Below are 576,716 nucleotides of genomic sequence, written 5' to 3'. Positions count from 1 at the left end.
CACTGAATAGTGCACGGTACATCCAAACCGTCATCGAACCCATCGTTCTACCATTCCTAGACCGGCAAGGGAACTTGCTGTTCCAACAGGACAATGCACGTCCGCATGTATCCCGTGCCACCCAACGTGCTCTAGAAGGTGTAAGTCAACTACCCTGGCCAGCAAGATCTCCGGATCTGTCCCCCATTGAGCATGTTTGGGACTGGATGAAGCGTCGTCTCACGCGGTCTGCACGTCCAGCACGAACGCTGGTCCAACTGAGGCGCCAGGTGGAAATGGCATGGCAAGCCGTTCCACAGGACTACATCCAGCATCTCTACGATCGTCTCCATGGGAGAATAGCAGCCTGCATTGCTGCGAAAGGTGGATATACACTGTACTAGTGCCGACATTGTACATGCTCTGTTGCCTGTGTCTATGTGCCTGTGGTTCTGTCAGTGTGATCATGTGATGTATCTGACCCCAGGAATGTGTCAATAAAGTTTCCCCTTTCTGGGACAATGAATTCACGGTGTTCTTATTTCAATTTCCAGGAGTGTATTTATTATTCCTTGCTACTGTATTGTTATCTTGAAGCTGTGAGAAAGGAGGACAGACGCTCCAAGGCGCGGAAGCAGAGACGATGCTGAGGGCAGACGAAGCTAGGAGACAGATTGTTACATGAAGTAAACCGTAAGGGGAGAGCCTTGCGAAAATGCAGGCGCCACAGACGCGGTCCCAGGGAGCTTGTTACTCTTCAGGGAATTAACATGTAACTTTACAAGTCGTCTAGATTGCCACCGTAGAACTTTGTAACCAACAGTCACGTATTAGAGTATAAAGCGAGCTTGATACCAGCCTTGAGAACAGCAACGTCAGTAGGCTCACAACAGTTAGACAGAGAGCGAAAACGCCAAAAAAACTGTTGACGTAGCAGTCCCTACTCCGGCGAGCCCGAGGGACGGGGCTAAATGACGTATAATAATAATGTTGCAAGTCTTATTTCGCACATCAGTTACGTTTAGCTTTCAGCTGAACAATGTTGATACTGAATACGGACTTTGTCAGTGTAACTGCATTAACATCCTCGCCTTAGGAGCAGTAGAGGGGACCTAACTAAACCGTGATTAGCAGGCGCCTGCAAGAGACCTGCGGGATTGGCTGGGTGGCTTTAAATGGGAAAAACAGTGCCCCCACGCGACTCTTTTAAACCCCTAGATTCCGCATTTTGGCGGAGTTCTCAGTCAGACGATCTGGGCACCGAATCCGCGTCCGTCGACTCCAGCCTTGGTCCAGCTCCACGTAAGTCTGCTCTCTCACTTGGAGTGTCTCATTGAACAGTGTCACATTGAGTATGATTTTTTTTAATTTTTTGCAACTAAAAAGATGTTGCATTAACACGCTGCTCATGTTTGCTGCTGTGGTTAGCATCCACTCCTGGGACTTCTGCACTGGCTTCTGTTGTAACAGTGTTATTCATGCTTTTTCTAACCCTAGAACTAGCCTCCAGTGTATTAGTTAGTCCTGCCTGGAATAAACAACTATTTCATAACGCTGTTTGTCGAAGAGTCTCCACAACTAGTTTCCTACCGGGTCTCACCACCTTCATTTCTAGTAAATGCCTGTACCAGTGTTGGCTTAGATAGAACAAAACAATCAAATGCCTTCACTGTGAATTGTCCTTCTGCCTCCCGCTCTGTACCGCTCTGGAGCGCAAACTGACCAGTAACCCCTTTTCTCCTTCTCCCACCTATGTCAGAACACGACAAATAATATTCCTGAAATGGACTCAGCTGCCTAGAATACCGGCCTGAGCCCACAGTGACACATTTAGTACGAGTCAGAATTCAGGATGTCGACTCCACATCACAGCGCCCAACTTTACTCTCTTGTCAGGCTTCGGCTGTTCAGGAAGAATGGGCTGCTGTTCCTCAACAGAGATTCAGATACTGCATTGAAAGTGTGCACAGCAGAACTGAAGCCATCATAAAGGCGATGGTGTTGTTGTTACGGTCTTCAGTCCTGAGACTGGTTTGATGCAGCTCTCCATGCTACTCTATCCTGTGCAAGCTTCTTCATCTCCCAGTACGTACTGCAGCCTACATCCTTCTGAATCTGCTTCGTGTATTCATCTCTTGGTCTCCCTCTACGCTTTTTAACCTCGACGCTGCCCTCCAATACTAAATTGGAGATCCCTTGATGCCTCAGAACATGTCTAATAACTGATCCCTTCTTCTAGTCAAGTTGTGCCACAAACTCCTCATCTTCCCAAATCTATTCAGTACCGCCTCATTAGTTATGTGACCTACGCATCTAATCTCTAGCATCCTTCTGTAGCACCACATGTCGAAAGCTTCTATTCTCTGCTTGTCCAGACTATTTGTGAAGCTGCATGCCCTCGGGAAAAATTACGGCTGAAGTTTCCCCTTGCTTTCAGCCGTTCGCAGTACCAGCACAGCAAGGCCGTTTGGTTAGTGTTGCCAGGCCAGATCAGTCAATCATCCAGACTGTTGCTCCTGCAACTACTGAAAAGGTTGCTGCTCCTCTTCAGGAACCATACGTTTGTCTGGCCTCTCAACAGATAACCCTCCGTTGTGGTTGCACCTACAGTACGGCTATCTGTATCGCTAAGGCACGCAAGCCTCCCCACCAACGGCAAGGTCTACGGTTCATGGGGGGATTTAATTCTTATGCTTGCTTATTTTCAATATATAAAAACAAAGACATTCACACATATGAAAAACTGTCTGAATACAGTTACTGGTTGTGTCTGAAGTCACTGAAACTTTTCAGGTGGAGAACGAAACACAGCATGCTCAGAGGGGGTGCGCGGCAGTGTACCGCCATCTTTCGGACTTTGGGAGAGGTCGAACCGTTGGCACGAGTGTCACGGGCACGTTATACTGCCAGATTGTACAGGCAGTTGGCTGTGGTGGGACGGCTGCAGAGCGTTCGGTGGCGAGGTGAGCTCTAGGCAGCAGTGTGGCGAGGAGAGTAGGGGACTGGTCCTTCCGGAACTGCACAACCAGAGGGTCATACGGCTGCTCAACTGGCTCTGACGAGTAGGCAAATGACACCAGCTAAAATCTCAGCAGAGGTTACAGCCAAAGAGTCACCACGAACTGTCGGGAACAGCGTAATGGAAGCTGGATTAACTTTAAATGCGAACATTTTTAGGTTAGGCTTTACCGTGACTGTTACTGACATTAAATGAAGCAACAAGTTCACTGTTACCAGTCACCGTATGAAGTTTAAGCCATTTAAACATTTCACCTGATTCTATAAACGAGTATGAATGTTTAGCGGTTTTAACTTGTCAGAATCGGCTTTATATACCACCCGATGCACACACACATACATTTGACACCTCAAAACAAACACCGCCAAACGCTTAAAGCAATTATTCTGTAATAATGTTTTTACGATGTATACTCTTTGCACTTTGCCATTATGTCTTCTCTTCTGCTATACGATCCTTACACCTAGCTGATTTCTGACGCCATATTTGTTTACAAATGTGGCAGTATACATGTGATGTGTTACGATAGCAAAAGGAACCTGTGACCACTGGAGGTACTGTAGTTTACTTATTTAATGTTTACCATTAGATATCAGTTTAATTTTTTGTCAAAAGTAATCCTAAACCATATTCTGAAATAGTGTCTTGTTTCTCCACTAGGCAGTGTCACAAGTTCCTCCAAAAATCGTAACACAACACACACACAAATGTAATACTTACTTATGTAAATCCACCCGATGAGGAGGTTTAAACCTTCGAAACGCGTCGTGGAAATAAATAAAACGGAAGCTGGATTAATGTCTCTACCTACCATGCCAGATGGTGTGGAGCCAGAGTTAGCTGGGACATGGAGTGACATACTCCGATGTTTAAAGATGAGTCTCGTATCTGTTTGTGGAATGAGATCGACGCCAACATGTCCCTAGACGACGTGGCAGCAGGCCACAGGAAGCAGTGCATACCTCTCCATCTCCTAGAGTCATGGTTTGAGCAGCTATTGGATACGACAACTGGACTTACTTGGAAATTGTTGGAGGACGACTAAGAGCTTCCCAGTTTGTAGGGGAAAATGGTAAACCCTGTTGCCGTATCCTTCACGAGACGGTACCAAATGACATATTCCAGCAGGAAAATGCACGAACCACGCTCTAATAAAAGCACAGACCGTACCCCTGCTGAATTTCACATTTGAGTCCACTGTTTTCAGGAGGACAGAGTGAAGGGGGTTAGTGATTAAATTAAGGCCCTGGACTCACATAGGGAAGGGCGGAGTTTAAAGCCCAGTCCAGCTGTCCGGATTTACATCTTCTATGTTTCCCCCAAATCGCCTTTACACAACGGCAGGGTGGTTACTTTGGAAAAGCCCTCTTGAAACGTCCCCTTAGAAAAAGTAATGAATTACTGTGCTGGTAAACACCTTACGTTATTTGATTTTCAAACAGCTGAGCAAAACTGAACGCACTCAGACATTTCGCTCTTTACCTATTCTGATCAACACTAAACTGACACACAATATTTTTAGCGCATCGCAATCTGATTTACAATAATCTCTACAAAAGAATGGCCCTGACTAACAATAACCTATACTTTTCATGAATCACTTACCTCACAAAAATCTTCGTTACTCGAACTACTTCAACACAGCGAGCGCCAATACTGCCAGCTAGATAAAAGATTCTAACTATTGAAGGCACTAACTACTGATAGGCATAGTTAGCAAATGAAAGATTTTGATAGAGAACAAACAATGTATTTGCCTAAATAGTGTTCAAAAGTCATTATATATATATATATATATATATATATATATATATATATATATATATATATATATATATAATGACTTTTGAACACTATTTGGGTAAATACATTGTTTGTTCTCTATCAAAATATATATATCAGTTCATGATATCCAATATAACAAATTTACTCTTTCTGGCGGACACACGTCCAGATCGTCCGCTTTTAAAATTCTGCCATCTCTCTCCCCACATCCATCACTGCTGACGGCTCACCTCCAACTGCGCAACGCTACGCGCTGTTCACTTCCAACTGCCCAACACTACAATAGCGACTATTTCAACAATGCCAACCAGCCACAGGCTTCACACAGCAAAGTCAGTGAATTTCATTTAGAACGCTACGTGGCGGTACCAACATAACAACCTAAACAGTTACTTACACTCTTACCCACACGAAGCTTTGCTCCATCTCCAGTGACGTCATCTTCCTCTCACCCTTCACATATATCTGTACCCCGCAAACTACGTTACTGACCAAACCACATTCTGGGCTTTCTGCGGTGGCATAATATCGATTGGTTTTATCGGAATTTAATGTACATGACGAGGAGTCCGTAATTCGACACGTGTTATGGCCCCCATAGACGTTATTGTATACTATATTCTTCCTTTGTATTCTCTTATGCCTATCTGAATCAATTTTTTAGTGCCTTGGAGCTCCCACTGTGATTTCACAGCGATGGTTTCTGAAACGAAATTATCGCCATTCGACAATGACACCAGTGATGATGGATTAACTGATGAAGCTGACCCTCAATCTCCAGACATAGCACCACACAGACGGCCAACAACGCAACTGGACAAAATAACGGTTTATGTGGAACGTCGCGCTGAACAACTTCGTCCGAACTGATGCTGTTGAAACGTCGCCGTGCTAGTGCTACAAACAAAAGAGGGGCTGCTTAGCTTAAAAACTAACTTACAGTCGTTGAGTGATCACTGTGAAGGACACAAAGGTGCCGCGTACCGTGTGAGGCAGCTTTATCAGCGCCCGTCTGAGTTTGGAAGGGACTTCATTGTGGGTGTCCATTTGGCCAGCTGGTCGGATCGTGCAATGTCCAAATTTCTGAGACATTCGGATGAGACAGTGACCCGATATTGTACTGCATGGGAACGTGAAAACAGCCATACTCGTTTCCTCGTTTCCAGTCGATCACGTCACAAAGGAGGATCATCGTATGGTGCACCAAGCGCTACACAACCCCCTTCAGATCTGTGACTGCCTTCCGAGAACGGTTAATGGACTGTCGCAACACTCTGTGTCATGCCGGCCACTGTGGCCGAGCGGTTCTAGGCGCTTCAGTCCGGAACCGCGCTGCTGCTACGGTCACAGGTTCCAATCCTGCCTCGGGCATGGACGTGTGTGATGTCCTTCGGTTAGTTAGGTTTAAGTAGTTCTAAGTTCTAGGGGACTGATGACCTCAGATGTTAAGTGCCATAGTGCTCAGAGCCATTTGAACCATTCTGTCTCAACCGGCAGCACTGGTGGGAGACTACCAGCAGCCGGATCAGGGAACTACCGTCCCATGCATAGTCTGCCGTTAACACCGCAGCATTAACCGCTAGGTTTCGAGCGGCACCTTGTCAGGGAACGCTGATACATGGCGTAGTATTGAGTTCAGCGGCGAATCGGTGTTCTGCACTATCCTAGATCGTCGGCTAGTATAGCGGCGATCTGGGAAGAGTTTCTGTCCTTCGAATGTTTTCGAGACGCACAGCGTTGTTAGTCCTGGCGTAACGGTGTGTGGAGCAGTCGGGTATATGTCACGTCTGGTAGTGACTGAGCGAACCCTTACGCACAGAGGTACGTCACTGGATCTGCTGCGTCATCATGTGTTACCTCTCAAGCGACAATATGGTGCTACCAATTCTCAACACGACAATCTTCCTCCACTCATTGCAAGTGTCTCCACGAACAGTTAACGTGGTGTTGAGGTACTCCCGTGTCTAGCAACTTTCCCACATCTGCCCCAGATGTAACACGTGTGAGACTGAATAAAACGTTCTCGGATTTCAAGCCGCGTCATTCGAATAAAATCCTCGAGCTTTCGATGACCGCCTCCGCCATCGTCGTCAGGAATATAGCAGCAACGTGGCAGCATGTATATCGGACAAACAGTTCGCACGGTTGCAGGGCGTTGTACTGAGCACAAGGCCCATATAAAACAACAGGCGCCTGACAAGTCGGCTACAGCGGAGCATTGCGTAGAAAACGGACATAAAATACAGTTCGAAAATAGAAAAGTGCTGGCTCATGCGTCTACATATTGGGACTCCGTTACAAAGGAGGCGGCCGAGGTTCGTTTAAACAACAACAATTTCAACAGAGACTTGGGGTACACACTCACCAGGACATGGGGGCGGGCGTTGGACATTGAAAGAAAGCAGAGACAGATGCGCGACGCGGGAGCGTCAATTTCAAACGTGGCGCCTGGCCCTGGCGCCAACTGACGTCACCAGTGCTGCCACGGGCAAGAGCTCCGCTAACTGCCCCGCGCGTGCCGCATCATGTCTGTCATCATGCCTATATATGAGAGAAACCGTAGCAACCTTGGCAGTCAGTGAACTCCTGACGAGGATGGCGGAGATGGTCATCGAAAACTCGAGCATTTTATTCGAATTGACGCGGCTTGAAAACCGAGAACGTTTTATTCATGTACGCCGTCGCGAAAGACTCCGCGGACACGCCTGAGACTGTTCGGGTCGTTTCTGCGTTTCTGTTTCAGCGGCAGTGGCCAAGATATCGAGACCATTCACAACACTTGGGGGCCAGCTTGCCTCAGGATGCATGTATCCAGGGCGGCAAAAGGTGGGAGTGAGGGGGGTGGGGGGGGGGGGGTAATATGTCGTACTGATAACTGGGCTCATACTACCAATAACATTTGATTTTGTAATCAGTGAAATAACTTCACATTCCCTGTCTACCCACAAAGTTTCGACTTGTTTCCTACTCCCCTGTTAGGTGCTTCACTGTTTTGTCAGGCAGTGTAATTAATTGTTGTTGCAGCTCTCCATGCTACTCTATTTTGCGCGAGCGTTTTCATCTCCGAATAACAACTGCAACTTATATCATCCTCAATCTGCTTACTCTATTCATCTCTTGGTCTTTCTCTACGATTTTTACCCCTCGAACTTTCTTCCAATACTAAATTAGTGATCCCTCGATGTCTCAGAATGCGTGCTGTCAACCGATCCCTTCCTTTAGTCAGATTACTATTCAGTAATTCATCATTAGCTACATGGTCAACCATCAGCATTCTTCTTGAGCTTCCCAGTTGTTAAGCTTTTATTCTCTTCTTGTCTAAACAGTTTATCGTCGCCGGCCACTGTGACCGAGCGGTTCTAGGCGCTTCAGTAGGGAGCCGCTCAGGTGCTACGGTCGTAGGTTCGAATCCTGCCCCGGGGATGGATGTGTGTGATGTCCTTAGCTTAGTTAGGTTTAAGTATTTCTAAGTTCTAGGGGACTGATGACCTGAGATGTTAAGTCCCATAGTGCTTAGAGCCATTTGAACCAGTTTATCGTTCATGTTTCACTTCGGTGCATGGTTTCACTACAGAGAAATACGTTCAGGAAAGACTTACTATTTGATGTTAACAAATATATCTTCTTAAGAAACAATTTTCTTGCTATAACCAGTCTACATTTTATATCTTCTCTGCTTCGGGCTTGATCAGTTCTTTTGGAACCCAAATAAAAAAAACTCTTCAACTACTCGTTTCCTAATACAATTACCTTAGCATCACCTGATTTAATTCGACTACATGCCATTATCTTTGCTTTGTTTTCGTTGATGTTCATCTTACATCTTTCTTTAAAGACGCTGTCCATTCCGTTCAGCTGCTCTTCCAAGTTCTTTGCTGTCTCTGACAAAATTACAGTGTCATCAGCAAACCTCGATGTTTTTATTTCTTCTACGAGTAACAGGACTTCAATTCCCACTCCAAATTTTTCTTTGCTTACCCTTACTGCTTTCTCAATACACAGATTGAATAACAAGGGGGATACGATACAACCCTGTCTAAGTCCCGTCTCAACCACTGCTTCCGTTTCGTGCTCCCTTATTTACGTAACTTCGCTTTTTCGGCGTAATGACTGGAACGTTGTGGCAATCCCTTACGCGTGGATGTAGGAAGTTGACCATTGCGAAGGCTGGATGAGCGGTGAGGACGAATGCGCTAAAGCGCCGCCCAGCCACAGATGACAGTGGTTACTGCGACCGCGGCCGGGAACGGAAGCTTTCGCGTGCGTAGCCTGGCCGAGCCAATGACCGGACGGTGCGTCGGAACAGAGAAATGCCGCCTGCCGCGTGCTGCTTCCTCACACGACTGGCGTCTGCTCGGCACGCGACGTGTCGCAACGCTGATGGCGGGTTCACAGCGGCGGGTTTCGCAAGCGGACGCGACGCCCCCGCTGCCATTGTCGCCGCTATCCGTCCTCTTACCTTCACTCTCTCTCAGTCGGTACTGGCCGCGGATCGCAGATTTTTTTCTTAAATTTCCGTAACTACGAAGTTAGCATACACACACGCTCTTAAAGTAAAATAGAACCGCAATTAGACAAACCCAAGACAGCCGGCGGCAGTGATTGTAATGGCATTGGAGCAGAATTACAGACAGCAACATTATGACAAACGTGATTCGCCCCCGGTAGCGTGACGGATTGTCAATCCTCTGGGTCCGGGTTCGATTCCCGGCTGGTTGGGGAATTTTCTCCGCCCACTGGCTGGGTGTTGTGCTGTCCTCATCATCATCCTATCATCCTCATCGACTGCAGGTCGCCGAAGTGGCGTCGAATTGAAAGACCGGCGCCCGGTAAACGGCCTGCCCGACGGGGGGGGGGGGGGGGGGGGGGGGGGGGAGGGGGGACTAGAGATACAATTAAATACAGAAATATGACAAACGTGCATATGAAGACAAAACATGAAAGGGCGAACACAGTGCAGCATACAACAAGTACAACAAAGCCTGCCGGCCGCGGTGGTCTCGCGGTTCTAGGCGCGCAGTCCGGAACCGTGGGACTGCTACGGTCGCAGGTTGGAATCCTCCCTCGGGCATGGATGTGTGTGATGTCCTTAGGTTAGTTAGGTTTAAGTAGTTCTAAGTTCTAGGGGACTGATGACCACATCAGTTGAGTCCCATAGTGCTCCGAGCCATTTGAACCAACAAAGCCTCAAGAACACAATTGTAGTTAATATACTGAGGAGTCAAAGAAACTGGTACACCTGCCTTATATCGCGCAGGCCCCCGTGAGAACACTGAAGTGTCGCAGCACGATGTGGTATGGACTCGACTAATGTCTGGAGGGAATTAACTGGGCAGTCCATAAATCCGCAAGAGTACGAAGGAGTAGAGATCTCTTGTGAACAGCACTTTGAAAGGCAACCCAGATATGCTCAATAATGTTCACGTCTGGGGAGTTTGGTGGCCGACGGAAGTCTCTAAACTCAGAAGAGTGTTCCCGGAGCCACTCTGTAGTAATTCAACACGTGTAGGGGTATCGCATAGTCCTGCTGGAATTCCCCAAGACTGTCGGAATGCGCAATGGACATCAATGGATGTAGATGATCAGAAAGGATGCTTACGTACGTGTCACCTTTCAGTGTCAAATACAGGGTGTTACAAAAAGGTACGGCCAAACTTTCAGGAAACATTCCTCACACACAAAGAAAGAAAATATGTTATGTGGACATGTGTCCGGAAACGCTTAATTTCCATGTTAGAGCTCGTTTTAGTTTCGTCAGTATCTACTGTACTTCTTCGATTCACCGCCAGTTGGCCCAATTGAACGAAGGTAATGTTGACTTCGGTGCTTGTGTTGACATGCGACTCATTGCTCTACAGTACTAGCATCAAGCACATCAGTACGTAGCATCAACAGGTTATTGTTCATCACGAATGTGGTTTTGCAGTCAGTGCAATGATTACAAATGCGGAGTTGGCAGATGCCCATTTGATGTATGGATTAGCACGGGGCAATAGCCGTGGCGCGGTACGTTTGTATCGAGACAGATTTCCAGAACGAAGGTGTCCCGACAGGAAGACGATCGAAGCAATTGATCGGCGTCTTAGGGAGGACGGAACATTCTAGCCTATGACTCGCGACTGGGGAAGACCTAGAACGACGAGGACACCTGCAGTGGACGAGGCAATTCTTCGTGCAGTTGACGATAATCCTAATGTCAGCGTCAGAGAAGTTGCTGCTGCACAAGGTAACGTTGACCACGTCACTGTATGGAGAGTGCTACGGGAGAACCAGTTGTTTCCGTACCATGTACAGCTTGTGCAGGCACTATCAGCAGCTGATTGGCCTCCACGGATACACTTGTGCGAATGGTTCATCCAACAATGTGTCAATCCTCATTTCAGTGCAAGGATGAGGCTTCATTCCAACGTGATCAAATTGCAAATTTTCAGAATCAACATGTGTGGGCTGACGAGAATTCGCACGCAATTGTGCAATCACGTCATCAACACAGATTTTCTGTGTACGGCTGTGATACAATACGCCATTCTCCAGGACTGCATCAGCGCATCAGGGATTCCATGCGACGGAGGGTGGATGCATGTATCCTCGCTAAAGGAGGACTTTTGAGCATTTGCTGTAACAAAGTGTTTGAAGTCACGCTGGTACGTTCTGTTGCTGTGTGTTTCCATTCCGTGATTAATCTGATTTGAAGAGAAGTAATAAAATGAGCTCTAACATGCAAAGTAAGCGTTTCCGGACGCATGTCCACATAACCTCTTTACTTTATTTGTGTGTGATTAATGTTTCCTGAAAGTTTGGCCGTACCTTTCTGTATCACCCTGTATAGACTTATCAGGGGTCCCACATCACTCCAGCTGCTCACGCCCAGCCGGCCGCGGTGGCCAAGTTAGGTTTAAGTAGCCCTAAGGGACTGACGACCTCCGATGTCAAGTCTCCTAGTGCTCAGAGCCATTTGAGCCATTTTGCTCACGCCCCACACCATTAAAGAGCCTCCGCCAACCTGAACAGTCCCCTGCTGACATGCTGGATCCATGGATTCATGTTGTTGTCTCCGTACCCGTACACGTCCATCCGCTCGATGCAACCTGAAACGAGACGCGTCTGACCAGGCCACATGTTTCCAGGCACCAACACTCCAATCTCGGTGTTGACGGGCCAGACGAGGCGTAAAGCTTCGTGTCGTGCAGTCATCAAAGGTACACGAGTGGTGCTTCTCCTCCGAAAGCCCATATCGATGATGTTTCTTTCAGTGGTTCGCACGCTGACACTTGTTGATGGTCCAGCACTGAAACATGCGTCAATTTGCGGAAGGGTTGCACTTCTGTCACGTTGAACGACCATCTTCAGACGTCATTGCTCCCATTCTTGCAGGATCTTTTTACAGCAGCAAATCTGATATTTTACCGAATTTCTGATATTCGCGGTACACTTGTGAAATGATCATACGGGAAAAACCGTACTTCATCGCTACCTCGGAGATGCTGGGTCCCATCGCCGACTATGACACCACCTTGAAACTCACTTATATCTTAATCGCGTAGGCTAACGCGGCCAGTCAGTCGACATGAAAGTTATCTGGGTGTGGTACCGCGTCATAATGTATAAAACTACTGCTGCTGGAGAAAAACCAACGCTTCCGCCACGGTTGCAGCGGCCATTACACCCAGAAGAAGGCCGCTGCAACCGTGGCGGAAGCGTTGGTTTTTCTCCAGCAGCAGTAGTTTTATACATTATGACGCGGTACCACACCCAGATACCTTTTATGTCGACTCACTTAAATCTTGATAATCTGCCACTGTAGCAGCAGTAACCGATCTAACAACTGCGCCAGACGCTTGTTGTCTTCTAAAAACATTTCCAACCGCAGCGTCGTGTACTGCTTGTTTACATATCTCTGTATTTAAACACGCATTACTATTCCAATTTCTTTGGCGCTTCAGTGTATAACTGGAAGAAGGATATAGCATACTGACAAACGTACTTAATGTAAACGAAAAACCCAGAGACCGCTACGGTCGCGGGTTCGAATCCTGCCTCGGGCATTGATGTGTGTGATGTCCTTAGGGTAGTTGGGTTTAAGTAGTTCTGAGTTCTAGGGGACTGATGACCTCAGACGTTAAGTCCCATAGTGCTCAGAGCCATTTGAATCATTTGAAAAACCCACAATGACAGACACAATACAACCAACGGTATGCACAATAGTGCCAGAAGAACGGTGACATTAAAATGCGCAAGAGAGCAATGACGAAAATTTAATGTACAAATGCAAATCTGTACGCAAATTAAAACACGAAATTCCGTACACGATTATGAACCAGGCTGATCTCATGTGAAAATGAAGCCCTCGGCAATTCATAAACTAAATCTGGATGCCGGTGGTTTGGAAAGAGCCTGTGAGCAAGTAATACTTACCAAAACGGTAGAGTATAAAACAGGAATACTGGTGGGGAGGGAGTAATATATCTCCCCGCGTGGGATTAGCCGAGCGGTCTGAGGCGCTGCAGTCATAGACGGTGCGGCTGGTCCCGGCGGAGGTTCGAGCCCTCCCTCGGGCCTGGGTGTGTGTGTTTGTCCTTAGGATAATTTACGTCAAGTAGTGTGTAATCTTAGGGACTGATGGCCTTAGCTGTTAAGTCCCATAAAAATTCACACTCATTTGAAAACATTTGGGGTAATATCTCGCAACCAAAGAGGTCGCAGTTTGAATGGTTCCTACTTCGACAGCCACAACCTTGCTTTTCGTATCTCAGATGACGACCAGTTCAGCACCAGAGAGGCAGTTCTGACGTTGCGATTAACAACTGAAACAAGACCGAAGAAAAATCGAGGCACGTTCGTGAGCTCTGGCGACCCGGAGAAAGCTTCCGACTAGGTAAAATTGTGCAAGACGTTCGAGATTCTGAGAAAAAGAGGAGCAGGCTATAAGGAAGAAAGGGCAGGGCTTAACGTCCCGTCGCCATCCACGTCATTAGAGATGGAGCACAAGCTTGGATTGTGTCAAGGATGGGGAAGGAAATAGGCGGCGCTCTTTCAAAGGAACTATCCCGGCATTTGGCTGGAGCGGATTAGGGAAATCACAGAAAATCTATATCCTGGTGGCCGACATGGGTTTGAACTGTCGTCCTTCCGTATGCGTGTAAAATGTGCTAACCACGGCACCCCCTCACTCGTTGGGTAAACTAGAAGTAAATACGGGTAACGTAAAATATGTACAAGAACCAAGAGGGAACAACAAGCGTGGAAGAGCAAGAACGAACAGCTCAGATTAAAAACCGTGTAAGACGCGGATGTAGTCCTACTGTTCAATGCGTACATCGAAGAAGCAATGATGGAAATAAAATAAATATTTACTATGAAAAACAGTCTTGATCACAATTGAGTATTACGGTGACCGGTTTCGACCACTACTCTGGTCACCTTCAGACCAGCGGGTAAGAACCACCTCCTGCTGGAGAATCACGTGATTCTCCGGCAGAAGGAGCTTCTTACTCATTGGTCTGAAGGTGACCACAGTAGTGGTCGAAACCGGTCGCCGTAATATTCAATTGTGATCAATACTGTTTTTGATAGTAAATATTTGTAACACATTCATCACTGTCACTCCCATAATGTATTCAAAAATAAAACAAAGTTTCAAGACTGGGATTGAAATTCGAGGCGCAAAATATATCAATGATGATATTCGCTGATGACATTGCTATCCTCAGTGAATGAGAAGAAGAGTTATATAATCTGTTGAAAGGAATGAACTGTCTAACGAGTACAGAATATGGATTGAGAGTAAATCGAAAAAAGATGGAAGTAATGAGAAGTAACAGAAACGATAACTCATGGCTGGCGCAGCAAAGAGGATATGAAGAGCAGACCTGGAAGTGGCAGAAGGGTACTCCTGCGAAAGAGAAGTCTACTAGTATCAAAGACAGGACTTAATTTGAAGAAGAAATTACTGATAATGTAAGTTTGGAACACAGCATTGCGTAGCAGTGAAACATGGACTTTGGGAAAAACGGAACAGAAGAGAATCGAAACATTTGAAATGTGGTGCTACAGAAGAATATCGAAAATCAAATGGACTGATAAGGTAAGGAATGAGGAGGATCGCAGGAGATTCGGCGAGGAAAGGAATATGTGGAAGACACTGATAATAAGAAGAGACAAGGTGTCAGGGCAGCTGTAAAGACGTCAGGGGTCGCCGTGTAGGTAAAAACTGTAGAGGAAGACAGGGACTGGAACGCATGTAGTAAATAATTGGGGACGTAGGGTCCAGTTGGTACTTGAAGATCAAAAGTTTGGCATAGGAGAGGAATTCCCGGAGGACGCGTCAAACCAGTAAGAAGACTGACGACTCAAAACATAGTGACGTCGTAATAAGGGATGAGTTACCTGACGTTGACGTGGCGCTCGACGAGTTTTGTGACGTCACTTCCTGCTATTTGACGACGCCATTTCGTCGAGTGAAACAGAAAATAAGTTCTGAGATATTTCAGCAAACGGTAACCAATAAGAAGCAAGAACGCTCTGTACATCACAAACAGAACTTGCGAGAAACATTTTATTTGTCGTGACCAGCAGAAGTCCATATTAGATCAGTTTTATACATTTGAATATATGCTGTTTCTAAGCACCTGCACATGGAATATCTCGAGAATGAGCCTTTATTCTCGAAATTTATAGTAATAAAATGACGGGAAATGCCATATTGAGGGTTATTTTGCGTTATAACTCGCGTGTTATGAAAGTGAGCTGTTTTAAAGAAACATCACAGTGCACATTCGTGATTTGTAATCATTAATGTCGCTTAATAACGCATTGGCGATTAAAGCCTTTAGAAGATCTTAACATAAAATACAAGATCGCTCATTAGAAAGCTTGAGCGTAGTTTAGCTAGTAGGGGGGCCGCGTTATGGAACAATCGGTAGAGGCTTCGCGTCCCATTGTATCCAAATTTTTCTTTCCCACCTTTGCGTTTTCTAAAACATTGTGGGACTTTCTGATGAAATTAATAGAAATTAGTTCTCTAACATTTGACGTTATCCAAATATAACAGCGCTCTCTTTCATTAGTAAGTTTCTTTTGTTTCCTTTATTGTTAGTTTCATTCCCCTCGCCCCAAATGGACGGGGGAGAAGGGCTGTTAGTGAATACAAGTTGCCGCCCTTCAGCCATGTGAGGGTTGTTGTTGTTGTTGTTGTTGTTGTTGTTGTTGTGGTCTTCAGTCCTGAGACTGGTTTGATGCAGCTCTCCATGCTACTCTATCCTGTGCAAGCTTCATCTCCCAGTACCTACTGCAACCTACATCCTCCTGAATCTGCTTAGTGTATTCATCTATTGGTCTCCCTCTACGATATTTACCCTCCACGCTGCCCTCCAGTACTAAACTGGTGAACCCTTGATGCCTCAGCACATGTCCCACCAACCGATCCCCCCTTCTAGTCAAGTTGGGCCACAAACTCCTCTTCTCCCCAATTCTATTCAATACCTCCTCATTAGTTACGTGATCTACACATCTAACTCCGCATTCTTCCGTAGCACCAAATTTCAGAAGCTTCTATTCTCTTCTTGTCTAAACTATTTATCGTCCACGTTTCACTTCCATACATGGCAACACTCCATACAAATACTTTCAGAAACGACTTCCTGACACTTAAATAAACACTCGATGTTAACAAATTTCTCGTCTTCAGAAACGCTTTTCTTGCCATTGCCAGTCTACATTTTATATTTTCTCTACTTCGACCATCATCAGTTATTTTTATCCCCAAATAGCAAAACTCCTTTACTAGTTGAAGTGTCTCATTTCCTAATCTAATTACCTGAGCATCACCAGACTTTATTCGACTACATTCCATTATTTTCGTTTTGCTTTTGTTGATGTTCATCTTATACCCTCCTTTCAAGACACTGTCCATTCTGTTCAACTGCTCTTCCAAGTCCTTTGCTGTCTCTGACAGAATTACAATGTCATCGGCGAACCTTAAAGTTTTTATTTCTTCTCCATGGATTTTAATTCCAACTCCGAATTTTTATTTTGTTTCCTTTACTGCTTGCTCAATATACAGATTGAATAGCATCGGGGATAGGCTACAACCCTGTCTCACTCACTTCCCAACCACTGCTTCCCTTTCATGTCCCACGACTCTTATAACTGCCATCTGGTTTCTGTAGAAATTGTAAATAGCCTTCCGCTCCCTGTATTATACCACTGCCACCTTCAGAATTTGAAAGAGAGTATTCCAGTCAACATTGTCAAAAGCTTTCTCTAAGTCTACAAATGCTAGAAACGTAGGTTTGCCTTTCCTTACTCGTTCTTCTAAGATAAGTCGTATGGTCAGTATTGACACACGTGTTCCAACATTTCTACGGAATCCAAACTGATCATCCCCGAGGTCGGCTTCTACCAGTTTTTCCATTTGTCTGTAAAGAATTCGCGTTAGTATTTCGCACCTACGACTTATTAAACCGATAGTTCGGTAATTTTCACATCTGTCAACACCTGCTTTCTTTGGGATTGGAATTATTATATTCTTCATGATGTCTGAGGGAATTTCGCCTGTCTCATACATCTTGCTCACCAGATGGTGGATGTTTGTCAGGACTGGCTCTCCCAAGGCCGTCAGTAGTTTTAATGGAATGTTGTATACTCCAAGGGCCTTGTTTCAACTCAGGTCTTTCAGTGCTCTGTCAAACTCTTCCCGCAGTATTGTATCTCCCATTTCATCTTCATCTACATCCTCTTCTATTTCCATAATATTGTCCTCAAGAACATTGCCCCTGTATAGACCCTCTATATACTCCTTTCTGCTTTCCCTTCTTTGCCTAGAACTGGGTTTCCATCTGCGCTCTTGATATTCATGCAAGTGGTTCTCTTTTCTCCAAAGGTCTCTTTAATTTTCCTGTAGGCAGTATCTATCTTACCCCTCGTGAGATAAGCCTCTACATCCTTACATTTGTCATCTAGCCATCCCTGCTTAGCCATTTTGCACTTGCTTTCGGTCTCATTTGTGAGACGTTTGTATTCCTTTTTGCCTGCTTCACATACGGCATTTTTGTATTTTCTCCTTTCACCAATTAAATTCAGCATATCTTCTGTTACCCAAGGATTTCTACTAGCCCTCGTCTTTTTACCTACTTATCCTCTGCTGCCTTCTCTATTTCATTCCTCAAAGCTACCCATTCTTCTTCTACTGTATTTCTTTCCCCCTTTCCTGTCAATTGTTCCCTTGTGCTCTCTCTGAAACTCTGAACAACCTCTGGTTTAGTCAGTTTATCCAGGTCCCATCTCCTTAAATTCCCACCTTTCAGCAGTTTCTTCAGTTTTAATCGACAGTTCGTAACCAATACATTGTGGTCAAAGTCCACATCTGCCCCTGGAAATGTCTTACAATTTAAAACCTGGTTCCTAAATCTTTGTCTACCGATTATATAATCTATCTGATGCCCTATAGTATCTCCAGGGTTCTTCCGTGTATACAACCTGATTCTTGAACCAGGTGTTAGTTATGATTAAGTTATGCTCTGTGCAAAATTCTACCAGGCGGCTTCCTCTTCCATTTCTTAACCCCAATCCATTTTCACCTACTACGTTTCCTTCTCTTCCTTTTCCTACTGTCGAATTCCAGTCACCCATGACTATTAAATTTTCGTCTCACTTCGCTACCTGAATAATTTCTTTTACCTCATCATACATTCCATCAATCTCTTCATCATCTGTAGAGATAGTTGGCATATAAACTAATAATACTGTAGTAGTCGTGGGCTTCGTGTCTATCTTGGCCACAATAATGCGTTCACTATGCTCTTTGTAGTAGCTTACCGCACTCATATTTTTTTATAAATTATTAAACCATCTCCTGCATTACCCCTATTTGATATTGTATTTACAACCCTGTATTCACCTGACGAAAAGTCTTGTTCCTCCTGCCACCGAACTTCACTAATTCCCACTATATCTAACTTTAGCCTATCCATTTCCCTTTTTAAATTTTCTAACCTACCTGCCCGATTAAGGGATCTGACATTCCACGCTCCGATCCGTAGAACGCCAGTTTTCTTTTTCCTGATAACGACGTCCTCCTGAGTGGTCCCCGCCCGGAGATCCGAATGGGGGACTATTTTACCTCCGGAATATTTTACCCAAGAGGAATCCATCATCATTTAATCATACAGTAAAGCTGCATGCCCTCGGGAAGAATTACGGCTGTAGTTTCCCCTTGCTTTCAGCCGTTCGCAGTAACAGCACAGCAAGGCCGTCTTGGTTAGGGTTACAAGGCCAGATCAGTCAATCATTCAGACTGTTGCCCCTGCAACTACTGAAAAGGCTGCTGCCCCTCTTCAGGAACCACACGTTTGCCTGGCCTCTCAACAGATACCCCTCCGTTGTGGTTGCACCTATGTATGGTACGGCTATCTGTGTCGTTGAGGCACGCAAGCCTTTCCACCAACGGCAAAGTCCATAGTTCAGAGGGTAAAAATTTTTAAACATATTACAAAACTCAACATAAGGCGTGACAAAAATTGATGTCTGATATAATAAGAAAACAGATTGTCAGTTGGATAATTAAAATATTGACACAGATAAAATTGCAAATGAATGTTTCCTAAAATATAGAAGACAGATGGTCAGTTGCGCAAGTCAAAATGTAAAAAGCCAATGTATTGGCTGTTTAAGATGGAGATGTAGACAAGTGAAGTGATTAGGAGGGATAGACTGCCAGGAAGAGGTGACCGAGACGTGTAACCAATGGCACCCCATACCATCACGCAAGGTGATACGCCAGTATGGCGATGATGAATGCACGCTTCCAATGTGCGTTCACCGCGATGTCGCCAAACACGGATGCGACCATCACGATGCTGTAAAAAGAACCTGGATTCTTGCCATTCGTGCACCCAGGTTCGACGTCGAGTAAACCATCGCAGGCGCTCATGTCTGTGATGCATCGTCAAGGGTAACCGCAGCTACGATCTCCGAGATGATAGTCCAAGCTGCCTCAAACGTCGTCGAACTGTTCGTGCAAATGGTTGTTGTCTTGGAAACGTCCCCATCTGTTGACTTAGGGATAAAGACGTTACTGCACGATCCGTTTCAGCCATGCGGATAAGATGCCTGTCATCGCGACTGCTAGTGATATGAGGCCGTTGGGATCCAGCACGACATTCCGTATTACCCTCCTGAACTCACCGATTCCATATACTGCTAACAGTCATTGGATTTCGACCAACGCGAGCAGCAATGTCGCGTTACGATAAACCACAATCGCGATAGGCTACAATCCGACCTTTATCAAAGTCGGAAACGTGATGGTACGCATTTCTGCTCCTTACATGAGGCATCACAACAACGTTTCACCAGGCAATGCCGGTCGTCTGCTGTTTGTGTATGAGAAATCGGTTGGAAATTTAACTCGTGTCAGCACGTTGTAGGTGTCGCCACCGGCGTCAACCTTGTGTGAATGCCCTGAAAAGCTAATCGTTTGGATACCACAGCATCTTCTTCCTGTCACTTAAATTTCGCGTCTGTAGCACGTCACCTTCGTGGTGTAGCAATTTTAAAGACCAGTAGTGTATATCTAAACATTAGCAAGCAACAAAAACTAATTACCTAGTTTCATGGTTAAGACAGTAAATTAATAGGTAGAACAAAAACAAACTAGCGTTTTTCATTTATTATAATGCTGTTCCACCAAGAACTGACGGAATATTCAATTTTACATTAAAAATTGTGTTTAGGTGGCTGCATGGGTAGAGATCTAAAGCCCAAAAAACTGTTTTCCTTGTGTTGCTAAAGGGTGTTTCAAAAATGACCGGTATATTTGAAACGGCAATAAAAACTAAACGAGCAGCGATAGAAATACACCGTTTGTTGCAATATGCTTGAGACAACAGTACATTTTCAGGCGGACAAACTTTCGAAATTACAGTAGTTACAATTTTCAACAACAGATGGCGCTGCAAGTGATGTTAAAGATATAGAAGACAACGCAGTCTGTGGGTGCGCCATTCTGTACGTCGTCTTTCTGCTGTAAGCGTGTGTTGTTCACAACGTGCAAGTGTGCTGTGGACAACATGGTTTATTCCTTAGAACAGAGGATTTTTCTGGTGTTGGAATTCCACTGCCTAGAACACAGTGTTGTTGCAACAAGACGAAGTTTTCAACGGAGGTTTAATGTAACCAAAGGACCGAAAAGCGATACAATAAAGGATCTGTTTGGAAAATTTCAACGGACTCGGAACGTGACGGATGAACGTGCTGGAAAGGTAGGGCGACCGCGTACGGCAACCACAGAGGGCAACGCGCAGCTAGTGCAGCAGGTGGTCCAACAGCGGCCTCGGGTTTCTGTTCGCCGTGTTGGAGCTGCGGTCCAAATGACACCAACGTCCACGTATCGTCTCATGCGCCAGAGTTTACACTTCTATCCATACAAAATTCAAACTCGGCAACCCCTCAGCGCCGCTACCATTGCTGCACGAGAGACATTCACTAACGATATAGTGCACAGGATTGATGACGACGATATGCACGTGGGCAGCATTTGGTTTACTGACGAAGCTTATTTTTACCTGGACAGCTTCGTCAATAAACAAAACTGGCGCATATGGGGAACCGAAAAGCCCCATGTTGCTGTCCCATCGTCCCTGCATCCTCTAAAAGTACTGGTCTGGGCCGCAATTTCTTCCAAAGGAATCATTGGCCCATTTTTCAGATCCGAAACGATTACTGCATCACGCTATCTGGACATTCTTCGTGAATTAGTGGCGGTACAAACTGCCTTAGACGACACTGCGAACACCTCGTGGTTTATGCAAGATGGTGTCCGGCCACATCGCACGGCCGACGTCTTTAATTTCCTGAATGAATATTTCGATGATCGTGTGATTGCTTTGGTCTATCCGAAACATACAGGAGGCGGCGTGGATTGGCCTCCCTATTCGCCAGACATGAACCCCTGTGACTTCTTTCTGTGAGGACACTTGAAAGACCAGGTGTACCGCCAGAATCCAGAAACAATTGAGCAGCTGAAGCAGTACATCTCATCTGCATGTGAAGCCATTCCGCCAGACACGTTGTCAAAGGTTTCGGGTAATTTCATTCAGAGACTACGCCATATTATTGCTACGCATGGTGGATATGTGGAAAATATCGTACTATAGAGTTTCGCAGACCGCAGCGCCATCTGTTGTTGACAATTGTAACTACTGTAATTTCGACAGTTTGTCTGCCTGAAAATGTGCTCTTGTTCCAAGCATATTGCAACAAACGGTGTATTTCTATCGCTGCTCGTTTAGTTTGTATTGCCATTTCAAATATACCGGAAATTTTTGAAACACCCTGTATAAGGAGCGTGTCTGCAAAGTATGTGAAAGTATTTGTGGACCACGCTGTATGACGTGGCAGAGTGTTGTAACATTCAGGAAACGCTGCAACCAGACGCAAGCGTCCACGTTCAGTTGTAAATCTTATGGAGCTCCTTTAGACTCCCCGGTGTTTCCAGGGAAGAGCCGTCTTTCGATAGAAAAGAGGACATGTGTCCTGCGGAAGGCGCCTGTGAGACGGAAGTGCAGAGTCGGCTCTTCGCAGAAGGGCGCAAAGGCTGCCCGCTTTGCGGTTCTCTGCGCCTGTGTCACGAGGCGCTGCGGCGGGAAACCGCTGGCTGGCTCTGGCCGGCACATGCTCAAAGGCGAACGGCGTCAGAAAACACTTGCTCGACGCGCCGCTTGCCTTCTCAGTAACTCTGCTTCCGTAGGAAAGATACAGCGTGTGTCGTCCCAGCCGGCTCGGATACAGGAAACAATAGATAACCGCGCCCACGTTGACGCCAAGTTCCTTTTAGGGTCGTTGATGAAAAGTCGATGTACCGGTATGTCGATATTTTCTCTCAAACAAAAAGTAGCATATTTATACGTCACTATAATTCTCATGATGCTGAATGTAAATAAATAATGTACTCTTTTACCTAAACAGTACTAAAAAAATATGGAACAACTTTATAATTAATGTAAGAGTAGCCGATCAAAAAGTCACAAAATCAGTGTCTCTCTGTACTAAAGTTGTGGTTTGCGTACTGTAAGACCTTCAGTACACACACCGTCACATTATTTGACTTGTCGCTCTAACGAAGTAGGCGAGTGTCAGCAATATGTCTCGTGTTCTTATCGTGGCGTGTTTATCTTCTGCCGTTAGGTCAGACGATACAAATGCCACTGGCACGCTTAGAGTAGCAGATTGACGGTGACCAACTTTAAACAGAACTTGATTAATTTTCACACACATTTATTAAAATAGTAGCAAGTATAAAAATTACTTAACTTGGTTCTGGATGCTATTTACAATTGACAATCTCAAGTTCCTTTGGTATTGGTAAGTTAATCTTATTCTCACATATATCTCTGATACTTGACAAAAGTGTCTATACATTTATCTTCATGACTATGTACAGGAATATGCTAATCTTATCAGGCGCAGGCTGAAACTTGACTACAGACTGGTACAGACTGGAGCAGACAAATGCAGACTGACCAATCGGAGGTCCGTACACTCGTTATAATACCTCGCGCATTCATGTATCACTGCGCGAGTGTGATCCGTGAGGAGAAAAGATTATACGTTAGCAGCAATCTCATTGGCTGCATTACATATTAATACGCGGGTCGGCGGAAGCTGAATTTGGTCCATCTCTATAGCAGTGCCATCTCAGTGCGGAGTCGGGCGAGCGCTGCGCGTGCGCTGTTGTGCTTTGCGGGGCGTGCTCTAATGGGGAAGTTGTGTACGCGGTGACTACATGGAACTATGTACACAACAAAATAAAAGGCGTTTCAGTTCGTTTCAGTTGCATAAATGAATATTTGATCTTTTTCCAAACACAGCACATCTTCAAATGTTACGATTCATCATAGCATCTTTAATACTACTCGTATGTTTGTAAGCACTTTGTATGTATCAAAACATGTGGTGCGTGATAGAAACCTTTTCTGTGACAAATCTGAAGGGTTCAGTGAGAAAAATTTACATGTGCAACGATAAGTATGCAGTGGGAATGTATTCACATTGTAAGTAGGCTGTTTAGGTTTTTATGTTGATGATGTCACCTAGCGCTCTGTATGAAAATCACTGGTTGTGCTGTGTGCACTCTGTGGCTGGTGGGAATTGTTGAAATAGTCGCTGTTGTAGTGTTGGGTAGTTGGATGTTAATAGCGAGTACCGTTGCGCAGTTGGAGGTGAGCCGCCAGCAGTGGTGGATGAGGGGAGAGAGATGACGGAGTTTTGAGAGCGGATGATCTGAACATGTGTCCATCAGAGACAGTAAATTTGTAAGAATCGAGGTCATGGACTATATAATGACTTTTGAACACTATTAAGATAAATACATTGTTTGTTCTCTATCAAAATCTTTCATTTGCTAACTATGCCTATCAGTAGTTAGTGCCTTCAGTAGTTTGAATCCTTTATTTAGCTGGCAGTAGTGGCGCTCGCTGTATTGCAGTAGTTTGAGTAACGAAGATTTTTGTGAGGTAAGTGATTTGTGAAAGGTATAGGTTATTGTTAGACAGGGCCATTCTTTTGTAGAGATTAATAAAAGTCAGATTGCGTTGCGCTAAAAATATCGTATGTCCGTTTAGTGTTGATCAGAATAAGTAAAGAGAGTAATGTCTAAGTACGTTTAGTTGCTTGCCACCAATCGCTACATGAGAATTCAAGCACAAAATGTTACTGGCGTGATTATCCACAATCAAATATGTATATGTACTAAGCTGCCAAAATTACACACCGTGTTGGCCTGCTACTGACAACAGGTGAGAAAAGGTTTCTGCCTGAAATTACATTAGTGATCAGGGCAGGTAAACGGAACTCTAACGGCCACAAGGCAGAAAATTCCGCTGGTGCAATTGAATTGTAGTTTACCGATATAGTTAATTCCACCGCATGGCGGCTAAATTTCAGCAATACAAACACTCGGTGTTGCTCGCAGGGAAGCCTCTTCAACAGTGAACCACACAACATGAATGGACGTGGCTTGGGTACTTGAAACCACTACTCAACTTTGACGTCCTGCGTCGGTGAACCACGAGGCTCGTAGCGATCGGACAGCTCCACACACGCTCCGACACTGTGCATGGACTGCCAGCGGACCCAACTTCCCTGGACCACAGCAACTGACCGACTGACTCCAGACCCCCTAGCCAGAACTATATGCACAAAACCAAGGATGGTACACGGCGCAAATATCGATACAGATCGCTACTGCCACACGTAGAAGGTTCAAATGTTCAAATGTGTGTGAAATCTTATGGGACTTAACTGCTAAGGTCATCAGTCCCTAATCTTATACACTACTTAACATAAATTACCCAAGGATAAACACACACACCCATGCCCGAGAGAGGACTCGAACCTCCGCCGGGACCAGCCGCACAGTCCATGACTGCAGCGCCCCAGACCGCTCGGCTAATCCCGCCCGACACACACACGTAGAAGGAAGAACAACGGCGTAACCACAACAAGAACGGGAAACCAAACATAGATAGCCAAGTTCACGAAAACGCATAGTTGGGAGTGAGCACGGCTCAACCTCCACCCCTCAACCCAGGAAGGGGTTAATTCAAATCCCGAACTACTTGAACATAACTTGACTAAGGTGAACCGATATTGCTTGCCTGAGCTACTCTCATTAACCAAGAGATTTCGCAGGCCTAATATACGCATAATAGTGCAAAGCCCCAAGAATGGAGGCGTAAATTTACTAAGGTTACCGCCGCGCACCTGCCTCCGTTGGAAATTGCCGACATAAACTTGGTCCCCCGGCCTACACTTAAAGGTTTCCCGATTACGATTACAACGCTCGGCTTGATTATTATGAACTCTGAGTATATTACGCCTGGCCCGGTTCCAGTTTTCCTTGATGACCTGCGGATTAATGTCAGGTGGAATAAGGTACTGAATTCCCCACAAGTTGTGTAAGACGTCGCGGTCTCCTGACCTTCATTGCTTACATGTTCCGCGCTCACAATCATATTCCACACATCAAGACGCTTCATTCGAACCCAAACTCGATAAGATAAAGTCAATGTTGTATGATTTCATGTAAACGATATGCAATTGACACGTGAGCACACCGTGGTTGAAATACTCGAGGCGGGCGTGCACACACACATTCCAGACACGGCAGTCATGGAGGGTTTTAGTTCGGGAGAGAGGCCGCATAACGGGACTCCAGGCCCTTCTGAGGACGACCCCCCCCCCCCCCCCCCCCACCCCATGTCAGCCGGTGACCGCCCATGTAGCGGACAGCGTGGGCCCGAGTGAAAGGGGGGAACGACCCCGTGTTCAGCTTAAAAGCAAATTCCGCTACAATGTGTGGGAGAGGATAGCCTACGCATTCTTTACACATAGCACGCAGTTTCAGAGATTTTCGCAGTAGGTAGCAAACGCCGATGCTACAGGTTTCCAGGTTGGTCGCCCGAAACGAAACGTCATTCTCCCGTTTTAGAAGAGCAATGCTGATTAGCAGACGATATTTCTGACGCCTTGCGCTGAAGGAATAATGGAAGAGACCGAAAGATATACCCTTTCACGTCTGGCACGGAGAGGCGCCGTTCCGTTATCGCTCTTGCAGGCGAGAACACGTAACGAGGGCGTGCGCGCTCGTACCTGTACTCGACAGAGCGAGGAACAAGTCTCTCCTCAGTACTTCACTGGGAGAGCACCTGTGTCTAGAGCGAATCAAAGGGCGGCTCTATACTGAGTCCTTGCGATTAAGCATTGTTCACTGTGTTGGCCGACACACTTATTGTGCGGTGTGAACGGACAGAGTTATAGTTGAACGCCTGCGAGCGAATTTTGAGTGGCATCGCAGTGGACTGGTTATCTGACCGGTGTACCCCGCCAATAGGTTAGACTAGGGGCGAATAGGAGTCCTTGACTTCTTCAAGGCATAGGGAGAGTTTGATTGGTGAAGGTCAATCCAGATAGAACGAGAGTTATCTTCCTAGACGAGGTACTGGCGGAATTAAAGCTGCGAGGATGGGGCGTGAGTCGTGCTTGGGCAGCTCTGTCGCAGAGCACTTGCCCGCAAAAGGCAAAGGTCCCGAATTCGAGTCTCGGTCGGACACACAGTTCTCATCTGCCAGGAAGTTTCCAGACTATCTTATTTGTCAGCAGCGAGCGGCGCAGACAGCAGTGATCGCAGCTTACGGTATTGTGCACTACAGCTATTGCGAGGCCCATATTTCCTCTACAACAGTACACTTCACTGCATTTCACACACGACAGCCTCGACCGTGCCTAACAACATTCTACAAGATAATTATTCAAGTTGAGTAGGCGCGCCTCTCAGGCATTCTGCCAAGTCAACAATAATCTTAAACTTTCTATAGAAATCTCATTAGCGAATCCTAACCTTGAAAGGTAACTTCACATTCCGAAAAGAACCAGGATATAACGTGTTCAATTCGTAACTAAAAGTGCCATTGCGATTTCTCAGAATTTTTGCAAAATAAATAATAACTTTCGTTAGTTTCACGTTTTTCTTACACTAACTAGCACTACTCCAGTACCTAAGAGTCCCACTAGTTACGTAAGAAAGTTTGTGAATTTTTGTGTCATTCCCTTACAGCTGATGACTCCAGAAGATATTTATTGCTGAAAGTTTTTCAGGCATTTCTCTTTAGAACGTTAGGAGCGTCTGTCTGATTTCTGTAGTAGTGTGTGTGTGGGGGGGGGGGGGGGTGGAGATTGTATCTTGCAGGAGCCACAGGGTAAAGGGTACATCTCAGATTAATCCGTTGCGTAGAATAACAGATCAACCCCACACCTCAGAACGTATACCTGTGTTGATTGTGGCTTCTAGAATAACCAGATCACCCAGGGAGGCCATGAAAACATTCTCCTGACACTCCTACGACCTGGAACTTTCCGACGATCGCTACAGACGGTCTGCCTTCAGACATTTCACGCCGCACACACCAACGGCCACCTGTCCGATGTAGCAAAACATGTGGTTCACCTGTAAAGCCAGCTGTCGCCCATCAGTGGACGTCCAGTTGCGGTACAAGCGTGGCAGTTCCAGCTTTCGTAGCCGGTGAACAGCAGTGAGTATGGGTGCATGAAGCAGGCGCCTGTTGCAGATCCCCACACAAAGCAACGCTTAGGGGACAGTGGTTTAGGAGACACTGTTGGTAGCTCTTTGGTTCATGCAAGCGGTCAGTTGCTAAGCAGTCGCACGTCCATTTACCCGTATACATTTTGGCAGCCATTTTTTTTTCCTTTATTGGATTTCGATTCCCCCCCAAAGGGGGCGGGCTGGTAGCAGCTTAGTACGCCGCTCCTCAGCCTACAGAATTTTTAAATTATAAGAAGAAGACAAACAATAAAAGCAAGCGATAAAAAATGGTGACAAATTGTAAAATGGCGGAAAATTGTGGAAGGTTAAACATAAAACAAAGAGTGATGCTAATAAAATACACAGGAAGCAGACAGGTAAAGTAGTAGACAGACAATTAAAAAAACATGGCGACAGTCTGGTTTCTGTTCACAAGAGATATGACAGTATGATTTCTGTTTGCATCACTTCAGGAAAGACACACAACACTGAACTCTCACTTAAAACACGACACTAAAAAGTTGGCACAAAGATGGTACACCACAGTCAAGGGTTGATTGGGGGGCGAGGTTACCTGGACAGATGAGGGGTAAAAAAGGGGGGAAGAAGAGGAAAAACGAGGGGAGGAGCCGACAGAGGGGGGCCAGGGCAGATGCAAGAGGGAGTGGGGAAAGGCGGAGGATGGAGTACAAAAGGACTCGGGGGAGAGAAGGGAGGCAGAGGGAGGGTAGGTGGGGAAAAAACAGGATGGAAGGGGGGGGGGAGATGGAGCCCAGGAAAAGGACAGAGGAAGAGAGGGGGAGGTGAGGATCAGAGTTGATAGGAGGGATAAATGGAAGGGGAGAGGGCATCAAACAGGAGGGGAGTCGACAAAAGCCACCTCGGGAAAGGAGATGAAGGTCAGGGACGTGTAGGGTAGGGAGGGCACAACGGTGAAGGCGCAACAAGCGACGGAGGCTGGAGAGAAGAGGAACAACCATGGGATGAGGGGGATCAAGGTGGTGGGAGGTGTGGAGGACGCAGATATGTTTGAGGAAAAGGAGCAGATGGGGCAAACGAATCAGCTCATAGAGGATGGGTAATTACATCTCGTTACGAGATAAGTTTTGGGGACCTGGTCAAGAGGGGGTAGTTCGTAGATCCTAACTACTGCAGCTATTCTGGAATCAGGTGCTGCCGTGACCGTTGTGTGTTGTCAATGGCTTAAGGTTACCATATCTCATGCTCTAAGATCGACGCACCTTTCCTCTTGGTATAACGGTGCCTCACGGCAACAACGACAACGCCGACGACGAAGGAAGATACGGTAGACGATGACAGACTGAAATGCAACATACCGTAGCGTGCGTGATGGCAAATACTGCTTTTTTGCGAAATTAAAGAGTTAGTGCAGTGATTCACCACAAGTTTCTATTTTCGTTCACTTACGGACTTGCGAAAGTAGGGTGTATCTTTTTGTAACACCCTGTAATTTGAAACACGGGAATCGTGCTTTGCAGCCATTATAATTGTAAGAGGAGCTGTGACTCTTCCTCGCCAGAGCATAGAGATGCTAGCACTCCGTCAGGCGGAAGTTGGTTCCCTTTACGACAGAGTCCCGGGCTGTAAACACGACCGAAATAGACACGCCACCCTCTGCACGAAATTCCGGCCTAGGGGAGCAGCTAGGGCAATGTAAACGCGTCGCCCCGCTGGTAGCGGCTCGGTCAAACAGTCACGGGAGGATTAGATTACAATAGATTAGTTTTTCGTTCCACAGATCCGTGCTGAGGAGATCCTCGTGGATGTGGAACATGTCAATTTTTTTAAAAGCTAAAGTAACAATACTAATAGTATGAGTATATACAATACATCATTTGTTTCTATTAAAAAATTCGTCAATGGAGTAGAAGGAGTTGGCCACTAGCAAGTCTTTCAGGCTCCTTTCAAACTGATCTTTATTTGTAACTAATTTTTTTTTGTTTGCTGGCAGATTATTGAAGATGAGTGTTCCTGAGTAGTGGACCCCTTTTTGAACTAAAGTAAGTGCTTTTAAGTCCTTGCGCAGATCATTTTTGTTCCTGGTATTGTCTGTATGAACTGAGCTGTTTGTTGGAAAAAGAGATATATTATTTAGGACAAATTTCATTAAGGAGTAAATATACTGAGAGGCAGTAGTTAGTACACCCAGTTCTTTGAAGAGGTTTCTACAGGACGTCCGTGAATTTACTCCACAAATAATACATATTACACGCTTTTGGACTCCGAAAACTTTTGTATGACTTGAAGAGTTACTCCAAAATATTATACCATATGACATTATGGAATGATGCGCCTGCGATGCGCCTGCACACCACAGTATTTCATCGCGCCACTACTACTTAAGCCCCAGACAAACAAAGAGCATCACAAATATTTTTGCGTATCATTACGTCTTCACTCGTACACTGCAAACCGTGTGAAGTGCTTGCACCACTCATTACGATTTCTTCCCGTTCCTTTAACGCGTGGAGCGTGGGAAAGATGACTGAATGGCTCTGTAAGCGCTGTAATGACTCTCAACTCAGTCCCTATGGCAGCTGTACATAACGGGCTATAGTACATATAGGTTGAATCAGAGCTCCACCAACAATGTTTCAAAGGTAGTAGTATGAACCTGTCAGCCAAGTGTGAATATAATCGAACTGCCAGTTTAACAAGTCATGACTGCAAAATTCTAACACGAGTGCCTTACAGAAGAACGGAAAATCTGGTAGAAGTTGACCTTCAGGAAGGTAGGTTTGGATTTCGAGGAAATGTAGGAACATGCAAGGCAGTACTGACCCATACACTTATCTTAGAAGACATGTTTAGGAAAGAAAAACCTACATTTATAGTATTTGTAGACTTAGAGAAAGCTTTCGACTGTTGACTGGAGGACTGTCTTCGAAATTCTGAAGGTACCAGCGGTAAAATATAGCGAGCGAAAACCTACTTACAGCTGGTACACAAACCAGACAGCAGTCTTTTTTTTCCTTTATTGATTTTCGATTCCCCCCACCAAGAGGTGGGGGGTGGGAGACTGATAGCAGCTTAGTATGTTGCTCTACAGCCGAGAGAACAGTTAAACTAACAATGGTAAGATAACAAACAATATAAAAAGGCGATAAAACGGTGATTTTGTTAACAGAAAAATGGCGGAAAGTTGCTAAATTTAAAAGATAAAAACATGGCATTGATGATGCGGATGATGACTCACAGTAAGTAGACAGGCACAGTTAAAAAACATGGCGACTGTCTGGTTTCTGTTCGCCCGAGATAAAAACACAACTAGAGACAGTATGGTGGCTGTTCGCAACACTGACAGGGGATGCACAACACTGACAGGGGATGCACAACACTGACAGGGGATGCACAACACTGACAGGGGATGCACAACACTGACAGGGGATGCACAACACTGACAGGGGATGCACAACACTGACAGGGGATGCACAACACTGACAGGGGATGCACAACACTGACAGGGGATGCACAACACTGGCAGGGGATGCACAACACTGACAGGGGATGCACAACACTGAACACTCACTGAAAACAGCCCTATAGGTGACACCACGGCAGATAGGGGTGTGGCGAGGACCTCGGACCGATGAGGGGGGAAAAGGGGGAAGGAGTGGAAAAGAAAAAGGGGGAAGCCGATGGAGGAAATTGAAAAAAGTGGGGGCAGAGCCGAGTCGAGAAGGGGTGGGGAAGGCAGAAGAAGAGAAAGCAAAAGGAGTCGGGTGAAGAGAAGGGTGTCAAAGAGAAGATAGGCAGGGAGGAGAGGGAGCCCAGGAAAAGAACAGAGGGAGGGAGGGGGAGGTGAGGATCAGAGTTGATAGGAGGGAACGGCTGTCATAAGGGGCATAAAAGGGAAGCAGTGGCTGAGAAGGCAGTGAGGTACAGTTGTAGCCTACCCCAGATGTTATTAAAAAAAAAGGAATAAAGGAAACAAAAGAAAAATTTGGAGAAGGAATTAGACTCGAAGGAGAAAAAAACTTTCAGGTTTGCCAGTGACACTGAAATTCTGTCAGTGGCAGCAAAGGAGTTTGGAAGAGTGCTTGAACGGAATGGACAGTGCCTTGAAAGGAGGATATAGGATGAATGTCAACAAAAGCAAAATGGGGATAATAGAGTGTGGGTAATTACATCAGGTGATGGTGAGGAAATTAGATTAGGAAACGATACATTCAAAGTAGTTCATGACTATTGCTGTTTGGGTATCAAAATAACTTATTAGGGAGGAGCTAGAAATTGTAGAATGGTAATGGCAAGAAAATGGTTTCTGAAGAAGAGAAATTTGTTAACGTCGATTATTCATTTAAGTATTAGGAACTCTTTGTCTGGAGTGTAGCAACGTGTGGAAGTGAAACATGAACGATGAACAGTTTAGACAAAAAAAGAATAGAAATTTTCGGAATATGGTACTACAGAATAATGTTGAAGATTAGATGGGTCGATCCTGTAGTTAATGTGGAGGTACTGAATAGAACTTTGTGCCACAACCTGATTAGAAGAAACGACCGGTTCATATGACACATTGTGAGATATCAGGAGATCGCTGGTTTAGTTTAGAGGGAAGTGTGGTGTGTGTCTGTTGGGAGGGCGGGGGGGGGGGGGGGGTGAACAAGAAATGAATACAGGAAGCAGATTCAGAAGTATATAAGTTGCAGTAGTTATTAGGAGATGGAGAGGCTTACAAAGGATAGGAAAGCTTGGAGAGCTGTATCAAACCAAACTTTGGAAAATGTAGATCACGACAACATGAGTACGAACCAAAACAAGAAAAAATAAGTATACTAAACATGGGTTTTAAAATGTAAACCTTAGGGGCACATACTCGCTGCTGCGAAACACATCTCTGCCTTTCGCAGGAGAGGTTGAAAGGGTTCCATTACATTCCTTTCAAAGTGCTTAAACATGTCTGTCATTCCTGCCCTCGCTATTTTGTGGTGTCTATCGTAAACTTCGAAGAAGAATACGTTTTTCTCGATGTATTTCAGCAATTATTCCTATTGCTTCCCACCCTGTGTGCCAGTTTGAACGAATTTCATCGTTAGTCCTCCTGTTCGTCTGAGAAAACGAAGCATTCTAAAATGACTCTGATCTGTTCTTTGAGTACAGACGCAGATTTGCCAGTACTAAAATACAGACAGGGTGTCCCACATAAAACCGGTACGCCTCACATGCCGGTTAATCATCTCTAGTCGAATTGCTTGTGAAGTGGCAACACTGTCTCTGAATTTGGCAAAACTGCATTTTATCGGTTAGTTGAGTGGAGATGTGTGTTTGTGCGTCAGTTCTTGAGAGAAACTCGTATTGTTGAGTTGTATGTGGCAGTTTGCATTAGAACAGCGAATTGATACTGTGGAGTGTTACATAAAGACAGGCTCCGTCAAGGAATATAAAGAAACGTTTCTAGTGAAGTATCCTGTTAGGAAATTCCGCATGACCAGCACTACGCAATATCTGTACAAAAAATAGTAGACTGTAGGATCCATTCAGAATGCGCGGAGGAATAGGGGACCGGCAGGTGTGACCCCTGAAACTATTGGCAGAATTCGCATCGACATAACACAAGTAATGTCCACATTACGCAAGTCGGTAAGGTTATCTCAGCAGGCTGGTATATCTCGAAATCATGCCATCGTGCTCTAAAAGATATGAAATTAAAAGCCTACCGTGTGAGTGTAGAGCAAGAGTTGAAATTTGAGAATCAGGAAAACAAGATAACATTATTGTCACTGGATGTTAACATAAATTCGCAGGATGTTAACATAAATTGCTAACGGTTACTTGGACACCTTGCTTTACTTCACGTCAGATGAGGCCTGGTTTCATTTTTGAGGTCACGTAAACTCACAAAATTGCAAACAATGGACGAAGGACAACCGACATTATTCTACAGGGAGAACCTATCCACTCAGAGAACACAGGTGTTTAGTGTACGTTGCCTGGCACGCGCATTATTGGCCCCATATTTTTCTATTGCACCTTAAATAGTGCCACACATCTCGAGATCTTTGCGCACAATTAACAGAGGCAGAGAAGACTATTCAGTATTCCAACAATATGGAACAGCCGCTCACACATCCAACCAAAGTATGGCCCACATCACCAACGTGTTTTCTGAAGACAGACTTGTCAGTAGAGGCCTCTCGCCCGCGAAGTCCCCAAACTTAACATCGTAAGATTTTTATTTATGGGGCACACTGAAAATGAAAGTGTATGCTGACAATCACGACACAATAGACGATCTTAAACAGAAATGAACAACATCACGCGTGTGGAATTACATCGTGTTGCCGGGTAACGTTGTCACACGAAGTCAGCGATGCCCGAATGCCCATGGCACCACTTCCTGCAGCTCTTATAAACAGGTGATTACATGTTTTTTAACGTTGCTATTATCTATTCTTTTTTTAGTTAGTTCATTCCAACTTGAATTTCGGGGGTGAGGCGTGCCGATTTTGTTTGGAACACCATGTATTATTGCGTGGACAGAGAGGTCACTTTTACACGTGTTTTCGCGAAGTTGGTAAAGGCACGGTAAGCTTCTTTGAGCAGCTTTTCTCTCCACACCCACGACCAGGAGTAGAGCGGAAATCGGTTGGAAAGGCACTTAAGAGCCAGATATCGGCTGAGAGAGATGTGCACTTGCTCCGCTTTAGATTTTGTGTTATGTAGATGTTCAAATTCCTAACTCAAAAACATTTTAGGCTATTTAATCGGTTTTCTTATAGTGACTGTGTTTCTGTTGATGTTTCATAATTCTGATACATGCAAGTCAGACATTTAAAAGCACTTTTCGTCCATTTACGTGATTGCTTTGTGTATAGGACCGTTGGTGGCCACGTGTTCCGACCACACAAAGGAAGTGGACATTGAGACAACGGTTACTGCTAGAGGCCATTCCTCAGCTTCGAGGAATAGTATCACGAATGACTGCGCTTTACGGGCGTTGGCAATTTATAGCCATTTTTGTGTATAGAGGATGAATTTTTGTGTTACAGGACTTAAAAATTCTAAACCCACCTGCCTTTGTGCAGTTGGGGAGTCACGTATCGCCAATTTGCATGAGATACAGATCACTAGAAAATGCTTTGCTTATTTAAGTCATACGTTCCTCGCAAGCTATACACCTTCTACACCAGAATTTGAAATGGTATTCGTGCCCTCAGACAACCCACCGAGGTCTGCAATATCAATAACACTCTCTTTCGTAGTAGTTTCTTAATCACACCCAATAGTGAGAGATGATCAAAGTCCCGGTTTTCTTTGAGGTAACCATTTTTGTAAACTTAGTTCTTGGTGATGTGGCACCCCCTCTGTGTTCACGTGTTGTACCACTGCATGTGTTGTGCTATAATGGGGCATTAATAGTGACTGATTTGTGAATGAGTATGCGAGAGGACAATTTTTATGTACGTTCATCGTCCGAGAAATCCAGTAAAGCCCTTAATATTCTCGGTGCTTGTCCACACAAAGCATTGTCATAATAATAGTATGTTCCTCGGCCATATATAAAATGAAATGATAATTAAATCAAGACCCTAAGCTGCCGACAGGCGTTGATATACATCAACAGGGACAGTTGAAAGTGTGTGCCCCGACCGGGACTCAAACCCGGGATCCCCTGCTTACATGGCAGACGCTCTACCCATCTGAGCCACCGAGGACACAGAGGATAGTGCGACTGCAGGGATTTGTCCCTTGCACGCTCTCCGTGAGACCCACATTCCCAACTTAATGTCCACACACTACATTCGTAGAGCCCTTGCCCATTACACTCATTACTCGCGGCAGACAATCTTACCGAGTCCCGTAAGAGTTCAGGAAACGCGTGTGCATCCAGCACAGAAGGAGGTCAATGGCCGGTTAGCCTTAGCTGTATGAAGATGGTATCTTCTTATACATAAGATGTTCCACGATAAATTACTAGCGGGAGCCACTCCTGCTTTAATTCGTATGTGTGTTTTATGATTTATTGTATTGTGACAATTTAAATGTGTTCACGATTCTAGTTTGTCAATTGCATCAAACGTTAAATATATTTTCTTTTCGTGTTGTAAGTTGTTATATGCCTATTGATGATCATTCAGGTAAATTAATCTGGAATCATTCTGAGTACAGAAGCGATGCGTTCTCCATTGCAACGCCAGTGAACAAACCCACATCCACAACAGCTTCCGCAAGTAGTCCTCTCTTTCATATTTTGTTGATGAGATTGAAATTCAAACACAGTCACACGGTGTTCTTCTCTTATTCATGGCCGAGTGCTCTGCCTGGCGAACCACTTCTTTGTTCTTACGCTTTCCTCTGCAGTATAGTTTAAACGTAATCTCCCCTCCGGCGACATTTCAGATACAGGGTGACGATTATTGAACTGTATAGAAACTGCAAAAAGACGGCAATTTCAGGAAAAGGGACCTGGGTAAACTGACAGAACCAGAGGTTGTACAGAGTTTCAGGGAGAGCATTAGGGAACAATTGACAGGGATGGGGGAAAGAAATACAGCAGAAGAAGAATAGATAGCTTTGAGGGATGAAATAGTGAAGGCAGCAGAGGATCAGTGGGTAAAAATACGAGGGCTAGTAGAAATCCTTGAGCAACAGAAGATATATCTAATTTAATGGATGAAAGGAGAAAATATAAAAATGCAGTAAATGAAGCAGGCAAAAAGGAATACAAACGTCTCAAAAATGAGATCGTCAGGAAGTGCAAAATGGCTAAGCAGGGATGGCTAGAGGACAAATGTAAGGATGTAGAGGCTTATCTCACTAGGGGTAAGATAGATATTGCCTACAAGATAATTAAAGAGACCTTTGGAGAAAGGAGAACCACTTGCATGAATATCAAGAGCTTTGATGGAAACCCAGTTCTAAGCAAAGAAGGGAAAGCAGAAAGGTGAAAGGAGTATATAGAGGGTCTACACAAGGGCGATGTACTTGAGGACAGCATTATGGAAATGGAAGAGGATGTAGATGAAGATGAAATGGGAGACACGATACTGCGTGAAGAGTTTGACAGAGCACTGGAAGACCAAAGTCGAAACAAGGCCTCGGGAATAGACAACTTTCCATTAGAACTACTGACTGCCTTGGGAGAGGCGGCCCTGACAAAACTCTACCATCTGGTGAGCAAGATGTATGAGAGACGCGAAATACTCTCAGACTTCAAGAAGGATATAATAATTAGAATCCCAAAGAAAGCAGGTGTTTACAGATGTGAAAATTACCAAACTATCAGTTTAATAAGTCACACCTGCAAAATACTAACTCGAATTCTTTACAGACGAATGGAAAAACTGGTAGAAGCCGACCTCGGGGAAGATCAGTTTGCATTCCGTAGAAATGTTGGAACACGTGAGGCAATACTGACCATACGACTTATCTTAGAAGAAAGATTAAGGAAAGGCAAACCTACGTTTCTAGCATTTGTAGACTTAGAGAAAGCTTTTGACAATGTTGACTGGAATACTCTCTTTCAAATTCTAAAGGTGGCAGGGGTAAAATACAGGGAGCGAAAGGCTATTTACAACTTGTACAGAAACCAGATGGCAGTTATAAGAGTCGAGGGGCATGAAAGGGAAGCAGTGGTTGGGAAAGGAGAGAGAGTTGCAGACTATCTCCAATGTTATTCAATCTGTATATTAAGCAAGCACTAAAGGAAACAAAAGAAAAATGCGGAGTACCAATTAAAATCCATTGTAATTCTATCAGAGACAGCAAAGGACCTGGAAGAGCAGTTGAACGGAATGGACAGTATCTTGAAAGGAGGATATAAGATGAACATCAACAAACGCAAAACTGGGATACTGGAATGTAGTCGAGTTAAGTCGGGTGATTCTGAGGGAATTAGATTAGAAAATGAGACACTTAAAGTAGTAAATGAGTTTTGCTATTTGGGGAGCAAAATAACTGATGATGGACGAAGTAGAGTGGAAATAAAATGTAGACTGGCAATGGCAAGGAAAGCGTTTCTGAAGAACAGAAATTTGTTAACATCGAGCATAGATTTAAGTGTCAGGAAGTCGTTTCTGAAAGTATTTTTATGGAGTGTAGTCATGTATGGAAGTGAATCATGGACGATAAATAGTTTGGACAAGAAGAGAATAGAAGCTTTCGAAATCTGGTGCTACAGAAGAATGCTGAAGATTAGATGGGTAGATCACATAATTAATGAGGAGGTATTGAATAGGGAAGAAGAGAAATTTGTGGCACAACTTGACTAGAAGAAGGAATCGGTTGGTAGGACATGTTCTGAGGCATCAAGGGTGCACACACTTTATTCAACATGCAAACGTCACTACAGATGTTCGGATTTAGGTCATGACATGTCTGATATGACCGCCTTCATTAGCGATGACGTGACGCAGACGAATAGTGAAATTCTGCGTGATCCCCTGAAGTGTCGTAACATCGATGCTGTCGATGACCTGATTGGCTGTTTCCAGCTCAGCAATGGTTTTGGGGTTAGTGCTGTACACCTTGTCTGTAATACAGCGCATGTGTTCAGATCCGGAGAATATGGCGGCTAATCGAGGCCTATGCCAATGGCCTCTGGGTACCTCAGAGCCAGAATACGATTCCCGAAGTGCTCCTCCAGGACATCAGACACTTTTCCGCTTCGATGGGGTCACGCTCCGCTTTGCATGAACTACATCTTGTCGAAATCAAGGTCACTTAGGATAACGGAGATGAAATCATCTTCCAAGACTTTCACGTACCGTTTGGTAGTCACCGTGCCATCAAGGAATATGGCACCAATTAATCCGTGACTCGGCATTGCCCTCAACACGGTCACCCGTTGAGGGTGAAGGGACTTCTCGATCGCTAAATGTGGTTTCTCAGCCCCTGAAATGCGCCAGTGTTGCTTTTTGACGAACCCATCCAAATAAAAGTATGTTTCGCCGCTAAGTCAACTGCCCATGTGCTTACTACTTCCCATCGTACCCCGCAGCCAACCGTGCGGTTTGAACATCCTAACGCAAACCGTTCAGAAGTTATGACGACTTTATTTCAGTGTCACCCTTATAATGTGTGTATAGACATATAGTATGCAATGTGATGCCAATAGCATGTTTTGACAAACTTCGACTGCTAACTGCTAATAAAAGTGACCTCCTTAAAATAGCTTGTCCTGTAGTCCACGCATCATACGTTCACTCTCTTGGAGAAAGCGTCTTCTGTTATTAACGTGTTCCACCTGTCAGACACATTCTTAGCTTCAAGAATGAGATTTTCACTCTGCAGCGGAGTGTGCGCTGATATGAAACTTCCTGGCAGATTAAAACTGTGTGCCCGACCGAGACTCGAACTCGGGACCTTTGCCTTTCGCGGGCAAGTGCTCTACCATCTGAGCTACCGAAGCACGACTCACGCCCGGTACTCACAGCTTTACTTCTGCCAGTACCTCGTCTCCTACCTTCCAAACTTCACAGAAGCTCTCCTGCGAAACTTGCAGAACTAGCACTCCTGGAAGAAAGGATATTGCGGAGACATGGCTTAGCCACAGCCTGGGAGATGTTTCCAGAATGAGATTTTCACTCTGCAGCGGAGTGTGCGCTGATATGAAACTTCCTGGTAGATTAAAACTGTGTGCCCGACCGAGACTCGAACTCGGGACCTTTGCCTTTCGCGGGCAAGTGCTCTACCATCTGAGCTACCGAAGCACGACTCACGCCCGGTACTCACAGCTTTACTTCTGCCAGCACCTCGTCTCCTACCTCCTCTGAAGCTGTTACTGACATGCGGGACATCGTGAGGTGTTTAAGCGCCACAGTGGCTTGTTTACAATGTTTCTGCTCCTTAAACTTCAACGCTTTGTGCATTATACCGAAAGAGTTTAAGGCCAAAAGCAAGACGAAACACCATCCACTGGATCACATGTAATTGTATATAATTCGTTCACACTGTACCTTACTAAATGTAAGCACATTAGCGTGTTTTTTGTATTCACTCAACACATAATCTCTATATATAAAAGGCTACATCCTGACTGACTGAGTGACTCCTCATCGTCCAGCCGAAAGCACTAAGCACATCAACCTGAAATTTGAAGAGGGTGTTGATCTTGTACTGTAGGCGTCTGAATGAACCGAAACCGGTCATATGAATAAAAAAATTTGCAATCAAGACGGGTTTTAAGTTTTGAATGAACCGAAACCGGTCATATGAATAAAAAAATTTGCAATCAAGACGGTTTTTAAGTAACATTATAAAATCACTGATTGCTGTTATCCCATAAGACATTATGTCTGTTTTTGCAAAATAAATACATGTTTAAGCATTTTTGGGAATTTAGCTCCTATGAGGGAGAAATAGTGGGTGAAAGATTTTTTAATTAAATCATTGTTAAAGTAGCATTGTACTAAAATATTTTTGAAGATATATATAAACTGGTATTTGACTCCTCGGTTTCAAATTTAAAAAAAGGTGTTTCAGTGTTTCTGAAAATTCAGCCCCTAAAGGAGTAAAATAAGGGATGAAATGTTTTTTGAAATATTTCATTAGGAAAGCATTTTTAAGCTAAATCTATGAAAATTTGAATCTGACTTCTCAGTTATAAAAAAATACGCGTTTCACTGTTTTTGGAAATTCAACCCATAAGGCGATGAGCCGGCCGCTGTGTTCGAGCGGTTCTAGGCGCTTCAGCCTGGAACCGCTCTGCTGCTACGGTCGCAGGTTCGAATCCTGCCTCGGACATGGATGTGTGTGATGTCCTTAGATTAGTTAGGTTTAAGTAGTTCTTAGTCTAGGGGACTGATGACCTCAGATGTTAAGTCGCATAGTGCTGTCATTTGAACCATTTTTTAAGGCGGTGGAATAGGGGACGAAGATTTTTAAGAAAATATTTCGTTATATTAAAAATATTTTAAAGCTAAATCTGTGAAGATAGTAGTTCGCTTGTGGATTAGATATAAAGAAACATGTGTTAGAGAACGTAAGTTTCCATGGAAATATCACCAGAAGAGCGTAAAAGGCATGATAGCAAACACCTTGGACTCCAGCTACCAGAATCGCTTTATGGTCGGGAGTACATTCGGAAAAGGACCCATACTTATTTGGTCTTAATTAGGATGCAAAGTGTATAAGGTGTTGCAATTAGATTAAAATAAAACGAAAGAAATTTGTGCAGACCATGCAGTCGACGCATGCGAAGTTGCGGGCGCTAAGTCATCAGAGACAAGGGTATCGTCAGGAGTGCCCAGGAAAGTGTCATAGAACCGTTGTCGTCCTCTGTATACATAAATACTTTGGCGGACGGGGTGGGCAGCAATCTGCAATTGTCTGCTGATCACGCCGTGGTGTACGGTAAGGTGTCGAAGTTGGGTGACTAGGAAGATATAACACGACTGAGACAAAATATCCAGTTTCTGTGATGAATGGTCGCTAGCCCTAAATGTGGAAAAATATATGTTAATGCGGATGAGTAGGAAGATCAAACCTGTAATGTTCGGATACAGTGTCCAGCTTGACACTGTCAAATCGTTGAAATATCTGGGTGCAATGTTGCAAAACGATATGAGATGGCACGAGCGCGTGAGAACTGTGGTAGGAGAGGACGACTTTGGTTTATTGGGAAAATTTTAGCAAATTGTGCTTTATCTGTAAAGGAGACCGCGTATAGGTCGGTAGTGTGACCTATTGTTGAGTACTGGTCGTGTGTTTGCGATCTTTACAAGGAAGGAGGACTGAAGGGAGAGACTGGAGCAATTCAGAGGTGGGCTGCTTGATTTGTTACCGGTGGGTTCGAGCAACTTGTAAGTGTTACGGAAATGCTTCGGGAACTCAAATGTGAGGGGGCGAGGGAGAGGAGTGTTACGTTTGTATCCACTAGGAGGACAACTTGGCATGAGGTTCCATCTCATAATAAACACGTTTTATAACAAAATTTTGAAGACCCCGAAGACGAGAGCAAAGTCTATCGAAACAGGTTGTTGGAAATAAAGAAATATGTGTGAGATCTTGGCTTTCGAAAGTTTTGGACTAAAACAGGTCGTTCCTTCTCATTTCTCGACATCAGTAAAATTCAAGTTATTTCGTTGGCATGACAACAGACACGTACCAAATTCACGGTCGTGAAGCTAGGATTGTAACCGTTCGGTACAGCCCGTAGCAAAGTGGAACAGAAATGTTCGGGAAAGCAGCATGGGAATCCTTCGAAGAAAGACAACGTAGGTATCGCACTACTCTGCTCCGTGAATTGAAAGAATCTGTTCTCAAAGAAAATTGTAAGACCGTTATGCTGCCACCATCGCATACCTCTCGTAGAGATCATGAGAATGGTATGAAAGAGATTAGAGCACTATCTACGGATAAGTGGAGCTCCGTTGTACTCTCCCTTAACCGTATAACATGCAGTTAAGTGGCGTGAACAACAAACATGAGCATTACTCGTAGGGGAAATGTTTAGAGAAACAAAGCGCTATAATACGGGGGGCGTTCAATAAGTATAGTCAATTCGCAGTCAAGCAATATGCGAATGAAATAGGAAAGAAAATTGCGCTGTATAATACCTTGTCTGCGTTCAATAATTAGTGCAACACTTTTTTTTCTCGTCCAATTTCGGTTGAAAGAACGCGATATTTGTTGAGGAAAATCGTGGAATATTCCTGCTCAGTACCTATAGGTGGCTGCGCTATACGTAGCCTTCAAAATGGCTTCTGAGACGAAGGTACGTTCCAAGCAGAGAGCTGCCACCAAGGGTTTTTTTCTTGTTTTTGTTTCGAAAAACCAGAGACTCGTAGATATTCATACGCGCTTGCAGAATATCTACAGAGACCTGGCAGCGAATAAAAGCACTGTGAGTCGTTGGGCGAAGAGTCTGTCATCATCACACTAAGTTCGCGCAAACCTGTGCCGGCTGTGACTCGTGCAGCATTGGAACGTGCGGACAGTCTCTTGCGAGGTGATAGACGGATCACAACTGAACACCTCGCTGCTCAGCTGCGCATCTCTTTTGGTAGTCCTGACACATACATGAACCAATTGGGGCATTCAATAGTGTGTGTCCGGTGGTTTCTTCGCCGCCTAGCAGAATATCATAAAGAGAAACGAAGGACCATTTGCTCGGAATTGCTTTCACGTTACGAGACCGATCGTGACAATTTTTTGTCGAAGATCGTCGCAAGCTATGAAACATGAGTTCATCATTTCGAAGTGGAAACAAAATGGGAATCCATGGAGTGGCATCACACAGTCTTTCTTCAGAAAAAGAGTTCGAGGCTGCACCCTTAGCTGGTAAAGTCGTGGCGACCGTCTTTTGGGCCTCCGAAGGGGTGCTTCTGCTTGATGTCCTCCCTCATGACACAACTATCAAATCTGAAGTGTACTGTGCTAACTTCAGGACACTGACGAAGCGGTTTCAGCGCGTTCGTCGCCACAAAAGTGCAAACGAACTTCTCCTTCTCCCTGACAAGGCAAGTCCTCACACACGTCTACGCACCCGAGAAAAGCTCAACAAACTCCATTGGACTGTTCCTCCTCGTCCAACACTACAGCCCGGGTCTCGCTGCTTTCGATTCTCATTTGTTCGGCTCAATGAAGGATGCACTCCGCGGGTAGTTCGTGGATGATAGTGAGATTACTGATGCAGTGAGACGGTGGCTCCGACGTGGACCAGTGGAGTGGTACCGTGCAGGCATACTGGTCATCCCAGTAAGGTGCCGATTAAGGTGTCCCAATGAAAGGAGATTACGTTGATAACAGGGTTTTGTAGTCAACAGAGTGGCAATAATATGGTGTACCGCAATCCTGAATGAAACCAACTTGCTTTCAGAAAAATTGTTGCATTACTTACCGAACGCGTCAAGTACAGTACCGAGGCACATGCTACGTATTCCTCATATCCAAGGGGGCGGAAAAATGTCACGTAAGTCGAGGAATATTTCCCCCCTAGCAAATTGCTCCTGTTTCCACAAACAGTTAACAGAGATAATTACAACGTCCGGGACGCGAAGCCGTCCAAAAGTGAAGAGTAAACATTGACAGATCAAGGGTCATACTCTGGTCAAACACTCCAGCCGTCAGCTCACAACAACGCAGCTGCACATCCAACTGCCTCCCTTGGTTGTCTCCTCGGTATTTTTTCTTCTCCCTTTCTTTTTATTGTTGTTACTGTCCATACAATTATTTATGACTCCTGGTGGCTTTGCTGTTCACGTTGCTCATTAATGACTTTCTGGATAGTATTGGTTACAATAAAATGAATTAATCAGATCTGCAATCTATTCTGTAAAACTTTAGGGCAATAGTTAGTTGCATATCGGGAAAGTGTCAGCTTGATGCACAGATTAGCAACAAGTTCGTAATATAGAGACGCACGAGGTTATACGCTTCGCGAACGTAACAGCGTGTCATGTTTTGACAACACGTTTAAGCGTAAAACGTAATCAGGTATCTCAAACAAAATGACCTGCTCCAACCCAAATAGCATCGATTGCTAAGAATCGGTCATTCGAAACCCAACTTGCGCTTTTCGCAAATGGTCTCCTGATTAGGAGGAGGCAGCGTTTCTTTACTTCCGAAAACCGTTTGATTCGGCACCACACCAACGTTTGTTAAGAATTAACGATCATATGACTCAGGGTGCTGGAGACAGAGGTAAATGGGCGAACATATGTAATCAATTTTTGTGATGTTACAGTAGTCCTATTTACATGATTTATGGGCTGGATGTGTCGATCATTTCATTATGTTTTATGTTTATGTATCCGTATATTTTTCTCTTCTGCTATGGATCTAATGGACGGTTTATGTGTAATAAATGAAGAAGAAGAAGAAGAAGAAGAAGAAGATGATGATGATGATGATGGTGGTGGGGCATTAAATATAAGTTGTGACTGGACTGAGAATTTCTTGGTGGCGAGGACGCAGCAAGTTATCTCGGATGGAGGAGTAGCAACAGAAGTAGAAGTAACTTCAGACGTTCCCCAGGGAAGTGTGTTGGGTCCTTCACCTTTCATTTTGTGTATTGGAAGACAATAGCTACCGCTGACTCTTTGCAGATATTTTTGTGTAGTTCGAATTAAGTACTGTCTGAAAGAAACTGAAGACATATTCAATCAGATCGTTACGGGATTTGAAACCGTTGCAAAGACTGGCAGATTGCCTCAAATGTAATGAAACTGAAAAATATGCATCTCACGAAATCAGAGAAGTAGTGCCCCATGATCACAATATTAATGAATTACAGTTGGAATCAGTAAACTCATACAAATTCCTGGACGTAGCAATTTGTAGCGGAAAGGAATGGGGCGACTACAAAGGCACATTCTCTGCTAAGACAGGTTGGTTAGTTAGTTACTTTCATATTCCGTGGATCATTTACACAATAAATCCTAATGATGTGGAACGAGTCATTTTACATTCACATTGGAAATTAATTTGGTTACATGCTGACTACTTATGAGCTTTTTTAAAATTATTTCACTAAGCGTACAGAAAGGAGTTAGCGATCCCCATTCACTACTTTTTTAAAACATTACAGTAGTGGAAATTCTTCTACGGAATAGAAGGAGTTGCCAATGAGAAACTTTTTCAGTTTGTTTTCAAATTATTCAGTGATACAAAATATCTCAAAGACAGCAAATTCAACTTCGCTGTCTTTGAGATATTTTGTATCACTGAATAAGTTATCTAGAATTTTAGTTGCTGCATTGTGCATTCCTGTTTGTGCTAAAGAAACCTTTACGTGGATTAATGAATATCATTTTTGCTTCTGTTATTGCAATCATGTACATCATTGTTGCTTTTGAATGGCAGTGGACTGGTTCAAATGGCTCTGAGCACTATGGGACTCAACTGCTGTGGTCAACAGTCCCCTAGAACTTAGAACTACTTAAACCTAACTAACCTAAGGACATCACACACATCCATGCCCGAGGCAGGATTAGAACCTACGACTGTAGCAGTCGCACAGTTCCGGACTGCGCGCCTAGAACCGCGAGACCACCGCGGCCGGCTGAATAGCAGTGGACTATTTACATCAAACTTCATCAGGATATAATTGTACTGTGAAGCAATAGTCAGAATCCCCAGCTTCTTAAAAAGATGTCTACAAGATGATCGTAGGTGAGCACCTAATATCATTCCCACAGCACATTCCTGAGCAATATAGTTTTCCTTTCCTAAAGATGAGTTACCGCAGAACATTATTCCACATGAAACTAATGAATGAAAATTTATAAAGTATTTCAACTCACTGATTTGTCTTTCCCCAAAATTTAGTAATGGTTCTAAGTGCACAAGTGGCTGAACTAAGTTGTTTTGGAGTTTCAAAATGTTCTTTTCCCAGTTTCGATTCCCATCAATATGAACACCTAAGAATTTTGAAGTTTCCATCCTATTTACTATTTTCTCACCGTGTCTTACACTTGCCATTGGTGTAGATGTTGAAACATCGAGTTATGTAAATGGCCAGCATGAATCGTACTTCCACAGAGAGAACATACCTCATTTGTAGAGATTTTCACTCGTTGCATATCATGGCGTGACACGACAGTCACTTTTTCTCATATGGAGACGCAAATTAGAACGACAAAGTACCATACGGCAAATGAAAGAGGAGTTGTGACTAATCCGTCTAGACGCTGATTCGTTTCAGATAAATTTTATACTGAAAAATATTAAACAAACAAATCTGCAATACGTGCAATTTAATAAATAGTGTATAACCTTTGTACCAAAGTTGGTACAGAGGAGAGCGAGTGCTCATTTTCAAGATCTCGTCGAAACGCAACAACGTATAACTTCAACAGGTAAAACACCAATTTTATTAATTTGTTACTAATAATCAATTAAAACAAATAATACAAGACAGATGCACGAACAGCAAGAAAAGGTATGATAGTGGGTGTCGTTACACGCATTTCAACATGATTTGTTTGTGATACATGTAATTATTATGATACGTTGTCTTCGTAGTTTTGCCTATATTTGTATGTATTGCCCATATTTGTATATATGTAAATTCTGATCAGCGCATCAGAAAGAGCGCTTCAAATCTGTGGTGCGGTATAAAGAACTGTGATGTTATTCAGTGGCACAAATGGACAAAAACTGTTTTCACATTCTGCAGAGGTAATAGCAAAACATCGAAACATTGATTCTGGGCAAGCTATTGCAGCTACCAACATCTGTAATACGATTTTTGATGAGAATGTGAGCACGCATATAACGACGCAAAGAGAATTAAGACTGCTCTTCTGTGTAAAAAGTTATGCAACGAAGTGGTGATAAATGGAAAACATTTAAGTGACGTAGCTTGTGGAATTTCGGATCGAGGGTATATAAGCGGAGCCGACACAAAGCTCCAAGACTCGGCAGGGCGCGCCTTTGCCGACGCCGGATCTGTGTTGCTCGACGGTGATAGTTTTTACGGTTCCAGAACTGCTGAACTTACACGAATCTCGCTTGTGCGAGCAAACGGAAGGTAGAATTTTTCGCGAAGAGTCCGGACTCAGGATATTTTATGTGTGGAATAGAGTACAACCTTCAGTTTTTCACGTGTTGTCTTTTGGTGAAGGTTTTTGAAAGTAAACGGGACATTCCTGCTAAATCGTAGCTGCGGGACTCTGTTTCCATTCGAGTGCCGCCACACTTAGCCACTAAAGCGCAACTATGGGACTCTTTATCTTTGAGCATTCCGAACTTTTTTTTAAGGATTCCAACCTGATATGGTCAGGGTGAACTGTAATTATTTTCACCAGGTTTAGGTGACTGATTCGGAAAGAGTGCCACTGGACTTTAACGGTGTTTAAGCCTGTGTTGACTTTCAATATTTTGTGGCATCTGACACTTCGGAATCCACGCTGAATGAACTTTGGATGATCGGGATTAGGCCGTGTTCTAGAGAACTGATCGATTTGTTAAATAACAGTCGATGTTCTTCAGCATTCAACAGCTTTTATTAAAATGTATAGCATGTTCAATATCGCTATTGGGGGCCCGAGCAATAATTAAAATGGCACGTTACTGTTTTGGAGATACCACTAGTGAATTTATTTATGAATAAAAACTTGCGAATTTTAAGGAACTTGGTGTAAGGACCGTAAACATTGGACGGTTGAACAGTGGAAAAACGTTGTGTCGAGTGACGAATCACGGTACTCAATGTGGCAATCCGATGGCAGGGTGTGAGTATGGCGAATGCCCAGTGAACGTCATCTGCCAGCGTGTGTAGTGCCAACAGTAAAATTCCGAGACGTGTGGTGGAATTCTGTGGTCGTGTTTTTCATGGAAGGGAATTGCACCCCTTGTTGTTTAGCGTGGCGCTATCACAGCACAGACCTACATTGATGGTTTAAGCACCTTCTTGCTTCCCACTGTTGAAGAGTAATTCTGGGATGGCGATTGCAGCTTTCAACACGATCGAGCACCTGTTCATAATACACGGCCTGTGGCGAAGTGGCTACACGACAATAACATCCCCGTAATGGACTGGCCTGCACAGAGTCCTGAGCTGAGTCCTATAGAACACCTCTGGGATGTTTTGGAACGCCGACTTAGTGCCAGGCTTCACCGGCTGGCATCGATAACCTCTCCTCAGTACAGCACTCCGTGAAGAAAGTTCTGCCATTCCCCACGAAACCTCCCAGCACCTGATTGCACGTATGGCTGCGACAGCGTAAGGTGTCAACGAGGCTAAGGGTGGGCCAACACCACACTGAAATCCAGCATTGCCGATGGAGGGCGCCACAAACTTGTAAGTCATTTTCAGCCAGGTGTCCGGATACCTCCGATGACATAGTGTCGCTCGACATGAGTCCAATCTAACATGTATAGGTCGGAGTCGAGAGGTCGGTTCGTGCACAACATTCTGCACAGGCAATGCTTTCGCAACTCTGCACGGCTACTGACGCAGCAGGGCTCAGCATTTCAGCAGGGGACTTACAGCGACTTGGTGAGCCCGTGCAACGTCGAGATGCTGCACTGCACCGCGCGAAAAGGAGGTTCGGCACGATATTTGGTAGTACTCCGCGATTTTTGTCACCTCAGTGTACTTTAGTGTTGGGGTCTTGCGTCCAAAGAATACTGTCGTGACAGTCGTCGTGGCGCCTGCACCTGCACCTGCAGCGTCTCCCAGCCAGACGTCGCGTGGTGACGTCCCGGAGCTGGCGGCGCAGTGCCCCACGCTGGACCCTGGACCGGTCAGACGGGCGCGGCGAGCTGCGGTGGGCGCTGTGGCTGGCGCGGCGGCCGCTTCCCAGGAAGCCTGCGATGACGCAGCTTCTGCGGAACAGAAGCGTCCAGAGGATCAGGACGCTGCGGCCTGGTCGCCGTAACAGAGCTGTCGCTGCGTCACGCCTATCAGAAAAAAGCACGCACGGCCGAATCCGACACACAACCCTCGGTCGCAGCCTCACAGACTAGCGGTTACCAACCTTTTTCGGCTCGGGAACCACGTCCACGACGATCTGAGATGGGTGAACCACTGCCTTTTAAATATACATACAGCAAACATGCACAAAATTTAACTCCAAACCAAAGGTTTCATAACCTTAAATTAACTTAACCCTTAACCGTTAAAACCAGAAGTCGCCCTGCTTACGGCTTAAAAGTTACACTACAGGCCCTTAAAATTGCTACACCAAGAAGAAATACAACAGATCAACGGGTATTCATTGGACAAATATATTATACTAGAACTGACATGTGATTACATTTTCATGCAATTTGGGTGCATAGAGCCTGAGAAATCTGTACCCAAAACAACCACCTCTGGCTGTAATAACGGCCTTGATACGCCTGGGCATTAAGTCAAACACAGCTTGGATGGCGTGTACAGGTACAGCTGCTCATGCACCTTCAACACGATACCACAGTTCATCAAGAGTAGTGACTGGTGTATTGTGACGAGCCAGTTGCTCGGCCACCATTGACCAGACGTTTTCAGTTGGTGAGATATCTGGAGAACGTGCTGGCCAGGGCAGCAGTCGAACATTTTATGTATCCAGAAAGGCCCGTACAGGACCTGCAACATACGGTCGTGCATTATCCTGCTGAAATGTGGGGTTTCGCAGGGATCGAATGAAGGGTAGAGCCACGGGTCGTAGCACATCTGAAATGTAACGTCCACTGTTCAGAGTGCCGTCAATGCCAACGAGAGGTGGCCGAGACGTGTAACCAATGACACCCCATACCATCACTCCGGGTGATATGCCAGTATGGCGATGACGAATACACGCTTCCAATGTTCGTTCATAGCGATGTCGTCAAACACGGACGCGACCATCATGATGCTGTAAACAGAACCTGGATTCATCCGAAAAAATTACGTCTTGCCATTCGTGCACCTAGGCTTGTCGTTGAGTACATCATCGCTGGCGCGCCTGTCTGTGATGCACCGCCAAGGGTAACCGCAGCCATGGTCTCCGAGCTGATAGCCCATGATGCTGCAAACGTCTTCGAACTGTTCGTGCAGATGGCTGTTGTCTTGCAAACGGCCCCATCTGCTGAGACGTGGCTGCATGATCCATTACAGCCATGCAGATAAGATCCCTGTCATATCGACTGTTAGTGATACGAGGCCGTTGGGATCCAGCACGGCGTTCCATATTACCCTCCTGAACCCACCGATGCCATATTCTGCTAACAGTCATTGGATCTCGACCAACGCGAGCAGCAATTATCCTGCTGAAATGTAGGCTTTCGCGGGAAACGAATTAAGGGTAGAGCCACGGGTCGTAACACATCTGAAATGTAACGTTCACTGTAGAAAGTGCCGTCAATGCGAATGAGAGGTGACCGAGACGTGTAACCAATGGCACCCCATACCGTCACGCCGGGCGAAACGCCAATATGGCGATGACGAATACGCGCTTCCATTTGCGTTCACCGCGATGTCGCCAAAAACGGATGCGACCATCGTGATGCTGTAAACAGAACCCGGATTGATCCGAAAAAATGACGTTTTGCCATTCGTGCACCCAGGTTCGTCGTTGCGTGCACCATCGCATGCGCTCCTGTCAGTGATGCAGCGTCGAGGGTAACCGCAGCCAAGGTCTCCGAGCTGATAGTCCATGCTGCTGCAAAGGTCGTCGAACTGTTGGTGCAGATGGTTGTTGTCTTGCAAACGTCCCCATCTGGTGACTCAGGGATCGAGACGTGGCTGCACGATCCGTTACAGCCATGAAGGTAAGATGCCTGTCATCTCGACTGCTAGTAATACGAAGTCGTTGGGATCCAGCACGGCGTTCCGTATTACCATCCTGAACCCACCGATTCCGTATTCTGCTAACAGTCATTGGTTCTCGACCACCGCGCGCAGCAATGTCGCGATACGATAAACGGCAATCGCGATAGACTACAATCCAACCTTTATCAAAGTCGGAAACGTGATGGTACGCATTTCTCCTACTTACACGATGCATCACAACAACGTTTCACCAGGCAACGCCGGTCAACTGCTGTTTGTGTATGAGAAATCAGTTGGTAACTTCCTCATGTCAGCACATTGTAGGTGTCGCCACCGGCGCCAACCTTGTGTGAATCCTCTGCAAAGCTAATCATTTGCATATCACAGCATCTTCCTCCTATCGGATAAATTTCGCGTCTGTAGCACGCCATCTTCGTGGTGTAGCAATGTTAATGGCCAGTGGTGTAATTGAGTAAAATCTCCTTCTGTGGTTGAATCAAAAGTACGGCACAACACTAACTCCGTCCGTACCGGCCTTGGAAGGTCCAGCGGTGCCGCACAAACGCTGAGTGTACCCCGCTTTCCAACAGCGCTCGGCAGACCGGATGGTCACCCATCCAAGTGCTAGCCCATCTCGACAGCGTTTAACTTCGGTGATCTGACGGGAACCGGTGTTATCACTGCGGCAAGGCCGTTGGCACGATAAAACACTAATATAATTAAATTTTCCTCGAGGCATTCGGCTTTCATCTTTATCTTTAATGATGGAGGCTGAAGAAATGAATTAATATTTGTGCCACGGCCAGTACTCTAACGCGGGTCTTCTTGCTTATTGGTCAGAAATGCTGACCATTACACACCTATTAAGCAAGGAGACCCGGGGTCGAGTTCCGGCCGTAGCACAAATTTTAATTCATTTCTTCGGCTCCCATTATTATTGTAGATAATTTAATTATTAGATCTATAACATCACCTGACGATTTAGGGGAAAAATAAGCTGAAACGTGTAGTGGTCAGCATTTCTGCCTAGTAAGCAAGAAGCCCCGGGTTCGAGTCCCAGCCGTAGCACAAATTTTAATTCATTTCTTCAGCTTCATCATTAAAACACTAATAACTGACGTCAATGCATTACAAAGACTCTGTTCAGAAAATAATCATGTGAAGCCCTCAGCAAATCGATTTTAGCCGAATAATCATAGATTACGATCAACACATAGAAATGTGCAACCCTCAAGAATCCATGACAGACAAGTAACATGAGTGCGTCAAAATGATCCCTTTAAATACATTGTCTCCTTGAGTAATGGAAATTAGTAAATTTTTAAGAGACATATGGAAATGTGTGGCGTTCCATTCCTGACAACAATGGTATTCTGATGGAGGACAAAAACAACAGAGAGTAATTACTCTTCCTAGAAATCATAAGAAATCTATTCCCTAGCATCTGACTTGGAGTTTTTAAATTTTCTCCAACTTTTCATAACAACTATACTGCAGTGTTCCTGTACGCAACAGACAACCTACCTCGTCTTACCGCTGCAGCTGCGTGACCAGAATCAGTTAAAAAGAAATACTGCACTCCATGCAGAGTGCAATGCATGGTCAAATTTAATGATCAGGAGAGGTTTGGTCAACAAGCCATAAGCGGAGTAAAAATGAAAGAAACCAATAAAAACTTTAATTTACAGTATTCATAAAACTGATAATTTAAACACTGGCAAACTTTACACTGATGTTTGTAATCTACTGGCCATTAAAATTGCTACACCACGAAGATTACGTGCTACAGACGCGACATTTAACCAACAGGAAGAAGATGCTGTGCTATGCAGATGATTAGCTTTTCAGAGCATTCACACAAGATTGGCCCCGGCGGCGACACCTACACGTGCTGACATGAGAAAAGTTTCCAACCGATTTCTCATACACAAACAGCAGCTGACCGGCGTTGCCTGCTGAAACGTTGTCGTGATGTCTCGTGTAAGGAGGAGAAAAGTTTACCATCACGTTTCCGACTTTGATAAAAGTCGGATTGTATTCTATCGCGATTGCCGTTTATCGTATCGGGACATTGCTGCTCGCGTTGGTCGAGATCCAATGACTGTTAGCAGAATATGGAATCGGTGGGTTCAAGAGGGTAATACGGAACGCCGTGCTGGATCCCGACGGCCTCGTATCAGTAGCAGTCGAGATGACAGCCATCTTATCCGCATAGCTGTAACGGATCGTGCAACCACGTCTTGATCTCTGAGTCAACAGATGGGGACGTTTGCAAGACAACAACCATCTGCACGGCCAGTTCGACGACGTTAGTAGCAGCATGGACTATCAGCTCAGTTCTGTTTAAAACATCATGCTGGCCGAATCCGTGTTTGGCGACATCGCGGTGAACGCACATTGGAAGCGTGTATTCGTCGTCGCCATACTGGCGTATCACCCGGCGTGATTATATGGTGTGCCATTGGTTACACGCCTCGGTCACCTCTTGTTCGCATTGACGGCACTTTCAACAGTGGACGTTACATTTCAGATGTGTTACGACCCGTGGCTCTACCGTTCATTCGATCCCTGCGAAACCCTACATTTCAGCAGGATAATGAACGACCGCATGCTGCAGGTCCTGTACAAGCCTTTCTGGATACAGAAAATGTTCGACTGTTGCCCTGGCCAGCACATTCTCCAAATCTCTCACCAATTGAAAACGTCTGGTCAATGGTGGCCGAGCAACTAGCTCATCACAATACGCCAGTCACTACTCTTGATGAGATGTAGTGTCGTGTTGAAGCTGCATGGGCAGCTGTACCTGTACACGCCATCCAAGCTCTGGTTGACTCAATGCGCAGGCGTATCAAGGCCGTTATTACGGCCAGAGGTGGTTGTTTTGGGTACAGATTTCTCAGGCTCTATGCACCCAAATTGCGTGAAAATGTAATCACACGTCAGTTCTAGTATAATATATTTGTCCAATGAATAGTTGCTTATCATCTGCTTTTCTTCTTGGTGTAGCAATTTTAATGGCCTGTAGTGTATTTCTTCGACACGATGCCTAGCAAGAACTTTAATTACTCCACAACGTCTATAATCAACAATCACGTATCAGGTCACGATAAGGTTCAAATACTACTCTAAATCTTTAGAAACACCCCCCAGGCTGTGGCTAAGCCATGTCTCCGCAATATGCTTTCTTTCAGAGGTGCTAGTTATGCAAGGTTCTCGGGAGAGCTTCTGTAAAGTTTGAAAGGTGGGAGACGATCTACTGGCAGAAGAAAAGCTGTGAGGACGGGGCGTGAGTCGTGCTTTGGTAGCTCATCCGGCAGAGCACTTGCCCGCGAATGGCAAAAGTCCCGAGGTCGAGTCTCGGTCTGGAAGTTTCGGAAAATCTCATTCTTAAAATCACCTTTTCTTGTTACAACATAATTTATTTTTCCCATACGCGTTTTGCCTTTTTCTTGCTCTTAGGCATCTTCAGTGGGTTTTGTTATTTTTAGATTATCAAAGAGTTCGGATCCCGTTTCTATGTAAATAAGTAATTATTTTCAATTTTCTGTGCTCTGCGTTTGCTCTCATCTGGTGGGGAGTTCGCACTACAATTTTATTTTGACATATGCAACATTTTGTATTCCGAACTTTTTCACACTGCTCATTATATTTCTCCTTTTTCTGTGGTGTACTATTATTCACATGGTATAGGTATTTGTTCGAACACTGTGCTTTTAACAACGTAAATACTGTAACTTCGCGTAATGAATTTGCATCTGTATACAGATACAAAGGTGGCGGTAGTATCACGCACATAATGTACAAACGGGCGGTGCATTGGCAGAGCTGTCAAAAAAATGGTTCAAATGGCTCTGACCACTATGGGACTTAACTTCTGAGGTCATCAGTCCCCTAGAACTTAGAACTACTTAAACCTAATTAACCTAAGGACATCACACACATCCATTACCGAGGCAGGATTCGAACCTACAACCGTAGCGGTCGCGCGGTTCCAGACTGTAGCGCCTAGAACCGCTCGGCCACCCAGGCCGGCGCGGAGCTGTCAGTTGTACTAAGGTGATTCATTTGAAAAGGTTTCCGATGTTATTATGACCTCGAAGAGCGAGTTAAGAAACTCTGAACGCACAAATGGCACTTGGAGTTAGACGGGTGGGACGTTCCATTTAGGCAAGCGTTAGGGAATTCAATACTCAGAGATACGCAGCTTCAAGAATATCGCTAGAGTACCAAATTTCACGCTCTACTTCTCACAGTGGACGTAGCAGTGGCTGACGGCCTTCACTTAACGACTGAGAGAGCGGCATTTGCGCAGAATTGTCAGTGCTAAAAGACAAGCAACACTGCGTGAAATAACCGCAGATATAAATGTGGGACGTATGAAGAACGTATTAGTTACGATAGTGCGGCAAAACTGCACGTTAATGGACTATGGCAGCAGACGACAGACGAGAGGGCGTTTGCTAACAGGACGACGTCACCTGCTGCACCTCTCCTGGGCTTGTGACCATAGCGACTGGACCCTGGACGGCTGGAAAACCCGGGTTTTGGTCAGAGCTGATGTTAGGGAGGGTTCTTGTGTGGACACAAGCTGTCAACAAGGCACTTCTTCCCAAACAACGATGTCACTAGGCTACTCAAATCGCTCGACGTGAATCCCATCGGAAACGAAGCAGGCAAAAAGGAACACAAACGTCTCAAAAATGAGATCGACAGGAAGTGCAAAATGGCTAATCAAGAATGGTTAGAGGAAAAATGTAAGGATGTAGAGGCATGTCTCACTAGTAGATACTGCCAACACGAAAATTAAAGAGACCTTTGTAGAACAGAGATGCACTTGTATGCATATCAAGAGCACAGATGGAAACCAAGTTCTAAGCAAAGAAGGGAAAGCAGGAAGATGGAAGGAGTATAAAGAGGATCTATACAAGGCGATGTTCTTGACGACAATATTATGGAAATGGAAGAGAATGTTGAAGATGAAATAGGAGATATGATACTGCGTGAAGAGTTTGACAAGGCGCTGATATACCTGAGTCGAAACAAGGCCCCAGGAGTAGACAACATTCCATTAGAACTACTGAGAGCCTTGGGAGAGCCAGGCCTAACAAAACTCTACCATCCAGTGAGCAAGATGTATGAGACAGGCGAAATACCCTCAGACTTCAAGAAGAATATAATAATAAGTCACAGCTTCAAAATACCAACGCGAATGGAAAAACTGGTAGAAGATGACCTCGGGGAAGATCAGTTTGGATTAAGTAGAAATGTTGGAAGAAAGATTAAGGAAAGGCAAACCTACGTTTCTAGCATTTGTAGACTTGGAGAAAGCTTTTGACAATGTTGACTGGAATACTCTCTTTCTAATTCTGAAGGTGCCAGGGGTAAAATACAGGGAGCGAAAGGCTATTTACAATTTGTACAGAAACCAGATGGCAGTCATAAGAGTCGAGGGGCATGAAAGGGAAGCAGTGGTTGGGAAAGGAGTGAGACAGGGTTGTAGCCTCTCCCCGATGTTATTCAATCTGTATATTGAGCAAGCAGTAAAGGAAACAAAAGAAAAAATCGGAGTAGGAATTAAAATCCATGGAGAAGAAATAAAAACGTTGAGGTTCGCCGATGACATTGTAATTCTGTCAGAGACAGCAAAGGACTTGGAAGAGCAGTTGAACGGAATGGACAGTGTCTTGAAAGGAGGGTATAAGATGAACATCAACAAAAGCAAAACGTGGATAATGGAATGTAGTCGAATTAAGTCGGGTGATGCTGAGGAAATTAGATTAGGACATGAGACGCTTAAAGTAGTAAATGATTTTTGCTATTTGGGGAGTAGAATAACTGATGATGGTTGAAGTAGAGAGGATATAAAATGTAGACTGGCAATGGCAAGCAAAGCGTTTCTGAAAAAGAGAAATTTGTTAAAATCGAGTATAGGTTTAAGTGTCAGGAAGTCTTTTCTATAAGTATTTGTATGAAGTGTAGCCATGTATGGAAGTGAAACACGGACGATATATAGTGTAGCCAAGAAGAGAATAGAAGCTTTCGAAATGTGTGCTATAGAAGAATGCTGAAGATTAGATGGGTAGATCAGCTAACTAATGAGGAGGTATTGAATAGAATTGGGGAGGCGTTTTTGGCACAACTTGACTAGAAGAAGGGATCGGTTGGTATGGCATATTCTGAGGCATCATCACCAATTTAGAATTGGAGGGCAGCGTGGAGGGAAAAATCGTAGAGGGAGACCAAGAGATGTATACACTAAACAGATTCAGAAAGATGTAGCTTGCAGTAGGTACTGGGAGATGAAGAAGCTTGCACAGGATAGAGTAGCATGGAGAGCTGCATCAAACCAGTCTCTGGACTAAAGACCACAACAAGAACAACAATCGAGAGGTCGATTCGTGTACAAAATCATGTGCTGCCAACGCTTTCGCAACTATGGACGGCTATAGAGGCAGAATGGCTCAATATTTCTGCAGAGGACTTCCAATGACTTTTGCCCGTGCCACGACAAGTTTCTCCACTTCGCCAGGCTAAAGGAGATTCGATAAGATATTCGAAGATATCCCATGACGTGTCACCTCCGAGTTTATTGAGTGCTTTGACGTCCGTCGTGCGTCCTGATATTTGCTGTTTTGTCGTGACATGATCTGCAGGATTACCGCAGGTGTCACTGGGATAAAAAGTCACTTCTGTGAGAGCTAAAAGAAGCAGACTGTCGTAACGTAGTAGGGATGGAGCGCAGTTCACCTAATCTAAGGCGTAAGTCGTTACCTGTTTGTTGATCTTTTCTGGTGAGTACGGCGATAACGTTAGTGTCAATAAGAAACACGACTATCTGTGCCACCAGAGCCGTACAAGGTTCTTCACAGCACTGTTGTGAGATATAGCTTGCTTCGTTGATACACGAAATCGTGTACACAGTAGATGTTTCATGAGGAATAGTAAATATATTAAGCGGTCGTAGTGTAGACTAATTCACATATAACTTTCCACAAAACGTGCGTCCAATTCTTGTTGGTCACAGAGATGCAGTTGTTAGAATGTAACGCAAACGCTCACACCGTGAAGCAAAGTCAAATGATCAAAAAATCCACTCCAGACTTCATTCACGAACACCCTTGAGAACACCATTTGTGGCTCATCCGAGGTCGTCTCGGCAGTCTTTCATGAGGATAGCACTATTCGAAGTCTTAACGATTAATTCATCTCTTGAGTTTACTTCTTGTTTCCAGATATCGCGCTTCAACCACACCCATAGGCAAAATTCCACATGGGTAAAGTCGAGGGACATCGATGGCCAAAAAACGTGACCGTTTCTGCTGATCCATTATCCAGAGAAGGTTAAGTTCATACGGTGTGTCACCTGACGACAAGAATGTTTAGGCGCCCCATCATGGAAGGCCGTACCGATCCTTCTAGCCAAAGAAAACTCTTTTACAAAGGGCACTAGGAAAGTATTGCAGTAAAGCTTTTATTATTTGATTTTTCCTAAATAATTTCCGCCACATTCAGTACATCTCTTCATCCCCCAAAACCAATCCCTAAACCAGATCTCCAAGTTTCTGTAGTGAGTAAGGCACAGCCGTGGTCCCAAGCCCTCAATAGGTCCACATCACTTGAAAACTGCACTCCTTTCAGCTTCATTTTCCTGACACTTAAATCTATACTCGATGTTAACTAATTTCTCTTCTTCAGAAATACTTTGCTTGCAATTACCAGTCTACATTTTATATTCTCTCTACTCCGACCATCATCAGTTATTTTTCTCCCCAAATAGCAAAACTCCTTCACTACTTTAAGTGTCTCATTTCCTAATCTAATTCCCTCAGCATCACCCGACTTAATTCGACTACATTCCATTATCCTCGTTTTGCTTTTGTTGATGTTCATCTTATATCCTCCGTCCAAGACCCTGTCCATTCCTTTCATTTGATCTTCCAGGTTCCTTTGCTGTCTCTGACAGAATTACAATGCCATCGGCGAACCTCAAAGTTTTTATTTCTTCTCCATGGATGTTCATCTTATATCCTCCTTTCAAGACATTGTCCATTCCGTTCAACTGCTCTTCCAAGTCCTTTGCTGTCTCTGACAGAATTACAATGTCATCGGCGAACCTCAACGTTTTTATTTCTTCTCCATGGATTTTAATACCTACTCCGAATTTTTCTTTTGTTTCTATCATTGCTTGCTCAATATACAGATTAAATAACATTGGGGAGAGGCTACAACCCTGTCTCACTCCCTTCCCAACCACTGCTTCCCTTTCATGCCCCTCGACTCTTACAACTGCCATCTGGTTTCTGTACAAATTATAAATAGCCTTTCGCTCCCTGTATTTTACCCCTGCCACCTTCAGAATTTGAAAGAGAGTATTCCAGTCAACATTGTCAAAAGCTTTCTCTAAGTCTACACATGCTAGAAACGTAGATTTGCCTTTCCTTAATCTTTCTTCTAAGATAAATCGTAAGGCCAGTATTGCCTCACGTATTCCAATTTTCTGCCATATTTGGCAACAATGTTTTCTCTGTATATATTACATATCTAGGGCTTATTTCAATAGTGGTACAAGTCCATTACCTCCAATTTGCTGCCTATAATGCTTCTGAAATTAATGATCCAAACGAACACAAAGAAAGGTTCATCTCTAGTAAGAAGTCATATGCTTGAATATTTCTGATATCTCAACTACATATTTTTCTGAGCGCTCATTTAACTTTAGGACTCTGTATTTCAAAATGAACAAACATGGACTTGTATCTCTGTTGAAATAACGCTTCACATATACAGTAATATGTATTAAATTATACATATGTTAAAGAATTAGGTGCCTAAACGTACGGTCGTATCAGAATTGAAGATTGAGTCAAAATTTCAAAGCAATAGGTCAAGAACTTTGCGAGATTAACCATTTTGTACGATCCTACATTTAAATTTTTTGATGTTACCCTTTCATTACATGTATATTACGTATGTCACATGGTGTTCCAGTAGGCATATAAAAAGACTTGCGTTTTCTAATCTTGTGCTGTGGCAAAATTTTAAAATAATTCATGAAAAACTCCCGGAGATTAGAGATTTTGAGTAAATTAACACCAACGTTTGTACTTATTGTACATAGAAAATGCATTTGTTCCTATTCGCAAATCTCCGGAAGTTTTTGATTGAAAGTTTTGAAATTTTGACACAACGTTGCATTGGAATTGGCGTGTGTTTTAATATACTTATTTTAACACATGAAAATGCACTGAAGAGGCAAAGAAACTAATACAGGTGCGTAACATCGTGTAGGGCCGCGCGATCACGCAGAAGTGCCACAACACCACGTGTCATGGACTCGACTAATGTGTGAAGTAGTGCTGGAGGGAACTGACACCATGAATCCTGCAGGGCTGTCCATAAATTCGTAAGAGTACGAGGGAGTCGAGATTTCTTGTAAACAGCACGTTGCAAGGCATCCCAAATATGCTTAATAATGTTCATGTCTAAGGAGTATGGCGGCCAGCGTAAGTGTTTAGACTTAGAAGAGCCAGTCTGCAGCAATTCTGGGCGTGTGGCGTGTCGCATTGTCGTGCTAGAATTTCCCAACTCCGATGGAATTCACAATGGACATGAATGGAAGCAGGTGATCAGACAGGATGCTTATGTACGTGTCACCTGTGAGAGTCGTATCTAGAGGTATCAGGGGTCCCATATCACTCCATCTGCACACGCCCCACACCATTACAGAGCCTCCACCAGACTGAATGATCCCCTGCTGTCATGCAGGTTTCATGTATTCACGAGGTTGTCTGCATACCGGTACACGTCCATCCGATCGATACAATTTGAAACGAGACCAGGCAACATGTTTCCAGTATCAACAGTCAAATGTCGGTGTTCGCTGGCCTAGGCGAGGCGTAAATTTTTGTGTTGTGCAGTCATCAAGGGTACATGAGTGGGCCTTTGGCTCCGAAAGCCCACATCGGTGATGTTTCGTTGAATGGTTGGCGTGCTGACACTTGTTGATGGCCCAGCACTGAAATCTACAGTAATTTGCGGAAGGGTTGCTCTTCTGTCACGTCGAACGATTCTCTTCCGTCGTCGTTGCTCCCATTGTCGCAGGATCTTTTTCCAGCCGCAGAGATGTCGGAGATTTGACGTTTTACCGGATTCCTCATATTCACGGTACACGCCTGAGAAAATCTCCGACCCAGCCGGGAATCGAACCCGGGCCCTTTGGATTAACAGTCTGTCGCGCTGACCATTCAGCTACCGGGGGCGGACATCCACGAGATAAATTTTAGCTACAGTGCGACGAGAGGAAATTATGCCTGTAACAGTTATAAACATTATCTATTCGACATTATTGTAAATTCCCTTTATGATCTGCAATTGTCTTCCTTTGTTTTTACCTTTTGTTGGTTGGCTTTTGTAGGTTGCGGATGCATATCAAACTGAGGTCTGTTAAGACACTGTAATTATTTCTTAATTATTACTTGCGAATAGAGTTCATTATTGTTATAAATATGAGTGAATAATTATTTGTAACTTTAATTCCTCTCTCAGTAAGCAATATCTGTGTTAATTACACTCCTGGAAATTGAAATAAGAACACCGTGAATTCATTGTCCCAGGAAGGGGAAACTTTATTGACACATTCCTGGGGTCAGATACACCACATGATCACACTGACAGAACCACAGGCACATAGGCAACAGAGCATGCACAATGTCGGCACTAGTACAGTGTATATCCACCTTTCGCAGCAATGCAAGCTGCTATTCTCCCATGAAGACGATCGTAGAGATGCTGGATGTAGTCCTGTGGAACGGCTTGCCATGCCATTTCCACCTGGCGCCTCAGTTGGACCAGCGTTCGTGCTGGACGTGCAGACCGCGTGAGACGACGCTTCATCCAGTCCCAAACATGCTCAATGGGGGACAGATCCGGAGATCTTGCTGGCCAGGGTAGTTGACTTACACCTTCTAGAGCACGTTGGGTGGCACGGGATACATGCGGACGTGCATTGTCCTGTTGGAACAGCAAGTTCCCTTGCCGGTCTAGGAATGCTAGAATGATGGGTTCGATGACGGTTTGGATGTACCGTGCACTATTCAGTGTCCCCTCGACGATCACTAGAGGTGTACGGCCAGTGTAGGAGATCGCTCCCCACACCATGATGCCGGGTGTTGGCCCTGTGTGCCTCGGTCGTATGCAGTCCTGATTGTGGCGCTCACCTGCACGGCGCCAAACACGCATACGACCATCATTGGCACCAAGGCAGAAGCGACTCTCATCGCTGAAGACGACACGTCTCCATTCGTCCCTCCATTCACGCCTGTCGCGACACCGCTGGAGGCGGGCTGCACGATGTTGGGGCGTGAGCGGAAGACGGCCTAACGGTGTGCGGGACCGTAGCCCAGCTTCATGGAGACGGTTGCGAATGGTCCTCGCCGATACCCCAGGAGCAACAGTGTCGCTAATTTGCTGGGAAGTGGCGGTGCGGTCGCCTACGGCACTGCATAGGATCCTACGGTCTTGGCGTGCATCCGTGCGTCGCTGCGGTCCGGTCCCAGGTCGACGGGCACGTGCACGTTCCGCCGACCACTGGCGACAACATCGATGTACTGTGGAGACCTCACGCCCCACGTGTTGAGCAATTCGGCGGTACGTCCACCCGGCCTCCCGCATGCCCACTATACGCCCTCGCTCAAAGTCCGTCAACTGCGCATAAGGTTCACGTCCAGGCTATCGCGGCATGCTACCAGTGTTAAAGACTGCGATGGAGCTCCGTATGCCACGGCAAACTGGCTGACACTGACGGCGGCGGTGCACAAATGCTGCGCAGCTAGCGCCATTCGACGGCCAACACCGCGGTTCCTGGTGTGTCCGCTGTGCCGTGCGTGTGATCATTGCTTGTACAGCCCTCTCGCAGTGTCCGGAGCAAGTATGATGGGTCTGACACACCGGTGTCAATGTGTTCTTTTTTCCATTTCCAGGAGTGTATTTCTTTCCGCTGCAAGGAGCGCAGCCATTGATGATAGCGATTTGTATCGCGTTTTTGTCTATGTTTTCCTTTAAAAAAATCATTTTTCTTCCTTGATGAAGTCTAAATAGTGCACAATACGAAAGTAAAGTTTAATAAGCATTTCAAATACTTATCTTATTTGCTCTAGCAATAGAAAGTCTCTATCAATTTTTTGCCGCCATCTTAACAATTATCTCAGCGGCAAATTCAAATTGCGCAGCTCTGCCGACATAAATGCCAAACGTAATGCAAATGTGTAAAAATAAATGTGCACCGGTGGTCCCGAGTTCATTTTAATGAAAATAATTCATAGAACGATCCTTATAACAAACTTTTCTAGCTGATGTATGGAGCCGAAATTAATTTCGCACTAGTTGCGAAGAATATTGTTTCAGGTAACATACGTCAGTGTTGTGCGCGACTGATTTTCGGTGGTTTTAATGATCATTTTTCTGAAGATAACTGTTTCCATCATAATCAATAGCTGTATAGAATCTGTTGTATGAACTGTGATTTAGTGACACTTACACAACTTACAGACGACACTTGGACTTCTTTAGCAACTTGACCAAATCTTTAGCCGGGAGAAAAATTATTTGGTAGTTCCTCAATGTAATAAAATTATCATTTTCATTTACAAATTAGTTAAATACCAAACCACTGAATAACACAGCGAACGCCACAATTAGAATGCAACGTTACTGCAAAATTTCAAAGCACTCGGTCATGAACTTCCGGAGCTACACGATTCCGAACGCACGAACATTGTTTTTTGTACAGATGTCACAAAGAGTGGTAAAAGAGTCAAGAATTTGTGCTGTTTTAACGGTATTTACAATATTCTGTATTATATGTATTTACATAAACACGTGTAATAAAGGCACAACTCAGTCAAATGAAAAAAATGCCGTCACAAGCTGTCCGACTGCGACGTCATCCGGTTCAGATTACCAACAGTGAGCTGTCTAGTACTTCAGTGTCACGCGTGACGTATCTCTAGGAGGCAACCAGTAAGTAAGTAAACAGGCGTTCTTGTCTCCGTGTCTGGCGACATCTCGCTGCGTGCCAGCCGCGAATGGTAATCGCCGCTAAACGGCCGTCTCTGCAGGATGGACAGTTGCAAAACGCAGCAGACAGGCAGCTGACGTCACCACGTCTCAATCACCACTTCCTGCCAGCCATATTTTGCTAACACTCGCGAATCCATCTGCGCCTACTCTCCGCAAGACCTGTGTGTGTGTGTGTGTGTGTGTGTGTGTGTGTGTGTGTATGTGTGTGTGTGTGTTCCCTCCCCCTCCCCCCTCCCATTTCACGTGCGGATGGTACGAGGGAAAAATGACCATCACTCACCCATTTGACGGACGCAAATTTCTCTAATTTTTTCGCCGCGGTCGTAATTTTCAGAATTTTTCCTTAGCACAACTGATCAAAATCTTTTCTATTCCCTTCTTGTTTGAACTGTTTATTTTCCTTCTTTCACTCCCGCACAAGGCCATAGGCGACACAAATATTTGCAAAAAAGATTTTCTAACGATTAAATTAATAAATTTTAACGAAAGTCTCTTTTCCGGAAACGAGTTCCATAGTATAGACATTCTGCATTTTATATCGATTCTCTCTACTTTGCCCTTTATCACTTACTTTTCCCGTCAAATAACAAAACTCGTCAGTCACTTTCAGTTCCTCATTTTCTAAAATAATTCCCTCGCTTTCTCCTTATTTAATTCGACTGCATCCCTTTACGTTTGATTTACATTTACTGCCGGCCGGTGTGGCCGAGAAGTTCTAGGCGCTTCAGTCCGGAACTGCGTTGCTGCTATGGTCGCAGGTTCGAATCCTGCCTCCGGCATGGATGTGTATGATGTCCTAGGTTAGTTAGCTTTAATTAGTTGTAGGGGACTGATGACCTTAGATGTTAAGTCCCATAGTGCTCAGAGCCATTTGCACCATTTTTTACTTTTACTTACAGGGTGACAGTTATTGAACTATAAGAAAAAACTTAAATTAGTCACAAAGTACGGCGTGCACACACTTTATTCAACATGTAAACGTCACTACAGATATTCGGACTGGAGGCGATGCGGCGCGGAGGAACAGCCTTCCTCTGCGTGATGCCCTGAAGTGTCGGAACGTCGATGCTGTCGATGACCTCCCCAATGGCTGTTTTCAGCCCGGTAATAGTTTTGGGGAAGTGGCAACAAAACGACTATTCACGTTGGTGTGTAGAATATATGAGTCTGGCGACATACCATCTGACTTTCGGAAAAGCATCATCCACACAATTCCGAAGACGGCAAGAGCTGACAAGTGCGAGAATTATTTCACAATCAGCTTAACAGCTCATGCATCGAAGCTGCTCACAAGAATAATATACAGAAGAATGGAAAAGAAAATTGAGAATGCGCTAGGTGACGATCAGTTTGGCTTTAGGAAAATTAAAGGCATGAGAGAGGCAACGGTTAATAATGGAAGCAAGGCTAAAGAAAAATCAAGACACGTTCATAGGATTTGTCGACCTGGAAAAAGCGTTCGACAATATAAAATGGTGCAAGCTGTTCGACATTCTGAAAAAAGTAGCAGTAAGCTATAGTGAGAGACGGGTCATATACAATATGTACAACAACCAAGAGGGAATAATAAGAGTGGACGATCAAGAACGAAGTGCTCGTATTAAGAAGGGTGTAAGACAAGGCTGTAGCCTTTCGCCCCTACTCTTCAATCTGTACATCGAGGAAGCAATGATGTAAATAAAAGAAAGGTTCATGAGTGGAATTAAAATACAAGGTGAAAGGATATCAATGATACGATTCGCTGATGACATTGCTATCCTGAGTGAAAGTGAAGAAGAATTAAATGATCTGCTGAACGGAATGAACAGCCTAATGAGTACACAGTATGGTTTGAGAGTAAATCGGAGAAAGACGAAGGTAATGAGAAGTAGTAGAAATGAGAACAGGGAGAAACTTAACATCAGGATTGATGGTCACGAAGTCAATGAAGTTAAGGAATTCTGCTACCTATGCAGTATAATAACCAATGACGGACGGAGCAAGGAGGACATCAAAAGCAGGCTCGATATGGCAAAAAAGGCATTTCTGGCGAAGAGAAGTCTACTAATATCAAATACTGGCCTTAATTTGAGGAAGAAATTTCTGAGGATGTACGTCTGGAGTACAGCACTGTATGGTAGTGAAACATGGACTGTGGGAAAACCGGAACAGAAGAGAATCGAAGCATTTGAGATGTGCTGCTATAGACGAATGTTGAAAATTAGGTGGACTGATAAGGTAAGGAATGAGGAGGTTCTACGCAGAATCGTAGAGGAAAGGAATATGTGGAAAACACTGATAAGGAGAAGGGACAGGATGATAGGACATCTGCTAAGACATGAGGGTATGACTTCCATGGTACTAGAGGGAGCTGTAGAGGGCAAAAACTGTAGAGGAAGACAGAGATTGGAATATGTCAAGCAAATAATTGAGGACGTAGGTTGCAAGTGCTACTCTGAGATGAAGAGGTTAGCACAGGAAAGGAATTCGTCGCGGGGCGCATCACACCAGTCAGTAGACTGATGACCAAAGAAATAAATAAATAAATAAATAAATAAAAATAAAAAATAAAAATAAAAATAAAAATAGTTTTGGGGTTGTTGCTCTACACCTAGTCTGTAATACAGCCACACAGAAAGGAGTCGCATCTATACAGAACCGGAGAATGTGGCGACCTATCGAGGCCCATGTCACTTGCTTCTGGATTCCCTAGAGCGAGAATGCGGTCCCCGAAGTACTCCTCCAGGACATCAAACACTCTGCTGCTTTTATGGGGTCGAGCTCCGCCTCACATGAGCCACATCTTGTCGAAATCAGGGTCACTTTAGAATGAGGATGAAATCGTCCCAAAACGTGCACGTTCCGTTCGGTAGTCACCCCGCCATCAAGCAACATGCACCGGTTATTCTGTGACTGGACGTTGCACACCACACAGTCACCTGTTGAGGGTGAAGACACTTCTCGATCGCGAAATGCCGATTCTCAGTCCCCTAAATGCGCCAATTTTACTTATTGACGAACCCACCCAAATGAAAGTCGGCTTCGCCGTTAAACCAAACCAAACCCGCGCATACGAATTCCCGCCATACCCCGCGGCCAACCGCTCACTTTTAACATCCTGACACAAACGGTTCAGAAGTTATGACGACTTTATTTCACGTAGTTCAATAATTTTCACCCCTCTATATTATATTGGAAGCGGCCTTGTCGCAGTGGATACACCGGTTCCCGTCAGATCACCGAAGTTAAGCGCTGTCGGGCGTGGCCGGCACTTGGATGGGTGTCCATCCGGGACACCGTGTACTGTTGCCATTTTTCGGGGTACACTCAGCCTCGTGATACCAACTGAGGAGCTACTCGACCGAACAGTAGCGGCTCCGGTCACAGAAAACCGTCATAACGACCGGGAGAGCGGTATGCTGACCACGCCCCCCCCCCCCCCCCCCCTCAGTCCGCATCCTCAGCTGAGGATGACACGGCGGTCGGATGGTCCCGATGGGCCACTTGTGGCCTGAAGACGGAGTGCTCTATATTATATTATATATTTATTTTTACTCATTGTATACAAATTTTCAGGACATTATCCATTTCGTTCAACTACTCTTCGAAGCACTTGTCCGTCACAATCATTCTTCCGAAATGTATGCCCTTTTGTGCGAGTGGGTGAGCGAGTTTTAACTTCAGTCTTCAAAATTTAATTATTTTGAATTATTTGCTCGTTCCTCACAATGCAATTAATTGTGTGCTTTTTGATGTGCTTCGTGATAATATTGTTATGAAATGTCTTTGCATCACACCTTCCTATATTTTTAATACCTAAATATTCATGTTTTGGTTTTCCTTTTTTTGTTTCTATCCTTTTTTACTTCGTCGTGGTTACGTGAAGCGAAAGCTGCAACCTCCAGTAGGTAGTCCTGAAACCTCAAGTTGACGAAAAATGGTTCAAGTGGCTCTGAGCACTATGGGACTTAACTTCTGAGGTCATCAGTCCCATAGAACTTAGAACTACTTAAACCTAACTAAACTAAGGACATCACACACATCCATGCCCGAGGCAGGAGTCGAACCTGCGATCGCAGCGGTCGCGCGGTTCCAGACTGTAGCGCCTAGAACCGCTCGGCCACCCCGGCCGGCTCAAGTTGACGGACTGCAGTGCACAACATAATCAAAGAATCACTTTTTAGAAACTGTGTAATTCTCTCCCATTGCGAAAGCATTAATTTGAAAAATTGGCCCAAATGTGCCGACAAAGTTCTTCTGTAATCTTGCAAAAGCACTGCGTTCCACGACTCCCCCCTCGGGTTCAGCGACATTTCAAACGGCAGGGTGTCACACATACGAAAAAAAAAAAAAAAGGCCAGAGCTCTAAAGTTCATGTGAGGTTTAAGGTGGACCAATGACGAGTCCAGACCTCACCACAACCCTGCCCGATGCCACCGTGGACGCGTCACACGTTGGGAAGGTCGTCACAACTCCTCTTACTAACATTCCACACCTTCTTTTGAGCTGGCTGACGAAAACATTTCAGACACACCGCTTCTCTGAAACGACAGGTAAACGCCTCAGAGGGGTAGCATAAAGGGTGTGAATGAAACCACCGCTCTCTTAGCGGATTTGATTCCCAAACACTTATCAATCGAAAATAGTTTGATCAGCAACAGAATGACGACCTTGACTACCTTTGACACTGCCCTTCTCTGAGGATGTTTTGAGACAAGAACCTCCTAGAGCGTGATCCCATTCTTTTTGAGTGCAGTTCGACCGCAATTTTTGCTCTGATATATAAGCTATACCCACTAGAGACTTTCCAAAACTATTCGACTGAACTTGAATGTGACCCAGAGCAGCAGATCTCCTGTTTCATACCCTCGTGTGGTGTGGTCCCGGAGGGTTGTGACATTGACAGACACGTGAAAAAAAAACAGGTAAGTGTCCCTTCTAACTTAGAGCCTCCCCCCCCCCCCTCCGCGCTCCGAAATCGGCAACGCCCTCGTGCCACCCGCCTGCCTCTGTCCTTTGTTGAGCACTTCACAAATTAATCTCTGACGGAGTCATAGTTGCTTGCAGACAGGCACCCCTTCACACCCCTCCGAATCAGCATGTCTATTGGCAAGTGCAAGAGCAGCACTGTAGCCTGCCTGCAGGGGTCTAGGACTCTCGTCACGAGTTGTCTCTGTGAGGATACATTTTAATGGGCTCTAAAAAGACGGGTGGGGGCACTAATGGTGTTGCTGAAGTCAGGTGGTGGTGGGAGTGACGTCTTAGAGGGTCCCTTTGCCGTTTTATCCAAGTGTGTACGAGTGCTGCATGACTCTTGATCACATCAGAGAAGAGCGCAAAGCTGGAAGACTGAAAAAGCCAAAGCATCCTTTGCTGCTTCGAATCACGTTCATGTTCCGTCGACTGTTTTTGAAAAGTTCCTAGACGTTTCATCAGAGCAAATAATGCGGTCATACTCCCCGTCAATGACGTGTGATTACATTCGATGGGGTTGCTGGCCCACAATGTTGACGAATGCATTAACTGATGCACTGGTTGCTGAAAAAAGAAAATCTCAGTTAAAAAAACAATTCTGCCAATCAGTACCAATTCCTTTACTGTGAATGCCTAACCGTCAGTTAAATGTACAACACCGACACTGGCCCCAGCCCCCCTGTGGGTTCGGGGGTAAGAATAGGCCCACGGTATTCCTGCCTGTCGTAAGAGGCGACTAAAAGGAGTCTCAAACGTTTTGGCCTTGTGAGATGGTCCCCTAACGGGTTTGACCTCCATCCTTCTAAATTTTCCGAAGAGCGAGCCGATTGGGGAAGGGCGCCTTACAAGGAGCGATGTGTCCATCATGCATTACCATCTCTAGCCAGGTTTGTCGTCATCGCTTAGCAGTCCCGCTCACCTACCATCTCTTGGGCGTGGATTTGTTCTTGGGTGCAGTTTATTGCAGTCTGCTATGCTGTGTCGCTTTATGCGCCAATGACAATATTGGACTACATCACCTGAAATCCAGCACGGTAGCCAGTCCGTTGTGGTGGGGCCGCCATGTACCCTGTTGGTTGTAGCCCTCTGACTACACAGGGATCGCTCTGCTGATGCCAGCGCCGTTCACTCCCCATGCCTATCTCCTTGGGGCATTGGGACTCCCGGCAATGGCCATCCTGCCAGGTGGTCGTTGCTGAGGCTGGGTGGCGCCCGTGGGGAGGGCCCTTGGTCGGAGTAGGTGGCATCAGGGCGGATGACCCGCAATGAAGCGTGGTACATCATCTCTTGCTGGCGGCCAGCCGCCAGCATGCTCTAAGCGTTCCAGGGCTCAATACAACGCAACTACATATGACCCCAAATCGTTCCCCTCCCTGGCTACACCATGGGAGGAACGAAGGACTAAGGATGCCAGCGAACCATACTCGCCCCGCTACTTGGTGTGTACGAGAGCTGATGGTGAATCCTTTACCTCCATGAAGCCTCAGTTCTTCGTCGAGCACTTCGAGGACAAGTTCGGGGAGGTGGAGGGCTTGTCCAAAATGCGCTCGGGCTCGGTTTTGGTCAAATCGGCATCCTCCGCCCAGTCCCGCCGGTTACTCGATTGTAACAAGCTGGGGGATGTTCCGGTAACAATCACGCCCCATAAGAGTCTTAATATCGTCCAGGGCATAATATTCCATCGGGACCTTCTATTGCAGTCCGATGACGAGCTTCGCGCCAATTTAGAGCGGCGAGGTGTTCACTTCGTCCGGCGCGTACATCGTGGTCCAAGGGATAAGCAGGTTGCCACCGGTGCCTTCATCTTGGCCTTCGAGGGTGATACTTTACCTGAGAAGGTCAAGGTGATGGTCTATCGTTGTGACGTCAAGCCATATATCCCTCCCCCGATGCGGTGCTTTAAGTGCTGGAAGTTCGGGCATATGTCTTCCCGCTGTACTTCCAGCCCCACATGTCGAGATTGTGGACGCCCATCACATCCCGATACTCCATGTGCTCCGTCTCCCATCTGTGTAAACTGCGGAGAGCACCACTCGCCTTGCTCGCCGGACTGCAGGATCTTCCAGAAAGAGCGCAAAATCATGGAGTATAAGACCCTGGACCGCCTGACATACACTGAGGCCAGGCAGAAGTTCGAACGCCTCCATCCTGTTCGAATGACTGCCTCTTACACCGCGGCTACTACTGTTATGGCCCCATTAGCTCTCCCTCAGACTGCCACCTCTCAGAGCCGGAATGCTACACCTGCCCCCTTGATGGTGGGGGGCACTTCACTCCCTGCTGCTCCTGCACTACCTGCCTCAGGAGCAGCAACCCCCCAACCATCAGGGACATCAGTCCCCACTTCGAAGCTGGGGAAGCCTCAAACTTCCCCGGCTCGAATAGCATGGAAAGGGTCCCTTGGGTCCCTTCCTTCCCAGGTTTCCGCCTCTGGGAAGGGTGACGTCAGCCAATGGAAGAAAAGCAGACCAGCAGCTGGTCGCAGGGCTTCCCGCTCCTCCTCCGTCCCGGAGACTGACTCGCTGGAGCCCTCCCAGCCAATGAAACCCAAGGACCAGAGAGACAAGACGAAGAAGAAGACCTCTAAGGCCAAGGACCACGCGGTGGCATCCACCCCACTGCTCCCTACAGGCTCTGCGTCCGGGGATAAGGTGGAGATCCGGGCGTCTGCTGAGGACCTGGATCTCGCCGGACCCTCAGACGCCATGGAAGCAGATTGTACTGGTCCTCCATCGGTGGCAGCAGGTGACCCAGTGGCGTGATCTGCCTCCTCGGCCCCTTCACGCCTTTTTCGGACATGGACAAAGCAATACTCCAGTGGAACTGCAGCGCTTTTTACCACCACCTTGCTGAGCTTCGCCAACTCATCAGTAGTCACCCTTTCCTCTGCATTGCCCTACAGGAAACTTGGTTTCCGGCAATGCGGACCCCTGCCCTACGTGGGTATCAGGGTTATTACAAAAACCGGGCACCTTATGAGAGGGTATCTGGTGGAGTGTGCGTCTACATCCTTAACTCTGTCTACAGCGAATGTGTACCTCTTCACACACCTTTAGAGGCTGTCGCTGTAAGGATGTGGATGCCTCAGCCTATTACTGTCTGCAGTTTGTATCTTCCGCCAGATGGTGATGTCTCGCGTCATGTGTTGGCTGCATTGATAGCACAACTGCCTCCTCCTTTTGTGTTACTGGGCGACTTTAACACCCATAACCCCCTGTGGGGTAGCGCCGCGATTACTGGCCGGGGTAGAGATGTCGAGACTCTTCTCTCGCAGCTTGACCTCTGCCTCTTAAACACGGGAGAGCCGACACATTTCAGCGTAGTCCATGGCACATTTTCGGCCATCGACCTTTCTATCTGCAGCCCCGGACTTTCACCATCCATCCACTGGAGTGTCCATGACGACTTATGTGGTAGTGACCATTTCCCCATCTTTCTGTCACTACCACAGCGTCACTCTTCTGAACGCCCCTCCAGATGGGCTCTGAAGAAGGCTGATTGGGGCTTGTTCTCCTCTCTCGCCACTATCGCACCTCCTTCCCCTGACACCATTGATGCGGTGGTTCAGTCGGTCACCACCGGCATCGTTTCTGCGGCGGCATCTGCGATTCCCTGTTCATCCGGGTCCCCTCGGCGGAGGATTGTGCCTTGGTGGGCGCCCGAAATCGCAGAGGCGATTAGAGATCGCCGGCGGGCTCTTCAACGCCATAAGCGGCACCCGTCCTTGGAGAACCTCATCGTTTTTAAACAGCTCCGTGCCCGTGCCCGACGCCTTATTCGCCAACGGAAGCAGGAGTGCTGGGAACGGTATGTTTCCACCATTGGCGTCCGTACCTCTGCATCGCAGGTTTGGGCTAAGATTAGGCGACTCCATGGCTATCGGCCACCTGTCTCTGTCCCTGGGCTTTCGCTGAATGGAGTGGTGTGTCCTGACTCCGACACGATTGCGGACCGGTTAGCAGCGCATTTTGCTCAGTGTTCCGCATCTACGAATTACCCACTGGCCTTCCGCTCCCGGAAAGAGCGGTTGGAAAGTTGGAGGCTTTCCTTTCACACGCGCCACGCGGAGTCGTACAATGCTCCTTTCAGCGACTGGGAAATCCAGAGTGCACTATCTGCTTGCCCTGATACGGCTCCTGGGCCAGACCGCATCCACAGCCAGATGCTGAAACACCTCTCTGTGAATTGCCAGCGACGCCTCCTAGATGTTTTCAACCGCATCTGGGTTGAGGGTGTGTTCCCGTCTCAATGGCGAGGAAGCATCGTCCTCCCCGTGTTGAAACCTGGCAAGAACCCCTGGAGGTGGACAGCTACCGCCCCATAAGCCTCACCAACGTTCTTTGCAAGTTGCTAGAACGTATGGTGAGCCGGGGGTTGAGTTGGCTCCTCGAGTCTCGAGGCCTTCTGGCTCCGTCTCAGGGTGGGTTCCGTAAAGGCCGCTCTGCCGTCGATAATCTGGTCTCCCTAGAGTCTGCCGTCCGTACAGCCTTTGCACGCCGCCAACATCTGGTTGCCGTCTTCTTCGACATGCGGAAGGCGTACGATACGACTTGGCGATATCACATCCTGGCCACACTTCATGGGTGGAGTCTTAGGGGCCCGCTCCCGATTTTTATTCAGAATTTTCTGTCGTCTCGTTCCTTCCGCGTGCAAGTTGCTGCGTCCCATAGTTCCTCCCGGGTCCAGGAGAACGGGGTCCCACAGGGGTCTGTCCTCAGTGTCTCCCTGTTTTTAATTGCGATCAATGGGCTCGCTGAGGCGTTGGGATCGTCCGTCGCAGCTTCGTTGTATGCAGACGACTTCTGCCTCTACTACAGCTCCGCTGGCATTGCAGTTGCTGAGCGCCAGCTGCAGGGCGCTATCTGCAAGGCGCAGTCGTGGGCTGTAGCGCACGGCTTCCAGTTTTCGGCCGCTAAGACCTGCGTTATGCATTTCTGCCGGCGTCGCACGGTTCACCCTGAGCCACGCCTTTACCTTGACGGTGAACCTCTTGCTGTGGTAGAGACGCATCGGTTCTTGGGACTGGTATTTGATGCCCGGTTGACTTGGCTGCCTCATATTAGGCAGCTTAAACAAACATGCTGGCGGCATTTAAACGCTCTCCGTTGCCTTAGCCACACCGGATGGGTGCCGATCGGTCCACCCTTCTCCGGCTGTATCGAGCGCTGATCCAGTCCCGCCTTGATTATGGGTGTGTGGCTTATGGTTCGGCATCGCCATCAGCATTGCAATTGCTGGATCCCATCCATCACTGCGGGATCCGACTCGCCACAGGAGCATTTCGGACAAGCCCTGTTGAAAGCTTACTTGTGGAGGCTGGTGTTCCTCCATTGCGGATCCGGCGCGACCGACTTCTGGCCGCTTATGCTGCCCACGTTTGTAGCTTGCCAGGGCATCCCAACTACCGTCTCCTGTTCCCGCACTCGATCGTCCATCTTCCAGACAGGCGGCCCCGGTCAGGGTGAACGATCGCGGTTCGCATCCGGGCTCTACTGTGTGGGATTGAGTTTTTTCCTCTCCCGCCTGTTTTCCGGGCCAATCTCCGTCTGCCCCCTTGGTGTGTGCGCCGACCATGCATTCGGCTGGATGTGGCACAGGGTCCGAAAGACTCGGTCCCTCCTCCGGCCCTCCGCCGCCGCTTTGTTTCTCTCCTTGCCGAGTTTCCCGGATCTGCCGTGGCCTATACCGACGGTTCGATGGTCTCTGGTCGCACTGGTTACGCTCTTACTCTAGAGGATCATTGTGAGCAACGGTCGCTGGCACCCGGGAACAGTGTATACACTGCCAAGTTGGTTGCCATCTATCGCGCCCTAGAGTATATCCGCTCCCGCTCAGGTGAGTCCTTTGTCATCTGTAGTGACTCCCTGAGTGGTTTACGAGCTCTTGACCAGTGCTTTCCTCGTTCCCGTCTGGTGATGGCCATCCACGAGTCGCTCCATGCTCTTGCCCGTTGCGGCCGCTCCGTGGTCTTTGTTTGGACCCCATGTCATGTCGGCATCCCGGGCAATGAGCGGGTTGACACGCTGGCTAAACAGGCAGTGAGTTCACCGGCTCTGGAACTCGGCCTTATGGAGTGTGATCTCCTGTCGCTTTTGCGCCGGAAAGTGCTTGGTGCCTGGGGTGACGAGTGGCGCACCCTGCCCACGCCCAACAAACTTCGGGCGGTGAAGGAGACGACCGGTGTGTGGCGCTCCTCCATGCGGGCCTCTCGGAAGGACTCTGTCGTCCTCTGCCGGCTGCGCGTTGGCCACACGTGGCTGACGCACGGCCATTTGTTGCGCCCGGAGGACCCACCGCTATGTCGCTGCGGGGCAGCTCTGACGGTGGTCCACATTTTGGTGGACTGCCCGCTTTTAACAGGACTCAGGCAGACGTTTGCGCTGCCTGATACCCTCCCTGCCCTTTTATGTGATGACGTTGCTATGGCGGACCTCGCGTTGAGTTTTATTCGGGCAGGGGGTTTTTATCGTATGATTTGAGTGTTTGTCCTTTTATTTCCTGTATTGACTTGAGCCTTTGGCCTGTGGTTTTAAACTGTGGGTTTTAATGTCATTTGGTGGTTGGCTTTTCCTTATTTTCATGGTCGGCCAACCACCTTCACACTCGGTGTGATTTTAGTTCCGTTTGTCTGGTCTTTGTCTGTCTTTCTTGTATTGTGTCGTCCCTTGTCTCAGTTCTCCGTTTTTAACGACTGACAGTTTTTATTTCGTGTGATTTTATCGTGGAACAAGGGACCGATGACCTTAGCAGTCTGGTCCCTTCAATCCCACACCCAAACCAAACTGGCCCCAGATGAAGAAAGCCAGTGAGGGCGTTAACTACATGATAATAGCTAATTCTTCACCTCATTATCAATCAAAATGCTAGCTCCACTTGTGAAATGTGTGCCACTCTGTAGCTCTGTATAAATTTTCCATGTACATATCATTATTTTTCTCCAGTTAAGCAAATTTATTGGCAGGAATATCAAATTTTGTGTGTGTTCACCCCGAGGTCTGGAGATCAATTGGCCTAATTTACAGCTTGCAATGGTACTTGAATTATGTAACCATTACGGCACCTCACCTCAACCTCTCGATACCAGCAATATTCTACTGTTTTTCTGTAAAATAGTTAACATATTTCTGTGACACCATTCAGATTTGATTTCATGAATGTAGAGGTACTCCGATACATCGATATGTGTTTATTGCAATGATATTATTCTTACGTGTATTCTTTCTTTTGTCACCATGATATTTGATGTACTTGTAACTCTGATTTTTGGGCGCGTAAGCGGTTATTACAGAGTTAATCTTTGGACGTCATGTTAAAAAGACGCAAATTGTAGTCAGTTTATGAAATGTGAACTTTAACAGTGAGAAAGATATTGTCAAGTATGTTTTATATTATGAAGTGATGTTTTGGAACGAGTTGCGCGATATTGTAACAAAAGTCATAAAACAGAAGTGTAACTTAAATTCGGAGTGCTGATTACTTTTTTACATCACCGTTGTCCTAACTTGCAAAAGTTTAATCTTCAAGAATGGGTTGTGAAACACATCTATAAAATTTTTGAATAACGCAGAATAACACCTAGGCCTCTTTGCATGCGAGCTTGGAATCATCACTACCTAGATTTTCGACGATTGAGCCATGAGCTCACAACGAGACCAGCGTGAGAAACACGAAAAGAGTGCCTAGTTTATCCATTATTTCAAGAAATGAATTTATTAACTGTGCTCTAATGACACCTGCCACATAATATAATTTTGTTGTTGTCCGAAAATGCAATAGTTAGCAGCGTGAGCAACACTACAATCATAATTAATTTTTGACCTTTGTTGTGGTAGGGTTGTTAGAAGCTCTACCACCAGAGTGGTCTGTTGGCCCTCTCCCACTCCCCTCACCTCTCGATCTGTAAATTGGCAGGGAGAAGGTCTCGGCCTGTGTGAGACTGTTGATGGATCTTAGACTTTATTATTTCGAATTCAGTGCATAATAGAGCTTCAATAAACAATTTCAGTTCGCGTTGATCAATCACTGGACAGCAGCTCCATCCAGTTTTCTCAATAACTGCCAGTCTAGCCAATAGCCCTGTATGGGAAATAATGACAGGACAGTAAGTTATCACTGAAGTACAGGGCAATAGCCTCCTGCTGATCTTCAAGTGAATACCTCCTGGATATGCAGTCGATGTTTTCCGCTGTTAGGCTAGCACTGGAGAGATGCTCCAGCCAGACTAGCTACTGTTGGGTAGACTATATTCAGCAGCATCGAATAACAATTTTAGTCTATCGATGTTCCGTTCCTATTGCATACTTTACATTATGCGACAGCCGAATCATTCAGAGGGTGTCAGCAGTATCAGAGGTTGTGGAGAAACACACCCCGTAAATGTTTTGGAATTTTGTGGTAAGTTCCTATGGCACCAAACTGCTGAGGTCACTGATCCCTATCTACTTAATGTAACTTACGCTGAGGCCAACACACACATCAATGCCCGAAGGAGGACACGAACCTACGACGAGGGGAGCCGCGCGAACCGTGGCAAGGCGCCTCAGTCGCACTCTCGAGTGTCGTTTTCGACTTCAAAATGTGCGGGAAGCAACTCCACAGAGACAGAGGTCGTTCCATTGACGCCCTTTATGACCCCATGATGACTTTTCATGTGGATTCTGAGCAGCGGTGTATCCTAGGGTAGTTGTACGAAAACCACGAGAGTTGTACAGGGTGGCAGCCAGTTAAGGAATATTTTAGGGTAATTGATTAAAAATTTATTTCAAAGGCCCAGTGATATCTTTACAAGTTTTCTCCCCGAGCAACTTACGCCGTGCCTACGTAACACAAGTCGCCTGTCTTGCAAAACCGAGGCAGCACTGTCCAGTTAAAGCTGCTGAAAAGAGACGCCTTGAGCCCTCTGCTGAGACTGCTAGCGAAATCACGCCACTTTGTTTAGCCAATAGCTTGCGTGGAATACAGGTCACGTGGGTGGACGCTGGAGTGTTCTGTGGTGCGGAACACAGTTGCCTATCTCTCTTGTAATCCAGACATCGAGCAGAACAGGCGTCTGGCTCTGCTTTTCACGACCGGCCACCAACGTAAGTTAACATGAACCCCTTCCCCTTCAGTTGCCTATTTCAGTTAATTGTTCGACCTTCTAGACTGGTCTAAGCCTGGTAACTTCCGACCCTAGGCGCACCCCCTGTATACCGTACTTTGAAATATATCCTCTTTGCTGTACGTGGTTTCCTGTTAGGTCATTTAACGGCAGCCCTGGACGCCCACTCTCAAATCCTCACCGCACGACCTCCTCCACGCAGTCGTCACGAGGCATATGTAACAGCTGAGCCGCGTATCGACTCGTGCTACACCTTGTGTTTGGATTGCATTGGTTTTCCTTTTCTTCCCCTGACATGCATGTTTGATATGTTGTCTGTCTTTAAGTGGCTGCTTGGTTGTCTTTTCCCTCTGCTATCGATATCTGCGTTTTTGCGTTCCGGGAAACTGCTATGGAGGAAGTAAGTAGGGGCGTTGTGCGCAGAGAGTGTGGTGGACACGGGAGGGCAGTGTGGCTCTCCAGCGCGAAGCAGGCGTGGTCGGCTGTACCGAGTCGCCACGTGATGTATGTCGGCTGTGTGTAGCGAGCGGGTCGAGTTGACGGGAGAGCTCCCCGCGTGTTGGTTGTATGTAGACTCGCCCCACGAGTAGTTGCTGTTCATTTCGCCTCGGTTGGACGTTAACAAGCTTCTTTAAATCCTCCGTTTCAACACTGGAGTTTAAAAGGAGACACCTAACATGAAGGAGCGGTCACTACCCGTCAACGTTGCAGACAAGACGTGAACTCCGATGACAGAGCGTGTTGTGACTTCTGAAATTTTCCCAGCGTATTTGTTCTTCTAATAATTTCCGGGTATGCAGCCGCATCCCGTCGACATTCTGCCACGATATTTCGGCCCAGAGACGTCCGGCCATCATCAGGTGAGTACACAACTACTGAAGAGCCCAATGACTAGATGATCTTTTACTTTCACCACCGAGGGCAGCACGTACAACTCGGCTATGCCGCGCATGTCAACACGTGCGCGAGAATCGGTATAAATACCGCGACTGCACCTGGGCTCTTCCAGCACATCTTCGGCGTAACTCGAGAGGGTTGCGCCCTTCGATATTATTGTCGTTAATATCGAAGTGCTAGGAGTTTCAGTGATCGCTGCAGCTGCCGTTGTCCCGAGCCTTTGCCGCCGTTGGTCCCAGCCGCCGCCGCCGCCGGTCTCCCGCCGACGCCGGTTGCCGCCAGCGTATCCGGTTCCTACCGCTGCTGCTGTTGCCGACCGCCGCCGACGCCGCCGCCGCCGCCGCCGCCGCCGCCGCCGCCGCCGCCGCATCTGGTTCCTGCCGCCGCTGCCGCTGCTCGCCGCCGACGCCGCCGCCGGTTGCCGCCACCGTATCCGGTTCCTGCCGCTGCTGCTGTTGCCGACCGCCGCCGCCGCCGCCGCCGCCGCCGCCGCCGCCGCCGCTCCCTGCCCGTCTTTCGTTCTGTCGTCTCTGCTTACGTCTTACCCTTCCTCTTCGTCAGTCTCTTGTCCTTGTCCTTTGACTGTCCCCTGTTATTTTCCCTCTTTTCCCCTCTCCCACTTATCCTCTCACCATGACAACCCCCACAACTACCGCCACTACCACTGCAATTGTGTACACGTCCCCCTCACTTGCTGCCACCACCATCACGTGGTGTGCTCAATCACCGCCTCCCCCATATATTCCCCCCCTCCTCACTCTTCCCACCCCCGCTCCTTTTGTTGCTCCCTCCCCTGTTCCTACCCCCCATGCCTCACGTGACCCATTCCCTCCCCTCCCACATGTAACTCATGCCACCCCCGCCAGGGTTGTTGCCCGTCGGGCCACCACCCACGCCACACCATCATCATCGTCATCACCATCACCATCACCATCGCCCTCGCCATCGCCAGTGCCAACCACTGCCACTGCATCTTCTGTGGCGCCAGCTCCAGCTCCAGCGCCAGCACCAGCACCACCACCAGTGCCTGCACCGCTGGTGGGACCTGCCATCTCCCGCCATCTCCCGGTCGTCCCCATCCCCCACGCCTCTTCCCATCCCTCTCCCGCTGTGAAACGTCCCAGCGGCACCCCAGCCTCTTCTGCTCCCAAGAAGTCGCAGACTCTCCCCCCTCCAACCCCCCAGGATGCCATGGATACCACCCCACCTGCCCTATCTACTCCCTCCTCTACCTCCCCCTCCTACAGGTACCTCCTTTCTCACCCTGATCCCTCTCTCCTGGAGGCCCGCAATCTTACCCTTCTCCTCCGCCAGCACTTCCCCGGAGCCCCGATCTCCCTTCTCACCCCCCGTCGGGACTCCGTCCTGATCACATCCCCCAGCCCCACCCTCCACTCCGACATCCTCTCCCGCATTCCCCTCACCCGGTTTGGTCCCCATGCCTCCCTTGCCCCTGCTCCCCCCCCCCTCCTCATCCCGACAACCCCAGCCGCCCCGTCGCCCACCGACCCTCACTGCCGTGATCACTCGGCTTAGCCCGATGATCACGGAGGAGGAGGTGTTGGCGGAGCTGAAGGCCCATCCCTATCTAGAGGTTCGAGCTGTCCACCGGATTCACAATCCAGCCGGCCCCACCCGCCTCATGCGGGTGTTCTCCGAGCATGCTCCCTCCATAGACCTCCTCCTCAAGGAGGGTGCCCTCCTTTTCAATCGCCGTTATAAGGTCGACCCCTCCCGCTCCCCTCCACAGTCCATCCGCTGCCAGAGGTGCTTGCGCTATAATGCACATCCTACATCTGAGTGCCGCAAGGCCCCCGTCTGCCCGCACTGCAAAGAAGCACACTTCCTCCGGCAGTGCCCCAACCTTCAGTCCCCCCCCCCTCCTGTAACACCTGTAACCTCCAACACCCAACCTACTCCCAAAAGTGCAAGGCCCGACCCCCTCCCTCCGCTCCTGAACTCACTGTCCCTGTCCGCCCCTTGGATGCCCCCACCCCTCCCGGCAATTCCCTCCGTCCCCCCCCCACAGCTGAGGACATCATCCGCTTTGTAACCGTTGTCCTTCAGAACATCCACCCCTTTCAGCGCCCCCACACCCTCCAGCAGATATCCCTTGCCGCCCGTTCCGTCTTCCAGCTCAACACTTACGCCACCTACTCCCATAACCAGGCCCATTTTACCTTCTCCCGTCTCGACACCCTCGTCTAAATTCCCACTATGGCGCGACAGCAACGTATCCTGTTTAACAACATCCGTTCCCTTCCTGTCAACAAGAATCTCCTTATGCATACCCTCACCACCCACCGCGTGGATGCCTTCCTCCTAAACGAAACATTTCTCCAGCCCCACCATACTGTCCATACCTCGCCCTACCTCCTTCACCGCTCTGACAACCCCCTCCCGATAGCGCGTGGCGGAGTTGCCATTGGCCACCATCGCCAGATCCCTGTTCGGCTCCAACCCCTCCTTCCCAACCCCACGGAACACCTGATCCTTAGTCTATTCTTCCCCGGCCTCACCGTTACCTGCGCCACCATCTATGTCCGCCCCTCTGCCCCTATTCCTTTTGACTTCCTTTCCCACATCGACCGTACCTTCTCCTCCTACGTGATTGCCGCAGATCTCAATATCCATAGTCGCTCCGCCACCCAGTTACGGCGGTGGCATCGGTTCCTCGCCACCATCCAAGGAGATGTCCTTCCTCTTCCCCAACACACCCGCCCTGAATCCAATACCACACCCGATGTCGTCCTAGCCTCCCCCAACCTCCTTGGCCGCATAGCGGTGGACGTCCTCGACCCTATTGGCAGTGACCATCTCCCTGTCCTTCTTACCATGTCAGACGGTCGTCGCCCCCGTCCCGATCCTCGCCTTGACCCTCCCCCCAAGTATGTCCATGATTACTCCCGTGCCGACTGGAATGCATACCGGGATACCCTTACTACCCGAGTCGATAGCCACCCCCTCACCTACCACCGTCCACATGACATAACCCATGCCGCATCCTTTCTCCAGCAGACCTTGTCTGAGACCGTGGAGGCCCACATCCCTACCGTCGCCATCCACCCGCACCGTCCCACTTTACCCCCACAGGCCGTCCTCCTCCTTCGAGAATCCCGTCGTCTCTACTGTGCCTTCCTCCACACGCGTGACCGGGACACACTACAACGCCACCGGCAACTCCAGAGACACATCCGGAACTTGCTCGCGGCTAAGAAACGCCGGGACTGGCGACAGACATGCACCCGTCTTAATGCTACCCTACCTATTAACTCGTCCAAATACTGGTCAGCCTTCCGCCGCCTTACTGGATCAAAACCCCCCCTTACTATCCTCTCCTTCATAATGACAATCCCTTTCCTGACAACCTTAGTAAGGCCAACCATTTTGCCTCCTACCTCACCGATGTCTTTACCGTCCCTGACGATCCCCAGTTCGATTATTCCCTCTTCCCCGATGTCCGCGATCGAACTGACACCTCTATCCCTCCACTAGCTCCTGGCTTCCAGTACTTGGACAACATTACACACACTGAACTCAATAACCCTATAACTACTCAAGACATCATCGATATACTCCGCACCAAACGCAACACTGCTCCTGGTCACGACCGTGTTACTTACCGTCACCTCCGTGAAGCTCCCGCCCCCTTCCTCTCCACCCTGGCCAGGCTGTACAATGTGGTCTTGTCCACCGGCTTCTACCCCGACCTGTGGAAAACCTCCCGGATCCTGATGTTCCTCAAACCCGATAAACCACCTTCCGCTGTCTCCTCCTACCGTCCTATAAGCCTTACCTCGGTCTTCAGCAAGGTCCTGGAATCCATTCTAGCCCGCCGCATCCACCAGCATCTCCACCGGCACCGCTTCCTTCCCTCCACCCAATGTGGCTTTCGACCATCCTTCTCTGCCGATGACCTTCTCCTTCACCTCACTCACCTCCTCTCCGAACAACTCAACTCCCGTCGCTCCGCCATATTCCTCTCCCTTGACCTTGAACGCGCCTATGACCGTGTGTCGCATTCTGGTCTCCTCTTCAAGCTCCAAACCTTTGCTCTTCCTATTAACTACGTCCGTCTGATCGCCTCCTTCATTTCCCACCGCCCTTCCTATGTCACTATCCACAACACTGATTCCTACACCTTCTACCCCTCTGCCGGTGTGCCCCAAGGTTCCGTCCTTTCCCCTCTTCTTTACCTTCTTTATACGGCGGACATGCCTCCACCTGCACCCCCCCTTCACCTTCTCCAGTACGCCGATGACACCGCCTTCCTTGCCCTTGCCCCCACCCTGCAACGCTCCCAATACCTTCTCCAATCCCATCTTGACCGGTTCACCTCTTGGTGTAACCAGTGGTTGCTCAAGGTCAATCCTTCCAAGACCCAGGCAATCATCGTAGGCAAAACCACCCCTTCCTTCCGTCTCCTTGATTTCTATCTTACCATTTATGGCCGTCCTATTAACCTCACACCCACCCTCAAGTACCTTGGCGTCACCCTTGACCGTCGCCTCTCCTGGACCCCTCATCTCCGGACAATCCAAGCCAAGGCACGCTCCCGACTCCACCTCCTGAAGCTCTTTTCTGGCCGCACATGGGGTCTGGACCCCTCCACCGTCCTCCACACCTATAAATCTCTCATCCGCCCTATCCTCTGTTATGCCCATCCCGCCTGGATCTCTGCCCCGCCTACCTTTTACAAATCCCTTCAAATCCTTGAACGGCATGCACTCCGCCTCGCCTATCGCATCCGCCTCCCTTCCCCCACGCGGCTCCTCTATGACCTCATCCCCTTCCCACACCTCCTCCTCTTCCTCCAACGGATACGGATCCTCTACACCTCCCGCAAGCTTGATCCTCCCCACCCGCTTGTCTCTTCCATCCTCTCCCACCCCAACCCACTGCCGCGCCTGTACTCCTGTATCCCACCTGCTCTCCATCTTCACACTCTCCACACCCTCTCCCAAGGTGGCTTCCGCCGACTCCCCCTCCCGGATGATGCCCTCCTCCCCTCCATCTACCCCTCCTACCAACTTTGAGCCTTGCCTTCCCCTCTCCTCTCATTTTCCTGTGGGCACCCTCTCCCCCTTCTCTCCCTCCCTCTCTCCCTCCTTCCATCCTTACCTCCCCTCCCCCTCTCCCTGGGCTTCCACCCCCCATCTTTTCGTTTTCTCCCCTCCTCCTCCCTGGCATCCTATCTCCCCCTCCCTCCTTCCCTCCCCCTGTTTTTTCCCTTGGCAGGCCCCCAGCTTTTCGGTGTGGACAGTGCCCCTGCAAGCGCCGAAGCCCATCTCCGCAGTGTCCGTGTCTTTCGTCCCGTCTGTGCCTCGAGTGTTTCTTCGTTTTCTGCTCCACCGTTCACCTGTGCTAGTGTTCTCTGTTCCGTGCTGTGCTGCCCGTTTTTTTAAAATTGAAACAGTGCTGCGTCGGTGAACGACTTCAATTCTTTTTATTCTCTGTTGTCTTCTGATTTTTGTCCTCCATGTCTGTGTTTTGAGATTATGTCTTCCTGTTTTTATCTCTTGTATGTTTCTTGTGGCCGAAGAGCGGCATATTAGGCCGCTGCCGGCCTACCTTTGTAGGTATAAAATGACAATAAAGGAAAAAAAAAAACTGGGCTCTTCAGTAGTTGTGTACTCACCTGATGATGGCCGGACGTCTCTGGGCCGAAATATTGTGGCAGAATGTCGACGGGATCCGGCTGCATACCCGGAAATTATTAACAGAGCGTGTTGTCGCGTGACCATGGCGTGTCGGGTACGCTGGCGACGCGCACGCGGTCGGATGTGTGGATCCTTGCCATCGGAGGTCGTGTACTGCCTGTTCGAGCAAAATTGCAAGTTAAGTTCGTGGAAGGTTTAATCAGTTTAATCATTTAGTAATGAATTTGCGTAACCAGTGTCTCTTCTGCCTTGTGGCCTCCGGCGATCGGGTTTCCTGTCCCTGGCACCGGTGTAGTTGAAGACAGTGATCTTTCCTCCTCCTCTCGTTACAGCCCGATTGGAGGCGTAGTTTCGACAGTTTAATTGTTTCGCTATTCTGTCATGGGTTATGAGTAACTTCATGCTTCTTGTTGGTTGATCATGTGGTCACTCATTCAGGACTGTACGGTGTAATGTTTCCTTGCAAGAGGTTAGCTCTGTCAGCAAGTTAAGCCATCTTATAACAAGTTTTCGCTGGCTAAAAGTCTGTGCAGAGACCAGCCTGAGAGTGGCAATTGTGTTTACGGGCGTATTTAAATTGGTCAGTATTCTGTCTAGCCTGAGCATCCCTGAGTGGGTGATTTGTGGCCGCCTTACACGGGTCCGTCATATCTGTTACGTTCTAATGATATTCCAGGGCACTTTTGTTTAAAATTTTTTTTTAATTCCTCCAAGTTTGTAAATTCCTTTTATTGCCATTAATTGTGTGTATACTGAGACCTGTTTAATTTTTTAAATGGCGGTGTTGGTAGCTTCACTACCTCACCGTACTTTATTAACAAAGTTCTGTAGTTACTTTAGTAGCCTGTTTGCTAACGTTCTTTAAATTTTTTTAAAATGTTGTATTGCCATAAATTACTTTGACTGGCGTTAGCGGCGTGTTTTAAAAGGTAGTTTATTGCCTTCTGTGTTTTTTTTTTTTCAAATTAATCTGTTGTATTGCTATAAATTACTTGATTGCCGTTAGCGGCGTGTTTCAAAAGGCTGTTTATTGCCGTACTGCTAGTTTCTGTAAGATACGAATAAAACATTTGTGAAAATCTCAACTCTACAGTAAACTACTAGAAATTTGGCCCCGTTTCCCTGCTTGTGGTGTGGCTTGTAGCAACCGTAACCGCTGTGTGTGTGTCACCAACCTTCTGCCCCCTTCCCTGCCCGTATATTTAACAGTATGTACATTAACATTGGTGCCCAGAAGTGGGATCACAAGCATTAACAGAGTGCAGCTCTGGGCGTCGTGGTTCTGACCTCCATCACAAAGGCGCCAAAAGAAGGGATGAAATGTGGGTGAGAAGGGGTGAGACGACGTTCCCACGTCTACAGTGGTTTGGGCAGGATTGTGGTGAAACTTGGTGCCAACGTGACATCATCAGCCCACCTTCTGCTTTACGTATACTTCTGAGCTTGGACCGCTTCTTTGCAAGTCTCGACATCTTGTTGTTTGAAGCGTCGATGAGCCCGAGGGTGATGAAACATTACAGGGGCAGGTTATAGGCACCTTTCAGACAAATTTCAAACTTACATGTCGCAATGGTAAACAATTACGGGGTTTCGAAAAAGTGATCCTTTAATTGCGCAGCACACTGTACATCTGCATCTAAACTGGGTTGTGAGGTACGTTTGAACATTTTATTTCGGTTGTTCCAAAGTGAACTTATCATTTCTGAGAAAGCATGCTGTTACAGCGTGATTACCTGTAAATACCACATTAATGCAATAAATGCTCAAAATTATGTCCGTCAACCTCAATGCGATTTGGCAATACGTGGAACGACATTCCTCTCAACAGCGAGTAGTTAGCCTTCCGTAATGTTCGCACATGCATTGACAATGCGCTGTCGCATGTTGTCAGGCGTTGTAGGTGGATCACGATAGCAAATATCCTACAGCTTTCCCCACAGAAAGAAATCCGGGGACGTCAGATCCGGTGAACGTGCGGGCCACGGTATGGTGCTTCGACGACCAATCCACCTGTCATGAAATACGCTTTTCAATACGGCTTCAGCCGCACGCGAGCTTTGTGCCGGACCCATCATGTTGGAAGTACATCGCCATTCTGTGATGCAGTGAAACATCTTGTAGTAACATCTGTAGAACATTACGTAGGAAATCAGCACACATTGCACCATTTACATTGCCATCGATAAAATGGGGGCCAATTATCCTTCCTCCCTTAATGCCGCACCATACATTAACCCGACAAGGTCGCTGATGTTCCACTTGTCGCAGCCATCTTGGATTTTCCGTTGCCCAATAATGCATATTATGCCGGTTTACGTTACCGCTGTTGGCGAATCACGCTTTGTCACTAAATAGAACGTATGCAAAAAATGTGTCATCCTCCCGTAATTTCTCTTGTGCCCAGTGACAGAACTGTACACGACGTTCAAAGTCGTCGCCATGCAATTCCTGGTGCATAGAAATATGGTACGGGTGCAATCGATGTTGATGTAGCATTCTCAACACCGACGTTTTTGAGAGTCCCGATTCTCGCGCAATTTGTCTGCTACTGACGTGCGTATTAGCAGCGACAGCAGCTAAAACACCTACTTGGGCATCATTTGTTGCAGGTCGTGGTTGACGTTTCAGATGTGGCTGAACACTTCCTGTTTCCTTAAATAACGTAACTATCCGGCGAACGGTCCGGACACTTGGATGATGGTCGTCCAGGATACCGAGCAGCATACATAGCACACGCCCGTTGGGCGTTTTGATCACAATAGCCATACATAAACACGATATCGACCTTTTCCGCAATTGGTAAACGGTCCATTTTAACACGGGTAATGTATCACGAAGCAAATACCGTCCGCACTGGCGGAATGTTGCGGGATACCACGTACTTATACGTTTGCGTCTATTACTGCGCCATCTATCACAAAGCGACAAAAGAGGTCCAACTGAAACATTCATATTTCTTTACATTCTACACGAATATGTAATAATAAATGGGGGTTTATATTTTAAAAAATGCAGTTGATATCCCTTTGACCTACGGCAGCGCCATCTAGCGGGCCAACCACAGCGCCATCTGGTTTCCTCCTTCAAACTAAACGAGTTTCATTCTTTGTAGTTTTTTCATTTGATGCTTATTCCGTGAGATATTTGGCCCGGTCCCCATCAATGGACCACCGTGTACACACACTCTGGAAGCCATCATGTGGAGCATGGCAGAGGATACCTTATACCGCTGCTAGGCATTCTCTTTCCTGTTCCACTTGCAAATGGAGCGAGGGAAAAATAGCTGTCTTATTTGCCTCGATAGGAGCCCTAATTACCCTTGTCTTGGTGGTCCTGACGCGAAATGTACCTCGGCAGCAGCAGAATGGTTCTGCTGTCGTCCGCAAATGTCAGTTCTCCAACTTTTCTCAATAGTATTTCACGAGAAGAAACTTGCCTCCCATGCACGTGTCCCCACTTCCGCTCGCGGCACATGTCCGTAACACTCGCGCGTTGTTCGAACCTACTGCTACCAAGTCTTGGAGCCCGCCTCTGAATTTCTTTGAAGCCTTGTATTAATCTGACCTGGCAGAGACACCAAAAAACTCGAGCTGTGCTCAAGAGTGGGTCGTACTAGTATTCTACAGGGTGTTTCAGAAGTAATGGTCAATAATTCACACGTGGTAAACACAGAGCAAAAGCGACTGAAAAGCTCCAGTAAACATGGCTCCATAAATCAACGATTGTCGAAATACAACACATTTTCTGTTGCGGTTCATCAGGGCCTAGGAACACATGGAATCTCTAAATTTTAAAGTAAGCTTTTGAAATATTGTCCATTCGTCTGACTGCATAATTGAATTCGCCTCTGAAATGTGTTGTGAATCCTCTCAGGCAGTCCTGGGGAACTCTGTAAATGCTGCAAGGCTGTTTCAATCCGCAAGCGTAATTCCTCAAGCGAGTTGACTTCGGCAGCATAGACCGGGCTTTTGACATGACCCCGAACACAGTAACCCGTGTAATTTAAAGCCGGTCACCTTCGAGACCATGGAACAGGCCTTCCAACGTTGACCACACGTCCGAGTTAGAAGCCTACGCACTCGTAAATGAAAATGTGCTGCAGCACCGTCATGCATGAACCACATTTTCAGGCGCTGGTTCAGTGGGACATCATCATGTACATCTGGAAGTACAGGCCGCAGAAGCCGCATGTACTGCTGTCCGGTTAGTCTCTGTGGTAGGAAGTGTGGTCCTAATATATGATCTGCAAGCAGTGCTGCCCAGATGTTCAATAAACAATGCCGCTAATGTCGTGAAACGTGTGATGCATTAGGATGAACATTGGCCCAAATGTCACAGCTATGGTTGTTAAGAATACCATCACGGGTAAATCTGGCCTCATTCATGAATAGAATACCGCTTACAAACAGAGCATTCAGGATACACTGTTGTTCCACCCGCTGACATGAATTCTCTGTAGGAGGGTAGCCTGCGTTATTGAGGGCTTGCACTCCCTGGAGATGATATGAATAGAGTACTTATAGATGCAAAATCCCCACACACTGGTATGAATCAGGACACGCCTTTCTGTAGCAATCTTCCTTGTTGAAGTACTCGGACGTTCGTGAACAACGCTGAACACCCTATCCTCAACATCGTGTGATATTGATCTGGGTCGAACTAGCCGTACATGGTGTGCGAAACTCCCGGTTTCTCTATGGCACTGATGTAATCGCCTAAATGTAAACCTGCCGGGCTGCCTGTGGGGAGGGAAAGGTTTCTCATACGCTCGTGCAGCTCAAGCGCACCGACACTCGCTTTGCCACACATGAAGTGCATGTCAGCGTGTTCTCCATTAGCGTAACCTCTGTCCATGGTGCCTTCCTGTTCGTAAGTCATTATGAGGCCTGACGGCACAGTGCATAGAGGGGGAAAGGAAAGTACACTACTGGCCATTAAAACTGCTACACCAAGAAGAAATGCAAATGATAAACCGGTATTCATTGGACAAATATATTATACTAGAACTGACATGTGATTTCATTTTTATGCAATTTGGGTGCATAGATCGTAAGAAATCAGTACCCAGAACAACCACCTCTGGCCGTAATAACGGTCTCGACACGCCTGGGCATTGAGTCAAACAGAGCTTGGATGGTGTGTACAGGTACAGCTGCCCATGCAGCTACAACACGGTACCACAGTTCATCAAGAGCAGCTTTTCTAGGAGTTCTTTGCCGTGGGAGGGAGTAGCCATGTATGTGAAAAACGGTATCCCATTTGAGGCAATTGATGTTTCAAAGTATGCACTGAAAAGGTGTTTGAATGTTGTGCAGGTGTGGTTAAATTTAGTGGAGTTAAACTTATAACTGTTGTTATTTATAGATCCGCAGACTCCGATTTCACAACATTTTTGCTAAAGCTAGATGAGGTTTTTGGTTCACTTCATAGGAAATACAAAAAGTTAGTTATATGTGGTGACTTCAATATTAATTTTATGAGTAACTGTGCAAGAAAAAGGATGCTGGTAGACCTCCGTAATTCATATAATCTTATGCAAACCGTATTCTTTCCAACTAGGGTGCAAGGGAACAGTAGAACAACCACAGACAACATTTTTGTTCATTCCTCATTACTGGAAGGGCATTTTGTTAGCAAAAAAGTGAATGGCCTTTCAGATCACGATGCACAAGTTTTAACTCTAAAAGATTTTTGTGCTGCGACACCTGTTAAATATAGTTATCAACTTTTTAGGAAAGCTGATCCAGTTGCTGTAGAGACATTTGTAAACCTTATCAAGGAACAAGAGTGGCAAGATGTTTATAGTGCTCATACAGTAGACGATAAATATAGTGCTTTCCTCAAGACTTTTCTCGTGCTCTTTGAAAGTTGCTTTCCGTTAGAACGTTGAAAACAGGGTACTAGCACAAACAGGCGGTCTGGGTGGCTGACTAGAGGGATAAGAATATCTTGTAGAACAAAGTGGCAATTATATCAATACGTTAGAAACAGTCAGAATCTAAATGCAGCAGCCCATTACAAACGATATTGTAAGGTGCTTAAAAATGTTATTAGGAAGGCAAAAAGTATGTGGTATGCAGATAGAATAACTAAGCCTCAGGATAAAATTAAAACCATATGGTCAGTCGTAAAGGAAGTGGCTGGTCTGCAGAGACAGGTCGAGGATATAGAATCAGTGCGTAGTGGGAATGTCCGTTTTACTGATAAGTCGCATATATGTACAGTATTTAATAATCACTTTCTGAATATAGCAGGTGAACTAAATAGAAACCTAGTCCCAACAGGGAATCATATAGCGCTCGTAGAAAAAAGTGTTCCGAGACTGTTACCTGAAATACTCCTCCATGATACTGAAAAGAGGGAGATAGAGTTAATGATTAAATCACTAGAGACCAAGAACTCTCATGAATATGACGGGGTATCTAGCAGAATACTGAAATATTGTTCTATGTACTTTGCCCAGTACTTTGCTATATCTGTAACCTTTCCTCTGGGAGTGGTAGGTTTCCTGACCGATTAAAGTACTCGGTAGTGAAGCCAGTTTATAAAAAGGGAGACAGTGATAATATTGACAATTATAGACCTATTTCTATGCCATCGGTGTTTGCTAAAGTTATCGAGAAAGTTGTATATACAAGGTTACTGGAGCATTTAAATTCATATAATTTGCTGTCAAATGTACAGTTTGGTTTTAGAAATGGTTTAACAACTGAAAAAGCTATATTCTCTTTTCCCTGTGAGGTTTTGGACGGATTAAATAAAATGTTGCGAACGCTAGGTGTTTTCTTTGATTCAACGAAGGCTTTTGACTGTGTTGACCACAAGATATTACTGCAGAAGTTGGACCATTATGGAGTAAGGGGCGTAGCTTACAATTGGTTCGCCTCTTCCTTTAAGAACAGAAAGTAGAAGGTAATCTCCGCAATATTGAGAGTGGTAGTGATGTTCAGTCCCAATGGGGCACTGTCAAGTGCGGCGTTCCCCAAGGGTCGGTGCTGGGGCCACTGCTGTTTCTTATTTATATAAATGATATGCCTTCTAGTATTACAGGTGATTCAAAAATATTTCTGTTTGCTGATGACACCAGCTTGGTAGTGAAGAATTATCAAATAACGTAGTTCATGAAATAAGTTCGTGGCTTGTGGAAAATAATTTGATGCTAAATCACAGTAAGACTCAGTTTTTACAGTTTCTAACTCACAATTCAACAAGAACCGATATTTTGATCAGACAGAATGGGCATATTACAAGCGAGACGGAACTGTTCATGTTCCTAGGCGTTCGGGTAGATAGTAAGCTGTTGTTAAAAGCCCATGTTCAGGATCTTGTTCAGAAACTAAATGCTGCTTTATTTACCATTAGAACAATATCTGAAATAAGTGACAGTTCAACACAAAAAGTAGTGTACTTCGGATATTTTCATACGCTTATGTCATATGGTATTATTTTTTGGGGTAATTCTTCTGATTCAAAAAGGGTATTTTTGGCTCAAAAACGGACTGTTCGAGCTATATGTTGTGCAATTTCGAGAACCTCTTGTCGACCTCTATTCAATAGTCTGGGAATCCTGACATTGCCCTCACAGTAATATTTTCTATAATGTCGTTTGTTGTTAGCAATATTAGCTTATTCCCAAGAGTTAGCAGCTTTCACTCAGTTAATACTAGGCAGAAAAAAAATCTGCGTATGGAATGCACTGTCTTGAATCTTGTCCAGAAAGGAGTGCACTATTCTGCTGCATCCATTTTCAATAAGCTACCAGAAGGACTCAAAAATCTTAGCAGCAGCCTAAACGCTTTTAAGTCTAAATTGAAGATTTTCCTCATGGCTCACTCCTTCTATTCTGTCGAGAAGCTCCTGGCAGAGCTGAAGAATTAAGCAAATTCCAGTGTTACATTGCTGATTTTCTTTATTTAAACTTACGAACTATCGCCGGAATACGTTTCTTGTATTTCATTTTCTCTGTTTCTACTATCGTGTTATAATTTCATGTATTGACTCGTTCCATGACCACGGAGACTTCTCCTTAATTTGGTCCCACGGAACAATAAATAAATAAATAAAACATTTTCTGTATCCAGAAAGGCCCGTACAGGACCTGCGACATGCAGTCGTGCATTATCCTGCTGAAAGGCAGGGTTTCGCAGGGATCGAATGAGGGGTAGAGCCACGGGTCGTAACACATCTGAAATGTAACGTCCACTGTTCAAAGTGCCGTCAATGCGAACAAGAGGTGACCGAGACGTGTAACCAATGGCACCCGATACCATCACACCGAGTGATACGCCAGTATGGCGATGACGAATACACGCTTCCAATGTGCGTTCAGCGCGAAGCCGCCAAACACTGATGCGACCATCATGATGCTGTAAACAGAACCTGGATCCATCCGAAAAAATGACGTTTTGCCATTCGTGCACCCAGGTTCGTCGTTGCAGGCGCTCCTGTCTGTCATGCAGCGTCAAAGGTAGCCGCAGCCATGGTCTCCGAGCTGATTGTCCACACTGCTGCAAACGTCGTCGAACAGTTCGTGCAGATGGTTGTTGTCTTGCAAACGTCCCCGTCTGTTGACTCAGGGATCTATACGTGGCTGCACTACCTTGCGTGAATGCTCTGAAAAGCTAATCATTTGCGTATCACAGCATCATATTCCTGTCGGTTAAATTTCGCGTCTGTAGCACGACGTCTTCGTGTTGTAGCATTTTTAATGGTCGGTAGTGTAGTTGCGCATGCGTAAATACACAGTCGATCCCAAACCTTGGGATACCAGCGTTTGCAGTTGGTTCCCAACTCAAATTAATGGCATACCTCAGCAACGGCTGATTTGCCGACCCATGTTTCTTGGAAGTTTTTAGCTACTTTTGGCGTGTACTTTCCATGTGTGAATAGTTGACCATCACTTCTGAAACTATCTGTATACGTAATCTCCTTTGTAGCTGAGCTACACTTTCGTAAAATTCTCCAAGTAAACCAAAGTGTACTATTCGCCATCCCTAATACTTAGTGATACGTGATTCCTTAATCGTACCACACCTACACACCATATCTTAAATACCATAAAAGTGGAAGCGGGATGGAATCATGGTTGGTAGTCACACTTTTCAATTACGACAATTTATTGACGTTACCCCAAAAAAATTTAGAATTACAAATTGTGGACGAGCCACTAGATAAAGCTTTGCAAATACAGTTAGATACCCAACGTACTCAGTACTTAAACAATCCCTTATTAAGGAAACAAAATTACAGACACACTTCAGAAATTCAAACTCCCATATAGGATTTCCCTGAAAATACATATAATGAAACAACTACAAGTAAAGGGTGACTCAGTGACACTTGTACACTAGTGCCACGCTATGATCCAATTACATAACATGATAGAACCACTTAAAAGAAACTACAGCAGAAGCATTGATCTTTAAAAGTAAACGTTCACGTGCGCAGGCGTGTTATTAAAAGAAATTACTAGAAAAGGCTGCACAAGGAACTCAGCAGATGCTATGCAGTTTCAGTTTAAGGTTTAGCCAGTGCCTAATATTTAAGGAAACAAGTTCATATACGAACAGGTTAGATACAATATGCATTTATATACCAACCAGCCTTGGTGGAAGGAAGATAAATGCTAAACTTTGGAAGGCGATATGTGAACAACTATCGGTAGTGGTCAGGTTCTTAAGCACTGCCAGGCGTACACCTCGGATGACATTTCACTCCCCGCCAAGGCACAATCAAAAGTTTCTGCCCGAATCACGAGGACATTCCAATAACTTTCATATCAGCTACACAATACGAGGGAGCGGGTTCCACAGCTTCACCGCTTCCCTTCAGATTTTGTTCCCAGCAAAGTCACAGAATTTGTATCTCCAAGCTACCCATGTCGGCAAAACGCCCGACTAACTTCACACCACAACATGTTACGGTCATCACGGTCGTTGCGCAGCCGTTGGCACTCGTCTCCCCGCGAATGTCAACAGATCTTGAGGGTTACCCCTGGAAGGCCGACAACCCACTCGCTTCCCCCGTCATTCTGTAGGATAAGACACGCTAAACGCAAACATAACTTAGCTCAACCACAACCGATCTCGACGATACATGAACAAAATAACAATGGCGGTAGCTCGCCACGGCTCACTTAGCTTTCGTTTTCATTCCGTATCACGTCGCATTCCACTGTTATGCGCACGTGCGAGGGCTATCCAGAAAGTAAGGAACAATAGGTCGCGAAGTGGAAACCACAGAGAAACTCAAAACTGTTTTATTTGCAACGGTTACCTACACCTTCCAGCTACTTCTCTACACAGTCGCCGCTCAGACTTAGATATCTGTCGTAGCGTTGTATCAACTTTTCATTTCCCTCGTTACAGAAGACAGCCACCAGTACTTTTCGACAATTATCTACTCTGGACTGCAGCTCTGTGTCAAAAGATTGTCTTCATAGCCAGCAGTTCATCTGAGCAGAGATGAAACTCACGGGTAGCCAGTTACGGGCTGTATTATGGGTGCTCAAACACTTCCCATCGGAGAAGCTGCAGGAGCATCTTGATTGCCGCTGCAGCGTGCGGCCGAGAATTGTCGTGTAGAACGAACCGCATGGCAGTTATGTTACGTGGATTGCATAGCTTCAGGTGAAATCTTTCGCCAGGCCCTCATACTTGGCGGGAGACGCTAATTTCTAGCAACATTTTCGTTCTCACTGTGGGCTCAGAACTGAAAACAGCGACATGCTGCGATCGACAGGCGTACTAGGCACGGTTCCCAGCGCATCTGTGCAAAGCCTTGTCAGATTTTTCACTGTATTTTCCATTTTGCGACCGATCGTTCGTTACTTTCTGAATAACCCCCATATTTTATCAACGTGAATGTGTCAATCAGCACACCACTGATACTGTATTCTAACATTACATAATTAGTTGTACTACTCATCCGCGCTAACTAACGTTTTTCTATGCTCAGAGAAAGCGGCCAAGTAGAAATTCTGAGTCATCTTGCATTCTCGTAAAGTCAGTCAACGATGACTTTCCCACACATGATAGTGTTGCCACTAAACATTCGCAGAAAGATACTCACACCATTCATCAGATCGTTTATGTGTACAAAGAATAAGAGTGGTCGTACCACATTTCGTGGTAGCACTGCTGACAATACCCTTGTCTCCGACGAACATTCACTGTCCACGACAACATGCTGGGTTCTGTTATGCTCGCCCTTCATTAAGGGGTAACATCACTCTAACAGTTTTTAAAAAAAGCATTCACCTGACAGATTTTTTGGGGCAGAATAAAAGATCTTAGAGCTATAATACTTCAGGTAGTAATTGAGCATATATTTAAGTATATTGCAAAAATTATTTGTGGGGAAATATTACAAAATGGCGACTTTGCAGTAATTCTTGCGAGACACATTGAATTTGAGGCGATCTGCTTCATGAACTATAACTGGGGTCAGTTTGAATCACCAAGCGAGGTAAGCATTCCGTTGTCAGGCCACAAGTGTCCCATCGGGATCATCCGACCGCCGTGTCATCCTCAGTGGAGGATGCGGATAGGAGGGGCGTGGGGTCAGCACACCACTCTCCTGGTCGTACCAATGGTTTTCTTTGACCAGAGCCTCTACTATTCGGTCGTCGAGTAGCTCCTCATTAGATATCACGAGGCTGAGTGCACCCCGAAAAATAGCAACAGCGCATGGCGGCTGGATGGTCACCCATCCAAGTGCCGGCCACACCCAACAGCGTTTAACTTCGCTGATCACACGGGAACTGCTGTATCCACTGCAGCAAGGCCGCCACCAACCGAGATGGTACAGTGATTATGCACACTGTACTCGCATTCATGAGGACGATGGTTAAAACCTGAATCCATCCATCCACACTTAGGTTTTCCATGATTTTCCTAAATCACTCCAGGCCAATTCCGGGATGGTTCGTTTGAAAGGGCACAGCCGATTTCCTACCCCATCCTTAGCACCATCAGACTTTAATGCCAATTGCGTTCCATCTTTAACGACTTTAATGCCAATAGGACGGTAAATCCAATCTTCGGCCCTTCCTTCCTTCCAATTTGAATACGGAAAAACGAAAAAAAAATCTATGTAATCTACATGAGTGTAGCTAGTGAAGCATGTAGGGAATTTTAGAAATGCTGATTTTTGTGCAATTGGCAAGTGTTCGAACCAAGTGGCTGAACTTTGTTTATACATATTGGGTTGGGTTGTTTGAGGAAGGAGACCAGACAGCGAGGTCATCGGTCTCACCAGATTAGGGAAGGATAGGGAAGGAAGCTGCCCATGCCCTTACAAAGGAACCAAATACATATTGTTTAAATTGTTGTTGTTGTTATTGTGGTCTTCAGTGCTGAGACTCGTTTGATGCAGCTCTGCATGCTACTCTATCCAGTGCAAGCTTCTTCATCTCCCAGTACCTATACAACCTATATCCTTCTGAATCTGCTTAGTGTATTCATTTCTTGGTCTCCCTCTACGATTTTTACCCTCCACGCTGCCCTCCAATGCTAAATTTGTGATCCCCTGATGCCTCATAAAATGTACTACCAACCGATCCCTTCTTCTAGTGAAGTTGTACCACAAACTTCTCACCAATCCTATTCAATACCTCCTCATTAGTTATGTGATCTATCCATCTAATCTACAGCATTCTTCTGCAGCACCACATTTCGAAAGCTTCTATTCTCTTCTTGTCCAAACTATTAATCGTCCATGTTTCACTTCCATACATGGCTACAATCCATACAAATACTTTCAGAAACCACATCCTGTCACTTAAATCTATACTCGATATTAACAAAGTTCTTTTCTTCAGAAACGCTTTCCTTGCCATCGCCAGTCTACATTTTATATCCTCTCTACTTCGACCATCGTCAGTTATTTTGCTCCCCAAATAGCAAAATTCTTATACTACTTTAAGTGTCTCATTTCCTAATCTAATTCCCTCAGCATCACCCGACTGCATTCAACTACATTCCATTATCCTCGTTTTGCTGTTGTTGATGTTCATCTTATACCCTCCTTTCAATACACTATCCATTCCGTTCAACTGCTCTTCCAAGTCCTTTGCTGTCTCTGTCAGAATTACGATGTCATCGGCGAACCTCAAAGTTTTTATTTCTTCTCCGTGGATTTAATGCCTGCTCCGAATTTTTCTTTTGTTTCCTTTACTGCTTGCTCAGTATTCAGATTGAATAACATTGGGGAGAGGTTACAACCCTGTCTCTCTTCCTTCCAAACCACTGCTTCCCTTTCACATGCCCTTCGACTCTTATAATTGCCATCTGGTTTCTGTACAAATTGTAAATATCCTTTCGCTCCCTGTATTTTACCCCTACCACCTTCAGAATTTGAAATAGAGTATTCCAGTCAACATTGTGAAAAGCTTTCTCTAAGTCTACAAATACTAGAAACGTAGGTTTGCCTTTCCTTAATCTTTCTTCTAAGATAAGTCGTAAGGTCAGTATTGCCTCACGTGTTCCAACATTTCTACGGTATCCAAACTGATCTTCTCTAAGGTTGGCTTCTTCTAGTTTTTCCATTCGTCTGTAAATAATTCGCGTTAGTATTTTGCAGCTGTGACTTATTAAACTGATTGTCCGGTAATTTTCACATCTGTCAACACTTGCTTTCTTTGGGATTGGAATTATTATATTCTTCTTGAAGTCTGAGGGTATTTCGCCTGTCTCATACATCTTGCTCACCAGATGGTAGAGTTTTGTCAGGACTGGCTCTCCCAAGGCCGTCAGTAGTTCTAATTGAATGTTGTCGAATCCCGGGGCCTTGTTTCGACTCTGGTCTTTCAGTGCTCTGTGGAACTCTTCACGCAGTATTGTATCTCCCATTTCGTCTTCATCTACATTCTCTTCCATTTCCAGAATATTGCCCTCAAGTACGTCGCCCTTGTATAGACCCTCTATATACTCCTTCCACCTTTCTGCTTTCCCTTCTTTGCTTAGAACTGGGTTTCCATCTGAGCTCTTGGTATTCATACAAGTGGTTCTCTTTTCTCCAAAGGTCTCTTTAATTTTCCTGTAGGCAGTATCTATCTTACCCCTAGTGAGATAAGTCTCTATTTCCTTACATTTGTCCTTTAGCCATCCCTGTTAGCCATTTTGTACTTCCTGTCGATCTCATTTTTGAGATGTTTGTATTTCTTTTTGCCTGCTTCATTTACTGTATTTATATATTTTCTCCTTTCATCAATTAAATTCAATATTTCTTCTGTTACCCAAGGATTTCTACTAGCCCTCGTCTTTTTACCTACTTGATCCTCTGCTGCCTTCACTACATCATCCCTCAAAGTTACCCATTCTTCTTCTACTGTCCTGTCAATTGTTCCCTTATGCTCCCCCTGAAACTCTGTACAACCTCTGGCTGTTTCAGTTTATCCAGGTCCCATCTCCTTAAATTCCCACCTTTTTGCAGTTTCTTCAGTTTTAATCTACAGTTCATAATCAACATCTGCCCCTGAAAATGTCCTACAAATTAAAACCTGGTTCCTAAATCTCGGTGTTACCATTATATAATCCATCTTAAACCTGTCAGTATCGCCAGGTTTCTTCCATGTATACAGCCTCTTTTATGATTCTTGAACCAAGTGTTAGCTATGATTAAGTTGTGCCCTGTGCAAAATTCTACCAAGCGGCTTCCTCTTTCATTTCTTAGCCGCAATCCTTATTCACCTACTCTGTTTCCTTCTCTCCCTTTTCCTACTGCCGAATTCCAGTCACCCATGACTATTAAATTTTCGTCTCCCTTCACTATCTGAATATTTTCTTTTATTTCATCACACATTTCTTCAATTTCTTCGTCATCTGCAGAGCTAGTTGGCATCTAAACTTGTACTGATGTAGTAGGCATGGGCTTCGTGTCTATCTTGGCGACAATAATGTGTTCACTATGCTGTCTGTAGTAGCTTACCCACACTCCTTGTTTTTCATTCTTTATTAAACCGACTCCTGCATTACCCCTATTTGATTTTGTATTTATAACCCTGTATTCACGTAACCAAAAGTCTTGTTCCTCCTGCCACCGAACTTCACTAATTCCCACTATGTCTAACATTAACCTATCCATTTCCCTTTTTAAATTTTCTAACCTACCCGCCCGATTAAGGAATCTGAATTCCACACTCCGATCTGTAGACTGCCAGTTTTCTTTCTCCTGATGACGATATCCTCTTGAGTAATCCCTGCCCGGAAATACGAATGGAGGACTATTCTACCTCCAGAATATTTTACCCAAGAGGACGCCATCATTATTTAACCATACAGTAAAGCTGCATGCCCTCAGGAAAAATTACGGCTGTAGTTTCACCTTGCTTTCAGCCATTCGCAGTGCCAGCACAGCAAGGCCGTTTTGTATAGTGTTACAAGGCCAGATCAGTCAATCATCCAGACTGTTGCCCCTGCAACTACTGAAAAGGCTCCCGCCCCTCTTCAGGAACCACACGTTTTTCTGGCCTCTCAACAGATACCCCTCTGTTGTGGTTGCAACGGCCTCGTATCACTAGCAGTCGAGATGACAGGCATCTTATCCGCATGGCTGTAACGAATCGTGCAGCCACGTCCCCATCCCTGAGTCAACACATAGGGCCGTTTGCAAGACAACAAAAATCTGCACGAACAGATCGACGACCTTTGCAGCAGCATGGACTATCAGCTCGGAGACCGTGGCTGCGGTTACCCTTGAAGGTGCATCACAGAGAGGAGCGCCTGCGATGGTGTACTCGACGACGAAGCTGGGTGCACGAATGGCAAAACGTCATATTTTCGGATGAATCCAGGTCCTGTTTACAGCATCATTATGGTCGCGTCCGTGTTTGGCGACATCGCGGTGAACGCACATTGGAAGCGTGCATTCGTCATCGCCATACTGGCGTATCACCCGACTTGATGGTATGGGCTGCCATTGGTTACACGTCTGTCACCACTTGCTCGCATTGACGGCACTTTGAACAGTGGACGTTACCCTTCATTGGATCCCTGCGAAACCCTACATTTCAGCAGGATAATGCAAGATCGCATGTTGCAGGTCCTGTGCGGGGCCTTTCTGGATACAGAAAATGTTCGACTGCTGGCCTGCCAGCAAATTCTCCAGATCTCTCATCTACTGAAAACGTCTGGTCAATGGTGGCCGAGCAACTGGCGCGTCAGAATACGCCAGTCACTACTCTTGATGAACTGTGGTATCGTGTTGAAGCTGCATGGGCAGATGTATCCGTACACTCGATCCAAGCTCTGTTTGACTCAATGCCCAGGTGTATCAAGACCGTTATTACGGCCAGAGGTGGTTGTTCTGGGTACTGATTTCTCAGGATCTATGCACCCAAATTGCGTGAAAGTGTAATCACATGTCAGTTCTAGTATAATATATTCTGCATTTCTTCTTGGTGTAGCAATTTTAATGGCCAGTAGTGTATTTTAGAAGCTTCAAGGCATCTTTTAACAAATTAAAAAGATTTGTTATAATTGTACAGTGGTGTAACAATCTGCAGTTGAGTACCATATCAAACGCTTTCCAATAACGTTACTGAGATGGGAGGTTACGTAGCGATGTCAGGAATGTTATTTCTGGTCGACTCGAGTCCCATCGAAAATATGCAGGAGGAAAGGCGGAAGTCTGAATGATTAACACCAGTAGTACACCGTGGGACAGGAAACCACCTCCAAAATGGACTCTGGAATGGCTGTGCTTTCATCGTGCTGGCGGAGTGCAACTTGACACAGCCTTTTTTTTTTTTAAAAAAAAAAAAAAAGCAGCGAACATGTAGCCTCACCGTCTGTCAAATGGTTCAAATGGCTCTGAGCACTATGGGACTTAACATCTGAGGTCATCAGTCCGCTAGACTTAGAACTACTTAAACCTAACTAACCTAAGGACATCACATAAATCCATGCCGGAGGCAGGACTCGAACCTGTGACCGCTGCAGCAGCGCGGTTCCAGACTGAAGCGCCTAGAACCACTCGGCCACAGCAGCCGGCTCACCGTCTGTCGACGCAGAGACTTAGTCAGTAGGTAATATGCACAGTTCCTGCTGATATGGCGTGGAACGAGTCAGTTTACAAGTTACGCACACCTGATTTGTTTTGTGTGCATTAGTACACGGTGCAAGAACCCTCACTCGTACTAAACCTCCAGAAATCTGTCCGTAGGTGGTGGTATAAGGGGCGTACAGTATAACTGGCCACGCTTGCCCACCCGAGTTTTGCGATAATTACACCAGCCTGTCCTCCAACTGACTAAGTGAGCCGCCACGTAGGCAGCGTTCGTGCTGTACCTGTGGAGACAGTGTCCTAATTTATGTCCCCTTGCAGAGCCGCGCCGTTGGAATCTGAAAGTGCAATACTACTGTCTATCAAAGAACGGAAAATCCAGGATGAAATGTAATAACGTTCTGCCTAACTGCAACTCAGAATCTTCGCTATATGGTGAGTGACAACTATCCTTTTCATGTTTCTGAATGTTTCACGTAAGCAAGCGGGAGAAGTTTTTTGTGCACATAATTTTTAAATGGGATGTCACTGTGCTGCGTTTATTTAGGAAACACCTTAAAATGAATTTGTTTAGTCATATTATAAGTTAACTATGGACGGTATGAGGGCGTGGCCTACCACATGACTAGATCGAAAGGCACCCTATCGACGGCTGCCGACTACGGCGCACAGTCTGTAACTTGAACGTACGGTCGGTATAGTTCGTGTAAGATCGTACGTCCACAGTTATGTGAAAGTGTCTCATTTATTTATTAATGTTAACGTTTCCTGACATTGTAAAATTATTGAAAGATAGTATTTATGAACCACAGACTCCTCCTAATGTCTCACTGACAAAAGGCCACTTTCGTTTGCAAATATTTATTAATGCCAATAACTTCATTCACGCCACAATCATTGTACAGGGTGATTACAATTAAAGTTAAACTTTCAAAACGCTGTAGAAATAACACTACTGCTCAGAATGACGTCAAATTCCAACGGAATATTATCGGAGAAGGGGGAAAGCGTATGGCAGAACAAAAATATATAGTTACAAAATGTAGCAATAGATGGCGCTGTAAGCATCATAATTTAATAGTGGTCGACTACAAATGACAAATGAATGATACAACAATGTCTAAGGTGTACATCTGGCGTCAAACAAACTGTACTACCCATTATGCATGAGTGTACAGGTGCGACACAGTTAGTTACGTAAGCCCATCCACCACGGAAAAATCATATCACTTCGGATGGGAAAAATAGGTTTAGGCCCAGAACCGCATAAAAAGCATCACTCACGTCGGTTTTTAATTGTCCTGAGATCAGAAACTGCATAAGGAGTATAAATCAAAATCAAATCGGATTCTTAATTTCCGTGTGACTGGCGCTCGCTAACACGTTCAGTATGCTGTCCGCCATTTTCTGCAACAAGTTGAAATCGAGAGACAGCATGTTCCACAACTGATCGAAGTGTTTCCTGGGTAACGTTCAGAATATGTTGCGCAATGCACGCCTCCAGTGCAGCCAAGTTTGCAGTCGAACACTGACCACAACATCTTTCAGATATCCCCACAGCCAGAAGTCACACAGATTAAGATCAGGTGATCGGGACGGCTAGGCTGTAGAGAAATGGCGGCTGATAATTCTAGCATTTCCGAAATGGCGTTTCAGCAGCTGCTTAACTGAATTTGCGATGTGCGAAGGTGCGCCATCTTGCATAAAAATGATCTCATCCAAACATCCACGCTGTTGGAGAGCTGGAATGAATTGGTTGCTCAAAAGACACTCGTAGCGCTTACCAGTGACGGTACAGGTAACAGGACTGGAAGCACCTGTCTCTTCGAAAAAATATGGCCCCATGATATATGATGCAGTAACCCGCACCACACAGTGGCCTTTTCAGGAAAAAGTGGTACCTGGTTGATTTGCGTGTGGATTTTCCGTTGCCCATATTCGACAGTTCTCTGTACTGACATATCCTGTCAGACGGAAATGCGCTTTGTGTCTGTCCACAGAATCTTCCACGGCCAATCATTGTCCACTTTCATTATCCACTTTCATGCGAGCAAGAAATTCTAAAGCAAAGGTCTCTCTTGCTGGCAGGTCAACAGGAAGCAACTCGTGCACATGGCTAATTTTGAATGGATAGCAAAGAAGTATGTTTCGTAGGATTTTACTCACTGTACTCACACTTATGTCCAATGTTCGGGCAGTTCTCAGTGCACTACACGTTTGCACACCACCACTCGTCTCCTCCTGTATTGCTGTGGCCACTGCTTCCACTGACGTCGAATCGATTCGTTTCTGGTCCCGGCGGAGGTTCGAGTCCTCCCTCTAGCATAGGTGTGTGTGTGTGTGTTTGTGTTATGTTGGCGGAAGAGCCAACACCGTGTTACGAGTGGAGGCCGAAAGGCACGCGCTTTAGCTCACGCAGGATGGCGTGAGGAGGGAAGGACTATACTGACGTGAGGTCTGGAACATGACAAGGAATGAGAATCCAGAAAGCGGACGTACTTAGTTTGATACTTAACTTTAATCCATTAATCATGAACGTCGCTCTTGACGGTACATGATTCACAATATTATCTGTTCAGAATAGATTCGTGAAGATGAATATGGCACCTTGCTAGGTCGTAGCAAATGACGTAGCTGAAGGCTATGCTAAACTATCGTCTCGGCAAAAGAGCAGGAGCAGTGAACCATCGCTAGCAAAGTCGGCTGTACAACTGGGGCGAGTGCTAGCGAGTCTCTCTAGACTAGACCTGCCGTGTGGCGGCGTTCGGTCTGCAATCACTGATAGTGGCGACACGCGGGTCCGACGTACACTAACGGACCGCGGCAGACTTAAAGGCTACCACCTAGCAAGTGTGGTGTCTGGCGGTGACACCACATTTTGTCCACAGGATAATTTAGGTTAAGTAGTGTGTAAGCTTAGGGACTGATTATCTTAGGAGTTAAGTCGCATAAGATTTCACACACATTCGAACATTTTTTCGATTCGTTTCCTCCCTCTACCAGGTTGCACACCTAAAGATCTCGTCCTTTCGAATTTCCTAAACATTTTCTCCAGACCCACGGCACTCATCGGACAAAAATCTTTTTCCAAACCCTCCAATGTCCGGAACTTCTACAGGGCGGCGTGTGCACAGTCATCATTCTTGTAATACAGCTTTACGAGCAGAGCGCGATCCTGTATTGAGACAGTCATGGCGAACGTCGCAGCGGAAAAGCCGTGTACCCGGCGTGCTTATACCGACTTCAACGGGTCGTGCGAATGACAGGTGTTTTCATTTACGTCTTCTGGCCCATGCAGTGCCATCTATTGATCGATTTTCACACTTTTTCCTTCTGCCATATGCTACCCCCTTCTCCGATAATATTCCGTCGCAATTTGACGCCATTCTGACCAGCAGTGCTATTTCTACAGCGTCTTGAAAGTTTAACTTTAATTATAATCACCCTGCACTTTCCCTGCACATCTCTTTGCTGACGTCAGGAGCGACCTCTGCCTCAGCACCTCGCCCTAGTGGCTTTGCGAGCGAGCGTGGGAACCTACAGCTCGCTGCTAACTCTGGACGTACTACAACGCTCGCACGTTCACTACATGTATGTCAAATACCAAATTTAAATTTAATAAAATGCACTCTTATCTGCAAATAAGGGGTAATTCATAACGCCGGCGCCGGGCGGAGTGGCAGAGCGGTTCTAGGCGCTTCAGTCTGGAACCGCGCGACCGCTACGGTCGCAGGTTCGAATCCTGCCTCGGGCATGGATGTGTGTGCTGTCCTTAGGTTTAAGTAGTTCTAAGTTCTAGGGGACTGATGACCCTAGATGTTAAGTCCCATATTGCTCAGAGCCATCTGAACCATCATAACGCCGCCATTTGAAATTTATGAAACTGGACGTACTATGATTTGTTAGGTTAGGTTAGTGTTGTTTAACGTCCCGTCGACAACGAGGTCATTAGAGACGGAGCGCAAGCTCGGGTTAGGGAAGGATGGGGAAGGAAATCGGCCGTGCCCTTTCAAAGGAACCATCCCGGCATTTGCCTGAAACGATTTAGGGAAATCACGGAAAACCTAAATCAGGATGGTTGGAGACGGGATTGAACCGTCGTCCTCCCGAATGCGAGTCCAGTGTGCTAACCACTGCGCCACCTCGCTCGGTATGATTTGTAGTTGCTACGTGGCACATGTTTTAATTCATTGCCTCAGGTTCCAGCCTTATCGAAGATAAGGTTAGGACTCATAGTGTAAGTAGGCTGTTTAGATTTTTATGTTGGTAACGTCACCTAGCGCTCTGTATGAAAATCACTGGCTGTGCTGTGTGCAGTCTGTGGCTGGTTGGCATTGTTGGAATATTCGCTATTGTAGTGTTAGGCAGTTGTATGTGAACAGGGCGTAGCGTTGCGCAGTTGGAGGTGAGCCGCCAGCAGTGGTGGATGTGGGGAGAGAGATGGCGGAGTTTTGAGAGCGGATGATCTGGACGTGTGTCCATCAGAAAGAGTAAATTTGTAAGAGTGGATCTCATGAACTACTATATATATATTATGACTTTTGAACACTATTAAGGTAAATACACTGTTTGTTATCCATCAAAATCTTTCATTTGCTGACTATGCCTATCAGTAGTTAGAATCTTTTACTTAGCTGGCAGTAGTGGCGCTCGCTGTATTGCAGTAGTTTGAGTAACGGAGATTTGTGAGGTAAGTGATTCATGAAAGGTATAGCTTATTGTTAGTCAGGACCATTCTTTTGTAGGGATTTTTGTAAGTCAGATTGCGTTCCGCTAAAAATATTGTGTGTCAGTTTAGTGATGATCAGAATAGGTAAAGAGCGAAATGTCTGAGTACGTTCAGTTTTGCTCAGCTGTTTGAAAATCAAATAACGTAAGAGGTTTATCAGCACAGTAATTCATTAATTTTTCTAAGGGGACGTTTCAATAGGTCTCCAGGGAAATGCTATTCTATCAGATCAATTTTAATTTATATCCTATGTTAACAAATTTCTCTTTTTCAGAAGTACTTCCCTTGCTGTTACCAGTCCGCATTCTATGTACTCTCTACTTTGCGCTTCGTTACTTTTTTGCTACCCAAATAGCAAAACTCATCTGCCGCTTACAATGGCTCGTTTCATAATTCACTCACATGACTTACTTGGGGTAGCCTACATTCCATCCCTTCCTTCTTTATGTCGGACACTCGCAACCGGGATAACGGCAGTGTTGCTAAATCCGTCTCCCGCCGCACTCCCACACTTCGGCACACCCCCTGAGTGCGCCGCCGTGCTACATTAGCCCGCGCGAGTGGGGGAGGTGCACACCCCTCGCTGTCGCCCATTAACTGCACCAGCAGGCGCTTCCCGCTCTCTGTAGCGCCGTCCCGCGGTATTGATCGCTCAACGCGAGAGGCTGCCTCGTGTATTGTTCGCCTGTTTTACGCCCTCCCTCATCTTCTGAATGTCGTTAACTTCTGCTTTGTCAGGCGCGCCGGAGGGACGGGCGTATGGGGGCCTCTCTGTGACTGGCACGTGTTGTGCCGGCAGTTTGTCTGTCCTCAAAGAGGCTTAGCATGGTGCTCGGTGCGCTGAGCTGCCAAAAGTCATGGGATACTTCCATATACTGTGTCGGACCTCCTTTTTCTCCGCGCAGGGCAGCAAGTCGACGTGGCGTGGACTCAACAAGTCTTTGAAAGTCACCTGCAAAAATACTGAGCCATGCAGAAATACTGAGCCACATTGCCCCCTATAGCCGTACATATAAGTGCGAAAGTATCGCCGGTACATGATTTTGTGTACCAACTGACCTCTCGATTATGTCCTATAAATGTTCGATGGGATTCATGCCGGGCGATCTGGCTACTAAAATCGTTTGCTCGAATTTTACAAAATGATCTTCAAACTAGTCGCCAAAAAATATGGTCCGGAGGCACTGCGCATTGTCATTCCTAAAAATTCCATAGCTGTAAGGTAACATGAAGTCTATGAACAGTTGAGAATAGTCTCCAAGTAGCCGTGCATAACCACTTCCAGTCAACGATCTGCTCATTTCGAACAAAGGACATAGTCCATTCCATGTAGGCGCAGTCCACATCATTATGGAGCCATCACCAGCTTCCATAGTGCCTTGTTGACAACAAGGATCCATTGCTTCGCAGACTCTGCAACACACACTTGAAACCTGCCCATCAGTTCTTACCAACCCAAATTGGGACTCATCTGATCACGGCAAGGTTTTACAGTCGTCCATGGACCAAGTGATATGATGACGAGCCCAGGAGAAGGGTTTCAGGCGATATGTGCAGTCAGCAAAGGCACTCGCGTCACTCATCTGTTGCCATAGCCCGTTAACTGCTGGTAAAGCTTTCGGGATGTGAGGTCGTGGTCCAAGAGACCCCTCTGATCCTGACGTTTCGTCCAGGACTGCGCTGGATATCCTCAGAGGCGCTCCGCAGCTGTCTTGCCGACTGCCCGGTCGGACGTCTGAGAGCGACCTAAATAAAATCACGCCCACTTTCATACAGTATTCATGTCGCTCTCGGACGTCCGACCGGTCAGTCGGCAAGACTCAGCGGAGGAGCGCCTCTGAGGATGTCCAGCGCAGTCCTGGACGAAACGTCACGAACAGAAGAGTTTCCTGGACCACGACCTCACATCCCGAAGGGTTTACCTGTAGTTATGTCATCCGCTCGTGAAGCCCTTCATTCTATGACGGCCTTTTAACACCAAATTTCGACCAACTTTCATCGTCAGTCCGACAGTGATTTCTGCGGTTCCATCACGCAGTGTTGCTTGGCTGTTAACACTGGCAACTCTGCTCCCGGACGTTAAGTGAAGGCTGTCCGCCACTGCGGTGAGATGTAACGTCAGAAATTTTGTATTCTCGGCACACTCTTGATACTGTATCTCTCTGAATAATGAATTCCCTAGTGACTTCCGAAGTGGAATTTCCCATGTGTCTAGCTCCAATTACTATTGCGCGTTCAAAGTCTTTTAATTCCCATTGTGCTGCCACTATCGCATCGGAAGCTTTTTCACATGAAAAGACTGGGTACAAACGAGAGCTCCGCCAATGTTTCTTATATACTGTGTAAGCGCTACTACCGCCATCTGTATATGTGCATAATCGCTATCCCATGATTTGCGTCACCTAAATGTAATAGCGCAATTTTTTCACACCCTTTCCTCAACGTGCTTTTTATTCGAAAAAACTGATCAAATTTGACGGTACTGCTACGGGGTAGTCCTCTCTAACCTCTGGTAGCAAACTTTTTTTATGGAAGAGTTTGAGGAGAGGTCACTTGATTCAGCAGTACTTAAAGCAAAAGTCTTTTACCTATGTGTAGATGATATAACGGGCGGCCAAAAAGTTTCCGTTGGAGGGCGTTGCTGCAGTGTGTATGTAATGTAGCACGACTCCAGTGCGCATAGGCACTGAAGCGCCAAAGAAACTGGTATAGGCATGCCTATTCAAATACAGAGATATGTAAACAAGCAGAATACGGCGCTGCGGGCGGCAAGGCTTATGCAAGACAACAAGTGTCTGCCGCAGTTGTTAGATCGGTTACCGCTTCTACAATGGTAGGTTACCAAGATTTAAGTGAGTTTGAACGTAGTGTCATAGTCGGCGTACGAGCGATGGGACACAGCATCTCCGAGGTAGCGATAAAGTGGGGATTTTCCTGTACGACCATTTCACTGGTGTACCGTGAATATCAGGAATACGGCAAAACATCAAATGTCTCACATCGCTGCGGTCGGTAAACAATCCTGCAAGAACCGGGCCAACGACGACTGAAGAGAATCGTTCAACGTGACAGAAGTGCAACCCTTCCGCAAACTGCTGCAGATTTTACTCTGGGCCATTAACAAGTGGCAGCGTGCGAACCATTTAACGTAACATCAGCGATACGGCCTTTCGGAGCTGAAGTCCCAGTCGTGTACCACTGATGACTGTGCGACACAAAGCTTTACGCCTCGCCTGGGTCCGTCAACACCTACAATGGACTTTTGATATCTTTTGCGCACTGCGATGGACTTCACGAAATTCCAGCAGGGCAATGCGACACCCCACAAGCCCACAATTGCTACAGAGTGGCTCCAAGTGCAGTCTTCTGAATTTAAACAATAAGGCTTGAAACCAAAGTCCCCAGACATGAACATTATTGAGCGTATCTTGGATGCCTTGCAACGTGCTGTTCAGAAGAGATCTCCACCCCCTCGTATTTATGGACATCCCTGCTGTATTCATGGTGTCAGTTCCGTCCAGCACTACTTCAGGCATTAGTCGGGTCCATGCCACGTCGTGCTACAGCACTTCTGGTTGCTAGCAGGACCCTTTCACGGTATTAGGGAGGTGTACCAGTTTCTTTAGTGTAGAAACACTGCCTTGTAGCCAAGACATCGTGCGGTAAATGGAGAAACGTAAACTATGGCGGCGTTACTACCAAATACGTCCAAACAGGACCAATGTGCTGTTACTGTTTGTTTTGCTGCCCAGGAGCAAACACAGGCAGACACCCATCGGTGGACGAAGAATGTATGTGCGCCAGCACGTCCATAGTGGAATGGTGGAACTACGAGTCTTGCTGCTTCATGATAACACACTTCCGCAAATGTCGTAATGAAGAACTCTCACCAACTCAAATGGGAGACACCCGCACTTTAGTCCTCCATTCGATTATCTCACCTCCGGCTCCTTAAAAAACGGCCTTGACGGGTTATAAGATTCCTATCGGACGAGGAAATGGAGCAAGTAGTTACGGACTTCTTCACGCAGCAGGACCCAGTGTTTCGCGAAACGTGTGTCTTCAGCCTGGTGGGATGATGCCTCAATGCTCACGGCGACCTTGGTAGATTGGCATACCGAGTATGGACTGCATGGTCTTCGAACAGAAACGTTTTTGAGCGTCCCTGACACTGTTGTATTCTGTCGCCAAGGTGAAGAAGAACGCAGCTCATGATCTTGCGGTAGCGTTCTTGCCTCCCGAGCGAGGGGTCCCGGGTTCGATTCCCGGCGGGGTCAGTGATTTTCCCTGCCTCGCGATGACTGGTTGTTGTTCTATTGTCTTCATCATCATCATTCATCCCCATTATGGTCGGAGGAAAGCAATGGCAAACCACCTCCGCTACGACCTTACCTGGTCGGCAGTGTGGGTCTCCTGCATCGTTCCCTACACTCCTCGGAGTATGGGATGCCAGCGGTGTGGCTGTAATTGTCACCAGTGAATGCTACCTAAAGATGCTGCAAGACTTCGTTCTTCCCCAATTAGGTATGGTCATAATTCACTCTCAGTCAATAAAATTCTTCTGGGTTTCAGGCCGCATTGTCTGTTTCGGAGACTGTTGCAAGGCGCCTTCCTCAGAGTGTATTCTTAACTGCTGAATGAGCACTAGTTTGGATACTTATATACTATGGGGGAGTGCTGTCATTGGATGCGAGGGTGAGGAGGAAGGGTATTAGGAGTTCATTTTATTGGTGTTTGCATCGCGTGTTGTCATTGCCGGAAATGGGCGTTTTCCGTTGGAGTTTCCTTTACTGCTTGCCATTGGTGGAAATAGGCGAATAGGAGACTGGGTGGCGACTACAGCGCAGCGCTGTTTTCTAATTGCCCATTATCGAGTAGGCCACGTCAGCGCTCTGTGTGCCCTCCACCGCTGTGGCCCACCGCGCGCCTGTTGCTCTGCGAGACTATGTTATCCTTCCGCAAAGCTGTCACTGCTGGCGGCCATGACGCTGGGAGGCGGCACCCATCACCTCTATTCACGTTGTCGGGTCGCTCAGCTATTTCTATAGCCTCTCTAATCTTCCTCCTCAAACTAAACGGCACTTTCGTCAGTAGGCGGGCCTCTCGGAATTCCATCTTCGTTCCACAAGTGCCACAGGCACCAAGAATATGTGGTGTACGAAAGATTCACAAGGGAGCCTTTCCTTTACGGCCGATAGAGAGTAGTATTAACTCACCGACCTACAAATTAGCGAAAGAATTGGCTCCAAGCTTAGACGTTTAGTGAGCCATACAGATTCATACGTCAAGGACTCCACCCGTTTCATAGCACTTTTGAAAGAAAAGTGTGTTTCGGATACGGATCTGATGGTCAGTTTTGGCGTGAAGTCTTTGTTCACGAAAGTAGTCGTGACGGACAACATGGACAGCTTAGAGGAACGCATGGCACCTGATATCTGCGAGCTAGTGCGCCACTGTTTGACGGCCTTCTATTTCAGGTGGAAAGGGGATTTTTATGAGCAGATGGACGGTGTAGCTTCCCTCTTTCACCGGCCGCAGCAGACATTTTTACGCTGGCGTTCGAAGAAACAGCACTCCAGTCCGCACCATTACGCCCAGAATGCTGGCTACGATATGTGGATGACACCTTCGTTATCTGACCACTCGGAGAAGAAGAGCGTCGGAACTTTCACGAACATCTCAACCGGCAGCACAGCAAAACTTACTTTACCATGGAGATACAAAAGAACGGGGTATTGCCTTTTCTCGACGTGAAAGTTTACTGTATGCCAGAGGGGAAGCTTGGACATAGAGTTTATAGGAAGCCCATCAACACAGACAGGTACCTGTGTAACACCCCACCCGTCACTTATCTGGTTTCGGCGTGTGTGTTCACCGCAAGTAATTGACTAACAGATCAATAGAGAGTGCAAAACTGCCGCAATATCGGATAACGCAAAGAAAGTAATAAGGCCCTGTGACTCCTGATTGAACTGCGGTGGCATTGTTGACATTAATTGGTTCAGAATTGATCGCTTTTAGTTACAAAGCGATGCACATTGATGTTATATTCAACTATTGAACACCAGATGCAAATGTTTAACATAAAATTAATTAAGAAAGTGACTTGGGATTTCAACTACTTGATTGAAAACAGATGCAGTCGATTAGCACAAACTTATTTTAACTCCCGACCTTCAATCATCACATTACATGACTCTCCTATCAGGCAGTGGTAATAAATTGCGTTTACGTGGAGTAAAGCGCGGTAAATCAAAATTAATTCCTATCGGCTGACCCAGGCGTAATGCGAAATGCGAGAAGAATTCTTCAATACACGGCCCATGAAACCCTCGTGGAAACTTTGCCGACGTGATCCAACAAATTAATCAGTGGCCTAATTCAAGCCAGAGTGGGCGCAATATCACCGAATTCAGCGTCGTGGGGCGGCGTCGTTGTGAGGACGTCGGCCGACCGCGTGGTGCTGCAAGGCTGCGCTCGTCTATCCACTCCTAGCTGTCTTGCTCACTACATACCTGAACCAAAACTTTCTATCTCCAAGCTCAATAGTTCCATTTGCAAAGTTCTAAACTGCAGAGATGCTCACTCTTACTCAGGCAAGCTAAGTAAAGAACGCCATGTCCGCGCTCTCGGCAAGCTGGGAACGGAAGACCTCTACTGAGACTTCTGCCAATCCGCTCTTCGCCTCGGTTTCCCCTCCAGCAAAATCACTTAAGCCACTTGCAGCGCAAGTCGCGTTAATTATGTGTCGCTTCCCAGCGCCGACCAATAACTGCTCTGGGAAGTGAACACATTCCCACAAAATTTCCCTTCCTCCCAATTTCTGCTATTTAGCTCCTCCCAGGCCACCCATCAAGCTTAGCGTCTGCACAAAACACCAATTTTTTCGGACTTCTGACTCCCAGGAGAGTACTTCTATTTCCTCGGTCCTACGCTCCCATCGGAGGCTGGCGTATTTCATTCTGTCGCTCTTCACCTGATTTCTTCAAACTCTGAGGACCGTGAATTCAGCGTGAAGTTGCTATAGTCACGAACACCCATATTTTGACCTCTGTTGACCGCTCCACCATAGATTTGCGCGGCTTTCTCGCATGTTTCACTGAAAACTGGACGACGGAGATTTATCAAGAGGTGTACAAGTTCTCCTTCTGCTTCCCAGCATGGGGTCAACCGTCCACTCACTGTCACTCATCTTAAGGCAGCTGGAGTCCGTGCCCCGTTACCGCTTTCTCAGAGCTTGAGCCCCCCTAAGCTGCCTGTTGTCGCATCCGTTTGGCGTTCCCCTGCCGGCCACTGTGGTCAACTCGAATACTTCCCGGGGGTAACCTAGCCTCCAGTAAATAGATGCGTTTTCACAGAGTTTTCATGTCGTGTGAATTACTTTAAAACCATCACCCGACATTAATTATTCCAATACGTCCATACTGTACCCTCTACCAGATGTATTGTGCATTGTCAGTCATTTTTGTTCAGCCCTACTGTTCGCTCAGCGTGAGGTAGGTGATCTTTAATGACTTCGTGTAAGGGGCATAGTCCTTGTCATGTTACACCTGCATGCATCCTCCCACTACCATTATACACAAAAGAATTCGGCCCTGCAAACTTTAACTAAGAGAGCCTACAGGATCAGTGATGAACACAACCTGCATGCTGAACTACAGAACCTCAGGTCCATTTTTGGAGCTAATGGCTACGACATGAGGATGATGCACAACACCATGGCGCCGAAGGAGGAGAGCAACAGGGAAATGCAGAACGAAGCACAAAACATCGTCTTGCTACCATGTGTACAAGAGGTTACTGAACGTCTGGACAAAATTCTCCGTCGGGCAGGCATTAAGCTGATTTTTTGTAACAACAACAAAATGAAAGACATTCTGAGCTCGACGAAAGATGCAACTGACAAGTTTCATGCCGTCGGAGTTTATGAAATAGGGTGCTAATGTGGACTGGTGTATGTAGGTGAGACTGGGCGTCCAGTAAGCACAAGTTAACTGAACACGAGAGTTATATCCACCTCAAACAATACAACAGATCAGCGGTGGCAGAACACCAGGAACAGTGCAGGATGAAGATGGAATTTTAAGAGGCCCGCATACTGGCGAAACAGCCGTTTAGTTTGACGAGGAAGATTAGAGAGGCTATAGAAATAGCCAAGTGACCCGGCAACATGAATATAGAAGACGGGTACCGACTTCCAGCGTCATGGCTGCCAGCAGTGACAGCTTTGCGGAAGGACAACATACTCTCGCAGAGCAACAGGCGCGCGGTGGGCCACAGCGGTGGAGGGTTCACAGAGCGCCGACGCGCCCTAGTCGATACTAGGCACTAAACAACGCTACGCCGTAGTCGCTGCTCAGTCCCCTATTCACCGATTTCCACCAATGGCAAGCAGTAAAGGAAACTCCAACGGAAAACGCCCATTTCCGCCAGTGACAACACGCGATGCAAACACCAATAAAATAAACTCCTCATACCCTTCCTCCTCACCCTCGCATCCAATGACAGCAGTCCTCCATAGTATGTAAGTATCCAAACTAGTGCCCATTCAGCAATTATCAATACACCCTGAGGAAGGCGCCTTGCAACAGTCGCCGAAACAGACAATGCGGCCTGAAGCCCAGAAGAATTTTATTGACTGAGACTTAACTATGTGTGCAGACAGTCGATCCATCTCGGCAATCGAGAATCTCTATGACTTTTACTGTTATCGATATTGATACTGGCATTACATCGGTCCCACGCAATCAAAGACGTTCCAGAATGTTTTACTTTCAAGTCCGAAGTCGGATAACAGACGACAAAAGAAATATTTTTTCGCGTAATACAGTTAGAAATTAACAATTCTCTTATTTTCTTCCCCTTCACTTGTACTCTGAAGCCTCACTGCTTGTCAAATTTATAAATCTAGGCCGTTGGAAGGCACACTATAGGTTTTAATGGGTGAATTTTCGAGTGTCAAAAGATGTGATATAAATGGCCTTAACGTTTGGCAGGCCAAGGGGCTATAGACCTTAGTATGCGAAATAAATTCCATCTTGATACGTTTACCTGTTCTTGAGAAAAACTCATCTTAACAGACGGACGGGCAGACAGTCGGATAACAAACAATAAACAACTTCTTTACGTGTGATGTAATAAGAAATTAACAATTTTCGAATTCTTCCTTTCCTTTTACTAGCCGGCCGCGGTGGTCTAGCGGTTGTAGGCGCTCAGTCCGGAACCGCGCGACTGCTACGGTCGCAGATTCGAATCCTGCCTCGGGCATGGATGTGTGTGATGTCCTTAGGTTAGTTAGGTTTAAATAGTTCTAAGTGGTCTAGGGACCTCGGCATAAGAAGTCAAGCCGCGATTACTAAATGATTACTCGTTTCCGATACAGGGAGCCTTACATAAAATTGATGCATTTACCTGTCTACGTCACCCTGTATCTTCAATGCGTACAGTTTCCGAAATGGAACTTTATGTATGAGCTCGTTCAAGGTCGTGTGCAGAAACTGTATGTTGCTGTCTTCACTATGAGGATGATCTCCTCTGTGTCTGACACTGAAACGCGAAGGCCTGTGTACTTCGCTCATTATCACTCTATTATCTCGTGTGGTGTGGAATAAACGCAGGCGGCCGGACCGGACTACGCTGTCAGTTCGCCAATTTGCCCAACGTGCGACCCACGAGCCACATGGAGCCCAAGGCAAGTATTATTTCGGCCCAGGAAGACGGCAACTATGACAAGACCGGCAAAAAAAAAGGTCAATGAAATTCTATTTGTGTAAAGTTGCGGCAAAGGAAATTTTCCTCCCTCTGCACGATGTATTCCCTCTTTGGTCAATCTCTCTCTCTCTCTCTCTCTCTCTCTCTCTCTCTCTGTCTCTTTTTCGTTTCTTAGCAGATATTGTTAGTGTTTAGTATGTTATGTGGGACCTAAAAATACTCTCCTTCTTCCTGTGTGGCCCAAGTAAGCTAACAGGCTGGAAACCCAGTTGTTCAGTTGTCTCTGAATTTTTAGTCTGCCGTCCCTGTTCGTGTATTCCATCGTGGGAATTGTTACTGACAATAATCATTCATTCCGAAGACACTGCAACATTCATGCTGTGAACGCTAGATGGAGAAACGCCAAGGACGTGGGTAACATCTCCTTAAGCGTTACACATGAATGTGTGCACTGCTCAGCAGATTTCATTTTCAGCAGACCTGAAAAAATTGGACGATAAACCCTAAGCCTTCAAATCTGTGCCGGCCGCTGTGGCCGAGCGGTTCTAGGCGCTTGTCAGGAACCGCGCTGCTGCTATGGTCGCAGTTTCGAATTCTGCCTCGGGAATGGACGTGTGTGATGTCTTTAGGTTAGTTAGGTTTAAGTAGTTCTAAGTTCTAGGGGATTGATGACCACAGATGTTAAGTCCCATAGTGCTCAGAGCCATTTGAACCTTTTACTATGAAACGATGCTTACTGTCATAATTAATGATTGTAGGTCAACAAGTTTTCATGAGTGAGTTTAAGTATCAAAATATGTTACACAAATGTCCGTATCTTTTGATTGCACTGACTTAGAGGCTTAAACTTTTTACGCTGCCGATCGGCTGTAGACCTCAATATGTGATATAACTTTCAATTTCTTACGTCTAGCCTTTCCTAGTCGGACAGACAAAACGACATATAGACAAAAGAAAAGGTAATTCACGGTTCTGTTCTTACCGATTAAGGTACAGAAACCTAACAAAAAGGCATCAATAATAATTTCGTTTCACTAGCTCGTCTTTTCAGTTTTTAAGATAATATGCAAAAAGTGTTTAACACATATGCGATTTAGGAGAAAAGTACGGTAGTCAGTCAGAAGAGTGCCAGCGGTATGAGGTGGGAAAGCGGAAAGGTGCATTCCGTCGCTCTCTCTTATGTCTTCAGGCTGCACGTAGTCTCGCTTCATGGTTGTGCCTTACTATAAGACTTCTACATGTACATCAACACTACCGGCCATTAAAATTGCTACACCACGAATATGACGTGCTGTAGACGCAGAAATTTAACGGACAGGAAGAAGATGCTGTGATATGCAAATGATTAGCTTTTCAAAGCTTTCACACAAGGTTGGCGCCGGTGGCGACACCTACAACGTGCTGACATGAGGAAACTTTCCAACCGAATTCTCATACACAAACAGCAGTTCAGCAGTTGAATGGCGTTGCCTGGTGAAACGTTTCTGTGATGCCTCGTGTAAGGAGGACAAATGCGTACCATCACGTTTCCGACTTAGTTAAAGGTCGGATTGTAGCCTATCACGATTGCGGCTTATCGTATCGCGACGTTCCTGCTCGCGTCGATCGAGATCCAATGACTGTTAGCAGAATATGGAATCGGTGGGTTCAGGAGGGTAATACGGAACGCCGTGCTGGATCCCAACGGCCTCGTATCACTAGCAGTCGAGATGACTGGCATCTTATCCTCATGGGTGTAACGGATCGTGCAGCCACGTCTCGATGCCTGAGTCATCAGATGGGGACATTTGCAAGAAAATAACCATCTGCACGAACCGTTCGACGACGTTTGGAGCAGCAGGGACTATCAGCTCGGAGACCATGGCTGCGGATACCCTTGACGCTGCATCACAGACAGGAGCGCCTGCGATGGTGTACTCAACGACGAACCTGGGTGCACGAATGGCAAAACGTCATTTTTTTCGGATGAATGAATCCAGGTTCTGTTTAAAGCATCTTGATGATCGCATCCGTGTTTGGCGACATCGCGGTGTACGCACATTGGAAGCGTGTATTCGTCGTCGGCATACTGGCGTAGTACCCGCCGTGATGGTATGGGGTGCCATTGTTTACACGTCTCGATCACTTCTTGTTCTCACTTTGAACAGTGGACGTTACATTTCAGAAGTGTTACGACCCGTGGCTCTACCTTCATTCGATCCCTGCGAAATCCAACATTTCAGGAAGATAATGCACGACCGTATGTTGCAGGTCCTGTACGGGCCTTTCTGGATACAGAAAATGTTCTACTGCTGCCCTGGCCAGCACATTCTCCAGATCTCTCACCAACTGAAAACGTCTAGTCAGTGGTGGCCGAGAAACTGGTTCGTCACAATACGCCAGTCACCACTCTTGATGAACTGTGGAATAGTTTTGAAGCTGCATGGACAGCTGTACCTGTACACGTCATCCAACCTCTGACTCAATGCCCAGGCGTATCAAGGCAGTTATTACGGCCAGAGATGTTTGTTCTGGATACTGATTTCTCAGGATCTATGCACCCAAATTGCGTGAAAATGTTATCACATGTCAGTTGTAATATAATATATGTTGGGGTTGGCAGGAGAGCCAACACCGTGTTACTAGAGGAGGCCGAAAGGCACGCGTTTTAGCTCACGCAGGCTGGCGTGAGGTCTGGAACAGGACAAGGAAATTAGAATTTAGAAACACGGACGTAGCTGGTGGAATACTTAACTTTAATCCATTAATGACGAACGTCGGTCTGGACGGTACATGATTCTCAATATCAATAGTAACTGATAATGGCGCATTGCTAGGTCGTAGCAAATAACGTACCTGAAGGCTATGCTAACTATCGTCTCGGCAAATGAGAGCGTATTTTGTCATCGCTAGCAAAGTCGGTTGTACAACTGGGGCGAGTGCTAGGAAGTCTCTCTAGACCTGGCGTGTGGCGGCGCTCGGTCTGCAATCACTGATAGTGGCGACACGCGGGTCCGACGTATACTAGCGGACCGCGGCCCATTTAAAGGCTACCACGTAGCAAGTGTGGTGTCTGGCGGTGACACCACATTCCTCCCCCGCAAATCGGCGTACGGTTGTGGCATAAGGCTTCCGCCCGCCGTGGCTAGGACCCCATTTTGACGTATGCGACGAGGTGGGGAGCCTAACAACTGGCGAGGCTGTGCCACCCGCACCCTGCCATTCGGACCGCGGGGAGCTAGGAAACCCCTGAAAACCTGCTCCAGGGTGCACGCCAACATGCGGTGTATGCGCCCGTAGAGAGACAGGAGGGGCCGAAGGGTCGACCTCCATCCGGCCGGGGCACCCGACGGGCGAAGACGACATATGGTCCGGAGCGGGCAAGAGTTCCATATCGGAGGACAACTGGTCACGGGAAGCGATCGGCGGCGCGTGACCCAGGGAGGTGCCCGGCGTTTGCAGCGACGCGTCCACTGCGGGCGTCGCCGGCGGGAGAACAGGCGGCGGCGGCGGCGGCGGCTGCGGCGGCGGCGGCGCGTCGCCATGGGGCAAAATGGAAGGCAGCGTCGGTAACACCTGGGGCTGAGGCGAGCCAGTAGATGGGACCCGGGGCGCTGACCGGACGGCACCGTCGCTGAAAGCAGACGGCGAGTGACAGATCCCGTGCGACGACAGAGGCGCAGCTGATTGAGATGCCGACGCACCTCACCAGAGGCCCCCAAAACCAGATACATAGCGCTGCCGAGGCAGCGAATAATGCGCCCTTCGAGCCAACGTCGTGAACCTCGGTAGTGGCGATAGTAGACAACGTCGCCTGGAGCAAAAGCAGGTGTCTGCCGCTGCACAGGAACCTGATGCGGCGGATGTAGCAAAGACAGCAAGGTTCGATGATGACGACCGTGGAGCAGCTCAGCCGGCGAGCGACCATCTCGGGGCTGAGAGCGATACGAGGACAAAAAGAGTAATAACACGTCCTCCCGAGAATGCGACTCTTTCAACTTCAACATCTGTTACTTGAAAGTCCTAACCAATCGTTCAGCGGCACCGTTTGACTGTGGCGAAAACGGCGCGGACGTCAGATGTTGAATACCACTGGCCTCGCAGAATGATTGAAATTCTGCGGACATGAATTGTGGGCCATTATCGGAAACAATAGTCTGTGGAAGACCTTCAATGCAAAAGATAGCGGATAACGCTTGGATGGTGGCAGATGACGTCGTGGAAGACATCCGGACAACAAAAGGAAAATTACTGAATGAATCTACCACAACCAACCATCGAGCATTCCAGAATGGACCAGCAAAATCGATGTGTAAGCGTTGCCAAGGGGAAGTGGCTTTTGGCCATGCAAAGAATTTCCGCTGTGGTGCTGATTGTTGTTCGGCACACACCATGCAAGAAGAGCACATATTCGTAATCGCGGCATCGATTCCGAACCAGGTACAGTGCTGACGAGCAAGTTGTTTCGTTCTCACTATACGCCAATGTCTTTGGTGCAGAAGCTGTAAGACAGAGGACTGTAACGAACGTGGTACCACGACCCTGGACTGATCATTATCAGAACGCAATAGCAAAACACCACGTCGTACAAAAAGTCTCTTCTTGTGAGCAAAAAATCGGCGAACCAACGGGTCCCCGATCCGTGACTTTGACAAGGGCCATTGCGTAGCAACAAAGCGCAGAACGGTAGCAAGGACAGGGTCGGCAGCTGTGGCTGTAGCTACACGACGAAAATCAATCGGAAACAATTCGACCACGTCATCGGTTTCCGCATCAATGAACATGCAAGCAATTTCGGAGGAATCGAATGCCCTATCCTCAGCAACAGGCAAGCGGGACAACGCATCGGCGTTTCCTTGCTTAGCAGTGGACCGATACAAGATATCGTAGCGGTACTGCGAGAGGAAAATAGACCAACGAATGAATTTCTGTGTTGTACGTGGAGGTAAAGGCTTGGTCGGATGAAGAAGCGATGTCAAAGGTTTGTGGTCTGTGATTATGGTAAAGCGACGACCATACAAGAAATCAGGAAACTTTGTAACACCAAATACGAGATCCAATGCTTCTTTCTCGATCTGTGAATAATTTCTTTGAGCAGACGAGAACAATTTGGACGCAAAGGCAATAGGGCGAACGTGCGATCCATCTTTGTGCGCAAGCACAGCACCGATCCCAAAATCCGATGCATCCACCATCAACAAGAGGGGTTTCTGGGGATCGAATGGCGTAAGGCAAGTATTGGAAAGCAACGCCGATTTCAGCTGGCGAAAGGCGCGTTCGCATTCCGTCGTCCAGACGAACGGAACACCCTTACGGCGTAAGCGATGAAGCGGAGCTGAAATGGAAGAGGCATCCGGAATATATTTATGATAATAGTTGATTTTTTTCCAGCACACTCTGTAGCTGCTTCAAATTCTGCGGCGACGGCAAGGCTTGTGTGGCACGAAGGTGCGTGGGACTGGGATGTACGCCTTGGGCATTGAGTACATGTCCCAAGTATGGCAAGTCCCGAGCAAAAATCACACATTTGTCCTTCCGCAAGGGAAGACCATTTTATCGCAAGACCTGAAATAATGTTCTGAGATTGGCCAAATGTTCTTCTTCCGTCTTTCCAGAGATCACAATATCATCCAGATAATTTGCTGCAATAGGGACCGACGTACAAACAGTTTGCAGATATTGCTGAAACAATGCAGGGGCGGATGCACACCCGAATGGCAGTCGTTTGAATGTTAACCACCAAAACGCGCGGTGATTCTTCGTCCACCGGTATTTGCAAGTACGCATCTGCTAGGTCCAACTTCGAAAAGTTTGTCAAAAAGATCTTCCGGGCGGGGTAAAGGAAAAGTTGCAATCACTAGTTGTGGATTCACTGTTGCCTTGAAGTCCACACAAAGTCTCAATTTGCCGGAAGGTTTTGGCAAAATTACTAAGGGTGACGCCCAGGGAGAAGACTGCACGCGTACAATTACACCTTGTGATTCCAAATCGTGTAATGTTTATGCGACCTCATCACGCAAAGCGTGGGGAACATTGCGCGCTCTGAAAAATTTCGGTTGCGCGTTTACTTTCAGTTCCAAATGTGCATTATAGTTCAGAGCACAACCGAAGCCTGGTGCAAAAATGTCTGCAAATTCTTCACATAGACGAGAAACACTGTTTGAAGGCACAGTCTGGTTCACTGATGGGACCTTATTTACTATAGACAAGTTAAACAACTGAAATAAATCGAAACCAAACAAGTTCACTGCAGAAGAAGAACGAAGGACGTAAAATGACTCAAGTTTTGTTTGTCCTTTGTATGTTGCAAGAAGGCTGCACTATCCTAACACAGAGATACGTTGACCAGAATAACTACGTAACGTAACGTTTGCGGCACGCAACGGAGGTGTGCCCAGCAGTTTGTAAGTGTCTTCATTGATCAGTAAAACTGCAGCTCCTGTATCGAGCTGGAATGGTATCACTTTGCCGTTGATGTCCAAGTCTACAAAAAGTTTATTGTCCTGCTGACGACAAGAGCGACTGTCTCGTGCAACGTGCACTGACACTGGTACATAATCACTTGCTACTTGACGGGAGTTCCGGCTATGTCGACGCACTCTATTTTTGGGACAAACACAGTCACTGTTAGAGAGAGTGGCACTGCGCGGCGTGGAATGAACTACATGAATTTCCATGGGCGAAGTTTCGCGAGCTTGAGTATCCTTGGTTCGAATCCGATTCCGGCGCGAAGCAAAGGGCCTGGAACGGTTTTGAGCTTCCGATCTGAGCTTTTTCTGGCAAACACTCTGAACATGTCATTTTTTATTACAATAAAAGCAAACAGCTTGGCGTGACGGGCAATTCTCACGCGAATGTTTAGTAGCACACCGCGGGCATGATTTGATCACTGCATTTGCTTGCCAGCGCGGCACACGTGGCTGAGTGCCCGGCGGCAGCGGCGCGGCCGGGCGCGAGGGCTGTTTACTGCTCCGTGCAGCTCGCCCGGCGGGCCGGTTAACCTGACACACTGCTGGCAAAGTTTCAAATGATTCCTGAGCAAAGTCAAGTGTGTCCTGCCGATCCAATATGTCCATCACTTGTTGAAGGGAGGGATTGACTAGTTTCAAAATCTGTTCCCTTATACGAACATCAGAAACGTTCTTTGCAATTGCATCACGTACCATACTATCTGAATAAGGGAGTCCACATTGACACTCAAAAGCACAATCCCTAGTAAGGCCTTGCAAGGTTGCAACCCACTCCCGATTAGTCTGACCTGCCGTACGTTTTGTACGAAAGAAGGTATGTTTGGTAACTAGATTGACTGATTATTTGAAATATGCATTTAATGCAGACAAAATTTCTTCGTGGGACAGAGTTGCTACGTCGCGGCGGGGAAATAATTTGACTATCACACGGTACGTATTCACGCCGACAGAAGACAACTAAAATGGCTGCCACTCGTTACCTTGAATTCTGTAGGCGGCGAGATGGAATCCAGATTGGCGTAACCACTCCGTCCAGCTTTCCAGTGCAGCATCAAAAGGTCGAAAAGTGAGTGCAACAGCGTGTTGTGGCTGCGTTAGCGGTGAAGCGGCTGCTGCCGCATCGTTTTGCATCGTACATTGACCCTGGACGAGCTGTCCAAGGGCATCCAGTAAGGCCTGCGTCTGCTGATTCTGTAAGCGATAAAATTCGGACAGCACATCTGGAGATTGTGGCGAAGCCATTACACAAGTAAATCAGGGCAATATCGATAAGAACACTTTTACTCTCGTCGCCAATGTTGTGGTTGGCAGGAGAGCCAACACCGTGTTACTAGAGGAGGCCGAAAGGCAGGCGATTTAGCTCACGAAGGCTGGCGTGAGGTCTGAAACAGGACAAGGAAATTAGAATTTAGAAACACGGACGTAGCTGGTGGAATACTTAACTTTAATCCATTAATGACAAACGTCGGTCTGGACGGTACATGATTCTCAATATCAATAGTAACTGATAATGGCGCCTTGCCAGGTCGTACCAATGACGTAGCTGAAGGCTATGCTAAACTATCGTATCAGCAAATGAGAGCGTATTTTGTCAGTGAACCATCGCTAGCAAAGTCGGTTGTACAACTGGGGCGAGTGCTAGGAAGTCTCTCTAGACCTGGCGTGTGGCGGCGCTCGGTCTGCAATCACTGACAGTGGCGACACGCAGGTCCGACGTATACTAACGGACCGCGGCCGATTTAAAGGCTACCACCTAGCAAGTGTGGTGTCTGGCGGTGACACCACAATATATTTGTCCAATGAATACCCGTTTATCATCTGCATTTCTTCTTGGCGTAGCAATTTTAATGGCCAGTAGTGTACATACATCGAGCCACAGGCGAGAGAGAACAAACAGGCGAAAAACAGAGAACAAACAGGGGCGAGTAACATGACTCTTGTGTATATATATTACTCTCCAAGTTCCATGCTTTTATGGAACATATTGAACTGTCGTATTCTTTATTTTTGCGATTAATGGAAAATATTTACAATGTTTTTCACAAAATATTGTCAAACTCAACAAAATGACTCATAATGTTACAGGCATTACTTTCTTGTTTTGCATTACATTCATATCAGTTGAATAAACCACGTCATACATTATACAGGCTGCCAGGTGACGTCACACTGTGCCCAGGAGCCCATTAGTAATACTGTATTCGAAAGCTACAGGATTCTTTTTCACGATCATCAGCATAATTCACAGTTTTATACATTTAGAGCAAGGTGCCATTCGTCACGCCATCTACAGTGTGTAAATCATCTTGTTTCTCCCTACAGTCGCTCAAGAATCACACCTTCCCGTATACCAAAGCGTTATCAGCATACAGCCACATCTTTTATATGTGTAGTATCGCCTGTGGTCAAAATGCGACCAGTAGCATCAGTGGATCTGTGACCCCGAATGTCATGTATCTTAAAGTGTCTGAAATTTTAGAACTTGTCCGAGGCACATGCTGCATTCATTGTAAGCTACGTGTATTCTTGAAACAACTGTTTGACTTCGCTTTAACTGTTCGATCATTTAAAAGGAGTCTCTGATACACTGCGCTCAAAAATAAATTTTTTGTTAACGGCTTATCACAACAAAATTTGAGAGCCGTTCTATCGCGCAGACTCAGCTCAGTCGCGAAATGAGCTGAATTACAAAAACTGCAATGTAAATTCATCAGACCGCAATTACAGTTCTCAAAATTATTTGTAATTATGTTCAGTGCGCATTTAAATGTTCCTTTCACAACGACAATAGAATTATCGTCATCAACATCTGCATCATTCCTGTTACTTTCTCTACACAGAAATGTCCTCCTCCGATAGCTGAGTGGAGGCCGGCACGGTAGCTCAGCGTGTTCGGTCAGAGGGCTTAGCTACCCTCTATAATAAAAAACTGAGTGAACGGGCGAACGAACAACCAGACCGGGTGTCATCGGACGTCCGCCACGAACAAATTCGACGAACATTATAGAACAAAAATGAGACTTAAAAAAAAAAAAAAGTCAGTGCCACAGACTGTCAATCCTAAGGGCCCGGGTTCGATTCCCGGCTGGGTCGGAGATTTTCTCCGCTCAGGGACGGGGTTTTGTGTTGTCCTAATCATCATTTCATCCCCATCGACGCGCAAGTCACCGACATGGCGTCAAATCGAAAGACTTGCACCCGACGAACGGCCCTAGACACACGACATTTTTTTATACACAGAAATTGTCTCTCTAGCTCTTCGTCTTTCAGTCCGACAGACTTCTTTGAGGCATAGCCTAAAAGCAAATATAGTTTCCTCATAATACGAAACGCTGTAGTTGCTCAGAATGAAGGTACTGAAAATTAGGAACACGCTACATTTTTTGGTGACTGCGGCAACAAACAGAGAGTTAGGTCCGTTTACTCCTAGGCCAAAGTAAACGAAAAAGTGACGCTAATAAACAACGTTTGTTGTCCCCCACGACTTCGTTTCTACGTTTCGTTTTTCGATGTTGACGACATCAACGACGTAGCAACTGCGGCATTTCAACATTTAAACATGAACGTCCTTACAATTACTTCCGTGTGTCGTCTCTGCCATACCACCTCATCCTTACGCTTAGTAGAAGTTGGTAGCAATGTCAGAGACAAAGGAATACTTCACATTTGTGTTTCTGCTTCCTTTTACCTCTACTAATGGCTGTGTACACACATGGTTTTTTTTTTCCTTTATGCTCATCCAAGGCAAAGTTCCTTTGGAATTATATAAGTTTCATTGGCCTCCTTGTATAATTGATATCAAAAATCAGTTCTTCAATTTTCGTGTTTATGTATTCATGTAAGTGTATAGAGGATAAGAGCAGTCCTCTCACGTTTCCCTGGGGCACTCCTGGCGATAACTTTGTCTCTGATGAACACTCGAGGTCGGGGACAACGTACTGGGTTCTGTTACTTAAAGCTCTTCGAGCCACTCACATATCTGGGAACCTATTTGCTGTGCTCGGGTCTTCGTTAACAGCCTTCAATGGGGCACCTTGTCAAACGCCTTCCAGAAATCTAGGAATATGGAATCCGCCTGTTGTCCACCCTCCATGGTTCGCAGGATGCCATGCGACTCAAGGGGGAGCTGATTTCGCCCGAGCGATGCTTTCTAAAACCGTCCTGGTTTGCGGACGTAAGCTTTTCTGTCCCAAGGAAATTTATTACATTCTAACTCAGAATGTGTTAAAAAATTCTGCAACAACCGATGTTAAGGATACTGATCTGTAATTATGAGGGCGTGTTCTCTTTCCTTTCTTTTCTACAGGAGTCACCTGCGCTTTTTCCAGTGACCTGGGTGAGAGATTCGCGATACATTCAAGGCACGTTAGTCCAGTGAAACTGTCAGAAAAAAAGCCTGTACCTTGCAAAAGATGGGGTAGAAGATTTTATTTTTTTAACTCGTTCATATTGTTGGAAAGGTTAGAAAACCAAGCTTTGCCAACAAAATTTCTCTTGGGAAAACATTCTGCAGTCAAAAAACTTCGAAAATTTCGGATTTTTTTCAGTTTTTTCAAAATATCTCCGTTTCATTTGCTCCTATCGCTTTAACGTCTATTTTCTTTTTTAAAGAGCACAAAATTCTATACAAATTTGATTTTTACTATTTTTTCTACTCCCAGTATCTAAGGCGCTACAGCGCGTCAAAGAATACCAATTTTTCAAATTTCGAGCAATGTGGCAAATTACCTAATTTTTGAACACTGTTATTTAAGTTTCTATTTGTGTAGTATAAACATATTACTCATCATGTTATCCATTGGAATTTACCATCTCACTCTGCTGCAGGACCAGGACAAACAGCATCATATTCATTAACTACGAACACATTTACGTCGGATTGCGTGAAGTTTATTTATGTTACAATATGTAATACGATTGCATGCATGTGCCGTACATTTTCTACAGTTGATTGACGTTAATGATCGGTTATAAGAAAAAGTATGTAGGAATTGTTCTTTAGCGGACAAAAGCGTATTTATTATTTGGTGGACGGAAGGCGATTATCTCTGGTGATTGTTCAGAGCGCGCTGACAGCTATTAGCACACAACAATAAGGGTCCTACAGCTTGGAGTCGCTTCCATTCAGTATATGTTGTGGTACTGAAAATGAGTACGTCTGACCTGAATTTGTGTTTCATTTGCGAAAAAAACTGTGGTGACTGGTGGACGCAATGTGAATAAGAAGACGCCTGTGTGGCCGTGCGGTTCTAGGCGCTTCAGTCTGGAACCGCGTAACCGCTACAGTCGCAGGTTCGAATCCTGCCTCGGGCACGGATGTATGTGATGTCCTTAGGTTAGTTAGGTGTAAGTAGTTGTAAGTTCTAGGGGACTGATGACCGATGACCACAGATGTTAAGTCTCATAGTGCTCAGAGCCATTTGAACCATTTGTGAAAAAGAAAGGACTGAGCACACTTATCAATTGTAGCGCTAAACGCAGGGAGTCTGCCCACAACCGTTTTTTGAAAACGCTCTGTGAAGTGATGTTGCATGAAGCATGCTACAAGAAGTACATTAATGAGAGAATGATAGCAGCTAGCCTTCGACATCCTCAGGAACCAACAGGCGTGCTACGTCGGTCGCAGGAAATAGGTCAGTTCAATATCAAAGAGAAATCCTTCTTATTTGCAAAAGGGAATTCTGATGACTTTTTAACCAAGCAGTTAAGATTGCCATATGCCAAACAAAATTTTGTCTACAAAGTAATGAAACTGGAAGTGCAGTGGACAGTATTAGAACAGGCTAAACGACGTGGTGATGAATTTGGTCAACAAGTGATAGAGCGGATTCAAAATGTAAATGATTTGGTTGCTGCAGATGGGTGATGCCACACATTTTGCTACAGGAAGTTCTTTCACCGTGTTTCAGCTACTGGACAGACTCGAGGTTACCGACCTGCAACACAAGTAGATGAAGGCATGGAGGCTATATCTGCCTACCTGGAAACCAATACGGAAGAATGTCAGTTTTGTATGGATGATCTGTTAGAGCAAATACCCACATCACCTCGTCCTGATATTCGAACTGTCAAGGCTCGCCTTTTCCAGAAATATGGTGACGCTGTGGTGATAGCGGAAACAGCTTCAAAGCCAGGCACAAGAAGATGCTGACATTATGATTGTAACATCTGCCATTTCAAGAACCAAAGATTTTGGAAGTGTTGTCATTGTAGGAGAAGATGTTGACCTGCTTTTGCTCATGACCGGTTTGGGGCAAGGCGTTGAAAACTTATTTTTCTTAAAGCCAGGAAGAGGAAATGCAGAAGGCAAGTGGTTTTCCACTGCACCTTACAAATTTGACAGTGAATATGTTCTGTTCACTCACGCCTTTGGCGGTTGTGATGGAACATCCGCTTTTTTTTGGTCAAGGAAAAATTAAGTGCTGCAATATTGTTGCGAAAAATGAACACCTAACCTTAGCGCTTTCCACGTTCAATAAACCACATGCCACCCGTGAAGAAATAATAACAACAGGAAAACAGGTTAATATCGCATTGTATAGTGGAGGTGTCAGCAGCTCCCACACACTAGACCATTTGTGGTACCAACTATTCGCCAAGTCTGCCACAAAAAGCAAACTGAATCTTGCACGGTTGCCACCTACACAAGATGCTGCACAACATCATTCGTTGCGGATTTACCAACAAGTCCAAAGTTGGATGGGAAACTGGAAATTTCCTGAGAAATGGGGCTGGAATCACAGAGACCACGGCCCAATACCCGTTATAATGAGCCAAGATCCAGCACCTGAAGCACTTCTTCACATTGTTTCATGCTCATGCAAGCTGAACTGTGGCGGAGCGTGATCCTGCAGAAAAGCGGGTTTGAAATGTTCTTCCATTTGCAAGACATGTATTGGGGTCAACTGTGAAAACCTGCCAAAATTTTTATATGAAGACAGTGAAGAAGATGTTATGGAGGATGTTAAGGAAACCGCTGACGAAATCAACGTACTTGCTGAGGCTGACTCGCTGTTTAAAGAAGAGGTCAATCTGGGATCAACTCTATGTACAGACTCTGAATCCGTACCTCAAGGTATTTCTGGTGACACTGAGGAACCTGGCCCATCAAAACGTTGGAAGTGATGCTCATACCTGCCTCAAGTGCGCTAAAGTGCGATATTACAAGTATTACACACCCAGAACTGTCAACATTTTTTAGTAACTGACAATGCATTTTAATCGTAATAAAGCTACTTATTTTTAATGTCAGCTGTGTGGCCTTTATACACAAGAATAATTACCTACCTAATTAGGTTGCCTATTGCACTAATAATAGTTCAGTTTCCTGACACAATTTATTTTGTGTGTGTGTGTGTGTGTGTGTGTGTGTGTGTGTGTGTGTGTGTGTGTGTGTGTGTGTGTGTGTGTCTTAATGATGTATTTTTATATTTATAGTTTTACATATACCAGGGCTGAGGTGGCCCATAGTGAACTTCAGGCAGTGATGTAAGAATCACAATAGTTGGGTGCCCAGCAATCCTCATGTTGCATACAGAGAAATTGAATACCTGAAAGTGAGGTGGTAAATTCCAACATATAGCCTGATGTATAATTTATTTACGCTACACAAACAGAAACTGAAAAAATAGTGTTAAAAATAAGGTATTTTATCACTATGCTCAAAATTTGAAAAATTGGTATTCTTTGACGCGCTGTAGCGCCTTAGATACTGGGAGTAGAAAAAAAATTGTAAGAGTCAAATTTGTGGAGAATTCTGTGCTCTTTAAAAAAGAAAATAGACGTTAAAGCGATAGGAGCAAATGAAACTGAGATATTTTGAAAAAACTGAAAAAAGTCCGAAATTTTCGAAGTTTTTTTTACTGCAGAAAGTTTTCCAAAGAGAAATTTTGTTGGCAAAGCTTGGTTTTCTAACCTTTCCAACAATATGAACGAGTTAAAAGAATAAAATCTTCTACCCCACCTTTTGCAAGGTATATCTGCAATTTGACTGGACTAAGTGAGGGACCAATGCCGCGGAGTATTCTTTCTAAAACCGAATTCTGATTCCATTCGGACCAGGCGATTTGTTTGCAGTAAAAAGGTTTCTGTTGTTTCTCTACCTCAGGGATGCTTATTGCTATGTCGTCCATAGGCGAGTCTGTCCGATGGCCAAATGACGGTATATTTGCACGATTCACCATTGTTAATTATTTCTTGAACGTGACATTTAAAACTTGAGCTTTCCTTTTGCTGTCTTCTCACGAGACTGGATAGAAGCTCTCGACCCGGTTAATGATTTTAGGTAGGCCCAGAATTTTTTTTCATTTCTGGGGTTCCCCGAGATAGTGCTATAGGCCCTTGCTGTTCCTTATCTATATAAACGATTCAGGTTGTTTGCAGATGATGATGTCGTTTATCGACTAATAAAGTCATCAGAAGACCAAAACAAGATGCAAAACGATTTAGAAAAGATATCTGTATATCTATATGGTGCGAAAACTGGCAATGTCATGCAAATAACGAAAAGTGTGAGGTCATCCACATAAGTGCTAAAAGCAATCCGTTAAATTTCGGTTATACGATAAATTAAACAAATCTGAAGGCCGTTAATTCAACTAAATACATAAGAATTACAATTAAGAACAATTTAAAATGGAAGGAACACACAGAAAATGTTGTGAGGAAGGATAATCAAAGACGACGTTTTACTGGCAGGACATTAGAAAATGTAATAGATCCACTAAGGAGACTGACTACGTTACGCTTGTCATTCCTATTTTAGAATACTGCTGCGCAGTGTGGGACCCTCACCAGACAGGATTGATGGAATATATCGAAAAATTTCAAAGGACAGCCCGTTTTGTATTATCGTGAAATAGGGGAGGGAGTGTCACTGAAATGATACAGGATTTGGGGTGGACATCATCAAAACAAAGGCGTTTTTCGTTGCTGCGGAATCTTCCCACGAAGTTCCAATCACCAACTTTCTCCTCCGAATGCAAAAATATTTTCTTGACGCCAACCTACATAGGGAGAAGCGATCATCATAATAAAATAAGGGAAATCAGAGTTCGCACGGAAAGATATAAGTACTCGGTTTCTCCGCGCGATACACGAGATTGCAATAACAGAGAGTTACTGTGAACGTAGTTCGATGAACCGTCTGCCAGTCAGATAAATGTGATTTGCAGAGTATCCGTGTAGATGTACGTGTAGACGCAGATTGTCAGCTTTGTTGTGTTTCGCTGTCTGCTGTTTTCTTTTCTTTTCCTTTTTATTTATAGTCCCAGCTCCAAAGGGAAAACCTGTTGTGAATCGTTCATGCTCTTCCAGTGAAGAAGAAGCAGGTGAATAAATCTTAGCACAACCAATGTTTTTTCCGAAAAAAATGATACTTGTATCGTAATGCAGTAGTTGCATAATGAACTGTTTACATTGGAGCTACTGACACTGTTGCAATGTCCGATCGCGTACGAGGTTAAAAAAAGTGTTAAACACATAAACTGTTCGAAGCCGCATATAGGAGCTGGCAGCCACAACCAGTCGGAACGTTACGGCGTAGTTGCTTGTTCAAAGCATGTCCAGACCGCTAACGTCCCTGTACCGACCAACAAACGGGACTTGTGCGCGGAAATGAAGGAAGGCTCGCACTGCATGGGTGACTTCAGCCACGCCAGACGCAAATGGACATCACAGGATATGTCCTAGAACGCTCAGGAATGTGGTACGGTCCAAGAGAGCGACCTTTGTGAACAAAATATGAGGTGTCTTAAAAAAAAACTCTGGAACTTTGTCCTTCAATTTTTTCTACGCTCACCTTTTACTTAGCGTGCACGGTCTCCTTCGAAATACTCTGCTCCCCAATTGACAGCAACGTTCCCCAAGACGTTTCCACTTCCACTAGAGCGCGTGAAGTGTTGTCTGCGAATTTTCTTTTATCTCGTCTATCTTGTCAAATATTGGTCCTTTCAACGGGGTTTTCAACTTTGGAAATAAAAAGTTTTCGGGTGCCAGGTCTGGAGAGTACGGACGATGAGGCAGCACAGCGATCTAATTTTTTTTACGCAACACTCACGGCCAAACAGGGATGAATGTGCGAGTGCGTAATTGTGGTGCAAGAGCTATGAATTGTCTCACCACATTTCACGCCGTTTCCGCCTCACACTTTCTCGCAAGCTTCGCAACGGTTCCCGATAGTACCACCCACCAATTAACAGTTTTCTTTTTCTTCGTTGATCCATTATGGACCGTGAGACAACGGCTGGCATGTATTTCTTGTTGCAATAATTTTCCAACAGCCGTATGTATTGTAGAAATTTATTTTATGAATTTATTTATGTTTGCAAACCGCCTCAGTCTGTGTCGCCTTAGCACCAAGAGCTGTTGCATAAAGATTTGATTTACGGATCCAGTTATATGGCTCCTTCCGTGCATAGCGATTTTACGACTATGACGTGTGGGGCCTGAAGATGGCATCAATGTAATGCCGAAACTGGTAGCACATTAGAAGTTCATAAAATAAACTTCTACAATACACACGGCTGTTGGTAAATTATTGCATCAAGAAATTAACAGTTTGTCCCTGTTGCACGAATTCGTGGTGAACTAATCCTTCGAAGTCAAAGAAAACTGTCATCATAGCTCTGACAATTTACCTGACCTGACGAGCTCTTTTTTGATATTAGAGACCGTTTCGGAACCACTGTGAAGATCTAACCTTGGCCTCAATCAAAAGTTATGATTCTCTTAAGGAAATCTCGTTCTCATTTGCGCGATCCAAAAGCTCTTCACAGATTGCGAGGTGAAGGTGTTGCTGGTCTTGACTCAGGAGCCGTGGGAAGAACCTGGCAGTACGACGGTGCATTCCAAGATGCTGTGTCAGGATTTCGTGACATGATCCAACTGGAATGTTACGTTCTTCTGTAATCTCTCGGACAGTCAGTCCTCGATTTCGTTGACGTTCCTGTCGTGAATGTCGTCGGCAGATCTCGAAGGGCATCCTGAACGATGGCCACCTTTAGCTTTCATCCGACCATTTTTAAATCGTGTGAACCATTCATAACAGAGGCTAGGCTTCCTGCACTATTTGGTGCGTCCCTGTAAATGTTTTCTTGAGTTTCACACAAAATTTAATGCAAACCCGTTGCTCCTCTATCGCGAGTCTCACGCAATTTGCAAACAGTGCGGCACAACATTCTACTCCTTATAGCACTGAACAGTAACTATTGAAACGTCCCCTTAGAAAAATTAGTTAATTACTGTGCTGATAAACCTCTTACGTTATTTGATTTTCAAACAGCTGAGCAAAACTGAACGTACTCAGACGTTACTCTCTTTACTTGTCCTGATCAACACCAAACTGACACACAGTATTTTTAGCGCAACGCAATCTGACTTTGAAAAATCCCAACAACAGAATGGCCCTGACTAACAATAACCTATACCTTTCATGAATTACTTACCTCACAAAAATCTTCGTTACTCGAACTACTGCAATACAGCGAGCGCCAATACTGCCAGCTAAATAAAAGATTCAAACTACTGAAGGCACTAACTACTGATAGGCATAGTCAGCAAATGAAAGATTTTGATAGAGAACAAACAATGTATTTACCTTAATAGTGTGCAAAAGTCTCAGTATGACATCCAGTCTTGTAAATTTACTGTCTCTGATGGACACACGTCCAGATCGTCCGCTCTTAAAACTCCGCCATCTCTCTCCCCACACCCACCACTGCTGGCGGCTCACCTCCAACTGCGCAAAGCTACGCGCTGTTCACATCCAACTGCTCAACACTACACTAGCGACTATTCCAACAATGCCAACCAGCCACAGACTTCACACAACACAGTCAGTGATTTTCATACAGAGCGCTACGTGGCGTTGCCAACATAAAAACCTAAACAGCCTACTTACACTATCAGACTTACACATTAAACAGGGGCGCGTGCGAGGATAACAACCCCATTTCGCTCCAACACACGACCGACTCGAAATTACGAATGCTCCGGAATTTTTTTAACAGACCTCGTAAATACAGTCTAGTGCCTCCATAATACTGCAGACCTGTTCTCTTCTGGGTCACGGACTCAGAGGAAAACACATCTGCAGAAGTACGTAGACGCTACGAGTCTGTGTCGCTCGTCGCCCGCTATCGGACTTGGAACAGCCGTTAGCCTCGGCATGCCGGCGCTGCTGACGAGACAGACTCTGAGGAGTAGTTAGCCGACTTACATCGCCACGAACTCAGAGTCGGAATCAGCTGCGGTGGTCTTAGCCTTGGAGCAGTGCCGGAGTAAAGTTCCGTGATCGTAAATCCATTCTCTGCTCCCTGCCGCCGTTGGATAAGCAGCTGCAGCAGCAAGTCGTATAACCCTAGCTTACTTATTTCTTAGATAGTTTAATTAATTTCTTTGCGTGTTTTTGGGTACTTGCATTGTTTAATTCATATATTTCGGGCGTATTATAGTATTTGACAGTTGTAGCATCGCGCTTTAGTGTTTACTTCGTAGATTCTTATTTAAATTGCGTGTGAGTTTCGTATAGGAGGTGCAATTTCGAGTTTTAGTTACTGTAATCGTAAATTCAGCAGATTGTAGCGCAGTCGTTAGGCATTTGTACAGGTTAGTTGATACATTCTTTGAGTGTTCCGCTTGCGTTATCTAGGCACGGACTCGTGTTTCGGTAACTGTTGTTAAACATCGATTAGAATGGACAGGGACTGCGATTGCTGTGTTCGGATGAGGGCTGACTTGGCATCCCTTCGCTCACAGCTGCAATCGGCGCTGACTTCGGTCGCGCAGCTTGAGGCTGTTGCCAATGGGCACCACTGTAGGGAGCCGGACTCGGATATCACGGGGATGTCAACTTCGTCCCGTCTGTCCCCAGATCGGTCTGCCGCTGTGGTTGCCCCGGTTGCTGCCCGCAGTGGGGCTGAGCCCTCGCCTGTGGTTGATTGGGAGGTCGTTCCAAGGCGTGGCAGGCAGCGAAAGGCGTCCCCGGAGGCCGATCAGAAAGCCTCCCCAGTGCGTCTGACAAACCGGTTTTAGGCACTGTCTCTGGCTGAGCCAGATGCAGCTGCCTGCCCTGTTTCAGAGGATCATTCTCAGCCTTCAAGGTCCGGGCAATCGCAGAGGGCGGGCTTACTGGTAGTTGGGAGCTCCAATGTTAGGCGCGTAATGGGGCCCCTTAGGGATACGGCGGCTAAGGAGGGGAAGAAATCCAGTGTGCACTCCGTGTGCATTCCGGGTGGAGTCATTCCTGATGTGGAAAGGGTCCTTCCGGATGCCATGAAGAGCACAGGGTGCAGCCAGCTGCAGATGGTGGCACATGTCGGAACTAATGACGTGTGTCGCTTTGCATCTGAGGAAATTCTCTCTGGATTCCAGCGGCTATCTGATTTGGTGAAGGCTGCCAGTCTTGCTTACCAGATGAAGGCAGAGCTCACCATCTGCAGCATCGTTGACAGAACCGACTGCGGACCTATGGTGCAGAGCCGGGTGGAGGGTCTGAATCAGAGGCTCAGACGGTTTTGCGACCGTATTGGCTGCAGATTCCTTGACTTGCGCCGTAGGGTGGTGGGGTTTCGGGTTCCGCTGAATAGGTCAGGAGTTCACTACACTCAGCTGGCGGATACACGGGTAGCGGAGGCTATGTGGCGTGGACTGGGCGGTTTTTTAGGTTAGAAGGCCTCGGGAAAGTGCGGGATGGGCTGCAATGTCAAAGAGTGCATGGCAATTACAGGACGTGCTTGGATCAAGGAACAGTCGGAATTATAGTTGTAAATTATTGTAGTTGCGCTGGAAAAGTCCCTGAGCTTCAAGCGCTAATAGAAAGCACAGAAGCTGATATCGTTATAGGTACAGAAAGCTGGCTAAAGCCTGAAATAAGTTCTGCAGAAATTTTTACGAAGTCTCAGACGGTGTTCAGGAAAGATAGATTAGGCAGAATTGGTGGTGGAGTGTTTGTGTCTGTCAGTAGTGGTTTATCTTGTAGTGAAGTCGAAGTAGATACTCCGTGCGAATTGGTGTGGGTGGAGGTTATACTTAACAGCCGAATTAAGTTAATAATTTGGCTCCTTCTACCGACCCCCAGACTCCGATGATACAGGTGCGGAACAGTTCAGTGAAAGTTTGAGTCTCGTAACAAATAAATACCCCACTCAAACGGTTATAGTTGGTGGGGACTTCAACCTACCCTCGGTATGTTGGCAAAAATACTTGTTCAAAACCGGTGGTAGGTAGAGAACGTCTTCCGAGATTGTCCTAAATGCTTTCTCCGAAAATTATTTCGAGCAGTTAGTCCACGAACCCACGCGAATTGTAAATGGTTGCGAAAACACACTTGACCTCTTAGCCACAAACAATCCAGAGCTGATAGAGAGCATCATGACTGATACAGGGATTAGTGATCACAAGGTCATTGTTGCTAGGCTCAATACCATTTCTTCCAAATCCATCAGAAACAAACGCAAAATAATTTTATTTAAAAAAGCGGATAAAGTGCCACTAGAAGCCTTCCTAAAAGACAATTTCCATTCCTTTCGAACTGACTATGCGAATGTAGACGAGATGTGGCTCAAATTCAAAGATATAGTAGCAACAGCAATTGAGATATTCATACCTCATAAATTGGTAAGAGATGGAACGGATCCCCCGTGGTACACAAAAAAGGTCCGAACGCTGTTGCAGAGGCAGCGGAAAAAGCATGCGAAGTTCAGAAGAACGCGAAACGCAACAGCGTTCGGACCTTTTTTGTGTACCACGGGGGATCAGTTCCATCTCTTACCAATTTATGAGGTATGAATCTCTCAAATGCTGTTGCTACTATATCTTTGAATTTGAGCCACATCTCGTCTACATTCGCATAGTCAGTTCAAAAGGAATGGAAATTGTCTTTTAGGAAGGCCTCTAGTGGCACTTTATCCGCTTTTTTAAATAAAATTATTTTGCGTTTGTTTCTGATGGATTTGGAAGAAATTGTATTGAGCCTAGCAACAATGACCTTGTGATCACTAATCCCTGTATCAGTCATGAAGCTCTCTATCAGCTCTGGATTGTTTGTGGCTAAGAGGTCAAGTGTGTTTTCGCAACCATGTACAATTCGCGTGGGTTCGTGGACTAACTGCTCGAAATAATTTTCGGAGAAAGCATTTAGGACAATCTCGGAAGATGTTTTCTGCCTACCACCGGTTTTGAACAAGTATTTTTACCAACATACCGAGGGTAGGTTGAAGTCCCCACCAACTATAACCGTATGAGTGGGGTATTTATTTGTTACGAGACTCAGACTTTCTCTGAACTGTTCCGCAACTGTATCATCCAAGTCCGGGGGTCGGTAGAAGGAGCCAATTATTAACTTAGTTCGGCTGTTAAGTATAACCTCCAACCACACCAATTCGCACGGAGTATCTACTTCGACTTCACTACAAGATAAACCACTACTGACAGACACAAACACTCCACCACCAATTCTGCCTAATCTATCTTTCCTGAACACCGTCTGAGACTTCGTAAAAATTTCTGCAGAACTTATTTCAGGCTTTAGACAGCTTTCTGTACCTATAACGATATCAGCTTCTGTGCTTTCTATTAGCGCTTGAAGCTCAGGGACTTTCTCAGCACAACTACAACAATTTACAAGTACAATTCCGACTGTTCCTTGATCCAAGCACGTCCTGTATTTGCCATGCACCCTTTGCGATTGCAGCCCACTCCGTACTTTCCCGAGGCCTTCTAACCTAAAAAACCGCCCAGTCCACGCTACACAGCCTCCGCTACCCGTGTAGCCGCCAGCTGAGTGTAGTGAACTCCTGACCTATTCAGCGGAACCCGAAACCCCACCACCCTATGGCGCAAGTCAAGGAATCTGCAGCCAACACGGTCGCAAAACCGTCTGAGCTTCTGATTCAGACGCTCCACCCGGCTCTGTACCAAAGGTCCGCAGTCGGTTCTGTCAACGATGCTGCCACATCTCGTAAGCAAGACCGGCACCCTTCACCAAATCAGATAGCCGCTGGAATCCAGAGAGAATTTCCTCAGATCCAAAGCGACACACGTCATTAGTGCCGACATGTGCCACCACCTGCAGCTGGCTACACCCTGTGCTCTTCATGGCATCCGGAAGGACCCTTTCCACATCAGGAATGACTCCACCCGGAATGCACACGGAGTGCACACTGGATTTCTTCCCCTCCTTAGCCGCCATATCCCTAAGGGGATCAGATGTGTTACGACCTGTGACTCTACCCTTCGTTAGATGCCTGTAAAACCCTTCATTTCAGCAGGATAATGCACGACCGCATGTTGTAGGTCCAGTACGGGCCTTTCTGGATACAGAAAATGTTCGAGTGCTGCCCTGGCCAGCACATTCTCCAGATCTCTCACCAATGGAAAACGTCTGGTCAATGGTGGTCGAGCAACTGACTAGTCTCAATACGGCACTCACTACTCTAGATGTAGTATCGTGTTGAAGCTGCATAGGCAGCTGTACCTGTACACGCCATTCAACCTGTGTTTGATTCAATGCCCAGGCGTATCAAGGCCGTTATTGCGGCCAGAGGTGGTTGTTCTGGGTACTGATTTCTTGGGATTGATGGACCCAAATTGCGTGAAAATGTAATCACATGTCAGTTCTAGTATAATATATTTGTTCAATGAATACCCGTTTATCATCTGCATTTCTTCTTGGTGTAGCAATTATAATGGCCAGTAGTGTACATGAGTGTGAATCATAGTTGCCCGAATCATTGTTGTACTTTTCAAAGGGGTGCGGGGTTGGAGAGGAGGTGGGGTAGAAAATGTTGTTGGGTCCTGTTCAAACGCTCCTGCACAGACGACTGACCATAGTGGCATTACTCTTACTACCCTTTATGACAAGCCTAATTACGTCTTCTGCAGTAAATTCTGAAAGTACGACTCTGTGATGTGGCAAACTTTTCATCGCTGATTTCATCTCGCAGGGGTATCCTTGCTCGTTAAAGTAGCCTTTTTACCCGCAAAGTCTCTGCCTGAACGTAGATCGCCATCTCGGTTACAACTTGTAGCTTATTAATGCCATTAATTATTTAGTCACCATAATGCGGAAGCATTCCTATATAGGCTATCTTAGGAATATCATTGTGTTATAGCCAATCTCTTCGTTTCCTCTGGAGCACATCCAATTAATACTCAATATTTAGCACATGACAATTCATAATATTTTCTGATTATTAAAATGCTTGTCGTTCTTGTTTTGAACTTCGTTCGGAACTGCTTTGATGCAGCTCTCCATGCTACTTTGCCCTGTGCAAACCTTATCATACCGACAGCAACCTACATCCTCTTTGAATCTGCTTCATATATTCATTTTGTGGTCTCCCTCTACAATTTTTACCCCTCACCCTTCCTGCCAGTGCCAAGCTGTTGACCCCTTGATGTCTCAGAATGAGTCTTAACAACCGATCCCTTCTTTCGGTAAAGTTGTGCCACAATTTTTTTTTCTCCTCGATACTATTCAGTACCTCCTCATTAGTTGCGTCATCTACCCAGCTCATTTTCTGCATTCTTCTGTGGCACCACATTCCAAAAGATTTTGATTCTCTCTTGTGTAAACTCTTTATCGACCATCTTTCACATCCATACAAATACTTTCGGGAAAGACTTCCTAACACTTCAATGTATACTCCACCTTAACAAATTTCTCTTCTTCAGAAACGCTTTTCTTGCCATAGCCAGTCTAAATTTTATATCCTCTCTAACTCTGCCATCATCTATTATTTCGCTGCCCAAATAGCAGAACTCGTCTACTACAGAGTGCAGCAAATAAAACTGAGAACAGAGTTCCAGAGTACAAAGAAACGCAGCAGAGGAAAGGAAATACGGTAGCAATCTGACTATAGCAGCTGCTGATAGTGACCGCTATTCATTTCTTGGCACTGTTGGGCCCTGGCCAGCAAGTTGTTGGAGGAGGATCGAATCTGAACTGCTGCAATTGGTGCAATCTTATCCGAAATGTTCTGCTGCAGTTCTTGAAGACGGTGAGAGTTGTTGCGTTACACCTTAGACTTGAGGGCTCCCCCAGAGAAAGTAGTCACATACTGACAGATCAGGTTGGAAGTAACTGTAAATCTTTTTCTCCTCCGTTAATGCTGCCAAAATATAATATCCAATCGTATCTACTCGTCCTGGCCACTTTTATTTGCCCCACTCTGTACTTTCAATTTCTCGTTTCCTAAAGTAATTTTCTCAGCATCGCCTGATGTAATTCGAATATATTCCATTGAGCTTCTCTTGCTTCTGTTCTTGTTGTTAAATTACCTCTCCTCCTTAATTCAGTAAAGTTCTAGATTTTACATTCAGTCTGGTCTCTGTATATTCAGCAAACAGTAAAGGAAACGAACGTAAAGTCTGAAAAAAAAACCTTAAGTTCGTGGAGAAGAAATTGAAATTTCGAAGTTTGCCGATGACATTGTAATTATTTCAGAGACTGTAAAGGACTTGGAACAGCAGTTAAACGGAATGAATAGTGTCTTGAAAAGAGATTAAGAGATGAACATCAACCGAACTAAAACAAGGGTAATGGAATGTAGTCGAATTAAATGAGGTGATGCTGAGTGAATTAGATTGTAAAACGGAATTCTAAGGCTAGTAGATGGATTTTGATATTTGGTTAGCAAAGTAACTGATGATGATCGAAGCAGAGAAGATGTAAAATGTAGACTAGCAACGGACAAGGGTATCTTTAAGAGCGCTCAAGGGAAGTGTGGTAGGATCGCTGTTATTCTATGTATACACAAATGATCTGGCGGACTGGGTGGACAGTAATCTACGGTTGTTTGCTGATGATGCTATGATGTAAAGTAAGGTGTCGAAGTTGAGGTAGTGCGTGAGGGTACAGGATGACTTAGAATTTATAGCTTGTGTGATGAATAGCAACTAGCTCTAAATGTATAAAAATGTAACTTAATGCGGATGAGCAGTAAAAACAGACCCGTTATTTTCGGATATAGCATTAGTAATGACCAGCTTCACACAGTCGCGTCGTTTAAATATCTGGGCGTATCGCTGCATAGCGATATGAAATGGAACAAGCATTTGAGAACTAAGGAAGGCGAGCGGACGACTTCGGTTTACTGGGAGAATCTGTAGAAAAGCGTGACTCAGCTGTAAAGGGGACCGCTTATAGGACGCTAGGGTGACTTATTCTTGAGTACTCCTCGCATCTTTTGAATCCGCAAAGACATCGAAGCAATTCAGAGGTGGGCTGTTAGGTTTCTTTTGGTAGGTTCGATAAACACACATTTGTTACGGAGCTGCTTGGGGAAATCAAATGGGAGTCGCTGGAGAGAAGACGACGCTCGTTTCGGGGAACCTCATTCATCTACATCTACAAGATTACTCGCCAGTTCACAATTAAGTGTGTGGCTGAGGGTTCATCGAACCACCTTCAAGCTATTTCTCAATAGTTCCACTGTCTAAAAGCGAGCGAGAAAAACAATCACTTAAATCTTTCTCTGCAGGCTCTAATTTCTCTTATTTTATGGTGATGATCATACCCCGACGTATGGGTGGAAGCCAACAGAATATTTTCGCGTTAGAGGGGAAAGTTGGTGATTGAAATTTCACGAGAACGTTGTGCCTCAACGAAAAACGCCTTTGTTTTAATGACTGCCAACCTAATTCGAGCATCATGTCCGTTGCACTCTCTCCCCTATTTCGCGATAATACAAAACGAGCTACCCCTCTTTGAACTTTTTCGATGCCCTCCGCCAGTCCCATATGAGGGGAATCCCATACCGCACGGAAGTATTCCAGAATAGGACGGACAAACGTGGTGTAAGCAATCTCTTTAGTACGCCCGTTGCACCTACCAATAAAAAGCAATCTTTGGTTTGCTTTACCCACAGCATAATCTATGTGATCGTTCGGATTGAAATTATTGGTAATTGTAATCCCTCAAGTATTTAGTTGAATTTATAGCACAGCATTATCTATGTGATCATTCGGATTGAAATTATTGGTAATTGCAATCCCTAAGTATTTAGTTGAATTTATAGCTTTTGAATTTGTGTGATTTCTTCTGTAACCGAAGTTTAGCGGATTTAGTACTCATGAGGATAATTTCATACTTTTCGTTATTAGAGTCATTTGCCACTTTTTGCACTACACGGATATCTTGTCTAAATCATTCTGCAGTTGATTTTCACCTTCTGATGAACGGAAGTATCTGCAAACACCTCAGATAGTCTCCTCAATTCTTTATGTAGATAAGGAACAGCAGAGGGCCTATAACACTTCTTTTGAAAACGCCAGATATTACTTCTGTTTTACTCGATGACTTTCCATCCATTACTACGCACTGTGACTTCTCTGACAGGAAATCACGAATCCAGTCGCATAACTGAGACACTGTTTCATAAGCATGCAAGTTCACTGGGAATCCGTAAATACGGAATTAATTTGACAACCCCTGTCGATAACAGTCATTAATTCGTGAGAATAGAGAGCTAGTTGCGTTTCACAAGAACGATATTTTCTGAATCCTTGCCGACTATTGGTCAATAAATGGTTTTCTTCGAGATAATTCATCGTCTTCGAACACAGAATATCTTCAAACCCCTATTGCAAAATCGGCGTTAGAGATATGGGCCTGTAATTCAGTGCATTACTCCAGTTTCCTTTCTTTCGTACTACTGTGACCTGTGCAGGTTTCCAGTCCTAGAGTACAGATCTTCGATGGGCTAGCGGTTCTAGCAGAGTTGTTCGGAAAGTAAGGAACGATCGGTCGCGAAATGGAAACCACAGTGAAAATCAAGACTGTTTTCTTTGTACATTTAGGGACATCTTCCAGGTACTTTTCTACACAGTTGCCTCTCCGACTTAGACATTTGTATGAGCGTTATACCAAATTTCCAACACCATCGTCATAGAAGGCAGCCGCCTGTGCTTTCCAATAATTCTCTACACTAGTCTGTAGCGCGTAGCCTGCGCCCAAGTGTTGTCTTCGTATCCAGCGTTTCATGTGAACAGAGATGATACTCAGGAAGAGACAATTAGGGCTGTGTCGTGGCTGATCGAACAGTTCCCATCGAAAAGGCTGCAGGAGCGTCTTCACTGCCCCTGCAGAGTGCGGCTGAGAATTGCCATGAAGAAGGAAGTGCGCGGCAGTTGTGTTAGGCGGGCTGCATCCATTAAGGCGAAGCCTCTCAGCGGGTCCTCCAACTTGGCGAGAGACATTGCTGTTCTAGGCACCTTTACTCGCTCACAGTGCGCTCACAACTGAAAAGAGCGTCTTGATGCGATCGACGAGCATACTAGAGACACTGCCCCCTCATCGAATTTTCACAGTGGTTTCAATTTCGCGACTGATTGTTCCTTACTTTCTGAATAGCCCTCGTATATCGTTGTTATATATGGAGCTACTGTATCAGCATACTCTGAAAGGAACCTGACTAGTATGTAGTCTGGACTGGAAGACTTGGCTTTATTAAGTGATTTAAGATGCTTCAGTACAGTGAGGATATCTACTTCTAAGTTACTCATGTTGACAGATGTTCTAGATTCGAATTCTGGAATATTTACTTCGTCCTCTTTAGCGAACGAGTTTCAGAAAAACCGTGTTTAATAACTCTGCCTTACCGGCACTGTTATCAGTGACATAACCATTGCTACCGTGCAGTGAAGGCATTGATTGCGTCTTGCTGCTGGTGTACTTTACATACGACCAGAATCTCTTTGAGTTTTTTTTGTCTGATTTCGTTTCGAGACAGAATTTCGTTGTTGAAACTACTAAAAGCATCTCGCATTGAAGATGGCGCTAAATTTGGAGTTTCTGTAAAAATTTCGCCTATCTTGTGGATTTTGCGTTTTTTTTTTTTTAATTTGACATGCTTTCTTTGCAGAAACTGTCATGTCATCTAATGAATGTGACGAGAATTCTGCAGTGCATGCTCATGTCATAGCACAATAGCTCTAGCAGTTTTAAATTAGGGCAGATGAAACGTTTGATCCTTCAAAGACTTTGCGGGCTGAGCCTGCACTACAGTTGGAGTCACGAACGATAGCGGTCCAGTTTGTTCTGACGCGGTTAGTGACCAGGGAGGATCGGTACCATCGTTATTCATTTATGTGATATATATCTCTCAAGGGCTGTTGAGAAAATTTTAGGGACGTCGCATTTGAAGTTGACTGCAAAACGATTCTGGTGCCACCAAGGTACACTTGGCAGCAAAATTGGGCCACTGCTGTATGCAACCAATATAACGTACCTGTGTTGCTGGTACTCTAAACTCTCTGAAGTACAGTCGTTTGACTACACAAAGTGGGTAGCAGAAGAGACCACTAGAGAACACTGCTCATTAGGGCAGACCAGATGTAAACTTATCCCGCTATACAACAAATATTAGAAAACACGTTATCAGAGTTGAGACAGTCCTTAACACTTGTAAATTGAACTTCATTACAGTAGTGACACTGCAGAATTCTCGTCACACTGATTAGATGACTTGACGACTTTTTGTTCGTGATCTAACTTTGAACCCACTGTTAACCAGACAAAGCCTACGTGTCTGATCGAGACTCCACTGGCCATAAAGAGACGTAAAATATCGAACTGCTCACCAGTATCAGTTTACAAGGCCGAATGTCGAAATCTGGAAATAAATGACGATACGTTTAGCACTCAACTAGGAACCCCACGAGGCCTATATAGCCCCTGAGAAGTAACCACATGCACAAATCTGAAACACTATGAAGCAAAGTCGTGGTGACGGACGGGGAGTCGAACCCAGCACGCATATGAATTGTTAACTAAGCGCAATCAGATGACAGATATTACATATGTTCACCAGTAGCGTGAACCCGGTACATTTAGCTGTTGTCTCATAGCTAGGAATAGACACGAAATATTTATTGTTGTACCTCCTTTCATCGATCAGTCGAATAATTTCTTCTGTTCCCCACGATCTGTTCGCAGTTACGTTGTTTGTACCCAAGATTTTCCATCTAATTTCTCTGATTTCCCTAATTAGAAATGTCCATTCATGAAACTTCCGGACAGATTAAAACTGTGTGCCGGACCGAGACACGAACTCGGGACCTATGCCGTTCGCGAGCAAGTGCTCTACTAACTGAGCTATCCAAGCACGACTCACGCCCCATCCTCACAGCTTTACTTCTGCCAGTACCTCGTCTCCTATATTCCAAACTTTACGGAAGCTCTCCTGCCCGCGAAAGGCAAAGATCACGAGTTCGAGTCTGGGTCCGGCACACATTTTTAATCTGCCAGGAAGTTTCATATCAGCGCAAACTCCGCTGCAGAGTGAAAAGCTCATTCATGTCCATTCATCTTGAACTGTACTTATTTCTTTATTAAATATTTGAATGAAACGTCAAAAGTAGATGTGCATGCTCATGTCATAGCAAAATAGATCTAGCAGTCTTAGATTATACTATTGGCTAGGGCAGAAGAAACGTTTGGTCCTTCAAAGGCTTTGCGGGCTGAGCCTGCACTATAGTTGGAGTCACGAACGATAGCGGTCGAGTTCAGGCTTGTTCTGCGCATTACGTCACGTCTGCTCGGACAGACAATGAGCATTCTGTACGTTCCAAGCGCTATGTTATCAATCCCGTAGCTAATCCTAACATTAAACTTGATTGTTGCAAGTTGTTTAGCGAATTTCGATGCCGTTTGTTGCGTGTTGTCATCGCTGATGGTGGTGGTAAGTGATGATAAAATTGTGCATAGGTACGTGGGAGACATAATTTGGAGGATGTATGCTTCCGTCAAGCGGACAGCACGCGCAAGCGCGTACCGCAGCTGTCGCCCAGAATCGTCAACAATGCAATCCCCTTCCATGACTCGACATGCGCGGACCGCTACCGCTCGTGCATAGGAATATGGCTGCGGTCGCGAGCTACGGGCTAGCTAGGCTGCAACAGCTGACGGCTTGGCTGCCCAGCTACAGCGTGGTGCAGAGGCGAGGCCGAAGTGAGTGAGCCAGTGGTGATGGGCCGACAGCCGCCTCCCCTCCCCTCCCCTCCCTCCCTCCCTCCCTCCCGCCCGGAATGGACCAGCAAAGGCACAGCGCATGGCTCTGCCCCTGCCGCTCCTCTTGACCTAAAAGTAAACACTTCCTCTCGTGGCACCAGTATAAGAGGGGCAACCAGAAATACACGTCAGGTCGTCCGTTGCAAAGGGTCACTGGGAGAGATCGACTCGAGATAGAGTGGTCGCTCTTATTGATGAAGGTGGATATTCCAACACAGAAGCAGGCACAAGGTACAGCGTGCTCCATACCACTGCAACGAGATGGTGGAGCAGCTACCTTGAGAGGGGCACTACCAACAGGGCTCCTGGCTCAGACAGCAATAGAACAAGGAGCAGAAAAAATCCCTTTCTGAACCCAAAGCAGGAGACCAAGTTCCCCACATCCAGCGACACGATTCACCGAAGGCTTAAGGGCGCTGGACTCCACGCACGACGATCACCAAAGACAATGTTTTATACCAGCTGGCATTTCCGGAGTTCCAGCTGAGTGCGTCGTGAGAAAACGTCATTTTCACTGACGAGAAGGACTTTTCCATCAGTAGCGATGGTCCAAGAGTCGTTTACAGGCTTCAAGGGCCTCGCCATCGACGCGAATACGTAACCACGACGAGAAGTAGTGGGGGCATATCTCTTTCCTGCTGGGGACGGATTTCTCAAGATGAGCAGGAATTGTTCACAGGATAGACGGAACAGTTTAGACAAGGAGAGTATAGAAGCTTTTCAAATGCGGTGCTACAGAAGAATGCTGAAGATTAGATGGGTAGATCGCGTAACTAATGAGGAGGTGCTGAATAGAATTGTGGAGAAGAGAAATTTGTGGCACAACCTGGTTCGAAGAAGGGATCGGTTGGAAGGACACATTCTGAGGCATCAACGGATCGCCAATTTAGCACTGGCAGGAAGCGTGGAGGGTAAAAATCGTAGTGGGAGACCAAGAGATGAATACACTAAGCAAAATTTAGAGGGATGTAGGTTGCAGCAGTTACTCGGAGATGATGAGCCTTGCACAGGATAGAGTAGCATGGAGAGCTGCATCAAACCAGTCTTCTGAATGAAGACAACAACAGCAACTACGAGATCAACGGCGACAACAGAAGGAACTCTCTACAGTGAGCAGTACACACACATATTGGAAAATGTACTGCTCTGTCAGTGCGAAAGCTGTATGGAGAAGGCGACTTCACATTGCAAGAGGACCGTTCTCCGTTTCACAAGTCTGCATCCGTTCAGCAGCAACTCTTCACGGTTGGCGTCAAAGTCATGGGCTGGCCATTGGCCATCATGAGCTGCTGATATGAACCCTACGGAGAACATGTGGGCTGAGGTCTCCAGAACGTTGAGGGAGAACTGGCCACGAAACCCACCAATTGCAGCAGCTTTTTGGGCTGTGTTCTTCAAGCCTGCCTTCTTCAGGCTGATACGTCCGACGGCTTATAGATTCTATGCCAAGACGCATGATGGAAGTATAAAATAATGTGAGATTCCGGATAAAATATTAGAGTTCTTAAAACGTTTTGTTATGTCTCTCTCTTCAGTTTTTCTCAGTGAGAGCCACTGGAAGATCACTTGGCAACATATAAAATAAAATTAGAATTAGGGTCCCCTATTTAATTTATGTGAGATTCTTTTGAATATACAGTTTGTTAAATATTCTATTTTTATTTCATTTTTAGCCTGTCTAGATACTTATAAAGTAATCAGTCTAGATGGACGCTTTAAAAGTATTTTGTGTTATTTCAAACACATCTCTATCTTCGTCTCCATCCATTAGTACATCCTCCAAAAATTATGCCAAAGATTTCGTCTTACATTTATTCATCCTCCATTCTCTCTCTTACTCTCGCCTCTCTTAGATTATCACCTCAACTGCCCTTCTACCGTGAAACATTTAACCATATCTAGTAGTTTCCATTGAAACTATACGTCCTCGTTTAATTGAAGCATTATTTACTGTCCTCTATCATTCCTCTCAAAACTTATGAAACCATATTCTTTTATATCCACTTACCAATAACCCATTCTTTGTTCTGAATATATTCCTTCCTTTTCTCTCTGTCCTAAGATAAAACGAACTGTGGCATACGCTTAAGCAAAGAATACTTCGCAAACTTTTGACTCTTTTATTTTGTACTTCTGCATTCCTATCCGGTCCCAGATCCTTCCCTCTTTCCTGCTCCCCCTTCTTTGACATCTGCATCCGCATCTACATGGATACTCTGTTATTCACAAACAAGTGCTTCGCACGGGCATTCTTCGAACCACTGTCACATTATTTCTCTGCCGTTCCACCCTCAACACAACGCGAGGAAGTAATGAACAACTAACTTTACCTTGCAAACACTGATGTGTCTTATCACAACGGTCCTGTCTGCTGTCTATGTCGGGGTGAGCAACACATCATAGCTATCAGGAGAGGAGGCTGGCGATTGGAATTTAGTGAAAACACGACGCCCACGTTTCAATGACTTCCATCCCAACTCATTTACCATATCTATGAAACAATATCCCATATTTCGTAATAATACAAAACGAACTGCCCGACTTTGAACCTAGGCGGTCACTTGAATTGATTTATTGCCTCTTCTACGTGTTCTACAGATAAAACGCGGTCTTTGGGTTTGATTCCCCACAATATTGCCCATAAGGCGGTTCCAGTTTAAGAATTTCGTAATCATAGCTCCTGGATATTTAGTTGAAATGACAACCTTTAAATGTGACTGATTTTCGCGTAAGCGAACTTTAACGAAATTGTTTTGATAATCATGTGGAGAACCTCACACATTTTATTGTTTGGAGTCAATTGTCACGTTTTGCACCTTGAAGATATATCTTCAACATCATTTTTCAATTTGCTTTGCTTTATCTGCCACAAATCTAAGACAAATATTCTGATTGTCTGCCTAATAGTTTATTGTTGTTGTTGTGGTCTTCAGTCCTGAGATTGGTTCGATGCAGCTCTCCACGCTACTCTATCCTGTGCAAGCTTCCTCATCTCCCAGCACCTACTGCAAGTTCTGAATCTGCTTAGTCTACTCATCTCTTGGTGTCCCTCAACGATTTTTACCCTCCACGCTGCCCTCCAGCACTCAATTGGTGATCCCTTGATGCCTCAGAACATGTCCTACCAACCGATCCCTTCTTCTGGTCAAGTTGTGCCACAACTCCTCCTCTCCCCACTTCTATTCAATACCTCCTCATTAGTTATGTGATCTACCCATCTAATCTTCAGCATTCTTCTGTAGCACCACATTTCGAAAGCTTCTATTCTCTTCTTGTCCAAACTATTTATCGTCCATGTTTCACTTCCATACATGGCTACACTCCACACAAATAATTTCAGAAACGGCTTCCTGATACTTGAATCTATACTCGATGTTAACAAATTTCTCTTATTCAGAAGGGCTGCGTTACTGTACTTGCGGAATCACTCATCGCCCCCGTTTCACTACGTGACGTCCCGCCAGTTACTCCCAACTGTGACCTATCACACAGAAAAATCACGAAACAGTCGCACAACTGAGGCGATAGTCCATAAGAAAGCAATGTGATCGCGAGCCACTTGTGAGGAATGATATCAAAAGCCTTTTTGAAACTCTATAGATCTGGAATCAATTTGAGAGCCCCCGTACGCAGTACGCCTTGTGTGTCTCACAAGAATGGTGCTTTGCAAGTCCATGCTGGTTTGATGTAAATAGGTCATATATTTCGGGATATTTCATAACGTTGGAACAAAGTATTTGCTCACACGTCCTACTAAACGTCAGTTTCAGAGAAGTGGATCTGTAACTCAGTCATTTTCTTTCGTATGTATTGAGGTGGTGTTCGAAACTTTAAATTCTTCTCCTTCGCCATAAATACTAGAATACTTCTCATGATGTCATGGGGAAAGCAATTAACTCGCTGCATCGTTGATGCACAAGGTGCCCTTCTAAAGACATTGCCTGTAGAAACATAATCGTCATGACAACATAGTGGAGCATGTCTGGTGACGCCGTGCTAGTTTCGTTAGTTTCTGGAATGTCAAAGAATTGTTTCACAAAATTCATTTGATATATCGCTGGTGCACCAACCAAAGATTTTGAATGAATTCCACTTTGGTGATTCATCGACTTATCAAATACATATTTACAGACAGGGGAGATTAATTTCAAGAAGCAACTACATCTTTGCGAATTATCTGTATCGCCGGTCGCTGTGGGCGAGCGGTTCTAGGCGCTTCAGCCTTGAACCGCATGACCGCTACGGTCGCAGGTTCGAATCTTGCCTCGGGCTTGCATGTGTTTTATGTCCTTAGGTTAGTTAGGTTTAAGTAGTTGTAAGTTCTAGGGGACTGATAGCATCAGGCGTTAAGTCCCATAGTGCTCAGAGCCATCTGAACCATTTTATCTGTATCAGCCATCATAAGGGCAAAAGGGACGCGATGAATGCTGCAGTTGGTCGCTTCCTTCACGAAAACGTCGACACAGGGTTGAGGGTAACAGGCTATAGCTCTGATTCCCAAACTGGCGTGAGAGTAACATTTTACCTCCGATGTGACAGGGTTACAAACAGCTACATCGAACCCACAACGACATGTATAGAAATTTTGTCATCGTAAGACGTAACCAGTAGATCTAGAGGTAAGAAACATAAAATCCTGTGGAACTGCTACTGAAAATACACAGGTCTGTTAATGAAACCATATCACTGAGAAATCTGTTAACTGTGTTTCATTCAGCAGAGTTGCCTGAGTACGACAAATGACTTAACGTGTAATTAAGATAGCTGTTCGTTGTATGGTATTATGATGAAACACCAGTTGTATTAGCACAGTGCATAACCGTAACGTTTCATATTGGGTTATTGATCGAAATGGACACAAACATCAGAGAAAATGTCAATGGTATATTGCACTTCGTTGCCGAAAACCGTCTGATGATGCTCAGACAGTTTTCCGATCCCATGCATGTTGCAACTTTCTGTTTCTGAGTTAGCCATGTTTAAAGCGCAATCGCCAAAACAAAATGACACAAACGAACAAACAAAAGAAAACAAAAATTAACTTTTTTGGTGGTTGATCGATAAGGGGAGAGATAGGTAAACACCTACGGATGCCAGATTAGATTATGTGCAGTAGGCGTGTTTGGCAACCAAGTACCTTGGTGCTGTCTTCCAGATCGCATTGTTACTGTGCGATTGCAAGGCATCTAATTTGTTGGCAACAAACGTCAACTGTGAAGGACAAGTCGCTGTGAAGCAGTTCCTAACATAAAACACCACCTTTGTGCCGCCAGATGTATATAATAAAAATACATTTTATGGGCATATACTGGCCATCGTTTGAGATAATGTTTGTTATGGCTTACCCACTATTTTCTGCTTATGAAGTTACCGTACGGTACTTCAAATCGCCATCAGGCTGCAATGATTTTAATTTACAGTGATCTCCTTAAATCTATGATCGAAAATGCCTGGATCAATCCTTTGAAAGGGCAAAGACGACTTCCTTTCCCATCCTTCTCAGTTTAAGATTCTACTTCCCATATAATTTCGTTTCCATCGAGATGTTGTACCGTGATCCTCCTTCATTTCGTTTAACCTCAATGTGACAACTGGAGGTAAGTGTCGCACGAGGTCAGTTGGTCGTCCCACTTGCCATTTACCACATACACTGTCAATGAACATATCGGGAAATTACAGAAACGTTCTTCATCAACACCTGTTTGTCTTCCTAAATGTGGTGATTAATTTATCTCAAAAGGATCGTATTTGAAACGATACAACTTGACTTCGTTAGAAGCACTCACTCCATACAGCGCACGGGTGTTTCGAGTCGTCTCTACTGCATTCACCCTTTTCTTCTTCTTGGGCCTACTTTGGACCACGCTTGTTCAGCTATTGGGGTTTGATCTTTGCCCAATACTGTCGCATCGTCTGTCGGTGTAACTCCTTCCTTTCTTCTGTCCAGGAAGTATCTTTTCTTCGGGGCTTCTCCTGAAAACTTCGGACTTCCTTCAAGGTGTGTCTCACAGGATGTCTGTTCTGGAGATCAGTTATTCCCAATTCTTTAATGTCGTTCTCGGTTTCTGTCAGCTAAGTGGTGCGACCCTTCTTGTTTGCCCGCCGGAGTGGCCGAGCGGTTCTAGGCGCTAGTCTGGAACCGCGCGACCGCTACGGTGGCAGGTTCAAATCCTGCTCGGGCATGGATGTGTGTAATGTTCTTAGGTTAGTTAGATTTAAGTAGTTCTGTTGTAGGGGACTGATGGCCTCAGAAGTTAAGTCCGATAGTGCTCAGAGCCATTTCTGAACCTTCTTGTTTAGTCAGAAGATGAACAGACGGTTGGTCAATCTGGCAACATGGCTATAGAAAGCTACCTTTTTTTTTTTTTTTTTTTTTTTTTTTTTTTTTTTTTTTTTTTTTTTTTTTTTTTTTTTTGCACGGTCAGAGAGCCTCTCGATATGTTCGTAGAGTTCCGAGTTATGCCGCCTTCTGAATTCCCCAGCATCTTCTACCGGGCCTAGGATCTTCCCGAGGACTCTCCTCTCTCTGACTTCCAATTTTTCCATCAGACTTCTCCGGTTGATAGAAAGACATTCCATGGCATACAGGTCTTCTGGTCGTATGACTGATGTGTAGTGCTTCAGTTTCAGGCATTTCTTATTGTAGGTGTTCGTAGTCAGTCGGTAGGCTAGTTCCAACTTGTTTACTCTCATGAATAATGACATTTTTTCTGATAAGTTGCGTCCAATCCATTGGTCGAGATACTTCAATTTCTCAGCCCTTTTGACCTTTCCCTTGTCTAGTAACATCTCTTTGTTAGCTTCTGTGATGTTGGTGAAGAACTCTGTTTTCTCCAGCGACACCTGAAGACCCACTTTGGCTGCCTGTTTTGTGAGGCAGTTTACCTGCACTTTTGTCATTCCCAGAGAATCAGCAATCAGTGCCATGTCGTCTGGAAAAGCCAAGCAATCCACAATCAGTCCTTCTTTCTTACAGCTCAGGTAGACACCACTCTGGACACCGAAACTGGTCAGTTCTTTGCGCCATTCTCTCACAACTTTTTCGAGGAAACAGTTGAAGAGAAGAGGGGAGAGTCCATCCCTTTTATTGAACACAAACAGAACACAATGTCACAAACGTTAGATTTTTCTCCGTTTTAGAGATCGTTTCCTAATGCATAAACGAGACTTCTTATAACGCCAGCAATGAGAAATATTCAAATTCTCGTGGCACGAGCTATACTACGAATTTAATGAAAATAGGACCATAGTTAAATAAGCTTACAGCAACACACCATGCAAAATCGCCACGGAGAATACTGAAACATAGTGTTATATCACGTGCAACGTTACATAATGTTGTACTTGCTAATTCGAGCGCAGAAAAGTCCACTGAGGATCATAGGCTCTATGCGCGATTCGCCATGATCACGTGGACGGTCACCGTTCTGTATCCAGTCGGCCTTGGCTGATCGCGCTTAAATTGGTCTTTCCATGACCGACACCACGAGCCCTTTCACAGAAATGTTTCCGCAAGATTTTTCTATTACTGGCAGGTTAGAAAATTGACGAAACTGTCTCTGATCTTCTGTCAGACTGATGCTCTTAGCAGACAGTTGGTAAGGTCTTATGGGACCAAACTGCTGAGCTCATCGGTCACTAAGCTCACACGCTACTTAACCTAACTTAAACTAACTTACGCTGAGGACAACACACACACCCATGTCCGAGGAAGGACTCCGACGTGGGAAGCCACGCGGACCGTCACAAGGCGCCCAGACCGCTCGGTTACCCCGCGCGGCGGAATACGGCTTAAAAAAAGGAAGGAAAAGGATAGGTTTGATATCACGGCTTTGTGTTCGGACTACATGGCGTTAACTACTAGGTCACAAGTAAGTTATTCATTACAATAGCTCAAGTGTAAATCAACATTTCTCGTACTTTATACTTTTATGGATATGGTGTCTGTTCTATGTCCGAAAGAACAGACACCATTGATGACATGCAGCTTTCTAGAATGAAACTAAAATTATATTAATGCCTTCAGCTGCTAACGGTCGTTGATGTATGTCAACGGGGACAGGTGAAAATGTGTGCCCCGCCCGGGGCTCGAACACGGGATCTCCTGCTTACATGGGAGACGCTTTATCCATCTTTTTTTTAGATTAATTTTCCCCTTTTTTGTTTTTTATCTGTTTATTTATTTATTTATTAATGGTTTTTCCCTTAAAAAGCCCATTAGGAAAATGGAACTAAAAAACCCTAAGTGCCACCGCCACTTTTCATCCTATGACAAAAAAAATCTGATCCACTTCAGGCGTTGGCTCCTGAGTAAACCCACCCCAGAGAGCTGCCTATATATCAGGGGAAATATGGGAAATGAAGGTTACGGCTATCCTTTGCCACTGTTTTTTTTTTTTTTTTTTTTTTTTTTTTTTTTTTTTGTTACATGTGAATTCTAGTAACTAAGTGTTACAAGTAAGTGTTACAACAACAAAGGTGGAATAAAAGAGTAATCCAGAAATAAAAACATAAATCACTGATGTAATTCCAACTAAAAGGTTCTTCAATAATGTAACTGGTTCCACTTGGAGCCTCGTCATCGTTATCTGATATCTCCAATAGCGCCTCTGAAGGGCATCTGCAACGGAGGCATTCTGCTTCGCTAGTGCCTCAAGGAAAACAGCATCCTTGCAGCAGCTTGTCTCTTCCTTCGCTCATGGCTGACAAGGCAGAAAGTTCAGTCGTTTGTGTGATGCGGCACAGAACATTAACCGCAGCTCGGCACTCCCCAGCTGAGTGGGAGATTAGCGAAAACGCTGCGTAAATAATTTGCGAAGAGCGTACGGTATTTTGGTGTGCATTCGAGGGCATTGTGAGCATTTTGTAGGAACCACCAGTAATCAAGCTGCTCTTTCTCTCCGTCGCTAAAGATGTAGGCGACAGTAAGTCCTTTGAACCATGTAAGCGCATGATATTATGCAGCCGGAAAGTAAGTTTCATCGGGACAGAGTAGGGTCTGAGGGTCAATCATATCAGGTGTGACCCGGAGGTAACAAGCCAATATCTTCTGTGTTAGTCGCCAAACTCCGGACGATGATGCGCAAGTAAAACGATGTTCATCGGCATCCAAAAGGTGACAATCTGAGCAATAAGGGGAGTCTGCCAGTCCAATAGTGTGAAGTCGCTGTAGTGTGGCATATTTTTTGTTGGCAATCTGATACCACTTCGAACGCACCGTGGATGACAGAAAGTTGTGGTGTATCGTTTTCCACGCTCTTGGCCAGTGAACCGTAGGGTACTTGTTTTCCACCACGTTATGGGGAACAGAACGCAGAAGGTTGGTATAAAAATTTTTCGCCTTTGATGGACGCGTGGCGGAGAGGTTGGAGTTGACGTAGCTGTAATCTAGAATGAAGGTCGACACATGGGAGATCTGTGGTGCGACGTGCGCAACCGACACCGGCGGGACGTTAGAGACTGGCATCAGAACCTGTAGCAAACGACCCGTGAGAGAGGTATATTGACTTTTCCATCGTTTCCTCATGTTGCTCATGTAAAGGGCAGCTGCTCTCGCCCTGACGTTGACCAATCCCAGCCTTCCTTTGTGCACTGGGAGGGTAAGATGGTTCAAATGGCTCTGAGCACTATGGGACTTAACATCTGTGGTCATCAGTTCCCTAGAACTTAGAACTACTTAAACCTAACTAACCTAAGGACATCACACACATCCATGCCCGAGGCAGGATTCGAACCTGCGACCGTAGCAGTCACGCGGTTCCGGACTGAGCGCCTTAACCGCGAGACCACCGCGGCCGGCGGGAGGGTAAGAGTGTCGTATCGTACTTTAAAGATATGACCTGCGTAAACGTAGTAACTGAAGGCCCCCTGAAGCCGGCGAGTTATCTGCAGCCGTAGTGGGAGGACCTGTGCCACGTGGTTGAGTTTTGATGCCACGTAGAGGTTCAGGTATTCAACACGTTGTAGCTGATTCAAGTCCCGGAGCAGGTTCTGTCGCACCATAGCGCGTATGATCTGTAATAACCGTCGGTAGTTTTCTGCAGCTGTTTTATGTACATCTTTCTTGAACGTGATTCCCAAACATCCCAGATCAGAAACTGGTGGGAGGGGAGCGAGGGCTTCCGGTCCGAGACCACGCCCAGTATCCAACGCCGCCGACTTGTTGATGTTCAGAAGACTGCCTGCGGCCTGTCCGTATCGCTGAATCCAGGTTAGTACGCTTTGAACTTCGTCATTGGAACGAACCAGCAGTAGCAGGTAGTCAGCGTATGTCCTACAGCGAAAGGTGACGTCCCGCAGCGTGATGCCAGATAGGCGGTGGTTAAGGCCCCCTAGGAGTGGCTCGAGTACGATGGCATGAAGGCAGGTAGAAAGGGGACAACCCTGTCGTAGAGACCTCTTAATGGGTACTGGTCCTACCGTCCTTCCATTGACCTGGACGTGTGAGCTGGCTGTGGTCCAAAGACGCTGTAGGGTGTCGATGAGGCCCGGGGGAAATCCCATACAGTCCATCACTCGTAGGAGGAAGCTGTGGTGCACTCTATCAAAGGCGCGGTTGAAATCTACGGAGACGATCGCCGCTCTCAGACGGCACGCAGAAGCGATTGCTATTAAGTCCCTGCAGTCACCGGTGGCCATGTGTATGTTGGCTTCTCCCCCATGCGACGTCTGTTCTGGAGCGAGGATCATCGGCAAAGTCGTCTTAATACGGCTCGCCATAATCCTGGTGAAAATCTTGTAATCGGCGTTCAGCATTGTAAGCGGCCGCTAGTCGTTAATCGATAGCCCTCCACCTGGCTTGTGTACCGGTATGAGAAGACCTTCTACAAACGCTGGCGGTACAACACAGTCTGGAGACATAAGTTCGCGGAACATTATAACCCAGCGAGGCATCATGATGTCACCGAAAGTCCGATAGAATTCGATGGGCAATCCATCAGGTCCAGGAGACTTATTGGGCGCATCTTCGTCCACGGCGTCTTCCACTTCTTCAAATGAGATTTCCTTTGTTAGTGCATTCACGGTAGCCTCGTCGATAGTACGTGTTACCTGCTGTAACACTTCAGTAGTGGCCTCGTCATCGACGGTTCTTTCCTTGTAAAGATGACGAAAATGATCCTCCACCGCCTTTACTATGGTTGCTTGGGTCGTACATAAGCGACCGTCGTGTGTCCTGAGTTGTGTGATTAAATGTTGGCGGTGTCGGCGCTTATCCGCCACAACGTAGTGCACAGTGGGTTCCTCTGCAACCGTTCGGTCGTGCCGTCGCGAGCGCATTACTGCACCTTCTAGTCGGCGCTTCGTCAACGATGGTATGTGAGCCTTGATTCTGCTTTGGTCATGTTCTCTCCGGGGAAGGGGGTAAGGCGTCGAGGTCCCTGAGTGCCGCGTAGTAAAAATCTGTCGATGCCACGCAGTCACGTCCTTGCCATATCGCATAAGTGTCCTACGGATTGCCGGTTTGGTACAGAGGAGCCACCACTCCAGGGTCGAGGTGTATCGTGGGTGGCGGCGTTCACAGTCAGTCCACGTTGCTGCAACTTGCCGACGGCAATCCAGGTCCTGGAGATGAGTTATGTTGAGCTTCCAAAAGCCATTGCTGCGCCAGACTTGTTGGGGGCGCAGGTGTATAGTGCAGATATAGGCACTGCGATCGGAATAGGTTTGAGGCTATAGTTCGGCGTCCACCACACCTTGTGTGAGATCTTGTGACACATATATGCGATCGAGTCGGCTGGCCGAATTACTGGTAAGATGAGTGTGGCCAGAGCGGTTACCGTGGACTTTTTCCCACGTGTCGCACAAGTGAAGTTCTTGGATCATCACATCCATTTCCGGACAAGGCATGTAATGAGGAATTTGGTCCTTGAGGTGAAGCCACCGAGGGCACAGAGGATAGTGCGACTGCAGGGACTATATCGCGCACGCCTCCCGCGAGACCCACATTCTCACCTTGTATGTCCACACACTACATTCGTAGGGTCCCACCCCAACACAGCGCAGTCGACTATTCTCTTTGTCCCCGGTGGCTCATATGGATAGAGCGTCTGCCATGTCAGCAGGAAATCCCGGGTTCGAGTCCCGGTCGGGGCACACATTTTCACCTGTCCCCGTTGATATATATCAACGCCTGTTAGCAGCTGAAGGTGTTAATATAATTCTATTTTTTTCTCGTACTTTGTGCTGCTTCACCCCATTATGACAAAAACTTGATGCTAACACGTGTAAAGTTCGGTGGCTGGTTTAACTGAGGCTATCTTTTAATGGGTAAATTATGGGTTCGATTCCAGCTGGCGGTCCCAGTGTTTCACAGCCACAAACATACCCTCTTCGCCTCCATTAATCCCAAATAAAGAAATCAGAACTGTGCCACCGTTCCAAATCAACATTAAACATGTCCATTCACTACTGCCTGGAACAGAGTTTGATTAGTTTTGGCAGTCAGAGCCAGAAGTTGCTGCTTGTAGAGACTCTGTCTCTAGTAACCTTTCTTACACTAGTAATGCTAGTTTAGTTCACGGACCAGTCGTCATGTAAGGTCACTGGACCTGCATTTCTTACTTTAAGTGACTTTTATATTTTGAAAATACTGGCACTAGACTGGGATTCCAGCTATGATTCCAGTTTTTCACTGGGTTTGGACCCTTCGAGATGATACTGTCCCATCATTTTGTTGTTTCCTCACGATGCCAAACTCCTCTCTCTGCGAACGTTGCGATCCTAACTACTAGGGAAAGGGAATTTGAGAGTTCGTACCTCTTCTTTTGGGGTCAACAACGGCGATATGTGCTGGGTTGGAGGCCCAGGCAGCACAGAACTATTCATCGCGTCCGCTACTAGTGAAGAAGCAACAAATATTTCGCGGCTATCCGTAGCTACAAGGCAATAGCGAAAGGTGCCGGATTCGAATCCCTGCCACGCAAAAATCATTTATATCGTCATTTCAGGTTCCAGTATCATGCAACTGGTGAACATGTTTAATATCTGACATCTGATTATGCTTAGTTAACAAATCATTTAGGTACTGGGTTCTTCATGTCGTTTCACATTTTTACATTCCACTTTATTACATACCTTTCGTGCTTACTTCTCAAGGGCTTAATATGAGATTCATGGGATTCCCAGTGCACTGGTAAACATATCGTCATTTATTTCCAGATCTGGACATACAGCCATTTAAACCGATACTGGTAAACACTTCGTTGTTTTACGTCTCTTTATGTCCAATCGAGTCTCAATCAGACACGCAAGTTTTGTTTGGTTAACAGTGGGTTCAAATTGACTTTTCATATCGTTTAATGATTGTCATAAGTCTTCTGCAGTGTCACTTATTGTAATGAAGTTTAATTTACAGGTTTTGATGACCGTCTCATCCCTAATAAAATGTTTTCTAATATTTGTTGTATGACAGTAGCGGTATGCATCTGGACAGGCCGCCATAATGAGCAGTGCTGCTTACTTGTCTCTTGTTGTAGCCGTTGTATATTGTCGAACGACTATACTACAGAGGGCTTAGAGAACCTGCGACACAGCTGTGTTATGTTGGTGGCGGAAATTCAGGTTGGAATTCATGGGTGTGTTGTCGAGTGCACATTTCGAGTAACTGCCATGAAGATAAAATACGAGGAATTAGTGCTCATATGGACGCATATAGAGTGTCATTTTCCCTCGCTCTGTTTCCGAGTTGGACAGGAATGGAGATGAATAGAACTGGTGCATGATAATTGTAGGTCAGCATCTTCTGTCAATCTGTACAACGAAAAACCAGCCGAAGTTCCACATTTCGGGCCAGGACCCATTTTCCGATAGTCGTAACACATATTCAAAATGATATTTCAGAAAATGCAAAAGCCTTGTCAAAAACGTATATGTATTATGAAGTGCAAATGCATACAGCACATGCAGATAACTCTTAATACATATACATTTTTGAAATGGTTTTCGCATTTTCGGAAATACCATTTCGACTACCTGTTACGATGATTTCAAAATAGGTTTCCGGACCAGAACTAGTCATCAAGCGAATAAAAGAAAGTGAAATTTGGAACTCTGGTTGGTTTTTCGTTGTACTGCTAAGCTTAAGTATCAGGAACTCTATCCTGAAGGCGTTCGTTTGGAGTGTAGCTTTGTATGCAAGTGAAACACAGATGATAAACAGTTCAGACGGAAAGAGAAAGTGGTGCTTCAGAAACTGCTGAAGATCAAATGGTTAGATCACGTAACTAATGCGGAGGTACTGAATAGAACTGGGAAGACAAGGCACAACTTCATTAAAAACGGTTCAAGTGGCTCTGAGCACTATGGGACTTAACTTCTGAGGTCATCAGTCCCCTAGAACTTAGAACTACTTAAACCTAACTAACCTAAGGACATCACACACATCCATGCCCGAGGCAGGATTCGGACCTGCGGTCGTAGCGGTCACGCGGTTCCAGACTGAAGCGTCTAGAAACGCTCGGCCACAACGGCCGGCAACTTTATTAGAAGAACGGTTCGATTGATAGAACTCATTCTCAGACAACAAGGTTTCATCAGTTTAGTACTGGAGGGAAGATGTGTGGGGTAAACGTTGTAAAGGGAGACCAGGCGATGAATACAGTAAGAGTGTCCAAAAGGATGTAGCCTGCAGTAGTTTTCAGTGATGAAGAAGTTTGGACTGGACAGAGTAGCACGGAGAGCTGCATCAAACCAGTTTACTGACTGAAGAATACAACAACGACGTTGTTTTACAGGGCACAACTGAAACAAGTGAAGAGTATCTCTCCCTTCGTAAACATACCTGAAAGGAAATAGCTCAGACATCAATACCAGCACAACAACAACGATAACCAGAATGAGATTGTCACTCTGCAGCGGAGTGTGCGCTGATATTAAACCTCCTGGTAGATTAAAACTGTGTGCCGGACCGAGACACGAACTCGGGACCTTTGCCTTTCGCGGGCAGGAGATCTTCTGTAAAGTTTGGAAGGTAGGAGATGAGATACTGGCAGAAGTAAAGCTGTGAGGACGGGGCGTGAGCCGTGCTTTGATAGCTCAGTTAGTAGAGCACTTGCCCGCGGAAGGCAAAGGTCCCGAGCTTGAGTCTCGGTCCGGCATACAGTTTTAATCTGCCAGGAAGTTTCACAACAACGATAACGTTCACCCTTATCAGTTTTCTCTATTGATAACGATTTAGGGGTCGCGGTTATCGCTGAAACAACCGGTTACCGGTTATATCTTTTTTCCACGCCGTATTAACCAGATTGTTAAAACCACTCAATATAACCGGTTTCTGAAATAACCGACATTCGTTTCTTCACTGCTGTTTTTTTTTTCCTGCAAAAACTTAAAAATCGAACAAAGATTGGAAAATTTTGACTCCCTTAGTTTCAAGCTACAGAGAATCAAATTATTAAGCTGAAACGTCAAATAAAAGAAAACTGATTCCGTCCATCGTCAGCTGCTTTTCTCGAGAGTGATAAGCGGTTGAAAAAATAAATTCTCCCGTTGGTTTTAGTTTTTGAAACTCTGCTCAGAAATCAAGTTTTATTCGGGGATCATACCAGTATTTGGAGAGCGCAAATAGTCTGTGCTAAAGGGTGAAAACTGAGTTTGAAGAACTGTTTTTCGTGTTAATTCGTACGTTTTCAGTGGCTATAAGCAGATAAAGCCACGTTATGCAGACGCAGACAGCCTATCAGCTATTTTCTGTTTTCATTTTATACTATGAACGAACTGTTATCAAGTTTTTTAACTTATTATTATTACCATAATTTCCTTCCTCTTCTATTATTTCGTAGAAACGACAGACAACTTCAATCTTTTAAAGCAAATGAAGGAGTGTATTTTATTGCTACGTCACTTCGTAAAAATATTTCCAGTTTACGGTTGGTGCCATTATGCAATATAACAAATGTCCGTCGACGATATGTAGAAACTACGGTATAGACCAGGTGGTGCACGCGTATCTTAAGCCACGACACACGGCGATAGAAACGTTAATGTCTCAGCGCTGCTGTACCCAGCGTTCTTTGCTTCTATCTGTCGGTACTGTTACTAAAATAGTACTGACGGTTTTTCCCATTTTCTACGTGTAATAACATAATATTCCAGACCAGTGCAAATTTATGAATAAAAATTATTTTTTCAAAAACGGTTTATTTAAAAACGAAAAGTCTTAGCGTCGCTCCTATGGCTAACTGATATTTCGGTTTTTACTCTGTTATTAGAAATAAATAAAAGCACCTGTTATAATCGAGACCAACCAAAAAAGCGAAAAATACCGGTAACTGACAAGGGAACCTCCCCATCGCACCCCCTTAGATTTAGTTATAAGTTGGCACAGTGGGTAGGCCTTGAAAAACTGAACATAGATCAATCGAGAAAACAGGAAGAACTTGTATGGAACTATGAAAAAAAATCAAAGTATACAAACTGAGAAGTCCATGCGGAAGATAGGCAACATCAAGGATAGTATGGGCTTAGGAACACCATGGTCCCGTGGTTGGCGTGTGCAGCTGCGGAACGAGATGTCCTTGGTTCAAGTCTTCCCTCGAGAGAAAAATTTAATTTTTTATTTTCAGACATTTATTATCTGTCCGTCCTTCCGTCCGATGCGAGGTAACTGTGCCGTAGTATGGGGACGCTACACCTAAACAAACATCGAAACACACGACGTCAGTCGACTACAGAGCAAAAACGTTAAAAACATATGTTTTGACAGAGCACAGGGAAAACTGTGCGACTGTGAAACTGTTGCATTCATTTGTTGCAGTTTATGTGACAAACTCATGTTTTCATAACTTTTTTGGAAGTGATTATCACATCCACAAGAAAACCTAAATCGGACAAGGTAGAAGAATCTTTTTACCCATTCTCCAAGTGTACAAGTTAGGTGGGTCGACAACATATTCCTGTCATGTGACGCACATGCCGTCACCAGTGTCGTATAAAATATATCAGATTTGTTTTCCTGTGGAGGAATCGGTTGAATTATGACCTTGCGATCAAATGTTTTTGGTTCCCATTTTAGACGCACGTCCTTTCGTCTACTAATCGCACGGTTTGCGTGCGGTCGCAAAACACAGACACTAAACTTATTACAGTGAACCGAGAGGTCAATGAACGAACGGACAGATCATAACTTTGCGAAAGTAAAGTAAGTGGACTTCTTACTCGAGGGAAGACTTGAATCAAGGACCTCTCGTCCCGCAGCTGCTCACGCTAACCACGGGACCACGTTCACACTATCCTTGATGTTGCCTATCTTACGCATGGACTACTCAGTTTGTATATTTTGCTTATTTTTTTCATAGTTCCACAGAACTTCTTCCTGTTTCCTCGATTGGTCTGTGTTCAGTTTCTCAAGGCCCATCCACTGTGCCAACTTAAAACTAAATCCGTGGGGGGTGCGATGGGGAGGTTCCCTTGTGAGAACTAAAATACCGTCATTGGATTAAGCGGTACGTTTTTCCCCATCCCTGCCCTGTAGACGTGGCGGTACTACGGCGCGTTCGTCTCCCCCCTGCATTCCATTGACGCCACGTCGGCCGGTGAAGCTGCAGGTGTTTCCATGACAACCACTCGCTTCGCCGCCACAGGGGAGACAGACCGGCCTCGTTGCGAGAGAGAATTCCTGTCCCGGCCCGCTGGCAGGCTCTCCCTGCGCGCGTCCGCTGTGACGTCACAGCTGACGCTGCACGCTGTTTGGCTGAGGAGCGGCGGTGGAGTGGGGGGAGGAGCGGAGGTGGGGGGACCAGCTGCCGAGCGGCCGCTCAGTCTGCGCCCGACCTGCAATGGGGAAGGGTGGCTTGTGCGAGTGCGACGTCCAGCTGTCCTCTGATCGCGCGTGTGCCCGCTGGTCGTGGGTGTGATTGTTATCGTGTGTGTGTTTTCCACGAGCGAAGAGCTGGCGCTTCTGAGGGGTACGGACACCAGAAGACGGAGGGAGCAGCGCGTTAACTTTCTCGGTGAGTCGCAATTCCACGATTACAAACAGCTGTCTTTTTGACGTCGTGCAAGCGTAGGAGCGAAATCTCCACATACAAGGATCGTTCTCAGAAGCTTCCGCCTTTATTGCAATCTCCTACGAATAACGATAAGGGCCGGTTTAAAAACTGTGGGGAGTGATCATGTATTTTAGTTCAAACGTAGTCCACAGCAGTCATAAATGTTCTGAGTGACACTAATTTGCCACTCTTGCTGTTGGGACTAATTCATGCTTTTACTTCATATACAATTCCTGTTAAAGGGAAAAGTATATTTCGTAAATCTAATTGAAAGCATTACGTTTAACAATAAGTGCGCGAGGGTTTAACGAATTATGCTTCACATTTCAGAATGGCTGCACAGTGAAAACACAAAATAAAAGAATGGTTTCATTATAACAGTAGCAGCGAAAGGGGATAATTTATATCATTCAAGAAATGACGAAGTAGCCAGTTGAGTCTAAAATGGTATTTACTCGCGCAGTTTTTAAAAAGTTATCGTGTTTTTTTAATTAAGTGTTTAGATAAGTTGCAATTGTAGCGTAGAAATAAGGCAGCGAAAAAGTGAAGCGAAGAAGGAATTTGTAGTAATGAATAGGACCGACTCGGTTACATTTAAGTGCTGCGATACGACAGTACGTTCGCTTACTGTCTCGGAGATGCTTTGACGCACTTCTGCCACACGCCTGACCCATTTCACACGCCGATGGGTAGGTGGCGGTTCTTGTCGATCTTAATAGAGCAAGTAGTTGCGAGTGTCAGTGATAAATGTGACACTATATGCTTCAGGCCAATTTTTGTGAGAGGTCTATGAACAAACAAAGAATGCCTTTGGTAGAGAAGTCGTGCAGGCAACACTCGCTTCGAATACCTTCTTGCGTTGTGAAATTTTATTTTCGCTAATGCTAAAAACACACGGGTTTAACATCACGACGAAATAGATCTCTGTTTCATTATTTCGTGAGCTTTACCGTCTGTACGGTGGCAAATCATTAGCTGTTCTCTGCGCAAATGTGCGTCTTTGTCTCGAAAGTTACGCAAGTACGGTAATAACGTAACCTAAAGGATGACGAAGTGTTTTGTCCAGTGGTGTAATCAGTTACTTCTTATTTGAGGAGGAATGTCCTTTGGGTAATTTAATTACGTTTCTCAACACACGATCTAAGTATTTATCCATCTGTAAGAGTGCTGAACCGTTGTCAAATTATGGGCAATGACAGGTGTATATATAGTTTGATTTTGCTTGCGTTGCCATCCTCCGCAACAAGCACAGACATATTTGTTGGTAAATAAAAACCGTTCTTTCTTGCTTCACTGTAATTTATTTCTCCCAGACGTGTTTCGCCATTTTCACTTTAAAGCATCATCAGTGGGATCTAGTTATACATTTTTGTTTCGATACGTTTTATTTGTAGATTGCGTGTCGTTCTTTATGTAAATAAGTGATTAGTTCTTCGCGTTCAGATGCGTTTCGCTTTTATTGACACAGCATTATCAGTAGTTGTTCTGTAGGTACAACATGTGGCACAGTTTACTCACGGTGTTTGTGTTGACGTGGATCTTTTTCCTCTTCTTCAAAACACGTCAAAGAAGGCCTAAGTGTCGTAATAATTAACTTGTACACCACATTCAAAGGCAACAAATTTTATTTATCTGATACTTCCTCCTAGCAGATTAATACTGTACAGACCGAGACTCGAACCCAGGACCTTTGGGTTTTACGAGCAAAGTTCTCGACCGAATGACCGACCCATCCAAGCACGACTCACGGTCTGCCCTCAAGCCTTTGCCTCCGCCACTACCTAAATTCCTGCCTGTTAACAATCAGAACAATGGAGTGTGTTACGTATGCAGTAATTGCTCAGTACGCTTTCTCAATAAAAGTAACAACTCTTTAAGATGGAGTGTGATTCAGATAGACAAGAGAAACAAGTGACAACTAATGTGCATAGTGTTTCAGAATTGCACCGACGAAGTTCGAGGGGGTGTAGAATGTGTCTTGAGAAACAATATGCGGATAGGATCCTGTGTCCGGAAACGTCATCCAACGACGCTCCAGAGCGTCGAATGTTTCAAACTTCCAGGGATGACGCAGGAGGATAAATGTGTCAATTTGATATGAAGAAGCCTTGTCCTGGGACGAACTAGTCGGAAGTTAAAGCGAAAACCACTGTGGTACCTGCGACGACGGAACGGGTGTACGGTACAGTTGCTACTGACGTATAGTTAAGCAACTTTCAGAGGTAACACTGTAAACCAAAACCAGGGAAAAAGTCTGCCGAACGTGAGCTCTAAAATTCATGCGTTAACAGCTACAAACATTTGTTCAACAGACGAGATGTGTTTCACAGTACCGAAGATGAGCACGTCCTAATAGCTACTCAGGTATGCATTCTAGAGCCCATGTTTACTGGGCATTCTTGTTTTGGGCCGTAGTGCTACTTCTGAAACTCGCCTACCATGCAATCTTAGCAACAACAATGCCGGTTCATGTATTCCATTCCCAGAAGCTATTTTCGCTTGTAACTTTCGACTCGTTCGAGACCAGAGTCCCGTACTTCAAATTGACACATTTATCCGACTCCATCATCCCCGAAAGTGTGTGCTATCATCACGGAATTAAACTGCCTGCGTCTATAACTTCGACACTCCGTAGCGTCGTTGCATGACGTTTCCGGGGACAGGTTCCTATCCCCATCTTGTTCCTCAAGGCACCTTCTACATTCATTCGGAGTTTGTCGGTGTAATGTTTATTAAACACACTGTCCATCTAAGCACGCTATATCGTATATGTACAGCTCGGTATGATCTTCAGTGGCTCCTGGCCACCTGTTGCTATGGGTGAGTCGCCGGAGAGGGCCTGAAAAGAAATATTACGCCTATACTCACTAACAGGTTTCAATTTATGGTCTGCTAATCTCGACCTTTCGCACTCTGTCTGTGCATTAGGAGCTTATCGTGCTTTTTGTCGTAAACGAAGATACCTGATCTGCGCCTTCTGAGTCAAATAGTTTGTTTGTTTATTCATTCCTTATTTCATTTCTGTTGTAGAGACGTTGCACTGGCTTTCACAATTTGAGTAATATTTGTACATATAACACAACGCAGACATATCTTAATTCGGTCAAAAGTTAATTTTATTACAATTAGGTGAATACGCAAGAGAAAACCAATATATCCTTAACAAAGACTGGTTAAGGTAAAACGTAATCAATCATGCTTTGATGTGTTCGGAGAGTAAGGTCCGACCGGCACGAAATGGAAAAACACAGTGAAAATCAAATTTTTTTATTCGCAACAGCCAACCAAACCTTCCAGCTACCTCTCCAAATAGTCGCCTCTCCAACTTAGGCATTTGTCGTGGCGCTGTATAGACTTTCCAATATCTTCATCACAGAAAGGAACCACCTGCGCTTTCCGCAGATCATCTACGCTGATCTGCGTTTCGTTGTCTGCGCCAAAATGTTGTCTTCGTAGCCAGTGCTTCATGTGAGCAGAGATGAACAACAGAGGGAGCCAATTAAGGACTGCGTTGTGGGTGATCACACTTCCCATGAGAAACGCTACACATGTGTCTTTATTGCCCCTGCAGAATGCGGCTGAGAAAGTAACGCGTGACATTTGTGTTATGTAGGCTGCATAGCATTAGGCGAAGCCTCTCACAAGATCCACATACTTGGCGGGAGTCACTGTTGTTTTAGGCATTTCTACGTGATCACTTTGCGCTCTAAACTGAATAGAGTGACGTGAAGCGATCGACAGGCTCAGTTAAGACTCTTAACACATCTGTGCAAAGTTCCATCGGATTTTCACAGTAATTTACATTTCACACCTAATGAGACCTTACCTGCAGCTTATAATCTTCAGCAAGATGTCCTTTAACAAATTCTTATGAGCTATGGAGCAGCAAGACTACAAGATACTGACTTACCTTCACATTTTCACTGTTATACACTTACACCATTTTACTTCCATAATGTACACTATGCACTCCTTGGTCTCCACTATCTTACACTCTGGCCACCTCATTTATTAGCTGCATGTCTATCCAAAGTACCCAGAGCAAACAAAACAAGGAGAAAGCAGCAGCAGGATTATTTGTATATAAGGAGAAACTATACACATTTCATATTTACCATTGCTAGTTTATGGATACACACATCTTACTGATTCCATGTTTGAAGAGGAATATTTCTGCTGTTTAGCTTAGAGGTACTCTTTGAGGCAATACACGGTAAGACATTTAAATCTCTCTTAGGAAATGTATGGAAAACTTAAAATCCGATTAAGAGAAGACTGTAATAAAAGTAGTTCGTCTCGAAGGGGAGCCTACAGTGACACCAAACTGGACTCCCCTGGACCACCTGATGGGAACAGGAGAGGGGGGGGTCGACTTTGAAATCTTAAATAGGAACCCCCCATTTTTTGTTGTGGATTCGGATTCTCCTGGATAAAATAGTAACTACAGTTTTATCATTTTTTGGGTGCCACTGAAATCGACAAAAAATGAAAATGGGTTAAAAACTGTTGAAAAATTATAGTGTCTCAAGAATGACACATCATATTAAGATTCCAGGGGTTCAGAGATGCAGTCGTTTTAAAATCTTTAATGATAGTCGGTTTTACACAAAAAAAAACTTGATTCTCCAGAACATAACACACAACTTTGTCAACATAACTGGTGTAATTTCATTCACACGCGTAGGCGAAAGGAAAAGTAGTTGCAAAAAATTCATTGGTTTGTTTATCAATGAACTAGCTGACAGACTAGCCATTGTCCGGATGCTCATTCTGCCAAATTTCTGTCAGAAACGAAAGCAAAAAATGAGCTGTTTTTTTAGTGAAATATCCTAAACAGTTACTGTAGGCTGGGCGCGACTTCTTAGTGTGTCTACAAGGCGATTTTGGAAAACGTCGCTATCATCATAACTCTACAGGTGACGATTCTTAACAGTGGAAAGCTGCCAGGTGTTAAGGGATTTCCTCAAGCTGATTCAAGTGTAGGAGAGTAAATGTATTAAAACTTCATTAATGATGCTGCAGCTTTTGACGGACCTCAGTGTTTATAGCGTCATACCTGCTGATCTGTGTGTCTTACAAGGATGCACTCAGTGTCACACGTAAATACTGTCTGCGAAATATGTTGGGAATAGTGTTAGTAGCAAAGGAGTGATAAATTTAAACGTCATGCACAATGCCGCAGTAGTTATTCTCGCATGGCAGTGTTTATGTTTTAGTATCTCCTGAGCTCTAATGGGTTGCTGGTTCTTATCCCAACAGAGATTGATGCCTGACGGTAAGGGACAGTGTACCAAGCTTGATTGAAATCGGTCCAGTGGTTTAGGAGGAGACGTGGAAGATGGACACAAACACAATTTTTATAATATGTGTGCAATAAAAATGTATCGGAGAACATTGTGCTGTTTCGAACATCTGCTTAATGTTTTTCAGCTGCTTTGATTTTTGCAATGAAAAAGTGTTAAATTCAAAAGTTACGTACTTTTTCCCTAAGAATCAGAATACGCAACAAAAAAGGGACTCATTATTTAAGATTTCGAAGTTGACCTCCTTTCCGTCCCCATTGGGGGTCGGTTAGGGGGGTCGAGCTTAGTATCATTTGAAACCTCCCCTTAGAAAAATTATGAATTACTGTGCTGATAAGCCCCTTACGTTATTTGATTTTCAAACAGCTGAGCAAAACTGAACGTGCACTGACATTTCTCTCTCTACTTATCCAGATCATCAGTAAACTGACACACAATATTTTTAGCACAACGCAATCTGACTTTCAATATTCCCTACAAAAGAATGGCACTGACTAACATTAACCTATACCTTTAATGAATCACTTACCTCACAAAAAACTTCGTTACTCGTACTACTGCAATACAGCGAGCGCCACTGCTGCCAGCTAAATAAAAGATTCCAACTACTGATAGGCATAGTTAGCAAATGAAATATGTTGATAGAACAAACAATGTATTTACCTTAATAGTCTTCAAAAGTATATATATATATATATATATATATATATATATATATATATATATATATATATATATATCGGTTCATGACATCCAGTCTCATAAATTTACTCTCTCTCTCTCTCTCTCTCTCTCTCTCTCTCTCTCTCTCTCTCTCTCATGGACACACGTCCAGATCATCCGCTCTCAAAACCCCCTCTCTCCCCACATCCACCACTGCTGGCGGCTCACCTCCAACTGCGCAACGCTACGCGCTGTTCACATCCAGCTGCCCAACACTAAAACCGCAAATATTCCAACAATGCCAACCAGCCACAGACTGCACACAGCCAACGATTTTCATATAGCCTACTTACACATTGGATGTCCCCCACTGAGGCTAACAACTTTTGTTCCAACCTTTTTATAACCCCATTTCTAGTTTTCCAAATATTTCCAAAAACAGTTATAAATGCTTAGCCCTGTATAGAAAGGAGGAGACTAAACAACCTCTTGATTGATTTCTGAATATACACTGAAGCGCCAAAGAAACTAGTACAGGCATGAGTAGTCATATGCAGAGATATGTAAACAGGCAGAACACGGCCCTGCGGTCGGCGGCGCCAATATAAGACAAGTGTCTGGCACAGTTGCTAGATCGGCCATTGCTACTACAATGGCAGGTTATCACGTTTTAAGCGACGGGACACAGCGGCTCCGAGGTAGCGATAAAGTGGGAATTTTCCCGTACTACAATATCACGAGTGTACCACGAATTTCAGGAATCTGGTAAAACATCAAATCTCCCACATCGCTGCGACCGGAAAAAAAAGATCCTGCAAGAACGGGACCAACGACGACTGAAGAGAATCGTTCAACGTGACAGAAGTGCATTCATTTCGCAGACCGCTGCAGACTTCAATGCTGGGCCATCAAGCGTGAGCGTGCGAACCATTCAATGTCATCGATATGGACTTTCGGAGCCGAAGGCTATTGACAGGGGATCTCAAGTTGATTCCGTATTTCTAGATTTCCGGAAAGCTTTTGACACCGTTCCTCACAAGCGACTTCTAATCAAATTGCGGGCCTATGGGGTATCGTCTCAGTTGTGCGACCGGATTCGTGATTTCCTGTCAGGAAGGTCGCAGTTCGTAGTAATAGACGGCAAATCATCGAGTAAAACTGAAGTGATATCACGTTTTCCCCAGGGTAGCGTCCTGGGGTCTCTGCTGTTCCTGATCTATGTAAATGACCTGGGTGACAAACTGAGCAGTTCTCTTAGATTGTTCGCAGATGATGCTGTAATTTACCGTCTAGTAAGGTCATCCGAAGACCAGTATCAGTTGCAAAGCGATTTAGAAAAGATTGCTGTATCGTGTGGCAGTTGACGCTAAATAGCGAAAAGTGTGAGGTGATCCACATGAGTTCCAAAAGAAATCCGTTGGAATTCGATTAGTCGATAAATAGTAAAATTGTCAAGGCTGTCAATCCAACCAAATATCTGGGTGTTAAAATTACGAACAACTTCAGTGGGAAAGACCACACAGATAATATTGTGGGGAAGGCGAGCCAAAGGTAGCGTTTCATTGGCAGGACACTTAGAAGGTGCAACAAGTCCACTAAAGAGACAGCTTACACTACACTCGTTCGTCCTCTGTTAGAATATTGCTGCTCGGTGTGAGATCCTTACCAGGTGGGATTGACGGAGGACATCGAAAGGGTGCAAAAAAGGGCAGCTCTTTTTGTATTACCACGTAATAGGGGAGAGAGTGTGGCAGATATGATACGCGAGTTGGGATGGAAGTCATTACAGCATAGACGTTTTTTGTCGCGGCGAGATGTATTTACGAAATTTCAGTCACCAACTTTCTCTTCTGAAGGCGAAAATATTTTGTTGAGCCCAGCCTACATAAGAATGATCATCAAAATAAAATAAGAGAAATCAGAGCTCTAACAGAAAGGCTTAGGTGTTTGTTTTTCCCGCGCGCTGTTCGGGAGTGGAATGGTAGAGAGATAGTATGATTGTGGTTCGATGAACCTTCTGCCAAGCACTTAAATGTGAATTGCAGAGTAATCATATAGATGTACCCTTGATGACTGCACGGCACAGAGCTATACGCCTTGCCTGGGCCCGTCAACACCGACATTGGACTGTTGATGAGTGGAAAAATGTTGCCTGGTCGGACGAGGCTCGTTTCAAATTGTATCGAGCGGATCGTCATGGACGGGTATGGAGACAGTGTCATGAATTCGTGGACCACGCATGTCGACAGTCGACTATTGAAGCTGGTGGAGACTCTGCAATGGTGTGGGGAGTGTGCAGTTGGAGTGATACGGGACCCCTGATACGTCTAGATGTGGCGCTGACAGGTGACACGTACCTGTACGTAAGCATCCTGTCTGGTCACCTGCATCCAATCACGTCCATTGTGCATTCCGTCGGATTTGGGCAATTCCAGCAGGACAATGAGACACTCCTCACGTCCAGAACTGCTACAGAATACTTCAGGAACACTCTTCTGAGTTTAAAAACTTTTGCTGGCCACCAAACTCCCCAGACATGGACATTATTGAGCATTTCTGTGGTGTCTTGCAACGAGCTGTTCAGCTGAGATCTTCACCTGCCAGGTAGGTACCCTTACGGATTTATGGACAGCCGTGCAGGATTCATGGTGTCAGTTCCCTCCAGCACTACAGGCATTAATCAAGTCCATGTCACGTCATGTTGCAGCAGGCAGGTGTATCACTTTCTTTGGCTCTACAGTGTAGATGCCTTTTCACTGAGTTTCATCCTGGGCTGTGATTCATTGTATAAAATCTTCCTGGCCGTTACGTGAGTCTCTTTCGATTAATTTCTACCGCTTCCTATGGAGATAGTGATCGTACCTGTCTTTTATATTGTATTCGAGCGTCTCTCTCCATTTATCTGAGCACGAGCATTTCCTTTCAACTTGTATTATCGTCGCTCGCACGTTATGCGCGCGGAGACGGACGTGTGTTATACTGCGCTCTGTTGATGGCTGTATTTTTTTTACCACGCTGACTTCTTGTGTGATCCTTGGAATTTCCCGGCGTCCAGATTGCACGCAGATGTATCATCGCGCAGATGCTTGCGAGTGAGTAAACAGTCGCAGCTGTTGATGGTTTCGCAGCCTTCCGCTTCGCTCGGTGGCCGTTTGGCGAATCTCGTGCGTAGCAAGATCGAGCCAGTTCGATCACTGGATGAGCGTGATCGTGAATGCGTCGTGCGTCAAAAGTAGGAAAGTGCAGTCAGGGCGGGCTGGGTATATCTTAGAACGCTAGCGGGGGAGAGAGTTGTTCCAAGGAAAGAGTGAAAGTGGCTGTTGCGGACTTGTAGCCACCAACCACGGTTAATTTCCATCGGTATAATTGCGCGCTGACCGGCCACATCTGATAACTGCTGCGCATAAAGTGATCGCCATTTTTTAGCACCGTGTGTTCGCTATAGGGAGCTCGTTCGCGGATTCCGGGTTTAATTAACGTCACGTCTTGTCAGTTCTAGCGCGAACTATCGCTCTGTCTGGTATCCCATATGAGAGGTCTCAAATTTCAGACGTTGGTCGTTCAACCGCACTGAGTTTCTGAGTGATTTTTCTTGTTGTCTACAGATGAATATCTGTTAGTTTCTTTGATAGGTGTTTGCATGTTTCATGAAGCATTTTTCCAGCAACTCTCCACGATCTGCAACGTGTCAGTATGTTTGCAAACAAGGTCTATTTTCTCTGTGAAATTTTGTCTTCATACTGGCCATTTACATAACTGGATTTCTTTGTATATCTTAATATGCCACTATATTGGGTAAATACAGCATATATTCGGAAATTCAGATGTAGAATAGGACGAGTGGTCAAGCAGATATCGTTTCAATTTGTTTTTAAAACCTTTGTTGCCCCCAAGGACCGTCAATTCACAAGGGAAGTGCTTTCATGACTGCATGCTTTGCTCCGTTCTGTGAGAGAGTAAGACTAACCTGTCGATAGTGGAGATTGTTATTGTTGCTATTCTTTTCTTTATGAATGCTAGCACTATTTGCGGATGATATTGTGGTGTGAGCGAACAAATAAACCTAAATGATAAGGTCGAGAAATATGGAACGGAAATGTAGTGTGGAGAAAAGCAAGGCCATTGTGGTAAACAGAGGGGTTAGAGAGGGCAAGGGACAAATTCATATTAAGGGACGGGATACTGAAATAGTGCACAACTTTAAATATTTGGGATGTGTATTCTTGGGGAACGCTTGTCTGGAGACAGAAATTAGCAAAAGACTACAACAGAGTAGTAGATTTTACCAGTGTGTGAAAGGCTTGGTGTGGGGAAGGGAAGTGCCAATGAGGTGCAAGCCGATGCTATACAAGACTTACTTCACACCCATACTAACTTACAGCTCAGAGACGTGGACTATGACTAGAAGAGAGGAGATTAGGATACAATGAAGTTTCTGAGAAGTATGCTATGGAAGACGAGGAGAGACAGAGTGAAAAATGAAGATGTTAGGAAGGAAGTTGGAGTGGAGAAGTTGACTGAGAAAATTGAAAAGAATAGATTAAAATGGTTTGGGCATGCGAAGAGGATGGGAGAGGAAAGAAATCCAAGAAGAATGATGGAGTTCAAGATTGAGGGCAAGAGGCCAAGAGGAAGACCGAGAACAAGATGGATTGATACAATAACGATGAGTTTAAGGAGGCGAAACCTACTATGGAACCAAATTGTGGAAGAAGAATGGTGGAAAGACCGAATAAAGTGGCAAAGTACCATTAATACCCCAACACGACCAGATGTTAGATAGTGGGGAAACGAAGATACGGTATGTCAGTGGATGGAAGTACGTAATTTAATCTAATTTCCTGATATTTTCATCATCAGAATTAGTAATTACACGCAGAGCAAATGCTGCTAAACTCAGACGTTTTCCAAGTTACATTATACGTGCTTGTGATTAATATGCAAACACAAGGTGTTTTAACGAATCAATTTTACATATTTCATTACATAGTGTATCGTTATCAATGATCCTATATGTTGTGCTGTACATAAGTGAATTATGTATGTATTTTTCAAAGTTGATAGAAGATTTATCGAGAACCAATCAGTAATACTCTCAAGAATATAAAGTAATGCTCGTGTCTAGCGTTGCGGGGACCAAGGCAGTTTATTGTGAATAGCAGAGTAATCACGTAGATGTACGTTGGGAAATGACGTTCGGTTGTGATACCGATATCAATTTTTTATTCGTTGTCACTTCCGATTAGCTTTGTCACAGTTGGTGTATAGAAATGTACCAAAAATCTTGCGGTGTCTAGTGAGCTAACAGTAGACCTCTTTAAAGTGTGCCCTCATATATTGTATAGGTAGCGCCTTTGATGTTTTTGTATTGTTCGGTTGCAGCTATCGTTCATGTGTTTTATTTACAGTATGTCGTTTAGTTTTTGTGGGTGGTAGTGGGCTTATGTCATGTTGTTTACTGGACTTAAATAGCTCTGGTGCAGATGGCGTGTGTATTGAACTTTGCAGTTCTGTCGTTTCATGTTGTTGTGGAACCAGTCCGAAGTCGGGTTTAGGTTATAAGATAACACTTTGGTTCTGTGTGGTCAAAGCCGGCGAACGTCGGCAGAAAATCTTTTTTATACATTTATGCTGCATTCCCTAGTTACATATACAAAAAAAAAAATTGCCCTGAGCACTATAGGACTTAACTTCTGAGGTCATCAGTCCCCTATAACTCGGAACTACTTAAACCTAACTAACCTAAGGACATCACACACATCCATGTCCGAGGCAGGATTCGAACCTGCGACCATAGCGGTAGCGCAGTTCCACGCTGAAGCGCCTAGAACAGCTCGGCCACTCCGGCCGGCTTCACATTTACATCACTGGTGGAAAAATGTCCAGTCAATGTAGCGTGAATTTTCAAGATCTTAATATGTTTCAAGGCGCTGCCAACCAAAACGTCTCCATCCAGTGTCCCCTATTCCCGCGGCCGTCGACTTAGTTTGACGGTTTTTGTTCTGTTAGTGTTTTCGTGTTGTTAGTGGCGTCACCTGTTGCTCATCGCTCGAGGCTCGCGTCACCACAATCCTAAAGGCGTCTTCAGCCGACCGGCGTGTCGTCGCTAATTGTCTCCAGCGCCGTACAGCTTTACTGAATTTACCTTGCAGCTTAATTACCTCTAAAACGTGCGCTGTATAGCGAACGCATGTATACCTCCGACAGCGCTCCTGATTATCCACAATACCACAACTTTGATTTCGCGTTGGCATTCGTTGGCTTCGCCGACGTACGACCAACTACTAGTGTTTTTGACATGTTCGCCCAAGGATCCCGTGGTCTTGTTGAAGGAACCACTCCGACATTTGCCTGAAATGATTTAGGGAGACCTGAATTAGGATGGGTGGACAAATTATAAGCCTTCTTCCTCCCGAATCTAAGGCCAGTGTCTCGACAAACGCACGTTTCTGAATTTGTACCTGGTGTACAACGATGTTATTTTTAAGCGCATTGTGAACCATTTAGCTTGACAAGCCGGAAACAATTATAAACTGTTAATTTAGTCTCTTCTTCGTAAAAAAGGCTGAAAACTGAAACTTCGTGGCAGTTAAAACTGTGTACCATCCCGCGATCTCAACCAGAAACCCTGTATACAGTGGGCAATACTATTGACGATCTTTTTAAGTCAAATAACATTTTTAATTAAAAAATCGCCTTCAGTAGCGTGTTTCTTTTTATCGTAGTTCTATCTGGATGTTACGGTGTTCACTCCGAACACTGGTTTGATGCAACTCTCCCACACTATCCTATCCTGTGCAAGCATCTTCATCTAGGAATAACCATTGCAACCCACATCCCGTTTGGACTTACTTACTGCATTCTTCTCTTCGTTCCCTCTACAATTTTGTACCATCTGCATTACCAAATTGATCGTTCCTTTATACATATCGGGCGATCCTTTCTTTTAGTCAAGTTGCCCTTCAAGCTTCGTTTTCCACAATTCTCTTCAGTTCCGTCTCATTAATTATTTAATCCATGGAACGGTCACGTAGATTCGAAAGTAGGTAAGGCGGGTGGTGGATTTACGTTCATTGATAGCGTGTTAGGGCAACATAACCGGTCTTCAAAGGAGATCGCTGACGAAACATTGGTGCAAACGATTGAAGAAAACAGTCCTCCGTCACTATTTTTAATGAATTAACCGGGTTTCAACACTGCTAGGAGTGTCTTCCTCAGAATTTAAATCAAAGAATGGTCTATAACACGGTCACAGAATTATGACTAAAAACATGTGATACAGAGTAGAGGTACGGAATCATCGTGAAAGACTGGCAGTGCTTATATGTCACTTATTAAGTAATTATTATGCCAAAAGGGCGTTAGTCACCAATTTATTATTTTATACGTGACACATAAGTACTGCCAGTCTTTCACGATGATTCCGTACTTATACTCTGTATCATGCGTTTTTAGTCATAATTCTGTGACCATGTTATAGACCAGTCTTTGCTTTAAATTCTGAGAAAGACACTCCTAGCATTGTTGAAACCCGGTTAATTCATTAAAAATAGTGTCCGAGCTCTGTTTTCTTTCAGTTGTAACTATTCACGATCTCTGAACTTGCAGCTATGTACAAAATTCGTGCAAACCTACACTAGACTATTGATAAAGTGTCAAGCCCTTGATGATGATGATTTCAGGTGAGGAGCGTTCAACATCATTGTCGTCAGCACCCTGACGAAAAGGCAGCATGCCAAGCTCATAGGTGTGGACGAACGCTGCCTTCCTTTACCACCAATTTAGAGGTTGAGGCCTGACAGTTCACGAAATGTCACCACCCTTGTAACACTGGAATCATCGGCGAGGATGGTGGGCAGATATCTATCTAGACTGAGGGCTGCACCGATTTCGGCACATATGACACACTGGTTGCCCAAAATATGCTGAACTGCAAGTGGCACACCACAAGCCTCACTGAGTTGTCAGGAGGAAGCCATCTGTTTAAGGGCTGTGTCCGATGCGCAGCCTGGTAGGCAGAAACTCCTACCTGCAATGAGACTGACATGAAGTCCGCCATGCCTGTGTGGCCGATTTGGGAAACCGTAGTTCGTTTCGTCACCTGCAACCATTCAGCGCAACGCTCTGGTACTGCGATAACGTCCAGTGCCAATTTCAGTCGCAGCTGCCGATATCGTGGAAATAATATTGGCACACGCGATGGTCGTCGGCTGCGGAGTCCCACCGTTAGCAGCTTTCGGTGCACTGTGTTTTCAGGCTCATTTGTTCTCCGCCCAGCACTGAAGTCTGATATTGATTCTGCCACAGGTCCCTGCCTGTCCAGTTTTACCAACCTGCCCAGCCGACGATGTCAGACATCTGTAATGAAGAGTGGCCAACCAACCGCACGTCGTATGGACGTTGTTTCACCTCGGTTTCGCCACGTGTTGAAGACGCCACAGCACTCCTCGTACACCCGAAAATCGTGCAGTTTGGGAAGTTGTCGTGCCAAGCGTCCGGGCCATCACAATCTGCCCTCGGTCAAACTCAGATGCATCGCGCGCCTTCCTCATTCTATACTTCGTGTGCCGTGCGTGTGTCTGACTGGCAGTCATTCCTCCCCGGGTACGCTGCTATCGTCTGGTTGGGTTTATATCGATAGTAAGTCGGTGATCATAACATTAGATCAGAGTAGATGACTGCAGGTTGGTTTACGCTACGGTCGCAGGTTCGAATCCTGCCCGGGCATGGATGTGTGTGATGTCCTTACGTTAGTTCCGTTTAAGTAGTTCTAAGTTCTAGGGGACTGATGACCATAGAAGTAAAGACCCATAGTGCTGAGAGCCATTTGAACCATTTCTTGACTGCAGGTTGGTTAACATTATTCAGAACTTAACGGAATCCACTCTGGGCGGCGGAAGCAACTGGGCATCTCAGCGTGTACTGTTGGTTTTGGACAAACATCATCTGTAACGCCCCTTAGAAAATTACAAATGTCTGTGCTGGTAAACCTCTTTCATTATTTGAATTTCAAACAGCTGAGCAAAACTGAACGTACTCGAACATTTCTCTTTTTATTTATTCTGATCATCACTAAACACACACACACAATATTTTAATTTTTTTTTTAGTGCAACGCAATCTGACTTTCAATAATCCCTACAAAAGAGTAGCCCTGACTAACAATAACCTATACCTTTCATTAATCACTTACCTCACAAAAATATTCGTTACTCGAACCTCTGCAATACACCGAGTGCAATTACTGCCAGCTAAATAAAAGATTCTAACTACTGAAGCCACTAACTACTGATAGGCATAGTTAGCAAATGAAAGATTTTGATAGAGAACAATGTATTTACCTTAACAGTGTTCAAAAGTGATAATATATATATCAGCTCATGACATCCAGTCTTACAAATTTACTCTCTGATGGACACGCGTCCAGATCATTCGCTCTCAAAACTCCGCCATCTCTCTCCACATCCACCATTGCTGGCGGCTCACCTCCAACTGTGCAACGCTTCGCGCTGTTCACATCAAACTGCCCAACAATACATAAGCGAATATTCCAACAATGAGTCCAACCAGCCATACATTGCACACAGCACAGTCAGTCATTTTCATACAGATCAGATGCACGTTATCTCTGGTAATAGGGAGGAGGTATCAAGGAAGGAAGTTTCCTAAGGAAGGGATTGATCGTACACACGTTAATACCTCTCACCATGTCTCCCTCCCTCCCTCCCTCCCTCCCTCCCTTGCGCTAACGTATCGAACTGGTAAGAGCCGTGTGGACAGAATGAGACCTTCCACAGCGCGCACAGAAGCCTTTAAGCTGTTAGTCTCAGCGGCCGCAGGCGACACGGTTTGATTTCCGCTGTTCCGGCCCGCTTACCAGGGAGCGGAGTACAGTCGCAGCCTACAGCAACTAGACCTCCTTCTAAGGCGCAGAATTTTTTCCATAACGGACCTCCGGGCTCTGACGAAGATCGTTTGGACGCATTAATGCACAACGATCCACGTCAGTGCAGTCGAGAACTGGCGAATGTGATGAACTGCGGTCATTCCACCATCGTTCGACATTTGCATGCAATAGGGAAGGTTCAAAAATCGGGTGTATGTATACCGCATGGTCTAAGGCGAAACAAAATTCAGCGGGGGGCCATACATCACTGCATGCTCACTAGTTCGCTGGCGAGCAACACCGAACCTTTCCTGTGCCGTATCGTTGCTGGTGACGAAAAATGGCGTCTTTATGCTAATATAAGGAGAAGAGAGGAATGGTTGAACCCAATAAAGCAGCAACCGCCCGATCAAATACCTGCGAGCACCAACCAAAGATAATATTATTCATCTGATCGGACAGCGGCGGTATGGTGTACTACGAATTGCTTGCCCGAGGTGTAACCGTTACTGCTGATATTTACTGTCAGAAACCGAAGCGGCTTGCAGGTGCCATCGAGTGACAACGAACAGACAAAAAACACCATACAGCGCTTGGGTTGGAAAGTTATTTCGCACCCACCTTATTTATTTGATCTTGCTTCCTCAGATTTTCACTTATTCCACTCTCTATCGAACAACCTTCATGGAACTTCCTTTCCGGATGAAAATGCGCTCGGAACGTGGCTAGATGAGTTCTGCGGTTCAGAACCATGTGATATCTATAGTCGCAACGTTGGCGGCCGGAATGGCCGAACGGTTCTAGGCGCTTCAGTCTGGTTCGAATCCTGCCTCGGGCATGTATGTGAGTGATGTCCTTAGGTGAGTTAGGTTTAAGTAGTTCTAAGTTCTAGGGGACTGACGACCTCAGCTGTTACGACCCAGAGCCATTTGAACCATTTTTGAACCACAGCGTTCGCAAACTGTTGTAGATGGTGAGTGGTAATATATTATTGTCTGAAGTTTCCGTATGTGTATCTGTTGTGGCTATTAAACTTACGGATAACGCCACGAACTTAAGCACCAGTCCAATACATTGGGTAGAAAGATGCAGTCCATGTCGACAGAGATGCCGTGGAGGCAAATCGGTGAGGTGGACAGTCGGGCCGTCCAGATTTACCTTTTCTGCAGTTGCTCGGAATCGCTTAAGGTGAGTGTTGCAATGGTTTCTTGAGGACGACACGGCCTGTTTCATCCCCCATCCTTGTTCTGCCAGTTTGGTAGCCGTCTCTGATGACCATGCCTCAGACGGTACTCTGACTCTTAAATTCAACTTAGTTACTTTTTCAAATTTGCTTACACACACACACACACACACACACACACACACACACACACACACGAATTCTTTTAAAGACATGATTCTCGCAAAGGAAGTATATTTGCTGAGAATACTGTTCATTTGTACCGTCGCTGGTTGCGGTGCAAACAAGTGCCGTCCTCAGGAGACGTGCAGGCTTGTTGTAAGCAATTTCGTCCATCATACTAACTGTTCTTCCTATGCCTTTTTCTTTTACGCTTTCTTCGCTTATCACTTTTGTTTTTTATTTCTATGCTTCCGACCTTTTTTAGTTTTAAATGATAATTAATTGAAACCCTCAGCTGCTGACAGGTGTTGGTAATATACCTCGATGGGGAAAGCTGAAAATGTGTGCCCCGACCGGGACTACAACCCGGGATCTCTGTTCTTTCGAGAACAGTTACTATCTTCATATATATATATATATTTCGGTTTTATTCGCTGTGCCCAACCAAGGAGGCGCGCTTTAGTTATTTAGCTCTTTTTGGTATTCTGTTGCTCAAGCGGTGAAGAAGACACCCTTTATGGGACTGCTTCGTCTGTCTGTCCGTCTGTCTGTTAAGATCCATATTTGTCTGTCCGTCTGACGGGGTAGATGTATCAAGCTAAAATTTGTGTCAAATACCGAGTTCTACGGTCAGTTGGCGGTTTTAAAAAATTTACCATCTAAATCAATGGATTCCAAAGATAGGGCCATTTATATAACATTTTTACACTCGCACACTCACTCATCAAGATCTGCAGGGTTCACCGTGATCTAGAATCACGGAATTTGGTAAGACACAATGTTTCACAGTACAAATAAAGGAAAAAATTTAAAGCTTGTTAATTCGTAATCATATAAACAGTATTTTTTCCTGTTTGCTGTCTATTTGTTAAGACCCTTTTTCTCAGAAACTAGTAGAGGTATCAAATTGAAATTTGTCAAATAGTAAGGTCTAAGATCCCTTCGCGCTGTAAAAAAATTATGCCTCTAAGGTAATACAATCAAAAGATACGGCCATTTAAGTCACATATTTTGATATTCAAAAACTCACTCACTCAAAGATGAGCTATGAACACACAATGTCCCAGGATATATGGTCAATATTCAGTGCTATAACAGGAACGATGATTCGAAGCTAAAAAGTCCAGCAAACATGAGCTCTGATTTAAATATTTCAGGAGCTACGAGCTACAGGCACTTCATTTTCGATACTCAGAAATAAATCTCTTCTGGTGCAAGCTTTTCACTGACCGTATTTTGAGAGCGGTAGTGTGGGTGAAAAGAAAAAAAGTCCAATAAACATGGGATCTAAATGCAAACATGTCCATCTTTCCTAGATCAAACACATCTTTTCTACCGAACGAGACACCGTACCTCTTAAGGTATGTGTTTTAGAACCCATGTTCTTGTTTTGGACCATACTTAATCCTTCCAAAATATGGAAACCAAAGATGCTGCAGTAAAAGACATTCGTCTCACAACATCAGAGATCAACTGGCGCTCACAGCTCTTAAAATATGCATAATAGAACTCTAGTTTACTAACTTCTTGGCTTCGAATCATCGTTCCTGTTATATTCCTGAATGTTGAGCATTCCTCCTTGGACAGGGCGGGAACCCTATTTACAGTTGTCCGCTCTTTTTCTCACAGCTTCTCTTCATTTATTCAATGCGTTTCATCATTGTGGCCCTGTCCACCCTGTATTTTTCCAGGCAGGCTTCTCACCATGATGTAAGGGCGCGAGAATGAAATGTAAATTAGTTTCCAGGCATCCCAATTAAGGCACCTAGCAACCATCTCTTCGACTGTAATTTCTCTGTGCCGCGCGGTATGAGGCGCCATGTCACGGATTGTGCCTCCCATCCCGACGGAGGTTAGAGACCTCCCTCGGGCATTGGCGTGTGCGTTGTTATTAGTATAAGTTAGTTCAAGTACTGTGTAAGGCTAGGGAGCGATGGCCTCAGCAGTTTGGTCCCTTAGGAACTGACACACATTTCAAAATTTTAATTGCTCGACGGACGATAGAAACTAGGCAGAAGCAATAGGAATGTCACAATAAAACTGTACAGTTGGTTGCCTGATAGGTGCACAAGGTAAAGTCGGCAGCAAACAGATGTTATCCGGCCGGAGGGGCCAAGTGATTCTAGACGCTACAGTCTGGAACCGCGCGACCGCTGCGCTCGCAGGTTCTAATCCTGCCTTGGGCATGGATGTGTGTGATGTCCTTAGGTTGTTGTTGTTGTTATTGTTGTTGTTGTTGTTGTTGTTGTCTTCAGTCTTGAGACTGGTTTGATCCAAACTCTCCATGCTACTCTATCCTCTGCAAGCTTCTTCATCTCACAGTACCTACTGCAACCTATATCGTTCTGAATCTGCTTAGTGTATTCATCTCTCGGTCTCCCTCTACGATTTTTACCCTCCACGCTGCCCTCAAATACTAAATTGGTGATCCCTTGATGCCTCAGAACATGTCCTACCAACCGATCCCTTCTTCTAGTCACGTTCTGCCACAAGCTCCTCTTCTCCCTAATTCTATTCAATACCTCCTCATTAGTTATATTATCTACCCATCTAATCTTCAGCATTCTTCTTTAGCACCACATTTCGAAAGCTTCTATTCTCTCCTTGTCTAAACTATTTATCGTCCACGTTTCATTTCCATACATGGCTACACTACATACAAATACTTTCAGAAACGACTTCCTCACACTTAATTCTATACTCGATGTTAACAAATTTTTCTTCTTCAGAAACGATTTTCTTGCAATTGCCAGTCTACATTTTATATCCTCTCTACTTCATCATCAGTTATTTTGCTCCCCAAATAGCAAAACTCCTTTACTACTTTAAGCGTCTCATTTCCTAATCTAATTCCCACAGCATCACCCGACTTAATACGACTACATTCCATTATCCTTGTTTTGCTTTTGTTGATGTTCATCTTATATCCTCCTTTCAAGACACTATCCATTCCGTTCAACTGCTCTTCCAAGTCCTTTGCTGTCTCCGACAGAATTACAATGTCATCGGCGAACCTCAACGTTTTTATTTCTTCTCCATGGACTTAAACACCTACTCCGAATTTTTCTTTTGTTTCCTTTACTGCTTGCTCAATATAGAGATTGAATAACATCGGGGACAGGGTACAACCCTGTCTCACTCCCTTCCCAACCACTGCTCCCCTTTCATGTCCCTCGACTCTTATAACTGCCATCTGGTTTCTGTACAAATTGTAAATAGGCTTTCGCTCCCTGTATTTTACCCGTGCCACCTTTAAAATTTGAAAGAGAGTATTCCAATCAACATTGTCAAAAGCTTTCTCTAAGTCCACAAATGCTAGAAATGTAGGTTTGCCTTTCCTTAATCTATTTTCTAAGATAAGTCGTAGGGTCAGTATTGCCTCACGTATTCCAACATTTCTGCGGAATCCAAACTGATCTTTGCCGAGGTCGGTTTCACCAGTTTTTCCATTCTTCTGTAAAGAATTCACGTTAGTATTTTGCAGCTGTGACTTATTAAACTGATAGTTAGGTAATTTTCACATTTGTCAGCACCTGCTTTCTTTGGGATTGGATTTATTATATTTGTCTCATACATCTTGCTCACCATATGGTAGAGTTTTGACAGGACTGGCTCTCCCAAGGCCGTCAGAAGTTCTAATGGAATGTTGTCTACTCCCGGGGCCTTGTTTCGACTCAGGTCTTTCAGTGCTCTGTCCTTAGGTTAGTTAGGTTTAAGTAGTTCTAAGTTCTAGCGGACTGATGACCACTGCAGTCAAGTCCCATAGTGCTCAGAGCCATTTGAACCAAACAGTCGTTATGGCTACAATTTCCGCGGAACGAATGTTCAAATGTGTGTGAATTCTTAAGGGACCGAACTGCTGACGTCATCGAACCCTAGAGGTACACAGTAAATAAACTGACTTATGCTAAGAACAACACACACACCCATGCCCGAGGGAGGATTCGAACCTCCGGCGGGAGGGGCCCCGCAATTCGTGACATCACGCCTCAAACCGCTCGGCGACTTCGCGGAATGGTTTGAGATACGTGAGGTTTGTGAGGCAGATTGAATGACAACTGCTGAAAGCATGTTTTCCGCGTCGTATTTTAAGCTGGTACGTGAGAATGTCTCATCATCTATTTCGTGAAGCACAACGATAAATCGCGCTGAAGTGATTTCGCCTGCACTCCAGTCGCAAGATGCGGGAGAGTCTTTTTGTTTCGGTCTTCTTGTGTGTGAGTGGCGGAATCCGGCGGGCGCGCGTGTGTGAGAGAGGGAACAGTGCACAGGATCGTGTTTTTCCGCTGACGGCACTCGCCCGGCTGAGAAGCGTCGTTGCGCAACCTTCACTTAGAACCGCGGCTGCCGCGCGCGCTTTGTCTTTGTACCGCCGCAAAGCCGCCGAGTTAAAAATCGCTGTCCGTGACCTTATTTCCCTTTCCCCTTTTCACCAGTTCCGTGTTTCCGTTTGCCCACACAAGTTACGTTTAGCTTGTTCGTGGTCCACCGCTCTTTCAAAAAAACTCCCACACGCCCTACATCTGTTTCACATATCGGCAAAACATAGTTTCCCACTTTCATCAATAGTAATACACTGTCAGAAAAAAATCGCAAACCCAAAAACAATTAGTGTAGAGTCATGAACTTTCGGGAATAAATTTGTGTAGGTATCATATTTAAATGATATCATTGCGAGATCACAGATTACCTTCCAGGGTAGCCGAGAGCACTAACGCGCTGCTTCGTAGACGCGCCCGCCCCGGACCGAATCCGCCCGGCGGGTTAACAACGAGGGCCGATGTGCCCGGCCAGCCTGGATATGGTTTTTAGGCGGTTTTCCCCATCCCGCGAGGTGAATACCGGGCTGGTCCCCATGTTCCGCCTCAGTTACACGGCTTGCAGACATCTGAACACCTTCGCACTATTCCATGCATTACACTTGACGCAGACAGTTGGGGTACACTAATTCCGTCCTGGGGGGGATTAACCATGGCTGACCCTGCGTAACTGCGGGACAAGGCTCAAGCAGTAGAGATTGCGAGATCACACATTAACATAAGCGCTAGAAAAGCCACTGTGAATGTGAATTGCTGGTACATTAATAAGCGGTGTAACCGCCAGAATGTTGAACGCAAGCCTGCAGACGTGCCGGATGTCAGTTTGTGGGATTGAGTTCCATGCCGAATACACTTGGTCGGTCAATACAGGAGCAGTGAATATTGGTTGTGGATGACGCTGGAGTTATCGTCCGACGATGTCCGACATACGCTCAATTGGTGACAGATCTGGTGATCGAGCAGCCCAAGGCAACATGTCAACACCCCCCTTACTGCATATGTTGGCTACAACACCGTTAAGTGGACGAGCGTTATCCTGTTGGAAAACATCCTGTGGAATGCTGTTCATGAATGGCACTACAACAGATAGAATCACCAGACTGACGTACAGATTTGCAGTCAGGCTGCGTGGCATAACCTAGAGAATGATCCTACTGCCACACGAAATTGCACCCCGAGACCATAACTCCAAGTGTAGGTCCAGCGCATCTAGCATGCAGACAGTTCGGTTGCAGACCATTAACTGGTCCTCTAACAGACACACGGCCGTCACTGGCACCCATGCAGAAGCAGCTTTCATCAGAAAACACAACACACCTCCACCCTGGCCGCCAATGAGCTTTCACTTGACATCACTGAAGTCCCAAATGGCGGTGATTTGGGGCAGTGGAATTCACGCTATAGGGCGTCTAGCTCTGAGTTCTCCTTGAAGTAACCGATTTGTAACAGTTCGTTGTGTCACTATGGTGCCAAGTGCTACTAAAATTCCTGCTGAAGATGCAGTACGATGCGCCAGAGCCATACGCCGAACACTGTGGTCTTTCCTGTCAGTAGTGCCAACTGGCCGTCTGGAGCCCAGTCTTCTTGCGACCGCACATTCTCGTGACCGCCGTTGCCAGCAGTCATGTACAGTGACTACACTCCCACCAGAAGCAACATCCGGCTTCTCGTAGCCCTATTGCACGACATCGTTCAAACTTTGGGTGTTGAGATGGGCATCTTTGTCGCCTTAAAGGCATTCTTGACTAACATCAACTCGCCACGTCCAATTTCAAAGGTAACTAACGCTCAAGACCGTTACAGCATGTATTTAAAGCAAAACTGACTTCGAGAATTATAGTGGCGCCACTAGCGCGTCTTTTGCGACTGGCACGAAATTTGAATAGGCACAATCTTTCAGATGTAGAAACACGCCTACCAACTTTCATTTGTCACACGACTCCTTCTTGATGTTGCGATTTTTATTCCGTCGGTATATATTACGCCTACACTCCACTCGAAACAAGGCCCCGGGTGTAGACAACATTCCAATAGAACTACTGACACCCTTGGGAGAGCCAGGCCTAACAGAACTCTACCATCTAGTGAGCAAGATGTATGACACAGGCGAAATAGCCTCAGACATCAAGAAGAATATAATAATTCCAATCCCAAAGAAAGCAGGTGTTGACAGATGTGAAAATTACCGAACAATCAGTTTAATAAGCCACGGCTGCAAAATTCTAACACGAATTCTTTATAGACGAATGGAAAAACTGGTAGAAGCCGACCTCGGGGAAGATCAGTTTGGATTCCGTAGAAATGTTGGAACACGTGAGGCAACACTGACCCTACGGCTTATCTTAGAAAATGGATTAAGAAAAGGCACCCTACGTTTCTAGCATTTGCAGACTTAGAGAAAGCTTTTGACAATGTTAACTGGAATACTCCTTTTCAAATTCTGAAAGTGGTAGGGGTAAAATACAGGGAGCAAAAGGGTATTTACAATTAGTAAAGAAACCAGATGGCAGTTGTGTAATAGTCGAGGGGCATGAAAGGGAGGCAGTGGTTGGGAAGGGAGTGAGATAGGGTTGTACCCTATCCCCCATGTTATTCAATCTGTATATTGAGCAAGCAGTAAAGGAAACAAAAGAAAAATTCGGAGTAGGTATTAAAATCCATGGAGAAGAAATAAAAACGTTGAGGTTCGCCGATGACATTTTAATTCTGTCAGAGACAGCAAAGGACTTGGAAGAGCAGTTGAATGGAATGGACAGTGTCTTGAGAGGAGGGTATAAGATGAATATCAACAAAAGCAAACCGAGGATAATGGAATGTAGTCGAATTAAGTCGGGTGATGCTGTGGGAATTAGATTAGGAAATGAGACGCTTAACGTAGTAAAGAAGTTTTGCTATTTGGGGAGCAAAATAACTGATGATGGTCGAAGTAGAAAGGATATAAAATGTAGACTGGCAATGGCTAGGAAAGCAATTCTGAAGAAGAGAAATTTGTTAACATTGAGTATAGATTTAAGTGCCAGGAAATCGTTTGTGAAAATATTTGTATGTAGTGTAGCCATTTATGGAAGTGAAACATGGACAATAAATAGTTCGGACAAGAAGAGAATAGAAGCTTTCGAAATGTGGTGCTACAGAAGAATGCTGAAAATTAAATGGGTAGATCACATAAGTAATGAGGAAGTATTGAATAGGATTGGGGAGAAGAGGAGTTTGTGGCACAAGTTGACAAGAAGAAGGGATCGGTTGTTAGGACATGTTCTGAGTCATCAAGGGATCACAAATTTAGCATTGGAGGGCAGCGTGGAGGGTAAAAATCGTAGAGGGAGACCAAGAGATGAATACACTAAGCAGATTCAGAAGGATGTAGGTTGCGGTAGGTACTGGGAGATGAAGCAGCTTGCACAGGATAGATTAGCATGGAGAGCTGCATTAAACCATTCTCTGGACTGAAGACCACAAAAAAAAATACAATGGTAAAGCACTAACATGAAGAATGCGCAAAGCTATACAGACTTGAACGTGCCTGTTTCTCTTTATGACATGAAAGTACAGAATGACACCGTCATCATGATTCAGTCTTTCAGGAGTGATGAAGAAAGCTAGATGTATTAATCTGAGATAAGGAACCTTGGTCCGGCAACGGCCGAAAATCATTTTGACACCTCTGACTGTTGTTGCTACTGTTTTAGGTTGAGCAACTTTCGTAGGAGGTAGTATGGAAAAAACGAGAAAAAATTATAAAGTAAACATAGGCTCTGGAATGGGTACTTTAAGAGATATGGGCACTTATTCATCTGTTCTATTGCAACCTCTTTGGTTTTCATTTTTTTTGGAGGAGGTAGTATGGACCAAAACAAGGAAGATAATGTCCAGTAAGTAAATACTGGCTCTAAAATGCATACCTTAAGAGCGATGAGTACTTCTTCAGTAGAAGAGATGTATTTCACAGTAGCGAAGATGAGCAGGTGTTGACAGATGTTAAGGTTTGCATTTTACATCTTACATTAACTAGATACTTTTTCCTTGTTTTGGTCCATACCTACAGTCTTAGCAATAACAGTACTGGCACATGTGTTCTAGTGTGAGAGGTCTCCGAACGACTTTTGCTTATACCTTTAGACTCTACATCTACATCCATACTCCGCAAGCCACCTGACGGCGCGTGGTGGAGGGTACCTTGAGTACCTCTATCGGTTCTCCCTTCTATACCAGTCTCGTATTGTTCGTGGAAAGGAGGATTGGCGGTATGCCTCTGTGTGAGCTCTAATCTCTCTGTTTTTATCCTCATGGTCTTTGAATTCTATAGATGTCATGTTAGTGATATCTAGATTCATACCCCACATCTTTGCATTACCTGGTTCTGCATCAGTCATTACACTGATTTTCTGCCTATTATTCATATCGTTAGGAAGTACTGGTTTACGCAGGAGGGAGCAATATACTGCTTGACTCCTCGGTGGTGATCTCGAAACTTCAACAAAAGCCCTTACCGAGCTACTGAGTGTCTCTCCTGCCGAGTCTTCCACTGGAGTTTATCTATCATCTCCGTAACGTTTCCGCGATTACTAAATGATTACTCGTTTCCGATACAGGGAGCCTTAGATAAAATTGATACATTTACCTGTCTACATCACCCTGTATCTTCAATGCGTACAGTTTCCGAAATGGAACTTTATGTATGAGCGAAACGTTATTGTCCCAGCCTCCTCAGACAGAGAACGAAGACTGCCATTTTAAATTCTTAGCACTGAGAATAGAGAGAGAGAGAGAGAGAGAGAGAGAGAGAGAGAGAGAGAGATGTTTTGGAAGTAGCTCGTTCAAGGTCGTGTGCAAAAACTGTATGTTGCTGTCTTCACTGAGGATGATCTCTGTGTCTGACACTGAAACGCGAAGGCCTGTGTACTTCGCTCATTATCACTCTATTATCTCGTGTGGTGTGGAATAAACGCAGGCGGCCGGACCGGACTACGCTGTCAGTTCGCCAATTTGCCCAACGTGCGACCCACGAGCCACATGCAGCCCAAGGCAAGTATTATTTCGGCCCAGGAAGACGGCAACTAAGACAAGACCGGCAAAAAAAGTCAATGAAATTCTATTTGTGTAAAGTTGCGGCAAAGGAAATTTTCCTCCCTCCGCACGTTATATTCCCTCATTGGTCAATATATATATATATATATATATATATATATATATATATATGTCTCTTTGTCGTGTCTTAGCAGTTATTGTTAGTGTTTAGTATGTTATGTGGGACCTAAAAATACTCTCCTTCTTCCGATGTGGCCCAAGTAAGCTAACAGGCTGGAGACCCAGTTGTTCAGTTGTCTCTGAATTTTTAGTCTGCCGTCCCTGTTCGTGTATTCCATCGTGGGAATTGTTACTGACAATACTCATTCATTCCGAAGACTCTGCAACATTCATGCTGTGAACGCTAGATGGAGAAACGCCAAGGACGTGGGTAACATCTCCTTAAGCGTTACACATGAATGTGTGCACTGCTCAGCAGATTTCATTTTCAACAGACCTGGAAAAATTGGATGATAAACCCTAAGCCTTCAAATCTGTGCCGGCCGCTATGGCCGAGCGGTTCTAGGCGCTTGTCAGGAACCGCGCTGCTGCTACGGTCGCAGTTTCGAATCCTGCCTCGGGCATGGACGTGTGTGATGTCCTTAGGTTAGTTAGGTTTAAATAGTTCTAAGTCTAGGGGACGGATGGCCTCAGATGTTAAGTCCCGTAGTGCTTGAACCTTTTCAGATCTGTGTTTAAAAGTTTCCTTTCCGACGACTCCCTCAATGTACAGCGGATTCTTGCAGTAGCTGTGAAGTCGTCAATATGATGTACTATTTGTTCTTATACTCCTCAATTTTATCTTTTGTTTATAAATTTTCTAATCGCCAGAGTAAAATGGTGCAAGCTGTTCGAAATAGTGAAAAAGAGGCGGTAAGCTAGGGGAGAGACGAATAGTGTACAGTATGAGCAAGAACCAAGAAGGAATGTTGGAAAACCAGGGAAGAAGATCTTGAATTAAGAAAGGTGTAAGACAAGGATGCAGTCTTTTGCTCTTGCTGTTCAATGTATACATCGAAGACGCGATGACAGGAATAAAAGAAAAGTTAAGAGAGGGTTTAAGTTTCAGGGTCAAAGGATGCCAATTATGAGACTCGTTGATGACATTGCTATCCTCAGAAAAATGTGAAAAAATATTACAAGATCTGACAAATGGATTGAACAAGTTAATTACAGAATATGGATTGAGAGTAAATCGAAGAAAGACGAAAGTAATGAGAAGTAAGAGAAATGAGAATGGTGAGAAACTTAACATCAAATTTTGTGATCATAAAGAAGACGAAATTAAGGAGTTCTGGTACTTTAGAAACAAAATAACCCATGACGGGCGAAGCAAGGACATCATAAAGAACACAGTGAAAGAGGGCATTCCCGGCCTAGAGACATCTACTGGTTTCATTTTGTAAGGCTTAATTTGAGGAAGAAATTTCCGAGAAAATCCGTTAGAAGCATATCATTGTATAGTAGTGGACATGAATTGTGGGGAAACTGGAATAGAAGAGAATCAAAGGACTTGAGATGTGGTGCCATAGAAGAATGTTGAAAATTAGATGGGCCGATAAGGTAAGGACTGAGGAGTGTCTAGAGAATCGGCGAGAAAGGAATATGTGGAAAAAACTGACGAAAAAGATGATTAGGACATGGGTCAAGATATCATAGAATAACTTCTATGGTACAGGAAGGAGCTGTAGAGGGTAGAAAGAGTAGAGGAAGACAAGAGTGGAACACATCCAGAAAATAACAGAGGACTTAGATTACAGCTGGTAATGTGAGATGAAAAGGTTGGCACAGGAGAGCAATTCGTGGCTGGCTGCATCAAAACAGTTAGACGAATGTTGACAAAAAAGCTGACTCGCTCCGTGATCAAGTGTGTTTGGCTAGCGTGGTCCTCTGCAACGTGATAGGTAGATGAACAAAATAAGTAAACACGCAGTATCAGGAACCGTCTGGCGCCTTCGGACAAGTTACGGACTCACCTGTTTCTTTGTCGTTTCCTGTGACGGATACCTTAGGGGTAGAATAAAATTTGCTGAGCGGTAAAACTAAAAGATTTGATTCTGTTTGTCATGAAATTAAATTATTTTCAAGATCATTACTATAATTACTGTTTTTAAGACTAATGTTGATTATAGAACTATCGATAATTGTTTCTCAGTTAGCAGTATTTTTATTACTATTATTGTTATTATGGGACTGGTTAGACACAAAGCGTTGAGAGCCTGAAGTCATCCAATTCGTGCCAGTTCAGAAGTAAGGATTCCAGCAAAAAGATGATTGACAAACAGTAAGTATAGTGTACACACCTGAACGTGATCGATTTTAAGTGAGATTGCAGTGGGAAGGTCAAGCATAGGTCGCTATGGAGAGGAGCAACGCATTGGAGGTACGTTTCGTAACAAGTGTCTATCCTCACCGTGGATAGTTATCTTTCTTATCCGAGGAGGGGTTGTGGGTAGCGCTTACTATGAACTGCAAATTGCACACACTCACTCTAAATGTCCTTCATCTTTCAAACCTTTCGCCATTTTAAAAATGAAAGTGTTTCAAGATAAGTCTTTCTTTGTACAGTTCAGTTAGGTGCTAAAGTTGGTGACAATGTGGTGTAGGGGGGGGGGGGGGGGATGGAGGTGGGTACTACCTAATGTCTTACTGCACTCAGGAGTAATGGTGTAAGAAAGATAGGCAACCACTGTCTTACAAGGAGACGGCATGACCGTGGGGTCGGAGATTTGTCCGAAATTTTGTGTGATGAAAGAGGACCCCCAACACCTCACGTTGTTAAAATATTAGGACGCACTACCCCGAAAATCCCGGGAAACATCGATCCAAAATTTCTTAGGTGCCATATGAGTGCAAAATGTTAGTGCATTGCCGAGGCGCCGTCTGTCCTAGATGTTTAGGGCTCGTACTCTTACGCCAGAGGTCTCGGGTTAGATTCCTCCTTCGGCACTTTTTTTTCTCTTCTGTTTCATTTTCTTTTGTTATTCCGCCAATTATTCAGAAAGTTTCCCAAACCTTCATTATCTTTAACAAATTAGAATCCGAGACCTCTGGCGTAACGGTCCGAGTGCTAACCATGTAGCCCAAATGGCGTCTCTGGAATGGACTAAAATTTCATACTCACATGACACCTAAGAAATTTTGGATCGATTTTTCTCGGGATTTTCCGGGTAGTGCGTCCTAATATTTTAACCACGTGAGGTGTTAGGGGTCCTCTTCCACCACACAAAATTTCGGACAAATCCCCGACCCCACGGTCGTACCGTCTCCTTGTTAGACAGACGAAGGCAGCATGCTATTACAGCCGCAGTGTACCATTTATTGGCCAGTTAGCGCATTCACTCTAGCCCGGAGGGAATACACGACTTTGTGCGACTGGAAACATTGCTCGCCGAGGAAATTTTACAGCTTTTGGTGTGCCGGTAGTCTGGCATGCATCACCGGCTGTTCGGTGTTCCCCGCTGCAGGCTGCGTGCATCCCCTGGCCGCTGGTTCCGCGTTGAAGCGATCCGTGGGAAGGCTGGCAGGAATTCCCATCTGTGTCCAGGCGACGGACAGATACGCACGTCTTGCGAGTTGGCTTCCATCTCCCACAAACTTAAATATTTCAAAATATTGGTGCTAGAATGAAGGTTGCAGACTCGAACTCGGTCCGGCACACAGTTTTAATCTGCCAGGAAGTTTCCATATCAGCGCGCACTCCGCTGCAGAGTGAAAATCTCATTCTGGAAACATCCCCCAGGCTGTGGCTAAGCCATGTCTCCGCAATATCCGTTCTTTCAGGAGTGCTAGTTCTGCAAGGTTCGCAGGAGAGCTTCTGTTAAGTTTGGAAGGTAGGAGACGAGGTACTGGCAGGAGTAAAGCTGCCAGGACGGCGTGAGTCGTGCTTGGGTTGCTCAGTTGGTAAAGCACTTGGCCGCGAAAGGCAAGGTCCCGAGTTCGAATCTCGGTCCCGCACAGGCTTTTAATCTGCCAGAAAGTTTCAGAATGAAGGTTGTTATCCTAGACTGGTGCTGGGAGCCGCGCGTCAAGCGTTGTGGACTGACTGAGTTTTAGAAAATGTAATCTGCGTACTGCGTTTTGGCAATCTATCTGTGTGATACGGTTCATTTAAAAACGTCGAACTTCTTCTCTAAATGACTGCAGGGTCCGTACACACAAGTAAAAATGAGCACTGCAAATGAAATCACGCCAGTGGAGAATCGGTGACACATCTAAATGTGGCGTCCATCCTGCTAGAAATGTTGAAAAATAAAACTCGTAATACAATAAACATTCATATAAACATGTGAACTCGTGGATTTATAAGAAAACGACACTTCAGTAGCTCAAAATAAGCTCGTGTCTTATCAAATCAGTTACAACTACAGTGCACGATGCTTACATGTCACAAGCCGAAGGCAGTGTAGTTATATCTGTACTACAATATAAAGATAGGTAGTTTAAAATTGTTACCAAAAATGTCGAAAAGTTCTTGAACGATTTACTTCAACTTTTTGGACAATATTCTAGTAAACGTTTAGACGGACATAGCCTATAATTTTTTTGTAGAACACTGTACCGATTTTTGGTTGAAACCGAGCACGAGAAACAAAAAGCGCTGAAAAATGTGTGGTTTAGTTTTCTACGTAATTAGGTCATTTAAACCATTAGACAAATGGTTATTTCGTTTCCTTCTTATATGCGATTGTAAACATTATCTGCATACACAACGACGTCCTGGTTCGTTTTAACAGAAAACGCACACACACACACACACACACACACACACACACACACACACACACACACACACACACACACACGAGAGAGAGAGAGAGAGAGAGAGAGAGAGAGAGAGAGAGAGAGAGAGAGAGAGAGAGAGAGAAGGGAAAGACAGAGATCAGGGCGAACATCCAGTTCCCATACATACGGCCATACACACGAATTTAGCAACTGCCAAGCATTAAAGGGGCCAGTAGTACATCAATGACAGCAATTAACCCAAAACCGCATCCCTCGGCTAAGTTAGTCGTTTTCTGTTCCCCTCAAAATAGGGTGGAGTGGGAAACTGACTGGTCAAAGGCAAGCACGGCGTTTCCACACCAAACTCGACCAATCACGTAAGTTAGCTTCGTTTCCAGATGATGATGGTCTAGCGTTCGAACGATGTGGGACCCTAAGTGCTACAGGAGATAGACAAAATAATGTGAACACCTGTACTTGCTTGAGAATGGTGTATTAATAATGAATTGTACCCAATTGCCCGTAATACGGCTGCGATCCTTCATGGGATAGTGGCATGTAATGACTGTATAGTCTCCAGTGGAATGTTCTGCCACTCTTCAATCAGAACCTCTTCTAACTCCTGTACTGACGAGGAAGGCATAAAATCTGCTCCGGCCTGAGCTCCAATACCGCCCACAAGGGTTCGATAACGTTCAAGTCCGGGGACTGTGGTGGACAGGGAAGACGGTGCAGTTCAGTTGCATGCTCCTCATACCACGACTGTACTGTCCTGGCTGTGTGAATGGGTGCATTACCGTCCTGAAGCTTGGCGTCGCTGTTGGGGAACGATATTTGAATCGTGGAGTGTATCTGATCACCTAAAATGTTCACGTAATCTTTAGCTGTAACACGGCGTTCGAGAGTAATGATGGGACCAGAAGAATACCACGATATGGCTGCCCACACCATCACACTTCCACCTCCAACCTAAACATTTGGAATAAAGCAATCACGACTGTAGGCTTCTTTTGGCGTTCTCCAGACGTGAACCCTACCCGATGTTGGAAATGACGAAAACGTTGACTAGTCGGAGCGTATGACGTGTTTCCACCGCTAAAGCCGTCTAGTATTTATGCTCCTGACACCATGTTTTACACTTGTTTGCGTTGGTTGTCGTCACTAATGGTTTCGGTATAGCAGCTCGTCTACGAATACTCGCTTTATGCAGTTCTCGGCGGACAGTGTCGATAGCTACGGGGTCTCGAACATGGCTACTGTGCTCTGCAGTCACTTTACCCACCGTAGTTTTGTTTATTTGATACAATTCGTGTTAGCGTAAGACAATCTCTGTCATTTAGTTTTGATTTGCGCCCACTGTTACGACTACACGGTGATGTCTTTCTATGTTTTGTGCAAGCTGTCATGACTGTTGAAACAGTCGTTTTTGAAACATTCAATAAGTTGGCTATCTTGGTTAGTAATGCACCAGCTAATCGGGCCCCCACAACCTGCTCTCTTTGTAATTCTGTTAGGTCTTTCGTTGCACGTCGACCGTAGCATCTGATTGCAAAATACGAAGTGTGCACTACTCGTAAACGACCTGCACTGATGCCTAAATGGCTCTGAGCACACTATGGGACTTAACAGCTGAGGTCATCAGTCCCCTAGAACTTAGAACTACTTAAACCTAACTAACCTTAGGACATCACACATCCATGCCCGAGGCAGGATTCGAACCTGCGGTAGTAGCGGTCGCGCGGTTCTAGACAAGCGCCTAGAACCGCACTGATGCCTAGTCCAGCGCGTAACGTGCCTTACGTGCGTTGTTGACCGTTAAAGACAACCATCCCATTACCACTGTCCACATCATTTTGCCTATCCCCTGTGTTTCCTGATGTTGGATGTGTCCATTTCTGCAGGTTCAGAATACTGCTTCTACGGACGAACACAATCACTTTGCACTGATCACGTCTGACTGTGAAAAACTGCCGACTCGCTACAATGGTACTTAGTGTCACTGCGACAAGGTTTTTGTTCACCGCTATTCTGCGCGAGTGAGTTCGCTTGGTTGCGTCTATGCCTTCAGATAAGCCTCACGCTACCGTATTTAATGAAGTCGTTAGACTGAAGAGCGATACCACACGCCTGGTGGTAACGACTTTGTTTGTCGTCTCCCTACCTGTTACCTTGGTGTTCGAACGTACAGCTGGGGACAGGTATGGCACACATTAAATACGCACACAACTATGCACAGCACACAGTCACAATGGACTGTCTTCTCCCCCCCCCCCCACCCCCCTCTCCCCAGTCTCCTCGCATATTCCACTGTGTTGGCACACAATGACTCGTTCCGGTTTCCTCGTATGCTCAAGAAAATTTTGCATGGGACGCTTTTCCAGAATGACGAAGTGACTCTCGAGTATAAAGCAGTTTCAAACGCATGACTGCTTTTAAAGTGAGTTAATGGGTTAAATATCTGACGCTAAGAACGTAAGCGAGAAAAATGACTGAAATTAGGTTTAAAGTTCGTTGGGAGTCCCTAATTGCTTTCATTATAAATTCCTCCATGGGTATAATTCGGGTAATTTTGCGCTCTGTTCAAACAGATAGCTAGTTATTCACACTTTTCAATGTTTATGTCGTCATATGTCTTGGATATGCATGGTAGTGATATAGTTTTGCAGACACATTCTATTGTGTTTGTGGACACTGTCCGCAAACTGTTGGCGAATGCAGGCTGTAGTTAAGAAGTAGTAAATCAAAAACAACATGCTTGATGTTGAAGTTTTATCATATGAACAGCGAAAAATGTATCAAGCTATAAACTTTTTTTTTCATCATACTGAAGGCGGTGTCAGCGAGAAAAGGCTTCGGAAGGGTTTGAAATTATGTATAAAGTTTGTTGGAAATCGCTGAATGTTCTCATTCTCAAATACAGGTTGAATAAAATTCGAATATTTTAGCGGCGTCAGTTACGCTGTCGGAAGATATAGACAGGGTGTTTCTTATTAATGTTAAAAATTTTTCGAAATGACGTATAAGAGGCTGAAACATAATTTAATATAAGACAGATGGGAACTTCCTCACAGGTGGGTGACAAACGTTGATAGTGTGACTTCACTACATACGTACGTACCTCGCCGTACGTGCAGCGTTGGAGCTCACCAGCCTGTCGCACACCATCATCGCAACCCAGGCCCAGTACTTGCGTCGGTGTGCTCCTGGGCCCACGTGCGCGATTTTAGCACGTGCGGCTCAGGGTTCCAGTCTTTGCGTCTGGCAGCAGTGAAACACGTGTCGCTAAAAATCGCAGATTTTCTTTATAGATTACCGGTTTCGGGTCATTGACAAGCCATCGTCAGGATCAATCTAAGATGTTGTCAGTTTTTGACGACTATCACACATCGTCGTATCCTTACAGCTAAGGCGCCCAAAAATGAACATTCGTACTAGGATATGCTCTAACAATGTATACTGATTGCCACACACTGAACAACATTTTAGACTGTTCTGATAATGGCTCGTCAATGAGCTGAAATGTATTCAACTGCAACTGGTATTCAATAAGTAAAATCTGCGATCTTCATTTATGATTTTCATCCACAGATGATTTAAATCAACAGTTCTCTTATTTCCCAATTGGCAGCGTCAAAGAATAATAGCATTTTTGTCATTCTGTTAGACAACTGAGTGTTTACATTGAAGTAAGGTTACTGTTTTATATACCGGTGTCGCGGCTTCTGCTGGTTTATTGCAAAGTGCAGTACAGTAAAAACATCCCGTACTGCATCAAACGTGAATGAATATAAGCTTCCAAAATGCGCCGCTAGCAGTAAATGAGCCACGTATTCTTTACTAAATGATGTGTAAACAAAAACAGAAGGGTCCAGATGAAATAAACACAAAATAAGAACAGCTTACAGCGTGGACCATAATTTTGTAAGACGTTTACATCAGATCTCTTTTTACAAGAAGTATTCGAAATTTGCACCGTTTGCTCGAATGAGAAAAAGCTATGGACATGTCTTATTGAATAATGGTGTGTCACCGAGCTACGTGAAAGCTGTCAGACTCCTCTACCAAGGTTGTACGGCAATGGTTAAAGTGAGAAATCAACTACCTCAAGAGTTTGAGGTGACAAAGGGGGTACGCCAGGGATGCACACTTGCCCCTGCACTCTTTAAGATCTACCTAGAGGAGGCACTGAAATCATGGAAAAAGAAATGCGGAGGAATGGGTGTCCCTACAGACGAGGAGATCTTGTTCACTCTATTTTTTGCTGACGACCAAGTGTTAGTAGCTGGAGATGAGGAAGCTGCAAATTACATATTCCCAAATTAAAAGAACAATACGAAAAATGTGGTCTTGTCATAAACGTATCTAAAACAGAATATCTGAAAGTGGGAGAAAATACTGTTAACGACTTACAGCTCGGTTCCGATACTGTTAAAGGGTCTCATAATTTTAAGTACTTGGGAGTGACACTGTCGTCCAATGGTAGAAGTATGGATTATGTAAACAATAAAATAGGCCAGGGCAAGCGAGCCATAAAACAACTGAATGGTATAACGCGCAGGACAAAACATACCATCTACCACGCAATTATTGAAAGTATCGCAACATATGGCGCAGAGTTGTGGGAACTAACTCAGAGGCAGAAAGATCGCCTGCTGGCTGTCGAGAGCGATTTCTGGAGCCGGAGTTGTGGGTACTCCAGACTTGACAATATTAGAAATGATAGGATCACAGAGGTTATGAATGTCAAAAGCACAAGCCTAGCCTACATAGAAAGCAAGCGCCTACTCTGGTATGGTCACTTACAGCGTATGCCTGCCACAAAATGGTCAAAACGGGTATGGGAATGGACTCCACATCAAAGAAGAAAGAGCGGTAGACCTGCGACATGCTGGAAAGGCGACGTCAACGGAGCAATGGCGGCGAGAGGTCTTAATGAAGGAGACTGAAATGACCGTGAACGATGGAGATTGGGATGCGAGAGGCGGCGGCAGCCGCAGAAACCTCGCTCATATATATGCTCGAATGAAATAATTACATCGCTCAGTCATCCGTTCACTCCCAAGAGAAACGACTTCGCGTGCGGCGAAATACGTCATCTAGTGAAACATTACTTCTTTTTAATACTTCTCTTACTGTGTTAATTTTCAGTGAAATATTATACCTCTTAATGAGTAGATTATGACAGAATTTTAAGTTTTTAAATTGTCAGTTGTTGTATGAAGTACTGTGCTGAAAAGCAAATTTTTGTTGCCACTGAAAGCCGTCAGATAGCCAACCAGCATATTCGTTTGCGCAGCAAATACCGGAATGGAGATTTCTACAACAGATGTCTCCTAGTTGTCCATCAGTGGTAAAAACATGTCATTGACGAGTCGGTGCGTAAAGAGGACTCATGTCGTCAGTAGATTTCATGGTGACGACTTCAGTTGTTCGAGGTGATACTTCTTATAACTTCGTGGCAACCTCTTGCATGTACTCGTAATTAGCGCTCCGATATAGAACATGAGTCTGGTTTTTCGTTTCTGTCCGAAGCGTTTTGTGACTTTAGCATGTGCTCACGTGACTCTGCGTGTGGGGTGGGGGATAGGGGATAGAGGGGTCCAGTTTTTTTTTGGGGGGGGGGGGTGTCTTGCTGCAGAACGCTGTAGGGTGAGTCTTGAAAAGGCTGCCTGGCCTTGGGGAGATGAGGCGAGGGTGCGTCCGCGTGGCCTTGGCTGCAGTCCAGTTCTCTCTTGTGTGTGTGTGTGTGTGTGTGTGTGTGTGTGTGTGTGTGTGTGCTGCCTCTTTCTCTCTCTCCGCTACGACTGAAACTTCTCGCAGCGCATCGATCCCGAAGCTGCAGCCCCCCAAGATGCCGACAACTTTACTGTGTTAACCAAATGCAGTTGGCGTCAAACATATAAATGTGGCAGGAAGAGAACCCCCTGCCACTGAAAGCAGTTGTTGTTTATGAGATGTCTTGCTGGCACGCAGCTGCTGTATACAGCCTCGTCACAGGGGCGAATTGGTTAGGCAAGACTATGAGAGAAATGTGTGCACCACTTACTAACAGCAATTTACAGTTATCATCACTTTCAAAATTGCGTAATGACTTCAAAGACACCCTGTTGAAACGTTCAGTTCGAACACTTTACAGACGAGGACACATCACTTTCGTTGTGTTAACACAGTTCACCAGTTGTACTTACCAGTGCCTGTTAGTTGCTACTTGCGACTAATCACAGCGTAACGCAGTCGTCTGCACGGGACAATGGCTCAAACCCACGACCGGCCATCCTGATGTAGTTCTGCCACTATTTCGATAAACTGTTTATGGCAAATGCTGGGATGGTTCCTTCGAAAGGGAACGACCGCTTTCGTTCTCCCTCCTTCCCTAATCCGCGTTTGTGCTCAGTCACTAATGACCTCACTGTTGATGGGACGTTAAACACTAACCTCCTCTTTCTCCCCAGTGCAACATCTAAAGTTACAAATCGTGGTAATCACATTATATTGTTAGTGGAGTGTGGAGGAATACAAATTGCGAATTCATGAATCTAAACTGTGACAAATCACAACTAAAGTTGGAATTACCGAAAAGCGCAACGGTCACAGAAATTCCTGAGATTGGAAAGTCGCAGTTCAACTCACCCGTATTCGCCAGATACTGAGTTCAGCATTGTTTCTGGATGTTCGTTTGGGAGAATAGAAAAGCAACTGGAATCACTCAACAGAGGAAAGTCCACTGGACCTGACGGGATACCAATTCGATTCTACACAGAGTAGTCGAAAGAACTTGCCCCCCCTTCTAACAGCCGTGTGCCGCAAGTCTCTAGAGGAACGGAAGGTTGCAAATGATTGGAAAAGAGCACAGATAGTCCCAGTCTTCAAGAAGGGTCGTCGAGCACATGCGCAAAACTACAAACCTATATCTCTGGCGTCGCTCTGTTGTAGAATTTTAGAACATGTTTTTTGCTCGCGTATCACGTCGGTTTTGGAAATCCAGAATCTACTCTGTAGGAATCAATATGGATTCCGGAAACAGCGATCGTGTGAGACCCAAATCGCTTTATTTGTACATGAGACCCAGAAAATATTAGATACAGGCTCCCAGGTAGATGCTACTTACCTTGACTTCCGGAAGGCGTTCGATACAGTTCCGCACTGTGACCTGATAAACAAAGTAAGAGCCTATGGAATATCAGACCAGCTGTGTGGCTGTATTGAAGAGTTTTTAGCAAACAGAACACAGCATGTTGTTATCAATGGAGAGAACTCTACAGACGTTAAAGTAACCTCTGGCGTGCCACAGGGGAGTGTTATGGGACCGTTGCTTTTTACAATATATATAAATGACCTAGTAGATAGTGTCGGAAGTTCCATGCGGCTTTTCGCGGATGATGCTGTAGTATACAGAGAAGTTGCAGCCTAAGAAAATTGTAGCGAAATGCAGGAAGATCTGCAGCGGATAGGCACTTGGTGCAGGAAGTGGCAACTGACCCTTAATTAGACAAATGTAACATATTGCGAATACATAGAAAGAAGGATCCTTTATTGTATGATTATATGATAGCGGAACAAACACTGGTAGCAGTTACTTCTGTAAAATATCTGGGAGTATGCGTAAGGAACGATTTGAAGTGGAATGATCATATAAAATTAATTGTTGGTAAGGAGGGTCCCAGATTGAGATTCATTGGGAGAGTCCTTAGAAAATGTAGTCTATCAACAAAGGAGGTGGCTTACAAATCACTCGTTCGACCTATACTTGAGTATTGCTAATCATTGTGGGATCCGTACCAGATCGGGTTGACGGAGGAGATAGAGAAGATCCAAAGAAGAGCGGCGCGTTTCGTCACAGGGTTATTTGGTAACCATGATAGCGTTACGGAGATGTTTAGCAAACTTAAGTGGCAGACTCTGCAAGAGAGGCGCTCTGCATCGCGGTGTAGCTCGCTCACCAGGTTTCGAGAGGGGGCGTTTGTGGATGAGGTATCGAATATATTGCTTCCCCCTACTCATACCTCCGGAGGAGATCACGAACGTAAAATTAGAGAGATTCGAGCGCGCACGGAATCTTTCAGAAAGTCGTTCTTCCCGCGAACCATACGCGACTGGAACAGAAAAGGGAGGTAATGACAGTGGCACGTAAGATGCCCTCCGCCACACACCGTTGGATGGCTTGCGGAGTATAAATGTAGATGTAGAAGTATTTGGGTCAGATACGGGAGACGCATAGCGCAGTCTGTGTTGCACGTGTCCTCTATAGAGTCTTTCTGCAATCCTGTAGCTCCTCTGTGAAGGCTAGTATTGTTGTGGGGCTCCCTCTGTATGTGTGGCCAAAATGTTCCCTACTTTCTGAATAACCCTCGTACTTTGAAGAGGGGGGGGGGGGGGGGGAGGTGAGATTTTTCTACAAACAATCTGAAACTATAAAGCTTTTAAAAAAGAATATCCGGATTGTTTTGGGAACCCCCACGTAGGCTGTAACAGCCGTGTAGAGATTGAAGAGGCTTCCACTGGGTAGACGCGCAGTGAGTGAAGGAAACAGCAGCAACATCGCGCAGTCGCTCGCGCCTGTAAGCTCGGTGCGAGGGTCGCTTGCGAAACTATGCGGGTCGGCTTTTCCACGGCGGTGTCAGCAGAAGAGAACGGAACAGAACAGAGCGCGGCAGCGAAGCCAGAGTGCGTTGCTCCGGGCCATTGCGACAGGGACGCATGGGCAGGTTTCTCGCGCCGACACCCACGCATTCGAGGGGCGAGCCGCCGTCTGGTTTGTCTCGTAAGTAGTGTAAGTAGGCTGTTCAGGTTTTCTTATTGGTAACGCCACGTAGCGCTCTGTATGAAAATCACTGGCTGTGTTGTGTTTGTCTCTGATTTTGTTCCATCGTGTCTAACTTTTGAAGATTTTGTTCCATTGTATCTAACTTTCGAAGATTTTGTCCCATTTGTTTCTGATTTTGTTCAAGCGTTGTGGGTCTAACTTTTGTAGCCTTTGTCCCATTCGTTGCATTAACTGTAATAACAATGCACTGGGGTCTGGAACAAGTTCCTCAGTGCTATTCGGCAGTGCATTTGAACCGGCAATATTCGCATTTTGAAAAGCAGAAAATATGTCTTGACTTATTTGAGAAAACGGTGAGGACGCAAAACCTGAATCTACAGTATTTGCAAGATTGTGTCCTGCCATTTCGGATTCCTGAGGCGAGCTGCTGCTGACCGATCGATCGATAATGCTTCCCTGTTCACTAATTGTTTCACTGTCTACACCATTACTTGCAGCCCTATGCACAATTACCAAATTACTACTTTGAACGTTATTTAATTCATTACACGGTGGCGCTAACACACTGCTTTAGTCTTCCCTGCATTTTTTAGTTTACTTTGGAGCCTAGTATTACGTTTTTCACACGCCACTATGGACACAATATTTCACACGATAACACAGAAAAGCACAATTTGAAGAGCAAAATAAGAAAACACATTAGCATAGCACTGAAAATAATATCTAGTTAATTGCAAGCGCAGCTGCGAAATACTTGCTGCAAATCTGCATGCATGCCACAACTGTTTTACTGTCCAACAATAAAAAACAACTACAAAGAAGATTCTCTCTGCAATTACACGCTAGCAATAAACAATAGCTACACTGAAACTTCCTGGCAGATTCTCATTCTGGAAATAGCTACACTAATTACACAAACTACAAGAAAAAATCGGAAGATTCCAGTGAGGTATCCTCAGCTAAGGGTCGACATCTGAAACGTCCCCTTAGAAAAATTATACATGACTGTGCTTAGACTGACACATATTATTTTTAGCGCAACGCAATATGACTTTCAAAAATCCCTACAAAAGTATGGCCCTGACTAACAATAACCTATACCTTTCATGAATCACTTACCTCACAAAAATCTTCGTTACACGAACTACTGCAATACAGCGAGCGCCAATACGGCCAGCTAAATAAGATTCTAACTTCTGAAGGGACTAACTACTGACAGGCATAGTTAGAAAGTGAAAGTTTTGATAAAGAACCCTTAATAGTGTTCAAAAGTCATAATATATATGTATCAGCTCATGACATCCAGTCTTACAAATTTACTGTGTCTGATGAACACACGTCCAGATCATCCGCTCTCAAAACTCCGCCATCTCTCTCCGCACATCCACCACTGCTGGCGGCTCACCTCCAACTGCGCAACGCTACGTGCTGTTAACAGCCAACTGCCCAACACTACAATAGCAAACAACAATGCAAACCAGCCACAGACTGCACACAGCACAGCCAGTGATTTTCATACAGAGCGCTATGTGGCGTTACCAACATAAAAACCTGAACAGCCTGCTTACAGTAGGCCCCCACCTGCGTTAGAAGTCCCGTTTAAATCATTCTCCATCCGACTGCGAACGGGCTAGGCTGCTACCGCCAGCAGTACACCAGGGGCACGTGTAGGCAACCAGCACTGCCTCACTACAGTAATGTCTGCCAGCTCTCAAGTCAGAAAGCCTTTCCAGCGCGAAAACTTTGCCTGTTTCCAGAAACTGTCGTAACTGCTGCTTTCAATAAGGTTTAGAACAGCACTTCCGCGACCTTAACTACGTTACGCGAAGACGACAAAGTCATGGGCTCGCGACATGCTCAGTTACAGATGGCGGTAGTACCGCGTACACAAGGTATAAAAGGGCAGTGCATTGACGAAGCTCTCATTTGTACTCAGGTGATTCATGTTGAAAGGTTACCGACGTGGTTATGGCCGCGCGCCGGCCGGTGTGGCCGAGCGGCTCTAGGCGCTTCAGTCTGGATCTGCGCGACCGCTACGGTCGCAGGGTCGAATCCAGCCTCGGGCAGGACCTAAGAGTATTAATCCATATTAGTACGAAAGGATCATATGGTTATCAGAGACAGGATTCGAACATGCGACCGTAGCAGCAGCGCATTTCCCGACTGAAGCGCCTAGAACCGCTCGGTCACAAAGGGCCTTCTCAATCACCTAATGTTTACGGTCCTTCCATCAAGCGAGGCGTCGTTTGGCATTTACCGGCGTGATGTGTGTCTTATGAGCAGCCACTCGACCATGAAATCCAGGTTTTCTCACCTCCCACCTGTCACAGTACTTGCACTGTATCATATTGCTGTCTGGAATTCCTGTGTGGTGGTCTGGAGAGATGTCTGCCCATTACACATTACGACCCTCTTCAACGGTCGGCGGTCTCTGTCAGTCAACAGACGAGGTCGGCCTGTACGCGTTTGTGCTGTACGTGTGTCTTCTACACGTTTCCACTTCACATCACATCGGAAACAGTGGGCCTAGGAGTGTGGAAATCTCTCACAGATATATGACACAAGTGACACCCAATCGCCTGACCACACGTTCGAACTCCGTGAGTTTCCCGTAGCGCCCCATTCTGCTCTCACGATGTGTAACGACCACTGAGGTCGCTGATATGGAGTACCTGGCTGCACAATGTACCTGATATGGAAAACGTATGTTTTTGGGGGTGTCCGGATACTTTTGATCGCATAGTTTATCTTGTGGACCCCTGGTGTTCTGAGATCTGCTGAGTCTTTAACTGGTCTCGGTAACCAAGGAATTTTTGTCGGGAGCGTGATCATCAATTCAATCGTGTGCTGTTTCAGCAGGCGGTTATCTTGCCACAGGCGGCAAGAAAGCAAGTTTCTTTCCCTGCTCCTCGTAGGTGACCTTGTTGTGATTCTCGAAATCACTTCATTTATTTGATAGACGTTATAGCCGTTGACCCTGGAGACTGCGTAAGTGGCTCAGCTCGTGGGGCAAGTTATCAGCGTCTGGTATCATTCTTGCACGATGCACCAATTTTTGTGAAACAGTGCGTTGCTGTGCTGGCTGATGACGGCTGATGGCGTACAGGTACAGGTCGCTAAACACGCTGTGGCGAGGGCATTTCGTCTGCAGCGGACGAGAACATCGAGGAAGAGCGGTGCACTGGCTGTTTCTACCTCCACGGTAAACTGGATGTTACTGTTTTAGCCGTTAAGGTGTTCCAAGAACACCTTTTTCTTTCTACAAAAACAAAACTCATGAAAGTCGTTAGAGTTAAGTTCGCTGGTTCTCAGTTGCGAGGTAAGAAAAGATATAGCTTCTGAAATCGCAGTGTAAGATGTAGGGAGCTGGCGGCTTGCTTGATGTGCTATCGTTGCTACCGCCGTGTAGGACCATCATTCCCTGCCAGCATATACACGGTAAGGTTTTCACATGTTTTCTGCCATTGTGAACAGTGCACCTTTACTGCACTGGGACTAAGATCAACGACAGCGCTACGAAGTAGTTAATAAGATCCTTGACTCTATGTTTATCTGTGGTTCGCTTGCTCTCGTGTCAGTTATGGAGCGCTGGGGCATTCTTATCTGAGGCATAATAGCGAGAAGTTAAGTTTTTAGAGAAGATTATTTCATGCTTGTGAACATGAGAGGAACTATCTGGGATATTTTATTATGGAGATGGAAACTTGTTTGTAAACAGATGTTATTGTTTCTATTCAGTTTTATCTACATTTTGCAGCTGCAGATATGACCATATTCAACACACTGGAAGTATGAATTTAAACAAACGCCTTCAGTCACAAATTTTCGAGTTTAATTAAAAACACTGTGCATTTTGCTATTTAGGGAGCAAAATAACTGATGAAGAAGAGAGATTTGTTAACATCGAGTATAGATTTAAGTGTGAGCAAGTCGTTTCTGAAAGTATTTGTATGTAGTGTAGCCATGTATGGAAATGAAACGTGGACGATAAATAGTTTGGACAAGATGAGAATAGAAGCTTTCGAAATGTGGTACTACAGAAGAATGCTGAAGATTAGATGGGTAGATCACATAACTAATGAGTAGGTATTGAATAGAATTGGGGAGAAGACGAGTTTGTGGCACAGCTTGACTAGAAGAAGGAATTGGTTGGTAGGACATGTTCTGGTGCATCAAGGGATCACCAATTTAGTACTGGAGGGCAACGTGGAAAGTAAAAGTCGTAGAGGGAGACCAATAGATGAATACACTAAGCAGATTCAGAAAGATGTAGGTTGAAGTAGGTACTGGGAGGTGATGAAGCTTGCACAGGATAGAGTAGCAGGGAGAGCTGCATCAAACCAGTCTCAGGACTTAAGACCATCACAACAACAACATCTACTGTGCATTTACAAAGTGGGTCTATCGTCAGGTGTGAGTTGTCTTAATATATGATTTATTTTTACTTTTGTGGATTATGTGATGAGTTTACACTGCTCATTTTTCCGCTGTTTCGCATCTTTTCCGCATTTGACTTGCGACGTTCATAATCTAACATCAAACCCCTTTGTAACAGGAACATGCATTTCACTTTATTCAAGAGCAAAAAACAAATCGTGTATTAAGATAACTTACACCTGAGGATGGACTCACAGTGTCCGAAACGCATCGTGTATTTTATAAATCAAGATCATTTTCGATTGAAGGCGTTTTTAAATTTATACTTCCAGTTATTCATATTGTTGATGGAGAAGAAATCTTGGAAGGGTTTGTAAGTGTAATCAGTGCATACGCAAGAATGAGATGTATGTCTGTCAGCACTATTACCTGAAGGAAATCTTTGTCTCTCAGACAATTAATAACATTCACGATCAGTGTTAATCTGATCTCTTTGTTTATCTTGTATCACAAACAGCGCAGTTGGTTAGAATGTCTTCAATTTCTGTATTGAGAGAATTTCGTAATTGTCACTGTATTCTTATACTATACAGCCCTTTTTGACAATAATCAGAGTATAAATTTTCAAGAACACCTTTCTTTAAAGTAAAACCCTCTTAGTAAGGTTCTGAATATGTCGCCGTGCATTGCACCTTATGTCACACGAAGCCAGAGATCGTTTCTGACAACCAAAAACATCACACACATCAATGCCCTAGGCAGGATTCCAACCTGCGACCGTAGCAGTCGCGCGGTTCCAGACTGTAGCGCCTAGAACATGCTCGGTCACTCCGGCCGTCCAACTTTCATAATGTTCTTCAGAACTGAGTTTTAGTTATGTTGATCCCATTGAACACACAATTAGTTGTTTTTGGCATTTAAATACATTTTTTATTTATTGAAACTTTCCTCCATACAAAGGTTTTTCTTCAACATAACAAATACCCGGAAAGTAATATATCTGTTGGGTAAATTCTTCAATTATCTTCTCAGGTTACCCCACCTTGCGTATCTTCTTTCTCTGCGTCAAATGTTCTTGTTGTTAATTGTACATTTTGGAGCAAGGTGGTCATAGGGCGACCTTTTCTCTTGTCCTCCGGTTACCATTCGAGGATCATTTTCGGTATTCTGGCTTCCTCCATTCCTCTTGCAGGCCCGTACGATTGTAGCTTCCTTCAGTCCGTGATGCCATGTATTCTTTCCCTTACTTCCATTCTCTTTATTATTTCGTCATTTCTTATTTTCACTTTTCTAAAAATTCTTGCTGACCTCCTGAAGTCCATTTCTACTTTGTTTTTTTTTTTTTTTACATATTCCAAATTAGCAGCCCAAGTCTCCCGTCCGTACATAATTATGCTCTCTATCGATTTATATACACGTATGATTATTTTGGTTCGGTTAATTACATTTCTCCTCCACAAGACTGAGTTGATCATCACAGTGACGTTCCTTCCACTTCGAATTATTTTATTAATTTGTACTCTGATTTCCCCTCCATTTCTAAAATGGATCCCGAATAAGAGGAAGTACTGACAATTTTCTTTCCTTCTATGGGTAAGTCATTGGCTCATTAGTGAGGCATTCTGTTTTCTGGTGATTAATCTCTAATCTGCAGTTTCTGTATTCCATTGTATAACGGTACTTTGCGGGCAGGCGTGTTAATTAGCATCATATTAATTAAAGTCGGGGATAAATAGACTTTATTTTGGAAGTATTAGAAAGGAGAAAGTAGTACGAAACTTTAATAATTGCACAGTATTACTAAGTAGCGATATAATGAAAAGTAATAAAAAGCAAAGTAGCAAAGACCAAGCGGGACAGAAAGATATAGAGGCGCGATTGTTTTTTAATACATATAAAAGAACATGTAACACATTATTGAGCTCTCTACCTTCAGTTGCCGCGATCGGGCTAGTCGATGAAAAAGTGGTACGCGACTGCGAAATTCGTTAAGGAGATTATTTGAAGACTCTACAAGCACGTTTAAAATACATCACGCGTGACGAGGTGATCAGAGACGTTTATTGTCGGGTGAAGTGAAAATGATTCCGACAACATAATTCGAACTTTGTGTTAGCTGGGGAAAAATACTCTTGGGAAACTATTATGGTTGTGGAACCACGAAAGTTGTATATCACCAGGATGTGTTCTTTCTCCTCACCCCCGTGGTAGTAACTGAATTAAGAGTCAGCCGGGAATAACACTTAAATCAATTGAGGTGGCGTCACGAATTTTCAAACGTGCACTGCCATGTATGAATGACACCACGAGTGCTAACGTCGATCGTGGGGTGTCGTCGTGATCGTATTGAATGACGTTGAGCGGTCACAGTTGCTAACGGGTCACATACATAATTGCATCCTCACCGTGTAGTACTATAGATTAGTTTTCACTGTTTCAAATTCAGTATTTCGCTAAGTGTAAGGTTTTGTTTCACGACACTGTTCACAGTCGAAACTCAGGGCCAACCGACAGTCAGTATTGCTCAGTAATTGAGTAAGATATCTAAAAGCACACGTTCCACGAGAAGAAAGTTTAAAAAAAAAGTATATTCAGTATGTTCATGCGCAGACAAATTTTTACAGAGCGCTTGCAACACGTATCGAAAGCTTCGCCAGGGTAAGGTGCAGTGCCAGTTTCTGTCGAATGTCGCCCTCCTGCCTGCTGCCAGCTGCCCGGGGTCGCCCTCCCTCCCACGCCACGGGATCTTTTCGGGCCTCCTCGGCTTGGCAGACGTCCCGGTGCGGAACTCGGAGCCCCTTTGTCTAGTTTCCCCGCGTCCACCGCCGACGCCCAAACACAGCAGGTCCCAGACACGCCGGCGTGCGTTGCTCCCCGTATACGTACACCAAGGTCGCAGGCAGGCGGTCAAGAGCGAGTCTCTTCCTGCAGCCTTCCCCCCACCAGTTGGACCCCGTCGGGCGCCAAGGCTTCGGCCAGCGAGAAGGCGACGACCGCGTCCATCTGTACAGGTCGCCACTACCAAGGTCGCACTCCAAGATTTCACAAAAAACAATACGCGAATAACTTTTTTGTCGTTAAAGACTTTTTATTGCTTCCCAAAACGTTGTTGTTGTTGTTGTTGTTGTTGTTGTGGTATTCAGTCCTGTGACTGCTACTCTATCCTGTGCAAGCTTCTTCATCTCCCACTAACTACTGCAACCTACATCCTTCTGAATCTTAGTGTATTCATCTCTTGGTCTCCCTCTACGATTTTTACCCTCCACGCTGCCCTCCAATGCTAAATTGGTGATCCCCTGATGCCTCAGAATATGCTCTACCAATCGATCCCTTCTTCTTGTCAAGTTGCGCCACAAACTCCTCTCCACTTCTATTCCATACCTCATCTTTAGCTACGTGATCTACCCATCTAATCTTCAGCATTCTACTGTAGCACCACAATTCGAAAGCTTCTATTCTCTTCTTGTCTAAACTATTTATCGTCCATGTCTCAATTCCATACATGGCTACACTCCATACAAATACTTTCAGAAACGACTTCCTGGCACTCTCTTCTTCAGAAACGCTTTTCTTGCCATTGCCAGTCTACATTTTATATTCTCTGTACTTCAACCATCATCAGTTATTTTGCTCCCCAAATAGCAAAACTCCTTTACTACTTTAAGCGTCTCATTTCCTAATCTAATTCCCTCAGCATCACCAGACTTAATTCGACTACATTCCATTATCCTCGTTTTGCTTTTGTTGATGTTCATCTTATATCCTCCTTTAAGACACTGTCCATTCCGTTTAACTGCTCTTCCAAGTCCTTTGCCGTCTCTGACAGAATTACAATGTCATCGGCGAACCTCAAAGTTTTTACTTCTTCTCCATGAATTTTAATATCTACTCCAAATTTTTCTTTTGTTTCCTTTACTGCTTGCTCAATATACAGATTGAATAACATCAGGGAGAGGCTACAGCCCTGTCTCACTCCTTTCCCAACCACTGCTTCTCTTTCATGCCCCTCGACTCTTATAACTGTCATCTGGTTTCTGTACAAATTGTAAATAGAATTTCGCTCCCTGTATTTTATTCCTCCCACCTTCAGCATTTGAAAGAGAGTATTCCAGTCAATATTGTCAAAAGCTTTCTCTAAGTCCACAAATGCTAGAAACGTAGGTTTGCCTTTTCTTGATCTAGCTTCTAAAATAAGTCGTAGGGTTAGTATTGCCTCGTGTGTCCCCACATTTCTATGGAATCCAAACTGATCTTCCCCAAGGTCGGCTTCTACCAGTTTTTCCATTCCTCTGTAAAGAATTCGCGTTAGTATTTTGCAGCCGTGACTTATTAAACTGATAGTTCGGTAATTTTCAAATCTGTCGACACCTGCTTTCTTTGGGATGGGAATTATTAAATTATTCTTGAAGTCTGAGGATATTGCGCCTGTGTCATACATCTTGCTCACCAGATGGTGGAGTTTTGTCAAGAATGGCTCTCCCAAGGCTGTCAGTAGTTCTAATGGAATGTTGTCTACTCCTGGGGCCTTGTTTCGACTCAGGTCTTTCAGTGCTCTGTCAAACTCTTCACGCAGTATCGTATCTCCCGTTTCATCTTTATCTACATCCTCTTTCAACTCCACAATATTGTCCTCAAGTACATCGCCCTTGTATAGACCCTCTATATACTCCTTCCACCTTTCTGCTTTCCCTTCTTTGCTTAGAACTGGGTTTCCATCAAAGCTCTTGATATTCATGCAAGTGGTTCTCCTTTCTTCCAAGGTCTCTTTAATTTTCCTGTAGGCAGTTTCTATTTTACCCCTAGTGAGATAAGCCTCTACATCCTTAAATTTGTCCTCTAGCCATCCCTGCTTAGCCATTTTGCACTTCCTGTCAATATCATTTTTGAGACGTTTGTATTCCTTTTTGCCTGCTTCATGTATTGCATTCTTATCTTTTCTCCTTTCATCAATTCAATATTTCTTCTATTACCCTAGGGTTTCTATTAGCCCTCGTCTTTTTACCTATTTGATCCTCTGCTGCTTTCACTATTTCATCTCTCGAAGCTACCGATTCTTCTTCTACTGTATTTCTCTCCCCCGTTCCTGTCAATTGTTCCCTTATGCTCTCCCTGAAACTCGGTACAACCTCTGGTTCTGTCAGTTTATCCAGGTCCCATCTCCTTAAATTCCCAAACATTAGCATTTTAAAATTTAAATACGAAAATTTTTGATTAGGCTTCATCGAGACTGTTAATGATTTCGAATGAAAACACAGATGACCTCACAGTCTGGTCCCATAGTAACTTACCACAAATTTACTAATTTTCCAATCTCAACGTCAAAACTTTCTCTGGTGCCTTTACCTTTTCTAAAGCCAAACTGCCAAACTGATCGTCATCTACTACATCCTCATGATGGAGTATTTTCCATCCCTTCTGCCTTCTTTGATCTGAAGTCTTCCAAAGCTTATTTAAATTCTGATTCTAATACTGGATTCCCTAACTATACTAAATCGACTCCTGTTTCTTCTTCTATCACACCAGACAAATCTTCCCACACATAGTCTTTCAGTGTACTCTTTCCACCTATCCGCTCTCTCCTCCGCATTTAACAGTGGAATTCCCGTTGCACTCTTAATGTTACCACCCAGGCTTTTGTCTTCACCGAAGGTTATTTTGACTTTTCTGTATGCTGAGTCACTCCTTCCGACATTCATTTCTTTTTCGATTTCTTTGCATTTTTCATGCAACCATTGCGCTTTAGATTCCCTGCGCTTCCTATTTATTTCATTCCTTAGCGCTTTGTATTTCTGTATTTCCCCGAATATTTTTCTACTTCCTTCTTTCATCGGTCAGCTGAAGTATATCTTCTGTTATCTATGGTTTCTTCACAGTTACCTTCTTTGTACCTATGTTTTTCTTCTCCCTCTCTGTGATGGACCTTTTTAGAGATGACCAACTGTACTGCCTAATGATCTATTCCTTATTGCAGTATCTATAGCTTTAGATAACTTCAAACGTATCTCGCCATTCCTTAGTACTTATGTAACCTACTTCGTTACGTATTGATTCTTCCTTAGTAATCTCTTAACTCTTCACCACTACTACCTTGTAATCTGAGTCTATATCTGCTCCTGCGTAAGCCTTACGATCCAGTATATGATTTCGGAATCTCTGCATGGCCATTATGTAATCTAACTGGAATCCTCATGTGCCTCGCGGCCCTTTCCAAGCACACTTCCTCCTCTTGTAAGTCTTGAACACAGTGCTAGCTGAAATTCACTCGTAAAGCTGTTTCATCAAAACAACAGCAATAATGCTGCTGCTGTTGACGAGTATCGACGCATTAAAGGAATACCGGTGTTGAAGAATGTGATTCGGAAGTGCGTATTAAGTGTGTCGAGTTGGTCACAGAGATCAGTAGATTTGAAGCCGTGTGATCTGTGACTGTGAGGTTACGCGAAGGACAGGGTTAGTCATGCAGTTTGTCGTAGATGCAGATATTCATTTGTAGTCTGGAGCGTAAACGTGGTAAGCAATTAACAGTTGTTACCCTTTCATGTGGAAATTCAAACGTGTTACTTTCAGTGGTTTATTAGTTATTGCTCTTCGTCGTGTCCTAACGGATGTTCCCATGAAGTTTCATTGTCCTGCGACCAGCCGTTTTTCAGGGGGGCTCTCAAGCACCGAAAGTTGAACTGTGCGCTGCAGGCGTCTTCCGTCCGAGGACTGGTTTGATGCAGCTCTCCATGCTACTCTATCCTATGCGAGCCTCGCCATTTCCGAATAACCAGTGCGACCCACAACCTGCTTTCTGTGTTCCTCTCTGGTCTCCCTCTAAGATTTATACCCTCCACACTTCCCTCCAGTACTAAATTCATGATCTCTTGATGTCTCAGAATGTGTCCTATCAACCGATAATTTCTTCTGATCAAGTTGTATGACAGATTTCTTGTCTCCTCAATTCTATCCAGCACCTCTTCATTGGCTACGTGATAGACCCATCTAATCTTCAACAATGTTCTGCAGCACCACATTTCGAAAGCTTCTGTTCTCTCTTTTGTCTAAACTGTTTATCGCCCATGTCTGACGTGGCTGCACTCCAGACAAATACTTCCAGAAAAGACTGCATAACACTTCACTCTATATTCGATGTTAACAAATGTTCCTTCTCCAGAAAAGCTTTTCTTGCCATTGCCAGTGTACATTTTATATCCTCTCTACTTCGTCCATCATCAGTTATTTTGCTTCCCAAATCGCAAAACTCATTTACTACTTTGTGTCTCATTTCCTAATCTAATTACCTCAGCATCACCTGATTTAATTCGATTACATTCCACATCCTTGTTTTGTTTTTGTTGCTGTTCACACTATAGCCTCTTTTCAGGACGCTGTCCATTCCGTTCAAATGCTCTGTCAAGTCCTTTGCGGTCTCCGACAGAATTAAAATGTCATCGGCGAATCTCAATTTTTTTTTTATTTCTTCTTCCTGACATTTAATTGCTACTTCAGATTTTTGTTTGGTTTCCTTTACTGCATGTTCAGTGTACAGGCAGAATAACGTAAGGGATAGACTACAACCCTGTCTCACTCCCTTCTCAACCACTTCTTCCCTTTCATGCCCCCTCGACTTTTACAGCTGCCGTTTGGCTTCTGTACAAATTGTAATAGCAATTTTGTCATATGATGACATGATGGAGACCGTGGCTGTTGTTTGAAGACAAATGTTGATGGTGTTAGGACAGCAACCAGCCATAAATTTACTTTCAGTTCCTTTATTCAAAGAATACCGGTACCGGTTTCGAATCGTTGTGATTCATCCTCAGACGGTTTACACGCTTTCATTATGAGATGTGGTATGTTTTTACAGCTCAATTGTTCTAAAATATAAGTAATACATCATTGTAAACACGCCACCCATAGATGATTGCGTTACAGATTTTCGTTGCATGTGACTTACGTGAAACGTCGGTTTTGAGTGTTTGTTTTCATAACATTCGTCCAACAGATGTAAATGCATTCCCACTGCATAATAAAGGAACTGAAAGTAAATTTGCCCGTTGCTGTCCTAACACCATCAACAATTGTAATATCCTTTGGGTCCTTGTATTTTAGCCCTGCTACCTTCAGAAGTTCGAAGAGACTATTCCAGTCAACATTGTCAAAATCTAGAAATGCTATAAAGGTAGGTTGGTCTGTGAACTATAACCACACACTGTGCTACCAGTCGCTGCAGACGCGACACGTGTGTTTCTAGGCGGCCGAGACAGGGCAGGAGGGTACGGAGAACTAGCAGCGGCGGCAGCTATTCTTGTTAACACCGGCTCGAGGTTGTTTACAGGGCCCGGAGCAGAAGCGTCGTCCGCTATGCCAATCACGCCGCTACCCCTCAGGCCGACAATTGCTTGACCGCCGCCTCAACTTAGCTCATTGGCAGAAAGCACTGCGGCTCCAATGTGGTGGCCACTGGCGCCTGCGCCTCAAGGACACCGGAGCGCTCAGTTGGCGGTGGACCACTGGCCATGACTCAGTGGTATTTACATCTAAATTTACCAGTCCTGCGTTTTGGACTTCACTCAGGATGACGCCAAACAGCGTATCCCTTCATTCAGCCAAGCGGTACCATCTTTATATACAGGGTGCTACAAAAGGTACGGTCAAACTTTCAGGAAACATTGCTCACGCACAAATTAAGAAAAGATGTTATGTGGACATGTGTTCGGAAACGCTTAATGTCCATGTTAGAGCTCATTTTAGTTTCGTCAGTATGTACTGTACTTCCTCGATTCACCGCCAGTTGGCCCAATTGAAGGAAGGTAATGTTGACTTATTGCTCTACAGTACTAGCGTCAAGCATATCAGTACGTAGCATCAACAGGTTAGTGTTCATAACGAACGTGGTTTTGCAGTCAGTGCAATGTTCACAAACGCCGAGTTGGCAGATGCCCATTTGATGTATGGATCAGCACGGGGCAATAGCCGTGGCACGGTACGTTTGTATCGAGACAGATTTCCAGAACGAAGGTGTCCCGACAGGAAGACGTTCGAAGTAATTGATCGGCGCCTTAGGGAGCACGGAACATTCCAGCCTATGACTCGCGACTGGGGAAGACCTAGAACGACGAGGACACCTGCGATGGACGACGCAATTCTTCTTGCAGTTGACGATAACCCTAATGTCAGCGTCAGAGAAGTTGCTGCTGTACAAGGTAACGTTGACCACGTCACTGTATGGAGAGTGCTACGGGAGAACCAGTTGTTTCCGTACCATGTACAGCGTGTGCAGACACTATCAGCAGCTGATTGGCCTCCACGGGTACACTTCTGCGAATGGTTCATCCAACAATATGTCAATTCTCATTTCAGTGCAAATGAGCTCTTTACGGATGAGGCTTCGTTCCAACGCGTTCAAATTGTAAATTTCCACAATCAACATATGTGAGCTGACAAGAATCTGCACGCAATTGTGCAATCACGTCAACAACACAGATTTTCTGTGATCGTTTGGGCAGGCATTGTTGGTGATGTCTTGATTGGGCCCCATGTTCTTCCACCTACGCTCAATGGAGCACGTTATCATGATTTCATACGGGATACTCTATCTGTGTATCTTTACAAGTACGACCCAACATGTGGTTCATGCGGGATGGAGCTCCTGTACATTTCAGTCGAATTGTTCGTACGCTTCTCGACAACAGTTTCGGTCACCGATGGATTGGTAGAGGCGGACCAATTCCATGGCCTCCACGCTCTCCTGACCTCAACCTTCTTGACTATCATTTATGGTGCATTTGAAAGCTCTTGTCTACGCAACCCCGGTACCAAATGTAGAGACTCTTCGTGCTCGCGGTGTTGTGTGATGTCCTTAGGTTAATTAGGTTTAAGTAGTTCTAAGTTCTAGGGGATTGATGACCATAGATGTTAAGTCCCATAGTGCTCAGAGCCATTTGAACCATTTTTTTTCTTCGTGCTCATATTGTGGACGGCTGTGATACAATACTGCCATTCTCCATGGCTGCATCAGCGATTCCATGCGACGGAGGGTGGATGCATGTGTCCTCGCTAACGGAGGACGTTTTGAATATTTCCTGTAACAAAGTGTTTGAAGTCACGCTGGTACGTTCTGCTGCTGTGTGTTTCCATTCCATGATTAATGTGATTTAAAGAGAAATAATAAAATGAGATCTGACATGGAAAGTAAGCGTTTCCGGACACATGTCCACATAACATATTTTCTTTCGTTGTGTGTGAGAAATAAACAAGTAAAGAAGAGCTAATTGTGCGTTGTGAAAAAAATAGAGGGGCGAGTTTTAAATAGCTACAGTATACAATCAGAGTAACAAATGGTCATTTAGGTACACGAAATCGCGGATAGCGAAGTGTGGTCATTAAACTGAATACACCTACAGGGCGGTCAATTCAGAGGTAAGTCTATTCGCATCTCACGAGGGACGCGGTATTGAGACAGTTTTTTTATATTATTATTATTATATCGCCGAGAGCGGGTTTCAATTTATGAAAAGGAGAAAAGCTGTATCATTATCATTGACTGTTGGTGTCAAGCAACCAAAACTGTTCATCAAAGGGTTTCGGTGAATGAGTGGTGAATGCGAAATAAAACTGTGAACGAAGTTATGTTAAATAAAACAGAAGAGACAAGACAGTTTGGTCGTATCTTGTTATTCCATAAACTGTAACATTCCTTCTCGTTGTACGAAGCCTTTATAGACGATCGTTATAACAATTTGCTTTGAAGGGATCTCGTTACGAGTTTTCGGGACCTGGTCAAGAGGGGATAGTTAGTAGATCCTAACTGCTGCAGCTATTCTGGAATCAGGTGCTACCATGACCGTTGTGTGTTGTCAATGGCTTAAGGTCATGATATCTCATGCTCTAAGATTGACGCGCCTTTCCTCGTGGTATAACGGTGCCTCACGGTAACAACGACAACGCCGACGACGAAGGAAGATACGGTAGAATAATACGCAATTGCATTTACAGTAATTTGTAGGGAAAACCAGATAAAATACGTAATTGGGAACCTACGAAATTCATTATTGTGCTTATTATATCTCTTTTGTATTTTTTTGAAAGCTAAACGTAAAAACTAACTTCACTAAAAATCAGTAACAGATCACGGTAAATCAAAGGACAAACAAATTTACTAGGAGAGTGCCTCCTCTAAAAATGTATTAGTTACAATTTTTTTTTTAAGAGATATAATAGGAGGAATGGAGGGGGGGGGGGGAGTGGAGGAGGTCTACTGGTCAGACAGACTTGCTGTTAAATCCACCCAAGCAAGGCTGATTTTAGTAGTAGGGACGCTGTGCTGGAGGGACGCACACGTGGCTGGCAGAGGCGGTTGCAACGACCTCCACGCGGCCGACGTTCGTTGGACGTACTGCGGCGTTCGCCTCACGTAGGCGAGTCCCGGGCGTGGGCTACGTGCGAACCAGCGCCAGGTGCCGACGGCCCATACTAGAGTCACAGACTGCGCACTTGTAGCGCCTCGAACCACTGCTGCGCCAGGTTAAAAGTTAAAACATCAAAACGGTGCTGGACGCAACATGAATGAAGAGGTTCAGCATGTGTTAGGCCCAACTCTCACAGAAATAATAACTGACGTGAAGCCGCCATAAGAGGTGCGACAATAAAGTAATGAGACTGATGTGAAAAAGAAATGTTGCTTACCCCTTTAGTCAAGTTTAGTGTTGTCTCCTTCAAAGCAGTTCCCTTCTGATTGCAGAAACTTTTCCAGCGCTTCTGCCATTGATGGTAACATTTCTGGAACTCATCTTCTGTAATATCCTCCAACACCCTCGTCACAGCTTTTTTTTGGACACATTGTGTTGCTTGAAAATGGTGTCCCTTGACCGCCGTTTTGACTCTTGGAAATAGAAGAAAGTCGCACGGAGCGAATCTGGTGAATAAGGTGGCTGTGGTAGTACTGAAATTTGTTTTGAGGTTAAAAATTGTTGTACTGGCAGAGCAGTATGGCATGGCGCATTATCGTGATGCAGAATCCAACTATCGGCAATGTTGGCATGGACACGAAGAACTCTTTTACAAAGTCTTCCTAAAATTTCTTTGTAGTAATATTGGTTAACTGTTTTACTAGGAGGCACCCACTCTTTACGAACAATTCCCTTGGAATCAAAGAAGCACACAAGCACGCAGTTCTCTTTAGACTTTGACAAGAGTGCTTTTTTTGGTCTGGATGATCCCTTTGAGCACCACTGCGAACTTTGGCGTTGTGTACCTGGATCGTACGGAAAAAAATTATCACCAGTGATAACACGGCTCAACAGTTCTGGATTGATTTCAGTTTGCTCTAACAGATTGGCTGCCATATTTTTCCGTGTTTCTCGCTGTTGTGGTGTGGGATTTTTGGGGACCATTTTTGCACAAATATTTCTCATACCAAGATTTTCAGTTATTATTAGACGAACCGTTTCTCGATTGATGTTCAGTTCCTCTGCAATCTATTTCACGGATAATCTTTGATCAGATCGTACCAGTTCAAGCGCCCTGGCCAAGTTGACATCCGTCCGTGAGGTTGATGGTCGTCCACTGTGGTCAACATTCGTTCTGCCTTCACTACACATTTTATGCCAACGAAAAACTTTAGCTGTCGAGATAACCTCCTCTCCAAAAGCCATCCGTAGCTTACTGTAAGTTGTCATCGCGTTTTCACCCAATTTAACGCAATTCTTATACCCTGTATAGCTAACCCCAGGCTGTTAAATGAAGACAACTCTTAATGCAATATTAACCAAAAATGTGATTGTAACTGACTTCATAACCCACATAAACACCAGCCACAACTCCGTTTAGAGCGCGGCCGGCCACCTACATCCATACTCCGTAAGCCACCTGAAGGTGTGTGGCGGAGGTTATTTTGAGTACCTCTATCGGTTCTTCCTTCTATTCCAGTCTCGTATTGTTCGTGGAAAGGAGGATTGTCGCTATGCCTCTGTGTGGGCTCTAATCTCTCTGATTTTATCCTCATGGTCTCTTCGCAAGATATACGTAGGAGGGAGCAATATACTGCTTGACTCCTCGGTGAAGGTATGTTCTCGAAACTTTAACAAAAGCTCGTACCGACCTACTGAGCGTCTCTCCTGCAGAGTCTTCCACTGGAGTTTATCTATCATCTCCGGAACGCTTTCGCGATTACTAAATGATCCTGTAACGAAGCGCGCTGCTCTCCGTTGGATCTTCTCTATCTATTCTATCAACCCTGTCTGGCACGGATCCCACACTGCTGAGCAGTATTCAAGCAGTGGGCGAACAAGCGTATTGTAACCTACTTCCTTTGTTTTCCTTGGGATTCTTCCAATGAATCTGAGTCTGGCATCTGCTTTACCGACGATCAACTTTATATGATCATTCCATTTTAAATCACTCCTAATGCGTACTCCCAGATAATTTATGGCATTAACTGCTTCCAGTTGCTGACCTGCTATATTGTAGCTAAATGATAAGGGATCTTTCTTTTTATGTATTCGCAGCACATTGCACTTGTGTACAATGAGATTCAATTGCCATTCCCTGCACCATGCGTCAATTCGCTGCAGATCCTCCTGTATTTCAGTACAATTTTCCATTGTTGCAACCTCTCCATATACCACAGTATCATCCGCAAGAAGCCTCAGTGAACTTCCGATGTCATCCACAAGGTCATTTATGTATATTGTGATTAGCAACGGTCCTATGACATTCCCCTGCGGCACACCTGAAATCACTCTTACTTCGGAAGACTTCTCTCCATTGAGAATGATATGTTGCGTTCTGTTATCTAGAAACTCTTCAATCCAATCACACAATTGGTCTGATAGTCCATATGCTTTTACTTTGTTCACTAAACGACTGTGGAGAACTGTATCGAACGCCTTGCGGAAGTCAAGAAACACGGCATCCACCTGTGAACCCGTGTCTATGGCCCTTTGACTCTCGTGGACGAATAGCGCCAGCTGGGTTTCATACGATCGTCTTTTCCGAAACCCATGCTGATTCTTACATAGTAGATTTCTAGTTTCCAGAAAAGTCATTGTACTCGAACATAATACGTGTTCCAAAATTCTACGACTGATCGACGTTAGAGATATAGGTCGATAGTTCTGTACATCTGTTCGTCGTCCCTTCTTGAAAACGGGGGTGACCTGTGCATTTTTCCAATCCTTTGGTACGCTACGCTCTTCTACGGTACACCGCTGCAATAAGGGGGGCAAGTTCCTTCGCGTACTCTGTGCAAAATCGAACTGGTATCCGATAAGATCCAGCGACCTTTCCTCTTTTGAGCGATTCTAATTGTTTCTCTATCCCTCTGTCGTCTTTTTCGATATCTACCATTTTGTCATCTGTGCGACAATCTAGAGAAGGAACTACAGCGCAGTCTTTCTCTGTGAAACGGTTTTGGAAAAAGACATTCAGTATTTCGGCCTTTAGTCTGTCATCCACTGTTTCAGTACCATTTTGGTCACAGAGTGTCTGGACATTTTGTTTTGATCCACTTACCGCTTTGACATAAGACCAAAATTTCTTAGGATTTTCTGCCAAGTCAGTACATAGAACTTTACTTTCGAATTCATTGAAGGCCGCTCGCATGGCCCTTTTCACATTACATTTCGCTTCGCGTAATTTTTGTTTGTCTGCAAGGCGTTGGCTATGTTTATGTTTGCTGTGAAGTTCCCTTTGCTTCCGCAGCAGTTTTCTAGGTTGTTGTACCACGGTGGCTCTTTTCCATCTCTTATGATCTTGCTTGGCACATACTCATCTAACGCATGTTGTACGATGGTCAACGTCAACCAAAACATCAAAAAGTATCACTTACTTCCTCGAGACTGGAAAGAAGTATCGCTCTCCTTGCGCCGTTGAACACAACATCGATATCTTAGCTATATTTCGTACACAGCAACCTAAGCCCGAAAACCAATTACACTTAAACTGGCCAGCGAGTACATTCTCCACTGCCAACTTTTCAAAATATGCCCGGTAGTTGGCTTATTTGGACGTATCACAATAACTGTCAATTTATTTTTATTCATTTTTTAATTTTAATTTAATTTTAATTTTAATTTTTTTAATTTTTTATTTTAATTTTATTCATTTTTTATTTTTTAATTTTCATTTATTTTTTATTTTAAATTTTATTCATTTTTTATTTTTTTATTTTATTTATGTATTTTTTGCCGTGTAGTTTCCTCAAAATCGAATGAGAGAGACGGCACAACGGAGAAAGCGTGCGGCGCGAATCGCGAAACAGTGTTTTTCTATTTTTTATGCGAAAAGTAAAAGTTTTACTGAGAAACAGTCTACAAGGACGGATGTGGCCGACCACGAAGCGACGCGTCCCTGTCACGCCATCTCTTGTCAACTGGTCCATTTCTTAAACAGGGAGGTGGCGCGAAACAACGCCACGCCATTTCTGTGCGAACTGGGCCTCGCATTGAGGCGTCCTTGTGCCGTCCTCCCACGGGAGAAGGCAGCTGACGTTGACGTGAATGAGGTCACCAACACCAACCTCACAAGACAGTGCGCCCACGTCATTTGTGACGAGCTGGCTAACGCGATCGTGCACTTTCAGAGCTCTCCAGCGGCAGTCGTCTGCTGTATTTCGTTCGCAAACCGCGCAATTTGTTTACGAAAGTGGATTCGTGTAAAATACTCTAGGTCATCTCTCTTCCTCCCTTGCCCATGTCCAATGAGTAAGGATGTAAGCTTATAAAACTTCGCAAAAGTGGACAGACTCACACATCAGAGAGGGCACACTTATTTTTCCAGAGTATTGAATATTACAGAAAATATTTCTATTAATTTAATAAGAAAATAGCTCAACCTTTCAGAAAACGACTACGCGTTATTTCGTAATTCTGCACTTCTACCTCCTACACTACACTGAACTTCCGTGGAATAGTCTTTGTATTTTCTATCTTCTCCCATAGTGGTCATAAGCATTTGAACGATTTTAATGAATCCGGTGGAGTGTATCTGGGACGCTACTAGACGCCAAATCCGCACCCACAAACGAGCTGCCCGATAATTCACGCCAACTGAGTGAACTACCCGTTACTACACACCTCCGTAAACGTACTTGGCGAGTCTGTGGGGAGCTACACTGCGTCCCGAAGGTGGACCAATACGCTGGCACAGTGACGTTGACTGGTCGGTGTGTGCTGGGAAGTGCTGCCTACCGCAGCTGGAGAGCCGGGCGGTGTAGCATCGTAACGGTGCGCGGATGTGGAGGCGGCGAGCTGGAGAGCCCTGTAGGCGAGGGAAACAGGATGTGCAGCGCCGTGCGGCCAAGTGCCGGGCATGGCCGACTCCGTCTCGGCGTAACCCGAGACCCGCGCGCAGCAAAAAACGCGAAAACCGCTGCTCACGTCTCGGCAGCGCCGTAAACAAGCAGATCCGCCGACGCGGGCAGCACAACTGCCGAGCAGGCAACACCCTCCCTCTCTGATGGCGCTCAAATCAAATAACGCCGCGTGGAAACGTCACCCGTATACGTTTACCAATGCGAGGCACTCCACTTCTGGAGGCAGCTGCGCGCTTTGAAGGCAGTGTGATACAGTTCTACTGAATTCTCCGTTCTTTCCGAAAATGGTATGAGACCGCTCGATCTCTTAATAGCCGATTGCTTCAGAAAGAAGATCCTTTGTTCTTCACAAACTAAATTTTCGCGTATTGCAAGTTGTTTCTGATTACGCGTATCCATTCTAGATGAATACCGGGTGATCAAAAGTCAGTATAAATTTGAAAACTAAATAAATCACGGAATAATATAGATAAAGAGGTACAAATTGACACACATGTTTGAAATGACATGGTGTTTATAGAACCAAAAAAAATAAAAATACAAAAGTTCAAAAAATGTCCGACATATGGCGCTTCATTTGATCAGAATAGCATTAATTAGCATAACAAAGTTAGACAAAGCAAAGATGATGATCTTTACAGGAAATGCTCAATATGTCCACCATCATTCATCAACAATAGCTGCAGTAGAGGAATAAGTTGTGAACAGGACTGTAAAGCATGTCCGGAGTTATGGCGTCGGATGTTGTCTTTCAGCATCCGTAGAGATGTCGGTCGATCACGATACACTTGAGACTTCAGGTAACCGCAAAGCCAATAATCGCACGGACTGAGGTCTGGGGACCTGGGAGGCCAAGCATGACGGAAGTGGCGGCTGAGCATACGATCACCACCAAACGACGCGCGCAAGAGATCTTTAACGCGTCTAGCAATATGGGGTGGAGCGCCATCCTGCATTTTGGTTCTAATGAAACCCCATGTGATTCCAGACATGTGTGTCAATTTTCACCTCTCTATCTACATTATTCCGTGGTTAATTAAGTTTTCAAATTTATACTGACTTTTTGATCACCCGGTATATGGCCATGCACTGAAACACTTCAGTCGAAACAAGGCCCCCAGTAGTAGATAGCATTCCGTTAGAGCTACTGATAGACTTGGGAGAGCCGGTCATGACAAAACTCTTCCATCTGGTGTGCAAGATGTATGAGATAGGTTGAAACACCCTCAGACATCAACAAGAATATAATAATTCTAATTCAAAAGAAAGCAGGTGCTGACAGAAAATTACCGAACTATCAGTTTAATAAGCCACGGTTCAAAAATACTAACACGAATCCTGTACAGAAGAATGGAAAAACTGGTTGAAGCCGACCTCGGGGAAGGTTGGTTTGGATTCAGGAGAAATGTAGGAATGCGCGAGGCAATACTGACACTAAGACTTCTCATAGAAGAGAGGTTAAAAAAACCAAACCGACGTTATAGCATTTGTAGAGTTAGAGAAAGTTTTTGACAATGTTGACTCGAATACTCTTTCAAATTCTGAAGGTGGCAGGGGTAAAATACAGGGAGCGAAAGGCTATTTACAACTTGTACAGAAACCAGACGGCAGTTGCACGAGTTGAGGGGTGTGAAGCGGAAGCAGCGCTTGAGAAGGGAGTCATATAGAGTTGTAGCCTATCCTCAATGTTATTCAATCTGTATATTGAGCAAGCAGTAAGGGAAGCAAAAGAAAAATATTGATTGGGAATTAGTCCAGGAACAATAAATGAAAACTTTAAAGTTTACTTATGACGCTGTAATTCTCTCTGAGGAAGCAAAGAACTTGGAAGAGCTGTTGAACGAAATAGACAGTGTCTTGGAAAGAGGATATGAATGAACATCAATAAAAGCAAGTCGAGGATAATAGAATTTAATCGACTTAAATCTAGGCGATGCTGAGGGAATTAGATTAGGAAATGAGACACTCAAAGTAGTAGATGAGTTTTGTTGTTTGGGAAGCAAAATAGTTGGTGATAGTCGAAGTAGAGAGGATATATAAATGTAGACTGGTGGTAGGAAGGAAAGCGTTTCTGAAGAAATTTGTAACATCGAGTATAGATTTAAGTGTCAGGAAGTCCTTTCTGAGTATTTATGTGGAGTATAGCCATGTATGGAAGGAGAACATGGACGATCAACAGTTTAGACAAGAAGACAACAGAACCTTCCAAGATGCTACTACAGGCAGGTGTAAAATCCATGTGAGCGACGGAAAATATTGAACACTAAAATGATGATTTGGCCCTGTCTGACTATCCCCTGAAGCAGATCTTAGGATCTCTTAATGCTATTTAGCATATAAATTACAACCTCAACATAAATGAATGATTAAGGCAACTAACAATACTAAATGATAAACGTTGTTTCTGATTATTTATTTCTTGTAGATTAAAAAACAACTCTTTATATAACAATTGTCTATATTACTGAAATGACTGACATCATCTACGTACCAAACACTAGAGGACACTACTTTCAAAGATGATCTACGGTTGTGTGGAACCTCAGTGAAAATAAACTAGCGTCATCACAGCTGTTTAGCTTTATAGCCCCAATAAGCCGAAGCAGTTAGCAATATCACCATATGTACTGCGTCCAGTTCGTTGGAGTGACGGTTCTCGTACACGTCTGCGATGGTGGAAGAACTCTTGCCACAAAATAAAACTCTTTCAAACACTAGGACGGCAGAAAGTGGTCCTCTGACTAATATACTCTAATACTGTCTTCTCCTCTCTGTGTTCTATAGACGAGAAACGCAAACTCTCAGCCACAAGGACGGAGTTCAAACAACATCTCAAAGTAAGTATAGGCAGAAGTAGTGCTCTCACTCACTGAACGCTGTGTACTCAACGACGACTTCCAACCCGGAGGCGAAGTCCAGAATCGTACAACTTCGCAGCAGTACAGTGCCTAACCGTTCTAACTGTAAACTCTCCTGAGAGCAAAGGCTGATACTGAGCGACCGTCACATACGGGCGCTCAAAAACGGAAGACCATTCCTCTCCACCACTGGCTTCCCGGCAAGACTCGGCTCCCCTCCCTCGTAAGTGCAGAAGGCGAATCATATTCTCGTAACCCCGGAATATTCTCCCTCTCTACAGATTCTTCCGAACGCCGACCAACCATATTTTAGTCTTTTGTCGTCCAGCGCGGAAAGTTTCCTGCTTGATTTCCAAGGTGTCGCTTCCTCGTTCCTCTCTACTGCGTCCAAGATTTGCAGAGTTCCCGGTTATTCCTCCGGTCCCGCTACAATATCGGCCAACCGTGACTCTGTTGTGCTGCAGCGTTCAGGTGCCCCAACGTCGGTCTTGCTACTTCGTGTGTTTAAACAGGGCCAACACACCTGTGCGGGCGTTCCACCCAGGGCTTGAGTTCCGCCTACCGTTTCATCTCCACTGCCATTCCAACCTCTACTAGTACAGGCAGTCATTCATTATGCCGTTATGATAATAAAGACACCCCATCACCTTTCACGCAAGAGCGTTAACAATTACTTAAGAGGCACAGGCGACAATGCCAGTCTCCTTAAATATTCATATATACGATTTAAAGCCTATCAATTAATACCTAATTGTGGATCATGGCAAAGTATGTAGATGAGTGCTTGTAAGGTGCGAAACTGTAGCCACCTTACAGAATGAGGAGGTACTGAACAGAATTGGGGAGAAGAGAAATTTGTGGCACAACCAGGCTAGAAGAAGGGATCGATTTGTAGGACGTGTTGTAGACACTTGTGAGAAACTGGAATGTGGCGAGAAATCCGCCATGCTGCGGGACCGGCACAGGGTGCGTCGCAAATACTGCGCCACTACCTGCTGCCGCTTGGTGTGAATGAGCGCTGGCCTTGTGCCGGACCGGGCAGCTGCCGAGCTACATTCACACTCCTCAAGTGCAGCCAGGTTACATTATTTCAGAATTTTTTTGGGCGAGGAAGAGTGGCCTCAGTCAAATTAGAAATCGGAGCTGATTTTTCCCCCACGATATCATGTCAACCATTAGTTGCAGCACTGTTACGCGTTAGACCTTTTTCATTGGAAATTTTGTTCTGATTAATCTTACATGGGGCATAATTTTCGCTCAACCTCATAGATAACGATGTATTTTACAGAAACTAGAGAAATCAAAAATGTTTTCCATCTTTCAACCCTTCAACCAAAATTTTACATTATAGGAGTGGCTACCATTTACCATATATTAAGAGGAACCAACTAAAGAATTTGGTTCTCGATAGAAACTTTTTTCTTTAATTATTTCCAAATAAACCTCAATTTTCCCGTACCACGCAGCGAAGTGTACTGAGGTCTAATATGAGTCCTGCTAGCAATTAGTGTTAATGTAGGTTTATTCTTACAAGGAAGAAGATACCAAACAGCCACTATTAATACTGCTATTTATTTAAGTAAATTGCGCCGTAATCGGTTTCGAACTTAAAAGTTCATCATCAGACGGCTGTTCACTGACGATTATGTAAAGCGTATCTTGCAAATCTCGAGAACAGCCGTCTGACGATGAACTAGTCAGTTCGAAACCGGTTACGGCGCTATTTACTTAAATACATAGCAGTATTAATAGCGGCTGGTTGGTGTCTTCTTCTTTGTAAAAATCAACGTACATTAATTGTACACAGCAATGGTCCCACCATGTCAGTTTTAGACAAAACAGAATTAGCGTTAAGGAATGCAATTTATATATTTGTGGTGTGCGTACTGAAACACCTTCGGTACACACACCATCAGATTATTTGACTTGTCGCTCTAACGAAGTAGGCGAGTGTCAGCAATATGTCTCGTGGCCTTATCGTGGCGTGTTTATCGTGTGCCGTTAGGTCAGACGATAGAAATGCCATTTGCACGCTTAGAGTAGCAGATTGACGGTGACCAACTTTAAACAGAACTTGATTAATTTTCAAACACATTTATTAAAAAAGTAGCAAGCATAAAAATTACTTAACTTGGTTCTGGATGCTATTTACAATTGACAATCTCAAGTTTCTTTGGTCTTGGTACGTTAATCTTATTCTCACATATCTCTGATACTTGACAAAGTGTCTATACATTTCTCTTCATGGCTATGAACAGGAGTATGGTAATCTTATTAGGCGCAGACTGAAACTTGACTGCAGATTGGTACAGACTGATGCCGACAAATGCAGACTGACGCAGGCTGACTAATCGGAGGTCTGTACACTCGTTATAATACCTCGAACGTTCAGGTATCACTGCGTGAGTGTGATCCGCGAGGAGAAAAGGTTCTACGTTAGCAGCAATCTCATTGGCTGCGTTACATATTAATACGCGGGTCGGCAGAAGCAGAATTTGGTCCGTCTCTGAGGCAGCGCCACCTTGTAGTGCGGAGACGGACGGGCGCTGCGCCTGCGCTGTTGTGCTTAGCAGGTCGCGTTCTAGTGGGAAAATTGTGTACGCGCTGACAACGCGGTACTATGTACACAACAGTATTGAAACAAGATGTGTTCATCATCCACTCAGACAGACATTGTTTCTAAAATTCTCTACACGAAAATGCTACAGAATCGGTCGGGTCTCACGTAGATCCCGTGCTTTTTTGCCTGATGCGTTGCAGCGATCGTTTTGAGCTCCTGTGCTACGGCAGTGATGTGACGATGTCATATCCTTGACATCGGCTCTACTTCTTTGGTGTAAACAGAAGAAATTGAACTAAGTTGTTACTGGTGGTTGGTCACCAGAGCAGTAGTGAACTGCAATGCGCTACCTGTTTGGTGTCCCTGTAGACCGCCCGCTACCTGTTCGACTGTGTGTCCTCATAACTGTCCCCCCACCCCCCCCGACAACTGTCGCCCCCCCCCCCCCCTCACAACCGACCCAACCCCTAGTAGGACACGTTCTGAGGCATCAAGGGATCACCAATTCACCAATTTAGTACTGGAGGGAAGTGTGGAGGGTAAAAACCATAGAGTAGGCCAAGAGACGAGTACAATAAGTAGTTCAGAAGCATGTTGGTTGCAGTAGTCACTCGGAAATGAAGAGTCTCGTACAGGATAGAGTAGTGTGGAGAGCTGCTATGTGTGAGTGCAGCTCGTGTCTCCTGCAGCCGCGGGGGCCCATCACGGGACAGCCAGTGACGCCTGCACAGTGGAGTGAAACAGGGCCCAGCTGGCCGTGCTGTGGGGGACGGACGGCCTTCGCCGCCCATTGTTCGCAAATTAGGCGACGAGCGACGCGGGGCGCCTGCAGCCCGGCTCTCCTGAACAGTGCAGAGGTCGGCTGGCCGGGCCCGCGTTTCTGACACACACCACTCGCCACAGGTTGCAGAACCGCTGTCTGGCGCGTCCACCAGTTCCCCTGTACTCACAAGGGACCACTAACAGCAGCCCGCACAAAACAGGGACACAGGTACAAACGACTTCAAAAAAATTGTTATACCGATCGTCTAAAGTAGTCGTTTGTAAAGGCTTTTTGCCCAACAGACAGTACCGACTTTGTTGGCTGACACCTCGGATCGCGCATGTACCGATCGTATTATTACTAGCTGCTGTCAATAAGTAGGGCAACGGCCTTGCCGCAGTGGATACACCTGTTCCCGTGAGATCACCGAAGTTAAGCGCTGTCGGGCGTGGTCGGCACTTGGATGGGTGACCAGCCAGGTCGCCATGTGCTGTTGCCATTTTTCGGGGTGCACTCAGCCTCGTGCTGCCAATTGAGGAGCTACTCGACCGAATAGTAGCGGCTGCGATCAAGAATACCACCATAACGACTGGGAGAGCGGTGTGCTGACCCCACGCCCCTCCTATCCGCATCCTCCACTGAGGATGACACGGCAGTCGGATGGTTACGGTAGGCCACTCGTGGCCTGAAGACGCAGTGCTTTTTTTTGTCAATAAGTAACTCAGTGCTTTCTTTTTTCGGCCAATTTTGGGCGAAAAAATACGAAATTTGTTGGGGGTCATGGAATAGTTCCGCTCCTATAGTTTCGTGCAGTTCCGATAGGTAGCAGTATTATACGTAGCCTTCAAAGTGACATCTGTAACCGAGTGCATTCCAAGCAGAGAGCTGTCATCGAGTTTGTTTTCGCGGAAAACCAAAGGCTCGCAAATATTCATAAGGTTGGCAGTCAACAAAAGCAGGATGAGTCGTTGAGCGAAGTGTTTCTCGTCATCGCAACAATGTCGCGCAAACCTGTCCGATCTCCAGCGTGACAGCCGGCCGCACGCAGCTGTGACTCCTGCAGTGTTGGAACGTGCGGACACTCTCATTGCAAGTGATCGACGGATTACTGCAAAACACCTAGCTGCTCAGCTCGCCGTCTCTGTTGGTAGTCCTGTCCATCTGTTGAGGGTACTCAAATGTATGTGCCCGCTGGATTTCTGGCAAACGAACTTATCCGTGACAAGGCAAGGCGTCATACATTTTTGCGCACCTGAGAGGAGTACACAAAACTTCGCTGGACTGTTTTTCCTGATCCACCCTACAGCCCAGATTTCGCACCTTCCGACTTCTGTTTGGTCCGATGAAGGATGCACTTCGCGGGAAGCAGTACGTGGATGTTACGGATGTTTTTGATGCAGCAAAACGCTGGAGCCGGCCGTGGTCGCCGAGCGATTCTAGACGCTTCAGTCTGGCACCGCGCGACCGTACGGTCGCAGGTTCGAATCCTGCCTCGGGCATGGATGTGTGTGATGTCCTTAGGTTAGTTATGTTTAAGTAGTTCTAAGTTCTAGGGGACTGATGACCACAGATGTTAAGTCCCATAGTGCTCAGAGCCATTTGAACCATTTTAAGACGCTGGCTCCGACATCTACCAGTAAGTTGACGTAATGCCGTTGCATTGAACAGAGACTACGTTGAAACAATAGTGTTTTGTAGCCAAAAGAGTTGCGTATAATGTAGCGCACCGGACTCTTGAATAAAACCGACCTGTTTTCAGAATAAAATGAGTTGCATTACTTGTTGAACACCCCACACAAACCGGGCGAGTTGGCGCAGTGGTTAGCACACTGGACGCGCCGTTCGGGAGGACGACGGTTCAAACCCGTGACCGCCCATCCTGATTTAGGTTATCAGTGATTGCCCTAAATAGAAAATTACTGAAAGTTTAAGATCGGTGAAACACGCACGACACCCCTTAGCTACCCCAGGTCTGTACAAAATTCCGCGTAGCTGTGGCATAGTTTATATTGGAACAACTAAAAGGAGTGTTAATACCCGAGTACCGGAACACAAAAGGAACTGTAGATTGGGACAAATTGACAAATCAGCAGTAGCGGAAGACGTTTTCAAAGACGGTGATGACTAAATAAAAGTTAGTGAGACAAACGTGATAGATAGGACCTCACACTATTATTTACCCGAATGTATAGAGAAGCTATAGAGATCTAAAAGCACGAAAATAATTTTAATAAAAAAGATGGATTAAAACTATACAAGATATGACGGTCGACTTTGTACCAAAGAAGTGACAATCGATTACTTGTAATCGAGAGAGATGGCACTAGCCAGAGAGAGTTTTAAAGTCGAAAGTACGTGGCGAGTGGTGGCGCCATCTAAGCGCTTTGTATAAGCGGGACCTCCAGCGCCTAGCAGCCAGTCACCGACTCAACTCAGAAGATATGTCCGCAGTAGGAAACGAAACGTCAGGAAGGAGTTGTAGTTTTATATATGGACCATGGCAATTCAGCCCAGAAGTTTTAATTAATGAAGCCGCCGGCCGTGGAATCTTACATGTTAGGATTCCCGAAATAGCTCCAGGAAAATGCCGTGATGGCCAACTTCCTTCCCCATCTTTCCCCAATCCGATGGGACCGATAACCTCCCTGCTCCCCCCCAGGGGAGTACGTCATTGAAAAGTTAGTTAACAAATGGTCGGGAGTGATAAATATTTTTAATAATCATTCTTTTAAGTGTCTTAGAGAAAATACGATCCAGTTCATTAGAAAATGGAAGGATGGAAGGCTGTGGCCGTCCTAAGTGGCCGTGCAGTTCTAGGCGCTGCAGTCTGGAACCGCGTGACCGCTACGGTCGCAGGTTCGAATCCTGCCTCGGGCATGGCTGTGTGTAATGTCCTTAGGTTTGTTAGGTATAGGCAGTTCTAAGTTCTAGGGGACTGATGACCTCAGATGTTAAGCCCCATAGTGCTCAGAGCCATTTGAACCATATGATCGCTTCATCCAAAATTCTTGAAAAAGTGATGTACCCAAGAGTAGCTTCACATATTTCTAAAAATGAAGTACTAACGAAATGTCACTTTGATTTTTAGAATGACTTTTCAACATAAAATGCTATATATGCTTTCACTCATCAAATATTAAATGCTCTGAATAACCGAACATCCCCCACTGGGATTTTTTCTGATCTCGCAAAGACTTTTGTCTATGTGGATCCCGAAATTCTTGGACGTACGCTTAAGTAGTGTGTTGTGAATGAAACAGTGCACAAATGGTTTATTTCACATTTCACTGGCAGGATGCAAAAGGTTGAAATTAATAGTACAGATAATCTGCAAAAATTAGCAGATTCCTCTAACTGGGGAGATATCAAGAAGTGTCCCACACGGTTCAGGCCTGGGTCCCTTGTTGTTCATTAATATATATTAATGACTTGCCACTCTGTATTTATGAAGATGCAAAGTTAATTCTTTCTGCTGATGATAAAGATAACAACACCACCCAACAAACAAGAATTAGTAGAGGAAATTGAAAATAATTTTTTTCAGAAAATTATTAATTGGTTCTCTGCAAATGGACTCATACTAAATTTGGAGCAAACACAGATATACAGTTCTGTATAGCAAATGGCATAACACCTTTGATAAATGTTGACTTTGAACGTGTCTGTTGCTAAGGCAGAATATTAAAAATTTCTAGGTGTGTGCACTGATGAGAAATTGAATGGGAAGAAACACTTTGATGATCTGCTGAAACGCTTAGGTTCAGCTACTTACGCTGTAAGCGTTATTGCAAATTTTGGTGAGAAACGTATCAGTACATTAGCCTACTTCGCCTATTTTGATTCACTGCATTGATATGGCATCATATTTTGGGGTAATTCATCATTAAGAGAACAAGTATTCAGTGCACAAAAGCGTGTAATCGGAATAATAGCTGGAGCTCACCCAAGATCATCTTGCAGACATGTGTTTTTGAGCTTGGGATATTCACAGTAGCCGGCCGCTCTGGCCGAGCGATTCTAGGCGCTTCAGTCCGGAACCGCGCTGCTGCTACGGTCGCAGGTTCGAATCCTGCATCGGGTTTGGATGTGTGTGATGTCCTTAGGTTCGTTAGGTTAAAGTAGTTCTAAGTCTAGGGGTTGGTGACCTCAGATGTTAAGTCCCATAGTGCTCAGAACCATTTGAACCATATTCACAGTACCATCGCAATAATTATATTCACTTAAATTTGTAATTAGTAAACCATCCCAGTTCAAAGATAATGGCTAAGTTCGTAGCTATAACACTAGAAGAAGGAATGATCTTCGATATTCTGGATTAAATCTGACTTTTGGCACATAAACGGCTGAATTCTGCTCTCACAAAAACCTTTGTTCATTTGCCAAACAGCTTTAAAATCCTTGCAGACAGCCAAGCAGAGATAAAAAACAATATTTAAAATTCATTGTGAAACCTTCAGCTGTCATTTGTTTTGCACAGTTCGCTACTGGTTTCGGTCAGTGACTGTCGTCAGGCTTAGCCTGAAACGAATAAAATCATCGTTACAGATTACACAATTTACTGGGAAATTGGGGTTACACTTACTGGTGGCATAAAAATGCAGGAAAGTTAACCATTATTTGAACAAAAGTAATTTGCTGTTTCAAGCCGACCATAGTACATAATAAAATTTCCCGTAATAATAACTGAGTACCATAATTTTCGTCATGAAGCAAGTCCATATCGACAGGTAGTAACACACATAGATGTGTTACTAGCTGTGTGGTACTCGCTGTCGATGTGGACTTGCATCTTGTCGAAAATTGTATTATTCAGTTATTATTGTGAGATTTTTTATGTACTATGGTCGGCTTGAAACTGCAAATTACTTTTGTTCAAATAATGGTTCAACTTTCCTGCCGATGCTGCCACCAGTAAAGGTAGCCTCAGTTTCCCTATAAACTGTGTAATCTCTAATGGTGATTTATTCGTTTCGAGGTAAGCCTGATAACAGTCGCTGACCGAAACTGGTAGCGAATAGTGCAATACAAATGACAGTTGAAGGTTTCACAATGAATTTAAACAATTACTTGGCGGCTGAATACCCCCACCTACAAACACAAACAAATTTAAAACCAAATTAAAATAATTTCTGAATGACAGTTGCTCCTACTCAACAGATGAATCTTTAGATATGAAAAAGTATTTGTTTATAGAAAACTTATATTAAACTGACACGTTCCACGTTATTACGAAATGTTGTATTCGTGGTCTATGGAACAAGCATTAGTAAGTAGGCTGCTTAGGTTTTTATGTTGGTAACGCCACGTAGCGTTCTGTATGAAAATCACCGACTGTGCTGTGTGCAGTCTGAGGCTGGTCGGCATTGTTTGCAATAGTCGCTATTGTAGTGTTGGGCAGTTGGAGGTGAGCCGCCAGCAGTGGTGGATGTGGGGAGAGAGATGGCGGAGTTTTGAGCGCGGATGATCTGGACGTGTGTCCATTAAAAATGGTTCAAATGGCTCTGAGCACTATGGGACTCAACTGCTTTGGTCATTAGTCCCCTAGAACTTAGAACTACTTAAACCTAACTAACCTAAGGACATCACACACATCCATGCCCGAGGCAGGATTCGAACCTGCGACCGTAGCAGTCGCACGGTTCCGGACTGCGCGCCTAGAACCGCGAGTGTGTCCATCAGACACAGTAAATTTGTAAGACTGGATCTCATGAGCTACTATATATATTATGATTTTTGAACACTATTAAGGTAAATACATTGTTTGTTCTCTATCAAAATCTTCCATTTGCTAACTATGCCTATCAGTAGTTAGTCACTTCAGTAGTTAGAATCTTTTATTTAGCTGGCAGTAGTGGCGCTTGCTGTGTTGAAGTAGCTTGAGTAACGAAGATTTTTATGAGGTAAGTGATTTGTGAAACGTATAGGTTAATGTTAGTCAGGGGCTTCTTTTGTAGGGATTATTGAAAGTCAGATCGCGTTGCGCTAAAAATATTGTGTGTCCGTTTAGTGTTGATCAGAATAGGTAAAGAGCGAAATGTCTGAATACGTTCAGTTCTGCTCAGCTGTTTGAAAATCAAATAATGTAAGAGGTTTATCTGCATAACACTTCGTTAAGTTTTCTAAGGGGACGTTTCACATTGATATAACGTAACTGCCATTGCATTTTTTTTCCCTTCGTGTCCATCCTTAGCTCTGCCGCTGCCATACATTAGCCTCGCGTGCTAGCCACGTGTAAGAGCGGACAAATTGGGGACCCCACGCACTATTAGCGAGTCGGTCGTGACGAAGAGGCGCGCGCCGTTGAACGCACTCCCTGGAAGCACACGAGCTGACCAGTGCCGGGGAACGCAGATGGGAGGTGAGTGGCTGTGGGGGTGATGCAGCAGGCGGGCAGCTTCCGAGAACACCGGAGTACGCCAGTTGGTGACACGGTGGCCATGTGATGTGCTGATGAGTGAGGGGCTGAGCCATTAGCAGCCGCCTGCTAACCGGGTTATGCCGCCCCTGTCAACAAGGCCGCGAAGAATGCTCGTCTGTGATGGCGACGCGTTGCCCGCCACGATCACTCGATTGGCTGTCGCTGTGAGATGTGGTGTCCCGTCAGCCTGCGTAGCAACGAAACCTGCAGAATCTGTACTGGCCGCATCACAACAATACTGACAGATCATAACGTGTGAGCTTTCGCGGCTGGCGTCTTCGTTAATTGAAACTTCCGGGCTGAATTCCCGTGGTCCGTAGATAAAACTTGTTCTCCCTGTCGTTTCGTTGCCTACTGCGGGCAACATCTTCTGAGGTGGGTCGGCGACTGGCTGCTAGGCGCTGGAGGTCCCGCTTATACAGAGCGCTTAGATGGCGCCAACACTCATCACATCACGTGCTTTCGACTTTAAAACTATCTCTGGCTAGTGCCATCTCTCTCGATTACAGGTAATCTATTGTCACTTCGTTGGTACAAAGTCGATCGCCATATCTTGTCTAGTTTTAATCCTTCTTCTTTTCATTAAATGAAACAACAAGTTTACTGTTACCCGTCACCGTTTTATTTATTCCACGACCTCCGTCATCGGGTGGATTTGTGTGTTCTGTTACGATTTTGGAGGAACTTGTGGCACTGCCTAGTGGAGAAACAAGACACTATTTCAGAATATGTTACTTTAGACAAAACATTAAACTGATATCTAAAGGTAAACTTTAATAAGTAAACTAGAGTACCACCAGTGGTCACAGGTTCTTTTTGCCGTCTTAACACATCACATGTATACTGCCACATTTGTAAACAAATATGACGTCTGGAATCAGCTGGGTGCAAGGTTCGTATAGCAGAAGAGAAGACATAATCGCAAAGTGCGAAGAATATACATCGCAACAACATTATTACAGAATAATTGTTTAAAGCATTTGGAGGTGTTTGTTTTGAGATGTCGTATATATGTGTGTGTACTTTAGGTGGTATATAAATCCCATTTTGACAAGTTAAAACAGCTAAGCATTCGTACTCGTTTATACAATCAGACTTCAATAACAATGATCATATTGGTTACAGCAGTAAAATCATACCAAGATGACACTCTTTGAAGAAAGAAAGAAATGTTTGCTCTCATATAATCACTCTTTTCTCTCTCTCTCTCTCTCTCTCTCTCTCTCTCTCTCTCTCTCTCTCTCTCTTTCTTTCTTTATTTCTTCAAAGAGTGTCATCTATGTATGATTTTACTGCTGTAGCCAACTTGATCATTGTAATTCAAGTCTGTAATATTTCACCTAATTGTTATTATCTAGTATGAAGTTTAAGCCATTTTAACATTTCACCTGATTGTATAAACGAGTACGAATGTTTAGCTGTTTTAACTTGTCAAAATGGGATTTATGAACCACATGAAGTACACACACACATATTCGACACCTCAAAACAGACACCTCCAAATGCTTTAAACAATTGTTCTGTAATATTGGTGTTACGAGAAGTAGTTTTATGTATGGACCACGGGAATTCAGCCCGGAAGTTTTAATTAATGAACACTGACAGAGTTTGCTGCGTTCACAGTGGCGCGAATATCGGTGGATTCCACCCATGGCCAACATCGGCCGGAGATAGCCGATCATTGGAAAACCAGCCAGGCCGGAATGTTAGACGTCTCGATGCACAACCTATCTCACCGCCTGAACATACGTCCGCGGCTGCGAAGCTCCGATCAGTTTCTGTTCTCCGGCCGAACTGGGCGAGGACTGCACCACCATCCCCCTTTCATTTATCGAACAAACACAAGAATGGCTGACATAGTGTTTGGTGTACCAGGAATTGTGAAACAGTTACGATCCTTAACGCCAGGAAGGCACTTGGCCCAGACGGTATCCCCGTAAGATGATGATTTGACTGTGCTATACGCACCATTCTTATCCATCAACTATCAGAGATCATTGGAACAGCGGAAAGTTCCACGGGTCTGGGAGAACGCCCAGGTCATAGCAATCTATAAAAAGGGGAGATCGGATGCACATAATTACCGGCCAATTTCACTGACATCCATTTGTTGTAGAATCTACCAAGAACCGAATGAAGATCTGTTAATATGCTCTTATATTTCTTAACATGATGAGAAACATTAGTGTAGTAAGCATCTAAAGACTTGGGTAGACAAAGAAAACAAACAAATAAATAAAAGGAATAAACTGGTATCGAACAGGAGGCGCATAAGTCAGAGCCTGCAACGCTAGCTTCTGTGCCACCATTTCGGAGGATATTAGCGCCCGCTAAAAGGCGTCTAAATTATTACATCGAAAAAAAACTTGACGGTCGTTTACTGAGGAGCCGAGACACGTGTTAGCTTATTTTGACTCCTCTTCCGCTGAAAGGAGGTTCTGTTAGTCGGACTATGGCAATTGCCGCGTTCTCCTCGCCAGTGGCCTTGCCAGTTGAAGTGCCACGCGTCTGAGCTGACAGCACCGAGACAATGGGGTGAGGCAGCACGGCGTTTGAGGGGTGGATCTTTCCAGAATCCCATCAGCTCGCCACTGAAAAACTCACCCGAAACGGTCCATCCAAAATAAATACTTCTGTGTCTTTTGTGGTTATATGTGGGCCCACGGCACAGTATGGGAAAACCGGATCTTTTTTACATTTTAATTTTCAGTCGCTGATGAGATTCGCTACTTGGGTAGCAAAATAACTCATGGCGGAAGTGGAGAGGACATAAAATGTAGACTGGGAATAGCAAGAGCAGCATTTCTGAAGAAGTGAAATTTGTTAACATCGAATATAGATTTAAGTGTTAGGCAGTTTGTCTTGAAGGTATTTGTCTGGAGTGGAGCCCTGTATGGGACTGAAAAATGCACGATAAACAGTAAAGACAAAAAGGGAAAAGAAGCTGATTTATGGATTCTACCGTTACTGCTTGGTAGAGGAATTCCATTTTTAAGGTGGAACAACAACTAAACTGTTTTTGATGTTGCTGAGCAACAGACATAAAATATTTTTTTGAATGAACACACCGCCATATGACTATTTTATTGTTTATTTAACTACAACCCAGGTTTTGGCCTTTTATCCCATTTTCAAGCATCTGGTATTATGACTTTAACACATACTTCAGGACGCTTCACATGGCAGCAAGCTCAGAGATGGCCATAAACTAAGAAAAATATTGGTTTCCCACGAAATGTCAAATGTAAAATCGCCATCTTGTAACCGATCAGTAGATTATCGTGGGAGCGCGTCAGATTTATTAGAAACAGGCTCACATTGGTAAATAGAATATCAGAACGTGTAAACTACTGGCGATTAAAATTGCTACACCACGAAGACAACGTGCTACAGACGCGTTATGTAACCGACAGGAAGACGATACTGTGATACGCAAATGATTAGCTTTTCAGAGCATTCACACAAGGTTGGCGCCGGTGTCGACACCTACAACCGATTTCTTATACGCAAACAGCAGTTTACCGGCGTTGCCTGGTGAAACGTTGTTGTGATGCCTCGTGTAAGGAGGAGAAATGCGTACCATCACGTTTCCAACTTTGATAAAGGTCAGATTGCAGTCTATCACGATTGCACTTTATCGTATAGCAACATTGTTGCTCACGTTGGTCGAGATCCAATGACTATTAGCAGAATGTGGAATCGGTGGGTTCAGGAGGGTAATACGGAACGCCGTGCTTGATCCCAAAGGCCTCCTCTCACTAGCAGACGAGATGACAGGCATCTTATCCGCATGGCTGTAACGGATCGTGCAGCCACGTCTCGATGCCTGAGTCAACAGATGAGGACGTTTGCAAGACAACAACCATCTGCACGAACAGTTCGCCGACGTTTGCAGCAGCACGGACTATCAGCTCGAAGACCACAGCTGCGGTTACCCTTGACGCTGTATCACAGACAGGAGAGCCTGCGATGGTGTACTGAACGACGAACCTGGATGCACGAATGGCAAAACGTCACTTTCTTGGATGAATCCAGGTTCTGTTTACAGCATCATGATGGTCGCATCCGTGTTGTCGACCTCGTGGTGAACGCACATTGGAAGCGTGCGTGTATTCGTCATCGCCATACTGGCGTATCACCCGGCGTGATGGTATGGGGTGCCATTGGTTACACGTCTCGGTCGCCTCTTGTTCTCATTGACGGCACTTTGAACAGTGGACGTTACATTTCATGTGTGTTACGACCTGTAGCCCTACCGTTCATTCGATCCCTGCGAAACCCTACATTTCAGCAGGATAATGCACGACTGCATGTTGCAGGTCCTGTACAGGCCTTTCTGGATATAGAAAATGTTCGACTGTTGCCCTGGCCAGCACATTCTCCAGATCTCCCACCAACTGAAAACGTCTGGTCAATGGTGGCCGAGCTACTGGCTCGCCACAATACGCCAGTCACTACTCTTGATGAACTGTGGTATCTTGTTGAAGCTGCATGGGCAGCTGTACCTGTAGACGCCATCCAGGCTCTGTTTGACTGAATGCAGGCGTATCAAGGCCGTAATTATGGCCAGAGGTGGTTGTTCTGGGTACTGATTTCTCAGGATCTATGCACCCAAACTGCGTGGAAATGTAATCACATGTCCGTTATAGTCAGTTTCTCCAATGAATACCCGTTTATCATCTGCATATCTTCTTGGTGCAGCAATTTTCAATGGCCAGTAGTGTAATTTGTTGCGAAACTTGGCTAAAAGAAGGGATCGTTTGACAGGAAACATTCTGAGACATCAGGGGCTCACCAGTTTAGTACGAGAGGGAAGTGCGAGAGACTGTTCACTCGCGCCCGCACATGCTTAGTCGCTCTCTACCGTTGTTCACTCCCCCCCCCCCTTCTCCAACCCCCTCTTCACCTCCGCAGCCGCAGTCACCCACTTGACACCACTCCCCGACCACGCTTCGCTGCTGCCTGGCCCCTCCAACGCTGCAGAGAGTGAGCAAGAAAACCTGCACCTTCCCGTTAACAGCTGACACAGTGACCTGTGGTTTCGCCGTCACTGCCTACAGTACCCCGTGGCACACACACACACACACACACACACACACACACACACACACACACACACACACACACACACACAGAGAGAGAGAGAGAGAGAGAGAGAGAGAGAGAGAGAGAGAGTGTTTTAAGACCTAATTACAGCAGTCCAAAGGACAAGGATGGTACACTACAATGGAAGAACACGGTGTCTTTACCTTTCATTAGTAAGGTTACAGATCGAATCGGCAAAATTTTGCTGAAACATAAAGTGAAACCGGTATTCAAACCTACCAGAAAAATAGGACAAGTACTTCGTTCTGTTAAAGGTAGGCCACCATTATCATCTACCGGTGTGTATAAAATTCCGTGTACCTGTGGCAAGGTCTATATTGGTACTACGAAAAGAAGTGTCAATACGAAGGTAAAGGAGCATAAAAGTCCTTGCCGACTGGGTAAAATAGATAAATCGGCCGTTGCGGAACATGCACTTCAGTCCGGTGACCATGTAGTTAAGTTTTGTGAAACTGCAATTTTAAGTGCTACCACGAACTATTATCCACGACTGTAGAGGAAGGCTATTAAAATTATCTTCATGTTTATAAATTTCAATAGAAAAGAAGAGGCCTTGAAATTAAGCGAGATATGGACAGTGATGTTACAGAATCGATAAGTGATTTTTATCTATGACGGACTACTATCGATACTTGCATTTTATCTTTGGCTATTTTTCTCTCTGCTGCTACATCCAAGCTAGACCACGCCCACTTTCCTCGGTATTTAGGCCGCTCTCGGACGCCCGACTCGTCAGTCGGCAGGACTCAACAGGACCTGCCATACCTCTGAGGATGTCCAACGTAGTATTGGACGAAACGTTAGGAATAGACGTGTTCCATGGACCACGGCCATATAACCCGGAAGAATTATCAACAACAGTACCATCCGGTCGTGAAAGCCTTCATTGTATGTTTGGTACAGATCTCTCAAGTATTGTCGATTCTATTTCTTTGAATTCAGGCCACATCTCGTCTGATCGTACATTATGATTTGGAAGGAGTGGAGATTCTCTCTCAGGCAGGCGTCAAGCGATTTGTTACCTGCTTTTTTTGAATGCATATATTTTTCGTTGATTTTTGGCGAATTTCGGGGTTACTGTATTCACTCCCGCCACGGCAACTCTGTGTTCACTAATCTCTGTAAACTTTTTTCAGGCTCGCTGACGCAGAAGACATGTTTTATAGTCCTAAATTTAAACTCGTCTCGTAAACTAACAACCTCTTCATGTGGAATGTATCTAAGAAGACAGCCATCAGCAGTTTGGGGCAGAACTAAAATCACGATCGATTTGTTCACGACGATTAAAGCTAAGCTCTACGAGCAAAGTCAAGACAGAAAAATTTCCTCACGGTAAATGATGACAGCCAAATCAGTTGCAGGATAAAGATTTATTAAAATTCCTGACCAAGGTTTCGGTATATATAAATATACCTTCATCAGAGGTAAAATATCCTGATCAGGAAGACACTTTCATTAGCAAAAACTTTGCACCGCAAATGAGAAAGAAAAATCACTATAGCTTAAGTAACCGTAAAATTACCAGAGAATTACAGGCACAAAAACTTCGTTACTTACTAAAATTACATCCTGCAATGGATATTAATAAAACAATTGTGCCAAAGCCGTCGTCAGTAGTTAAATCGTTTATACAACATGATTATGGACACAGGGTCAATGCGAACAGTTTAGCATCAGTACTTCGTGTATGAACTATCGTGACGAGAGTGTGAAAGCCCTAAGGCAGATTGTTTCGCCGAGACAGGGCACTTGTGGTATGTGCCAGACACTCGCGCACATTAAAATCAATGAATACATACACATGCGCATCAAAATTATTAAAAGTTGTGCTAATTCGAACCTTCTATCTTAATAAATAAAACATATCAGAACCATTTACAAACATCTATGTAAAATAGAAAATATGGAACCAATTTACCTGTGTCCTAGCGTCGAGCAGATGAAGCTTGCGCTATGAAACACATCTAACGAGAGAGGGCGCTAGTGTATTGCGCGAGAATCTCGCGCAACGTAAGCGGTAAAACACATGCTAGCGAAAACAACCAAAATGTTACAGTAAAACGAAACCATCTGTCGTTGTCAATAAAAACGTACGTTAACCACACGTACAGAAAATTTCCATTTCAGTAGTAAAAGTAAGATACAGGCAGATTCCAAAAGAAAAGTGAATAATGGGAAGAAAAATGAGGACAAATAAAAACGTCTACACCATGTTGAAAATGACTTGGCAAAGTATAAGTAAAAACATTACATTTAAATCCCTTAACTGACCAAAAATAATAGTGTTTTGATTAGATTAAGAAATCCAACAAGTTTAAGTGAATTTGACGAGATTCAAACCTACGCCCTCCAGCACTGCAGGTTAGTAAGCGACCTACTGCACCGCAACACTACACCTTGGACTTAGTCGGATTCACGCAACGTCGTGTGAAGCGTATTTAATATAGGCCGATTTCTGTCATTATAATAACTGCATATGTGACGCTGAATCGCGTGTTGTGCGGAAGGATCCAGTAGTGTTTGAGGCTGTGTATGAAACATGTGTATGTCGTTAATATCGTTTTGTGTGTGTGTGTGTGTGTGTGTGTGTGTGTGTGTGTGTGTGAAGAGAAGGCACTACCTCTAATTAGTTCTTACACATCATCCATAAAGTCCAGAGCATTCCCCGTGCAATGTCCGTATTTTTGGGGCCCTGAAGAAACTCATTCGTTGCCGTCGGTTTGGTTCGGAAGAAGATTTGCACACCTGGGTACAGTCACGGTTCCTTCGGCAATGGAAAACATTTTTCCACGAATGTGTTGACAGTCTTGTCTCACAGTGGGGTAAATCTGTTATAGTTAATGATAATTACGTTTGAAATAATAAGCAGCCCACTTACCTTTAGGTTTCTGTACCTCAGTCAGTAAAAACGGAACATTTGTCCATCTATCTTTCTGTAGCCGGCCAGAGTGGCCGTGCGGTTCTGGGCGCTACAGTCTGGAACCGAGCGACTGCTACGGTCGCAGGTTCGAATCCTGCCTCGGCCATGGATGTGTGTGATGTCCTTGGCATAGTTAGGTTCAATTAGTTCTAAGTTCCAGGCGACTGATGATCTCAGAAGTTAAGTCGCATAGTGCTCAGATCCATTTTGAACCATTTTGTCTTTCTGTCTGTCCGACTGTAAAAATCAGTTTTATCAGGAACGGGTACACGTATCCAATTGAAATCTAGGGTACACACGAAGGTGTACGGTCCTTTGGAGGTGTATACAAAGCTTCTATGTTAATGCAATCAAAAGATGCGGGCATGTGTGTCACATATGCTGATGCTCATAGACCCACTCATCAAAATCAGCAGGTTACTTTCCTTTTACCTAGAATCATGAAATGTTGCAAGCAGCAAGATTTGACAGTACAAGTAAAATCCGAAATTGTTGTTTTGTACTAATATAACACAAAAAGTATATTTTTTACTCTGTCATGACCTCGTCTCTCAGGAATTACAACAGCAAATGTGAAAGTACACAAAACGTTTAAACTTAAAACGTTCTCGAAAGTCTTGGAATTCCTGGAATATCTTACTACTACCGATATCGATAACGGCAAAAAGTCGTCCAGACTCTAGATTTCTGGGGTGGATGAACTACGTACATCCATAAGTAACTCTCCATAAGGAACTCTCACGTGGTCGGTCCTACAAACACTTAGCCAATTAATTTTCCGTCTACTCGTCTTCAGCTGACTGCCCCCCCCCCCCCCCCTCTTGCACAATAAACGAAAAGTCTGCGGTTACTGTCAGTTTTGTCTGAAAGGACATTCATATATGACACGAACAACAAGGGTCCCACCACACATCCCTGTGGCACACTTGAAGTTACTTCTGCATCTGTCGATGGCATTCTAGCCGCACTCTGTGCGCTTCTTACCAAGAAATCCTCAATCCTTACGCCATATGATCTTACTTTCGTTAGTAATCTTGGATGTAGCGCAGAGTGAAATGCTTACCAGAGGTCACAAAATGCTGCTTTTACCAGACTGCCCTGATCCAGCGTGTTACGTGAAAGAAGCGCGATTTTTGGAATAGATTTTCTGTAGGATGTGAGAAAAATAAATTGGAAATTTTACTAGTCGAACTACTGAATCTATAATAATAATAATAATAATAATAATAATAATAATAATAATAATAATAATAATAATAACAATATGAAAAAAACGCAACAGAACTTCGTTCTGTAGTTGCTTGACATCCGTTCAGGTGACGCAGTAACCAAAAATAGAGAGAAAATGATACAAGAATTCCAAATTTATGCCGCGTCTTTTGTGAAGCAGCGGGGTTACCCAAAAACGCGGATTAATTTTTTAAAAGCTCTTATATCTTCAAATTGTTTACAAAACAATCTTATCCCCTTCAAAATATTCTCCATTACAACTATTACATTTGTCCTACGGATGTTTGCACTGTCCGAAACATTTTTTGAACTCATCTTTAGAAATTTATCAATTGTGGGCTCCATGTGGTTCCCAAGTCGTGCAGCGACCGTAAAACATAAAATTACCAAATTTTTTATTCTTGTATTTGTAGCACCGATGATGGCTCTTACAGTTGAAATCGATTTGCAAAAGTGCATAAATAAAACACGATTTTGCGACTGGTTGCTGCATATTTTGTAATTTTATCTTTAGAAATGGCTGACAGCTCCTCCCTCGTTTCTTTCTTGACGTCTTCAGCGTTGTCAAATCGGTGTCCTTCCATGGCCCTTTTCGTGCGTGGAAATAAGAAAGAGTCGAACGGAGCCAGGTCAAGCGAGGAAAGTGCGAGAGGCAGCGGAATCGTGCCAGTTTTAACCAAAAGCTGTGTAACAGAGATAGCTGTGTGTTGCAGGTGCGTTGTCATGCTGGAAGAACCAGTCTCCTATCTGCCACAAATCGGGTCTCTCATGACGAACACTTCTTAAAACTTCAAAATGAAAAGTCTGACCTGTTGGAACAAACTCTGAACTGCTCCTTTGATGGAAGTCCAAAATGAGTTTTGTCATCAACTGACATGTTGCCATTTATAAAACGAGCAACGCTCGTACGCTTGAGTTTTTCCCTTAGTATCATCTTGGTAAGCTTTTTTCAACATTAAAATAGAGCAGCATTCTCACCGAAAACAAAAATTCGCCGCTTCATGTTGTTCCCTTAAACTTGCCATCATAGAAACGAAACAAGGCCACCACACATGAACTGCCAATGAGTTGGGCTATCCAAGCCTAGCGGTAGAAATGCGTACCACACAAGCTCCGCCCACGGCAATCGGCAATGTCATTCAGTATCTTTTTAAAAAAAAAAAATCCTCACGTGTAACATTTACCACTTGTTTGTGTAAGAAAATCAATCAAAATATAACTGTTTTAAATATGAAGACAAGACAACATAGACAACCGAATAATCGAAGTATCTAGCTATTTTGCACAGTAGATAGCAAGTATTTGCAGGTTCCCTGGCTGCGTGGTAAAATTAGCAATATGGTGCTGTAAACACGTAACTATCAATAATTCATCACGTGTGTGCGTTGCACCCATCTGCAGATTATGAAAATGTTCGAAACCGCGACAACCCATAGTACGGTGTTTTAAATATATCTCATTTATTCAGTGTGTTGTAGCTTTTATAGAACATTTTATAACTGAAGCGATGTCTTTCATTTCAGGTATGTGGTGTTTGACAAGCATAAGCTGCTGCTGCTGCTGCTCTGCGTAGGGCGTGTAGTGGCTGACCTGTCTGCTTGTTGGAGTACGTAATAATATAATAATAATAAATAATGTAAATAAAATAAAATATGGCGTTTCAGTCTTCGATCGCTTTTCTTTATTTTCAGTTACCGGTTTCGGGCTAGCTGCCCATCTTCAGATCATATATTGTAGTTACAGAGTAATTAGTTGTGCACGTAGCTACTACAATGAGTTGGCCTAGTTGGTAAGCTGGTGCACGCTTTTATCTACCTATCTGACTGGTGATCGACGTTCGAAAGTGGTGGAAGAGGAATATAGCTTTCGCGCCTACAGCAAATACAGAAATATGACATTAATTCCTACGGTATTCTGACCAGTACCTCAGTTTTCGTTTGCGAACTTCGTAGTAGTTAAACTCATGTGGTCGATCTGGTTCCGAACGTGCAGCGGTGCTGATCGCCACTAAAGCAATGAGACGTGTGCTCTTTCTTTCAAAATGTCTCTGAGCACTGTGAGACTTAACATCTGAGGTCATCAGTCCCCTAGACTTGTTGCTGTCGTGGTCTTCAGCCCTGAGACTGGTTTTATGCAGCTCCCCATTCTGCTCTATCTGGTGCAAGCTGCTTCATCTCCCAGTACTTACTGGAACCTACATCCTTCTGAATCGGTTTAGTGTATTCATCTCTTGGTCTCCCTCTACGAATTTTACCCTCCACGCTGCGCTCCAATGCTAAATTTGTGATCCCTTGATGACTCGGAACATGCCCTACCAACCGGTCCCTTCTTCTTGTCAAGTTGTGCCACAAACTCCTCTCCTCCCCAGTTCTATTAATAACCTCCTCATTAGTTATGTGATCTACCCATCTAATCTTCAGCATTCTACTGTAGCACCACAATTCGAAAGCTTCTATTCTCTTCTTGTCCAAACTATTTATCGTCCATGTTTCACTTCCATACATGACTACACTCCATACAAATACTTTCAGAAACTACTCCCTGACTCTTAAATCTATACTCGATGTTAACAAATTTCTCTTCTTCAGAAACGCTTCCCTTGCCATTGCCAGTCTACATTTTATATCTTCTCTACTTCGACCATCATCAGTTATTTTGCTCCCCAAATAGCAAAGCTCCTTTACTACTTTAAGTGTCTCATTTCCTAATCTAATTCCCTCAGCATCACCCGACTTAATTCGACTACATTCCATTGTCCTCGTTTTGCTTTTGTTGATGTTCATCTTATATCCTCCTTTCAAGACACTGCCCATTCCGTTCAACTGCTCTTCCAAGTCCTTTGCTGTCTCTGATAGAATTACAATGTCCTCGGCGAAACTCAAAGTTTTTATTTCTTCTCCATGGATTTTAATATCTACTCCGAATTTTTCTTTCATTTCCTTTACTGCTTGCTCAATATACAGATTGACTAACATCGGGGAGAGGCTACAACCCTCTCTCAATCCCTTCCCAACCACTGCTTCCCTTTCATGTTCCTCGACTCTTAAGTGCCATCTGGTTTCTGTACAAATTGTAAATAGCCTTTCGCTCCCTGTATTTTATCCCTGCCACCTTTAGAATTTGGAAGAGAGTATTCCAGTCAACGTTACGCACACATATTCAAGGATGCTACTAATGCTGTTTTCGAACATAATGCGTTTGTTTTTCCTACTCTTCTGCATTAACTTAAGTTTTCTACATTTTGAGCTATCTGTCTTTCATCACACCAACTACAAATTTTGTCTAAGTCGCATATCACCTACAGTCGCTCAACTTCGACACCTTTATAACGTACACCACGCCATCATCAGCACTGACAACCGCATATTACTGCCCTCGCTGTCCGCCAAATCATTTGTGTATATCGAGAACAACAGCGGTTCTATCACACTTCCCTGGGGCACTCCTGTAGAAACCAAATAATGGCGCCTGTTCAAATTGTTAACATAAAAAAGCTAAACAGAACTTATACCAAAATTATAACGCCATTTACGTACATAAAATAAGTCCTTAAAAGTCGAATAACAGAGATTAAAGTAGGTTAAAATAGTTCATTCGTGATACCTGTCGCACAACAAGAACCCTTTCAATTCCCACGCCTGCCGGAAAGTCTCTCCCAGAGCGTGACCTACGCAAATTAAAAGAGCGGAACCACTGTAAACAAAATAAAATATAAACTGTTACAAGACCTAACATCCCACACCTTCATTCCAAAACTTAAAAGTCCGGGCATAAGGGTGCACCATATTTATTTATTTATTTATTTATTTATTTATTTATTTATTTAACAAGTTTGTTTGTGTGGCTATCCTCCGCAGCAAGCATATAAATACTTGTTTTGCAAATCAAACTGCCTTTTCCTGCTGCTAGTTACTTTATTTATCCCATACGCGTTTCGCCTTCTCCTGTTCTAAGACATCATCAGTGGGATCTATAATGATACACTTTTGTTAGTTATAGATTATGAAACAGTTCACTTTGCAATTGTTTGTAAAAAAAAAAGTAATTACTTACGATTTTCTGATCTGCGTTTCCTCACATCTGGTCTGGAGGTCGCACTACCACTTTTATCGCTGTTTGATAATCATTAACTAACACAACCGTATCGTTATAGATCCCACTGATGATGACTTAGAACAAGAGAAGGCGAAACGCGTATGGGATAAATAAAGTAACTAACAGGAGGAAAAGGCAGTTTGATTTGCAAAACAAGTATTTATTTATTTATAACTTTTCAGATCCACCGGAAGATGGGACACAGGTCCCGAAAACCAGGTTGCACTTCCTTTTTAGGAAATAAAGAATTTTAAAACTTTAGCGGATGTTATCACTGATGATGAATATCAAAAGTTTTGGGTGTTGTACCAATAGAAACATGCGAAAATGCAATATTAATATGGTATTTAATTTTAATCCCAAACTGTTTCCGAGAAACTGGTTTGGCACACTGAATGGGCAATTGCATCTATATTTCAACTGGTTTGGTTGAAGAGTACAGTTGTGCTTACATTTTCCATAAAATGCTGCCCTTGCTAGACACTGAGGTGACAAAAGCCATGGGATACCGGTTCAGACCTCTTTTTGCCCAGCGTAAAGCGGCACCTCGACGTGACATAGACTCAAGAACTCGTTGGAAGTCTCCTACGGAAATGCTTAGCCATGCTGCCTCTGTAGCCGTATACAGAAGCGAAACTGTTGCTGGTGTGAGATGCTGTGCAGGAATTGATCCCTCGATTGTGTCTCATTTCGTGTGATCTGGGTGGACAAATCATTCTCTCGAATTGTCCAAAATGTTCTTCAGCCTGGTCACGAACAGCTGTGGCTCGGTGAAGTGGCGCATTATCATAAACAGAAATTCCATCGCTGTTTGGTAACACGAACTCCATGAATGGCTGCAAAAGGTCTCCATGTAGCCGAACATAACCATTTCCCGTCAGTGAAGGAGAAAACTAAAATTATGGCCACTACACCTACCAATTCGTGGGATATAGCAGGAGAAACCGTGGAGGTAGTGACCACATTCAGTTATCTCGGTTCCCAGATCTCTGCAGATGGCGACTGCAGCCATGAAATCCGGAGACGCCTGTTGCTCGGTAGACAGGCGATGTCAAACCTTGACAAGGTTATAAGGTCCAAAGATATACCACTAGCAACAAAGATTCGCATTGCGAGGGCAATGGTCTTTCCAGTTGTGATGTATGGATGTGAGAACTGGACCATTAGAGAGGCTGAACGGCGAAGAATTGACTCCTTCGAATTGTGGTGTTGGAGGAAACTTCTTAGAGTTCCATGGACTGCAAAGAGAACCAACAGGTCAATATTTGATCAAATGAAACCAGATTTCTCCCTGGAAGGTCTAATGTTAAAACAAAAGCTGACCTGCTTTTGACAAACAATGCGAAGGCATGCCTCGCTGGAAAAAACATTAATGATGGGGAAGATTGAAGGAACTGGAATAAGAGGACGTCAGACGATGAGATGGATCGATGGCATCACAGAAGCAATGTGTTCCAACCTGGAAGGTCTACGGGAGAAAGTGCAAGACAGGAAAAAAGTGGCTTGATTTGGTTCATGGGGTCACGAAGAGTCGGAACCGACTAAACGAATAGAGAGAGAGAGAGAGAGAGAGAGAGAGAGAGAGAGAGAGAGAGAGAGAGAGAGAGAGATATCGATCGGTTCAGTAGGACCAGAGGACCCAGGCCATTCCATGTGAACACAGCCCACACCATTATAGATCCGCCTCCAGCTTTCACAGTTCCTTGTTGACAACTTGGGGCCTTGGTCTCGTGGGGTCTGCTGTACCATCAGCTACTCTCAATTGAAATGTCCTTGAGTTCTATTAATAAACAAAGAATGAATTGAAAGTCTACATTTTCAGTCGATTTCATGAACGTCCCATCTTAAGTAAGGCCTAACTACCCCACCACGCTGTCTAGCTATCTCTTAACACCCAAACCTCCAGATGTCAGACACACAAACCGATACCAAACGTTTTATGTCGATAAAGTATTAACCAAAACACCGATTATTTCGTGCTGTGTTTTGGTTGATACTCTATCGACATAAAACGTTTGGTACCGCACTGAGTGTCTGACGTCAGGTGGTTTGGGCATATGGTTTTACCTTCAACTTTGTTGAGGGCTGCTAGAACGGAAGTGAGTCGTGAGAGCGCTACAGCTACATCTACATCGATACTCCGCAAGCCACCTGACGGTGTGTGGCGGAGGGTACCTTGAGTACCTCTATCGGTTCTCCCTTCTATTCCAGTCTCATATTGTACGTGGAAAGGAGGATTGTCGGTATGCCTCTGTGTGGGCTCTAATCTCTCAGATTTTATCCTCACGGTCTCTTCGCGAGATATATGTTGGAGGGAGCAATATACTGCTTGACTCTTCCGTGAAGGTATGTTCTCGAAACTTTAACAAAAGCCCGTACCGAGCTACTGAGCGTCTCTCCTGCAGAGTCTTCCACTGGAGTTTATCATCTCCTTAACGCTTTCGCGATTACTAAATGATCCTGTAACGAAGCACGCTGCTCTCCGTTGGATCTTCTCTATCAACCCTATCTGGCACGGATCCCACACTGCTGAGCAGTATTCAAGCAGTGGGCGAACAAGCGTACTGTAACCTACTTCCTTTGTTTTCGGACTGCATTCCCTTCGTATTTTTCCAATCTCAGACTGGCATCTGCTTTACCGACGATCAACTTTATATGATCATTCCGTTTTTAATCACTCCTAATGCGTACTCCCAGACAATTTATGGAATTAACTGCTTCCAGCTGCTGACCTGCTATATTGTAGCTAAATGATAAGGGATCTTTCTTTTTATGTATTCGCAGCACATTACACTTGTGTACAATGAGATTCAATTGCCATTCCCTGCACCATGCGTCAGTTCGCTGCAGATCCTCCTGCATTTCAGTACAATTTTCCATTGTTACAACCTCTCCATATACCACAGCATCATCCACAAGAAGCCTCAGTGAACTTCCGATGTCATCCACGTGGTCATTTATGTATATTGTGAACAGCAACGGTCCTATGACACTCCCCTGCGGCACACCTGAAATCACTCTTACTTCGGAAGACTTCTCTCCATTGAGAATGACATGCTGCGTTCTGTTATCTAGGAACTCTTCAATCCAATCACACAATTGGTCTGATAGTCTATATGCTCTTACTTTGTTCATTAAACGACTGTGGGGAACTGTATCAAACGCCTTGCGGAAGTCAAGAAAGACGGCATCTACCTGGGAACCCGTGTCTATGGCCCTCCGAGTCTCGTGGACGAATAGGGCGAGCTGGGTTTCACACGACCGTCTTTTTCGAAACCCCTGCTGATTCCTACAGAGTAGGTGCAGTGTTGTGCTGCAGCGGAGTAGCTGGTCGGGAATATATGGCGGGTTGCGCCTGAAGCGGGGCACAGAGCAGTTAGGAATGCACCGTTACACGGCGGCTCCGAGCCGGTAGGAACAGCTGCCGGCGTTAAGTGGCACAACTCAACACCGCCACTACTGACCCACCAAGTAGATGGCGCGCCTGTTTACAAGCCGTCAGTTTCACGTTCACACTGCACTGCACTACACTCATGTTACACACAGTGCGTCTACAATCCGGTTAACCCTTGCAGTACCAAGCCATTTTTAGTTATGTCCATTACCAAGGGGCGAGAGGGGAGATACATTGAGCCCACCACAAAATTTAAGTAATAAATATGTTGTGGTTGGCAGGAGAGCCAACACAGGGTTACTAAAGGAGGGCAAAAAGCACGTGTTTTAGCTCACGCAGGCTGGCGTGAGGTCTGGAACATGATAAGGGAATTAGAATTGAGAAAAACGGACGTAGCTGGTGGAATACTCAACTTTAGTCCATTAATGGAGAACGTCGCTCTTTATGGTACATGATTCACAATATCAATAGTACGGATACTGGCGCCTTGCTAGGTCGTAGCAAATAACGTAGCTGAAGGCTATGCTAACTATCGTCTCGGCAAATGAGAGAGAGCAGGAGCAGTGAACCATCGCTAGCAAAGTCGGTTGTACAACTGAGCTGAGTGCTAGGAAGTCTCTCTAGACCTGCCGTGTGGCGGCGCTCGGTCTGCAATCTCTGATAGTGGCGACACGCGGGTCCGACGTATACTACCGGACCGCGGCCGATTTAAAGGCTACCACCTAGTAAGTGTGGTGTCTGGCAGTGACACCACAAAATAAAATTCATTAATTGTTCTTGAATTAAATTAATAACATACTGTTGAAAGATCTATTGACGCATAATCAGGATCCAGAACCTGAATATTTCTTTTAAAACTGTTCTCAAAAATGCATTTTATATCTTTCACTTCGTCATCTAAGTTAACTAAGTCTAATTGTCTACAGAAAAATTAGTAGTAAAAGTTGTTATAGTAGTATTGAAGTACACTTAACTATAATTAAAAAATATTACAAAAGCTTGAGGTAATGTACAAATAGCTTAGGTACATAACATGTTTTTGCAAGAAGAATTATTTACCACTTTCTTCGGAATCTGTTTCACGCTTGCAACGTACAACAGTGCTTTTTGCTGTGTTTACATGTACATATCTTACAATCGTTGCAGATTATTGTTGCTGTATTCACTTTGTTGTACATTTCTGCTTTTGAACGGCTTTCACTAGCATACAAATGACAACTACCTCTACCAAAATGGTTCAAATGGCTCTGAGCACTATGGGACTTTACATCTGAAGTCATCAGTCCCCTAGAACTACTTAAACATAACTAACCTAAGGACATCACACAAATCCATGCCCGAGGCAGGATACGAACCTGCGATCGTAGCAGCATCGCGCGTCCGGACTGAAGCGCCTAGAACCGCTCGGTCACAGCGGCCGGCCCAACTACCTTTACCTCCCTGAACTCCTTGCACCGATGTTTTGCCTGATTTTCCGTCCGAGGATACCCTCCTTACTGGAAAAAAAAGTTTAAATGTGGGTGAAATCTTATGGAACTTAACTGCTAATGTCATCAGTCCCTAAGCTTACACGCTACTTAACCTAAATTATCCTAAGGACACACACACACACACACACACACACACACACACACACACACACACACACACACACGCCGGAGGGAGGACTAGAACCTCCGCCGGGACCAGCCGCACAGTCCTTAGACAGCTCGGCTCCAAACTGGAAATTACAGGCTTTTTTCAATCGTGCAGTACTCGTAGCCCTAACTTCAATGTATGGTTTCGTGAGCTGTACTCCCAGTTCTTGAAGAAAAAGTCGTCGCTTATTACGATTTTTCTTATTTTTATTTTTCTTATTCCAGTCCGGGAAGTTCAACAAAAATAGTGTGTATTTACCACTGCTATGTCCACAAGAGGATAGAAAACAGACAGCGGCCACCTTCTAGTAGCCTTCTTAGTTGAATATTTCCTCATCATTTGATCATTGGTCTCATTCTAATATAAATTTGTAACTGTTTCCTTCTTAGTGTCAGTAGGTGAAGCAATTGCAGCGTCATAATGTTGAGATGATAGAAACTGCAGATTTATTAGATTTATTTTAGGTTTTTCACCGGGGACGTAATAAACAATCGTGATTGGAATATTTCCAGTACTAGTATCACTGAAAGCAAATTTACTAGAATATAATTCTCGTCTTGAGATGTCTTTGAGGTATATGTTTCCTATTTGCTTGTAATGTTCCCACGAGAATTAGATTGTGATTCCTGCATAGATCTTCGGCCAAATCAGTTGAAGTGTAATGTCTGTCTGTGGTGACATTTCGCCCTGAATTATGTATAAGACCACCAGGCGTTTGACCACAGCTGAAGCGGAATTTGGTTATTGTGTACCATCATTTCTTTTCCCAGCATAAGGCTCCATGCTGATAACATATCAACTTCTAGCATCTCTGAGCAAGCGTATCAGTATATCGTATTTACCAGGCTTTCCCTTCATGAAGACCTTTAAGGGACACCTACCACCGAATAACATCGTTTCATCAATAACAGTGTGCATCCCAACAGAATAATATTTTAGCAGTAATTCATTCATTTAATCAAAAAACTTGCCGCATTGCATAAAACTTATCACGTTACCTGTCATCAAATGCTACTATTTTAGTGAGCTGCTGGAATTTGGTTCTGCTCTTTTCATTGTCTTCTTTGACGTCAGAGGCATTGTCCACCACGAATTCGTACCTACCAGGACTACAGTGAACTCAGCCTTCTACACTCCTGGAAATTGAAATAAGAACACCGTGAATTCATTGTCCCAGGAAGGGGAAACTTTATTGACACATTCCTGGGGTCAGATACATCACATGATCACACTGACAGAACCACAGGCACATAGACACAGGCAACAGAGCATGCACAATGTCGGCACTAGTTCAGTGTATATCCACCTTTCGCAGCAATGCAGGCTGCTGTTCTCCCATGGAGATGATCGTAGAGATGCTGGATGTAGTCCTGTGGAACAGCTTGCCATGCCATTTCCACCTGGCGCCTCAATTGGACCAGCGTTCGTGCTGGACGTGCAGACCGCGTGAGACGACACTTCATCCAGTCAAAAACATCCTCCAGATGGGGACAGATCCGGAGATCTTGCTGGCCAGGGTAGTTGACTTACACCTTCTAGAGCACGTTGGGTGGCACGGGATACATGCGGACGTGCATTGTCCTGTTGGAACAGCAAGTTCCCTTGCCGGTCTAGGAATGGTAGAACGATGGGTTCGATGACGGTTTGGATGTACCGTGCACTATTCAGTGTCCCCTCGACAATCACCAGAGGTGTACGGCCAGTGTAGGAGATCGCTCCCCACACCATGATGCCGGATGTTGGCCCTGTGTGCCTCGGTCGTATGCAGTCCTGATTGTGGCGCTCACCTGCACGGCGCCAAACACGCATACGACCATAATTGGCACCAAGGCAGAAGCGACTCTCATCGCTGAAGACGACACGTCTCCATTCGTCCCTCCATTCACGCCTGTCGCGACACCACTGGAGGCGGGCTGCACGATGTTGGGGCGTGAGCGGAAGACGGCCTAACGGTGTGCGGGACCGTAGCCCAGCTTCATGGAGACGGTTGCGAATGGTCCTCGCCGATACCCCAGGAGCAACAGTGTCCCTAATTTGCTGGGAAGTGGCGGTGCGGTCCCCTACGGCACTGCGTAGGATCCTACGGTCTTGGCGTGCATCCGTGCGTCGCTGCGGTCCGGTCCCAGGTCGACGGGCACGTGCACCTTCCGCCGACCACTGGCGACAACATCGATGTACTGTGGAGACCTCACGCCCCACGTGTTGAGCAGTTCGGCGGTACGTCCACCCGGCCTCCCGCATGCGCACTATACGCCCTCGCTCAAAGTCCGTCAACTGCACATACAGTTCACGTCCACGCTGTCGCGCCATGCTACCAGTGTTGAAGACTGCGATGGAGCTCCGTATGCCACGGCAAACTGGCTGACACTGACGGCGGCGGTGCACAAATGCTGCGCAGCTAGTGCCATTCGACGGCCAACACCGCGGTTCCTGGTTTGTCCGCTGTGCCGTGCGTGTGATCATTGCTTGTACAGCCCTCTCGCAGTGTCCGGAGCAAGTATGGTGGGTCTGACACACCGGTGTCAATGTGTTCTTTTTTCCATTTCCAGGAGTGTACTTGAAAGTGCTGAAAAGGAGGGTCTCGCGCTGCCGAAGCGACGTCAAGGACACGTGGAAAGTTCACCCCGACAACGTGCCGAGTCTCAGCGCCTTCATTGTCAACGACTTCCTGGCCAGGACCAAGACCGCATTGGTTCCCCAGCCTCCCTACAGTCCTGACCTGGCTCCCACTGACTTTTTTTTTTTTTGTTTCCTCGGTTGAAAGGAGTCGTGAAAGGAAAACATTGGGGCACGATTGAAAGCATCCAGGTGCTTGTTACGTCAGCTCTAAAGAACATTCCGGAAAAGACATTCCAGGATGGCTTCCAAGCATGGAAACACCGCCTCCAGAAGTGTATAGATACAAGAGGGGTGCTATTTCGAATTTTTTTTTATTATTTGTACGAATATAGTCAATAAATGATTTTTTATGTATTTGGTCGCATTATTTATGGAACGCACCTTGTACTTCTGACGCTTATGTTACCTCGACGATCGCGACGACAGGAAGTACACCCGGCCGCAAAGTAAAATAAAATAGATTTGCGGAGCCCGTACCTGACGCGATTAACGTTAAGAAGAGGAAGAAGAAGAAAAGTAGACCGAATTAAAAAAAAATGAAATATTGTCATAAGCTACTCCTTAAGAGTTACAGTCTTACGTTTCAGCTTTAACCATGGGCGTACCGAGGATACCAACTGGAGGGGGGGGGGGGGGGTGTCATACTAGTCCCAGGAAACAAGGACTCGAGACAACGTACAGCACTTCTTATTAAATAAAACAGTAAACCAGTGAAAAACTGCTTTTAACAAACATTTTAAATAGAAGAATTCATCTGTACAATCCGAGAAAACATGCAGCATTTCTTATTAAATAAAACAGTAAACTAGTAAAAAACTGCGAATATCTTCTAGGGAGGGGGGGGGCAGTTGCCCCCCCCCCTGCCCCTCGCTTGGTACGCCCATGGCTTTAACACAGTAAGACATTCACACTCAGGTGCTACACCGCAGAGTTGCGTCTTCTGCGCAAGGAAAGCTGTAAACTATTACTTGTAAGACGATAAATGCTGAGATACACATGTGATCTGGCGTGTTAATAAAGATACAACACGTTGGTAAGTCAAAACAAGTTCTTTACATTAGAAATAATTTATAGCTACAGCTACCGATGCTTACTTTTTGACGACTGGAAGAAGAAAGACAAAGGGTAACAGCCATGCTCCTTATACCTGTTCTCTACGAAATTTGAAGGTCACGCCTCTTTTTTACTGTACAAGCAGCTACACATGAAATCTGACGGTTAAACGATATATTTAATTTTTACGCACATAACAAACATTTTTAGTTATTTTTACACAATTTCCAAGATATTGCTGTCCATTACGTAAGAAGTCCAGCAATCATAGTCTCCATTACCTCCGATTATTCTTAGCGGGCCTAATCTATATAAATAAAAGTCAATTATCGCGTGTATGAAAGACCTTCGTTTGAGGACGGCTTGACCGGTTCAAACGGCTCTGAGCACTATGGTGCTAAACATCTGAGGTCATCAGTCTCATAGAACTACTTAAACCTAACTAACCTAAGGACATCACACACAGCCATGCCCGAGGCAGGATTCGAACCTGCGACCGTAGCGGTCTCGCGCTTCCATTCTGTAGCGCCTAGAACCGCACGGCCACCGGCCGGCTTGACCGGTTCGATTGTTCTTTTTTGTGTTCGTAAGTGTAGATAATAATGGTATTTTTGGTATGCAAAAGTAAAAAAAAAAAAAAAAAGCACTCAGTTTGGCAGTTCTGCTATCACATGTTTTCAGTTTGACAGTTACCTTAATATATAAACTAGAAACGTTGCCACCGAAAAATCTCGAGAAATGCTTAACAGATTTTTACACGACAGACATAAGCTATGTACATATAAAGAGGGAAGTGTAGTTACCAAGATGTTGACCGGTTTACTTCAGATTTTTGCACGATACTCTACTTTACATTCAGACAGAAATGAGCAGAGATAGGGGGTAAGGAATTTAGCATGAATATGCAATTACCATACATACCTAGGAATTGCGGAGCCCTGCTGGGCTCGCTAGTCTGCGTATGAGTTATACAGATATGGAATTAAAATTATCAGCATTTGAAGTGCGCCAACATGTTAGTTGCAAAGATGGGATCCACATTCCGTGGGAATATATGTGAATTTAATTAATTGGGGCCTCTATCATTTTTAAGTGGCTTTGCGCGACCACCCGTGGCAATAGAAGGTAAGACTTTGACTCACTGTCGGGGAACTGGGAAGTTGCAATCATTGCTCCAAGCAGATAGCTTACAAAACCCATGCCTGAGACATTCTACAATATTGCTCAAGTATGTGAAGAGTACCAGGCAGTGTCGCATATACACTAAGAAGGAAAACACAATCGCGGGGTTCTTTGATGCGCCGAAGAATATCACGCAACTGCACAAAAGCTGAAGCGGCACACTGCTGAAGATGACCCTTTTACCCCACGAAACCCAGATTACATAGTGTTTCAAGCGTCACTAATAATAAGCTCCCAGTGTTCAACCGAGGTGGTGTTCCCATCTGTGCTCAGTACGAGGTCTTTTCAAAAAAAAGTCCGGAACTCTGTCCACAAAATCATTCTATGGTTACCTTTTAGTTACTGTTCATGGTCCCCTTTCGAAATACTCTATTGCACAGTTCATACACCGCTCCCAACACCGTTTCCACTTCCGGAAGCAGTCTCGGTACGCTTCTTGCTAGATCGAGCGAAGCGCCGTCAGCGAATTCTTGTTTTATCTCGTCTATCGTTGCAAATCTTCGTCCTTTCGACGGCGTTTTCAACTTCGCAAATAGAAAAAAAGTCAGCAGGAGCCAGGTCTGGAGATTGCTGAGGATGAGGGAGAACAGTGATAAGGTTTTTTGCACAGTGGTCACGCATCAACAGGGACGAACTTACGGGTGCATTATCGTGATGAAAGAGACATGAATTGTCTTGCCAAATTTTAGGCCGTTTCCCTTTCACATTTTCTCGATGGCGTCGCCACACTTAGCGATAGTACCATCGATTAAGTTTGTCAATGTGGCAGGAATTTATGATGAACTCATCCTTCACAGTCAAAGAAAACTATCTGCACAGCTTTTACATTTGACCTGACCTGAAGAGCTTTTTTTGCTCTTGGAGGATCTTTCCCGGTTTATTGTGCAGATTGAACCTTGGTCTCAACATCATATCCGTAGCCCACGTCTCATCACCAATTATGATTCTCTTAAGGAACATCTCGTTCTCATTTGCGCGATCCAAAAGCTCTTCACATATTCCGAGGCGAAGGCTTCCTGGTCTTGACTCATCGGCCGTGGAACGAACTCGGCGGGAACACGATGCTCCCAAGCTGCTGTGTCAGGACTTGATGGTGTGGTCGAGCTGCGATGTCACATTCATTTACACTTTCTCGGACAGTCAGTGTTCGAATGGCAAGCACAATTTCGTTGACGTCTCTGATATGAGAATCGTCGTTAGACGTCGAAGGGCGTCCTGAAAGAGGATCACCTTTAACTTCCGTCAGACGATTTTAAACCGTCTGAACCATTCGTAACACCGAGTACAGCTTAAGCACTCATCACTGTAGGTTTTGTGCATCATTCGGTATGTCTCTGTAAAGGTTTCCTTGAGTTTGGCGCAAAACTTATTGCAGACGCATTCCTTGTCTAACTCCGCAATCTCGAAAAATCGCGAACTCTCAAACACAACGTTCTTCTCAATACAGCGCTAAACAATAACTAACAGAAACTTCCTGGCAGATTAAAACTGTGTGCCCGACCGAGACTCGAACTCGGGACCTTTGCCTTCCGCGGGAAAGTGCTCTACCATCTGAGCTACCGTAGCACGCCTCACGCCCGGTACTCACAGCTTTACTTCTGCCAGTACCTCGTCACCTACCTTCCAAACTTTACAGAAGCTCTCCTGCGAACCTTGCAGAACTAGCACTCCTGAAAAAAGGATATTGCGGAGACATGGCTTAGCCACAGCCTGGGGGATGTTTCCAGAATGAGATACAACAATGAAAGTTCCGGCACCTGCTCATTAAACACAGGCGCGTGCAGGGATGCCAACCGCATTTCGCCCCAATACACCATTGGCGCGAAATTATGAATGTTCCGAAACTTCTGAACAGACCTCGTATTTACTGTTCTCCGAATGCGGCTGGACAAAAAATGCACTTCATAGTTTGACGAGTCAGCTCATTTTGTGATGGAATCTGCCGATGATAGGGGAGCGCGTTCTTCATTAGGGTCTTGGATTCGATTACGAGTTTGCTCGTCTTTGATGTCGCTATGTCGTGACTTCTACGAGTCTCTGCTGCCAACCTGAGCATTTACACGGTGAAACAGAATAACGGGAATGCCTGCAAATAATAGTGGCAGCCATACGCAGGTGGCAGCACTGCGGGTTCGTAACAGCGAGTAAACAGGCCGTCATTTCAGTAATCATGTACCAGTGGAACATATAACATCGTGCTTTATCCATAAAAATGTTTTATAAAAACGATGATAGTTTGGTAGCGACACAAAGGGAATTTCGATGTTTTCATATAATTTAGGACGTCATAATGCCGTTCCATGGAAACACGCGATAAAATGTTGAAATAATAACTTTGAAGAGACTGGATCTGCCCTCAAGAAGAAACCAACAGGCCGACCAAGAAGTGTCTGTTCTCCAGCGAGTATTGATGCTGTACGCGAGTCTGTTTTACGATGCCCACGGCGTTCAATTCGTAAGGAAGCAGCAGTGGTTGGAATGTCCCACGAGAGTGTTCGCACAATTCTTCATCTTGATTTAAAATTTCATCCGTACAAACAACAGATGGTGCAACAATTGAAGAACGATTACCGGCAACAATTAGGATTCTGTCAAGAAATGATAACAAAAATAAGCAATGACGATGAATTTCTAAACACGTTTAGGATGTCAAATGAGGCACATTTTCACCTCACAGGTTATGTGAATAAATAGAACTACCGTTACTGGGCAAATACAAATCCTAAGGACGTTCCTGAGCGCCCTTGACACGCTAGTAAAGTGACAGTATGGTGTGGTGTTTCATCATGGGATTATCGGACCGTATTTTTTCGCAAATGAACAGGGAAACACTATAACTGTCAATGCCGATCGTTGCGCGGAGATGTTAAGAAGTTTCGTTACACCTGCATTGAACAACTTTCCAAACGTTCAAGAAGCCTGGTTTCAACGGGACGAAGCGACATCACACACTGCACGGCAATCGATGGCATATGTGTGAGAACTGTTTGGCAACCGTGTGATCTCACGATTCGGTAACATTCCCTGGCCCCCAGAATCGCCGAATTTATCCGTTTGTGATTTTTTTTCTTGTGGGTCTACCTCAAGAGGAAAGTCTACACGATTTCACAAAGAACCCTCGATGAGTTGAAACAGAGAATTCGGGATGCAGTTCACAGTATCCCAGCTGACATGTTGCAGCGGTCAATGAGGAATCTCAACAGCAGATTTCACGAATATATTCGTACAGGAGGACGCCATATAAGTGACGTAATTTTTTAAAAAATGATAAATGCCATCAATGTTTCGTAAAAGGCAAAGCTGTAAGGTTTCAATTACTTTGACTGTAATTTCTTTTCTTCATCACTTATAGTTTTATTGTATTGTGAAAATGTTCCCGTTTTTCTGTCACCCTGTCCTACTACATTAGCTCTACCGAGGCTATTTCGTGAGAATGGTAGCGCACATAAACATGAACTATTGATTAATGGAGTCACGCGAGTCAAAGTTCACCCACGTCACTGTGGTGGACGATAGACAATCGAATTGAGGAACGTTGCTGTTGGCTTATCACATCAAAACCTTTTTTTTAACGACTAGCTACTGCGAGTAGAGTGGATTACCGGATAAGCAAGAGACCTGGGAATTACCTGTAGACCCTCTGAAAGTGTAAGAAAATTGAATGAAAGGTTCCAGAAAGCCGTATTAAGCCACTGACCTCTGCTGTCTCACGCTGCGCAGCAGCAGAAGCCATCGCCGCAACAGACAGAAAACCAGCAGCTGTGGAACCGGTTTCCCGGGTCAAAGATGTCAGTTTTTTATGCTGTTCTATCTTCCCACCGGTTTACCTGATACGAAAAGACGGCGTCGCTCCATAAGACAATGCAGCGTTGTTGTGATGGGCTTACGATGGCAAACGCATAAATAGTTTTTCAACTTCAAGCATCGCGTTGTGCCTTCTTGGCCAATACAGAGCCACTGCAGTGAACGGAAACAAATGTTCGAATGTGTGTGAATTCCTAAGGGACCAAGCTGCTGAGTTCATCGGTCCCTAGCCTTACAAACTACTTAAACTTACTGAAGGGGAATACGACCTTTATTGCCCTTTATTAAAGATGTCAGTGGATCAGAAAGGCGTTCAATACGCAGCAACAAAACACTGATCATTTCCCAACAACATAAAATGTCTGATACGTAGCGAAGCAAGTTTTAAATCTAACCTAAAGTCACTGCTCCTGGGCAACTCTTTGTATCCAAAGGACAAATCTGTATCTAAAAACGGAAGCGTGTAAAAAAAAAAGTTAGTTTATTGAGTGTAGCTGCCGAATAGGACTAAAAGTGTTGGTTAATGTTAACAGTAATAATGCATTCGGCAATGTATCCCTCAAAGAATAATAATAATAATAATAATAATAATAACAAATATGATTGAAATTGCGGATTGAGCCTCCGAATGTTAGTCATTAGAGAGGAGGGAAACATCGCCTGGACGACAGCAGGAGTACATAAATGAAACAGATAAGTAGAATTTTTGATGTTGGATAAATTCAAAACGCCAACTGTACATTAAAGATATACGCTCTGTTTTTAGCAAGATGATTCGATTATTGATGTAGGGATTTATTACAATACATATCGTGCAAACTGGCCACTCCACATCGTCTAGATAAAATGTTTCAAATAATTTATAGAACGTGTAACTAATTCAGTACCTGTATGTACTTCTATATCGTAATAAAAAGAACCCTTTGGTGGTGGTGAAATTTCACCAAACATGAATGGGTGCAGGAGATGAAGATCGTTTTGCTCAAGCTAACACGGATGAAAAGTCATCTTCAGCCTCAAGATGGAAGGGATAACGTGTTACTCCCTTCCATTTGTCGCGTCTTTAAACCAAACTAAAGTTGCAGGTTATGTCACCTCTGAAGGCAGGCGTCTGGCTCCTTGTGTGGGCGGCATAACACTGAGACCTAGGCCAACGCTGCCGCGCTGATGCCGTGGCGCGGCGTCTGAGCAGTTTTTAACGCGCTACGTAAGCCGTGGTATTTTCCGAGCACATTATCGACGTACCTGCTAAGCATGTGGCACAGAAATTTAGTTGTCCCAGGAGACATCACTAGGGCTACTGATAAAACATCGACATACCGATATTTTTTCCAAAAAATTTCGGTATACATATGCGATATTTTTCTTCAGATATAACGATATCAAAATGGCAATATTGAGTGGCGATACATCTATTTTTAAAAAAAATTTAACAATTTTCGGTACATATTTAAAGTTGTTCTTTTGAAATTGTAGCAGGATATAATTTTACTTCAACTGACTGAAGGACTCTTACTAATTTTGGCTTTCACCACGTCCCGTCTTTCTCTGTGACAGTGTAAACCAAGTATATGGGGCAGAGTAGTCCTATTGTTGTGCGGAGGGGGGGGGGGGGGGTGTGGATGGAATGACAAGTTCACCGATGTCAAAAAATAGCGCACGAGTTGCGTTAAAAACCAAAGTTTTAATGCAACTAGAAGCCGACCTTGGTGAAGATCAGTTTGGATTCCGTAGAAATGTTGGAACAAGCGAGGCGATACTGACCCTACGACTTATCTTAGAACATAGATTAAGGAAAGGCAAACCCACGTTTCTAGCATTTGTAAACTTAGAGAAAGCTTTTGACAATGTTGACTGGAATACTCTCTATCAAATTCTGAAGGTGTCAGGGGTAAAATACAGGGAGCGAAAGACTATTTACAATTTGTACAGAAACCAGATGGCAGTTTTAAGAGTCGAGGAACATGAAAGGGAAGCAGTGGTTGTGAAGGGATTGAGAGAGGGTTGTAGCCTGTCTTCGATGTTACTCTTCCTGTACACTGTGCAAGCAAAAAAGGGAGTGCAGAAGAAATTTCGAAAAGGAATTAAAGTTCAGGGAAAGGAAATAAAAACTTTGAGATTTCCTGATAACACTGTAATTCTGGCTGAAACAGCAAAGGACTCAGAAGAGCAGTTGAATGGGATGGAGAGTCTCTTGAAAGGGGAAAAAAAGATGAATAGCAACAAAAACAAAACAAGCGTAATGAAATATAGTCGAATTATTAAGGCGATGGTGAGAGAATTAGATAAGGAAACGAGACACTAAAAGCAGTAGATGAGTTTTGCTATTTAGGTAACAAAGTAACTGACGATGACGGAAGTGGAGAGGATATAACAACATGTGTAAGTAGCCTGTTTGTATGTTGGCAGCGCTATAGATTGTGTTAATATCGCTGACAGCACTCTGCGCCCTCGACAAGAGATTCTGTGGTTGGACGGACTGCCATTTAGCGAGAGGATAGGGAAGTGTATCGACGTCCTATTGTTAGTGGAGTCTCTGTGTTGGTAGGAGATGCGTTGTAAAGTGAGATGAAATGATGCGTTTGCAAGTAAATACGCAAGGAAATGTATGAGGATGGATATGTTTAGGCAGTGGAAGTATTGACAACTATATAATTTTTGGAGCTGGATGCCATATGTATAAGGTAAAATTCTCTAAATACGTTGTTTCCTCAAAATCTTTCTTTCGCTAACCATATGCCTCCTCATAGTTTGAGCCTATAGTAGTTAGAATCTTTTTATTTAGCTGGCTGCTGTTGCTACTAGCTGTAATTGCTGTAGTTCGTGTTGTGATTTTCTGTGAGGTAAGTGACCTATGAAAAAGAATGGGGTTTCCAGTATCGGGAATGGTGATTGAAATGAGTTTTGGTAATTAACAGAGTTGGAGGTAGTTTCCTATTTCTTTCATATAATATTGTTTTGATTTATATTATTGTTACGATTTATTGCAATTCAGGGCCATTCTTTTGTGTTAATTATTGGAAGTCATGTTGTCAGTGTATAGCAGTCAAATGTTGGAATGTGTGTGAAATCTTATGAGACTTAACTGCTAAGGTCATCAGTCTCTAAGGTTACACACTACTTAACCTAAATTATCCTAAGGACACACACACACACACACACACACACACACACACACACACACACACACACACACACACACACATGCCCGAGGGAGGACTCGAACCTCCACCGGGACCAGCCGCACAGTCCATGACTGCAGCGCCCAGACGGCTCGCCTGATTTCGGTAGTTCAGTGTTTAATTAAAAAAAAAAAAAAAGAAAGAAATATAAGGGGCAGCTTCACATGTTTACTGGCAATGGCAAGAAAACCGTTTCTGAAGAAGAGAGATGTCTTAGCCTAACATTAAATATAGATTTAAATGTTAGGAAATCTTTTCTGATGTATCCTGTAATGGGCAGGATCTGGAAGAAGACCAACTGGGAGGTGACGAACAACATAGAGATATCAGGTGGAGGATGATGTGAACCAGATAGGACAGCAATGGGAGGAAATGTTGAACGATACAGCGTGGGAGAGGAGGAAAGTGTGGAAGACTTGCATAAGCAGAAACGTCTGAAGTAGAAAATGACGATGATGGTGACATACCCGCCAGCTACGAAATACAGGGCGGCGGTTATTGAAATATATGAAATATGATAGTCATAACTTATGAACTGTTCGCGTTAGGACGTGCAAACTGCACCATTGGTCGCTGGGCATTATGGGGATTGTATGGTTTAGTTTAGCGACGAAGCCCACTTTCATTTGGGTAGGCTCGTCAGTAAGCAAAATAAGCGCATTTGGGGTACTGAGAATCCGCATTTCGCGATCGAGAAATCTCTTCACCCTCGACCGGTGACTGTGTGGCGTTCAATATCCAGTCACGGAAAATCGGTGCAATACTCCCCGATGGCACGGTGACTAACGAACGCTACGTCTGCGCCCCATCATCGAACGTATCATTACAAGAAATCCGAATATCTGTAGTGACGTTTACATGTTGAATAAAGCGTGCGCACGCCGTAGTTTGAAACTGATTTAAGTTCACTAATATTCACCCTGCTTATAACTGCTTCGCTAGTGGTTGCAGCCGACCCGTGCATTGTTCCCTGTGGAGCCTCAGACTCGGCACACAGGAAGTGGTGCGCCCACAGATCGTAGGATCCGACTCAAGATAACGACCGCCTTATCTCACAGCCACCGCCTCTGTTCTTCCCGAAGCTGACCTGCTACGTGATGTAAAACAAAATTACTGGATAAAGGGTCCGTCTGTTACGCCAACAACTTTTCCATAAAAACCAAGACATGTTTCCACATTTTTGTGTCGTCGTCAGAGGGTATTATTTATTCCATTCTGCAAAATGTAAACATGTTTTAAGTGATAATTACTCAAACGAAAATTAGGTTCAGAAAGTATTAGCTGTTGTTGTCATTAACTTAATCATTCTGCATTATTGGGTCATGTTGCACCAACTGTGCGTTATTGGATTAGTGGCCGCTTGCCATTCGCAGTTAAATGAGTTCGGTTGGAGGCTTAATAAATAACTTTACCTGCAAACGTAATTTTATTGTGCGAAAATATTTCATGACCATATTTTCCGATTGGAACATCCTCTTTTGCCTGTATTCTCATTTGCTCTTGAAATGCACACAGAACATTACACATATTTCGCCTAACTTCATCAAGATACAGTGAGTGACGTTCACTTGGTCTCACATCAGCTTGGCGCCAAATTCGGACTTCATTCTTTCCTTCTCCCTGTGTGTGTGTGTGTGTGTGTGTGTGTGTGTGTGTGTGTGTGCGTGCGTGCGTGTTTTTCCCTTAGTGACTTTTTTCGTACAGTTCCTTTAGTGTATTACTGTAGTAAGTGTGCCACGGCATAGTGCAGTGTAGTCATTTGCAACCTGGTTTCCTTCCGATAAAGCGTTTTCAATAATTGTTGTGTGAGCGCGCGCGCAGACACACACACACACACACACACACACACACACCTCTTTCGCAACTGTTGCACTGCAACAGGTCCAGACGTCTACAGTAAAAAGTGGTTTTGTCCACCTACAATGCGATTTAGCCACCTATATAGGTCACCTGAGCTACATGTAGAAAGACAGAGCAGATTTTCGATAACCTTGCTATGAGCTAATATTAGAAATGGCTATTCCCTTTTACCCAGCAGACAGCGATAAAATAGACGTAATCAATTCGAAAAACCGCACGCCTCTTGGGTGCTATTCGTATTAACACAATTTACCTGTGGTGTCGTGATAATCTCGATAGATAGACTGCCTGACAGTTGCTCTGGCCAATACGTTCTGCACGTCTCTCAGCCATTGGAAATACTCACGGGTTGTGGGCAGACTGGTACGCCAGCCACTAAGACCGAACAGCTGTGCCATAGAGATGAGGCAGTATCAAATGGCATACCCTAGCTGCCATCCAGTCACAGTCCAATTCAATTCCTAGACGATTTGGAGCTATTGTTGATGCCAAGGTCTTGTTTGTTTCTATCTTTCTTTAGCTTCGAGAGTTAGGACTCTCTTTAGCCATCGAGAGCACATGTTTACAAAGAATACATAATTGTACAGAAAAAATACATAAGCACAGAATTGAAAGTTCGAGTCGCCGATATAAAACTTGCCAAAATATTCATAACAATGTCACGAGCACGCGCATGGGAGGTTCCACATGTGGTTTCAAAAATGGTTCAAATGGCTCTGAGCACTATGCAACTTAACCTCTGAGGTCATCAGTCGCCTAGAACTTAGAACTAATTAAACCTAACTAACCTAAGGACATCACCAACAGCCATGCCCGAGGTAGGATTCGAATTTGCCACCGTGGCGGTCGCTCGGTTCCAGACTGCAGCGCCTAGAACCGCACGGCCACATGTGGTTTCAATGTGCTGCAATGTTGTTATACATTGGAAGTCGAGCACCCAGTTTCTCACTGTTGCATAAGACGGAACATTGCCGTTAAGTGTATTCAATATGTCCTCCGCAATTTCCCGGGCGTCATACCCTTCAAATGCAGATATTCAATCACAGCACGGCTGTTGATTCTCTCGATATTCGCCATCTTGCTTACACTAGCGGTAAAACTAATGAAGCTGGAGCCGCGAGATTTGACGTGCATACCCGCAAAGGGTCACAATAAAAGTAGATGATGTTGATTGTGTGAGACATTACGGTAACTAGAATGAGATTTTCACTAGAGTGAGATTTCCACTCTGCAGCGGAGTGTGCCCTGATATTAAACTTGTTGGCAGATTAAATCTGTGTGCCGGACCGAGTTTCCAAGTCGGGACCTTTGCCTTTCGCGGGCAAGTGCTCTCCCATCTGAGCTACCAAAGCACGACTCACGCCCCGTCCTCACAGCTTTACTTTTGCCAGTATCTCACCTCCTACCTTCCACACTAGTTCAGCAAGGTTCGCAGGAGAGGTTCTGTAAAGTCTGGAAGGTAGGAGACGAGATACTGGCAGAGGTGAAGCTGTGAGGACGGGGAGTGAGTCGTGTTTGGGTAGCTCAGATGGTAGAGCACTTGCCCGCGAAAGGCAAAGGTCCCGAGTTGGAGTCTCGGTCCAGCACACAGTGTTAATCTGCCAGGAAGTTTCATTACGGTAACTATCTCGGCCAGAAAGTTTTCGTACTTACATAATGTATTTCATGGTTAGAACACAGTACGTCCATTCAACAGGTGTCGTGCAAGATTTGCTCGCTTTCGGCGAGAAGTGTCGTGCCGTCGGCTCTTTCACCCCGCGGCACGGAAGGGTCTGGATTGGTGGGCGTTGGGTGGGAGGCGGCGCGGTCCTTCGCGTGCGTGGGTGGTGGAAGCTGAGCCGATCGCGTATCGCCGCTTCGCTTCGCTTTGCTCGCTGACCGACGCAAACGCCGCGCCTGTGTCCGCACGCCTGCCTTTGTCCAGTGCGTTCGCCGCTTCGGCGGCAGCCAGACTCCACAAAGCGCTGCCGACGCAGCGATAAGCACGACAGTTCGAACCATGTGCGTAGGCGCCGACAGCTCAAACGCCACCGCTGTCCCAGGACCCAAAATGCAGTGTCCTGGAACGCTCGCAGCTATCACAGACGTACTGAGAAAGCAGACCGCTCTCTGGCACTATTCGCTGTTCATCATAAGAATAAACTTAATGTAAACATTACGCCATGTATTCTTCCGCGTTTGCTCGAATCTGATTGGATCTCGTTTCACGTGCAACGGAAGCCAGGCTGTGCCCTGTACAGTCAAATACGATCGTAACGATGCATTTTATGCTCTGTTAAACGCACATAGGCCGAGCGATAACGCGGGACAACACACTGATAGACTCACAGACATGATCAGAAAACGCAGACTAAATTTCTACGGACACATACAGAGAATGGACAACACCTTTGATGTAGTATGATGTAGTAAAACATTCAAGCCTTAAAAAAATGGTATCATGAAATAGAGGAAGACATAAGGCAGCTGGGGATCAACAAACAAATGATAAGACAGAAAGGAATTCAGGAACAAAATTAGGAACGCAAAATTTATGGTAAATGAAAAGAGGAAGACGGGAGCATTATGGACGGAACACAGGAAACAAGAGCATAGTCAGAGGATGAAGAGATAGAAAAGAAAGAAGTGAAAATGGTGTCATCATGAGATATTTGAGTTCGAACATTGTCGATAAAGGCAAAAATGATATGAATGAATGAAATGAATGAAAATATGCAGGACTGGTATTTTGACAGATTTTGAATTTTTTATTGTCTTTTCTATAAAAAGTCATAACTCAAATTGTAATCATGCAGTTAATCTGAAAATATTATTGTAGTGTCCTGAGAAGGTTATAAGATTACTGAACTACAATTTTTAATGTATGATAAAAATTGTATCATTAACAGTTATTTTGCACATCCAAAATTAACATTTTTTTCTACATACAGTTATCTAAAAATCAGATGTAATTGCAGGATCTTGTATTTTTTAGTTCCAGGGAGACAGCAACACATTGCAAACATTACCTGAAAATTTCATAGCGTTAGCGCATATATGTTTTGAGAAAAAGGCTCCTAATAACGTAAAAAATGTAAAATAGAGAAAATGAGGTTCAAAGATTTTATTCTCATACTGCTACATGTAATAATCTAACCTCAAATTTGAAATCCTCCATGCTAATAGTCGTCATCCTCCAGGTTTCTCTTCTCTCCTCCTCGGTCTTGGCCTGTACTTGGAGGTAAGAGTCTGTTAGCGTTTTTGACCCTGCTTTAGTCGATGGCATAAAACGCTTTTCTTGTAAACACACCTGAATCCATACCAACTCTCTTCAGCACTTCAATTCTGTATTATTTCCGTCATTGTAACATGAAACTGCATCATAGACACCTATTTAGAGTACTTAAAGTCCACATAACGCACTTTTTGAGCATCTAATTCAAATTAAATTGAGGCTTTCATTTGCATTTTGTGTCTTTCCGTGAAGACACTTCCTCAATAAATCATGGTTTCCAAGAAACCTGAATGTGGGCTTAATTGCATTCATAGCAGGTTCTGGTAATGAGACTTTATGCGAATACGTCTCATTTCTGTTGTTGAATTCGGACACAAATTGCGGTATTTGGTCAGTGGATAGTTTGTGGGGAGAAAAAGCTGCACGCACCGCACACCTCATTGCCTCTGAATTATATGCTCAAATGTGTGTGAATTACTAAGGGACCAAACTGCTGAGGTCATCGGTCCCTATACTTACACACTACTTAAACCAACTTATGCTAAGAACACACACACACACACACACACACACACACACACACACACACACACACACACACACACACACACGCCCAAGGGAGGACTCGAACCTCCGGCGGGAGGGGCCGCGCAATCCGCGACATGGCTTCCTAAGCCGCGCGGTCACTCCGCGCAGCAATAGTGTGTGTTTTTCCTGATAGCTCTCCCATAAAATAACTGAAGAGAATCAGAGTAAGACTTCCGTTTCCTCCTAGTGGTTTTCCATCCTCAAGTACTTCACTTTCCTTCTCTTACAGCAAGCGACGAAGCCTGCCACCAAGCCTCTTTTGGATATGGCCAACACATTCCCATTTTTCTATTGCTGTATTGTAAGGAATTTTTCTGTTACAGCTTTGAACGAGTAGTAGTCTGCAATACCGAGGTATGGACACTACTGGCCATTAAAATTTCTACACCAAGAAGAAATGCAGATGATAAACGGGTACTCATTGGATAAATATATTATACTAGAACTGACACGTGATTACATTTTCACGCAATGTGGGTACATAGATCCTGAGAAATCAGTACCCAGAACAACCACCTCTGGCCGTAATGACGGCCTTGATACGCCTGGGCATGGAGTCAAACAGAGCTTGGATGGTGTGTACAGGTACAGCTGCCCATGGAGCTTCAACACGATACCACAGTTCATCAAGAGTAGTGACTGGCGTATGGTGTAGAGCCAGTTGCTCGGCTACCATTGACCAGACGTTTCCAGTTGGGGAGAGATCTGGAGAATGTGCTGGCAAGGGCAGCAGTCGAACATCTTCTGTATCCCGAAAGGCCCGTATAGGACCTGCAACAGGCGGTCGTGCATTATCCTGCTGAAATGTAGGGTTTCGCGGGGATCGAATGATGGGTAGAGCCACGGGTCGTAACACATCTGAAATGTAATGTCCATGCGAACAAGAGGTGACACACGTGTAACCAATGGCACACCATACCATCACGCCGGGTGATACGGCAGCATGGCGATGACGAATACACCACGAATCTTGGTGGTGTAGCAATTTTAATGGCCAGTAGTGTCGTATATCTAACAACATACTGGTGGGAATGGCCGCAAGTGCAGAGTTAATCAGTTTAACAATTTAAAGGCATTTCTAAAGCTGCTATTACGATAAAATTGACACACGACATAGATTAAAGGGTGTATATCAAGAAAATAATATTTCTGAAAAATCCATTACAACCCCCCTGAAAACAATTGTTTCGAGCTGCGTGGTAAAAGTCGGTTTTCTGGACCAGCGAGCGGAGTTGCTGTGCAGAGGCGGCACTTGCCGAGTAGAGTGAGTCCGGTGGCTGAGTCGTGTTATCTTTGTGAACTGTCGTAGCTTCCCGGAACTGTCGCGTCAAAACTGTACGAAGCCGAGGCGACAGCGGGAGAGCAGCAAAGCCAGCCAAAACAAAGGCCGTCAGCGCACCCCACACACCCAACCCGTCGCCTCGCCGACAACTCTGCTCTGGACCCGATGTACGCCACTTCCAATAGCGTACCGCGAGAGGACAGCAGAATTCTCAGCACTGTAAGGTAACGGTGGGAACAACTGAATGAAAGCAAACAGTTGTGCAGAATAACACAAATAATGTTGGGAGGGCGATAAATTCTAGTGAACGGGAGTTATCACAAAGGGAGTCCCACAGGGCTCAATTTTGTGTCCTGTCCTGTCCTGTGCTGTTCCTTATTCATGTGAATGACCTCTCACTTACCGTTCAGCAAGCAGAACTAGTACTTTTTGCAGATGACACGAGTGTTCTAATAAATCTGATAAATTCCAGATAAAGCAGCTGAAGATATTGTTGAGGATGTCTTTCAAAGAATTGTTAAGTGGTTATCAGAAAATGGACTCTCCCCAAATTTTGAAAAAACTCTCTATATCCAGTTCTGTACACCGAATAGAGTTATACCGGCAATTGATGTAACATATGAGCAGGGCTCAGTTAACAGGGTAGATTTCTCCAGATTTTCAGCTGTTCACATTGATAATAGCTTGCATTGGAAGAAGCATATTACTGAGACTCTGAAACAATTTAGTTCGGCTTATTTCGCTCTTCGTATAATCGCTAGCCTTGCTAATAAGCAATTCAGCCTCCTAACGTACTTTGCGTATTTCCACTCAATAATGTCTTATGGAATAGTTTTCTGGGGTAACTCACCACTTTGACATAGAGTATTGATTGCACAAAACAGAGCAGTGAGAATAATTAGTGGTGGTCACCCAAGGACGTCATGTAGGCACCTATTCAAGGAGTTAGGTATTTTAACTGCACCATCAGAGTACATATATTCGCTAATGAAATTCGTTATAAATAATCCATCTCAATTCGCGAAGAACAGTGATGCTCATACGTACAACACTAGAGGGAAAAATGACCTTTCCTATACGTTATTGAAGCTGTTAGTTGCTCAAAAAGGAGTACGTTATTGAGCAACAAAAGTCTTTGATCATTTACCCAACAGCATAAAGTGTCTGGCAGGTAGCAGATCAAGTTTTAAATTTAGCTTAAAATCATTTCTTTTGGACAACTCCTTCCATTCCATGGACAGAGTTTCTGTTTCAGGACTGGTAAATAAAATAAAATAAAATGTTCATCTAAATGTAGTTGCATGTGTACAACTAAAAACTTCAGTAATATTAATATTAGCACTATTCGTCTCTCTCTCTGTGTGTGTGTGTGTGTGTGTGTGTGTGTGTGTGTGTGTGTGTGTGTGTGTGTGTAATCTGACCTGTTACACATCATATTGATAAAATAATCGTAAAAATGATCTACGGAACATGACATAATGAAACTAAAATACTCTGTTGGTGGAAAATAGTCCACCCGTTGGGCTGTAGTTTTAAAGGATTGGACAAAAATAGGGAGACTCCATGAGAAATGAATACTTGAATATAAATACGGATGCTGGTCAATAATGAGAAAACACAAGCAACGATGATCACTAGACGCCTAGGAAAACCCCGAACCCGAAGTCAACCCATGCAGCTGCTGCAAGGGCAAAATCACCTCTGGAGAAACACTGCCAGGTACGTCGGTGAGACGCTGGACGAGGAGCTCTGCAAGAAAGCCCTCGGCAGGATGGAGGTCCTCTGTTCCGTCCTGAAGGCCAACAGTTCCTTGACGCCAGCACGAGAGTAGTGCTTTATCAATACCTTATTAGACTGATACTGGAATATGCGTGCCCTGTATGGGGATACGAAGCCGAATTCACGACAGAGCGACTACAAAACGTCCAAAATAGAGCCTTCCGTCGGGTCCTACACCTCTCCCAGCGATTCCCCACAGCAGATATCCACGCTGTTGCAGACATCACAAACGCGGTTCCACACCCTCGCAGAACAATTCTATGCCAAAGCTAGAACCTCGTGCAACGAACTAATAAACTACAAAGGTCATAATGACCAGGAATTCAACATATACAAAATCACTACTGTGAGTAGTAGCAAACGAAACGACAGAACTATCAACCCAAAAAGACCATCAAGAGCATGACACACACACACACACACACACACACACACACACACACACACACACACACGGCAGCGAAGGAAATGTCCAAATGAGACGAAAACTTTCACCAAATCAACCAGCTGACGGACGAGGAGGAAATCAGACTGTAGCAGCCTGCAGGTTGCGCTGTTATGTTTGACTACAGACGTGGTGCGAACAGCGTTCTGTGTAGTCGTGTGTGCATTAAGTCGGCGCCAAGTGAATTCCAGAGCGGCCAAATTGTTGGTGATCGGATGTTGGGTGCTTCCGTAATCAAGGTGTACCTTGTGCCCACGAGGTACCGTACCGAAGATTTATCCCGCATACAAGGAAAGCGGAGAGACATCATCCGCTGTCACAAAGCTGACGAAAGAAGCTGTTGAGTGACCGTTACGGATGGTCACTGGAGAGGATTGTGACGATTTGTAAAGAGATGACCGCTGCAAAACTGAATTTCGCTCTCTCGAACCCTGTCCTTTTTTGTGTTGAGTCTGGCCTTTGGCCTACGATTTTAGACTGGGATTTTTAGTGCGTTTCTTGGTGGTTGGCTTTTGCTTTTTTGTTTCTATGGTCGGCCAATAACTGTCACACTTTGTGTGATTTTAATTCCTTTTTTCTGGTCTCTGTCTGTGTCTTTCTTGTCGTGTGTCGTCTCTTGTCCTCTCCATTGTTTGTTTTTATTCCTTGTGGGGGTTTCAAGTTCATGGAAAAACGGACCGATGGCCATAGTAGTCTGGGCCTTCAATCCCACAAACCAACCAACCAACCAACCAACCTGTCAGCACCAAAACAAGACACAATGATCGCCTTCAGCTGGAAATAGCAGTGAAATCTGGAATTCCAAAATTGCTCATCAGTGATGCACATTTTAGTACAAGGAAATGTGCCGAAGCCATAAAGCCTGGTCTACACAGCAGCGGAAGGAGGTAATTTCACGTAACAAGAGTGAAACAGGCTGGGGGTTCGCTGCTGAATTCGGCAGTCATACCGTGGTACTCCATGGTTACTCTGTAAGGCCGCGTTCCTGGCAATGAGTGTGTGGCCGTTAGGGCTGACCAGGTCCATTCAGTGCTCGAATGTTAGTGTCCCAGTCGTGGTGTTGTGGTCCGAGACCGCAGGTTCTCTGTTCACATGGCTTGCACCGTCCAGGGCTGGTTTTCTGAGCACGAGGGTGAACTGTTGCATCTTGCCTAGCCCCCAGTCACCAGACGTCAATTTATTGATCCTTTTTCTGAGCACCTCTGTCACCGTTATCTGAACTCTCCACTGCCTTTCAGGGAGAATGGTATAAGATTGTCTGGAAAACCATACAGGAACTAAATTTATCCATTCCGAGAAGACTATAAGGTGTTCTGAACGCCAACGGGTTTCCTACACCGTAATGGGAATGCTAAAGTGTTGGGTTTGTGGTATTTTCAAATTTTTGCTCACCTTCTGTAACTATCACTTCAATTGGCTCTGAGCACTATGGGACTTAACTGCCGAGGTCATCAGTCCACTAGAACATAGAACCACTTAAACATAAATGACCTAAGGACATCACACACCTCCATGCCCGAAGCAGGATTCGACCTTGCGACCGTAGCGGTCGCGCGATTCCAGACTGTAGCGCCTAGAACCAATCGGTCACCCCGGCCGGCTCACTTCAATTGCTGATTCATTTTTTTTTTTCTTTTGAGTGAAGTCTGTCTGTGGGGAAGCAAACGAATTAAAACCATCAGGCGCGTTTAGTAGTGAGCGGAAGTATTAGATATTTTTGCCGTTGTTAAAGCTCCATTGTTGACTTCATTCTGTCATCGCCTGTCGTCGATGTTGCCGCTGAGATTGTTGCCTTTTATCTAGTGCTGATAAGTAGCTTCTAGTAGAGTTTTCGTCCTCCTTTATGAACAGGCACATTCTTAATTGTGGACATCGATCGTGGATCTGAATACCGAAACTCTCAGTGGCGTGAGAATATAAGAAGTTATATAAGCGGATAAAAAGTGGTCCTCAAGATAAACGCATTGCTACAGTATCTTCTGCAAGTATTAGTAGGATTGTAGCCATGTATGAAAGTGAAACATGAACGATAAATAGTTTGGACAAGAAGAGAATAGAAGCTTTCGAAATGTGGTGCTACAGAAGAATGCTTAAGATTAAATGGGTAGATCACATAACTAATGAGGAAGTATTGAATAGAATTGGGGAGAAGACGAGTTTGTGGCACAACTTGACAAGAAGAAAGGACCGGTTGGTAGGACATGTTTTGAGGCATCAAGGGATCACAAATTTAGCATTGGAGGGCTGCTTGGAGGTTAAAAATCGTAGAGGGAGACCAAGAGATGAATACACTAAGCAGATTCAGAAGGATGTAGGCTGCAGTAAGTACTGGGAGATGAAGAAGCTTGCACAGGGTAGAGTAGCATGGAGAGCTGCATCAAACCTATCTCAGGACTGAAGACAACAACAACAGTATCTCTAACGATGAAATTATATTAATTAGAGAAATTCAAAGAAAATCGACAAAAATCTTGCGACGTGTCTAAATCTATATCTGTACCCTGGCAGAGGGTACGTCCCATTGAACCAATTATTCGGTTTCTTCCCGTGCCGTTCACATATGGAGCGTGGGAGTAATGACTGTTTAAATGCCTCTGTGCAGGCAGTAATTATTTAAATCTTATCATAAAGATCCCTGTGTGACCGATACGTAGGGGGTTGTAGTATGTCCATAGAGCCATAATTTAAAGCCGGTTCTTGAATCTTTGTTAATGGAGTTTCTCGGGATAGTTAACGCCTATTTTCAAGAGTCTTTATTTCGTTCAGTATCTCTGTGGCACTCTCCCACGGATCAGACAAACCCGCGATCATTCCTTCTGCCCTCCGCATACGTTCAATGTCACGTGCTCGTCGTATCTGGTACGTATCGCACACGCTTGAGCAATATTCTAGACCCGGTCACACGAGAGGTTTGTAAGCAATCTCGTTTGTAAAGTAATATATGTATATGTATATTGAGAAGCCAATGTCAGAATACCCAGCCTAATGGACAAGTGTCAAGAAGAGGTTCGCGAACTTGGACCCCTTATTTGCCCGATCTGCCAGTTTCTGAGCCGAAAATATGCTTTGAGAATGAGAAGGGTTACCTCAAAATATAATACTATACTATATAAGCGAGTGACGAACTCACTCACTTCGATACCGTTCGAAAAAGTCTTTGAACAAGATCATGAACGTGGTCTTTCCACAACAACTTCTGAAGTTTCACTTACTTTGCTCCGTCCATCGGAGTGGTTAAGCTTTTCCCCTGTTAAGCAATGTACCGGGTGATCAAAAAGTCAGTATAAATTTGAAAAAATCACGGAATAATGTAGATAAAGAGGTAAAAATACAAAAGTTGAAAAAAGTCCGACAGCTGGCGCTTCATCCGATCAGAATAGCAATAATTAGCATAACAAAGTAAGACCTAGCAAAGATGATGTTCTTTACAGGAAATGCTCAATATGTCCACCATCATTCCTCCACAGTAGCTGTAGTCAAGGAATAATGTTGTACACAGCACTGTAAAGCATGTCCGGAGTTATGGTGAGGCATTGGCGTCGGATGTTGTCTTTCAGCATCCCTAGAGATGATGGTCGATCACGATACACTTGCGACTTCAGGTAACCCCAAAGCCAATAATCCCACGGACTGAGGTCTGGCGACCTGGGAGGCCAAGCATGACGAAAGTGGCGGCTGAGCACACGATCATCACCAACCGTCGCGCGCAGGAGATCTTCCACGCGTCTAGCAATGTGGGGTGGAGCGCCATCCTGCATAAAGATCGTACGTTCCAGCAGGTGTTTATCAGCCAGGCTGGGGATGATCCGATTCTGTAACATATCGGCGTACCTCTCACCCGTCACGGTAAAAGTTACGTAACCAGAATCACACATTTCCTCGAAGAAAAAAGGCCCGATAGCGGTAGATGTGGTAAATCCAACCGATACCGTGACTTTCTCGTCGTGCAATGGAGTTTCCACGGCAGTTCTAGGATTTTCGGTAGCCCAAATTCTGCAGTTGTGGACGGTGACAGATCCTTGGAGCGTGAAATTAGCTTCGTCGGTTCACAATACGTTACTCAACCAATCGTCATCTTCCGCCATCTTTTGAAACGCCCACACCGCAAATGCCCTCCGCTTCACTAAATCGCCGGGTAACAGTTCATGATGCCGATGGATTTTGTACGGATAGCATCGGAAGGTACGCCTCAGTGCCAACCAAACAGTAGTGTGTGGGATGCCGGTGCGACGTGCGACTGCACGAGCGCTGACTTCCCCGTGCGTAGACGAACCCGCTACAGTCTCCATTTCTTCCAGAACTGTCTCAGCAGCATTACGCCTTGTGCTCGGTCGGCCACTACGGGGTCTATCGTCTAAACAACCCGTGGCTTCGAACTTCTAAATCATTCCCGCCACAGCTGCATTTTTCAACAGACCTTTACCCGTTCTAATCCCCTTCCTATGGCGATAGGATCGTAACGCTGAACTGGCACATTCCCCATTCTGATAATACAGCTTCACTAAAAGCGCCCTTTCAGGTAACGTCAACATGCTGCGACTGCTGACGCATCTGATTCTCTCTCTCATTACAGCTCCTTTTCTACACGATTGTCATGTGCAGTCACTGAGGTTGTGCTGTCCAGCGCCATCTGTCGGACATTTTGTGGACTTTGTTTCTTTTTTTTTTGTTCTAATAAAACCCCATGTCATTCCAAGTATGTGTGTCAATTTTTACCTCTCTGTCTATGTTATTCCGTGGTTTATTAAGTTCTCAAATTTATACTCACTTTGTGATCACCCGGTGTGTTAGTACCCTCACTTTGGCGCTAAATGTTGTCGCTGTGTATGTAGTGGAGGTATCTGGTGGAAGGAGTCGGCCGAGCATCTGTGCAGCGCAGCTAGTGGGCGTGTGCCCGTCATCGTTACAGCGTCTGAATGCGTCGCGGCGGCCATTGTTCTCTGCCGACGCGTCCCGTGTTGTCTCTCGGTTTGACGTCGCGTGGGAGCCGAGGCCAATCCCACGGCAACGCCGCGCACCGCCTTATCGCAGCTCTCCGGGTCGGCCAGACTCCAAAGGCGACGCAGTCTCCTCTCCTCTCCTCCGTATATCTCTGGCTCTCTGACAAGTAGCCCTGCGTACAGTAGCCTCCGCGCTGACGCCATCGCCAGCGGCTACCCTCCAGTGTCCAGTGACAGCCAGTCCAGTGGAGTACACAATGTCTTCTTCTTCTTATTATTATTATTATTATTATTATTATTATTATACACTTGTAGGCAACTAGGGGACCATGCGACTTCAGACTTTTTCGTAAGCCACCATGCTACCTACCTGTCCTCACTATGCACTTTTTTCGCCTCAACTTGTCACTACATCTACATGGATACTCTGAAAATCACATTTAAGTGCCTGGCAGAGGGTTCATCGAACTATCTTGACAAGTCTCTATTATTCCAACCCCTAGGTGAACTAGGTGGCTCGCAACTCCCAGGTGTACCAACACCAACTTGTGGGCTTTTCACATTAATCACATTTTATGCTTCATCGGGCTGATGGCAAACACTTGGCAACCATCGTCATAAGGTTTCACGCTGGAGGAGGGAGCGTTATGGTCTGGGGAATGTTTTCGTGGCATTCACTGGGCGATAACGACATTCTGGAAGGCAGGCTGGGTCAAGGCAAGTATTCATCTACCCTTGGGAACCATATCGACCCCTGCAAGCAGTTTGTTTTTCATTGGCACAATGGCATCTCCGAGCAGGACAATGCAACTTTTCTCTCAGTGTACGTGCGTGATTTGAAGAGCAGTGGAATGAGTTTACCATACTTCCTTGGCCACCAAACTTCCCGAATCTAAGCCGAAACGAGAATCTATGGGGCCACTTAAATCGGGCTGTGTGCCCCGTTGATCCTCAACCGAGAAACCTGCACTCGAGGGGGCACGGCACAGTATTCCTGTCGGTAGCATCCAGAACCTGGCCGACTCTCTTCCAGTACGTCTCGCAGTGGTCCACGCTGGAAAAAGTGGTTAGTCAGGCTTTTGACTGGTGGTCACACGAATGTGACTCGGCAGTGTATACGACTCAATGGTCGACGGTCCCGGCAGAGTCATATGAGCTACTCGTCCAGGCATTGGTTCAACCTCTCTCGCTTAGTCTTAAATGAGACAATAGCAATCGCCATATTAGAAAAACCATCCGAGATACTCTTTTGAATCCAAACTAAACTCCGTCCTAACAGGTATCGGAAGACCCTAACGGCAATGACCGTCGCCGTCCCATCCTCGGGCAGTAGCCATCACTGGATGCGGGTATGGAGGGCCGTGTGGTGAGCACACCGCTTTCCCGGCCGTTGTCAGTTTCCGTGACCGGAGCCGCTACTGCTCTGTCAAGTAGCTCCTCAGTTTGCCTCACGAGGGCTGAGTGCACCCCGCTTGCCAACAGCGCTCGGCAGACCGGATTGTCACCCATCCAAGTGCTAGCCCAGCCCGACAGCGCTTAACTTGGCGTGATCTGACGGGAACCGGTGTTATCACTGCGGCAAGGCCGTTGGCCCCCTTTAGATGAATCTAGTTTAAAATCTTTGACCCTCACGAAAATTTCGCGGCCACACTGTCCTTGCGTCGGACGATGTCGCACCAGCCGAAAACTGGCTTGCAGATAATAAATATTGTAGAATGTTGCACCAGTGTAGAGTGTTTTTTCCAGTAATAATTTAATTACTGAAATCTGTAAAATATGGGATCTTTCAAATACCCTTCTCGAGTTTGCCATCGGATTATTTTGTGCAAGTCTCACAATATTTCATCGATACAACTGTTCGACATCTTCAGGTGGTGGTAGTTGCTGTTGTCACGGCTGCAAGTCGCGACTGAAAAAGTCACTTATGAGGTCCTGCAACTTCCTGTCGATTAAAACTGTCTGTCAGACCGAGACCCTGTAGAAGGTCCATGATGAATTTGTTGCTAGCGCACTCGAGCAGAAGTAATTTCGCTGGATTGCTCGTACTGCCTGCTATATGTAAGCTATAAGAGAATCTCAGACCAAAGAGCAGTGTTGTATGCAGTAGGAACTGTGTAGCAGTAGGAGTAAGTAGTTGCTAACAGTCTGGTGTATAGAGTTGGCTGGGCCGGTCGTGGGGAGCGATGGCGGTGCCTGAGCGTTGTAGTATAAGGTAAAAGCAGCCTTGCACATATATAGTATTGTTATATCAAGTCCCATGTAAATGTTTTAAAAAAATCTCTTAATAATAATCTTTTTCATAAAAAGTAACTTTTGACAATCATTCATTTCAATTTAAAGAATTTACTAATTTCTCCAATCCTTGGTCATCCCGGTTATTGAAAAGAAAAATCAGTTGTTTCTTTTATACATGACAAATCTATCGGCCAGCATTGCACTCGGCAGTGCCAGAAAAATTTCTTGTAGGAGCAGATATATATGCGATATCCGGCGACCTTATTGAGGTAAGAATTTTCAATTTATTCAGAATGATCTTTCAGGGCCTGGACGCAGCACTGCTAACGTCCAAAATTTACCAGTTTAAATTCACAGTCAATTATTGAAAGGTTATAAGTGAGACACAATTTTTTATTGAAAGATTAGTCACATTTTATTATTGATAGGTTGCGCAATTTATTTATTGGGAGGTTACGCTAAATGTCAATGTTATACTTATATTTTTTACTGTTGGGAGGTTATTAGACATATTATTTATCTGTTGAGAGGTTACAACCCGAACTCGGGACCTTTGCCTATGACGGGCAAGTGCTCTACCGACTGAGCTACCCAAGCACGACTCACGACCCGTCCTTACAGCTTTACTTTCGCCAGTACCTCGTGTACCAAGTCCCAAATTTCACAGAAGCTCTCCTGTGAAACTTGTAAGCCTAGCAGTACTGGAAGAAAGGCTATTTCGGAGACACAGCTTCGCCACAGCCTGGGGGATGTTTCCAGCGAGAGGAAAAGGTGCCGAGTTCGGGTCTCGGATCAGTGCACACTTCATTCTGGATATGAGATCTTACTTTCTGAAAAATCCTGAAAGGATGGAACAAAACGAGAGTTTTCAAAATCAGCGTTACAAATTGGTACTAGAGAACCCATTTCTGAGAAATGACCTCACAGTACGTTTAAAAATCCGAATTAGCGTTATCGTGACGAAGTTATGTGCATCGTTTCCGGAGTGTGTGCTGAAGAGTGTGGGGCTCTGAGAGGAACTGTTACAAAGCTGACGGCGGAAAGAGGGAAAGTCTCTGATGCAGGCGCGCTGCAGCGAGTGGTGTGTTAACGGGCGAGGCAGCGTCCGCTGGCCAAGCAGAGCAAAAAGACGGTCCCTCTCGAAGGCCGACCGCTCGCTCACGTCTCGGACGTAAACACGCCGATGGCGCGACCCCGTCCCATAAGATGACTCACTGCCCGCTCACGGCTTATCAACAGTTTTTGCACTCTCCACTTATTCCTCCTCCTAGCGCGAACTTAACCCGCTGAGTGCACTCACCAGCAAATGCCCGACCGGTTGCAGTACCCCCACGCAGTTCACAGGGGACTGACTGACAAAAATGAAAACACCAAAAACACAGCACACTGCCGTGCCAGATAAGGTGTAGGAAGTCGTCTGGAATTCAAACCAGCTTCCACTCGTCTGGGAATGGGTAAATACAAGGCCTGTATGATTTTCGAGAGAATCTTATACACTCCCCTTCAAAATAGGGGACACTTCAGGTAACGATTATTATTATTATTATTACTATTTATGTATCGTATCAAAAGAATAGACAGAAGTGATGACACTTTGTGCAGGACCTGACCATCATTTTGCACGGCAGTGCTCATGCACGTACAGTGCAAGCTGTTACTGATTTGTTTGACTGATGGGGCTGCTGTACCACCTACTGCACTCCCCTGACTTAAGCCCTCGTGCATTCAACTCGATTTCTAAACTGGAGGAAACAAATTCGTCGGACAAAGACCGCTCTGATCCAACTGTCAACACAACTGGCACTAAGAGTAACCTACGACTCCCATATCGCTCGCAACGGGTTATACACAATGCTGGTGACTACAAAGGAGGTGGGTTAAACTTTGAAACACGTATCTGTTTCTTACGCGATAAATAAATAGCTGCTACTATTAAAGTTCCAACACTCTTACAAGATAACCTTCACTTCCATCGATAGCGTTACTTACGCCACACTTTTCGATAGATTTCACAATAATTCATTCTCTCACTCCAGATCACGAGTGTTTTATCCACTGACGCACGTGTTTCATTCTAGGTCGTTTCAAATTCATGTTGGGTTTCATTCATATGTTCCATTCTTCTCTCATATACACTTTAAATCGTTTATTTATAGAGATGTCAAGAGGTAGTAAGTCCACGAGGAATAACAGCAAGCTCTGTATTTCCCTGTCTCAATTTCTCTTTCACAGAATTTTTCAAATTACTGCTAAACTGATCTAACACAAGTAGAGAACTCTTCTTCAGTAAAGCACATTTCTTTCTCTCTCTCTCACTCCGTTGATCCATAATTTCATACCAGCCTCGTCCATCCAACCCTTGTTATGTATGTGAACACCACCACCTGGCGGTATTACAGAAGGTCTTGGCATTGTTTTGCGCTTGAAAATGATCACTGGATTAAGTTTTAGTACCATCAGCACAACATTGGAGGACAACAGTATACCGCTTTTTTTTCATATCCACTTGTTCGCCGCCGGCTGCTGTGACCGAACGCTTCAATCTGGAACCGCGATGCTGCTACGGTCGCAGGTTCGAATCCTGCTTCGGGGCCGGCTGGGGTGGCCGAGCGGTTCTAGGCGCTACAGTCTGGAACCGCGCGACCGCTACGGTCGCAGGTTCGAATCCTGCCTCGGGCATGGATGTGTGTGACGTCCTTAGGTTAGTTACGTTTAAGTAGTTCTAAGTCTAGGGGACTGATGACCCCAGATGTTAAGTTTCATTGTCCTTAGAGCCATTTCAACCATTTGAACTTGTTCGCCGCGCGGGGTAGCCACGTTCGAGTCCTCCCACGGGCATGGATGTGTGTGTGTGTGTGTGTGTGTGTGTGTGTGTGTGTTGTCCGCAACGTAAGTTAGTTTAAGCTAGAGCAAATAGTGTGTAAGCCTAGGGACCGATGAACCCAGTAGTTTGGTACCATAGAACTTACCACAAATTTCCAATTTATTCCACTAGTTCGTGTATTACAGTTGTAGCACATTTCGTAGCACCAGTTCTGTTAATCGCCACATCAAATATCAGAGGAGTTCCGTCCATATTCGGTATCTGGTCAGTTTCACATCTACATCGATACTCTGCAAATCACATTTAAGTGCATGGCAGAGGGTTCATCGAACCATCTTCTTAATTATCTTTTATTCAAAGCTCGTATAGCGCGCGGAAAAAACGAACACTTGTATCTTTCCGTACGAGATCTGGTATCCCTTATTTTATCGTGGTGATCGTTCCTCCCTATGTAGGTCGGTATCAACAAAATATTTTCGCATTCGGAGGAGAAATTTGGTGATAGGAATTTCGCGAGGAGATTCTGTCGCAACGAAAAGCGCCTTTCCTTTAACGATGTCCAGCCCAAATCGTGTATCATTTCAGAGACACTGTCTTCCATATTTCGCGACAATACAAAACGTGCTGCCCTTCTTTGAACTATTTGGATGTACTCCGTGGGTCCTATCTGGTGAGGATCCCATACTGCGCAGCAGTATTCTAAAAGAGGACCGACAAGCGTAGTGTAGGCAGTCTCCTTAGTAGATCTCTCGCATTTTCTAAGTGTCCTACCAATAAAACGCAGTCTTCGTTTAGCCTTCCCTACAACATTTTCTATGTGTTCCTTCCAATTTAAGTTGTTCGTTATTGTAATCCTCTAGGTATTTAGTTGAATTTACGGCTTTTAGATTTGATTGATTTATCGTGTAACCAAAGTTTAACGGGTTTCTTTTAGCACTCATGTGGATGACCTCACACTTTTCGTTATTTAGGGTCAACTGCTATCAGATATCTTTACTAAATCGTTTTCCAATTTGTTTTGATCTTCTGGTGACTTTATTGGTCGATAAACGACAGCGTCATCTCCAAACAACCTAAGACGATTGCTCAGATTGTCTCCCAAGTCGTTTATATAGATAAGGAACAGCAGAGGGCCTATAACACTACCTCGGGGAGCGCCAGAAATCACTTCTGCTTTGCTCCATGACTTTCCGTCAGTTGCCACGAACTGTGATCTCTCTGACAGGAAATCACAAATCCAGTCATATAACTGAGAAGATTTTCTATAAGCACACAATTTCACAACAAGCCGCTTGTGTGGTATAGCGTCAAAAGCTTTCCGGAACTGGAGAAGCACGAAATCAATCTGAAATCCTTTGTCAATAGCACCCAACACTTCATGCGAATATGGAGCTAGTTGTCTCACAAGAACGATGTTTTCTAAACCCATGTTGACTGTGTGTCAATAGACCGTTTTCTTCGAGGTAATTCATTATGTTCGAACACAATATATGTTTCAAAATCGTGCTGCATATCGACGTTAACGATGTGGGCCTGTAATTTAGTGGATTACTCCTACTGCCATTCTTGAATATTGATGTGACCGGTGCAACTTTCCAGTCTTTGGGTACGGGTCTTTCGTCGAGCGAATGACTGTATACGATTGTTGAGTATGGAGCTAAGGCATCAGCATACTCCGAAAGGAACCTAATTGGTATACAGTGCCGGCCGAAGTGGCCGAGCGGTTCTAGGCGCTGCAGTCTGGAACCGAGCGACCGCCACGGTTTGGACCAGAATACTTGCTTTTATAAAGTGGTTTAAGTTGCTCCACTACCCCGAGGATATTTACCTCTACGATACTAATGCTGGCAGCTATTCTTGATTCGAATTCTAGGATATTTACTTCGTCTTCTTTTGTGAAGGTGTTTTGGAAAGCTCTGTTTTATAAATCTGCTTTGGCAGCACTGTCTTCGAAGTTCAGAAGAACGCGAAATCCTGAAGATGGGCTAAAATTTACAGACGCGCGAAATTTGGTACGTACTTCGATGCGAGATGCCTTTAATAGGTTCCACAACGAAACATTGTCTCGAAATTTGGTAGAAAATCCGAAGAAATTCTGGTCGTATGTAAAGTACACAAGCGGCAAGACGCAGTCAATACCTTCGCTGCGCAGTGCCGATGGTACTGTTATCGTCGACTGTGCCGCTAAAGCGGAGCTATTGAACGCAGTTTTCCGAAATTCCTTCACGAGGGAAGACGAATGGAATATTCCAGAATTTGAAACACGAACATCTGCTAGCATGAGTTTCTTACAAGTAGATACCTTAGGGGTTGCGAAGCAACTCAAATCGCTTGATACGGGCAAGTCTTCAGGTCCAGATTGTATACCGATTAGGTTCCTTTCAGATTACGCTGATACTATAGCTCCCTACTTAGCACTCATATACAACCGCTCGCTCACCGATAGATCTGTACCTACAGATTGGAAAATTGCGCAGGTCGCACCAGTGTTCAAGAAGGGTAGTAGGAGTAATCCATTTAACTACAGACCTATATCATTGACGTCGGTTTGCAGTAGGGTTTTGGAGCATATACTGTATTCAAACATTATGAATCACCTCGAAGAGAACGATCTATTGACACGTAATCAGCATGGCTTCAGAAAACATCGCTCTTGTGCAACGCAGCTAGCTCTTTATTCGCACGAAGTAATGGCCGCTATCGACAGTGGATCTCAAGTTGATTCCGTATTTCTAGATTTCCGGAAAGCTTTTGACACCGTTCCTCACAAGCGACTTCTAATCAAGCTGCGGAGCTATGGGGTATCGTCTCAGTTGTGCGACTGGATTCGTGATTTCCTGTCAGGAAGGTCGCAGTTCGTAGTAATAGACGGCAAATCATCGAGTAAAACTGATGTGATATCAGGTGTTCCCCAGGGAAGCGTCCTGGGACCTCTACTGTTCCTGATCTATATAAATGACCTGGGTGACAATCTGAGCAGTTCTCTTAGACTGTTCGCAGATGATGCTGTAATTTACCGTCTAGTAAGGTCATCCGAAGACCAGTATCAGCTGCAAAGCGATTTAGAAAACATTGCTGTATGGTGTGTCAGGTGGCAGTTGACGCTAAATAACGAAAAGTGTGAGATGATCCACATGAGTTCCAAAAGAAATCCGTTGGAATTCGATTACTCGGTAAATGATACAATTCTCAAGGCTGTCAAATCAACTAAGTATCTGGGTGTTAAAATTACGAACAACTTCAGTTGGAAGGACCACATAGATAATATTGTCGGGAAGGCGAGCCAAAGGTTGCGTTTCATTGGCAGGACACTTAGAAGATGCAACAAGTCCACTAAAGAGACAGCTTACACTACACTCGTTCGTCCTCTGTTAGAATATTGCTGCGCGGTGTGGGATCCTTACCAGGTGGGATTGACGGAGGACATCGAGAGGGTGCAAAGAAGGGCAGCTCGTTTTGTATTATCGCGTTATAGAGGAGAGAGTGTGGCAGATATGATACACGAGTTGGGATGGAAGTCATTACAGCATAGACGTTTTTCGTCGCGGCGAGACCTTTTTACGAAATTTCAGTCACCAACTTTCTCTTCCGAATGCGAAAATATTTTGTTGAGCCCAACCTACATAGGTAGGAATGATCATCAAAATAAAATAAGAGAAATCAGAGCTCGAACAGAAAGGTTTAGGTGTTCGTTTTTCCCGCTCGCTGTTCGGGAGTGGAATAGTAGAGAGATAGTATGATTGTGGTTCGATGAACCCTCTGCCAAGCACTTAAATGTGAATTGCAGAGTAGTCATGTAGATGTAGATGTAGATGTATCTCCATTGCTATCGCGCAGAGAAAGCATTGATTGTTTCTTGCCGCTAACATACTTCACATGCGTCCAGAATCTCTTTGGATTTTCTGCCAAGTTTCGAGACAAAGTTTCGTTGTGGAAACTATTACAAGCATCTCGCATTGAAGTCAGCGCAAAATTTCGAGCTTATGCGAAAGATCGCCAATCTTGGGGACTTTGCGTCAGTTTAAATTTGGCATGTTTGTTTCGTTGTTTCTGAGACAGCGCTCTGACCGGTTTTGTGTACCAAGGAGGATCAGCTCATTCGTTTCTTAATTTATGTGGTATAAATCTGACAGTTGCCGCCAATACTATTTCTTTGAATTCAAGCAACATCTGGTCTAAACATATATTATTAATTTGGAAGGAGTGGGGGATTGTATCTCGAGAAGGCGTCAAGTGAATTTTTATCTGCTTTTTGAATAGGTATATTTTTCATTTATTTTTGGAGGATTTTGGGGTTATAATATTCAGTCTGGCTACAATAACCCTGTGTTCACTAAGGAGTCTGGAAATCTCGCGTATAGACGTATGACACAAGTGAGATCCAGTCACCTGACCTACTTGTTTACGGATAAGATTATGGCCATATCAGACTTCGTAATACCCTAATTGCAGACGTAAAGAACTAACAAGCAACGAGATGAAAAAAAGATTCAACTCGGCATATAATCAGGATGAGTATTAAGTGGGTATCAACTGCGTTACTCATTCTCGTGTGTTTTTATATTACTCGCGTCATATTCCTAGCAATACACCACTGATATCTGTTAGTAGTGGTGGTTTTAGAGAATCTGGAAGTTAAAAGATGAAAGACTGAAACACTCGTAGCATAAAAATATTAGCGCCCTATTCACGAAAGCTCAGCCACAGACCAGTTTAACTTGTGTGTGTGTGTGTGTGTGTGTGTGTGTGTGTGTGTGTGTGTGTGTGTGTGTGTGTGTGTGTGACAGTCGTCCGTAATTTATAAATGTCACCATGGGATAATTAGCAACTGGCTTTTTTTCTCAGCTGCGAAGTTTTTGCAGCGGAGTCGGTCTGTTTACTAGACTTGGCTCTGTGTGCCAGCCGAGGAGACGATGACCTCGACACGTCGCCTTGTGATAGCTCCGCGACAGCTGGAGGCCGTAGATAACCCGTGGAGTGAACCTATTAACACTCGCCGATGGCACCGTCACGTATGCTCCCCGCGTGATCGCGTGGCTCTTGAGATTTACGGGTCCATTAGACTTCAGAGGGTCTGTGTTTTCCTGTGCTGTATGACTATATGCATTGCAGAAGACTCCAGCATGACAGAACGGGCTCGTGCTTGTGTATCTCCTGTATCTCCACTGTACTAAAACTTTTTATCTCCTTCGTTGATAGCTGTGCGCAGGACTCAACTCGCAGGATGGGAAGTAATCTCCAAGGGAGAATAGACGTGATTGTGAACACAGCCTGCTGCATTCCTCGAAGTGGAAAACAATAGTGAGCTATTGTCGCTGCCGTCTTCAGTCCAGAGACTGATTCGATACAGCTCCTCGCGCGACTCTGTCCTGTGCAACACCCTTCATTTCCCAATAACTGCTGCAAACTGCATCCATTTCAACTTCTGTAATCAAACCTTGATCTGCTCTGACATCTGCATGCACACTGAAGCGCCAAAGAAGTATAAGCATGCGTATTTCAGTATAGAGATACGTAAAGACAGACAGATTACGGCGTTGCGGACGGCAACGCCTATGTAACACAACAAGTGTCTGGCGCAGTTGTTAGATCGGTTACTGCTGCTACAGTGGTAGGTTATCAAGATTCGAGTGGCGTTATAGTCGGCGCACGAGTGATGGGGCACAGCATCTCCGAGGCAGCGATGAAGTGGAGATTTTCCCGTACGACAATTTCACTGGTGTACTGTATCAGGAATTCGGTAAAACATCAAATCTCCGACATCGCTGTGGCCGGGAAAAGATCGTTGAAGAGCGGGGCCAACGACTACTGAAGAGAATCAACGTCACATAATTGTAACCCTTCAGCAGATTGCTGCAGATTTCAGTGCTGGGCATCAACAGCGAGCGAGCCTTTCAACCAGACGTCATACACATGGGCTTCTGACGCCGAAGGTCCACTTGCGCACCCGAGATGATTGCACGACACAAAGCTTTACCCCTTGCCTGGGCTCGTCAACACCGGCATTGGACTGTTGATGATCGGAAATATGTTGCCTAGTTGGACGAGTATCGAGCGGATGGAGACAACGGCATGAATCCGTGGACTCAGCAGGTGACTGTTCAAGCAGGTGGAGGCTCTGTAATGGTGTGCGGCGTGTGCAGTTGGAGTGATATGGGACCCCTGAGACGTCTAGATATGAGTGGCAGGTGACACGTACCTTACTTCTGATCACCTGCATCTATTCATGTCCATAGTACATTCCCACGGACTTGGGCAATTCCAGCAGTACAATACGACACCCCAAACGTTCAGAATTGCTACAGAGTGGCTCCAGGAACACTCTTCTGAGTTCCAACACTTCCGCTGGTCACCAAACTCCCCAGACATGAACATATTGAGCACATCTGGGATGCCTTGTAACGTGCTGTTCAGAAGAGATCTCCACCCCCCTCGTACTCTTACGGATTTATGGACAGACCTGCAGGATTCATGGTGTCAGCTCCGTCCAGCGCTGCTTCAGACATTAGTCCAGTCCATGCCACATAGCGTTGCGGCACTTCTGCTTGCTCGCGGGGTCTTACACGATATTATGCAGTTGTATTAGTTTCTTGTGTTCTTCAGTGTACATCTGCATCATACTCCACAAGCGAAATAATAGTCTGTCTCCACAAGCGAAATAATAGTCTGTCGCAGAGGGTACATCTGGTATCACTAACTGGTCTCTCCTCCCCTCCCCTCCCCTACCCTGCTATATTGACGTATAGCACGTGGAAAGAATTTCTCTTTGTGGTGATAGCGTGAGATGTATGAGGGAGGAAGTAATATGTTGTCCGTCTCTTCCTGGCAAGTACTCTCTCCACAGTTCAATAGCAAACCTTTCGGCGATACACAACACCTCTGTTGTAGGGTCTGCCACTGGAATTTGTAGAGCATTTCGGTAACGCTCTCGCGTCAACTAAACGATCCCCTGTCGTAACGCGTCGCTCTTCTTTGGATCTTTTCCCTGATAAGGGTTTCAAACGAACAACACTCAAGAATCGACCGAACAATCCTTATAAGCTGTTTTCTTCGTGGATGAGGTACATTACCTTAAGGCTCTTCCGATGACTCTTAGTGGCATCTGCTTCTCCTACTATTTGTTTCAAGTAAGCTGCTTCAGAAAGGCGTAGGTTGCAGTAGTTACTCAGAGATGAGGAGGCTCGCACAAGATAGAGTAGGTTGGAGAGCTACATCAAACCAGTCTTCGGACTGAAGACCACAACAACAACAACAACAACAACAACAACAACAACAGTGAAGTTCTACAGTAGTTGCTTTCTTTTCCTATGTATGGGCAGTACGTTACATTTCTTTATGTCCACGGTCAACTGTCAGTATTCATCAAACCTCTGCAGGTCATTCTACAAATCGATACTATCTTCTAGCGTTGCTACTTTGTTACAGACAAACACACCATCTGCGAACAGTCTCAAAGAGCATCGGACGCTTTCTACTATATCATTTATACACAGTGCGCAAATAGTAACGGTCATATCACACTTCCTTGAGGTACTCTGTAAATTACTCTTACATCTGAACGTTTTTACAAATAAAATAGTTTGTGCGTCAGTCACTTGTTTATTTTGTCACTGCTCGTTTCGATGGTTCACACCACCGTTTTCAACTGGAGAACTGCTTATTTACATGACTTGTGTTGGTGAAGAGTACAGATGACTTTTCACAGTCGCAGTCTAAGGGCAGTGTAGTTATTTTGTGTCTTTTGCTGATGATAAATGTTGTTTATTGAGAAAAGCCGCTTTAGAGGTTAAAAAACACCAATTTCTAACAGTGAATTGGCCTTACAGGGACGGTAGAGTTTTAAAATGTGATGCATACTGTTGCCAGATGTATGCACATTACATTTACACTGTCGCCTCAGGGATAATGTACATGTTACAGATATGTTTCTACAAAAATGCGTTTTTTCTTTTTTTAATGTATGAAGCGTTGAACCAGAAATCTAACATCTGCACAATTCAGTTATTATATTAGGTAGTTATGTATACATTTTTTTGTAAGTAGGAGTGTGCTGCAGAATTGAATACAAAAATAATAAGAATGGCTCTGAGCACTATGGGACTTCACTTATGAGGTGATCAGTCCCCTAGAACTTAGAACTACTTAAACCTAACTAACCTAAGGACATCACACACATCCATGCCCGATGCAGGATTCGAACCTGCGACCGTAGCGGTCTTGCGGTCCCAGACTGTAGCGCCTAGAACCGCTCGGCCACCCCGGCCGGCACAAAAATAATAATTAGATAGTTATATACGTAAATCTTTTTTTCCTTTTGTTTTAGAAAATGTGAATGGGCTATACTTGAATATAGATGTGCACACTTCAGTTATAGTGTTAATTTCTTGTACATAAAAACACTACATCAGATCACGTTTATATATTGTAGTTTGAACTTGTTGGGGGTTGAATGGAGTGGTTACATCAATTGCTGTGCTTTGAAACTGTAAATTATGAGGATACTTTTAAATATATTTGTCAAAGCTTTCTAAAAAGTTGGTTGAGACTACACTATTGTCGTTGAATACATGTCCCGCAAGTTTCTTTCTGTGTACATAGATTTCTAGTTCTTCATGTGGACACATTCTGTGTCCTTTGTTCAGTGTATGTACTATTTCAAAGTTGCTTTTTACATTGTCAAATGGATGTTCTGTATCTTTTATATGGGAGGCTATTACAGATGTGTGTGGTGTGTTATAGCCGGTCTCTGTGGCCGAGCGGTTCTCGGCGCTTCAGTCTGGAACCGCGCTGCTGCTACGGTCGCAGGTTCGAATCCTGCCTCGGGCGTGGATGTGTGTGATGTCCTTAGGATGGTTAGGTTTAAGTAGTTCTAAGTCTAGGGGACTGATGACCTCAGATGTTAAGCCCCATAGTGCTTAGAGCCATTTGAACCATTTGTGGTGTGTTATATCAGGAGGTGTTGAGTTGTTCTTCGAATCTGATGTGGAAGTTATGGGCTGTTTAACATATGTACTGAGCCAGGCATTTACTACATATTCGTTTATGTATGATGGAGGATGAAAAATTATCTTGGCTGCTTTTCTTTCTTACGAGGAAGTCATTGGGAAATTTTATTGTTTGTTTGAAATACAGTAATTATTTTGTGTGGCTTGAGGATATTAGAAATTTTTCGACGTATGTTACCGAGGAAGGAGATGCATGTTATGAATCCAGGGAGTTAATTGTGTTATTTATTTCCTGTTCACAGGTGAATTTAATATTCTTGTGCATTTTGTTGAATTTTTGGACATAATCTTTGTTTTCCCCATTACAGTTAAGAAGTACATCCCATTGAAATAAAATTACTTACCTTTCAATAGAGATATCTAATGGCAAACGTTATAAAGGAAAAACTGCCGTTTCTCATGATATATAAACCTTTCAAGCTATCTATGTTTTATTCGTGATAATTTCAGATTTATAAAGATTGTTGCCTCGCACGTACACTTTTCAGGTCAACACTTCCTCAGTTTAGACACAGTGATCGTAAAATAAGTTTTAAGAGTCTCCGCACCTCCTTCATAATTTACGTAGTTTGCGTGGAGATTCATTTCACCGCCTCATATTTCTCTGTCACAGATATAAACGAATAGCGGAATTTTTTATACGATAAATGGGCTCCTTGGTCACGGAATTCTGTGGAGATTTTGTAAGATATTAGCGATAACCTCGTTTCACCGAAAAAGTGATTATAACCAGTGGAAGTGAAAAACTGCTCTTTTTATTTGGGGGAAAAAAACTTACTATATTCATATTTTGTCTACCTTGTCCGTCATTGTGTATTCGCCAGTTAATCTGTGAAGTCGAGTGTGTTGTAGTTTCATATTGAAATACGAGGAAATATCGTTTTCTGAACGTAGCAGCCGATATTGTGTTTAACTATTCATATAGCGGTGAATGTTGCGGGGCTTTTTTCTTTTTTGCATTCGCTTGGCTTCGTTCCCAAGGACTGAAACTTCTATTGCAGCGCACGCAAGAGGAAAAACACGCCGTGAGTGGAACTGTAGAGGGACTTAAATTGTTTTATTTGCGATCTCCTTGGCGTTACACAGTTTCTGCATCGCGTTGCACTGCTGTAGCAGACTTTCTTTCGGGCTAATTTGTGAAAGCTACTTCGCGCCCCCCACCTTCAACTCCTCTATTCCTCATAGGCCTTGCACCGGCATGCATTTGCCGAAGAAAATTTTCTGAAGCACTTGCTCGGAATAACGGATGCTGTTTACAAATAGATAGCTGCGACATTCCCGGTACATTCGTCAGCGCACAATGGACGTTTATCACTCTCTGGTCAACGGCCCACAGTTTGAACTACTACAGTCAACCGTCATTCTCCACAAATGGTTAGCATTTCTACCTTCTCTTCGTTGATGTACATTGACTCTAGCAAACCTTCAACTCAAGACGGTTAATTGAACGATGGATGTGTGTTTCCTTCGTGTTTGCATTTATTTGCTGTCAGCTCTGGTGAGTGGACGTCTTACGTTACCGGGATACCTGCTTTGTGTGCCAGCACACGACAGTCAATCCGTCCGTTTTATGTTACGTTTTTGACGACATCATGTTTATGTGAATGGCGCTCTGTGATAGTTTTCTTTTTTTTAAAACAGGTCACAAGGAGATAAGTGGATTATTGAATAAAAAGCATAGTGCTATCTCAGATTTTATCGTCGTCATTGTCCCGCTGGTAGTTAAACATCATTTGCTTGATACCTTTATTTCGTTTGTGAACACCAAGTTATTTGGAATTGTCAGGAGAAACGGGACATCACGTTATACAGCGTGGTCAGAAACAGTCTGAAAAGCTGGTAAGGGTGTTGAAGGTTGGCTGAGAAATACTGAGAGATAGTTATTAAGAAAAAAATGTCGCGCCGTTTCCGAGTTAATTACACTACTGGTCATTAAAATTGCTACACCACGAAGATGAGGTGCTACAGACGCGAAATTTAACCGACAGGAAGATGCTGTGATATGATTAGCTTTTCAGAGCATTCACAGAAGGTTGGCGCCGGTGGCGACATCTACAACGTGCTGACATGAGGAAAGTTTCCAACCTATTTCTCATACACAAACAGCAGTTGACCAGCGTTGCCTGGTGAAACGTTGTTGTGATGCATCGTATAAGGAGGAAAAATGCGTACCATCATGTTTCCGACTTTGGTAAAGGTCGGATTGTAGCCTGTCGCGATTGCGGTTTATCGTATCGCGACATTGCTGCTTCCGTTGGTCGAGACCCAATGACTGTTAGCAGAACATAGAATTGGTGGATTCAGGAGCGTAATACGGAACGCCGTGCTGGATCCCAGCTGCCTCGTATCACTAGCAGTCGAGATGACAGGCATCTTATCCGCATGGCTGTAACGGATCGTGCAGCCACGTCTCGATCCCTGAGTCAGCAGATGGGGACGTTTGCAAGACGATAACCGTCTGCACGAACAGTTCGACGACGTTTGCAGCAGCACTGACTATCAGCTCGGAGACCACAGCTGCGGTTACCCTTGACGCTACATCCTAGATAGGAGCGCCTGCGATGGTGTACTCAACGACGAACCTGGATGCAGGAATGGCAAAACGACATTTTTTTCGGATGAATCCAGGTTCTGTTTACAGCATCGTGATGGTCGCATCCGTGTTTTGCGACATCGTGGTGAACGCACATTGTAGGCTTGTATTCGTCATCGCCATACTGGCGTATCACCCGGCGTGATGGTATGGGGTGCCATTGGTTGCACGTCTCGGTCACCTCTTGTTCGCACTGATGGCACTTTGGACAGTGGACGTTACATTTCAGATGTGTTACGACCCGTGGCTCTACCCTCCATTCGATCCCTAACCTTACATTTCAGCAGGATAATGCACCACCGTATCTTGCAGGTCCAGTACGGGCCTTTCTGGATACAGAAAATGTTCGACTGCTGCCCTGGCAAGCACATTCTCCAGGTCTCTCACCAATTGAAAACGTCTGGTCAATGGTGGCCGAGTAACTGGCTCGTCACAATACGCCAGTCACTACTCTTGATGAACTGTGGTGTCGTGTACCTGTACGAGCCATCCAAGCTCTGTTTGACTCAATGCCCAGTCGTATCAAGGCCGTAATTACGGCCAAAGGTGGTTGTTATGGGTACTGATTTCTCAGGATCTATGCACCCAAATTGCGTGAAAATGTAATCACATGTCAGTTCTAATATAATATATTTGTCCAATGAATACCCGTTTATCTGTTGTATTTCTTCTTGGTGTAGCAATTTTAATGGCCGGTAGTGTAGCATTCAAGTTAGCCAGTCGGGCCATTGCGCGCGCAAATTCAAGCTGTCCGTCAAAAACCGTGTCTGCAGAGCTATACTTTGTTTGGTTTCCTCAAACTGAACAAGAGAGCGATACAAAGATTAGACACCGCACAGTAGGAAAGATCGAACCCGAGCCGAAGGCTTGTGCAGTCTCGCGTGGTATCATCTACGATTCTACGCTATGAGAACGACTAACTGTATCTGGCGTGGCGCTTGAATCTGCGCGCGCAACCGCCTTCATTCTCAGCACAACCCACCCTGCAACAAACTTACAAGAATTTCAGACTGTTTCTGACTACCATGTATAGGCTACAGTGTGTAGAGTTTGTTGCGTCACATGTGTACCGTTTTGCAGCTAGAGATCTTTGAAGTGTTTGATGCTGTACTTACTTTAGGCCAACGTTCATAGTTTACGGTGGCACGGAGGAAAAGAAGAAAGAGAGGGGGGGGGGGGAATAAATGGAAATGAACTAAAAATGAGGGCGCTGTGGGGTTCCCTTCTATAAAAATGACAACTAAATACCGAATATGACGATAATAATGTTTCCATATCAACGCTCATTCCCTACATTAATTCTTCCTTCGCTTATCCTACACCTTGGTACCATGACGTGTAGCTGTCTGCATTTGTACTGAAAATGCACAACATGCGAGGAGCCTGTTCGTGTTCTGTCGCTTCAAGTAGAAAACAGAGTTTCTGTTACAATCCACTAACCTGGTATCTTCTATAGATGTCGTTGCTCCAGTGTAGTTGTACTGCTCAAGTCGTGAGTTCGTTTTTCTTGAAGTAAGGATGAAAAATACCCGGTGACGTGTCTAAGACTGTCGTATCTATTAAATGATCTGATAAGTTTCAAATTGTGCAGGCCAATAACTTTTAGAGAACATCACACGAAGTAGTTAAAGCTGTAAGCTGCAAAGACGTTTCGCACATGCTCTATTACAAATTCACACGTTTCACAATTTGTACTAGAATCAGTCACAGTCCTGTTATATTAATTCTTGTAGAAAACATGTTCGTTTAAAGCAATCTGCTTTTGATATTGTGTTCTTATTTACTTTTAGCTTCTGATGTGCATTACTCAAATTTGACACAAATTGAGTTTTGTTCACTGAAAACTGATTTAACAAAATTAACCTAAAGACAGTTTTGTTGGCTTTGCTTCTTACCCTGATTTTACGTATATGGTTTTCAAGGACCAACTCTATGGTGTCCTGTACTGATGGCTTGCCATTTGCAAACCAAACGATGTAAATGTAAATTTCATTGGCGAGTTAACACATCCTCCGATTTTTAAAAAAACGTGATTGGCACGTCAGAATGTTTGTTAAGTAGGCTGTTTGGATGTGAACAGCGCGTAGCGTTGCGCAGTTGGAGGTGAGCCGCCAGCGGTGGTGGATGTGGGGAGGGAAGGGAGATGCCAGAATTTTGAGAGCGGACGATCTGGACGTGTGTCCATTAGCAAGAGTAAATTTGTAATTCTGGATATCATGAACTGATAAATATATGATGACTTTTGGACATTATAAAGGTAAATACATTGTCTGTTCTCTATCAAAATCTTTCATTTTCTAACTATGCCTATCAGTAGTTAGTGCCTTCAGTAGTTAGAATCTTTTATTTAGCTGGCAGTATTGGCGCACGCTGTATTGCAATAGTTCGAGTAACGAAGATTTTTGTGAGGTAAGGGATTCATGAAATGTATAGGTTATTGTTAGTCAGGGCAATTCTTTTGTAGGGATTATTGAAAGTCAGATTACGTTGCGCTAAAAATATTGTGTGTCAGTTTAGTGTTGATCAGAATAAGTAAAGAGAGAAATGTCTTAGTACGTTCAGTTATGCCCAGCTGTTTGAAAATCAAATAACGCAAGAGGTTTATCAACACAGTAATTTATTAATTTTTCAAAGGGGACATTTCATGTTTAGTGTATATATTTATTACTACTCACGCGTTGTTGTGACTGATTCCTTTTGGATCCCGAGGAAACTTCACACACACATATCAACGTACTTTGTGCAGTTTGTTTCTCTACAAATGTCGTTTTACTTCAGAACACATGTGAGTACGATGTTGTTGTGTTTCCTAATCCCGTCGGCGTTCATTTGTTCCCTAGAGAGCCCCAAAAAGTAACAGCACCCATAGCACACTTGCTGACCACCTAACAGCCCATAACCACCACCCAACTACAGTAGTAAAAGATTTAAGATTACTGAAATCCAGTCGCAGTGAATACTACAAACTGACAATCGAAGAGAACTTCGGAAATTTGGCGCCAAACTATCTCGGGAACAAATGAAAGCCCAAGAGGTTAGGATACACAACACGGTGCCCATCGCCTTTTGCAAAGTAAAAAGGCGTTTATAAAGAAAGAAATTCTGCAAACTCCGTTAATGTTTCTGCAGTGTCTTCGGAATCCAAAAGAAGAAGGATGTGTCACTAAAAAGCTTGACTAGTAAAAAAATACATGCGCAATAAATGTTGGCACTCCAAAATCGCGTTTTTTTTTAAATCAAGGGATTTACATTTACATCGTTTGGTTTGCAGATAACAAGCTATTAGTACAAGACACCATACAGTTGGTCCTGCAAAACCATGTAATGTAACATCACAGAAAGAAGCGAAACGAACAAAAATTTTCTTGGCGTTAACTTTTCCGTAGAAATGTTGGAACATGTGAGGCAACACTGACTCTGCAAATCACCTTAGAAGATAGATTAAGGAAAGGCAAACATAAGTTTCTAGCATTCCTAGACTTAGAGAAAGCTTTTGACAATGTTAATTGGAACACTCTCTTTCAAATTCTGCAGGTGGCAGGGGTAAAATACAGGGAACGATAGGGTATTTACATCCTGTACAGAAACCAGATGGCAGTTATAAGAGTCGAGGGACATGAAAGGGAAGCAGTGGTTGGGAAGGAAGTGAGACAGGGTTGTAGCCTCTCCCCGATGTTATTCAATCTGTGTATTGCGCAAGCAGTAACGGAAACAAAAGAAAAATTTGGAATAGGAATTAAAGTCCATGGCGAAGAAATAAAATCTTTGAGGTTTTCCGACGACATTGTAATTGTGTCGGAGACAGCAAATGACTAGGAACAGCAGTTGAATGGAATGGACAGTGTCTTGAAAGGAGGATATAAGATCAGCACCAACAAAAGCAAAACGATGACAATGGAGTGTAGTCTAATTAAATCACATGATGCTGAGGGAAATTAGTAAATGAGACACCTCAAGTAGTAGTTGGGTTTTGTTATTTGGTAAGCAAAATGGCTGATGATGGTCGAAGTAGAGAGGATATAAAATGTACAGTGGCAATGGCAAGAAAAGCATTTCTGAAGAAAAGTTTAACATAGAGTATAGATTTAAGTTGGTTAGTAAGTTGGTTGGTTGGTTCGTTTGGGGAAGGAGACCAGACAGCGTGGTCATCGGTCTCATCGGATTAGGGAAGGATGGGGAAGGAAGTCGGCCGTGCCCTTTCAGAGGAACCATCCCGGCCTGGAGTGATTTAGGGAAATCACGGAAAACCTAAACCAGGATGGCCGGACGCAGGATAGAACCGTCGATAGATTTAAGTGCCAGGAAGTTTTTTCTAAAAGTATTTGTATGGAGTGTACCCATTTATGGCAGTGAAACATGGACGATAAACAGTTTGCACAAGAAGAGCATAGAAGCCTTTTAAATGTGGTGTTAGAGAAGAATGCTAAAGATCATCTGGATAGATAGCATAACTAATGAGTAGGTATTGAACAGAAAAGGGGAGAAGATAAATTCGTGGCACAATCTAACTAGGAGGGGGGCCCCGTTGGTAGGACACATTCTGAGGCATCAAGGGATCACCGAGTTATTAGTGGAGGGAAGCGGGGGGGGGGGGGGGGTGGAGGGGGGGTAAAAACCTAAGGATATAGGTTGCAGTAGTTACTCGGAGAGGAAGAAGCTTGCACAGAATAGAGTAGCATGGAGAGCTGCATGAAGCGAGTCTTTCGACTGAAAACCACAAAAACAAAAACTACAGTGACTATTGCTGCCTTTTTCATCAAGTCATTTGATATCAGTTCTCTTTGACGTTTAAAGCAGTCTAATGTAGACGTTGTGTTATTGTTTATTTTACTCTTTTTCATATGCATTACTGTTTGTTTTTTATGAACAACTTATTTTTAAAATATTTATAATCGTACTTTGGCTGCTTGGCGTCGTAGCTCTGTAATTCACTCTCGTGAACGTTCAAGTGAATCTGTAATAATTAATAAAGGGTTAACAGCTATTGTTAGAACCCGTCATCCTCACCGCAACGACACCACCACCAATGGATCAACGCAAAACTTTGTTGTTCAGATGTGGATGCACAGCGCTCCGAGAGAAATGAATCGGGTTTTGTGAGACAGTTCTCCGTGGACAGCAGTAGCTGAGCGGTAGGGCGACACAATGGAGGCATTGTCAGACTCCAAATTGGTGGCTGTTAGCGGCTGCTCCGTCACACACACGCACGTTCCGCCCAGCGGGCAGACCGTGCACACACACACACACACACACACACACACTAGGGGGGGGGGGGGGGGGGGGGGCGGGCGGGCAGACAGCGGTCCAAGAATGCGGCTACACCGGAGCGGAAGTACATGGACTGACTGGATGCTTTTCCTCACGCCACTGTGCTGGGTCCTGCGGTAGTCTGCATTTACATAACTGCTTCCAGTGCGCGCTGCGTCCCCTTTCTGCTCGCTATGGAGTGTAAGGTGCGCGGAGAAAACCGGTAGTACTCTACGAGCTCTTATCAACACGCCTTCTTCCGCGATTTCCGGTTGCTCCCCGCAAGGCATTATACTGTGCGCGTTGTTCAGAGCCTGTGGTGGTACACTTCACCTGCCGCCCCCCTCCTCTGACAAGTGGGACCCGAAATGGTCGGAGTAGGTGGGGAGTCGTAAGATGCAAGGCCACTTTACAAACATAACTTAAAAATGCATTTATTGTTAGTCTCTTCAAATGTTTAAACTCTTGAACGCACATGATCAGTTCAGAAAACTTTAAAAAGAAACTCTGATAACCAGCATTAAAGAAAATTATTAAGTTCATAACCCTGACTGCTGACAATAAAAGCATTGTTGTTGTTGTGGTCTTCAGCCCTGAGACTGGTTTGATGCAGCTCTCCATGCTACTCTATCCTGTGCAACCCTCTTCATCTCCCACTACTTACTGCAGCCTACATCCTTCTGAATCTGCTTAGTGTATTCATCTCTTGGTCTCCTTCTACGATTTTTACTCTCCACACTGCCCTCCAATACTAAATTGGTGATTCCTTGATGCCTCAACATGTCCAACCAACCGATCCCTTCTTCTGGTCAAGTTGTGCCACAAACTTCTCTTCTCCCCAATCCTACTCAATACTTCCTCATTAGTTATGTGATCTACCCATCTAATCTTCAGCATTCTTCTGTAGCACCACATTTCGAAAGCTTCTATTCTCTTCTTGTCCAAACTATTTATCGTCCATGTTTCACTTCCATACATGGCTACACTCCATACAAATACTTTCAGAAACGACTCCCTGACTCTTAAATCTGATACCTGTAACGCACACGCAAACGCGCGCGCGCGCACGCACAGAGAGAGAGAGAGAGAGAGAGAGAGAGAGAGAGAGAGAGAGAGAGAGAGAGAGAGAGAGAGAGAGAGAATATGCAACGAGAAACAATTAAAAATATTAGAATTATCCCTTGGCGTTAAGAGAGAGAGAATATGCAACGAGAAACAATTAAAAATATTAGAATTATCCCTTGGCGTTAAACGACACAAACCTATTTAATTTTGAACTTTTAATTTAGCCGTCTGTGAATTATGCCAATAGATGAGTGCTCCTTACCATACCGACTTAACAAACTAACAACTTAGACGACTTCCAGACACTTCACGTAAGAAGTAACTGTTACACGTACGCAAACAAGAGCATCTGACTTTATGAAACAATTCTGGATCAACAGCAGTGCAAACAGTTTAGTCCTGTTACTCGTACTCCACACGTACTCAGTAAGTCAACAGCTAGTTCACAAACACATCCTCGTCTTACGAAAAGTAACAGGGTCAGCCCACTTAATCGTACTAGAATTAGAAACAATTCAGTGGTCATCTACTCACCTAATCTTTACGTAATGGCTGAGGAAGGGGACTTCCTTTGAAGCACAAAATATCTGAAGTACGGTAAAACAACAACAACAGCACATGATAGTTCTTTAAATATGAACGTCGTGCTAAACTACATCCAACTCAAGTTAATTTAGTTCTTAATGGGCGAAAGAAACATGAACAGTAAAACTTGGGGCCGTGCGGGGTTAGTCGAGCGGTCTAGGGCGCTGCAGTCATGGACTGTGCGGCTAGTCTCGGCGGAGGTTAGAGTCCCCCCTCGGGCATGGCTGTGTGTGTTTGTCCTTAGCATAATTTTGGTTAAGTAGTGTGTAAGCTTAGGGACTGATGACCTTAGCACTTAAGTCACATCAGATTTCACACACATTTGAGTAAAACTCGGGCAAATTACTAAAATAAAATAATCTAGACCAACCAGCTGTTTCGTAACATACATGCTGAGAAGTGCAACCAGTTCACACAATAGTATATAAAAGAGTAACGGTACTCGAATTTCTACTGTAACCAGGCCGTGGGACACACTAATGCTTTTAAACAGCCGTTTAGCCGCCAGACCAACTAAACTAACAAATGGTCATCGCTGTTTCTGAATACCAGTGCAATCTGGCCCATCAGATTCGAGTACAGTATCCTCGTCGGACTCTTAATGTAGATTCACACTTGTCACGTTTTTGAACGTCGACGGTCAGAGGGATTCCTGAGCATCCACATTACAAGTCACGTAAACATCCAAAGAACGAAGGCGCTATTTCGTAGTTCACTGTAGATCGTCATAAAATGCCGAAATTTGGTAACAGAGCTGTAGTGATTTCTGTTGTACCGTTGAGGAACAAGAACAGCGGGCAAAAAGTGTTTACGTTAGACACAAATGTTAAAAAATCGAGACTGTGAAGGAGAGTTACGTACTCTTCACAAGGATCCGGAAGAGGAGGAGCATCGTTCTATAAATATTTCAGAATGTCTAAACAACAGTTTTTTTACCTGTTAAGTAAGACACAAATTATTATTTATTTAGCGTATGGCGAATACAGACGTATCATGAATGTCTGTTTGGACGAAAAGCCATCATACAAGGCTTGTTGACATCCAGCTGAATACGACATTGCGCATAATATCTGGCGCAGTCAGATCTACTCCAGTTTATTGGCTTCCACTGTTAACCGGTATAATGCCTCCCGATCTACGTAGATGTACTGCCGTTATGAGAGAATTCCACAATATCTCCAGGAATTCTAACCTACCTGTGCATAGCGACCTGCCACTTTTAAATCGTAAGTGACTGAAATCACGCCACCCAACTCTGTGTGATGCTGCTGACACGGTTGCTAAGGATTTCAAACCTCTTGAAGAATGGAAAGGTCGGCGGGAAGCAGACTTGCACCTGCATAACATCTTGTCAGGTGCTAAACTGCCAAGTGGATTCGACCTACCACGCAAGACCTGGACTACTCTGCAACAGAATCCGTGCCGGCCATGGCCGATGCAGGGATGCTCTCTTTAAGTGGAAGAAGTTGCCTGATCTAGCTTGTGACTGCGGGGCTCCATACCAGACTGTTCAGTGAATGTAGGATTCGAGCCTATCACGGCGCCAAAGAGGACTTCCTGCTAGCAACTCCAGATGCAGTGCGCTGCATTGAACGACTGGATATTCAGTTGTAAAGACAAACTTAAGTTTCTTGTATGTCAATATGTACATTGTATAAGACACAAATAAAAATTACGTCCCGTATCAGCACGGCATAAGCTGATTGTTCGCCTAAGGTTTGTCTACAGAGGCCGCTTTGGTGAACTAAACAAAACAAATTGGACGTGCTACTTGCCGGCAGCAACAGGGAGATATCACGTGACTGCGTCAATGCTCCCTCGAAACATTCTTCCCGAGAAACCTTGGCGTATTGCGGCTGGACCTGCCGCGATACCAGTACGATTCTACACAGGGTATGCGAAAGAGCTTGCTCCTGTTGCACCAGCAGTGGGTCGCAGGCCTCTAGAAGAGCGATGCGGTCGGTTAAAAAAGTACAACACTTCATTCCCGTTTTCTAGAAGGGCCGCCGAACAGACGCACAGAACCGTCTGTTGTAGAATTCTAGAACATTTGTAAGTTCCCCTCTATGTTTCTGTATGAAATGTAGCCCAAATTTACCTCCCAAAAACTGTTAATCCACTTAAACTCGTATGCTAACCTTTGAGTAAGCACAACCTCATGTGAACTGAACTGTAACTCGTCCCAATACAACTTCTCTTCGTATTGAAAACGCAACTGAAATAAAACAATTAGGTAGAACAATTATCTGGACCTATTCAAAATTTCCATTTACCTCACGTCTTGACAAAATTGTTGCAGATTCCTCAAAAGCACAACACCACACACCAAGCAGGCAGCGGCTAAGCTACATTTCTATTTTTAAATAAAACTTCCAAACCATACTCAAACTGAAACTTCCTGGCAGATTAAAACTGTGTGCCGGACCAAGACTCGAACTCGGGACCTTTGCATTTCGCTGGCAGGCTGTGAGAACGGGGCGAGAGTCGTGCTTGGGTAGCTCAAGTCGAGAGCCGTTGCGCGCGAAAGGCAGAGATCCCGAGTTCGAGTCTCGGTCCGGCACACAGTTTTAATCTGCCAGGAAGTTTTATATCAGCGCACACACCGCTGCAGAGTGAAAATCTCATTCCGAATACTCAAACTGTTGCATGCCATATGCTACAATGTGGTAAGGCGTAATGACAAACCTACTTTAAACAATGGGATGGGAAGAGTAACTATTCTTATGAAATGACATTCCGAGGCGACGATTTTAGAATAAGTACGTAATCAAAAAGACGGAGTAAAATTCCGCATGATAGTCATACATAACATTGGTCTGAACAATACTATGCTCAACTAAGTGAACAATGGTTTAAAAAGGGTACAGCGTTAACAGAGAACTTCTGTAATGAGATAAGGGTTTAATCAGTTGATCGTTAACGCACGACTCAGGGAAGTGGCATGGTCTTTCTCTCAGCTCTGAACAAAGTTAACTATCTTATGATAATCATCCCGACAAACTGGCTGCGCACTGCTGCAGTCTTACCTCAAAATTCTTCTAAAAAAAAAAAATCGTAATTTATATTCTTTTCGCCTTTCAGTAGATATCATATTCACCCTTGCTTTCCTTTACGGTGAATCTTTCTTCATCTACCAGATGCAATCACAAGGCGGCAATACTGTATATGTCCATCACCTACCACACTTCAACTAAGAATATATCAGATTGCGCAGAGGCAAAGACTTTGCGAAGACCAGACCACAGATTGTAGTTTGCTCTCTCTCTCTCTGGTTGCACATCGAAAACTTACAAAAATCAAAGTGACATGACCACCTTACTAACGTATCACTTCAGTTGTGATGACAAAGTTCACCTGGCCAGATGTACCAGCTAGCGGACGTATTTGCCCGTGCGCAGTTGCTGCTTGTGACTAATCACAGTGCAACATTTACGATGATTAAAACGCAGAAGTGATATTTCAACGTTGGTAGAGTAAGACAAGTCCAACAAGAAACAGCGTTTGCCGAAAAGTATCACTCTCAGAAATCATTGATATTGGAAAGTCGCGACTCGACTGCTCTCCACCGTCTACCCAGCAAACATGAGAATCATCATGGCGCCCCCTCCCCTTCCTTACCCCTCCCCCCCCTCCCCCCCCCCCACACACTCGGCTTACGTCAGCGGTGGAAAGACACGTGACCGCCTGGAACCAGTCCTGCACAAATACACAGCTCTAAAGCAACCAGAATGACTCGTCCGGTTAACTTATTTGTGTGCAACTGTGTTGATTGAATATACGCTTTTCATTCGACAGATCTTGGGTCACCCGTTATCTGTTCAGTCTGGACGTGTCAAAACGCGTTTGCTCTTTTAGAGCAAAGCTCATTCCCTGACTAATTCGCTATTGGACATTGCACAACGCCTCGCGTGTTTCGCCAGTTATATTTGTACACATCACCATTCCGAGTATACCTATCTATCTCGTTCCTTATCTGGTTCGGCACTTTCCTGGTCCGGCGTGGCCTCTGCTTGCGGATTGACGTCGGCAATCATGTTGGGCGGTCATCTAGGTGCAGCATCGCCGGTCTAAGTATGCGTCAGAGGACTGGTAAGTTGCGAGCGCACTGACGGACGCTGCCAGTTGGTTCTGGGGGGATTCCAGGCTATCCGTTAGTGCGTGTTGTGAGACTGGCGAGTCATCACTTAGCCGCGACGGGTGGGCAGCTCTGGCGGCTTCTGGAAGGGGTCCACCAATTTGTCCGGGAGATGCTGGCAAGCAGTCAGTGGGGGGACTCCCCGCACTTTCCAGCTGTAGCGTGAGATAAATGTAGTGAGACATCTGAGTGTGTGTCAGCCACCAAAACAAAGAAACAAAACTACGTTTTCCTTACAAATAGTTCTATTGCTTCTCAGGATAGTCTCTACCACGTTTGCATGCGTCTGAACCAATTCTGGAAACTGTTCGCCCAACTTCTGGATGGATTCAAGAGCTTCATGAAGTGAAGTAATAAAAATCGGCGTACACATTTATTTATTGACATCAATGAATGAAAAAATGTCTCTGAGCACTATGGGACTCAACTGCTGTGGTCATCAGTCCCCTAGAACTTAGAACTACTTAAACCTAACTAACCTAAGGACATCACACACATCCATGCCCGAGGCAGGATTCGAACTTGCGACCGTAGCAGTCGCACAATGAATGAAAGGATGTCGTCAAATGATACATTGGGTGAATACAGGGGACTAGACATCAGTTCCATGATCTTTTTCACGAATAATCAAATTTGGTGAATATCGCAGTCAGTTCGTAAAAATTTCTGTGAACTGTTTATCTTGGAGTCCTTAAATAGTAAGTTACCTTCCATAAGGAATGTGGAGTGCACTCAACGACTGTGATATGGCTTTCAAATGACAGAGCACAGCAATTAACCGTTCTTTTCTTTCAGGTTTTATTAGGCAAATCTAGATTTGGGCTAGTGTCTGGCCATTACCAATGCAAAAAATACAAGCAGTACATAGTCAGGTGATAGTATGAAAAGTTACAACACGTGACATAATCTCTATGGCTTATACATAAGATTACATACCACTGTTTCATGGATCTTACCCACTCGTTTCGTATAGGGTTCCTTAAAGGATGCTGCGTTCTCGGAATGCAATACATCAATTCAAGGAAATAACATTAGCAGGTTTTTTTCCAATAAAGCAGGTTGACAGTACTTAACTTGAATGTACAAAGATGTCGCAAGCGATGGGTGACATGTAACATACGCTACTGGCCATTAAGATTGCTACACCACGAAGATGACGTGCTACAGACACGAAATTTAACCGACAGAAAGAAGATGCTGTGATAGGCAAATGATTAGCTTCTCAGAGCATTCACACAAGGTTGGCGCCGGTAGCGACATCTACGACGTGCTGACATGAGGAAAGTTTCCAACCGATGTCTCATACACAAACAGCTGTTGACCGGCCTGGTCTGGTGAAACGTTGTATTGATGCCTAAGTAAGGAGGAGAAATGCGTACCATCACGTTTCCGACTTTGATAAAGGTCGGATTGTAGCCTATCGCGATTCCGGATTATCGTATCGCGACATTGCTGCTCGCGCCGGTCGAGATCCAATGACTGTTAGCACAATATGGAATCGGTGGGTTCAGGAGGGTAATACGGAACGCCGTGCTGGATCCCAACGGCCTCGTATCACTAGCAGTCGAGATGACAGGAATCTTATCCGCATTGCTGTAACGGATCGTGCAACCACGTCTTGATCTCTGAGTCAACAGATGGGGACGTTTGCAAGACGACAACCGTCTGCACGAACAGTTCGACGACGTTTGCAGCAGCGTGGACTATCAGCTCGGCGACCATGGCTGCGGTTACCGTTGACGCTACATCACACAGGAGCGCCTGCTATGGTGAACTCAACGACGAACCTGAGTGCACGAATGGCAAAACGTCATTTTTTTGGATGAATCCAGGTTCTGTTTACAGCATCATGGTGGTCGCAACCGTGTTTGGGTACATCGCGGTGGACGCACATTGGAAGCGTGTATTCGTCATAGCCATACTGGCGTATCACCCGGCGTGATGGTATGGGATGCCATTGGTTACACGTCTCGGTCACCTCTTGTTCGCACTGACAGCACTCTGAGCACATTTCAGGTGTGTTAAGACTCGCGGCTCTACCCTTCATTCGTTCCCTGCGAAACCCTACATTTCAGCAGGATAATGCACGACCGCATGTTGCAGGTCCTGTACGGGCCTTTCTGGATACAGAAAATGTTCGACTGCTGCCCTGACCAGCACATTCTCCAGATTTCTCTCCAATTGAAAACGTCTGGTCAATGGTGGCCGAGCAACTGACTCGTCACAATACGCCTCTCACTACTCTTGATGAACTGTCGTATCGTGTTGAAGCTGCATGGGCAGCTGAACCTGTACACGCCATCCGAGCTCTTGTTTGACTCAATGCCCTGGCGTATCAAGGCCGTTGTTACGGCCAGAGGTGGTTGTTCTGGTTACTGATTTCTCAGGTTCTATGCACCCAATGTGCGTGAAAATGTAATCATATGTTAGTTCTAGTACAATATAGTTGTCCAATGAATACCCGTTTATCACCTGCACTTCTTCTTGGTGTAGCAGTTTTAATGGCCAGTAGTCTAAATCAGAGTCCTTGCTATCCCTACGTTCAAACAAGCAATGGATATGGATCACTACAATCTGATGTAGCACTCTCTGCAAGGCCCTTCTAATACTTTGCGAATCCTGTTCACTTAATGTCCGGCGGAGGCTGGCAGGAGCGGCGTTTGTATTCACCTTCTCTTCTCTTTTCTCTTCACTTCACTTCTCTCTTCTCTTCACTTCACTTCACTTCACTTTTCTCTCTTCACTTCACTTTTCTCTCTTCACTTCACTTTTCTCTCTTCACTTCACTTTTCTCTCTTCACTTCACTTTTCTCTCTTCACTTCACTTTTCTCTCTTCACTTCAGTTCACTTCACTTTTCTCTCTTCACTTTTCTCACTTCACTTCACTTTTCTCACTTCACTTCACTTCACTTCACTTTTCTCACTTCACTTCACTTTTCTCACTTCACTTCACTTCACTTCACTTTTCTCACTTCACTTCACTTCACTTTTCTCACTTCACTTCACTTCACTTTTCTCACTTCACTTCACTTCACTTTTCTCACTTCACTTGCCTTCTCTACTCATCTTCGTTCCGTCGCATGTGGTTGCGCCAGAGGAGAAAGTTGGTGACGGGAATTTCTTGAAGATTCCGTCGCAACGAAAAGCGCCTTTCCTTCAACGATGTCCAGTCCAAATCATGTAACATTTCAGTGACACACTCTTCCATATTTCCCGACAATACAAAACGTGCTGCCCTTCTTTGAACTTCTTCGATGTACTCCGTCAGTCCTATCTGGTAAGGATCCTACACCGCTCAGCAGTATTCTAAAATAGGACGGACGAGCGTAATGTAGGCAGTCTCCTTAGTAGATCTGTTACATTTTCTAAGTGTCCTGCCAATAAAACGCAGTCTTTGGTTAGCCTTCCCCACAACATTTTCTATCTCTTTCTTCCAGTTTAAGTTGTTCGTAATTGTAATACTCTAGGTATTTAGTTGAATTTTCGGCTTTTAGATTTGACTGATTTATCATCTAACCGAAGTTTAACGAATTACTTTTAACACTCATGTGGATGACCTCACACTTCTCGTTATTTAGGGTCAACTGCTAATTTTCGCACCATTCAGATACCTTTTCTAAATCGTTTTGCGTTTTGTTTTGATCTTCAGATGACTTTATCAGTCGATAAATGACAGCGTCATCTGCAAAAAACCGAAGACGGCTGCTCAGATTGTCTCCCTATTCGTTTATATAATAAGGAACAGCAAAGGTCCTATAACACTACTTTAGGTAACGCCTGAAATCACTTCTGTTTTACTCGATGACTTTCCGTTAATTACTACGAACTGTGACCTCTCTGACAGGAAATCACAAATCCAGTCACATAACTGAGGCGATATTCCATAAGCACGCAATTTCACTACGAGCCGCTTGTGTGGTACAGTGTCAAAAGCCTTCCGGAAATCCAGAAATACGGAATCGATTCTAAATCCCTTGTCAATAGCATTCAACGGTTCATGTGCATAAAGAGCTAGTTGTGTTTCACAGGAACGATGTTTTCTAAACCCACCTTGACTGTGTGTCAATAGACAGTTTTCTTCGAGGTAATTCATAATGTTCGAACACAATATATGTTTCAAAATTCTGCTGCATATCGACGTTTACGATATGGGCCTGTAATTAAGTGGCTTAGTCCTACCAACTTTCTTGAATATTGATGTGACCTGTGCAACTTTCCAGTATTTGGGTACATATGTTTCGTCGAGCGAACGGTTGTATTGACTGTTAGGTGTGGTGCTACTGCGTCAGCATACTCTGAAAGGAACCTAATTGGTATACAGTCTGGACCAAATGACTTGCTTTTATTAAGTGATTTAAAGTGCTTCACTACTCCGTAGATCTTTACTTCTACATTACTCATGTTGGCAGCTGTTCTCGATTCGAATTCTGGAATATTTACTTCTTCTTTTGTGAAGGTATTTTGGAAGGCTGTGTTTAGTAACTCTACTTTGGCAGCACTGTCTTCGATAGTATCTCCTTGCTATCGTCCAGAGAAGACATTGATTGTTTCTTGCCGCTAACATACTTCATATACAACCAGAATCTCTTTGGATTTTCTGCCAGGTTTCGAGACAAAGTTTCGTTGTGGAAACTGTTATAAGCATCTCGCATTGAAGTCCGCGCTAAATTTCAAACTTCTGTAAAATCTCGCCAATCTTGGGGATTTTGCGTCTGTTTTAATTTGGCATGTTTGTTTCGTTGTTTCTGAAACAGTGTTCTGACCTGTTTTGTGTATCAAGGAAGACCAGCTCCGTCAATTGTTACTTTATGTGGTATAAATCTCTCAATCGCTTCCGATATTGCTTCTTTGAATTTCGCTTATTTTTCAAGGATTTCCGTGATTACAGTATTCAATCTCACTACGACAACCCTGTGTTCACTAATCCGTGAATCGGTTTTGATGCTCGTTATTAATTCAGGATTATTTGTTTCTAAGAGGTCAAGTGTGTTTTCACTTAGTGGCCTCTATGTGAACTTGGTAATTATAATACTCGGAGAGAAGCGGCTGTGGTCTCTAGTAAAAAACTTCAAATTTGCGTAGGAATGAAACAAAATATGAGCAAAATTAATTTCGTTACTATCTGACTTATTGCCATATTTAGCAGTAAACACAGAGGATGTAAAAAGTTACAGGGTCACTCCTTGTGAGCCAACTGCTTTGTTATTCTTTAAAACACATATATGACGTCAGATTGGTAAAACATTATAAAAAAAAATATAAAACACAAGGCGGCAGGCACATGCTGTTTGCTGCGACCATTAGAGTTGTTTGAAATGTTTTTGTCTTTTGTGCTGTTTTTTTCCCTTTATTTAATCATCATAACAGATACGTGGTTCCTCTTATTTACTGAACGCTTCATAGATGGAGCCAAATGTCAGGACGATGGATAGTTGGTGTGACTTGACGTTCCGTTAGGGATGTAGAGATCACCAATCTCTGTGCCATTTCAGATTTTAATTATATACAGAAAAAAATCAATATACTGGATTGCTGCTATTAACAATGTGCATGCGTCCAAACTAACGTACCATGAAGGAAGTGTAGATTCAATGTTATAACCGTCGTACTCGTACATTATTTATGTTAGTGGCTGCAACATATTTGCAAAACAGAACGAGCTATCTCGTATCCCCTTGGTCAAATGTTTCACTGCTTCCAAGCAAGCAGTTTTCAAAAAATGCTGAAAACTGCGAATTTTTCATAATGATCTGATTATTAATCAGGTTGCAATTAACACTTTTGTGGCAGCAAAATATCTCTAGCTCTTCTAGGAGGTGCCGTAGAAAGAAGTTGAAAATTAGGTGGACTGGTAAGGTAGGGCATGAGGAGGTTCTCCACAGAATCGTCAAAAGAAAAAGGACATCCAACAGATGACTTACAAGAGGACAATCCGTGACTCGCTTCATCGAACCTGTCAGACGACTCATGAACCCAAGTAGAAAAAGTAATGTCACATCTCATTAGAGCCAGCTAGGGGGCGCCTGTAAAAACTTAAAACGCGTCCGCCTTACCACTCTTCAAGGACTGGACAACAGTGACGTATCAACCCAAGAGGCGAGCGGGGACTGCACCCCACCCTCACCCCCCTCCCCTTTTGTAGTATAGCAGTCGGAGCGGCACTCAGCAACTTGTGAGGGCCCGCCTTCAAAACGAACAGGAATCACCAATTAGGCAGAGTTCGCAAGTGCCCTTGGCACGAGTTGCGAACGCTGTGGGAATCTCGCCAAGGTCACGGCCCGGTCATCCGTGTGCAGCCTCATGGTGCCGTGCGGTGTCTGCAGATTAACGTGCGTGTCTCGTCCTGCGATGGTAGAACAAAGTGCATGTGCGCGCACGCAGGTATTTATCCGAGAGTCAAGCTTCTAAAATCATCACTTTCTTATACGGGGTGAATATCAATAAAACTGAAAAACTGCAGGGACAGATTCCTGACTGGAAATGGAGGAAAAGAAAGATCCTATGGACATGGGTCCGGAAACTGACGGTATGCGTACGACGACACCAAATCGTCCCGGAACACTGCGTGCAGTTGGCTGGCGTCTTGTCACAGCCCTCACCCCTCTTATCGTTCCCGACTGGCGTGCCGGCGGTTGTACCTTACGCCGTAACAGGTGGCACTTATGTGTCGCGTTGAACGATTCTCCGCGGCAAAATTTGATATTTTACCGGACACCTGATATTCACGGTACACTCGTGAAATGGTCGTACAGGAAAACCCTAATTTCGTCGCTTCCTCGAAGATGGTTTCTCACCACGTTCAAAGTCACTTGACAAGTGTGGTAGGTCCGCTGTTGTTTTCTATCTACATAAATAATCTTTTGGATAGGGTGGATAGTAACGTGCGGCTGTTTGCTGACGATGCTGTGGTGCACAGGAAGGTGTCGTCTTTGAGTGACTGTAGGAGGATACGACTTGGACAGAATTTATGATTGATGTAAATGAATGCAGGTGAATAAGAAAAAGGAATCTCGTAATGTTTCAATACTCCATTACTCCATTAGTAGTGTACCGCTTCTCACAGTCACGTCGACTAAATAATTGGGCGTAACATTGCAGAGCGATATGAAGTGGGACAAGCATGTAATGGCAGTTGTGGGGAGAGGAGAGTCGTCTTCGGTTCATTGGTAGAATTTTGGGAGGATGTGGTTCATCTGTAAAGGAGACCGCTTATAAAACACTAATACGACCTATTCTTGAATACTGCTCGAGCGTTTGGGATCCCTATAAGATCGGACTTAGGGCGGACAGAGAAGCAATTCAGAGGCGGGCTGCTGGATTTGTTACTGGTAAGTTTGATCATCACGCGAGTGTTATGGAAATGCTTCAGGAACTCGGGTGGGAGTCTCTGGAGGAAGGGAGGCGTTCTTTTCGTGAATCGCTGCTGAGGAAATTTAGAGAACCAGCATTTGAGGCTGACTGCAGTACTATTTTACTGCCGCCAACTTATATTGGAAGGCGTATATAGAGGGTCTATACAAGGGCGAAGTACTTGAAGACAATATTATGGAAATGGAAGAGGATGTAGATGAAGATGAAATAGGAGATATAATACTGCGTGAAGTGTTTGACAGAGCACTGAAAGACCTGAGTCGAAACAAGGCCCCGGGAGTAGGCAACATTACATTGGAACTACTGACGGCCTTGGGAGAGCCAGTCCTGACAAAACTCTACCATCTGGTGACAAGATGTATGAGACAGGCGAAATACCCTCAGACCTCAAGAAGAATATAATAATTCCAATCCCAAAGAAAGCAGGTGTTGACAGATGTGAATATTACCGAACTCTCAGTTTAATAAATCACGGCTGCAAAATACTAACGCGAACTCTTTACAGACGAATGGAAAAACTGGTAGAAGCTGACATCGGGGAAGATCAGTTTGGATTCCGTAGAAATGTTGCAACACGTGAGACCAATACTGACCCTACAACTTATCTTAGAAGCTAGATTAAGAAAAGGCATTTGTAGACTTGGAGAACGCTTTTGACAATGTTGACTGGAATACTATCTTTCTACTTCTGAAGGTGGCAGGGATAAAAGACAGGGAGCAAAGGCTATTTGCAATTTGTACGGAAACCAGATGGCAGTTATAAGAGTCGAGGGACACGATAGGGAAGCAGTGGTTGGGAAGGGAGTGAGACAGGGCTGTAGCCTCTCCCCGATGTGATTCAATCTGTATGTTGAGCAAGCAGTGAAGGAAACAAAAGAAAAATTCGGAGTAGTTATTAAAATCCATGGAGAAAAAATAAAAGCTTTGAGATTCGCCGATGACATTGTAATTCTGTCAGAGACAACAAAGGACTTGGAAGAGCAGTAGAGTGGAATGGACAGTGTCTTGAAAGGAGGATGTAAGATGAACATCAACAAAAGCAAAACGAGGATAATGGAATGTAGTCGAATTAAATCGGGTGATGCTGAGGGAATTAGATTAGGAAATGAGGCACTTAAAGTAGTAAAGGAGTTTTGCTATTTGGGGAGCAAAATAACTGATGATGGTTGAAGCAGAGAGAATATAAAATGTAGAAAGCGTTTCTGAAGAAGAGAAATTTGTTAACATCGAGTATAGATTTAAGTGTCAGGAAGTCGTTTCTGAAAGTATTTGTATGGAGTGTAGCCATGTATGGAAGTGAAACGTGGACGATAAATAGTTTATACAAGAAGAGAATAGAAGCTTTCGAAATGTGGTGCTACAGAAGAATGCTGAAGATTAGACGGGTAGATCACATAACTAATGAGGAAGTATTGAGTAGGATTGGGGAGAACAGAAGTTTGTGGCACAACTTGACCAGAAGAAGGGATCGGTTGGTTGGACATGTTGAGGCATCAAGGAATCACCAATTTAGTATTGGAGGGCAGTGTGGAGAGTAAAAATCGTAGAAGGAGACCAAGAGATGAATACACTAAGCAGATTCAGAAGGATGTAGGCTGCAGTAAGTAGTGGGAGATGAAGAGGGTTGCACAGGATAGAGTAGCATGGAGAGCTGCATCAAACCAGTCTCAGAACTGAAGACCACAACAACAACAACAACAACAACAACAACAACAACTTATATTTCGCGGAAAGACCACAAAGATAAGAGAGATTAGGGCTCGTACAGAGGCATATATACAGTCATTTTCCCTCGTTCTGTTTGGGAGTGAAACAGGGAGATAAGATGCTAGTTGTGGTACGAGGTACCCTCCGCCACGCACCGTATGGTGGATTGCGGAGTATGGATGTAGATGTAGATGCAGATGCAGAAATGCTGCAATTGTAGCAGCAGTTACCAATCTAACAACTGCGCCAGACACTTGTCGTCTTATATACACGTTGCCGACCGCAGCGCCGTATTCTGCCTGTTAACATACCTCTGTATTTGATTACGCATGCCTGTACCAGTTTCTTTGGCGCTTCAGTGTAGGATCATCCTTTCCTGAAGCTCTGAAATGAAAACAGAACATCGGCCCCAAGGCGACTGTGGGACGCGTTAAGCCATTTATGCGGCTGGGAGAGGTAACTGTTAGTTCCTGTTTCGTAGAACGGGGCAGCTGCTGACGGATCCACATCCACACTCGCTCGGGCACATCCTCGTCCGACTGAAGCACATGTCCACGCATGTCTTTCGGCAGGTCGCCAGAGATGTGAAAAATGACTCGATCAAAGATGCAGGCTGTTCGGAGGATGTTGCAGTGTCTCCCACCCAAATCGCTGGAGCGTAGCCTTCGTCCTGTTGGCTTTGTGGGGGCGGGCAACATCGTGCAACAGCATGATTCCATCCGACAGCGTTCCCGGGCATTTTGGCTTTGTGGTGCGTCGCAGTTTCTGCAAAGTACCTTCACAGCGCTGTCCACTGATTGTGATGTGATGTTAGCCAAGGCACTCATGTCGGTCGTCTGCTGCCATAGACCATTAACGCCGAATTTCGCTTCACTGTCCTAACAGTGACATTCTTCATACGTGACATACAGGGTGTTTCAAAAATGACCGATATATTTGAAACGGCAATAAAAACTAAACGAGCAGCGATAGAAATACACCGTTTGTTGCAATATGCTTGGGACAACAGTACATTTTCACGCGGACAAACTTTCGAAATTACAGTAGTTACAATTTTCAACAACAGATGGCGCTGCAAGTGATGTGAAAGATATAGAAGACATCGCAGTCTGTGGGTGCGCCATTCCGTACGTCGTCTTTCTGCTGTAAGCGCGTGCTCTTCACAACGTGCAAGTGTGCAGTGTACAACATGGTATATTCCTTAGAACAGAGGATTTTTCTGGTGTTGGAATTCCACCGCCTACAACACAGTGTTGTTGCAACAAGACGAAGTTTAATGTAACCGAAGGACCGAAAATCGATACAATAAAGGATCTGTTTGAAAAATTTCAACGGACTGGGAACGTGACGGATGAACGTGCTGGAAAGGTAGGGTGACCGCGTACGGCAATCACAGAGGGCAACGCGCAGCTAGTGCAGCAGGTGATCCAACGGCGGCCTCGGATTTCCGTTCGCCGTGTTGCAGCTGCGGTCCAAATGACGCCAACGTCCACGTATCGTCTCATGCGCCAGAGTTTACACCTCTATCCATACAAAATTCAAACGCGGAAACCCATCAGCGCCGCTACCATTGCTGCACGAGAGACATTCGCTAACGATGTAGTGCACAGGATTGATGAAGGCGATATGCATGTTGGCAGCATTCGGTTTACTGACGAAGCTTACTTTTACCTGGACGGCTTCGTCAATAAACGGAACTGGCGCATATGGGGAACTGAAAAACCCCATGTTGCAGTCCCATCGTCCCTGCATCCTCAAAAAGTACTGGTCTGGTCCGCCATTTCTTCCAAAGGAATCATTGGCTCATTTTTCAGATCCTAAACGATTACTGCATCACGCTATCTGGACATTCTTCGTGAATTTGTGGCGGTTCAAACTGCCTTAGACGACAGTGCGAACACCTCGTGGTTTATGCAAGATGGTGCCCGGCCACATCGCACGGCCGACGTCTTTAATTTCCTGAATGAATATTTCCTTGATCGTGTGATTGCTTTGGGCTATCCGAAACATACAGGAGGCGGCGTGGATTGGCCTCCCTATTCGCCAGACATGAACCCCTGTGACTTCTTTCTGTGGGGACACTTGAAAGACCAGGTGTACCGCCAGAATCCAGAAACAATTGAACAGCTGAAGCAGTACATCTCATCTGCATGTGAAGCCATTCCGCCAGACACGTTGTCAAAGGTTTCGGGTAATTTCATTCAGAGACTACGCCATATTATTGCTACCCATGGTGGATATGTGGAAAATATCGTACTATAGAGTTTCCCAGACCGCAGCGCCTTCTGTTGTTGACAATTGTAACTACTGTAATTTCGAAAGTTTGTCTGCCTGAAAATGTACTGTTGTCCCAAGCATATTGCAACAAACGGTGTATTTCTATCGCTGCTCGTTTAGTTTGTATTGCCGTTTCAAATATACAGGTCATTTTTGAACCATCCAGTATCTTGTGCACGCGGTACTGCCGCCATCTGTTCATATCACTATCCCATAACATAAGTAAAGGTGTGAATAAAATTTTGCCGATTAACAATGAGAATCATGCAGCCAACGAGCTGCTCGACAAAATTATATGAGGTGTGGCACAGCAATCCGCCGGGGTAGCCGAGAGAACTAATGCGCTGCTTCTTGGACTCGGGTAGGCGCCCTGGCCTCGGATCGCATACGCCCAGCGGGTTGACGACGAGAGTCGGAAAGCTGGCCAGCCTGGATGTGGTTTCTAGGCGGTTTTCCACATCCCACTAGGTGAATACCGGGCTGGTCCCCACGTTCCGCTCCAGTTACACGACTCGCAGAGACATTTGCAGACATTCGCACTATATCATGGCTTACACTAGACGCAGACAGGTGGGGTACACTACTACGTCCCAGGGGAGAGGGTTCAGGTTTTTCGTCATGAAGGGCATCCGGCCACCATGTGCAACTAACACTGCCAAATTCGTCGTAACACGGCCGACTACGCATTGGCGCGGGACAAAGGCCGAAAGAAAGAAAAAATGTGGAGCGGCACAACAAACAGTTCAGACTTCATTAGGTGACAGGGCTCTCCAGGGAGAATAACTTCCCCCGCCATAACGGCACAGTACTGCCCCAGGGACCGCAATGGTCACTTTGGCCGGCTCTCTCTGCCCTACACAGCGCGCCAGCTGGTTCAAATGGCTCTGAGCACTATGGGACTAAACATCTGAGGTAATCAGTCCCCTAGAACTTAGAACTACCTAAAGCTAACCAACCTAAGGCCATCACACACATCCATGCCCGAGGCAGGATTATTCGAACCTGCGACCGTAGCGGTCACGCAGCTCCAGAGTGAAGCGCCTAGAACCGCTCGGCCACTCCAGCCGGCGCGCCAGCTGGTCTCACCCATTGTAAACAGAAGTCCGTTTCTCGTGTTGCTGCGTACTGCTTCTCAGAAAAGCTGCTCCAGCTAGTAAGCTGCGTGGTGTACCGTACGTAACTCGAGACACGCTGGCGTTTAGCGGCGGGCAGCGGACACACAGGCGGAGGGAAACGCGAAACCCGCCGACAGTCGGATTAGCGACGGGCAGGTTCCCGAGCCGAGTGCCGCGTGTGAAAGCGGACGCCTGACCGCCGGCAATCGGCCCAGTTCCGGAAAATCAGCTTTCCGCGAAACGTGGAGCAATGACCACTGGACAGTGGTACAGCGGCAGAGGCCTCGCCTTGTTTACTGTTCGCTGAAGTGACAATAGTCGCGGGATAGCGATACGCGCGCGGACACACACACACACACACACACACACACACACACACACACACACACACACGGCGGTAGTGTCGCGAACACAAGGTATAAAAGGGCAGTGCATTGGCGGAGCCGTCATTTGTACTGAGCTCATTCATGTGGAAAGGTCACGGACATGATTATGGCCGCACGATGGGAATTAACATACACTACTGGCCATTAAAATTGCTACACAACGAAGATGACGTGCTACAGATGCGAAATGTAAACGACAGGAAGAAGATGCTGCGTTATGTAAATGATCAGCTTTTCAGAGCATTCAGAGAAGGTTGGCGCCGGTGGCAACACCTACAACGTTCTGACATGAGGAAAGTTTCCACCGGTGGCGACACCCACAACCGATTTCTTATACGCAAACAACAGTTGAGCGGCGTTGCCTGGTGAAACGTTGTTGTGATGCGTACCATCACGTTTCCTACTTTGATAAAGGTCCGATTGTAGCTGATCGCGATTGCGGTTTATCGTATGGCGACACTGCTGCTCGCGTTGGTCGAGTTCCAATTACTGTTAGCAGAATGTGGAATCGGTGGGTTCAGGAGGGTAATACGGAACGCCGTGCTGGATCCCAACGGCCTCCTATCACTAGCAGTCGAGATGACAGGCATCTTATCCGCATGGCTGTAACGGATCGTACAGCCACGTCTCGATCCCTGAGTCAACAGATGGGGGACGTCTGCAAGACAACAACCATCTGCAAGAACAGTTCGACGACGTTTGCAGCAGCGTGGACTATCAGCTCGGAGACCACAGCTGCGGTTACCCTTGACGCTGCATCACAGACAGGAGCGCCTGCGACAGTGTACAGAACGACGAACCTGGGTCCACGAATGGCAAAACGTCATTTTTTCGGATGAATCCAGGTTCTGTTTACAGCATCATGGTGGTCGCATCCGTGTTTGGTGACTTCGCGGTGAACGCACGTTGGAAGCGTGTATTCGCCATCGCCATACTGGCGTATCACCCGGCTTGATGGTATGGGGTGCCATTGGTTACACGTCTCATTCACGTGTGACGGCACTTTGAACAGTGGACGTTACATTTCAGATGTGTTACGACCCGTGGCCCTACCCTTCATTCGATCCCTGCGAAACCCTACATTTCAGCAGGACAATGCACGCTCCATGTTGCAGGTCCTGTACGGGTCTTTCTGGATACAGGAACTGTTAGACTGCTGCCCTGGCCAGCACATTCTCCACATCTCTCACTAATTGAAGACGTCTTGTCAATGGTGGCCGAGGAACTGGCTCGTCACAATACGCCAGTCACTACTCTTGATGAACTGTGGTATCGTGTTGAAGGTGCATGGGCAGCTGTAGCTGCTCACGCCATCCAAGCTCTGTTTGACTCAATGCACCGGGCGTATGAAGGCCGTTATTACGGCCAGAGGTGGTTGTTCTGGGTACTGATTTCTCAGCATCTATGCACCCAAATTGGGTGAAAATGCAATCAGATGTCAGTTATAGTATAATGTATTTATCGTCTGCATTTCTTCTTGCTGTAGCAATTTTTAATGGCCGCCTGCCACCATGGACAACGACTACGCAGAGGACCTAACGACCGACGGCATGGGCGTTTGCGTACAGGTGACGCTGTTAACACGTAAGCTAACCGCAGAAATTAACGTGGGACGCACGAACAGCTCGTCCATTAGGGCAGAGCAGTGACATTTGGAGTTAACGGGCTGTGGGAGGGGGCATTTTCTAACAGCACGACATCGCCTGCAGCGGATCAACTGGGCTCTTGAAAATATCGGTTGGACACTAGACCAATGGAAAACCGTGGCCTGATCCGATGAGTTCAGATTTCAGTTGGTAAGAGCTAATGGTAGCGCTGGAGTGTGGTGTAGACCCAACGAAGTCCCGGGCCAGAGTTGCCAAAAAGGCACTGTGCAAGCTGGTGACGGCTCCAGTATGGTGTCGGCTATGTTTAGAGGAAAATAGAGTGGGTCCTCTGGATGCTAGGCTACTTCTATTCCCACTCACGGACTTCATGTTCCAAAATAGCGACGGATTTTTTTTTTTATATAGATGACAATGCACCAGGCCTCAATTGTTAGAGACCGATTCGACAATTCGACCGTGTCGCTAGGCCATGCACACAGCCTAACATTGTCGAGATGTCAGTACGTGCGCAAAATCCGAGGTGAGCAGCAGTTCCGCAACTTTGGATGGTTATAAAAACAGCGTGGCTCAATATTTATGCAGGTTACTTCCAACAGCTTATTGAGTCCATGCCACGTCGAGTATCTGCAATACGCCGGGTGAAAGGATCTCCGACACGAAATTAGCAGATACCCCAAGACCAAGATCAGTGTAAAACTACCTTCGTCAGAAGAAGAAGTAACACTGAAAATAGGATATGGTATGGAAGTCATATGTGCAGCAAAAAGAAACAACAGAATTACGCACAGTGGAAATATATAAAAAAAAATACTTGTTACGTATTGCGTGAAAATAAAAACGATGCCATAAGGTATAGTTAACAGTAAAATGATCGATTTAAATGCCGTGGCCTGGCCATAGGGCTTAGTCAAGAGTAAAATAATTCATGTAAAATCTAACGATAAATGTATCATACACAGAGGCAGACAACTAACAGGACAGAAGGCACAAATCAGCACAAAAATAACGCTCAGGTGGCACTACGTAAGTAACGGTGTCAAACCCGAAGGCACCAGCCATGTTAAAAAAAATTACCTCAAAACATTACCGTACAGAAACAGTAGTGTAATAAAATTATATAAAAAGTATACGTACCTATGGAAATAGAATTGAGATTATGCTGAGGGAATTGAAGTAGCAATTGGGACTGTAATCGTAGTATAATGCGTTTTGCTATTTGAGCAGCAGAGTAACAAACGATGGTGGAAGTAGAGGTGATATGAAATGCATACTGGCAACAGCAAGAAAACCGTTCCTTAAAAAAGACAAAGTTGTTAACATCTCTCATTGTGTATGTGTGTTCTGGCCTCTTTGTACTATTTCTTTTTTTTTATATCGCATTATATGTAGTCTAGTTTGCTACCCATGTCGTGCTAACACATTACTAGTAACAAATGCAATTAAAACACTTTTCTTTTTCTCTCTTGCAGGTACGTAATCAGTTTGGCTTCACTTACCCTCACGATAACATAACGGGCCTGGTACATCGTACGGTAAGTAATTATATGTAGTGTATGCACGAAATCTGTAATTCCTGTTACTTCTATTGTGCGGTTGCTAATACAGGTGACGCAAAGGCGTTAAACAGAGGAGGAGCGCTACCACATCGATCAGGTTATTCGTCGTGTAGCATCCGGCAGTACTATTTCCCTGTTCTTTTTTTTGTTGTCATGGCCTACTGAGGACCACATGGAATAATTTCACTCCTCCTTCCTTTATTTCTTTTCAGTCCTTTTTCTTTCTTTCCCTGTGATGGTGTCTTCTTTATACTGTACATAATGGGCCTGCCTTTTTCTTTCTTTATTCCTGCATAGTCTTTGAAAGTGATGTGGGGAGGGCGTTGGTGTCGCGGGAAGGGGTGTGGTGTTGGGGGGGGGGGGGGAGGAGCAGCGGGTTACGCCCAGTCACGGACTTGCTCCCCAGACTTTACCTTTTTACGTACTGCATGTAACACATGACGTATTGTGTTAGTGTTACGGGGGGAGAGGGATGAAGGTGAGGACGAGACAGACAAATACTACAATACTTCCTTTAACGAGAAGAAAAGAAAATGCCCAGGTACAAGTAGGAATCGCGCGCTCTGAGGGTTCCGTAGAAACTTAATTATGAGCACAGAGACAGTTCATCCATTCTGGGAATCAAGCATCTCGACGATTTTTGCCAGTTATCAATATTGATGCTGGCATTATATCAGTCCAAGGAATTTCAAGACTTCCGAGAACCTTGGAAGTTCGCTGCCGGATAAATGACAAGCGAAATATTTTTTGTGTGACATAATTACAAATTCATCAACAAAAGCAAAACGAGGGTAATGGAATGTAGTCGAATTAAGTCGGGTGATGCTGAGGGAATTAGATTAGGAAATGAGGCACTTAAAGTAGTTAAGGCGTTTTGCTATTTGGGGAGCAAAATAACTGATGATGGTCGAAGTAGAGACGATATAAAATGTAGACTGGCAATGGCAAGGAAAGCGTTTCTGAAAGTATTTGGATGGAGTGTAGCCATGTATGCAAGTGAAACATTGACGATAACTATTTTTGACAAGAGAAAAGAAGCTTTCGAATCGTGGTGCTACAGAAGAATGCTGAAGATTAGATGGGTAGATCATATAACTAATGAGGAGGTATTGAACAGGACTGGGGAGAAGTTTGTGGCACAACTTGACTAGAAGAAGGGATCGGTTGGTAGCATGTATTCTGAGGCATCAAGGGATCACCAAGTTAGTATTGGAGGCCAGAGTCGAGGGTAAAAATCGTAGAGGGAGACCAAGAGATGAATACACCAAGCAGATTCAGAAGGATGTAGGTTGCAGTACATACTGGGAGATGAAGCAGCTTGCACAGTATATAGTAGCATGGAGAGCTGCATCAAACCAGTCTCAGGACTGACAACAACATAATTACAAATTAATAACTTTCTGATTTTTTTTTTCCTTTGCTAGTATTGTGAAACTTACTTCTTGCCAACATTTCATGGTTCTAGGTCAACGCGAAGTACTCTATGGGATTTGATGAATGAGTTTGCGACTTTTAAAATATGTCACATAAACAGCCGTATCTTTTGATTGCAATGACTTAGAAGCATACACAGGGTGTTTATAAATGAATACGGGGTTTTAACGCTTTATAATAGTTATTACATTAAACTTACAGTTATAAATGATATGTCAAAAGAAAACTCACAGTTGTGTTTGGCACCAGTGCGCATGCGCAGCGCGCACTTTTTCTGCCGCAACACGCGATTGGTTGAACTTCAGTGTACCCAGGCGCTGGATAGGCCGCAAGGGGCCCAATGACAGGGCTCGCTTTGCATGGCCTCCACGTTTACCCGACCTAACGCCATGCGATATTTTTCCTATGGGGCTTCGTCAAGGATCGTGTGTACGTGCCTCCGCTATCGGCAGACCTCCCTGAATTAAGAAACCGGATTGAAGCAGCTGTCGCTACAATCACCGAAGACATACTTATCAACGTTTGGGAAGAACTCAACTCGGCTATAGACCTGATGTGATGTGTGCCGTGTGACAAATGGTGCTCACATTGAACATTTATAAGGTTCTTGGTAAAACTGTTTGGCTTGCTCTTTCATTTGATATATCATTTATAACTGTAAGTTTAATATAATAAATATTATAAAGCGTTAAAACCCCGATATTTATTTATAAACACCCTGCATTTATGGCACTGCCAAAAGACCTTAGAGCTTAGTACGTGAGAAGCATATATTTATGAGACTGCCAATAGACCTTAGTGCTTAGTATGTGACTTAAATTTCATTTTGATACGTCAATCCGTTCGTGAGAAAAAGGGGTCTTCATAGATGGAAGGACAGTCGACTAACGAACAACAAAAAAGATTTTTTTGCCTAATATATAATCACAAATTAACAACTTTCGGATATTTTCCTTTAGGTGTACTGTGAAACCTTGTTTCTTGCCAGATTTAATTATTTCAGTTCAACGAACATACCCTATAGGTTTTAATGAGTCAGTTTGCGCGTATCAAATTATGTGACGTAAATAGCCGAATCTTTTAATTGCATTGACGTAGCAGGTTTAATTTTTTACACCGCAGAGGGACCCTAGACCTTAATACGAAGCGTAAATTTCAGCTTCATAGGTCTGCCCGTTCCTGAAAAACGAAAACACACACACACACACACACACACACACACACACACACACACACACCGATATTGAAGCGCCTGTGTTGTTCCGAATTACGATGCAATGTTCATTCAGACTCGTATGCATTCAGAATAAAACAGGCATTGCAATATCGTTTTTATCTGCCGGCACCGGACAAGCTACTTTCAAGTAATGTGTCTCCCTTGAGCCGGCCGGAGTGGCCGTGCGGTTCTGGGCGCTACAGTCTGGCACCGCGTGACCGCTACGGTCGCAGGTTCGAATCCTGCTTCGGGCATGGATGTGTGTGATGTCCTTTTGTTATTTAGGTTTAAGTAGTTCTAAGTTCTAGGGGACTTATGACCTCAGCAGTTGAGTCCCATAGTGTTCAGAGCCATTTGAACCATTTTTTTTTTTTTTTTTACGGGACCACACGTAATGGATGTGCGAGCACAGGTTTTAGAAGTGTGGTTGACGACTTACGGAAGTTTGGGTGTGGCTGTGAGTCGTGCACGGATAGCCTACATAAACTACATGACGTCAAAATTGTAAATAAACACGTTGAGCTAAGGAGCTCAAATCAAACAGCAGAAAATATTAAAGAAAATCCTCCACGGGAACAATAAAAATTATTAGAGCAGGTACAGCTTGTTGACATTAGACTCTGTCTGCTCTCTTAACAAGCTGTACCTGTTCTAACAACTTTTATCTCCCCACGGAGGATTTTATTTCACATTTTTTGCTGTTTGACTTGAGCTGCGTAGGTCACCATGTTTATTCACAATTTCAACGTCACGTAATTTATGTGACTTTCTTCTGTAAAAGATACCCGTGGTATCAAAACCTCATACAAGAGAGACTACATGTGTCAATTTTGACCGTGCTCGTCGAAGTTTTAACCAACCAATATTAGATATTGGGGACTATGGTTTCAGGAAACTGTATGCTTTTTGCGTTTATTATTTGACTCGAAATTAACTTGGCTCCCACATCTGAAAGACCTACGAACGAAATGCTTCCAGTCATCGAATATTTTGAAATGCCTTAGCGGAAAATCATGGGGAGTTGACAGGTGCCGCCTCCCGCAGTTTTATAGGGTATTTCTTCGATCACGTTTGGATTAGGGCAGCGTGGTGTATTGGATTAGCCAGTATTTCCTATCTCAAGATTTTAGACGCTGTCCACCGTGCGGGCATTCGGATATTGACTGGAGCCTTTCGGACAAGCCCAGTTCAGACTCTGTGTGCAGAGGCTGGCGAACCACCACTCTGGATTCGGCGACATACCATTTTGGCTCGTCAGACACTGAAAATCTCATCGTCACCTCAGTCATTGACCCAACTTTGAATCGTTGTTCAGGAATCGGCCCCACGCGACCAAACCATTCGGGATGCGTTCTGCTGGCTGTCCCAAGGACCTGTACCTATCAGAACTCCGGATACACAGCCAGGGATGGAACGCATTGGTGTCTTCGGCGGCCCAAAGTGGTTTTGAGCTTGACTTGGTACAAGAAAATTTGTACTCCCGATTATGTTTTTACAACTCTGTTTTCTTCCGTTTTAAGTACGTACCACAGTTTCATCGGTGCTTATACAGTCATCTCAGACGCCGTCGCAATCTGTTCCACCGCGCGACCGTGGCGCGGGGCGCGGACAGCGGAGGGAGCGCGCCGCAGGCGGAGGGTATTTAAATCGGCCGCCGCCGCGACCGAACCCAGTTCCCTCTGAGCAGCCAGACATAGCGTACGGATCTCCGTGCCGGCACGTTCACAGGAGCTCAGTCCGTCAGTTCACCTGATGATGGCGACATGTATGATCGCCGAAATATTGTGTCCTTTGGACACTGTAGACCGGCAGTACACCCGTGGATATTTTGATAAAAATGAGAACAGATTTAGAAAAATGAGTGGTCAGCGCAACAGATTGTCAATCCTAAGGTCCCGGGTCCGATTCCCGGCTTGGTTGGAGATTTTCTCCGCTCAGGGACTGGGTGTTGTGTTGTCCTAATCATCATCATTTCATCCCCATCGACGCGCAAGTCGCCGAAGTGGCGTCAAATCGAAAGACTTGCACCAGGTGAGCTTTTTACCCGACGGGAGGCCCTCGTCACACGACATTTCATTTCATACAGATGGATTCCAGCAAGAGAGTGCCCTCGGCTGTTCCGCTGTTTTCTCCGATAGGGTTTTCAAAGTCCCTCTCGAGGAGAATTTACAAATTATGTTGCGGAGTTACATGACGTTGTGATGGTACTGGAGAGGATTCATAGACATTACCGTGGAAAGTTTCTTGTCTGTTCCGACTTGTTTAGTGCCCTACAAGCACTTCACCAAACGTATCCAGTAGACGAGCTGAATCAGCTCGTCCATGCCTCCTTACAGCGGCTCCAACACCGTGGCAAGGTGATCTTTTGCTGGGTACCTGGCCTCATTGGGATATAGGGATCGTCATACCCAACAAAGCAGCCACGGAAGCATTCCGGGATGGTGCTGTCCGTCAATGTCCCATCCCCTCGCAAGCCGTTATGTCATTCTCCGACAGACGCATCGTCTATGAGTCGGAGACTGAATGGTTGAAGGTGACAGAAAACGAACTGCAGTTGCTCAAATCGCCGGCGCGGCGGACTTCATGTCAGCCTCACCGCGGGAAGAGCCGCGCGGTTTGAGGCGTTTTGTCACGGTCCGCGCGGCTCCCCCCGTCAGAGGCGTGTGTGTGTGTGTGTGTGTGTGTGTGTGTGTGTGTGTGTGTGTGTGTGTGTGTGTGTGTGTGTGTGTTGTCCTTAGCGTAAGTTAGTTCAAATTAGATTAAGTAGCGTGTAGGAGAGAGTGGGGCATTCTGAACCACGGGGCACAATGAATCAGGTAGTATAATTTCAGTATAACGTAGTAAATTATTTTTTCCTCTGGGCATATGTTGTCAGTACTGCTCTATCGACTGCCATTTGTTTTCTGCAGGATCTAGTTCCCGCCATTAGTGTTGTATTGGTGATATGTTAGTTTTGCGACAGTGAAGTAATTTTTGGAGACATAGATAGACTGAATTTTGTTCAATCCTTTATCACCAAATTATAGAGAAAGTAAGTCATTGTAACAATATCAACACTGTATTTTAATGATATAGATTTTCAAATATTAACAATGTTCATACATAACCTCACATGAGCTTTGTTTGAAATATGTACTGTTGGGGCACATTGAACCAAGCTCTCCCGGGCACAATGAGCCATGGTCCATTGTGCCCCAGGACTCTTTTAATTGTCCAATACAAGCACTCTGTACTTTATTTCCTTAGCAAGGGTAAAACTATATGTGTAGGTATTTAAGGCTTGTGGATGTGTCTTGTGAATCTGAGCACAGCTTTGAAGACTTGGGCAAATTACCAGAAACAGATGATTTTGTTTTGACCAAATTTGAACTGGAAATCAAAACACTGGTTTACTATGGGGGAAGATTTTGAAACCGAAGGATGACGCAGGAGAATATCAGGTATCATTTTTGAGGAAAAGTGAAAAAATGGGAGGGAAGTTTATTTTCCCAGCTAGCAACATACTTCACATGCTCCTATGACCTGCTACTGATGGTGTGGGAGAGAGACAAAAATCATGTTTAAAATCTGGAATCAGTCGAGTCCATTGATATTCGGTAATTCCAAAATAATTTACATGATTGTGTGCCTACAGATTTAATTATATGATTCACGCGTGGAATATATGTAAACATTATGTTTAAAGTATATTTACACTTACTTTGTATGCTAAATAGGTTCTTTCAACGAACCTGTTTAAAGTGGTTCATTGTACCCCATGTGTGGTGCACAATGAGCCATTTACCAAATTTTATTCAGAGGCGTGCAGCTAAAAAGCAATTAATCACAGTGCAACCATATAAGGCCATTTGATACTTGAAGGGTTAAACTGTAACATCTGTAAATCACTACTCTGTAATAAAATTATTGGATGAGTAACACGGGGAAATATTTTTTATGGTTCAATGTGCTCTACTCTCCCCTAAGCTTAGGGACCGATGACCTAAACAGTTTGGTCCTTTAAGACCTTACCACAAATTTCCAAACAACAAAAAATCACCGCTGGAAGGAGGTTCTGCTTTCCAGGCTGTGCATAGCATCGCACCTAACACTTCGACACATGGCCTCCTCCTCCGGCGGGAGAATCTACTACTCTGTGATCGTTGTGGGGTGCCGCTTTCAGCTCAGGACATTTTGGAAACGTGTGTCTCATATACTGATATCAGAGCAGCCCTCATCCTTGCAGATACTGATTCCAGTGTTACAAGATTGGCGATATTTTGTGAACTGTTAGGGATCATCCCTAAATTGGTGGGGAAGCGAAGCAGACTTTAACTCTGTATGTGGGAATTCTGCTACCTAGGCAGTAGAATAACCAATGACGGACGGAGCAAGGAGGACATAAAAGCAGACTAGCAATGGCAAAAAGTGCATTCCTGGCCAAAAGAAGTCTACTAATATCAAATAACGGCCGTCATTTGCGGAAGAAATGTCTGAGAATGTACGTCTGGACTACAGCATTGTATGGTAGTGAAACATGGACTGTGGGAAAACCGAAACAGAAGAGATCGAAGCATTTGAGATGTGGTGCTACAGCCGAATGATGAAAATTAGGTGGACTAATAAGTTAAGGAACGAGGTGGTTCAGCGCAGAATCGGAGAGGAAAGGAATATGTGGAAAACAAGGGACAGGTTGATAGGACATCTGTTATAGACATGAGGGAATGACTTCAATGGTCCTATACGATACTGTAGAGGTCAAAAACTGCAGAGAAAGACAGAGATTGGAATACATCCAGCAGATAACAGAGGACGTAGGTTGCAAGTGCTACTCTGAGATGGAGGATAGCACAGGAGAGAAATTCTTGGCGGGCCGCATCAAACGAGTCAGAAGACTGCCTAACTTTATTATTTTATTTATATTTATTTATTTTATATTTTTTATTTTATTTAATTGTTTATTTTTTTGTTGTCAGCCTTCGTCCCCACCCCCCTAAGATTGGTATGCTGAATTTTCGTCAGGGCGCTGACAACCATAATGTTGAGCCGGCCGGAGTGGCCGTGCGGTTCTAGGCGCTACAGTCTGGAGCCGAGCGACCGCTCCGGTCGCAGGTTCGAATCCTGCCTCGGGCATGGATGTGTGTGATGTCCTTAGGTTAGTTAGGTTTAATTAGTTCTGAGTTCTAGGCGACTGATGACCACAGAAGTTAAGTTGCATAGTGCTCAGAGCCATTTGAACCATAACGTTGAGCGCCGCTCACCTAAAACAATAATAACCATCATCATCATTAAGGAAACCTGGTTAAGGATTTTACATTAGACTTAAGCAACAGTTTGGTTGTAAACATACTATGGGGTCGTAAAGAGATAGTGACCGGGCCAAATATCTCAAACGAAAAATAAGAACAAGAAATCTGTTCGAGCGTGACGGAGGAAAACGATGGCGCTATGGGAGGCCCACTAAGTGGCGCTGCAGTAGGTCAGATTCATAGAAACCGCATAAAAAAACAGGTACCCCATTTTAATTACATTTTCGTATAGTACGTAAATAAATAGAAAAGTTTGATTTGACACATTTGTTTCGCTTTCTGATGGATGGCGCTGTAATATTATGACACTTATTATATGTCTGATCCATTTAGGTCAACAGTTGGTATTCACGTAGTTTCTTAAATTAAAACATAAAAAGTAGTTACGTTTGGACTTTATTTCTGTAGTTCAAATGTGATACATTTACTCTTGTGACACCATAAATTATGGGAACGCATGCTGTTACTGCGAGAGCAACCGTAACAACGTCGTTAATGTAAGAAATGCTCAAAGAGACGTCCTTCAACTTAAATGTATTTGGCACTACGCGTAGCTAAATTCCTCTCAAAAGCGAGTAGATAGCCTTCAGTAAGTGTCGCACATGCATTGACAATGCGCTGTCGCATGTTTTCAGGCGTTGTCGGTGGATCACAATAACAAATATCTTTCATTTTTCCCCGAAAGAAAGAATTCCGGAGATGTAAGGTCCGGTGAATGAGCAGGGCACGTTACGGTGCTTCCACGACCAATCCACCTAGCATAAAATATTCTATTTCATACCGCTTCAACTGCACGCGTGCAATGTACCGGACATCGATCGTGTTGTAAGTACATCAGCACTCTGTCATGAAGTGAAATACCTTGTAGTAGAATCGGTAAAACATTAATTAAAAAATCGACATACATTGCACCATTTAGATTTCCATCGATAAAGTAAGGGCCAGTTAGATGTCCTCCCATACATTAACCCGCCATGGTCGCTGATGTTCCACTTGTAGCAGCTATCGCCGATTTTCCGTTGCCTAGTAGTGCATATTATGCCACTTTACGTGAATAACGCTTCGTCACTAAATAAAACTCGTGAAAAAAAACTGTTATCGTCTCGTAATTTAATTTGTGCCAAGTGGCAAAAATTTGCACGACGTTCAAATTCATCAAATGGTTCAAATGGCTCTGAGCACTATGGGGCTCAACTTCTGAGGTCATCAGTCCCCTAGAACTTAGAACTACTTAAACCCAACTAACCAAAGGACATCATACACACCCATGGCCGAGGCAGGATTCGAACCTGCGACCGTAGCGGTCTCGCGGTTCCAGACTGTAGCGCCTAGAACCGCACGGCCTCTCCGGCCGGCAAAAATTCATCGCTATGTAAATTCTGGTGCATAGAAATATGCTAAGCGTGAAATGTATAGTGATGTAGAATTCTTAAAACCGACGTTTTTGAAATTTCCGATTTCCGCTGATAAGCGGATTAGTCCCAATTGCAGCTAAAACAGCTATTTGGTCATCTTCATTTGTTGCAGTTCTTGGTTGCGTCTTCTTCTTCGGTTGAACAGTCCCGGCTTCTTTAAATACATCAAATGTCCGACGAAAGGTCCGGACACTTGGATGTTGTCTGTCAGGATAACGATCAACATACATAGCACAAGCTTGTTCGGCATTTTTATCCCAATAACCATAAATAAACACCATATTTACCTTTTCCATTTGAACAGGGTTATGTTTCCCACGTAATAATTATGCCTGGACAAGCGTTATCTTTTTTTCTTTATTGTATTTTGATTACCCCCACCCCTTCCCAGAAGGGGAGTGGGCTGGGAGCAGCACAATACTCTGCTCTGCAGTCTACAGAAAAGTTAAAAAACATAATGAGGAGATATGAGAGCAATAAAAGCAGGCGTTAAAATGGTGACTGTTAAAAACTGAAACATGGAGAAAAAGATGTAAATACAATATAAAAACAAACGGTCGGTGATGCTGGTTAACTCACAGTAAATAGACAGGCACAATCAAAAAAACACGGCGACTGTCTTGTTTTATGTTCGCCGATATAAAAACACAACTAGCGACAGTATGGTGGCTGTTCGCAACACTAACAGGGGAAACACAACACTGAACACTCGCTTAAAACAGCACTACAGAGGCGACATGGTGGCAGATGGGGGGGTGAGGTGGGGGGAAGGGTGGATCCGGATCGATGAGGGGGAGAAAGTGAGGCGAGGGGAGGAGAGGATAGGAAAAAGGGGGGTGCCGATGAAGGGAGGGGACATAGAAAAAGGGGAGGGGGCTGGGCGGACACGAGAAGGAATGGGAAAGACAGTGGAGGGGAGAGCAAAAGGACTTGGGGGGAGGGGAGAAGGGAGGCAGAGAGAGGGTATGTGGGGAAAAAACAGGATGGAAAGGGGGGCGAGATCGAGCAAAGGAAAAGGGCAGAGGAAGGGAGGGGGAGGTGAGGATGAGATTTGATAGGAGGGATAAATGGATGGGGAGAGGGAGTTGACGGAAGCCATCTTGGGAAAGGAGATCAAGGGTATAGTGGTGGAGGGTAGGGGGGACACAACGGTGAAGTCGTGGCAGAGGGTAGGGGCTGGAGAGGAGAGGAGCAACCATGGACAAGCATATTATTATATCCAATTTAAGTAATGAGATGCACACAGCGCTATCGTGGGCGTTGCTACATTTGCAAGAATATTACAGAGCCATCCATCACAAAGGAAACATTCTTGAAACTTCCTGGCACATTAAAACTGTATACTGGAGCGAGACATGAACTCGGGACCTAGGCCTTTCACGGGCAAGTGCTCTACAGACTGAGCTACCAAACCACGACTCACGCCCCGTCCTCACAGCTTTACTTCTGCCAGTATCTTGTCTCCTACCTTCCAAACTTTACAGAAGCTCTCCTGCAAAACTAGCACTCCTGAAAGAAAGGATATTGCGGAGGCATGGCTTAGCCACAGCCTGGGGGATGTTTCCCAAATGAGATTTTCACTCTGCAGCGGAGTGTGTGCTGATATGAAAACTTCGTAGCAGATTAAAACTCTGTGCCAGACCGAGACTCGGCCCGGGACCCAGTTTTAATCTGCCAGGAAGTTTCATATTAGCGCACACTCCGTTGCAGAGTGAAAATCTCATTCGTGAAACATTCTTATTTATTTACCTATTATACGAGTGGGGCATGAAAGAGAAGCAGTGGTTAGGAAGGGAGTGAGACAGGGTTGTAGGTTATCCTTGATATTATTCAATCTGTTTATTGAGCAAGCAGTAAAGGAAACAAAAGAAAAAATCGGAGTAGAAATTAAAATCCATGGAGAAGAAATAAAAACTTTGAGGTTCGCGAATGACATTGTAATTCTGTCAGAGATAGCAAAGGACCTGGATGAGCAGTTGAACGGAAAGGACAGCGTCTTAACGGAATGGACAGCGTCTTGAGAGGAGGATATAAGATGAACGTCAACAAAAGCAAAACGAGGATAATGGAATGTAGTCGAATTAAATCGGGTGATGCTGTGGGAATTAGATTAGGAAATGAGATGCTTAAAGTAGTAAATGAGTTGTGCTATTTGGGGAGCAAAATAACTAATGATGGTCGAAGTAGAGAGCATATAAAATGTAGACTGGCAATGGCAAGGAAAGCGTTTCTGAAGAAGAGAAATTTGTGAACATCGAGTATAGATTTAAATGTCAGGAAGTCGTTTCTGAAAGTATTTGTATGGAGTGTAGCCATGTATAGGAGTGAAACATGGACGGTAACTAGTTTGGACAAGAAGAGAATAGAAGCTTTCGAAATGTGGTGCTACAGAAGAATAATAAAGATTCGATGGGTAGGTCACATAACTAATAAGGAAGTATTGAATAGGATTGGGGAGAAGAGAAGTTTGTTGTACAACTTGACCAGAAGAAGGGATCGGTTGGTAGGACGTGTTCTGAGGCATCAATGAATCACCAATTTAGTATTGGAGGGCAGCGTGGAGGGTAAAAATCGGATACCAAGAGATGAATACGTTAAACAGATTCAGAAGGATGTAGGTTACAGTAGGTACTGGGAGATGAAGAAGCTTGCACAGGATAGAGTAATATGGAGAGGTGCATCAAACCAGTGACTGGACTGAAGGGCACAACCACAACAACAACAACAACGAATATGAAATAGAAATGGGGAACGAATTTTTAAAAAATGCAGTTACTATCATTTTGACCTATGGCAGAGCGATTTAGTGGGCCATCCAAAGCGCCATCTGTTTTCCCCCATCACACTCGAACAGATTTGTTCCTCTTATCTTTTCGTTTGATGCTAATTTCGTGAGATATTTGGCTCGGTGACTATCAATGGACCACCCTGTATATTGGGGAAAAAATATGTCGTTTTCCTCTCTAATGCGACCTAGTGCACTTTCTCGTCGTCTGACCTTGTTCGCGCAGCCTTAGTTTTCTCCAGCAAGGGTCGTAGTACCCTACTATAAACTGCCCGGAATTAACGACTCACTCTGACACTCCGACGCGCCTCGAGGCTCAGAGCGCCTGACCTGCTGTCTGCTTGGAGGCACGCCAGAGCCGTGCTGGCACGGCGGCGGCGGCGGGGGCTCCAACAAACTGACGCACACGCCGTGTACCGGGCGCCCCAATGTTGGCAGAGTCCGGGCTCGCTGTAAACACGCGCCTTGTTCCAGCTACTCTGCTGTCGTCAGCAGCTGCGTTTAAAGTCAGTGGTACAGACACGGGCAGGCAGCTCCGCGTTCGGTTTACTGCAGGCGCCTGTCTAAACAGTATCAGCAGTGACAGGTTTCACGTTCTCTCTTACCACGAAGCTAAGGCCCACTTGTATACTGTACGACGGTCACCTTTATCGAGTATTTCCGAGCGACCACTAGGGGGCAGTACTGAGATGCGACACTCCTACCTGCTCAATTGTTGTCATTTCTGGCTGGTTTGTTTACAGCGTATTGTGAAAAATGTAGATTTCACGTAAAGACCTTTACAAGATTTCTCTATTACGAGGGGCGCTCAGTAACTAATGCAACAAGGCTTTTATTTTCTCGGCCAATTTCGGCTGAAAAAATGCGGAATTTGTTGCGGGACACTGTGGTATATTCCCGCTTCAGCTCCTATAATTTCGTGAAGTTCTGATAGGTGGCGGCACTATATGTAACCTTCAAAATGGCATCTGTAATGAGACTGCATTCCAAGCAGAGACCTGTCATTGAGTTTCTTTTGCCGGGAAAGCAGAGCATCGCAGGTATTTATAGGGGCTGGCAGTCAACAAAAGCGCGGTGAGTCGTTGGGCGAGGTGTCTATCATCGCAAAAAGTCGTGCAGAGCTTGAGACGTCCCCTTAGAAAAATTTATGAATTACTGTACTGATAAACCCCTTACGTTATTTGATTTCAAACAGCTGAGAAAAACTGAACGTTCCCAGACATTTCGCTCTTTACCTATTCTGATCAACACTAAAATGACACACAATATTCTTAGCGCAACGCAATCTGACTTTCAATAATCCCCACAAAAGAATCGACGTGACTAACAATAACCTTTACATTTCATGAATCACTTACCTCTCAAAAATCTTTGTTACTCGAACTACTGCAATAAAGCGAGCGCCAATACTGCCAGCTAAATAAAAGATTCTAACTACTGAAGGCACTAACTACTATATATATAAGTTCATGACATCCAGTCTTACAAATTTACTATCTCTGATGGACACACGCCCAGACCGTCCGCCCTCAAATCTCCACCATCTCACTCCCCACATCCACCACTGCTAGCGGCTCACCTCCAACTGCGCAGCGCTACGCCCTGTTCACATCCAGCTGCCCAACACTACAATAGCGAATTCCAACAATGCAAACCAGCCACAGACTGCACACAGCACAGTCAGTCATTTTCATATAGAGCGCTACGTGGCGTTACCAACAGAAAAACCTAAACAGCCTACTTACAAGGTGCTATAATTTCGTGAATGGTGGCGGCGCTATAGGTAACATTCAGAATGGCATCTGTAACGGGACTGCATTCCAAGCAGAGACCTGTCATTGAGTTTCTTTTGCCGGCAAACCAGAGCATCGCAGATATTTATAGGGGCTGGCAGTCAACAAACGCGCGGTGAGTCGTTGGGCGAGGTGTCTGTCATCATCGCAAAAGGTCGTGCAGACCTGTCCGATCTCCCGCGTGCTGGCCGGCGATCACCCCTGCGTAAATCCAATAATGGTCCGTCTTTATGTTAGTACAGATATATTTTCGTCGAATGCTGCCTTGTGACTTACAATTGTCCGACATGTACTGTATCGGTGTAGTCACCAGCAAATATTTTTTTTTTTTTTTGTATTTATACAGTGATCTCCAACACTATAAACATGTACATGAATATATAAACACTTGACGATGGGAGCAAGCCCGAAACCGGTCGTCTGAGAAATAAATAACCTTTTGTTGTGACTGGTAGCGGATATTTTTCTACACCCTGTAAAGGAACAGTCACGGAGTTTGAGAGCATCCACTATGGATAAAATTCATTACATGTTCAATGGCTTCGATTACAAAATATACAAGTTTGAGTTCCACAGAGCGAAATACAGTGACTTGCGATGGACGAATGCTGTGTGAAGAGGCTTGACACTGCACTTTCGCTCTCTTAAGACCTAATAATGTGTCTTAAATTTCCTTGAAGATATATATGTTTTATATATCAAACTGTTCAGATATATGTGCGCTGCAAAATGAACATAGTTTTGAAAAATCGGTTCTTTTTTTAAATTTTTGACAGTATTTCAAACGCACGAGTGGGTGGAGGAGGGGGAGGGGGAGGGGGGGTGGCGGTGGCGGCGCCACTATAAAGTTTTTGCCCGGCTTCGGAAATATCCTTGATTCGGTGCTGTAGGTCGTTTCAGCATATCGAAGGTTTGACAAATCTACACTACTGGCCATTAAAATTGCTACACCAAGAAGACATGCTACAGGCGCGAAATTTTACCAATAGCAAGAGAAAGCTGTAATATGCAAATGATTAGCTTTCCAGGGCATTCAGAAAAGGTTGGCGCCGGTGGCGACACCTACAACGTGCTGAAATGATGAAAGTTTTCAGCCGACTTCTCATACAGAAACAGCCCTTGACCGGCGTTGCCTGGTGAAACGTTGTTGTGATGCCTCGTGTAAGCAAGAGAAATGCGTACCATCAAGTTTCCGACTTTGATAAAGGTCGGATTGTAGCCTATCGCGATTGCGGTTTATCGTATCGCGACATTGCTGCTCGCGTTGGTCGAGATCCAATGACTGTTAGCACAATATGGAATCGGTGGGTTCAGGAGCGTAATACGGAACGCCGTGCTGGATCCCAAAGGCCTCGTATTACTAGCAGTCGAGATGACAGGCATCTTATCTGCATGGCTGTAACGGATCGTGCAGCCACGTGTCGATCCCGGAGTCAACAGATTGGGACGTCTGCAAGACAACAACCATCTGCAAGAACAGTTCGACGACGTTTGCAGCAGCACTGACTGTCAGCTCGGAGACCACAGCTGCGGTTACCCTTGACGCTGCATCACAGACAGAACCGCCTGCGATGGTATAATCAACGACGAACCTGGATGCACGAATGGCTAAACGTCATTTTTTCGGATGAATCCAGGTTCTGCCTACGGCATCGTGATGGTCGCACCCCTGTTTGGCGACATCGCGGTAATTAGACATAGGAAGCGTGTATTCGTCATCGCCATACCCGCGTATCACCCGGCGTGATGGTATCGGGTGCCATTGGTTACACGTCTCGGTCACCTCTTCTTCGCATTGGTGGCACTTTGAACAGTGGGCATTACATTTCAGATGTGTTACGACCCGTGGCTCTACCCTTCATTCGATTTCAGCAGGATAATGCACGACCGCATGTTGCAGGTCATGTACGGGCCCTTATGGATACAGAAAATGTTCGACCTTGTGCCCTGGCCAGCACATTCTCCAACAATTGAAAACGCCTGGTCAATGGTGACCGAGCAACTGGCTCGTCACAATACGCCAGTAACTACTCTTGATGAACTGTGGTATCGTGTTGAAGCTGCATGGGTAGCTGTACCTGTACACGCCATCCAAGCTCTGTTTGACTCAATGCCCAGGCGTATCAAGGCCGTTATTACGGCCAGAGGTGGTTGTCTTGGGTACTGATTTCTCAGCATCTATGCACCTAAATTGCGTGAGAATACAATCACATGTCACTTCTAGTACGATATATTTGTTCAATGAATACTCGCCTATCATCTGCATTTCTTCTTGGTGTAGCAGTTTTAATGGCCAGTAGCGTAGATTTGGGAATTACATATTGAACGCGTGCAGGCCTCTTTACGCTCGGTCGGAGCTACTGCGGCGAGACTTGTAAGGACTCGGCCGCTCTGTCCACAGAAACAGCGGTGCGGACCAGTTCCCGGTGAGTCACCTAGCCTGGGCGGAATCCGTACAAGGCGGACCGGAGCAGCTTAAGACGCCAGTCGCGGCTCCCGTGTAAACAAAAACCCCGGACCGAGCAGTCAGGCTCGCTGCCACACGTGTGCAATTGGCTGCCGGATGCCGCGGGAAAAAGCGACCAGCCTCGTGCGTCACTGGCCCGGCCCGACGAGCGCCGCGGCTGTCCAAACAGCGCGCCACCCTAGGTCCAGCGTTCTGGATGCCAAACCACTCAGCGCCACGTCCCCGACACCCAAGGATTAGTGGAGGCGCCTCTTCATCCAGATTTATCACTACCGCGCCTACCACTGCTCGCACGCATCGGCTCTCCCCCTCGTCTTTCTCATTTTTCTGCACATCCGTTTCGTACTGGCCGCCTCCGGACCACGTTATTTCAACTGCACGCTACCTCTTGTTCGGGCCTTACACTACGTGAGCATGAGTAACGTAGAAGTAAATATCCTCGGAGTAGTGAAGCAACTTGTGTTGTGATCTTCAGTCGTGAGACTGGTTTTATGCACCTCTCCATGCTATTCTATCCTCTGCAAGCTTCTTCATCTCTCAGTACTTACTGCAGTCTACATCCTTCTGAATCTGCTTAGTGTATTCATCTCTTGGTCCCCCTCTACGATTTTTATCCTCCACGCTGCCCTCCAATACTAAATTGGTGATCCCTCGATGTCTCGGAACATGTCCTATCAACCGGTCCCTTCTTCTACTCAAGTTGTGCCACAAACGTCTCTTCTCCCCTATTCTATTCAATAACTCCTTATTAGTTATGTGATCTACCCATCTAATCTTCAGCATTCTTCTGTAGCACCACATTTCGAAACCTTCTATTCTCTTCTTGTCCAAACTATTTATCGTCCATATTTCACTTCCATACATGGCTACGCTCTATACAAATACTTTCAGAAACGACTTCCTGACACTTAAATCAATACTCGATGTTAACAAATTTCTCTTCTTCAGAAACGCTTTCCTTGCCATTGCCAGTCTACATTTTATATCCTCTCTACTTCGACCATCATCAGTTATTTTGCTCCTAATCTACTTCCCTCAGCATCACCCGATTTAATTCGACTACATTCAATTATCCTCGTTTTGCTTTTGTTGATGTTCATCATATATCCTCCTTCCAAGACACTATCCATTCCATTCAACTGCTCTTCCAAGTCCTTTGCTGTCTCTGACATAATTACAATGTCATCGGCGAACCTCAACGTTTTTATTTCTTCTCCATGGATTTCAATTCCTACTCCGTACTTTTCTTTTGTTTCCTTTACTGCTTGCTCAATATACAGATTAAATAACATCGGGGAGAGGCTGCAACACTGTCTCACTCGCTCCCCAACCTCTGCTTTCCTTTTATGCTCCTCGACTCTTAACTGTCCTCTGGTTTCTGTACAAGTTGTATGTAGCCTTTCGCTCTCTGTATTTTACCCCTGCCATCTTTAGAATTTGAAAGAGAGCCAACATTGTCAACAGATTTCTGTAATTCTACAAATGCTAGAAACGTAGATTTGCCTTTACTAAATCTGTTTTCTAAGATAAGTCGTAGGGCCAGTATTGCCTCACGTGTTCCAACATTTCTACGGAATCCCAACTGATCTTCCCCGAGGTCGGCTTCTACCAGTTTTTCCATTCGTCTGTAAAGAATTCGCGTTAGTATTTTGCAGCCGTGGCTTATTAAACTGATAGTTCGGTAATTTTTCACATCTGTCAACACCTGCTTTCTTTGGGGTTGGAATTATTATATTGTTCTTGAAGTCTGAGCGTATTTCTCCTGTCTCATACATCTTGCTCACCAGATGGTAGAGTTTTGTCTTGTCTGGTTCTCTCAAGGCCGTCAGTATTTCTAATGAAATGTTGTCTACTCCCGGGTCCTTGTTTCAACTTAGGTCTTTCCGTGCTCTGTCACTGTCTAATGTGGAATTGCCCACTAGATGTCACGAGAGGGCGATTCGCCAGTACAAAAGGAGGTGGACAGTATTGCATTGTCAGTGGAGAAAGTTTAACACCGGAATGGGTTGGTCGCGAGAGCTCAGTCACTTAAAAATTTGAACTATAGTTTGTTCATCATAAGAATATACCTGAGGTAAACATTACGCCATGTATTCTTCCGCGTTTGCTTGAAGGTGACTGGATTTCGTTTCACGTGAAACGTAAGCGAAGGTATGTCAAGTACAGCCAAGTACGATACGTTTCATGCTTTGTTACTCGCACATAGACGGACCGAAAACGCGCTACAACTGCTTTAAGGCGCATTTATCTTCGACACCACTGTCCAGCCGGCTGGTCCAACTAACCTGCAACGATATGAGCAGTTGCAGTTCGGGCATAAAAAGAGAAGAGCAAAACACAGTATACACTATGTGATCAATAGTATACGGACACCTGGCTGAAAATGACTGACAAGTTCGTGGCGCCCTCCGTAGGTAAACCGGCAGTTATGGCCGAGCGATTCAAGGAGCTTCAGTCCGGATCCGTGCTGCTGCTACGGTCGCAGTTTCGAATCCTGCATCTGGCATGGATGTGTGTCATGTCCTTAGGTTAGTTAGGTTTAAATAGTTCTAAGTCTAGAGGACTGATGACCTCAGATAGTTGCATAGTGCTTAGAGGCGTTTGAACCGTTTTCCATCGGAATTCTATTAGGTGTTGGCCCACACTTAGCTTTCATGACAGCTTCTACTGTCGCAGGCATACGTTCATTCAGGTGCTGGAAGGTTACGTGAGGAATGACAGCCCATTCTTCAGGGAGTGCTGCACTGACGAGAGGTATCGATGTCGGTCGGTGAACCCTGGCACGAAGTCTACGTTCAAAATATACCAGAAGTGTTCTATAGGACTCAGGTCAGAACTCTGCGCAGGCCAGTCCATTACAGGGGTGTTATTCTCGTGTAGCTGAACAGAATAAAAATATGTAAGACAGGGATGTAGCTTTTTTTTTCGATCTTACAGTTCAATGTAGGGCCTATACATTGAAAAAGCAATGACAGAAATAAAATAAAAGTCCAAGTGTGGGATTCAAACTCAGGATGAAAAGATATTATTGATCAGATTCGCCGATGACATTTCCGTCCTCACAAGAACAACACAAGTCTCATCACCCGCTTTCCGAGGAGCCTCGCTTAGTGGAACAGGACTGAGAATAAGCGAACATGTCTCGGCTTATCTGTAGGAAATCGACAATTTCTATGAAAACGACGGTCAAAGTTTTTCAAGGTATTTTCAAGGATACTTCGTGATATCATGAGATGAAGTCATGGCTCAGCACTTAGCTTCGCGGCTCCTTAATTTTGAGGCTCGTGTTCGAAGCCCGATTACAGTTTTTGTTTTATTGTATTTTTATTGTTTTCATTTGTATCCCATTTCCGTAGAAGGCTGCTACTGGAATGCTTCTTATCAAATCGGGGGATACAAGGGCGGTATATTAATTGTAAAATTAAAACTGGTTTTCACAAGAAGTGTCAAATTATACAATATATAGGACGTAAAAAAAAAGTTCAGCAGAAATTGCAGGACACATTCCTCACACATAGTCGAAAAAATTATGTTACATGAACATGGATCTGGAAACATTTTGTTTCCATGTTACAATTCATTTTCTCCAACTCATTAATCGTGGGAAGCATACAAAAACGTTAGAGTCGTGGGAAGATGCACGGTTGGTTGGATTGTGCTGCAGCGCCATTTTTTTCCCCCCATATACCTGTTGCCATGCAACGTACGTCATTGCTTGTTTACAGGTAACATCAACTGTTACAGCGATCAGTATGAGCGTTGCAAGCACACGGTTTACTAAAAACTGTACTCCCTAAAAGGCCGTGAAGGCCCAGTGGTACCTACCGGCCGCCGTGTCATCCTCAGCCTACTGGTGCCACTCGATGCGGATACCAAGAGGCATGTCACGAGTACACCGCTCTCCCCGCCATATGCCACTTTATGAGCCCGGACGCAGGCTGCTACGTAGAGTTAATCACAGACTTGGCTCGTGCAGTGGCGGTGCACACAAGTGCAGAGATGGCACATGGCCCATTTTATGTATGGATCAGTTGCCGGCAGTCGCGGTCGCGCTCAACGTTTGCCCCGACAGGAAAACGTTTGAAGCCACTGAATGTCGATTATGGGTACATGGTTCATTTAAGGCTGATACAGGGTGTTTCAAAAATGGCCGGTATATTTGAAACGGCAATACAAACTAAACGAGCAGCGATAGAAATACACCGTTTGTTGCAATATGCTTGGGACAACAGTACATTTTCAGGCAGACAAACTTTCGAAATTACAGTAGTTACAATTGTCAACAACAGATGGCGGTGCGGTCTGGGAAACTCTATAGTACGATACTTTCCACATATCCACCATGCGTAGCAATAATATGGCGTAGTCTGTGAATGAAATTACCCGAAACCTTTTACAACGTGTCTGCCGGAATGGCTTCACATGCAGATGAGATGTACTGCTTCAGCTGTTCAATTGTTTCTGGATTCTGGCGGTACACCTGGTCTTTCAAGTGTCCCCACAGAAAGAAGTCACAGGGGTTCATGTCTGGCGAATAGGGAGGCCAATCCACGCCTCCTCCTGTATGTTTCGGATAGCCCAAAGCAATCACACGATCATCGAAATATTCGTTCAGGAAATTAAAGACGTCGGCCGTGCGATGTGGCCGGGCACCATCTTGCATAAACCACGAGGTGTTCACAGTGTCGTCTAAGGCAGTTTGTACCGCCACAAATGCACGAAGAATGTCCAGATAGCGTGATGCTGAAAAATGGGCCAATGATTCCTTTGGTAGAAATGGCGGCCCAGACCAGTACTTTTTGAGGATGCAGGGACGATGGGACTGCAACATGGGGCTTTTCGGTTCCCCATATGCGCCAGTTCTGTTTATTGACGAAGCCGTCCAGGTAAAAATAAGCTTCGTCAGTAAACCAAATGTTGCCCACATGCATATCGCCATCATCAATCCTGTGCACTATATCGTTAGCGAATGTCTGTCGTGCACCAATGGTAGCGGCGCTGAGGGGTTGCCGCGTTTGAATTTTGTATGGATAAAGGTGTAAACTCTGGCGCATGAGACGATACGTGGACGTTGGCGTCATTTGGACCGCAGCTGCAACACTGCGAACGGAAACCGGAGGCCACTGTTGGATCACCTGCTGCACTAGCTGCGCGTTGCCCTTTTTCAAACAGATCCTTTATTGTATCGCTTTTCGGTCCTTTGGTTACATTAAACCTCCGTTGAAAACTTCGTCTTGTTGCAACAACACTGTGTTCTAGGCGGTGGAATTCCAACACCAGAAAAATCCTCTGTTCTAAGGAATAAACCACGTTGTCCACAGCACACTTGCACGTGGTGAACAGCACACGCTTACAGCAGAAAGACGACGTACAGAATGGCGCACCCACAGACAGCGTTGTCTTCTATATCTTTCACATCACTTGCAGCACCATCTGTTGTTGAAAATTGTAACTACTGTAATTTCGAAAGTTTGTCCGCCTGAAAATGTACTGTTGTCCCAAGCATATTGCAACAAACGGTGTATTTCTATCGCTGCTCGTTTAGTTTTTATTGCCGTTTCAAATATATCGGTCATTTTTGAAACACACTGTTTTTGCGACCAGAGGATACAGGCCTAGAAGGACGAGGACATTGCAGTGGGAGGCGGTAACTCTTCACGCTGTTGACAACCACTCTGGTGTCATCACAAGAATTGTAGCTGCTACACAGGATGTTGACATGCCTTGAGGCGAGTGTTACACGAGGACCGGCTGTGTCCGTACCATTTACAGCGTGTGCGGGCGCTATCAGCAGCTCATTTTCCTGCACGGGTATTCTTCTCTGAATGGTTTATGCAAAGAAGCATCAACTCTTAGTACAACTACACCGTTTGCAGATGAGGCCTCGTTTCAATCAGATCAAATTTCCAGAATCGGTATGTATGCATATACATTAGTCCCCACGCAACTGTTGAAGCAAGTCATCAACGAAGATTTCCTGCCAATGTTTGGGAAGGCAACGTTGATGACTGACTGGTAGAGCCTCACTTTTTCCCACTCAAGCTCAACGGAGAGACTGTTCTACCCGATCGTTCAGCAGATGTGCTTTTAACTGTGCGACAAAACCTCTATTTCATGCACGATGGAGCACCTCCTCATTTTAGTGCCAATATCCTGTCCGTCAGTTTCTAAATAACAGATTTGGTGACAGATGCATAGGTAGAGACAGACCAATTGCCTGGGTTCCGCGCTCTCCGGACCTAAACACACTGGAATTTAGCATTTGAAAGTTCTTGTCCATGGATCCCCAGTGAAAGATGTTCAGTGTCTCCATGCCCGTAGTATGGAAGACTGCGAAATCATAACGCAGTAGTCCAGGGTTACACCATAACATCACAGGTTCACTACGACGGCGGGTTGATCCATGTATCAATGCCCGCGGTGGGTACATTGAACATCTCCCGAGAGAAAGATTTGCATGTGGTACACTGCTGCGTTCTGTTCCTGTGTGTTTCCCATGTTTAATGAATTAGAGAAAATGACATCTAACACGAAAACAAAGCGTTTCCAGACCTATGTTCATATAACATAATTTCTTCGTCTACGTGTGAGAAACGTGTCCTGCAATTTGTGCCTTACACTTTCGTTACACCATGTATGAGCGTATAATATCTTGACGGGTTACAATCTTTTTAAATTCTCATGTTCTGGTATTTCATTGTTATATCAGTTTCATAACAGTTCTTATATTTTATTCATATATTCATTCTTCAAGGTTTCATACATTCTCTCGGATGATACCGATCGTAGAAACATTCCACACACAGACAATCTGAATACCACAAACATCGCACGAAGGCAGGTTTGCCACAGTTACATTTCTCTACATGAATCTCACTCTGGAACGAAACGTCATTACTGGCGTTGACAATTAATTTCGCGGCAAACCATCCATAACGGATCAGTTTTCCGCCTACTGGCGCTTGCAATTGACTATGAATCAAGATACACTGCAGGAACTTAAGCGAAAATTTACCCACTTTTTTAAAAATCATTTATTTGACATGCAATTAGGATTTCGTTATATCAGTATACACTGGACAACAGTCGTGTAGTAATGTTCTATAGACATGGGTATACAAATGAAAACAGAAATAACAATAATAATCGGGCTTTGAACACGAGGCGAAAAAATACCTCGAAAACTATATATATACATACACTAGTATAGTCTCGGCTTATCCGTAGACACTCGACCGGGTGCATGGGTGTATATATAGACGGTCGAGTATCTATGGATAAGCCGACACACATTTTCACTTATTTCGATTCTTCTTCCGGAAAGCAAGGGTGCTGGGAAATTGGATTATGGCCCTTGCCGTGTCTCCCCGCCAGTGAAAGTGAAGAAGAATTACGAGGGGGTAAACAAAAAAAACAACCAAGAAATAACATTCCTGTGGCGCGGAGCTTGTGTAGTACGCATTTCTGCCGCTAGGAGTGTACAGCGCAATTGATTGCCAGTTCAGCGCTGCCTGTGTTGTTGATCTGGCTTGCTCTTTATCTGCGGTCATTCTTTCCAGTAGCGCTGTTTTGTTTTTCATTTTTTAAGATGGCAACTGTAAGTAAACAAAGTGCAGCTGTGGAAATTTGTTTGCTACTCGCTGAAAATGCTGCTGAAACTTTTAATGTTGAAAACAGCTTACCAAAATGACGTTATGGGGAAAACTCGAGTGTACAAGTGGTTTGCTCGATTTAAAAATGGCGACGTGTCAGTTGTGACAAACCTCGTTCTGGACGTTCAAGAACTACCCTAACCGACAAAAAATATTTTTAAAAAATTCGAGAGCTTGTGCGCACAGACCATCGACAGACAATTGATCAACGGTCAGAGAATAGTGGGCATCTTGGAGCAACAGTGTTCATCAAAAAAGACCCGACATGTGGGAGATAGGAGACTGAATCTTCCACCACGACAACACATCTGCACACACACACAGCCATCTCTGTTAGACAGTTTTTGACTAAAAATGGCACGGTTCCGCTGCCCCCACGCACCTCACTTGTCTGACCTAGTTCCGTCTATTTTTTCTTATTTCCACGCATGAAACGGAGAATGAAAGGTCTCCGATTTGACAACACTGGACAAGTCAAGAGAAAACGGAGTAGGAGCGGTCACCCATTTCTAAAGAGGACTACAAAAACTTTTTCGAACTGTGGAAGCACTGATAGGACAGATGTATTATTTGTAATTGAAAGTATTTTGAAGGGCGTAAGGTTGTTTTGTAAAGAATTTGGAAATATATAGCTTTTAAAAAATAAATCACGTTTGTTTGGGGTACCCCCTCGTACAGGAAATAATGAGTGGAACAAACATTCTACAATATGGATTGAAAGCAAACTGAAGAATGACACTGAAACTTACCCTTAGTAAAACTAATGAATTACTGTGCTGATAAACCTCTTACATTATTTGATTTTCAAACAGCTGAGCAGAGCTGAACGTACTCAGACATTACTCTCTTTACTTCTTCTGATCAACACTGAACTGACACACAATATTTTTAGCACAACGCAATCTGACTTTGAAAAATCCCTACAAAAGAATGGCCCTGACTAACATTAACCTACACCTTTCACGAATCACTTACCTCACAAAAATCTTCGTTACTCGAACTACTGCAATACAGCGAACGCCAATACTGCCAGCTGAATAAAAGATTCTAACTACTGAAGGCACTAACTACTGATAGGCATAGTTAGCAAACGAAAGATTTTGATAGAGAACAAACAATGTATTTACCTTAATAGTGTTAAAAAGTCATATCAGTTCATGACATGTAGTCTTACAAATTTACTGTCTCTGATGGACACACGTCCAGATCATCCGCTCTGAAAACTCCGCCATTTCTCTCCCCACATCCACCTGTGCTGGCGGCTCACCTCCAACTGCGCAACGCTACGTGCTGTTAACAGCCAACTGCCCAACACTACAATAGCGAATATTACAACAATGCTAACCAGCCACAGACTGCACACAGCACAGCCAGTGATTTTCATACAGAGCGTTACGTGGCGTTACCAACATCAAATCCAAAACAGCCTACTTACAACACAACTAGGTACTGACTTTTTGACGATAGCAGTTTCGTAGCACGGTTCCTTCTCAGACTGAAAGACCTGGCAACAGTAGACAGCTTGGAGCGCGGTGCTCGTGGGACCGGTCGCCTACTTATTAGCTCGCCGGAATTCCGCCTGTTGGACTGCTAGAGGAACGCCTGCTCCGTTGTGATGATGGTAGGCGAGTGAAGCGCTCCGTAATTACTTTCACTTGGACCGCGACTGCGGGCCAGCCGGAACTGCCGGTTACCGCAACACTACGGACTTTCTCCTGGAGTTATGATGTGTTGTGCCAGTAGCCACTCGTGCGATGACCTTTGGTAGCTGGAAAGGCAGGCGGAAGTGTGAAGGCGGAATTCCACCGAGGCGGCACGCTACCACGAGTTGCATGCGTACACGGTGTCTAGTCCTGGGTTGCGATACGAAAGAGTGCTTCAAACTTGCTTTTGTCAAGGAAGGTGTGTATTGGCAGATGACGCAGGCTACGAACTGTTTCTGTTCGCAGCATGAGCCTCTGTCACTGCAGATCATCTTATATTAACAACGAAAAGTCGCATAGGAGACGTGGGAACATTATGTAAATTCTGACAGCGTCTTGCATACCATCACTGCTTCATTAGGTTGCTGAATTCAACACATCGGTTGTTGTTAAAAATTACGCTACTGGCCATTAAAATTGCAACACCAAGAAGAAATGCAGATGATAGACTGGTATTCATTGGACAAATATATTACACTAGAACTGACATGTGATTACATTTTCATGCAATTTGGGTGCATAGATCGTGAGAAATCAGTACCCAGAACAACCACCTCTGGCCGTAATAACGACCTTGATGCGCCTGGGCATTGGCTCAAACAGAGCTTGGATGGCGTGTACAGGTACATCTGCCCATGCAGCTTCAGCGCGATACCACAGTTCATCAAGAGTAGTGACTGGCGTATTGTGACCACCCAGTTGCTCGGCCACCATTGAGCAGTGGTTTTCAATTGGCGAGAGATCTGGAGAATATCCTGTCCAGGGCAGCAGTCGAATATTTTCTGTATCCAGAAAGGCCCGTACAGGACCTGATACATGAGGTCGTGCATTATCCTGCTGAAATGTAGGGTTTCGCAGGGATCGAATGAAGGGTAGAGCCACGGGTCTTTACACATCTGAAATGTAACGTCCACTGTTCAAAGTGCTGTCAATTCGAACAAGAGGTGACCGAGAGGTGTAACAAATGGCACCCCATACCATCACGCCGGGTGATACGCCAATATGGCGATGATTACACGCTTCCAATGTGCGTTCACCGCGATGTCGCCAAACACGGATTCGACCATCGTGATGCTGTAAACAGAACCTGGATTCATCCGAAAAAATTACGTTTTACCATTCGTGCTCCCAGGTTCGTCGCTGAGTACACCATCGCAGGCGCTCCTGCCTGTGATGCAGCGAGGTCTCCGAGCTGATAGTCCATGCTACAGCAAACGTCGTCGAACTCTTCGTGCAGATGATTGTTGTCTAGCAGACGTCCCCATCTGTTGACTCAGAGATCGAGACTTGGCTGCACGATCCGTTACAGCCATGCGGATAAGATACCTGTCATCTCGACTGCTAGTGATACGAGGCCGTTGGGATCCAGCACGGCGTTCCGTATTACCATCCTGAACCCAGTGATTCCATATTCTGCTAACATTTATTGGATCTGGACCAACGCGAGCAGCAATGTCGCGATACGGTAAATCGCAATCGCGATAGGCTACAATCCGATCTTTATCAAAGTCTGAAACGTGATGGTACTCATTTCTCTTCCTTACACGAGGCATCGCAACAACGATTCACCAGGCTACGCCGGTAAACTGCTGTTTGTGTATTAGAAATCGGCTGGAAACTTTACTCACGTCAACACGTTGTAGGTGTCTCCACCGGCGCCAACCTTGGATGAATGCTCTGAAAAGTTAATGATATGCATATCACAGCATCTTTTTCCTGTCGGTTAAATTTCGCGTCTGTAGCACGTGAACTTCGTGGTGGAGCAATTTTAATGGCCAGTAGTGTATATTTGATGACGCGTTTCTGCCGTAGCCAACCATTAGAACACCTGCCCAATGATACACAATTGCCATGAGAGTACTAGCACAACGTATACATTCCATCCGCCAAAACACTATGACCACCTCCTAATAGCCGGTACGTCAACCTTCGGCACGGATGAGAGCTGCGACGCGTCGGGGCATGGAAGCTATGAGGCGCTGGTAGGCCGCTGCAGGGAGTTCGCACGACATCAACACACACACCCAAACGTCACTTAATTCCCGTAAATTCCGGGGAGGGGGTCGATGAGCTCTGACACCACGTTGAATCTCCTCCCTACGGGTGTCCGATCGAGTTCAGATCTGTCTAGTTGGGGGGCCAGTACTAGAGATGGGCCGTTCGCGATCTATCGGGTCCAAAGGAACGGTTCACCAAGATGAGCGGAACGAGCGAGGAACGAATTGTAAGGAACGGTCTATCATAGTGCACTTCGGTCTCTGCTTTCTGCTTACAGTTCCCATGAATGTGAAACGGCCGGTCTCGTTCCCGAACGGCACGTCGGCCGGTCTCGTTCCAGCCTCGGTCCCGTTCCCGTCTGTCTCGGTCTCGGGTTCCCTCGGCCGAACTCGTCCTTCTTCGCGTGGCCACTCGTCGCAGTTCCACTGCCGACTGCTCAGATCTATTTGTTGTTTGTTTGTTTCGCTTCGCACGCCCATTCTAGATCTGTTTCAAACCTTTTTTGAACTCTGAACTTCTGGTTCTTTTCGTAATCGATTAGCGTCCACGATCGGTAATTAAAATGTATTTTATAATTAGGTAAAATACATAAAAATTACGTGATATGTAATACATACATCTTTTCAGGTAACAAAACGGCATATCAGCTTACCTTACTATTTCGATAAACAGCAGAAGAAATACCCGTAAAAGGGCAATATTTTTTGTTATTACACATGCACTTGACGTCGGCATGGCACACACGAGCGGCCATTTGCCTTCTTTTTTTTTTTTGAGCCAAGATAAAAGAGCATGTTCATTGTTACAGAAGGCAGATCGACTGCAACCGAATGAAGCCTGCGCTTTGTAATCGCGTGTATGGTGTCACATTTTGTAAAAAGACGACGATAACACCTACAATATTATTTCTTTGGTACAGGGTGACGCACGAAAAATCGACCCCAAGTACTACATTGCTCATTGTCGCTTACCAATCGTCATCTGTTGTTTCCAAGTTGTTTGGTTTAGCTTATTCGTTATTTCTTCACTGCATAATTATTACGTGTTTATCTATTCTGCTCGCAGCGGTCAACAAATCGTGCGTAATTGGCGAGAAGTCTGTACTCGGGCCCGGTTTTTTCGTGCGCCACCATATATTATTTCACTGCGATCAGCCACATAACGCTACAGTTGGCTAAGCGAGATGTTTTGCGGAATCACGAAAATTACAAGTGTGTCAGAATTCTGTTATGAATAGAAACTCTGTACTGCAGGGGAGACGCTAATGCCCCCTCTTGGCACCTTCCATCTTAAGTCACTTACACTACTAATTTTCAATTTTTCGTAAGAATCATATACCAAGTACAATGAAAGGTGAACGAGTAAAACTGAACGTTTCCCAAAAAAAGAGCGATCACCATTGAACTAGTTCCCGAGGATGAACGACTTTGCCCATCTCTAACCAGCACGCCGATTCGAAATCGCCGTTGCCTTCCTCGAACCACTCCATCACACTCCTGGCAGTGTGAAAAGGCGCGTTGTCTTGCTGAAACATGTCACTGCCATTGGATACATGTTGGCCATGAAGTGATGTACGTGTTCCGCAACTAGTGTACGATACTCCTTGGCCGTCGTGATGCCTTTGTAAGTAGGCTGTTTAGGTTTTCATGTTGGTAACGCCACGTAGCACTCTATATGAAAATCGCTGACTGTGCTGTGTGCAGTATGTGGCTGGTTTGCATTGTTAGAATTTGCTATTGTACTGTTGAGCAGTTGGCTGTTAACAGGATGTAGCGTTGCGCAGTTGGAGGTGAGCCGCCAGCAGTGGTGGATGTGGGGAGAGAGATGGCGGAGTTTTGAGAGCGGATGATCTGGACGTGTGTCCACCAGAAAGAGTAAATTTGTAATATTGGGTATCATGGACTGATATGATATATTATGACTTTTGAACACTATTAAGGTAAATACATTGTTTGTTCTCTATCAAAATCTTTCATTTGCTAACTATGCCTATCAGTAGTTAGTGCCTTCAGTAGTTAGAATCTTTCATTTAGCTGGCAGGGTCTACATATGAAACATCCCCTTAGAAAAATTATCGAATTACTGTGCTGGTAAACTCCTTACGTTATCTGATTTTCAAACAGCTGAGCAAAACTGAACGTACTCAGACATTTCGCTCTTTACTTATTCTGATCAACACAAAACTGACACACACAATTTTTATCGCAACGCAACCTTACTTTCAAAAATCCCTACAAAAAATGGCCCCGACTAACATCAACCTATACCTTTCATGAATCATTTACCTCACAAAATTCTTCGTTACTCGAACTACTGCAATACAGCGAGCGCCACTAGTGCCAGCTAAGTAAAAGATTCAAACTTCTGCAGGCACTAACTACTGATAGGCATAGTTAGCAAATGAAAGATTTTGATAGAGAACAAAAAATGTATTTACCTTAATAGTGTGCAAAAGTCTCAGTATATATAGCAATTCATGACATCCAGTCTTGTAAATTTACTGTCTCTGATGGACACACGTCCAGATCGTCCGCTCTCAAAACTCCGCCATCTCTCTCCCCACACCCACCACTGCTGGCGGCTCACTTTCAACTGCGCAACGCTACGCCCAGTTAACAGCCAACTGCCCAACACTACAATAGCAAATTCCAACAATGCAAACCAGCCACAGAGTGCACACAGCACAGTCAGTGATTTTCATATAGAGCGCTACGTGGCGTTAGCAACATAAAAACCTAAATAGCTTACTTACACCTTGCACGAGCTCCGGGAATGCTCCCCAGAGCATAATGGAGCATCTACCAGCTTGTATCCGTCCCGTAGCACGTATCAAGTAGCTGTTTCCCTGGAAGACGAAGGATTCGCACCCTCCAATGGGCATGATGAAGAAGATACCAGGATTGATCAGACCATTCAACACTGTACCACTGCGCCAACGTTAAGTGATCGATGATCACGTGCCCGTTTCAGCCTTAGTTGCCAAAGTCTTCGTGTTAACATAGGTACATGCAGGGGCCGTCGGCTGCATTAGGAGTGTTCAGACACACTGGTACTCTCCACAGAATTAAAGAAAACTGGTGCTGACCGGTGTGAGCATTACTGCACCATCAGTGTAATAAGTCATTGCTGCATAATAGTGGCACGAATGATTTACAGAAGAACACAAAAAAAGAAAGAGAAAGAAACCCTGGTAGAAGCCGTCGTCAAGAAAGATTATTTTGGCTTCCAGATAAATGTGGGAATACAGGAAACAACACTGACTGTACGATTCATCTTAGAAGACAGGTTAACGAAAGACAAACTTAGACGTTTGTAGCATTTGTAAAGGTAGCTCTCGTAGTTGTGAATCTAAGACTGGTTTGACGCAGCTCTCCATGCTAATCTATCCTGTGCAAGCCTCTTCATCTCCGAGTAACTACTGCAACCTACATCCTTCAGAATCTGCTTAGCGTATTCATCTCGTGGTCTCCTTCTACGACTTTTACCCTCCACGCTTCCCCCAAGTACCAAATCGGTCGTCCCTTGATGCCTCATAACATGTCCTAGCAACCTATCCCTTCGCCTGTCAAGTTGTGCCATAAGTTCCTCTTCTCCCCAATTCTGTACAGTACCTCCTCATTAGTTATGTGATCTACCCACATGATATTCAGCATTCTTCCGAAGCACCATATTTCAAAAGCTTCTACTCTCTTCTTGTCTAAACTGTTTATCGTCCATGTTTCACATCCATACATGGCTACACTCCATACAAATGCTTCCAGAAAAGACCTCCTGACACTGAGATCTATACTCTATGTTGACCATTTCTCTTTTACAGAAACGCTTTTCTTGCCATAGCGAGTCTACATTTTATATTCTCTCTACTTCGACGATCATCATTTATTTTGCTTCCAGGATTTCAAAACTCATCTACTACTTCAAGTGTCTCATTTTCTAACCTAATACCCTTATCACCACCTGATTTAATTCGACTACATTTCATTATCCTCGTTTTGCTTTTGTTGACGTCCACCTTTTATCCATCTTTCAAGACAATGTCCATTCCGTTCAACTGTTCTTCCCAGTCTTTTGCTGTCTGACAGGATTACAATGTCATCGACAAACCTCAAGTTTTTCATTTCTTCTCCCTGGATTTTATTTTCCTACTCCAATTTCTTCTTTGGTTTCCTTTAGTGCTTGTTCCATGTACACGTTGAATAATATCGAGGATAGGCTACAACTGCGTCCCATCTCCTTCTTAACCATTGCTTCCGTTTCGTGGACCTCGACTCTTATAACTGCCATCTGGTCTCTCTACAAATTGCAAATAGCCTTTCTCTTCCTATATTTGACCCCTGCCACCTTCAGAAGTTGAAAGAGAGTATTCCAGTCAACATTGTCAAAAACTTTCTCTTAGTTGACAAATGCTGTAAACGTTTGTTTGCTTTTCCTTAACTTTTAAGATGTGTAGCAGGATCGGTATTGCGTGTTCCTACATTTCTACGTAAACGAAACTGATTTTCCGCGAGGTTTGGTTCTACAAGTTTCCCCATTCTTCTGTAAAGGATTCGTTTTAGAATTTTGCAGCCGTGACTTATTAAACTGATAGTTTGGTAATTTTCACACCTGTCAGCATATTCTTTCTTTGGAATTGGGATTATTATATTCTTGTTGAAGTTTGAGGTATTTCGCCTGTTTCATACATCTTCCTCTCCAGGTTAAGAGTTTTGTCATGGCTGGCTCCACCAAGCCTATCAGTAGTTCTAATGGAATGCTGTCTACTCCTGGGCTCTTGTTTCGGCTTAAGTCTTTCAGTGCTTTATCAAATTCTTCACGAAGTATCATATCTCACATCTCATCTTTTTGTCCTTTCCCATTTTCTTAATATTGCTCTCAAGTATATCGCCTTCGTATATATTCCTTCCACCTTTTGGCTTTCCCTTCTTTGCTTAGGATTGTTCGGTATCTATATATCTAGACTGATAGTCAGGTAACAGTCACAGTTGCCAGCACCTCCTTTCTTTCGAACTGGAATTATTACGTTTTTGTTTGAAGCCGGAGGAGATTTCACCTGTTTTGTTGTGGTTGACTCTTCCCAGAGATATCAGTAAATGGTAGCAAGGATTAAATACAGGCAGCGAAAAGTTAGTAACAACTCGTACAGAAACCGGACTGCAGTTATAAGTGTCTGAGGGCACGAAAGTGAAGCAGTGGTTGAAAAGAGCATGCGCTTAGATTCGTGGGCCGAGAGAATGGTTTCTACTCCTAGGAAGAAGATACGATACTCCGAAGCGCCAAAAAAACTGGTATAGGGATGCATATCCAGAAACAGGCAGAATACAGTGTCTGGCACAGTTGTTAGATCGGTTACTGCTGCTAAAATGGCAGGTTATCAAGATTTAAGTGAGTTTGAACGTGGTGTTGTAGTCGCCGGACGAGCGATGGGACACAGCATCTCCGAGGCAGCGAGGAAGTGGAGATTTTCCCGTACGACCGTTTCACGAGTGTACCGTGAATATCAGGAGTCCAGTAAAACATGAAATGTCCGCCGACATCGCTGCGACCGGAAAAAAATCTTGCATGAACGGGACCAACGACGACTGAAGAGAACCGTTCAACGTGACGAAAGTGCAACCCTTCCGCATGTTGCTGCAGATTTCAATGCTGGGCCATCAACAAGTGTCAGGATGCAAACCATTCAACGAAACATCAGCGATATGGCCTTTCGGAGCCGGAAGTCCACTGGTGTACCATCAGTGACCGCACGAGACAAAGATTTACTCCTCGCCTGGGCCCTCTAACACCGACAGTAGACTTTTGATGACTGGAAACATGTTGCCTGGTCGGGCGAGTCTCGTTTCAAATTGTGTCGAGTGGATGGACGTGACGGGTATGGAGACAACCTTATGAATCCATGATCCTTGCATGTCAGCAGGGGACTGTTGAAGCTGGTGAAGGCTCTGTGGTGGTTTGGGGCGTGTACAGTTGGAGTGATGTGGGACCGCTGATACGCCTAGATACAACTCTGACACGTGACACGTTTGTAAGCATCTTGTCTGATCACCTGCATCTATTCATGTCCACTGTGCATTTCGACGGATTTGGGCAATTGCAGCAGGACAATGCGACACTCCACACGTCCAGGAACACCCTTTTAACTTTAAAGACTTCCGCTAGTCACCAGACCCCCCAGACATGAACATCTTTGAGCATATCTGGGATGCCTTGTAACGTGTTCAGAAGAGATCTCAAAGCCCTTGTACTCTTATGGATTGCTCTGCAGGATTCATGGGTCAGTTCCATTCAGACTTTGAGTCCATGCCACGTCGTGGTGCGGAACTTCTGCGTGCTCACGGGGGCCTTGAGCGATATGAGGCAGGTGTCCCGGTTTCTTGGCACTTCAGGGCACTACTCGTGCAAAAACCAGGCTGCAGTTATAAGCGTCGGAGGGTACGAAAGGGAAGCAGTGGTTGAGAAGAGCGTATGCCTAGATTCATAGGGCAAGAGAATGGCTTCTGACAAACTGCCTATTGGCTTTGTCTCGGGTTCTTCGGCTGACGTTCATCTAATGATTTTTCTGATGTTTCGCCAGCACGAATGGCTGGCATTGTCAAAGCTTCACCCTCCATTGCCGGTGGTGAACTGGAGCCGAGCTCGCGGCCGCAGACTATATGTACCTGGCCCGCCATCTTCCGAGGGCTTCTCCGCGGTCATTTCCGCTGCAGTTCTCCTCTTGCTACCTGCGACGGTCGTTCGCTGCAGTACGGGAAGCCAGAATCCGTTTACCTTAAGGCTTTCCTCTTTCTTGTTGAAACACTTGGCGTGTTTTTGTATTTCTACAGCTTCTCTGAACAAGCGCGTGTGATAGTGCTTCTCTACAGCCAGAACTTCCGAATTTTATTACGTGGTCGGTCTCATTCAGTGCTTGCTCTGCCACGGCCGGTTTCTCCACCTGCCCCAACCTGCAATGTCGCTTATGCTCTTTGATCCTGGTGTTAATTGATCCTCCAGTCATTCCGACATAAATTTTTCCGCATGTGCATGGTATACGGTATATTGCCGACATTGCAAGTGGGTCCCTTTTCTCCTTCGCCGATCTAAGACATTCTTTGATCTTCCCTGTCGGTTTGAAAATCGTCTTTACGCCATGTTTGCGCAATATTCGGCCGATTTTGCCCGTCACTCAGGGAATATATGGCAGAAAGGTCGTACCCGACATTTCTTTTTGTGGTTCCTTACTTGGCCGAGTGTTTGGCTCTGTTGCACTTATAATATAATTTGTGGAGTACCCATTGCTCCTCAGAACAGTTTCCAGGTGTTGCATTTCTCGTTTGAGGTGTTGCGGCTCACATATTCGTCCTGCTCTCGTTACGAGCGTACTAATCGTGCCTCGTTTTCTGCCTCGGGTGGTGGTTTGACAGTTTGCGCAGGTATCGGTCCGTGTGTGTTGGTTTTCGATACACGCCCTGTCCCAGGTTTTCGCCGTCCCTTGTGACCAGCACATCTAAAAATGGCAGTTTCTTGTCCTTTTCTACTTCCATGGTAAAAGTTATGTTGGCACGGAGGCTGTTCAAGTGTCTTAGGAATTCACCGAGCTGTTCTTCACCATGGCTCCGCACCACGAACGTATCATCGACGTACCTGCACCACACCTTAGGTTTGCAAGTCGCCGAGTCCAGTGCCTGTGCTTCGAATTGTTCCATGAAGCAGTTGGCCACCACTGGACTGAGAGGACTACCCATGGTGACGCCTTCCAGCTGTTCGTAGAAATCGCCATTTCTCGTGAAATAGCTCGTGGTGAGACATGCATAGCAAAGCTTTTTGATGTCTCGCGGGAAAGTGGAACCGATGTGCTTTAGAGCGTCACTGAGTGGCACTTTCGTAAATAACGAAACAACATCAAAGCTGACCAGGATGTCGTTTGGTGCAAGTTTCCGTTTCTTCAGCTTCTCAGTGAAATGTCCGGAGTCCTTAATGTATGTGTCGGTCTTCCCCAGGTGTGGCTGGAGCAGAGAGGCCAAGTGTTTTGCCAGTTTATACGTCGGTGAGCCAGCGCTAACGATCCGTCTCAGTGGAACGTTGTTGTTATGGATCTTGGGTAACCCATACAGCTGAGGTGGTAGGGCTTCTTCTCGTAGGACGAAGAAAAGGTAGGAGAACCCAGGCACATCTGCTGATTAATTGTTTTTGGGCCGCCCCTGTGCCTGCGCCCTTTGCCAGGGGAGGAATCTGCCCGCCCCCTCAGTGCGGCGCTGGTTGCGAGTCGATGGCGACCCTGCCAGGAGCGGACAGGCGTGACGCGGAAGCTGGGAGCTGGGTGCCCGGCGGACGGCGGCTGGCCTCGCCTCTTCTTGCCTTCCAAGGCCGCGCCGGCCCGGCCTGCACTGCAGACACAACGCCCCGCTGGCCGAGACGCGGACGCGGACGTGGCGGGCGCGCCGTTGCCAGATCACCTCCTGGGCTGCTCCACTCTCCGCCACTCCTACGCTGCACGGCCTTTCTCCACCCACCAGATGCAGCTACAGCCAGTTCTTAAAGCCGCCCGCCTCCGTAGACGTCGACAGAAGCAGAAGCATTCAAGTGTGCCACAGTTTGTTGGGCCACTTGCTGATCATGTTGTATACAGAGTGACCTCATGAAACCTCCATGATTTCTTGTTGTTGTTGTTGTTGTTGTTGTTGTCCCCCCTTTTCCTCCTCCTCCTCCTCGGATTAGGTAATTTCGTCAGTGCGGTCATCAAGACCGAACCATCTCTTCCGTAGTCTTCACGCGCCCTTAGCGCCAGGATTTCACCCGGAACAAGTCCCGCCCATTCACCCCCCTCCACGCCTATCCATAGTGTAAGGCCGTCCCCTAGACAGCCGCCAGTTCCACAGAGTGGAAGCTACAACAAAGTTGTTATCGCCTCTGTCCATCACGTGTTACACTGTGATGAGATTCAGTAACGATAAGAAATTTTTTCTGGATAGTAATATAATATGAATCTGCATTATTAAAGAAATAAAAATATTTATAGAGAACTGAAAGCATCGCCAGCAATAGAAAACAAAAAATAACGTGGGGCAGTAAGGACTAATTCACTTATTATAATATGTTTATTTGAGGGAAACAGCAGAGCAAACATACAATGCGAAAACAATGGTCTTGAATGTGTCATGTCGGTAGTAAAGTCACGGATGCTGTCGAATAAATCTGTTGTCTAAAATGAAATAAGTGAAGGTTGTTTCGTTTATGTAGGCCCTCATAGAAGCTCACGAAAATTAAAAAATATAAGAATGTCATAAAGTAGACATGCCTAATGAAAGCAGTAAGATATTTGCTTGTATGACATATTTCGTTAGTATTTGCATGGGTAATGAGTGAATTTTAACTTGTAAATTCATCCAGTGCCATACCTGCGCATTATAAATGACGTTACAAAGAATTATGGCTGTTTCTGTGTGATTAGTGACCTAATGCTGTTGCAAACGTCTCAGGAAAATAATGTATCGTGAGTCTTTGTCCTGTTTGTTTTTAAACAAAAGATTTATTAATTTCTTAAATGTCATTCAAACCATTTAAAAAAAATAAGAATGTGATTTGTATGTTTGTCACAGAGCAGTTATGGAGGAAATAAATGCTGCGGCGTTTCACGGCTGTAAAACGTCGTTCCTGCCGTGCTAGTTGTTCTTTCACCCCTAAAACTTCTCAGCGAAACTATTCAGTGAATAGCGCGCAAAAACAGCTTCGATCGATCTAGCAAGAACAAAGTAATTTTGATGCCCTCTGGAAGTATAGTGAACAGTGGTGCTTGTTTCACATATATGGTTCAAATGGCTCTGAGCACTATGCGACTTAACTTCTGAGGTCATCAGTCGCCTAGAACTTAGAACGAATTAAACCTAACTAACCTAAGGACATCACACATATCCATGCCCGAGGCAGGATTCGAACCTGCGATCGTAGCGGTCGCTCGGTTCCAGACTGTAGCGCCTAGAACCGCACGGCCACTCCGGCCGTCGTTTCACTTATACTGTCTGAGTTCAGAAACTCAAGTGTCAAGTATACTGTGGTTCTTCTTTGTCCAAGCAAATTACTCTTCGAGGGTGGGTCTTTCCTGTTGTAGCTTTGGGTACTTTTTCTCACATGGAAGTATGTTTCTTCATCGGCTATTCAGCTGAATACTGAGTTCTCGTATTTAAAGAATTCGTTGCTAAATTGTTTTCTCTTATGTTTGCTGTGGAAGTCCCTGGCACAGCTGAGGCCAATTGTGCACGTTTTTTTCTTGTAACGTGTCTTTTAACTACCTGTCAAAATTTAAGACCTAGCAAGATATTAATTTCACATTAACATTCACAGCAAGTGCAGCCGAACGCGGTAAACCACGTGGGTCAACTGAAACGATGCCCAGGCGCCGAACAAAGACCGGGAAAACGGGGGGTGGGTGGGCGGGACTTGTTCCGGGTGAAATCCTGGCGCTAACGATTCCTGTAGTCTTCCCCTCTGTATTGTACCTCTACATTTCCAGTATATTTTGGGTGTCTAGTTTCATCCGTTCTGTCTACAGGTTGATTGTAATTAAATTTTCTCTGCTTGGGCCAGTGTAGACGGAAAACTAGCCGGCCGGAGTGCCCGAGCGGTTCTAGGCGCTTCAATCTAGAACCGCGCGACCGCTACGGTCGCAGGTTCGAATCCTGCCTCGGGCATCGATGTGTGTGATGTCTTTAGGTTAGTTAAGTTTAAGTAGTTCTAAGTTCAAGGGGACTGAAGACCTCAGATGTTAAGTCCCATAGTGCTCAGAACCGTTTTGAACCATTTTTTGTAGCGTTGTTTAACGAAATCAATTTTTCTTCTAATAAATTTAAATCAAATATAGGACGCTGTATATTATTATATTTGTGATAGTGCCTTACATTTAACAGTCTGTGTGAACAAGGTTTATTCCTCTATAGTTCTTTCGGTCTCTACTCTTTCGTTTTTGAATATGGAGAAAATTTTGGCAAATTCCGCTCCGTAGGTACCTTATAATCCGACAAAGCTTAGTAAGACGTGGATGAAAGACCTCCGTATTTCAACAGTCCACCGTTTATTGTCTGTCAGTGTGGTTTTCCTCTTTTTCAGGATTTGCATGCTACATTTAATTAATTCATTTCTCTGGAGTCTTTGTTTCAGTCAGTCGAGCAGCTTTCACAGTATTCCTCCACTAATTTCCAAACGCAATTTTTAAAAAAGTCAGGAGACCTAACTATTTGCAGCACCATGTAAAGTAACTAAAAACGTTTTGAAAAAAATTAATACACTTCTCTGGGGAATCTTCCGTAACCTGTTAAACGTCTGGTTGGTACTCCATCTTAACTCATTTGAGCCCAAGCGTGTGTGCAGTGATGGGCGCTATTGCATCCACATTTCTTCTGCGAAGATCGCCAAGCCACGAACAGGCGAGTCGTACTCAGTGTTTTTCACTTAATCCCTCAGCAAGAAATCCAGGGAGAACGCAGTGGCCACTTGGTTGGTTCACCGCTTCCTTTTTTATTATTTTTTTATTTCGGTTTGTTACGTTAATATTTCTAAGTCGTCATGTCGCGTATATTTCGCACACTCGTAGTATTGGCTTAATTTCACGCGTAAATGTACTAGGTTGGATCGTAACAATTTACTTATCTTGGCAACATACACGGCTAGCTCAAAAACACGCGTGGTATCTTTAAAACTGTAGTAGTTAATGCGCGAGAAATATTGTTGGAGAGAGACACACGATACAATGACCTACGTAGCTGCACTATTATTCTCAATGCTACGTAAATTCTTTGTTAAACATTCACCTTTTATGCTGTTAATTATGATTTGAACAATATTCACGGCAGTGAAGAAAGATATTTTTACCCGTTAGCGATTTATTCATAAGCAAGCCTGAGCCTCGTATTATTATTTATTATCTTTGCGTTTCTGCAAATAAATAATAAATAAATAAATAAATAAATAAATAAATAAATTCTCTTTTCCTGATAGCAAAAGCATTCAAAGTACTGTTTCCTGTCATCTTGTGGATGAAGCCCAATAATCATGTGATTAATTATATTTCACGTAATGGCTGCAAATGTGCCATTACGACAAAAGAATGGCTCATTGCCTATAATTTTTAATTTTAACAATAATTATTTACACTTAATTATATTTACGTTCAGGGAGATGAAGGAAATTAGATTACAAAAAAACTTGCGTCCAATTATCAAAATAGTGCGTTCAGAAGCAAGCTCACACAAAAGCCTGTAATAGGTTCGAGAGCTGCCACCAAAGTGATAATTTTATTCATCCAAGTCTTTGCCCTATAATTATACAGAAATTTCATGACATGATATACATTTAGTCTTCATTATTCTCATTATTTGTTACACAGAAATATATTTGTTATTAATTTTTTTATATTGAAAACAAGTAAAGGGGGAGAGTTTCCGCGTTCCAAAATAATATTTCACCATTGGTAGCACATAGTTTTATTCGCTATTGGCACAGTTCACTTGTGGTTACCGTAACATTTTGTTACGGTTTTCAGACGGCTTCCCAAGAGACGGTACACTCTCCATCGCTGTGAAGACGTTCGGTCCAGGTTGTCAAAAACATGTAACTCCAGTGCGATGGTGCACCATCCTGCTGGAAGATCACATTTGGCAAAAAAGAAAGAAGCTGTAAAACATAAAACTGCTCAAACACGTCGAGATAAACGGTTCCTGTAATTGTTTGCTCGATGAAGGAAACTGATCCAGCTACTCCGTCTTTCATCAGCACGCATCACGCATTCACCTCCTCACTGTCCATGATGTGTTTCCGAAAATTGTTGGGGTTTTCCGAACGTTAGATGCGAACGTTGTGCCGATTAAAATTCTCACTTGTGTAGGAAGTTGCTCCGTCAGGCAAACCAACGTTTCCTAGATAGTTGATTTTTCCGATCGAGCGTAACGTCTTAACGGCAAAGTCGTGGCAAAGCTGTACTTCGCTTCGCCTCAGTGCTTATACTATTTTCACTTTGTAAACGCATAAGCGATGTCATTCATGCAGCACCTTGTGATCTGTTGAGCGACGTATGTTTAGCGCACGCGATGTTGGGCGAACTGACTGTGATGGGCTACTTTGGAAGGTCTCTCTGATGTGCTGTACTATTTCATCAGGTGTGTGTTTTCTGTCAGAACCTGTCTGTCTGTTTACGCTCCCCGTGTATAGGAGCTCGTCACACCAAAACTTTCTTAATCCCTCTGAAATCCACATCGTAAATATCTTTGGACAGCAATGGAGGTGATTTCATTTCTGCATACCGCACCACGTCCTGGGCTGTTTCTTGAGGTACAGTCATTTCCAGTACTTACTTACGACCTGAAACAAAAGTAATCGCACAGAAAACAATTTTACGAAACTTTTTGAGTTGCTTTATGACGCCCCAACCTGCAGGTATCTATGTCTCATAGTTTGTTTTCTTGTAATTGCACCACAAAGTCCCGGAATTTTCCCATGCACACACTGTATTTTCAGACTGAATTTTCACTCTGCAGCGAAGGTGCGCTGATTTGAAACTTCCGGGGAAGATTAAAACTGTGTGCCTGACGGAGACTCGAACTCGGGACCTTTCTTTGCCTTTTGCAGGAAAGTGTTCTACCGACGGAGCTATTCGAAGATGACTCACGACCCACCCTCACACCCGCAGTTCCGGTAGCAAATGTTCTCCTATCTTCCAGATTGCAACCAAGTTCTCCCGCATATCTTGCAGGACGAGGACCCCCGCAAGGGAGGATATTGCGGAGAACTAGGGAAGTCTGAAAGGTAATCGAAGAGAGAGTGGCGGAAGTATAGCTGAGAGGGCACGTCGTGAGTCGTGATTGGGTAACACAGTCGGCAGAACACTCGCACGCGAAAGGCTCAAGTCCCAGGTTCGAGTCCTAGTCTGGCACACAGTTTCAGACCACCAGGGGGTGTCATCTAGTATACGAATCGCCTCGCGGATGATGACGTTACCTACAATGGTTCAACAACTTAGAGTAGTAGAGGAACTTAGCATTCAATGCTCTCATAAGGAACCCATGTTCGGAAAGGCACCGCATGAATGTAAAATACGTTTGAAGATCGCGTCATTTTGAAATCCCCCGCTTCACGGCACGGAACGTAATGGCGGGACTGCACAACGCGTGTATCGAGAACGCCTCAGTCCGTCACATACCATTTTCCTCCGACTACAACGGCGGCTGCGAAAGCTAGTACGTCCGCAGCTGTGACACTCCATGGACGTGCACCAGGGATTGTGGACCGTGTACATGAAAACTTGCGTCGCAGATACGCGTTGTGCAACGAACGGCAGAGTGGCCGCATGGAACATTTCTGTATAGAGCACACAGGTCAGAGGTCACTGACTCCGCTGCATGTGTGCCGTGAAGCTGCAGCTTTTCAAATTCAGTTCATTTTACGTCCAAACAGCACGTTTCTGGACGTGGGTTCCTTACCAAAAGTTTATGTACTAAGTCCTTTTTACAACGTTTACAAGTAAGTTGTTCAGTCAGGTCTGGGTATGAATTGGAAGTGATTCAAACACTGTCACTGTGTTTTAAATGTTCTCAGTCGTAAAAGTGTGCGCTCCAGAAAGCACAAGAATGAACGAGGATGGTTTGACAACTGTTAATAGGTAACATAAGAGCTTGTTTCGTGAACAACTCACCTTACTTCTCGACCTAGTCTCCTTTGTCGAATATACACTTGCTCCAGCGATCCTCCAGCTTCACCATTCCATACGTCCTGCCAGTCTCAAAAATACACGTTGACTGACCTCATTTGATGAAAATCTCCTCCCAGCAAACCAAAGTTTGAAGTTAGAGGAGGAAGTCACTTGGGGGGCGAAGTCTAGCGAATAGGGTGGATAAGGAACGAATTAAGAACCCAATTCGTGCGCTTTCGCCATTGTTGCTGATGACGTGTGAGATGTTGCATTACCCTGCTGAAAGAGCACCTTTTTGCTAACTTTGGTTTTTTTTTGGGGGGGGGGGGGCAACGCAAAGTTTCAAACGATCCAACAACGAAGCATATTAGTGTCTACTTATGGTTCTGCTTTCTTCCAAGTAACCTGAGGATTATTCCTTGGGATATACAGGGTGTTACAAAAAGGTACGGCCAAACTTCCAGGAAACATTCCTCAAACACAAAGAAAGAAAATATGTTAAGTGGACATATGTCCGGAAACGCTTACTTTCCATGTTAGAGCTCATTTTATTACTTCTCTTCAAATCACATTAATCATGGAATGGAAACACACAGCAACAGATCGTACCAGCGTGACTTCAAACACTTTGTTACAGGAAATGTTCAAAATGTCCTCCGTGAGCGAGGATACATGCATCCACCCTCCGTCGCATGGAATGCCTGATGCGCTGATGCAGCCTTGGAGAATGGCGCATTGTATCACAGCCGTCCACAATACGAACACGAAGAGTCTCTACATTTGGTACCGGGGTTGCGTAGACAAGAGCTTTCAAATGCCCCCATAAGTGAAAGTCAAGAGGGTTTAGGTCAGGAGAGCGTGGAGGCCACGGAATTGGTCCGCCTCTACCAGTCCATCCGTCACCGAATCTGTTGTTGAGAAGCGTACGAACACTTCGACTGAAATGTGCAGGAGCTCCATCGTGCATGAACCACATGTTGTGTCGTACTTGTAAAGGCACATGTTCTAGCAGCACAGGTAGAGTATCCCGTATGAAATCATTGGGCGTAGGTGGAAGAACATGGGGTCCAATCAAGAGATCACCAACAATGCCTGCCTGAACGTTCACAGAAAATCTGTGTTGATGACGTGATTGCACAATTGCGTTCGGATTCTCGTCAGCCCACACATGTTGATTGTGAAAATTTACAATTTGATCATCAGAATCGAGGAAGTACAGTACATGCTGACGAAACTAAAATGAGTTCTAACATGGAAATTAAGCGTTTCCGGACACATGTCCACATAACATCTTTTCTTTATTTGTGTGTGAGGAATGTTTCCTGAAAGTTTGGCAGTACCTTTTTGTAACATCCTGTATATAAAATATTTTTGATGTGTAAAGTGTACAAGAAGTTGTGTGTGATGTTAAGTGTGTGTGTGTGTGATTCTACATAAATGGACCATTATAAAACTTAAAAGTCGACAAAATGAAGCAGACTCACACCCACACTGACAACATCAAAAGAAATGGCTTAATACACACAAAAAACACACTTTAAAGTGGGAATTATTTCTCGAAACGCGTCGTGCGAATAGTAAAATAAAGAAAAATCCCGACTGGTAGCAGAAGATTTAATTATTTATGAATAAATCTATAGCTTTGAAATTAATAAATAAAATATGCACAGTAAATGTTTCACTTCCGTTTCGCTGGCTCTTATTCTGATCTCAAAGACGTATTAACGTCAGAAACTAAGTGAGACGTCAAAGGAAGGTGTCATGGATGAAGGTGAGGGGGGGGGGGGGGGGGCAGAGCTTGAAATAATCATCGCACTGGATGGCAAAATGCGTGGAGCTGGCCGTGTCCACGTATGAGGCATTTCGAGGCTGAGTAACTCCTCTGGATTCGGCAGCGAAGGTTCTGTGAAACTGGTTTGCTGCACGAGACGCAGAAAGCTCCTCGGCAGCGCACCTGCGGCCGCTGCCGGGCTTCCAGGACTGCGCTCAGCGGCTCGCACAGTAGTGGGGTCGGCCGTGGCGATGCGTGCCGCGCGGCCCTGCGGCTGCCCACGCGCTGGCACGCGGCACGCACTGCGTGGCCGTGGCCGGCGGGGCTTCTGCAGGCTGCGCACGCACGGCCGGCACACCTGCTGCCGCCCCGACGCCTGCGGAACGAGGCTGCCGCACCTCGCTGTGCCTTGCTGGGCTCCTCATTCTACTCTACGCCCCACTGGTCGTGAGGTTCTGTGGCACCCCACAGTTAAGTCAGTACGGCTCAGTCATATTGTAAGATGTCGTGGTCTTCTGACCTTCATTGTTTACATATTCCACCCACACAATCATATTGCGCACATCTAGACGCTTCATTCGAATCCAAACTCGATAAGATAAAGTCAGTGTTGTATGAATTCATATAAACGATGCGCACCGTGGTTGAAATACTCGAGGCTGGCGTACACACATACATTTCAGACACGACGGCCACAGAACCTTTTAGTTCGGGAGAGAAACTGCACTACGGGACGCCGGTCCCTTCAGAGGACGACCCGGCCCATGTCGGTCGGTGACCGCCCGTGTAGCGGACAGATTGGGCCCGAGTGAAAAGGGGGAATGGCCCCGTGTTCGGCTTAAAAGCAAATTCCGCTACATTGTGTGGGAGCGGCCAGCATTCTTTACACATTTCAGAGATTTTCACAGGGAGACAGTAAACGCGAAACGCCAATGCTACAGGTTTCCGCTTTGGTCGCCTTAAACGAAACGTCATTCTCCCGTTTTAGAAGAGCAATGCTGATTGGCACACGATATTTCTGACGCCTTGAGCTGAAGGAATAATGGAAGAGACCGAAAAACATACCCCTTCATGTCTGGCGTGGAGAGGCGCCATTCCATAGTCGCTCTTGGAGTGAGGAACAAGTCTCTCCTCAGTACTTCACTGGGAGAGCACCTCTGTCGAGAGCGAATCAAAGGGCGACTCTATATTGACTCCTTGCTATTAAGCGTTGTTCACTGTCTTGGCCGACACACTTATTGTGCGGTGTGAACGAACAGAGTTATAGTTGAACGCCTGCGAGCGAATTTTGAGTGGCATCGCAGTGGACTGATTATCTGACCGGTGTACCACGCCAATAGTTAGACTAGGGGCGAATAGGAATCCTTGACTTCATCAAGGCATAGGGAGAGTTTGATTGGCGAAGGTCAATCCAGATAGAACGAGAGTTATCTTATTTGTCAGCAGCGAGCGGCGCAGACAGCAGTCATCGCAGCTTACGGTATTGTGAGCTACAGCTATTGCGAGGCCCATATTTCCGCCACAACAGTACACTTCAGTGCATTTCTCTCGCGACAGCCTCGACCTTACCTAGCAACATTCTAAAGGATAATTATTCAAGTTGAGTAGGTGCGCCTCTCAGCCATTCTACCAAGTCAATAACAATCTTAAACTTTGTATAGAAATTTCACTGGCGAATCCTATCCTTGAGAGGTAACTTCACATTCTGGAAAAAACCAGGATATAACTTGTTCAATTCATAACTAAAAGTGCCATTGTGATTGCTCAGAATTTTAGCAAAATAAATAACTTTCGTTAGTTTCATGTTTTTCTTACACTAACTAGCACTACTCCAGTACCCAAGTATCCCACTAGTTACCTAAGAAATTTTGTGAATTTTTGTGTCATTCCCTTACAGCTGACGACTGCAGAAGACATTTATTGCTGGAAGTTTTTCAGGCATTTCTCTATAGAACGTTAGGAGCGTCTGTCTGACTTCTGTAGTAGTGTGGGGGTGGAAATTGCATCTTGCAGGAGCCACAGGGTAAAGGGTACATCTCAGATTAATCCGTTGCGCAGAATAACAGATCAGCCCCACACCTCCGAATACGTCCCTCGCATTAGGTTCGTCGCCATTATCTTCTCCACCAACATCACCATTGCAACACGCACGGTTTTGCCCCCGCCCTGGGTACGCCCCCATTACGATGGCGCGATTTACACTGAACCGCCGAAGAAAGTGGTACACCTGTCTAATATCGTATAGGGACCCCGCAACACAACGTGGCATTGACTAATGCCTGAAGCGCTGGAGGGAATTGAAACTATGAATCTGCAAGGCTGTCCATAAATCCGCAAAAGTACGAGGAGGTGGAGATCTCTTCTCTACAGCACGTTACAAGGCATCGCGAATATGCTCAATAGCATTCATGTCTGGGGAGTTTGGTGGTCAGCGGAAGGGTTTGAACTGAGAAGAGTGTTCCTGGAACCACTCTGTAGCTATTCTGGACGTGTGGGGTGTCGCACTGTCCTGCTGGAATTGCCCAAGTCTGTCGGAATGCGCAATGGACATGAATGGATGTAGGTGATCAGACACAACCTTTACGTACGTGTCACCAGTCAGAGTCGTATCTCGACGTATCATGGGTCCCATATCACTCCATTTTCCCACGCCCCACACCATTAAAGGGGCTTATAGTGCTAAAACGATGAAAAATAATATTACGACGATGTCAAACCTTATTTTCATGGTATAAAGAAGAATTGACGTTATTAAAAATGTAATTATAATTTTATTGTTTTAATTTTTGTGCCCAGTGAATCAAAGACTTTCTAGAGCACAGAACAAACTAGCATTGTTTGTACTACGAAACTATATATGATTGTTAAGTGAGAACTGATTCTACGTAAGACATTTAGTCTGGTCGGATTTTGTTCTCGTACTGGTCGGTAGAGAAAGAAACCTTTCTTAATCGATGTACGTAATGTGAATGTATAAAGGCTATAAAAAGGGGAGAGAGAGAGAGAGAGAGAGAGAGAGATAATCCTTGCGGACAATCACCATATTGTATAAAAAAGGTAAATACAAGTTATTCGAAACAAACATCTCTAAAGTGTAACGTCTTGTGATTTCTAAAGACTGAAAATTGCGGTGTTTAATGTAAACCTGTCCTGAATAACAGCGAAGAACATTTATGTCATCATATATTTTCTTCGTTTGATCATGGTTATGATTCGCATGTTACTTTCTGTAGCGCGACGTGTTAGGAATATTTTCATTATACGCGCAAAAGTCCATACATCTTTAATGGAACCTGCATCTTTTGGAAACGATAACTCTTAATCAGTACAATTACGCGAATACCGTCTAATTCGCTACCGTGATCACAAAATTGTCTCCTGGACTTGATTTTTGTAAATGTGTAGACTTGAAAGCGAACAGCATTGCATGCTCCACCACCCTGAACAGTCCCCTGCTACCATGCACGGTCCATGTATTCATGAGGTTGTCTCCATAACGGTACACGTCCATCCGCTCGATGGAATTCGAAACAAGACACGTCCGACCAGGCAATATGCATCCAGTCGTCATCAACAGTCCAATGTCGGTGTTGACGGGCCCACGCGAGGCGTAAATCTTTGTGCCGTGCGGTCATCGATGGTGCACGAGTGGACCTTTGGCTCCGATAGCCCATATCGATGATGATTTGTTGAATGGTTCGCACGCTGACACTTGTTGATGGCCGAGCTCTGAAATCTGCAGCAGTCTGCGGAAGGTTTGCCCTTCTGTCACGTTGAACTATTCTCTTCAGTCATTGTAGGCCCCAGTACACTCGTGAAATGGTCGTACGGAACAGTCACCACTTCCTCGATACCTCAGAGACACTGTGTCCCATGGCTCATGCGCCAACTGTAACTTTTGTATCCCTCCTGGAAGGTGGCGCATGGGTCTGCTCCTGAAAAGCGAGGGTAGGCCGAATGTAGGAAGCTAGGAGGAGGAGGAGGTGAGGTAGAAAACTTGGTACTGGAAATAAAAATGGTTTTACTATGTACTTAACATTGGCTGAGATGAGCACGTAATTGCGAAGCTGTACATAAAGTTACAAAGTTAAAAGTAGTTGCTTGGTCGTCTGCTCGGCATCAAATGGCTAGAATCAGGAGCGGCGCTCGTAGAGCTGCACAGCGCCGGCTAGGGGGCGCTGTCGTCGGCTGAAACGTCCCCTTAGAAAATTAATTGAATTACTGTGCTGATAAACCTCTACGTCATTTGATTTTCAAACAGCCGAACAGAACTGAACGTACTCAGACATTTCGCTCTTTACTTATTCTGATCAACACTAAACTGAGACAATATTTTTTAGCGCAACTCAATCTGACTTTCAATAATGCCTACAAAAGAAGGGCTCTGACTAACATTAACCTATACTTTTCACGAATCACTTACCTCACAAAAATCTTCGTTACTCGAACTACTGCAATACAGCGAGCACCACTACTGCCAGCTACATACACTCCTGGAAATTGAAATAAGAACACCGTGAATTCATTGTCCCAGGAAGGGGAAACTTTATTGACACATTCCTGGGGTCAGATACAGCACATAATCACACTGACAGAACCACAGGCACAGAGACACAGGCAACAGAGCATGTACAATGTCGGCACTAGTACAGTGTATATCCACCTTTTGCAGCAATGCAGGCTGCTATTCTCCCATGGAGACGATCGTAGAGATGCTGGATGTAGTCCTGTGGAACGGCTTGCCATGCCATTTGCACCTGGCGCCTCAGTTGGACGTGCAGACCGCGTGAGACGACGCTTCATCCAGTCCCAAACATGCTCAATGGGGGACAGATCCGGAGATCTTGCTGGCCAGGGTAGTTGACTTACACCTTGTAGAGCACGTTGGGTGGCACGGGATACATGCGGACGTGCATTGTCCTGTTGGAACAGCAAGTTCCCTTTCCGGTCTAGGAATGGTAGAACGATGGGTTCGATGACGGTTTGGATGTACCGTGCTCTATTCAGTGTCCCCTCGACGATCACCAGAGGTGTACGGCCAGTCTAGGAGATCGCTCCCCACACCATGATGCCGGGTGTTGGCCCTGTGTGCCTCGGTCGTATGCAGTCCTGATTGTGGCGCTCACCTGCACGGCGCCAAACACGCATACGACCATCATTGGCACCAAGGCAGAAGCGACTCTCATCGCTGAAGATGACACGTCTCCATTCGTCCCTCCATTCACGCCTGTCGCGACACCACTGCAGGCGGGCTGCACGATGTTGGGGCGTGAGCGGAAGACGGCCTAACGGTGTGCGGGACCGTAGCCCAGCTTCATGGAGACGGTTGCGAATGGTCCTCACCGATTCCCCAGGAGCAACAGTGTCCCTAATTTGCTGGAAAGTGGCGGTGCGGTCCCCTACGGCACTGCGTAGGATCCTACGGTCTTGGCGTGCATCCGTGCGTCGCTGCGGTCCGGTCCCAGGTCGACGGGCACGTGCACCTTCCGCCGACCACTGGCGACAACATCGATGTACTGTGGAGACCTCACGCCCCACGTGTTGAGCAATTCGGCGGTACGTCCACCCGGCCTCCCGCATGCCCACTATACGCCCTCGCTCAAAGTCCGTCAACTGCACATACGGTTCACGTCCACGCTGTCACGGCATGCTACCAGTGTTAATGACTGCGATGGAGCTCCGTATGCCACGGCAAACTGGCTGACACTGACGGCGGCGGTGCACAAATGCTGCGCAGCTAGCGCCAGTAGACTGCCAACACCGCGGTTCCTGGTGTGTCCGCTGTGCCGTGCGTGTGATCATTGCTTGTACAGCCCTCTCGCAGTGTCCGGAGCAAGTATTGTGGGTCTGACACACCGGTGTCAATGTGTTCTTTTTTCCATTTCCAGGAGTGTAAAAGATTCTAACTACTGATAGGCATAGTTAGCAAATGAAAGATTTTGATAGAGAACAAACAATGTATTTACATTAATAGTGTGCAAAAGTCATTACATATATATCAGTTCATGATATCCAGTATTACAAATTTACTGTTTTTGGCGGACACACGTCCAGATCGTCCGCTCTTAAAATTCTGCCATCTCTCTCCCCACATCCACCACTGCTGGCGGCTCACCTCTAACTGCTCAACGCTATGCGTTGTTCACATCCAATTGCCCAACACAATGGCGAATATTCCAACAATGCTAACAAGCCACAGACTGCACACAGCACAATCAGTGATTTTCATACAGAGCGCTACGTGGCGTTACCAACATAAAAACCTAAACAGCCTAATTACACGGTGTCGGTGTCGTAGTACCAACGTAAGACCTTGCACCTACGCCGTGGCATCGTAGCTATCGGTACCACAATAACACCACGTTCAGACTCACTTAAATCTTGATAACCTGGCGTTGCAGCAACAGTAACCGATCTAACAATTGCGTCACACTCTTGTTGTCTTCCATAGCAGCTGCCGACCGCGGCGCCATATTCTGCTTGTTTATATATCTCTGTATTTGAATACTAATGCCTATAGCAGTTTCTTTGGTGCTTCGGTGTAGTTACTGCACTCGCTTTCTTTTATAAAATCGCGTTGTCAACTGATCAATTTTGTCAATGTTGGTATGAAGTCGCTTCAGTGTACTGAAGATCTGATAAACTAGTAATGTCCCCTTTTTGCTCACATAAGAAGCCGTGGGCGCGTGATTGAGCTCGTGGGTACCCATGCCTCGCCGTCTGGGGCACACTTTTGCCACCGTCAGAGGAACGGCGTATGCATTTTGGTGATTATCTCAAATCGTCAGCTCAGTTTGTGTTCTGTTGTTTCAGGTGACGTGACGACGACAGCAGGATGTTTCCAGCGACGGCCGCGGCGGTAGCGGCGGCGCTGCTGTGCCTGGTGGCAGCTCCTGTGTCGGGGCTCGAGGGACCCAACGTCTGCGTGCGACAAGAGACGTGAGTACTAGAGATGGGCAAACTAGTTCACTGCACTGCTGATCGTTCTTTTTCGGGAACCGTTCATTTTTACTCGTTCACCGTTCATTTCTGCTTGGTATATGGTTCTTGTGAAAAACTGAAAACTAGTAGTGTAGGTGACTGAAGGATGGAGGGCACCAAGAGGGGGCACTTGACGCCCCCCTGGAGTATAGAGTTTTTATTCATTACAGAATTCTTACACACTTGTAGGAGTAATTTCTGTGATTCTGCAGAACCAGTATCAGCTGCAAAGCGATTTAGAAAAGATTGCTGTATGGTGTGGCAGGTGGCAGTTGACGCTAAATAACGAAAAGTGTGAGGTGATCCACATGAGTTCCAAAAGAAATCCGTTGGAATTCGATTACTCGATAAATAGTACAATTCTCAAGGCTGTCAATTCAACTAAGTACCTGGGTGTTAAAATTACGGACAACTTCAGTTGGAAGGACAACATAGATAATATTGTCGGGAAGGCGAGCCAAAGGTTGCGTTTCATTGGCAGGACACTTAGAAGATGCAACAAGTCCACTAAAGAGACAGCTTACACTACACTCGTTCTTCCTCTGTTAGAATATTGCTGCGCGGTGTGGGATCCTTACCAGGTGGGATTGACGGAGGACATCAAGAGGGTGCAAAGAACGGCAGCTCGTTTTGTATTATCGCGTTATAGGGGAGAGAGTGTGGCAGATATGATACACGAGTTGGCATGGAAGTCATTACAGCATAGACGTTTTTCGTCGCGGCGAGACCTTTTTACGAAATTTCAGTCACCAACTTTCTCTTCTGAATGCGAAAATATTTTGTTGAGCCCAACCTACATAGGTAGGAATGATCATCAAAATAAAATAAGAGAAATCAGAGCTCGAACAGAAAGGTTTAGGTGTTCGTTTTTCCCGCTCGCTGTTCGGGAGTGGAATAGTAGAGAGATAGTATGATTGTGGTTCGATGAACCCTCTGCCAAGCACTTAAATGTGAATTGCAGAGTAGTCATGTAGATGTAGATGTAGATGTAGACCTGTCGTTTAGCCAACCGTAGCCCTGTGTCGCTTTGTTAAAAATATTTTTATTGATTTTCAAGCTGGCAGCAGCTTAGTACGCTGCTCTACAGCCTACAGACTTTTTTTTAAAAAAAAAGGAAGAAGAAAGAAATAAGAAAACAGGCGATAAAACGGTGACTTAAAGTGTAAAATAGCGGGAAAAGGCGGAAAGTTAAAACAGAAAGCAAAAGGGGTTGGCAATGTTGATAAAATACACAGGACTCAGACAAGTAACATAGTAGACACACAATTAAACAACATGGCGACAGTCTGGTTTCTGTTCGCAAGAGATAAAAAATCACACCCAGCGACAGTATGATGGCTGTTCGCTACACTTCCCAAAAGACACAACACGGAACACTCACTGTTAAAGCACTCACTGTAAAACACTGCACGAAAATGGCGGCACAAATATGACACTCCGGAGCCAAAGGCAGATGGGGGGGGGGGGGACGACCTGGAGGAGGAGGGGGGAAAAACAAGCAGGGAGGTGAGGAAAAAACGAAAAGGGGGAGACCAAGGAGGGAGAGGACTCATAAAGGGGGGGGAGGGGCAGGGCAGACGCGAGAGGGAATGAGAAGAGGCAGAGGAGGGAAATGCAAAAGGACTCAGGGGAGAGAAGGGGGCAGAGAGAGGGGAGGCGGGGAACTTGTCTCTGATCGCAGGGAAATAATATAGGGTGGCGCACGGAAAACCGGCCCAGAGTATAGACTGCTCGCCAATTACGGACGATGTGTTGCCCGCTACGAACAGATACAACAAACATGTAATAATTAGGCAGTGAAGAAATAACAAGCTAATGCGAACAACAATTGCGAAACAATCGATGACGATGTGTAGAGAGCTGGAGAAGAGAACATGAAAATCTCATGCGACGCGCATGGGCTATAGCTCATGTAGTCTTGTAAGCCTGTTGGTGGCTGTTTCCCAACTTAATATACCACAAGTGTCTTGTATAAAATTCTTTGTTTCGACTTCCACTGCATAGCTATGCTACGTTGTAAACAATAATCGTTTACACCCTACATATACTTCACGTTGTCTCTGACTTCGTAGGCGAAGTACAGACTTTATGGAAGCATAAAATAAAATGTGGTTTTCTCATACTTGGGTTATACGCTTTGTAAAAATTAAGTTTTATGTTGCATTATTAAAGTTAATGCAGCAATAATAATAATAATAATTAAGTTCACAGTAATAAAGTTTTTGGTTTGAAAGCTCCACCTGAACAAATGTTTTTGAGATAATAAGTAAATATGATTTTATGGCAATCTCTCTCTCTTCAAATGGAGAGGCACCCCTTTTCCTACTGAGCCAAGGAGACCCACAACCCATTTTTTTTCAAAGAAACCAAACTAGCAGGTAATGTAAATTGGAAACAAGCCAACTTAAAAATAATTAGAGCCTTCCTAAATGTAATGTTTTGTATGTGAAAGATACACGAAAATCGTTTTATATGAATTTTCTTACACTAAAAATTAAGCAAATTATTGAAAGTTAGCTGTTAAATCAAGACGATTATGCCAAAAAATATATGAATAACAAAAAAACTTGCCTTGTTATAAGTATGTCTTCTGCACGAGCGCGCGACCGATGCTTGAACGAGAACTACCGAAGTGACCTGCGCGACCGAAGTGAACTGTGAACCGATCGTTCCTTGGAATTCGTTCCTCGGTCCTTTCGTTCATCTTGGCGAACCGTTACTTTGCACCCGTTCGTTCGCGAACTACCCATCTCTAGTGAGTACATTCTATACCACAGTGTAGGGCGGCTACACTAACTAGTGTCGGGTACCGTAACGAGTAGGGGTGGGAGTAACCGACCGGTACGGGCGTCTTATTTTTGAATAACCGTTACTTCTCGTTATTTGTTTTGTCCCGGTTATAAAAGGGCTTTTTTTAGTTTTACCAATAAAACAAACAAACACCGTCCGAACAGGACGCCGTGTCATCCTCACCCCTTGGTGCCACCGGATGCGGATACGCTGGAGCGTGTGGTCAGGACGCAGCTCTCTCGGCCGTTGTCAGTTCTCATCACCGGAGCCGCTGCTTCTCAGTCATGTATCTCCTCTATTGGCCTCACAAGGGCTGAGTGCACCCCGCTTGCCAACACCACCGCTTAAGGCCAATGGCAGCTTTTACTAATAACCGAGTAAAAAAAAAAGTTTTGTGTAAGTCTGCAGGCTTTCGTGGCCGTTGGCACTGAAGTTAAAATCTTCTGGGTTATTAGGCCGCGTCATGTTTCATCTAAAATGTTCGACGATTCGACCCCTCCGCTGAGATCTTCCTCAGGATCTTTTGGCGTCTTTTGTTCTAGCAGTAGTGAACTCCAAAAGATCCTGAGGAAGATACCAGCAGAGGGGTCGAAACGTCGAACATTTTAGAAGAAACATGACGCGGCCTAATGACCCAGAAGATTTTAACTTTTCCTTTTTAAATAAACCATTGTTACAAATCAGTAATTCTTATTGGCAAAACTTGAACTGATTTGGAATTTTGCGTTACTATAGAAAATGGGGAAAAGTGATCAGTGCTATTTTACTAACAATACCGGCAAAATGGTTCAAATGGCTCTGAGCACTATGGGACTTGACATCTGACGTCATCCAGTCCCCTAGAACTTAGTACTACTTTAACCTACAAATAAATTCCGGGAATTCAGCCACGTAACACTTTCAGCGACCGCCGATATTTCGGCGGGAGAACACCCTGCCATTTTCAAGGCAAACTGCAACGGACAGGCGACGTACATGCAAATTTAAAACCTCGGTTCTCGGAGTGAAGCAGGAAAGATAACACACACACTGTACACTAGTGCCACCAAAGTCAGAGCTATCGACAGAGCAACTATGAAATAGCAGGTGAGGTTGCATTGACTCTGTCCCTCTGTTTCTTGACAAGGGAGACAGCCGGATTCCAAACAGAGTTTACACAGAAACCTCCATATCTGTTAACCAGGCTGGTCGCTAATTTAATCTCAACTGCCTCCCTAATAACACCATCCCAATAGCTGGAAGTGCATGGCAATATATCGGTGTTCTTATATAACATGGGGTGACCAGTATCCAAGCAATGTTCGGCAATAGCAGATCTACTTGGCTGCTGTCATCGGTGATGTCTGTTCTTTCGGACATGTCCGAAAGAACAGACACCGTATCCATATAAGTTTATAGTTCTGGAAATACCGGCCATGACCTCCTCCTCCTGTGCCGATGCACACATATTCCCCGAACTCTTACGGGACTTGGTAAGAATATCTTCCACGATGGCTTGGGACACTACGAATGCAGTGTGTGGACATAAAAGGTGAGAATGTTTGTCTCGCGGGAGGCGTGGCAAGATAGTCCCTGTAGCCGCACTATCCTCTGTGCCCTCGGTGGCTCATATGGATAGAGCGTCTGCCATGTAAGCAGGAGATCCCGAGTTCGAGTCCCGGTTGGGGCACACATTTTCACCTGTCCCCTTTGATATATATCTACGCCCGTGAGCAGCTGACGGTATTAATATAATTCTAACATCAGACATTAGTCGAGTCTGTTCCACGTTGTGTTGCGGCACTTCTGCTACTCTCGAACCTCTCTTTTTGTTTCCCTCGTTGATTCTCCCATCTATAGATTGTACAGTAGAAACGAAAGGCTACACCCCTACCTTGCGCCCTTTTTAACCGGAACACTTCGTTCTTGTCCTTACAGTCTTAAAATTTCCTGTTGCTTTTCGTGCATGTTACCTTACTTTTTTCAGGATTTCGGACATCTTGCACCATTTTATAGTGTCGAACGCTTTTTCCAGCTTGACAAATGGAGTGAACGTGTCTTGATCTTTCTTCAGTCTTGCTTTCGTTCTCAGCCGCACCTCAGAACTGTCTCTCTAATGCCTTCACCTTCCCTAAAGTCAAGCTGATCGCCATCTATCAGATCCTCAATTTCCTTTTCCATTCTTCTGTATATTAATCTTGTTAGAAACTTTGGGTACGAATACTCGCCGCTAAATCGTAAGGAGACGAGCAACAATTTTCTTCGGTCGCTTTGCCGCCCACGCAAGAACATCGTCAGATCACCCAGCCGACCCATTAGCTGGAAAATGATGATGATCGAATGTGGAGCACTGCATACGAATTGACCTGATGTGGACGTAACTGGTATCTGAGTGTGCTGTGTTGGCGGTAGAATTCGCTGTTGATGTCGTGATGGTACCACGCTGTTTACCCTGGTCTGAGATCAGGTAATTAATTTTCGCCTGTGGCAACCTTATCGCAGAACTTCTTAAAAAGTTGTGAACAGTGACAGCCTATTTTCCACACTGACATTACTTCTTCAAGTGAAGTTTCCCGCATCAGCTCTATCGTTCGAGGAGGAGCGGTGGTTAACACGCTGAAATCACCGACACGAGTACGGTGGTTCAAACCCATGGCCGGCCCTCCAGATTTCGGTTTTCAGCGACTCCCTAATGGCTTGACCGAATGCTGGGATGATCCCTTCGAAAATGACCAAAATGACACATACCCAAATAAGTGACCGTGGGGTAGACAAGCAACTTAAATCGCTCGACAGAAGAACGTCCACTGGGCACGGCGAGATAGCAGTGCGATTCTATACAGAGTAAGCGTAATGATTTCCCCTCTTCTAGCAGAGGGTACAGTAGCGCTCTAGAGAAGCGAAGCGTTCCTAGTGGTCGGAAACAAACTGAAGTGTCGCAGTTTTCGAGAATACCATTGACTTTTTCAACACTAGGGACAATGCACCAACTACGGTTTCTTAATCGGAACACTGTACTTGTTAAAATTGAAATTAATGTTGAGAAAATAAAATTGTCTTTTGTGCGATAGTAACAACGAGCGTATTGCAGACTTCTGTTTCAGAATAGCACATTCTTATACCCTCTAGTTTACTGTGAGTTAATCAAGCGAACTGGCGCAGTGGTTAGCATAACGAACTCACGTTCGGAAGCATGACTGTTCATACTCTCCTCCGGCCACCGAAATTTTGGTTTTCCGTGATTTGCCTAAATCTCTCGAGGCAAATGCTGGGATGGGTCTTCTGAAAGTGCACGGCTGGTTTCCTTCCCCATTCTTGACACCATCCGAGCTTATGCTCCATCACTAATGACCTCAATGTGGACGGGGCGTTAAACCCAGTCTTGATTCCTTTTCGTTGAACAGACGCACAAAACTTTAAGCCTAGATATGTCACACCAGACTGATCAAGACTTTTGGACTCTGCTTTATGCTTGCGCATGAAAAGATTTCTGGAGTCAGAATTACCCTATGTGATCAAAAGTATCCGAACACCTCCAAAAACATATTAGGTACATTCTGCAACTACCTACTGCCGGGTACTCCATATCAGCGACCTTAGTAGTCATTAGACATCGGCAGAACTCACGTACTTCGAACGTGGTCAGGTGATTGGGTGTCACTTGTGTCATACGTCTGTACGCGAGATTTCCACACTCGTAAACATCACTAGGTCCACTGTTTCCGATGTGATAGTGAAGTAGAAACGTCAAGGGACACGTAAAGCACAAAAGCGTACAGGGCGACCTCGTCTGTTGACTGACAGAGACCACCGACAGTTGAAGAGGGTCGTAATGTGTAATAGGCAGACATCTATCCAGACCATCGCAAAGGAATTCCCAACAGTATCAGGATCCACTGCAAGTACTACGACATTTAGGCGGGAGGTGAGAAAACTGCGATTTAATGGACGAGTGGCTGCTCACAAGCCACATATCACGGCGGTAACTGCCAAACGACGCCTCGCTTGGTGTAAGGAGGTAAACATTGGACGGTTGAACAGTGGGAAAACGTTGTGTGGAGTGACGAATTACGGTACACAGTGTGGCGATCCGATGGCAGGGTGTGGGTATGGCGAATGCCCGGTGAACGTCGTCTGCCAGCGTGTGTAGTGCCAACAGTAAAATTCGTAGGCGGTGGTGTTGTGGTGTGGTCGTGTATTTCATGGGGGGGGGGGGGGGGGTTGCACCCCTTGTTTTGTGTGGCACTATTTCAGCACAGGCCTACAATGATGTTTTAAGTACCTTCTTGCTTCCCACTGTTCAAGAAAAATTCGGGGATGGCGATTGCATCTTTCAACACGATCATACTGTGTTCATAATGCACGGCCTGTGGCGGAGTGGTTACACGACAATAACATCCCTGTACTGGACTGGCCCTCAGAGTCCTGACATGAACCCTATTAAACACATTTGGGATGTTTTGGAACACCGCCTCCGTGCCAGGCCTCACCAACCGACATCGCTGACTCTCCTCAGTGGAGAATGGGCTGCAATTCCCCAGGAAACCTTCCAGCACCTAATGGAACGTATGCCTGCGAGTGTGGAAGCTGTTATCAAGGCTAAGGGCGGACCAACACCATATTGAATTCAGCATTACCGATGGAGGGCGCCACGAAGTCATCTTCAGCCAGGTGTCCGGGTGCTTTTGACGTTGGACCTTACGTAAGACTTTTTGCAGATAATACTGTCGTGTACAGAGAAGTCGCAGCAGTAGAAAACTGCTTCGAAATGCGGTGGACCTGCAGTGGATCGACGCGTGGTGTAGGTGGTGGCAGTTGACCTTCAACGTAAACAGAAGGAACTTATGGCGCATAAACTGGCAGAAAAGGCCATTGTTGTATGATTACACGATTGCAGAATAATGACTGCAGGCAGCCATATCCATAAAATACCTGCCGGTGTACGCACGAAGCGATTTGAAGTGGAGCGACCACATACAGTTAATCGCAGGTAAGGCACATGCCGGTTCACTGGAAGTGTGGTCCACCCACAGAAGAGGTGGCTTACAAAGAACAGCCGTTCGGCCAATACTTGAACGGTATTGTCGGAGGGAATAGAGAAGATACAAAGAAGAGCACTGCGTTTTGTCACATGTTCAATTAGCAAACGCGAAGGCATCACGGAGGTGCACAGCCAGCTCTGGTGGCAAACGCTGCAAGAGAGGCGCTCTACATCACGGCGAGGTTTACCGTACGTTCCTAGAAGAGTCAGTCAGTCTATTGCTGTTAGTTACGTATATTTCGCGGAGGAAGCCCGAAAGTGAAATTAGCGCGATTCGGGATCACACGGGAATGTACCGTCAAACGCTCGTCCGGAGACCTGTTGACGACTGAAACAGGAATGGGGGAACTGTCATGTGATACAAAAAGTACCCTCCGCCACAGAGCGTAAGGTAGCCTGCGGAGTATAGACGTAGATGCAGAAAGAGAATGGTAGATTTCCTACCGTAACAATTTAGTAAACTTCAGTCTCAGCTTGCATCGTTCCCTTTTTGCATCAGCAGAAAAGTTGAGTTGCATACACTGAAGAGCCAAAGAAACTGGTACGCCTGCCTAATATCGTGTAGGGCCCCCGCGAGCGTGCTGAAGTGTCGCGACACGACGTGGCATGGACTCGACTAATGTCTGAAGTAGTGCTGGAAGTAATTGACACCAAATATCGAGCAGGGCTGTCCGTAAATCCGTAAGAGTACGAGGGGGTGCAGATCTCTTCTGAATAGCACGTTGGAAAGTATACCAGATATGCTCAATATTGTTCATGTCTGGGCAGTTTGGTGGCCAGCGAAAGTGCTCAAACTCAGAATAGTGTTCCTGGAGCCAGTCTGTAGCAATTCTGGACGTGTGGGGTGTCGCATTGTCCTGCTGGAATTGTCCACCTCCGTGGGAATGCATATTGGACATGAATGTATGCAGGTGATCTGACAAAATGCTTACGTACGTGTCACCTGTCACAGTCGTTCAGGGTACCCGAGTGGGCCTTCGGCTCCGAAAGCCCATATCATTGAAGTTTCGTTGAATGCTTAGCACGCTGACACTTGTCGATGGCCCACCACTGAAATATGCCGCGGTTTGCGGTGGGGTTGCATTTATGTCACGTTGAATGATTGTCTTAGTCGTCGTAGGTCCCGTTCTTCCAAGATCTTTTTTCGGCCACAGCGATGTCGGGGATCTGATGTTTCGCCGGATTCCTGATACTTACGACACACTTGTGAAATGGTCGTACGGGAAAATCCCCACTTCATCGCTGCATCGGAGATGGTGTGCCCCATCGCTCGTACGCAGTCTGATCCCCACTTTCAAACTCAGTTAAATCTTGATCTAAGTACTGCGCCCGACACATATTGTCTTATATAGCCGTTGCCGACCGGAGAGCAGTATTCTGCCTGTTTACGTATCTCTGTATTTGATTATGCATGCCTATACCAGTTTCTTTGGCGCTTCGGTGTATATTGCTGCTGTATTAGAGAGAGAGAGAGAGAGAGAGAGAGAGAGAGAGAGAGAGAGAGAGAGAGAGAGAGAGAGAGAGAGGGGGGGGGGAGGGAGGGAGGGAGGGAGGGCGGGGCAATTGTAATACATTAAAGTCTGGTTTTAGTTGTGTTGCTTGGTGATCGAGAACTCCTGCAAAGCCCAATTGTTCTCCAATTATTGCGTCACTTTCAGACAGCGCGCTGCGATCCACAAGTGGTAAATATGGAAGCTGATAAAGACTCTCAACCTTAATCTTAATTTCATTTGCTGTAGTTTCGTAATACTGAGCGATAGGACTTAAATATTTTGTACGGACATTGTTGCAGAGGAGAGAAGAATTGCCTGAAGACATAAAAATCATGCTTTATATCACTTGGACAAAGAAGAAGCCTGCGGCGTGCGTATAGAAACATAAAAAATTAAATTTTACTGAAGGAGAAAAACGACTTTTTATGTTACTTGGCGTCAAGAAAGAAAAGTCAGGGATAAAAAAGACAGCGCGACGTATTGCCTTCTAAGAACAGTTCGTCGTGTTTGTATGCATATAAATTTTGTCGAAAAAGTGACGTGCTCCTAAAATAGCGAAAAACTGTTTCTAATTTATTTTAGGACAACTACATGGAGTCATAGCAGCAGGGGCGTACATGGCATAGGACACCATTATAGATTAGTCCATAAAGTACTTCATAATGGCCTAAGGCCGAAATTATACAATCGTGCATCAAATGAGGAGAATGGCAGCTGAAGGGATCACGAAATCATTAAAAAAAACACAAATTCATCTGTCAAAATGTGCACAACTTAACATATCATCTTCGTCAATAACATTGGTTATGAAGTTCAAATGGGAGATACGATACTGCGTGAAGCGTTTGAGAGAGCACTGAAAGACCTGAGTCGAAACAAAGCCCCGGGAGTAGACAACATTCCATTAGAACTACTGATGGCCTTGGGAGAGCCAGTCCTGACAAAACTCTACCATCTGGTGAGCGAGATGTATGAGACAGGTGAAATACCCTCAGACTTCAAGAAAAATATAATAATTCCAATCCCAAAGAAAGAAGGTGCTGACAGATGTGAAAATTACCGAACTATCAGTTTAATAAGCCACGGCTGCAAAATACTAATGCGAATTCTTTACAGACGAATGGAAAAACTGGTGGAAGCCGACCTTTGGGAAGAGCAGTTTGGATTCCGTAGAAATATTGGAACACGTGAGGCAATACTGACCCTACGACTTAGAAGCTAGATTAAGGAAAGGCAAACTTACGTTTCTAGCATTTGTAGACTTAGAGAAAGCTTTTGACAATACTCTATTTCAAATTCTGAAGGTGACAGGGGTAAAATACAGGGAGCGAAAGTCTATTTACAATTTGTACAGAAAAAAGATGACAGTTACAAGAGTCGAGGGGTATGAAAGGGAAGCAGTGGTTGGGAAGGGAGTGAGACAGGGTTGTAGCCTATGTCCGTTGTTAGTCAGTCTGTGTATTGAGCAAGCAGTATTTGTATGGAGTGTAGCCATGTATGGAAGTGAAACGTGGACGATAAATAGTTTCTACAAGAAGAGAATAGAAGCTTTCGAAATGTGGTGCTACAGAAAAATGCTGAAGATTAGATGGGTTGATCACGTAGCTAATGAGGGGGGTACCGAATAGAACTGCGTGGAAGAGAAATCTGTGGCACAACTTGACTAGAAAAAGGGATCGGTTGGTGGGACACGTTCTGAGGCATCAAGGGATCACCAATTTAGTACTGGTAGGAAGCGCGAATGATAAAAATCGTAGAGGGAGACCAAGAGATGAATACACTAAGCAGATTGAGAAGGAGTAGGCTGCAGTAGGTACTGGGAGATGAAGAGGCTTGTACAGTATAGAGCAGCATGGAAAGCTGCATCAAACCAGTCTCTGGACTTAAGACAACACAACACACGAACTTATCTATGCAGTAACCCAATAGGTGTATCTCGGCCACTAACACTGCACGCACTATAACTTTGTGTTCTATGGTGGACGCCTAGCAGTTATACCAGAGAGAATTGGCCGTTGCACTTCGGCGTGAAGGGGGCTTAAGGGGGTACAGCGCGGGGAGTACAGCGCTTGACGTGATAGATGCGTTGTTTCGGCGATTACTGTCGTTTGTGCGTGTTTGCCGTTACGATCGTTATCGCCTGCGGGTGGTGACGCAGTCCGCCACATTCGGCCGCTTGCACGCTGATAAAGAAGCAGCCGCGGTTTCGTAAGACGCCGCGCCCGCTCCTCCGAAGGCAGGACGTGGTGGCGGCCATCGCTAGCCTGTCATTCTCATTCGCTAATAGCGCCCAAGACTGCAGGGGGAGCTGGCAGTAGGGTTCTGCACAAAAGACACCGGCGTTTCCATCACGCTACGAAGGCAGGGATCCACGGAATGTAGGTGCTGCTGTCTGATGGCGTATGTCGAGAGGGATCACGGTTTCGGAATACCAGGCAAAAAGCTTTCATTCTGCACACAGCATGTATCGTCTCTAGTGAACGTAAGCACGCGCAGGTTGGATGAGTTCTTTCGTGTGGGGTGTATCTGCACTGCATCCCCTTCCCCCCCCCCCCTCTCTCTCTCTCTCTCTCTCTCTCTCTCTCTCTCTCTCTCTCTCTCTCTCTCTCTCTCTCTCTCTCCCCCCCCCCCCCCCCCCTCCCTCCCTCTCTGCTCCTCCTCCTTCTCTCCCTTGCGCGCGCGCACACACACACACACACATACATACATACAAACATTATGTCTAAGCCGACATTGCTAATAATTTTTATTCAGAATTTATGCAGTGGCGGTGTTCGAAAAAGGGACCCAGGTAGTTTTGATAACTAGTCAAAGACGTGACACTTAGACCACGGCGTTCATGCAACAACCTCTTAATACACTGTTGACCATGTCAAGAGAATAGCGGAGATGAGGAGCCTAGGGAAGCTTCACGAGATGCAGATGGTGGGCAAGAGACTAAGAAAAGTAGAGGAAACCACTGGGAAGACAGGAGGCGGCCTTACCCGAACAGTAAAGGAAAGGTGCTCCGGAAAGGATGGAAGAGAGGCGTGTGTTTCAATAAAGGTGTGCCAGTGGCGAGATGACGACTACTATGATGCTGACGAGAACGGCGGCGGCGACGAGAAAATTACAACGATGGTGGTGGTGGCGGCGGCAACGACCTAAAATAACGACGACGAGAAAATGACGACTACGACGACGAGAAAATGACGACGACTACGACGACGACGAGAAAATGACGACGACTACGACGACGACGAGAAAATGACGACTACGACGACGACGAGAAAATGACGACTACGACGACGACGAGAAAATGACGACTACGACGACGACGAGAAAATGACGACTACGACGACGACGAGAAAATGACGACGACGACGAGAAAATGACGACGACTACGACGACGACGAGAAAATGACGACGACTACGACGACGACGAGAAAATGACGACGACTACGACGACGACGACGAGAAAATGACGACGACTACGACGACGACGACGAGAAAATGACGACGACTACGACGACGACGACGAGAAAATGACGACGACTACTACGACGACGACGACGAGAAAATGACGACGACTACTACGACGACGACGACGAGAAAATGACGACGACTACTACGACGACGACGACGACGAGAAAATGACGACGACGACGACGAGAAAATGACGACGACGACGACGAGAAAATGACGACGACGACTACGACGACGACGACGACGAGAAAATGACGACGACGACGACTACGACGACGACGACGAGAAAATGACGACGACTACGACGAGAAAATGACGACGACGACTACGACGACGACGACGACGAGAAAATGACGACGACGACTACGACGACGACGACGACGAGAAAATGACGACGACGACTACGACGACGACGACGACGACGAGAAAATGACGACGACGACGACTACGACGACGACGACGAGAAAATGACGACGACGACGACTACGACGACGACGACGAGAAAATGACGACGGGGTGGCGGCGACGTTGTCGGAGAGTATGTTGATGATGACAGCGACGGCAGCGAGGCGATGACGTTAATAATGACGACAATTACTGTGACGCGACGGTCACGACAGTAAGGAGAATGATCCGTTGCTATGGAATTATTAATTCCAGTAGCGATTCATTGACTGCGTAGTCAAAGCTTGCTGCGTACGCCTTCGTTTCGTCCTGTTTATTTCTAGACCGCTACTCGTCACGGTAGTGAACTTGCCAGACAGTCTGGGGTTCCGTTGAGTTGCGCGGCCGGAAACTCCCGTGACGTCCCCAGTCTATCATAAAGGGCATTGCCCCCTCCCCCCTCCCTCCGGAATTTCGTGGCTAATTCTACTCCACAGTTAACGAGGCGCGTGGAAAAGGATCGCCGCGGGAAATTATACCCCGGCAGTCACTGACTTTCACTGTTACGACAGGGATTCCGTAGCTCCCGTTACGAATCGGGTGTCACAATGTCATGATACGGACAGCGAGCTATATTTTGCGATGCCAGGTGATTTTTGGAGCAAAGCGTCTCTGCTTTCGCAACAGGCTGGTGGTATGGTCATACAGACCTCAGATATCATGTAATACTCAAGACATTTAAAAATACAGCACTGGTCACAGAGTAGTTTCTTATGATACTGTGCCCTATCAACAGATCTCTTAATCTACTCAAGTTGATCCATAAATTTCTTCTCTTCCTAATTCGATTCAGTACTTCATCTCTTTTTAGTTATCCAATCCACCCACGAAACAGTCAGCTGTCTCCTGTAGCACCGCAATTCAAAACTTCTCTTCTCTGCTTGTCTGAATTGTTCATCGTCCATGTTTCACTAGTATATAAAGCTACACCGCAGACAGATATTATCAGAAAGACTTTCTAATGAATGATTTTATTTTAGATGTTAAAATATCTTTCTTTTCCAGAAATACGTTTCTCGCTGCTGCCAGTCTGCATTTATATCCTTTGTACATCGTTCATTATTAGGTGATCTCAACTGGAACACACGCAAATATATACAGCTGGTACGTTCTGTTGCTGTGTGTTTCCATTCCATAATTGATGTGATTTGAAGAGAAGTAATAAAATGAGCTCTAACATGGAAAGTAAGCGTTTCCGGACCCATGTCCACATAACATATTTTCTTTCTTTGTGTGTGAGGAATGTTTCCTGAAAGTTTGGCCGTACCTTTTTGTAACTCTCTCTCTCTCTCTCTCTCTCTCTCTCTCTCTCTCTCTGTGTGTGTGTGTGTGTGTGTGTGTGTGTGTGTGTGTGTGTGTGTGTGTGTGTGTGTTACGCGATTATAGTTATACCCTTAAATTTGAAATTTTGAGAGTACGGCTACGTAGCGAGATGAAGTGGAAAGATCACATAAAAATAATGCAGGTAAACAAGATGCCAGAATGATTCGTTGGAAGAAACCTCCAGAAACTTAGATCATCAAGAAAGGAGGTAGCTTACAAAACATTCGTTCGGCCAATACTTGAATGCAGCTCGTCAGTGTGAGATACGTACCAGACAGGACTGATTGAGGAAAAAGATCCAAAGAAGAGCGGAGCGTTTCGTTACAGATTCATTTAGTAAGCACGAAAGAGTACCAGAGATACTCAGTTAAGTCCACTGGCAGATGCTGCAAGAGAGGCATTCTGCATCGCGGTACGGTCTACTGTTGAAGTCCTGAGAGAGAAAGTTCCTGTAAGCGTCAATCGATATAGCGGTTACTCCTATGAATATCCCGCGAGAAGACATTGAAGATGAAATCAGAGAAACTGGAGCCCCACTAAGCAATCTTTCTTCCAGCGAAGTGTGCGCGACTGGAACAGGTGAGTAGGGAACGGACAATAGTACACAAAGTACCCTCCGCCACAAACCGTAAAGTGGCATGCGGAGTACAGATGTACATGGAATTAATGTATCTGCTCGGTTTCATAAACTGCATGATTGGTGGTGGTTTTGTACTCCAGAGTGTCTTGGCAGTAGCACAAAGGATGAAACGTGGCAGGGCCATTAATTTGTTCGTTTGGGGTGGTCAACGGAGCGGAACGTAGATGAGGCGACTGGACAATGAGAAGCTCTTTACATGTAGGGTGAGGGTCGCCGCAGTCGGAAGGCTGTCGAAGAAAAGACCAAGGGGCACCCCAGGCGGAGGGAATTTGCAGCCGCTAGTCTGGGGGTGGCGGGTGGGAGGGAAGGAGGTGGGGAAGGTCGGAGATGAATGAGGCGTCCGGGACAGAGGGGTGGAAAATTAAGGAGGATGCTAAGTTCACCCAACCTGGATATCATGTGACGTCATTATGACGTATATACGCTTTAGTCGATTAACACAGCTATCGACTTTTACGAACGTTCGAGGTTCTAAACTGTCGTCAGCTAGTGGTTTGTTTTGACACGTGCGATTCTGATAACAGCTCAGTGTGGGAGCGTATATGTATTTCGCCAAAATAAAAGTAAAAGAGTTGGATATTAATGGAAATATTCCTGACCGTGGCCTTGAAAATACCACGGGCAACACGTTTCGTAAAAAAAAGTGAAGTCCTCTTATGTCCCGACCAGATTAGATTGTGTTATTGTTGTATTGAATGCTTACGCCGAAAATAATATTTATTTATTATCAATATTTTAGTATGGTTTCATACAATTGGTCTTGCAAGTACATATTAGATTGTAGCAGCATACTCTTGCTGACTTTTTTTCTTAATTTATATAGCTGAAAGAGAACTCCTGCGAGTTTGTTAGCCAAGTAATTTATATTTCCATCCCAAGATAGTCTTTTATCAACCATAATTCCAAGTAATTGTACAGTCGGACCGCAGAGACAGGTACCTTAGTGTCCAGTAATGACTGGTGTGTAGAATGATTGAATTTCGAACTTAAAAAGAAAAATATGAGGCATTGTTGAAGAAAAATCGTCGACCGGAGATGAAATGTGCGGGGAAGTGGAATTCTCAATGTAATCTTAACCAAAGGTTAGTGTCTTGACGCATCTGAAGATTTTGGCTGCCGAGTGCTTCCTCTCAGCGAGTACGAATAACCGTCGCACTACAGCTGAGTCAGAAGTACATCAATTTCTGCTTGAGATTCACAATAACCACGCAATTGCCCGTTGTCATCGATGCTGAACTCTTTTAGCTTTTCTCTCATTAGTCTCTCGAATGCTGAACACATAATTAGAGACGAGGAAGCGAAAAACAACGCACAGGACACAAACACAGTACAATACACGATTTAAACGCAAGGAACGCAAAACACATTCAAACGAATGGCGCAGAGCACAGCGCTACCCTATCACAACCTCTCGAAAGTTCACAAAAATCGAATAGTGGATATACGGTTTCTAACGTTTTCGATGTAGCGTGTATACGTCATAATGACGTTGCATCGTATCCAAGTCCGGTGAACTTAGCATCCTCCGAAAATTAAGTGTGGGGTGCCTCGATGGCGGAGCATACACTGGAGCACCCCAGTCTCGAGTAGGACTTCACCATGAGTCGTCGGTTCCAAATGAACACACCGGCCAATGATTGCCCTGAAGGCCAGCGGTCACTTGTATGCGCGCAACTGCCACCAACTTGTCGCTTTAAATCGTGAACGCTCTGGCCCCTGTACTTACCGAAGTTTCAATGTTTCAATAAAAATGTCCCTTCAAGAAAATTACTGCAAGGCATTGTTAACGTAATTAATTTCTCTCCATATGTAATCTGAACGAGTCTGTTGGAAATGAGATTCGTAGAACAACCAGGTGGTGACATTAGATTACATTGTGTGCGCGCGCACACACACACACACACCCTTGATTCTCTACAGTATCGGACTCCCATGTATAAAACAGCGTCAAACATTTGAATACTTTACAATTAATCAACTGCTAAATTTTTTAAGTTACGTCTACAGATACTTACCCAATCAGTATTGAGAACTATTTATATTTTTCTGAAAAGCTAGTTTCCCTCCGAAACTGTGTGTCGTACAGTTTATATCGATACTCTCTGGAGTTAGCAGTAAAGACATAGTAAATTAAAAGGTCAACCTTGACGTGAAGTTTTACCGCAAGAGAAACAAATTTTTAGTAAGCGGCAAACTATTTTCCTTTCGTTATTTTGTGGGGCTGCAAGCGTGAAAAATGTTCAGAAAAGGTTTGAAATTATGTTTAAAATTTGTTGGTCGTCGGTAAATGCTCTCATTGTCAAACAGTAGATGATTATAGTGTGTACAACTTGTTCTTCGTTTTAAGAAAAGCTAGTTTATCGCGCATCTCACTGTTTATGGCGTCGTATCTCCTCGACCTGTGTGTCGTACAATAACATGATTTTGCAGGTATATTCTGTGGTATACATCAAGACTGCAAAATTTGTTGCAAATAGAGTTGGTATTAAAGATATAATAAATTAAACCGTCATATCTTATGCTGAAGTTGTACTGTATTCAGATCAAAAAAGTAGTAAGCGACAAACTTTTTCATTATTTTTTTGGGAGGGGTATGTGTCGTAAAGGGTCGAATTTATGTGTAAAGCTTGTTGGAAGTCGCTAATTGCAGTTATTCTCAAATACAGGATAAATATGCCCTGGGGCAATTTGCGCACAGCAAATTATGCTGGCTCAAACCATATCCACAATTTCTAATTTCAGTGCACATGTCCTTTTGTTAAAACATTAACATACTGTATCTCTTAACGAGTAGATGGTGACAGTATTAAAACTTTTTAAATTTAGTCAATAATTGTGTGAAATACTCAAAATAATAGTTTTATTGTTTCTGGAAGCAAGGTACGCAATATGCAACTGGATTTGGGTGACAGGTTTAACTATTTAGTAATACTGATTTGTTTAATAGATCCATAGTGAGGCTGTAGAACATGTAATGAAACAACGATACATAATACACATAAACAACAACAAAAAGAGATACTGATATCTGTTCCACGGATTCTAAGTGATGTGGTCCCCATGCAAAATGGAATAAGTCAAAGAACTGAAACATATTTTAAGATTATTGTCAGAAAATATACTGTAGACAACCCCCATGTGTCGCCATGTTGGCCCACTATCGTTAGATACTACTGCAATCGGTGCAGTATCATAAAAATTAGACACTGGATCAACGGAAACTTGTTATCTGATCGGATGAATCGCTTTTCTTGATGCACCGGGTCAAAATCAGAGACAATCGTTGTCAAATCTGACAAATTATTCCTTTCAGTGAATAAAGGTTCATCTTGACTATTGTCACTCTGAAGTGTAACACAGAATTCAATTCGTATGCATTGCTTGGCCTCCCATAGTAGTGTTTAACTTTTTGGAATCGCATCGTCATTCCATTTTAGAGTGATAAATTTAAAAACCTGTACCCACCTGTACCCACTTTGATAAAAAAAAAAAAAAATCTGGAGGGTAGTGGTATGAGTAAAATTATAAGAGATTGTGCATCAGTTAGATTACCTAATTAACATGCTTTCTAGGATTAAGGCACCTGACACGACAATTGAAATTTTTATACTTCTGAAGCATACAAAAAAATATATCGAGGTATCTAGACCTTATTTTCTCATTAAAGCACTCTCTGAGAAAATTTCACAGCGTATATTGCTGTTTGTTTCGAGGCTCTGTATGTGTTTCGACGTGAACAGTTGCTTCAGTTTTCTTTAGGTCGGCAGTGTCTGTTTAAAAGCTGGGCAAGTTAAAGAATGTAGCAGTAATGTGCTGGCAGGCAGAGTAGATATTTGTGAGTCATTATTTCAGTGGAAGCTAAAGCAGTTCACAAATACAGCGCGAAAATCCGCGGTTCGCGGGGATGTCCGGCCGCCGTATTGCAAGTCCTATTTAGTTGACGCCACTTCGGCGACTTGCCAGCCAATGATGATGAAATGATGGTAAAGAAGCACACAACATACAGTCATCACGAGGCAGAGAAAATCCCTGACCCCGCCGGAAATCTAACCAGGGAACCCGACCTCCTCTGTTGATGGACTACATTTTCTAAGGACTTTCCCAATGAATCTCAACCTGGCACCCGCCTTACCAACAATTAATTTTATATTATCATTCCACTTCAAATCGTTCCGTACGCACACTCCCAGATATTTTACAGAAGTAACTGCTACCAGTGTTCCGCTGTTTTTAGGACACGGCCGATTTCCTACCCCAGTCTTCCCTAACCCGAGATTGTGCTCTGTCTCTAATGACCTCGTTGTCGACGGGACGTTAAACAGTAACCTCTAAACAAAACAATAATGTTACACATGACCTTCCACAGCAATGCTGTCGGCGTGAAATAGAGGAGACAAGGGGAAGTTGTTTGTTTACTAACAACACGGTCCGTTACACCCTATTTGTAATACTACATGTACGTATTGTGTGTGTGTGTGTGTGTGTGTGTGTGTGTGTGTGTGTGTGTGTGTGTGTGTGTGTACGTATTGTGTGTGTGTGTGTGTGTGTGTACACTACTGGCCATTAAAATTGCGACGTGCTACAGACGCGAAATTTAACCGACAGGAAGAAGATGCTGTGATATGCAAATTATTAGCTTCTCAGAGCATTCACACAAGGTTGGCGCCGGTACCTACAACGTGCTGACATGAGAAAAGTTTCCAACTGACTTCTCATACAGAAACAGCAGTTGACCGGCGTTGCCTGGTGAAACGTTGTTGTGATGCCTTGCATGGAGGAGAAATGCGTACCATCACGTTTCCGACTTTGATAAAGGTCCGATTGTAGTCTAACGCGATTGCGGTTTATCGTATCGCGACATTGCTGCTCGCGTTGGTCGAGATCCAATGACTGTAAGCGGAATATGGAATCGGTGGGTTCAGGAGGGTAATACGGAACGCCGTGCTGGATCCCAACGGCCACGTATCACTAGCAGTCGAGATGCAGGCATCTTATCCGCATGGCTGTAAAGGATCGTGCAGCCACGTCTCGATCCCTGAGGCAACAGACGGAGACGTTTGCAAGACGACAATCATCTGCACGAACAATTCGACGACGTTTGCAGCAGCATGGACTATCAGCTCGGAGACCATGGCTGCGGTTACCCTTGATGCTGCATCACTGACAGGAGCGCCTGCGACGAACCTGGTTGCACGAATGGCAAAACGTCATATTTTCCGATGAATCCAGGTTCTGTTTACAGCATCATGATGGTCGCATCCGTGTTTGGCGACGTCGCTGTGAACGCACATTGGAAGCGTGTATTCCTCATCGCCATACTGGCGTATCACCCGGCGTGATGGTATGCGGTGCCATTGGTAACACTTCTCGGTCACCTCTTGTTCGCATTGACGGCGATTGAACAGTGGGCGTTACATTTCACATGTGTTACGACCCGTGGCTCTACCCTTCATTCTATCCCTGAGAAACCCTACATTTCGGCAGGATAATGCACGACCGCATGTTGCAGGTCGTGTACGCGCCTTCTGGATACAGAAAATGTTGGACTGCTACCCTGGCCAGCACATTCTCCAGATCTATCACCAATTTGAAAACGTCTGGTCAATGGTGGCCGAGCAACTGGCTCGTCACAATACGCCAGTCACTACTCTTAATGAACTGTGGTATCGCGTTGAAGCTGCATGGGCAACTGTACCTGTACACGCCATCCAAGCTGTGTTTGACTCAATGCCCAGGCGTATCAAGGCCGTTATTACGGCCAGAGGTGGTTGTTCTGGGTACTGATTTCTCAGGATCTATGCACCCAAATTGAGTGAAAATGTAATCACATGTCAGTTGTAGTATAAAATATTTGTCCAATGAATGCCCGTTTATCATCTGCATTTCTTCTTGGTGTAGCAATTTCGATGGCCAGTAGTGGAATATTTGTGTTGTATGACGACGATGGGAGAAAGTAGAGGATGAAACCCGATGCCGGCACATGGCCAGCTCCTCTCGAATGGCACCAAGCAGGCCGCCAAAGTTAAAGTCGCACCAGAAGGACGGGATCACTATCGACTGCGTCACATGCCCTCCCTCGATGAGGTGAGGTTTGGTATTTAAACCGCTGCCGCAGTGTGTGGTGCTCAGGAACTTCATGCCAACACCCCTCCTTCCCTTTCCGGCCAAATTCCGTCGGTGAAAATATTTTCCACCACCGGGATTTGAACAGCCCTTGCCCCGGGTCGAGCGCCACCTCCAGCGGACAAGGCTGAGTATGAGAGGGAAGCGTTTGAAGACAATGACGGAGGTTGGTAATACCCAGCCGTACGAAATATTCTCCACCTTTGGTGCACAAGACCGGCAACCCATACAATATTTTAGGAACCACTTGCTACAGCCTGATCCATCCGCAATGTTGCCCGGCCATCCGCAATGTTGCCCGGCCATCCGCAATGTTGCCCGGCCATCCGCAATGTTGCCCGGCCGTCCACAGCATTGCCCGGCCGTCCACAGTATTGCCACATAGCAGCAATGTTGACGGCAACACTATTACGACCACATACTGCCGTGTGGTTGCGCGTTCAGTCTCTTTGTACGGGCGTAGTGTGGAGCTGTCCGGGCCGCGGCGTTGGTGCGTCGAGTAGTCCAGGAAGGATCGGGGTAGCGTGGCTCCCTCGCGCTCAATGCGGGCCGCTTAATAGGCCAGAATTGCGGCCCACTGCGCCACGCCGTCTGTTCTGCCCTGCCGCCCTGCCAGCTGGCCCACAAAAACCTCTGGCCAGCAGCGCTGAGCTCCACAAACATGCACCAGCAAGAGCACCTCGCGCCATCACGCTAGCCTTTCTGTACGGCAATTTTGCCCAAGTTTTCAGATTGTTCAAGGACTAAAAGTGCACTTACGGTGTACGGGGCGTACACCTCGGGCTACCCTACGCACTTATTTTTGACCGTAATCATTACTTTGGTTGTTTCAGGCGAGGGGAGCAAGCGATTAGGGAAGGATGTGAAATGAAGTCGGCCGTGCCCTTTCGAAGGGACCATCCCAGCATTTGCCCGAAGCGATTTAGGGAATCCCTAAATCATAGTGGCTGAACGCGGGTTTGAACCGTCCCCCGCCCGAATGCGAGTCCAGTGTGCTAACCACTGCCCCACCTCGTTTTGGTGTTAACATTCGTGGGTTCCGCAAACTCTCCAACAAGTTTACAATACAAAAGTTCCTGGCAGATTAAAACTGTGTGCCGGACCGAGACTCGAACTCGGGACCTTTGCCTTTCGCGGGCAAGTGCTCTACCATCTGAGCTACCCAAGCACGACTCACGCCCCGTCCTCACAGCTTTACTTCTGCCAGTACCTCGTCTCCTACCTTCCAATCTTTACAGAAGCTCTCCTGCCCGCAAAGGGCAAAGGTCCCGAGTTCGCGTCTCGGTCCGGCACACAGTTTTAATCTGCCAGAAAGTTTCATATCAGCGCACACTCCGCTGCAGGGTGAAAATCTCAACACATTTACAACATTCAACGTAACACAGACCTCTGTCTACGCTACAGGTCAGTCTGTCAGCAAAACCAAAGTTTCGTTAGCAATACGGGAAACAGTACCAGACCGTAACTGATATTCATCACTTTAAATGTGACTGCTGCTCGTTTCATTTCTAGCAATTGAAGCTCTTCATTAGCGACATACACTATCTAACCAAACGTATCCGGACGCCTATTAGTGGAGATCAATGTACAGTGTGTTCACCTTTTGCCTTTATTATGGCTTCAACTCTGCTGGGGATACTTTCTATTAAATCCTCCCTAAGCTGGCCGCGGTGGCCGAGCGGTTCTCGGCGCTTCAGTCCGAAACTGATTGTCTAAATAAAACAACTTCTCAAAACATATTGCTGTTTGGAGATTTTCCTTGGTACGACTGAGTACGTGAATACCTTGAAACACAGTCCCCGACGCCGGCTGATGTGGCCGAAAGCTTCTAGACACTTCAGTCTGGAGCCGCGCGACCGCTACGGTCGCAGGTTCGAATCCTGCCTCGGGCGTGGGTGTGTGTGATGTTCTTAGGTTAGTTAGGTTTAAGTACTTCTAAGTTCTAGGAGACTGATGACCTCAGATATTAAGTCCCATAGTTCTCAGAGCCATCTGACTTTGGCACAGAAACTGCTACTACAAAAATCTTCGGTCATTTGCCAAATAGCATTAAAAGTCTGGCAGATAGCCAACTATCATTTAAAAACAAATAAATTTTTGAATGACAGCCCTTCTACTCAACAGATGAATTTTTAAATATGAAACAGTAACTGTTAGAAAAATTACGTTAAACTGACACGTTCCGCATAATTATGGAGTGTCGTTGGTAAAGCTTTCAGGATGTGAGGTCATGGTCCAAGAAACTCTTCTGTTCTTGACGTTTCGTCCAGGACTGTGCTGGACATCCTCAGAGGCGCTCCTCCGCTGAGACTTTACCAGCAGCTATATCATTCAGTCGTGAAAGCCTTCGTTCTATGTCGTAAACATGATCTATGGAACAAATGTTAATGTAACGTAATGTCCATTCCGGTCAACTACTCTTTCAAGTCTTTTGCTGTCTCTTGGCATAATTACAGTGTCATCGGCAGATCTCAAATTTTTTATTTCTTCTCCCTGAACTTTAATTCCTGTCGTACAATGACACGCGTAATTTGGCAGGTACATCCAGTGGTATGTGTGGATACTGTGTCGAAAATGTGTTGCAAACAGTGTTTGTAGTAAAGAAGTAATAAATTAAAACGTTATGCCATACACTGAAGTTTTACTGCGCGAACAGCAGAAATGTATTAAACTATAATTTTTTTTTCCTTCCATTATTACATGGTGTCAGCGAGAAAAAGTTCCGAAAAGGTTTGACATGTGTAAACCTTGTTCCACGAATTACACTGTCTCAAGGTCTAGGGTAAACCTATCTAACTCCATGACATACTTTATTTCTCCGTCCTTAATGAAGGCAGGCCTTCTACGCACCGTTCCAACCGCCCTCAACACATGTCACGAATACCTTCACACGGAAAAGATATTCTGGGCGGGAAAGAACGCTTTGTACGGAGCAGGTAGTTACTGTTTGTTAGTGGAGGGATATACGTCGTTTGATGTTCTTATTCTGCAATACAATTTCGTTAAAGTAAATTGTTCAAGTAATTAGTGAGACACTTACATGCAGTTGTATTACCAGTGGAATATACTTATAATCTTAATCATCATCGTAGTTGGACTTACTTGACTTATTATTAAATCATTCGCTTACTAAAGCGGCGACAACTCTTAAGGTCTGTGTCCATTTCCGAAACAATAGCTCCATCTCTTAGTAAATGTGCAAAGAACAAGAAGCCAGAAATAGGTTATGTTAGCAAGACAAGATAATGTTATTCAACGGATGACTTTAGTGGCACACTTCAGAAAGAAAACTGGACGATATAAAAAGCTGCTAAGCATTTCTCTATTCCATGGGGTACTGTGGTGCCGAATACTATATCAGTAATGGCAAAATGGATAGACCGTTCATCCAACTTGAAGTTAAATTATTTAATATCATAACACAAATGCAGGAAAGAGCGCTCAGCCTGAACGTTAACCGAGTAATCTACTAATCATTGTAGCACAGTGAAATCAGTGTCTAAGGGAGAACAAAGGTCAAAGAACAAAAGGTAGCACAGTGAAATCAGTGTCTAAGGGAGAACAAAGGTCAAAGAACAAAAGAAATGTTAGCATCTGCGCCACTTGTAAAGAGAGCTACAGCAATGGAAACAATAATAGTGGTTGGATTCAATATTGTTTATGGTCTGCAATGGTTCCACGAAATTTGTCAATCCATCGATTCATCTGATGGTGAGGTATTTATGTGTAATATCTGTGCAAAAGTTCGCGACAGTGGTATCGATGCTTAAAATTAATGAAAAGTGCATTAAGTGAACTTTAAGAATGCAATAGAAAATTATCACGGAATTAACCACATTGGAGCTAGACGCATGGGGCATTCCGTTTCAGAAATCGTTAGGGAGTTCAATATTCTAAGAGCCATAGTCTAGAGAGTACGCCGAGAAACCAAATTTCAGGCATTACCTCTCACCACAGGCGACACAGTAGCCTATAGCCTTCACTTAGGGGACCAAACCCTGCCTATCTAACCCATGTTAATTTAGGCAAGTATTACACATTTCAGAAAAAAGTCTTTGATTCAGGACCTTAATATTTTTACTGTATATTACATGATGCTAATAGTCAATTGTACTAAAATATACTTTATTCATTATATAGTTTTTAAGAAATACTTTTTTAATTTATTAACGAAAATAATTAAGTTTTTTCTGCAGAAAATATCTTTTTGTGAACTTCCTAATAGGGGAATATTAATGAATGTAATACCAGAGGTGGCTTCTTATGTTATGCAGAGTCCCTGAAAATTTCATTCATTTGTGTATGATAGTTTCTGATATAATGGGGCATGTGTACTGAAAATTTTAGTTTGCGGGAAATTGACTTTAAAGAAAAAAACTTTTGACATTAGCTATTTGCAGTTAATTAAAACTGTCCTGCTGCATATGATGGCCCTTCTTTGGCCTCTAGCAGATCTTCCACCTTCTTTTACGCCTTCGTGGATGTTTTCCCTGCTTTCTTGGCCATATTAGATGCAGACTTGTCTGCATCAGCTATCCTCATTTTATCGCAGTGTTGCAACCCAGTGATCATATTTTCACCAGGATTAATTCCCAGCTTTTTCAGTGCCCAATACTTTCCAATATTACCACAATAGAATGTAATAACAGCATCACGAACTCCTAGTTTCATTGTATGCATGCCTACAAATACAGTTTTAGGAAAGCGGTTCCAAATTATGCTGTTGAAACATTCATTTGGGTTCTGTGTCTGGTTCAAATGGTTCTGACCACTATGGGACTTAACGTCTTAACTAAGAACTACTTAAACCTAACTAACCTAAGGACATCACACACATCTATGCCCTAGGCAGGATTCGAACCTGCGACCGTAGCGGTCGCGCAGTTCCAGACTGTAGCGCCTGCCCACGCAAACATTTCCTTAGGAGGTCAGGATGAGCCAGGTCTCTGAAAATAGGTTTAATTGCTGCAATAATAACAGCAGCAGGAAGAGAGTGCTGGTGAGAATAAGATTCTCCAGTTGCCTGAGCCCTATTGTATTTGCACCACGAATTTTCTCCTGATGGACACAACCCATGACATGGCTTATCATCAGTAGATATGTGGCTCTAACATCTCTCTTCATTACCTCCAGATTTTCTTCATTTCTTCTAATTGCCTGCCCATAGTATACCTGCAAGTTTTATGTAATAACTACACGCAAACACACTTGAACAAAACTAACCGCTTGTTTGAAGGCGTGTTGTTTACAAACAGCAGAAACAAAAGAATACCGACCGTTGCATTCCAAGGATAGCCAAGACACTCGGGAGTAAAAAAAAAAAAAAAAAAAAAATCCCTAACGTGCAATGTAGGGGATATAAAGATCTAAGATATATGCAGAAAAGTGGGTGGCAGAAAAGTGGTCCTGGTACACAAACACACGTCGTAGGAAAATGTTCTTCAAATGCTCGAAACATTTGTTTTTCAGCAAACTCCTTTTCAGAGTACTTAAATAAAATCTTAATCTATCAAAATATGATGAAAACCGATTTTTTCTACCTGAACCACGGCGTGGTCTCCTTAACGACAGCAGCGTTTGCGTAGAGTTGTCAGTGTTAATAAACAGGCAACACCGCGCGAAATACGTCGAACGTATCCGTTAGGACAGCGCGGCGAAATTTGGTGTTGATGAGCTATGGGAGCAGACGATCGATGTGAGCGCCATTGCTAAAAGCACGACATCGTCTGCAGCGTGTCTCCTGCGCTATTGGTCATATCGGTTGCACCCTAGGCGACTGGAAAACCGTGGACAGGTCAGATGAGTCTCAATTTCAGTAGGTAAGAGCAGATGGTGGTGTCAGAGTGAGGCGCAGATACCGCAAAGCCTCGGAGGCAAGTTGTCAACAAGGCACTGTGCAAGCTGATGGTGGCTCCATAATGGGGTAGGCTATGTTTACACGGAATCGACTGGGTCCTCTGATCGAACTGAACCAATCATTGAGTGTGAAATGGTTATGTTCGGATATTTAGAGACCATTTTCAGCCGTTTATGAGTTTCGCGTTCCCCAACAACGATGGAATTTTAATAGACGACAATGAGCTGTGTCACTGGGCCACAATTGCTCGCGATTGAGCTGAAGAACATTCTGAACAATTCGAGTGAATGATTTGGCCACTCATCGAACATTAATGGGACATAATCGAGAGGTCATGCTGCACCGGCAACACTTTCGCAAATATTGACGGCTGTAGGGGCAGCACGGCTCAGTATTTCAGCAGCGGACTCCCTACGATTTGTTGGATCCACAACACGTCGAGTTTGCACTACGCCCGGTAGGGGAAGGTCCGCGATGATATTAGGAGAAATCCCATGACTTTCGTCACTTCAGAGCGTATCTCACGAAAAGACAATCAAGGTATAATTAGCAACCGTTCTTCGCGCGCACCATTCGCGACTGGTGGAGGAAAGGAGAAAGTGGCAGTGGCACAGAAAGAACCCTTCGCCACACACCCTGAGGTGGCTCGTAGAGTACAGATGTAGATATAGATATAGATGGCTTGTTGCGGTGTTCTTTGTTAGCACAAGCAGAGCACGGAAGACAAATACGTCAGTCCAGTTCTTGATACATGCAGGGGGTACGCCTGAACGCTGTCACATCAGCGCGGAGTGATTCACAGGAAGCTGACAGAGATGTCTGAATCACGGCCTCGCTCAGCGAGACAGACGCCTATCGCGGTGAGCACACTCACTTGTCAGCGGAAAGGCGATTACGGAGAGCGCTAGCTAGCAACAGGCGTCCGGGCGAGTCGTCTTCACCACGTGTTGATATGATATGCTAGCATCTGCGTCAGCACACGGAGCAAAAAGAAAAGTAACAGCGCCTCAAACTTTGTTTATGTTCTGGCTCAGGGCTTTCCGTCGAGCAGCTGCGGCGAATCATGAGACTCTGCCAGCTGAGAAAGAAAGAAAGAAAGAAAGAAAGAAATCACATAACGTGTTGAAAATGATATTTAATAACTTCGCATATATAACAAAACTGACGTCATAACGAAATAATTATGTGAACTTTCAAAGGTATAAATATTATCTCTTCTCAGAAAAATAACGAAGACTCTGTAATCAGTTAATATGATATGCGGATGTAATTGCAATCTCTGTATTTTTTATTTATTTATTTGACAAGAAGATTTTCTCTTATCCTTGTTTTCGTAGTGTAAGAAGCTGTTTTGTGACGAGGCATGGAAACTTGTAAGTTTCATGTATTGTTTAGCCTGAATATAATCAAATAGTACTTAAAAGTGTTGTTTGTTTCTATATGCTCCAGCTCCCATATTCGTGAAGTGGTGAAATTAATTTCTTTATGCAAATTTTGTAGGAGAGCATTGGTGCAGAGGTCAGCGCCATTGTTCTAAATGATAAATGTCCAGTGTCATAATAGTTAATATTCTCGAATGCTGACAATACAAATAAATGTAAGTGCATGAGATTTCTCTTGATTCGACATTATTCCTTTGCAACAATAAAAGTAATCAATATCTTCAATATTGAATCATATATGAGTAAACTGAGTTCAGTTAAGTTTTCCGATCCTCGTTTAACGTAATCTCCTAAACCTTGCAGTCTCATAATTAAAGTAAAATAATTCTCAAAAATAATTTTTAACTACAAATTTAGTCATACTGCTACAATAATGTTACAGTACTGGACTGGTGGCTATAAAACCATCTTGTCGGGCAAATTAACTGCGAGAGGCACCACAACTGAGTCACCGAGGTAAATAATTTTCCAATTGTGAATCAGGCACAATAACACAAACTTCAACTTATCGTTGTATACGAGAGTAATTCAATTATTATGCGCAAAGTAGTTATAAAATTTTGTTGTAATCAAATAGGAAACGTACAAGATCATTTTTCGACAAAGTCTCCTAGCGTTTCAACGCAATTGGTCCATCGTTGTACAAGCTTCCTGGTGCACTCATAAAAGAAGGTTCTCGGTTGATCTGCGAGCCAGTAATGCACCGTTCCTTTCACTGCTTCGTCAAAGGCAAATCGACGACCCCTTAATGCCTGTTTGAGTGGACCAAGCCGGCCGGTGTTTCCGAGCGGTTCTAAGCGCTTCAGTCTGGAACCGCGCGACCGCTACGGTCGCAGGTTCGAATCCTGCCTCGGGCATGGATGTGTGTGATGTCCTTAGGTTAGTTAGGTTTAAGTAGTTCTAAGTTCTAGGGGGCTGATGACCTCAGAAGTTAAGTCCCATAGTGCTCAGAGCCATTTGAGTGGATCAAACAAGTGATAGAAAGGGCAAGATCGGGACTTTATGGAGGATGATCCAGTACTTCAAATTTGAGTTTCTAGAGCGTTTCAGCAGTGTGGGCAGCAGTATGCGGACGGGCATTCTCGTGTAACAACACAACACCTTTTGACAGCAATCCTCGGCGTTTGCTTCGAATTCAAGGCTTTAGCCTGGCAGTAAGCATCTCACTGTAACGTACGTGACCCTCTCCCCATAATGTTCCAGCGCGGGACCTTGTGCGTCCCAAAAAACCATAAGCATCAGTTTTCCTGCGGGCGATTTGGTCTTGAACTTTTTCTTTTACAGCGAATTCGGATGTTTCCATTCCAACCTCTGCCGTTTACTCTCCGGCTCGTAATGATAGACCCATGTTTCGTCACCAGTAATGATCCTCTCTAAGTAGTTGTCCCCTTTGTTACCATAGCGTTCCAATGTTTTTTTGCAGATGTCCAAGCGCGTTTGTTTATGCAACTGTGTGGGTTGTTTTGGGACCCATCCTGCGCAAACCTTATGAACCCTGTCGTGGATGATTTCGTAGGCAGAACCGTGACTAATTTGCAGACGATGTGCCACTTCGTCAATAGTTTATCGTCTGTCTAAGAGAATAATTTCACCTGAACGCTCAATGGTTTCTTCATTTTTGGCGGTAAACGGTCGTCCGGCGCCTTCATCGTGCGGAACACTTGTGCGACCATTTCGGAATTTTCTAGTCCATTCGTAGACGCTCCATTGTAGCAAAAAACTGTTCCCGTACTGTACCTAAAGTCTTCGATGAATTTCTACCTCTGATACGTCTTCCGACAAAAAAAAAAAAGTATCACTGAACGTTGCTCTTCTTTGGTGCAAATAGAAAGCGGAGCAGCCACAATTAACAGCACGGCAGCGATTACGAAACTAACCTCGCAGCTTGGAAATTGCAAAGATACAATAACAAATAAACAAAGCATGCGTCACCAAACTAAAATGACAGTACTAGCAAAATAAAGAAAAATATGACTAAATTGTGGATAATAATTGACTTACGACCACAAAGCCTTCGCCATAGTTAAATGTTCCAACATGGAGAAAGCATTCGACTCCCCCAGCACCAACTATCATACATACTGCCCCTGTCAGAAAAGTTCCAGCGTAGGTTAAAATAAAAAAAATGGAACCTACCATATAATGAACCTATCTACTATCATAGTAGTCTCCTTGGCAATCTATACACACAGTTGACAACGTTTCTGGAGGTCGCGGAGGCAAGCAGGGAAATTTTCAACTGCGATGCTTGTAAGCTCGCAGCCCGTTGGATGTCTGCGACATCTTGATTAAGCTTTCCTTTCAGTTGTCTTTTCACTCGCGGAAATAAGACAAAAGTCGCAAGGCGAAAGGTCGACCTAATATGGGGGATGTCGGATGGCAGTAACAGAATGTCTGGCTAGATACCCGCTAACAGATCTACACCTACATGGAAACTCAGCAGATCACACCTAAGTGCCTGGAAGAGGGTTCATCGAACCACCTTCACAATAATTCTCTATTACTCCAATCTCAAACAGATCGCAAAAAAAACTAATACCCATATCTTTCGTGCCAGCTCTGGTTGCCCTTATATTATTATTATGATCGTTTATCCCTGTGAAGATCGGGGTCAACAAATATTTTCGTATTCGGAGGAGAAAGATGGTGATCGAAATTTCGCGAGAAGATACCGCTGCAATGAAAAACACTTTTTGTTTTAATGACGTCCACCCCAACTTCTGCATCATGTCAGTGACACTCTATTTCGCGATAATACACAACATGCTGCTCATCTTTGAACTTCCTCGATGTACTTCGTTAATCTTGTCTTCTAAGGATCCCACACCGCACAGCTATACTCCAAAAGCGTAGTGTAGGCAGTGTCTGTAGTGGATATGTTACATTTTCGAAGTGTTCTGCCAGTAAAATGCTGTCTTTAGTTTTCTCTCCCCACAACATTTTTTACGTGTTCTTTCCTAGGTATTTAGTTGAATTTACGACCTTTAGATTTGACTGATTTATCGTGTAATCGAAGTTTAACGGATTCCTTTTAGCGCTGATGTGGATGACCTCACAGTTTTCGTTGTTTAAGATCAACTGCCAATTTTTGCACCATACAAATACCTTTTCTAAATCGTTTTGCAATTTTTTTTCATCTTCCGATCACTGTACTAGTCGATAAACGACAGTGTCATGTGCAAACAACCTAAGACTGATCCTCAGATTGTCACCTAAATCGTTTATATAAATAAGGAACAGCAGGAGGAAGCTATAACATTCCCTTGGCTAACGCCAAAAACCACTTCTGCTTTCTCCGATGACTTCCTGTCAATTACTACTAATTGTAACCTCTCTGACAGAAAATCACGAATCCAGTCACATAACTGAGACCATCAGCACTACAAGCCACTCGCGTGATATTGTAAAAAGCCTTCTGGAAACCTAGAAACAGGGAATCAATTTGAAATCCCTTGTGTGTAGCACTGACCACCTGAAAACCAGTCCTGAGAACACCACAAACCAGGGCGTCTACGTCTAATTGCTTGTCGCAAACGTTCCAAAACTTCGACGCAAAGTGTTTCGTTCACTGTTCGACCTGTAGGAACTACTCATGGTGAACTTATTCTTTACTATCAAAGAATACGTTTGGCATCTTTCGAGGCTGGTAATTCAGGACTCCGCCATTCAGTACTTTGACGCTTTGTGTGAGGGTCATAGTGGTAGCACCAACTTTCATCCCCAGCAAAATCTTTGACAGAAATGAGGGATCACATCTGGCTCTGTCAGCAGAAATTCTTCGCCTTTCCTCTTTCTGTTCGTCTATTAGTGTGTGATGGACGAGTTTTGCATTAAGTTTCCGTTTGCCCAAATCTTCTACATCTACATCCATACTCAGCAAGCCACCTGACGGTGTGTAGCCGAGGGTACCCAGAGTACCTCTATCGGTTCTCCCTTCTATTCCAGTCTCGAATCTTCACGTAAAATCTTACGGCACACATCACGATTCGAAATAAGTTGTTCTGATATCGCACTCACAGTTACATGACGGACTTCTTGCGACAACCGCCTTGCACGCTCCTCGTTTGCATAGTTGAATGCTCTAGACGGGCGAACAACTCTGTGATCGTCTTTCACTGAATCTCTGCCTTCAGGAAACCTTTTGTGACACTCGAAATCATGACATCTTGATTGTGCCTTTCCTCCATATGCTTGCTTAACCATTATCCACATTTCACTAGCGGTTTTTCCGAGCTTAACGCAGAACATGTTCACTCTTTGCTCACAATCAGCATCCATTGTGTCACCGTAACTAATGTGCCAAGAACCCAATCAGTAATAGCAACTACAAACCTGCCACCTGGTGAGTTGGAGCGGAATCGTGGCCAAGGTCATTTCAAGGACGCACACATACTAGGTAACATAAAAACAGCATTGTTGTTCCTTTTTAGTGCTGTAAACTCAGAAATTAAAATCCTGTCTTGACTTTTCTGACAAAGGGTGTATTATTTTTCAAGTCAACGTTCCTTTTTCTCAACACAAAATCGTAAAGGGTTGGATAAGGTATCGTTAGAAACGTTTGTAACTGGCTTGTGACACAGCATACGGATTTTGCGCTGAAACGTACTATTTGTGGAAAATTTTAAGGCAAAACGGCATCGTGGATGCCCAGCTTCACACTTACCCTTTTACAAAGCTAGCCTATTAATCACGAATAGGAGGCTCTCTTTTCATATTACCTTATTGCAAATATCATTTTGTTTGTTTTAAAGTACTTATTAATTTATTAACTGGATAATTTGTATACAGCATTGTCATAGATAAAAACCATGACCACTGCAGTAGTCCATTATCTCCGCGTGCCGTAAAAGTTGACTATTCTAGGCGAATGTTGTTGTTGTTGTTGCTGTTGTCTTCAGTGCTGCGACTGGTTTGATGCAGCTCTCCCTGCTACTCTATCCTGTGCAAGCTTCATCATCTCCCAGTACCTACTGCAACCTACATCCTTCTGAATCTGCTTGGTGTATTCATCTCTTGGTCTCCCTCTAAGATTTTTACCCTCCACACTGCCCTCCAATACTAAATTGGTGATCCCATGATGCCTCAGAACATGTCCTACCAACCGATCCCTTGTTCTAGTCAAGTTGTGCCACAAGCTCCTCTTCTCTCCAATCCTATTCAACACTTCCTCTTTAGTTATGTGATCTACCCATCTAATCTTCAGCATTCTTCTGTAGCACCACATTTCGAAAGCTTCTATTCTCTTCTTGTCCAAACTAGTTATCGTCCATGTTTCACTTCCATACATGGCTACGCTCCATACAAATACTTTCAGAAACGCCTTCCTGACACTTAAATCTATACTCGATGTCAACAAATTTCTCTTCTTCAGAAACGCTTTCCTTGCCATTGCCAGTCTACATTTTATATCATCTCTACTTCGACCGTCATCAGTTATTTTGCTCCCCAAATAGCAAAACTCCTTTACTACAGTAACTGTCTCATTTCCTATTCTAATACCCACAACATCACCCGACTTAATTCGACTACATTCCATTATCCTCGTTTTGCTTTTGTTGATGTTCATCTTATATCCTCCTTTCAAGACACTATCCATTACGTTCAACTGCTCTTCCAAGTCCTTTGCTGTCTCTGGCAGAATTACAATTTCATCGGCGAACCTCAAGGCTTTTATTTCTTCTCCACGGATTTTAATACCGACTCCGAACTTTTCTTTTGTTTCCTTCACTGCTTGCTCAATATACAAATTGAATAACATCGGGGAGAGGCTACAACCCTGTCTCACTCCCTTCCCAACCACTGCTTCTCTATCGTGTCCCTCGACTCTTATAACTGCCATTTGGTTATTATACAATTTGCAAATAGCCTTTCGCTCCCTATAATGGTTCAAATGGCTCTGAGCACTATGGGACTTAACTACTCTGGTCATCAGTCCCCTAGAACTGAGAACTACTTAAACCTAACTAACCTAAGGACATCACACACATCCATGCCCGAGGCAGGATTTGAACCTGCGACCGTAGCAGTAGAGCGGTTCCGAACTGCGCGCCTAGAACCGCTAGACCACCGCGGCCGGCCGCTCCCTATATTTTACCCCTGCCACCTAGGTGAATATACATTCCGAAACGACAAATATATTTGCCATTGTCAACTTGAATTATGATTCACCTACTGCTACTACGACCCATTGTAATTGAAAATGTTTGTCAAGTTAAAATTATAGTTTGTGACCCCACATACAGACCTTGATCTCCGCCTGTTGTGTAAGCCGGGACAAACATTCTGAATGCAAAACACATTTTTGGACAAATGGAAATCTATATACAAATTCTCAGGCCTCGAAAGGCCCGAAGGTACTGACCGACTGCCGTGTCGCCCTCACCACTCAGCCAGTAGGTGTCACTGGATGTAGATATGTAGGGGCATGTGGTCAGCACACTGCCCTCCCGGCCATCGTTAGTTTTTGTGACTGTGTGGGGCGGTGGGTAAATAATCATTTGATCGATGTTTCTCTGTGTCATTATGAAAAGACACTCAAATTGTCTATGTGTACTTTACATCTACCTTCGCCCTTCACAAGAACCTGAACACTATTTTTACGGTCAGCGAGAAAGTGATGGATAACAACAGTCTGTATGTCCAAATTACTCTTTGTACTCACTGAAAGAAATCGTTTCTACTTGCTATTTAGTCAGTGGAATCGGGAATTATGACCATATGTAAAAGTTTTGATTTCTAACTGATTGATATATTCTTTAAGAGTTCACATGCTCAAAATACAATAATAATAATAATAATAATAATAATAATATCTATCAAAAATAGCACTGTTAATAAATAAAATGGTCTGCATCCTGACTTCTAATCACCAGAGTTACTTGCTCGCCATAAAAGTGGAAAATTATCTTTTCACTTGCCACACAGTTTTGTCAACCTTGCTTCAGTGAAAACCAAGTAATCCAGGATGGTTCACAGTCCTCGTGAGTTCACCTCCTACTTTTACCAAAAATGCTTTTGATAGCTGCCCAACTCTGAGGTCATCTAAAGCACAGAACACGCAGACGTTTGACTGACGAGGACAGATTGGTATCTCGGTGTGAAGTGTCTGTTCCAATTGCCTCTTTGGCCGTACTGATATATGGGCGCAGCGGACCGCCAAACGAAACCTCCGCTATCAACCGCTCTATAGGCACAAGTAGCTGTACTAAATGGCCTTTCTCGGACATGTATTAGTTAATATTTCTGTCGTTTAACAATTTACAATCTTCTTAAATTTTGTATAAGTAGAGTTCAGTTTGTTTTAATTACTGAAAAAGTTTTAGCACGACTGCATTTAAACTTTGCTGGCTAGAATTTTTAGAACGGAACCGACAGCAGAGCGTGACTTTTGAACTGCCTCTTTATGAGTCCTTGTAACTACGGTTATTTACAATATAGTCTTGAAACTTGGTACAGCTGTTTCCATATTTTCTGAATGTAAGAGTGCTGTACGTGGAACTTTCTGTGACAAATACAAATGGTAATTAATCTATTACGAACAACAACGTTTTCGTTCCAAATTTGGTTTTTAGTAAATAACTTGAAAAATAATAGAGGTAGCTTACTGATGCCACATCAGACTGAGGCTACATACGAATTTTCACGTTTCTGAGTCTAATATTTAGCGTCTTCAATTTTTCGTAAAAATGTCAATTTTGACCGAAATATCACTCTGATCAAGTTGACACCAGTAACTTTTAATTGTGACCTACTTTCGCTTATTCTCATCAATTTTTAACTTGCTTTTCTTAAAATTATATACTTTTTCTGATATACCGGGTGATAAAAAAGTCAGTATAAATTTGAAAACTGAATAAACCACGGAATAATGTAGATAGAGAGGTACAAATTGACACACATGCTTGGAATGTAATGGGTGTTTTTAGAACAAAAAAAAATACAGAAGTTCAAAAAATGTCCGACAGATGGCGCTTCATCTGATCAGAATAGCAATAATTAGCATAATGAAGTAAGACAAAGTAAAGATGATGATCTTTACAGGAAATGCTCAAGATGTCCACCATCATTCCTCAACAATAGCTGTAGTCGAGGAATAATGTTGTGAACAGCACTGTTTATCATGTCCGGAGTTATGGGGAGGCATTGGCGTCGGATGTCGTCTTTCAGCATCCCTAGAGATGTCGGTCGATCACGATACACTTGCGACTTCAGGTAACCCCAAAGCCAATAATAGCACGGACTGAGGTCTGGGGCCTTGGAGGCCAGGCATGACGAAAGTGGCGGCTGAGCTCACGGTCATCACCAAACGACGCTCGCAAGAGGTCTTTCACGCGTCTAGCAATATGGGATGTTCTTTATTTTGGTTCTAATAAAACCCCAAGTAATTCGAAGCATGTGTGTCAATTTTTACCTCTCTATCTACATTATTCCGTGGTCTATAAAGTTTTCAAATTTATACTGACTTTTTGATCACCCGGTATATTCATTTGATCATTCTGAGACTTTACCATGTTAACATTAATATACTTTAGCATAGGACACGAGGTCCTTGCGGAGGTAAAGCTGTGAGGACGGTGCGTGAATCGTGCTTGGATAGCTCAGATGGTAGCCGGCACGACAGCTCAGCGTGTTCGGTTCTGAGAGCCGGCGGCCCTCTGTAATAAAATAAAGGTGCAAAGGAATCAACGATCAACTTTAACGGGTGTCATATGACGTCCGCTCAGGCCATACACAACAAATAATACCGAAAAAAAATGAAAAACAAGATGGTAGAGCACTTGCCCGAGAAAGCCAAAGGTCCCGAATTCGAGTCTCTGTCCGGCGCACAGTTTTAATCTGTCAGGGAGATTGACTTTAGCATAAACTGATCGAGTTTGGAAAAGTTATTCCAGTTCTTAACTTCACCCTTGGAATATTGTGCAATCCTTTGTTAAGTACAGGCGCTCTATGGACGACGTGACCCTGTTAGCAGAGAATTGGGGTAAACCCCGACTCACTCGCTCCCCTCTGTACCTCTTAACAGTGGTATAGCGCTTGTTTCGCCTCATCTGGAGGCGCTATTCTTTAGTTAAGTAACTTCTAAATTGACCTCACAAGGACTGAGTGCACGTTGTGGCGTCGTGCCGCTGGTAGCAATGAATCCGGGGAGCCCCGGCACATTCGCTCGCCTCTGTGCCTCTTACAGTGATAGAGCGCTTGTTTCGCCTCATCCGGAGCTGCAACTATTCATCATGAAACTAGTCAATTGGCATCACAAGGACAGAGTGTACCCTCCATGCCAACAGCACTCGGTAGACCCAGACGGTGACCCATCCAAGTGCTCGCCAAGCCCGACAGTGCTTAACTTCGGTGATCTGACGGGAGCAGGCGTTGCCCCTGCGCCAAACGCATTGGCGTGTATACAAGTATTTTCATAAATTCATTGCAATTTTACGCCATTTGATTCGTTTTTAAAGATGTTTTCTCTTCATTCCTACAACTACCCTTATCCCAAAAGGGACACTTACTCCAAATACTGTAAATATTTAAAACTATAAAAGCAATTACGATGTCGTTGGTCTTGCGTTGCCTGCTTGGTGTTAGCAAAACAGGCGTAGGCGATCGGGTTATATTATATAGCATCGAATGAGAAATGCTCAATCTAATGTTCTCTATCGGTGGAAGATGCGAATTCGTCAGATACGATTTCGAAACGGAGAGCGTTAGGTTACTTGTACTGGCTTCGTTATCGTGAATTTTAAGGTCGGTCACTTATAAGGTGACCATCAGGCCAGCTGCCTGTTTTTTTTTTTTTTTTTTTTTTTTTTTTTTTTTTTTATTCTGGGCAGTAGCGATTTTTGTAGCTCTATATATTTTCAACGGTAATTCCAGGTGTCTATCTATCCAGAATTTAACAATGTTATGAAACGATTTATCGAGAATTAGATATTCATTTCACTCGTGTCGGTATATTTTATTGTTAGTTTTACTTAAGTTAGCGAAACTGTTAGACAAAGAGATTCTACCCTTACCAAAGAGTAGCCACTTATCTTTTTATGCTGTCTGTACGTGCGAAGTTACAAGATATTGTATTGTGTGCTACGTAGATTAGATTAGATTAATACTTGTTCCATAGATCATGAATCGTAATGATGTAGTGTTAGGCTATATTGTATTAGTTAAGTTTAGTCTATTTTCTTCAAGTGAGTGACTGTATTATTAAGTAGAAAACTGCCTTGGAGTGGAAAGTTGAAGATTTGTTTCTTCCCTAAAGCGGTAAAACAGTTCTTGAAATGCTTGAGAGAAAAAAAAAAGGAAGGTCCGCTTCTAGGAGAGGCTATGCTCTTTTTCTAGGAAACTGCTCTATCCAAGTTTTTTTAAAAATATGTTCAGTTTGCAAACAAAGTGTGTAATTGCTATGTCTGTGTCAAACTGCTTGTAGCCTGTGAGAGAAGCAGCGAATGGGCTGCTGACAACACTTCGCCAGCTCAAAGATGGGTTGAAATAATTTCTCATTTCAGGCAGGATCATATGCCATTCTCAACAAAGTTAGTACAGTTTGTCTTCTGCCTTGCTCACTGAAAGAGTATTTCCTCACATGAGTACTATATGGACCAGTGATACAACCCAGTATGCTGTAGAAACTATGAAAGAAATGTTAGTGAATCAACTGGATTTTGATGAAACTTGTGTTAATTTTTTTTTTCATATGCTGTTCAAGAATACAGATAGGCTGAAGAAAATTCACAGCACTAATAAATACAGTGGGTGGTCGCACTATTCCATCTCAGATGGAAGTCATAAATTATAATTCAATGTGCTCTTGTAACAAATTAACGCGATTTTTGTATTTAATACATTTAATTATGATCTTTCCCTTTTTTTTGCCAATGTCAAAAGTTGTAAAGTGTTCAGAGCTTGGATGTAGAAAATATGATCGCCTTGTCACTAATTTTCAAAATTTTTTGGTGCGTCGTGTTTTTGTTGGGAAATATCAGTAGTTTTGATTGCATTGTTTCGTACTGAAATGGAGTTCCTTTAATTTTTAGGGCGAAGTTGTAGAATGGCATTTCCAGCGATGTAGTATTGCAAGAGAGAGATATTTTGTAATTCATTTTTTGGTTCGGAGAAGAGGGCGAAGTGATGGTCTGCAGTGGTGTTACAGAGCAGAAGGCTCACATGTTAGCCATAACAGCGTACGACCCTGTGTTGAGACATTTTAAGAATAATTTTCTTATGAGTGATGAAGTGTAGTAATCTTTTTTTTTGTGAAGTCTTAGCCTACATTTGTCGAAACACACTGTTGTGGGCAGACACAGTTTTTATCACAAAGTTTGTAACTGTTTTATTTATCTTGTATATAAAGGTCTTGTATTCTTAATTTTCGTGTGTGTGCGTATTGTAATGTGAACGTTCTTTCAACTGGACAGTGCGGGTGAAATTGCTGACGTACACGCTATCTGATGAAAGGAATCGCCAAATCCACTTGAAGTTGTGTAACTGTTTTCCAGTTACTGTCACTAAAAAAACTATAAGTATTTACCAAAGATGCCATCATGTGAAACTCTGTATTCTGCCGTGCAGTGAACAGTGCCACAGTGTGTGGCGTCTCAGTACAAATTTACGCACCCAAAACGGACTAAGTCAGTGGTTAACATCTACATGGACATTCTTCAAATCGCATTTAAGTGCCTGGCAGAAGATTCATCTAACCACGTTCGCAATAATTCTCTATTATTCCAGTCTCCTACAGCGCGCGGAAAAAACTAACGCCTATTTCTTTCCGTGAGAGGCCTGGTTCCCCTTATTTTATTAACGTGATCATTTCTCCCCATGTAGGTCGGCGCCAACAAAATATTTTCGCGTTCGAAGGTGAACATTGGTGACTGAAATCTCGTGAGAAGATTCCGCCGCAACGGAAAACGCCTTTGTTTTAACGCTGTCCACCCCAGTTTCTGTATCATTTCAGTGACTCTCTCTCCCCTATTTCGCGATAATACAAAACGTGCTTCTCTTCTTCCAACTTTCTCGATGTACTCCGTCAATCCTGTCTGGTAAAGATACCGCACAGCAGTATTCTGAAAGAGGACGGACAAACGTAGTGTAAGCAGTCTCGTTAGTAGATCTGATACATTTTCTAAGTGTACTGCCAATAAAACACAGTGTTTGGTTAGCCTTCCCCACAACATTTTCTGTGTGTTCCTCCCAATCTAAGTTGTTCGTAATTGTAATTCCTTGGTATTTAGTTGAATTCACGGCATTTAGCTATGACTGATTTATCGTGTAACCGAAGTGGATGACCTCACAGTTTTCATTAGTTGTGGTTAGTTACCAATTTTTTCACCTTAGAGATATCTTTCCTAAATAGTTTTGCAATTTATTTTGATCTTTTGATGAGTTCACTTGACGATAAACGACAGCATCATCTGCAAACAACCTAAGACGACTGCTCAGATTGTCTCCTAAATCGTTTATATAAATAAGAAACAGCAAATGGCCTACAACACTACCTCGGGGAACGCCAGCAATCACTTCTGTTTTACGCGATGACTTTCAGTCAATTACTACGAACTGTGACCTATCGCAGACCATTACTCTTGAGTGCAATCAGACATTAGCTAGCATCCCTGCCCCCTCCACCACATTATCACCGACTTCAGCACCTAACTAAATTGTAGAATGAAAGAGTGCCCTTGGAACACTTATTTTTAAAATGATGAAAAATGAATGCTATTTAGTTAGTTGTGTGTGTGTGTGTGTGTGTGTGTGTGTGTGTGTGTGTGTGTGTGTGTGTGTGTGTGTGTGTGCATAAATGCCGAAGGTAATACAAATGTGTAAAAATAAAGGTGCACCGGTGGTCCCGAACTCATTTTAATGAAAATAATGCAGGGGAAATGGCAGACATGGGACGACTTCACCCGGTTAATACGTTGTGTCGAATCACTCTAATAGTAATAATAAAACTGTGTACAGCACTATAGCAGCCATTATCTAGTTGCTGCTGTACCGTAATGTCAATTAATTCATTTATCTGTTTCGAAGTCATTAATGAAACAGTTCCATTACTGCTAGTAACTGAGAAATAGTAATTATTGATAGCTTATATAATCAGTATCAGAGTCTTATAAAATTGTGATAATAGAAATGATCTTTTGAAAATAATTTAGTTTCGTGGGAAACAGAATCGACTCGTTTAGTTTATACTCCTCAGTAAATTTCGTTATTCCATTATTGGGCACTATTGGACTAAGTAAATGAATGTTGCACACACGAACATGTAATAGAGCATTGTACGATTATTAAAATTACCTGCAGGCATAAATGCAGGGGAAGCGTGTTTTGTAACAAGTGTGAATAATTAGGTTTGTTTTCTGAGAAAGAGTTGTGGATAGCACTTGAGATGCAGCACGAAATCCTTCATCATTCATTCTAAAACACACACACACACACACACACACACACACACACACACACACACACACACACACACACACACAGCACTGTACGAGTAAGAGATTCGAAATAAACTTTAAGTGGACTGACCCTGATGAAATGTGCGTGTGGCTGGAGCTTCCCGTCGTGTAGACCGGTCGCCTGGTGCGTCTTAGTTGACGCCACTTCGGTGACTTGCATGTCGATGAGTACGCAGTGATGCTGAAGACAACACAACAGCCATTCCCCGATCGGAGAAAATCTCCGACCCGGTCGGAAATCGAACCAGGACCTCTAGCATAGCATTTTGCGCACTGATCACGCAGCTGTGGGGGCGGACTGACCTGATGATAATTTATGATGCAATGCTTGACTGTAAATAATACTAGTGTGTCCTAACAGTGGTATGAAACTGTCCGTGACAAACTTTCGTGTCGTACCTTGTGCCTAGGGAAACACGGTACTGCTCGAAAATGGTGGATGTTAAAATGCAGCACAGCAGAAAACAAGCTAAAGAAAACCTTTCCCAAGTGCAGAACAAGGAAAAGGAACTACACTAAGCGCATCATACTTTAAGTAACTGTTTCTGCAAAGCGAAGTACGGTGACACTCGATTACAAATTGAAACAGAAAATTGGCTTTCAAATTAACAAATTTGATTGGCAGTAATAGACTTTGAGGCTGTTTCAACTTAGGGCTCAAAAGAAAAAGCGACCATATTGCTTGAAGTCATATATTTTCGTTACTCAGATAATTTATAGTGGTAAACACCTGCAATACTTACAGGGAGTATATCCCAAGGGAACTAAAAGGCCAATTACTGAGTGGGGTACACTTTAACCATTGAGTAGTTAAATGTACAGAAAAACTTTGTGACTTGTTATGGAATGTTTTTGCTGTTTAAATTGTTTCATCACAACATTTTAAAGAACATAGTTCTTATTATAGGAAACAGCAATCTATATTTATTATAATTAAACTGGAAGCAGATTTGATTGCACTTTCGTAAAAAATGTGGTGGCCGGTTTCGATCTTATTATAAGATCATCTTCAGACCATAGATGTGTGCTGGAGACGGTGGCGCATGGCAACTCTCTAGCTTGTTTGTGGCTGGTAGTGTACTGGCTTTAACGTCTTCGAAATAAAATGGTCAGAAATGATTGTCTGGTGACCAGAAATGTATGGAATGTGATGTTAGAGAAGGATGCTGATAAGAAATAACCAGCCACTATAAGAAATTTCAAGGACCTCTGCAGAATTGATGAGGGAATCAGAATGTGGAAAACAGTGATCACAAGAACAGACAGACTGATAAGACATGTTAAGACAGCAGGGGATAAATTCTGTTGTGCTAGGGGAAGCCTCAGAGGGGAAAAACTGAGATTGAAATACATCCAACATATAATTGAAAACATTGGCTGCAAGTTCTACTCTGAGACAAAGATGTTGGCACAGAAGAGGAAATTGCGATGAGCAGCTTCATATCTGTCAGAAGGCTGATGACTCTCAAAATGAAAGTTCTGTAGTGGCAGAAGAAACCCTCACTATTATTATTACACCCAAATCTATTGAGCACATCGGCTCTCCTACATTAGAATCAAATCACTTACAATTTCTTTGAATCACTGACGGTTTGTTTTAAGCAAGATGAATTTTTTTGTTGTTGTATGTTATTAAGCAACATGCATATTTAGAAAAATTGAATGTAACACAAGAAAGATTTTAATCGAACTTTAATTAATTTGATCTAGTTTTTGTGTGCCTTTTTTCAGGTTATTCATGATAAATGAGAGGAAGGTTACTGCCAAATGCTGTAGTTCATCCAGTCTGTATTATTATCAAATTGTGCTTGAAATCTGTTACTGAACATGTTGCTGTTACAAAGAGGATACACAAAGATAGGGAAGGGAATTTTCTACTAAAGCCACAGAAAGGAAATAAATATTTTAAAGTTACTCCTTTAATCCTCACTAGGTTTTTTTCTTCTGAAGAAGTCAGTCATCAGACAAGTTTGATGCAGTCCACACCCATTAGTATGTTGTTGTGGTCCTCAGTCCTGAGACTGGTTTGATGCAGCTCTCCGTGCTACTCTACCCTGTGCAAGCTTCTTCATCTCCAAGTACCTACTGCAACCTACATCCTTCTGAATCTGCTTACTGTATTCATCTCTTGGTCTCCCTCTACGATTTTTACCCTCCACGCTGCCCTCCAATACTAAATTGGCGATCCCTTGATGCCTCAGAACATGTCCTACCAACCGATCCCTTCTTCTGGTAAAGTTGTGCCACAAACTTCTCTTCTCCACAATCCTATTCAATACTTCCTCATTAGTTATGTGATCTACCCATCTAATCTTCAGCATTCTTCTGTAGCACCACATTTCGAAAGCTTCTATTCTCTTCTTGTCCAAACTATTTATCGTCCATGTTTCACATCCATACATGGCTACACTCCATACAAATACTTTCAGAAACGACTTCCTGATACATAAATCTATATTCGATGTTAACAAATTTCTCTTCTTCAGAAACGTTTTCCTTGCCATTGCCAGTCTACATTTTATATCCTCTCTACTTCGACCATCATCAGTTATTTTACTTCCTAAATAGCAAAACTCCTTTACTACTTTAAGTGTCTCATTTCCTAATCTAATTCCCTCAGCATCACCCGACTTAATTCGACTACATTCCATTATCCTCGTTTTGCTTTTGTTGATGTTCATCTTATATCCTCCTTTCAAGACACTGTCCATTCCGTTCAACTGTTCTTCCTGGTACTTTGCTGTCTCCGACAGAATAACAATATCATCGGCGAACCTCAAAGTTTTTATTTCTTCTCCATGGATTTTAATACCTACTCCGAATTTTTCTTTTGTTTCCTTTACTGCTTGCTCAATATAGAGATTGAATAACATCGGGGAGAGGCTTCAATCCTGTCTCACTCCCTTCCCAACCACTGCTTCCCTTTCATGCCCCTCGACTCTTATAACTGACATCTGGTTTCTGCACAAATTGTAAATAGCCTTTCGCTCCCTGTATTTTACCCTTGCCACCTTTAGAATTTGAAAGAGAGTATTCCAGTCAACATTGTCAAAAGCTTTCTCTAAGTCTACAAATGCTAGAAACGTAGGTTTGCCCATTAGTATATAACACTGAAATACAGTTGCCCTCATCTCGTGATCGTGCGGTAGCGTTCTCGCTTCCCTTGCCCGGGTTCCCAGGTTCGATTCCCGGCGGGGTCAGGGATTTTCTCTGCCTCGTGATGGCTGGGTGTTGTGTGCTGTTCTTAGGTTAGATAGGTTTAAGTAGTTCTAAGTTCTAGGGGACTGATGACCATAGATGTTAAGTCCCATAGTGCTCAGAGCCACACTGAAATACAGTTGGATACAATACCTAATATGGGAAATGTGAGCAGTTATACTTACTATTATATTATCACAGTAAGGGAAGACCCGGTTTCATAACACGGAGATAAATGTTATTTTCATTGCCTTTTTGTCTGTTGCTAATTACAGGTTTGATTGAAATGTTTCAGGTACACGACGACGGTGAGGGTATCTGAGCACAAGCCCTACCAGGTGAGGGAGTACACGTGGTGCTTCAACTTCCCGCCAAGGTGCTCAAAGTATAAGGTCAACTTCAAGACTGTCTACAAGACTCAGGTAAGTTCCTAAGATATTAAGAAAAGCGTAAGAGTGCTGCATGAAATCTAGTACACAGCATATGTTTACTCACTTACTTATTCATTTGTCTCGAGACAGTCTCCATTCATGGATGTAGTCAAAACATACACCTTGTTTATATATTCAGTTTTAAGCAGTTGCTTATCCAAATGAGCTGACGATCTTCTGTGATACCAAAAACTTCTACTTTCTACAGTTCTTTTGTTTGAGAAGACAATTTTTAATAGCTTGTGGAGTTATATGAGAACTGTATATAGGGCCTACCAAGTCTTGTAAAAATTCAAAGGTAATCAATTTGCCTTCAACCATCTGTTGATGTTTTTGAATATTCATTATCCGCCTTTTCAGCAAAGTGACAGGTATTCCTTTTTACTGTGGCGTTCACTGTGTTATTCGGTGGTTTGGCATTTTATTAATTTGTAAATGAAAATGATAATCTTATTTTATTACATTGAGTAACTACTAAATAATTTTTCTCCCGGCTAAAGATTTGGTCAAGTTACTAAAGAACTCCAAGTTAACGTCGTGTTAAAGTGTGGTCTGTATGTTGTGTAAGTGTCACTAAATCACAATTCATGCAACAGATCCTACACAACTATTGATTATGATGTAAACAGTTATCTTCAGCAAAATGATCATTAAAACCACCGAATATCAGCCGCGCACAACACTGACGCATGTTACCTGAAACAATATTATTCGCAACTCGTGCTTAATTAATTTCGGCTCCATACACCAGCTAGAAAAGTTTGTTATAACGATCGTGCTATGAGCACTGTTTGTAAAGAACCAATCTGATTCGAATTATTTTCATTAAAATGAATTCGGGACCACCGGTGCACATTTATTTTTACACATTTGTATTACCTTCGGCATTTATGCCTGCAGCATTTTTGAATTTGCCGCTGAGATAATTGTTAAGATGGCGGCAGACAATTGATAGAGACTTTCTATTGTTAGAGCAAATAGGATGAGTATTTGAAATGCTTATTAAACTTTAATGTCGTATTGTGTACTATTTAGACTTCATCAACCCAACATTTGATTTTTTTCTAAGGAAAACATAGACAAAAACGCGAGGAAAATCGCTATCATCAATGTTTGCCCTCTTTTCAGTGGAAATAAATAATTAACACAGATAATGCTTACTGAGAGAGGAATTAAAGTTACAAATAATTATTCACTCATATTTATAATAATAATAATAATAATGAACTCTATTCTCAAGTAATAATCGACAAATAATCAGTTTCTTAACAGACCTCAGACTGATATGCGTCTTGCGTCCTGAACCTACAAAAGGCAGTCAACAAAAGGTAAAAACAAAAGAAGACAAACGCAGATCATAAAAGGAATTTACAATTATCATTGTCTTTGTATGATACACATCGATATGTCCAATTACATCATAAATTATTATATAAATAATTAATATTTTTCATCGTTTTCACTGTTTTTGCATATGTGGAATAGATACAGTTTATGACTGTTAGAGGCATAATTTTGTCTCGTCGCACTGTAGCTAAAATTTATCTCATGGCTGTTACATTACACTGAGGTGTACCTCCTAATATCATGTCAGACCTTCTGCCTGCCATAGTGCAGCAGCTAGACATGGCATCAACTCAAAAACTCATTGGAACTCTCCATTATGGAGCAACCACCAGCTTGCACAGTGTCTTGTTGACAACCCAGGTCTATGGCTTACTGGGGTGTGCACCATACTGGACGCCTACGCCCTACTCTTACCAACTGAAATTGGGACTCATCTGACCAGCTCATGGGCCCAGCCATTATGGTCACTAGCCCAGGAAAAGTGCTGCAGCCCTTGTCATGCTATTAAGAAAGGCACTTTTCTGTTGTCTGCTGTCATAGTCCACTAACGCCAAATTTCACCACACTGCCCTTGTGCATACATTCGTTTCAAACCCCACGTCAATTTCTGTGGTTATTTCATGCAGTGTTACTTGTATGTTAGTTATCTATGGTGTTATCCACTGCATTAGCCGTGGTAAGAGCTAATGCCTGAAATGTGGTATTCTTAGCACATTATTGACTCTGTGGATATCAGAATATGAATTTCCTAATGATTTCCAAAATGGAATGTCTCGTGCGCCTAGTTCCAACTAGCAATCTGTGTTGAACATGCAACCATAATCACGTCGGAAACCTTTTCACATGAATTACTTGAGTACAGATGACAGTTCCCCAATGCACTGCCCTTTTATACCTATTGTACGCAGTACTTCCGTCATCTTTATACATGCTTATCGCTGGCGTATGATTTTTGTCACCTCAATGTATTACAGTACTTGTATAGTATGCAAGGAGGACGTATTTTGCATCTTCTGAAACTGCAAGTGTAAGATCATTTATGTATACAAGAAATAACAGAGGGTCCAGAATAGTTGGATTCACAGACCTTGACAGTGTGCTGATGACAGATAGCTTATTAAGGTTGCCACACACAATATTTTTAACTTTCTTCAGCGAAGTAGATTGAAGAAAAAAAAAACCCATAGTCAAAATGGAAGAGCGAAGTAGATTGAAGAAAAAAAACACCATAGTCAAAATGGAATAGCTCTTGTGAATAAATATTCTCTCTCTCTCTCTCTCTCTCTCTCTCTCTCTCTCTCTCTCTCTCACTGCCAGTGGCTTCATGCCACCAGTACAGCTGTGTAAAGACACATGCTATGTGACAGCAAAGCCACATGGCCACTGTGTCATTTGAGCTGTTGTCTTATGTCGCAGTGTTTTGTTGCTTGCTTATTTGAAAGCAAAGTTAGTCACAGTAAAAGCACGTCACTTGAAGACCATCTGCTAAATGCCACTGCTGTGAGTAATACAACAGTATATTTATAAGTTGATGAAACACACTCACAGGAACTTTGACCTGACAAATAAACTTTTACAGCACAGCATGTTTGGTTCTGACCATTTTTGTCGGCAGATAAGAGTGCTGCTTTCACTTGTGTGACTTTGCAGCTCATTTTATAAGAAATGAGTGACGCTGGATTAGATGGAGATTTCCCTTATACCAGAGTTGCACAGTGAAACTGGAAAATTTGAAATAATTAGAAAAAGTTTCAGGTTCAGAATTTGTTGCACAGGAATGGAAACTGTTTCTGGTATCGCTTAAAAAAAAAAAAAAAAAAAAAAAAAAAAGGCAGTCCAATACTGTCCATTTGCCTGCATGCAATCAGGTAGCTGTAACTGTAGGTTTTGCACAATGCATCACAATCGTCAGCTGGGATGTTGGAGATTTTCTATTCAGTCTGAATCTTGAGCAGAGCTAGGATTCCCAATTTAGTCTGGTACATGATGCTCTTCTGATATCCCTGAGAACACAAGTAATAGGCTGAAATGTCTGGGTACAGGGGTAGCCAAATGAGGTAGCCATTCTTTAAAAATTTGCAATCCCCAAGCAAATGTCTTACTGCTGGTGTAGTCTCTCTCTCTCTCTCTCTCTCTCTCTCTCTCTCTCTCTCTCTCTCTCTCACTCTCTCACTCACACACACACACACACACACAAAATATATATATATATAAATAAAACAGAAAGAAACTTCCACATGGGAAAAATATATTAAAAACAAAGATTCCAAGACTTACCAAGCGGGAAAGCGCCGGCAGACAGGCACATGAACAAAACACACAAACACACACACAGAATTACGAGCTTTCGCAACTGGCAGTTGCTTCGTCAGGAAGGAAGGAAGGAGAGGGAAAAATGAAAGGATGTGGGTTTTAAGGGAGAGGGTAAGGAGTCATTCCAATCCCGGGAGCGGAAAGACTTCCCTTAGGGGAAAAAAAGGACAGGTGTACACTCGCGCACACACACACACACACACACACACACACACACACACACACACACACACACACACACACACACACACACATATCCATCCGCACATACACAGACACAAGCAGACATATTTAAAGGCAAAGAGTAAGGGCAGAGATGTCAGTCGAGGCGGAAGTACAGAGGCAAAGAAGTTGTTGAAAGACAGGTGAGGTATGAGTGGCGGCAACTTGAAATTAGCGGAGGTTGAGGCCTGGCGGATATCGAGAAGAGAGGATATACTGAAGGGCGAGTTCCCATCTCCGGAGTTCGGATAGGTTGGTGTTGGTGGGAAGTATCCAGATAACTCGGACGGTGTAACACTGTGCCAAGATGTGCTGGCCGTGCATCAAGGCATGTTTAGCCACAGGGTGATCTTCATTACCAACAAACACTGTCTGCCTGTGTCCATTCATGCGAATGGACAGTTTGTTGCTGGTCATTCCCACATAGAAAGCATCACACATTATATATATGAGAGAGAATACACTCTTTAAAGTTGAAACCATTTTGTGCTGAATGTCAAGATTTGGAAATGTTTGGAACCTAAAAGACAGATATGTCTCTAATGTTTTGACGTAACACTCAGATGTCACATTAACAATAGTGTCTTGTTCATCCTTAAAAAAATAATATCAGCCAATGATATTATACTGCACTCTGTGTGGTGTGGTAAATGTAGTACTGTGTTATAGACACTGGTGTAGCTGAGTGTGGTGCCCATAGCCCAGTGTTGGAAGACCACCTTATTGGGTAACTATGACATGAAACTTAGACATCCAAAGATTATAAATGAAGTTGGCATCCCCACTGACTTCAGCCAACATTTGTTCACAAATTTGCAGCTACAGGACACAGTCATTAGGATTGAGTAGTGGCACTCTTGGATGTTTGTACAAATATAATTGAATCTGATGGAGTATTCTTTAATGCTCCAACAGCAGAGCTGCAATGATGAGGCATGTTGTCACTTCAGAAGATGAAGACTTCCTTAAATGGAAGCTCACAAGGCATTGATATTCTGGGAGGCACTTCCCAGTAGTGTGACCCACTAGGCGTTTTGCTTCAGAAGTGAACCAGTTGTTTCAAAGTTCCAAACCTGCATCTCTGCTCTGCTGTAATGCCAAAGTTTGACCATGGCACAGAGTTTGATAGTGGCACTGAAACTCTCACTGAGAAGCTGTCTTGCGTAGTGTAGTGCCCCATAAAGAAAACAAATTTTAATTTAATAACAAAACACGTAGGAACACTTATTTTATTTGAAAATTTGTAGTATTTTTATGTCAGCATGAAACACAAAACTGCAATTAAACATGGGGAAAAAAATCAAGCAAATGTCCTCCCCAGCTTCATCTGCAGATGTGGTGACAACTCCCTCTGTGATGTCCATTCCTGCTGCACAGTTCGATGGTTTGCCCTAGATGAGCCTCTTTGTCTCTGAATAACTGCTGTAGTCTGCATCCATTTGAACTAGCTTCATGTCTTCATGCTTCAGTTCCCTCTAAAATTAGCTCTCTCCCTCCCCCTCCCTCCCCCTCCCTCCCCCTCCCTCCCCCTCCCCCTCCCTCCCCTCCCCTCCCCCTCCATCTCCCTCCCCCCTCCCCTCCCTCCCCCTCCTTCCCCCTCCCTCCCCCTCCCACTCCCGCCCCCCTCCCCTTCCCCCTCCGACTCCCCCTCCCCCAGCCCCACCTCGCCCTCCTCTCCCCCTCTCCCTCCCCTCCCCCTCCCTCCCCCTAACCTTCCCCCTCCCCTCCCCTTCCCCTCCCCCTACCCTTCCCATCCCCATTCACCTCCCCATCCCCCTTCCCCTCCCCCTATGCCTCCCCCTCCGTCCCCCACCCTCGCCCCCTCCGGCCACCAAAAAATATCAATTTTTGAAATATAAGTTGTGGTGACACACTGATCCGAAGTGTAACACAAGTCTAAGTCGGCTTGGAACTTACTTCACTATGCTTTGACTCCTAAATTGCATTCTTTGCTGATGCTAAGAGTTTTTTTTTAAATTGATCTTTGATGTGCATGGCCTCAATACAAAAAACAAAAATAGTTTTCATGTAGACTCTCCCTCACCATGTAGAGTTCAGAGTGATGTTATGTGCTCTGATTTGAGGATATTCAACAAGCTCTCAGTTAACATAAGACTATGAATTGGAAATCACAACCAACCTCATTAGACAAGCTGTCATTAAAAAAATATGAACATATGTATCCAAATATGGAAAAACCTCGTTAGCTTCATGGCAAGCAGCAGTGTTTGTTGTAAATCTGTGTTGCAAGTACTAATGAACTCTGAACAGGACTCTGTATTTACACATGCAATTTTTTTAAGTACCATTGTAATGAAGTCAATAATAAGCTACTAATAGAGGATTTATAGCTGCTGTATAATGATCTATTAAATTTCAGGCATATAGCCACATAAATAACGTTTCTTATAATATTTCAGCTGTATGCTTTTTGGCTGTCTTCAGTGTGAGACAAATGATGGATGCTACAGCACTCACTGTCCTTTTAAACCCACAGACCACACTGCTGTGGACACATCCACAGATACACGAGTGCCTGAGATATTGATTGTCAGCAAAAACGTGTGCATTAGTTGAATCTATGGTTAAGTGGTTTATCCCCGGTGGAAGGTCGATGTATTGTTATGAGCTCCACTGAAGATGGCCGAAAGGTATATGGCCAAAAAAAATAAATGGACAAATGGAATTTGTGAGGTGGCTGCATGCTCAGAATTTTATCGATCTGTTACTGTGCCACAAACCTTGAAGCTGCAGCTGCTCTTTAGTATAAATGAGGAAGCAACCGCTTTTTCCCCAACTTACTCCGATTCAGTTTAACCGGCACAGAGTTGTATAGCATTAAGCAGCATATTGTTAATACAGTATACTGATTAGCTGTATTTTATTTTATTTGATTGTTCTTTGATAATGTATACTTCACTTGGTCCACACTCTTGTAGGTTCTACTTCTTTATGGGATCCACAGAATACAATGAGTGAGTGGGGAATGAATAAAAATGACTGTTTGTGAGTTGGAAAAGCAGGCTTAAGTGTGATATTGGACCTTTGCAGCACCATACGTGAAATCCTGGTTGTGATGAAAAATGGTGGGTTAGATTGAAATGAGGTAATTTAGTTGAAAGTAGGCAAGGCCAAAGAATGTGAATGCCACCACCCCCGAAAGGGCTGTGGTAATGGATCTGTAAAGTAACTTAATGTTTACATATGTGCCATATTTAATGCACTTTCTCATGTTTAACACTCTTCTAGTTATAAAAACTAACTGCAAGGTAGATTCAGAAAACATATATTAGATAATGGAAAAGTCTCTGAAGAGAGTTTTGGTGCATATTATCTAACTATAAACAATGAGAAACCAAAGGAGTCCACTATGATACTTCTACTTGCAAAGCAAGTAAATGTGATGTCATGATATAACAATAATTCTTCTTACGGCATGTATTTCCCCGATGTGGAATTTCAATGAGTGGTTTATATATGCTGTTGTTTTGATGACTGTCATCAGTTAAATACAGTTGATATGGGGAGATCCTATACTTTCCAACATCAGCACATAAGAAGGGAACTAATACATATTAGTAAGAAAAACGAATGCACTGTATTTAATTTGTTTAAACACTGAGATGACAAAAGTCATGGGCTACCTCGTAATATCGTGTCGGACCTCCTTTTGCCCCACTTACCGCAGCAACCTGAGATGGTTGGGATGCAGCAAGTCTTTGGTAGTCCCCTGCACAAATATTGAACCATGCTACCCCTATAGCCTTTCTTTATTGCAAAAATGTTGTCACTGCAGAAGTTTGTGCATGAACTGGCCTCTAGATTACGTCCCATAATGTTGATGGGATTCTTGTCTGGTGATCTGGGTGGCCAAATCATTCTCTCAAATTCCCCAGAATGTTATCAAACCAATCGTGAACAATTTATCTTGGAGACACTGTCGTCCATAAATATTCCATTGTTGTTTTGGAACATGAAGTCCATGAATGCTTGCAAATAGTCTCAAAGCAGTCAAACACAACCATTTCTAGTCAATGATTGGTTCAATTGGACCAGAGGATCCTGTCCCTTCCATGTTATGGAGACACCACCGGCTTGCAGAGTGGACTGTTGACAACTTGGGCCCCATGGCTTCATGGCAGCTGCACCGCATAGTAATCCTACCATCAGCTCTTACCAACTGAAATCAGGGCTCATCTGAGAAGGCTACAGTTTCCCGGTCATCTAGAGTCCAACCAATAGGGTCGTGAGCCCAGGTGAGGCTCTGCAGGCAATGTTGTGCTGTTAGCAAAAGCACTCGCCTCGGTCGTCTGCTGCTGTGTCCCATTAACACCAAATTTCACTGCACTGTCCTAATAGATATGATAGTTATGTTCCATGTTAATTTCTGTGATTGTTTCACACAGTGTCGATTCTCTGTTGGCAGTGATAACTGTATGCAATCGCTGCTGCTCTCGATAATTATATGAATGCTGTCGGCCTCTGCGTTGTTCACAGTGAGAGGTAATGCCTGACATTTGGTACTGTCAGCACAGCCTTAACACTTTGGATCACAAAATACTGAATTCCTTAATGGTTTCCAAAATGAAGTCTTCCATGTATCTGGCTCCAACTACCATTCCACATTCAGAGTCTTCCGTCAAGGGCCCATAATCACGTCAAAAACCTTTGTACATGAATCACTGTGTACAAATTATAGCTCTGCCAATGCATTGCCCGTCTATACTTTGTGTACATGATATTACCTACGTCCTGTGTATGTGCGTGCCGGTATCACATGGCATTTCCCACCTCAGTGTAAATCTTCAACCATTGTATGTGGTGAGTCATTGGAATAAAGGTGCTTCATAAGATTGAGAACCATGTTTATTTCCTAAACTGGCACATTTTTTGATTGTGGAGAATAAGAACTGTGTAACTGAAAACTATTAAAAGAAATGGACTTGCAACATGGCTGAAAATCTACAGTTATTTTTTCTGAGGTTTTGCAGGAATAATCATGGATTTGTTTCAGAAACAGTTGGTCAGCCCTATTGGACAGATACTTCGTCAGTATACAGGCCTCACAGTCATTAATGGCAGCTTAGAAAACTGGTTAAACTACCAGTTCCTTAACAACCTACCCATGGTTTTCTCTGCCATATAAACAATGTGTAATAAATTTATAAATTGCTGAGAAACTTCACTGAGCATTGGGAGCCAATAAATATGTGAATGTAGTTTTGGAAAATCTGAAAGGAAAATGCCTATGGACGAAATTAGGGAGTATAATAGAGAAATGGGGAAGTGATGACATTTAATATCAGCAAAGGCTGCCATGAAGAGAGATTTTTTCCTCAGGTTTGAGTATAGGATTAATGTTTGATACCAGTATTTTCTTAAGAAATAACTTCTATATTTCAAGACAGTGGCTCAAATGTTCTTTTTAGTAATGGCTTAAGATTAGTGTACACTGTATACAGAATGGAATTGATGCCTGTACTATTCAGCTTGCAAAACAACATATAAACATAATTTATTTTGGTTTGATATGATAGTGATTGAGTTTTGTAATAGCTTTTTAATTCTACTGGCACTTCAGAACATGACTTCACCCTCAATATTTTTGTTTGAACCTGTACATTGTTAATGATTCTTGGAGTTGCAAGAAATTCATGTGATCGAATTGTGTTGAACTGAAACAGGTTTTTATTTTTTTATACCGTATCTCCTCTCAGTCAAGGCCCATGCTGATGTATCAATTTTCTGATGACTCGATGTTGTTTGAGAGTTACTAAAGGCTGATATCTCATATTTTTTTGTTCTTATTTTCAGACTCTGGTGAAAACCAGGCCAGTACAAGACTGCTGTCACGGTTACACAAAGAGTTCGACGGGTGACAAATGCATTGCTGTCTGTTCTGACGATTGTCTGCACGGGACATGTGTTGCCCCTGATACATGCCAATGCTTGCATGGATATGGTGGACCCACTTGCAGTGTGTGTAAGTAAAACACTTTATGAACTGCAGCAGCTGCTTACAGAATCTCCCTCTCCTCCCCCCTCACCCTCCCCTCTCCCTCTCACCCTCCCCCTACCCCCCATCACCTCCCACCCTCAGCCTCTCCTCCCCTCTCTCCTTTCCCCCTCTCACCCCCTCTACCCATCCCCCTCTACCCATCCCCCTCTATCCATCCCCCTCTCCCTCTCCTCCCCCTCCCCCTCCCCCTCCCCCACCCCCTGCCCCTCTCCCACGTCTCCTCCTCTCTCCCCATCTCTCCCCCATCTCCCACTTCTCCTGTCTCCCCCCTCTCCTCCCCTCCCCATCTCTACCCCTCCCTCTCCCCTCCCCATCTCTACACCTCCCTCTCCCCTCCCCTCCCCCCTCCCCATCTCTACCCCTCCCCGTCTCTACCCCTCCCCGTCTCTACCCCTCCCCATCTCTACCCCTCCCCATCTCTACCCCTCCCCATCTCTACCCCTCCCCATCCCTACCCCTCCCCATCTCTGCCCTCCCTATCCCCTCCCCCTCCTTCTCCTTTCACCTCCCCCTCCGATCCCCCTCCCCTCCCCCTCCCTCTACCCCTCCCTGTAACGCCTCCCTCTACCCCTCCCTGTAACACCTCCTTCTACCCCCCCTCTACCCTCCTCTCCTCCTCCCCCCTCCATTATATTTCATGAGCTTTGATGTCATAAACTTTCAGATTTACAAGAAAGTAACTTTTCTCAAAACAGAATGTAAATTACCCACATTATACTCATACAGTGTTTGATAATGGGAATACCGAGGAATTTCCAACATACTTTAATATCTTTTCAAACCTTTCCAAACCTATTTAAAACTTTTTATCACTTATAACCCCACGAAATAATGAAGAGAAAATAGTTTATTACTTACCAAATGTTCATTGTTTGTATGGTGAAACTGCAGCATCAAGCAAGATATCTTAATTTACTTTTTCTTTAGTACTAACTCTCTTTGTTACCCATTTTGCAGATAGTATCCACATATACCACTGAAGATACCTACATATATCAGTTTGCAACAGGTCAGATAAATTAAGGTTTTGCATCTTCAGTGATAAAGGCTCTAAATTCTTAAGATGAAACATTCAGCATATTAACTCATTTGTGGTAATCAAGATATTTGGAGCTGTTTTATACATGGTAGTCTGATTCTTAAAGGAATCAGGGATTGGGGATTGGGGAAGGGCTCATACATTTTATATTGTTGCTATTCCATCCCTGAATCCAATTGTTTGATTACATCACCTTCACCTTTCGGTACTAGGTTAAGTGACGTGACAGCATGTCAATAATCTGTCTAGTGTGACCACATCTCCATTTGCCTGTGACTTTCCCTGCCATTTTTGGCATCCAGTGTGAATCAGCCTCTACAGTGCTTTGTGTTTGCTTCACAGACTTTCAACTCTCGTCTCAGTGTCGTAGTTTTGACGCACCTGCGAGGCGGTACACATTTTTGGACTACGACATTATGTGAGCTGTCTGTTTCTCCACAGCGTGCCCAGAGGGCCACTGGGGCCCAGATTGCCACCACCTGTGCCAGTGCCGCAACAACGCGAGCTGCGACCCGTACAGTGGGACGTGCCACTGTACGCGAGGCTGGCGCGGCAAGTTCTGTGACGAGGAGTGCCCGCCCTCTCACTACGGCCAGGACTGCAGTGAGGAGTGCCGCTGCCAGAATGGCGGCTCCTGCCACCACATCTCGGGTGCCTGCCACTGTGCGCCTGGCTGGACCGGCCCCCTGTGAGTGTCTGCCCACCACCACTGCTGCTGCTGCTGCTGCTGTCCCAGTGTTTCAAAACGTTTTTGTTTTACGGTCATTGGGCCATGGTCCGAGGCATTTTTCTCTGCCTAACATTTTGTCTTCTGATGCTGTTGACATTGCCAGAGGTTATAATGACACACAAAGCAGTTACATTGCAATACGAGCTAGCAAGCTGAATTGTTCATATGTATCCAGGCAACAGTCGGTTCTTGAAGTTATCAGATGTGGAGCTTTATGAGATTGTAGCTGCTTTCTGAATGGGAATAGCCTTTGATGATGACTCCAGCATTGGAAAATGAATTGTTAAAGAAATTTGCCTTTTAAATGAATTAATGCCCGTAAAACAAACATAACAGAAAATGCAAATACTAACCACGAAAAAAAACCTGCATTGTATGTACAGTAGAACTTTGATTTTACATTTTTTTGTGATTCTACATCATAGATTTGTAGCCCCTGTGAAAATACAAGGGATGGAACTTTAATAGTGGCAACAATTTATCTACCACTTGTACAAAATAGATGTTTTTTTCAAAGTTTTACTGACCTTCAGACTAGTTGTTGTGAAGACCACCACAACAACAACAACTGACCTTCAGCCTAGTCATGAGCATTGTGTATGACCTGTTGCCAGCGATGTGGAAGTTGTGGGTTACTCTAAGTAGTCCCATTTGTGTTGACAATTTGAGTGGTGCTGTCTATTGCCCGACAAATTTGTACCAGTTCTGAAGACCGACAGGAAATTGGAATGTGTGAACTGTTTTGTTTGAGGAAGCTTTGTTACTATGGATTGAGCATGACTCCAGCATCAGCACACACTATCTAAACAAGTAACTAGATATCTTCAACACCAATGCATAGAACGTCCTGGACAGAATGGCATGCCTCTACTCCTGTATCAGAAGGTACAAGACCTATCAGCCGATAACTTTTCCCAGCATGTGGAATTCTGTGAGCGATATCTTTGCCAAATTGTAAACATGTGTTTTGTTTATAAATGAGTCTGCCTTCACAAGTGAAGGAGTATTCAACAGCTGCAGTAACCAAGTCTGGGAGTTGGAAAATCCTAAGGCATCACATATTTTTCATCATCAACAGGGATTTACCCAAAATGTAAGGACAGGTATTATTCACAACCATATGATTGGGCCATATCTTCTGCCTAATTACCACATTTTTATCCTTGAAATACTACCTGAAACATCAGAGAAGGTCCCAGAAACAGTCTGGCTGTGATTATGGTCCCAGGATGATGGGTCCCCATTATCCTTTTCTGTTGAGGTCAGAGGACATTTAGACAATGTTTTCCCCAATTGATGGCATGAGAGCATGAGCAAGTGTCGTGGTCATCACATTCTTCCCACCTTACTTCTACAGACTTCTTTTTAGGGGAGAGACTAAGCATTTTGTGTACAGAATGATAGTAGGCGCTACAAGAGCTGACTGCCCACTTGGCTGAAGATGCAGTGATTATTTGTGAAACACCTGGTGGTTCTGAGCATATTATGCTCATTGGCATGCAGATCCCAATGATGCATTGATATAGAAGGGTGGCGTATTTAGCTACATCCCTAAAACAATCACATTGCACCTTTAACACCATCTCTGAAGATCACTAGCATTTGGTTAGTTACATGTTTCCCAGGTCATTTGAATGGTGATTTTATTTAAATGATGTGGTATGAATTAGTTTACAGGATATGTATACATGTTTAGTGTTAAAATTATTAAACACATTATTTTTACTACTACTTGGCTAAAAATCTAGTTTGTGTGTGTTGGGGAGGGGTGGGGGGGGTGGGGTGGGGGGGTTCTATCTCTTTGTTATAAATATTGTTACAATTATTTAAATAGAGCTGCCATTCGTTAAAGCAAGTCTTCCCACATGTTTTTTTGACTGTCCAGTGACTATACTTTCCTGCAGACACCAGTATTGTTGACAATCAATGTGATATCTGCTAAATTAGCTGCCCAGTAGGACATAATACATCCTATTAGTTCATGTTGATCTCCTCTGCTGGAATGAACATGGTTTCTCAAAGCAGTTGTGAAACTTTGCTTGCTCTGTTCATCCATGAGGCCCAAAAAACACTAGTCACAGGCGCCCTGGTAGATTCTGTGTTCCTTAACTTCCAGAAGGTGTTTGGTACAGTTCCACAGTTGGTACAAGAATGGCAATTGACTCTCATCATGAAAAAATTAGTGTATTGCACACAAGTTGACAAAAAGACCCATTATTGTATGGTTACAGGATTGCGCACAATTGCTGGAAGCAGTTACTTCTATAAAATATGTAGGACTATGCGTACAGAGTGATTTGAAGTAGAATATCGTATAAAACTTACTCATGGGCAAGGCAGATGTCAGACTAAGATTCACTGGAAGAAACATCAGGAAAAGTAGTCCATCAGCAAAGGAATTAGCTAACAAAATATTTGTTTGATCAATACTTGAATATAGCTTGTCATTGTGGGATCTGTACCAGATCGGATCGATAGTGATTAGAGAAGATCGAAAGAGGTGCTGGACATTTCATTACAGTGTGATACAGTAAGCATGAAAGCATCATGGAGGTGGTCAGAGTGGCAGATACTGTAAGAGATGCAGTCTGCATTGTGGTATGGTTTACTAATAAAGTTGTGAGAGTATACAGTCTTTGAAGAATCAACCAATATATTACTACATCTCCATGTACCTCATGAAAAGGTCCTGAAAATTAAACTAGGTAGATAGTGCCTTACCAGCAATTGCTCTTCCCACGAACCACATGTGATTGGCACAGGGAAATCGGGAAGTGAGAGAGATGGACAAAGTACCTTCTGCCACACACTGTGCGGTGGCTTGTGGAGTATAGTGTAGCTGTAAGTGTAGTTGTATTCTTTGAGCTAGTCAAATGCAATGATACTCTGCATGATCAAATCTTGGCCAGTAGTTGACAATGTGGTACAGATAGTTACAGGACAATTGCATTTCCACCCTGGCAGTTACATCTGCATCTACATGGATACTCTGCAATCACATTTAAGTGCCTGGCAGAGGGTTCATCGAACCACCTTCACAATTTTCTATTATTCCCATCTCGTATAGTGTGCGGAAAGAATGAACACCTATATCTTTCAATATGAGCGCTGATTTCCCTTATTTTATTGTGGTGATTGCTCCTCCCTCTGTAGGTCGGTGTCAACAAAATATTTTTGCATTCAGAGGAGAAAGTTGGTGATTGTAATTTCATGAGAAGATTCCATCTTAATGAAAAATGCATTTCTTTCAATGATGTCCAGCTGAAATCCTATATCATTTCAGTGATGATCTCTTCCATATTTCGCAATAATACTAAATGTGCTGCCCTTTGAACTTTTTCAATGTACTCCATCAGTCCTATCTGGTAAGGATCCCCCATTGCACAGCAGTATTCTAAAAGAGGACGGACAAGCGTAGTGTAGGCAGTCTCATTAGTAGATCTGTTACATTTTCTAAGTGTCCTGCCAACAAAACGTAGTCTTCGGTTAGCCTTCCCCACAACATTTTGTGTGTGTTCCTTCCAGTTTAAGTTGTCCATAATTGTAATTCCTAGGTATTTAGTTGAATTTACAGACTTTAGATTTGAGATTTAGCATCTCACATTAAGTCTGCGCTAAATTTCGAGCTTCTGTAAAAGATCGCCAATCTTGGCGATTTTGTGTCCTTTTAAATTTGGCATGTTCGTTTCATTGTTTCTGAAACAGTGTTCTGACGTGTTTTGTGTACCAAGGAGGATCAGCTCCACCATTTGTTAATTTATTTGGTATAAATCTCTCAATTTCTGCCTATACTATTTCTTTGAATTCAAGCCACATCTGGTCTACACTTACATTATTAATTTGGAAGAATTGAGATTGTCTCTCAGGAAGGCACCAAGTGAATTTTTATCTTTTTTTTTTTTAAATAGGTACATTTTATTTTTATTTTTGGAGGATTTTAGGGTTGCTATATTCAATCTGTCTGTGACAAGCCTGTGTTCAATAATCGCTGTATCCGTTTTGATGCTCATTCTTAACTCAGGATTATTTGTTGCAAAGTGGTCAGGTTTTATACAATCAGTTTCTTTTATACCACAATCATATGATTTTTCACTGTTTGCCATTTCCAAGTGCATGCCTCTACACATATAAATTTATTCTGCCTCTCTTTGTGGTTTATATAAACGCAAGTGAGAACAGTGTTCCATATCTGTCAACACTTCAAAATAACATTACTTTCATAGTGGCATATGTACGTAAACATGAACGCTCAGAATATATCGCACATTACATTGCTCTATCATGGTTGATTTGACACCGTCCTGTTTACCATAAACAACTGGTCAAATATAGAATTTGGTGGACTGAGAACTCACATTTTGTCATCAGCAAGACTCTTGACATTCAACAGGTGACGGTGTGGTGTGCAATGTCCAGTCACGGAATAATCGGTTCGATATTCCTTGATGGCACGGTGACTACCGAACGGTAAATGAAGGTTTTGGAAGAACATTTCGTCCCCACTATCCAAAGTGACCATGATTCTGACAAGATGTGGTTCATGTAAGACGGAGCTCAACCCCATCAAATCAGCAGGAGAGAGTTTTATGTCCTGGGGGAGCACATTGAAGACTGTGTTTTGACTCTGCAGTGACTAGAGGCCATTGGCATGGGCTTCGATTGACTGCCACTTTCTCCAGATACGAACACATGTTATCCGTTTTTGTGGGGCTGTATTAAAGGCAAGGTGTAGATCAATAACCCCAAAACCATTTCTGAGCCAAAAATAGCCATTGAGGAGGTTGTCAACAGCACTGATGTTCCGACACTTTAGCGGGCCATGCAGAATTTTGCTATTTGTCTGCACCACATCGCCAATGACTGGAGGCATATCAAACATATCATAATCTAAATATGAATGTGTGTAGTGAAATTTACACATTGAATAAAGCTTGTGCAGGCCATAGTTTGTAACTATTTTCATTTTTTCCATATAGTTCAAAAAACAAATTGGGTCAAGTAGGTAATAAATTAAAAATTTTATGAAATTACTTCTTTGCTTCTCTGGATGTTCTGGAAAACTACTGCTGATTTACTTCTGTGACATGTTTTATTAGATTCACCAGATCAATAACAACAAAATAAATGGAAATCGTGCTTTTCTTTAACCTCGTACAGTTTTGCGATGGGTTCATATTAGCAAAGCTGCTACATTTCGGACAGAATCTTTTATTAGCCATAACTCTGTAACTAAGCATTTGCGGACCTATTTTTATATGAACTTTTTTCTTTAGTTGCACTTGTAGAATAACATATTAAAATATTTACATATCTTCTTGAATCACGGTGTATAGGCGTTGTCGATGCAGTGCCGTCTTCTGCCTGTTTACGTAACTCTGTATTCGAATAGTCATGACTGTACCAGTCGTTTGGCACTTCAGTGTATGTCTGTAGTTTAGGTTGTATGTAACGCAAACATGAATATGACATCAAACCCTAATATCTCGGAATACATCCTTTAAATTTTGAAGGGAGCTACTTAGTTGCAAAGTTGTACAATATGGTATGAGGGTGAGTCAATAGCGAAGTCGCGAACTGGGATAGACACATCAGTGCCACATGTACCAGAATGAAATTTATTTTCCTTTTTGACACATTTCTCTTTTAAAGTTAAACGCGTATCCCATCGTTGGACATGGCCTTGAAAGCCTGCAGCATAGAATTCCCGTGGCAGCGTTCGCATCTAACAAGTGACCTCTCGTGATGTAAGCAAATTTGGTTCCTTAAATGCTGCAACCCAGAATACCAATGTGGGATTTGTTCAAGGGATAGCGATATTCCCTTAGATGGGGTAACATTTTGGCATCACTGGATGACCAGTGCGGCCATGACACTCCTTGTTCGTGACTTTTTTGTCTTTTGCCGAATTCCTTGTACGTGTGCAACTACAGCCCTAGTTTAATTTCAGAGCATTGAGAGATAGAGAATAATATTCTTGCTCATGTTTACTAAGACAGCAGTTATGTACATTTTTATATACCTGATAATGATAAACGATCTGCCGTCATTTATCAAGTCCACCACTGTGTTGTATGCACATGCTAGTGATGATTTCAATAGCCTTAAAACTAGTGCAGCAAAGACAATTGACCAAGCATCCTATTGGCTCAAGGCAAATAGATTCCTGCTGAATGAAAACAAAACACAGCAGATGGTCTGTAGTCTTAGAGACAAGCTTCTGTCAGATGATCCAAATTATGCCAAATTTTTGGGGGTATACATTGATGATAAATTATCATGGGGTCAACATGTACAACATATTAGTGGTAAATTGTCAAGAGTTATTTGTGTGTTAAGGTGAATTATGGATTGTGTTCCTCAAAAGTATGTTAGAACATCCTATTTTCATTCTTTCAAAGTATAACAACATATGGAATTATTTTGTGGGGGAACTCTAGCTGTGTACATGACATATTAATACTGCAAAAAAAAGCTATTAGGATAATTACTGGTTCTGCATATAAGGCACACTGTAAACCATTGTTCTGTGAACAGAAAATAATGACTGGAATAAACTTGTACATATACTATGTTCTAATTTATACGAAGAAGAAATTACCAGAAACAAAAACCAGAGAAGGAATAGGTGCCTCTATATTCCTTACCACAGATTGTCAAAGTCACTCAACAGCTACGAAATCATGGGGTACAAATTATTTAATAATCTTCCTCAATCTGTTCAAGAATTACCTGAACAACTATTCAAACAAACAATTCATGACTAGCTAGTCCTCCACCCATTCTATGATATAAGAGAATTTATCAACTGTAATATAATACTTTAATGTTAACAACAAACCTGTTGTTTCTTTCAAACTATTAATTGTATTTTAGTATGTATATGACATTGTCTATTGCTGTAATGGCTGAATGACAATAAAATTATTATTATTATTATTATTATTATTATTATTATTATTATTGTTATACCCACTGTGAGTGGTGATGTAAATTTATGAGTATAGAAATATCTATTTAAAATGGAAAATTGCCAAAAATTGTGAAATGTAGGATAAATGGCACTGATTGTATAACAACCAGGATGGAAAGTTCAGTTGTCTCTCAATAAAATTTGGCTGTTTCACCTGAAACGAGAAAACTTATTGAGATTACACATTAGCAGAGTTACAGTAACTGTTACTGACTTGATGTTTTGGCTCACACTACAGGTGCCAGGACTTGTGCCCAGAAGGCAAGCATGGGGACGAGTGTCAGTCGGAGTGCCGCTGCCAGAACGGCGGGACATGCAGCCCCACATCTGGCCAGTGCTACTGCACCACTGGGTGGACGGTAAGTACACACAAGTACTCCGAGCAATGACTGAAGTAAACGTGAGATCGGTATTGGTGAAGTCTGTTACGTGAAACGCTTAGGCAAACGTAATATTGCACTAGCGATTCTAAACTGGAATTCTTGCTTATTGTAGGCAGTTGCCTTAGTCATTATGCTGTCTGAAGTTTCCTCCTCTTACTTTCTGAACACTGTCATCTGTGATCTACCTGTAACTGTTTTCCACCATTTAATTGAGGTCCCCATTAATGTAGTATGATTAAAATTACTTGATAGTTGACATTTCATGCATTGTAGCTGGTTTGCACCAACCAGAGCACCCGGCAGCATGCCCAAACTGTTGGCCATTGCCAAATTTCCACAACAATCAAGTTATTTCGAATTCCTTGTCCGGCTTTCTTTCGTGATATGTTCATTTGTGTGGACTCCAAATTTTGTGCCTGATCCTTTTATTTTGTATTTCATCACAGGATAACCCCTAACGCACGCGCGCGCGCGCCCACACACACACACACACACACACACACACACACTAATAGAATACACACATATTGTATACAGCACTAACCAAACACTTCTGGATCCTTCTGCTCAAGGATCAGTTCCGCATCATTTATATATTTATTGTAGGTAGAGATTGGCTAACAGTAGATAAACTTTGCACGACATTTCAAGGAGCCTAACTTTTGAAGCCTGCCAATTAATCATTATAACTGGGACACAAGAGTCATAAATACGACAGCTTTAGGTAGTGTAATGGCATAGTGTAGTGGTCAGCATATAAACCTTACATGTTGAAAGTCGAAGGTTTGAATCACAACAAGTGCAGTGAAATTTTATATTTTTCTAGATTATGTCAGAAAACTATGATTATCATTTTCATTTGATTAATTCATTTAAATGTAATTTTTTTATCTATGATACTTTGCCATGTACCGAGTGAGGTGGCGCAGTGGGTAGCGCACTGGACTCGCTTTCGGGAGGACGACGGTTCAATCCCGTTTCCAGCCATCCTGATTTAGGTTTTCCGTGATTTCCCTAAATCGTTTCAGGCAAATGCCGAGATGGTTCCTCTGAAAGGTCACGGCCGATTTCCTTCCCAATCCTTCCCTAACCCGAGCATGAGCTCCGTCTCTAATGACCTCGTTGTCGACGGGACGTTGAACACTAACAACCACCACCACCACCACCACCACCACCACCACCACCACCACCACCACCACTTTGCCATGTCATTTTCATCATAATATTGTCTAAAAACAAAGATGCTGTAACTTACCAAACGAAACCATTGGTATGTTGATAGAGACAATAAACACACAAACACACACACAAATTTCAAGCTTTTGCAATCCAAGGTTGCTTCATCAGGAAAGACGGACGGAGAGGGAAAGACGAAAGGATGTTGGTTTTAAGGGAGAGGGTAAGGAGTCGTTCCAGTCCCGGTAGCGGAAAGACTTACCTTAGGGGGAAAGAAGGACAAGTAAACACTTGCTCGCGTGCGCACACACACACACACACACACACACACACACACACACACACACACACACACACACACACACACACACACACCCATCCGCTCATATACAGGCACAGGCAGGTGTGTGTGTGTGTGTGTGTGTGTGTGTGTGTGTGTGTGTGTGTGTGTGTGTGTGCGCGCGCGCTCGCGCCTGTCCTTTTTTCCCCCTAAGGTAAGTCTTTCCGCTCCCGGGATTGGAATGTCTCCTTACCCTCTCCCTTAAAACCCACATCCTTTCGTCTTTCCCTCTCCTTCCTTCTTTCCTGATGAAGCAACCTTGGGTTGCAAAAGCTTGAAATTTGTGTGTGTGTTTGTGTGTTTATTGTCTCTATCAACATACCAATGCTTTCGTTTGGTAAGTTACAGCATCTTTCTTTTTAGATATATTTTTCCCATGTGGAATGTTTCCCTCTATTATATTCATCATAATATTGACTTTATTTGCTTGTGCTTTTATTCCTATCTTGCTTTTTGTGTTTGGAATCTGCTTGTGTCACCTATGATCTGAAACCAAGTGCCACCCATCACTACCCATTCGATGGTGACCCAGCGTCCTGTGTAACCAGTGCAAGGATAGTTTCAGGTAACCAGTGACAGCGAGAAATTAGAGTCTGCTTTTACTGCTAAAACTGAAGTATTGCTGCAGGAGTTGGCTATGCAAACAAACATATTATAAAATTTTTCTTTGTTGAAATGATTGTAATTTTACTTCTGCCACAGATTGTTGACCATCGTTTTCTTGGATACACTGCACATCACAAAGTTGTGGCTATGTCAAGACATGAGTTTAAATACAGTTGTACAAAGCCTGTCATCTGCTGTAGTTAAGTTATAATTCACTTAAAATCGGCTGTTGATAGAGCATCTCATGTACCTAGTGGCAGCTGTTTCCAACATTGCTCCTCGTTAACATTAACAACATTTGTGAAGTGACCCGCCATGTTTGTGTTTCACTTTAACTGAGTGGTAACCAGTAGCAGATGTGGTAACACTGTTGTAGCAAGGGCAGATACAACTATCAAGTAATTTTAATCAGACTATTGAAACCAAAATTTGTAACTTCTGTGGATATACTTCACCTAGTTGACATCATTTTGTTCATGGTTACAGGTCCGCTACTTAAGTTGATGTCTGAGCTGATAGTGAGATTTGAAAAATAAACAGAAACTGGACAGAATGTTGATTTCTTGTTAATGTCTAGCCACAAGAAAAACGAACAAAATATGGTAAATGTAAGGTGGCTGATAAGCTCCCTAGTCATTAATTGGTAGACCTGCATGGATAGCCCTTCAGGTTTATGCAGAGGTGGTGAGACTGACATGTACTGAAACCACCACCAGGATGACAAGGGCTGGTGAGCTGACCGTCCTGGATGAAATTTTTAGGTGGTTTCCCACAACCAAATACTGGGCTAGTACCCACATTCTGCCTCAGATACACATTGTGCAAACATTCAGAACACATTCTCATGCTCAATATGCAGACATACAGGATACACAGAATGATGACCTTAAATGTTCAGTCTCTTCAAACTCATGCTAATCAGCAGCAGCGGCAGACAAGCAGACCTAGGAAGGCTTTTGCTGGTAGTCATTTACTAGCCCACAGTGCAGTGTGGGGTAGCCATTGCTGTGTGCTGTTTCACATCTACATCTACATTCTGTAAACCATCATGAAGTGCATGGCAGAGGGCACGTCCTCTTGTACTAGTTACTAGGGTTTCTTCCTGTTCCATTCGCGTATTTTGCACAAGAAGAATGACTGTTGGAATGCCTCTGCACATGCTGTAATTATTCTAATCTTGTCCCCATGATGCCTATGTGAGTGGTAAGTAGAGGGTTGTTGTATATTGCAAGAGTCATCATTTAAAGCTGGTTCTTGAAACTTAGTTAGTTAGATGTTCTTGTGGTAGTTTACATCTGTCTTCAAGAGTCTGCCAGTTCAGTTCCTTTGGTATCTCTGAGGCATTCTCCCATGGATTAAAGAAACCTGTGTCCATTCGTGCTCCCCTTCTCTGTATACATTCAATATCCCCCATTAGTCCTACATTCTTCAGCAGTATTCTAGAACCTGTTGACAAGTGATTTGTGAGCGATCTTCTTCATAGATTGATTCCATTTCCCCAGTCTTGTACCAATATCTACCACCTGCTTTACCCATGACTGAGCCTGTGTGATCATTTGATTTCATATCTCTGTAAAGTATTACACTTAGGTATTTGTATGAGTTGGCTGATTCTGACAGTGACTCATTGGTATTACTGTCGTAGGATACTAAGTGTTTTCATTTTGTGAAGTGCACAATTCTATATTTCTGAACAATAAAAGCAAATTTCCAGTTTTTTCACCACTTTGAAATCATATTGAGATCTGACTGAATATTTATGCACCTTCTTTTGGACAACTGCACAATTTGCAAAAAGTCTTGAGGTTACTACTAATATTGTCTACAAGGTTATTTAATATATAACATGAACAGCAAGGGTCGCAACATACTTTCCTGGGCCACACCCAAATTTATTTCTATATCTGATGATGAGTGAGCTATTCTTCAGTCTGTTTTGTACTGTTTCTGTGTCACAAGTGTTAGTAATTGTTGCAGTTACAATCTTTATTAAACATGCAGGTACATATAGGGTTGCCACGTCTCCCATATTGTACTGGAACACCTATATTCTTTCGATTTTTTTTTTAAGCCAAACCCCTTCCCCCTTTGTTATTTTATCAGGGAGATAATATCTCTTGTCCCTGAGAAAATGAGACCGATTAACAGTTTAATCTGCCACATATTTTCAAATCTAATTTCTGGATGATTCTTACAACATCGGTTAATTGATGTGGCAAAGTGATATCAATATGAAACAAATACTAACAAAGAGATAGAGGGGCTGGCCAGTACTTACCTCAGCTCTGTACAGCCGATAGATACACAAAAAATAAAAAACAATCGAAAATTTATGTTCCTAGCTTTTGGAATAAATGTTCCTTCATCAGGGAGGAGAGAGGGGAAAGAAAGAGAAGAAGGCAAAGTGGATTTAGTTACTCACAATCCAGGTTATGAAGCAACAGGGAAAGGAAAACAGGGAGTGTAGCAAGGATGGAGGCATGCTTGTCAGAGCTCTGAGTCTGGCAGCGAGTTGTGATGGCATTTTTCTTGTTGTTTCTTATTATAATGCAGTCTTATTAGTTTTTCTTCTGCCTAATCAGAGTAATGCAATGAGGATGGGCCCAAAACTGCTTAAAAATAAAGGAAGTACTTATGTATGTATGAAGACAAGTGGGAAGGAACTCATTTATGAGTTAATCCTGGGAAGGAAACAACTATAAAGCCTGTTGCTCCCTTTGCAAGTGTGAGTTCAGCATTGCACATCGTAGTAATACAGACAATCAGCAGCACACCAAAACTGAAGGACACAAGAACAGAGTTAGGAGAATTAATACATCGGCTAAAATACCCAGCTGTTTTCAGTGCCGAAGTGGTAGTCCCCCTGGAATGGAAACGAGCGTACGGCATTGTGAGCCAGGAGTCCCCCATTTGAGGAAGTTTGACTGTGGAGGGCAAGTATTTATTGCATTCGATGCCACATTGGGTGACCTTTGCGTCGGAGATGGTGATGAAATGATGACGAGGACAACACAACACCCAGTAATTCCTGCCCCAGCCAGGAATCGAACCTGGGCCCCTTGGCGTGGCATTCCGCTGCACTGACCACTCAGCTAACGGGGGCACACGGTAGTCCTCCCAGTGGGGAGTCTGAGAAGGCTGCAGTCAGTCAGTGAGTTAGTGAGTAATGGCGTATCACACAGCAAAACACACCTTCAGTTACAGTAGCACAGGCTGTGCAGATAAACTTGCAGAGAGCATATTTGTGGATTCTGATGTGGATAGTAACGCATTTAGGTACAACGACCTTTCCTTTCTTGGAGGGGCATCAGATGTATGGAATTACAAGAACAGAAATTTGTTTCCAGTAGCATTCAGGTAGAACCTTGTGTTGGCACCGGAAATAAACTGTTAGTTTTTTTGGAACAAGCAGATGAGAGTACTATTGGTATACGTGCTTTGACACACAACAGTCTTGAATGTCATTCATTAAATGTAAACAACATTTCATATTATAATGCTAGTATCAGTGATGGCAAAAACAAATCTGTGATGAAATTAGTAGTTGGTCTGCAACAACAAAATCGATGCACACTTCCTGCAAGCTTTCTCGAGCAAGAAACCGTTTGGTAAAAAAAAAAAAAAAATAAAATAAAATAAAATAAAATTGATTTACTTACAGCTTTGTATGTCAGATTCAAGATGATTTGCCTGTCATTTCATTAGAGGTCATAGTTATTGTGATATTTGCACGGGAATAAGACACTGCATGAAATTTGAAAAAGTTTGCAATGAAAAGTAGGGGTCACCATGATTTTGCATTTGGTACATATTTCATAATATATTAGTGCATACGGAGTTTAGCTAATATATTGAATTTTTCTTTAGACTTGGGTGGAGGTCTCTACCTGTCACCAGTCTCAAAAAAACTGATTTTATTTATCACACTCATTAGCAATTGTACATGCCAGCAATAAAGTCAGAATGAAATACCTATAACATTTCTCATTTCTCATATCTCATAATCCATTTGAAAGATCGAGACAGGATCTTGACAGGTGATAGCGTGAAAAGAGGAGAGTATTTTGTCACATGATTATTATACAAAACTTCACTATCTACTGTGTTATTCCTCTAATTACAGACGTTTTGGTTAAAATAATGCAATTTTTAATGTCCATTGATAGCTGGTAAAACAAGAAATGCTGTGGGTTTTGAGACAACGTAAATGAAGACATCACACATTTATTTTTGTAGTGAGCATGTGCTTCTTTTTGTAAGCTATTTACCTTACTTCTCCTCACTTCCTCACTTAATAAACCACCATTTTAGAACTTTCTTGCACTTGCGTCTGCACAACATGTTAGTGAGCCGCCATTGTGTAAACTCTGCTGTGTTTTGGTAAAAGAAGCAAATGAGAACATGGCAACAAGAGAAATGTAGTTTTTGCTCAAAATTTGCCATTCATGATGCTTCTGTGAAAGTTACAAATGGTTAACATGCTAGGTGAAAATAAATTGCTGCTTTCATTGCATTTTCAGCAGAAATCTTTTTATGTACTAACCAGGCATAGATGGGCCCAACTTAATATTTGCAAAAAATTTTGAGCATAGGGTTCAATTCAGAATGGCACTTTCCCTCCAGTGCTCAGCATTCCTCCTGCATTGCGTGGTCACAACACCCACCACTACTGCCCTCCCCACCCATGCCCTGCCAACCACCCATCTACCGACCACATTATTCTGTGCACACTCTACACTGGCCAGCCTGAGTGTGACTTTCCATGCTTGTTTAGGCCAGTGCTGCTTTGGTCCCCAAATTCTGCCTCAAGGAATACAATACACAAACAGTTAACCCTTTTGTGGCTTTGAGGTCTGTGTCATCCTTTCCTGTCCAGCTAATGGGATCGAACATATTGTGTGCCTGGCCTGCAGCAACATTATTACAAAATGCGTCCAACATGGCCAACATGATGATATATTTTCTTGGCCACTGAAGGACAATCCATTGGGGAATGAAGAATGCATAAGAGGCTGCATGTCTGTTGTGTGCCAAGTTCTGTGCTGATTGTGATTTTGCAGCGGGGTCGGTTACAGGGGTAGGAACTGTTGGGTAGAGAAGGTGGTCTGGGAATATTGTAGGGTTTGACAAGGATGTTACGGAGGTTGGGGGGGGGGGGGGGCGACAAAAGGCAGCTCTGAGTGGTGTGGGGAGAATATTATCAAGGAATGATCTCATTTCAGGCCTTGACTTGAGAAAGTCATGTCCATGGTGGAGTAATTTGTTGATGTATTCGAGGCCAGGATAATATTGGGTGACAAGGAGGATGCTTCTGTGTGGTCTGGGTGTAGGAATATTGTTGTTGAATGGGGAGGAATGTATTGCTCGGGAGATCTGTTTGTGGACAAGGTCTGCAGGATAGTTGCGGCAGACGAAAGCATTGGTCAGGTTGTTGGTGTAATTGTTGAGGGATTCGTCACTGGAGTGTAGAAGGCCAGCCATTTGTTTCAACATTTAAAGTTTTACTGGCACATTTGTGTCTGGGTATCTTAAAGGGTAACACAAGCAAGTAAATAACACAATTAAAATGCAAACTTTGTAAGCTATTTCCGTAGCTCTGTGCCATTTAATATTGGCAATATTCAAATAAACTGCAAATGGCTGACAACAATCAGTTGTAGGCTCACACTGTATTGCACATTTCAATACTCTGAAAAAATTAAGTTATTAGTTTCCTAACAAGCAGGGATGCTAAAGGTACATAAATAAAGGTTTTAAGAGGAAATAAACACACACATTTTACCAAAATGCAATATAAGTATACTTATAGTGTGTCTCACATCTTTCCTCATCCAAGATCAAGACCAGAGTAAGTAATTACATAAGAACATTCAGCTGTTCATCCAAGATAAAGACCAGAGTAAGAAATTACATAAGATCATTCAGCTGTTTCACAGTTATTAATATTTTTTATGTAGAGCAAAGAATAATCCCACATAATAAATTGATATTTTTTAAAATACAACTGCATTGAATGATAAATATTTTTTCTATACATTTTTACATTAGTCTTTCAAGAAATCATAAAAGTCTTAATTCATTGAAATGTTCGCAATTCCGCATGAATAAATATCATTCTCCCCAGGGCAACAAGTACATACTGCATGATGCAGTTCACTAACCAGTATTTATTTTTCAGATCATCAGTATGTGAGGTGCCATTTTTTGAATGTTAGTGTACAATCGGAGATCTGTGTACATCGGAGTGGCATTGCTGTAGGGTCCAGTGTGTGCCAACCGCTGTCCTGCCGGGCTGTGGGGACACAACTGCAGCGAGAGGTGCGACTGCTTCAATGGAGCCTCCTGCCACCACATCACCGGCACTTGCGAGTGTGCACCTGGCTTCAGGGGAGATAGGGTGAGTCGCACACCCATGTGTGTTAAAGCATCTATTTATAGTGAATGGTTCTCTCTGTCAGGCACAAATCAATGTGACACAGCTGCTTTTGTCGTGGAGATAATTCAATAGCCTCCTCCTCCTTCTCTTCCTCCTCCTGATGCTGATTCACTATAATAATTTTTTATTTTATTGCTATACGATTCAGATTCCAGCCTTAGGCCAGTTTCAAGAACAAAAACTCACACCAGTCCAATGTCTTTTGACATAACTGTGTAAATAAGTTTTGTACTTGAAAATCATCTAAGATTGAAATCTAGATCACATAACAATAAAATAAAAAATTATTATAGTCAAATGGTAGCGGCAGCAGCATCATTCAAAAAATTTACGTCTGTGTCTCCATCAAATAAAAATTCAACAACTACACTTGAAAATTTGTGCCAAACCAGGAACAGGGTGTGGATGCTCTGCTTCTCTAGGATAGTTGCCATAACTGCCTCAGCCATCCAGAATGGCTTCTTGGCCTACTCAAATTCCCAAGTGCTGCTCATCAACTTATGTTGTTACCCCAGTCATTTTCCCCATTTATTGTGGCCTGACTGTATTCCTTCAAGGGACAAATGATGGTATGCATTTGCATTGAAACAGCCATGGCCCTTTGAGGCATATCTGATCAAGTGTATATGTCATATCTGTTCTTTTGGACATGTCCAAACACCACATATATTATTGTATAGATACGCCTTGATGGGTATGTCCGAAAGAAGACGCATTGCGTATATAGAACAGAACAGCCACCACATGTAAGAGGTGGCACAGTTAAAGTAGCCAGTTTTCACTTTGAATGTGAATGCAATATTCCAATTTTTGAAATAGAGTAAACAGCTACAACAATGGACAGTTTTATGCAATAATCAATTGTTAACATTCTTTATTCAGCATTTGTTTACATCATCAGTGAAGTTAGACGTTTCTATTTGCAATCTGCAAAATGACTTTCTTAATAGAAGAAAGAATCTTATGTGAAAACAGGTTCGATTAAGGAAACTCGCAAAGTTTTCAGGGTCAAGTATCCTGACAGAGAACTACCAGAAAAGAGGACAATACAGTCTCTGTATAAAAAGTGGTATGCCTACAGATTTATGCAAAATGTATAACAACAAAGAATTCCTTCAGTTTGCACACCATAAATAACAACAAAGAATTCCTTCAGTTTGCACACCATAAATTATCACAGAAATTTTTCAAAAAATTATTCAGAGCCCAAAGGAGTTAAAGAGTGAATTGGCCACACAGGTGCAAGGAAGATGGGAGGAGTTGCCAGTGGTTATTGAAAACTCTTAGTTTGAAGCTATATGTGACAGCTGTGCAGCAATTACAGGAGGATGAATATATGAAAATTTTCAGTACATTTTGTGCTTATGTCACTGAATATGAAATACAGTACTGCTTCTTCCATCAATATGGGGCAATGTGCCACATTTTAAGGTATCTGTGCAATGAGTCCATGATGTCTTCATTGAGGTACAAACTGTCAGCAAACATGTATGGCCACCATGTTCCCCACATCTAACAACATGTAATATCTAGCTTTGGGGACCCTTGATGAGTGGAGTCTATGAAACAAATCCACACACAATACAGGAACTGAAAGACAGCATCAGCCATGAAGTTGCCGTCACCAATATCCGAATTTTATGCCAGATGTATCTGAACGTGCTTACACGTGCCCAGATGTATAATGTTTCAGGGGGTAACTTTCAACATTTTCTATAATTTTTTTTTTAAATTGTAAGTAAGTGGTACACCAATTTCAGCTCTTTGTTTCTGCAGTTCTACAGGGTGTTCATAAAGTCCCTTTACAACTTCAAAATTTTATTGCAACGGTAGTTGTTCAAATATTTTAACAACATTTCTTTTATTCTAATCAGTGTTTATAAAAGTGTTTTTGACAGAGTTTAATTGACTTCTATATGGGCACCTTTAGTTGCATGAAGCACATCAAGACGGTACTCTATTTCTTGCCATGTTCACTATAGCTTAGACCCATCAATGGAGGCAATGGCATTACGAATCCTTTGCTTCAAGTCAGCAATCTCCCTTATCTGTGTTTGATACATGATGTCTTTTACATAGCCCCATAAAAAGAGGTCCAAGGGAGTGATATCTGGTGAATGCGATGACCAAGGAATTGGCCCGTCCCTCCCAATACATCTGCCTGGAAATGTTTTTCGTTGAGGAACTGACGAACATGCAGTCCCCAATGTGGTGGTGCACCATTTTGCAGGAATATGATAGTTGGTTGTAAGTCAATCAGTTGTGATGCTACATATTCGGTCAGAAGGTAGAGGCAAACATATGCAGTAATTGTTGACTCGTTGAAGAAAAATGGACCAATTTGGTTGCACATGATTCCACAGCACGCGTTCACTTTTCAACTATCCTGGTGAAGCTCCCTAGTCACATGGGGGTGTTCAGATCCCCAGATTCTCACACTGTGTCTGTTTAATGTCCCAGAAACATGAAAAGTTGCTTCGTCACTGAAACGAACTCACTTGAGGAATGCTTCATCCTCCAAAAGGTAGTCCATCATGTTGAGTGCAAACTCTGTCTGTTTTGGCTTGTCATTTGACTCAAGTGTCTGTAACAGTTGCACTTTGTAAGCGTACAACCATAAGTTCTTGTGGAGGACCTTATGCACAGTTGAAATTGGTAGTTGCAACTGTCCGGCAGCATTGCGGATGGACTTTGTAGGTGAACGAGTGAAGACGTTTAAAAAGCAGTCGATGTTTTCCTCGGATGTGCTTGGTCGCCCGCTCCTCCCTTTATCCAACACTGTCCCTGTCTCCATAAATTTTTTGAGCCATGCACGAATTGAAGGGTGTGATGGTGAATCTCTTCCATACTTCGTTCTGAAGTTTTGTTGAGTCTGAACATCTGATTTTGTCTCAATAAACCAGGACACATATCGTGCCTTCTCTTGAGGAGTGGCCATTTTATAGAGGTTCAGTTCCTTCCATCAACAGAGTATCTGAAACACAAAATTGTAGTATATATAAAAACTTTAGTAAACAGTGATTAAAATAAAAGAAATTTGTTAAAATATTTCAACAAGTACCGTTGTTATAAAATTTTGAAGCTGCAAAGGGACTTTATGAACACCTTGTATTACAGTTCCTTTAAACTTGATTGGGCTACTTTTATATATGCCACCCTGTATAATACTAATAGCAGCAGTAATAGTAATAGTAATAGTAATAATAATAATAAAACAATGGAAAATCCAGGATGGATGGTAACAATATTATGAAAAGGGTAGTTGCTACTCACCATATGGTGTAAATAGACCACGCTACACTGTGTGTGTGTGTGTGTGTGTGTGTGTGTGTGTGTGTGTGTGTGTGTGTGTGTGTGTAGGACCTATCCTTTTCATAATGTTGTAATAATAATAATAATAATAATAATAATAATAATAATAATAATAATAATAAAGCAATAGATTTCAGATTGGTGGTGGTGACCTTACTGCTGTTATTTAGTGATGATGATTATTATTGTTGTTATTGCTGCTGCTGTTGTTGTTGTTCTGTTGTTGTCGTTGTCATAACAACAACAGTAAATACAGGATATGAGTTCATGATGCTGTATTTTGTATTCTGTCACTAATTGGAAACTTCCGAAGTGTCTAGGATTGTGTGCTGTTTCAGCAAATAATTTGTGCAGATCCCAGTAAAGTGACCTTCGGCAATGGGTAGAAGGATATTTCAGTAATATCAATCCATTTCAAATGCAGACTAAGATCTTTTGTCACTGCTCTCAGTGTGCTGAAAACCACTCGGACTGCTTTCACTTGTTTACATGTCACTACAGTTTACTGTTCAATTCCTTGTATATGGCAAGTTTTCAAGTTGTCTCATGTTGATTTTGCTATCACCTGGGATGGAAATGTCAGTGAAGGACACTTCCTTTTTCTCCACAGTCATGGAGTCTGATGTATTGTGTTGTAGCATTTGATCTGCCTGGAGTGGGAAGTCTGACAGTAATTTGTCAAGTTTGTTTTTGACAGCTTTTTCTGGTTTGTGGTCCTACTAGTTCATCATCACCAGCTCATGCTAATTTTGGTAAAAAAAAAAAAAAAGCCATTGGCTCATTCATGCCGCAGCATTGTGCCTCTGCTCATAATCACTCCGAACGATCTTTTTGCAACAGCTCAAAGTGTGGTCAGCTGTTTCTTCAGCTGCTTTGTAGAGTCCGAATGTTGGGTCTTCTTCCCATATTTGTCTTCAAAGTGTGAATGTGAAGAGATTAAAACGTAATCCAGTGGAACAGAATACAAATTTGAAAAGGGCGGCATGTGAACTTCCTACATTATTTTTAGTTTATCTGCACTGCAGTAATCAGATATCAAAAGCCACAGTGGTGACACTATCCAGATTTGTAGTATGAGGTGCTCCATTTCACTATATTTTAGTCACTCCACTGAGACTTCATATCCGATTTTCGATGACAGACAAGGGACAAACATACAATGAGACATCAGCTCCTATCTTAGAAAATTTGAGTTTATAAATACTGCATGTGCTACCACATACTGGAGGAATTAAATGTTTAGCTTCTGGTTTAATTAAATGTTTAGCTTCCTGTGGAAATACTACCTCATAATGAGTCCTGTGAACCTGTTAGTCAAAAATTGTCTGTTAACCAGTAGTTTGTTATCCAGCAACTTGTGGTTCTGTTGTCTCGAGATTTGTTAAGCTTCAACATTGGTTGTACATAAATACAAAGTGCGAAGTTTTAGAGGGAGAAATGACCTCGGTTGGTGGTAGAACACACACATCTCTGTATTTTAAAATAATTTTTATTCGCCTTTAGCCACTCGAGGTTGAGTACTTCATTTATTGTAAGGGTCTTCAAAAAGTAAGTTACACATTATGTTGGTTGGTGAAGTAACTTCTGTTGAATGGTGCAGTGCAATTCAAGTTGACACAGATAAATGACACTATTTTTCAGTGTAGTTACAAGTCTGTAAACAAAGAGTGGAACATTTTACGAATCGTTTCTACTTTGACGACAGAAATATGCTCCTCTATCACCGAGCCATTCGAGAACCTCTGTGTGAATGTCCTCATCATTGGAACACCCTTTCACCCTCCTTACGTTCTTTCAGCATACAGAAAAAAAATTTAAATCACACAGTACACGATCTGGACTTTCGTATTGGCATCACCCTTATCTGTATGGCCTTCGTCCAAGTGTTGGTACCACTCCACTGCATATGGACACAACTTCGTATTTGCTCCATATATTGTGAGAATTTGATGGAGAATCTGTGTGCAGTTCATATGTTTTGCCCAAAGAAATCATACTGTCCCACATACTTCAGCTTTGTACTATATTTCCTGCAGCAGCACAATCACACTGGCACACTTGTTACCTATGCAGCAGCAGAACTGTATCCAAGGAAAGTTGGAAAATGTATTCACTTCTTGTTCTGCAGCATTAATGTGGGACAAAGTGTGTTATGTAATTCCTGAATTCCCTATGTTCTATAATTTATCAACAGTATAAGGTAAATGTATCACATTGCCACTTTTTGGAACTTCTCTGCACACCTCACATTGAACTGATATCTCGCAGTGCCTGGAGACCTGCCCAGCGGGGAAGTTTGGAGCCAACTGTTCCCAAAACTGCACCTGCAAGAATGGCGCACAGTGCTCGGCTGTCGACGGCTCCTGTGAGTGCACGGACGGTTGGAAGGGCGCCGACTGCTCCCAGCGCGCGTGTCCTGACGGGCTGTTTGGGCCGGGATGCAAGAGCGTCTGCGAATGTGACCCCCACAACACTGACATGTAAGTCAGTGTGTTTCTGAAGGTTATATGGTGTTGACTGCAGTAGTCTTTATTTAGAAGTATTGACAAACAGTTTGGTTTGTGGAGGCATAATGTGATTAATAAACAAATTTTGAAAGGATTTTTCCTCGAGTGAACAAAACTCAATTTTTTTTCCTGCTCCTCATCTCTCCCTCCTCATCCATTCCTCCTTCCTACCCCCTCTTCTCTCCCATCTTCTCTCTTCTCTCCCCCCACACTCTCCCCTTCCCCCCACCCTCTCTCGTCCCCCAACCTGTACCCTCCAACGTGTCCTGTCTCCAACACCCTCCCCACCCTCTTCCCTTCCCCAACCTCTCTCCCTCCCCTTCTTCCCCACCATCTCATTCCCCACCCTCTCCCTCCTCCCCATACACTCTCTCCTCCCCACACCCTTCCTCTCTCCCACACTCTCCCGACTTCTCCTTCTCCTCCAGACTCTTCCCCTCCCCTAACTTCTCACCCTCCCTCAACATTTTCCACCCAATGCTTCCCCTCATCCTCTCCTCATCTTCCAGCATCTTCCCCATCCCCCTACTTCTCCCACTACCTAAACATTTTGCACCTAAAGACTCCCCTCATTCTCTGCCCCCTCTCCTAAGCTACTCCCACTCCTCCTGCTACCACATCTGCTCTAGCCCCTGCCCGCTCCACAACCTCTCCTTCTCCACAACCTCTCCTTCTCCAGTACCTCTCCTCCTCCCCCACATTCCCCAACCTCCCCTCTCCCCCCTCCCTCTGCCTCTACACCTCTCTCCCAGCCCCTCCCTTGTCCCTAGCCTCTCCCCCTCCCCTAACCTTTTTCCCATCTCTCAGCCCCTCCCCCTGCTGTCCCCACTCCCCATCCTGTTCCCCCTCCCCTAGCGTCTCCATCCACTCACCCACTCCCCCTTCACACACGCCCGCGCACGCGCGCACCCGCACGCACACACACACACACACACATTGTAATGCTACATCTAGATTTCTGAAGATTTCATTTTCTTGTTATTATTTCCTCCAGAATGTAGAGCATGATGGTTTTGTTTGTTAGAAATAATAAAAAAAAAACTGGTACATTACCTACTTTTTGATGGATCATTAAGTCACTGGAGGTTAATGAAACATTACCTGTGTGACGGAATTTATGCCGACTGGCTCTGTCTGTCACACTTTTTCCAGGGAGTGCCTCAAACAGAATGGTGACACACATAACAAGTGATGGGATATACAATGGAGTGTCATCCATGTATAAATAACAGAACTTTCTGGGATATTTGCATGGTTTTGTTCCTTTCAGTTGATATTAAATTATACTGTACAGTTGATTTTAACATCCATTCATTCATTTAAAGATGAACAATGTACAGAAATTTCAGTATAAAACACACAGGAAATTCCCCAAAATGTAATCCTCCAGATTTTTGTAACCCCCATCCTTTTTCCTCTCTCTCCTCCCAGCTATGAAAAATAAGATAACATTGTCACTGTTGCTTTTTTACAAATCTGTTGACATTGAAAGATATTTTTCTTGGTGACATTACCTTTGTACAGGTCAGCAGTTATGTCTCATAATTTACCAACTGCTATTTCTTTTTCATTTTACGGAAATACGTTATTGTAGTGTCGTTCGGTTGTGGCAGCTGGTAACACTTGCGCAGGTGCCACCCGTGGACGGGAGCGTGCGACTGCAAGGCAGGCTGGGACGGCGTGACCTGCTCGAGGCCGTGCCCACTCTACACGTACGGGAAGGGTTGCGACAAGCAGTGCGACTGCCAGAATGACGCCCAGTGCTCCCCCGTCAACGGGACGTGCATCTGTGCCGCAGGTCTGTACGGGTGCCGGCCGGCTGTCGGAGCACACTTCTCTTGGTGTTCTCACCTCTGGCGAGCTTACATTCGTGTTCTGGATGTTCTAATTGCACCAGCCATCAGAGTACAGGTTGCACACCTTTCCACGGCTCCTGAGCAGAGTACGCCAGGGGTGGAAGCTTGTAATCGGCTCTTAGCGCGTTATCTGCCGAGATGAGCCTAACCTCCTTTTCCCGTCAGAATGCGTCCTATCGACAGTTCCCATCTTTTAGTCCGTAGCTTCTTTTCTCGGTGATCCTATTCATTTCCTCTTCATTAACTGCATATCTGATTTGTAGCTTTCTTCTACAGCATTACATTTTAAATGTGAAACTTCCTGGCAGATTCAAAGTGCGTACCAGACCGGGACACAGTTTTAATCTGCCAGGAAGTTTCATACCAGCACACACTCCACTGCAGAGTGAAAATCTCATTCTGGAAACATTTTAAATGTGTCTGTTATCTCCTTGTCTATACTACACTGACTTAACAAATATCATGAGATGACGCAGGTGTGTTGTTTTCATACCACACTCCCTCTGTGCCAGCTGCAGTTGTATAGGACACTTCTGAGAAGTGGTTGTGCAAATGATTTGTGTAACATGCAACATCACTGTGAGCTGATGGCTTTCGAATGGGTATAATGTGCGGTGCCTCAAGGATGGGAATTTTGATTTTGACAGTGGTGCAGGAATTTGGCTTCACTGGTTCAACCACGTGCAGGGTGTATCGTGAATGATTGAATTATGATGCCACAGTCCACAACAGATGAACTACTGGCCTTCCAGCCCCCGTCAGTGACCGTGACCGGCGATGTCTAAGGTGAATCTTCAGTAGTGACAGAAGGACAACAGTGCAACAAATCACAGCTCAAATCAGCACTGCACATGCTAGGTGTGTCTCCCAGTGGACAACCCATAGGCATACGGGTTCCGTGGGGTATAGGAGCCAGTGCTGCACACGGGTGCCACTGTTAACCCGACGTCATTGGACCTAGTGGCTTGCATTTGTCGCCAACTGCTAGGGACGTACACTGGAGCAAATGCGTAATGTGATACAGTTGAATGAATCACGATTTAATCTGTACCATGCCAATGGGAGGCATCGTATATGGTGCAAACCCACACGAATCTACTGATCCTGCCTTCCAAGTAGATGTGGTCTGAGATGGTGATGTCTCTGTGATGGTCTCAGGTGCATTTTTCTGGTATGGAAGACGCTCCTAGTTGTTCTGGAAGGAACTTTGGATGTCCCATGGTATGTTGAGCTGGTTGGGGACCATATCCACTCATTTTTGGCCTTCCAACATCCTGGCGGTTCTGCAGTCTTTCAAGATGATAACGTGCCACCACATCACTCCCACGTCACTGGGGAACGGTTCCAGCAACATACAGGGGAGGTCCAGAGAATGAGATGGCCACCTTGGAGCCTAACTTGAACTTCATCTGGGATGTCGTCAAATACAGGCTCTGTGCCGTGACTTCTGCACCCACAGACAGACCAGAATTGGCTGCCGCTTTGCAAATGATTTTGTCTCAGCTGCTTCCAGAGTAGTACAAGGGATTTACAGACTCAAGTTTTGAATATGACAACATGCTTCTGAGCAGACCACATCTGGAGATCCTAATAACAGACTTTCTTAACTCAAGAATATTTTAAACAAAAGGACGAATTGTCATAAAATCATACAGTAGGATTACATATTTTCAAAACTACAATTTTGTAGTATCCTCTAGCTTTCAGCCATTAGGAGTAATGATGTAACAGGGCCTGCTTTCTAATGTTATGAAGCCAGAGCAGTCAATCACCCAGACAGTAGCACCTGCAACTGCTGAAAAGACTGCTGCCCCTCTTCAGGTACTTGAGATTAGTGTTGTGTCTCGACAGATACCTCTCCATTGTAGCTATCAATGGAACTTAGTTTAGTTCATCTGAGATGAAGTGTAAGCTCCATTATAGTAACTGCTTTTTCGATCACACAATTTTACATTTTATTCCATTTCCGCTTCTCTCTTTCTTGTATGATGTGTTGTAACACCATGCTTTGGTCTCTCTCTGCAATCACCATTTACTGTTGGTTTATTTTTTCCGTTGCTGGTGATGTTTTTGTCAGCAATGTTTAATAATCCCAGTCCTCTTCTCATACCAATTGATCATTGATTTTTATTTCTCTCTCTCTCTCTCTCTCTCTCTCTCTCTCTCTCTCTCTCTCTCTCTCTCCCCCTATACTGGTTGTTTGTAGTTATCCCTGGCATATCCATAACTTATTGACAGACTTATTTTTCACTTGTAATTGGTAATATTTTTATATATCTCAACTGCCAGCATTTTGTCGTTGATTTACCTCTCACAAAAATCTCATCTCCTTTCCTCTTCTGAAAGATAAGGTGATTTTTATTTTCTGTTAATGTGTGTGTCAATGAGAAATGATTAAGAATAAGTTTTTTCATTGAGGTAGGATTATAAAGTAGCACATAATAATTTTTCCTCCCCTGGTAGAGCAGCTGGAATGTTGAAGAATGATGAAAGAAAGCAGACCACCTGCAGACATTGCTATGGTCCATTCAGTCGTCACTGTACATCCCATGCGTGCCCCTATGGATTTTACATTGTTTGTGCCATTTGGCTCACAAATATTGAGCTACACTTTGCTGCTCTTCACAAATGGACAACAGTAACATGCACGCCATTTTTGTTTTTTAGTTCAGGCTTCTCTCACAAGAGCTGCGCATGAAAACAAAACACTCAGTGTAGCGTAAACTTTAGAATACATTGTTGTGAAATTTCAGCATTTCAGCTGCAGTACCAGGGCAGAAAAAAATTATTGTGCTTTATTTTCCAATCCTCCCTCGTTTATTTTCTCTGGTTGTAGTCTCTGTTCAAAGATTCTTTTCTAAAGGATAAATGAGTGATTGATTCAGTCTTATAGTAGTAGTTTATTACTGTGTTGTTGTTAACTTTTAACAAATTGCAAGTACATTTCACATGAAGGAATATGTTAAACCTCAACAGCTATTGAGATACAAAGTTTCAGCAGCAAATTTGATTTAATTAGATGCTGTAATTCATCCAGCCATGACAGTGAAATTAATGCAGTAGTTGCAAACGGTTTACAAATAAATTTTCTGACATTGTGGTAGAGTAAGATGATTAATTGGTAATATATTTACTTTCTAATTTGTAATTTGTTTTATGTTGCATCCAGTATTCTTCAAGCTTTCATCTGTTACAAAAACAAAGTGTGTCAACTGTTAACATTTGAACAAATTCTTCCTGTTCAGCATGTTTGTGACTGTCGATTCTCTCTGATTGTGTTTTTCACATGTGTGTTAGCTATTATATCGGATTTTATAATACTTAATATGTCCCTCACCTCAGTGGGGGGAGGGGGGGGGGGAACCACTTGCTTGACAGAAAGAAACACATATTGGCTATGTTTTTTGCTTGCCTGAGTCTTCTAATCTTGCACCCTTTAGATTCTATTTGTGCATTATTTGATTGAAAACAACATTTTTTTTTGTATCTCAAAGATTGAAATAAAATCCATACAAGAATTAACTAGGCATACAGCAGATATCTTGAGAAAGTTTTCCATCATAGAAATGTATTTTTACTACTGCAAATGCTTTAGGAGAACTGTTTCTGGCTTTTTCTCTTAACATGAACTGTCAAAACACTGCAACTGTATTGATATTAATTGTCAGTTCCACACACTGCAGTTTTCAGCTTATAAGCTTTCTTCTAGCCACTTGGACTATATTTCAAATGGTTTTGATAAACAACATTAAAATATTTTCATGTTTCTGACATATTGCAAGTCGCAACATTACTGAAAGTGCAAGCTTTGTGCTCTCTCTTAGAAAAGTGTATCAAATGAAACTTGTGCATGAATGCAATTAAGACTTTTTTGTGTTAGTAGGTAATCATTGTGTATATTCAAAGCTTTACATGAAGAAATGGTATAATATAACATGCATTGTTTGAAACTCTTAGTTAAGGCATGTTCAGAACTAATTAAATTGACACCAATAGCAAGGAAAATCCTTTTTGGACAGTGCATGATAACTAAAGGTATGCATGTTAAAACACTGCATGGGCTACAAATGCATGGCATGTAGAGAGAGAGAGAGAGTGTGTGTGTGTGTGTGTGTGTGTGTGTGTGTGTGTGTGTGTGTGTGTGTGTGTGTGTGTGTGTGTGTGTGTGTGTTTTTTGTCATTATACATATCATCAGAATGACAAATGCTTGTTCTGTTGGCAGCTGTTGCAATTTTGTGATTAGACAGTAGTGTTACAGTTACACAACTGCTTGAGGGGATGAGAATAGGTCAATTTTCAATTTGAAAAATGCGATAATACTCCCAAAAACATGGCTAAAGATGGACTCTGAGCAAACCAAATAAAACTTCATACTTATACATCCATACAGAACAAGTAACTGTATCTGTATCTTGATTTTCATTTTCATTTATTTTTAATGTAAATATCTGCATAAACCCAAGGAAAAATGTTTAAGAGATTATGTTCATACATTCTGAAGGCTTTCCACTATCCATTTGTGACATAACACTGTGGGAACTGCAAAAATCAGCAGTATATTTAATTTATTTCTATTAACATAAACATCTTGTAAATTAAAGTTCAGGCAATGGGTTTAAACATAGATTTATGATGTTTTCATGGTCAATAGAATTGACTCTTGGTGAAGATTTATAGTTTGAATTTAGTAGCAATCTGTCAGTTTCAGTAATATGTAGTAAACAACATCAATACTATTGATCTAGATACGAAAGAGGTGTGACTGTCTTTTCCTGTGTGGCACAGCAAGGATTCTAACTTACCAAGGAGTAAAAATCAGGGGAATGGCAGCAATATGAACTTCTGCATGAGCTAAAGCAAATTGGCTTCATATGGTCTTACTTATCAAGGAAGGATTTGCGACTGTCTTGTGGTACAGGCTCATTTCAAATTTCCATTCTTGCTTTCGCCGTTTCACCCTGTGACTTTTGGTCTGGCTTTTTGTGTTATTTTGTATCATTTTCAGCATGAGCTTTTCATGAATGTAAAAGCTGCTGGTGTTACAGATTTTATTTTTGTACTAAGACATAATAAGAGTTACGAGGGGCCATTATGGACTGGACCTCTTCAATTTTTTTACAGGATTTGGAGGCCAGTGCCTGCTCTTCAATTTCCTAAAGTAGTACGATAGAAAGGAACCTAAAAAATATGACCTTTGAAGATCCCAGAGCATTATTAAATACAAAAAACTTAGAGCTTTTCAACAGAGCTGCTCAAAGATGTGTGTGTAGCATCTTTGTCTTCTAATCATGAGATTGCCTGTTCAGTTCTGATGAGACATAACATTTTTCTCTTTTATTTGAATTCTGTATTTATCAACAACTTGAAATGTTGATTAACAAATACTGAACAAAATTTTTCAAATAAAATAATATTTTATTTTTAATTATTGATTGCATGAAAATGTGAGTATTCATAATAATCAAAATGTACAAAAATGCAAATTTTCCTATTGTAAGATAAGAAAAATCTACATGATGTTTAAAAAAAGTAGCACACATTCCTACTGGTTGTAGTATTGCTCGAAACTAAAGACAAATACCATGTACTATTGTGTGTCCAAGAACCGATACCTGTTGACATATGGGCCATTTTACTTGCAATGAGTTATGTGTACTGTTTGGTGGTGTGGGCAGGACTCACAAGAGAAGGCATAGTAAATTATCACAATAGGCCTGTGTGGGTAGAAGCCAATCTGTGAGCAGTTGTGGAATTGAAGTATCAGGATCACTTCCGTATCATTTTAGAGGCAGGAATTGTCAGTGACACTCATTAGGCCACGTTCTTTATCTAGCAGATTAACAGATGCTGTATATCACTGGTTTTTGCACAAGGAATTACTGACAATTTTGGAGAATACCTACTCTTGCAGGAATATGGTGACGGCAGTTTATGCACTACTATCTGTAGCTGGCCACACTTTGCTGTAGCTCACTGTGCTTAAATGGAAAAGAAAGAAAAGAGAAAGTACATGTTTCTAATATGTGTGGGATTTGAACATACATCCTAATTTTTGGTAACATTTTCTATGTTTGTACTTACAGAAACTGTAAATGTTCCTAATCGCAGATGTCCAAAAGTTTTTGACCAAAGGCTTTAAAATTTTGACACAATGTTGCATTGGAATATGCATTTGTTTTTGTGTATCTAATATATGTAATATATAATGTTTTATTAATTTAATAATAGGAAAATGTTGCAAAAATCTCAACATTATAAGGAACCTAAAAACATACCTATATTAGAATGCAAGTTTGTGTCAAAATTCCAAAGCAGTCAGTCACGAAGTTTTGGAGACATGAAATTTTGAACAAATGAACATTTATATTTTTATTTATATAGATGATGATGATGGTGGTGATGATTTTTGGTGATGATGATGTTTGGTTTGCGGGGCACTCAACTGCGCAGTCGTCAGTGCCCGTACAAAGTCCCAATCTGTAAACAGTCCAAACTTCATACTTTCACAAATGATGATGAAATGATAAGAACACAAACACCCAGTCCAAGGCAGAGAAAATCCCTTTATATAGATGGGGCAGGGCTCCATTTCTATGGATTGTGAAACAGTACCTCACCACAATTATTCACAGGTGATGGATTGATGAAAAAGGCTCAGCAGTGTGGTCTACTCATTCACCGGACCAGAGTCCATTGGATTTCTGGCTGTGGGGACATTTAGAGGCATTAGTGTATGCCAAACCTATTAACAATGTGCAGGCATTACAGGAATGTATGACAAATGCGTGTGATGCAATCCAAATGGAGTCGGGTGTTACTGAAATTCATTGGGCAGATTGGCAGAAGGATGTGTCAGGATGCATGGGAACCACATGCAACACTGCCTACATTATCTTCTTCTACTTACAGGGCAGATGGGAATGAGAGGACTGATTGACCCATGTGTCAACAGATATTGGTTTCCAGATATATGATTATAGAAACTTTTCTTCTAGTTCGAGCCACTACTACCGCCTGTTGCCACAGGTGACACATTTTTTGAATACCCTTGATATATCAATAATACTGGCTCTGATATTGTGTTTGTTATTTGTAATCTCTAGAAATAAAAAAAAATTGTTCCTATTTGATGTTTTACATATTTTGATCAAATTTTAATTTACTGTGGATACTCGCATTTTCATGTGATTGGAAGTTGAAAAAGGGCATTATTTTATTACAAAATTATGATTCCACGTTTATTAATAGCCATCTCAATTTGACAGTAAATAAATAAATAATTCAAATAACAGGTAAAACAGTGTGTTGAGCAAGAATGAAACCAGCAACCTTGTGACTACAAGACAAGAACACTATACATGCAGCTGCAGATGGATCTGTTAAGAACATCAAATTTTCTTGTATTGACAGTGCTCAAAATCTTCAAAGACAATTTCTTGGAAGTGTTTTGAGATGCTTTAGGAAATTTATGCCCAGGCGCTAATCTTCATATCCTGTAAATAAAAGGGGACAAGTCAATAAGATATCCTTCTGTAAGACTGATAGATTTACTCACATGATTAGTGTTCCGTTACTTACGTTAAAGGCCTTGGACACGTGTCGCTGCCTGTATAGAAGAGAGACAATCTCCAGTTAATTTAATTTTGTTTTTATTTTAAAAATCGGATTATGCATTCACAAGACACGTCTCTGCTACTGAGGCTGCTCCAAAGTGCCTTTAATAACAGGTAGTAATTAGCGTCATTATTTTTTGTTTTTAGTTTTTTTGTTTTTTTTTTGTGTCATAGGGTTTAGGGGGGCCAATTGCAGTGAACACTGCCCTGTTGGCACTTTTGGTGAGGACTGTGCACATCGCTGCAACTGCAAGAATGGTGCCACATGCTTACCAGAAAATGGTCGTTGCATCTGCACGCCAGGCAAGTTTGTTGCTAGAAGTTGTTTCAACACCATGGCTCTTAGTACCAAATTAGAGTGATACTTATGTGAACTTTCGGCTGCTTCTAAAAATGTCAGTCCTGTTTAGAACATCTAATTTTTGAACCCTTGTATGTGCGAGCTCCGTAAATTAGGAACATCCGTAGTCCCTTACATGAGAATGCTGACTAGAAAAGAACTATCTTCTTCATTGCTAATTGTATGTGAATAAAGGATTGGATGAATGAATATCTGTATGGGGACAGATTACAATCATTAAACATTAAAGGCAGTGGGCAACAGACAAATTTCTTAGAAAAGAGCAATGGCTAGAAGAGGTTTGGGACAAAGTTCTTCTCCCAGAGAGTTAACAAAACAAACACACACACACACACACACACACACACACACACACACACACACACACACACACACACACACACACACACACCTGAATTAAGCGCTGTAATGTATGTGAACAATATCGTGTACACATTTTTTTTAAATTAAATAACTGTGAAAATGGGAGCACTTTTTAACAATGTTAACTGCTTATTTAGTTCATTAACATTATTTGCAGAGTGTCACATTATAAACTCAAAACAAATATTGTATAGTTAACTTAGTTCATTCAGAGGGTGATTTTTCAGTCATGGGATCGTGGTGCATGAGTCTAGACATGAAATATTTCTGCTTCATATTACTTCGGACATTATAAAAATAACAAATAAAATCACTCTTAAGTGAACAATATATGATACCCCGTCGAACAAATACATAAATACACTGAGCCTAAGACACTAATGAGCTCTGTGATCACAACTGTAAATCTGTCTTTCAACAATTAATGTATTTCTTACATTGGTAGTAGTTGTTTTAACAATTAGTTGTACCATACTTAAACATTTTTTAACAGACTTCTTGTGACACTGTTTGGTCTACAACTTTAAACTTGTTAATGTCAAATACTACTACGAACTTCATCTCTCTGATGCAAAATATTCAAGTTATTAACTGAAAGTGTTAACTGTCTTCAAATTTATATTTGCCAGTATGCTGAAATGACTCGTTCTTTATTAAAAATATAGATTGTGTAATACACTATTAGAAGCCTGAAAAGGTTAAATTTTCCCTCTCCCTCTCCCTCTCCCTCTCCCTCTCCCTCCCTCCCTCCAACACACATATGCACTCGCCATGCTCTTTCCATGGCAATTTGTTACCTCATCTCATAATCCATCTTTGTTCATGCTTAGTTTGTTGCCCTCCGCTTTACCACTTCATTGAGTATTGATCTAATCCCATTATGATATTTACATTCTATCCTGGATTCATCATTAGTATATTGATTGAAATTATCCTTAGATCAAATTGTCTAGTAGCTGCCAGATGTTCAAATCATTAGGTCTTATGTTACCCTTAGACATTTACTTGAACATGATAACATATATTGTGATTCTGTGGACCAGAAATAACAACAGTGGACCAACAGACATCTAACACAAATAATCTATATAATTGTGTAGTTGCTTGTGTGGAACGCATTTAGCTTTTCCATTTAAATAATGCTCTTTTACTTACTGTCATAAATAAAATTGTAGCTATTGAATTAAATCTAAATAATTACAGTAACCTGTCATTACCAGTAATACTGCGACATTTTTTAGACAGTAGTCAGCTGTATAGAGTGTTAGTTTCCTATTGCCTTGTGGTTTACTGTTGTATGTGAAACATCAAAGCTATACAATGTAGTGTGTGCCAGTTTGAAACTTCTTGGCAGATTAAAATTGTGTGCCAGACCAGCACTTCTACCTGGAATCTTTGCCTTTTGTTGACAAGTGCTCTATTCACTGAGCTATCCAAGCATGACTCACAACTTGCCTTCACTACTGGTGAAAGCAAAGCTGCGAGGGCAGGTTTGGAGTCAGTGTTGGGATAACTGGGGCCATAATGTAGATAAGACTTTTCAAGAAAACAAAGCATTGGTATATTATCATCATTGAAACCTCACTCAGCAGTAGTACAGTATAACCGGATGGATAAAAATCCACTCGCCAAACAATGGCAGGAGAAACCACATATAAAAATTATGGAAATGTGCAAGCTTAAGGAGCCACAGGGCTGTGTCTTCTGGCAGAAGGGTTGAAGCAAAAGGAACAGGGACGAGGGAAAAGAAATGGTGAGGTTTAGAAAATGGGGAGAGTTATAGAAAAGTTATGCAGAACCCCGTGTCAGGGGAGAGTTACCGGATGGGATGAGAATGATTGATTGTTGAGGACTGCACTGGATGAGATTTGAAAGCCTGAGAGCTGAAAAGTGGAAGATAATATAATAAAAAAGATAGAGATTGTGCGAAAACATTGTGAAAGAGTTAATAAGAGCAGAAATCCAAGTGTGTAATACATGATAGACAGGTTGCCAGGAGTGGGGGAGTCATGGGGGGGAATAGGCAGGTTAGAAACTTAATTATACAGAAAACTAAAAGGGAGCGAAGAAAGGAACAACTACTGAGAAGAAATGCTGAGACCAAGGAAATTATCATAAATTTAGACCACGTGGGTGGCAGGAGTCAAAGATGTAACACCAGTTTCTACCTGTGGAGTTCTAATAACGTGATGTTATCGGGAAGAACCCAGATGGCATGTGTACTGGCACAGCTGAACAGTGTTTACATAACAGCTGGTACAGGACGTGTGTTGCTTCACAGGTGGCTCTTCCTTTAATAGCATTTTTTTGCCAGTTATGTTCCTGGTATAGATGGTGGTCGGAGGGAGAGTGCATAGGACAAGTCTTACAGTGGGGATGGTCGTAGGAGTAGGAGACATAGGGTAGGGAAATGGGTGCAGAAGGAATACAGTGGCCACCAGGGTATTATGCAGATTGGATTGCTGTGACGGAGGATGAAAAGCTATTCTGGGTGTGGTGGGCAAAGTGTGGGACAGGATGGGCCTCATTTCACGCCATGATTTTAGGAAGTCATAGTCTTGTCAAAGAAGCTACTTTCACAAGGCTATGATTTCTTAAAATCATACCCAGAAATGAGGTCCATTCGATCTGCTACTCTGCCCACCACACTCAGAATAGTTTTTCGTCCCTGCCCCACCTCCCAACCCTCCCCCTCCCTTCCCCACTCCCAAATCTCTGCAAATCTGTGAGGAGACCCTCGGCTCCTTCAGCAGCCATTTCCCTATCCTGTGGATCCTGCTCCTGAGAAAGTCCCTGGTGTCAGACTTGTCCCTAGATGAGCTCTGTAACTGGTAAAACATATACTATCAAAGGAGGAACCACCTGTGAATTGACACATTTTGTGTACCATCTTTTGTATAGATGTGGTTTGGCGTTATGCATCAGTATGTCTGTCACCAAGTAATCAGTTACAATGAATGTGCACAGATAGAGAGTGTATACTGGCAACATGTAATATCCTGTTGGAGAGCATGTTCTTCAATACAACAGTCGTGACCCAGTGTCTGTTTCACCACACATACCTTCTGGAGCCCCACATACTTCACCTTTGGAGAATGTTTCAAGTTGGAACGCCATCTAACCCACACACTGTGGTGCACCCATTATCTGTACTGTAGTGGAACTGTGTCTCAGGAAACCCAGAACATGTAGTCTCCTCTGACAATGCTCCACTGCTGGTTTTGTACAATGGTCTTAGTGTGGGATAACGTTTGTAATTTACATTTTGAAATCCTTTTGTATGCATCTTAAAATATATTTATGTCATAATTTTTTTTATGATCCCTCTGTTTTTGGGCATTTGCAGATTCATTTTATGCCTTTTTGTTCACTGCATAGGGGAAGTGATGAGCAGCTGATAGGCATGCAGACAAGGTTTTGGAAAACTTCCAGAAAGATAAACTAGTTTATCAGACTAGGAGTCCAAAACCAGAACATTGTCTTCATCTACAGAGGAAAGATTCTTCCTGGCTATGTCTAAAGCATTTCTTTGGATTATTCTTTATTCTAGAAGGCATGGAGCACAACTGTACATTGGTTAGCACTTGTGTTTTGTGTTTAGGAGAAAACAGTTCAGATCTCTGTGTGGACATCAAGCTTTTGGTTTCCCATGGTTTATGGAAACCACTTAAAGCATGTACTGGAACACTCTCTATGAAGAGGAGGCAGCTGGTTTCCTTCACCTATCTGAGCTGGTGCTCCATCTCGTATGATCTCACCATTGACAAAACATTAAACACTAACCTTTCTTTCCTGCTAGTTGCAACACACTCACAAAGAGGAGGAACTTGAATTGGTAGAGACAGATGGAATAATACATTGCTAAATAAAAGATGTTCAACTGAAAGTGGAGAATTTCTCGAAGCTGTGTTGAGTAGAAAACAGGAAGTTCTTCTCGCATGACAACTGCAAGTGTACTCCTCCACATTCACAAACTGAAGGAAACTGGAACAGTTGTTGGTTGAACACTATTTTATTGTTTACAACCATTATTAGAATAATATAATTTCATATTCTGTAAAAGTCCATCTTATATCAAATTGTTAATATGGTGGTTGCACACCTTCAGGTATGTAAATGTACATGTTCTCTGCCTCCTTAGTTTGAGTATCCATATTTGGTTTTCCCATTTGCAGCTTTAAACCTTCCACCTACCATAGCTGCATGCAGCAACTTAGTTTTCATCTACATGTAGGGCATACTCATACTTTTGTCCCCCTCAGCTGATTACAGTTTTCTTGTCAGTTCGGCCATATGAGCAAGGCAGTGGTTGAGCTCCCATGTAGGTGTCTTTCACATACTGTGTGGTTCTCCACATGTTCTTTTTAATATTTCTTAGGTGTTTCATGGTTCTGCTGATGGTGGTTTTCTAAAGGGTCTTTTTCTATTTTGGTAACTCCTTAGGTTCACTGTTTTATGAAGTGGGACACAGAACTTTTGCTCCACAGGTAACATAGGGACAAGATATAACCTTAGTTCTTATATGCTTCATGTGAGTAATGCCCAGTCATCAGTTTGCTGTTAAATTTTAATTTTCTTTTCATGGCTGCTTACCCATAATTGTTACATATTGTTGCCATCAGTACAGTGTATACTAGAAGATGGAATTATGTTATTCTGAAACCAGTTGTAAACAATAAAATTGTATTGGATCAACAACTGTTGTGATTTTCTTCATCTTGTGAAAATCGTCAAGTACAAAAGATAATGTTATGAATATAATAGAGGGAAACATTCCACGTGGGGAAAATATATCTAAAAACAAAGATGATGTAACTTACCAAACGAAAGTGTTGGTATGTTGATAGAGACACTAACAAACACAAACACACACACAAAATTAATGCTTTCGCAACCCACGGTTGCTTCATCGGGAAAGAGGGAAGGAGAGAGAAAGACGAAAGGATGTGGGTTTTAAGGAAGAGGGGTAAGGAGTCATTCCAGGAGCAGAAAGACTTACCTTAGGGGGAAAAAGGGACAGGTATACACTTGCGTGCGCACACACACACACACACACACACACACACACACACACACACACACACACACACACACACACACACACACACACACACACCCCGCCACAAGAAGACATATGTAAGGGCAAAGAGTTTGGGCAGAGATGTCTCTGTCTTCTGCAAGTTAAGGAACACAGCATCTCCCTAATCACTGTTCCACCTCTGTATGTTGAAAATACATAGAATGATTTTTGCCTGGACTGGCAGGGTTTGTTTTTTGTCATCAGGGCTGTAATGTTGTTGGATTCTCTCTCTCTCTCTCTCTCTCTCTCTCTCTCTCTCTCTCTCTCTCTCTCTCTCTCTCTCTCTCTGTGTGTCCTATAGGCAGAGGTTTGACATCAATGCAGCAACTTGTGCACATGGTGACAATATGAATCACTGCGATACTAAACTTGGTTGAGTGGAGCATCCTATGGCAAATGTGATAACACAATTATTATGTCAGTAAAGCTTATATAGTCAACACTACATGTTGTTTGTAGGTATTAATGAAATGTTAAAATAATGTCTTGTGTCTGGAATAAATTAGTCATTGCTATTTGTTATATCTGGTTGCTTGCTTTTTTTATTTCTTATTACAGTCTTAACTAGAGGTTAGGTATATTCTTAAACAGGAATGAAAGTTTTTACATCTTTACCATACAGAAAAGATGTGAGCATTTTTGTTGTTCTTAATTCTTTTTGTGTTTCTTGGACATACGTGCAGGTAGTCAAGGACAGGGGTTGGTTCTGCAAATAGATTATTGTGGCAGTCTCGGTAAGATTGGGGAAATTTTGTGGTATGTTGGTGTATGATACACATTAAAACTATGGTCACTGTGGCTGTTATTTGTATTGTATGAATTCCAGCACTGAAATGAATGTTCAGGCTTTGTATGACACTGATTTTATGGAGATTATATTATTAATGTGTTGTTATTCAAAATATCAGATTCCAGTGACCCTCATCCCTGATAAAGGTTGAACACTAAGTAAAGGAACGCATTAGAGCATACTAACAAAGGAAAACAGCACTGGTTGTGGGATGGAAGAAAAGCCACTGGGCAGAATCATACACTGGAAAGTCAAGGATGGAATAATGACAGTGTTATGAAAAGGATAGGTTGCACTACTAGCTATTTAGAGGAGACATTGAGTTGCATGCAGGCATAGCAAAAACAGGGCTATACATTTGAGCTTTTGGCCAAAAGGCTGCTTTTGAAGAAGGAACCCCCCCCCCTCCCCCCCCCCCCCCTCACACACACACACCACAGTCTGTGACCACCCAGCCTTAGTGGCTAGAGACAGTGGTCATATGTGTGCGAGTTGTACTTGTGTGTGTCTGTGTTTTTTACTTTTGAAGGAGACCTTTTGATGAAAAGGTAAGATATATAGCTATCTTTATATTGTGCCTGTTGGCAACTCAACATCTTCTCCATGTGGTGAGTAGCAATCTATCATTTTCATAATATTGTTGAAATAGTGCTATACACAAAGACAAATTGACACTTGGTGCAGTGGCTGGTTAGAGTGATCATAAAGGCGTTTCCCATTCACAGTTACTTCCATCATCCACCATGGTTTCAACTTAGTTTGTCCACATACTAGTACTAATAAACATATGTAAAAGGACAAGCAGCTATTCTAGGTTTTGAAAGTACTAGCTGCACAATCTGCGACAGGACACCTGAAACCGTGCAGCCAGTCTGTGTGGCAGTAATGAATACCACCTGGTGGTCCGACAGGCACATGATGCAGGAAGGAAAGTACGAGCAGAGGTGGGAAAGTAATGCACAATAATTTGATGCCTTTTATCTAATTATAATATGACCTGGTCATAGAATTCTGTTTGGTTCAAGTATAGCCATCTGCAGACTGCCAATTTAATTTTTTCCTCATCTGTCACAAAGCGTTGACCAGCCAGGGATTTCTTGATGAGACCAAACGTGAAATGCCGACAATTCAATGTCCGGACTGTATGGCGCACCTCCCACCCAAACTTGATGATTTTCTCACAAGTGGGAGCAGCAACATGGAGACGAGTATTGTCACAAATAAGTTTGACACAGACAGCGTTAATGTTGTGGCATTTGTCACAAAGGGCACAATACAATGTAACTGAAGTTTTAATGTAGGCTGCAGCTTTCACAGCAGTCCTGTGTTCAGCGAAGTCCACCAGTAACACACCATGTATGTCCCAGAACACTGTTAGAAGCACTTTCCTGGTAGATTGACTCACTTTGAATTTTTTTGTACTGGGGAATCAGCATGTTTCCACTCTGTAGAGGCCTGCTGGGTTTTGAATGTAGTGGTACACCCACGACTCATCACCAGTGATGATTCCTTTCAGAAAGCCGTGCCCTCCTGAGGTGTAATGCATCAAATGATTGAAACTTGTCAGCATTCACTTGTCCTTGCCAGGTTCTTAAGCATCCAGTGAGCACTAACTTTATGAAATTTCAACGTGTCATGAACAATATTGTACACAGTACCCGGATATTCTGAACTGTTGTGATACGGTTTGCAGCTCCACACACTGGTCATTCAAAATTGCTGCCTCAGTGGCTCCAACATTATGCAGGGTTGCAGCTTTTACTGGCCACCTGCAGTGGTGTAAATCATTGAGTTTCACGCAACCCTCTTGGAAGAATGCGCACCACCTGCTACAATCCATACAGTCATCTGTGTACATGCCAAACTTGTCCCTGTGAATTTCATTCAGTGTATGCCATTGGGTCCACAGGTATCAAACTACACTTTGCTGCTCTTTGCAAGTAGACAAAAATAACATGTGTGCCATGTTTGTTTTGTAATTCAGATTTCTCTCACTAAAGCTGCACATAAAAACAAAATACCTTCTGTGGCACAAACTTCAAACTATACCATCGTGAAATTTCAGCATTCCAACTGTAATACCACAGGAGAAAAGATTATTGTGCTTTACTTTCTGATCCTGTGTTGTATATGAGCAGAGCAGAGATGAATGTGGAATCATTCTAATGACAGTACTGGCCACAGATGGGGAAATCCTCTTCCATAAGAGACTTTGACAAAAGGCAGATTGTTATGACCTGGCACCTGGGGCTGAGCACCTAGGAAATGGCAAAGCTGGTCAGCAGTTTCTGTGCTACTGCCATAAGCATCTATGGAAAATGGTTTAAGGATGCTTAAGTCACAAGTAGGTGCAGCTTCGAGTGCAATGAGCATGGAGGTCACTGAGGTTGGAATGTGGGTCAATGAAAATGTCACACTTGATCTAATCAATCATGTTTCTTGTGAAAACGTGGGTTACTATTCACTGCAAAAATGACACATTGAATTGCAGACAGGCACAAGGAAAAGACTGTTACACATTGAGCTTTTAGCCAAACTCTTCTTCAGAAAAGAAAACACACAAGTAGGCAGACCCTGTGCACAGATGACCACTATCTCTGGATGTACAATGCAACTGTCATGTTGAACGAAAGCAACAATGCAGAGAGGGGCAGGGAAGGGGATGGGGGTGGGAGGGTGGGGGGGGGGGAGGAGGAGGAGGAGGAGGAGGAGGGGGAGGGGGAGGAGGGGGAGGAGAGTGTTGTCTGGCAGTGTGTGTACGGACTAACAGCAGCAGGATAAGGCTGCCGGGTGCTGTGTCAAGAGGCTGTGCGGGAGGAAGGGGCACGGGGAGTGGAGAAGGAAAGGATTAGAGAAGTGGAAGAGACCAGTGGGTGCACTGGTGGACAGTGGCACACAATGAGTGTGAGGGGATGTGGGTTGGAAGGTGGTGATAGGGCAGAGGGGCAGAAACTGTTGGGTGGAGGATGTGGGGACAGTAGGGTACCGTAGGTCGAGGCTCGAATGATTTCTGGAGTGGATTGCTGCTTTTGGTCAGAGTGCCAGTTGCATTCTGGCTGCAGCAGCCAGAGGTAGCAGTTGTGTGTTTGTGTGAGGTGTGCCTGCTTGTGTGGATGTGTGTGTTTTCTTTTCTGAAGGAGGCTTTGGCCAGAAGCTTGATATACGGTGAGTAGCAATTTATCCTTTCCATAATGCTGTTAATAGTCCAACCTGGACATTCCATTCTTTGAATCATATTTATTGTTACACCAAGTTGATGGTTCTGTCTGGATACACATCATCCATAAATAACTGCATTTTTTCCCATTGGCTGTATAAATAAACCTTTATTCTCTACAAGTTTTAGCACAGAGACCATCATCACGGGAAGAAAGGTAAATGCATTAGATTGAAAAGCTGTTCATGTTTCTATTAGATGTTTCAAAAGCCCTCAATGTGACAATTATTTATGTGCCTATCTATTATGTATCATGACTTTAAATAGCATTAAACTGACCATACAATAACACATGACTGAATGTAAGTGACCTATCGTGAAGACTGATCCCAGACTGTGTGTGGCTTTTGCTGTCTTTTGCGAACTGGCCGAGCACACCATGAGTGAGGGCATTGATTCGGTGACCAAGTACATGAGCTCCGAGCAGAGTGACTCTGAACCTTTCCCTCTGGGCAAGTATTGGTCCGTGTATAGGGAGAGGCTAGCAGAAGCACAGAGGGGAAGTTTCAGAGCCATCTTACTTAGAGCTCACATATTTGGTCATCCCCTTGCCACACACGGTGTGCTTGGCCAGCTCGTAAATACAGCAAAAGCTACACAACAGTCTGGATCTTGTGGAAATCTACTAGGATCAGTCTTCATGATAGGTCCTTTATGTTTGACTGTGTGTTATTGTAACAGCAATTTGTTACTATTTAATGTCATAGTACATAATACATGGGCATTTACAGTCACTGTAACATTGAGAACTTTTGAAACATGAAATAGAAAGATGAGTTGATTTTCCATCTAATGTAATTGTCTGGGAAGTGAGGAGGAATTTGAATTTTGCGTCATTTTCTCTTATGACGGTTGGCATCCGTGGTTTTTACATGTTTGTTATCTGCAAGTCTTCCCCTTAGTAGCCTGATCGCTTTTGTAGGGTGAGCATTGTTGTTTGATGTTTATTTTTACTATGGAGGAGATGATAACTGAGCAAGATAGCCAAGTGCTGAAAAGTTCTTACAAAAACAGTGAAAGCCCCATGGCAGTTGTTCGTGAATTGTGTGTGACACTCGGAAGTAATGGTGCTCCAACTGAATCATCAGTTCGGAAGCTTTTTTTTAACACGAGAAAATATCACTGTTGTGTGTTGCAATGTGACCGTAAGCCCCAGAAAATTGCTTCCCCAACAACTTGACAATTGAATTTATCACCAAGTTCACTGCATGAAATCCTTTCAAGAGATCTGAAAATGCATGCATACAAGATTCAACTTACACAAGAGTTGAAGCATGCAGGTCATGGAAAGAGACATCAATTTGCTCAGTGGGTCTTGGCTCAAGTGGAGAATGAAAGCTTCACAAAAAGAATAATTTTCTCAGATGAAGCACACTTCCACCTCTGTGGGTATGTCAGTAAGAACAACTGCAGAATTAGGGGTAATGAAAATCCGTGAGTGACTGAGGGAGATGAAATGCATCCACAGACCATGACTGTGTGGTGTGATGTGGGTTTTGGGCAAGAGGAGTGATCGGCACGTACTTTTTAGAAAGGATGAGGGAGCTGCCATTACTGTAAATGGAACATGCCTTCTGATTGGTTTCTCCCTCTTACTGGTGAAAATGATGGGTTTTTTGGCTTCAACAAGATGGTCACACATCCCTCGAAGCAATTGCTCTGCTGAATGAAAAATTTCGTCAAAAAATTCTCTCTTTGTGTGGCAACCAGGAATGACTTGACAGATCATGTAATCTTATGCGTTGTGGGGATTTGTAAAATCAGAAGCATACATAAGCAAACTACAAACATGACACCAATTAAAGGATGAAAGAAAAGTGTTATTAACAGCATCCCACCAGATGTTTGTGAACACATAATTGGGAATTTCAATGAACGCGTTGCTCATTGCCATGCAGTGTTGGGTGGTCATATGAAGGATATAATTTTTCATACATAAATGAGAGAAGTTACTTAATGTATTTGGAAAGAAAAAAATATTAAATTTTCAATAAATTTTGTATGTTCTATAGCACTTTAATATTTGTCTCTACTTCCCAGACATCCTCTATTTGCATTTTTCCGGTGATGACAGTCTCAATGACTGAAACTGGTGGAGAATAAAGGTTTATTGTACAGCTGATGATTAAAAATGCAGGTCTTTATGTATGTGACAGCTATAGAAGGTCCCCTCATTAACATATTAAACACATCATTCATGGTGATCAAAATATGTACATTGCTACAGGTGCACGCTAGTGGGGGGTATATTATGTTTGTGGGGTAGTCACCTGGGCTTTCATGGTGCTTGTGGTAGTAATTCCAGGCACCACGAAAACTGTGGGCTATGTGAACATTATTACAGAGCAGGTGCATCCCTTCACACTTGAAGTCTGCCCTGATAGCGATGTCATCTGGCAGCAGGATAACTGTCTGTATCACGAGATCAGAATCGTGCTACAGTACTTTGAGGAGGACGATATTGAAATCACGTTGGTGTCATGACTGAGAAATTTTCCTGATCTGAGCCCAATGGAGCATACCTGGGTTGGTATTTGGTGTCAGCTTCATGCCCACAAACCATCAGCTTATAATTAAGAGAATTGTTTGCACTGTGCATTGGCATCTTGTGTAAGGACACCCATATCTATGGGCAAGGAGGGACTGTGCAAAACCCCTGCTCTCTCCAGCCCAGTCCTTGGAGAAAGGAAGAAAATATAGTGTGTTCTTTCTTTCATGAAAACAATTTAAAAGTCAGTATGACACAGGTTTTTAACATGGTCGAATCTGAAAATTTTTTCTGGCGACTTACAGGTTGCCATTTGTCTTTCGAAATATTAAAAATATGCTATACACACTGGTCTAGCCTCCACCCCCCTCTTCCTACAAACTATTGTATTGGTGCCCTTGACATGGTGGTACCTTACAGCTCCAGAAACCACTGAAGATAAATATCATCAATGCCACACACAGTTGCTACTGTATTGGATTCCAGAGGTAAACAAACACAGTACTAAGCAGGTGGTCATAATGTTTTGGTCCATGAGAGTGTGTGTTTGTCATCAATACTAAATATTTTGCCTCTTGAAGGTAATTATTTGACAGTTACTGTCTCATATTTTTACAGTTTACACTAGTGAATATTCCTTTTAATACACTTCTATCTTGCATAGCTGTACTTAGAACAGCCAGTGAAGCTTTTAAATTACTTATTTGAGCACTCTTTTTTTTTTAATACAGGGTGGGAGGGCACGCAGTGCGACCGCCCCTGCAATCAGGAGCACTACGGCAAGGATTGCTCCCAACAGTGCCGCTGCCTGAACAGTGCTGCCTGCAACCCGCAGAATGGTGAGTTGATGGTAATTTTGTAAATGTAATGAGGTAAGACAATCACTGTTCAGTTGTTAAGTGGGCGTACAAGATGTGTTCAAAAAATACAGTGAATGAACGTTTTTAGCAGCTGCTACTGATGCTCCATGATTTGATGTAATTTTTTCTGGTTGTCTTATCTGATGAGACAGACAGCATTGAATTAGAACACAGTCTGACTTATTAATCAGCATCCAGAGATGCTTGAGTGAGGAGGTGTTTACCATGTGTGTTGCATGTTGTGGATTACAAACAATGCCTGAACATTAAGTTGTGTTCCAAGTTGCAGAAAAGTGCCAAAGAAAAATGTGAAATGTTGAAAGTGGGGTATGGCGATAATAATGCTGAAGACAGTTTTCAAGTGGTATGATAAATTTGAAAATGAACTTGGTAGAAGATGAGCAAAGGTCAGCACATCCATTAACCTCAAAAGCAGAAGGAGGCAAATATCTGAGAGAACTTTACAAGGGCATGCTCCAACATTTGCAGCACAAGTACGAAGAAAGAGACCAGAGAAATTGGCCTGTGGTTCCTTTGTCATCACAGCAATGCACTATGCCACACCTAACTTTTGATTCGTTAGTTTTTGACAGTAAAAAGTGTAACTGTCAGTCCTCATCTGCCCTCTCGCCAGATTTAGCACTAGATTTAACAACTTCTGGATCTTCCCAAATGTTATAACTGTCCATAAAGGAAAATATTTTGACGCCACTCCTGACACTCAGAGAGCCTAGCCAGAGCAAAAAATGGTTCAAATGGCTCTGAGCACTATGGGACTTAACATCATAGGTCATCAGCCCCCTAGAACTTAGAACTACTTAAACCTAACCAACTTAAGGACATCACACATATCCATGACCGAGGCATAGCGGTCACGCGGTTCCAGACTGAAGCGCCTAGAACCGCACGGCCACACCGGCTGGCCCATGACAGAGCAGCTGAACACCCTTCCAAAAGATGCCTTCTAGAAATGCTTCTGTCATGGATTCAGTGTGAGGATAAATGCATTGCTAGCTGAGAACAGTATGCTAAAGGAGATTAAATTGAATGCCATGTTGGCTTATTACGTTGTTTCTAGAAAAATTACTCACCACGTTTTCTATTGTACCTTGTATTTCTGAACTATGACCTACACTTCCATAGCTCATTAAGTTTGCAGGAGTTTTAATCCTACAAACTGGAATGAGGAACTTTTGTGCTTACTGGGTAACTTACAAAGACATAATTGACTTGTGAAGTAGAAGTTGATAGTATCTCAAATAATTTCTCTTGAGACATGTCCAGAAATTCATAGTGTAATCAGTTGCTTAAAAATTGAAAATTAACACAATTTTTGGGCATAGTTCTCAATGCACTTTGTAAGCTGCGGGATAAATGTTCTTAAGTCTATTTCATCCATTGTTTGATGCACTCAGGACCTCATCATTGATACAAAATCTTTTTCACTCATCAGTTACTTCGCAAGGCGAAAAGCCTGTCATTAACGTTCCCCATCTTTTGTTCTGTATAAACATCTGTAGCTTTTTTTATGGTTTCACAATACCCCAAAGCATAACTTTTTTCCACTGTGCAAAAATTTAACGAGGAGAATTCCATTTTCGATCAAAAATACAGTTTTGAATTGTTTCACTGATGGTAAAGATTGATGTCACTATTGCACTTATTGTTGTTTTGACTCAAGGTTGTAACGATCCATTCTCATTTTGTTGCCAGTCACAATAGAGACAAAATCTTGTTCACCTTCTAGCCTGAAGTTCTCAAGAAACATCCATGAACATGAGATTCTGTTTACTTTGTGCCGATGTGTGACCTGGTTTGGTACCCACCTTATACACAATATTTGAAAACCTAGTGTTTCAGTAGTGATGTCGTGCAGAAGAGATCTGGACACATTGTGTTCATTTCATCAAAAGTCAATTGACCGTTGCCACAAATTATTTCTTTAACCATGCCCACAATCTCATAAAACACAATTGAGGGATGCCCATTTTTTCATCAGTCATGAACATTTTCCCAGCTTTAAACTCAGGACACCACTTTTACACATTAGAATAATTCATCACACCACCCCATAAACACACTAGATTGTGCTTTAAATCTGGAATGGTGTGTTTCCCCTCGCAAGAAGAAACCAGATTATGCTCTTCACTTTACACCTGTGAGGATTCAAAGTAGAGCCACTTAACTTCAACACAGGACTGCATCAAGATTGTTGAAAAATCTTGATTGCTCACAGTTCTGTTACAGCTGACAAGGTCTTACTTATTCCTTTTATAAAAATTTTAATGATGATTTTGTACATTTCTGTATTAATTTCCATAGAAAAGTGCTCAGTTTGGTCCGTCTACTCAGCACTTGGAGGCAATGGCCATACATGTATATGAGTTGTGCTTTTGTGTGTGTACTTTTTCTAGTTTTGAGGAGGATTTTGTCCAAAAGCTTGAATATTTTACCAGTCTTCTTCATTGCACCTGTCTGTGACTGAACGTCTCCGCTGTGTGGAGAACAGCAATCTGTCTTTTCCATATAAGTGGGAAGAACGCTGTTTCTTTCAGTAATTTCTGCATACATTTGGGAAAAATACATTTTTTTTATTTTTAGTTAGTGGGGGATCTTCCGTCTCCTGTCTCATGCTGTATTGTGACAGTGCTACCTGTGGATCTGCAAACACTGTCAGGTTTGTTGTCAGTAGCAGGTACATACAGCCTGTAAATAGGTGCCCTTGTGTGGCTGGAATGTTCCCTTTAGATGGCCGTGCCACAAACCTGTCCCTGTGGCTAGCTTCTCTTGCAAGCAAGTGAAAAATATTGTATGTTAAACATAGCTAGTAATTTACAGAATTCATATAATTTTCAAAAGTTGGCTAAGACATTTATATATCTAAAAAATAGTTTTACTTAAGTGAGAGTGGTGTCACGGGCCCCATGACCTCATCCCCTCCCTCTTAGAATACTGTCACTTTCTAGTAACCAACCCAATCCAAAATAATCTCCAGTTTAAGTGGATATCAGCCTCTTGTTGCAGCCTTCAAACAAGTTAGCCTTTTTATTGAAATATTGAAGTAGAAGGGCCACACAATGTGTGTTTTCACTTTAATAGTTCTGCACCTGCATCCATACTCTGCAAGTGACCAAATGGTAGCTGGCAGAGGGTACCCTCTACCACAACTGCTCGTTTCTTTCCTTGTTCCACTCACAGATAGGGCAAGGGAAAATCGCTCTCTATACACCTTCATATGAGCCCTAATTTCTCATATCTTCTTTTCGTGGTTCTTGTGTAAAATGTATGTTGGCAGCAATAGGATTGTTCTGCAATCAGCTTCAAATGCCAGTGTTCTAAACTTTCTCAACAGTGTTCTTTGAAATGAATGTCTTCTTCCCTCCAGGGATTCCCACTTGAGCTCCTGAAGCATATTCGTAACACTTGTATGCTGATTGAACCTGCCAGTAACCAATCTAACAGTTCACCTCTGAATTGCTTCGAAGTCTTCTTTCAGTCTGACCTGGTGCGGATCCCAAACACTCGACCAGTACTCGAGGATAGATCACACTCTCGTCCTACATGCAGTCTCCAATCTGATCTAAAGTATTGGGATACCTATGAGTGGACATTCGTATGGGATGTGTCCATCCTTCTCCTTCATGATGCCCTGAACTCTACTGGGGACACTTTGAATGAGGTATTGGAATGTCTCTGGGGGAATGAGAGCCCATTATTTCTAAAGGAGTCGAAACCAGAGAAGGTAGTGAAGGTGGAAATTGGTGTTTGCAGCAAAGTTGACATTCTAATTCGTCCCAAATGTGTGGTAACACACTTTGCAGACATTAACTACATGTATAAGTTCTGTTCAAATTGTATCAGACTTTTACTTATGTGAATAAGATAAATCTTCATTATGATACTGCTGTTTGAGGCTGATGATCTTCAAAGTAGTCCCCTTCAGATTCTACACACCTCTCACAACGCCGGAAGCGTTGCTGGGAAGAGTCCTTTGAAAGGTGTGCAGCTGCCCCGTCAAATTTTCCATAATGCCTTCCATGTTATGAAATCTGGTCCGTTTCAGTGTCTTTTCCAGTTTATGGAAAAACCACAAGTTACTCACTGCTCTGTGTTGTGTTTGGCCAAAAATGATGAGTGAGTGCTTCATTGTGGTAAAGGTGCCCAGTGCCATAGAGTCTGGCCATTTGCGTCTCACCATTTTATGAAGGCGATGCAGGATCCCTTGGTAGTACACCTTATTGACATAAGCACCATCTGGGCTATCCTATTGATGGGCCACGCCACTGGAGTTAAAAGATGGTCAGAACTGCCTTGTTTTTTGGGTCTCGGGGATGATGGATGCTTCCATTGCAGTGACTGGAACTTCATTTCCGTATTAGTGACTGGAACTTCATTTCTGTATTGTACCCGTAATCCAAGGACTCACCACCAGTGATCACTGCGTTATGAAAGCTGGGATTACTGTTCACAGTTTCTAGCATCTCTAAATGAAGTTGTTTGAGTTCAGTTGTTAGCAACTTTGACACAAATTTTGCTGAGATTCTCCCCGAGATGTAAATGTTCTGTTAAAATGAAATGAGTGGATCCAATACTAATTACAACCTTGTTTCAAAGTTCAATGATTGTGATTCATCTATCATGCATCATTAGCATTTTTACATGATCAATAACAACCTCATTTGTAGATTTTGAGAGCCTGCATGAAGGTGCTTCACTCTTCACTGATGTGCAGTCATCTATGAAGTGGTTCTACTTTCTTTTATCCATGTGGCACTCATTCGTTTGTCCTGAAACATTGGTTGAATCTTGGGGATTGTTTCAACATGAGGATTGCCAAGCTTAAAACAAAATTTGATGCAATAACGTTGTTCCTCTTTTTCTGTCATTTTGCACCAACACAAAATCTGCTAACTACCACTTACAAATGTGCACTTTTCAACAGCTAGCCAGTGACTGTCGTTTCCTCAAGCATGAAAAACATCAAGGGTGTGCACTACATATGCCTAAAGACATAGAGAGTATACTGTTATCATACCATTGTTGGTTTCAACAATAAAAACTATGGTTTGATATTTTTCGGACAGCCCTCATTTCACTCAGTATACCTGCAAAATTAGATCATTGTATGACACACAGTTCAGGAGATATGACATTGTAAATATTGAGATGTGTGATAAACTAGCTTTATCTTAAAATGCAGTGCAAATTAGCCAGACGGTACTCATCCAGTATTTCATAATGAGAGCAGTTACAGACTTCGTGCAAACAGGCTTTCAAACAATTCCTAAACTTTGTCTCTCTTAGATGCTTAAAGCGAATATTTAACACCGTAACTTATTTGTAGTTGGGTGTTTGAAGCTGTTTTACTTATGAGAGTTCAATTCTTTAAAGAACTGGAGGTTTACTGGTACCTTCACAACAGACTTTCTAACACACAAATTTATAGACGTTAACAAATTCTTCTTTTCAGAAAAGCTTTAGCCCCATGCTATAGCCCATCTGAATTTTATATTCTCTCTACTTTGTCGATCAACAAAGCTCTTCTACTACTTTTATTGTCCAATTTTGTGCATTCACAAAGTCTTTCTGCAGCAGCATGTCTCACAAGTTTCGCCTTGCAGGGCACAAAGGGTTGACAGCAAATTCAGATCTTGTCTGCATGTATTCTGTGGACCTATAGTGGTAGGGTTGGGTAGTAGTGTTGCGTGTGTGTTGCAACTGTTAGTTGTGTTATTGTCTTGCGTAAGTTGAGTGGAGTGACAATGCTTACTATTGCAGAGACAGCATTGTTAATGGAGGTGGTTTTTTGTGCAGGAGGAAGTGATACGGAACATGTGAGGTGCAATTTAGATTGAGTTTTCATGCTTCAACATATCCACATTCTGACACTCTATGTGATTTAATTCACAAATTCCAGTTTGTTCAGTTCACGATGTACCACGAACTGGCAGGACCACACTTTTAACAGAATAGAAGGTTGAGGACATTTCAGACATCATGTTGTGAAGTCCAATAAGGACCATGCAAAACAAATAGCGTATTGTGAATGGTTTCAGCGATTGGTTAACTGGGATGGATTTGGTGTTTAGATCTAAACTTTTTCACTGATGAGGCCTGGTTTCACCTATATCGCCACATTAATTCCCAAAATTCATGAATTTGCTCATCAGAAAATTTACATGCCTTAAAAGAAACACCATTGCATGCATAGAAAATCAGAGTGTGGGTTGCCATAATGCGAGTGTGAATTATGGGGCTGATCTTTTTCGATACTATGCTCATTTCCAATGTCTATTGTTCCCAGATAATTTATCCATTTATTGCCCTCCTAAATTAAAATGAAATCTGTCATTCATTTTTCCAAAAAGACAATGCTACTGGTGATACTGCACACTAGTCCCTATGACTTTCAGGTGAAATCTTTGGAGACAGAGTAATTTCAAAAGGCTCTGGTCCTTGCACTCACCGGATCTGTCTCCACTCAACTATTTCCTTTGAGGTGTGACTAAAAGTTTGTGTATCAAAATAACCAAAAGGATATATATGATCTGAAGACAGTGATAAAGTATTATCTGCATTTGAGTTCCACATGAAACATTAGTACTGGTGTTTGCATATAAATGTTAACATGTTGAACTATGGCTTCAAGAAAGTGGAAAATGTTGGCGAGTACAGTGTATTTAATTGTAATTAATTTAATTGTTTTAATTGTAATGATGTTGAATTCCACCCCCCAACATAACTCAGCCACTAGCAGCAAATCCCAGCCCTTAGCTTATGCAATGACACAAATGTGCTGCCAACGTTCTACCCCCAGCAATGCAAGATACAGTGAGTTTGCCAATTTGGAGAGACTTTGTAGATGCATTCTATAATTCTCTCAGTATTACCTGATTTAATTTGACTACATTTAATGTTCACCTTGTAAGATCTTTTGAGTGCAATGTCCATTCTGTTAAACTGCTCCTACAAGTCTGTTGCTGTCTCTCACAGCATATTTTTTAAATTTTTATTTATTTATTTTATTTTTTTTTTATTTTTTTTGCAAACATCAGAAGTTTTATTTCTTTTCCATGAATTTGCTTTATGGTATATACTATCAATTTTTACTTTTATATGATTTATTTAAAAAATAAAGCCACTGCTTATGCAGGAAAGTGACTTCCTCCAAGAAATTCAGGCCAGCTGTGGGCCTCTACATGCAAAAGGTTATCGATATAAAAAGTGCATTTGTGTCTGCAGGAAGGAGAGTAGTTAACTTGAGACATCTGGTGTGCAGGAACATGTACATGCCGCCCCGGATATGTCGGGGAAGTATGCGAGCGACGCTGCGACTCGGGTTGGTTCGGCCACGGCTGCACGCAGATCTGCCAGTGCCACGATGACAACAGCATCGGCTGTGACCCAGAGACGGGCCGCTGCATCTGCAAGCCCGAGTGGAAGGGTGAGTCCGAACCTCTGTGTGACCACTACAGTTACTTACTCTGCTGGCACAGTTGTAGAATATGTCTGCATCTTATGAAATCTCTTGTTCCTTGAAGATGGGGAAATAGTGCAGTAGTATGTGACTTGACAAAATGTCATTGATCACAACTACTGAATGTTTGTGTCTATTGTGAGCTGTAAGGATGCTGGCTTAGCTTTTTTGACAAGCTAAAGCACGGAAAGTTGAAGACACAGATTCCATGCTGGACATGGGACACATGTTACGGGGGCTTAGAGAGAGAGAGAGAGAGAGAGAGAGAGAGAGAGAGAGAGAGAGAGAGAGAGAGAGAGAGAGAGAGAGAGAGAGAGAGAGAGAGTGGGGGGGGGGGGGGACGAGATCATTTATAGACTATTCTATTAGTCATTATATAGTAATTTCTAATTGGTAGAAATTATATTGTAAATTGTTTTTGTAAATGTCTGTTCAGATATTGTGAGGCAAATTTTTTTTCATAGTTTTGATGAGGTCAGTTATGTAAACATATTTTTTCCTGTAATTACTGACTTAATTTAAAATGCTATTGTGATGTACTTATTAAGAGATACTATATTTTCTAGTATTTGAGAATGAGGGCACTTACTAACTTCCAGTAAGCCTTGTACACAGTTTCAAAACTTTTGCTCACTGACACACCACCCACTCCCAAATTCCTTACAAAATAATAAGAGGAAAACAAAACTTCATTATCGGGCACAACATTTTAATTTACTAGTATCAACAAATCTTGACAAACAGTTCAGGATGTATGATGTCATAAATGTTGCCGTGCATGATAAATTAGCTTTTCTTAAAATGGAGCACAAATGACCCAGAGTATACTCTTACCATCGTTTGATAATGAGAGCACTTATACCTGAATTGGAACAACAAAGGGGTTGATGCTCGAAGGCAGTTGAGTGTGTAAAGGTGCGATGTTATTTGTTAGCAGGTGTGTTCACATGCCATATGGCTGTATGTACAATAGCTGTGCAGTTGCGTACTGACTGCTTTCTCATGATGCATTTTAACATGCAGTGTTGAGTTCACTTTGCAGGATCGTAATGGCCTTGTCACTTAATGAATACACTCCTGTGATTCTAGCTGGCTGCGGTGGTCTCGCAGTTCTAGGCGCGTAGTCCGGAACCGTGCGACTGCTACGGTCGCAGGTTCGAATCCTGCCTCGGGCATGGATGTGTGTGGTGTCCTTAGGTTAGTTAGGTTTAAGTAGTTCTAAGTTCTAGGGGACCGATGGCCACAGCAGTTGAGTCCCGTAGTGCTCAGAGCCATTTGAACCATTTCCTGTGATTCTAGTTTATTGTTATTTCTGTATCTCAACAACTGCAGCAGGAAGCAGACTGTTTTTTACAATAATCAGAAAAATATACATTTAATTGATATTTTCAATATGAAAGGGGTGGTGAAATAGAACTGAAATGTTCATTTAAATACAATAACTCACAAACGTAAAGTAGTATAAAATACTTGCCTACTTACGAATACTGTAGGGTGCATGCAGTACATAATACTTGTGCAGGGGGGCATTCCTTAATAACAAGATGATATTTATTGAGGAAGTGCAGTAGACACCATTCAGTTAAAAATATGAAACACAAACATATAAAGTAAAAACAAATTATGGCAAAGGACAAATGCTACATAGTTCAGAGACACTTTCTTCATCAGTATGACCATTATGTGTGTTCTAATCTGTGCAAGAGCTGCTGATTACACCATTTCTGTGTGGTGCAAAACATTACTTCTCTTCTCTGTTGTTATTTGTGCCACTGCTTCCTTTAACAGTTTCTGAATTTCTGTCTCAGTGAAGTTTTTGTTATTTGTTGCCAAATAATGGTAATGTCCTCCCAAAACATGTTGATGGCTTTGAAGTGGTAGTGGTATGGTGGAAGCCTAAGAATGTGTGGCCATGTTGTTTAGCCACTTCATTCACAACAAACTGTTAAAACTGTAGCTTATTTGTTTTTACTGTATCCATCTGATGGAAATCATCCTGAACTTTCACATTGTGGCATTTCAGCCACCCTACAATCTTGCCATCGTCAGAGCTTTATCTTCAGTAATTGAATGGTAAGCGGCATTAGCCATTACAGTGACAGACATCTGGTTTAAGTTTTCTCCTAATGACAGACATTTGTTTTCCTTGATTTGTAAATGAGCCGTCAGATATGTATGAAACCAGATGAAATTTCAGCATGCCAACATAATAATTCTTTTGCCCCTCCCTAGAAGAACAGCAGAATTTCCGCATGTACTATTGTCTGTCCAGTCTTTTCTGGTGGAATGATGGCATATATCCACATGTGATTGAGCCATACAATATCTTTGAATGACACTTTAACAGTGTTTATTAAAAATTGAAAATGCCACACTCCAATATCACCGAAAACTGAGAACTCTGACAAACATTAATAAAGAAGTCTTGCTGCCACTGAATAATTCTGCCTCACAAAGAAGAGTAATGCATGTTTTTTTTCTAGTTGGTTGTTCTGTTCTATGACAATATTTGTGTATGTTGCAATGAGTAGCATCTTGTTAGAATGAGTCCAAGTTGCTTAATTGTTGTTCTGTCCTTCTCCTTTTACATGGTGTCCACAGTTTGGATGAGCTAGGCTCTTTCCCTTTTGCACAGTATTTATCTTTATAAATTTTGGTCTTCAAACTGTCTTTAGTTCTTTTGGCAATCTTCATTAGAGACAATATAATCACACTTCTCCTTCTCAAAATATTCACGTGTCTGGTCATGGAAAACACGAGAAGATTGCTGAACTTTCTGTTTAGCAGACACACTTTTCTGCACCCCTCTGCTGCAGGCTTCAAACATTCTATGGTACAAAATAATCTCTCAACACAGGGAAACAAAGCACACAGGGAAATGGATCACAGCTATTTAGGCTACTGGCTTCAAATGTTTGCAACTGGTTATAGTAGCTGTAGCGTAGAGAATTAACAAAATTGAATGGAACAGAATGTGCGACCAATTGCATTCTCTGATTAACTGTTCTTATGGTAGCAGCTCTGTAAACAGCTTCATGTCAGTCACTTTGTTGTTATCATCCAGATATAGTGACTTCCAGTAAACTGTAAACATAATTTCAAACATTTTCTTGCTGAAATGTTTTAATGCTTAATACCAAGTATTTAACACATTCATTCATTTTTAAAATAATCAGATATTTGAACTTGTTTTATTCAATGGAGTTTGATTCTTCAGAGAATTGGGGTGGCAGAGTTACTGTGCTTTTGGTAGAGGGAAACAACAGAGACAGATCTGATAGAGTAACTACCAGTTAACTCCAGATTCCTTAAAGAACTGAACTTGAATGCATAAAACAGCTTCAAACATCACGTTAATTTACAAATGAGTTAAATATTTGACACTTAGCATGTAAATCTTTATTGTTCAAGACACTCTGTTTTAAGCAAAAACTAATTTTTCCTGCATCTCATGTTTATGATGCTTTACCTCCTGAACATGCAGATATATAATTTTGCAGGTAAATTTAGTGGTATATGTGGATACTATCCATAAACTGTGTTGTGGGATAGAGCTAACAGTAAAGAAGTATAAATTAAAAGTCATGTCTGATGTTGAAGTTTTAGTGCATAAAAAGAGAAAGTGTGGCACTGGCAAGTGATAAACTTTTTCCTTTCACCATATCATTTTGGGGAAGGGGGTGGTTGTCAAGGATAAAAGTTTCATAAAGTTTTGAAATTATGTATAAAATTGTTGAAAGTCCCTGAGTGCTCTGATTCTCAAATGCTGGATCAATAAAGTCTGGAATTTAGCTTGCCGTCAGTTACACACAATTTTTGTCATTAATACTTGTCTTATTCTGTTAAACTTTCAGTGCAGGATTGTGTGTCTTAATGAGTAGATTATGATAGAATTCAAATTTTTAAATTTAGTCAATAACCATGTAAAATATTCAATTCCCCCCTCTCACCCCTCCCTTCCCCCCACAAGCCATTAGATATGCACCCTGCAAGTGGGTCTTGGGTCTTGGTTCTGGGATGGTTGCTTGGTAATATAGATAAGTAATATGACTGATTTGGAAAAGAGACTGACAGCTTTAAGCAATTTTATCTTTAATTTGAATGGGTCTGCTCCATTACACCAGAACCAACTTTTATTACATGAAAATTTAGGTTATGATGGACAATCTTGTGAAGAAATTTAACACTGACACACAAAAAAGTGTGTGTGTGTGTGTGTGTGTGTGTGTGTGTGTGTGTGTGTGTGTGTGTGTGTGTGTGTGTGTGTGTGTGTGTGTGTGTTTGCTTTGTTGAGAAAGGACAGATAATTTAAATCAATTTTATATTGCGTGCGTATGTGCATGCATTTGTATGTTTGTTGTACCTAAAGAACTGCTCTAACATTGGCCTGGTGTTGTCTACCCTGGAACAGGTGTGAGTTGCGAGACCCGATGTGAGGAAGGCAGCTACGGGGAGAACTGCTCGGAGACTTGCATCTGCCAGAACAACAGCTCGTGCGACCCGCAGACTGGGGAGTGTGTGTGTGCTGCTGGCTGGGAGGGCCCTGACTGCACACAGCCGTGCAAGCTCGGGTTCTACGGGCTGGGCTGCAAGCAGAGATGCCCTGAGGTCATATACGGTGCGTCCAGAACCAGCTATCCACATTCGTATTCCTTTACTGCTTTTCACGAAAAGAAAAGCTGCCAACAGAAAATGAAAAGTGTGATGGCTAATTGTTACATATGAAGCTGCAATTACAGTTAATACTAGCTATACCAATACATTTTAAATAAGCTGCATATTTGAAACAACCTTGGTAACATGTGGGCAGGCAATTTTTTGTTTAGAATATACTACAGAAGTTTCACTGGGAAGCCCTTACACTTCCTTGATGCAGTCCCTCTCTCTGTGATTTCCGTATTTATTGGAGCCTTGAAGAAAGACACGTGTGGCTGTCCATTTGCTTTCGATAGAGAGGTGTGTGCTTGAATACAGTTGTGGTTCTGTAAGCAACAGCAAACATTTTTTCATGAAGGCATTGACCATCTTGTCTCACAGTGTGATTAATGTATTAACAGTTATGGCAGTTACTTTTGAGATACTGCTCAGCTTACTTACTTACTTACTTTTCTTCTGTCTCATTTTCATTAGGCTGCCCCCCCCCCCCCCCCCCCCCCTCCGTATTGATTTGCAGTGATTGCAAAGATATGCTTAATATATCTACATCTACATGACAACTCTGCAATTCACATTTCAGTGCTTGGCAGAGGGTTCATCGAACCACAATCATACTATCTCTCTACCATTCCACTCCCTAACAGTGCACGGGAAAAACGAACACACAAACCTTTCTGTTCGAGCTCTGATTTCTCGTATTTTATTTTGATGATCATTCCTATCTATGTAGGTTTGCTCAACAAATATTTTTGCATTCGGAAGAGAAAGTTGGTGACTGAAATTTCTTAAATAGATCTCGCCGCGACGAGAAACGTCTTTGCTTTAATGACTTCCATCCCAACTCGCATACCATATGTGCCACACTCTCTCCCCTATTACGTGATAATACAAAACGAGCTGCCCTTTTTTGCACCCTTTCGATGTCCACCGTGAATCCCACCTGGTAAGGATCCCACACTGCACAGCAATATTCTAACAGAGGACGAACTAGTGTAAGCTGTCTCTTTAGTGGACTTGTTGCATCTTCTAAGTGTCCTGCCAATGAAATACAACATTTGGCTCGCCTTCCCCACAATATTATCTATGTGGTCTTTCCAACTGAAGTTGTTCGTAATTTTAACACCCAGGTACTTAGTGGAATTGACAGCCTTGAGAATTGTACTATTTATCGAGTAATCAAATTCCAACAGATTTCTTTTGGAACTCATGTGGATCACCTCACACTTTTCGTTATATAGCGTCAACTGCCACCTGCCACACCATACAGCAATCTTTTCTAAATCGCTTTGCAACTGATACTGGTCTTCGGATGACCTTACTAGACGGTAAATTACAGCATCATCTGCGAACAGCCTAAGAGAACTGCTCAGATTGTCACCCAGGTCATTTATATAGAAAAGGAACAGCAGAGGTCCCAGGATGCTTCCCTGGGGAACACCTGATATCACTTCAGTTTTACTCAATGATTTGCCATCTATTACTACGAACTGCGACCTTCCCGTCAGAAAATCACGAATCCAGTCACACAACTGAGACGATAGCCCATAGGCCCGTAGCTTTATTAGAAGTCGCTTGTGAGGAACGGTGTCAAAAGCTTTCCGGAAATCTAGAAATATGGAATCAACTTGAGATCCCCTGTTGATAGCGGCCATTACTTCGTGCGAATAAAGAGCTAGCTGCATTGCACAAGAGCGATGTTTTCTGAAATCATGCTGATTACGTATCAATACATCGTTTCCTTCGAGGTGATTCATAATGTTTGAATACAGTATATGCTCCAAAACCCTACTGCAAACCGACGTCAATGATATAGGTCTGCAGTTAGAGGGATTACTCCTACTACCTTTCTTAAACACTGGTGCGAACTGCGCAATTTTCCAATCTGTAGGGTAATTTGAAAAGTTCTTGGAATGGAACAGAAAGAAATGACTTACCTTAGTGAAACTTTTTTATTTTTCAGTGAGGTCTCTATGTACACCAACGCACCTGGTACAGTGATGTTCGAGTGTCTGGATCCCATCTTGAAAATTAGATTCATCCAGGCCTGCAAAATAGCCATTAGCTGCCAGTTCTATGTTTGAAGAGAATATCTCTCGACCAAAAACAGATTGATCTTTGAGTAGAGATAGAAGCCTGATGGAGCGAAATCAGGTGGCAGATCCAGGTTTGACAGCAGTTCGTATCTTACTTCATGTGTTTTTGCCATAGCAATGACACTTGCATGTTGGTGAACATTGTATTGGCGAGAGGTGACGTTCTTCCTTACGGAACCTGGCCTTTTTTCACATATCTTATGCCGTATTGGTATGTGGAGTTAGTGTACTATTGTCCTGTAATAGTTTGACCAGTGGGAAGATAATTTATCAGCAGAATCCTTTTTGCATATCAGAAAACTGATGCCATGATCTTTCTGGACGACTTTACTGCTTTAGTTTTCTTTGTTGGTTGTTGTTGTTGTTGTTGTGGTCTTCAGTCCTGATACTGGTTTAATGCACCTCTTCATGCTACTCTATCCTGTGCAAGCTGCTTCGTCTCCCAGTACCTACTGCAACCCACATCCTTCTGAATCTGCTTAGTGTATTTATCTCTTGGTCTCCCTCTACGATTTTTACCCTCCACGCGGCCCTCCAATACTAAATTGGTGATCCCTTGATGCCTCAGAACATGTCCTACCAACCGATCCCTTCTTCTGGTCAAGTTGTGCCACAAACTTCTCTTCTCCCCAATCCTATTCAATACTTACTCATTAGTTATGTGATCTACCCATTTAATCTTCAGCATTCTTCTGTAGCACCACATTACAAAAGCTTCTATTCTCTTATTGTCCAAACTATTTATCGTCCATGTTTCACTTCCATACATGGCTACACTCCATACAAATACTTTCAGAAATGACTTCCTGACACTTAAATCTATACTCGATGTTAACAAATTTCTCTTCTTCAGAAACGCTTTCCTTGCCATTGCCAGTCTCCATTTTATATCCTCTCTGCTTTGACCATCATCAGTTATTTTGCTCCCCAAATAGCAAAACTCCTTTACTACTTTAAGTGCCTCATTTCCTAATCTAATTCCCTCAGCATCACCCGACTTAATTCGACTACATTCCATTATCCTCGTTTTGCTTTTGTTGATGTTCATCTTATATCCTCCTTTCAAGACACCATCCATTCTATTCAACTGCTCTTCCAAGTCCTTTGCTGTCTCTGGCACAATTACAATGTCACTGGCGAACCTCAAAGTTTTTATTTCTTCTCCATGGATTTTAATACCTACTCCAAATTTTTCTTTTTCCTTCACTGATTGCTCAATATACAGATTGAATAACATCAGGGAGATGCTAACAACCCTATCTCACTCCCTTCTCAACCACGGCTTCCCTTTCATGCCCCTCAACTCTTGTAACTGCCATCTCGTTTCTATACAAATTGTAAATAGCCTTTCGCTCCCTGTATTTTACCCCTGCCACCTTCAGAATTTGAAAGAGAGTATTCCAGTCAACATTGTCAAAAGCTTTCTCTAAGTCTACAAATGATAGAAACTTAGGTTTTCCCTTCCTTAATCTAGCTTCTAATGTAAGTCGAAGGGTCAGTATTGCCTCGCGTGTTACAACATTTCTACGGAATACAAACTGATCTTTCCCGAGGTCAGCTTCTACTAGTTTTTCCATTCGTCTGTAAAGAATTCGCGTTAGTATTTTGCAGCTGTGACTTTGTTGGTATTGAATAAATATGTTACCGCTGTTTTGACTGTTGCTCTGTCTCTGGGATATAGTAGTTGACCTGAGTTTCATCTGTGGTCACAAACTGGCACAAAAAATTCTGTTGGTTGCTATAAAAACAGTTCAAATGATGTTTGGACATTTCCATTCTGATTGATTTCTGATCCTACATAAAGAGTTGTGGCATCCATCTATCAGATAATTTGCTCATATACAATTCCATTGTTAAACTGTGATATGCTAATTCAGGTGACATCTCTGCAGCATCAGGAGTTTCTCCACTTTCAAGCGGTAACCCTCCATGACGATTTTATGCACTTTTGCAATAATTTCTGCGCTAGAGGCACATGTTGGTTGATCACTACATTCATCGTCATCTAAGCTGTCCCAACCAAATTTAAACTCTGTTGTCGACTTGGAAACTTGAAGGAAATTGGCATTTCCTTTGCTTTCGTACCTTAATTTATGAGGTACTCAATGACTTTTCAGATCTTGATTTTTTAAATGATATTATTGTTATTATTTTTTAAAATTTCTTGTCTTCTCAAATCATTACATGGAAACAACAGCAAAGAGAAGTCCCATCATAGATCTCTACCCCTGATCTCTGATGTGTCATTGTGTTCACTCATGAAGGATGACCTATTATTGTGTGGGAACACCTTCATGTTTTGGTGGTGATTCTGCAAACGTTTGAAACTGTCCATGTAATTGTAGCTTGCAGAGTGGCATTTAACAAGTCATTCTTCCCGTGCTCTGTATCTTAATATATAGTACAATGAGAAGTACCCTCTGCCATGCACTTCACAGTAACTTGCTGAATATGAATGTAGATGGAGATGTGAAAGTAGATGTACACGCTGCAAGAAACTGTCTAATGAAGAACAGTCAAACATGGCACTGGTAGAGTCACCTCGAAGCTGGCAATCACAGCTCAAGTTTCAGAACATGGAGTGACGGTCACAGTGTGAAATACAAACCAGTTTAATATCACCACCTGATGCGGAAGTGTGCTGGCAGCAGGTTGAACCACAGTGGTGTAAGTTAATTGCATGGCAAGACTCTGTGGGAGTTTTCCATCATTGCTGGGTAGTGCCAGTCAGTAGAAAGTTGTCAGCAGAAGTGCACATTTACATTGCATGTATGTTTCGTCTAATGCAGGAAGACAGTGCTGGATTTGTCTGATGTCACTTTTTATATATTTCCATGTAATGTGACAGACCCCAGATGTATGAAGCCCAAGGCTAGCTTTTACACTGCCTAGAAGGTTCTTCATTTTTTGCAGGTGGTTGAAATACTCTCCAAGAGAAAACCGAGAGAGGGCAGAAATTGGTAGATATGGTGTACATATGCAGACAAACTAATGATTACAATTGCAGAAAAAACTGAGAAGCAGCCTCACAAGCTAAGCAAGTCAATAATGTGTTGGTCTACCTTTGGCCTTTAGACAAGCTGTCATTCAGTTTGGGATTGATTGATAGGTATGTTGGATGTGTCCTCCTGAGACATACTGTGCCAAATTCCATCCAGTTGGAGGGTCCTGCCCATAATGCTCCAGATGTGCTCAATTGGGAAGAGATCCAGGGATTTTGCTGGCCAAGGTATGGTTTGGCAAGCGCACAGACAAATAGTAGAAACTCTCACCGTGTGTGGGCGGGCATTATCTTGCTGAAATGTAACTCCAGGATGGCTTGCCATGAAGGACAACAAAACAGGGCTCAGAATATCATTGACATCCCACTGTGCTGTAAAGATGCCACTCGTGACAACCAAAGGGGTACTGCTGTGAAATGAAATGAAATGGCACCCCAGATCATACCTTCTGGTTGTCAGGCTGTATGGTGGGCGACATTGTTATTCCAACACTATCTGGGAAATGTCCAGAGAGGTCTTCACTTGTCATTAGGACTCTGTTCAAAGCAGGACTCTCTGAAGACAATTCTACTATAGTCAATGGGACTTCAGGCTGATGATGTGTCTGGAGATGCTCTGTACAACGATGGGACACCAAACCTGACTGTCGCCCATAGTATTGCTGTAACAACCAGGAGTGATACTCCTATCAACCAGTACTAATCTGAATAACTGCTTGCATGAGGGTCAGAGGTGGACCAACGTGTTATTGACTTGCTCAATTTTTGAAGATCTTTCTGTTGAATAAATCATCCATTTTTTCTGAAATTATAATCATTTGTTTGTCTGTACATGTACATATCAACTGATTTACATACCACTTGGCTAATTCCTTTATGGTGCATCTTTTTTGTCTTTAATGTATATGAGCTCGATTGGCTGATTCTTGTCGTAGCTGCACCGATGTATGGCAGAACGTGAGCTTTTGTTCTCTTTCATTCTGTTCTCCTTCTGTGCTCTTGTTACTGCATCTATGTGCTCCCAGCACCTTCTCAGTTTCCTTAGCCATGCTAGAGAGAGCTTTCATAGCTTGCAAGTCATATCTGAAAGTTAGATGTATTTCTGAGCCTTGCAAAAATGTCATTAGTTGATGCTTTAACTTATGTCTGGGTTAGTCTGCAGCTCCTAAGTGTTATCTGCCTCATTGCCCTGAACAACTGAAATGCGCGTGTATTACCTTCTTTCGGGCTTTCGCAACCGATGGTTGCTTCTTCAGGAAGGAGAGGAAAAGACGAAAGGATGTGGGTTTTAAGGGAGAGGGTAAGGAGTCATTCCAATCCCGGGAGCGGAAAGACTTCCCTTAGGGGAAAAAATGGACAGGTGTACACTCGCGCGCACACACACACATATCCATCCGCACATACACAGACACAAGCAGACATATTTTTGTTCATGTGCCTGTCTGCCGGCGCTTTCCCGCTTGGTAAGTCTTGGAATCTTTGTTTTTAATATATTTTTCCCATGTGGAAGTTTCTTTCTATTTTATTACCTTCTTTCAGTATACAAATGTCATTTCAGTGTTTCGTATACAGATTTCATTTCAGTGTTTCGCCAATTGTTTCCAGTGCTTCTGGTTACACTGAGCTTTGTGGTTTTATTCTGCAGGTATTCGTGCATGCGACCACGTTACTGGGCAGTACTTGTGCCGGCCAGGTTACATAGGACTCACCTGCGAGCATCCGTGCCCTATCAATACGTACGGCCTCAACTGCCAGAATAAATGCACCTGCAAGAATGGGGCGGACTGTCACCATGTTACAGGTCAGTATACAGTGAAACTATAAGTTATATGTATGTGTATACGGTTGTAAAGTGATGATGTTCACAATTTCACAAATCAAAAGAATTTTCGAGTTTGCCATACAAGATTAAAAATCTTACCTCAGTGCTACTGCACAGTTGTTAAACATTCATGCTATTATAGAACATTTCGGCTAAAGTTATATGCTGTCAAGGAGACATTTGCATCTCTTCTCCCATGACTTATGCGATTACCAATTGCAGATGGCAACAGCAAGGTACAGTAGATGAGTACCACTTTATATTGTCAAATGGTCATCTAAAATCAGTAATAATAAAGAAATTATAACTACCTAGTCCTCCTTATCTGATTCCTTGTAGAGAATTCTCTCAGTGAACTTTTTGCATTTGATTAACACAGAATTCCAAGATTTCGACCATATTCTACTCACCAGGTAATGTTGTAGGTACTATAGGTCTACACACACACACACATACACACACAGCGCCCCATCTTCAGTCATAAAGCTTCAGTTCCTGAGGTTCACCTTCTATCGTGACACTCCTGTCCTCAATCAGTTTAGTGCCTTCTGTGTCACAAACAGCATGTGAATGTCTGTGGCAGGTTCCTCGCTGATGTTCTCCCCAACCATTCTGCTTAATGAATTTCATTGTAGCTTTGTTTGGTAAGTTCCAGATGCTGACAATTCCTGATGATGTGTGCATCGAAGTCCTCTGTCATGTCAACCTAAGTTTTTTGTGGTTTTTATTTAACCAGGGCATGCCTGGGGTCGATTTCCTGCTTCTTTCTTTTCCATTTATGTGACTGTTATTCTGTGGATGTCAGTTGGCACTGTTCTCATAGTTTGACAATTTTATGACAGGAGTTGTTCATAGACAGCCAATCTCAGTGTGCCCAATCTCATTCATTGCCATAACCACCTGTTTGGTATGTGTCAAATTCCACCAGACTGGTGCTGCGTATTAAGCACAGTGCCAGTGCAGCTGTAGGAGCATGTCAGGCTGTGAATCCCAGGTGGTGCCAGTAAGTTTACAGATGGTGACATTTCAAGAAAATACTTTTAGCTTTGTTTCTTGGCAATGATCTTTGTACATGCGACTTCAGTCCAGCTGTACTCTCAGGTGTTTCAGAGTATCGTAATGGCATACTTGTCCTTTCCAGGATGTATTTAAATTTCTCTTGGCTTCCCGGTTTCTCAGATGAGAGGCAAAGACCTGTGTTTTTCTGGGATTTGGCTTTCGGTTGTTACCTCATAACACTTGCTGATCTCTCAGAGGACTGCTGTCAACTTAGTCTCCACTTCCTCGAAGGTTTTGTCTTGAGCTGCAGTTGCTGTGTCATCTACACAAACAAATCGTCTTGTTCCGGGCTTGATTGGTTTGTATTTGTATAGCAGGGGTGTCAATACATTACCCTGAAGGAAGTCATTCTTCAAGACTGGCTCCTCTTATTATACAAAATGAAAAAACTTCCCGTTTTGCAGTGAACATTTGTAAACAGTGTTAAACAGTAGTCTTTTGTGTTGGAATATATCTTTGCAATCAGTTTCTTATGGTTGATGCTGCCATATGCTACTGATGATGGATCTATGAATGCAATTCCAGTAACTTGCAAGTATTCGACCACGGCATAACTTTCCTGGGGCAAAAACCTGACTGGTCATTATCAAGGTTTTTATTGGCATCTTGTAAGATCTGATTGATGGTCAACCTTTCTGGGCATTATGCAGTTGGCAAAGAACAAAAACTGGTCAGAAGTGTTTAGGATCTATTGGTTCTTTTCTACGCTTCAGAGTGCTACAACTTTGAACAAATGTGTCAGTATACTTGGAGACATGCATGATACACACCATGCTGTCTTAGAGTATATTTATTCACAACTGGTTTCGATCGTGGACTATCTTCACAGTACTAGCACAAAGAAGGAAACAAAGTGAAAATTTGGAATATCATCACAAGTTACATTTTCATCGGAATTATTAGTTGGAAGAATTAAGTGAAGAAAAGAAAACTGTTGGGACAACTTTGTACGTCATGCGCGCTATTTAACCAGAAAAGATTTTTTCGTATTCTGACTAATTATTCTCACGGGAATGTAATTTGCATTGATATTCACAGTTTTCACTTTGTATCCATTTTTGTGCTAGTTCTGTGAAGATAGTCCATGATCAAAACCAGTTGTGAATAAAAATATTGTAAGACAGCACAAAGTGTATCATGCATTTCTCCAGGGATACAACACTGGTTTCACACCAAAACTTAGGAACATAAAAAGGACCAAATATAGTGTTTAGTTTTGCAAACAGTTAAATCAGAATTTCAGCTGCTCTGTTTCCTTCTGTCAGTCAATCACAGCATAGAGCACGTGACATGACTGTGTCACTGTGTGTGAATGACTGGATAATTCAATGCAAGCTGTGTGCATTTTAGGAATGTTGATTAGCACTCATTTCCCTACAAGGGTTCCTTCTGCTTTCACTTCTGTGACCCTGACCCAAAGAAAATGTAGCAGCAGTTTTTGTCACATAATACTGAATATTGTAAGGTAACTGTACTATATAAAATATGCATCATAAAAGATTAAGCTTATTCATTACTAATACTGTAGCACCCAGTGGCAGTGTACACTGACTTAGCAAACATCATGGTATAGTGGGGCACAGGTGTGTTGTATACACACCATACTCCCTCCGTGCCAGCTGCACTAGTATACGAGACCTTCTGAGAAGTGGTTGTGCAAGTGATTTGTGTAACATGTGACGACGTCATGAGCTGATGCTTCCCAAATGAGTGGGAATTTCGATCTCGGCAGTGCTGCACGAATTCCACTTCACATTTTCAACCGTATACAGGGTGTATCATGAATGGTCCAGCCACCCTCAATGACTGTGACAGGTGACATCTGAGACAGGTCATCAGTAGTGACAGAAGAACAACAGTGCAACAGATACAGCTCAATTCAACATAGCACGTGCTAGAAACATACCCCAGTGGACAGTTCATACAAACACGGATTCTGGGGGTGTGTGGGAGCCACTGCTGCACAGTGTCACTGGGTATAACGACTTTAATTTGTTGCCACTCACCAGAGATGGACACTGGAACAATGGCATAATGTGATGTGATCAGAGGAGCCACAATTTCGACTGCACTGTGCTGATGGGAGGCACCATTTGTGGCAGACTACATGATTCGATGGATCCCATCTGTCAAGAAGGTGTGGTCCAAGGTGATGGTGTCTCTGATAAGGTAGGAGGTCCATTTTCTTGGTATGGAGGGACCTCCAAATTGTTCCGGAAGGTACTTTGAATGGTCTGCGGTATGTTGAGCTGCTCGGGGACCATCTGCACCCATTTTTGCCCTTCCAACACCCTGATGTTCTGCTTTGTTTAAAGATGATAACGCAATGCCACATCACTTACACGTCACCCAGAAATGATTCCAGGAACGTGCAAGGGAGGTCTGAAGAATGTAACGGCCCTCTGGGAGCCCAAATTTGAACCCCGTCAAACATATCTGGTGTGTCACGGAGCGCAGGTTCCGTGCCGTTGATCCTGCACCCATGAACAGACCAGAATTGGCTGTCTCTTTGCAAGTGATTTGGTGTTACCTGCTTCCTGAGGAGTACCAGGGACTTGTAGACTCATTTGCATGGCATTTCATTACAGTCTGCTGGGCCACAGGAGGCTCAAAGTATTACTTGGTGCCTCTCATCATGACATTTGCTAAGTCAGTCTATTAAATGAAATTTACCTATAGACAGCTGCTGGAGATTACTCCAGTGTTGGCACTGCACAGACTTTTTTGTGATTATTACAACCCTACAGCTACCCCCCCTTCTCCCACACCCGTATGTACAATCAGAGAATCAGTGTACGAGTTACACATGTCTGACAATTTTGCCTGCAGGAGTGTGTCGGTGCCTACCCGGCTGGACAGGTGTAAACTGCTCGCTGCCATGCCCAGAGAACACATACGGCATGAACTGCAGCCAGCACTGCAAGTGCCAGAACGGTGGGAAGTGCCGCCGCAATGACGGTGCGTGCCACTGCGCTGCTGGATGGATGGGGGAACACTGCACCAAAGGTGAGGATGGGGCAGGCCCCGCTGATATTGGCCTGACGTATACTACAATATTAGGCCAATTTTATCCAAAATTCGTATTTCAAAAATTACAGCGTCATATACTCATAGATTAAACTATTGCTGCTGAGGTTAACATTTTTATGTTCTTTAATAGGGTTCGTAGGGGTTGTCTTAATTACCGAACTATCAGTTTAATAAGTCACAGCTGCAAAATACTAACACGAATTATTTACAGACGAATGGAAAAACTGGTAGAAGCCGACCTCGGGGAAGATCAGTTTGGATTCCGTAGAAATGTTGGAACACGTGAGGCAATACTGACCTTACGAATTATCTTAGAAGAAAGATTAAGGAAAGGGAAACCTACGTTTCTAGCATTTGTAGACTTAGAGAAAGCTTTTGACAATGTTGACTGGAATACTGTTGTTCAAATTCTAAAGGTGGCAGGGGTAAACTACAGGGAGCGAAAGGCTATTTACAATTTGTACAGAAACCAGATAGTGGTTATAAAGTCGAGGGACATGAAAGGGAAGCAGTGGTTGGGAAGGGAGAGTGAGACATGGTTGCAGTCTCTCCCCAATGTAATTAAATCTGTATATTGAGCAAGCAGCGAAGGAAACAAAAGAAAAATTCGGAGTAGGAATTAAAATCTATGGAGAAGAAATGAAAACTTTGAGGTTCGGCTATGACATTGTAATTCTGTCAGAGACAGCAAAGGACTTGGAAGAGCAGTTGAACGGAATGGACAGTGTCTTGAAAGGAGGATATAAGATGAACATTAACAAAAGCAAAACGAGGATAATGGAATGTAGTCAAATTAAATCGGGTGATGCTGAGGGAATTAGATTAGGAAATGAGACACTTAAAGTAGTAAAGGAGTTTTGCTATTTAGGAAGTAAAATAACTGATGATGGTCGAAGTAGAGAGGATATAAAATGTAGACTGGCAATGGCAAGGAAAGTGTTTCTGAAGAAGAGAAATTTGTTAACATCGAGCATAGATTTAAGTGTCAGGAAGTCGTTTCTGAAAGTATTTGTATGGAGTGTAGCCATGTATGCAAGTGAAACGTGGACAATAAATAGTTTGGACAAGAAGAGAAAAGAAGCTTTCGAACTGTGGTGCTACAGAAGAATGTTGAAGATTAGGTGCGTAGGTCACGTAACTAATGAGGACGTATTGAATAGGATTGGGGAGAAGAGAAGTTTGTGGCACAACTTGACTAGAAGAAGGGATCGGTTGGTAGGACATGTTTTGAGGCATCAAGGGATCACAAATTTAGAATTGGAGGGCAGCGTGGAGGGTAAAAATCGTAGAGGAAGACCAAGAGATGAGTACACTAAGCAGATTCAGAAGGATGTAGGTTGCAGTAGGTACTGGGAGATGAAGGCGCTTGCACAGTATAGATTAGCATGGAGAGCTGCATCAAACCAGTCTCAGGACTGAAGACAACGACGAAGACAACGACAACGATGACGACGACGACGACGACGACGCTTTAGCCACTGAGGTCACATGCAGATTTATTTTGAAGAATTCATAAGGCCAGGGCTTGTGTTCAAGAGGCTCTTGATTTCCCAACATGCCAAAGCACTTAACATAGTATTAAGAGTGCTCGAACAATAGTGTGTCACTTGATTCGTGCGGTGCTAATGCGAGGGATATGCGAGAAACTATGAGCTAGCCACTACTTTTGTGAAACACAGAAGGATATAGCACTAAATTCTGTTCTCTTATAAACTCATGCTTTAACTGAACAGTTTGTAACAAAAGTTCTCATACATGTACTGATACCCTGTTCAAATATAAATGCTGCTTTTTAAGTAAATGTAACAGTCAAAAGTGGAAATTTTGGTCTTCAAAAAACATTACTTGATTCTAAACACAGATGAATATTTTACTAGATTAAGAGACTGTAATGATTTTGTAAGTAGTTGGAAATGAGAAATTCAGTCACTGTCCGTGTATTAGAATACCAGTTTACATTACCAGCTTTTAATGAGCTTTAGAACACTTGAGGGTGACTTTCAGACGAAACAAGAAAGAAAATTAATTGAGAATGAAATCTCTAACAAATGAAATAAATCAAATTAAAGTGACTAATTGTTGTCTCTAGAATAAATTACAGTGGCAATATCTGTTGTGGAGATAGTAACACTACATCACTGGACGATTGGGACTTCAAGAGTTGGACTCAATTGTTGTTGCAATAATTTTTTTTATGCATTAGTCATTGTTATTACATAAGACTAGCACTATAGAAGATACTGCAGTCTGTGTTTCATAGTTGCTCAGGCACAGTGCGCAGAAGGGTTGGAGGGGAACAGTTATACCAGCCTGGCTGCCAACTCAGTTAAGTGCAGGGAGGGACTAGTGAGCGGGTAGCAAATTCCGTCATGCTGCCAGCCATGGAAATCTATACAGTGCTCTTTGGCTTTTTAGGAACATCTACCATGTTTAACATGAGGTTTGCGCGAGTCGTTTTTGTAGTCTGGATTGAACTGACTTTAAAAATTGACAAATACCAAACAATGGTACTCATTTCTGCAGCAGATGGTAAAATTCTAGATAGGGCCCCATTGGCATGCACATGTATTTAGTGCTGCAATGTTGTTGATGCTCATCGTGACATACAACGGGAAAGAAAGGGTGTGTGTGTGTCAGCTGCTGGTTCTACGCATCCCAGCCAATGAGAGAACAGTGGGCACATGATATGTTTGGAAGCAAGAGACATTGTAACATTCCCACATCAGTACTTGGATAAAAACAGCTGTGTTTTCAGGTCCCACTGCAACCAGAACCTCAGAAATTGCAAAATATTTGAAAGAAATGGTGAACATGAAGATATAAATTTCAGAGTTGTACTGCTAGGATGATGATGATTAAAAGTAGTGATACCATAGACGACAGGGTTGGTAAGTGAAAAACGTAGAAAAGAAAATGTTCCACAGATTAATGTGAACAATTTAGTTTTGGTTATTTTTTCTCCTTGTATTATCAAAATGTAGACAGTCAATAAATGGTACAAATTTAGGTTAGGTACAATGTTACCTTTTTAGGCAGATGCTTTGTCAATAAAACAGTTTGTAATTTTGATCAGTCTGAATATATTAATTTTTTTTCCCAAGAAGCCTTTTGAAAAAAGTGGGTCGCCTTATAATCATGTTCTTCTTATACTTGGGTAAATACAGTACATATGCGCACTATGTTTGAGCCTAAAGTTCAAAGGATGTATGTTGTACATTCTTCACTGCCAGCTTTTATAGCCCTCATTCAAATAAGTGTTTTACATTATTGTACAGGGTACAGGAAACTAACCAATAAGAAGATCAGAGTGGCCTAGGGAATGTCACATCGAGCATTGTTTTCGAAAGCATCGAATTATCTGATACTTGCCCTTGGCATTGACCTGTGACGACATTAAGATAATGTACACTTCCATTTCGTTCTTACACAGTGTGACATCACAGATGCTATCAGATGAAAACAATCTGATTAATATATATTTTAATCAAAATCATTTGAAGAGAACATAAAACTATTGGGAACAATCATTGGAATTAGGGGATTTTGAGTGGGGACAAAGGAAATGAAATTCCCAATCAAAAATACATAGCCAGACAAAACTTACAAAATTCCAGTACAACAACATCACATGAATTATATTGGTTCCATACCATCTTTTGTGACCACAATAAAAGATTTATTTAGTCCACACCTATTTCACTTTATTTAAAAGCATATTCAGTGCTCTTTGCAAGAACGTGGTTTTTCTTAAAAAATCTATTTGACAGGAATGTAAACTGATCTCATGTTTTAAATTAGTACTGTTGCTAAATCACTCTCCTGGAAATGTGGTGCCAGTTTCAGTGTATGGGCAACAAAAATATGATTTTCAATATTTTGCATAAGTATTAGTTGAATCTAAAAATTCAAAATGCTGTCATAACCTACTCATTAAGAGGTGTAATATTATGTTAAAAATTTACTCAATAAGACAAGTATTACAGGTACATATTGTGTGTGTGTCTTGGGGTAGTGTAATTGATGGTGCACAAATACCTGTAAATCATTCATCCAAAGTTTGAGAATGACAGCACTTAGTGACTTCCAACAGAGATTACACATAATTAAAAATAAGGATGAATTCAAGAAAACTGCAACTTCTGTATTTAAAATATATGTAAGTTACAGGTCTTTTTGTATATTTCTGTTTTCATTTTCTTCCTTGCTATACATATTTCTTAAAAAGATATAACGCAAATCATTAGAACTGTATTGTTACACAAAAGATATGTGTGTCTGTCTGTCTCCACAATGTGTATAATGAGAATTAATTTTTTTTTCTTTTTTCCAGTCTGCCCTGAAGGTTATTATGGAGATCACTGCATGAAACCATGTGAATGCAAGAATGAGAATTTTATCTGTCATGCAGTTGATGGTTGTGTGTGCCGTCATGCATACACGGGTAAGGAATGTATTTGATAACTTCTGACAAACTCCTCCCTAACAATAGTCCACCTCATTTTGTGTATATACATAGGTTGGAACTTAAATAGTGGTGCCGGCCGAGGTGGCAGAGTGGTTCTAGGAGCTACAGTCTGGAACCGTGCGACCGCTATGGTCGCAGGTTTGAATCCTGCCTCGAGCATGGATGTGTCTGATGTCCTTATGTTAGTTAGGTTTAAGTTCTAGGGGTCTGATGACCACAGATGTTAAGTCCCAGAGTGCTCAGAGCCATTAAATAGTGGCAACACTGCTGTGGAGACACTATGCAATGGAATATACTATTGTCACTGATAGCACACATTGATATACCTACCTTACCTCCGAGCGGATGGACTCAACCATCCCACGTCACTGGCATGCACACAATCAAGGGAAGCACAGTAACTTTTGAGTGAGCAGTCTAACGTAACGGTGTCACTATGTTTTCGAAACAGGAGCAATGTAGTTGGATCAAGATTGAATGTTCCAGAAGTCGTACAGCATGATAGTGTCATCTAGGTCTTCAAGTCACATTTGGGGAATCAGCATTGCCGTACAGAACGGTGGAAAGCCGTCAATGAAGGTTGGAAAACTGTGATAGACATGCATCGGGCAGGTCGTCCTAGTGTCTCTGAAGAAGAAGACGTGCATGTTGTTGCCGCATTAGTGGACTGTTATTGACACCATACAATTTATGAGCTGATCGACGAAACTGGATTAGCGTATACAACTGTGCTTCGCATCCTGAAGGAATGCCAGGGCATGTAAAAAAATCACGATGGGTTCTGCATGACTTGATGGAAATGCAGAAATGGATGCATTACAATGCTGCTCAGATGCACTTGGAGCACTATGAGCGTGAAGGAGAGCCTTTCTTGTGCTGTATTGTCACACTGGATGAGACATGGGCCACATTGTATGAGCCAAAACCGAAATGCTAATCCAAAAAATGACATCAATATGGGTCACTGCAAAAGTCAAAAGTGTGTCAGAGCACCAGTATGGTGAAAGTTATGGTGATTCTCATGTAAGACTGTGATGGTGTTATCCTAACGCGATACGTTCCTCCATGGCAGTCAGTCAATGCACAGTATTTCTGTTCATTTTGGAGCATCACCTGCGACCAGCTTTGTGAAAGAAGCAGCTACAACTTCTGTGCAACCTACCCATCATCTTGCACGACAATGCGCGGTCATATACAGCGCAAGATGTGGCTCCTCTGTTCGGTCGATCGGACTGGGAAGTACTGTACCATCCACCATACTCCATGGAATTAAGTCCTTGTGACTTTGATATGATTCCGAAGATGAAGGAACCACTATGTGGCTTTCACTTCAGAACTGTTACAGAGATTCAATAGGCAGTAGACCACTCAATTCGCACCATCAACAGAACAGGCTCTGCTCATGGTATACTAAGTCTTCCACATCGTTGGCAACGGGTTCTACACAATGCTGGTGACTCCTTTGAAGGACAGTAACAGGTGCAAACATGTAACTCTTTTGTATTGGTTGTGAATATTAGTTGCCACTATTTAAATTCCAACCCTCAAATATTTCCTGAACTTCCCATATTTTTCAATCTTTTCCTTGTTTTCCCTTGAAAACTGTTCCAGATTTTTAATTCTTTCTGATTGTACCCTTCAAATTGTAGAATATTTTTCTCTGTTATTCCTAGTTCTTCAATTTAATTTTGTTTTCAGATGTTGTTTAGTTTATTCAACCTTTGGCTTGTGCAGTCAGAGGTTTTGAATATTTCTGTTCACAAAATTACTGGAATATTTATAGGGCTGACATGCCCTCACTCAGAAATAGGTGTCTAATAATAAGGATGAACCCTCGGTTTGACATTATATTCAATATATTCTGTAGACTTCACTATTTTTTTCTTATTACTTCTTATTTTACATCCAGCTGTTGTGTATCTTCCACTGTTTATATTTTACTGGGAAATCTTCTTGACTTGTCTAGACAATAACTGATAGCAAAGCATTCTCATGCATTTAAACATTCAGGTCTGACCTCTGTAGGTTAATGCTTGAGGTTTGTATTTCCAGAGGTTCACCTCTTTTCATATTGATTCTTGCTACTATTGCTGATTTTTTTTTTTTTTAGTGCAGTTCTAATGAAACACACTCTTTTACTGTTTTTGTATTCTCTTTCCATGTTAGCTTGTATGTAGCTGCATTTTTTTTAAAAAAAAAAACATACATCTTGAAATTGTTCAGTCAAAATTCTTAGACAAGTTGCATTTAGTGTACTTGATTGTTTGCTATATTTTTCAGAAGTACTGTTAGTCACTTACACTTGTAAGTTGAACAATGTGTCTTCACTTGCTGGAGTTGACAATAAACTTACTGTTGATCATATTTTTGTAGCAACAAAACTACAAGAACGGTCATGTCAAATGGCAGCATTCTATTCTCATTAGTGTTAGAACCACTAGATAAGTCTTGTGTCAACTAGACAGAGTTGTACAGTGAATTAACTTTGACTTTGCCTATCAGGCCCCAACTGTGACATCCCACTGAGCCAGCAGCAGAAGCAGGAGACGGCCAGCTATGGCGGCGTGGCGGCTGGCATCGTCATCTCTCTCATCCTGGTCGCCATCATCATCGGTCTGCTCTTCTACTTCCGGCGGCGCGTCCACAACCTCAAGACTGAAATCGCCCACGTACAGTACATCGCGGACCCACAGAGTGCACCAGGTAAGGTCGGCAGCGCGCTTTTGTGTACAGATGGATCGCAGTCCCAGTGACATGAGTTTAGCAAATTTGGAGTCTGAAGAACCTTCTGAGAATTTTGAATAACATTTTTCTATGCCTTTGCATTCTGAGGTATCATTCGTGTTGAAATAAACTTACATATACTTGCATTAAACAGTGTGATTTGGGAGGAATGTCACGTAATTTGTGAGGTGATTCTGTATGTGAAAATAAGCTGAAAAAGTCCTACGAACACGTGTCCGATTTTAGATCACTATGTAACTGGAGCAGGTTGAAGTCTACACGTCTGTGAATGTATGCGAAGACGGTTGTGAATATTACTTACCAAAATGCTGTGTAGGTGCTGTCATGGACAGAATAGTGATGGGACTGATGAATGATCCATCCATCAAGAGGTATGAGGGTTCTCTCAACAGATGGCAGCACTAAGATGTTACACTCGGGCAATGACTGCACAGTGTACCAAGTATACAATTGTGGGTTGGATCAGTGAGCAGTCATGAAGCCATGTGTGTCCTGCTTGAGCGTTGTTTAATTGAGCAAGTTCGTTGCATCTGTGAATACTAACATGCCACCTGTCCGTGACAGAATACCAGAAGTGCTTCCCTTATTGATGAGCTCCTGTGCCAAGGTATTTCCCAGGGTTTTTCAAACATTATGTGAATTTGGAACACTACCCAATGCATGTAACATCAGAATGTGAAGCTGCCCATTCACTTGAGAATAGGGAAGAAATTATTGCAATGGTACAACGGAGTCCCACCACCAGTATATGGCACAATAACTGTCAGCTTGATATTCCACAAATGTGTGTGTGGCGTATGTAACATTCTGAGGGCTCGCACCCACTCCGTGTGCAGCTCGTTCAACATCTGCATCTAGGTGACTCATTAAGTAGACAATAATTTTGTGAATGGATGGCTGTGTGCAGAGATGTTGTGCAACACACTTTATTTACAGTGGTATCGTGAACACCCACAGTCCACACTCATTGATGATGGAGAATGCACATGACACTTGGGAAACAAAATTCTAAGTTAGGTTCTCAGTGAACATCTGGTATGAGTGATCACTCGGTGGTAGGCCCAGTGTTCCTCCCTAATTGCACGACAGGCGCAGTATATGCACTTTTCCTGATAGATCTCTCATTTGGAAGACGTGACATTGGAGTAAAGATGGCAAAAGTATCTGCAACATGATGGATCACAGATTCACTGTACCAGACAAGTATTCGAGTATGTGAGTAACACATTTTTTTCAACCAGTGGATTGGTCATGGTGGGCTCACTAACTGGCCTGCCAGATCACCTGACCTAATCCCAGTTGGACTTTTGTTTATGGAGCTGGTTGACAGGGGATGTATACACTAGAAAAGTAGATACATCTGAAGAACTTGACTCTTGCATCACCGATGCTTTTGCCCACATTAAAGCATGTCGAGATGGTATTTGACATGCAACCCCACATGTGCTTCAATACATTGACAAATGCACTGAGATGACACCTCTTATAGATTGGGTCAGTCGTCTATTCCACTATTATTGTGTCCACTACAGCACCTATACATCATTTTGGTAAGTAATATTCACACTTGTCTTCATACTCATTCATGAATGTGAGTAGTCTTAAACCCACTCCAGTCCCATAACTATCAAAAATTGGACACATATGCATAGGACTTTCTCAGTTCATTTTCACATGTAGAATCACTTCACATATTACAAGACTTTCCTTCTGAATGACCCTTTATAGACGTGGATGGAGTATACCAACCTGTCCCTCTTTCCCCTCAGGTCAGTGGGGAAATGAAGCATAAGTTTCTGCTGGACATGGGCTAACAGGTGTGTCTGTGATAAGTATGGTAAGTTTTGAACATCGTGCAGGCTACAAAATTGAATCCACTATGTTGCACACTGAGAGTGACAGGCAGGAAGAATGTAAATTTGCTGGGATCAACTCTTTTCAATTTTCGGGTAGTAGAGCAGAACTTATGAGTACGCATGGAAGTCTTATCTCACATGAATAATGGCTATGGCATGGAACTGTGACCTGAATTTCTACTTAAGCAGCATGCCATAATCAATGGCAAACAGCTCAATGGAATATCATTAGTTTGGAGGAAACTGCTATAGGTGCCGGACTCCCAAAAGGTTTACCATGAGGCCAAAGAGAATCTGGAGTTTATTGTCTAGTAACATGCAAGTCAAATAGTTGATTTAGTATACAGGAGAGTTGTCAATTTGTTAGCATTCCCTCTTGCGTTGCTATGCTTGTCACCCTGGATGTAATGTCCTGGGTGATTGGACTACATTATTCTTGAACCAACTGTTCCTCCAACCATTCTTCTCTTTCAATGTACCAAAGAAATCATTTGTATCAGTATTGATTTGTGGCTCTGTCTGTACTTGCTGTAGAAGGCTAAGTGCAGTAATGATATCGTACAAGTAAATGACCCACTTCTCTTGTCAATTCTTTGCAGACCGACACCACTTCGACAATCCAGTCTATTCGTACCAGACTAGTCCGCGCACTGTGGAAGATGGAACGGGACTTCTCCTGAACAACGTACACAAGATTCGCAATGATCTCGGCTACAAGAACAACAACACAAAGTTCGAGCAGCAGAAGCTGGGACTTGCAGGATGCACTGCTGATGACGAAGATACAGGCAGCTGCACAGGTAACTGCCTCTCTGTGCCTGTGTTATTCCAGTGCGATTCTGCCATTTGTTCACTTCTTAAGGAGCTTTCTGCTGGGCCACTCTTGCAGACTTTAGTACTGTGCTACAAGGTGTATAATGTTAATGAGTGCTTAATAGAACATTCCATGATTACTGAAGTAAACAGCAGTTATCGTGAATACATGTACAGTAGGCATGGGAAAAACTGACCAGTTAAAAACGATACCAGTATTTTAGTTCTGAATAACTGGTATTTTTTGGTGTATGTTTGGTCTTGGTTACAACAGGTGTTTTAATTTTTACTAATAACCAGGCAATAAAATAAAATAAAATAAAATAAAAACGAAATATCAATTAGCCACAATGGCAATGGTAATTTTTTTTCTTTTTAAATAAACCTTTTTTAAAAAAAGGAATAATTTGTATTCATAAAATTTGCATTGCTCTGAGAAAAGCAACATTGATACATTGATCAAAGTGCCAAAGGAAATGAGCAACAAACACGCGGCATAAGAATTGGTACAGCATTGTTGAGACAATAATGTAACTGTTACCATGTGGCATGGCCTATTAAAGGATACGCATATACATGAAGTGTGCAAGACTTGCCCTCCTGGTGTAGATGGTAATTTCCCACTGTCATCATCTGATATCAGTTGTATTACACAATAGCACCATCCCTAGTCTGAAATTATTTTATGAAGTGTGGTATCAGTGAGGTAGCATGCTTCATTAGCTTTGAAAGATTAAAAATGGGAGGAACCGCAACCAACTTTTGACAATATAAGGAAAAAAAGTAAAACTTAACAGTTCATCCATAGTTTACAATAGGAATCAGCTGGTCTGCTGCCTGTGTGTAAACAACATGCTTCTATCTGCTTGTAGTTCTCCAAAACTGACAAATAAGCACAAAAAATAAGAATTCTTCAGCCCCAGTTTTAACCCTTTAGCACTGACTATTCGTAATGTCCAAATAGTGGTATGAACTTTGAGTACAATAGGAGAATATTTGTGTTGCTCTTTTATTTTTTTATAGTAGTAGTCAACAACTTACTTATCACTTTTCGAGAAAAGAGGCAAACGTTGGATGAACTAAGTTTTCTTTTATTTGCATATTTGACTTAATATTTTGGTTCTGTGTATCTTGAAACTGCAGAACTCAAAAAGTTGGCCTTTGTTTGATTTCTATGTTTATTACAGGAACAAATAGGAATAAAAAATCGATTGTTTCAGAAACCAGTTATTTTAAATGGTTTTTATACTCCAATTAAACTGTCATTGGAAACAGTTGGTATAACTGAAAACTAATTGTTTCAGTGATAGCTGCCATCACTAATGTACAGTGAGTTGTCCTGTCATCACTGACCATCTCATCTCACCCAACTGCATCACACAGAAGCTTAGAGGCACACCACACACACGTAACTCGTACACTACTGCGAATACAATCAAGATTTATCATTTTATATCTTTATTATTAAATTATTTATTAGTCAAAGAAATCTGCCTGTATTTAAAAATGTAGCACTTAAAAGGATTACATTATGTAAATCGTAATCCTTGCAGTACCTTCAGATGACCAGGTAGTAAACTGCCTGTTCATAACCACTTATTGATAGTCACAAAAAGAAGCAGCAACCACTTTTTTAAAGTTTCATTTTAATTAACTCAGCATTGCACAGAAAGAGAGAATTCTGTATATCTAAATGCTTTTATTTCTTTTTCTCTAATTTCTAATTGTTGGCACAAACACACATTATTGCATTTACAGCATTGTTTGTTTTTGTAGTAAATGCTCTCTCTACTAGTAGTGAATATATTTGCTTGTAAAATGTCTTCTACTTCTTTACAGTAATGTCGCCTTTGTGTACATGTATGTAATTACTTAAAACACTTAAATGTGTTGCTTATTATTATATTTAAGAATCACATTTACTTATTCAATAGTTGTATGGTATGCTGTTGTCATACAAAGTAATGAATGTGGATAATAATATTCTTCAGGTGCCTACGGTCTGTCATATGAGCATCCGGCATCAGCAAAAAACAAAGATGCGGATGCATGTAATCCCAATGTGAATGTTTACCACAGTATTGAAGATCTGAGTAATTCCAAAGTGGAGCATGTTTATGATGAAATTAAACAGAAAGAAGGTCAGGGTAAGTAGATACATTTTGACATGTTCTTGAAACATTAAGTTGGAATCACAGATGGAAGGGTTCAAGAGAGAGGAGGATCATAACAAGAAATTTGAAAATTTGTAAATGTAGAAATTAACTTCTTTATTTAATTGCCGGTTATCATGCTTTACTGCAGTATTTCTTCCCTCTCTTTCCCAAATGTAACTATGCCAACACAGTGATGGATTTCTTATCTTCATGTGTCATATCAACATTGTTGTGGCAGAAATATGAATTACCAGATACCTGACATAACGTGGTGTCAAGTTTTCTTTTTCTTTTTCTTTTTTTTTTTAGCAAGTACCATGTATGTCAGGAAATGACTGGAAAAAAAAAACTCCTGTTCCACATTTTCGTGCAGTCGGGGTTAAAAAATTACAAACTAAGGAATATGTTAATACCCTTCTAAATATGAGCAAAACACATGTAAAAGACGTATATGAGTAAAAATCACAATCCTCTCTAATAATTTGTATAAAATCTGTCTATAAGTGAAGGAAATTAAATGTACAGTATGATGTTTATACAACAACTTGCAGTAATGAATTTAATCAGCTCTTAAAAAATCACAGATGTGTAACAGTAAAATAAAAACTCACCAAAAAAATTGAAATTGATATCTGGGTACAAGGTAATGTAGCCATTTTATGAAATGCTGCAACCACAGATTATACATTCAAAACACACATTTTTGAGAGATAATCATTTGCAATCACCCATAAAAATAAAAAAAAACTGGTGAATATGTTGAATTAAACCAAAAACATCACAGCAGCTAAGTAGTTTAACCATAATCATAGATGCAGAAATCACCATTGCTATTATTGTTCAATGCTTTTTTAAGAGCTGCATTTCCTATGCTAACCACCATTAAAGTGTTCTTTTAGGCTTGATGAGTGGAACAAAGACTTGAAAATTCTCCAATTGACATTACAAGCTTATTAGATGTCGGCTCAGTGAATTTCTGTAAACTGTGTAAAATGTAAATTTTAAAGCAGGCTCAGGTGCTACAGTTTCACTTCATGCCCTGTATCACCGCTGCCAATCTTTACAACCTACAGTGTGTGGTGTGTGTTGAGGTGCAAAGTAAATATGTCAGTACTGTATGTAGTTGTTGCAATTGCATTGTGTCAAATTTGAACATGAAAGTCTTTGAAATGTACTATTGCAAAACCCTTGCCTATTTCCATGTGACATCTCTGTCGTGACACACCATCTACACAAAAAGTATATTTTCAGTACTTCACAAAATGCTTTCACCCCTACCTGCACTCCTGTTGTTGAAGGTCCACTCCCTCTATCCACACGTCCAGTAGGCGAATTCATTTTACATGTGTTTGTGTGGTATGGTGGCTGTGCTGACTATTGAGTGAGTCAACAAATTGCCAGCCAATAAGAGTTCACTAGCCAGAAATGGGAAATGTTTCCTTGACTATGAATGAGCATATTCTTTCAGACTCAGAGTTTGAATTTAAAAGGTTGGTAACTGATATTGTTGCTGAATACAGTACATCAGAAATAAATGCAAAAAGATGAGACTGAGTTATAAATGGCACAAGAAAAGGTGGTGGCTAGTCCCATTTGTCACATATTGGCTCAGTCCGGAACGCTTCGTGTTGGCTGTCTTGTTTTTCCATTATCGCTGCAACTTAGCAGTAGTTGTATCATAATTGCACAATGAAGCTAAATGTTGCAAATTGTGTTGGTAACACTGATCGTTGTTAAGTCAGCATTTCCTTTCTCAAGCCTCCCTTCTCTACAATGGCCTAAAATATTCCCTTAACTCCACCATCTTGATAACATCAAATGTCAAAGGGGAAAAAAAATGGAACACAGTCAAGCGAGATGTACAGTTAGAACTTACTAGGAAGAAATGTAAAATTTAGGAATTTTTAACATTCATCTTATGTGTTTTTCGCAGGGTCTATGAATTTATGGTGCAGAATTGCGAAAAACATAAAATCAGAGAACATATACGTGAAGTTGCACTGTAATGATCTCTCTATTAACAAGCAATCTATAGTGTGTATTAGGCATGGAATAAAAGGAAGATAAAGCATTGTGAATTTTTTTGGAGGTGAAAGGTTGTATACAAACTTGTACAGAAAGTAACTTGACTTTGTAACAGTCAAAGGAAACAGCTGGGAAGCAGTAGTTGAGAAAGGAGGGAGACTTGCTTGCAGTCCGTGATGTTATTTAATCTGTACGTAGAGAAAGTAGTAAAGGAAATTAATGATGAAATTTGGAAAGGGACTTAGATTTCAGGAAGAAGAGTTAAGAACTTTGAGAATGAGATTTTCACTCTGCAATGGAATGTGCACTGATATAATACTTTCTGGAAGATTAAAACTGTGTTCCCGACCATAACACAAACTGTGGGCAAGTGCTCTACCATCCCAGCTACCCAAGCATGACTCACGATCAATCCTCAAGTTCTGGAAGTTTTGCAGGAGAGCTTCTGTGAAGTTTGGAAGGTGGGAGACGAGGTACTGGTACAAGTAAAGCTGTCAGGATAGCACCTGAGTTGTGCTTTGGTAGCTCAGATGGTAGAGCACTTCCCCACGAAAGGCAAAGGTCTTGAGTTTGAGTCTCGGTCTGGTACACAGTTTTAATTTGCCAGGAAGTTTAAAGAACTTTGAGGTTTGATGATGATGTTGAAATTCCATCAGAGACAGTGAAAGACTTGAAAAGACAGTTGTATGGAATGAGAATGAGTTAAAAGATGAGCATCAACTAGAGTTGTTGTAGACTTAAGTAGTTTAGGAAAAAATGAAATGATCATGTGGCATTGACAGCCAGGAGTCTCCACCAGGAGAAATTCAGCTGCCAAGTTAAGAGTCTTTTCAATTGGTGCCACATTGGGTGACTTATGTGTCAATGATGATGAGGGCAACACAATGCTCAGTCCCTGCCCAGTGAAAATCTCCAACCCAGCTGGTAACCAAACCCAGGCCTTCTACATGGCAGTCAGCTGCACTGACCACTCAGCTAAAGAGGTGGACAGTAGTTAAGGAAATGAGACACTAAAACTGTTATAGGAAATTTGCTATTTGGGGAGTAAAGTAACTGACAGTGGCTGAAGTAGAAAGGATATAAAGTACATATAGCTGTAACGTGAAAAGTGCTGCTGAAGAGCTGGAATTTGTTAATCTCTAATATAGATGTAAGTGATAGAAAGTCTTAAGTGAAAAGTGGATGATAAGCATCTCAAACAGGAAGAGAATTAGAAGCTTTTGAAATGTAGTGCTATAGAAAGAACACTGGAGATTGATGGGTAGATTGGCCAAATGATGACAAGGCAGTGAATCAGATTCAGGAAAAAAAAGAAGGAATTGGTTAATAATACACATCCTGAGGCATCAAAGGATCCATCAGCTTGGTAATGGAAGGAAGTGTGTGTAGCTGCATCACACCAATCTCCACACTGAAACGTGTGTGTATAGCTGCATAACACGAATAACTTGATAATGGGTTGGTGCATAAGTTTGTAGCATTTCCCCGTCCTCACGTCCGTACTTCTGTCAGGACCTCGTCTCCTACATTTCAAACGTTGCAGAAGCTCTCCTGCAAAAGGAGATGAGGTCCTGGCAGAAGTAAAGCTGTGAGGACGGGGCGTGAGTCGTGCTTGGGTTGTTCAGATGGTAGAGCACTTGCCCGCGAAAGGCAAATGTCACCAGTTCGGGTCTCGGTCTGGCACACAGTTTTAATCTGCCAGAAAGGTTCATATCAGCGCACACTCCACTGCAGAGTGAAAATCTCATTCTGAATAATATATTCTGTTTATAAAAGTTTGCCAACAGAAAGGTAACTTTCTGATCCCGCAGCAGTAGCAACCACAAGATTTTGAGACGATGAACTCATAGAGTCATGTTTGGAGCGAATCTTCATCTGGAAAGGAAGTACCTTGAAGATTATTCAATAGAGAGCAGAAAAGGTGAAAATCTGAGAGCACAAGATCAGATGAATAAAGTGTGTGTGGAATGACTTCCCAACCTAACTCCTTTATATCCTTTTTATCAGACTAGCAGAATGTGGACAGGCGTCGTTGTGGAGTAGCATCACTTCACGCAATCTTCCTGGTCACCATTTTCAGATTGCGTGTGCAAGATGTAACAGTTGTTGACAATAAATGTCAGCCATGGTCGTTACACCTCAGAGAAGCAATTCATAGTGCATCACAGTATCACTGTTCTGTGAGATGCAGGGTTCAGGTGCAGGTCTTTGTACAGGGAATTGCTGCTTTGTCTGGGCTCAACCAATCCTTTCTTTTCCTTAGGTTAGCATGAATACCCCATTTCTCATAACCAGTAACAATACGGGATAGGAATGGTCAGTGTTGTCCACTAGCCAATTGACGATGAGGAGGAAGCACAGCTGCATATAGGGCTACCTACTGATTTTTGTGATTTTTGGCTTAGAGCATGTGGTACCCATATGCCTGATTTTTTTTAATCTTCCCCATTGCATGCAAATGTCGCACAGTGATGGAATGATCACAGATCAACTGACGAGGCTCACTGTGGATTAATACACTTAAATGATCTTCATCAAACCCCTAAGGTCATCCTGAACATGCAGAGTCACTAGTGTCAAAATGGTCCTCCTTAAAATAAGAAAACAATTTTCTCACTGTGCTCTGTGCTGTGGTATTATCACCATACGCTGTGCAAATGTTTCTGGCTGTTTCCACTGCCTTAACCCCTCTATTGAACTCATGCAGAAGAATATGTCTGGAATGTACAGAAATCTTCACATGGCTCTCTATTGTCTATCATCCGCAGCTCCACTCACTATCTCCAGATGTGAAAGTGACAATATGGAAACTCAGAGAGAAACAGTGAACTACATATAAAAACTGACAGTTGATAAATAAACCCATAGCAGTTCGAATACCAGCATACAAAACGAAACTGGTACAAACTTATGCACAACCCCAATAAATGTTGTGTTGTTACTTATCTAGTTAAGTAAATCTCTTACCCTCCCTTTATGTGGATCTCTATGTTTGCTTGCTTTCTTTTTATTGTTGTTAGTAGCTATAGCTGTCAAAACTATTTTTACAATGTGGACTGTAAAATTCACAGACATGGAGTACGATCATCTGGACTACAGCAGACCAGCAAGCTCATGGAAACCACACTACCAGAGGATGGCCAATGGTATTGGACCCCCAAAAGATCCAAATGCCCCTGATGACAAGCCTTCCAAGTCGTCGGATTGAATGTGTGCATTTTTCAAGGGATGAGATAGCACATAAGCGGGTTTTGTTCTGCTCGCCAAGATAAACTGCTTGTGAATCTCACAAATAGGAGGATGTGATCAGCTAAAACCCTTGCAAGAGATCTGTTTCATCTGATCTGAAAGACTCGAGTGTAATGCTACTTACTACTGACAGAGGTATTCTGATAATTTTTTGTGGTCTCTGTGTCAGGATAATTTTAACCAAAGGGTGAAAAACATGAATAAACACAAGAATCATGTGGAGTGGCTATAGCAGTCAGACTTGATAAAATGATTATATAAACATAGAGGAGGCAAACCACACCAGTTCTAACTAGAAACTGTCAAGCAAGTTCCTTATCAGTGTGTGTGAATGAGTCTCTCTGGAGTGTATTACAAACTGGAAAAAGCTCTAAAATATGATCAAAATTAGGATTCTCCCCTTCATAGCAAGATCTAATGTACTAATAAGTTTCTGCTGCTCAATCGTGTTCACATCTGTTTGTTACAGAGCCTATGAGATGACTGCATTTTTCACCCTTAGAATTCTAATTTGTAAGTCTTCTCAAAAGTTATTAGGAGGTGTGAAATGTCAAAATTGATGTCAATGAAAATGTTAGTATTATCATTGCCATCTCAGACATGAGAAGATGATAAAGCCTGCTGTTGAATGTAAATCTGAAATTTAAATTAATGAAAATGGCTCAGTGGATTACACCATAACTCTAACATTGTTATATTTCCACTTCCACCTGTCATTTGTCTGATTAATTTTCTTCATTCAGTTACAGTTGTTCTTGTACAACTCCTTATATTGAAATTTCCACCAAGACAGGTACGATTGCATGAGGTTAGTATGTTTGATGTGAACTGATTCCAAGCAAGCTAACCTGGCAACTGATTAATATTAAACAGGGTGTATTAATATTAAACACGGTGTAATTCTTGGAGTGTTTGAAAAATTGTGCAGAGTCAAAAATGTGAACATTTGACAGAGAAAGCACAAGAGTTCATGAACAAGTGTTAATACAATGTTGTGTAATGAACTGTTGTGAATGAAATATGATCCTTTAGAAAGTAGAAGTGGATTGTGTGTTTACCTCGTTTGCTAGTTCAGGGGTGTATTTAGAGTAATGATTATGAAATGCTTGTGACGTTTGTGAATTTTCTCACCTGTGTGAGGAGGACTGTTGCTAATAAAATAATTTATATTTTTCCAAATGAACTGTGATTAAACAAATTAGTATAATTGTTCACTGTAAATAGTTTTAAGTAAATGATACATATCTATTTTATATATCGATTACATAATAAGGGTAGCCACCGATTGAGACTGCAATAGTTGTTCAGACATTCCAGAATGCACCTAGGGTACAATTACAAGAAATGGTGGGTGCTGTGCTGAATGGTATTGGCTGCTAAACATTTATACGTGAGTAATGCTGTGCTCACATTCTTGTGAAGTCAGGACCAAGAACCTGCCTTGAAAAAAATATAGTGTCTCCTTTTTCTTATATTCTTAAGTTGAGGTGACTGTACATCTTGTGGCAATAACTGAAACAAGTTGGCAATAAATCTAAATGAAATGTATATAATGTTTACTGTTCATACAGAAGATGGCATGTTTAATAAACAATGCTGTTTTTAATAAAACTATAACAAATTCTATGTCTTCTCTTAGTATGATATTAAATGAATACTTAAATATGTACATGAGAGAGTTAATGTAGCCAATAGCTTTTGCAATACATCAAAGAGAGCTCTCCCCTTTTTTACTGTTATATGTTTCAGAAACATGTTAACAATCTGACCACTCCTATCACACTTTTATAAGACATTATTGACTTTATTGAATGACTGATACATGTAATGACTGCAAGACTCATTCTTACATCTACATCTACATACATACTCTGCAATCCACCATACGGTGCATGGCGGAGGGTACCTCATACCACAACTAGCATATTCTCTCCCTGTTCCACTGCCAAACAGAATGAGGAAAAAATGACTGCTGTATGCCTCTGTATGAGCCCTAATCCCTCTTACCTTAACTTTGTGGTCTTTCCGCAAAATGTAAGTTGGCGGCAGTGAAATTGTACTGCAGTCAGCCTCAAATGCTAGTTCTCTAAATTTCCTTAGTAGCAATTCACAAAAAGAACGCTTCCTTTCCTCTAGAGACTCCCACCCGAGTTCCTGAAGCATTTCCGTAGCACTCGTGTGATGATCAAACCTACCAGTAATAAATCTAGCAGGCCGCCTCTGAATTGCTTCTATGTCCTCCCTCAATCCTCAGTTGCCTGTATTCTCTCTGTCTACAAAAAATGTATCATTAGGATGACTCATCTCATGAACCCAAAATAACATATTGATATTAATGATGATCAAATAGAAATGTTAGCCAAGATCACCCATTAGAATTAAAGTAACTGAAACTTATATTGTAAGTCAATTCAGTGTTAATTATATGTTAGAGTTGACTATTCTTCTTGTAGCTGTTCATTGTAGGTCACTGGAGCAATGATGCAATTAGAAAAAAGGGCAGATAATTCAAGTTTTCTGAAAGGGTTGTCAGACTGAGGCATACAACTATAGGTCTGTATTAGTAATGATAATTCGTTAAAGCATTAGAGATCACCTGTAATGCTGGTGAATCATGACCCTTTTTGGAGGCCAAAAACCTTCTGCACATCTCATCATGAATTCTCAAAGAGTAATATTGTGGAGCTTTATCACTGTAGTAGAAATGGTGCTGCTTTATGATGATAAAAGCATCATAATCGAGGTCAATAGCAAGAAGAGCAGTAAATAAAATATTCCAAAAAGTGCTAAACAGCCTATCACTTAATTTAGGAATAAAACACAGTTTATTCAGTTGTGTACAAGTCAAGATGAAATGTCTACAACAGTTCAGAGTCAATGGGATGGGGGGGAGGGGGGGGGGATATGGAAAAACCATTGTCCACGATTCCTGGGTGTACATATTGATATGAACTCAAATTGGCAATCATGGTACAAAACTTCTCAAACAACTGAATTCAACAAGATTTGTTCTCTGCATAACTGGTGATTTTGGTGATGAAAGCTGTAGCAAATAGGGTTACTTCTGTTCATTTTACGGGCAGTTCCATACATACACACAAAAATTCATTGCATAATGTGTGGTCACCGTCCTCAAACTTCACTTGGACACCTGGTAAAGAAATAAATCTATTCTCTTATGAAATTTATTGTTGAAGAATCAGGCACAATTGAAAAGTAATCGTAGAATTCATAAACATAACTAAAATGAAACTCCTTCTGAACAGGTCTCGGAAGACCCAACAGTACTAACCAACTGCTGTATCAACCTCAACTGATAGGTGTCACTGGATGTGGATTTGGAGGGGCATGTTGTAAGCAGAATGCTCTCCTGGCCATTTTCAGTTTTCATGACTAGAGTTGCCACTTCTTAATTGAGTAATGTCAGTACCCGTGGTCTAGGGGTAGCATCTTTGATTAGTAATTAAAACTTCTTCGGTCCCGGGTTCAATCCCTGCCACTGCCTAAATTTTGATAAATAATCATCATTGGCGGCCGAAGACTTCCGGCATAAGAAGTCGGCCTCATTATGCCAACGGCCTTGTCAAACAGTGCGGAGGAGCGGATAGAGGTTCAGGGCACTCTCTTGTCCTAGGGGTAAGAAATTGCCCCTAAAGGCGGAAGAATCAGCAATGATCAACGACATGAGGATACAGAAGGCAATGGAAACCACTACATTAGATATACGTAATGTGTATCCACAGAACATGTGGCCTGTAGTTGAAGAAGTGTCATGATGATCTCTCCATTGGCAAAAGATTCCAGAATAGTCCCCCATTCGGATCTCCGGGAGGGGACTGCCAAGGGGGAGGTTACCATGAGAAAAAGATTGAATAATCAATGAAAGGATAATGTTCTAAGAGTCGGGGCATGGAATGTCAGAAGCTTGAACGTGGTAGGGAAGCCAGAAAATCTGAAAAGGGAAATGCAAAGGCTTAATCTAGATATAGTAGGGGTCAGTGAAGTGAAGTGGAAGCAAGACAAGGATTTCTGGTCAGATGAGTATCGGGTAACATCAACAGCAGCAGAAAATGGTATAACATGTGTAGGATTCATTATGAATAGGAAGGAAGGGCAGAGGGTGTGTTACTGTGAACAGTTCAGTGACCGGGTTGTTCTAATAAGAATCGACAGCAGACCAACACCGACAACAATAGTTCAGGTATACATGCCGACGTCGCAAGCTGAAGATGAACAGACACAGAAAGTGTATGAGGATATTGAAAGGGTAATGCAGTATGTAAAGGGGGACGAAAATCTAATAGTCATGGGCGACTGGAATGCAGTTGTAGGGGAAGGAGTAGAAGAAAACGTTACAGGAGAATATGGGCTTGGGACAAGGAATGAAAGAGGAGAAAGACTAATTGAGTTCTGTAACAAGTTTCAGCTAGTAATAGCGAATACCCTGTTCAAGAATCACCGGAGGAGGAGGTATACTTGGAAAAGGCCGGGAGATACGGGAAGATTTCAATTAGATTACATCATTGTCAGACAGAGATTCCGAAATCAGATACTGGATTGTAAGGCGTACCCAGGAGCAGATATAGACTCAGATCACAATATAGTAGTGATGAAGAGTAGGCTGAAGTTCAAGATATTAGTCAGGAAGAATCAATACGCAAAGAAGTGGGATACGGAAGTTCTAAGGAATAACGAGATATCTTTGAAGTTCTCTAACGCTATAGATACAGCAATAACGAATAGTGCAGTAGGCAACACAGTTGAAGAGGAATGGACATCTCTAAAAAGGGCCATCACAGAAGTTGGGAAGGAAAACATAGGTACAAAGAAGGTAGCTGTGAAGAAACCATGGGTAACAGAAGAAATATTTCAGTTGATTGATGAAAGGAGGAAGTACAAACATGTTCCGGGAAAATCTGGAATACAGAAATACAAGTCGCTGAGTAATGAAATAAATAGGTAGTGCAGGGAAGCTAAGACGAAATGGGTGCAGCAAAAATGTGAAGACATCGAAAAAGATATGACTGTCGGAAGGACAGACTCAGCATACAGGAAAGTCAAAACAACCTTTGGTGACATTAAAAGCAATGGTGGTAACATTCAGAGTGCAACGGGAATTCCTCTGTTAAATGCAGAGGAGACAGCAGATAGGTGGAAAGAATACATTGAAAGCCTCTATGAGGGTGAAGATTTGTCTGATGTGATAGAAGAAGAAACAGGAGTCGATTTAGAAGAGATAGGGGATCCAGTATTAGAATCGGAATTTAAAAGAGCTTTGGAGGACTTACGGTCAAATAAGGCAGAAGGGATAGATAACATTCCATCAGAATTTCTAAAATCATTAGGGGAAGTGGCAACAAAACGACTATTCACATTGGTGTGTAGAATATATGAGTCTGGCGACATACCATCTGACTTTCGGAAAAGCGTCATCCACACAATTCCGAAGACGGCAAGAGCTGACAAGTGCGAGAATTATGGCACAATCAGCTTAACAGCTCATGCATCGAAGCTGCTTACAAGAATAATATACAGAAGAATGGAAAAGAAAATTGATGGTGTGCTAGGTGACGATCAGTTTGGCTTTAGGAAAAGTAAAGGCATGAGAGAGGCAATTCGGATGTTACGGCTAATAATAGAAGCAAGGCTAAAGAAAAATCAAGACACGTTCATAGGATTTGTCGACCTGGAAAAAGCGTTCGACAATATAAAATGGTGCAAGCTGTTTGAGATACTGAAAAAAAGTAGGGGTAAGCTATAGGTAGGGATGGGTCATATACAATATGTACAACAACCAAGAGGGAATAATAAGAGTGGATGATCAAGAACGAAGGGCTCGTATTAAGAAGGGTGTAAGACAAGGGTGTAGCCTTTCGCCCCTACTCTTCAATCTGTACATCGAGGAAGCAATGATGGAAATAAAAGAAAGGTTCAGGAGTGGAATTAAAATACAAGGTGAAAGGATATCAATGATACGATTCGCTGATGACATTGCTATCCTGAGTGAAAGTGAAGAAGAATTAAATGATCTGCTGAACGGAATGAACAGTCTAATGAGTACACAGTATGGTTTTTGAGTAAATCAGAGCAAGACGAAGGTAATGAGAAGTAGTAGAAATGAGAACGGCGAGAAACTTAACATCAGGATTGATGGTCACGAAGTCAATGAAGTTGAGGAATTCTGATACCTAGGCAGTGAAATAACCAATGACGGACGGAGCAAGGAGGACATCAAAAGCAGACTCGCTATGGCAAAAAAGGCATTTCTGGCCAAGAGAAGTCTACTAATATCAAATACCGGCCTTAATTTGAGGAAGAAATTTCTGAGGATGTACATCTGGAGTACAGCATTGTATGGTAGTGAAACATGGACTGTGGGAAAACCGGAACAGAAGAGAATCGAAGCATTTGAGATGTGGTGCTATAGACGAATGTTGAAAATTAGGTGGACTGATAAGGTAAGGAATGAGGAGGTTCTACGCAGAATCTGAGAGGAAAGGAATATGTGGAAAACACTGATAAGGAGAAGGGACAGGATGATAGGACATCTGCTAAGACATGAGGGAATGACTTCCATGGTACTAGAGGGAGCTGTACACGGCAAAAACTGTAGAGGAAGACAGAGATTGGAATACAGGAAAGGAATTTGTGGCGGGCCACATCAAACCACTCAGTAGACTGATGAAAAAAAAAAATTATTGAGTAACTCCTGAACTGGTCTCACAAGGGTTGAGTGCAATCTGCATGCCAACAGAACTTGGCAGACCCAGACAGTCACCCATACAAGTACTAGCAAGCCCACAGCGCTTAACTTCTGTGATCTGATAGGAATCGGTGTTACCACTGCAGCAAGGCAGTTAATGTAAATATAACAGTAGGAAGGAAAAGGTGAACTAGCCTAACTCTTGCACAGAAAGGAGCCAAATGTGCATCTCTTCTGAATTAAAAGTCCTGGCAAGTAGCAAAACTTTAAAAACTAATTTAAATCATTTCCATTTGACAACTCCTGTTCCATAGATGTATTTCTGGGAAGATAGTATCTGTGTGGTTGTGTCACTTTTATTACCTTTTTTTGCAGATTAAAACAAAAATCCAGTTTAGTAAATGGCCACCACAAAAAATGAATCTTAATGGGTTTACAATTGACACATTTCACATCATGGCTGGTTGTCACAAATATGATCCAAGGAACAAGGTGAGGGGGGAGAATAACACAAAATTGTTGGGAAAAAAGGCAGCAGATAATCGGTCTCATGTTACCACTGTGTCCCCTGTAGTAGCCAAAACCAACCGCGGGAACACCTTGGTCTGCGGGATCGGAGCTGCCAGACGGGGGAGCAGCCAGGCGGTGGAGCACGCACCACCGGGTAAACACAGGACACAGGACGAGTCGGATGACAGGCCAATGACGACCGACTATGCCCGACACAACAAGGAAGAGATAAACAATGGAGGCTAGTAGAAACCACAACACCAAACACCAACAGTAAATCCACTCGGAACCAGAGCCAGGTGAATATCAACAATGAGCAACGACCAGAACGCAGTACCACCGAGATAGAGACCCAATCCCGAGCGAGTACCAGACTGACTGACTGACTGACTCGACTAGGGCAGAGAGGGTCCATATATGCAAAACTGGAGGGAGCGGCTATTGGCTGCAGTCTGCAAGTGGTGTAGCGGTGGCGCCCTCGCTGCGCGGAAGAGCCACCGCGGTTGCGGAACCCTCTATGGGCTGGCCACATCTAGTTGTTCTGGTGCGTGTTCGACTTTTGCGGTGGCAGGAGGTACTAGATCCCCTCCCCTCCCCACAAATTGGTGCATAGGGGCAGAAATGCCCCGGACGATGCCGAAGCAGGGGGAACGAGGACACGTGTTGCGATACGAGCAGAGGGACCACTGGGGAAGAGGAGGGCAGACTGTCATGCGGCATCCATCAAGGTGTCACCAGAGGGCAGGGTTTCAGAGGGCATCTCTCTACCCTGGCAAGGCGGAAGGGATGGCTGCAGAGCTGGCAAGGAGATGGAGGTTGAAGGAAAGGGCCTCGAGGGATATGTCTATACCAGGAAGTGGGGAAGGCTTTGGGGGAGGAGGCAAGATGGGGGCCCGAGGGTGGAATTGGTTATGGTGGCGACGCTCAAGCCCCCTGTGTGTCTGTACGGTTGTCACACGCCGCCCATGAGCCACCATCACCATAGCGAGCGTCCATGCAGGTGTGCTGCCATAGGAGTGGGCCCACACGGCCATGCCCGGGGCGTAGCGCAGGGAGGGGTGAGAGCGGGTCCCAGAAGGGGATGATGTCAGCAGGTGGAGAAGGGTCCGAGGTTGTCGCCCGTGAAGGAGTTCGGCAGGGCTATGACCGGCCACCGGTGTAGTGCGGTAGGTGATGAGAAACAAGGTGAGGGCCGAGGTGGTGGCCGACGGCTCCACTGATTTCATGATCTGCTGTTTGAAAGTGCGGACCAGGCATTCCGCCGCACCATTGGATGAAGGATGGAAGGGGGGAGAGCGAATGTGTTTGATACCATTAGCTGAGCAGAAGTTCTGGAACGAGGACACCGTGGATCTGTGACCAACGTGTGAGGAAGGCTTTCAATGGCCGACACATGGGCCAAGGCGGTGAGGGTGGTGTCAGTGGTGGTGGACGCCATGCGGACCACATATGGGTATCTGGAATAGGCATGAACAATGAGGAGCCAGATGGAGCATAAGAAGGGGCCTGCAAAATCGAGATGGATCCTGTCCCAGGGTTGGCTGGCTGTCGGCCAGGGCATGAAAGATTGTGGAGGACTAGCCTGATGATGCGCACACACTGTGCAACCACGGACCAGGTGCTCAATGTCTCCATCGATCCCTGGCCAATAGCCATGTCGTCAAGCCAGTGCCTTCATGCGAGACATCCCCCAGTGTCCCCAGTGTAATAAGTGCAGGATGCGGAGGCGGAAGTCCAGAGGGATGTTCACCCGATGGCCGTCCGAATCTGTGGACAACAGGAGGATGACCTCCATTACCGAATATCTGTGTGAGAGATGACGCCACGGGCTGAAGTCAGTTTTCAAGTGTCGGGTAAGGTAGGGAGGACAACCATGGATCACATAGCGGAGGACTTGCCGCAGAATGGGGACCCTGCGTGTGGAAGCGGCGATTTGCGTAGCCGTCAGAGGAAATCCGTCGAGAGTCTCCCGGCGGGCAGAGTCGATGTGGAAGCACAGGTCTTCCTGCTGGGAGACGTGACAAGGCATGTACATTAGTGTGTTGACTGGTGGGCTTATAGCGAATGGTGTAAGTTTGATTACGCAAAAACGCCCAGCACTGAAGACGCTGAGCCGTCTGTTCTGGGAGGTGCGAATGGGGCCCAAAAAGCGACACTAGGGGCTTGTGATCCATGAGGAGGGTGAACTGCACCCCAAACGGGTATATGTGAAATTTCTGAACGGCAAAAATGATGGCAAGAGCCTCCTTTTCGATCTGAGAGTAATTCCTTTGCGGAGGGGTTAACGTCTTGGATGCATATGCAACAAATTGTTCCGACCCATCCTTCATTCCTGTTTGCCAGGACAACCCCAATCCCATACGCTGAGGCATCGGCCACCACCACCATGGGATGATTTGGAGAGATAGGCGTAAGGCAAGGGGCAGTTTTTAGCGTTGTCTTCAAGCAGGTGAAAGCCTGATCACAGGCAGACGTCCACGTGTAAGGTACCTCTTTGCAACACAGGCGATTTAGGGGATGCACGACGTGGGCTGCTTGGTGTTAGAACTTTAAGTAATAATTGACTTTCCCCAAAAATACCTGGAGTTTGGATAAGTTTTAGGGACGGGGAAGGGCATAGATGGCTGCAACATTGCTGTCCGAAGGGCGAATGCCATCTTTACTGAGCCAATGTCCTAAGTACTCCACTTCTGGTTGTAAAAAACTGCACTTCTCCAGCCGACAACGTAAACCCGCTGAGGTTGCACAGATGTTCCTGGTTCGTGCGCCCCGTGACTAAGATATCATCGAGGTAATTGGCACAAGTCAGTATAGCTTGTGTAAGTTGCTCGAGATATCACTGGAAAATCACAGGGGCAGAGGAAATGCCAAACAAAAGACACTTCTATTTATAGAGACCGAAAGGCTTGTTGATGATGACGATGGCAATTGATGATAGGCTTCTGCCAGATCAATCTTAGAAAAGTACTGCCACTATAGCGAGAAGGTCTTCCTGACGAGGAATGGGATAAGTTTCGACCAAAGACTGAGCATTGATCATAGCCCAAAAATCCCCACAAAGCTGAAGCAATCCATTGGGTTTCTTGATGACCACTAAGGGTGTTGCCCAGGCACTCGATTGCACTGGCTCAATAACCCCCACAGCCTGGGGCCGATTGAGTTCCTGCTTGATGGCCACACACAAGGCTACCAGAATCGGCCGAGCCCGGCAAAAGTGAGGCCGTGCATTTGGCAGTAAAGTGATGTGGGCCTGGAAGTCGGAAGTGCAGCCCAGGCCGGCTGAAAACAGGGAGGAAAAGGACGCACACAGATTGTCTAGGTCCTGAAATGGAACCGTAGTTGAAATGAACTGCACTTCGTCTTGAATGGAAAAGCCAAACCGTGTAAACGCATCTAGGCCAAAAATGTCCGAAGCTGACGGGTGGTCCACCACAAAAAGGGTTAGGGGCAGGGGAATGTTTTTGTAGATGACCATAACAGAAAACTGCCCATGGAGAAGGATGGAACCTCCAAGAGGGTGGGTACAATTCTGGAGACATGAGACGTGCATACGTCATCAGATTGACCAAAGAAACGGTGGCCCCCATATCGACCTGGAAGCGGACGTCCTCGTTAAAGATGCGTAGGGTGAGGAATAACTTTTAAGCCAACGTGTCGGTCCGAGGGGCAACTGTGTGTAAAGCATGGACGGCCTCCTGCAGGGGTGGGACGGGGGCGTGTCGAGCGGCTATGACAGACAGATCGAAGGTGGCCCTCTTTCTCACAGAGCGAACAGGTCTTCCAACGATGGGGACAGTCAGCTCGAGTGTGGGCCGAGATGCAGTGGGGGCACGACAGGAGGCAGCCACGCGGCTGACGTTGAGCGGCAACCAGCGGTTTGGACACCATAGAGACATCAGACAGTGAGGAATCTCAATGGCGGTGCCCTCTGGAGACTGCGCCCCGTCAATGGCAGGAAGTAGTGGATTGAGAAGTGGACTCGACTGTTGCCACCTTGAGCCATGCCATGAGACGTTCGTTCGCTGCTTGAGCAATTTGGAAGGAATGGGCAATACGCAGAATGTCTTCCAATGAGGGGTTGTCCAACTTTAACGCCACAATGCTGACCTCCGGATCGGGCACCAGTTGAATGACCACATCCCGAATTAATGAATCTGCATATGACTCCTTGCACTGCTGATGGTGCACGTGAAGTTGCATTTTTCAGTGAGGCCCAATGTCCAATGTCCGGTGAGGTCCACGACAAGAATAACGACCGCTGCAGAGGTGTCATCTGACACCTGAAAGGCCGTGAAATGTTGTTTCAGACGATGCAGGTACGTTTCCCAATCCTCTTTTGCATCATTGAATGGTGGGAACGACGGCAGACGTGGGAATGTGTCTGATACTGGGGCACCTGGGAGATGAGGTGGGAGGTAATCCCACTTATTGACCTTGTCCGATAGCAACTGCACCGACGTCTGTAAGACCTCCAACTGCTGCTGTTGCTCTAAGAGAGTGAGTAATTTCTCGTCCATACTCCTATGTTCCATTTACCTCGTTGCCAAGGTAGTAGCCAAAACCAACCACAGGAACGCCTTGGGCTGCAGGATCAGAGCCGCCAGGTGGGGAAGCCACCGGCAGTGGAGCACGCACCACCGGGTAAACACAAGGACAAGTCGGACGACAGACCAACGACAACCGACAATGGCCGACTATGCCCAACACAACAAGGAAGAGATAAACAACGGAGGCTTGTAGAAACCACAACACCAAACACCAACAGTAAATCCACTCGGAACCAGAGCCAGGCAAATGTCAACAACGAGCAACGACCAGTACGCAGTACCGCCGAGATAGAGACGCAATCCAGAGTGAGTACCAGAATGACTGGACCTAGGGCAGAGTGGGTCCCTATATACGAAACCGGAGGGAGCGGCTATTGGCCGCGGTCTGCACATGGCTTAGCGGTGGTGCCCTCGCTGCATGAGAGCCGCTGCGTGGAAGAGCCGCTGCGGACACGGAGCCCTCTATGGGCTGGCCACATCCATTTGTTCTGGCGCGTGTATGACTTCCTCGGTGGGAGGTACTAGATCCCCCAGCTCCCAGAGGCAGGGAGAGAGGGTTGGATCACATGCTTGCTATGTCCATGGCATTAATTAACCCATACATGCCCTCTGGGTCATGCCCAATGTTGAGCTTCACCGGGAGATCAGTTTCCATTGGCCAGAACCTGAAATTCTTGAGTTGGGCACTTCACGAACACTGCTAGTCCTTTCTAACTGTAAGCTGTAGACATGCTTCATGACTGCCATTTAATGTGATGGTGTAACATTATCTATCACAATAAGCACAGATTCTGATATTGCTAGCCTTACTGTGACAATAGTAGAGCAGAAAGATCTTGGAGGTGCACGCTGTGTTCATAAGTGTGGGGTGGAATGGCAGTTGGTGAAATTGTCATTAGCAAGGAATCACTATGAAACCTACCACACCTCTGTTATACACAGACAGAAAAAAAAATCTTGACACCAAAAAATAATTAATGTAGAACAATGAAATTTTGGTAATACATTTGTCTAGGTAACACTTATGTGATTAAAATTGCAAGATCACAGGTTAATGTAAGCACGAGACAAGCCATTGCAAATGTGAAATGCTGGTACATTAATAACCAGTGTAACCATCAAAATGTTGAATGCAAAAGTGCATGCACTGATTTGTACATGAGCCGGATGTCAGTTTATGAGATATAGTTCCATGCCTGTTGCGCTTTTTCAGTCAATACAGGGGACAGTTAATGCTGGTAGTGGATGATGCCGGAGTTCTCATCCAGTGATGACCCAAATGTGCTCAATTGGAGACAGACTGGTGATTGAGTGGGCCAAGGCAGCATGCGGAAACTGTAGAGCGTGTAGGGTTGCGACAGCAATAGGTGGGTGAACACTATCCTGTTGGACAACACCTCGTGGAGTGCTGTTCATGAATGGTAGCACAGTATGTCGAATCACCAGGTTGGTATACAAATTTGCAGTCAGGGTGCATGGGATCATCACGTGAGTGCTCCTGCTGTCATATGAGATCACACCCTGGACCATGAACCCAGGTACAGTTGCACTGTGTCTAGCATGCAGACAGACAGACAGACAGATTGGTTGCACACTCTAAACTGGCCTCCACATAACCAACACACGGCCGTCACTGACACCCAGGCAGAACCAGCTTTCATCAGGAAACACAACAGACATCCACCCTGGCCTCCATTGAGCTCTCACTTGGCACCACTGAAGTTGGTGTAGTGCATGCTTCAGGGTGCCTGGCTCAGGGCTGTCCTTTAAGTAACCTATTTGCTACTGTTCGTTGTGTCACTGTAGTGGCAACTGCTGCACAAATTGCTTGCTGCCGGTGCAGTACAATGTGCCAGAGCCAGAGGCCGAACGCAGTGGTCTTTCCTCTCAGCTGTGCAAAGAGGTCATCCGGAGCCCGGTCTCCTCGTGACTGCACGTTCCCGTGAACATCGCTGCCGGCACTTATGTAAGGCAGCTACATTCCTGCAAGGCTTCCTGAAATATCGTAGAAGGAACATCTAGCTTCTCGTAGTCCTATTATATGACCTGGTTCAAACTCGGTGTGGTGTGGACAATGACATCTTTATTGCCTTAAAGGTGTTTTTGACTAACATAACTCAGCTTGTCCAGTCTCAAATGCTCAAAAGTGTAACAGAGTGTGTATAAAGCAAGTCCAATTTGTGTCCGCACAGTGGCACTACTAGCGTAACTCTTACGCGACTAGTGCGAAATTTGGTTATACGTCTTTCTCAGGAGAAAAGGAGTTTTGCTATTTGGGGAGCAAAGTAACTGATGATGGTTGAAGTAGGGAGGATATAAAATGTAGACTGGCAATGGCAAGGAAAGCGTTTCTGAAGAAGAGAAATTTGTTAACATCGAGTATTGATTTAAGTGTCAGGAAGTCGTTTCTGAAATTATAGCCATGTATGGAAGTGAAACATGGACAATAAATAGTTTGGACAAGAAGAGAATAGAAGCTTTCGTAATGTGATGCTGCAGATTAGATGGGTAGATCACATAACTAATGAGGAAGTATTGAATAGGATTGGGGAGAAGAGAAGTTTGTGGCACAACTTGACTAGAAGAAGGGATCAGTTGGTGGGACATGTTCTGAGGCATCGAGGGATCACCAATTTAGTAATGGAGGGCAGGGTGGAGGGTAAAAATCATAGACAGAGACAAAAAAAAGAGATGAATACACTAAGCAGACTCAGAAGGATGTAGGCAGCAGTAGGTACTGGGAGATGAAGAAGCTTGCACAGGATAGAGTAGCATGGAGAGCTGCAACAAACCAGTCTCAAGACTGAAGACCACAACAACATCTTTCTGGTGAAGAAATGTGCCTACCAACTTTCATATATGTTGCACAACTTCTTCGTGCTAATTTTTTTTTTTTTTTTTTTTCTGTCAGTGTGTAATGTAACTGGATAGATATAAGGTCTAATTACTGAGCTGCGGCCGGAGAAAACACGCACAAAGGTACTGAAATTCAGAAGCTTTCGGAGTCAGTGGCTCCTCCTACTGGCAGACAGAGTGAAGGGGAAGGAAGAGATGAAGGAAAAGGACTGCTGAGGTTTAGAAAATGGGGAGGGTTTGAAAAAGCCCCCAGAACCCCATATCAGATGAGAAGGAAAGAATGGTTGTTGGGGACCAGAGAGCGTAAGGATGGAAGATTGGAAAATATGAATGACAGCTTTTACTCACAAAATACAATGTGGTGACAAAAATCATAGGATGTATCCTAATATCATTGTGAGATCTCCTTTTACCACTGAGAGAGGTGGCGCAGTGGTTAGCACACTGGACTCGCATTCGGGAGGACGATGGTTCAATGCTCCGTCTGGCCATCCTGATTTAGGTTTTCTGCGATTTCCCTAAATCGCTTAAGGGAAATGCCGGATGGTTCGTTGAAAGGGCACGGCAGATTTCCTTCCCCATCCTTCCCTAATCCTATAAGACCGATGCCCTTGCAGTTTGGTCTCTTCCCCCAAAATCAACCCAGCACACCCCTCTCATTTTGCCTGGTATGGTGCAGCAACTCGGCATGGACCCAAGAAGTCTTTGGAAGTCTCCTGCAGAAAAATTAAGCCCTGCTGTCTCTATAGCCATCCATAATTGTGAAAGTGTTGTCAGTGCAGGATTTTGTGCACGAACTGACGTCTTGATTATGTCCCGTAAGTGTTCAATGGAACTCTTGTTGGGCGACCATGGTGGCCAAATCATTCACTCAAATTGTCTAGAATGTTCAGCAAACCAACTGTGAACAGCTGTGACCCAGTGTACTTTCATCCACAAAAATTCCATCTTTGTTTAGCTGCAAGTGCTCGCCAAATAGCCAAAGATAACCGTTTCCAGTCAATGATAATTTCAGTTGGTCCAGAGGATCCAGTCCATTCCATATAAACACAGCCCATACCATTATGGGGCCAGCTATAGCTTGCACAGTGTGTTGTTGACAACATGCATTCATGGCTTCATGGCGTGTGCACCACGCTCGAATGCTACCATCAGCTCGTACCAACAGAAATTGGGACTCATCTAGCCAGGCGATGGTTTCCCAATCGTGTACAACCGATATGGTCACAAGCCCAGCAGATACACTGCTGGCGATGTCATGATGTTAGCAAAGGCACTGGCATTTTCGTTGCTTCCATAATCAATTAACACCAGATTTCACCACACTATCCCACTGGATATGTTTGATGTGATTTCTGTGGTTATCTCACATCGTGTTTTGTCTGTTAACACTGACAACTATGCAAATGCTGCTGTTCTCAGTCGTTAAGTGAAGGTCGTCAGCCACTGCGTCGTCCACGGTGAGAGGTAATGCCTGAAAATTGGTATTCTCAGTGAACTCTTGACACTGTGGATCTTGCAATATTGAATTTCCAAAGGATTTCCAAAATGGAATGTCCTGTGCTCCTAGCTTGAACTACCATTCCACATACAAAGTCTATTAATTCCTGTTATGCAGCCATAATAACATTGGAAACCTTTTCAACTGAAGCATCTGAGTACGAATCGTACCTCTACAAATGCACTGCAATTTTATACATTGTGAATGCAATATTGCTGCCATCTGTCTATGTGCATGTTGATATCCCATGTTCTTTGTCACCTCAACGTACCGTGCATAAGTTAATGAGAGTGGAAAGCCAACTGCATTGTATATGTTAGAGCCAGTTGGTGGAAATAGAAGATACAGAAAACTAAAATGGAATGAAGAAAGGAATAGTTACTGAGAAGAAATATCGAGACCAAAGAAGTTAGCATAAATTAAGGTCATGTGGGAGGTGAGGAAAGGACGTGTTGTAATGTCAGCTACCATCTGCAGAGTTCTGGGAATCTGGTGTCTGGGGGAAGAATACAGATGGCACATGTAGTGAACAGGCAATGAGGTCACGACTGTTGTATTGTAGCTCATTCTCATCGCAGGATATTGTGTGTTGCCAGTATACACTCTCATTCTATGCACATTCATCCTAATTGAGAACTTCAGTTTTTATTCATACAGTTTCCTCTAGCTGACACTGATCTTTGCCAGGAGATACACACTGTCAACCTTATCAAGCACTTGCTTCCTCAGATATCAGCAAAGAGTTGGTTTTCCTCAGCTTCTCTTTCTTTTAACGCTCACGGTGAAACCATCTTGCCACATGGAGTGGTCGTGTGGTTTTAGGCATCATGTCATGGATTGGGTGACCCCTCCTGTCGGAGGTTAAAGTCCTCCCTTGGGCATGGGTGTGTGTGTGTGTGTGTGTGTGTGTGTGTGTGTGTGTGTGTGTTGTGCTTAGCATAAGTTAGTTTAAGTAGTGTGAAAGTCTAGGGACCAAGGACCTCAGCAGTTTGATCCCTTAGTGATTCACACACAATTTGAACAATTTTGAAACCGTCTTATTAAGCTGTGCAGTTATCAGGCAAAGGCTTTCACACATGTTGATGTTGCTAACTAGGCTGGTATACAGGTTGGTGATTTCCCCCCCTCCCGTCCTTTCTCAGTTTCTCTGGAATAATTCTCATGGGTACTTGGAACTAGTGAGATGGCTCTTCTGCAGAACTAGCACTAAGGGTCTTGTATGGCTGAGATCTGGTCAGTATTCACATGTCTGGCTACAGGCTCACAGTATTTACATCAGTGCCTGCAGTGTCAAGAGAGAGAAGCAGCATATCATCATAAATGTGGAGGCGTTTCTGCTGTTATAAGGTATGTGAGCTCATTTTTCCAGCAGTAACTGTGCTTGTGTTGTTCGCAATTTGAATCATGTTGGTTGTAGGTTAACTGTAATAATTGGTATTTTAGAGAATATGCACATTGACTGAAGATGTGCGAACTCTGCAGCTCTCTAAGGTCGCGTTTTATATTACAGCAAACCGGATATCGTGACTTCTCTGAATCTATGACCTTGTGTGTAGAACAGCTTATTTTTACTGTGCTATCACTATTGCTCAGACTCATTTGTGTGCTACGGTCGCAGGTTCGAATCCTGCCTTGGGCATAGATGTGTGTAATGTCCTTAGATTAGTTAGGTTTAAGTAGTTCTAAGTTCTAGGGGACTGATGACCTCAGCAGTTAAGTCCCATAGTGCTCAGAGCCATTTGAACTCATTTGTGTTATGCGATGCCACTCATTATTAATGCACAGATAAGTTTTTGTAGCAGTAATTTTTTTAAGTACTTCAGTATGCTTTCTGTCCTGCGTGTGTCTTTGGAATTCTGTGCACCTGTCGAAACTATGTTTATAGCAATGTCTGTATTCAAAATTCACTGCAATTAATATATGAGACTTAAAGTAAAGCAGATTAATTCTTTTCTCTGCTGGTATTGCAGCTCAAATGCAAAATTTCATCATGATATGGTTCGAAGTTTGTGCTACAGAGATATTTTGTTTTCATGTACAACTCTAGCGAGAGAAGCCTGAACTACGAAACAGACATGACACACGTGGTACTGTTTCAGTGAAGTGTGGATCAATATTGGTGGGCCAAAGGGCGTAAACTGAGTGAAGTTTATTGGGATGACTGGATGGACTGTGACAATGTCTCCAGGTGGTGTGCATTCCTCCAAGAGGGCCTTGTGAACCTTAGTGGTTCGCCACACTCAGAGCAGCCAGTAGCAGTGCAAAATGCTGGAGTCATTGAGGTAGCAGATTTGATGAACCTGATCACAGCAGTTGAACATTTCCTATGGTACAGTGTACAGTATTGTTCATGACACATTGAAATTTCATAATGTTTGTGCTTGTCAGGTGCCTAAGAACCTGACGGGCAGCCATAAGGGTCAGCAAATGATGACTAACTCAGATCACTTTGTGCATTACACTGCAAAAGCCATGACTTTCTGAAAGGAATTATCACTTCTGATGAGTCGTGGTTGTATCAGTACAAGCCCAAACAAAGCAGGTCTCTACAGAGTGGAAACATGCTGGTTCTTCAGTACAAAAACATTCATAGTGACTTAGTCTGCTAGGAAAGTGCTTGTGGCAGTGTTCTGCAATATTCATGGTGTTATTGGTGGAGTTTGTTGGACACAGGATCACTGTAAATGTTGCAGCATACATCAAAACTTTGGTTAGCCTGTGTCATGCCCTCTGCAACAAATGCCACAACATTAATGCTGATGGTGTCAATGACAATGTTCTCCCCCCTGTTGCAAATCCTGTTAGTGAGAAAATCGCAAAATTTGGTTGGGAGGTGCTCCAGTATCCACCGTACAGTCCAACCCTTACACCATCTGTTTTGTCCTGTGAAGAAATTCTTGACTGGCCAACACTTTGCAATAGATACTGATGTGAGATCAACAGTCTGCATATGGCTATACTCCAACCAAATGGACTTCTACTGGTACCACAATGGAGAGAAATGTTGGAAATATTGGTGACTATGTAGAAATATATTAAAAACAAAGATTCCGAGACTTACCAAGCGGGAAAGCACCGGTAGATAGGCACAATGAATAAAACACACACACACAGAATTTGAGCTTTTGCAGCCGGTGGCTGCTTCGTCAGGAAAGAGGGAAGGAAAAGGAAAGATGAAAGGATGTGGGTTTTAAGGGAGAAGGTAAGGAGTCATTCCAATACCGGGAGCGGAAAGACTTACCTTAGGGGGAAAAAAGGATAGGTATATACTCGCGCACACGCACACACACACACACACACACACTTAAAGGCAAAGACCTTTAAATATGTCTGCTTGTCTCTCTCTGTGTGTGTGTGCGCGCGCGAGTATATACCTATCCTTTTTTCCCCCTAAGGTAAGTCTTTCCGCTCCCGGGATTGGAATGACTCCTTACCCTCTCCCTTAAAACCCACATCCTTTCATCTTTCCTTTTCCTTCCCTCTTTCCTGACGAAGCAGCCACCGGTTGCGAAAGCTCAAATTCTGTGTGTGTGTGTGTGTGTGTGTGTTTGATTCATTGTGCCTATCTACCGGCGCTTTCCCACTTGGTAAGTCTCGGAATCTTTGTTTTTAATATATTTTTCCCATGTGGAAGTTTCTTTCTATTTTATTGACTATGTAGAAAAGTAGGTAAGAGATGTAAGTTCATTTGTGTTTTTTTTTGTTTTCTTACCTATTAATCCTTTTGGTGATAAAAGTTTCTGCATTAGTTTTTGATCTTCATTCTTAGTAATAATGCTCCAGGGTTTATTTTGCTTCGATATCATATTTATAATTATGTGTCTTCATTCCACCTGGGAATGCTACCTTGCTGAAAGTGGGTCACCGATGAATAAGCATTGGTTTAAAAAACATGATGGTTGGAAGAAGAGGAGGATCTTGTTTCTGATTGGTCCAAAAGAAAGGGTGGATAGAAGGGGGGTGCTTGGTGCTGTTAGGAAGGTGTATGTGCAAAGGTGTCCACAGTTACGACTGGTTTGCCTAGGTGGTATGCCCTCTCTCTGAATGACTATGTGTCTTCTGTGCCAGCCAGCAGATCAAATATGATTACACATACATATTGCTTGAATTATGCAAATTTCTCTATGATGCCTGGAGCAAAGATCTGGCTAGTGTTCGGCAGATAAGTGGAGATCTCTCATTCACAGCAAGGGCTTCCATGGCGGCTGTGGCAACTTGAAGATTTCTATACATTACCAGCATCTCACTTGCCTTGCTCAACTTGCTAATGCGGTGGGAGTTCCTTGTAATCTGGGTGTGTGTTGACAGCCATCTTTAATATATCCACCAACATGTTGGGATCTGTTTGCCATTATTACTGTGGGTGGGAGATGCCTCAGTCAGAACTGACAAAGCGTCTATGCCTTTTGTGTCAGCCACCAGACTGGAGAAGACTATATGTCTTCTCAGCCATTGCTAGCAATGAAGTTCAAGCGGTGAACTATCCTGCAGATGACATGCAATTCATTTGGATTGTTGCAGATATTGCTCATCTCTCTACAGGTGTATTTTGTAGCATTGTGCAATATTTGGATAGAAGCACCAGAATTTTACTGTGATGTCATGCAATCTAGTAATGTAGTGGGGTCTGGCAGGGGTTTGCCCACTGTAGTGTGGTATTTCTTATACATACACTAGCTTTGGTTAGAAATTAGTAGTGCTTACACAATTTGCTATGACATTATTAGTATGACATGATGTCATTATTTCTACTGATGTGTTCATTTCTAACACGTACTATGACATCACACACACTAGCAATGTGTTAGTGATTTAACACTGATACATAAATTAGGACCATGCTGCACTGTGCTTGGCTGAGAGCATCATGACAGAGCTTGCATAATTGGATAAAATAAGAGAAATCAAGGAAATATACATATAACTGAGGAAAATGTGAAAAAATATGGAAAATATGGGTAAGTATGTAAAATTGTGGAAGAATAAGAGTACTTACATAGCTGCCAGGGTGTGGTATCTTCTGGATCCTCAAATGATGTAATATGGAATTGTTATTAACAAACAGCAATACCCTGGAATACAAGTGATGTGATAAGATATTTATCTGCACCCACTCTTTCTTTACAATACTACTAGTAGGTGCATGCCCTATCAAATAGCCAACAAAAAAAATGTGTAGCAAGACACAAAATTATCAGATGAAGAACGTAAGTTATAAAACATATTACTGGTGAAATTATATATGGTCATATTCTCAATGAACAGATCCTGCTGGCGAAGTAAAATATTCAGAACAATAGTTACAATTATCTTGAGTCACTCACGAAGCACACCCATTTGTTGCGGAAATATCCAAGAAGTAGTTTTCTGCAGGAATATTGTCCTTGTCTTGTCTCAGAAATTATTAAGCATGTAACAGACTTTTATAAAGCTTTCACAAAACTTGGTATTTGAGATGTCAGTGTAATATCCTCCACTACTTTCGAGAATGCCATAACCGCTGTTGACAGATTAACAAATCGATGACGAGTGCGCACAGTTATTGGCTGGTTTGCAAATGCTCGGTGCTCACAATCGGCCAAGCAAAACAGGCCCTTTAGACAGCCTGCAGGTGGGATTGCGCTAGAGCAGCCGCGAGTCACCATCAAGAGGGAGAAATGGCAAGTACCATAACACGATTTCCTAGAAATTTTGTTCAGTGTAAGAATTGTCAAAATAATCGAACACGTATCTAGTATTATCTGTAGATACTCAACTATTTCTGAAAAAAACGACGATAAAATTTTCGAGATATTTACACGGTCCCGAATGAGAGTTTCACTCTGCAGCGGAGTGTACGCCGATCTGAAACTTCCTGGCAGATTAAAACTGTGTACCGGACCGAGACTCGAACTCGGGACCTTTGCCTTTCGCGGGCAAGAGCTTCTGTGAAGTTTGGAAGGTAGAAGAGGAGGTACTGGCAGAATTGAAGCTGTCAGGACGGGTCGTGAGTCGTGCTTGGGTAGCTCAGAGTGAATGGATCAACGAAAAACCTAAACAGGTGTCATCGGACGTCCGCCCCCGAACAAATTCAACGATCAATATAGAACAAAATGAGTTAAAAAAAATGGTAGATCACTTGCCTGCTGTTCGTGATCTATATAAATGATCTGGGTGACAATCTGAGCAGTTCTCTTAGGTTATTCGCAGATGATGCTGTAATTTACAGTCTAGTAAGGTCATCTGATGACCAGTATCAGTTGCAAAGCGATTTAGAAAAGATTGTTGTATGGTGTGGCAGGTGGCAGTTGACGCTAAATAACGAAAAGGGGGAGGTGATCGACATGAATTCCAAAAGAAATCCGTTGGAATTCGATTACTCGATATATAGTACAAATCTCAAGGCTGTCAACTCAACTAAGTACCTGGGTGTTAAAATTACGAACAACTTCAGTTGGAAAGACCACATAGATAATACTGTGGGGAAGGCGAGCCAAAGGTTGCGTTTCATTGGCAGGACACGTACAAGATGCAACAAGTCCACTAACGAGACAGCTTACACTACACTCGTTCGTCCTCTGTTAGAATGTTGCTATGCGGTGTGGGATCCTTACCAGGTAGGATTGACGGAGGACATCGAAAGGGTGCAAAAAATGGCAGCTCGTTTTGTATAATCACGTAATAGGGGAGAGAGTGTGGCACATATGATACGCGAGTTGGGATGGAAGTCATTAAAGCAAAGACGTTTTTCGTCGCGGCGAGATCTATTTACGAAATTTCAGTCACCAACTTTCTCTTCCGAATGCGAAAATATTTTGTTGAGCAAACCTACATAGATAGGAATGATCATCAAAATAAAATAAGAGAAATCAGAGTTCGAACAGAAAGGTTTAGGTGTTCGTTTTCCCTGCGCCCTGTTCCGGAGTGGAATGGTAGATAGTATGATTGTGGTTCGATGAACATTCTGCCAAGCACTTAAATGTGAATTGCAGAGAAACCATGTAGATGTAGAAGTAGATGCAGAGGTTCCGAGCTCGAGTTTCGGTCAGGCACTCAGTTTTAATTTGCCAGGAAGTTACATATTTACATCGTATTTTATGTGCCTTATTCGCCCCAACATCCTCAGACGTAATGGTGGTGCTCAGTGGTTATCATCTTGGCTTTTTAATTTTGCGCCCCATGTTCGAAACCCGATTATACTTTATTGTTTTATTTTTATTGTTTGTATTTATCTACTCATGTCCGTAGAAGTTTATTATACGAATGTTTCATATAAAATGGTTTCTTGTAAAATTACAACCGTAAGTACGACAAATTTTTGATATAACTTATGTGTGTATGATATGTTGAAGGGTTACTATCAAAAAGATTGTAAGTTAAGAATTAATATAAGAATTGGTGTGACAACGAAATATCGGAATATGAGAAGTTTTTTCAAATTCGTTCTTATACCAATTCTTGTATTAATTATTATATTTTATTCACATGGTTATTCTTCACGAAGAGTTGGTACATTCCTTCGGTCGATACCGACCATAAGACACATTCAAAACACAGATACTATGAATATCACGATCATCGTGCGACAGCAGGTTTGCCACAGAGACTTTGCTTCGTATGAATCATCACTCAGGGTAGAAACGTCGTTAACACTGGGGACGATTTCGCGCGTTGTTAATAATTTCGTGGAAAATCATGCATTATGGATCACTTTTCCGAAAACTGGCACTTGCAGTTGATTATGCATCAAGATATACTACAGGAATATAAGCGAAAAAAATTACAAATAATTTTCTCTTTTTTGTATATTCATTCATCCGACATACAATTAGTAGATGAATAAGGACAACGTTATATCAGTATCCACTGGAAAACATTCGTGCAGTAATCTTCTACAGACTTGGGCAGTTAAATGGAAAACAAAAATAAAAGTGAAACTTCCTTGCAGATTAAAACTGTATGTCCGACCGAGACTCGAACTCGGGACCTTTGCCTTTCGCGGGCAAGTGGTCTACCATCTGAGCTGCCAAAGCACGACTCACGCCCAGTACTCACAGCTTTACTTCTGCCAGTATCTCGTCTCCTACCTTCCAAACTTTACAGAAGCTCTCCTGCGAACCTTGCAGAACTAGCACTCCTAAAAGTAATAATCGAGTTTCGAACATGGGGTGTAAAATTACGAAGCCACGATGGTAACCACTGTGCCACCATTTCGTGTGATGACATCCTGCGGTAAAACGTACAAAAGTACCTGGAAAATAACTCGAAAATTTGGCCGTCAGTTTTTCAGAAACGATAGAGTACCTACGGATGAGCCTAGACTCGTGTTCGCTTATTTTGACCCTCTGCCACTGAGCGAGGATTCTGGGAAGTCGCGTGTTGGCAGTTGCTGTGTGAAAGTCTCTGACAAGTGCAGATTTGATGTGCTCAGTAAGGGTGCACGTGTGGCACCGAGAATGTGGCCCAACTGGGAGCTCTTAGGGGCGCCCTATGCCATTTTATTTACGCCCATATCAATGCTGTACCAGTCCTAGATCACGCAACAGGAAGCTACGAAACAGGGGGACTGAAACAGCGTGAACATCCTTTGCTGCTGCGGATCACGTTCAATTTCGTCGAATCGTTTTGAACGGCCATAGTGGTTTTACACCGTATAGCAGAGCAAAAATTTCTGTCGCACTACACTCCATAGGGGTCAGAGTACGTCGATTGGGGTTGCAGTTCCACCATGTCCTTTGAGCAGAGGAGCACGGTTCAATCGTCTGGGGATGGGGGGATCAGCAGCGTCGAATATTGTAAAAGGACGTCGTACTATTGATCACTGCATTGCGAACTGTCTTTTCAAACCGCGAACTGGAAACAGTATTAATGATGACAGTTTGGAAGGACATACTCTGGAGATTTAATAGTGTAAATCTGAAATTCTCTCTCTCTCTATTCGTTTAGTCGGTTCCGACTCTTCGTGACCCCATGAACCAAATCACGTCACTTTTTCCTCTCTTGCACTTTCTGCCGTAGACCTTCCAGGTTGGAAGGACACTCTGAAATTGCGAAGTGTAAATATTGAAACTAAAATAGTCCATGAATTATATGAATCACTTTTAGCATTTATTGCATCTGTTCGTGGTATGTTCGACTATTATGAAAATAAATCCACGGAATTGTGACTGATGTAGACTATGAATGCACCTATAAAGGATCACAAAAACGCGAACTTCATGATGACGAAGAAGCGGACTCTGAAGACGTTTTTCTGACTGAAAGGGAAAAATGTAGAGTCGAAACATGTCTCCCAGTACTCGACAACTTGTACGCCGAATTAGTGAGGAGGAAGGAAATCTGTAAAACACTGTTGGACTCCTTCAAAGTCTTCAGTAACCTTGACAACAGTTCACCTGACGTTATAGCTGAACCTGCAGCAAAACTCCAAGCGCCATATAACACAGATTTTGAGCTTCACGTCTCTAGTGAATGTGTACATTTCACGCAACTTTTGAAACCTTCTGAGATTAGTGTGGACCAGTCGAAATGAGTAATTTTTTACGAAAAGGGAGGTTACAGTCCATGTTTCCGAATGTTGACATTGCTCTTAGAATATTTCTATGTATGAGTTTTACAAATTGTTCAGCAGAACGCTCGTTTTCGGGTCTTAAGAAATCGTACTTACCGTTCTACGTTGTCTGAGGTGGTTCGAACCCTGCCTCGGGCATGGATGTGTGTGATGCCCTTAGTTTGGTTAGGTTAAAATAGTTCTAAGTTCTAGCGGACTGATGACCTCAGATGTTAAGTCCCATAGTGCTCAGAGCCATTTGTCTGAGGAGAGATTGAGCGCCTTGCCCATTCTTCACATCGAAGCCGACCTCCTACCTGATAACCGTCTGAGCCATGAAGATATGATCAACGAGTTTTCTGCCGTCAAAGCCAGACGCAAATTTTGCTGACCGGTGAGTTTGTTTGTTTAATCACATTAGTTTTAAAAATTTATTATTACAGTGTGATTTTTATTATAACTTAGAGCACATTCATTGGATTTACAAACTACGTATAACTTGTTTATTTAACAATTGCCGATATTAGAGCGCGGAACTAAACCTCGTTTACGTGCAGAAGTGACCGAAGGCACCCGACAGTACTAAACAATACCCGAATGACCGAGGCCGCTCAGCGCTGTACAGTAATGTCATACTGACGCTGTAGTGTATTACAACAGATGCGTATTCTTGGCGTCTGCTGAAATGTATAGTTATCGCGGAAATACACGTTATCGAAGAGTACGCTCAGATGAATAAGTGTTAATAAATTACGAATTTCAGTTCTATCGATAAATAAGTAAAAGCTTTGCTAATACCGTTAGAAATAGCTATGGTGAGAACAATAGCTGCAGTACAAAACTGTTCAGCCCTTACATGGATTAAAGGTATTGTGTACACTTACTATGCAGCATCTAGCTACACAGACCCTAATGCTTTACACGTTAGCTATTACATTGTAAAACAAAATTGATTTTTCCACACTAGTCTCTAAAATTATGTAATAACAAATCCAATTCTGTGTTTGTTCGTCTGTGGTTATTAGTTCGTGCACAGAAATCTCTATTTCATTTTCATTTCTTACGTATTAACACCGAACGGGCTTTTTTTATCTGCTACACATTTAAGTTATTAGATCATAAAACGAGAGTTTAATTTTATTTTGAACACATCTCTGTAAAAGTACGTATTAATTCCGAATGTATGACACGTTCGCTTCAATTTTTAGATCTTAACACAACTTTTTTTATTTTCATTTTCAACGGTTTCGTGTAAAAGAACATATTAAAAGTGAATGTATAACAAAAATCCCTTGTCTCCTAGATACGCTGCTGAATTTTTAGGCGATAAAAGAAAGGTACTTACCTTGTGTTCGTTTCTGTTGTCTTCCGACAGATGAATGTGTTGACAAAAATGCAGTTTTAAGTTTGTTTTATCCGCTGCCATACACCAAGTACAGTTCAGGATCCATATTACATTTTGATTGTGCGCGACTAGACTACTGACGCCGCTATGGCCGAACGGCTCTAGGCGCTTCAGTCTGGAACCGCGCGACCTCTACGGCCGCAGGTTCGAATCCTGCCTTTGACATGGATGTGTATGATGTCCTGAGGTTAGTTAGGTTTAAGTAGTTCTAAGTTCTAGGGGACTGATGACCTCAGATGTTAAGGCCCATAGTGCTCAGTGCCTTTTGAACCAATTTTTAAGACCGCTGACACGTCCTTCAGAAAAACGAATGGCAGAATACGGAAACAGCTTACACCGCTCCCACCCAAAACGGCAATTGTGAAGTGATCTGGTAATAGTTATTGTCTAAAACCATTTGGGGGGGGGGGGGGGCTTATAATATGGTGTGCCTAGGGGCGCAAAATTTTTTAATCCGCCACTGTGTGTGGGAGTCAACGCCACAAGGAAAGGGGTGGTTTCATTAACACCCTGAGGGCGGCGGTGTGTCTGAAATGTTTTTTCTCGGCCACCCATCAGAAAACCGCGTGACTTCATCGAAGGGTGTCGCGGTTCTGATCTTGATAGCGGAGGCGGCAAAAGAAGGGGTGAAATGTGGTTTGCAGGGGTTTCCTTCCTATCGTGTGAGGCGTCCACGGTGAAGCTGGGCATAGTTGTGATGAAATTTGATGCGCCTTACAGCTCACATCAACTTCTGAGTTTTTGACTTTTTTGGCATATTTCGAAACCTTGGTGTTTGAGGTGTCGCGGAGCCAGATAATGAAGTCGCACAGTTTCAGAAGAATGCTGCAGGCAAATGTTAGACTTAAGCGTCGCAATGGGAGACCATTATGGGGTTTCGAAAAGTTACACTTTTTTTTGCGCACTGTACGTATTTCGACTGGTTCCTTAATGAGCGGCTCTCAGTAGGTGGAGGCGGACGAAATAATCTTTGTTTGTCCATCGCTCATGCTACGTGCCGTGTCAAAGACTGTTCACCAACAGCAAACTTTTCTGGCTGAGCTAGGTTCATCGCATCTGTCTCCAATAGTGCAAACCGTCTGGCTGATGCGTGATTTTCCACACTGGAACGGGATTTTATAGAGGGTGTTAAAAAAGAAATCTCGAATACATTGAGAGGTTGCAGTACCAATCGAAACAAGAAAAATATGTCCCCTAAACATGGGCCCGGGAAACCTAACCAACCTAAGGACTTCACACACATCCATGCCCGAGGCAGGATTCGAACCTGCGACCGCAGCGGTCGCTCGGCTCCAGACTGTAGCGCCTAGAACCGCACGGCCACCACGGCCACCCCGGCCGGCCGAAACGCATACTTTCCGAGATATAACACCTGTCTAGGAAGGGCTGGGCGACGTTTGGGTGCGGATATTGGCACAACCGTTGCATTGTCGCTCAGTCAAAAGTGTTGGCAGAGTATTATGATACCTTATTCACAGTGCTACCTACAATTAGGTGGTCTGCAGTTAGTTGTGTGGTTCGAGTCGTTTTGTAGGATACGTTAATTTTTGTCGTGTTTGTGTGTCGTATGGTGCAGCACTGTCAACCCTGGATACGTACATGGTTTTCTTACCTTTTTCCAAACGTGGATTGCCGTATCTGTTTGCTGTTACTGAGACGTTTGTACGTACGAATGCTGTAGCACATTTTCTCTCTTCCACCACTTGTTAGCAATGGAAGCCCAATACTCGACAAGTGAAATGGCAGATATGATACTCTGGTATGGTGTAGCAGACGGACGTAGCCTGTGAGCCCGTGCCTTCCATGCTGAGTGCAGAGTGGCCTTTCCAGCGACTGATGGACACAGGCCCTGAGGGAGGCGTGCCTCACTCTAATATCTAGGGCGCACTTCATGAACATCTAACAAATCGTAACACCTTCTACGCTTTTCATGCTAATGAAGGCCGTAGAAGCATGGTCTTCTTCGCATGTCCCTCTGACCAAAATGCGATTATGGTAGCTGGAGTCTAAAGTTTTTGTTAATCATTCCTTTTGCGTTCTTGTGGAGGTATTTCCAAAGCAACTTTCATCCCCTAACAAATAGTTTGCTGTTACTGCGACCGACAACAGAAATACCAGTTTTCATAAATTTTACCTTTTAAAATTTTTTAATTTAAGAAAATATTTTCTTAAAAATTTTCGTTCCCTGTGGCACTCACTGAGCGGTTGAATTTCCAGAGACAGCGAAACACGTAATATTTTTTTAAATTTTCTATGTAAGAAACCAAATGTAGCATTAAAACTCCTTTAGTAGTTATTTATTTTCAAAAACACTATCACCCTCTATTTTACCCCCTTAGGGGTTGAATTTTGAAAAACAGTGACACGTGTATGTTTACTTCTAACAGAGAAGCCAAATAAAAAATTTCATAGATTTAGCTTCAACAATGTTTGCACAATGAAATATTTCCATAAAAGCTTTCATCCCCCAATAGGTGTTGAATTTCCAAAAACAATGAAGCACATCTTTTTTTATTTCTAACTGAGAAACCAGATTAAAAATTACTTTGATTATAAAATATTTTCATAAAAAATCCCATCCCCTACTGCACCCCTTACGGATGGAATTTCAAAACAATCTGTTCCTGAACATCGCCTACGGTATAAGTTCCGCTCCCCTCCAAATTTCTTTCCTTGGCGGTTTGGACTAGGCGATGGTCAGTCAGTCAGTCAGTCAGGATATAGCCTTTTATATGCAGAGATTCCAATATACTTTTAGCAGCTATAGAGCATTGTCGTGTTCGCCTAGTTATAGAATACATCTGAGAGCCGTGCGCCACACGGATATGTGATTGGCGGCACGCAGTTTGACGGCCATTGCTCTTCACATCTCTGTGCACGCCAAGAGCACTGATAAAAAGCAAATATTTATCGACTGACGGCTGCTATGTGAGTAATCACCATGTGTTTACAGACCTAACAGATCAGACTGGGATTAACGGCACGCGTACGAAAATCTCGTGTCAGAAGACGGAAGCCTAATTATGGACTATGAGTGACTGTACACGAATAGGTGGAGATGTGAACGTCATCAGTGTATACACTGTTAACACTGACGAAGCGTAGCGACCACTATCTGATACAACTTGAGCGTTTTACTCCTCTGTAAGTGGCAACAGAACTGAATTTATGACCAGGCTATTTACGCACCACAAACTATTCAAATAAATAATCTTTTGAAAGGGCAGAATACGGGACCTGCAACGAACAGGCACTAAAGTTCACGCACGCTAAATGTGGCAAAATTGAACGAGTTTCACGTTTTAAATGTGTGGTTGTAACAATTCAAGGAGGTTCCGTAGAAATAAATTATTTGCTACTGTAATTTTTAATTTTTTGAGTCACATTAACACGCTATGTTAAACAGCAATGCAGATGAGTTGACTTGGTCTACTCTCGTGTGTGTTGCGATTACTGCTACGATTTCACGGAAGTGATCCTGAGAAGAACATAGTACAACCGACCATTGGGCTACTGTTGTTACGTAAATGTAGAATTGTTCTGTGGAAAGCTTCAGGAGATATTTTACGAGATATCGTAACCTTATCCCAAACGATGGAAGTGTAACCCTGAATCAGTTGCCACTGTTACTTCGGTTAGAAACATTATCGTAGGCATAGATTGTCAGGGTCTTGGACGACCACGCGCCCGTCACCGCTAGATGGCAATGGCGTCGTTTCACAGCGGTGGGAGACTTCAGTTCATGGCAGCTCAACCAATTAGCACGAAATATTTGTAAACTGTACACACAGACCTTCCTAGTGAGTTACTCCACCTATTACTGAAAACCAGGAAATACGGAAGCGTCCGATCCCGCCCGTCTGCTTTGACCCATGACGTCACAAATATGGCGGAAACGACCATAAACCACGATTCCAATATGGCGCATATAAAGTCGGCCCGTACACATTATGAGGGCAAAAAATACATCGAAAAACAAACACACACACACTTTCCACAAAAAGCCTAATGACACTAACGGGACAAGCGCGGGAAATGGGGTGTTTTTGGGTGGGGAGAAACTAAATATAAACACATTTAGACACCCACCCCAGTACAAAACCACGAGAAAAACCGACATCACAAAACTCTCCAAATACTAATAAACACAATATCATCTGGAATCGGGCACTTTCCTTGACCTATATAGCTCAACAGCAGCTCCAGATCCCATAAATTAGGATCGAACACTTCCCTTGACCTGCACACTATTAATTTTATACGTCATATCCATTCCTGAATAAAAACAGCAACCAATTAATTTTACTAAAATTACCACACGATTTACTGCGAACAACACTAAATTAACCTTCACAAAAAATCGTTAACTCACTGAAACGAATTCCACTACAAACACAGCCGACACTCGAACAATTCTGGATAATGAGCAAAACCAAACTGAGTCCATTACACCGGACAAACGAAAACCCTGAATATACCACCAGGGAGCACAACAAACCACAACACGAAGACACCTACAAACACGCCACACTCACAAACCAAACTCCGCGCCGTCATGACGTCACACACAACACCCTTACGTCACGGGTCAAAGCCGACGGGTGGGATCGGACGCTTCTGTCGACCCGAAAACCAGATCAAAGCAGCTTACACGTGCTATGTAAGTCTATAATATCAATCAATATTTCTTATGAAAGTAATAACAAATAAACAGTTTTCGGATTTTTCCTTTCTCTTGTGCAGTGGAACCTCGCTCACTGTCAAATTTCATAGTTCTAGGTGAGTGGGAAGTACCCTATAGATTCTTGAGGGTATTTTTGTTCTGTCGTTGCAACTACAAAAATACGTGATTCTTTTTTTTTCACCGGACGTGTTTCGCTTTGTTGAGGTCAAGCATCATTAGTGGTCTGTAATTAAGTTATTTACATTTTGATATGCTTTAAGATCCAAAGACTATCGCTAAGAATATGTTGATTTGTATTTACAGCGATTTTCGCTTGATTTCCCGTTTACCTCGGGAAATGCAGCCTGTTAGCACATCGTTGATGTTTTTCTTCTTTAGACACTGATAATTTTGCTCTAATTTTTATTTCTTCTGCAGGACGCATTTTTGTAGTTGCAGCGATGGAACAAAAATACTCTCAAAATTTGTAAAGCAACTACGGACAATATGGCCACATACAGTAAATGAAGACGCCTATAGGTAGTTTTGAATGGGTTTGCAAGTAACAAAAAAATGCCGTATTTTTTGAGTGCACTGACGTACAAGCTTAAAGTTTCTACACCGCCAGGGGACCGCAGACCCTAGCATCTGCCATAAATTTAATCTTGATACGTGTACCCGTTCGTGGGAAAATGGCATCTTAACAGACGGGTAGACAGTTGTGTAACAACTGACGTGAAATAACTACAGATTAACAACTTAGGGGGTTTTCCTATACTTGTGCTGTGAAACCTTACCTCTTGTGAAATTTCATGATTCTAGGTGAACAGCGAGTACCCTGCAGATTTTGATGAGTGAATTTCCGAGTATCAATATATGTGACTTAAATGACCGCAAGTTATGATTTCATAGTCTTAGGGGCTTATAGTTTTTACACCGCCAAGGAACCGCAGACCACCTTATGTGACGTAAATTTCAACTTGATATGTCAACCTGTTCGTGAGAAAAAAAGGGGTCTTAACAGACGGACTGATATGATGGCAAATGACAAAAAAATATTTTTTTCGCGAAATATAGTTGATATAATTACAAATTAACAATTTTCGAATTTTTTCCCGTGTGAAATCTTGTTTCGTGCCAAATTTCGTGATTGTAGGTTGATGTGAATTTCCATACATGTTTTGATGACTGAATTTGCGAGTATCAAAATTTGTGACTTAAATGGCCGTAACCTTCGATTGTATTGCCTTGTTGTTGTTGTTCTGGTCGTAAGTCCTGAAACTGGTTTGATGCAGCTGTCCATGCTACTCTATCCTGTTCAAGTTTCTTCATCTCACAGTACCTACTGCAACCTACTTCCTTCTGAATCTGCTTAGTGTATTCATCTCTTGGTCTCCCTCTAAGATTTTTACCCTCCACGTTTCCCTCCAATACTAAATTGGTGATCCCTTGATGCCTCAGAACATGTCCTACCAACCGATTCCTTCTTCTTGTCAAGTTGTGCCACAAACTTCTCTTCTCCCCAATCCTTCATTAGTTATATGATCTACCCATCTAATCTTCAGCATTCTTCTGTAGCACCACATTTCGAAAGCTTCTATTCTCTTCTTGTCCAAATTAGTTATCGCCCATGTTTCACTTCCATACATGGCTACGCTCTATACAAATACTTTCAGAAACGACTTCCTGACACTTAAATCTATACTCGATGTTAACAAATTTCTCTTCTTCAGAAACGCTTTCCTTGCCATTGCCAGTCTACATTTTATATCCTCTCTACTTCCACCATAATCAGTTATTTTGCTCCCCAAATAGCAAAACTCCTTTACTATTTTAAGTGTCTCATTTCCTAATCTACTTCTCTCAGCATCACCCGACTTAATTCGACTACATTCCATTATCCTCGTTTTGCTTTTGTTGATGTTCATCTTATACCCTCCTTTCAAGACACTATCCATTCCGATCAACTGCTGTTCCAAGTCCTTTGCTATCTCTGACAGAATTACAATGTCATCGGCGAACCTCAAAGTTTTTATTTCTTCTCCATGGATTGTAATACCTACTCCGAACTTTTCTTTTGTTTCCTTTATTGCTTGCTCAATATATAGATTGATTAACATCGGGGATAGGCTACAACTCTGTCTCTCTCCCTTCCCAACCACTGCTTCCCTTTCATACCCCTCGACTCGTATGACTGCCGTCTGCTTTCTGTACAAATTGTAAAAAATCCTTTCGCTCCCTGTATTTTACCCCTGCTACCTTCAGAATTTGAAAGGGAGTATTCCAGTCAACATTGTCAAAAGCTTTCTCTAAGTCTACATTGCCTTATGAGGGTTTTATTTATTTATTTTTACATCACCATGGGTCCGTTGACCTTCGTATGTGACACAAATTTCCAGTCGTTACGTATATCCGTTCTTGAGAAAAAAGGGGTTCTTAACAACAGCGCGGAAAGATAGACAGACGGACAACAGAACGATCCAGTAAGGGTTCAAATTTTACCGATTGATGTACGGAAAGGTGATAAAAATATCTTTGTATCAGTTTTGTGGCGTGTGGCTGCTTATAATAAAAAAAATTCACAGTAATTATTTTTATACGGGCTTTTCCGGCTAACTGTTTCAGTAGGCAACCGATATGAACGAAGCCGCGCTGCACGTCTCTAACGTCGGACCTAGTGGCCTAGCGTTGTCGGACAGTTGAACGCAACCTCCGAGCGGGACGGACGTGTGGCCAAGGAACGGGACGCAGCTTGCGAGGTTTGTCGGCTGTTAATTCTGCTCACAGGCGCGTTCGTGTGAGCTAGTAGAATGAATTATCTGACGGAACGTACAATCAAGTTTTCGTCTAATCGAAACTTTGGGCACTCGAGGGTTTGCTATAAATGGGGTTGCTTGAAAAGATTTGCTGTTATCTTGTTTTTAATGTTGGCATCACGGTGTGTGTAATGATATTGTTCGTTTAGTGTGTGATTCTAAACAACCATACGATGAGCAGCAGTTTTAGCAAGAAATTGAAGCAAGTGAATGAACTTACTATCCTCCAGGCACCGTTGGCCATTTTAGAGCTGATAATTCACATTTGGAAAGCTTCTGTTCTGCAGGCCTGCACATGAAATACCCGGTGATTATATGAAGACAAAAGTGTAGCCTACCTCGTTGCTGAAGATTTGACTTTAACAATTATCTCCGGAGACTTGTTTAAATTTCTTCTTCTAGTGTGCCGAATCGCAACCGCAGAACACACAACCGTTAAAGAATGACTTTGTCCGTCCGACTGTTAAAAACCCCTTTTTCTTAGGAACGTGTAGACTTATCAAGTCGAAATTTACGTCCTGTACGAAGGTCGACAGTCGCTCGGTGTTTCAAACCATTTAAGCTTCTACGTCAATACTGTCGAAAGATGCGGCTATTTATGCCACATATTACGATTCTCGCAAATTCACTCCTCATAACCTATGGGTTACTTCCCGTTAACCCTTTATCACAGAATATGACAGAAAGAAAGGCTCCGAAGTACAAGTAAAGGGAAAAAAATCAAAGAAGTGTTAATTCGTAACTATATTACACGGAAAAATACTTGTTTTGACATGTTATCCAACTGCTGTCTCTCGTTAAGACCGCCTTTTCTAATAACAGGCTGAATGAACTGTTTATATACGGAACCCTCTGTCCGCTTGTGTTACTCGCACTTATCGAGATTTTTTAAATATAAATCCATAAAGTGGGGTAGTTTGGAACAACTATAAATATATTATATTCACTCAAAGCCAGCTGCGACGAGAAATGATGCTGAAGATAAACACGGTTGCGTTAATTATTGCAATACGGTAATAATCTAGAACTGAGCTTAAAGGTCACAGAGAAGAAAAAAAGGTCGGGAAAAGTAATTTTACAGAATCGCACTATCTAAATGTAAACTATTTTGTTGCGGTGTCCCTAAAGTGCGATTGAGGCTCGAACGAGGAAGCGTCAAAGTGGTTAGTTGCTTAACTTAGCAAAAAATAAAAATTAGTTGGCATCGCATGTGATAGAATTACTTTGTGCAATCGCTACATTCCTGAAACATTCTTGTACAGTAAAAAAAAAAAGAATATTTTTACAGATAAATAATTTTTACGATTTTAAAAAGTTTTTTTACAGCGTTACTTTTGCCTGACTTTTTCACTGTGGGGCCTAACGTCAAAAACAAAAGTGTTGCAAGAAACCCTCTAGCAAAGTGTAATTTGAAAAACCCACATTCTTATGTTAATAAATATTGATCTATAATTTTATTACCTATTCGAAAACTCAGTTGGGAGCATACCTCACAGTGTGGAATAAAATGTAATGTGTTTCCAATCATTATTGTGATGCAGAAAGGTTTAAAATTTCCAAAGTGTTTCAAGTAACTACAAATGACCGTATGAGATAAAAAGCGTGGTTCATCGAAAGCATCTTTTGTTAAAGAAGGATGACGTGTAAGAGTGACCAATGCTGTGTTTCTTAACATGAAAAGTCCCGAATTATGTTGCTCAATTACAAATAGATGTGGTGGGTCAATTAAGTTTATCCGGTAAGTCAGAGTTTTGTAATTTTTGATGTTAATGGTACGTGAAGTTCAGAACTCGAATTTTTGGAGGAAGTCGACTTTGAAGTTTTCCGACCGTCCTTAATATGCTAAAGCAAAGACAATTTTTCTAGATGGGACATGTTGCTGTGCAGCAGAATGCTCGCTTGCCACATAGGGGCTTTATGTCCGTTCCCTCGCTGATGCAAATTTTTGACGTGCAACTTCTACTAACAAGTACATAAATTTTAAAATAGATGGAGAAAACCGTTATATATCTGTGCCCCGACCGGGACTCGAAACCGGGATCTCCTGCTTACATGGCAGACGCTCTATCCGTCTTCTTCTTGTCTTTGTGTGTTTTTTTTTTCTTTACGGACGTCACATGACATCCGTTAAAGTTCGCTGTTGATCCTTTCACCAAGTTTTTTTTATTATTAAAAAGGCCAAACAGCTCTGACCGAACACGCTGAGCTACCCTGCAGTCGTTAAAGTTGTACAGTCCATTTCCTGCCGATTCCCGCAAGAGTTCGGGCACTGTATGTGCATCCGCACAGAAGATGGTCAATTGGCCGGTGAGCGGCTATATATACAAAGATGGTATTTGTTATTTCGGACATGTCCTCTGTGTCCTCGGTGGCTCAGATGGATGTGAAGGGGATGTAATGTCACTTACCGGCACGATAGCTCAGCGTGTTCGGTCAGAGGGTTAGCAGCCTTCTGTAATAAATAAATTAAAAAAAACCTGAGTTAATCGATGAACAACGAACTTATACGAATGTCTTGCGACATCCGCCCCGAGCAGATGCAACGAAGCGAACAAAATGAGATTTAAAAAAAAAAAGATAGTGTCTGCCATGTAAGAAGGGGATTCTCAACTGTCCCCGTTGACTTATGTCAACGCCTGTATGCAGCTAGGGGTATTCATTTCATTGTAAAACCATTATGGCTCTAGACGAGTAATTTGTGGTTAGTTGTTTTGTTTCCCTCATTTTCTTTTTTTCGTTCAGTTCGACTACATATGTCATTCAGATGTACACTTCATCTCGCATTTGCTAATTCTAGTTAACATATATCAAATTGCTATTTTCATGAAAAATGCTAGTTGTCTTATTTCTAAGTACGTATCACACAAAAATTAAAGTTTTCGTTCCAAATATAAATGAGCAGTAAAATCTACAATACTTCGCCATTGCTAAATATGTATGGGAATTGGAAATACGTCCTAATCTCCTTGCCCTCCCCCCTTTTTATCCTTCTCTCTTCGTTCATCTCCTCCTCCATCCTCTTTCTGTGTCCATTATCTCCCCTCTCCCCTCCCCCAAGCTATCACCTCCTCTTCCTCCCCTGTCAATCTTCTCTTTCCCCTGTCTGTGTTTATTTCTTCTGTGAGTCTCTGTCCATCTGTTACCTTCCCCCCTTCTCTCTCTGACCTTGAGCGTTGTTTATTGTTATTGGCAACAATCCTTTAATGGGAACTGGAGTTGCTTAAAACGAATGCATTAATCGGTTAGTATCATTGGTGTACAGGCTATGATAAACGTCTCCTGCTGCTGGATATGAAAGGGTAGTAGCTACAATGATATGATTTTTGCATAGTCCTGATCTGTTCTGCTATTGTAGTTGAACTGACTGCGAGAAACAAGACGAAACCAAACATTTTGATAGCACAGCATTTTCTTCCTCACATTTGGTTATAATACGAAACCTGTACCTTGTCGATTATAAAACATGTTACCTATGTCTGTCAAATGTTTATTAGAGTATAGTGTGAAGATCTGAAGTAAATCGGCGAAGGACTTTTAGAGATTTTTCGCAACATCGTTAAACACCTATTTGTCTTTACATTGTAGTATAGATATGATTACTGATCTTTTATAAAAGCTTGTTTAAATAAAAAAATATTAGAAATTAAATTATTTTTCTTCGTTGGGCGTTTCACACTTAATGAAAATGTTGACGGGCATGGGTACATACTGCGCCAGTCTAGTCCTGTGGTAGGTGACCATTTTACGACACCGCCATACTATTGTCGAGATAAATCGACCTCTCCTTAGCATATTAAAGGTGGTCGGAAAAGATCGTACTCGATTTTGTTGAGAATTTTTGAGTTCGATCAAACTACTTTTCATGACTGATATTAGAGTTCTGAAATAAATACACAAACACAAAATCGGAATGCCATGTGGCCCCCCCTTGTCATGCGGGAACATAAGTGAAGTTATAGTTAGTCCTGCTGGCTTTAGAATTTGTTCTTCCTTTCGAAGTTCCGCCGTATGCAACAGATATTCCTCTCAGACTTTGTGGTAGAGTATTAACAAAGGTGGCGCAGTAAGATAGTCAGAAGCTCGCATGTTCCCATCCTGAACAGTGTTAGACAAACTGAAACAGAACAGCAGAAACGTATCCTCTCATATCTAAACATTTACCGCTATCGTGCTTTTACTATATCCTAGCGAACTCCACAGTGCTCCCCCTTCCTTTGTCCATATCCTCCTACACCCTCCCCTTTATCAATCTCCTACTCCCCCTCCACCTACTCCCCCTCTCTCTGTCTATCCACCATTTCCTCCCCTTGTCTTTGTCCATTTGTTCTCGTCCATCTCCTCCCTACCCCTCTCTACATCCATTTCCTCTCTCCCTTGCCTGTTCATCTCCTCTTCTCTCGTCTCTCTGACCTATAGCCTTAATTTGTTGTTGTTACAAATTCAGTTCTCATAGTAGTATACTAAACATAAGCCAATTAACCATACAGATATGCAGTCCGTTTTCACAAAGAATGGAATGTTGGTGGCTGGCAAACCGACAAGCAGATCGATGAATCGACAGGTGGATATAAAACCTAAACATCAATAAATTGACAGATGGGTGGATTCACTGGTCATAGATAGGTCAATAAATCGGTTGATTGACCTATAATCCTTTACATAGATCCATGAATCGATATAGATCGATAAGATGGTAGATAATTAAATCTAAAGTCGGATGGACCAGGCGATCAAAAACCGATAGGTGAAAAATAGATCGATAGGTCAGTACGCCTATTGATAAATCGGTAGGTACATTAACAACTCGATAAATCTATAGATACGCAGATAGAGCAACATATCGATACACTGACGGTACGATAAGCCGACAGATGTGTTGAAGAAAACGTAAGCCATTTAATAGTAACGACACATTTCGGAAGCCCCACTATTTTACCCCCCCTTAGGGGTCGTATTTTGAGAATCAGTGGAACTCATATTTTTCTGTTTCTAACAACGCAAGCTTTAGCTTAAAAAAAATGCTTGCATTATGAAATGTTTCCATAAAAATTCACAAAAAACAGTGAAATACCCGTTTTTTTTAATTTCCAAACGAGAAGGCAAATTCAAATTTTCGAAGACTTTGCTTGGAAAAAACACTTTCATAATGAAATATTTCAAAAAACATGTCATCCCCTGTTTCACCCCCTTAGGTGCTAAATTTCCAAAATAACTGAAAGACGTACATTTTTAGTTGTAACCGAGAAGTCTAATGCAAATTTTCATAGATATAGCTTTAAAAATACATTATTAGTTATTTAGTAACTTATTTTAAAAAAGTTTTTTACCTGCTTAGTGGTTGGATTTCCAAAAATGATGAACATGTTTTTCTGTAGCTCTGACCGAGAGACGAAAACTACTATTCGTAGGTATTGCTTTAAATTCAAGAAACCTTTCATTTCCTGTTCCCCACTTAGGAGTGGAATTTCAAAAAATCCCTTCTCAAACGATGCCTATAGCGTAAGGTCAACAGTCTTCAAATTTCAATTTTGTGTCCTAAGCACTTTAGGCTGGGCAGTGATGAGGCAAACAGGGTATTGCCTTTTATATGAAGGACTTACTTCAATAGTGTTACATGTCCATTTTTGTTCATTTTGAGATACAGAGTCCTAAAGTTAAATGAGCGCTGTAAAATCTGCAGTTGAGATATCAGAAATATTCAAGCATATGGCTTCTTGCTAGAGATGAACCTTTCTTTCATCTACATCCATACTCCGCAAGCCACCTGACGGTGTGTGGCGGAGGGTACCTCTATCTGTTCTCCCTTCTATTCCAGTCTCTTGCTGCTCGTGGAAAGAAAGATTGTCGGTTTGCCTCTGTGTGGGCTCTAATCTCTCTGATTTTATCCTCATGGTCTCTTCGCGAGATATACGTAGGAGGGAGCAATATACTGCTGGACTCCTCGGGGAAGGTATGTTCTCGAAACTTCAACAAAAGCCCGTACCGAGCTACTGAGCGTCTCTCCTGCAGAGTCTTCCACTGGAGTTTATCTATCATCTCCGTAACGCTTTCGCGATTACTAAATGATCCTGTAACGAAGCGCGCTGCTCTCCGTTGGATCTTCTCTATCTCTTCTATCAACCCTATCGGGCACGGATCCCACACTGCTGAGCAGTATTCAAGCAGTGGGCGAACAAGTGTACTGTAACCTACTTCTTTTGTTTTCGGACTGCATTTCCTTAGGATTCTTCCAATGAATCTGTCTGGCATTCGATTTACCGACGACCAACTTTATACGATCATTCCATTTTAAATCACTCCTAATGCCTACTCCCAGATAATTAACGGAATTAACTGCTTCCAGTTGCTGACCTGCTATATGGTAGCTAAATGATGATCTTTCTTTCTATGTATTGGCAGTACATAGCACTTGTCTACATTGAGATTCAATTGCCATTCCCTGCACCATGGGTCAATTCGTTGCAGATCCTCCTGCATTTCAGTACAATTTTCCATTGTTGCAACCTCTCGATATACCACAGCATCAAACGCAAAAAGCCTCACAGAACTTCCGATGTCATCCACAAGGTCATTTATGTATATTGTGAATAGCATCGGTCCTACGACACTCCCCTGCGGCACACCTGAAATCACTCTTACTTCGGAAGACTTCTCTCCATTGAGAATGACGTGTTGCGCTCTCTTATCTAGGAACTCTTCAATCCAATCAGTCTGTTTGGATCATTAATTTCAGAAGCATTATAGAGGTAATTAACTTGTACCATTGTTGAAATAAGCCCTTCATATGATCTACGTCGGTTCAGAGGTTTTTGAACTTCAATAAGACTCTGTAATGATGGACAGCCGGGGACTATCAAATTGTGTAAGCAGGTAGAGCATTTTCGCTGAGAGTGCGTCCCGCATTTTCCGCCAGAACGAGCCCGTTGTCAGCATGAAGTAGTGCACTGCTGCGGCCAGCTACAACAGCCGATGTAGCCGGTGGAAGAAACCTCTGTCGGCTGTCAGCAATACCACAGCCTAACACGCAGGGTGAGAGTTACTCAACCGCATGGAAAAAAACGTAAATTTGTTACAAACTACTGTGTGGACACACTTTATTCGCATGTGAACATCACTACAGGTAATCGAATTTAGGCTATGATGTGTTAGATGTCGATGATGTGGCACAGATGTATAGCGAAATTTTGTCTGACACGCTGAAGTGTCGGAACATCGTCGGAACAGCTCAGTAATAGTTTTGGGGCTATTGCTGTACACCTTGTCTTTTAATATTGCCCCATAAAAAGGAATCGCATGTATTCAGATCCGGAGAAGACGGCGGCGAATGGACGCCCAAGCCAGTGACCTCTCGGTATCCCGGAGCCAGACAGAATGTGGTCCCCCAAAGTGCTCCTCCAGGACTTCAAACACTCTCCTGCTTCGATGGGGTCGAGCTCCGTCTTGCACGAAACACATATTGTCGAAATCGGGGTCACTTTGGATGCTGTTGTTGTTGTTGTGGTCTTCAGTCATGAGACTGGTTTGATGCAGCTCTCCATGCTACTCTATCCTGTGCAAGCTGCTTCTTCTCCCAGTACCTAATGATACCTGCAACCTACATCCTTCTGAATCTGTTTAGTGTATTCATCTCTTGGTCTCCCTCTCCGATTTTTATCCTCCACTCAGCCCTCCAATGCTAAATTGGTGATCCCTTGATGCCTCAGAACATGCCCTACCAGCCGATCCCTTCTTCTAGTTGCGCCACAAGCTCCTCTTCTCCCCCATTCTATTAAATACCTCATCATTAGTTATATGTTCTATAGCACCACATTTAGAAAGCTTCTGTTCTCTTCTTGTCCAAACTATTTATCGTCCATGTTTCACTTCCATATATGGCTACACTCCATACAAATACTTTCAGAAACGGCTTCCAGATAGTTATATCTGCGCTAGATGTTAACATATTTCTCTTCTTCAGAAACGCTTTCCTTGCCATTGCCAGTCTACATTTTATATCCTCTCTACTTCGACCATCATCAGTTATTTTACTTCCTAAATAGCAAAACTCCTTTACTACTTTAAGTGTCTCATTTCCTAATCTAATTCCCTCAGCATCACCCGACTTAATTCGACTACATTCCATTATCCTCGTTTTGCTTTTGTTGATGTTCATCTTATATCCTCCTTTCAAGACACTGTCCATTCCGTTCAACTGTTCTTCCTGGTACTTTGCTGTCTCCGACAGAATAACAATATCATCGGCGAACCTCAAAGTTTTTATTTCTTCTCCATGGATTTTAATACCTACTGCGAACTTTTCTTTTGTTTCCTTCGCTGCTTTCTCAATATACAGATTGAATAACATCGAGGATAGGCTACAACCCTGTCTCACTCTCTTCCCAACCACTGCTTCCCTTTCATACCCCTCGACTCTTATAACTGCCGTCTGCTTTCTGTACAAATTGTAAATAGCCTTTCGCCCCTGTATTTTACCCCTGCCACCTTCAGAATTTGAAACAGAGTATTGTCAAAAGTTTTCTCTAAGTCTACAAATGCTAGAAATATAGGTTTGCCTTTCCTTAGTCTTTCTTCTAAGATAAGTCGTAGGGTCAATATTGCCTCACGTGTTCCAACATTTCTACGGAATCCAAACTGATCTTTCCCGGTGTCGGCTTCTATCAGTTTTTCCATTCGTCTGTAAAGAATTCGCGTTAGCATTCTGCAGCCGTGACTTATTAAACTGATAGTTCGGTAATTTTCACCTTTGTCAACACCTGCTATCTTTAGGATTGGAATTATTATATTCTTCTTGAAGTCTGAGGGTATTTCGCCTGTGTCATACATCTTGCTCACCAGATGGTAGAGTTTTGTCAGGACTGGCTCTCCCAAGGCCGTCAGTAGTTCTAATGGAATGTTGTCTACTCCCGGGTGCCTTGTTTCGACTCAGGTCTTTCAGTGCTCTGTGAAACTCTTCATACAGTATCATATCTCACATACCTTTCTGCTTTCCCTTCTTTGCTTACAACAGGGTTTCCGTCTGAGCTCTTGATGTTCATACAAGTGGTTCACTTTTCTCCATAAGTCTGTTTAATTTTCCTGTAGACAGTATTTATCTTACCCCTAGTGAGATAAGCCTCTACATCCTTACATTGGTCCTCTAGCCATCCCTGCTTAGCCATTTTGCACTTCCTGTCAATCTCATTTTTGAGACGTTTGTATTCCTTTTTGCCTGCTTCATTTACTGCATTTTTTATATTTTCTCCGTTCATCATTTAAATTCGGTATTTCTTCTGTTACCCAAGGATCTCTACTAACCCTCGTCTTTTTACCTACTAGATCCTCTGCTGCCTTTACTACTTAATCTCTCAACGCTATCCATTCTTCTTCTACTTTATTTCTTTCCCTATTCTTGGCAATTGTTCCCTTTTGCTCTCCCTGAAACTCTGTACAACCTCTGGTTCTTTCAATTTATCCAGGTCTCATCTCCTTAAATTCCCACCTTTTTGCAGTTTCTTCAGTTTTAATCTACAGTTCATAACCAATAAATTGTGGTTAGAGTCCACATCTGACCCTGGAAATGTCATACGATTTAAAACCTGGTCCCTAAATATCTGTCTTACCATTATATAATCTATCTGATACCTTTTAGTATCTCCAGGCTTCTTCAACGTATACAAACTTTTTTCATGATTCTTAAACCAAGTGTTAGCTATGATTAACTTGTGCTCTGTGCAAAATTCTACCAGGCGGCTTCCTCTTTCATTTCTTAGCCCCAATCTATATTCACCTACTACGTTTCCTTCTCTCCCTTTTCCTAAAAATGGTTCAAATGGCTCTGAGCACTGTGGGACTGAACTGCTGTGGTCATTAGTCCTCCAGAACTTAGAACTACTTAAACCTAACTAACCTAAGGACATCACACACATCCATGCCCGAAGCAGGATTATAACCTGCGACCGTAGCGGTCGCGCGGTCCCAGGCTGTAGCGCCTAGAACCGCTCGGCCACTACGTCCGGCTCCCTTTTCCTACTACCGAATTCCAGTCACCCATGACTATTAAATTTTCGTCTCCCTTCACTATCTGAATAATTTCTTTTATTTCATCATACATTTCTTCGTCATCTGCAGAGCTAGTTGGCATATAAACTTGTACTATTGTAGTAGGTGTGGGCTTCGTGTCTATCTTGGCCACAATAATGCGTTCACTATGCTGTTTGTAGTAGCTAACCTGCACTCCTATTTTTTTTATTCATCATTAAACCTACTCCTGCATTACCCCTATTTGATTTTTTTTTTTACTATAGGGATCAAATCATCTTCCAAAACCTTCACGTACCGTTCGGTTGTCACCATGCTATCAAGGAACATTGCACCGAATATTCCGTGACTGGACAGTGCACACCACATAGTCACCCGCTGAGGTGTCTCGCTCGAACTATCGCGTCTATTAATTACATTCGTGCGGCTATAATCAGGTTGGGTACCTGCCCACGAGTCACCTGGGAACAAATGACAGCTCCGCCAATGTGCTGCCCATTTATACCGTGTGTTAGCGATACTGTTGTCACCTGTATATGTGCATATCGCTATCCATGACTTTCTCCACTTTACTGTAAAGCATTTAGCGACGAATGAAGAAGATATTCCTGGCCCATCGGACTCACATACAATTCCGACTTCTCGAAGAGTTGGGAAAAACAAAACAGGGTGTGACATGAGACATGGTGTTACATGTTATTCAAATGTTTACTTTACGGGATGTGCACTAATGCTGACTGTGTAAGAGCAACATTGAGAGGTTGCTCAATTATATCGAAAACATCTAAAACACTGGAAATATTGTACCGTCTGTGGGCAGTATTGACAATACCCTTGGCAGTCCGTCACGTTCTCCATAGCCCAAGGAGGTTCCACGTTAAGCTTTTGGTTGTCTAGAATATTAGTTCAATATAAGGCGAAAGAGCATTATTATTGGATTGCTTTGAAATGTATAAATCATTGACGGCATTGTGGAATGTTAGGCCACATGAATACAAAAAGAAAAGTGTGAGGTCATCCACATGAGTGCTAAAAGGAATTAGTTATACATCGGTTACACGATAAATCAGTCTAATCTAAAAGCCGTAAATTCAACTAAATACTTAGGTATTACAATTACGAACAACTTAAATTGGAAGGAATACACAGAAAATGTTGTGGGGAAGTCTAACCAAAGACTGCGTTTTGTTGGCAGGACGCTTGGAAAATATACAGATCTACTAAGGAGATTGCCTACACTACGCTTGTCCGTCCTCTTTCAGAATACTGCTGCGTGGTGTGGGATCCTTACCAAATAGGACTGACGGAGTACATCGAAAAAGTTCAAAGAAGGGCAGCACGTTTTGTATTATCGCGAAATATGGGAAATAGTGTCACAGGATTTGGGCTGGACATCATTAAAAGAAAGGCGTTTTTCCCTACGGAATCTTATCACTAAATTCCAATCACCAACTTTCTGCGCCGAATGCGAAAATATTTTGTTGGCACCGACTTACATAGGAAGGAAACATCACCACGATAAAATAAGGGAAATCAGAGCTCGTACGGAAAGATATAGTTGTTCGTTCTTTCCGCGCGCTATACGAGATTGGAATAATAAATAATTGTGAACTGGCCCGCCAAGTATTTGAGGTGGTGCCTACACTGCCAACAATTGAGTTTCGAGGCCTATCGCGACCAATACACCGTGACATTGTCGGAGCTCTATCTTTACAAAGCGGAAGGTCGTGGCTATCCACAATAAACAGACAGACCATTAATAGTTCTTTGTTTTCGCTATCGCACGGAGAACAGTCTAGTTTGGCAAAAACATTTTAAGTAAAAAAAAGTCTTTGCATTTTATTCCACTCACGAGTCAGGTGCAAGTCTTTCAAATGGAAGCCACTTCAGCAACTAGCCTGTACTCAATCATCTTCTTTAGCGAAGTTTTACTTTCTTTTGATTACTTTGTAAAATACACATAACAAGTAAATCGTATAAAATATTTTTATTTAAAGAAGATTCAATACCTCGTGTACATAATGATACTGGATATTTTAGTTGTAACTGTTGTATAAAAAGAACTGTAATTAATTCATATCTTGAAAACTCACAGTGTTAGAGTATTCACATAAATAAATTTAACATCTTAGTGATAATTAGTGACTTCGATGTAGCTGTAACTTTCCTTTCATAATTACCTCCAGTTGTGGATCAAGTTTACTGGTAGAGATAATCATCAGTGACTTCAAATGCTCATCACTTAATTTTGATCTGTAAATACTTTTTGCATGTTTCATTTTGGAGAAAGTTATTTGTGTGAAAAAAGTAGTGCCAAAAGCGGAAAAAGCCACGGGCAAATTTATGTAAATTTGGAAACTTTGAGGATGGAAGACACTTATAAAATTCCAGTAATGTTGACTTTGAATGTTTCTCTTTAAAAAAAAGTCACTACATTGCAAATCAATAATTTCAAACTGAAGTTCTGCGGGTAACGCTTCTATATCGACGTCAAAGGGATTTTGAAATATCTTAATATCGTTTGAATTTGCATCGATATCTGAAAAACGCGATTAAAAATTAATTTTTAAAGCGCCCAAAGCTTCAATTGCGAAAGTTACAGTAAACGGAGTTTCAGGTTGCTGACTGAATGTGTGGCATGTATTAAAATGCGTGAAGCATACTTTGTTCAACTGAGATTGAAACAAAGAGCATAAAACACTAAAAAAACTCGAGAGACACTTGCAACATAGACACAATCACGCAACAGAACTATCAAATATATACGCTCTGGCTCTGCTACTCGCTACAAGACTACATAACTAAACTTATTGTTGCGCCGCTTGAATTAATAATGCGTTGACATAATCTAGCCCTGTTACGTCTTGCAGTAATAGTGTTGAAAACAATGATTTTGAAATTTCGTGAAGAATGTGCAGTGACATACTTTTATGTCAGTGAAATAGACCAGAATTTCGATCAAGTATGTCCACCAATCAAAATTATGTAATTAAATAAAAATCGTACTTCGTTCATATTCCCACAACCTTAGATTTTTGCGATTTCGTCTTTCCTTTGGCATTACATTACGGTGATCATGGAGTGCTAGGGTGCTTTAATCCCACTAGGTAGACCTTATGACTTCGTGGAGGAGTCAATGTGCCCCGCGGACTAAAAAGTTTGGGGACCCCTGCTGTAAAGCAACTACATCCACACATAAACGCGATAGAACTTCAGCTGGGTCAGTACGTCGTACGCTAAGGACCCACCTGCCCTCACAGCGTTCTAATGTTGCCGGCTAGACTGAACCACTCAGCGCCCGATGTAAACACAGCCGGCAACAGGAAGTGCTGTACTGTAAACACGACCACCAGCTCGTGTTAAGAGCAGGAAACAGCCGGGGTCCTCGGTGGTCTAGTGGTAAGGGGTCTGGAACGTTCCAGCGCCTCGGCTGGGGCTATTCGCCCCAGCCGGGCCGGGGGTTCAAGCCCCGGCCGGCGCTGGAATTTTTCAGACTTCCGAACACTAGCCTCCACCTCTACCCTGGCATGTGGAGCATGCTGGGTACCTCCGTGGGGTCCGTGCTTCGGATCCCACGTGGAGCTCACTCTCACACTACAAACTACACCTGATTATGCTGTTGCAAACACAGATACTAATATATATATATATATATATATATATATATATATATATATATATATATATACACTCCATCATCTATATTTTCAAGGTACTTGCTACATAATGTATCTCACTGTCAAAAGAATCTGCATGGTATCATTTTGTATAATTGTAACAATGAAATAAAATCGTTACTAAAAAAAAAGCCTAAAATGTTTTGTTGTCCTTGGTGTGCTAAATTATGCTAAGATAAATAAAAAAATCTTCCATTTTCTTGTAGTTAACAATCGATATTTTAAAAAAACTATTGGCTGTAAAACTGACATTGCATGTTGTACTTCGCAGATTCTCAGTTCTGAAACAGCATAATTTATTTCAATGTCAAAATAAATTGCGAAATATTATATCAATAGCATCACACAAGTGATAGAAAAAAATTTCGGTTCTCTCAGTCTGTGTTCTTTTTAGTATCATGATTGATTATATGATAACAAATAAATTGTGTAGCAGAAATAGTTTAAGCTCACTACCTTTTAAAAATGCATTTTTCACTAATTGTATGTTTAGAAGTGAACACAGGGCTTCTTTTCTCTCAAATTATTCTAGTGTCAAAATAAGATGTATGATGGGACACAGGTCACTAATGATAAAAACACCTTTTTGTATGAAAGAAGATAATTCTTGTGGTTTTATGTGAGCTGGACGCAAAAGGAAACATTTAATGCTAACATTAAAAAAATGAAATTTTTGATAATTTTACTAACAGGTCCTATATATTTCGGTTAATAGTGGTGTGACACCCACTCTGGCTCAGCTTTTTATGAAAATATCTTGTGGGTCAGAAAATAAATTATATTTCAAAACTCTACAGATTAAGTTTGGCTGAATTAAACATTGTAAGAGCCTTATCCAAAGACAGAGAATGTTACATTCTCTGCAAAGCGTTTGCGCTCAGTAATATAAAAAAAAGGTATGCAGAGTGGAAATCTGATTCTGGAAAGGTCTATTATTGCTGTACCTTTGTATCATTTACGTTGCAGAGAGAGACTCCTACTTTGGCTCTCTTGCTATTAAATTCTGTGCCAAGGAAGGAATGCTGAATGTGACATCCTGCGTACATTCATGTCACTGGAGATAAGAGTTTGTATTAAATCTTATGAGAACAGAATTATTTTGTAACATGTGAAATACAGAAAAATACCTTAACAGACAAACCGAGCAGTGATGGAAATCTGTTTTGTAATAATAGTGTAAAGGAAGAAATAAACAGCAAGAACTATAAAGTTAAGCCGCTCAATTTTCCTGTTCATCACTTCGCTGCTACGTGTCGCTACACATTGAGCTGTCTACAGTGCTGGGCTTCGCTACCAGAGGGCGCTGGCGATGACTCACTCTGTCGGTGTTTGCTGCTTCACCCCTTGACGTCTACGATAGCTGACATGACCACTAAATCCTCACGAGAAACGTAATAACACCGACACGAAACAAGGCATATTGTACTCAGTGCGAATATTACCGAACCATCACCTTGTTATATCCTGACTGAAAATACTGATCCAAACTATTTACAAAGGGACACTTTACAGAAGCTGATCTAGAGGAAAATCAATTTGAAGGGAATACACTAAGCATTAGAGATTGTTTGAATAAATACAACCCTTATTTATAAATTCTAAACTTTTGACCAGAATATACAGTTTGAATTTAAGATGCAACCAGAAATGAGACAGAAACTGTACGAGTTGAAGGACACAATGATATTCATTCTATATACAGGGTGTTTCCCAAGTCATGCTACACTCTTCTCGGGGCTGTAGATGGGACTTAACTGATCAGGCTTTAGATAGGAATCGATGTCAGGAAAATTCATTGAGCGATGCTGTGCAGTGTCAATGTTATGGTCACTGGTGCCTATAAAAGTGTGTTTGTATATAGTGGGATCCCACGAAGATCTTATATACTATCTAAGATGATGCAGATGAATAAATGTATGAATTTGAAGTTATGTCCCTGTACCAGAAAGTTAAAAAAGAAAACCTTTCTGTTACCTCTGACAGTATATGTGCCCTTACTGTTGTTGCTAAGATGTAGGGCAGGAAACTTTCAGAGGCGGTGGTATGGACCGAAAGAAGAAAACTATGGGCTGCAAAATGCATACATTATGAGCCATGAGCACTTGTTCATCTTCGCTACTGTAAAAACACATCTTTCCTTGTTTTGGTCCATAATACCGTCTCTGAAAGTTGCCTACCCTATAATCCTAGCAACAACAGTACCAGTACTTGCATTTCACTGTCAGAGGTACCATAAACATTCTCACAATTTTCGACACGTTCGTTTCAGGTACACAAAATTGACACATTTGTCCGTCTCCATCATCCTGGAAAGTGTGGTCCCACACATTCTCGATTCCGTTTTAGTCCGGTGATCCTGGATATTATAAACGAGATGGAACAGTTCAATTTCCTATGCGTTCGGATAGATAGTAAGCTGTTTTGGAAAGCCCATGTTCAGAAACTAAATGCTGCTTTATTTACCATTAGAACAGTATCTAAAATAAGTGACAGTTCAACACGAACAGTAGTCTACTTCGCATATTTTCATATGGTATTATTTTTTGGGGTAATTCTTCTGATTCAAAAAGGGTATATTTGGATCAAAAACGGGCTGTTCGAGCTATATGTGGTGTAAGTTCGGGAACCTATTCAATAGTCTGGGAATTCTGACATTGCCCTCACAGTATATATTTTCTGTAATGTCGTTTGTTGTTAGCAATATTAGCTCATTCCCAAGAGTTAGCAGCTTTCGCTCAGTTAATACTAGGTAGAACTCAAATCTGCACGTGGAATGCACTTCCTCGATTCTTGTGCAGAAAGGAGTGCAGTATTGTGCTGCATCCAATTTTAATAAGCTACCACAAGAACTCAAAAATCTTAACGGTTGACCAAACACTTTTAAGTCTAAACTGAAGAGTTTTCTCATGGCTCACTCCTATTCTGTCGAGGAGCTCCTGGGAGAGCTGAAAAATTAAGCAAATTCCAGTGTTACATTGTTGATTTTCTTTATTTAAACTTACGACGTGTCGCCTGAATATGTTTCTTATATTCCATTTTATCTGTTTCTACTACCATGTTATAATTTCATGTATTGACTCGTCCCATGACCATGGAGACTTCTCCTTAATTTGGTCCCTCGGAACAATAAATAAAAAATTAAAAAAAAAGGTATAGCAAACTCATCCTGGTGCTTTTCACACCACGCCCGTACACTGCAAGCTGTCTCACAGATTCAGTTGTTCGATGCCGAGGGAAAACAGACCGGATGTAGGGATGGCCTTTGTTCATAAGTAAACTTCTGTTGATCCACTGTGCCTTCTAGAACGATGAGATCACGTCGGCAGCGTCAGACAACGTTCCAGAGACCATAACGATCCTTCCTCCTGCCGTCGATTGTTGCAGGGTGTTCGCTTTCAGATGATTCACGCCGTACACGCCAATGGCTGTCTGACACTTGAGCAGACCAGCTGTCACCATATAGTGGACGTCGAGTTGCAGGATTAGCGTGCAAATTCCAGCCTTCGTCGACGATGAACAACAGTCAGCGCTAGTGCACCGACCAGGTGTCTGCTTCGGAGACCCATATGCACGAATGTTCGCTGAATGGTCTTTCAGGAAACACTGTTGGTAGCTCCGCGGTTCACGTGGCTCATCAACTGCTCAACAGTTGCACGTTATTCCTGTTTTCTGTGGCCTGTGGTTCACCACAGCTGCCTCCCCTTGACCGTTTCGATAATGCTTCCGCCCTTGGCCCGAAAGGCAAAGATCATGCCCTTTTGGATGTCACATTAATCGTTCATTTTCCACATTACAGAAACGACTGCATTGCCACTCCTCCCTCCTCCTCCTCCTCCCTCCTCCTCCTCCTCCCTCCTCCTCCTCCCCCCCCCCAGGCTTTATGGTTATTGGACATTAATGTGGGACATAGGTGGTGATCACTTTAACGTGTTTGGACCATGTAATTAAAGGGGAAGGGGAAAGGGAAGGAAAAAAGGGGAAGGGGAAGGGGAAGGGGAGAGGGGGAAGGGAAAGGGAAAATGGTTCAAATGGCTCTAAGCACTATGCGACTTAACTTCTGAGGTCATCAGTCGCCTAGAACTTAGAACTAATTAAACCTAACGACAGCACTCACATCCATGCCCGAGGCAGGATTCGAACCTGCGATCGTAGCGGTCGCTTGGCTCCAGACTGTAGCGCCTAGAACCGCACGGCCACTCCGCCTGGCGAAGAAAGGAAAGTAAAAGAAAAATGGGAGAGGAAGCCGTTGCTTGTAAAAGATGGTCATCAGTACTAGGAGCAGCGAAAATTTAATAAGTATACGAATTGCCTCTGTATGAATTCCGAACGGAGTAGGAGCAGCGGCCGTTTACGAATTGTAAATGGCAGAATCATGGCTAAACAGCAAAATTCTAGAGGAACCTGACGAAACAGATGTGGAAATTGAGAAACGAATGCGTAACTGCCGGGAAAGAGTCTGTGGGGAGCAGTTGTAAAGAGGAATTTCAAGATCTGCGAGATAAAGGTTTAGATTACGCCGTACGTTCGCCGGATCATGAGAACTCAGAGACTGCAATGTGTAAGGAAAGCTACTGGGATGTCCCAGAACCATGGAACTAGTTCAGGGGTTCACCAAAGCGAAAAGATTCTTGAAAGCGACTGAAGTGTTTCTGAAAACTGACGATGAATCTGTTCCTGACAAAAGAATCCTGGTGATCAGTTATGAAGAAGAGGAGAAAACGTTGTGAGAGATTGAAACTGTTCTTAGTTGCAGACATTTCAGAATTGTTTTAAACAACTGCACACCATACCACGCTGATATCGGATGCACAGAAGAAAAGCTTTTTTACCAGAAGAAAGTCAAAATAAATGTGAAATATTTTTCTGGACCGAAAAATGTCATACCTGGGTCGTCATCTAAAACTGCAGTGCTGGTCTTTGAAATGGCTGCAAATAAAGCAATGGAAACAGTGTTCTCAGAGACATCTATTTGCAGTTGTAATTTTCATTTAAAGCAATGCCTCCAGAAGACATACAAGACCTGGGATTAGTGGGGAAATACAGGGATGGAGAAGAAGTCCGACTGTTTTGTCAAATGTGTGCTGCAGAGCACATCTTCCGCCAAACTCACTTGATGAAGCATGGATGGTAATAGCGTAGGAAACACCCAGTGGAGAAAAATCATAAAATTCGTAGACGGTCAGTCAATAGATGGAAAATCCTAGTACATCAACGGAAATATACTGGTGACGATAGACAGTCGACTGAAATTAATTCGCACTAAATTCACTTTCTAATAACTTGACTTCACCTTTGTTACGTAACACAACAGAAGCAAAGTTATCTGTGCTCAGAGAACTTATTTCCAAGTGATTTCGGTCGGCTATCTACTGTCATGAATTCGATGCACAGGACCACGAATGCTGTCGAAGTTAGGCATAGCAAACTATACTCATCAATAAGGCAAAAGTATCAGAACCTACAATTTCTGATCAGTAAGCTGAAGGAGTAGGCAGTGAAATCAATATTTGAAATTAAAAAAATCCGTTTGCCACACTCTTCAATGAAAGAGGAGGAAGGTATACACATCTTGAGAAAGGGTTGAAAGATATTTTAAGAACACATAATGACTCGGTGGGCTTAAGACGTTTAAAATTTCCGACAATTACGAAAAGTTTGTAAAATAAGACAGGAAGTTAAAATTTCCGCAGCAATTTTGTAGAATGGTAAATATATTTTAAAAACAGTGCTACGCACTATGTCCATAAACCGTCATTCACCAGATAAAATGTGGATGGACGTTCTTATTACAAAACGACAGGTGGGGCTTCCACATTGTAGCGGCTTCCTTTGATAGTCGGAGAAGCCAGGGCTACAATTTATGTGGTCAGAAACACCACGCTGACGTAACGGGTCTCAAAGTCCACGGTTCATAGGGTAGTTATTTGAGAGTGAATTTATTCCTTGCTTCTCATGAGACGTCTTCATCAATCTGATATTCCTGCTTGAGGAGTGTCTACAGCGAGTATGAGGGAATCCCGAAACGTTTCATCCTATTTTTGTTCTGCTCCCCGTTCCACAGCTGTGGTAGTTAAACACTTGTACTTCTTCGAATTCATTTTTACGGCGGATTTATGTACTGTGCCAATGCTGGATTGAGAAAACAAGGGAACTTTTCGAAAAGTTGAAGGACACAACGATTACCTTAATAACCGATAAAACAATTCAAATTTCAGGTATTAGATACTGGCTGATAATTAATTTAGGAAATGTTTACGGGACTGTCTGTTATGACAGTCGCTTCGATTTATGGACTATACAGAACCCATGAGGTTTCTTCGATAAATGTAAGTTCTTACATGGGTCTTGACAACACGTTGGAATTAAAGAGGTTCAAATAGTGAGAATCGACTGTATTTAACTGCAAAGGCAGATTTTCAGTCTCTACAAATATTTGTAACGTAACTATGGACGTTATAGCGGCACTAACTGCCGTCAGGTAAATAAGTCGTGGAGTAAGTGGACATCCAACGGACGGAGGTGTGTAAACACTTCCTGTTTACCGTGCCACTGCTGCCACGATGTAAACACAGCGGATAGCAGGAAGTGCTCTACGGCCATTAGCTGGACTCCAGAGCAGGAAATAGCCGGGGGCCTAGGTGGTCTAGTGGTAAGGGGTCTGGAACGTTCCAGCGCCTCGGCTGGGGCTATTCGCCCCAGCCGGGCCGGGGTTCAATCCCCGGCCGGCGCTGGAATTTTCAGACTTCCGAACACTAGCCTCCACCTCTACCCTGGCATGTGGAGCATGCCGGGTACCCCCGTGGGGTCCGTGCTTCGGATCCCACGTGGAGCTCACTCCCACACTACAAACTACACCTGATTATGCTGTTGCAAACACTTATTTTAAATTTTAATGTCAACACTTTCTTCACCAGACCACATCTACATACATTTTTAAGGTACTTAACATATATCACTATCAAAAGAAACTGCATGGTATCAGTTTGTATATATATGAAATAAAATCCTTACAAAAAAAAAATTACAATGTTTTGTTTCCTTGGTGTGCTTGCCACACTGATACATATATTACATATTTATTTCGGACATTCTCTGTGCTGAAACAGCATAAATTATTTCAATGTCAGAAGAAAATGCAAAATAATATAACGATAGCATCACGCAAGTCAACAGTGAAAGAAAAAAATATTTTCAGTTGTCTCAGTCTGTGTTATTTTTAGTATCATGATCGGTTATATGGTAACAAATAAATTCTGTATCAGAAATAGTTTAGTAAGAGTTGACACACAATACCTTTCAAATAATGCATTGTTTTCATTAATTATTCTAGTGCCAAAATGAGATGTATGATATGATACAGGTCACTAATGAGATAAACTCTTTTTTGTATGAAAGATGATAAATCTCGTGGTTTTATGTGAACTGAATGTTAAATGAAACATGTTAGTGTTAACATTAAAGAAAGGAATTTCTTGAGGGGTTCACTAACAGGTATATTTCATATAATATTTCGGTTAATAGTTATATGACAATCTCTTTGCCTCTACGTGTTATTAAGTTATCTTGTGGATCAGAAACGGAATTATATTAGGCCTACTACTTCCACAAGTTAAGTCTGGCTGAATGAGAAACGGATTGTAAAAGCCGAAGACGGAGGATGTTACGTTCTCTGCAAAGCGTTTGCTCTCAGTAACGAGTTAAACTGTAAAAGTAAAAAAAAAAAGTTATGACAAAGGTCTAATATTGTTGTACTATTGTATCATTGACCTTGCATTGTAAGAAACTTAGTTATGTTTCTCTGTGCTGTTTAAAATTCTTTAACCTACAATACCGTATGATTATTTTTGTATCATTTAATGTAGAAATAGCCACTTCCTTTCACGGTGTAGACAAAATTGAACAAACATTTCATAATCTTGGAAACACACACACACACACACACAGAGACTTCTGCTATGGCTGTTTGCTATTCAGTTCCATGTCACATATCCATTTTAAATGCTTAAAACCATGGATAAAATTGTTTTATTAATATTATATTAATAATTAAGTATGAGGAAATAATAATGAGTGTTAAGGTCTTGCTTAAATTAAGATCACTGTAGATATAATATGCACTAAATGTTACAATATAATTTTCTTGTAACGAGTAAAGTACAGAAAAATACGATAACAGAGCAGTGATGACACAGTCTGCTTTGTAATAACAGCGTTAAGGAAGAAATAAACTGCAACAACTCAATTTTCGCGGCCATTTTGCTGTTCATTACTTCGCTGCTAGGTGTCGCTACTAGTACCTCACACACTGAGCTGTATATAGTGCAGGGCCTCGCTACCAGAGGGCTCTGGCAACGCTGGCGACGACTCACTCTGTCGGCATTTGATTCGTCACTCCTCAACATCTATCCTAGCTGACATGACAGCTAAATCTTCACTCTAACGCAAAACTTAACACCAATACCATATAAGGCAAATAGTGATAAGTGAGAATATTAACGAACAATCAGTTTCATACATCCTGGCTGAAAAAACTGATCCTAACCATTTACAGAGGAATGGAACACATTACAGAAGACGACCTAGAGGAAAATCAGTTTTGAGGGAATGCACTAGCCGTTATAGATCGGTTGAAGAAATTCAACTCACATTTGTAACATCTTTAGATGTAGGGAAAAAAACTTTGACCAGAAATACAGTTTGAATTTAAGGTACAACCATGGATAAAATACAGCAAGCGGCATGTTATTTAGAACTCGACCAGAAATCAGACAGCAACTGCAAGCCTTGAAAGAGATAAACGAAAGGTAGTAGTTGAGAAGTGAGAGAGACAGGGATTCTAGCCCATTCTCCCATGTTACGCATTCTGTATACAGGGTGTTTCACAAGTCATGCTGCACACTTATCGAGGATATCTAGGGGACCTAGCTGATCAAGTTTTACATAGGAATCAATGTCTAGAAATGCCATGCAGCGACGCTACAGAGCATCAAAGTTGCAGGCGGTGGCGCCTTTAAAAATATATGTATACAGGGGGATCCCGTGAAGATGTTACGTACTTCCTAAGATGGAAATGGATAAATGTATCAATTTGAGGTTTTGTCCATAAATAGGAAAATTATAAAAGAAGACATTACTGTTGCGTCTGACAGTATGTATTGCTAGTGTTGTAGCAAACATGTAAGCAGGATCTTTCAGAG

The 576,716-nt window shown here is 43.6% G+C and overlaps 1 protein-coding gene and 2 pseudogenes across 2 annotated transcripts; all 3 read left to right on the top strand.

Annotated features, from left to right (window-relative positions):
- Positions 1 to 67,274: 67,274 nt before the first annotated feature.
- Positions 67,275 to 67,392, top strand: LOC126293861 (5S ribosomal RNA; annotated as a pseudogene).
- A 96,973-nt stretch (positions 67,393 to 164,365) lies between these two features.
- LOC126293266 (protein draper) lies at positions 164,366 to 520,918 on the top strand. 2 transcript variants are annotated; one of them, XM_049986388.1, is made up of 20 exons: positions 164,366 to 164,562; positions 376,975 to 377,100; positions 422,684 to 422,810; positions 432,516 to 432,684; positions 434,201 to 434,447; positions 441,698 to 441,818; positions 450,224 to 450,361; positions 455,981 to 456,192; positions 457,851 to 458,017; positions 465,864 to 465,992; positions 478,720 to 478,827; positions 486,128 to 486,292; positions 490,737 to 490,943; positions 497,721 to 497,876; positions 501,786 to 501,962; positions 506,317 to 506,427; positions 508,954 to 509,154; positions 511,652 to 511,852; positions 513,857 to 514,012; positions 519,118 to 520,918. In XM_049986388.1, the coding sequence occupies exons 2-20, from the start codon at positions 376,997 to 376,999 to the stop codon at positions 519,252 to 519,254; spliced, it is 3,033 nt and encodes a 1,010-aa protein (XP_049842345.1). In that variant the 5' UTR covers positions 164,366 to 164,562; positions 376,975 to 376,996; the 3' UTR covers positions 519,255 to 520,918. The 2 variants fall into 2 exon arrangements, with proteins under 2 accessions (XP_049842345.1, XP_049842346.1); XM_049986389.1 differs by lacking the exon at positions 465,864 to 465,992.
- LOC126293886 (5S ribosomal RNA) lies at positions 231,910 to 232,027 on the top strand (annotated as a pseudogene).
- Positions 520,919 to 576,716: the final 55,798 nt, after the last annotated feature.

This window comes from Schistocerca gregaria, chromosome 10 (genome assembly GCF_023897955.1).
Source record: "Schistocerca gregaria isolate iqSchGreg1 chromosome 10, iqSchGreg1.2, whole genome shotgun sequence".
NCBI classification, from domain to species: Eukaryota; Metazoa; Arthropoda; class Insecta; order Orthoptera; family Acrididae; genus Schistocerca; species Schistocerca gregaria.
This window is presented reverse-complemented; position numbering and strand designations above follow the sequence as displayed.

Bases quoted from the DNA above. Each gene is read 5' to 3' on its own strand.
- LOC126293266 (XM_049986388.1), top strand. From the start codon at position 376,997: ATGTTTCCAGCGACGGCCGCGGCGGTAGCGGCGGCGCTGCTGTGCCTG. The intron at 501,963-506,316 runs GTGAGGATGGGG...TCTTTTTTCCAG, and splicing joins GGGGGAACACTGCACCAAAG to TCTGCCCTGAAGGTTATTAT. The intron at 506,428-508,953 runs GTAAGGAATGTA...TTTGCCTATCAG, and splicing joins GTGCCGTCATGCATACACGG to GCCCCAACTGTGACATCCCA.